Source organism: Panthera pardus, unplaced genomic scaffold, assembly GCF_024362965.1.
Source record: "Panthera pardus isolate Hobbes unplaced genomic scaffold, ASM2436296v1 HiC_scaffold_10, whole genome shotgun sequence".
In the NCBI taxonomy this organism is placed as follows: Eukaryota; Metazoa; Chordata; class Mammalia; order Carnivora; family Felidae; genus Panthera; species Panthera pardus.
The window spans coordinates 51,264,484-51,768,632 of NW_026526655.1; the positions used below are offsets into that span (position 1 = coordinate 51,264,484).

At 36.1% G+C, this 504,149-nt stretch overlaps 2 protein-coding genes and 2 long non-coding RNA genes across 14 annotated transcripts; 2 read left to right on the plus strand and 2 right to left on the minus strand.

Moving 5' to 3' along the window:
• The first annotated feature begins 4,764 nt into the window (after positions 1 to 4,764).
• Positions 4,765 to 331,634, plus strand: PDE1A (phosphodiesterase 1A). Of its 9 annotated transcripts, none has more exons than XM_019461229.2 (16): positions 4,765 to 4,934; positions 5,651 to 5,761; positions 234,662 to 234,775; positions 258,117 to 258,299; positions 263,746 to 263,812; positions 266,863 to 266,979; positions 267,842 to 267,982; positions 275,816 to 275,916; positions 281,548 to 281,673; positions 285,159 to 285,260; positions 285,865 to 285,985; positions 296,673 to 296,754; positions 298,725 to 298,845; positions 299,923 to 300,083; positions 325,828 to 325,944; positions 329,050 to 331,634. In XM_019461229.2, the coding sequence occupies exons 2-15, from the start codon at positions 5,661 to 5,663 to the stop codon at positions 325,899 to 325,901; spliced, it is 1,611 nt and encodes a 536-aa protein (XP_019316774.1). In that variant the 5' UTR covers positions 4,765 to 4,934; positions 5,651 to 5,660; the 3' UTR covers positions 325,902 to 325,944; positions 329,050 to 331,634. The 9 variants fall into 9 exon arrangements, with proteins under 9 accessions (XP_019316774.1, XP_019316766.1, XP_019316784.1 ...); XM_019461221.2 differs by lacking the exon at positions 4,765 to 4,934 and adding an exon at positions 5,258 to 5,376; XM_019461239.2 differs by lacking the exon at positions 4,765 to 4,934 and adding an exon at positions 5,271 to 5,423 and having other exon boundaries at positions 329,062 to 331,634.
• LOC109274063 (uncharacterized) lies at positions 246,881 to 256,304 on the minus strand. The gene is made up of 4 exons (XR_008423796.1): positions 256,143 to 256,304; positions 254,725 to 254,884; positions 253,454 to 253,620; positions 246,881 to 247,257 (listed from the first exon to the last, which is right to left on the minus strand). It is a non-coding gene; the product is annotated as an uncharacterized LOC109274063 (long non-coding RNA).
• An 8,008-nt stretch (positions 331,635 to 339,642) lies between the features above and the next one.
• Positions 339,643 to 463,798, minus strand: PPP1R1C (protein phosphatase 1 regulatory inhibitor subunit 1C). 3 transcript variants are annotated; one of them, XM_019461285.2, is made up of 5 exons: positions 463,365 to 463,798; positions 461,646 to 461,706; positions 407,743 to 407,780; positions 405,421 to 405,481; positions 339,643 to 341,029 (listed from the first exon to the last, which is right to left on the minus strand). In XM_019461285.2, the coding sequence occupies exons 1-5, from the start codon at positions 463,443 to 463,445 to the stop codon at positions 340,965 to 340,967; spliced, it is 306 nt and encodes a 101-aa protein (XP_019316830.1). In that variant the 5' UTR covers positions 463,446 to 463,798; the 3' UTR covers positions 339,643 to 340,964. The 3 variants fall into 3 exon arrangements, with proteins under 3 accessions (XP_019316830.1, XP_019316841.1, XP_019316824.1); XM_019461296.2 differs by lacking the exon at positions 339,643 to 341,029 and adding an exon at positions 346,123 to 346,604 and having other exon boundaries at positions 405,410 to 405,481; positions 463,365 to 463,796; XM_019461279.2 differs by lacking the exon at positions 339,643 to 341,029 and adding an exon at positions 346,123 to 346,604 and having other exon boundaries at positions 463,365 to 463,795.
• Positions 411,139 to 474,200, plus strand: LOC109274068 (uncharacterized). Its single transcript, XR_002083435.2, has 3 exons — positions 411,139 to 411,281; positions 471,473 to 471,626; positions 474,109 to 474,200. It is a non-coding gene; the product is annotated as an uncharacterized LOC109274068 (long non-coding RNA).
• Positions 474,201 to 504,149: the final 29,949 nt, after the last annotated feature.

The window sequence follows — 504,149 nt, forward strand, 5'->3', positions numbered from 1 at the left end:
ACTGTAATTACAAATGTATTTATTTCTCCTGAGATTTGTTTTATTTTTGCTTTCATGTATTTTGAAGCTCCATTATGTGCATCTTCATTTTGACACCTTCATTTTTTAGAGGCCTATCTGTGCATTAAAAAGCATATTTACTACAATTTTTCCAATATTTGAAATGCTTTTTGACCTGGAAATTTTTGGAATATCTAGTGTGCCATATTGTTAAAACTTTGCATATTTTCTGGGGTTTTACTTATCAATTTATTTATTTAAAAAATTTTTTTAAATGTTTATTTTTGAGAAGGGGGGAGGGGCAGAAAAGAGGGAGACCCAGAATCCAAAGCAGACTCCAGGCTCTGAGCTGTCAGCACAGAGCCTGATGTGGGGCTCCAGCTCACAAACCGTGAGATCATGGTCTGAGCCGAAGTCAGACACTCAACAGACTGAGCCACCCAGGTGCCCCTTTAGTTATCAATTTAGAAGTAGTGTGCTTTCATTTAATCAATGACATAATCTTTTTAGTTTGTTAAGGTTGTTTTAAAATTTAATCCTTTTTTTTTCCTTGAAGCCATCTTTTTTGGATCCTCTGTTTCTTGTTCTAATTTGAATTAATTTCTTCTTAGCCCTTCTTCACAGAAGTAAACCTGGGACTTTGTTTTCAATCTCTATGGCTAGTTAGGTACAAGTCTCTGATTTTAGTCACTAATTACTTTTTGTTTCTCAAGTATACTGACTCAGGCAATTATTTTAGAAGATTATTTGAGTGGTATGCTTTCCAATTTGGTGCTCCTGAATATGTCATCATTTATCTTTGTCATTTGCTGGGTGCGAACTTGTAAGTTTAAAACTGTTTCCCTCCAATTTATTACATGGTGCTAGTATAACCTTAATATGAAAATCAATAAAGTTAGTGCTACAAATATTTCAAACATTTCACTCATGAATTAGGATGTAAAGTTTCTAAGTAAAATGAAGACTAGCAATGCATAAAAACAATAATGCTCTATGACAAATTATTTGGAAAATAGCTCATGGTCAGTAAACCTACTGAAATAATTACACTTCAATCTGAAGGAGGAAAGCCATGTGATAGTATCAATAATAATAAATGCTAACAATTAAAACATTATTTTTTAATTCTAATAATTTAATAGAGCAGTTACTATGCTTCTGATACTGTTTTTTCTTTGTGTATATTAACTCATTTAATCCTTACATCAGCATTATGAGAAAGATAATCTTATTATGTTCCTTTATACATGAGGGAACAGACACATAATAGTAACTTGCAAAAGATCACATAATTCTTTAAGTGAAAGAACAGGGATTCAAATTCAGGTAGTCTGGATCCTGTTCTCTGCTGCAATATATCTTGGCATCCGTAGATACTGAAAAATCATTTTATAAATGTTTATCAACATTCCAATAAAATATTAGGTAATAAGAATGAAGGAACTACTTATTATAATAAAGATACTTTACCTGAATATAGAGTTAAAGCAAAAGAGATGGAACATATGAGAGAGAAGAAACAAATTGGATCAATTTTTACCCTAATTTAGTATTATTTTCTCAACTTCTCCCCAGAGCTCATATTGAACGTTTTGTTTTGGCAAGCATATTTTAATTTCCCAGTGTACTTTCTTGTTATCTTATTTCTCTGTCTTATGTCAGAATTTTTTTGGTTTAATTTTATGAATGCAACATCTCAAATTTTTCTAAACAGATTAATTAGGAAAGAGAAAAGTTGAATGCTATTCCCTCAGTTCTATTTTCTTCAATGTGATTTATTTTATTTTTATTCTATTTAAAATATTTTTTTAAAGTTTATTTATATTTGAGAGACAGATTGAGTACAAGCGCGGGGAGAGGCAGAGAGAGAGGGAGACACAGAATATGAAGCAGGCTTCAGACTCCGAACCTTCAGCACAAAGCCTGATGCAGGGCTAGAACCCATGAACCCTGATATAAGGTCATGACCTGAGCCAAAGTCGGATGCCCAATAGACTGAGCCACCCAGGCGCCCCTATTTTTATTCTATTAATATATTATGTAGACATTAGTTATAAACTAGAAAAGGAAAATGCTTTGAATTCTCTACATCAACAGAAATAATTTTTTGATGCTGCTTAAGGCTGAAAATTATATTGGTCAAGGATTTAAATAATAAGCTTTTCGGAATAGCTCATTGTTCAAATTTTAGTTTTATTTTATGAAATGCTTAATGCAACAATTAAGCATTTTTGTGTATTAAGGGTGTCATCAGTACACTAAGAGTTCATACGTATCAATATGTGACAGAAGTGAGATAGTGAAAGAAAGGGCAAGTAAGTTTCAATGACAAAATTCACCAACACTTAAGCAGAATAGTCCTCAATTTTTACATTGCAATACTATTGGTAAACTAGCCAATGTGAGGGCTTGAAATTTCTTCCCATAATTAGAAAAACATTTGTGCCCTGAAAGGGGTTATAACCTTAAGGACTAGGGTGTTTGGCTCATAAAATAGTAGTGGTGGAGTGCTTGCATTTTATAGAGATTTTTTTTCACTGTGATTCATCTCTGAGAGCACAGTTCAGATGTTGACTATCTCATTAAAGAAAAAATCAGCTAAGAAGTTATTAAGTGAATGTATCTAGGGTTATAAATGAAGGCACAGGGAAGGCAAAATCAGTACTTTCAGAGCAATAACTAGCTCATTTCTGACAATTCTAGAAAATGCTCACAGGGGTGAGGTTGCAACAATGTAAAGCTAGCTAAAGACATTACATTCAGCTGGAGTTCAGGAAACAACTCGTTGGAAAAAGGATAACTGAAGCCTCGGTTGATTTAACCTTTTCTTTTTTGAAAACTTCATTTTCTGCTGACCTTGTTGCCACGTTCTGTCCACGAGTGTGTAGAAGCGCCTGCGACCCCATGGTGGTCCCTGCCCACCCGGCGCGGCGTCCCCGGGGCTGCAGCGGGTCCTGGGGGCGGGCTTCCGCTCCGGCTTCGGGAGGGAGCCCCCAGCAGGCTCGGAGGGCGCCCGCACCTCGCGCCGGTCCGCCAGCACGTGCCGAGAGGCCGCCGGTTGGGGGCTGGAGCGGCCGGTCCACCTGAGGTTCCTCCTGGTTCACAGCAGCGTCCCGCTCTTCCCTTTCAGTCTCTGTGGGATCTCAGTGCCGGTGGAGACCAGGCGTGACCCTCCGTGGCGGGGCGGCTCAGGGAGATGGGGCCGTGGGCGCACAGAACTTCCTCCCCGGCGCCCCCCGCGTCGCACCCGCGGAGCCAGCTCCCTCGTGGCTGCTCTGGGGTGGCAGTGGCCACACGGCGCAGAGCTGGCAGAGGTGGGTTGAGATAAGACACCTCTCCAGAGGCTGGGGGTCAGCCCTGGGATCAATAACGGCGGCGGAAGTGTGGCTTCCCACGCCCAGGAGGCTGTCTCCGTCTGGTTAGAGAAGGTTGCGAGGCGAGGTGGCCACCGACAGGAGTGGCTCCAGTGACAGCCGCAGACTTCACCAGAGCTGGCTGGCCAGTGCTCCCGGAGGGTATGATACTGAGGGCAGCCAGGTTTTCAACGCGAGCCGCCAGCAGAAGCTTCTCCCAGGTCCTCTTGAGATTTATGAGGTAATGCCGTTACTTTTCCTTTTGTAGACGATGGTTTCGTTTGGAAGTCAAGGTTTGTGCCACCCAAATGGGTTCCTGATGAAAGGAATTTGAGGGCATCCTGCTCCTTTATTTGCAGGACATCAAGGGCTCTGGACGCTGTGAAAGTTTTCTGTGAAGTTATTATGGGAACCCAGAAAGGAGGCCTATACGACTCTGCCCAAATAGCGCAGAACTCTCACCTCTTCTAATTTGTAAATCAGAAGACACTTTTTTTTTTTTTTTGAGAGACAGAGAGAGAGTGGCAGAGGGGGAGCTAGGGGCAGAGACAGAGAGAATCCAAGGAGGGGAAGAGAGTGAGAAAGAGAGAGAGAAGCAGGAAAGCAGGACTCACCAAAGTGGGGCACGAGCTCACCTGCAGCTGGGCTCATGTTGGCCTGAGGGGGGGCCTCAAACTCAGGAACAGTGAGATCATGATCTGAACCGAAGTCAGATGCTTAACGACTGAGCCACCTGGGCGCCCCAGAAGACACTTTCTATAACAATTTACAAAGATGCTTTTTACAGATATTATGATTTTGACCACCAGATGCGCTCAGTGTTTAGACACACATAGTAACTTTATCTTGGAAGGCCTTGTTAGTAAAATCATAGATAGTGCCCACTTTAAAGGGCTGGCTTTAAATCTGGGAAATATCTCTGTTTCTCCATTTCCTAAACTGTTAAATGGGAATATTACCTACCATTCATGGGGTTTTTGTAAAAATTTTAAAATGGTAAACTGTTAGGTACTAGGAACAGGGTCGGACATACAGTAAGTACTCAATAAATACGAGATGTTATCACGTGTCTACTACATATGAATATCGGTAACAGCAAGGTATCTTGTAGGGAAGAATAAAACTACATCTGGCTTTCTAAACAAGCAAGAAGAGATACTGCTTTTAAGTGTATTTTTCTTAGCAGCTTGCGGATAGCAATAGCTGTTGTGGAGCTCATACTCAGGGTCTGTGCTGGTTTCAAAGAAAGCTCACCATGTGTTGGGAGCTTGGCAGATGACTCAGTTCTGATTCCTTTTATGTTCACTTTCTCTCATTTTTCTTCTAAAATGCACAAGCGGCACAGCATCCATTTCTCTCCCTCTCTCCCTTTCTTCTTCCCCCCACCTTCACACATTCCCTTTACTTCAGCACACACATGCACACACACACACACACACACACACACACACTCTTCCACACTAGTTTCGTTTTATTTATTTTGTAACCCCCAAAGGATTCACGGAGCAGGCTGTGTGCAGCTGCCGTGTTTTCTACTGGTTAAATTGGCAGTTACCTACTGTGTGGAGTTGCTAGGAGAAGGTGAATAAGCATGATTACAGCATCATTGATGTACATAGTCTTTCAATAACAACCTGTGGAGCTCCGTGGTCTGTCTTCTGCATGGCTCTATGTGTTATTTTCTCATTGTTGCCATTAATTTTTATTGCGTTTGTTGTTGGGGCATGATATATCTTTAACTGTTGGTTCCAGATCAATGAAGAGACAAAAACCTTGGCATTTAAAACGGGCACTTTTTTCTCAGGGTGGTGCTGCTGACACTGGTTCCTACCATCTGCTTTCTTATTACATCCTGCCCTCTTTCTATTGGTAGAAGGGAATTCAGCTTCTTCTGGTGCGCTAAAGTCATTCACGTTTCTCTTGTGCATAATAGATCTCGTAAACTGTAGGAATTCTGATGTGCTTCAGTGCACCGAACGGTAACAGATGAGCTGCTTTTGGGGAGAGCTGGAGCACTCAGTCGGTCAGTAGTACAGTAGCAGGCTCACATGTGCGGATTGCTCCTGTGAGGTCAGAGGATCTGTTTATACTGCTGTCTGCTTGGGAGGTTGGGTGATGTGAGCAGTGGATATGCCTGTCAAAGTCAGTAGCAATTCTGGCAGAGGCTGCCCTCAGCTTTGTAAATCTGCAGTATTTTGATAGATGAGAGATGCTACTGTATAACTGTTTGAGATTCGTAGTGGTCTGAGGAATGCTTGTTCTAGCTGCTGAAACTGACTGTAACTATATTGCCCTAGGAATATCATCATGGGGTCTACTGCTACAGAAATTGAAGAATTGGAAAACACCCCTCTTAAGTATCTGATAGGAGAACACACTGAAAAAATGTGGCAACGCCTGAAAGGAATGTGAGTAAGCTCTTTGCTTGGTTCTGTGTTTTTATTCCCACCACCCCACCCAAAACTTGACTATTAATATGACTAATTGTTCGTAATATCTGACTTTGTGGACTAGTGTTTCCTTTAGAAAGATTTTCTCTTAAAAAATAAAATGTGTGAGTGTCAGCTAACAACTTGCCTGAAGGATGGATAGTCTTTTTTGCACCTGTATGTGTAATGTAAAGTAAGGTAACTCCCTGAGAATTCACTTGACTGTTACAACACATGGTTTCCTTTATACATTCTGTATATATTCTTTAGATATGTGGTTTAGATATGCAGAAAAGTAACTAGAAAAGCTGCTTGCCAGGATACTTGCAGAAATAAAATTTCCTTCAGTAAAATAAAAAAGAGTACTACTGATACTTATTTCTATGTGATTAGATTTTGAAAACACAAGGGCAGGAATAATGTGATAATAAATACTTATATTCCACTGTGCTTCTTCTTTGTCTTAATTAATAATGTTTGCTTAAGAAAAAATGTAAAAACACTAGTAGCATACCAAACTTCTTGGAGAGTTTTGGCTTTAAATTAACCAATTCACTTCTTCTGAGAATACACAGTAGCTCATGGTATAAAATAGACCTTACTAACTTGGGCTAAGAGATGTGCTTATGTCAAACATGAAATGTAAGTACCTGGGTCAAACTTTAATTGCATTGCTATTCACCTTGCTATTTAAACAAGATTTAAGTTTTTTTCTGTCTATGCTACTAATTTCTGTTCATCTGTTCCAGCACCCTATGTATACATGCTTTATTTTAATTATAATTTAAAAATCAGGTTTAACATTTGGATAAAAATTTGCATTATGAATATATACAGGCCAGTGTAATTGCTCAGCATATTTGTAGTTCTGAAATGAAAATATATTTTCTTGTTTATAATCATTTTCTTGTTTATAATCATAGCTGTTTATAATCATGCAAAATAGAGATTTTCTAGGATTCATATTTCTAATGCTGCATTTACATACTGTTGTATAAATTGCAACATCTGAGTAAATTTAATGTGGTTGTTTTTATATCTATGATTTTTTTGAAAGAAAAATTATGTTAAACTTTGTTTAGAGGAAAAATTCCTTCTACTTTCCTCCGCTTGAATGTATTTAATGATGTTTGTATATTTAAGTAGTATTTTCTGTATATTTTCTTACAGTTGAAGTAACATATGACATTACAGTGCACTAGTATAGAGCTCACTAATAATGCAAACAACATTTAACAGAGAACTTTTAAAAAGGAAGCCATCTTACATCATTTGAATGAATTAGAGAAATATGTTTTCAAGATCCACTGAAGACCAGAATTACAGTTTTTTGGGGAGGTGGTTCTCTAAGGAAACAAATAATCCTATAAAAGCAAGTAACAGCTTACAAAATTAATTAGCATAGATGAAAATTAAACATTGGTAGTCATCAGATGATTTGTCCTAACCTAATTAGTAGATGAACATCTGTACCGGAAAAATTATAGATCATATTACAACCTAGTTTAGATTTTCTTCCCTTTAGCAGGACAGGATGTTTTTGCTTGTTTGTTTGTTTTGTTTGTATTTGTTTTATTTTTCTGTAGTTACTTAAATGTATGAAGATGTATGGTAGTGAATCTGTGCATATGTCTTAAAAAAATTGAAAAGTGACTTTGTGTTTACCTGACATTTTAGAGCAGTTATCTGACTTTCACTTTATCAGGTGATCTCAAAGATCAATCTCATTTTATTTCAGTAGAGTAGAGTCATTCAGCAGTAGAGCTTCATGATTTGATATCCAACATTGATGTAAGATATAATAATACATGCATGTACTAAGTAAATTTGGTATTTTGCCTCCATAGAGTCACTGAAGGATCATTTAGGGGAAAAATTACTGAACCTAGTTTTTTAAAAAATTATTATTATTACCAAACTGATTGAAATGACTGATTGCCTTTGCATCAAAGAAAGAAGGAATTTGCATTTTGGTACTATTACTTTAACTTGTACTTTGACTTAAGACATTTTCAGTATTCTAGGTTTAGAATTTTCAAAACAAGAAGCTCTAAATCTAAAATCTGCATGACTAATGGCAACCAAATTGTTTAATTATGGTCTCTTGTGTAGTCTGCATTCATAGCAGTGATAGGAGGGTCTCCTCATTCCATTGCTGGAATTGTCTTGCCTATTTAAAATGTAATATTGATTCAAACAGGATTTTTAGCTTCTTATAATCTCTACTTCTAGAATTTCACTTTTTAAGTGTTGGCAATTAAAATTATGTTATTCATGAAAGCTATCAAACAATTTTGCAATAATTTTTTAGTTTGTTCAAAAGCTCAATGAGGACTTTTAGATATTTGGAAAATGATTTTTCTACTTTTACTGTATCTAACTTCAAAGATACATTGATTTATTTCAACAGGACATTCTGTTTTTAAGTAGGTTTATAATATGTACATTTTTGAGGTTAAATAAAAATAGAGACAAAGGTTAGTAAAATAAAGTTTATTCAAGTATACTTTAAATATGGAAACATGAACTACTGTAGGTAGATATTTATAAAAAATATTTTATAAGCAATATCATATAACATAAGATTTTGTAACACTTTTTTTTGAGTTGATAGAAATAATTTTTAAATTTTGTAGCACATGTGAAACATCAGTAAACTAAATTAAAATATCAATTATTCTCTACCTCTTTGTTGATTTTTTTCATTGAGTCCCTTTTTAATCTCCTTCATATAATATTTAATTGAGACACCATATTCGGTGATATGCCAAGAAGTCTCTTGTTCCTTTGTGGAAACAAAGGTGAAACCCTTTCCTCTTCCCATTTCTGATGTAGACTTGCATGCTTTATTTTATTAATTTTATTTTATAGTTATGGCTTTTTTCTTTAGCTTTCTTCAATCCGTCTTCAATCCACCAACTTGTCTCTCAATATGACAGTTCAGATTCTACACTATGACTCACCATCCATGATGTTGGAAATATTAGCGAATGGCTATGGCATTATGCCCTTCATAAACAACACTTACAAAGAGTCATATACCTGTCCATATGTTATCGGTTATTTAGGACCTGGAAAACATTTCCTATTTCTTCTGCCATCTCAATACCTAATGAAATTTCTGGTTCAGAAGTTTTCTGTGACTCTGGGACCTGTACTAATTCCTGCAAACTAAGGACATTTTTCTAACACTAGTCTTTGCAAAGACTGTTAAGTTTATTGATTCTCATGAGGAACACTGATTTGAAGATTTTGATTATGTTTTCATTTATGCAGTTTCCCCTCCAATTTTAGAAGGAATTCTGTTCTCTGTGTCATGGTACTTTTTCATTGTTATTTTTAATGTAAAATTGCTCCACAGCTATGGATTTAAAAGAAAAAAAACATATTTAAAAAATTTTCCATGCGAGCATGGAACCTGATGCGGGGCTCAAACCCACAAACTTCAACATCATAACCTGAGCTGAAACAAAGTCAGACACCTAACAAACTGAGCCACTCAGACGCCCCAGAAAAAACATTTTAAGACATTGGTACTCCTCTTTCCAGTCAATGCCACTGTTCTAAGAGTTTAATGCAAGGGGTGACAGCCTTTCCAGAAAACTGTGATCAACTAGAAATTCCAGTGAACATGACATTATAACAAAAACTTATTCAGAGTGTTACCTTTTCCAGTTGTTCAACAGAAGGGAGGAAAGTTTAAACTACTTAAAACTACAAACTATTGACAAAAATCTAAGACTCATTACTTCATAGTAATTATTGCCAATCCTTTAAGCTTTTATAAATGTAGGACTAGAACCTGTGAGAATTTTACAGTTAGAAACGGACTTAACATTTTTTTTACTTATATATATTTTTTAAAAATGTTTTCATTTATTTTTGAGGACAGAGAGAGACAAAGCATGAGCAGGGGAGGGGCAGAGAGAGAGGGAGACACAGAATCTGAAGCAGGCTCCAGGCTCTGAGCTGTCAGCACAGAGCCCAATGCAGGGCTCTAATTTGTGAACCAGAGATCATGGCCTGGGCTGAGGGTAGAGGCTGAACCTAATGAGCCACCCAGGTGCCACTAAACTAACTTAATATTTGAGAATTAATTTTGCACATATAGATGCTTACCTCTGTATCTTGACAAGTGTCCAGATATTAAGATGTGGAATTGTGAATGCAACAGTTGAAAGACCTAAGCTGCTTTTTTCTCTTTTTTCCTCTGATGGGTGGTAAACACAATCATCAGTAATGGAAGCATAAAATATAGAGAAGAAGAGAGTGCAGGAGAAAGGAGGAAATGTGTAATAACCCTATAGCTAATTTAAAGTAACTGTAATTAAAGAGGGCAGTGTGTTGAACAGCTCTCAGATGCACTTGCCCAAACCCTTATCACCAAGAAGATGTAGCAGAAATACATATTTAGAATGAAAATTGGCAAAACAGGTAAAATGACAGGAGCTATTAGCACCATATTCCCAAACTGGAATTATACTTTAGGATAAAGCAGCATTATAGATTAGCAGATCTGATCCTTTTACTATCCTGCCTTCTAGTACCTTCCCTTAAAAGTTCAGCATCCTTCACCCTGTACCTGCTCCACATTTGGAACCTCTTTTCATACCTCTCCTTCTGTGGCCACCTCCCAATCAGCTTCAAGGCTGTCCCAAAGAAACATTGCGTACCACCCATCTGCATTTACTCATTTTGTTCTCTCTTCCCAAGGGAGCCACTCCTTTCTCCTCTCTCAGCCAGAGCTGCTTTTGTTCCCTGTGATGTTTTTAGAGATGTGTGGGGATGCTTCTGGTTATTGCAGTGCCTGAGGATGTTTCTGTATTCAGTGGGCCGCAGGGTTCAGGCATGATAAATGTCCTCCAGAGCTTGGGAAATTCCTTTTTCAGGAAGAATTATCCTACTCACAATGCTACTAAGGAACACTATTAAGAAATGCTCAAAGATCTTGTCTTAAATTTCACTTGCAAAGGAAATCCTTCGTGATCCTTCACACTAGGTCAGTTTCCTATATTTGGCTCGTAAAAGAACCTGGACTTCCCTTTTCATAACAAAATCTACCTTCACTACTGGACCACAAGTTCCTGAGGGCACGAATTATGTTCATTGTGTTTGCTTTTGGATCACCAGCACCTAGCACAATACCTGGAATGTGGTAGATCATGCAATAAATCCTTTTCAATGAATCAATGAATGAATAAAATTTGGAATCTTACAGTGGTTCTGACTTCAAAGTTGGAGGATCAGTCAGGTTGCCAAAATAGGGCCTAAGGTCAGGTTGGAGGAGTAGAGATAGATTCACAGATAGAATAGGGATGGAGAAGACGGGAGAAAGTAATATTTGCTTATCATCTACTAGTTGTCAGAACTTTCCAAATATAACATCTGTATGCTTACTTACTTTTCCAATGATTTCAAAAAGTAATTATCCTAAGTTGGTTAAATAGCTAGTGTCTGGCGAAGCTTGCATTTAAATACAGATTCATCTACCTGTAAAGCTTTTATTCATCTTACTTTCAAAGCACAAAAGAAGACATCCTCAGAATAGTTACCAAGAAAGATCACAGAAAAGGATGCAGAGTCGTGCTTCTGAAAACTTAGTCCATGAACTTTGTGGTAGACAGAAGAACTGCCCCCTAGACATGTCCATGTCCTAATCCCTAGAATCTGTGAATCTGTCAAAGGGGAAGTAAGGTAGCAGATGGAATTAAGGTTGCTAGTCAGCTGACCTTAAAATATGGAGATGAGACTGCATTATCCAGCTGGGCCAAATGTAATCACAACGGTTCTTAAAAGTGGAAGAGGGAGGGAGAAGAAGAGGTCAGAATGCTCTGATGTGAGGAAGACTCAACTTGTCTTGATCAATGATGAAGATGGAGGAAGCAGACTAGGAGGCAAGGTGTGTGGGCAACCTCTAGAGGCTTGCAAAAGTAAGAAACGGATTCTTCTCTAAGCCTCCAAAAAGAATGCAGCTTTGCCAAAACTGTGATTTTAGCCCAGTGAAACTTGCCTCAAATTTCTGACCTACAGAACTGGAGATAATATGTTTGTGTTGTTTCAAGCTACTAAGTTTGTGCTAAATATGATGCAGCAGCAGTAAGAAACTAATACATTCCTTCTGTAATAGAGTAACAGAGTGCTGAATCAACATGACCATTTTTATATTCTTACCCTCTCCCCTACCACTACCCCCCAACACACACTTTCTCACACAGACAGGATGCTTAGGGTGAAGCCAGTCTTGGCCAGTCTATGGAGAACTGGAGTAGATGCTCTTTATCTTTAGCCATTAAATAACTCCCTGTCTTCCATCTAAACCTGGTTTATATGCCTAGACCACCAATTTTCTGACAAAGCTCTGATATTGAGAGCTTATAGTAGATTCGTTTCAAATGTCAAAGAAGAATGTTTATGCTCTTTTTTGGAAATTGTTGATAAATCTTAATTTCTTTTCTCACATTGTTGAATATATGATAGTTTTGATGGTTTTATCAGAAAAGTCAGCTTAAAAGTGTGTCCTTTAGTTATAAAAATAAAGAAAACCACCTCAAAAAAACCTATTCTGGTGTGTAAATATAATCTTATTGTAAGGCTCAGTCCTTATATTATATTTTGTTATATTTATAGAATAGATATCATTGAGGTAAAATACCTTAGAGATTAAAAACTGAACTGTGGAATCAGTCAGGTATTTTCTAATACCATCTGTCCTTTAGCTGTGTGATCATGAAAAATGTATTAACTTTTCTAAACTTTACTTTCTTTATTTGTAAAATCCAGTTATTTGATTCGTTCACTCATTCAGTAAATACCCACTGGTTGTGTACTGTGTCAGGCACTAGTTTAGGTAGATGAGCCTACAGTTTAGTAGAGGAAACAAACATCAAAAAGGTGAATTATAAAAAAATAATAAGTTAATATAGAGTAAGAAGTGACCTTAAGAAAATGCACAAGAGTTACTTGGGAAAGTATTTTGGTTAGGAATGATCTATCTTAGAAGGTGCCTTTTCAGCTGAGACATAGACAAAACCTCATGAGATCTTGGGGTGGGGGTGGGGTTTATGAATGACACCTCTCCTCAGCAGGGGCAAAGTCTGCCCTCCTAAATGTGCTTTCACAGATGAGACTGTGATTTGTATAAGCAGAATATCCCTTCCTCACTCTCTGAAAAGGAGAGCTTGCACCCCCAGGTCTAATTCTTTATTCACAATTCACCAACCAAGTGCTCTTCCTCCTTTGTGAAAGAATGTGAAAAGTGGCAAAGGGAGGCCTGAAAGGCTTTTTCAGGTGAAGGTTTTTCCACTTGAAAGGGAAGCATTTGGATCTGGGTATCTGCATATTGCCCAAATCAAGGTAGTGCAAATTAAATAAAATAATGTGTATAAGAAATATAGCACAGGGGTTGAGCATCTGACTTAAAAATTTTTTTTTTAACATTTATTTATTATTGAGAGACAGACATAGAGCATGAGCAGGGGAGGGGCCGAGAGATAGACACAGAATCTGAAGCAGGCTCCAGGTTCTGACCTGTCAGCACAGAGCCTGACGCAGGGCTCCAACTCACAAACCATGATATCATGACCTGAGGTGAAATTGGACGCTTGACCAACTGAGCCACCCAGGTGCCCCACACCTGACTTTTGATTTTGGCTCAGGTCGTGGTCTCACCATTCGTGAGATTGAGCTCTGTATGGAGATCTCAGCTGACAGCAAGGAGTCCACTTGGAATTCTCTCTCTCCTTTTCTCTCTGCCCTTCCTCCTGCTTGCACACATGCATGCATGGGCTCTCTCTCTCAAAATAAATATTAAAAAGCAGAAATATAGGGGCACCTGGGTGGCTCAGTTGGTTAAGAATCCGACTTCGGCTAGGCTCAGGTCATGATCTCATGGTCAATGAATTCAAGCCCCACGTCAGGCTCTGTGCTGACAGCTCAGAGCCTGGAGTCTGCTTTGGATTCTGTCTCCCCACCTCTTTGCTCCTCCCCAGCTCACACTCAGTTCTCTCTCTCAAAAATGAATAAACGTTAAAAAATTTTTTTAAAAAAGAAATAGCACAATACCTGGCACACAGTAACCTTCTCAAAACACTGTAGTTATTAATATTTCCATAATCTTAACCATTCTTATGTGTATATAAACTCTGCTATTTAACAGCTATATGATCTTCTCTAAGTTGATTGATTTTTTGATGCCTTAGGTTTCGTATCTGTAAAGTGGGAATGATATCATTATGTATCTCCTAGATATTAAAAAGATTAAGTGAATGAATCTTATGAACATCTTAGAGCAGTGTCCAGAATTCAAGAATTCTAGCTGTTATCATTATTATTACTAATATTATATGGAAAAGCAGAATTCTATTTTTTTTTAAAGTAATTTTCTCGTCAGAATCTGTGGAGAGAGTGAGGTTGTTAGATGAGAAAAGGAGACCTTCTATTAGTTCAGTGGAGGTGCTCTTGCCAAGATTCCCAGGCTTTTATACTCAAGGATTTACATTTCCTTGGGGAAGGAGTGATGGGTGTGTAAGGAGAGAGAGCTGATGAAGAGAAGTGGGCTAGCCTTGGAGTTTCACCTATAGAATTGCCTTGATGGATTCAGCACCCTTTATTCAGTGTCATGTGGTGGACTTAGAATTGATTTTAGGGCTCTATAATCATGTATAAACCAGGGCCAATCTGATTTCCTGAGTCACTCTGGCTTGAAAATCATTCTTTAGGTCTTTTGTTATCCCAGTCTGGTTCTCAATGGATTTGACTTCCAAGTAATTACTGTCATGTCCCATAGTCCTTCCTTTTGCTGATTCATTTTAGAAAATACAAAATTACCATTATAGTATTAGATTTTGTCCCTTATTCTAATATATTTCAATCAGCTAATCAAATGTAAATATTTGAGCAAGTCTGATTCCCATCCAAAAGGTCTGTGCTATAAGCCTTTTGGATAGGAAAGGGACTGTTCACTAACATCATTAAACAGATGATAATGTTAAAGGCTCATGAGAATCACAGTATTGCAAATATCTGGTCTGAGCAAGTATTAGGCATGATTATTTATTGTCAAAGAAGCACATAAAAGTGATAATAGGTCATGAGAGGCATATAAATGAAACATTATGACTTTTTTGGTTTCTTCTTTAAACTACAGTTTCCTGAGTTGTTTAAAGATATTGTATTTTATTTTACATTTTATAAAATAATTAAAAACATAAATTTTTGCCAAATAGGCCGAGAAAATGCTCAACGCAGATCATTTCTTCTAGGTAATTTTTTTTTATTTATAGCTACTCAGATATGCTTATATTAAGGCATGAAAAAATAGTAAAGTCCTAAGTACAGTGTTCATAGGCTTCAAGTGTTCATAGTGTTCAAGAAAGTGTTCATACAGTGTTCATAGTGTTCAAGAAAACAGAGGTCAGCCATAATTAAACTCTGCATAAGAGTGGAAGATCAAAGGATTCTTGCAGTTTTGTATGAGTCAGGTGCTTGATGATTTAGAAGAAAATCAAAATAGATTTTGTATTAGATTCATAGTGGCACGTGTACCCCAATGTTTATAAGCACTTTCAACAATTGCCAAATTATGGAAAGAGCCTAAATGTCCATCAACTAATGAATGAATAAAGAAGATGTGGTTTATATATTCAATGGAATACTACTTGGCAATGAGAAAGAATGAAATCCTGCCATTTGCAGCAATGTGGATGGAACTGGAAGGTATCATGCTGAGGGAAATAAGTCAGTCAGAGAAGGACAGATATCATATGTTTTCACGCATATGTGGATCTTGAGAAACTGAACAGAAAACCATGGGGGAAGGGAAGGTGGAAAAAAACAGATACATACAGAGAGGGAGGGAGGCAAACCACAAGAGACTCTTAAATACAGAGAACAAAATGAGGGTGGGTGGGGCGGGGTGGGCGAAGGGAAAATGGGTGATGGACATTGAGGAGGGCACTTGTTGGGATGAGCACTGGGTGTTGTATGTAAGCCAATTTGACAAAAATACTATATTCATTAAAAAAGGTGAACTTTCTAAGACTTGGTTCAAAATAAACTGCCTTTGGGGCAGGATAAGAAAATACTGAACAACTTGGGCATTAATCATATTCCTTAGTTAGCTCAAACTCATAATTGAATCATAGTATTAATAATATTTTATAAGTTTTTTGCTTTATAATTTCTAAAAGATTTTTCTTTTGATCTGTGTGGTTCAGCACAATTATTCCCAGTTTTTCTGATGAGAAAACTGAGCCTCAAAAGACATTAAATGACTTGATCAATGTGTCCTGGGTAGTAAGGGGAAGGCCAGATTCCTAAGCCCATACCTCTTCCAAACAACACTGACTTAGATAATTCCATTAACACTCAGACTCACTATAAAACCTGACATTTCAGGAATTAAAAACTATTCTCTTGTTTTGATTTTTCCACAATCCTGCCATCTGTTTGCCTAGTTTTGCATACTCCAAGGGGAGTTATCACTTGGCAAATGCTTTAGATGTCAGAAACTCCCTGGTTCTATTTCTCTCCTTCTCTTAGGCATGTACAACCATTACCTCTTTAATCAGCTTATTTTAACAATGATCCTAGCTAGTATCTTCAAAGGAATTTGACTTTTCCTAAATCATCTTGTCCCTTCAGAGCTTGGACACTTATAAAATTATTTTATTTGGCCTTTGATATCCCAAACAACAGAGAAAAACAAACGACTCTATGTCTACATAGTAGAGATATCTGGGTGTCTGTCTCTGAAGATTTTCATTTATAAATAAGAATAAAGCCAAGGGTTTTGTTGATTAAAATAGGTTATAAGTATTTTATAGAGTTCCTGGGTGGTTCAGTCAGTTAAGCATCTGACTCTTGATTTTAGCTCAGGTCATGATCTCAGTGTCATGAGATCAAGCCTGGTGTTGGGTTCTGTGTTGGGTGTAGAGCCTACTTGAGATTCATTCTCTCTCTCTCTCTCTCTCTCTCTCTCTCTCTTTCTCTTTCTCTTTCTCTCTCCACCTCCAACCCTCCCCTGCTTATGCATGCGTGCTTGTGTGTTCTGTCTCTCTCAAAAAATAAACCTAGGTATTTAATTCTTGCTATGCTGCTTCTTCTTGTTATAAAGGATTTCATGCATATAATAAAGTTCTTTCCTGAAGTAAAGTGAGCTGAATCTTTTCTCTTTTTGTTTATTTTAGAAAAATCATCTAAATGGAGTTTATTCTGTTTCATTCCCCACAGAGAACATAAACTATGTAAAGGCACACAACATTTTTCTCATTCTTTTTAGACTGCATTTGGAGACGGTTATTAGAGGAGTTAAGGACCTCCTTTCTAACCTTTAGAGCTCTCAAAATCTCTAGTACACCCAACTGGTACTAACTAAAAAAGTGTCTTTATAAATGTGACTCTCTTAATATTTCATCCTCTAGCAAATCGCTGCCTTAATATCTCAAATTTTCCAAAGAGCTATTTCCCAGAAATTCTTCCATGCTTTTGTTCACAGTTGCAATATGGCCCAATTTGTGACTTCCAATAACCACTCTTGGATCATCCCTCCCATACTGACTCTGAGCTTGGCCATACAACTTGCTTTGGCCAGTGGGATCTTAGCAAATGTGACACAAGTAAAGATTTGGAAAGGGCTTATGCATTGGAGTATACTCTCGTTTGCCATTCTTCGGAACTCTTATACCAGCCTGGTCGAGCTTACTGAAGGATGAGCATGTGAAGCAGATATAAACCATTACAGTTGAGTCCCCTCTTAAAGCAACCAAACCATTAACTACCAGACATGTGAGTGAAGTCACCTGGGACTGTCTAACTTACTCAAAGTCATAAGGAAATAATAAATGTTTATTGTTTTTGGCCACTAGCTGCAAGATGGTTTGTTGCACAAAAACTGCCAACTGATATACACTCAAAATTAAGCTATTGGCTTCTAAATGTTTCAGATAATTCTTCTCTGGTTTTCACAGTTTTTTTTCCCACTACTACTCTACTTTTTTCCATCTCATCATCTCCTATCATTTACTTCTCTGATCCAATGAAAAGATTATGAAAATAAAAATTGAAGTCTCTATTTTCAGAAAATCAGTTCGATAAAACTCTCTTCCACTTATTTCCACCAACAACAATATCAATTGCATGTCCCTACTTACAATATTTCTTCCAATACATGATTTGTCAATGACCTCTGTGCTGAAGTTGTGTTCCTCTTAGGTTTCTGTGAACAAATGTAATTTCCCATCAAGTAGAAGAGAAACGTAGAATCATAGAATAAGGCAAGGAAACTGCCTGGTTGCATAAGGAAAGATGGTTCATATCCTGTTACCCTGGCAACAGGCACTGGGAAGGCCAGGGCTCCCCACACATCCTGTTGCCCTGACAACAGGTCATGCAGGGCATGGGAAGGCCCAGTTTCTACTCTTCTAGGCCTCTTCTTTGTAACCACACTGAAAAAGGAGAAAGTGATTTTCCATCTTGTTCCTCCTTACCTACATATTTCTTCTACTATGTGAATCACTCCAGTATAAGTTATCTTTACCTACATAGGGGAGGGTAAGAAAAACGTGACCTCAGTTTTTACATTCATAAGCTCTGAAACATTTGCTAATTTTTGATTGGGTCAAAGGAGTAAGTGATAGAAAAAAAAAAGAGAGAGAGAGAGGGATGGAACCAAAGCAGTAGGGGGTATAAATTGTGGAAACCAGGTAAGTAGTATATGAATAATGTGGCAGCCAAGAGCTAATTTGGGATATGTATCACTTAGCTACATTGGATAAGCATAGCTAATTTTTAGGGTGTTCATCTGAGAAAGTCACATATGTGAAATGGTTGTTTATTTTGTTACCTCTATTTTGTGGGCAGACAATGCATAACCAAATATAATAACATGATATGTTATAAATTTTTTAAGAACTTAATTTGAAATTCTGTATAAATTTTCATTTTTTTTCATTTTTTATTCAACTTTTCTTTCATGACATATCCTTTCTTACCATACAGAATTGATAAGAAAACAATCTGATAAAATTTTTGTTTTCCTTCCCTTGTTCTTCCTTAAGCAATCGTCTTGAAAATACTAAAGAAATAACCTTGACATTTGTTTTTGGAGCTCTATATTGCTTTGTCTTCACAATTAATGGTTTATATAAAGTAGTTGTCTATTCAAAACTGACATATACCATTGGTTCATCTATTACCAATGTTTATCAATTTTTCTGTGAATTAAAATAAAAATTTAGTTGACTCCTTTGGTTTAAAGATGGAGTAACAGCTTTAAATTCTGTAAAACAGAAGTCTTTAACTTTCGTAAGCCAAAAGTCTTATTGGTGAAGAGAACAGTGCCTGGCAAAATCTTCTCTTAAAAAACATGACAAAGGGGTTTGTGGAGAGAAGATTTTGAATTTAAATTGAATGAAAAAGGAATTATAGGCTGGTGAAAAGAAGTATCTATGAGACTGTAAGCATATTGAAGCTGAATTTCTCAAAGACCAGGTGGGAAAGTTGGAGCCCGATCAGAATATCATTAAAGTCAGAGAAACAATATTCATGATTATCTGAGACTAGATTAGGTGACCCTTCTAGATACTCTATTTGCATTTCATGTATTATTGTTACTGTCCATTAATTGTTCTGCATTTTAGGTAATCCTTCTCTTCCTCTTCTCGAGGTAACAAGAGGAAAAAAGTGGAATGCATCTGCTTATTATTATATCCTCAGTGCCCAGCATAGTATATTGCAAGAAGTAAGAACTGAAAAATGTTTCAATATAAAAAAATGACAATAGGCAATATGCAACAACTTGACATTTGAATGATGTAGCTAGTAAAGCTGTAGTTCAGCAGCAACATTAATTCAGTCTGGAAGATCAAGAAACTTTTTTGGAGGGTATTTAAACTGTTTCTGGAGAAAGGAAGAGAATGAGGTATCAGAACCTGACCAGTAGAAAATACTGGGGATGTGACTACATCACAGATAAAAACAAAAACAGCAAAGAGAAACCTTATAAAAAGGAACTTATTATCTCAGAGGATTGTTGTGAGGGGTAAAAATAATGCAAAGTACACAGACCCTGTGTCTGGCGTATAATAAACATCTAAAAATGGTAGCTGTTATTGTAAATTTCTTCTGTGGCTCAACTATGTGTAAGACAGTATGCTTGTTTTTGCCCATTTCTCTCCCAAATATGAGATTAAATTTGACTCTGGGTAACTATATGATGGGTAGGAGGCAGAAGAGATTCAAACATTGACTGAACAATTGAATGACTGCTGCAAGAATTTAATTTCCTAAGTTCTATACCACTCATACTAGTAAAACTCAAATTTCTCTTTCATTATGTGGTTGAATAACTAGGATTATGTTGAGAATATCTTGTAGTCATGAGTGAATGTTCTGGCCTCATGTGACCTTGAAGCCCAGGGAATTCTGGGTGAGTGAAGACCCATTTATCCTGGGAGAATTAATTGCCTGCTGAAGTTTCCAAACCGTAGTGAGTCAGACAGAAGGATATAAGCTGACTGAACTTAGAGGCCATCAGGCTAAATACTTCATATTAGCTTCCAGCTATTTGTCCACTACTGAGTTGAAGACTAACTAATCCTCTGTTTGTACAGAGCCTCACAGAGAAACTTGCAAAGAAAAGTAGTTTTGACATTTCATGATGTGATTGTGCAATTTTAACAGATCTTGAGTTTTATTTTTACCAGACACAAAGTCAAGGTGTGTGATGAAGTTTGAACTAAAGTCATCATTTTCAAACTGTTGTTTAATATTTTTGTTCTTTGACTTCATCATGTCATGTGAATCATATTTCAATAAGGGATAAATATTTATAAAATATGTATCAAAAGATGCCTCTGTAAAGACTACCCATCTATCCACAGTGGAGTCGTGGGCTAAGGAGAGATAACATAATGCTTATTGACTGAATGTTCCAAAATGAAATTCACAACCAAAATATTAATATCCAGTTTAAAAGATTTCTTGGCATTAGTCCCCAAATGACTTTATTGTATATACTTTCCCTCAATTTTACAGGAGGCATTATAACAAATTTTCTTTTAAAAAAAAATTTTTTTTTGAGACACAGAGAACATGTGAATGGGGAGAGGGGAAGAGACAGAAGGGGACAGAGGATCCCAAGCGGGCTCTGCGCTGACAGCAGCCAGCCTGATGTGGGGCTTGAACTGGCAAACCATGAGATCATGACCTGAGCTGAAGTTGGACACTCAACCCACTGAGCCACCCAGGTGTCCCCAAATTTTCTTATTTCTTACCAGAAACTGTTTTACTTTTCTAGATAAAAAATGACCATATGCAATGCTAAAAAGTATTTCATGTTTACCTTTATTGTATTTCTTTGATTTCTTATTCTATGCTAAAATAGTTAATGTTTACTTCTTATTTTAGACAACTTGGTTAATTTACTGATAGCTATAGCACTTGGAAAACAAGAAATATGATGGAATCACTTGAGAGCACTTTGGAAGTGGGAACCTATTTCCAGGCAAACTTAGATTCCCTAGAAAGAGGAAGTGTTTAGTTCAGAAATAAGGAAATAAAAAAATGTCCTCAATAAATTCAGATCATTTTGTTAAGTATATGTCTTGTGAGTAAAAAAGTAAACACTAATTTACACAGTGTAAATCAAGTCTTAGCCACTGATGAGAACTATCTTAAGAATGGGAGTCATCAGAAATAAAGTTGCAGCTTAAGCTAATCAGGACTATACTGACACTTGTAAAAATATTGAGATACTTTGGAAAGTAGTACTAACATCATTTGATTAACCCAACTCAGTGGACTTACTAATACAACTTACTTTATTTGTTCATTCAATGAACGTTCATCACTGGGTACATAGGGAGCTCCAGCATTATTCTAGGCACCATGGATACAATGATAAATAATAGAGTCAAGATCCCTCCCTTGATCTCTCCCTTCATGGAGTTACCTTTGGATGGTAGGGTGGATAATAAACAAGCAAACAAATAAACATGCAATGTAATTTTAATAAAAGCAAACAGGGTAAGGTGACAAAGTGTCTGGGAGTTTCAGAAGTTGCTGTTTTAGAAGAGCTGTCGAGGAAGGGCTTTCCGCAATAGCAGCTGGTAGAGAGGGATTTAATGAAGTGAGGACTGAGCTGCACCAAGGCCCAAAGCAATAGCATCCCAGACACAGGGAAGCAAGAGCACACAGCCCGTCAGGCAGGGTGCATGTGATATGTTTGAGGAAAACAAGACCAGGAGGGCTGGAGCACAGTGAGTGAAGGAGAGAGTGAAAGACTTGAGAAAGGAGATAAAGGCAAAAGGCAGATCATCTAAGACCTAACAGGTCATGATAAGACATTAGGATTTTATTTTCAGCCTGGTAGGAAGTCTTTGGAGCTTTGGAGCAGCACGGTGGAGGATCTGACCTATGTTTGGACAAGACTTCTCTAAACAGAGAGTAGAATGGTGGTTACCAGGGGTTGCAGGGTGGGGGAAATGTGGAGATTTTGGTCCAAGGATACAAGCTTCCAGTTATAAGGTTAACAAGTTTGGGGAATCTAATGTACAGCTAATAATACTGTATCATTTCTTGAATTTTGCTAACAGAGCAGATCTTAAGTGTTCTCACTACAAAAATGAAATGGTAACTATGTGGAGAGATGGAGGTGGTAGCTAATGCTATAGTGGTAATTATTTATACATAAATTTAAGTTTATAATTATAACTGTATTTTATAAATGTATCAAATCAACAGGTTATATACCTTAAATTTAAAAAAAAAAAAAGAGAAGGCTTCTCTGGTCATTTTGTGGAAGCTAACACTGACAAGATGGGGAACAGGGAAGATAAGATTAGAATTAGGAGGATGTATTAGGAGGCTAAGGCAGTTGTCCATGGCAACATTCGTACTTATGGAGATGATAAGTGTTCAGATTTAGGACATACTTAAAATTAAAGCTGATAGAACTCATGAATTGGATGTGGGAGTGTGCGGAATGAAAAAAATGAGGCTTAATGCCTTGTTTTAGTGTGTGTGTGCATGTGTGTGTAAGAGAGTGAGAGAGAGAGAGAGACAGATCCTGAACAAATGGGTTTACAGTCCCTTATTTGAAACTCTTGGGTTTAAATGTTACCAAATTCTTAACTCAGATTTCAGAAAGGTAACAAGGTACCTATCCCAAAATTTACTAATTATTCCCAGAGGGGTCTAGGGTAGCTCCCAATGGATATTTCTGTAACAAAACATACAAGTATTCACTTAAATAAAGACAATAAATGGCCTCCACTAGTTCAAGTCAGGTTTTGCTTCCAAATGAGTTCAAGTCAGGTCAGGTTTTACTGCCAAATGAAAATGTTTGGTGTTGAGAACTTTCAGAGTTTCACAGCTGTGGGTAAGGGAATATTAACCTTTATCATTTCCTGAAATGGGGAAGATGGTGGTGAAAATAAAAAGCTCTTTTGGATCCATGAATTTTGAGAAGCCTATTAGACATTCAAGTGGCCTTACAAACATATAGACAGCTGGACAGATGAGAGTTCAAGGCAGAAGATATAAATTTGTGAGTCATCAATATACAAATATATTTAAAATCATGGAACTAGATGATATGTAGGGAGTTAAAAAGGGTATAAATGAGATGAGACTCAGGGCTGAACCCTCAAGTACCCCAACATTTAGAGCTTGGGAAGATAAGTCAGGGAAAGAGAAGGAGGAGTGGCCAGTGTGCTGTGGCATCCTGGAAGCCTAAGATGACTACTTTACAAGAATGGCAAATGTCAAGTGTCCAATGTTGCTGAGCCATCATGTGCATTGGATTGTGCATTGACCATTGATTTTTGCATTGTGGGGGTCTTTGGCAATCTTGGAAAAATACTCCCAATGAAGCAAAAACATTCCAATCATTGTTCCAATGAAAGAACAAAAATCCTTATAGAAGTGGGTAGAGAGAGGACTGAAGGTGAAGAAGTAGGAGCAGTATATACAGCTAACTCTTTAATTTTCTATAAAGGAGACCCTAGAGATAAAGCAATGGCTCCTTTACCCTTTGAGACTAAAGGAGTTTATTACTGTGGGGGATATTATTGGAGAATCCTGATGAGAAATGATGACAGGAGTGATACTGTAGGGAATGAAAAAATCAACACAGAGAAAGAGAGAGAGAGAGGAGGATCTCCATCCCCTTGAATAGGTGAGAGGTAAGGACTGCTTGAGTGCAGAGACCAGATCTAGGAGCATGGATGGCTCATCCATGGTAACAGGAGGGAAGCAGAATGTTTGGGAACATTTGCAAGTAGGCAGGTGAAAACTTGGTGATGATCCCTCTGGTTACTTTTATTTTCTCAGTGAAATAAGAGACTATTTGTAGAGAGGAGGAGGGGAGAGAGGGAGTGGAGATTTGAGGAGAAGGTGTGAAACAGTCAGCTCAGCAAGGAGTGTGACTAAGGAAATGCAGTGGAACTGGTGGGCAGTGCTGAGTATCCATCTCGATCACATATTTAAAGTGAGATCGGTTTGCATCCCTGGGTGCTTTTTTCCTGCTACATTCAGTTCAGCCGCTTCCATGTAGGCGCAGAGCAGATGCAGAACTGGGTTTACAGAGTTCATATTTTGCCAGGAAATACCAGTGCCATGGATAAAGAAGGGGATAGCAGGGCTGAGGGCCTCTTTAAGGTTTAAGGTGAGGGGAGAGATGAGAATATGGGGGAATGATGGACAGTGAAAAAGTGGATAAGGTCAACAGATTGGAGGTAGAGAAGGAGATAGATAATGAACTTCTAGAATGACATACCAGGGTCAGTGAACTTTTGTTCTTTTCAAAGACCCAGAATGATAAAATAGACACATATTATGTATAGACAAGCTTATACAAGAAATACAGTTTGTGAAAATGATATCTGGTAAGTTTTATTCTTCTCCTGTTTATAGAAGCCCCCTGTGAAATCTTTTACCTTTCGTTATTAGGCTTTCTCTTCAAAACAGAAGAGGCCATTAGGAGTGTGGCCATTCCTGCAAAGAAAACAAAGCTCGCAGTTCTAATTTTAGGATGCTTTTCCTTGACAACAGCCTTTTAAATATTGCCATACAACAGTAAAAATTGGCTTTGGAAAATAATGAGACTGTGTTTGGTTAAGGAAATTCAATCCTCTTTTACACTTGAACCTTACAAGTGTCATGAGAACAGATAACGGCTTTTCCTTCACTTTTCCTCAGTGACTGAAATTTTACCATTTGTAGTATTTACGACACATTTCAATGTGTGCAGCAGTAGCAATAGGCCAAGTATGCAATGAAGGACTATTGTGAAATATGGTTTTAATCACAAGGATATGGAGATTGTTTTACTACATAAGGGTTTTTGCTCTGTTTGCATTAATAGTAGCTTTAGTTGACCTAAATAATTCAGACTTTAAGTTCCTTCTTGAGATCCAAACCATTTTGCAATCTGCACACACTAAGCAAGCAATTATCCCTTTCTTTGATGACTGTAATACCAAGAGTGAAGCTTGTCTTGGTTGAAATTTTATAAAACAGTCACACAAAATGATGATACTTAGACACGCACTTTGGTGTAAGTGCAACTGCCATTCAGTACCACATACAAGTGCTGATCGGGCAGAAAGAGAAGTGAAAGTCATGGTTTCCTTTGATTTTTGTCACAGTGTCACTATACACAGAATTTGTGGGTCTTAGTATTAATGGATTATAAAACTTTAATGTAAAGGTCACTTGTAGATATATTTTACAATCTAGTTTTTTTTCCAGGAAATTGAACCTTCTGTTTTTGTGCAACAAACTAATTTGGGATAATTATACATGGATTATGTGGATATTTAACAATTACTCTTCTGAAATGTTTGTTGAATTTCCTATTTAGCATTGCAGGGTTGATCTTATTTGAAGTTTGCTACTAGGCCTATGCTTATGCCCAAATAATCTTTGCATCCTTGGATCCTTGGTGGGATATTCCCTAGGTAATACTATGCATTTTATTGTTGGTAAATTGAATTTCTTTCTTAGCTCCTAGAGATTTCTCTTGATTTCCCTCTCTTTGAAAATTGGCTTGAATATGATCTGAGACTACATGATTCCTATTAATAGGGCATCAAAGATGTACCTGAATGTCTGAAATTGACAGTCATATGCTTTGACTGGGTCTTTAAAGAAATATAAATTTGGCTTCCTTGGTACTAATCCTATACATTCTATAACAATTTTAATTTCAAAAGTTAATTCTCATTTTTATTACACTAATAAAATAGTACCATGTGACACTGACAATAGTTTATTTTCCCCTAATTCTTGGCACTATCTAGGTCTGCTTCCTGAGACATCAACTTTATCTTTTAATTCTTTCTTCCTATAAATTATCTATATTTCAAGATGATAACTCAGTGTAGTTGGTTCTTGATTTATTGATTTTAAGCATATCTACTGCCTTCATATAACAGTGGCTGAAAATTTAGCACTTAGACCAAGCTCTAACGATGGCCCTCTTGAGTTACCCTCCCCCATTCTCCCAAAGTAGTTTTGTTACCTTTCCAGTGAATCAATATTTGGTATTTATCATCTTATGACTGAATTGCCTTCACTTCCGAGCCAAGAAATGGAATATCAATATATTTACTGTAGAGTACAGCCCCCTTGTTTTTCCTGGAGTTAGTAAATATCTCATTTTAATTCTTTGTTGGCCTTAATTACTGCATACCTATCACTAATTCTTTCCAAATTCAGAAAAAGAATTGTAAAATACCCTTCAATATATTTCCCACATTTCCAAGCACATCATGTGCTTTTTCTGTCCTGCTCTTTTCCTTGGAGACACTGTCCTTCCAGCCTTTGTCCTCAGCTCCATCTGGGGTTCTCCAAGCCTAAGGCACAGATGACCCTGGGATTGCCCTTTGTCTTCATTCTGGGAAATTCCTTCAATACCCTAATGAATGGGTCTCTTGTTTCCTGGATCCCGTGCTTTTTTGGTTTACACTCATTTAAGGAATGATCTTCTCTAATAACTTTCTGAAATAGAGCACTTGAGAAATATATTCATTAATGTATTTATTCTGTTTTGATATAGAATTGACTTGATTGACTCTGAAATCATATGTTAACAATTACTTTTTCTCATAATTTTAAAAATATTGCTTCATTGTCTTTTAGCTTTAGTACTGCTATCAAGAGGGTTGGTGCCATTTAGCTCTGATCTTTTCATGTGATGTTCTCTCCAAACCTCATGAATCAGGAATTTCTGTTTATTCCTTTTTCTTCTGAAATTTCATGATAATAACATTGGTGTGAAAATTTTGTACTGGGGCGTTGGTTTTTCCTTTCAATCTAGAAATGCAGCCATGCCCTTCAGTTTTTGGAAAGTTTTTCCATTTTTAATTTGATAATTTTCTTCCTTTCATTTTTTTTTTTTATTGTTTCTGGGATTTTTATGTTGCTCCTTCTAGATTAAGCCTCAAATTTTCTTATATTTCCTCTCCTCTCATCCACTTTTGCTTTAAAAATAATTAAAAAAAACTTGAATATCTACCAATCCCTCCATCTGACCTCATTCTTATTTTGATTCTTTTTTTTTTTTTTTAAGAGAGAGTGTGTATACACACAGGGGAGGAGCAGAGAGGGAGGGAGGGGGAGAGAGAGAGAGAGAGAGAGAGAGAGAGAGAGAGAGAGAGAGAGAGAGAGAATCTTAAGCAGGATCCACACTCAGGATGGGGCCTAATGTGGGGCTTGATCTCACTATTCTGAGATCATGACCTGAGCAAGAATCAAGAGTCAGACACTTAATCAACTGAGCCACCCAGGTGCCTCCTTATTTTTTTTTTCAACGTTTTTTTTTTTTTATTTATTTTTGGGACAGAGAGAGACAGAGCATGAACGGGGGAGGGGCAGAGAGAGAGGGAGACACAGAATCGGAAACAGGCTCCAGGCTCCGAGCCATCAGCCCAGAGCCTGACGCGGGGCTCGAACTCACGGGCCGCGAGATCGTGACCTGGCTGAAGTCGGACGCTTAACCGACTGCGCCACCCAGGCGCCCCAGGTGCCTCCTTATTTTGATTCTTATTTGTAGCACTCTGTTCTTTTCATATGCATGCAACACTTTTTATAGCTCTGAAGTTCATTTTTGTTGATTAACAATTTTTCTTCTCCTTGAATAGGCTGTTTCTACTGAGTTACGGTTTTCTGTGTGTTTGTTTCAGTTTGTCTTTCCTGTTAAAGACTTTCCTCAAAGAGGCTGTCTGCTCAATTTTAAAAGACAGACACTAAAAGCTGATTGATGCTTGGTGTTAATAGCTAGTGTTTGTTGACTTGTGGGCTTCATAATAGAGTGGGAGGTACTTAGACATTTAATTAGGTACAAAATGCCAGTATCTACAGGTCTTTTCCCTGGAACCATTTATTTTCTATTGGAAAATAATTTAATCTCTGGTCTAGGATATTAAAATCTGGTTGCCTTCATTTTAGAACGGAGGGAAGAAAGGAGATGGGGTCATACCATTTATTATATAGTTTGCATTTAGTTTTTTCTTTTTTACTTAGTTTACTTTTTTTAAATATAGCAACTCACATTTCTTACCTCTGTGGCTTAATTTCACCAGAAAATAAATATCTAGTCTTCCATAATGATGTGGGAGCAGTAGTTGCTAGGTACTGAGGGAGAAAATGAAGATCTACCTTCTGTTTCCTTTGGCTTTCAAATAAAACCCTACTTTGAGTCCCACTTTGATTCTCTGAGTTATGCAATGCCGAATGCCTCCAATTCTTGTGTCTTTTCATGGTTAAAAGTTGAAATTTCTGTTTCTAGCTGGTACTCTAAGATTTCCACTCCTCCATTTCAAACTTCTAAACTATGAGTTTATTCTCTTGTGTCTTGTTATCTTTTTTCCAATGCTGTTTGTCCTTCTGGGGGATTTACAACATTTTTATGTCCTTACTGTCATGTTAGAAGAGTTTTAGGAGACAACAATGATAAATACATGTTCAGTTAGCCATAGTTAAAAAATGATGCACTTGAGTTTTCCAATACTTAAAAAATTAATTCAAATTTTATTTTGTACTTTAATTTTCTTGAAAACCCTGAGAGGTAATACCATGTGCTAACTCCATCTATCATATAAGGAAACAAAAAGAGATGATCTTCTTAAAGTGATTATATTACAGAGTTCAATGAAGAAGACAGGAACCAGGCTTCTATTTAAAATAGAAAAAGGGGGCTCCTGGGCGGATCAGTCTGTTAAGTATCCAATTCCGCTCAGGTCATGATCTCATAGTTCATGATTTTGGGCCCTGCATTGGGCTCCACACTGGCAGTGCGGAGCCTGCTTGAGATTCTCTCTTTCCTTCCCTCCATTTCTGCCCCTCCCCTGCTTGTGCTCTCTCTCTGTCTCTCTCTCTCTCTCTCTCTCTCTCTCTGAAAATAAATAAACTTAAAAAGAAGAAACAGAAAAGGATTCAATATGGATTCAATAGATGTGTATAAAATCAGGAATGTTTGTAGGAGCTGGAAGTTAGGGGCCACCATGAAACTGGCAAGTTAAAGGCTCAATGCCACAGCTGTGATTCAAAGGCAGAAACAATCTGGGCTTCCATCATTAGTGACTACCCTACTGCCAGTAGACAGTACTACCCTACTGCCACTAGACATCCATAGAGCCAGTGGCTGGATATGCAAAGGTGAATCCAGCCAATACAATTATCTCGTGGCCTTGTTTGTGAGCCAAAATCAGTAGTAGGAACATGGTTCCTCCTAACTTTGCCTTCCAAATATTCCAAATGCTTTGAGACTGCTTCTCATAGGCATTACCTAATTCATATCTAGAACCTTAGCTAAAATGGCCTGGGTATAGATTTTAGCTTTCAAATATCTCCCAATAGAATGGCTCAATCTGAAGCATCTATTGTGGTAATACAGCTGGTTTGTGACAGAGTTACACCTGGATCTCAGTTTTTGTGACTTTCAGCATTTTTCTTTCTACTGTTTCCTTTCATTTTAAAAATATAAAATAATTGGAGCGCCTGGGTGGCTCAGTTGGTTGAGTGTCCAACTCTTGATTTTGGCTCAGGTTGTGGGACTGAGCCCTGTGTTGGGCTGTGCACTGAGCATGGACCCTGCTTGGGATTCTCTCTCTCTTCCTCTCTCTCTGCCCCTCTCCCCTGCTTGCTCACCCTCATTCTAAAATTTAAAAAATAGCACAAAAGAATATAATAAAATACTAATATTTAAATCTTAAAAAATATAAAAATCACATAAAAATTTTTTTTCTAAATAGAATGATTATCTAAAATACACTAATGGGGGCGCCTGGGTGGCTTGGTCATTTGGGCGTCCGACTTCAGCTCAGGTCACGATCTTGTGGTCCGTGAGTTAGAGCCTTGCGTTGGGCTCTGGGCTGATGGCTCAGAGCCTGGAGCCTGCTTCCGATTCTGTGTCTCCCTCTCTCTCTGCCCCTCCCCCATTCATGCTCTGTCTCTCTCTGTCTCAAAAATAAATAAACGTTAAAAAAAATTAAAAAAATAAAATAAAATACACTAATGGTATAGTTGACATGTTCTTTCAAGGCTTTTGTTCTCAATAGTATTTGATGGCATCTAAATATATAGGATAATATTTTGATTCTTATTGCACAGAGCATATGAAACTATATTACATACTTAACATTATACTAGACTACTTGTGGGATACAGAAATAAAAGACAGTCTTTCCTTTAACTGGGTAGATAAAGCTAACTCCTATTAATTGATGGTACACAATAAAATATGGAGTATATGTATTTTTCTTTATGAGTGAGAAAAATACTAACATCTGTTGTTTGTCAAGAACTCTGTATTTGTTATCTCATTAAATCTCCATACAAATCTTATGAGTTAATATTGCCATATTCATTTTAGAGAATAGTAATAGACACTCAAGGCAGCTAGATAACTCCACAGATTATGCTGACATTGGACTGTTGAGTGGGATTTAAATATTGTGGTTTTCCTTTTATACTAAGATGCTTCTTGAGGTTTGGGATGAACCTTGATGAAGAGTAAGATTTGGATGGGGAGAGGGGTAGGAAAGGTGTCTCAAACTCAAATTCCAACAGAGGCCATAAATGAGGGAGGTGGATTGGGTGGGGACTGAGGCAGCTCAGGGTATACTTGTTTCCCCTTGAGACAGTAGCCTCTTAGCTCATCTTCTTTTTCTTTGTTGGAGTATCAGCAAATAGTGGTCATGTGCTGATTTTATTTATTTAAAATAAAATAACATTGTATTTTTAAATGTTAGCAAATAAACCAAGCTTTAAAACCACTGTTGAGACCAAGGTACACCCTGTTCCACCTGTGAAGGCCAAGGACAATGCAAAAGGTGCTAGCCAAAGTCATGTACTACATGCTGGACTACCCATACAGGAAAACAGTGCAAAAATGAAATCTCTAGCATTAGAAAAAACCATCATCTATATTGAATGAGATAGTTAAAGGGAGGACTTCAGGACTTATTTGGAGGGAGAGGTGTCTGTGTGCTGGTATTCTCATCACGTCCAAGGAAAAGTGTAAAGGTGAGAGACTGTGGCTGATGCTATCTTTGTTTGTCAGCGAGGAGGAGTGTCCACTGGGCTTTGCCACCAACATCAAGGCAAGGAGGAATCTGTTCTCCTGTAGGCCAAGTAGACCTTTGGAAAGAAGGCAGCCTGGGTCAGTTCAAAGGAGATGCTGCCTAAGATGACTGCCTGGAAGTGTAGAGCAACCCTAACAGAGAGAGCTTGTGCAGAGTGGACCAATCCCACTAGGGATGAGGGAGGAAGTCCTTAGTGGTAAGGTAGAAGACCAGCATGATCTGCCTTAAGAATTGTAGTCAGAGGACCAGAGAGAGAAGATCTCTAAAAATCCTGTGTGTAGGTGGATCTCACTAGTGAAAAAGTCAGCATCTAGAAGGAACCAACACAGGAAAGCAGTTCTATCTGCTGGGTAAAACTGTGCCCTTCCCCCTAATTCCCTTTCCTCTCTGTCTTCATAAGTTACAGAGGTGGGAAAAAAGGAAACTCTAACCTAAAGCAATTCTGAGCTTCGGGTTAGGAGGGTGTGGCTGGAAAATGCTTCACTTTGAAAGAATATGGAGTACTAATTGTTACACTGGATGTTGGCATTTTGACTTCTCAAATGAAAATCAACTTGTGACTGAAAGAGACCAGAAAATCTGTGGGACCTGGATTTCATCCCATAGTAGAAACAAAGAAATCCAGAGGGTGGGTGTGGAAGAACAATGAGGAGGAAAAAAGACTCTTTCCTGATTGTAGTATACTTCTTAAACACGTGTTTGCAAGACACATGTCTGTGTGCCAGAACTGTGTGTTCTCCATTTGCAGTCCCTGGGATAGGGAACGTTCTTTGGGGGTGGGGAAGTATGGCTGAGCACGGGGTGGAGAAAGCATGATTAGTAAATACTAAGTAAAAAGAGATATAAAACTTTTTCTATAAATAGTCTGCATTCTGTTTTGTCTTTTTATTTCTTTTCATTGTAGAATCCAAGTGACCTTGTAAGGCCCTTACTACACATATAGATGAGTTAACAAAATCGATGGTGCTAATGCTTTTAGACATGTAGGTGGTAAAAGTTACCTTAGCTTAGGAGACAGTCCCGTAAAGACCATTAAACTTTATTCAAATGATAATACATGATGTGTTGATGACTCAGTAAATGATTTTGTATGTTCCTCTGAAGCCCACTGCAATTGATTTTTTAAAATGTACATTTCTCAAGGATTCAGCAAAATCACCAAATTAAGGAACATTATCATTCTCTGATTACGTAACTACTGAAGTGCCATCATCTGGTGTTTGGAATTTGTTCAAATACTGGTATAAAATGCATTGCAAAAGACGGTCCAGAAAGTCCTCTTGCTGATTGAAAGTTTGTGTAAGTTAAGGGAGAATTTTTGTAATATGTGGCAAAGAATGCTTTGGCTAATTGTTAAGGGTTTTGTTCTCTGAGTTCCCGGAGTGTTCTGTTGTTTGGGGATCTTGTAGCTGCTGCAGTGATTAGAATGAGGTTAGCACAGAGTAGATGTTTTACACAATAAAATAAGTGTGGTTGAAAAGGCTGCTGGTCCCCTGCCCAGTTTCTGTCACTGTAATAGAACACACGGGCATTGCACTGTGTGACACTCATTCTGAGCCTGGAAATTGTTTGTGTAATTCCCCACACAGTTAAGTTTGTGAGTAACAAAGGCAGCACTAATGACTTTTTGGCATGTGGATATCTCTTGTCACAGAATCTCTTTGAGAATCAGACTTTATTTAAAAACATGTTGCACCAGATCAAAAATAAAATTCATTTAGCATTGTTTGGAAGTATAACAATAAATAAGTTTGTAGCTCACAAAAGGATAGGAAAATTAATTCTCCCTAAGTGAAACTAATCCACATGGTGAATATTTTTCTCTTGATCCATGGTCAATTTTAAGATCATACATACAAAGTTTCTCATTTATGTGATGATTTTGTAACGTTAAACCATTTACATTAGTAGGTCAGACAGTTTAAACTCAGAATTCCAGGAAGTTTGATAGAATCGTGCAATTAGAAATGTATGAGAGGTTTAGATATGAGAGTAAAAAGTACATACAGATCTTCGTTTATCCATTCATTGTCTATCCATTCTTCACTCACAAAGTCACTCACAAATTCATTCAATAAAATGTACTGAATTTCTACCATATGTAGAGCTTGAGGTTTGCTTTTTAGATGGATAAAAAGAATAGCTGTAAACCTTAGGAAGTGGAACAGTTAAAAGCTAACAAGAGAGTTAGACAATGGCACAAATAATCACATAAATAATTACATATATTTATATATTTGAATGTATGTTACATATTTATATGCATAAACATATAAATATGTATATGCGTATATATGCCCACACCCATAATCATTGTGTGCATACAACTTGATGTCTGACCGCCTTGCTTGTTTTGTTACATTTTATTTAATGCTGTTATATTTTCTTCATATATTAGGTTTTACATGGTAACATGGAGCTTAGCTTACTGTTTCTATTGCTGGACAATTATGTTGTTTCTAATGTATCCTTGTTATGTGGATAACACTAAGAAACATCTTTCCCATATTCTATATTTTTCCTTCAGATAGATTTCCAGAAGTAGGTTTGCTGGGTAAAATCTAAATTTCAAGTGACCAACTCTCCAGTCACCTTTCTTTAAAAATTTTCAAGCCCACTCCTTTTAGCACCTCACCTCTAGGACATTTTCCACCCTACTGTGACCTCCAATTTATTATCCGTTTTCACTGTCTCTCATTTCTCTTTGTTCCCCTCAGGGAACAACAAGCTTGTTCTGCCCCCAACAAGCTTTAGATACAATGGTCTGTTATTATACCCCTTGTTTGTATGCTTATTAACTCCCTTGTTCCTCTCATGTACACACTTTCAGAAAAATCCTACTCCTGGTTAAAGCGTACTCTCAGATCATTTCATGCCTGCACTCATGCAGCTGAATGTGTCTGGAGAAAACCGCACTGCTATGCTGATTGCCGTTACTTTAAACGCATGACTAGGAACCCCAGGTGTACCCTAACTGTTGTCCACAAACCTACCACATTCCCTATAACCATGAATGACTATTCTAGGCCTTCTCCTGTCTCCTGAAGCCTCAGATGCTTCCTTTCCCCTTTATTGAGTAAAGGGAGCACTAACAAAGGCCCTTCCCATCCATGTCTACAACCCCACAGATTTCTCCACACCTATACTCTGCCTTCCCTTCTGTTACAGTGAATGAATGGTCAGTGCTCCTAAGGCTACTAAAGTGTGCCACTCAAGGACATCACTCCTACAGTTATGCCTGCTGTAGCTTGCATTTTCTTCCTTTCTACTATATAATTCTGTATAAGTGTATAAGTGTATCATATTTCCAAGTTAAAAAAACAAAAACTTAAAAAAAATTTTTAATGTTTATTTATTTTTGAGAGAGAGAGAGAGAGAGCAAGCGTGAGCAGGAGAGGGACAGAGAGAAAGGGAGACACAGAATCTGAAGCAGGTGCCAGGCTCTGAGCTGTCAGCAGAGAGCCCGACACGGGGCTCGAACTCACGGACCGCGAAATCATGACCTGAGCTGAAGTCAGACGCTTAACCGACTGAGCCACCCAGGCACCCCCCAAATAAAAACCTTTTAACTTATGTCATCCTCCATTTAAGTCAAATTTTCCCTTGCAGTAAAAGTCCTCAAAAGAGTTGTCCATACATATTGTTTCTACTTGCTCTCTTTCTATTTGTTCTTGGATCCAATAATAATTTTTTATATCTCTTTTTGCCAAAACCGCTCTTGTTAAAAATCATCAGTGGCCTCCATCTCACCTGATCAACTGTTCACTTCTCAGCCTTCAGATCTTTTGGTCCATTAGCATACATTACCACTTGGTTTAATGTTACTCTTTGAAACACTTTCTTTACTGCTCCCAGAAGAATACTCTCTTGATGCTTTGTCTACTGTTGACTGCTTCTCAGTTTTCTTTGCTGATTTCTTCTTATTTTCCAACATTTGAATTTTGGAGTACCCTGGGACTCAGTTCTCAGATTAGTTGTCTTCTCTGTGTTCTCATTCCATTGATAGCATCCAATGTCATGGTGTAATATTCTATTACAGATTGGTGCCAATTTATGTCCCCACACTTTACTTCACCAGACTTCAAAATCCACATTCTATCTTACATCTCTTGTTGTTGAAACATAACATTCCCCAAACTAAATTTGGTTCTCCACTTTTATCTCTCTATAAAACTGTCTCTTCTTATAGACTTTCTGATCTAAGTCAGTGGTAAGTCTGTTCCGTCATTTTCTCAGGCTGGAAGCTTTAGAGTCATCTGCGACCTTTTTTTTGCTCACGGCCACATCTGATTCATGAGGCAGTGCCGTAGAATCTACCTCAAAATATATCTAAAGTGCAACCACCGCTCACCACCTCTAATGCAGCCTCCCTAGTCCAAGCCACTGTCATCTTACCCCAGGAATATTCCCACCAGCCATGCCTGCTCTCTCCTTGCTTCCACTTAGGCACTTCTGCCATTCTTCACACAGTGTTGGAGTCTTCCTTTAGATAGGGAAGACAGGGAGCACCTGATGGGCTCAGTCAGTAGAATATGCGACTCTTGATCTCTGGGTTGTGGGTTCGTGCCCACACAGGGTAAAGAAATTACTTAAAAAAATAAAATCTGGAAAAAAAAAAAAAGAAAAAGAAAGGGAAGCCAGGTCATGTCACTTCTCTGTTTTAAGAACTTTCATTGGTTCTTTATCTCAGAGTGAAATAAAAAATCTTTATCCTTTATGATTAGCCTCCTCCTCTACCTTTAACTTCATGTCCTGCTCTTCTTCTCTTTTCTCATCCAGCTCCATCTACGCTGGTTTTCTTGCTTTTCCTAAACTTGAAGTACGTTCAGACGTAGGTCCTTTGTATCTGCACTTTTTTCTAACTGGTACACTCTTGCCCCAGACACACATGGTATACTCTCTCACTTCCCTTAGGGCCCTACTCAGATGTCACCTTCTCAGACAGGCTTTCTTACAACAGTACCCTTATTATCACTCTGTAACCTTTTACTGTGTTTTAGTTTTACTTACAACACTTATCATTAAGCATATTTTTTATCTGCTTGATTGTCTACCCCTATTAGAATACAAAATTCATGAAAGCAGGCACTTTTATTTTTAGTTTGATCACGCTCTTTCTTCAGGGCCTGGATCATACCTACAACCTAGTTGACATCCACCATTTTTTTGTTGAATGGATGAATGAATAGCATTTATGCATTCAAGTTGTTGAGTCATATCAAATTGTGTATTACATAATTTCTGGGATCGCTTTCATTGCATACTTACAAGCATTGCATATTATTTTAAATTTTCACTAAGTTAGCAAGAAAAACATGTTTTTGATGACATATTTTGTACCTTTCATTTTTACATCTTATGTGTTGATAATTTTCAAAGATTTGATTTGGCATAATATAGTAGACATGGATTTATTGATATTTTATTAATGGTGTAAAGTTAATATATAAATCATATGAGTTAGCACAGCAGAGTATTTAAATGGAAACAAAACAAACAAAAAACAATACTTTTTGGAATACCTGATCTCCCAAATAAGGTGGATATTTGGAGTTCTATTATATTATTTCCTTTTCATGCATTGCCTCTTAGATATCATTCTGTGGTTTATTTGTGATCAGTTACTTGCTTTTCCCTTGTGTTTGGATATTCAAAATGACGCAGTTGTGAAGAATCCACTGTGGTGGGTTAAATTTTGGTAAATTAAATTTTGACATAGGAAAAGATTGAGATGTACTCCAATGCTGTAGTCATTATAACTGAACTATACGGCTCATCATATTTTGATGCTGACAGATTGTGAATGGTGAATTGCATCTTAGTTGTAACTTTCTGATTTATTAAAGCTAATAAATGTGATGGAACTAGTTTTTAGTAATTTGCAGGAAAACAATAAAGGTTGGTAATAACTGTGAAACTATATGCATTACTTAAACCCCAAATTATGTGTGTTCTATTTAACTTATACTATTTTTTTTTGGTTCAATTTTGTAAGCTGCTCTGATAAGATTTACTTATTACAAATGACAGATACAAATAGTGCATTCAGATCTTGACATATGAATTAAATAATTGTTTGATATTTTTTCTGACATTAATATAGGGAAACCCCTTTGAACGTATTATTCATGAGCCTTTCTGATACAGAACCTTTTCATTATAAAGTTTCTTAGGAAGCCAGCTTCAAATTAAAGTTTTTAGTTTACTATTGACATCTTTGAAGCCTTATTTAGGTATAATTTACATATCATAAAACTCATCCATTTTAAGTATACAGTTCAATGATTTTTTTAGCAAATTTATAGGGTTATGCAGCCCTCACCATGATCCAGTTCCAAAACATTTCCATTGCTTCAAAAATTTTCCATGGTTCAATTGGAGTCATTCCCCATTCCCACCCACTCCCAGTCCCAGAGAAAGGTTGGTTTGTTTTCTGAGATGTCATAGAAATAGAATCATGCAATATGTAGTCTTTAATATTTTTGTAGTGGATATCAAAGGTCATTCCTTTTTATTGCTGAATATCATTTGATTTTATGGATATGCCACATTTTGTTTATTCATTCACCAGCTGATAGACAGGTTTGGCTATCACAAATAATACTGGAAAATAATTGAAAGCACATGTTAGATGCAACTGTTAGATCCAATGGTAAGTTCATGTTTAATCCTTTAATAAACTGCTAAACTTCCAAAGTGGCTGTATGATTTTGCATTCCCACTAGCAGTGAATAAGAGTTACAGCTTCTCCACATTTTTACTAGTACCTGATAAGGCAGTCTTTTTGATTAGAATCAGTCTGGTGGGAGTGTAATTGTATCTCATTGTGGTTTTAATTTGCATTTCTCTAATGACTGATGATGGTGAACATCTTTTCATGTGCTTATTAGTCATTTGAATAGCTTCTTTGATAGAATTTCTATTCAAGTCCTGTGTCTATTTTTAAAATGGTTTGTTTAACTTCTTATTTTAAATTTTAAGAGTTCTTTATGTACTCTGGTTACAAGTCCTTTATCTGATATATGACCTACAAATATATTTTTTCTCTTCTATTGCTGTCTTTCATTTTCTTAATAGTAATAGTGTCTTCTGAAGAGCAAAAGTTTCTAATTTTATGGAAGTCCAATTTATCATTTTTTTTTCTTATGGATTGTGCTTTTAGTGTCATATGTAAGAAGTCTTTGACTAATCTAAGGTCACAGGATTTTCTCATATTCTACTAGAAGCTTTTATAGTTTTAATCTTTACATTTAGAGAAGCTTTAATAGTTTAAATCTCTATATTTAGGTCTATCATCCTATTTAAAGAAGTTTCTGTGTGAGGGTTTAAGTTCATGTTTTGGCATATAGATAACCAAATAACCTACCTGGTAACATTTGAAAAGCCCATCTATTTCCCACTGATACCTTTATTAAAAATAAATTGATAAAAATGTAAAGATTTATTTCTGGCCTTTCAATTTTGTTCTCTTTATATGCCAGTTTATACCAATTTCAGTTATCTTCATTACTGTGACATTAGAGTAAGTTTGAAATCATGTAGTGTAAATCTTCCAACGTTGATCTTTTTTAAAGTATTATTTTGACTATTCTAATATTCTTTGTAGTTCTATATCAGTTTTAGAACCAAGTTTACACTTGTGGCCAAAAAAAGCCTGGTGGGATTTTGATAGGGATATTATTGAATCTATAGATCTATCCTAAGGAATTGCCATGTTAACAATACCAAGTCATCAGGCCATGAACACGGTAAGTCCATTAATTTTTTCTTTAATCTTTATTTATTTTTGAGAGAGAGACAGAGTGCAAGCATGGGAGGAGCAGAGAGGGAGGGAGACACAGAATCTGAAGCAGGCTCCGGGCTCTGAGCTGCCAGCACAGAGCCCGACGACATGGGACTTGAACTCACGTTCTGAGATCATGACCTGAGCCGAAGTTGGACGCTTAACCAACTGAGCCACCCAGGCACCCCAAAAGTCCATTAATTTTTATCTTCTTTAATTTTTCTCAGTAGTTTTTATAATTATCATTGTATAAGTCTTACATTTTTAAAATTACATTTATTCCTGACTGTTTTGTTCTTTGTGATATTTTGAATGGAATTTGTTTTTGTTTTTTTTTAAATATTTTTGAATGCTTATTTATTTTTGAGAGAGTGAGCCAGAGCATGAGCGAGGGAGGGACAGAGAGAGACGCAGAATCTGAAGCAGGTTCCAGGCTCTGAGCAGTCAGCACAGAGTCCTATGGAGGCTCTAACTCACGAACTGTGAGAACATGACCTGAGCCAAAGTAGACACTTAACCGACTGAGCCACCCAGGCACCCCTGAATGGAATTCGTTTTATATAGTAGTTCGTTGCTATTATAAAGAAGTACAGTTGGACATTAAGTAAAATTATGGTGTAATCATTTCACAATACATGTAAGTCATGCTGTACACGTTAATCTTACACAGTACTGTATGTTGATTACATATCAATGAAATTAGGAAAGAGAATTTATAATATAAAAGGTAGAGCAATTAGAAATGGAAAACTATAATAAAAAATAAATAAAACTTAAAAAAGGAAATACAATTGATCATATATCTCCCAAACTTGCTAAACTTATTTATTGACCTCTGGAAGGTTTTTTCTTATAGATTCTTTAGAATTTCATACATACAAGATCATGTAGCCTGTCAATAAGGCAGTTTTACTTCTTTCTTTCTGATTTGTATGCTTATACTTAGATATCAGTATGATGATGAATAGGAATGATGTGCAGAGGTCCTTGCTTAGTTCTATCTTAGGTAGAGAGCATTCACAGTTTCTCTTAGACGTCCTTAAAGTTAATTAAGTTCCTTTTTATTCCTTATTTGTTGAATTTTTTTTGAATCATGAATATGTATTAGATTTTCTGAAATTTTGTTCTGGGACAAGGATATGCTTTTGTCTTTTATTCTATTAATATGGTGTATTGTATTAATTAATTTCCATATTTTAAACCAATCTTGCATTCCTAGAATAAGTCTAATTTAGATATTAGGTATAATCCTTTATATATTGTTAGGTTTGGTTTGCTGCTATTTTGTTAAGGTTTTTTAAAATAAATGTTCATGAAGGATGTTGTTTTGTAATTTTCTTTTCTTTTGATGCTTTGCCTGAGTTTGACTTTATTAAGTGAGTTGGGAAGTATTCCTCTGGCCTGTATTTGGTGAAAGAGTTTATGTAGATTTAGTATTAGCATTATTTTATTTTTTTACCAAAAAATTATAGAATTTACCAGGGAAGCCATCTGGGCCTGTTGCTTTGTAATGGAAAATTTTTAATTACTCATGTAATTTCTTTACTTGTTATAGATCTATTTAGATTTTCTATTTCTTGATTAGTCAGTTATTGTTACTAATATCTTTCTGTGAATTTGCCCACTTCATCTATGTTGTCTAATTTTTTGGCATAGAGTTGTTCAAAATATTCTTCTATAGTCCTTTAAATTCTGAAGTCTTGACAGTGATGTTCATACTTTTATTCCTGAGAGAAGACTTTGTGTCTTCTCTCTTCCTGGTTCATCTAGCTATAGGAATAATGATTTTGTTAATATTTTTAAAGAGTGGACTTTTGGTTTCATTGATGTTCTCTATTGTTTAATGTTATCTAGATCACTGATTTCTGAATCTTTCCTTTGCTTGCTTAGGATTTAGTTTCCTTTTTCTTTCCTAGGCTGTTAAAGTAGAAGTTTGGAGCATTTATTTAAAATCTTTCTTTTTTTCCAATATGCAAATTGAAAACTATACATTTACTTTTAAACAATGCTTCAGGTGCATCTCATACACCATGATGTGTTGTGTTTTCATTTTTATTAAGTTCAAAATATGTCCTAATTTCTAGTGTATTTACATCTATCCATGACTTATTTAGAGTATTTGTTTTCTGTATTTGTGGATCTCTCAAATTTCTTTTTGTTGCTGATTTCTAATTTAATATAGTTGTGGTTGGTGGGAGACCATACTTGCATGATTCCAATCATTTTAAATTTATTAAGAATTACGGGCTAGCAAGTGGTCAGTTCTGGGGAATATTATCTGTGCACTTGAAAGGACTGTGTATTCTGTTGTTGTTGGGTGCAGTGTTCCCTAAATGTCAGGTCTAACTGATTATTTTTCAATTCTTCTATATATCTGTATATTTTCTGTCCAGTTTATCAATCATTGAAATGCAATATTGCGATCTACAACTACGATTATTTAATTTTCAGTTTTTAATTTCACCTTTCAATTTGGTCATTTTTTGCTTCAGATATGTGGGGCCTTTGTTCGGTATACATTTATAATAGTTATTATCTTCCAGATCTATTGACCCTTTTATCATTGTGATTTTTCCTCTTTGTCTAGTTACATTTATTGTCTCAAAGTTCATTTTGTATGATATTAATATGGCCACTTCGGCTGTCTTTTGATTGCACGGCTTATATGTTCCCATCCTTTTATTTTCAAATTACTTTTATCTCTGTATATAACGTATGTCTCTTATAGACAACTTATGGTTGGATTTTGCCTTTTTGTTCAGTCTGACAATCTCTAGCTTTTGATTGGAATGTTTAATCAAATACATTTAATAGAACTATTGATATAACTGGATTTACATCTGTCATTTTCTTTCTTGTTTTCTCTGTGTCGTAGGCCTTCTTCCCTCCATATTCTGCTCCAAATCAAGTCAGCCACCTCTAGCAATGAAGTTTCTGGTTTTTAAGACCAATCTCACTATGGTAAAATTACCATATTGACTTAGCTGGTGGTGGTTGGAGGTAGCTCCAAGTCAGATGTTCAGTAGTTTTTAGTTAATACATGCTTTTCAATTTGTAATTTGCCTTTGGTTGATGTCTGGAGCCCTGAATGGGTGTTTTTGACAATTTTTGTCTGGTTGTATCACTGTTTCTTAATGAAGAATATTTTTTTAAGTTTTTATTTTAATTCCAGGTAGATAATATACAGTGTTATATTCGGTTCAGGTGTGCAATATGGTGATTAATAATTCCATGCATCACCCCGTCCTCATCACAAGTGCATTCTTTAATCCCCATACCTATTTAACCCGTCCCCACATCTACCTCCCCTCTTGTAACTATCAATTTGTTCTCTATAGTTAGAAGTCTATTTCTTGTTATGATTCTCTCTCTCTCTCTTTTTCCCCCCTTTTTGCTCATTGGTTTTGTTTAATAAATTCCACATATGAGTGAAATCATATGGTATTTGTCTTCCCCTGACTGACTTATTTCACTTAGCATTATACTCTCTAGCTCCATCCCTCTTGTTACAAATGGCAAGATTTCATTTCTTTTTATGGCTGAGTAATATTCCATTGTGTGTGTGTGTGTGTGTGTGCATGTGTGTGTATATATTCATCAATTGATGGACACTGGGCTGCTTCCATATCTTGACTATTGTAAAAATGCTGCTATAAACATAGGAATGCATGTTCACAATATGTTCAGAATATGTTTGAATTAGGATTTTTTTAAAATTTTGAGGTAAATACCCAGTGGTGTGATTGCTGGATCATAGTTTGGTTTTATTTTTAACTTTCTGAGGAACTTCCATACTCTTTTCCATAGTAGCTATACCATGCAAAGAATATTTTTAATTTTTTTACTTCTCCATAGCCAGAGTTTCTGACATTTTGGACTTGATGAAATATTTTGATGAAACATATTGGCTTTATTTTTTCCAACAAATGAAAATGGTAACTTAAAAAACCTCTATTTTAGGGTAGCCTCTATTTAGGGGCTCGGTCAGTTAAGCATCTGACTCTTGATTTTGGCTCAGGTCATGATCTCACAGTTCATGAATTCAAGCCCCACATTGAGCCCCACATCAGCCTCTGTGCTGACAGCAAGGAACCTACTTGGGATTCTCTGTCCCTGTCTCTCTGCCCCTCTCCACTCTCTCAAAAATAAGTAAATAAACATTAAAAAAACCCCTCTATTTATACTCTTTAGTTTTCTAACATTTGGATTAGATTGGTAACATTGAGATAAAGCTCTTTGGAACTAAAAGCTCTCTTCAGTATATTGTTTGGTCTGACAATAGTCTAAAGACCAGATGATGACCTCAAAGTTACATAAATTTTATAAAGTCTAAGATTTGTCTTTTAAATCTATACTTTTAATTTCTTACAGTTATTAGTAGAGTGACTTTATTTTATTGCTGTGCTTAGTTTGTCAGTTTTGTCAGATTAGAAGTTGAAGTTAAATGTGTCGAGTGTTAGTAAGAAAATGTTGTGACTGTGTATAAATTCCACTTTCTGGTGAATAGGTAAGGAAGGTAAGCAAGACAGGTTATTTCCTAGATTTTAGGGAGCCTTAAGAGAGAAAGATGTCCTACATGTCCAGTTCTGTAGCTGAGATAGAAATGGCTAGTTGAGCATCTCTGTCATCCCACTTCTGCTTGCATACCTCCATTTGTGAAGAACTCACTAGCATCCTGATCGAGTCCATTTTGTTTTGATAGCCCTAATATTTGACTTTCAAATCTTAAATGAACCAGATAAAAAAAGAAATCTCCTAAATGCTGAATAGGCAAACAGGAAATGAAAACACCTCCTAAGTGCTGAAAATATTTCATTCTAACTATAAAAAAAGGGAAAGAATTTCCACTAACTCAAAATGGTAAGAGCTGATTTGATCATCATGGACAAACCCAGAGAAATTATGGTATGAAACTTTTCATCCTCGTGAAGGAGGGGCCTGACTCAAAGCAAGCACCACATATTGTGGGAATAGCTAATGACTGAGGGGACTCCTGTAATGCAGGAGATGTGAGTTTGTGGGAGAAGACACAGAAAAGCACTCCCATTACCTATTAGTTCCAGCCCTTCTCTATTCTTTTAGATCTTGCCCCTGCAGAACAGGTAGCACCATGGCCCCAGTGTGTGCTCTATTCATTGGGGGTGAATCAGAATGAAAAAGTCTCATACCACTGATAGGAGGCATACATTTGGTGAGTCAGAACATTGAATTTAAAATCAGGTGAACCTGGGTGTGAATCATGCTACCTCTTCGTGGGGCTGGGTGACCAAGAAAAGATAGTTTATCCCTGGGCTTAGTTTCCTTATCTATTAAGTGGGCCTAATGATTACAGGGTTTTTTATAAGTGATAAATAAAGCAGCAAATGCCAAGCCTTAAAACACTGCTTTGACAATTGTTGAACATTTGATAAATAGTGGTTATATTTATTTATCAATTTAATTCAATAGATATTTCCTGAGTACCTACTACATGCCAGATACTGCACTATATGTTGGGAATATATACAGTAACACACAGAAAGCCATGTAAAGCAGTAAACACACAAATTTTGGTTGTCATGGAGCTTATAGTCTAGTGGAAGAAGTCTAGATAGATAGATGTATATGTATGTATAAATATACGAGAGGCCACAATTTTAATATTTATTTATTATTATAATTTTAATAATAAAGGGTCATGTGTTTCTTGATGTCTAAACAAATTTTTTTTCTATGATTGTCTCTGATTATATTATTATACATCTCTTTTTCACACAGGGTCTTGGCCCCCTTCACAATATATCAGCCTCATTTCAAAACTTCTCAATCACTTTGGTGATTCAATTAATATATATATATTTTAAAGATGTGGTCCTGTGTATTTAAAATTATCAGCCTTATATCCATTTTAAAACTCTTTTCATTCCTCCCTCAATCCCAAGTGCAAAAGTTAGAAGGAGTTACTTTCTGTATTTAGGCAACTGCTCACCCCACCTTCCTTCCTGGCCTCAGATGCTCTGGTGCTGAACCTGGGGAAAGGGCAGGACAGGCAGTGTCCCCAGGTCACTACAAAGTACAGGTGGTGGCTGTAGCAGAGAAGGAAAGGAAGGAATGCCCCCTTCATGAATACAGCCTTCACTGAAAAGTAACCTCCTTCTTTCCATCAACCATCTTTTTGTATTAGGAGACGTGTGTGTGTGTGTGTGTGTGTGTGTGTGTGTGTGTGTGTATTTCTGGTTCTGCTAACAGGGTCTTTTCCAGGAAGTCCTACAAGGAGGTGGCTCTCTCTGACAGGTCTTTTGCTTTTGCTCTTGGCTGTGGACTTTAATCACCATGTGCAGCTTCCAGCACCTAGCACCATTCTGTCCTATGTGTTAAATAGAATGCGTACTGCTTGACCACATTCATGGTAGTAGATTTTTGTCGCTGGGGCAGAAAATGATATTGGATTCTCTTTGTTGGAAAATTATTAGTTTTTTTTCGTAGACTTTTTTTTTTGCCTTAGCTGTCATACATGGAAATGCTATTGATGATCAACCTGGTAAAGGTCTTTTATTGTTTTGTAGTTAGTTGTTCTTGAACACAATGGTGCTGAATGTTTAAATGCAACAGTTCCTTGTAACTGAAAGGGAACAATAATTTATACTATGATTTTTGAAGTTCTGTTCTCTGTATGAAACAGAATAGTGGAATTTGTATTTAGTCAACACTGTTAATTTTCTGTAGAAGGTTACATTGCATTTCTTCTCTAGGTACATAAAGGAATCAAATGACTTCTGTGATAAAAGCCTATTACAAGGACCTCTGATAGTGAAATAAATACAGACAAGAAATAGTGATACAAGATATGATAAATATTATAATTAATATTTCTCACATATATGATTTATACATTATTAGGTATTTAATGAATATTTATTAAATAAATGGAGTGTATAATAAAAACTGAAATGCAATGTATATTTATGTTTTGTTTGTACTCTTTTCAGTCTTTTAGTGTTCTGTCAGTCTGCGCATTAACACATTTTCATGCTTTGAAGCTAAATCTAAATAAGTCATATGTCCTAAGTCTGTCTGTCTGCCTTCCTTCCTTTATTCTTTCCCTGTTGTTCCTTTTTATGAAGAAAAGGGTAAAATTACATCTGGGAACTTGACACTAATGATTCTGTCAATTAGGGGTTGAATTAGAGCTTTCACATTTCAAGATAACTTGTAAAGCCCAAATTTATCTAAGAATTGTTATGATTGCTAGCGTGGTAAGCTGTCAACATAACTATCTTTTGCGTGAACATTCAAGTGGGAGTAAATGTAAAGACAGGAATATTGCTTTCATGAATCCTTAAGATTGCCTACAATGGCTGATTTTTATAAAAGTGAAGTTCTCTCTTCATGCTTTGAGTTTGTCTAAGAAAATTCTAATACTTCCTATGTAGACTATCCTATAAACATGATCTGAAAAGATTATCCCTTAATAGAATTAACATTGACATCTTTTTGAGTTTGAAATATTTAAGGCCTCCATTCTTTATCCTCATTTCTAACTAACTGGGATCCGTAGGAAGTAATATACATGTGTGGATTCAGTAACTTCAAGCTAAAGTGAGCATCATCAATAAAATCCACTGTGTTTTAGAGTAAGATAGTAGATAGTCTCTGTTATAAAACAATACAATAGGAAAGGAGTCATTTATCAGACACTGTGACATTGTAATTTTAGTTTGAACAAGAAAATATTGTGGTAGTCAAGTTAGCAAAAGCCAGACCAGGAGCCAGTAGCTTTTGAAAAGTGGTAAGGTAAATTCATGACCCTTTTGTTTCTTGTGTGAGGAGAGATGTGAGGTGTTCATTATATTAGCTTCCAAATGGGAACCAAGACATGAGTAGCTATATAGAGAACAGCTGACTTTGCCAAACTAAGAAAAGGCTAAGCAGTTGTACAAAATTTCCCAAGCAGTGGAACAAATGGACTAGCAATAATATCCAGACATAATCCAGGTATCATATTTGGACCTGTGTTGTGATTTTCCCATTGTAACTTGGTTTGGACCAAAAACAATTTGCAGAGATAAATGACTTGGGGAAATAGCAAAACACATAGGAATGCCCCTTCAATGGGAGTTGCATACATCTGGCATGCACATAAACTTTCTTCTTCTTGTCCCATATCAGACATTGTTACTCTGTCATATCAACCTTTCCCATTGAGGCTGCACAACAACTGCACAGTGCTCTGGCATCCACTGCCAGTCTGTCATAATTAGAAAGAACTTGTTTTTTTTTTTTGTGTGTGTATAACAGGAGTAACCAACCCAGTGCTTGATTCATAGTAGTAACCAATGGATATGTTACATAAATAAATTGAGTAAAATTGTCCAGAATTTATAAAATTCCCTTGTTATTTTGTGAATTGTAGCAAGCACAGACCAACAAAGAGATTTCTCTTTAAAGTTGTTTGTTTATTTTCAGACTTCTAGTCAAAAAAAAAGTTTAGTAATGGGTCATTTTTGTGCTTCAACTTACATTGGTTTGAATAGATTCTTTTTGAGATTAATTTCAACCCTGCCTGCAGACACTCTTTAGTTGTCCTCCATATTGAAGAGAAGCTGTCCGTTGTCATGGCAAAAATATGAGTCATGCTTTATATTTTCTGCAACGAAACCTCGCCTTTTCCTCCTGTGCACCTGGTACCTAGAGAAGGGCGACCCTCCAGTTGTCCACAGAGGACACATACATTGCTTGAATGATCTTTTTGTGACTGGATTTTTGAACTATGCCATATAGCTTCTGTCAAAAGCATGGAAAGGCTTTAGATTTCCAAATCTTTAATAAGTCTTTACTCAATTTGTACTAAATATGCAATCTTGGGCTTTACAATCTTATCTGTAAAATGGAAATTACTATAATAGTGCTCTTTACTTCTAGGAGTAGTTTTGTGAAATGAAACTATATATGTGAAAATTCTTGTACAGTTTTAACATGTGTTAGTTAATTTTCAGCCCTGTACACTATCTTCTAGAACATAGCAATTACCAAATGGGGAGGCAGGTTGATACAGGGGTTGAAAGCATTGTCTTCGAAGTGAAGAACATTGGGGTTTCTTGTCTCAATTTCACTATTTACTGTGACTCAAAGTACATTGGCCCCTCTGAGTCTCATTTTCTTTAACTGTCTGGAGGAAAATGGATTTTAGGAGAATTAAATTGTCACATATTTAAAACAGCTGGCACAGTCACTGGTGCCCAGTAGTCAATTAATGACAGCTATTATAATCAATAAATACTATTTGACATAATAAAAATTATAATCAGAGAAATTCTAACCACCCTACATTTTTTTATCCTCAATCCTCAGCATGTGTTAGATCATCAGAAAGCTACACATATGGATTATTTTGAATTATGTTACAGTGGAATTATTGCTACAGAGCCTCCACATCCTATGGTTGGCTTTTTATTGGTGTTCTTTTAAAGTGATGGAAATAGATGAATGCTTTTGAATTATTATGCTGTTTATTTTGTTGTTTGCTGTCCTTATATAATAACCCATGTGACAAATTCCTAACAGAATTTAAATATATATATCTCCTTTCATGAGATGAAATGAGTTGTGTATAATGCATAATATTTCCCTCTTTACTTCAGCTAGGAGCTGAGAGTTTGTTTTGTTCACAAAGCTTTAGCCATATTAAGAATTGAAACTTCTCTATGTAATTATTGTTTCTTGATCACTTTTATTATTAACATTTTCATTTTCATGTTAAAATATCCTGGTTTTATATCTTCTTTTTTTTTGGAGGAGGGGGAGTAAATAGATGAGTGAAAATTAGAAAAATATAAGCCACTCAATTCTCATGTTTAGTTTCACCTTTGCTATTTTGCGGTATTCTGAATTAATTTTATTAAGTCAGGGTTAATTTTGAAACCCAATTAAGTAAAATGCCCCAGTTGGCATATCAGTGTGCTGCATATTAATCAAAATAATGTGTGCTTTATGAATTCAGCCTTAAATGGGTAACGCTAATTGTAAAAATTATAATTCATGCTAATTAATAGTTGATCAATCTGTGGCTATAGAGCATACATATTTATTGTCCAATATTATTCCCTTAAAAGAAAATTTTCCACAATATTAGAGTAGCCCTTTCAGTATTAGTATGATGTTTCTTTTGATCTCATGGATGAAATTTAACTTTTACTGTGTTATTTGGATGACAAAATAAGAAATTGTTCTTTTCTCCTGCAACCTTAAATGCACCAGGAGGCAGAGCATCCTACCTCTTTAATATTTTTACTGTATTATCTGAAGGGTAAAATTGAATTAACAGAAATATTATTATATAGCATTTTAGGAAGCAAACATTTAAGGATTTAAAAAAAAAAAGCCCTGCCTCCATTCATAATACTCTTTTCTAGATATATAGCCTGAGGAAGCTCATAAAACACTTTTAGTAAGTTAAATAAAATGGAATTGTACCTCAACTTCATTAAAGGCAAGAGAGTTGAGGAAAAGACCTAGTGTGTTTGAAAAGCATTTTATGGTACTTGTATAAGGATGGAAGTAAGAGTGAATAGCCAGTATTTTTTTTCTAAAGGTTGTAAAATAAGTTTAGTGACAAGAAATGTAACTGTAGCTTTCCTAGGAAGTGTTAGTTGTACAAAATATCAAAGTAATAATGGAAATGATAAAACAATGTAGTCTGACCCCAATTTCCAACCCTTTGGAGTTGCTTGGATTACAAATCCCATCTCACTTTATATATTTGTCCTCAGTGAAATACTCTTTATAAAACATCAGATCTATTTGAGAGTGGGGTGGGGCCGAAGAAGGATGGAGACTCATTTAGTGTTAGTTCACTTCTCCTTCCCTGTCTTTGTTTGATCAGTGGTGCTAATTAATGTTCTGTCACCTGAAGGCCTCCATTTGCATTTGTTGCTGCTCTCCCAAACAACACCAATCTTGGTATTTTTTCTGGGGTCTCATCTTGACATTTGCTGACTCCTCTCTCAGAGATTGTCCATTTCCAGTTGGACATGGGAGAAATTATGCAGGTATTTATGTTCCAGTTTATGAGAGAGTCTTTATTTCTATATGCCTGAACCCAGTTGTCTACATCACTGTCTTTCATTTTTCTCTTGGTATTTCATGTTGTCTTCATGTAAATAAGATGTGATAGCATCACTTTAGGTAATTGAGAGTTCCTGGCCCTCCTCTTTCATTTTTTAAAATAAAGAACAAACCAAGGAATCTTATTATGCCATATATATATATATATATATATACACACATATATATATATATATATATAATTTTTCTCATCTTCTATAATTTCCTTTTTCTATCTTACTGAGGAAAAACAGTAACTTTATATGTCCTTTCTATGTCACCAAGAGAATTAACCTAATTAAGAAACTACTTTGTGCTTCAAAATAATCTCATGGAATTTTCACAAGATCCTTGAAAAAGAGGGATGTACATTTTACAAATAAAAAGGCCAAGATTCAGAGAGTTAAGTAACTTGCTTAAGATCACATGGCTATTTATGAGTGGAATTAAAATTCAATTCTAGTGCATTTTCTTGGAACCTAGGGTTTGTGCTCAACCACATCTAGGGTAATATTTGGCTCCTTCAGCAAATTTACTCCCTCGTTGTTTAGAGAACTGAATAGGTTGCCTTACTGTGTACATTATGTGGAGCATTCCTATTGGTCCTTTTCTTTGATAAAAATGTTTACAAAGAGATTTCCACCCATTCAGAAAAGAGCCTATCCTAACCAAAGTGAAAGAATGAAATTTTCGTGATAGTAAGTACCTAGACCCAAGTAAATATATATCTATATGCTTATTATTCACTTTATTATTGCTTGTATTGAGGAAGCTTATACATCGGAACACTAATGGTAGGTTTTTATATTAAAGAAGTCTTTCTTAGTTCCTAAATAGATTTCAGGATAAGAAAGGTTGAGAAGAAGAGTGTCTCATGAAACTCCTTTTGCAATCACATTGCTGAGCCATTGACTTTCTTATTGATATTCACTAAAGAGCTGGAACACTGAAGTGTGATAATTTCTTTCCTGTTGAAAAAAAAATTCCAACAAAAAAAGTGTTCTTAAAAAAGAACCAAATGCCAACCTAAAAAATTCTTTTCTCAGAGTACAGTTCAACCTAGTAGTGAGCAGTACATAACATCTTAGTATGTATGAAGAATTGGGTTGGCATATCTTGGAGAAAAAACACTTTGGAGACTTTCACCTTAACTTTCCATCCTACACTCGAAGGCTAGTCTCATTTTAGCTCAGATTTGAAAAGTCACGATTCAGATTAAAGGGAATGCTTTGTTTGGTTTTATTTCAATTGGGCTTCCTGTGATAACAGCCAACAATTGTACTGTGTATTTTAAGAGTTCTGGGGACTTCTAATGGTGGTGGTACTAGATGAGGTCATTTCTTTACGCATAAGTTTCTTGCTCATGTTTTTTTCATCTTCCTGTCTTGTGGCATGTCATCTCCTTTACTCAATGAATAATTATTGACACGTATTTCTCCATTATAATTTTTATAAATTTTTCTAAACCATGTGACTATGTATTATAGCTGGTGATTTAAGAGAATATTTTTGCTCTGAATCTAAATGTACTGGTCTGTAAAGCAAGTTGATTTCCATGGAACCACTTAGAAAATTTAGTTCACTAAATTGTGAAGATTGTCATTTGCCTACCTTCTGTTTTTTAGATAAGTGTATATAATTTTAACTGAAATGTTATTCCACCTACATGCAGCACTCAAGAACAAAAATCACTTAGAAATCAGACAAAGTAATTCATGAAAAACAAATCGCTATATCAAAATAGTCATAGTATCTCTGTAAAAATGTGAAGTCAAATGTCATCTCCCCCTGGATTGAGCTTAATGTTCCATGTGCAAAACTTTTTATTTTAAGTGCTTTATAAGACAATAGAGACTCTCTTCAGGCTGTGAATATATCCATTTATATTTCCTACTTGCAGCTCTGTGGACAGTGTGTACTGTCTCTTGCAGCCATGCTCCCTTCACCAAGTCAACTACTCATCCTTAAGGTCTCACTTAACATGACTCCACTGTCTGAAGGCTTTCTGGACTGCAAGACTGGGTTAGAGCACCTCCATTGTGACTTTTACAGCACCATGTATTTACCAAGATCGCCACACTTATCATGTCTCTATTGAAATTTCTAATTTTTCTCTCTTGCTAAACTCTTAAGTTCCTAGGAGGAAGGACTATCTTCTTGTTAATTGTTAAATAGCTATTCCTATAATAACCCCCGACAGAGAGTAACTGTTCAATTAATATTTTGGAGAATTGAGTTAAACTGAACATTGAAAATTTCATATTGAGAAATTGATTACCACGACACACTCCACAGATTCAGAATCTTTGGAAAAAAAAGGTGTAAGTGGGTGAGGTCAGGGAAGGGTCTTGGATGACCTGTTTAACTTGTGTAGAGAACAGAGGGAGGTACCTGCATTTGTATTTGGAATATGTATAAATGGCACTTCCTTATGGAGAAGAGAGGCCATGATTAGGACCTATGACACAGTATTGTGATGTTAGCCTTAGTATAGATTTTTTCTCTCCTTCTCTATCTTTTTTTTCCTGATGATAAAATTCATCAATTTTAAGTGTGTAGTTTGTTAAATTTTTGTAACTGTCTTCAATTATGAAATGACATCAAGATGTATGATAATTCTCTCACCTTAAAAAATTTCCTTGTTTTTCTTGTGTCTTGTTATACTTGAACAGGGTCAGCAGACCTGTTCTTTCCTCACCTCTGGCCCAGGCAAAATCAGATCTGCTTTCTGTCTTTAGAGTTTTGTATTTTCTAGAACCTTATATAAGTGGAATTATGCAGTACATAGTCTCCTGGTTTGACTTCTTTTACTTAGCAAATGTTTTTTAAATTCATACATGTTGTTATGTGTATTCATATTTGATTCTTTTTCATTGGTGTGTAGTATATCATGAAATGGATATAATAAACTTTTCTTATCATTTAGATTGTTTCCACATTTTAGCTATTATGAATATGCTACTATGACATTTACATATAGGTTTTGTGTGGACACATGTCTTCATTCATTACTTCTTAGTAGTGAAATTACTAGGTCACTTGGTTAATTATTTGTTCAACTTTATAAGCTACTGACGTACAGCTTTCCAAAGTGGCTGTATTATTTTTTATTTCCAGCATCAAGGTATGAGAGTTCCACTTGCTTCATATTTTTGCTACACTTGTCATTTTCGATCTTTTTAATTTTAACCATTCTGGTGGGTATGTAGTAGAATCATTGTGGCTTTAATTTGCACTTTCCTAATGACTAGTGATCATTCAGAATCTTTTTATGTTAGCCATTCATATGTTTTATTTTGTGTAGTGCCTGTTTAAATATTTTGTCTAATTTTGGTTTTCTTATTTTTCCTGAATTTTTAAATTCAGAACTGACTTTTAAAGAGCAGAAACTTTTGATCTTAATGAAATCTATTTTACCAATTATTTTCTTTTACAGTTTATGCTTTGAGGCTTACCCAATATCAAAAATTTTCTCTTATTTTTTTAAATAGAAGTTTAATAGTTTTAGCTCCTATATTTAGGAACAATAATCCCAAGCTGATTTTTTTGTGTGTGAAGTAATGGTTAATATTCATTTAACCCTCATGTAGTCAGTCAGTTTTTTCCATCACCTTTTCCTGAAAAGACTATCATTTTCCTATTAAATTATCTTGGCAACTTTGCCAAAGTCAATTGAATTATGGGTTTGTTTCTAGAGGTTCTATTCTGTTCCACTGATCTATACGTCTGTCCTTATGCCAGTACCTCACAGTCTTGATTACTGTAGCTTTATATTAAAATTTGAATGGAAGTCGTATAAGTACTACAATTTTATTTTCTTTTTTTCAAGATTGCCTTAGCTTTTCTAGCTCTTCAAATTTCACTTCAAATATAAGTGTTAAATATATATTGTTAATTTGCTTTAAAAGTCCCAGTTACGTTTATGATTAGGACTGCATTGAGTCTAGAGATCAATTTGGAGAGGACTGGCATCTTAACAGTCTTGAGAGGAATGGTGTATCTCTCCATTTATTTAGGTCTAGTTTAATTTCTTTCAGCAGTGTTTTGTAATTTTCAGTGTAAAATCTTACAACTCTTTTCATTAAAAATTTTTCCCATATATTTTTTGTACTTTTGTGAATGCAGTTTTTTCTAAATTTCATTTCACATTTTTTGTTCCTAAAAGATTGAAAACACTTGATTTTTTAATAATGACCTCAGTTATTGCAACCCTACTGAATTCACTTGTTAGTTTTCATAGCTTTCTTATGGATTCCTTGGGATTTTCTACATACACTATCATGTTATCTATAAGAAAAATATTTTTACTTCTTGTCTGTTCTGTATACTTTTTATTGTTTTTCTTACCTTATTGCATTGCTTTGGGCTTAAAGTACAATGTTAAGTAAAATAGTGAGAGCACAGATCCTTTTTCCTGATCTTATCTAGGATGCATTGAGCCTCTTATTACTGAGTTTGATGTTAGCTGGAGTTTCTCATAGAAGCTCTTAATTGGGTTAACAACATTCCTTTTTATTTCCAGTTTTCTGGGAGTTTTTAATCATGAAATGGTGGTCAATTTTGTCAAATGCTTTCACTGTACCTACTAAAATAATTATATGCTTTTCTCCCTTTATTAAATTAATGTGAGGAATTATGTTGATTGATTTTCAGATATTAAATCAACCTTTCATTCCTGGTATAAACACCTCTTGGTTACTGTATATTATCTTTTTTACATAATGCTCAATTTGATTTGATAATATTTAAAAAGAATTTTTTATCTATATTCATGAGAGATATCAGCTTACTGTTCTCTTTTCTTGTATTATCTTTGCCGGGTTTTGGAATCAAGGTAATTTTGGCTTAATAAATTGATAAGTTTTTTTTCTCTGAAATAGTTTTTGGATGGTAGCTACTATTTTGTCCTTTAATGTTTGATAGAATTCACCATTAAAGTCATCTGGATCCAGGGTTATCTTTTGGGGGTGGTTTTGATTTACAAATTCAATTTATTTGATTAATATAGGCTATGCAATTAATTTTTTTTAGCTTTTTCCCTTTTTCACTTAGGTTGCCAAATTTACAGGCACAAAGTTGTTCATAATATCACCGCTATTATTCTGCCATCCCCCAATTAACCTTTTAAAGTTTGTAGAATCTGTAGTGACATCCTCTGTTTCTTTCTTGATACTGGTAATTTTCTTTCTATCCTCCCTCCATCCCCCACTTTTCTTTTCTCCCTTTCTTTTTCTTCACCTCTCCCTCCCAAGATGTGAGGTATGTACACAGTTTAATCTTTAGCAGCCCTTTTACCTTGGTAAGCCTAATAGCTCAGTAGACAAACCCTGAGAACTCTTCTTCTTTGGTCCTTTTTGGCCAGCACCGAGTCAGTTTTTTTTGAGGTTCTATTCACCAAAACCATATCTATGCCCTACTGGTGGTATGGGTATTTCTTTCTGTTCATTATAATTCAAGAGTAAGGATTCCCGTGAGCAGAAAGAAAGAACTAGTTAGGAGGAATAATAGTACTGGGATTTATGACAGAGGAGAAGCTATAAAACCTTCTGGAGGACATACAACATGGAAATGAATGGCAAGATCAGTTTCTTGATTCTAAAGAATTTGGTGGATCCATGGCAGGGCTACTGAGATCTGTGCATAGAAAGCCCAGTGCCTTTATCCAGTTGACTCTCCACCTTTTTTTTTCCTCTCCAACTCCATTTTCTTTTACCTTTCTCTACAATAAACTCGATCACATGTATGCCAAAAAAAAAGAAGTTAGACTTACAACTGTAAATAAATAATAAATAAATCACAGTACATAAATTTATTTATGTACCAAAACTAAATTTAAAAATTAATTGATTGATTTACAACTCATAAATTGACTTGATTTACAACTGTAACCAATCATTTTGCCTCCTGCGCCATGATCTAATTGTGTGTACTTTTTAGATGCTTTATTCAAGAGTCCCTTCCTGAAACTTGAGTGATAAATATGAATAACACTTAACTCTTCATCAAAAATATTCAGTGACTTCCTACTATTTGATAAAACAAAGTATATAACTCTCTGTCTAGTATTTTAAGTCTTTTTCTTTGTCATTTTTCCAAGTTTCCAACTTCCCATTTTGTTATATTTTCATCCTCACTTCTCACATCAATCAAGATGGTTCACTGATTATTTTGCCAACACACCTGGTAGATTTCCACTTCTGTGGTTTCATTGTTGTAGGACTGACCTGCTCCTTAATTTGTCTCAGTACTCTATGAGAACTGAGGTCCACAGAAATGGCATGAATTCATCAATGCCAAACACTTTACTTAGGAGAGAATGGGAATAAGAACTCTAACCTAGAATTTTTCTATCTTAATCTGAAGGATTTGCATTTTATCTGCAAAGAAATGGGGAGCCTTTTACGTTCCTAGGAAGATAACTGTTGAGAAGAAAATGCGGTCTAAAGAAGATAAAACTGATTTCTTTAAATAGAAGGGAGGAAGATGAAATTGTGACAGGTATAAAAACTAAGAGGTTGAGGTATCCCTGAGGAGATAAGTCAAGTCAGAGGTTGTGGGACAAACAGAAAGATACTGATTTAAAGATACTATGAATTAAACAGTGACAGCACATTTTAAGACCATGGGAAGAAAGAAATGGCAGGATACAAAAGAAATTAGGTTTGTGCAACACCTTAAAATTTTTACTCTAGATAACCATAAACCTTATCATATTATGTTTAGTACATTAGATATTTATGTTACTTTAATTTATTTATGCATATTATTTTTACCATCTACTTTTTCTAGGCATTGTTCTAGACACTGGAGACACAAAAGTGAACCGTTCATTTAGTGAATAAATGTGATCTCACTACCAAAAATGCATATGCCAAAATTTTATTAGGGTCATTGAAAAAAATTTTGATTCTACAAATTTATTTTTTAGAAAGGATGTAATAATCTTTATTTGGGAAATAGTTAGGAATAGCTTTTGTGTTTGTCTGTTGGATAACACCATTCAGTAAACATGAAGCCAGAATATATGTATTTGTGTTTAATGAGGATAAAAATTATTTTTTTAATTACTTAAAACAGGTTTTAAGGTTAATGTTCACTAAGTAATTCAGTGATGCTGTTTCAAAACATTATACTGACAAAAGGATGAAGGAAATGTTTTCTAAACTGAAAGGGATCTATTTTTCAACCTAAAAAAACTTGTAATTCCTGTGATTTGTTACATATTAACACAGCTTCTTGATGTATCATATAAGCAATTGAAAGTTTTTGAGACACTGCTTTAAATTTTTTAATCAAAATATACTTTGGTTACTCAAATTCCAATTCTGTATCATGTATATTTGGAAAGGAAAGGTGTAAGCATTCTTAGATATATGCATTTTGCAGTATTTTTAGCTAAATGAAAAACTAGTCACTCTACTATGATTTATGAATAAACTTTAGGCTAAATTTGAAATATTTGATGAAGCCAAATTCCTGTTAAATTATTATTAGTGAAATCTTTATGGACCAAAGGCATTATCCCATCCTCTTGCTATCACCACTTATTCTTTATCATTTTCTTAAATTTATCCAAATAAACAAAGAAAATTAGGTTACGCCAAATTAAGCAACCCAAGATAATTCTCTAAGAAAAATGAAATAAAAATAAGAGGTAGAAAAAGTACACACACCTACTACTTTTGTTTAGTAGTCTTACAGTCTCACTCTTTCGTTAAACATTCAGTCAACACATTTTCTGAGTGCTCGCCATGTATCGGTGGTTGTGCTTAGCAGGAGGAATACACAGGTGAAGAAGGAATAAGGGTCCATGTAAAATGGTGCTTGCTTTCTGGCTGGTGAAGACAGGTATTAAAAAGATAGCAAATAAGTAACCAGAATAATTCCATAAAATGGTAAGTGACTTGAAGGAAATAAAGAATGGAATAGGGAATTCCTGTGGAACAGGAAATAAGCTGGTGGGTCTGCTTTACATAGGGTGGCCAAAAAAAGGCCCTACTGAGAGATATTGCTCGGGGTGTTGAAGAGCTAGCATTTAAATGGTTCACAAAATTGGGTACAGGAGAATGGACTTAGCTTTTTATAGCTCCCACAAAATAAATTAACCTTTTATAAAAGGCTAGGATATGAAAGGAAATAGCTTTTCCTTCATATCCAGGATGCCATTTCAGTTCTTGACACTTCCTCTACTTGTATGACAGACTCAAAAGACAATAACAAAGTAGAGAAGTGGAGAAGGCCTTGATATTTTTGGAGGTAATAATAAGGTTTGGTCTTTACATCATTTTCCTTTTAAGTATTTTTACAAGTGAAAACTTGTTATACTCTGAATGTGAAGAATGATTCTGAATATGGTGTTTCTTTATCACTAAACTTTTCTGACATTTGGCTTTAAAAATAATTGGCTGCTTTTGCTCCATATCCTACCTTGTTGTTCTGAACATAGTGCATCATTTGAACTGAGTGGAAATTTGTTGTTTCTTTAATAACTGACTATGACTAGAAGGAAGTCATAGCAGTGGAAAATAAGAGTGCTCACTTTTATAAGTATCTTTACTATTTGATTAAAAAGGAATTTGAGTACCCTCGCAAAGCATCCAGAAGTATTTAATGGATTTACAAACTCAAGTGGCTTCACAATAACTAAATGACTTGTTACAACTCTCTCCCCACTCTCAACACTGTCTCTCTCCAGAATTTCTTAGATTTTCTCTGTTCAAAGAAACCCCTGTAAGTTTTCTAATAAATACAATCTTCAGTCATAGGTAGAACTGTTCATAAGTTGCTCCAGATAGAGGTTCATCTTCTATTTTTTTCTTTTAAGTCTCTTTAAAAAGAAGTTTTTTTTAAGTTTTTTTTTTAAGTTCTCCTCTGACAGTGCCTTTCTAACACGAGAGCCTTTGTCTGTAAAATCAAATATAAAATTTAGTTTCATAACTTTAGTTTTGGAATGACTACTCAAAGTTCACAGAAGTGGGAAATTCTTCCAGTTTCTGTGATCCCAGCAGCCTAGAGAAAACATAAAAAATCTTGGAAGTTCTGGATTATTTGTGTGGTGTGGTGCAGGTGGACAGATCAGGATGGAGAAGAGAGCTTTGGTGGAGCCAGCCAAGCCATCACCATGACTCTGAACTCCTACTCATGTATCAAACAGATATAGTGAGAGGTTGGGTTGGCATACAAGCCGTTCTTTCCCCATCATCACTGGCTTGGTGTCCTTGCCAGAGGTTTCCTTGCCAGGAGATAGCTCAGTTACCATGGGCTCTCTGAAGTGCTCCTTGGCAGTCCTGAGTGAATCTCGAGTATGATTTCATGCTTATGCTTTTCTTCAGCTTGTACTTGTCTGTGATTTTGAAAATTAACTATGAATTGTTAATAGATTGTTCGTATTTTACATATTATTTGAACTCTGTAGGGACTAGGCCATTATCTCTTACATAGTCTTTAATAGTAACAAAGCAAAATTTTTGCTTTGTGTAGTGTACTTTTTCTTCCTTATATAGAGCAGTATGTGAGTGGGAAGATTCTCGAATTGTTCCTGCTTTTCCTTGCCAGAAGAAAATAAAAGTATGTCTTCTACAACCCTTTTCTTATGGTAACCAGTGTTATTTGAGGCTATCAAAATGCCAGCAGGTGGCTTTTTTTCTCGTTGAATACAATGCAGCATAAATATTCTCTTCTTTCATATAACACAATTAAATTAGAGCGGATTTGCTTCTTATATCTAGAGGTTAATGGATATGGGATAAAATGTGCATAGTAGTGTGTGTGTGTGTGTACAGTGTGTGTGTGTGTGTGTGTGTGTGTATGCTGTGAGTGCTATAGGATTCATGGGGATGAGATATAGGTTAGTTTCATAATTATTTGTTTTTTAATGAATATTTTTAGATATTGAGATTCTTAGACTTTGGGTCATAATATTAATAAGATGCAGAAAATCAGTTACAGGAAAAATGTATTTAATTACTGATTTAAAGCTCATAAATATTATATTGTGGAACAATCCTTGTGTGGATAAACTGTGGTACATTTACACAGTGGAATATTATTCATCCCTAAAGAGATATGAACTATCAAGTCACGAAGAGACATGGAGAAATCTTATAGGCATTTTACTAAATGAAAGAAAGCCATCTGAAAGGCTATATACTGTATGATTCCAACTATATGACATTCTAGAAAAGGCAAAACTATGGAAATAGTAAAAAGATCAGTGGTTGCTAGGGGTTGAGAGAGAGGGAAGGAGGGATGAATAGGCAGAGAATAGAGGATTTTAGGACAGTGAAAATACTGTCTGAGACCACCATTAACATTATTAATAAATAGAAAAATGGGCTGGCACAGTTGTTTGTGCAGTAAGAACACTTAGCATCATTTTAATTAGTGTAAATTTATGATACTGTTTTTTCTTTCTAGTGTTTTTAAAAAGTGGTTGCCTATACTTCAGTTCTGACTTCCTCCACATTTTACTTTGTTAGGAAAAGCTCTTCAAACAGGCATAATTTCTCCAGATCAGAGTTGGATGGGGTAATAAAATGAGTACAAAACTGAGTTGGGAATTCTAAGACTTAGTCCTGGATCTGCTACTTCCTGTTATTCTCTCTGAGCCTTAGTTTTCTCACTTTAGTATAAGACTCAAATGAACTCTCTTTATTTGCTTCAAAGTGCCATTGTGAAGATTAAATTAGTACCAGATATAAAATACCACCCCATCACTCTATTCTTTTATACTGCTTCTTTACTCTTACCAGTTCTTATCTTACACCTATTGTATAATATTCAAGGTAGGCACTGAGTAAAATTTTGTTGACTACACAAGTGAATAAAAATATTCTTATTTTTAACTGTTGAAAGCCTTTCTTAGGAAGCTTGTCTCTGACTGGGGATTAGGTCCAAAGTCTTTGATATAAGGAGGACTTTCACACTTGATTTATGATCTTGTCTGGCTTTTTTCCCATTGTATCAGTATTATTCCACATTATCTCAAGATGATCGACAGCATCCTCCTAAAGTTTTCATGCTAGCTATTTGCTATAAATACTGTTTTTTAAAAAATAAGTATCTCAAAATCATGTATTCCTAGGTTGTGTTTGTTTGATAATATTGGTGCTTTATAGTTGAGTTTTTCCTTTATCAGTAGAGAAATGTGTGAGAATTTTGGCTTGAGCCTAATGGAGACTAAATTTTACTTTGCCCAACACAAATCATAAATACATTCTCAGATAGAAGTGATTACATTGTTAGAATCACAGTTGCTAGAAGTCAAACTGGAGAATCATTAAAAAAAAGCCCCAAGAACATATGCAAAAGAGGCAGGAATTTAATCTTTGTAAGAGCTGAATGTGTCTATCTTATTTACTGCTATGTAATTAGTGCCCAGCAGAGGTTCTAGCCCACAGTTGGCACTGAGTGGTGAATGAGAGAAAGGAGAAATAATGGAAGGAAAGCAGTCCAGAGAAGTAGTAAGGAAGATAAAGCAATGAGAGGTCAGGAAAGAGTAAATATTCTGCATGTGGTAAAAAAAGAAAGGCAGCTTTGAGCTTCAGTGGTGACAGCAGCACTGCACAACTCTGAGCATTCTTAGGTTATCCTTGATCTCTTTCCATGTTCTTCGTACCATCAAGAGTTTAAGCAACTAGAGGATAGACTGTACGCTGAATTTACACTGACACATGGCCTCGGTCCCTGCTCATTGCTTGAAAGAAGAGCAAAATCCCCTCTGATTGGCAATTCCTTTTGTAAGGTCAGGAGTACACAATACAATTCAGAATGATTTTAATAAAAAATGGTTAAACATTTTTAAAAGGTTTAAAGAATAAAGCCTCAGTTACTTAAACAATTGAGTAAGGTACATTATTCTCTGATCGTGCCAGTTAATAACCAAAATATATTTGGGGTGAGTGTGTATTTATGCCCTTGCATGTATATATATTTCCATATATATGCTAATGTATTTCTATATGCTTAAAATATTTTTTATAGAGAGAAAAACATCTTTCAAGTACATATTTTCATAACATTTTATAACATATAAGGTCACTTAAATGTGATTAGGGACCCAACTTTTATTAGCTTCAATGGGATTTACAGAATACAGGCATAAGTTATCTGTAAATTAAATTTGTCAGAGAAAAAGCACTCGCATATGGTAATTCGTATATTTTTTACATTCTCTATTATTTCCAGAAACTGGTACATGAAACAGTGCCAGCTGCAGATATGTTTCCCTCTTTTATAGTTAAGATACATAACTTTTTACAAATGTAAGCAATTTTTTGTGTGTTTTGTATTTTTTATACATAATGAAAAGCTATCAGTTCACATATGTAATATTAATGTAAATCTCTCTGATGAATAAATTATAATTTCCAGAGCATGGCTCCTTGGAAATGTGAAGAACAAAACAATAGCATTAAAAGGAATGAGCCTGAATTGATCTAACCAGTTATTGATTTAATTAAACTGCTGGGGATTTTCATTTCCCTAGTAACGTTTATTTTATTAAAATAATTTTTTGAGAGCTAGCTTGATGTCATTGGTATATTGTTTCCTGCCATGACCCAATAAGTTCACTTGTGTGGGTAAATGCTCTATCTTTGGCTCCTAGGTTAACAGAGGCACACAAACTGAGGTGAAGTCATAAACTGGCCAGTCCCGAAATCCACTAGATTTCCACAAACTAGATTTCCTAGTTTGTTTCTCCAACTGAAAACTTTCTGCCTCGATATGGCACTTTATGTCCCCATTTTTTCCATGTTTTTTCCTTTGTCCATTTCATCATTTTCTCTGGTTACTAAATTTCTGTGGTCTTTTGAAGATACGATGTTTGCTTGAGGATGCTTTTATTTCTTTTGATGCATGAGAGAAAAAGAGCAGGCAATTGGCAATAGGAGTAATTAAAGGAAATGCCAATGATAGTAACAAGGATGATAGTGAAAAGCCAGTATTTATTGAGGTCCTACTATATGCCAGGTACTGTGCTCAAAAATTTACATATTTATTTTATCTTAGTCAATCTTGATAACAACCCTATGAGGTAAAAATAACTTTAGTTAACATGTTTCATTTGGGAGTTAGTATTATAAATGGCTGACATGGATTGTCTATATTGGTTTACTTTAGTGTGATTTAATGGCTTTAAGTGTAAACATTTTTTAAAAATGTAAATGCTACATATACTATAGAGTTGTCGATATCTACTGTGATTCCATTTATTAGGGCAATCCTATAAAGGAGTTATTATTCTCAAGATGAAAATTTCAAAGAGTGAGTGTTGAGTGCCCCTAAGTGAATGTGGAAAACAAACCTGAATGGGATAAAAATGGGACAGGTACACTTTTTTTTTCCAACTTGAATTGCTGTTGGCAATATTTAAAACTTAGAGACCCCCTTCTGCTGAAGGAGTAGAGGTAATAAAGGAAAGGAGGTGTTTTTTTTTAAGTTTATTTATTTATTTTGAGAGAGAGAGAGAGTGAGCATGTAAGCAGAGGAGGGGCAGAGAGAGAGGGAAAGAGAGAGAATCCCAAGCAGGTTTGGGATGGCAGCAACAAGCCCAACGTGGGACTCAAACTCATGAAGCAAACAGTGAGATCCTAACCTGAGACGAAATTAAGAGTCCAGCACTCAACCTACTGAGCTACCCAGGTACCTGGGGAAAGAGGTGTTTTTTCTTTCCATTCTCTTCATTATTAATGGTTTTGAATGCATTTTTCATTGAATGAAGTTTTCATTCACTGTGTGTGTGTGTGTGTGTGTGTGTGTGTGTGTGTGTGTGTGTGTGAATGCTAAGTTGATGATCTTTTCATATGCTTTTTTGTGGGGGTGGTATATTTTTCCTGGATCAGTCTACATATTTGGCAGGGACACTTCCACATTTGAGTATATGGTCACTCAGTGATACCTTTTATTCACAGGCTTATTATAAGGTCTGACAATGCTAGTATCCTAAGAAGATCTTGAAGAATTTATGGTGTGTGTGTGTGTGTGTGTGTGTGTGTGTGTGTGTGTGTGTGTTGTATGTTCTTGTAGATAGTACAATCTATCAATTTCTGATGGTTATTTATTTTAAATTTTAAAGTATATTTAAAAATACATTAACTTCAGATTCGTGGATTAGAGGAAAAGGACACTGCTTTATTCCATTTTGTGGCCTCTGTTTCCCCAGAGGAAAATACAGCATCTGACCTAGATGATCTCTAAAGTAACTTTCCACACTACCACCATAATTCATGTTTGTACCTGCCATGGAATGGAATCAGTAGATGATGACAATTCTGTAGTGCAAACAGCCGCTAAGTAAAAAAGTCATTTCAACTTTAGCCATTAAACCACACTAAATTAGACTAACTAGGACTATGCTGAAAGGGACTGTAAGTGAATACATTTGCTGGTAGATGAAAATTGGCTGGCATGCACAGTCATTAGCAGTGGGTGATAGCTTTTTTGGATGTTATGTGAAAAGAACAGAGAGCTGTTTTGGAATGCCTTTGAAGTTTTTTCTCTCCGTTCTAAATATCTGAGATTCCTTACAATTTTCACAGCAGAGTGGTCCATAATTGTTGCTGGATCTTAAAAAGTCACATGTGCTTAACAATTATGGAGTTTAGGGTACCTGTAAATCATACTTCAAGAAGGGAAACTCCGAAGTTGAAAAGTAATTTGAAGTTAACTCTAAATTCTCTGTTTTTAACTGCTTCCAGTATGAGAAATAAAAACAATCTAAATGATAGAATTAAGGAAGTAATGTAAATTTTTAAATTTTTATTTGAAACATATGTTCCAACATGGTTCGAATGGTTTAAAATAAGAAAGAAAGGAAGAAAATCAAAAGTTTGGGCACACCCAATGTGCCAAGCATGAGAGTTAGGAGCTTGAAATGTTAGGAAAGCCAAAGATTTGCATAATGGGAAGATTTACTGAGCTCACACTGTAGTGCTAAAATGCTAAAATGCAACTTCAGGTCATATGGTATGCCTGGGATCTTGGAAAACAGCCATAATACCCAGAGCCGTGGAACAAGAGCTTCATAGTCAAGGAAACAAAGTGAGAGCTCCAAGACAAGCTTGGGTTCTAGCAACATAATGTCAAAATTGTCCAAAGTCATTGCACATTAGCAAGCATCTTTACAACAGAATATTGGCAAAGATCTGAAGCACAAGGTTGTCTAAGCAGTTTAGACATAATTCGAAGGTTGATAGTTGATATTCATTCATTTATTCATCCATCCATTCATCAACCACTTATTATCTACAATCCATAAAAGCCTTGTAGGGAAGATACCATGACCATAACAATTACAATACATATGGGGTGCCTGGGTGGCTCAGTCGGTTAAACGTATGACTCTTGATTTCGGCCCAGGTCATAATATCACAGTTTGTGGGTTCCAGCCCCACATCAGGCTCCACTTTCAGTGCAGACCCTGCTTGGGATTCTCTTTTCCTTCCTCTCTCTCTGCCTCTGCCATGTGAGCTCTAAATAAAATAAACTTAAACAACAACAACAACAACAACAACAATACATATAGAAAGTGAGTCATGCTGTAAGAAAGTATAGGTAAGGTCTGTGGTTTTTCAGAGAGAGTATGGGGCACCAGGAAAAACATCATTGAACAGATGGCTTTTGAGCTGAACCTTACAAGGTAGGTTTGGGCACCTCATAGCACTGATCCTTTAGTTTTCAAGTCTGCCCAAATTATTACCCTTTGGGAAGTATGAGGACCTTTATTTGGTGATGGTCTTCAGTATGTATCTTCTCTTCCTCTCCATTTGTGGTATACAATTTCATCAGCAAAGAGGGCTTTTTGTGAACTGAACTGGAGCTAGGGAGGGTTTTTGAAAATGGTTGGAATTTGATGGGAATGGGAAGAAGTGTGTGGGGAGATGCAGGTGTATGTCTGCAGTGTGTAAAAGGTCCCAGCTGGTTCTGATATAGTCTCCTTAGATGGCTATGTCTCTCTTTGACCTATTTGGAAATTATTACTCATAGATGACATGAGATATTAGGAAATCAAAATAAGCGCAACATTATTTAGGAGTATTTGGTAATTAGGAATACTAAATATATAAGAAGAGGTACCTTGTAATAAAATGTGAGATGTAAAATAGGAACAAAACGTGTGTGTACATGTGCTGTAGTGGTAGAAAGACACGTCTACCCTACTAGATTGCAGAGCTGAGTCTCTGAAATAAACTCACAATAAGCAGATTAAGAGGAGAAAAGGTATATAAAATTTATTAATTTTTATTCCTTGTGTGGGGGAAAAAGTGAATACCCAAAAGAACAGTAGATTTGAGAACTTTATATCGTCTTGAGACAGGCGGGGCATCACACATGCAAAAATCGTGATTCATTCAGTTCAGCATTTAGGAACTGTGATACAGTGAAAATCCTCAAGGTAAGCATTTTTCCAAAGGTTGTCCTTCTGAACCTAATCAGTTATAATTCTAAAGATTAATGTACAGTTTAAAATTAAAAACATTTTATGCAAACTTTCCATGTATCAGGCAGTAATATATATATATATATATATGTAACCTCATATATATATATATATATATATACACACACATATATAACCTCTTTTAAAAAACAAGATCTCATGAATTGCTCGTAACTATTAGCCCTTTTTTGTAGATGAGGAAATTGAAGCTTAAGTATTTTAAACTTTCCAAAGATCTTGCACTTTGTTAGAAGAGGAGCTGGGATTCTAACCAGATTAGGCCATTTCAGAGATTTCATGCTCTTTGTATCAAAGAAGGTATGATGAAGGACCCATGGAAATATTATTTAACTATTTGAACTAAACATTTTCATGTCGTATGTAGGTCATTTAATAACCAAACAGTAAAATTAGTAAATTTAAAAATTCTCTTGTTCTCCTTACTTTTCCATTTACAAAAGGAATAGTCAATCTGAATACTTACTCCCTACATTGCAGCAAATGGACATCTGTTGTCAGTTCTTAAATCTGACATTTCAGACAGAGAATTATTAGTCACAGTTGAGGTATGTTGTCACCTGACCCAAACAGGAGACTGTACTTAATTTAATAAATGTTTAGTGGCAATAACATTTCCCTCCACCCTCTGACCTGATTTTATTTGTGCTAAACAGCATGCCTTCGTGTGATCGACGGCTAAGATAAATTTATCTTTGTCCCCTGTGAACTGAATCTTGTGAGTTTTCACTCCACTGGTATGCTGTTTAGCCGGGCTTGGATGGTCCAGTTCCCCTTCCAAGCAGGGTTGGTAACTGTACATGCCTTTTACTTCGTACCATGTTAAGATAAAATATCTCTGAGAAACCATTGCTAACTATTTTACTTTTTAATGAATTTATTCTAGCTATCATATTTTAAATACTTATGTAATAATAAAAGCTGAGATGATGTAAACATGATGACAAAACTGCCATTTATGTTGAGATGAATTGAAAAACATACTTCTACTTTTATCTTGCATATTAGCATTTTAAGTAGTGATAAATATTGAATAGGCATATCCCAGCATGCTATCATTTCTGTCATGACTAATTGCCTAATAAGGTTCCATGAAATTTTGTTTTGATGCTAAAGGCCCTTGACCATATTGAATTTTAAAATACTAAGTTATGACTGAGGGTTAAAGAAAATACTCTTAAAAGGAATGTGAAGTTTTATGCCAACAGACTAATCTTTAAAACAGCCCAAGTATTTTTTAGTTGCAATAATGGAAAAAACAACAATACTGGGCAGGAATGAAACAGGAAATGTTTAAATTGTTATTGCTGTAGGCAGAAACTGATCTAAGTAATGGTATTAAAAGCTATGCAATATTTAGGCTCTTAATATTGCCTAGATGGTTGAAATATATTCTTGCGCTATATATTTTCATCTTTTGTATAGCTTTCACAGTGAAGCTAATTGAGTCTTATTGGCATAAATATTTTCCTTTAAACTCCCTGATCAGCTTCCTAAAACAATATTTATAGGTTTCAACTCTCCTGAAGGGAATCACCAACATTCACGATCCTAGAAAAAATAATCCTGTTTAGAAGGAAAACAATGTCATTTGATTCTATGTCAGATGGGAAATGGAATGTTTGTTTTGAGGAGATAGCTCAAGGCATAAACTATTTACTCTAAGTGATTTGTTTTACTGTTGTTCTTATACCAATAAAAAGCTGACTTTAGCCCATTCTATGAACCCTGTTGAGATCTTAATATTTATATTTAGAAATAAGTTTTTTTATATTTCCTCATTGTCCTTTGCAAATATCTAGATCTTCTAGATCTTCTAGATCTTTAGTAAATGGTCTTAAACTCCATTGTTATTTGTCTGCATTAGACCTAAGTGCTGAAAAAAAACAATCACTTTCCATAGTCATTTAATCTCACTGAATGCTTAACCATCACATTATGCATTTCCAAACTCAATTATAGTATGGCCCAACATAGTCTAAAATTCCATTTTCCACAGCCAATAAAAACAATTTTTTGACCCAGATCCAAAGTATGCCAACTTTAACTTGTTATCTCAGGACTGTTTTAGCATATGAAACCCCAAAGGGTTAGTTATCTTTTCCACTCTTTTTGTCCTTGTTTTATTCGAAAAGGAGACTAGTAGTGTTAAATAAGTACTGAAGACATTCTGAAGAAAATATTATTTGTTTAATTACATATACATGCATGGATAGATGATAGGTTAGATAAATTTCTTTTAGTAGAGAATGCTAGATAGAAGCCAATATCCTGGTGATAGGTATGCTTATTTCAATTGAATTATCAGTGATTGTAGGCTCTCAGTGTACAGGAGGAGATAGCTTTCTCCCCAAACTCAAAATTCATAGGTAGCATTTTGCAAAAGTCCAATATAGATAAGCGTTTAATCATTGCCAACTTACTTAACACGTGGTAATGTGGAATACAAAAATGAGTTATTTTGTCAACACAAAATAACACAAAAAGTTACAGTTAATGGTAGACCAAAAGAAGTAAAAGAATTATTGCAATTATGCTATAGATGCCTTAGCAGTGGAAATAAGGGTGTTCAACAGCTAGGTAAGAGACATCTATCTCAGACTTGGTTTCCAGAGAAGGCTTCCAGAAGCAAGACATGTCTATACGGAGGACTGAACAGTAAGCAGGACATAGCTAAGGGAAGAATTTGAAGGAAGTATATTCTAGGCAGAGGAACTTAGAAACTGTAAATTTCTGGAGAAAGAACATAATGATCTAAGTGAACTGAAAATAATCCAGTATAGCTGAAGCCTGGAATGTATATCCATTTCATCAGAGTGAGTGGGGGAATTTTGACAGATATAGCTAGAATACATAATATATATGATTTATGAAACTTAATATAATATTATATACGATTTTTATAATATAATATTGAAGAGTTTAACCATCTTGAGGGCATCTGGGAACCACTGAAAGATTTTAAGCAAATGAGGATTCTACTTTTAATGAGTTTTTAAAAATATTTTTTAATGTTTTTATTTATTCTTGAGGGAGAGAGAGAGAGAAAGAGATTGGGGGGGGGGCAGGGAGAGAGGAAGACACAATCTGAAGCAGACTCCAGGCTCTGAGTTGTCAGGCACAGATCCTGACGCGGGGCTCAAACTCACAAACAATATCATGACCTGAGCCAAAGTTGGAGGCTTAATTGACTGAGCCACCCAGGTGCCCCTAATTAGTTTTATTTAAACTGTTGTCAGAGATAATGTGTATATAAATAATTTTTATCCAAAATATGTTTTATTTGTCCCAGGAAAGTTAGAGAAACAGTGGTATGTGAGTTAAGAGTTGGAAGATTTTTTTCTATTTGAATATCTGAGAGAAGCCTCTCTGAAGAGAAAAAAAAAAAACATTTTGGTTGGGCTTAAAACTCATTCAGGGTTATAGATTACTTTATTTATTACTGATTATTTTGTCTTTAGTCACTGTGAACATAAACAACACACAGATATTTTTCTCCTAAAGTTTTTAACCTTGATTCTGAAAAATGGTAGCATGAAATTTGTTTTTATTAAAAATTTTTTTAATGTTTATTTATTTTTTTTTAATTTTTTTTTCAACGTTTTTTATTTATTTTTGGGACAGAGAGAGACAGAGCATGAACGGGGGAGGGGCAGAGAGAGAGGGAGACACAGAATCGGAAACAGGCTCCAGGCTCTGAGCCATCAGCCCAGAGCCTGACGAGGGGCTCGAACTCACAGACCGCGAGATCGTGACCTGGCTGAAGTCGGACGCTTAGCCGACTGCGCCACCCAGGCACCCCCAATGTTTATTTATTTTTGAGACCATACAAGAGACAGAGTACAAGCAGAAGGGCAGACAGAGGGAGACACAGAATCTCAAGCAGGCTCCAGGCTCTGAGCTCTCAGCTCAGAGCCGGAAGCGGGGCTCGAATTCACGAACCGTGAGATCATGACCTGAGCTGAAGTCAGATGCTTAACAGACTGAGCCACTCAGGCACCCCACCATGAAGTTTTAGTGTAGCAAATTTTATTGTAAAATTTATTGTAAGATATAAAATTTGAAGGTACTGATGAATTATATAGTGCAGTTAAAAGTCAATTATGCATTGACTTTTCAATGTCTAAGATTTCAATACAATTTAAAAGTTAAAGTAGTAAAAAGCTTTTTTAAAAATATATTTTATATAATTTTAAAGTGGTAGTAATAGTGCAAGGAACTAAAGGAACAATTATTTATATTTTGCTCCATTTAATATGCATATAAATGTTAATTTTTATTATGTAAGTACAATAAAGTTAAATGTGTATTGTATAATACACACACTTTTTAATCAATCATTTGCACATCTACAGTACTGTTATTAAAATTGAGAAATTTAAGTGATAAAATACTATCTAATCCTCAGTTCATATTCAAAGTTTGTCCTTGTTCTAATAATATCTTTTATAGCTATGTTATGCCTAGTCCAGGGTCAAATCTAAAATGACATATTATCTGTAGTTGTCATGTCTCCTTTGTCCTTTTTTTTTTTTTTTTGAGAGAGAGAGAGGGAGTGTGCAGGCGGGGGAGGGAGAGAGAAAATCTTAAGCAGTGGTTCCACATCTAGCACAGAGCCCAGGGCAGAGTCTGATGTGGAGCTTGATCTCACAACCATGAGATCGTAACCTGAGCCAAAATCAAGTTAGGGACTTAACTGTCTGAGCCACCCAGGCACCCCTCTCCTTAGTCTTTTAATCTGAAACAGTTCTTCAGTCTTTCCTTGTGTTTTTTGACCTTGTGAGGTTTAGAGCACAGGCCAATTATTTTGTAGACCTTCCTTCAGTTTGGTTATATTTGATATTTCCTCATGGGTAGATTCATACATAAATATGACATGAGTGGTGTTGTATCAGGAGAAATATGCTCCTGGTTTGTCCTAATATGGATGAAGTAACAGTAGAGTTCTTAGCTTTTATCTTTTTTGAATTTGAATTTGAATTTTATTTAAATCCAAGTTGGTTAACATATAGTGTAATAATAGTTTCAAGAGTAGAATTTAGTGATTCATCACTTATAACACCCAGTGCTCATCCCAACAAGTGCCCTCCTTAATGCCTATCACGCATTTAGCCCATCCCCCCACCCAGTACCCTTCCAGCACCCCTCAGTTTATTCTCTGTATTTAAGTCTCTTACAGTTTTCCTCTCTCTCTCTTTTTATCTTATTTTTCCTTCCCTTCTCCTATGTTCATCATTTTGTGTTTTAAATTCCACGTGTTAGTGAAATCATATGATATCTGTCTTTCTCTGACTGACTTATTTCATTTAGCATAAACAGTCTAGTTCCATCCACATTGTTGCAAATGGCAAGATTTCATTCTTTTTGATCACTGAGTAATATTCCCTTGTGTGTGTGTGTGTGTGTGTGTGTGTGTGTGTGTGTACACATATATACACAATATAGACAATATATACCATATCGTCTTTACCCATTCATCAATCAGTGGACACTTGAGCTCTTTCCATAATTTGGCTATTGTTGATGGTGCTACTATATACATTGGGGTGCATGTGTCCCCAGTGCATCAACAGTTTTGTATCCTTTGGTTAAATACCTGGTAATGCAATTGCTGGATTGTAAGGTAGCTCTATTTTTAATTTTTTGAGAAACCTCCATACTGTTCTCCACAGTGGCTGCACCAGTTTGCATTCCCACCGGCAGTGCGAAAGTGTTCCCCTTTCTGTGCATCCTCACAAGCATCTGTTGTTTCCTGAGTTATTAATTTTATTAATTTTGACAGGTGTGAGGTGGTATCTCAATGTGGTTTTGATTTTTATTTCCCTGATGATGAGAGACATTGAGCATCTTTCATGTGTCTGTTAGCCATCTGGATATCTTCTTTGGAAGTGCCTATTCGTGTCTTTTGCCTATGTCTTCTCTGGATTATTTATTTTTTGGGGTTTTGAGTTTGATAAGTTCTTTATAGATTTTGGATACTAACCCTTTATCCAGTATGTCATTTGCAAATATCTTCTCTCATCCTATTAGGCCTTTTTGTTGTTTCCTTTGCTGTGCAGAAGCTTTTTATCTTGATGAAGTACCAATAGTTAATTTCTGCTTCTGTTTCCCTTGCTTCTGGAGACATATCTAGTAAGAAGTTTCTGTGGCCGAGGTCAGAGAAATTGTTGCCTGTTTTTTTCTGTAGGATTTTGATAGTTTCTTGTCTTACATTTAGGTCTTTCATGCATTTTGAGTTTATTTTTGTGTATGGTGTAAAAAAGTGGTCCAGGTTCATTCTTCTGCACGTCTCTGTCCAGTTTTCCCCAACACCATTTGCTGAAGAGACTTTTTTCATTGGATATTCTTTTCTGCTTAGTCAAAGATTAGTTGGTCATACATTTGTGAGTCCATTTCTGGGTTCTTTATTCTATTCCAATGGTCTATGTGTCTGTTTTTGTGCTGTACCATACTGTTTTAATGACCACAGCTTTGTAATATAGCTTGAAGCTTGAAATTGTGATGCCTCCAGCGTTGGTTCTTTTTTTCAACATTACTTTGACTATTTGAGGTCTTTTCTGGTTCCATACACATCTTAGGATTTGCTCTAGCTCTGAGAATAATGCTGGTGTTATTTTGATAGGGATTGCATTGAATGTGTAGATTGCTTTGGATAGTATTGATATTTTAACATTTGTTCTCCCAGTCCGTGAGCATGGAATGTTTTTCCATTTCTTTGTGTCTTCTTCAATTTCTTTCATAAGCTTTCTATAGTTTTCAGTGCATAAATTTTTCACCTCTTTGGTTAGGTAAATGGGATCGATTCCTTGCTTTCTCTTTCTGCTGCTTCATTATTGGTATATAGAAATGCAACCGATTTCTGTACATTGATTTTATAATCCTGCGACTTTTCTGCATTCACGTATCAGTTCTAGAAGGTTTTTGGTGGAGTCTTTCGGGTTTTCCATGTAGAGTATCATGTCATCTGCGAAGAGATGAAGTTTGACTTGTTCCTTGCCAATTTGTGTGCCTTTTATTTCTTTGTGTTGTCTGATTGCTGAGGCTAGGACTTCCAGTACTATGTTTAACAACAGTCATGAGAGTGGACATCCCTGTCATGTTCCTAACCTTAGGGGGAAAGCTCTCAGTTTTTCCTTATTGAGGATGATGTTAGCTGTGGGTTTTTTGTATATGGTCTTTGTCATGTTGAGGTATGTTCCTTCTTTTTTTCTAAAATTTTTTTAAATATTTTTTTTAACATTTATTTATTGTTGAGAGACAGAGACAGACAGAGCATGAGCAGGGGAGGGGCAGAGAGAGAGGGAGGCACAGAATCTGAAGCAGGCTCCAGGCTCTGAGCTGTCAGCACAGAGCCTGATGCAGGGCTGGAACCCACGAACTGTGACATCATGACCTGGACTAAAGTCGGTCACTCAACCGACTGAGACACCCAGGCACCCTTTAAATTTTTTTCATGTTTATTTTTGAGAGAGAGAGAGTGAGCAGGGAAGGACAGAGAGAGAGAGAGGGAGACAGACTCCGAAGCAGACTCCAGGCTTGGAGCTGTCACCACAGAGCCCGACGTGGGTCTAGAGCTCACACACTGTGAGATCATGACCTGAGCTGAAGCCGGTCACTTAACTGACTGAGCCACCCAGGTGCCCCAGGGTATGTTCTTTCTATACCTACTTTCTTCAGTTGTTGTTTTTTTTTATCAAGAAAAGATGATGCTGTCTTAGCTTTTATTTTTAAATTAATAAGCAATTTGTCGAAAGATTCTTTGAGATTATATAAATATCCTTTCTTTTTAAAAAATACTTTATGGAGGTGTGTTTTATATGCAAAAAACTGCACATATTTAATGTATAAAATTTTAATGAATTTGGATGTATGCACCCATGAAACCATCATCACAATCAAGGTAATAAGCATGTCTATTACCTTCACAAATTTCCTCAAGCCCCTTTTTGTGTGTGTGTATGTGATAAAAATATTAACATAAGATCAATTCTCTGAACAACATTTTTAAGTATATAATACAGTATTATTAACTATAGGTATGATATTGTGCAGCATTCGTTTTGAAAACTAAAACTTATTCATCTTGCATAACTGAAACTTTATACTCACTGAAAACAACGCCCCATTACTCTTTCCCTCCAGTCCCTGACAACCACCATTATATTCTCTGATTCTATGAACTTGACTATTTTAGATACCTCATGTAATTATCTCATGTAATTTGTCCTGTGACTGACTTATTTCATTTAGCATAACGTCCTCTAGGTTCATCCATGTTGTTATATATGGAAGAATTTTCTTAACTTTTTAACTTCTTTTTAGTTGTTTTTTTTTTAATTTTTCAAAAAAATTTATTTTAGAGAGAGAGAGAGATCATGACGGGGGGAGAGAGGCAGAATAGAGAGAAAGAAAATCTTAAGCAGGCTCCATGCTCAGTGTGGAGCCTGACATGAGGCTCAGTCATAGGATCCTGGGATCATGACCTGAGCCAAAGTTAAGAACTGGATGCTCAACCGACTGAGCCACCCAGTTGCCCCAAGAATTCTTTACATATTTTGGAGATTTACCCCTTATCAGATATAAAGTTTGCAAATATTTTGTCTCATTACCTTTTCATTTTGTTGGCTGTTTCCTTTGTGGTGAAGAAGCTTTTTAGTTTGATGCAGTACCAGTTGTTTTTCTTTTGCTGCCACTACTTTTGGTGTCATATCTAATCAATCATTGTCAAGAACAGCGTCAAAGAGTTTTTTTCCCTATATTTTCTTCTAGCAGTTTTACAGTTTTAAATCTTTTACAGCCAGTTAAGTCTTTAATCCATTTTGAATTGATTTTTCTATATAGTGTAAGATAAGGATCCAATCTGATTTTTTGTATATAGATATTCAGTTTTCCCAAAACCATTTGTTGAAGACTATCCTTTTCCCATTGTGTATCCTTGGCACCCCTGTCAAAGAACAATTGACTGAATATGTGTGGACTTATTTTTGGACTTTCTATTTTGTTCCATTGATCTTCATGTCTGTCTTTATGCCAGTACAATACTGTTTTAACTACTGTAACTTTGATGATATTTTGTAATCAGGAAGTGTGATATCTCCAGCTTTGTTCTTCTTTCTCAAGATTGCTTTGACTATTGGAGGTCTTTTGTAGCTCAGCATGAATGTTAGGATTGTTTTTTCTATTTCTTTGAAAAGTGTCACAGGGCTTCTTAAAACTAAAAACCACTGATGAAAGAAATTAAATATGATACAAATAAATAGAAAAATATCCTATGTTTAAAGATTGGAAGATTTAATTTTTTTTAAATGTCCATACTATCTAAAGTCATCTATATTCAGTGCGATCCCTATCAATATCCTGTTTCTTTTTCATTATACTTTCACCCACTGTTTTAATATTCATTGATTTTATAGCTCCATCATTCCTTTGGTATTTATTAGATGTTATTTTACTTTAAGGAGGAGCTTTCTTCCCAACTTATTTAATCAATTATTTATATCAATAATGATTCAGGAATTCTTATTTTATTCAATGGGTAGCAATATGTTACCATCATTATTTTGTTTGATGTTCAAATTGTCCCATATTTGACCAATGGAGACTCTTAAGGCTGGGTTTTTTGGTACATCCCCATCATTGTTTGAATGTTTCCTTACTTTCTAGTACAAGAGTATAAGTTGATCTTATACTTTCCCTCCTCAATTCTAGATTCAGCCTATTTTATAAGGAATCCTGGTTTCTTTTACTACTGAGTGGTATATAGAAACCAAACTTTGAGTGTTTGCTGTAATTGCTATTGGTGTTCATTCTTTCTCAGCCTTCTCAATGGACATAGTTAGAAATATATATAGTATATACATAATCTATAGTTTATATTAGTACTTCAAACTCCTATGCAACACCTCAGGATATAATCTAGTCTTACCCTTTTCCATATTTGGACTTCCCTTCTCCAATCATGAGAAATCTGGTTCTTGCTATCCCTAATAATCCTTCACTCAAGACTAGGAATTTTCTACATTTGACAAAATGATTGTGTAGAAGAATGAATTTTTTGCAAAAGAACAAACATACATTAGTGTTGAAAAAAAATTATTGGGAGGAGAAAAAATTGAGTGAAGGCTGTCTAAACACTCAATGTTTTAGCATACTAAAAGCTACAATAATTAAACCAGGGTGGTATTTGTGCAGAAAAATCAACAGAATAGAAGAGAGACTAAGCCAAGTAAAAATGGAAATTAAATGTATGTATGGTAAAAATGGCATTTTAAACTAAAGAAGAAAATAAAGGATATTTTTAAGAAATAGTGTTGGGGTAATAGGTAATTTGAGTAATTTGGAAAAATCAAATTACATCATATTGAAAGTAAGCCTTAAATTTTAGATACTGTTAATTCATTTCCCCAAAGAGCACTATTTTTGTTTGAGCTATCTTTTTAAAAATGATACAGAAAGGGGTACCTGGGTGGCTCAGTCAGTTAAGTGTTGACTGGCTCAGGTCATGATCTCGTGGTCCATGAATTCGAGCCCTGTGTCAGGCTCTGTGCTGATAACTCAAAGCCTGGAGACTGCTTTGGATTCTGTCTCCCTCTCTCTCTCTGCCCCTCTCCCACTTGCACTCTCTCTCTCTGAAAAATAAACATTAAAAAAATAAAATGATACAGAAAATATGTAAGGATTTATCATTTTTTTTTGCATGAATGAAGACACAAATAGGCATTTACTAGGATTGAATGGGAATATATGCCTGCAAAAAATTAGGAAGAATAGATAGCTGACTATGTGGTATGATTTAAAAGGCGTCTATAAATGAATAGCATCCAATCAATCTATCATAATTACTTAACGTTAGAGTTCTTGATAATCATGTTCTGGAAGGTAAAAGCAGGTTTTTATCATCTGCTAATCCACTGGCAGTATGGTTTCTTTGTCAGGTTATCTGGCTCATGTTTGAAGGAGTGAAACACAGAACACAGTTAAGTTTTTATAGAAATCAAGATGAGAAGCAAATACACAGACATTGATTCTAGATGGTTGCTGTAGTTCAAGACTTGAATATCCAGAAATCAGAATAGGAGCATTGGGATCCTGGAAGTGAATGCTGAAGGGTGAAGGGACGTAGGAGACATACTGTGGCTGCTTAAATAATATACGAAGGTCCAGCAGTGTCAATCTTTTCTTTCTATAAAAAAACCACACACACTCAAAAAGGTTGTCCAAGGGAACGCCAAGCTTAAAAAGCCATAGGACAACTTTGTTCTCATCTTTTATTGGATTCATATCTCTTGTTGAGTTACTACACATGTCCTCTCAAAAGAAAACATTGCTTGTAAATTTTAAATCAAGGAATTAAAGTAGAAAAAAAGAAACCTGAAAACACTTTCTTGAAGCAAACTATTGTCATATAAACAGATGGTCATATTTCTTTTTTTGTGACACCAAATATTTGTAAAGTTAGCCCATATCTTCTTTCCATAGGCAGCATTAAATGAAGTGAGTTTGAGATATCTAGTTAGAAAAATCCCCCAAGTTTCATGATTTTCTTGATTTCAGAACTTTTGTCTTACTGAACATATGATTGTTTCAGCACAGATATTGCTTTCATTAAAGCCTCTGGTGGCTTCCATGTTGCCAACTGTGATGGAAATATTTCTGTACTTTCTCTTTTTAATTGCTCTGTACCTTTGGTACCAGTAACCCTTTTCTTCTATTGTAGGAAAAACTTTCCCTCCTGACTTTTCCAGTCTTTCTGACATCATCACCTGGATACTCTTCCCTGTCCATATCTTCAATTGTCAGGGTTTTTATTCTTGGGCCTTTACTCCTCTAACGTACATGTTCTCTCTGAGCAATACATGCCACACTGATAGTTTTATGTTTGTGTAGCAATACCTCCACCTCCCACCCATACACATTTATGTCTATAACTGACTCCTTTCTTCTCTCCCATAATTTAAATATCTAATTGCTTATGAAATATCTTCACTTGGGCCATCCCTTGGTATTGCAAACTCATTGTGCCTCACCAATAAGCCTTGATCATACTTCTTTCTTTGCATTTCATCATTATTCTTTTTATGATCTGAGTCTTCCTACACCATCCCCCCAAATAACAAACTAGAAATGAAAGTACTGCCTTAGCATTCTTTTTTTCCTCATTCAGTATACCCAATTATTCACTAAGCCCTATGCTTTTTATCCTGTAATATTGTAAATAGACTCTCTCTTTTCCAATTAATGCCTTTGTCTTACTTTAAACCACTATCATCTCTCACCAAGAATCTAAGAGATTATTTACTGATATCCCTGCATTCAGATTTATTCTTTTAAAAAATATTTTCCACAGTTTGCTCAATGAGATCTAAAACTGCAAAACTGAAGGTGCCATTTCTCTGACTATAGCCAATCAGTAACTACTCGTTGCCTATTGGATGTAATCTAAGCTCCCAATATGGCACAAATGATTTGGCCTCTGTTTAATTTTCCAACTTTAATCTCTTGTCACTCCCCCTTGTAGTTTTATCCTCACTCACACCAGGATCAGTACCAGTTTCTAAATATTATGGTATTTCACGCTTCTGTGTTATTTTTCCACTTTCCTTTTACTTGGCTTTCTCCATTTATCTTTTTTTTAATGTTTATTTATTTTTGAGAGAGAGACACAGAGCACAAGCGGAGGAGGGGAAGAGAGAGAGGGAGACACAGAATCGGAAACAGGCTCCAGGCTCTGAGCTGTCAGCACAGAGCCCTACTCAGGGCTTGAACTCATGAATCCTGAGATCATGACCTGAGGCAAAGTCAGACACACAACCGACTGAGTCACCCAGGTGCCCCTCTCCACTTAATCTTTCTAGTAAACAATTCTGCCCTGGCAAATTTCTATTCACTGGCTAACCCTTGCTGAAACAGTAATTTCCTCTATGACTTTTCCTTTCTCTCCCTTCTGAGCTTCCTTTGTCCCTTTTATTCATTTTATGAATCCACTTATTAAATTGTTTTGAAATTACCTTTAAAAGTACATTATTATTTTTTTTCCTTTTAAACTTGAGTTCCTTGGAGGCAATGCCTGTGTTTAAGCAATATTGTTCTCCTAACATCAGGTACAACCTTTGTCATATTGGCCCATGAAATTAAGCCGTGTTATATTTAAATGTAGAGTTTAAAGCAAAAATTGACCTAAAACAAAAATTTACTCTTTCAATATGCATTGGTAGTTGCTGCATTGGAAATCAAATGGTAAGCCCAACACAGCCATTTTTCCCTCCATTGTTGGAACCATGTCGTTTCTTTGATTATATACAAGATAAAGAAGTTAGTATAAGAAAAGCCTCTATCTTTAAATATAAATAGCATTCAACAAGATGCAATTCTCATGTTATAAGAAGTTCTTGGGGATGGAGATCAAGGGAATGGCATATTCACTTCATATACCTCAGGGGCACTTGTGAGTAAGCCCCCTCTGACAGGAAAAGCAAGAGAAATTCTGCAGTGGTTGGGAGAGTGACTAGCTTAACCTTGAAGGTCCTTTCAGATTCCAGAAGCCTACAATTCTATTTATAACAAATAACTCACTAACTCAAGGTCAAAAAATTGATGTCCATGAACTTCTATACTGAAACAATGTGTACATTCAAAACAGCAGCAATATTCTATATTTGCAGAACAATTGAGAAAGATAAGTACAGAATTCCCACAAATTTAAGAAAGTTAGAATCAGTATACTTGAAGCTCATTATTGGAAAAGAAAATTGTTAATACAACAGGAGCAGAAGAAAAGAATGAGGATAAAAATGCAGAATGGCTGTGAGGAGCAGAGAAAGGGAATCAAAGCAAATCATATTAGATGGCCCCAGTCAAGGGAGGTGTTAGTAGATAAATGCATGAGCTAGGGAGGAAAGCAGTCCTGGACTCTCTAAAAGAGGGATACTAATTCCCATCCCAGGTTTTCCTCAGGAGAATTCTATATAATAGGATTTGTAGAACACTCAGCAGTGACTGGTATGTAATATGTGTCCAATAAATGGCAGCAGTTATCAATATTATCCTTGTAGTGGAATGTAGGGTCTAGGTAATCTCATAGGCAACTCTGAGCTTTACAAGTCTACAAATGGAGTCCATCCAGGTTTTTTGTGTGTGAAGATGAATTACCTAATAATGTTTTTGAGAGAGGGGAGAGAATTAATGAGTGAATTTTTTAATGATATCAATTGCTGAGAGCATGATTTTAAGGAGAAACTTTCATTACATGAACCTCATTATTGGAGATCCATTCCGTATGTTGAGGATAGAACCACAACTCATTTATGTATTTACTCTGACTTGCTTTTTTTTTCTGGGGTTTCTCAGTGATATTTTGACTAAATGTTTTGTTTACTTTTGTTCAGTGAAGATTATACACCAAACAAATGGTACAATTTAAACTTTAAAGATTCCATATTTGTCTTCTGCTTTTTTTGGTTCACTGATCCATGCATGTTTAAGGCTTATATTGTGAGAATAACTCAAACCAAAGTAATGTGTCTCTGAAATCAAGTCTGAATTGTTGCTAGGATTCAGTCTCATTAAAATGATTAAAAAATTATATTTTAAGGTATGGTCATCCAAGATACCTTTTTATTTAAGGTTACTATTAAAATTAAGAATATGATCATGGAGAGGCAGTATTTGTTAAGAACAAAGATTTTGGCATCAAATAGAACTGGATTCAAATCCCATTACTGTAACATGTAAGAGGTACAACATTTGTCAAATTATACAACTTTTCTCAACTCTAGTTTCCTTGAGTGTGACTTGGAAGATAAGAGAATCTATCTTTTAGGTGTGTTATGCAGCATAACTGAAATAGTGGGTAGAAAAGTATTGTGCCTAACACATAGTAAATGACCAATAAACACGTGTCAACTCTCTTGTACCCATGCTTTGCATTGGTCCAGGTGGAGAAATGAGCAGATGAGAGAAGATTGCCATTTTGGGAGACCATAGAGCAAGATGAAGATTCATAATTTTTTTTAAAAGATGCAGAATTTCTAAAATAGACTTAATTTCTAATATTCTCTCAGGTATTGGGCTTTGATAACATGTCTAGTTGGGCTTGGGAAAATGTTCACTGACCAGTTTAAACCCTGAATGGAATTAAAATTTAGAATTTAAATGAATGTACTAATAAATTATGGCAACTATTGCATGTCACAGAACAATTGATAGGAATAATATATTGATATGAGAAATAAGATAGTAATTCCAGAGATAAGATTTGCTAGGATGGGTCATTCCAATGGATATAACGTGGGGGAACATAAGTAGAAGTGGAGCAAAAAGCTGAAGATGGAATGAGGTTTTTGAGGAACGAATGGATATAAAGGCACAAATATATGTGGTCTGTATTTATTCTCTGTGCTAACTCATTTTTGTTTTACAAAGGCAATAGGGGTAATGACCTATTTCTATACATTTGAGTTATTTTCACAGAACTTACCACATGTACTATTAAAGCCTTGGCAAACTGAGTGACTGCTTCTATTCAAAGTCAATGTGAGTCAGGATTATCTCTATTGCTGTCTAATTCTAAAAGCTTGGAGAGTCAATAGGTTAGCATTTAGGAATTTTCCATTTACAGACACTGATTAATTCATTCTTGGTTGTAGTTCTGCACATTTATTCATAGGCATTACTGGAAATTTAAGACAGACTGAAAAAAAAAAAAAACCTACTGACTGAGTTTAGAGTCATGTTGAAACCAAACTTAAAATATGGAGGAAAGCTGGTAATGATGACTCAGTACTGAAGCTAAGTTAATGATTTAGTGACAGGTTTCAGAGCTGCAGAGAAACTGAACAAGTCTCAGCATGCAACTACCTTTGGACAACTTTCCACTGACTAAAAACTGCAGAGAAGAACATTTTTGGCATGTTCAGGGGTAATAGAAGCCTCTGAATCACGTGCTTTTGAACTATTATATCACATCAGTTATTTCCTTCATTACAACCCCTCTTAGGTGACGGTGTGAGCCTCTCCAGTTCTGCAGGCTAATGTGGCAGAAACTGCTGCATACTGCTTCGGCCACAGTGTGCCCTCTGAACAACTGTTGTTGCTTGGTGCTTAGGGATGATGAAACACTTTACTTGCCCTTGGTCTTCGCCTGCTTACTGAATATCCATTCATCATTAAGCCCCTGTTCTACCATCTCTTTCTTAGTCCTCTGACTCAAAGGGAATTTTATATTAAGGAGGTCCCTTTTTGTAATGTTTATTTAACTACCCACTATATAATAGTCATTTCCTTTTACAGGGAATTTATATGTTGCTTGATTACACAGTGAGCTGTGGGTGGGTGTTTGCTATGAGAATCTGCTTTAAATGATTTCCTTTGTTGTTGTTGTTGATGTTTTCACAGAATGTCACGCTTATTCAAAATAAATTGTCCTACTGCCAGAACTAAGCTGTCAGAACCTGTGGGAGTGCTAATTGGAGCCAATCAAACTTTAACTGACCTGCTTCCACACTTAAATGACAAAGAGGAATTTCTCCTACGTTGTGAAGCAGAAAGGCGAAGCTCTGATACCTGGCTGAAGGAACAAACTGGGGAACAGTTTTTCCTTGCCACTTGAAGCCATAAACCTGGTCTTCCTTATGAATTCATTTAAGAAATTAACAATTTTGATGGATTTTATTATGGAGTAAATGGCTAATAAACTTTAATTCTGACTCACAAGTCAGAAGTATCTAGTTTAAAACTATTAACAGGGTAAAATCTGCTTTATGTCTGCAAGGCAGAAAACATTTTTCGTCAAACTGAGAACCATTTCCAAAGTGATTATCAGCTGCATTGTGAATTTTAATATTCAATGCATTTATTCTCAGTTACTTAGAGTTCCTCATTTAAAGAAGTATAATGACAAACATTTCAAGATGAAACATATGTAAGTATTATAAAATGTTTTGAAGCATTGCAGGAGATCAGTAAGAGACTATTTTTAGGTTCTTACAGTTGTATAAGAGGAAAAGTTTTCTCTTCTTCTTTTGTAGGTTCTTTGATGGTCTAATTATTAAATTGATATAAGAGAGATTGACAGGAGAAAAGTAAACAAAAGTGTAGTAACATGGGTACATGGGAGAGACCCAGAAAAACTGAGTAACTCCTAAATGGCCAAAGCCATCAACTTAAGTATCATTTTCAGCTAAAGACAGATTATGGGGGTGGGAAGTCAGTTATAGGAGGCTTCTAGGAAGAGCCCAGTAAACAAAAATAAGACTGTTATGCAGAGTTAAGTCAAGGCTTTCTCCATTGATAGTAGGTTCTAGAGATTTGTTTTATTTTATTTTTTAATGTTCATTCATTTATTTTGAGAGAGAGAGAGCCTGTGTGCGAGCAGCGGAAGGGCGGGGGGTGGGGGGAGGGAGACAGAGAGAGAGGGAGAGAGAGAGAGAATCCCAAGCAGGCTCCACACTGTTAGTGCAGAGCCTGATGTGGGTGACACTTGAACTCACAAACCGTGAGATCATGACCTGAGCCAAAATCAAGAGTCAGACCCTTAACTGACTGAGCTACTTAGGTGCCCCAGTTTCTAAAGATTTAGGCATCCTCGTTTTTCTAGTATAGCCAGGGAGACAACCTTACAGATGGGGATTTCCCTTATAAATGTAAATATTTCTTACAAAAGGGTAACTTCTACTCAGTTTTCTGAGCTTCACCAGGATCTTCTGTTTCTTAAAAATAACCTGCTTAAGATAATCCATATGCCAAAGAGGTATATTTTGGAATGGTGTATTTTGCTTCCCTTTACAGACATGCATATAAGAAAAAATATATTTTTGTATAACTTGACTAGATTTATGTTTAAGGTAGTCAGGAACAGTTAGTTACATGTTCTGATTTTTTCCTCAGCTACTATATCCCAAAGAATCGGTTTCTTCATCATTACACAGATGAATTTGCAAATAAATAATTGCACATATTATGACACATAGATTATGATACTAATAGGGGAGCAACGTATTGTAGGCATTATGAATTCAGATGGGGTTGTCAGAGAAGTCACCTCTCTGAGGTGAAACTGCAGCTGAAATCTGAACAATGAGCAGAAGCAATAGCATTTTAGACAAGGAAACAGTATGTGCAAAAGAGGCTGAAAAGAATGTGGAGTGTTCAAGGAACAAAATGCCAGTGTGGCTAATGAGAAATGAAGTAAAGAGCAAATGAGATAGGGGACAGATAGGTGAGACCAATGTTAAGATTGTGGTATAATTTACTCACTATGCACCCATTGAAATAAATAAGAAAGCTGTATAAAATAATGGGAATAACGTGCTATCTCTCTTCCATTTAATAAATAATGATCTTATCTTCTCCCAGTCAGCCAGAGGCACTATGCAGTGTAGGTAGTGGGATTATTTTTATCACAGATGAAAGTAAAAACAAGTAAGAAGCCAGACTTTAATATAGGCATATCTTGCAGATATTTCAAGTTCTGTTCTAGAATACTGCGATAAAGTGAATATTGGATAAAAGAAAGTCAAATGAATTTTTTGTTTTCCCAGCGCATAATACGTTATATTTACACTATTCTATAGTCTATTAAGTGTGCAATAGCATTATGTCTAAATAAACAATGCACATACCTTAATTAAAAAATACATTATTGCTAAAAAATGCTGACCATCATCTGAGCTTTCAGCAAATTGGTAAGCAACAAAATTTAATTGAGTAAATTTGAAGATCTAATTGGCTTTATTAAGAGATTTGTGAATAGGGCAGTATCCCATCAAGCAAGTAATGAGCAACTCTGAGGAGTTGTACAAAAAGGAAGGGTTTTGTAGGAAGGAGGATGCAGCAAAGAAGTTATTAGCAAAAGAAAAGAAAGGATTGTTTCAGGTAAAGTCACTTTCCCTTAGGGGGAAGAACAGGGCTCTTATCTTGCAGATTACCTCATCTTCCTTTGAGGGATGGAGAAGGCCCACAGGACAGATTACTTTATGGATGATGAACAGAAAATTTCTGACTAACCTGTTAAGACTACATTTCTGGGAGAGATTGAAGCTGTAATCAGGTTAGGTATTAAACCCTGGTTTGGTGACTTGGCCTGGAATAAGTGACTCCATCTTGGGCCTGTGGTTTTCTTTTTAACAGAGTAATAATCCTTTTGCTGATGGAGGGTCTTGCCTTGGTATTGATGGTTTCTGACTGATTGATTACATGGTGGTAGTTGTGAAAGTATGAGGTGGCTGTGGTAATTTCTTAAAATAGGACTATGAAGTTTGCTACATTGACTGACTCTTCCTTTCACAAATGCTCTGTAACAAGCTATGCTATTTGACAGCATTTTACCCACAGTAGAACTTCTTTCAAAACTGGAGTCAATCTTCTCAAACTCTGCCACTGCTTTATCATCTAAGTTTACATAATATTTAAAATCCTTTGTTGCCATTTGAACAACGTTCACAGCATTTTCACCGGGAGTAGATTCTTTCTCAAGAAACTGCTTTCTTTGCTCATCCATAAGAAGCAACTCCTCATCCATTCCAGTTTGATCATGAAATTGCAGCAATTCAGTCACATCTTCAGGCTCCACTTCTAATTCTAGTTCTCTGTGAATAAGGAGGCCCAAGGAGAAGGACAGAGTAAGGGGAATGGCCAGTCAGTGGAGCAGTCAGAACACACACAGCATTTATTGATTAAGCTTGCCATCTCAAATGGGCATGGCTGGTGGTGCCCCCAAACAGTTACAATAGTAACATTGAAGATTACAGATCACCATAACAGATATAATAATAATGAAAAAGTTTGAAATATTTGTGAGAATTACAAAAATGTGACACAGAGACGTGAAATGAGCAAATGCTATTGGAAAAATGGTGCTAATAGACTTGCTTAATTTGCCACAAACCTTCAATTACAAAAAAATGCGATACTTACAAAGCTCAAAAAAGGGAAGCACAATTAAAGTATGACTGTACCTAAATGGAACTTTTGAGCCACCATAAGATAATAGTCCTGAAAATCAGGCTTTGTTCACACCAAGAGGGTTTTCCAAGTTCTGGTAGCTCTACCTAACATACATGATTCAGTATTGTAGATTTGAATATTGAGTTTATTATAAACTGTGGACAGAGGACACCTAGGAGATAAGAGATCTTCTGCCACTTGAGATAGGGAAAGCATGTATCTTCTGCCCTGGTGAAATGTAGAAAAAGGGACCTGGATAGAAGGTGTTTTAAGCAAATGATCAGACAAAATATTTTGATCTCTTACTTCTGAGCTGAAATCCCAGTGGGGACCATGAAAGCTGAGTGAAAGCTTATAGCGGAGAATTTTCCCAGTGACTTTGTGTGTTTAGCTACAACAGAATAAAAGTGGTGGTATGGTGTGTCCAATCCCAAGCCTTCCTTAGTGCCTGTTCTGGGATGGAGGGCTCAAGAAGTCCTGCTGAGATAGGAGCAGTTTATCTGCCATGAGCCTGCGATGCCCATAGTGAGGAGTCAGGGAATCCCACACAGGAAACAAAAGGTTAACAACCTCCACAGAGATCCAGCTGAAGGATGTAATTGACACTTGAGGATCCTGCACCACCAGTGAAGGCTGAGATTGGGTTCAGTCAGAAGGGGAAGACCATAGTTCCCAGATTGCACCACCCGAAAAAAATAGCCATAGATTCCAACAGTAGATATTTTCAGAGAACCAAGTGACCAGACAGACAAGGGACATTGTCATGGAAACCACAGAAAACAAAGGGGAACAGGGGATTGCAGGTTTGCGTTTGAGGCCACCTTTTTCTGATGCTACAGTCATAGAAACACACCTCCCTATAAGGCCTCCTTGAAGGAAAACAGTGGGTTGGAGAAAATATGAAAGACTGAACATTTAGCAGATATTACTGGGTTTTTAGAAAAAGAATGTACAAGAGGATGATGAGATAGCATTAATAGGCACTTGGTTCATGTTCCATTCATTCAACAAATAACCACTGAATGTCTCTTATATTTCCTGCACAAGGACTACAACAGACACTAATCCCTTTCTTCCTGTACTTTACATTCCAGTGACAGTGGTTCCAAAGTGAAGCTGTAGAAAAAAAGGAAACAGCTTAATTAGAACAACTAGAGACACTACAATTTATTTTCACATTTGAATAGTAGTGTGTTATATTTTTTAAAGTGCTTAACATTTTTTTTAATGTTTATTTATTTTTGAGAGAGAGAGAGAAACAGAATGCAAGCAGGGGAGGGACAGAGAGAGGGAGACACAGAATCCTAAGTAGACTTCAGGCTTCAAGCTGTCAGCTGTCAGCTGACACAGAGCTCGAACTCAGGGACCGTGAGATCATGACCTGAGCCAAAGTCTGACGCTTAACCTAGTGAGGCACCCAGGTGCCCCAGTAGTATGTTATATTTTTAAACCTACAACTATGGGGATGAAAAAGTATTCTGGTGATATGCATTGTCTCATTAGGGGTAAGAAAAGCTAAAAATCACTATAGAACTTATTCTTGTTTGGACACCAAGTTTAAATAACTCGACATGTTATCACAGGGTCAGTCATAGAGTCACAAAGATTTAGAACTGGAAAGGATCTTTGAAATCATAAGGCCCAACTTTATAGTTTGATGGCTAAGGAAACAGATATACAGGGAGTTGAGAAAAATCACTGCTAGACCTGGGGTGAAAATATATGTTCCTTGACATTAGTCCAGGGCTCTTTGTAATAGAACAGTGCTTCCATTTGAATTTTAAGAGAACATATTCATTGAGCCCTCTCTAGGGCTTGCTTTTGCAAGTATTGGGAACACCTGGGCAATGCGGTGATATTTCAGTAGGGTAGAGGATTAGGAGAATAGACACTCATTAGAGTGGCCGGTTCCTCCTCCTCTTTCTCAATAGAATATGAAATATAGCCCAGAAAGAATATGAAAAATAGCCCAGAAAAAAACCCAAGCAACCTGAGTGGCAGAGTCCCCACCAAGTGACAGCCTACTCAGCAGGGGTAAGCTTGGGCTCAAGAAGGAGACATCTGAGTTCAAATTCCAACTCTACCACCTATGAACAAGCTTTGCAATCAGTTGTAAAAACTTGTAGCAGGAAATTTATTATAAAATATGAGTAAAATGCTGAAGGTTGCAAATGACTTACCTTAAAAGGATATCTTTTTTCCTTAGGGTTATCTCTAAATGATACCAGTCTTGTGCACTTACACACAAAAGTTTTTTTGCCCAGTTCTAAAGGGGTAGAGTTATGATTGGCACATTGAGAATAGTTTCCCTTCTATTATCTCATGGTACAGTTGACCAAGTGGTGTTTCACTTTACTGATTCCATATTTATATGTCGAAGGAAAATTATGGCAGTTCTTGCATTTTCCTTTTTTTGTTTTCATCAAAATTTAAGTACTTTTCTGATAGAGTGTCATATTCACATATCATCTTTCATGTATGATGTGTCAAAAATAAATAGGACTGAGAACTACTCAACTAAAGATTAGGTATAGGAGACATTCGATCACACACAGGGCTAGTGCTCACCTGGAGGGAAAGCAGAGAGGCAAGAGTGAAAGAATCTTTTTTTTTTTTAATTTAAGTGATATTACTTGTATATAGTGATAAAATCTAAAATGCCATTTGATCCTTTCTGTCTTGCATTTCTTTCTCACTTCTCCACGTAATTTAAAACTCACTTAACTATATAACTTACAACATTGCATTTAACGAAACTCTGTAAGAAAAAAGTACACTTTGTTTCAGGTTGATATTTGATTAGACTTATATGGTAAAGTGATAACCTGTAGATACATTCATATTCCAGTTCTTGGGCTGCCATTAGTATTACATAATTTTTCTATCATTGCATGCTTTTTGGCACTTACATATAACAAACAGAGCTATAGAATAGGCTATTACTATAGAACAGACAATTACAATGAAAAAAAAGAAAACTGTGCTGACAGTGCAGAGCCTGCTTGGGATTCTTTTTCTCTGCCTCTCTCTCTGCCCCTCCCCTGCTCGCATGCTCTGTCTCTCAAAAAATAAATAAATAAATAAACATTAAAAAAATAAGGGAAAGTAAATCTTACTTATTTTCCAAGATGCTTAACACAAAATACCATGACACATTTCATATTCACTTGTTTGGGAAAGTCATGGAGCTAATCTGTTTTTTGTCACACACCATGGCTTATGTTGGATACATTGGTGTGTTTCAGCAGAACATTTTAACAAATTAACTTAAAGAATATTTATTAAACACCTGTTATGACAGTCTGTAACAGTGCTGAGTGGGGGAAATTGTGTGTGTGAGAGAGACAGAGTGAGCACATGTGAGAGCAGGAGATGTGGGTGAAAGTGTTAGGCAAGGTCACACTGAAAGAGAGTTTACCATAACAGGAAAAATATAAACAACATTTCTGATCCTTACCCCCAGGGAAAAAATATTCATAATAAGTTGTATTTGGTTTATTTTATAGGAGAGTTGACCTGGTTATTGATATAATAAATTTTAGTATTTTATTATTTAAATATAACAGTATAATTGTGTTCATTTAAGGAATATAATTTGTAATTTGAGCAACAACAGTGGAGTCCTTTTATCTTATTGAATACTACATTAGAGTTGAATAAGTTAATAAAGCAAACTTTTCCCCCAGTGTTAAATTTAAATGCTCTTTGATAGAAAGTTTACAAAAATATTTAAGAAATACATATTTTTCTTTGTGTCCGGTGAATATTTAACTTACCAATATTTTCTCATGGCTCTTTAGGTTTTTATATTGGGTTTAAATAATGGCACTTGATATAAATGGGAAGCTGAGCTTTCTACCTTAATAGCTAAAGAGCAAAAAGAATATAAACTTAATCTGGAGCAAAAATATTATTTTCCTATAATTAACTTAACAACAGTCAGATTCTGCAGTTGATAATTAAACCTTTGAGCCTCAAGTTAGATTTCATACTTGGCTTGTCCTTTGAGCTGTCCCTTGGCTGGCTGTTTCCTAGTATTTGTGGTGAGTTCCTTCATCATGTAAATGAAAAAATCATTTCACCTTTCTAATTCAAAAGTAGACAAAATGAAAATTAATTTTAAAAGTTGATGAGCTTACTATTCTCTTGGGTTGGCCCTCAGGAGTATTTATGCTAAATTAATAGTATTATAAATAAACCATGAGTACAGAAATTGTCTGCCACCCATAAATACAAAAATCCTTCCAGAAGACCTGCATAGCATATTATTTCTTATGTGCCTTCCTATACAAAGAAAGCCAAGACACATGGTTATAATAATGCATTCATTCCAAAGGTCTGCATATCAGTTTGCATATAGATGGTCTCCAGATTTAACTGCAGTATCACACACATGTGAATTTATGTTTGGATGCTTATTGATGGTGAAGGGAACATTGATTTAGATGTCTTTAAGTAAATATGTAATATCTACAGAGATACATACAATATAAAATTATCTTTTTATTTAGGACTTCTTTACTTATAACTTTACATATAAGCATGTATTTTTGGAGTACTAGGCATCATAACTTCTTTGCTAGATCCTTCGCAAGAAGCAAACTAATCATATTTATAGATAGCATGATACCACCATTAAAGCTGGAAAGGAACATAGAATTCAATTAATATTGCAACTTCATAAGTACAAAAACTTGGGCTCAGATAGGTCAAGAATTTTTCCAACAATGGCTCACATTTTCATGATAGAACTAGGACCAGAACCCATTTATTATTTTTAGCTCAATTCTGTCTCAGATTGACATCATCAGAAAGATGAAAAAAAAAAAAGTATGTGTTAGAACTGTGCTCCATGTAATCAGTGATTTCTTTCTTTGTAACTCTCTTCTTCTTTGTCTTTCCTTTGAGAGAACAAAAACAAAACGAAACAAAAAAATACCTATTGCTCCCGCTGAAGGTATTTAGAAAGTGCTAAGAACTTCAGATTGAGACCATATAGGTCATAAACTCCTTTGTGTCATTTGACCCTTATTTGATGATTCAACTAGAGGCACGAGTGTTTCTCAGTTTCCCCTGCCTTTTATTACATGTGCTTTTTAAAAACATTTTAATCATGGTTTATTTTATTACATACCAAACTTCTGGCCTGGAATCTCATGACACTATTGATTGAGTAGGAATTTTGTTGGTAATTCAGATATAGAAATGCCTCCAAAATACACTATATTAAAATGTGATGGTTCATCTTATCTGTGACTAGAACAGGAGTTCCTGCAGTGTGAGTCTAAGGCTTCCAAGTAAAACAATTTTTAATGTCATTTATTTTCGGCCGTTTACAACTTCTAATACCTACATTTCTTTCTTTTTATTTTTAAAATTCAAATTTGATCACATAGTCAAAACAAAACAAAACAAAAACCACCTTAGGTTCCCAGGAAGTTTAGGGGCCTTAAAAAAGTGTGTGTGTATTTGTGTGCATGTGTTTTCATATGTTTTTTTCAGTGTCCCCACTTAGTTGGAAAGCTGCTCTGGGTACAGACATCTGGGCACATTGTCACTGATAGAATTGAGCAATTTTTGTTTTTCTAACTCTCGTAGCTCTGGCCAGCTTCACATGGGCTTCTATCAGTTGAAATTGTAACTTTGACTTCAGCCAAGTGTAGGTTATTGGGCTATGAGTGCCAAAAATCACGAGCGGTCTCCACACTTCAAAGTGTGAATAAAAGCAATATTGTAAAATAATTATAATCGTTTGAAGCAGAGCCAGTCACACAGTCTGAGCCCATCTTCCTTCATTAATTTGTATACAGTTCTTATTTTAACAGAACAAGCTTCCAGAGGGTACTCACATGGGACTGCTGAACCAGCTGTACAACTTTTATTTTGAAGAAAAAAGTTGAGCCTCAGATCAGGCAGTTTTAAAGACAGGGAGGGACTTAGCTTTCCAGAGCTTGACCAGCATGTGGAAGGACTGCTCTCTTGGCTGCACTAACTCAGGGCGCTCCTACCTGGGTGCCACTAGAGTAGGAAGTTGTCTGTTTGTTTCCTTCTGTTCCCGAGGGTCCTGTGTGCTTCTCCTGCCTGTATCAACGTGACTGTCGGTGGTTTTTGCACACCCTGCTCTGTGGGGGAGTGCCTCAACGTGCCTGTCTTATGTGGCCTCTATGGACACACTGCTCAGCTGGCAGAGAGCAGGGAAGTTTTCTCCCAGCACCCAAAAAGAGAAAGAGGAAACTACTTTTTCCTTCTGGGCTCCTTGCAGCACAATAGACTTCTACATTGCCTCCCTGGATTTCTGGAGTGGTTTCCAGGAAGAAGTTAAACTTTTACCTTTAAATGGATGACCATGTCACAATCAGGAAGAAACATCTCCAAAGACCCATCTTTAGGTAAGTAATGCTACACCCCAGTTGGCTCCAGGGTTGTCAGGAAAAATAATTTCTCTTCTTCATCCTTAACTTGGGAATTCTGGCACTAAGTTACAGCGAAGCAGTACAGTGTGTCTAACGTTTAACTTCATGCATACCCAAGGAGTCCTTTTATTTTCTATTTTCTGAAACTCTATGCACAAACTGTTATCAACTCAAAATTTATTTAAAAAACATACTAGCTATTCAAGCACATGAATGACATAGCACTGGAAAAACTTCTACAACATTATGCAATCCCTTGCTATTTCTAATGGTTGCACAGCCCTCTAAGTTGGAAATACTGTGCTTGGTTATTTCAACTAATTGCACTCAGAGATAGTGTTTTAGTGCAGCAAATGCTATACCTTTTTGCAGTAATGTGGGAAGACAAATTTGAACTTGATGGCTACTATACTAAAGTGTACATTTTATACCTAGTTCAGGAGTGTCTTTCTGCAATTTAGGAAACAATAGGGCAACAGGAAAAATTTTATACTGTGGTGAAATTTGTGGCCAGAAAATATGTAGATACAGTGTAACAGATTGAGCTAAGGTTTTATTTTGGGGGGAGACTCACTCTCTATAGAGAGCAGCAATTTCTTCACTGACTTCTTAACCCTTGATTCTTTAGTTATTTATTATGTACTTTAGAATTCAGAATTAGGAATTTAAAAAAATTAAAGAAGATAGAAATTCAACACAGTTTCTGCCTCTTAAGACAGAATATTTTAAAAAAGAAGTTAATTATTTATCAATGTTGTACTTCCTCCAAAATAATATCCTAACCAGAGCAGAGATACTACATGTTAGTAAAACTAAATGTTAAAGTCAAGTTACAGTCACCGGTTGTTGATCTAGAATCAATTACAGGATAATATAAGTTTATGGATGGAATTCCTGGCATTCTGTGATTGTCACATAATGCGTAAGAGTGGGCCTTAAGGCACATATTTTATGCATTTATTAAAGCATTATTATAGTATTATTAGTAGCAACAGTATACTTTTGTAAAGCTTAAAAAATGCTAGCTCAAATCTCTTTTACAGCCTTCTCTTGAAGATAAATGATATTTAAATATGTATGTGTGGATTTAATATAATCTATGTCTACACAAATATACATTTGTACATTGTATGCACTGATGGCAATAAGTCACCAAAAATCCAAACTGACCCTCAGAATTTGAATCCACCTGCCATATTTTCTGAAAAAAAATCTCTCAGTGTTATGTAATTAATATCTATTTTCTCCCAAGTGCATGTGTGACTTCAAAAGATCTGACAGTAGTATGGATAATTCCAAACTCAACTCCACTGAGGCACCATTAAAAGAAGGCACCTGCAGAAATTCAGGAAAGCAAGATTATGTTGGATAAAGTCAAATCCACTTAGCCAGTATCTTTATTATGTTACCCCATCAGGAAGCTGTTGCGATTGAAGCAGGTGGTACTTCACCCCTGGTTATGGCGAACCCGTACCCCCTCGTGCTGAATTCTGTGCTTAGGTGCCACTCACAGGAGAATGGCAACTCATCTGTGCTTCTGTTCTTTTTCATATAAAGATGTTGAAATTCTTTACCCGAATAATTAGAATACAATTTGCTAAATTCAAATGATTGCTTCATGATCCTGGTGACTTAGAAGAGAAAACATAGCTGCCAGAGAGGACCTCCTTTCACTCAGTCAACTGTTTCAATATGTGCAGAAATGGTTGCTGACTGAAAACAGGGTAAGGCCAGATGTCGGGCCGGAATTGATTGGTCAATTGGCACACTGACAGCTGGCTTTGCTTTTCTCAGGATATGATTGTCATGAGGGAAACGGGAGGTGGAGAGTACCTTAATAAAGTATTCAAATGACTAGATATAATTCCCCAGAGAAATTTGTGGGATATTCTTCAGCAAAACACAGCATTGGCTTTCTGATAGCGAGTTGTACTTTTGAGCAAGTTAGGAAGTGGTTTAAGATTGTTTTTGGCATTTGATGTCCTTATCCCATGCCCCACTTCATTTTCCTTGTTGGCCTCGTTTCTCAGGTCCCTTGTCTCCTTGGGCTATTACTGAACTGTCCACCTCTCACATTGAGACATCTTTCTCAGGTCTGCTTTTTTGGTCAAATCCATGTACTAGACCTTTCCTTCTCAATGTGTACTTCTTTGTACCCTACTTCCTAAGGAATTTGCATACTGGTTCTCAATCCACTTGGTAAGCAAATTAGTGCTTACCTTTTATATGTGCTAGACTCTTTTATATGTGTTAGTTATGAGTTTAACAAATTTTGTGAAAATAATGTTTTGACTTTATAAACACTTCATTTAGAATTTTAGTTATTAAGGGAGATCAGTCTGGGATTTTTTGGGGAAATATCTGACATATTGACACCATTCAAAATTTTATATACAGACTACTTTCTTCTGCAATTGAACCCACAGCTTTTTTGTTTGCTTGTTTGTTTTGAGAAAGAGAGACAGTGCGAGTGGGGGAGAGGCAGAGAAAGAGGGGGAGAGAGAGAATCCCAAGTAGGCTCCACACTAACAGTGTGGGCTTAAACCCAGGAACTGTGAGATCATGATCTGAGCTGAAGTCAGATGCTTAACCCACTAAGCCACCCAGGCACCCCAGAATCCACAGCCTTAATTCAATTCACCTGACCTTCTCTGATTGATTATAAGTGTCTAGATTTGGCTGACTGCACTGGGAAGGTCAGACATGATAACGAAACACAAATTGTAACTGCCTTCACATGACATGTCATCTAGTATACACCTAGGTAACTATGGCACAGGCAGATGATGGGTGCCAAAAAGGAGGTGACAATGTCCTGAAAAATTATAATAAGACAGCTTTCAATGATGACTAATTCTGACACCTTACTGAATTGATAGAGAATAGCAATATTTTATTTTTTAATTTAATTTTTGAGACTGCATGAACATGAATTTTTAATTAACATAATCTCCCTAAATTTCAGACAGGAAAAGTCATCCAAATGTAAAAAGTTAGTTGAGAGGTGTCAGAGAAGATGATAGATGTTGAAATTCCATGGCTGGATATGTTACTGGGGAGGCTGGGAGAAATCTTACATATTATTTAGATTTTGCCTCTAAGAATGTGTCTCCTGCAATAGTGATTCCGCTGAATCGTCTCACCTAGTTAAGTAAGCAAATCTATGTTTTAAAAGTCTTTTGTGGAAATTTTAGATATATATTTTCACACCAGGTCTGTGAGGCAAGGAACAAAGGAAAAGTTTATTTTATGGCCAAGGTGGGTTTATGGGATATCTTTTATGCATATCATGTGGAACTTGGGATCAGTGAGACTGACCACTCAGCCCTGAGGATATATAAATGGTGCATCTCAAACACACTTTGTGGTTCTGCCTGTAGACGTTCCTGTAGCTCAGAAACTGTACAGAAAAGTAATGATTCTTCCTTTACTCAAGAGAAATTCTTTAGATTTTATAATTTTCCTGGAAGGAAATACTATCACAGAATGTATATTAATGTCTTTTAAATATGCATCACAAAGTTTGTTCCTCAGTACTTAGCAAATAAAATTATACAGAACCTTAAAATCCAAGATGTGAATAAACACTTGACATTAAAGGCATCCCACAGAGAAAGAAACATTGTATTAGACTTTAAAAAACCTCTTTTTCTGTGTTACCACTGAGTTTTATCTCTGGTAATAATAATTTATTTCTTTATATAAATAGATTAATCAATTTCTAATATATTTCAAATCAATTACCTTTATATAACTCCAGCAAAACAGTTGCTGAAGATTCTTCCATCTTATTGCATATTCGTATTGCTTAGTGAACTTTCTATATTCTCATGGGATAAATAAACATTTAACGTTTATATCAAGAAAAATCTGTTTCTCCTAATAAAATTGCATCAGTGAGAACATTTCTTATATGAATCCATTGCCATGAAGTCTAAGTCTGGGTTTTTGTTATTATCATCTCCTACTCGATTTGATATTTTATTTTATCAAATTCTATTATATGTGTATTGTTTTCCATTTATTGCTTCAAATTTTTTCTTAAAGTAGGTAGGCAAAAAATGAATTAAACAAATAAATTGAATTGAAACTTTTCTTACATGTTAAGCCTTATTTAGTATTCTTTGAAACTAACAACCTATTGAACCGCTTCAGTGTTCAAAATGGATGCTATTTTTGTGGTGACTTTCCATTAGAAGTAGCACCAAAATGCCACAAACAAAATATGCAAATAATTGTTCATCAGCCCTAGATTTGAGAACTGGTCTATGCATCCAGTATCTGAGACATTAAAGTGCAAGTCAGATTTCTGCCAGGGCCTGAGACTAATGAAAATTGTGTTGAGATCTTCACAGCATTTAGAACATGCTGTTTCTTCTCTTTATGCCTTTTCAAAATTCTTATTTTTACAAGTATCTGTTAGCAGAGGAATTCTGAGTGTGCTTTTGGCAGGCATATTCTCTTCACATAGAGATGGAGAAAGCAGAAAGATGAAATAAGAAAGCCCAGGAAAAGAAAGACAGATCCTAATGTTCTTTGTGGACCTAATGGGGATGGTTAGTACCTATTGGTATATCTGATTTCTAATTTCAAGGTTGTGATCTATGCTTTATAGAGGAACAGCATAAAATATCTGTTACATATTTAAAATGCTACCCCTTTTGGAGTGTAATCATTTTTATGTTTCCACTTTTTTTTTGAGAAAGAATGTGTGCGAGTGCGCACATGAGTGGGGGAGGGGCAGAAGAGAGGGAGAGAGGATCTCAAACAGGCTCCACACCCAGCATGGAGCCAGAGGCCAGGCTCCATCTCACCCCCTGAGATCATGACCTGAGCCGAAATCAAGAGTCAGATGCTTAACCAACTGAGCCACCGAAGCACCTCTATTTCCACGTTTAAGTTCAGTGCATGAACATCAGTGTTACCGCAAAACCAGAAGTTGCTAATACGCAAGGGATACACTGCATTTCAGATTTTTACATGTTGACATCGCAGAATACCTGACTGACTGCAGATTTACGGTAGTTTTCTAGGTAAAATGTTTGGATAGTATTAAGTTATTCAGACATTGTGAACCCATTCCCCTCGGTGTTTTGGGAACAACAAAAAACCTGAACAGATATAAAATATCAAAGCACTCTAAAATTTAAACTAATTGTCATACATTGTTGGACATTGGGATTTTTTCTCATTCATATTTAAGTATTTATAATATTCTGTAATTTAATCCTCTTTTTAACACCTTCCTCTCACCGGAAACACATACTTTAGACAGGAATATATTTAGTACAAGTCATCAGAGTGAAAAATAATTACGTAGAATAAAACTAAGTACGAGCTGATGAAGTAGTATAATATGTTAAATACCTTTTTTATGGAATGAATTTCCTCAAAGGAAGAAGTTCTATGTAAATAAAATCCAAAATATAATAAAATTCTGTATTTATGAAAATGTTTTAACATTTTTTGGCTCTAAAATAAAGGAGATTATGAATTTGTTTATTAAAAAAAGAGAAAAAGATGAATTTACCCTTAATGGTTACATAGTTACATGTTAGAAATTTGGTTTAATGGCTTTTCTTTTAAATAAGTGATGATTTTTATGTGACAGTTAATTGATAGAAAAAAATAATTATGTTTAAGTTATTCTCCCCTTGCTATGAAAGGAAAAATAGTTTTGGAAAATAGACATAGTGAAGTGAATTTACCATTTATGACACTATCAGGCACAACATTAGTTAATAGAAGAACAGTTATATTTTATAATAGACATGTTTATTAAAAATTAGTTTTTTATTGTTTACATCAGGATGTTATTGCTGCTGGTTAAAGGTCATTGCATGACTTATAAGGCAAGGAACAGAAACAAGTTGATCTTTAAAATGGACTGACTACAAAGATAAAGCAAAACAACAAACAAATATGAGTGTAAGACATAAGGTAATGTTTATCATGCAAGTTATCAGACATAACTCTGCCTTTTCTTTTTTTTCGGTTGTGACAATAGCTCTAATTTTTAAGTGGTCATCACCAGTAGATAAACCATAATTTGTTATACATTTTAAAGTCAGGCAATAAGTAATTTACTCCTGCTGGTATTACTTCCTCCATAATCAACACAAATTTAAGCTACCTCCAATAAACTTACCATCACCAGCAACAGCAGCATGGCAATAGCAGTAGCTATTAATGTTAATATTAAGAGCTGCTGTTTATTAAAATTTTAGTGTATTTTATTTATTTATTTATTTATTTATTTATTTATTTATTTATCTTAATGTTTATTTTTGAGAGAGAGAGGGAAACAGAGTGCAAGCAGGGGAGGGGCAGAGAGAGAGAGGAAGACACAGAATCCAAAGCAGGCTCAAGGCTCAGAGCTGTCAGCACAGAGCCCAACGGGAGGCTTGAACCCACTAACTGTGAGATCACAACCTGAACCAAAGTTGGACACTTAACCAACTGAGCCATCCAGGTGCCCCTAGTTTATTTTTAATAAAGTTTACAGGTATATAATCTTCAGAGCAATTCCTTAAAGAAGTAGTAAATCCACAATTTATAATTTGGGTATGGATCCAGGAACAGAGAATAGATTAAAACACAACAAAGTTTCTCTCTCTCAGGAACTACACAAATTTTGTTTGCTAACCTAGGGAAGTTTGGTGATAGTTGTGTTTATCTTAGACATTGTGTTCATGATTTAGAAATAGCTTTTCAAAGATTTGTAATGCTTGAAATAAGAAAATAAAGGTTATCCAGGTTAAATGATATACTAGATAATTTAATGTTTTGGAAAATTTTATATTTGGAATAATCAGTCTATTACATATAGTGTTTAGGTTAAAAGCAATGAAAAATCATAGTAATAAGATTAAGGTGACCTATAGGATTATCAAAATTGAATAAGTTAAAGAGGTCTGCAGTATTTATAAACCCAGTCTCTTCAGTTCTGTGACTGGACATGACATAATTGTGATAGTTAGTTCTCATGGGAAAGCTTCCGTTTATTTATGTATTTGATTAAGGTCACTTGGCCATGAGCTCTGCTTGAGGAAAATCCAACATTTCCTGAACCAGAAATGCTGGAAGTGAATGCAGCAAATCACCGTGCATTTGAAGAAGCAGATGATAAAACTTTGAGATTTGTCATCTTCATAACATCCCCAAACTGCTCCATTAAAGCCATATTTTTTTGTTATGGAGAAACACTAATTCTGAGATAAGTTGGTAACCATTTGTAGTCACTCCAGCCTTTAGCATCATAGGATATTATTTTTAGGAGAGTTGTTTGTTAAGACAGGTATTAAAATACTATGTATTTATTAACCTGTTGTTTACAGGCATTGAAAGTCAAGGGCTTTTATTATGAAAATCACCACTTCAGCTTTAAAAATATTAATATTTAATTTGACATTTTCAAGGATCAAAGAGCTTGGAACAAATTGTTTGGAGACCAAGTAATTTAAAACAGCATGTCAGTATCTTTAATGTACAAATGTGGCAATTTTTGAGTCCTAATTGAGGAAGGAAAGGAAAATCCTACTAGGTCAAAGTCATTTTTAAGTTATATAATTAAATCAAAATTTGGATGAAAGTAGAGAAATGTGACAATCTGGGACCACCTGTTTGTTAGATATCTTCTCTAATGAAGATTCCAAATGGTTATAGCTATTCCAGTGATGATATTTTTGTGGATCAACATGAAAGAGAAAAAAGAGACTCTTGCAAATTTCTGTGGCCACTAATTATGCATATGCTGCTCAGTTCAGCTGCACCTAATTTTTTCTAACTCAGAGATCTCATGTCATTTTATCTGGATTTCTTTTAGTGCACATATCGCTTCATCCCTATTATAATTACTTGAGTAAGGAGGTCAACCCTCCTAAAAACAAACCTGTAAGATTTCTGAGGCTGTAATTAATATTGAATTCATCTTTGTATTTCCCATAAATTTTGGTGGAATGTGTGTGACAAATAAGCACTTGGCTTATCAATACTGACTAATTGGCTTAGTCAATACTGACTAAGTCAGTATTGTGAATGTATGAAATAGGAGGTGTTGGGAATTATGGTAGATAGGAAATGAAAACATTTAGTTTCACATTTTTAAAAACAGTGAGTCTAAACAAAATCCAGCTACAGATTGCTAACTGGTGACCCTTGAAATGAATGAATGATAGAATTAATAATTTGTTTAGTTAGGTCTACATAATGGGGATTGCTCCATTTTCAGGGTGAATGATGGCCAGTAAGTCTTGGCTGAAAATTCTGGCAGCCATATCCAGGAAGATTGCTATAAGGATGGGTAGCTTGTTTCTTGTTTGTAATACTAATTGAGAATGAGAAAACCAATATACTCTACAATGCACTATAATATACAGATTATAGAATCTGTATATAATTTTGTAGCATTAAAGGAAAAAATGAAGAAACAAACTTGTTGAATGAATAAAATGCGTTCGTGTTAGCCCCAACTTGAATTATTCCGGAATCAGCAAATTCAGTGCCTGTAGCCCATTCCACCTTTGAACAACCATAACTTGTTACAAAGTACTTTCTTAAATGGGAATCTGTCTTTTGGTCAATATAAACTTTTTTTCTCTCTTAGTAGAACTGGACCAAGAAAGATCCAAACTCTTTCACAGGACAGTCTTTCAAATGCTGAAGACATTTGTATCAGTGATTGCTATTTATAAATCTTCCTAAAGCATAGGGGCTTAAAATGACATGAGTCTATAGATCAGCTGAGTGGTTCTGTGATCTCAATGGGCTTTCTTCTGCATCTGTAGCCAGATCATAGGTTTGCTGTGAACTGGCTGACCGAGGAGGACCTTGGGTTACATGACTTGAATTTCCTTCATGTATCTCACATATCTTTCTAGCAGACTAGCCTGGGTATTTTTTTCGTAGTAACAACAGGAAACTATGGAGGAAACAGAAACTCACAAACATTTTTTCAAGGCTCTGATTGAGTCTGAATTGAGTCAGTTGTTCTGTCCCATTGTAAAAGTCAAAAAGTCACAGGGCCAAACCCAGAGTTGGTGTGGGAGAATATTAGTAAAAAGAAGCATATATAATTGAGTCAATTAATGCAATTAATGCTCTCTGAAAATTCTTGTGTTTTTTCTGATTCTTCTTTCCTTTATTCCATCCATAGTCCATCTTCATTCAGACAGTTGAAAAGACAGCATATAATTTGAATTTTTATTTCATGTTGTTGAAGTTATCTGAGGATGGAAATGTATATATATATATATATATATATATATATATATACACATATACACACACACACACACACACACACACATATATATATATATATATAATAAAACAGTGAAGTTCTATTGACTCTCATGTGGTTGATGGGTCAAATATTTTTCACCTGACATCAGAGTTATAGTGTGCCTGAAATTCCTGGTTAAAAAAAGTTTTAAAAAGTTAAACATTAGGAAAGTTTCACTAACTGCTTAAAACATGAGCTATTATGCCCATGATGATGGCCCATATTTTCTCAGTTTCTTTTGGAGAATTAATTTTTACCAAGTGTCATGCTAACAGGCTTGAGACAATTAGTTATTTTAATACAAACTGAATATAATTAATTATATAATTTTGGGCAATCAATTTCAATTCCACGAAAACCATGGCCTGGAATGGAGGGCTTGTAAATACTAAAATAAAATAATGCTTCCTTTTGCATTTGGACCATATTTGGTATTCATAATGCATATTCTCATCCATAATGCATATTCTCTAGGAACTTACGATTATTGTCTCTTAAAAATTATTTATTCTTTGTACTATAAAATCATGATATTATTTTCTATTACTGAACCCTTCCAAATACCACTATAATGAGTAAATGCTTTCATAAAAGCCAAATTACATAATTCCTCTTTTAAATCAGTGATTCACAAAACGGATCTGTTTGTTATTGACATTAGAATTGCAGCTTACAAAACAAAAACAAAACAAGCTTCTGAAACCTTAACTCAGATATTCTGCTTTAGTAGGTCTGGGACTAGAAAGCTTTGATATATGTGTTTCCACATGCTCTCCCATTTATGTTGATTCATAGCTAGATATGGGAGCCACTTTCCTTAATGATACAGTTTACCTGAATAGGAATGGAGGAACAGAGTAGTTTGGACAACGTTTTGATAATTTTAGCATCATTATTGAAAATATAAGCCAAATTAGAACTTCTAGTTTTCATTAAAAAATGTTTATGGGTACAGGAGACCTATGAAAATGAAGGGGGTTATATTTCTCCTTTAAAAAACTTAAACCCTTTTTTAGAATCTACATAGGTTTATAAAGTACAGAGACAAACTACCATGAACTCCAAACCAATGGTTTTCAGCATTGCCTATATCTTACAATCACTGGGGAATTAAAAAAAAAAATCCCAATGCCCAGGTTGTATCTCAGACTTATTATATCAAAATCAGTGGGTGAGACCCAGGGATCAGTGTTTTTTATAATTCTTTAGATACCTTGAATGTACGGCCAAGTTTGAGAACTACTCTCCCAAGGAGAAGCACATATGAAGTACTGAGACAGAGAGGGAGAAACATTCGATGATAAACATTGAAGGTTTGTATGATTTTGACAGGAAAGTGGAAGAAGAGAAGGATATTAATAAGGTGGTATAGCTTGAGCAAAGCCAGGAGATTACAAAAGTTCATGAAGTGTTTGGGAGAATTTGGGGCATAAGGAGAACTTCTGATTAGCTAGCAGAGAGTTGAGGATGTGTGGCTTCAAGTGGTTAGCACTAGTGAGTCAAGGGCCATACTGCAGTCATTTTGTGAATATGTGCGGTCACCCATCTGGTTTGTTGTTAAAACTGACAAGTCTGATGAATTGAACTCCTAAACTCCTGAGCTCAAGGAAGACCATTCCCCTGAGATACTCCAAACAGAAGCATAAAATAAGTTTGGGAAATACTGCCTGTCATACTCATTCTCCTGTTAGAAATTTACAAGTCATATTAGATATTTTTTTGCAGTAAAACTGAAGTTCGCTTGGCCCAATATTCCCCCAATTTATTGTATTTCTATATAATTCTTATTAATATTTACAGAAATTAGTGTTCCAAGGTACACATTTCAGTTTCTCTAAATTTTCCCCAAATATGTCTCCTTTATTTTTCTGAGATTCACTTTACTTTAGTTTTTTTTCATCCTTTACTTCTTTTATTTTTGTTATCTGGAAGATAGTCTGAACCTAAGAAACTTATCTATAGTTAATATTTTTCATCTACTCTTAGAGAAACTCAGCAAATAAAGTTGCCTCGTTGAGAGAATAGTTAATGTTCTATTACATAACTGCAATGGTGTGAGTTTAAAAAAAGGAAGAAGAAATATTTTGAAAAGATTGAGAAATGATGAACAATATCATGTTATTGAAACAGCTGAGGGTAAATTAAGAAATAACAGATGGGAGTTATCTGTGGATTATCACACCCAGGTATCATGTACACACAAGTTTGGCAGCATTTTACCTAGCTCTGGTGCCTTTTTCTTCATTTCATCCCAAAGAGATTTCTTTTTAAAGCATTGCTTTTAAATTCACACTTAGTGAAAGCAGATGATTCAAAATCTGCAAATAATACCATTTTGAATAATGATGGCTTATGCTTATGTAGAATCCCATAAAAAGAGTTTTGGAAAACATTTTTTTTATATCTTTTATACTAGATGTTCACACAATATTCTTATGAAGTAGAAAGAAAACTATATAGATCTCCATTTCATAGATGTTTTTAAAGCTCAAGGGATCAAAACCAGCCAGAGGGAGAAACATTGAAGAGTACTGATATTAAGAACATACAGATTGGGGCGCCTGGGTGGCTCAGTCGGTTAAACGTCCGACTTCGGCTCAGGTCATGATCTCGCGGTCCGTGAGTTCAAGCCCCGCGTCGGGCTCTGTGCTGACAGCTCAGAGCCTGGAGCCTGCCTCAGATTCTGTGTCTCCCTCTCTCTCTGACCCTCCCCCATTCATGCTCTGTCTCTCGCTGTCTCAAAAATAAATAAACATTAAAAAAATTAAAAAAAAAAAAGAACGAACAGATTGAGTGTGGCTCGCCATTACAGATTGCATCTTTATAAAAGATAGTGTTAGGACATCTTAATGTGTATGCCAGGCTGGCCATACTATCCTTCCTTGAGGTATAATCCATTCTCACTAACCAAGGAGATGATTTGAATCACCCTAAAAGTTATTTTGAGCTACTCAGAAGTCATTATATTCAGAGTCATTATATTCATGAAAATTTTCTCTTCCAGAGGTCGAGCAAAAAAACAAAAACAAAAACAAAAACAAAACAAACAACAACAACAACACAACCAACCAACCAAACAAACAAAAACAATGAGCAAGCATACATTATCAAGTGTTCTCTGGGTCATATGATTTACTGTGATGACCATACAAACACCAACATAGATTTGATATGTCATATATGAGGCACTTATTAGGAATTTTAGGACATAAAATACTGTCTCCAGAAGGAGTAAAGAAAAGAGGAGGGAAAAGAAAGATAAAGTTCAGGCACTTGTTCTGAAAGTGTTTCTATACAGAAGAGATTTGTTGCTACCATAATATAAACAGCATTTTCTTAGGCAGTAGAAAGACCCTTTTAGGTGTTGAAGGGTGTGGCTTTTAGGTTGTGCAAGACTAGAACTAGATTTCATTATGACTTCGTTATGATTTCATTAATAGACATGAATAAAATATAATTTCACAGTAATCATACTATCTTTCTTTTTAGGCTTTGCTTTCTGTAAATTTCCTAATACTCAAAATGCTTGAATATTACTGTTCAGATGGTATTCCATTTTATTTATTTTTTTAAAAAATTAAAAAAAAATTTTTTATTTATTTTTGAAAGAGAGAGAAACAGAGCATGAGTGGGGGAAGACCAGAGGGAGAGGGAGACACAGAATTCGAAGCAGTCTCCAGGATCTGAGCTGTCAGCACAGAGCCCTATGCGGGGCTTGAACTTACAAACTGTAAGATCATGACCTGAGCTGAAGTCAGACATTCAACCGACTGAGCCACCCAGGTGTCCTGAGATGGTATTTCATTTTAATGTACTTCAGATCACTCAAGAGTGCCATAAAACTTCCATATTTTATTACTTTAAAATATTTTACTTTATTGTAATTTTTTTTGAAATATCATACTAAGAATCTATTTTCTAGAGGGAAATACAGTATAATGCCCTTAAGACTCTTTAGTCTCTCTCAAGAATCAAATATTAAAAAAATTTTTTTTAAGTTTTTAAAAATGTTTATTTATTTTTGAGAGAGAGAGAGAGAGAAAAAGCATGAGTGGGGGAGGGGTAGAGAGAGACACACACAGAATCTGAAGCAAGCTTCAGTCTCTGAGCTGTCAGCACAGAACCCATCACGGGGCTCGAACTCACCAACCATGAAATCATGACCTGAGCCAAAGTTGGAAGCTCAACCGACTGAGCCAACCAGGTGCCCAAGAATCAAATATTTAAGAAATCTTTACTAAATATTTTAATAAAGATATTTGTGGTACAGAGTGGCAAAGACAATTTATTTAAAATACATTCCATTTTTAGAGGAGATCCATTATTTCTTGATATTTCCTTATTGAAAAAATGGAAAACACTTTCTGACTGCATTCTGAAGAGCCAAACAGCTGTTATCAAATGACAATTGACCTAAATTTTATACAAAAGTACTTATTAATTCTGTATACCAGCTTTTATACAAATTTATATGGAAGTTGAGGTGCTAAAGTTACATAATTTTGATCAATATGTATAATCTGGATACTGCTCTGCTTTATCCTTCTAACAACATATTGTTTCCCTCTCTGTTATTAGTCCAGTGGCCAATTTAGCCTTATTTATCCATCTAATGGAGTCTAAAATGTACACTGTCTGCAGCTTCCATGTCCTCTCTAACTTTTCCAGTCCCTTGCAAAATCACCTCTTTTCATAATCTCAAGTATCTTCTCTGTTATGTGACTTCTAAATTTATATTTTCAGATCTCAACTCTATCCTGAGTGACAATTTACATCTCTTTCCATCTCTTAGGTCTACTGGAATGACTTCATGATACCTGATATTAATCCATCCCAAAGAGATTTATTATAAAACATACTTCCTCTATAATAGTAAGTTCAGAAGAATATGTATGCTTGTCTCTCTAAACTTTGTCCCTTGCAGTGCTAGTGTCCCATGAGATTTAATAGTTTTACTCACACACACACACATACACACACTAGTACGCAATTTCCCAGAACTTTATTATGTTTATGTTAAATGTAAATATTTAAGAGGAAGATAAGATATTTAGTGTGTCCTGAATTGACAGTGGAAAACCTCTTTGTGTTGAATATTTATAAACATATCAAAGTCTCCAGTAAACTGTTGCTTGAGAAATATTGGTTAGACAAACAGCCTAGCCTGTTTGCTTTGAGGCTCTTTGTTGATAGCTATTAGAGAAAGCATCAAATGTGTCCCTGCACTTCTACTCTTTTTGTCATTTCAACTTGAAATCTATTATTTTTGAAGCCTCTTGAACTTACTGTCTTCCAAACAAAATGAATATCAAATTTATTCTATCCTGCTTTTAGAAAATTATGCTTCTCTCCTCTTTGTGCCTTTTCACTTCAAGGCCTTTCCCCCTCTTACCTAAAATTTTATATTTTTCAGATTAATCTTCTAATCTCCAGCCCTCCTTTCACAGTTCCTTGTTTCTAGAGTCATTAGATTAGCCCTTAGAGCTTTGTCATGGTTATGTAACTCCCTTCTTCCAAAATTTGCAGTGACCCTTCGTTTTCAGCTAAGTGAAATATTGATTCTTCTGGCATTTGAAGCACTTTATACCTACTCTCCATTTACCTCACCTCCTTCCTCCTTCCACAGATCCTACGTTACACTCATTCTGGATGATTCATTGTCCTCTTGGACCTGTCTCATGTTTCCCTCCCTGAGCCTGTGTCCATTCTGCTTCTTCTGCTTCAGTCCTTTCCCTACATGTCCTATCTAAACTTCTCTGTTCTTGTTCATGCTTCAAGACCGAATTCAAATATTACTATTGTCTTCAATAGAACAATGAACTGTTCCCTGATTCTTTCAGTGAAAAGAAGCTTCTCTTCTCTTGGGCTTTAGTGGTAGTAGGGTGTTTTTTCTTTGTTTTGTTTTTTGTTTTGTTTTATTTTGGTTTGGTTTTGGTTTTGTTGTTGTTTATTTGTGTTTTATGTAGTTCTGTATTCCTGAACATATTTGCCAGAAATTAATATGATAATTTATTATTTAGTGCATGTTCTATCTTCCCTTCTTAATATGAACTTATTGAAGATTGTCAAGTAAATAAATGTAGAGGACAATTAATAGTTGATGAGTATACATATAATTTTTAAATTCTCTGTGTTTACTACATATCTTGCAAGTTTTGTTTTATGTTGTTAATGAAAGTGATATTATTATCCTCATGAAGTAGCATTTCATAAATGGAAATGCTTTGCACAGAATGACACAGGCCACATGAGCCCAGCTATATTATTCTATTATATAGCCATGTATTAATTGCATTACAATTCTTATATGTCCATTAGAGAGATATTCCTACATTCATATTTATATTGCTAATCATTATTGTTATAGTTGGAAATAGTTAATATGAAGATATGGGCTTTCTTTAAAGTAAGTTGTACTCTAATAAAGGTTTATTCATAGTTTCAAACTGGTTGCATTTTAAAATAGTAAATTAGTTGAACTGTTCATCATAAAATTTTAATTTTTTTCACAAATTTATAAAGTATAAATTTAGAAACCATTCATTAGGAGATACCTTATGGAATTTCTACTCTGAAAATGAAAGAAGGCAGAAAAATTTATTCGTTGTTTTGAACTCTTTATGATGAAAATTATTGTTCTTATTATTGATTGTGATTTGGCTATTTAATGATCTGATTCAAAAGTCTCTATCATGAAGAGATACTGGGGCACCTGGGTGGCTCAGTTGGTTGAGCATCTGACTTCGGCTCAGGTCATGATCTCAAGGCTTGTGAGTTCAAGCCCCGCATCGGGCTCTGTGTTGACAGCTTGGAGCCTACTTCAGATTTTGTGTCTCCCTCTCTCTCTCTCTGCTCTTCCCCACTTGTGTTCTGTCTCTGTCTCTGTCTCTCTCTCTCAAAAATAAATGAACATTAAAAAAAATGAAGAGATACCATATTTAATTTATATTAATATTTTTACTGGTAGGCCATATGACACATATAATTTTAATAATTCTGACCACTGTAGTTAAATGAGATCATGAACTCTGGAGGATCATCAATATAAAGAGATTTTGACTTACCCTGTCCCTATGGTATGCCCAGCGATCTTCCCATTAATTCTGTTGTCATGAATGGAAGGATAAAGGAAGATCTTCCATAGACCTATCAGCAAATGAGAACATGGTAATTTCATAGCACCTGTAACTTCCATTTGAAATATTTATCATGGTTTGTAGTTATACATTTACATTTACATTTATGATATGCTTCATGTCTGTCTCTTCTACTGGAATGGAAGAAATAGAGACACAGACACAAACTCCAGAGACCCTTCTCTGGAGCAGAGCCAAGCAGTCAAAGGTTAGTACTGGCAAGTCTCATGTTCTGCCCTGGGGGATCCTGGAAAATTCAAGGTTGGTACCTGCCCCCCAGGCTTGGCCTCTATTCCTGGTGTCCCAACATGCCTGCTTGAAGTCTGCTGCATGGTCACTCAGGATCTCTTCCTTGTGAGCACCTGTCATCAGTCTCTATTTCCTGCTTCTGGATAACATAGCCAAGGCCAGCATCTCAGCCAACTTGGGACATGATGGGATCGTAGTTCATACTGGCTATGGCAGTCACCTCGTTGCCTCTGGTATAAAAGCCATGAACTTTAGCTCCTCCAGCTATCTCAGGATGATGATGTAATTGAAGCCTTTTTCATACCCTGTGGTCCTGGCAGGCAGACAGTACCATGTGAGCTGGGCAGAGTGGATGGGGTTTCATGGGGTCTGAGCCCTGACTCCACCTTGGACTTCCCACCCTGGAATGCGTGTTCTGGGTCTACAAAACTGGGATTGTGTTTGCACATGTTTGCATGTGTTTGCATATCCAGTGCAAGCACAGTGTCACCCAATTAAAAGGTGCTAGATAAGTATTTGTCCCCATGAATGAATAATGTCAGGACATTTTTTCTAAGAGGCTCTGGGTTTATCTTACTGGTTATCTAATTAAGGTTGAACCCAATATTTGAGATTAATCACTCAAGTCATTACTCCATCCAGGAGGAGATTTCTAACAGATTATTCATGATCTAAGAGTGAACTTGGAGCCAGATTTAGGAGATTCTTTAAGAAAGATGCTAGTTGAAGAAGGAGAAAAAGATTGGATTTTGAGAAAGAGAGGGTACAAAGGTAAGGGAGAAGGCTAAAGAAAGAAACAAGAGAAATGGTCAGTATTAGGAGGAGAGAGGAGAGTTAGGGAAGAATGGAGTAAGTCAACACAGAGTTGGAGAGCAGCAACTGACACTAACAAAAATGGAGCGAATGGGCCTTCTCTGGAGCCAGACTTGTGTCTCTGCTCATTCTCTAGCTGCTGAGACAAACTGCTTCTCTGTTCTGAGCTTCAGTTTCTCTCTGTGAGATAAGTGAATTTGCCTCTAGTGAATTCCACAACTCCTGAATTTTGTGAATAGTTTCTGTGGGAATGAGCAAAGGCCCTGGTGTTGATGATCTTGATAACATTTAAGTGAGACCTTTAGAAGAATGGAAGAAAGCAGGAGGCTGTGTAGTAATAAAGAGGGGACAGTGAATGTAGGTCATTTATATAAGCAGTTTATAAGAAACTAGGTTGGTAGAAGGAAAGATAATACATGTTAATTTAAATGTATTTTAGGAAAAAAAAAAAAACCTTCTATTTAGTCCATACCTTATCACAGGTAATTACTGCCCAAGGAATCTGAAATATTTAGGGGTCTGAAGCACATGGCAGATCCAGGGCCAAAGCTAAAGGATAGTCATAGTAGTTAAATTTAATGAGCATGTAATACACGAAAGTGCCTTTTCATTTGTTTTGCACATAAGATATGCCATGCTAGTGAGTATTTTTCAGAGTTGAGATATTAAAAGTGAAGTTCAGCAGGGTTAGCTAACTTGTTTAAGGTCACATAGCTAGTAAGTAACAGAGCCAAGATTCAAATACACATCTGCCAAACTATAAAACCCATGCAAAGTTTAAGTACAATGTATTGTTTCAAATAGCTGGGAGTAAGAAATGGGGAAATATAAGATGGGGGGAGGATTTGGGTTGCTACTATTTTTTTATTGATAAATATTTTTTTTAATTTTTTTTAACGTTTATTTATTTTTGAGACAGAGAGAGACAGAGCATGAACGGGGGAGGGTCAGAGAGAGGGAGACACAGAATCTGAAACAGGCTCCAGGCTCTGAGCTGTCAGCACAGAGCCTGACGTGGGGCTTGAACTCACGGACCGCGAGATCATGACCTGAGCTGAAGTCGGCTGCTTAACCAACTGAGCCACCCAAGGCGCCCCATGATAAATATTTTTTAAAAAATAGTTATTTTTATGTAAATTGATTGACTAAATTCCATTGGCTAAAACCAGTGGTAATGCCAAATTTGGGGCAGTGGGGTGGTTCTCCTTGGGTGCAGGCACTATAAGCTGACATTTTCTATAGAGAATTAAAAAGCAGTAATAACCAATTAAAAGTCAGTTTGCTTTTTATTACCACCATGCGCCAGCAACTAATACAGCAATTAAACAGTATCAGTGATAAAATACTCCTCAAGTGTCCTATGCTGACTTAACTTCTATCGTTGTATATACACAATATTATGTGTTTATATATATACACTCGTATTATTATATATCTACATACATATCTTATATATGTATAGTATTTATAGTATGCATAAGTGTATACATATGTATTATAGATACATATATATTACTTATTATTTGATAAACGCTGTGTTCTACAAGGGAGATCCTTTGGGGGAATCTCCAGTTATCCAATAGTCTCCTGGCACATGCAGACACAATACTTAACGTTTGTTTCAAGAGGAAGCAATCGGCCAAAGAACTAAGTTCTCTTTTTTGGTCATTGTGATATCGTTTATTTCACATATGCTGTTTAAAGTATATTGAAGAAAGCAAAAACTGCACTCAAATCAGACACAAATGATTTTGAACAATTTTAAACTTTGGAAAAGTTTACCAGGTGTAATACAAATGTTTCCTGACTTTTCTAGTGAAGACATTTTAGTGGCAATTTTTCAACTGTAGTTGCATTTGAAAGCTTTTAGAATTGACCCAAAGACACAATGACATGAATAGAACTTCATTGTGAAATATAATTCCATAAACCTTGCCAAAGTTATCTTTGATATTTTTTTCTATGTATTTTTATATCTGTTGCTTCATGTGAAGGAAACATTTTCAAAGTGCCCTTTGAATTACTCTGAGTGGAGATAGATGAACAAATCTGACAATGAATATGTGAAGAAGATAAATTTTGACAACATTGTTGAATGTATGCAGACATTAAGGCTCAAAACAGAGAATGCAATATTATTGATTACTTGAACAGAACACTGTGTAGATATACTTTTTTCTTTTTTATAAGCAAAATACTTAAATAAAAATTAATCTGCTCTGTTTTCAAGTTTCTTTTTTTTAATGTTTACTTATTTATTTTTGAGAGAGACAGAGAGCACAAGTGGGGAAGGGGCATAGAGAGAGAGTGGGAGACACAGAATCCGAAGCAGGCTCCCGGCTCTGAGCTGTCAGGGCAGAGACTGATGCGGGGTTCGAACCCATGAACCGTGAGATCATGACCTGAGTTGAAGTGGGATGCTTAACCAACTGAGACACCCAGGTGCCCCCTTTCTCAACTTTCTGACATATCTTTACTATTTATTTTATTAATTATATTTTTATACTGGCATACCAGCACAAATTCAGCTAGAGAAAATGTTTACTGTCTATATTTATTTTCTAGCCATTAGTATTATTTGTCTCATTTCAGGATTGTATCTGAGAATACTTTTTTCATATATAAGGGAAGTATTAAAAAAACGATCCACTCTGGGTATCCAATATGCTAGGTATGACCCTGGCTAAAATTAAGGGTTATTTTAAAAATTCTTCTTGGATGATGGTGGGAAATAGCTTTTTACTTCTTGGTCTCCAACAGAGTTCTGAGCATAGCAGTTGATAATACATACTTCTTGAATGAAAAGACACATGATAAATGAATAATAAACAACTGCTTAAAATAAGCCATGTTTGGTCTGCTAGCATAACTGGAAATCTACATTTTTACTGTGAATCTAAGAACCTAAAAATAATTTGACTGCTAATCAAAACTACTCCTTTAGGTTTTGGCTGAAAGATGAAAACTACTAAATAGTTCAGTAAACTTCAGAATGTTTTAATCCCCTAAAAAAATCCCCTAAAAATACTCTGTAAAAGATTTTGAAATTTCGGGCCTGGTTTGACTTTTTGTTTTTTTTCATATAATACAGGAGTGATAATAGTAGTACCATATAGGGCTGAAGTGAGAGCACAATGAGATAAAATATAGAAAGTATGTAACAGTGCTCAACATCGTCTGAACATTTGATAAATGGTAGCTATCATGATCATATAGAAGCTTACATTTTTTTGATAAAATTACTTTGGCCTCATATGGGTCCATAAACCTTTCCATTTGAGGAGTAAATATTTCTAGGCTAATGTTTTATTTTTCTTTAACAAATTTTAGGACACAGGGGCACCTGGGTGGCTTGGTCGGTTAAGCGTCCAACTTCAGCTCAGGTCATGATCTCACAGTCCGTGAGTTCGAGCCCCGTGCCAGGCTCTGTGCTGACAGCTTGGAGCCTGGCGCCTGCTTTGGATTCTGTGTCTCCCTCTCTCTCTCTCTGCTCATCCCCTCCCACACTCTGTCTTTCAAAATTAAATAAACATTAATTTTTTTTTAAATTTTAAGATATAGAGATTTGGTACCTGTAGCTTTTGACAAAAATAAGTGAAAGCCAGAAAATGGTGAAAATGGAATAAAAAACTGTGGGAGAAAGGAATCAGATCTCTGAGAGACATATTCATGGTTTCCTACAAGCCAAGTTTACATCAGGACCACTTGACAAAATCCTATCTAGAACTTAGGCTCATGAAACGCCAAATTTCACTGGCCCTAGTGGCATCAAGCAGGGTCAAGCAGCAATAGGCTCCCTTTCACTATCAGCTATGTCTTCTTGTTCTCTTTATATAAATTATATTGGAGAAGTAGAAGAGTAACAATTCATTTACATGTTTAATTTCATGTAGCTCATCATTTTAGCCTAGGGAAGGGCGGTACCAGTGGGGGGAAAATATACATATAAATGTAAGTATACATATATACATATATATACACACACACGTATACATACATTTATATTTATACACTTTTAAAACTCTTTTCTCAGTCACGATGATGTCATTGCACAGCATGTCTGTGATGTGCATTGACTGTGACAAAGTGTACACCAGTTTTGTGTGATTCAGTCTGTTGTCATTTGGATAGTGTTGATCCATAGTAGACTCTCTTTATTGCCTGCTTGTATGGTAAAAACAATAATCCCATCTCACATTTTTAGTTTGGGCTACTACAGAAATAATAAACATAACTACCTGGGATATTTTTACACATTCTTCTATTGTTTTAAATTTAAAACAATATAATCTGACACAAATCTTGAGGAAGGGGGCAGCATTTATTATTATTCCTACACATAATTGCAAATGAGATGGTTAGGTAAGTGTGGAGTCATGGGGTTGCATGGTGAGGAAGTGGTAAAGTCCAACCTCTGCATTCTGTCTAGAGCACTTTCTACTTTATTATACAAATTTGTGGTGAAAATCGTGTCCATAGATAAAAAGCATTGGATTGAGAAGTTGTTATCTACAAGTGATAAAAGTTAACTAGGAATTTGGACTTTATTTTGAAACTAAGCCTGGATTACCATATTTGCCTTTTCAAAATTCCTATTGAACAAATAATCAGTAAAGGGAGTGGTTTTATTGTTATTGTGTTAGTAATTCCAAAAGTGGTTAGTAATTTATATTATTTTTTAGTAAGCACAATTCTGTGATACCCTTTTTCCAATATCGTTATATATCTATAATTTTGGGGACAGGGATGGGTTGGCCAGTAAAGCAGCAATCAGTAGTGTCTTATGTCCCAAACTAGATCTTGGCAACCAGTTTTCGGTTATTTCCATTAATAAACATCGTAGGACTAAATTCATTTTCTCTTGACTCGTCTGTCCCTGCCCACTAACCTAAACTTCCTATAATACCCCTTTATTATGTGATGAATGAAATTCAAACTTCTCCACTGCTTGCTACTGATGGTACTTTGTTTATTTTCTTAAACAGAGCTAGAAGTAGTGGTGTGCTGGTAAACTACCTCTATGAAAAGAAATTAAAAAGCTGTGATTTGTAGAATTGGCCAATTTCCCTTGTCTAAACATTTCCATCATGGACTTGGAGTTGGAAAGAAATGAGCATGATGAGCTCTTCAGAGCTGGTGAGGGTTGGGCTCCAGTGCAGTACTGGGAAGGGAATTCAAGATCACCATACTCTGACTTGTAGAGTCACAGAGGAGAAAAGTCAAATCAAAAGCAAAAATGCACTTTTCTATCTTTTTTCTCCAACTATGGGTACCTAATTTAGTAATTTACCAACAACTACCTGAGGGGTGAGCAATTTATCCAAAAGCGGTGGTAGTGATGAGCATAGGGCAGAGTATTACTATAAAGTATCTATGGGAGATGAGATAAAGCGAACATATGTTGATAATCAGAAGCCAAAACAGATCAACAACAGGAGAATGCTATTCCTACCTACACGTGCGATGCTGTAACCCAAACAGATTAGGTAGACAATTTAAGAATAATTGTGCATTGGAATGGAGACATACCTGTAGCTTCAAAGAATCTGTTACAGTTCAAGTTTTTATTTTCCTATTTTAGTAAAAAGCAAAATCACAGAGTGACTTCCTCGTGCTGGTCCAGAAGTTTCTGGTCCAGAAATTCACCTTTCTAAAAGTAAACACAATGTATGAGGGAGAGTGTCTTCTAGGATTAACCAGCAAAGAATAATCTAATTGCCAGATCTTTTTTTTCTTCATTTTTCTCACTTTCTTTTCAAATTCAATCATGTAATTTAGATACTCTGTTAATTATAGTAATTACATTTTCTGGATTTGAATTGAATAGCAGTCATCAATTTTTATCCCCTAAATTTAAATGCCTTAAATTAGATTTCATTATAAAATGCTAATGTCAAGTTTCTGCCTGTGGAGAAATAGTCATGAAATGGAAAGTGCAAATGGTATTGTAATCTTCTGTCTAAAAATAAGAATGAGTAGTTGAGTAACTGAATGATATTTGAAATTGTGGTATATAATCAGATTTATTATATTTTAGACTTAGAATACATATTAGATGTTCAGTACTATTCAATCCCTTAATTATATTACTCTTAATTGATTTCTTTTGGTGGGGGTGACTCAAATAGAATCTAAAAGAATTTAAAGGTTAATAGTACATAGCCTTGTTTTGTAGTATATTCTAATATCTCTTTGCCAGCTTCAATTTATCATGCAAGTGGTGTTGGTTTATGGTAGTCAAAGACTATGTGGCCAGGCTTTTATAATACCAGGAATAATAAATCTTTAATTTTTCTAAAGATACAATAGATACTAGATGAAGATAATTAGATGAGCCTTAAGACCAGAATGGATGGACACCGAGTGTTTCAGTTTTTACCTGTTTCTAGCTATGAATCGATTATACACAGAACATTAAAAAACACTTAAATTTATAAATTGAAACAGATTTTTTTGTACTGATTATTCTTCATGTAGTAGCTAAGCTGTCTGGCTCTGGACTGTGCACAATTTCATATTTTTTACAAAATACGAACACCTTAATTGGGTTTGCAGACACAGATTTACAGGCTTTACTAAGGCTTTAGTTATATTAGTCTTATGAATGAATTACATAGAATCCAGACACTATGTGAAAAAGCCATTCTGAAGCAGCATGAATATGTTGTCTCCTAAAGTTAGCCTCAAACCTAACTAAATCTGCAAATAATAATACAAGATATCAAGGTGAGAAGCATCACAGATTAGTAGATGACTCTTTGTCAAGAAATGATACTGCAAGAATACTGTGACTTTACTGAGGTATCAATGACTGAATGGAAGAGTCAAGGAAGTTTCCATGAAAGAGGTGGAAAATGTTTGCACCCTGCAGGAGGATAGGAGTCAGGTGAAGAGAAAGGGAGTTGGGTTTCTTAGTGGCAGGAATAGTATGGGGGTATGCCTAGAGAATAGACTTTAGCACATTGGATTTTTCAGCGATGGTGAGCTGGCTATTCTGGCTGAAGTTAAAGATTAGTTTAACTGGACTGTATTATAGTGTTTCTCAATTTGTCATTTTCATGCAATGCACCTGGACACGCTGTTAAAATGCAGATTCTGAACCAGTAGGTCTGGGGTGAAGACACTGCACTGCCAAGAAGCTCTCAAGTGATGTTGCTGCTGTTCTTCCTGGTCCACACTTAAATAGTGAAGTGTTAGATTTTATATTTATCTTTAACCGTTCACTTGGCATTTTAGCTTGGAAAAGTTAATTAGAACTTATGCATAGATGACACTTACCGGATTTCATCTATTTTTACCTGTCATTACTGTGCTGAAATGATTTTGAAGCAGTTCACATCCTTTTAAAAGCTTTCCTAAGGGTGATACTACCATGATTTCCAAATGTTCTGGTCCTAGTTTTTGTCGGCTTGCCTCTTTGATGAAGTTTCTGACAGCTGTTAGGCTTGATTTTGCCATCTCACTCCCTCTTTCTTTCTCATTACACTTTTTTGAATCCCGTCTGCTGGACTAGTATTTGCCGCCTGTGGGATTCTCACCTTTCAATGCTCTAATTCTGTCTTCCCAATACCTTCCAGGAATATCTAACTGTGACCTCTCATTCAGCACCTCATCTTGAGTCTCCTTACTTGTGATCTGCCTCTGGTCTCCCTCATCCACCATGTCCATGTTCCTGGTCTGAAATTGCCAGATGACATAACAAAAAGTAAAGGCACTAACGTTTTTGTCTGATATGACTTGACTAATTATAATTTTATTGATTGATTAATTAATATTTAATTTAATTAAAACCCTCTCAAGAGGCTAGTGATTTTTAGTCAAACTGACCAAGAACAATCCAAAAGTGATGCGTTCCATCCTATATTTGGTTTTTTTCTGGATATGGGGAACTTGAAAAATTGACTATAAAATGAATTGTTCATTGTTAGATGAGAGAAAAACTTGGAATTTTCTTCTCCTTTTTAGTATAGAAGGATTTTGATATAGAGTCAGCTCTCTTGAATATGTAACTATAAAGAATTTCATACGTTTCTTACAGTAATGTCCCTTCTGCTTTTCTCTTGGGTCATTAGACAGAAGTTATCCGAGAGAGAAAAAGGTGGAGCTGTCAGATTTGGGGCTTGGGTGAACTTCTAGTCTGTCTGCAGCATGAAACTTCCTTTTGGATTATTTTCTATTTACCAAGGCCATTTTCAAAGCATACTTGTATTCTTGTAGAATATGGATTTAAAAAAATTTTAATGTTCATTTATTTTTGAGAGAGAGTTAGAGTGTGAATGGGGTAGGGGCAGAGAGAGAGAGGGAGACACAGAACCCGAAGCAGGCTCCAGGCTCTGAGCTGTCAGCACAGAGCCAGACGTGGGGCTCGAACCCACGGACCACGAGATCATGACCTGAGCCGAAGTCGGACGCTTAACCGACTGAGCCACCCAGGCACCCCTATCTATTCATCTTTTGATGGACACTTGGATTACTTAAATAATGCTGCTATAAACATAGGGGTGCATGTATCTCTTTGAATTTGTGTTTTCATATTTTGGGGGCAGATACCCAGTAGTGCGATTACTAAATCATAGTGTAGTTATATTTTTAACTTTTTGAGGAAACTCCATTCTGTTTTACACAGAGGCTGCACCAGTTTTCATTTCCACCAACAGTGTAAGAGGGTTCCCCTTTCGCCGTATCCTAACCAACATCTGTTGTTTCCTGTGTTGTTAATTTTAGCCATTCTGACATGTGTGAGTTGGTATCTCGTCATTTTGATTTGCATTTCCCTGATAATGAATGATGTTGAGCATCTTTTCACCTGTCTGTTGGCCAAGTAGATGCCTTCTTTGGAGAAATATCTGTTCATATCTTCTGCCTGTTTTTAATTGGATTATTTGTTTTTTGGGTGTTGAGATGTTTAAGCTCTTTATTTTGGATACTAACCCTTTATCACAGATGTCATGCACAAATATCTTTTCCCATTCAGTAGTTTGCTTTTTAGTTTTATTGATTATTTCCCTCACTGTTCAGAAACTTTATTTTGATGTGGTTCCAATAATTTATTTTTTCTTTTATTTCCTGGGCCTCAAGAGACATATCTAGAAAAATGTTGCTACAGTCCAATGTCAGAGACATTACCGCCTGTGCTGTCTTCTAAGATTTTTATGGTTGCATGTCTCATATTAAATAAGATGGGTCTTTAACCCGTCTTGAGTTTATCTTTTATACATTTTTTGAATGTACATTTATGGTTCATAGAGTAAGGACTTATAGCAAAAAGTGAACACTAATGGAAAAATAAAAACTCCCCTCTGGTAGAAGCTATTAATGTTTTGCCCTAGGCTGGAAGGTCACAGGTGCTCTGACATTTTTGGCAGAAAAAATGAAAAATGAAAAAAAAAAACAGAGAAAAGAAAGAAAAAGAACTTTGTGACACATTTAGGGCAGGTCATCTAAGACAGTGCCCACCCCATCAAGTGGTCTTTCTCTTGCTTGCTGTTTTGGCCTCAGTTTCCTAAACGTCTCCCTAACCTGTTCTTCCCTCCACTTTATTACACTCAAAATATGAATTCACTTTCTCCTCTTGCCATAAGAGAATGATTCTTTGAATATGCTTAGTCCCTTAAGTGGCTTAACTGGAAAACTCTCCTCAGGGTTGATGTGTGAGTCATCTGGAAGGCTAATTAGGGCGACAGTATCTAAGGAGACTCCTGTGAGAAATGCTGTAAAGAGGAGGGAGATAACGAAGATATTTGTGTGCTGAAAGCTGTTTCTGCTAACATAAACAAAGGCACATCATCTTGGAGCATTATTCCTAAAGGGTTTGTGTAGAAATTATTATAATATAAATGGAGTGTTTCTCACTTTGTAGAAGTATATTCTAAATTTTTAAATGTTTTTTTAAATTTATTTTTGAGAGACAGGGTGAGAGAGAAAGAAAAAAAAAAAGCATGAGTGGGGGAGGGGCAGAGAGAAAGAGAGGGAGACATAGAATCTGAAGAAGGCTCCAGGTTCTGAGCTGTCAGTACAGAGCCACGGGGCTCAAACTCATGAACTGTGAGATCATGACCTTAGCTGAAGTCAGATGCTTAACTGACCGAGGCGCCCAGTCGCCCATAGAAGTATATTCTAAAATGTGCAAATCTATTGTCACCACGTCAGAGAGGTGGTTAATTTGAGACAATGCTTGGGAAAGAAAAAAGAAAAAATTAATTTAGTTTGCTCAGTCTCTGCTATATGGCAAAGACAGAATCTTCATTTAGTCATGTGAAAAGCACAAGTAGCGTGATACAAATGTTAAATGGCATGAGAAAGAGTTAAAGATAAAAATCAATTATTAGTAATTATTATGGATCATATAATATAACTATGGGACTTTCAGCAGCTATTAAAAAGAATGAAATAGATTTCTACATTAATTTGAAAGTATTCCCCAAATTTATTAATATTGAAAAAGTTAGCTGTAAAACTTACATTAGAATGGTTTCACTAAAAAAAAGGGATTGGGGCTCTATAGGTTTAAATATATGTAGTGCTTTTATAAACTGAGCATTGAGAATGATATTACTGTAGAATGATATATACCATAATATTAATGCTGATTAGTTTAAATCGATGAGATTGGTAAGAGGAAGGGGAACATACTAGCTTTTAAATGTATATACTAATGTGCACACACACATATAGATATATAATGTGAATATATACTAATATGAATATATGTAAAGAGTTAAATATATAAATATATATTTAGAATAAACATGTACTAATTTAATTATTAAAAATTTATAAAATTGAGAGCGTATCGGTAGTTTCTGGTGATTCGGAGCTGGGAGATGGTTTGACTCAAAAGGACACTGTAAAGGGAATACTTTTGGCTGATGGAACTCTTCTGTATCCTGAGTGTGATGGTGAGTAATGATACACAAATCTATGCATGAGCCAAAGTTCATAGAATTTCACACCAAAAAAACACACTTAATTGAATGTGAGTTTTTAGAAACTGTAAAAGTCAGTGAAGAAAAAAAAACAATATTTAACAAAATATTGAGAAGTGGGTAATAAAAATAGTCCTTCAAATTCTACCAATTATAGACTAGACTGAACAACCAAATTTTTTCCAAGAGAAAACTATGCCAAAATATTGAAAACTTTAGGGTTATTTTCCAATTTGAGACCACTTAATCACTGATAGTCAAGAGAATAAGTCAGTGAGTCAATAGGATGGGTAAGTATTATTTGCCCTGTTTTATAAATAGGTTAACTAAAGCTCAGGACAGTTTAGTAATTTACCTACAAATACATAGTTAATACGACTTTAAGTTGAAATCCAAACTTTAGAAAAAAAGGGGTCAAGATTTCTATAAGTAAAAAATATATATAGGATACAAAATAGTTGTATGAATGAACTATAATAAAGTAGTAATGAAAAACTAGCAATATTTGGGATAGAAATATATTCCTTTACACTAAGAGTAATAAAACAGGCCATAGACATAAGTAGTTACTTGTGACCCACATCTATTCAGGCATCCCTGGAGGCTCTGTGGATAGTGATCACAAATTACTGTCATCATCTCAGTGTACAGTTCAATCCAGGATGCTGAAAATAAAGCAATATATTATTTTTGTCAAGAATCTTAATTCAACTCTGCAAAAGCACTTGACCTACATACTTGTAAAAGGGCTTTTAATGAGTAGTAGGTAGCAAAGATGATAATGATTTAACATGGGTCCTTTGTAGTATTAAAAAAAGTATAAATTTGAAGCCTGTTTGGTAGTGCTACATTCACATCTTATCGCAATGTTGAACTCTGTGTTTTTGTGTCGATAGGAGTTAAGTGGCAAAAGAGATCAGAGTTGCATAGTTAAAGCTGGCAGTCTACATTATAATTCATGGATATCTCCATTTGCAGTAATAACAGTGAATATTAAATATCTTTCTTCCTTTTAAGTGGTCATAATTCAAAATGGCACATTTTAAATATAAACTGTTTTACAAGAGTAGAATAGGAATTTCCTCACTGACTTCATCCAATTCAAGTTTTATTTATTTGTTTTGTTTTAAATTCCCTCTGTCTTTCTTATTTTTTCAATGTCAAATACTGTTTTTCATTTTTGCCTCATCTATTTAAACCACGTGCATCCTTTCGGAGCTCAGTTGAAATCCCATGGTTTTTTTTTTTTTTTTTTTTTTTTAATGTTTTTAATGTTTATTTAGTTTTGAGACACAGAGTGCAAGCGGGCAGGGCAGAAAGAGAGGGAGACACAGAATCCGAAGGAGGCTCCAGGCTCTGAGCTGTCAGCACAGAGCCCGATGCAGGGCAGGAACCCACGGATCGTGAGATCATGACCTGAGCCGAAGTCGGAAGCCCAACCGACCAAGCCACCCAGGCGCCCCGAAATCCCATGTTTTTAATGTAAACCTCTTTGGAAATAATGCTTTTTATTTTCTGAAATCTTACTATACTTAGAATATAACATTTTTTGTTCTATGCAAGTTGCTTTTATCTCCAAAAATATTGTAAGCACAGAGACTTTATCATGCTCCTTTGACATTTCCCTAGCATCCATTCATCAAGTAGGTATCGATCACCTTCTCTATTCAAGGCACCATGTTGACTGGGGAGGGAGATACAAAGATGACCTAAAACTCATTCCTTACCTTAAAGAATTTACTATCCAATAGAAGAGATAAGACTTGTTGTACATGTGACTCCAATAATAGACATTGTATCATTCAAAGTGATTAAAAAAGAAAAAAAGAACAAAGGACACTTCAGTGTTGCTACCATGGGTAGAGGATATTTTTCCCATTGATTTTTGAAATAGTCCATGAAACAGCTTTCCTAATCTAGTTTCTTTCTTTTTTTTTTAATTTAATTTTTTTCATCATGATATATGTACTCTAATTCCCATTACCCATTTCACCCATCCCCATCCACCTCCCCTCTTGTAGCCATCAATTTGCCCTCTATAGTTCAGAGTTTGTTTCTTGGTTTACCTCTCTCTCTCTCTCTCTCTCTCTCTCTCTCTCTCTCTTTCTCTTTTTCCCCTTTGCGCGTTTGTTTTGTTTCTTAAATTCCGTATATGATTGTAATCATACAATATTTGCCTTTCTCTGACTGACTCATTCTACTTAGCTCTCTGCTCTATCTATGTAATTGCAAATGGCAAGATACTAATCTGATTTCTTATCCTGGAAATTTCCTCCTTATGTCTGACACTAACACTAATAATTCTTAAAATTATATATAACATTTTTTTTCTAAGAAAGAGTTTATTGAAAAATACATTTTTTTCTGATTCATGCATTTCCCTCCATACTGCAATGTCGCTGAAATCAGGTTGTGTGTGTGTCTTGTCGGTTTGTTTGTTTCACTCTCAAAAACTTTATAGTCTTCCAAGACGGAATGATCATGGTACAAGTTCCAATACAAATTTCAATAAAATGTGTTTTTCTTAAAATTTTTCTTAAAATTTAAATTCAAGTTATTTAGCATACAGTTTGTATTTTTAAATGATGTCTTACAAAGCCTTTTGGGGAGATGGCAATCATGATACTAGGTTAAACAATGTGAAATTACGATACGAATAATTTTTGACCTACACACCCAGCAATTTTGTTTGACATAATTGCCAGACCATTTATAAATTTTCCCGTTTCTGTTCATCACATCATCACCTCAGTTGTGTTAGGTGCATTATTCTTACTACACATGTAGTTTGCTGCTCCTCAAAATGTCCTTAAAAATATCATACTGGAGATGACATTAAAATGAAAAGTAATTTTGCACATGAAAAGGTACAGGAACAAAGCAGCGGGGACTATATTTGACATTGGAGCAAGCATTTTTATGGAATAAGTGATCTTAAGTATCTGTTTTCCTGCAAAGCAGTAATAAAATGCATAGAGAGCCCCAATGGGAGATATTCACAAGTAGGTAAAGCTGTGCTATGCTATTCCTTAGATATATAAACAAACATTACTTCTCATTTTCCCAGGCAATACAACTAGAGGTAAGAGCAGTTGTCAAAATCACCTGGACTGATAAAATAAATGCCAAAGTGATGAGAAGCTGGTGAGGCCACCATGGTCATGCAAGAATATTATAAAAAACATTTTGTTATAGTTTAAATGGCAATTTTTGTTTCCTTTTAGTGGTATAAAAATAATAGTGTGTCTTACACTGATGATATAGATTCATTGCAGTGAAATAATTGAGATGTTTGCTTGTTCTTGAAGAACATTTTAAAAGTTGTTCACATAAATTATGCTATAAAGAAACAAAGACTCTTTAAATGACTATCAACTTTTGGAGAACACTCAATCAGTGTATTTATTTATTTATTTATTTTTATCCAGTCATGGCTAAAACGTGATTTCATTTACTTCTCCTTTGTGTTTTATTAGACATAAGTTCTGATTATTTTTAAAGTTTCTTTATATTTGTAAAAAATTTAGTGGTGCCTGGGTGGCTCAGTCAGTTAAGCGTCCATCTTCGGCTCAAGACATGATCTCACAGTTCGTGAGTTCAAGCCCTGCGTTGGGCTCTGTGCTGACGGCTCAGAGCCTGGAGCCTGCTTTGGATTCTGTATATCCCTCTCTCTCTGCTCCTCCCCTGCTCACACTCTGTCTCTCTCAAAGGAATAAATAAAGAATTAAAAATATATACATATATATTTGTAAAAAATTCAAATAAACTGTCATATAGTAATCATTTCTTGTTTTTATGATATACTTGATCTCTCCCCTCAATGAATCTCAGGTCCATACAGCGAAATAGTATGAGTTAAATAATAGTTTCAGATGGCATTTGAGGTGACAGAAATAAATATGATGAAAAGATAACTGGCACAGACAAGAAGTATTTAGGAATCAAAAAAGGAAGAGATCTTGAGAAAAATATCAGGAAAGTCTTTGTGTCTTGAAATATGGGTGGAAAAAATTTTTATTCAGGTCTTTTGACCATTTTTAAATAGGATTACTTGCTTTTTTGCTTTTGAGTTCTATATATATTCTGGTTATTAATTCTTTTGGATATTAGTCCAATAGATACGTGGTTTGCAAATATTTTCTACCATTTCTTAGGTTGCCTTTTCATTTTGTAGATTGTTTTCTTTGCTCTGAAGAAGGTTTTTAGTTTGATGTAGTCCCAATTGTTTATTTTTTCCTTCTGTTGCCTCTGCTTTGTGTGTCATATCCATCTTTGTGTGTCATTGCCGAGATGTTGAAGAGTTTTTTCCCTATATTTTTTTCCAGGAGTTTTACAATGTTAGGTCTTACATTTAAGTCTTTAACCCATTTTGAATTGATTTTGTGTTTAGTGTAAGGATCCGATTTAATTCTTCTGTATGTAGATATTAAGATTTCCCAATACCATTTGTTGAAAAGACTGTTCTTTTCCTATTGTACATTCTTGGCACTCTTGTCAAAGATCAGTTGACTGTATATTCTGGATTTATTTCTGGGCCCTTTATTCTGTTCCACTGGTTTATGTACCTGTTTTTATGCCCCTACTGTATATTTTGATTACTACAACTTTATAAATAGTCTGAAATCAGAAACTGTGATGCCTCCAGGTTTATTCTTTTTTCCCAAGAGTGCTTTGGCCATCCAGGGTCTTTTGTGGTTCCGTAAAACTGACCACTAGGTACGTGAAAAAGTGCTTAACATTACCAATTATCAGGGAAATGCAAATCAAAACCACAATGAGACATCACCTCATACCTGTTAGGATGTTTGGTATTAAAAAGACAAGAGACAACAAATGTCAGAAAGGATGTGGAGAAAAGGGAACCTTTATATCCTCATTGTTGATGGGAGTATAAATTGGTATAGCCATTATGGAAAATAGCAATGTGGTTCCTCAAAATACTAGCAATAGAACAACCATATGATCCAGCAGTCCTCCTCTTGGATGACCTGAAGGAAATGAAATCAATATCTTGAAGAGATAATTGCACTCCCATGTTCATTGCAGCATTATTCATAATAGCCAAGATATGGAAACAATCTAAATTAAATGTTCTTAGATGGATGAGTGGCTATATATTCATGGAGATGTAGACCAAAGTGTATAAACAGGTCTTAGAAGAATGACTTCTGAGGATCTAATGTACAATATGGTTGTATTAGTTAATAATATGGTATTGTATACTTGAAAGTTGCTGAGAGTATGTCTTAAGTATTCTCATCACACACACACAACATGTTAGCTATGTGAGATATAATTGTGTTAATTATCTAGATCTTGGTAATTATTGTGCAATATATATATGTATATCAAGTCATAATGTCCTATTCCTTAAGGATATATAATTATGTTTGTAAATTATTTCTTAATAAAGTGGGGCAAAAAGAAAGATGGGTGGAAATAGGATAGGAAGAAAAGGGAGTACAGGTATCAATGAATGGAATATTAGAAAGACTGTGAGAAAAACTACAATGAGAAAACCAAAGAGATTTTCAGAGTATGGGAAGGATTTGAGGAGATTAATTATAAATGAGGTGGAGAGAAAATTTGGGACCAGAATAAGGGGTCCAGATATGGATTCTGGATTTTATCATGGTGGTGGTGAGGAGTAGTTAATGATTATCTTGATCGCAAGTTGCAGTAATTAAGCTGTGGAAACTTTTAATTTATCAAACATAATCTTTTATTTAAAAATTTTTGCAGAAATATTTTTACAATACATTAACTTTCAGACTTTTAGTTATTAACATATGCAAGATGTTATGTCTCATAATTTAGGAAATGTCCATTTAATTCTTCTAGGAATAATGATACAAGTTCCAGAACAAAAAAATTAAATGTTAAATGAATAATAAAATGTTTTTGAAATACTTTGTGCAAAAAGAAAATGTCCCTAAGATTTTGCTCTTTTTTCTATATAGTAAACTAAGCTTGTGTATTCCATGGTTTTAGATGCTATATTAGTTTTGTTTTGCTGAGTAACAAATTATCACAAACAATGGCTCAAAACAGCACCCATTCATTAGTTCAGAGTTCTGTAGGTCAGAAATTCCATCACACTAGGCTGGCTTTTATACTCAGAATATCACAAGAGCGAAATCAAGGTGTCGACCAGCCTCTCATTTAGAGGCTCTGGGAAAGAATATGCTTCCAAGTTCATTCTTAAAGTTGGCAGAATTTTGTTATTTGCAATGAGACTACAGTTCCCGTTTCCTCAATGGCTGTTAGCCAGGAGCCACGTTTTAGCTTCTATGGGCTGTTCTTGATCCTCTCACATGGTTCCTCCATTTTCAAATCTTCAAATCTTTCTCTTGCTTTGAATCTCCCTGGCTTTTTCTTCTGCTTTTTTTATATGCAACCCTCCAAGGAAACCTCTCTACTTTTAAAGGAGTTGTATGATGATCTTTGGACACCTGGATTATCTCCCTATTTTAAGGTTAACTTTTCCCTGTAATAATACAGCAGAGATAATCCTAATCACAGCAGGGATTTGTCATCATATTCACAGGTTCTGCTTATACTCAAAGGACAGGAGGTTACAAAAGAATAAAGATCATTGGAGATTATTCTTAGAATTCTGTCTACCACAGTTATGTATTTGATTATTGTTAAAACTTATTCATAATATTATGAATGGTGGAAATAGTGTAAACAATATTTCTTAAAGAAATGAATAATGAGTAGGTACTAGTGAAAAAAAAACATGTATTCCAAAAACAATGATTAAGCAAGAATAAAATAAAGTTAAAATTAAAAATATATAACGGTTATTCTTTGTTAGCAAAATTGAACTAAGTTAATACAGGTCTTATAAGCAATCCCTATTTTATGTATACACATGCCGTTATGCTGACACATTCAATTAAGACCCTTTAAGAAGGCATTTGCCACTATCCCATGAACCACATAAAGGGACTCTTCACTAATCTCTCTGGAAACCATACAAAATCACATTTTGATCTGATAAGATGGCCTAGTAACAAATTCAAAAGTTTTGTGTCTAGGCTGGAAAGGGCATGATAGTAGTGGGAGTTGAAGAAAATCCCCTTTTCTCCCAACACCCTAGATGAAAACAACCTTGTGAGTGTCAAAAATCTATCAAGAACTCCATTAGTTCTATTTCTTCTGAGAAATGTAACAAAACAAAACAACCTCCCCCCACAAAACCACACATAATTAATGAAGAAAATCTATCACATTCACATCAAAGTAATTACACACCTTTCATGACCACCTCCATATCCTCAAATGCTCTGAGTTTATTACTACTTCTCCATTCAATCACTGTTTTGATTCAAATACAACCATGACTCCTGGCTAGTAATGTTGAGTATGAATTGATGGTGTTCTTTCCCAGTTTTACAGCAGCATGCTCCATGTCTGACCTCTCACTTCTAGGGTACTGGTGCATTCTCAGGTGATCTTCAGTGCCCTTGAAATAACTAGTCATGGGCCTGCTGAGGTTTATTCAGTGGTATTATCCTTGCCTTATGCAATGACCATAGTTTTTATTAGCTTATGAGTTGAATTTTATAAGTTACCATCAATGACTTACAATTATCCCAAAGATGAAGAAATAGTTGGGGCCCTGGGTGGCTCAGCTGGTTAAGCATCTGACTTCAGCTCAGGTCATGATCCTACAGTTTGGGGTTTTGAGCCCCGCATTGGGCTCTGTGCTGACAGCTCAGAGCCTGGAGCTGCTTCAGATTCTGTGTCTCCCTCTCTCTCTCTGCCCTTCCACCACTTGCACTCTGTGTCTCTCTCAAAAATAAATAGACATTAAAAAAATAAAAAAATAAAAAAATAAATAATATACCCAATTACAAAAAATCTATAAATTATTATTAAAAATAGGTAAGTAAGAAAAAAAATGTTTACTTAGAAATATAAATTTCAACCAAAATGACCCTTTAAATGATCCCGTTTAACATAACTTTTAAATTTGGTATAAAACCTAGCATGCATGCCATTGTTCTAAAAATGAACAAGGAGATGTATCACAGTGACAGAATGGGCAGAGGGAATGGTTTATTCTACCTGGACAGGAGACAGAAAACTTGGAAAGTTTAAAGAGGAGCTGAGTCTTTTAAGATGAATTGGTGTTAGGGAAGGGACCAAGGAGAGCATGAATAATGGTGGTGATCCAGAATCTCCAGCCTTGGTTATGAGATGCTGCAAAGTAAGGTGCTCATTCAAGTCTCTGGATCATCATGGTTGAATAGATGAGAAAATATCTTTATCCTGACAGAATCTACACCTAATACTTTTGACCAAGTAAGATGATCCTGACAAATATCCACTTTTAGAAAGAAAAGATATTTCATAAATAATGCATGACCCTTTTTGTCTTGAAATAAAAATAGCCCTGTTAACACTTTATGCTTAAATCCTTATTTTATATTATGTTACTATACATTTCTTTCCACTTAACCTTTACAGAATGATGCATTTTTATTTCCTCCATTTGCAGAATTATTTACTTTTACAAAATCCTTGCCTGTGAGCATTGCTTTATTCCTGTTTGTGCTATTAAAGTTCAGCCAGATGGAACTCTTCCAAGGCCTTATTTCTGTCAGACATTTGAACAGCTGGGATTGTGTAGTTTCTGAGCTTGAAGGAAAGGATCTGTAGAGCTCATGTCAGCAAGGGCCATGAGCTCTCATGATCTCTCTCAGTAGCTTTATATTCACATAGTTTCACTTGGAAAAAAAAACTAACATTTGTAATTTGTGCCAAGATGGAGGAGAGGATGAGAAGGAATTGCATTAATATCTGGCTTTTAACATTCTGAGACATTTTTAACTGTTCTATTAAATCCATTTTAGAAATTGTAATTATGTCATTATTCCATCTTGTGAAGTCATTTGCCATAAAGCATAGATATAAATAGTTTTAGAATGGACTTTTTTTGGAGAGGGTTGAGATTTACCATATTAAATTTAGATTGCTAAGTGGAAGATAATTAGGAAAAACTGGTGTTGATGTAGCATATGAGATTTATCTCAAAGATTAAGTAGGTTTCAAAAATCGTTCTTTATGCTACTAAAAATGGAGTTTATTTACATTTTGAAAGTAATTATAAATAGGATTTAAACAAAAAAATTTCTTCCCTCTTCTTATTTGTATAGCTTAATATTCATAGAAATAATTTTTTAAATGTTCATTTATTTTGAGGGAGGGAGAGAGACACAGAGACAGAGACAGAGAGAGAGAATCCAAAGCAGGCTCTGCACTGCCAGTGTTGAGCCCAATGTGGGGCTCAATCTCATGAACCATGACATCATGACCTGAGCCAAGATCAAGAGTCAGATGCTTAACTGACTGAGCCACCCAGGCGCCCCTCATAAAAAAAATAATTTTAAAGATTTTGTCAAGATTTTCAACTTGTTGTATGTGCCTTTGAAGAACATGTAGCAAATGCTATGTTCAGATTAGAGACTACCCAGTTTTAATAAAGATAAAGCTATGCTAAAGTAGCAATGACCTTTAAAAATATGAAAATATGGGATAAGAAAAAGATTTTATAGTAAAGAGATGTAACAACAAAAAAGCAGAATTTTCATAGTAATGTAATTCTGAAGAAGATAAAGTGGAAGATTTGAAGATTGACAGCCTCTGAATAATACACTGAATGACATCTCAGCTACATATGGTAGCATTTTATTTGAACAGTTCATTAGTTGCAATTAGAAACTCTTTAGAGACCTCTATAATGTCAAACTTTTAAAATATAACAGGCAAATAGCTGTAAGTATAATATATAGAGTTCCTTCAATAGTTATTTTTTTCAATAGTTATTTTTATCAAAGTTAATACTTGGAAAATTATTGGAGTCTTGAAAAAATATTAGAATAGGAAGACACTCTTAAAAATCATTTGGTCCAATTTTAGTTCTTTTTATTAATTGAGGCATAATTTATATATGACAAAACAGGTTATAAGAATTTATTTCAGTGGAACTTAACAGTTGTAGATACATGTAACCATAACTCCAGTTAAAGTATTGGATATTTTTCTCTCTCCAAAAAGTTAAGTCGATTTTGAAACACTTCGTCACCTCTGTTCTAATTTCTATTATCTGATCTTCATTTTCCCTTCATGTAAGTGGAATCATTCGTTATGTACTCTTTTGTATCTGGCTATTTCAGCTCAATGTAATACTTTTGAGGTTCATCCATATTGTTTTGTGTATCAGTACTTGATTATTTTTAAAAATTATTTCTAAGTTTTATCAATTTTAACAAATACCACAATTTGTTCATCAGGTTTTCTGTTGTGGACATGTGGGTTATTTCCATTTGGGGACATTATGAATAAAGGTACTGTGAACATTCTTGTACAAATCTTTTTGTGGACACATGTTTTCCTTTCTCTTGGGTAAATACCAAAGAGTGGAATGGCTGGGTCATAAAGAGGTTACATATTTAACTTTATGAAATACTGGCAAATTGATTTCCAAAGTAGTAATAAAATTTTACTTTCATCAGTGATGTAGGAAAGTTCTACTCACTTTACTTTCTTATCAACATTTGATAGGAAGATTTTATCCTGTTCTAATAGGTTCAAAGTGTTAACTCATTAGATTTAATTTATATATCCTTGATGACTATAATTACATTGAATATCTTTTCACATGCTTATTGACCATTTGTATATCTTCTTTGTGAAACATTTATCCAGTATTTGTCCGTTTTTATTGAGTTTTTGGTCTCATGCATTTGTAGGAGCTCTTCACATATTCTGCTTGTAAGTATTTTATAGATATATGTCTGGGGATGAATATTTTTGTCTAGCTTGTGACTTGAATTTTTGTTTATTTAATGGAATTTCTAATGGTCTCTTTTGAAGAATAACAGTTGAATTTTGATGAAATTAAGTTTACCAATTTTGTTCCTAATGGTTAGTACTTTTGGTGTCCCAAGAAATTTTTGCCTACACTGATGTCATAAAGATACTTTTCCATTTTCTTCTGTAAACTTTATAATTTTATAATTTATGTATAGGTCTTTGATTCATCCTGAAATTAACTTTTGTGTATGATGTGAGGTAGAGGATAAAGGTTATTTTTTCCTATATGGATATCCAGGTATTCCTGATGATATTCATTACAGAGCCTGTCATATTGATCTTTAAGAGTTCTTTATTTTAATTTGATACATGAATAAATGCACATAGAAATTTTTAAACATCACATAAGAAAAAACAATACTAAGTATATACTACAATGAATTACTTATTAGTCTTTTATGTGGATTTGTCTACCTAACTAAACTTTAAATTTTTGAACACACTTGTACTCTGGCTAATATTTCTCCTCCACCATTTCCCAAATGCTTAATAAATATTTATTGATTGAGTGATTGGATGATTAAGGTGGATGATCCATTACTATTTATCAGTTTCTGTCTTTTTCTAGTTACTACATATCTATGTAGTACCTTTAAGCTGTAGCACATGATTTGGTAACTCGATGCAGTCATTTGGTTAAAGTCTAATTTCTTTTCCTGTGCTACTAGTATTTTCTCTTGCTTTTTAAATCATATTTCTCCCCCAAATATTCCATACATTTATAAACTCTGTCTCTCTCTTAATTCCTTCTTCACTGCCTTCAAATAAGCTCATGTGTGGAAAAAAAATACCCAGTTTTCAATTTTACTACCCACCAGGTACCACTCTTAACCTTTCTTCATTCCTCACTTCTATGTTTCTCAGATGGAATGCTATCATATATTGCAAGGGTCTGTGACTCTTTCTATGAGAAATTTGGCATTTCACTTTAAGGAAAATCTTTAAAAGAGCCTTCTTGTTCTGGTTCATCTAGGAGACCACCTTAAAACCAAGTTCTACCACAGTTTTAGAACTGCCCTTGGAATTTGTGTTTATAATTTCATCATGCCCGGAAATTATAACCTGATGATGTTTGTTCAAGTTCTTAAACAGGGAGGGTGGTTTTACTAGTAGATTGTGCAAAAAGTAATTTACACAGTTGCTCTCTTCTATCCTCCTTCCTTTACCAACCTCTTGTCATTTGACTTTGCCTTCCACCACTTTGTTAAGATTGGAAATTGCTCTCTCAACAGTATCCATATCAGAGTAGGCTGCCCTAAGTCCCAAAACAAGGCAGGTTGGATAGTAATTGTTCCCATTCCATTACTGCTACCATGTGGTATTTGATACTGAACACTCAAATTCAGAATGCATGGTCCAAGTAAATCAGCCCGGCTCCCATGATGCCTTTTTCCTTCTTGTCTTCTTGACTAACTACCACAGGTGAAACCTGGTGTCCTGTGAGGGCATGAAGTTGCCAAGCCTCAACAATTCCTCCCTGGCATTACATGGTGTCCTAGTCCACAGGACTTAGGCTTTTTTCTTATTCTCCTTTCATTAGTAATGAATATATCCCTTCCCTGTACACTATTCCTACCCTCAATCCTTTTCCTTAGGAAATCTCTGCTTCTGGGCTGCCATGTCCAGTTTCTCTACTGTCCAGGAAATGGAGTCTTTTCTTATGCTTTAGGTTGGTGTTTGAGCATTTTCTTCTTATGGGTATGTCCCCCAGGTGATAACCACTGGTCTGGTCTACTTCACTCGAGCATTCAGCACATTCTTGAATTTCTCTGTTCTCTGACCTACCACAAAGATTAGTTCTTCAGGATGAACAGCTTGTGAACTTGGATCTGAGGTTGTGGCATTGCACCCTCTTGGACATCGCACCTTCTAACTTTCAGAGGCAGACCCTGAGGTGGAGTGTGTGTCTCTTACCTCTGTTTTGCCTGAACCCGGATTCCTCACTAATTCAGAAAGCTGTATCTCCTTTATGCTTAAGGAATTTCTGTGATACTGGTTTATAACAATGTTACCCATTCAATTATTTAAAAAAAATTTTTTTAATGTTTATTTATTTTTGCGAGAGACACAGAGTGCGAGTGGGGGAGGGGCAGAGAGAGAGACGGAGACAGAATCTGAAGCAGACAGAAGCTGAGCTGTCAGCACAGAGCCCGGCGTGGGGCTCAAACTCATAAACCGTGAGATCATGACCTGAGCTGAAGTCGGATGCCTAACCAACTGAGCCAGCCAGATGTCCATTAATTCTTTGTCATCACTATTTCAAACATTTCAATGTCTGCTGAGATATAGTGGGGAGAGTTTGCTCATGTTTTTATTTGCAGCTGTTGATATCTTTGTCTTTGTGCAATCCTCTTCCCTTGTTCAGCTCCCTCAGTTCTGTTAATGACAAACTTTTGTCAGAGTAAGCTTTCATCTCAGGAAACCTGATGGCCATATTTAAAAATAACATTTCAAATAAAATATTGCTTGGAGAAGTTTTTTCCGGTTTTCTTCTCTTAACAAAACAAAATTTGGCAGGATCTTGACCTTAAATAGGAACTGATGCCTGTAGGTATTAAATGAATAATTTAATATGGAAGAAATCTATATTTAAAAAATGTTTATAATGCACGTTTTATAACCACTTTTTCCATAATCTTTTTTTGGGGGAACTGCTTCTCTGGTGTTTTTGAATGATTTTAGAGTCAGGTGACAAATTGTGATTCCACCCAGCTGCTACTTTGGATAGGGAAAGACTTTTTGCCTAGCCTATACCCCTGGGAAGTTTTCCTCCTGTATTTCTTGGGCATGTAAATTCATCTTGTTTGAGTCATCCTCCCTCTCTTCCTCTCCATTTCATGGGAAGCCTTATAGGGCCTCTCTTTGCAGTCTTTATTCTCTTTCTACTTTTCTTGGTCTTTGTTGGAAGGTCCATGAAGGCTCCTGAAAGATCATAAATTTAGTATCCTCAATGATAATCCATTTAACAAACTGTTAACCTCTTCTAACCCAATGGGATCACTATTTCAGCAGCACAGTCCTGTGGTCCTTCTCTGAGATCTTGAATTTTGAAAGTGCCCTTTCTGACCACAGTCTTTTCCCCATCTTTCCATAGCCTCTTAGCTCATCATAGTCCTTCCTCTTAGATTGTTGTTCACTCTTGGCTTTCTCTTCCTACTTTGATTGGAGCTCCTCTTAAATCTTTTTAATAGCAGTCTCACCAGTAACTGCTGTCTTGTCCCATTCTTTGGATCTTGCCTTGTCTCCTCTCAGCTTGATCATCAGCTTACTCCGTGCTTTTCCCTGGTGCTAGTGGTGCTCAAGAAAGACTGCCTGACACTGTTGCCACTCATCCTTAAAATTCCATCACAACCCTTCTTGATTCCTAATCAGTCTCATGCACATTCGCTCACCAACTCCTGGAAATCTTTATAACTTTCCTCAAAAAACTCAACCCTGCACTCAACAAACTGTTCTTTATTACATTTTCAAGAAACTAGAGTCCATCAGGCATGGATCCTATTAATTTCACCCATCTCCAATTCTAAGTTTATCTAATTAATCAGTCACTCTTTACTCCTCTTATCTGAAAGGAAAAGATGGACTTTCTTTCTAAGGCTTCCTTTATACTCATCTTAATTTCAAGCAATGAACCCATCTCTAGTCTTTCATTTGCCAATGAAGCTTAATTTAAATTCATTGTTTCTAATTCATTCTTTATGCCACTGCAATTTTAGCTTTGGTTCTCACCATATCAGTGGAACTGCTCCAAAGTCTTAAGGCATTTACTGATAGTCAAAGATTGGTTTCTGAGCCTCCTGTTCTTCTCATTTTCCTTGACCATGCTGCAGGATTTATCACTGCTTACTGGTCCTCCATTGAATGTTCTGCATCCTTCATTTTTATAACATTCTGGAGACCTGGAATCCACTGTAGTTAATCTTGATAAAGACACAACTACTTCAAGGCATCCCTCCCTTTTTCCAATAAATCCTTTATTAAACTGGAAAGGGATCACTTTACATATATTTTTACTGTAGCTACATTTTGATCAATTAAACAATTCTTTTAAAGAAACTGAACTTAATTTTATGTCCTTAAAATGTAAATGGGTTTTTGCAAAAAGAAGCAATTACTAAATGTGCGATAAGAATCTATTACATAAAAACAATGCATCAAAAAGACTGTCTTAATAATGATGTACATGCTGTTCTGGGTTGTGAAAAGAGAAAATAGTTTCACGAAGTTATGCACACTGTTTAAATGACTTTTTGGATGTACATTAGGGTAGAGACAGAATGTAGAGTTAGATACAAACCTAAACATCCTACAATTCAGGCTTTTTAGGATGGATCAAATCTGGACAAGAAAGATGGAAGAGAACTAAAGTGCTTGATTTGACATTCAAAAAAGATTTAGTGAGTATTAAACAATACCTCATTCATCTCAAACTCCTTACCATCAGACCTGTAATGGAACCAAAATTGGCACTATTTTTGCTCAAAACCAACCTGGTGTTTTCCAAATAGACAAAAAAAATGTAACTTGAAATAATAATGTAAAAACGCCTGGCATTTAATAAGCATTTTATGGGCAAGGAAGGAATTTATCACCTTCACTTTTCAGATGTGGAAAATGTGGCTCAGAGAGTTTAGGTAACGTGCCTAAAGTCACTCAACTGGTGAATAGAACTGGGCACCCAGTCCAGGTTTTCAATCTCCAAACTTCTCATTTTTCTTCTTCCCCATGCTGAATGAGGCTGTACATTTAACAGCAGAGAATCTGAGTTCCAGTCCTACGCTTCTATTTTATCTTATCATGTAACAATAGATGTGTCCATTGAATCTTTGCCAACCCCAGTATTGTCTTCTGTATTTAAAAAAAAAAAAAAAAAGAGGTAATAAGAAGGATAAGAGGGAGAAAACCAGCCAAATCTGAAATGTGGGAATTTTAAAGGATAAACGACATGATTTCTTCAACAAATAAATGACATGAATAAAAAGGAGTGGGGAGTGGGAACTGAGACTTAACAGATACAGGAACCAAATACGATGACGCCTGGTCCTCGTGGGGGTGGGCATGGTGGCATGGGCTGTTCTAGATTTAAATGAGAATCTGAAAAAAATATGTATGAGCACATTATAAAACTTGAACATGAACTAGATATTTGGTGATATTAAGGGACCTTTAGGAATATTGTAAGATGACAATAGTAGTATTTATAAGTGTTATAGAAAAAAAATGTTACTTGCTAATATACATACCCAAAACAAGTGAATTGATTTTGTGAGATTTGCTTTAAAATATTCTTGTAAATATAAGTGAGGTGAAGATGAGAAAGATTGGCAAATTCTTAATAATTGTTAAAGCAGAGTGGTGGGTGCATGGGAGCTCATTATACTGACTGCTCTACTTTTGCAGGTGTTTTAAATTTTCCAAAAGACAAAGTAAAAAAAAAAAAAAAAACAACAGAAAAAAAGATGAGGAAGAAATAAAAAAAGGTGAGACATATTTACAAGTTTTAGTTTCAGATGTAAGACTGAATTATGGAAAAATCAGACATAACTCTTCTATTATGTATTATGGCATTTGGGCATGGCAAAGTATAATTTTATTTTGTAAATTAATTTTTAAGGTATTAAAGAATAATTGGAGTTTTAAAACTTTGCTAGCCCATAAATGCTGCTTATCGCCACCACATGTAGTTTCACACCTGAATTGGCTTTGCCAGATTAATTTGTCAGGACTCTTTTATCAAGAAGTTAAGTACCCAGGATTCAGGAATGTTCTTTGGTTCCACCTCATTGATTTTCTTGGGAAAACAGTGTCTCACTATGAGAATTTAAAATTTATTAAAGTTTCTTGCCAACGTTTAATACAGATTCTAAAATTTTAACACATATTTGAGTTAGAAATACAGGGAGATAAAAGGATTACAGAAACCATGATGAGAAAATTTTCTGATTACATCATGTAATATGTATATCATACCCTTGTGGAAAAAGGAGCAAATTATTTTATATCTGATTTTAGTCATAAGAGAGGAAGTAGTTAAAAGGATTAATAATGATGGCTTTTATCTTAAAGAGCCCAATATTTACACTCGGATGGCATATACCTTTTTTCATCTTTTCCATGTGATTTCCAAATCAAAGGTATCAATGAAAGAGGATTATTTATGGTTTCTACATTGAACATTTTGTAGATCATTAAGTATCTTTAACTAAAAGAAACAGCTCTTTTTTTTTTCCATAGTGATCAATGATAATTTGAAGAAAAATACTCAACAAGTACTTGAAACTTGCTTTTATTGTTTGTGGCATTTTGTCAGGTTTATGGTTATCTTGTGAAGTAATAAGGCTGAGATGATTTAACATGAGCTTGTGACAGTGATGCTTTTCTCTATTTATTTCTGTACCACTCTGATTGCTCAGGGAGCTGCTTTCTTCATCTCACATTGGCAGCACATGTGACACACATGACTGCCAAGTCTACCAGTCAAAACAATTTCACAATTGAACATTAATGGACTCAGGAACATTAGCAGAAGCAAATATAGGCAGGATACCATAGTAACCCATGGAGTCTGAGGAAATGGTGTTCCATTAAAGGGAAAGATAATGTCCCCAAATAAGGTTTTACATAAATAGATTGGCTTCTCATACCTAAAGTGTCTTTTATTGTGAAACAAACTTCCAATTTCATAGTGCCCAGATTTGCCACCATAGTACTTTAAAAATTCTGTTAAAATTTAATTCATTTTTGAAATTTAAGAACAATAGATTATTAAATAATGTGGGAAAGGAGATAAAATTATTATATATAGAGGTAGTTAGTTTAAGATTTTTAGGGTTATATGATAAATTTTGAGAGGCAACAGGCAAGCATGGGCAATAAAATCAATATGATTTTAGATTCAGCACTAACAGAAAAGTCACCTCATCCATAAAGGAACATAGAAACATACCCTTCTATTTTTTCTCATTTTTTAACTTATATTGGTCCATCAGCATTCTTCAAATAAACATTTATTACAATGCATTTCAAACTTTTCATATTTGAGGCAAACTCTTTAACACTAGAAGTTTTGGAGCCACACTTGAAGGGATTAATAACACTAAACACAGAAAAATCATTAACTTTTTAAAACTAATTCTGGTAGAGGAACTTCTTACTGTATCTATTCCTGTCAAAGTAATAGCAATTTCAAAGAACTCACATCATCACCTTTCAACAGAGTGTCACTCAATATAACTGTTTATTTCTAGGTGAACATCTCTTAGTACATAGGAGGCAAATTCTGGCACACTATAGCCACTTGATCATCTTTCAACATTTGGCTACACACTGAGAAAGAATATGGTAAATAGCAGAGGTGAGAACCACTGATTTATTGAGTATCTACTGGGTGCAAAGCCCTGCAATAAGTTTCATGTACTCTTTCTACTTTTTTTAAAAAAAATTTTTAATGTTTATTTTATTTTTGAGACAGAGAGAGACAGAGAATGAGTGGGGGGGTGGGCAGAGAGAGACACACACACAGAATCTGAAGCAGGCTCCAGGCTCTGAGCTGTCAGCACAGAGCCCAAGGCGGGGCTCGAGCTTGTCAGCCGCGAGATCATGACTTGAGCTGAAGTTGGACACTCAACCGACTGAGCCACCTAGGCTCCCCCACTGTTTCTATTTCTTAGTTTGATTTCAGTTACACATAGGACGATACAAAATAGATTTCTACACAAGATGCTAGCAAGTGGATACTTGCATTTATATTCAATCAAAAGGATTCTAAAACAGGTCACTGCATTTTTAATATTGAGAAACAAACGCAAGTCTAAATAATATTAATTTTGTCATTGCAGGCCCAAGATATTGGTAAGAGAAAGAGGGAAATAGGAGAAGAAGGTAGGGTGAAGAGGAGGAAAAAAAGATGGAGCAAATGAGGAACCCGTGATTTACAACCAAAAATTAACTTAAGGATATCTATTAGTTCTCTAAATTGTCCATTTTGTGATTGAGAAACTTTAGCTTAGAATTCAGTTGTATTTGATTCTCCTACCTTTGTAGTACATATTTAATATATTTAACTAAGCTAAATTAAATTTATAGGGTTCAAAGTCATGCCAGCAGAGCAACGATTCAGAGATGGAGTCATGTTTGATTGCATGAAAATAGGAGCAAACAGCAATAGTAGAAATCACCAGCTATTTTAAAGGATAGCTTGTAAAGGGGGACTCGTATATATTCATTGTGGCTCATATATAGGATGGTTGTACTGGTTTATGTGCCTGGTATTGTTTCAGGTTACACTTGTTCAGAGTGTCCTATTTCAAAAGTGTTCTGGCTTGCATGATAGAGAGTGTAACTGCTGTACTCATTAATTGAAGTTATAGTGATACAGATTTTTACTCAACTTTCCATAGGTTAAAATTGTCCAAAACGAGAGAAGTTTACTTACAAGCCAATAGAAACATTAGAAGTTCTCAATCAGATGCTTGAAATTATTAAGTGTTTTAAGGGGTCTAAGCTAGATAATGGTTAGATCAGTAGATCTATTACTTTGAATTATAAAAGTACCAATATCTGGCTGTTTTAGATATACAAAAATGTCAGTTTCATATAGTTCAACCTAATATAATGTGTATCAATACTCTAGGAGTCTATTTTATGTTTTTAGTCTATTATATATTTGGAAAGAAACCTAAAAATTGTTTTATTTTAAAATCTTAAAAGTTTCAAGGGCACCTGGGTGGCTCAGTTGGTTAAGCATCCGACTTTGGCCCAGGTCATGATGTCATGGTCTGTGGTTTCGAGCCCCATGTCAGGCTCTTTGCTGACATTTCAGAGCCTGGAGTCTGCTTCAGATTCTTTGTCTCCCTCTCTCTCTGCTCCTCCCCTGCTCATGCTCTGTCTCTCTTGTTCTCTCTCAAAAATAAATTTAAAAAAAAAAGTTTAAAATCTTAAAAGTTTTTCATCAGGAAGAGTAAAAATTAGGATAACTCCTTATTGGATATAACCTTAATAGAATGTCAGAGCATGTAAGTCAGAGGGATAGCACTGAAAGCTGAAAGGAAAGTTGGATGTATTTTGATACCAAACTGTAATGAAATGTCGCTATATACTAGCACTTCCGTTAAGGGATAAGATTCCTAGAAAAGAATTCAGAATACGTTTTTTAAAAACAAAGTGTTCTAATATAGTCTGGGAATGCTGTAAAAGCCATGTTAAATTCAACCATGATTGATAACAGTTAAGATTAATGAAAGGCTTACAAAAGTGGACTAATATTAATTGATTGTAAGATTGCATTATAATCATGTTTTCCAAACAGATAACAGTCTCAGGGATCCCTGTCATGTGGGAAATTACATTGAGGCAATGGTAGCCTCCAAGCATATTAACTGACAGACATTTTCAAGAGCCAAGGGACAGAAAGACTCACAGACGCAAACTAAGGTAGTAGACTTAACATAGTTTATAGAACCCAATGAAAACACACAGAAAGAAGCAAGAGGAAAGAGTTGGAGATGGGTGAATGTACTCGTGATAGGTTAAGAGGAGGGGAAGGAACATCCTACTGGAGTCCTGTGTTGCACAGCATTTACATGTCCTGCCTCTCTTTCTCTCTCTGCTACATTGGCCTTTATTATTGAAGATGTGGATATAACTTACATTGAACGAAGAGGCTTAGGGAAGGAAGATACCTGGAGTCAATACATTCTGTTCTACCAGAGGTATTTAGGGGCAGAACCTGGTCAGCTGCTCTCACTTTCACTGACCTGATGAATAGCTTTGCCTTTTCTCTGCACATGTAGGATGAAACATACATGGGATCAAAATGTAACCATGATATATGTCACAAATAGGGGGTTGACTCCGTGATGATATACCTTTCAATCTGGAGGCGGCATGATTTGTTTCTTGTGACTTGGTCTTTGTATCTATTTTCACTGTAAGTGATACTCCTATTTATTCCACTTATTTTTTTTATTATATATTTCATTTATTCTATTTGTAAGAAATAGATATCTACATCTTATAAGTTACTAATTTATATTCTAGTTATACTTTTCTAATTATGCTTAACACTTATGAATTTTACCTATGTCTTGGAAGCCAATGGATTGTTCACCATCTATACTTAATACTCTTTGTGAGTTTCATCCATCACATTTTTCTTGTTTTCTGCTTAGCAGAATTAGATATTCTTAAATAATACAGCAAGAACATAATGCAGACCCACAGGAGGAAAGTAGAGGGAAAAATCAGTGTGAAGTCTGGGTATCCCCATTTCGGCTTCGACCTGAATGGCTGTGGTTTCTACTTTTACTATTCTGTATATCCTTTATGAGATCTTGTGTGACAAAGGTCTTACAGTGCTACTAAGAAAACAATCTGAAAGTCAATGCTGTAAAAATTTATAATGTAATGTTTGGGTTTTATTAGTAGTTCCATAATTATAAATGAAATTTTAAAATACATGGTTGCCACATTGTTAGGGGTTGAAAAGAAAATTGCTACAGGAATTGCAGATAATATATGAGTTTATTGTATCAAACCCTGTAACATAGGCACTTATCCCTGATGCAGATGCTAATGGTTGAAATTTGCTGAAAATCAGGTTTCATGTTTAAAGTGAATGATAGCAAAATAAAAATATCTTCATAGATTAAAAGCTGTGGCTTGAGTAAGTTGCCCGAAATGATAGTCCTTATTTTACTCATTCATCAAATTATTGATTCTTCTTTCTTACAAGTATCACTTAGATGCCAGACACTGTTCTAAGAGCTAGTGATACAAAGATGAATCATCCTCTGCTCCCAGGCTCAAGTAATTCAGCCTGGTGGGGAAGACAGAGAAGTAAAGCATCTGTTAAAATCCGGTGTGATAACTCTTTTAAAGGGTTTGCTTTGGAGACGTAGAGGAAGAGTAGGGAGAGGAGACACTATAAAGGAAACCTTCGTAAAGGAGTTGAATATTGAGCAAGAAGTAATGGAAGTGAGAAAATAATTGGGATGAGGGGAGGAGAAACACACTAATTGTAGAGAGAAGAAACAACATTACTCGGGGGCATAAAAGAGAAGATAGATGTAGATTCCATGTGGAGAATTATCAGGAAATGAGACCTTGACACATCTGGTCATAAATGGCTTTTATGCTACAAAATGAAGATTGGAATTTATTCTGAAGTTGAAGAAAAGTGCCTGAAGAATTTTAGGTAAGAAGATGGCATGATTGCATGATCATGTTTGCAGCTGTAGTGGTAACTTTGGAAAAGGTATGGAGAGGAGCAAGAGCAGATTGATTAACAGTCCAGTGTCCGTGACAGTAGTCCAGTTGTGCAGGGGTGGTGTAAGGAGTGGAGGAGGAGATTCTCAAGTCATAGGAGAGCTACTGAGGATTAGATTACATCTTCCTACTTCTGAATAGTCCAGTAGTATTTCCAGCTCTTCATATCACCACTGTCACAGACCAGATGCTGGCTAATACCACATACATCTGCAAAATATCTCTTGGCTTACATTTTAATTCTGGAAGGTATGTGTCGACTTTGTAGTCACTCTACTTGTTACATCAGAAATGTTTTCCTCAAGTGTGGCTCCCTGTTGTGAAATTTAAGAATGATCAAATTCACACATATTTGTGAAATGGGTTAGTTTTCTTTATTAATATCCGTGTAATTAATATCACTGTTGCCTCTTATTGTGTACAAAGCAAATTATTAGCAAATGTGAAATGGCATTATTCATGTGATATAGAATAGTTGTTTTCCAAAGTAATTTATCTATGTTTGTTTTTAAACATGAAAAGTACTGACTCTCTCCTCAATCTATAAAACTCGTGAGATTATGAGTATCATATAATTACTGCACATGTTCATCAGTGTTCTAAGCAGACCTCGTATCTGTAGTTCATGGTAAACATCTTTTACTGGGACCACTGCTTTGCTAGTCTCTAGAGGCATTAGTTTCTAACTCCTCCTGATAAAACCATTCTGTGGTTAATGTTATTTTACATGTCTTTAGCCGTTCAACTTTGCCTATTCAGCTTTGCATGATGCAGCTGAACAGGCTTGGAGAATCTGAATATTCGTTTCTGGCTTCATCTCTTATTACCCTGCTCTCACCTCACATTGGACCTTCACTCCTCTTCAAACACATAAAGCTTGCTCCCTGCTTAGAGTCATTGTATGTGTTGTTCCCTTTGCCAGGAACACACTTCTCCCCAGTAATCACGTGGCTCAGTCTTTTATCTCCCTCAAGTCTATGTTCCAATGTCAGCTTGTTAGTGAGGCCCTTCCTTGACCATCCTCCTGAAAAAAGTTGCTGCTCTGGGTCAGTTCTCTTCCTCCGTTCTGTTTTGTTCAATAACACTTAGAATTTTATAACATACTGTGTACTTCATTTATTTACTGTGTTTATTTTCAATCTCTCTTCCACCATTAGAACATGTCTTTGAAGTAGGGATTGTATCTTGTTTTCTTCCCTCCATTCTCTATAGGAATGTGTGTGTTTGTATCTGTATGTTTATTAAATATCAACAACCACATTCTCAACAGACAAATCTGAAAATAATAGGAAGATTAGAAATGTAAATTGAAAATTTAAAGGAACACAATGTCTTTGGCATCTTGTTCAGGTTTTCCTGGGACCTGGTTTCAGTTTTAGTACCAAAAATCCCATGTTTTGGGAGCCCTTGCAGCTCTGTGCATCCCAGAGTTGGTCAACTTTCATTCTTGTGATTGTTTGTCATTGTTTAATGTTTTTATCACCTATTTCTGTCCTAGTGGGAGATGGCTGTGCTACACTATGTTCCCAATAATTCTTAGTAAGATTGCTCATGTTCAGCCCCAACAAAAGCATGGAGCGGGGGGGGGGGGGGCTTTCTCCATTTACTGATAAGTCTCTAAACTGTCATCTCTTCAGTCTTCTGGCTTGATTTGCAGAATAAATACATGTTCCTCCCACTAACACTTCTCATGTTATTGTGAGAGAAGTACCAGACTAACAAACAGATTCTGCCACAAATCTGCTCGAATCATCTCTCTGGCCTGACCTTGGTTTTTTATTTTCATAAAATGAGGAGACAACAGATAACCATGTCCTTTCCACCACTAACATTCTAGGGTTCTGTTCTGTGGCATTTCTTCTGACCAGCAATGGAAACTGTTTCTTTTGCCCAGGATGACTTAGCCCCTGCTGCCCCTCAACTGGAGTGTTTGGCACTTGGGGAAAAGCAGAAGCCTTCTCAAAGCATGAAGGGTGGGAGAACTTTAGTTCCCTTATCTTCTCTGAGTTAGAGCCTGACTTGCCCTAGTAAGATTTCCACACGGAGAAAAGTGTGGTCTGGCTTTTCAACATTTTGCTTCTGAAGTGGCTGTGTTTCCTACAGAATGAAGTTTTTTTTTTTTAAACAAATACCCCTACTATCTTTTGAATAATTTAAAATTTAATTTGAATTTAATAATTGACCACCAATATCCTCATAATAGATACATATGTATGACTAAGATAACATATATTATACATACCTGCACTCATATTAGACTAGGTTATGTTACCATTTCATGAGTTTGCACAAAACCTAGATGACAAGTAGTTTCATCTACATGTAGCTCTCATATTTGAATCAAAAAATGCTTTGGGGGAAAAAATGTTAGCAAAGCAAATGCCATCATTTGCAATTAACTACTTTACATTTAAATGATGCTTAGGTGTTTAGAAATCATTTCTTTTGTCTACTGATCCTCACAGTGACTCTGAAAGAAAACAGATGTTCAAATCAGATTGGATTCATATTTTTGCTGTACCACTCACTAATTGTGGGTACTTAGGGGAATCAGGTCAACCCTCGGATCTTCAGCTTCGGCAGGTGTATAATGGTGATTATAGTGTCTGTCTCATTTAGCTCAACCCTTTTCCAAGTTGTGGTAAGATTAAATGAGTTAAGTCTTATAACTAGGAGAGTGCCAAATACATAAGCCACTGATATGATTACTCATGTTTATAGATAAAGAAATCGAGAGTAGAAGAGGTTAAGTGATTTGTCCATTTGACAAAACTCATAACTTGTGCACCCAGGACTTGTTTATTAGTCTAAGGCTTTTTCTCTGAGAACCACAGTAATATTTTAAAGCCTGTCAAGAATCCACTCAGCAAAAATATCAACTAAGATCAGGGCTGCATTATGACTTTCTTGGGCCATTGGCACTTTTGCCTTCTTGGGCTCCTTTCACCAAAGAAAATAAAAACAAACCCAAGTGGAATTCATTAAGATATATTCATTACTATTATATTCACTTTTTCTTCATATTTTAAAGGAAGTTAAAATTAGAAAATTTCCATGAATCTCTAAATATAGCATGGGCCCTAGGCACTGTGCCCACTGTGCCTAATGGTTAAATCAACCTTAAGTTAGGGGAAAAAAAACCTGTTTCATACTGAGGCAAACAATAAAAATAATGGATCTTCAATTCCTATGTTTGGTCTTGCAGTTGAAAGAGTGTTCTAGTGAGATCTTTCAGCTGCCCCCACAGTGCCTCACAAAGTGTACTGTAGTTAGCTTCTAAACCAAGTTAGATAAAACTGGGACACCTGCCAGATCCTATTGCCTCACTGTGAATGATGGATGGGGTTATACAAATTTAAAAGTTGATGATAAAGAACTTAATATTTTAAGACATGTAAAATATGATTCTTTCATGTCAGGTAATGAAATCTAAGATTAATCACAAACACATTTGTACTAGGACATGTTGTAGTAATTCATCATGTCTTCTCCAGAAGTGGTATCTATGTTGAATGTTCCCAAACAGTGTCAAAGTCAGTGTCTGGAGTAGATGTAATCAGGAAGGGAAAAGGAGCCCAGAGTCATGTGTTTTAAATGTGTAGGCTGTATATGATAATCCCTGTGAGAAGGGGAATGCTACATTGAAACTTCTATAGCTCTTCTTTCATGGTATTTGGATTCCATTTTGAAGACTCTATACAATTTCGGAGTTCAGGGCTTGAACTGTAGAAAATCATTGGACTGTCTTCAAGACACAAATCTAAATAAACACGTCATTGCTTGGCAATCTTAGGATAAGCCTACCCTTCTTTGCTGGGTAATTTTTGGTGTGCGTGACCATCTGAGTTTCCTCAGACAGGAAGGTTTATGAATGCAGGGAATAAAAGCTCATGGGAAAATGCCTTCTGTAACCTTTTCCCTGTTACTTTTCTTGATTTCTGGGAGCTTTAGTCTCAGCAGCGTGAAGTGTGTCTATGACATACAGTCCCATACAGATTTTAACTACTCAATTATTATACTGACATGGATATCAAACAAGCAAAAAATACTTAATTAAAGTGACATCAGCAATCTTTTTTATGTGTAAAAATGATGTTTCAAACTGAGGGAAATGTATTAGTACAGATACAAACTTAGGCATCTGAATCCTTAAACGTAGATGCTGATTTCAAGCTGAAAAAGTCATTTACATTAATCATGGATGTGTCAGCTGAAAGCTTGTAAATTTGTCATCTCTAAAAGCAGTTTTATGTTATGAAGTCACTCAATAAAACCCTGCAAGTATAGGATAGAGGGGTTTATTGCCATTATTTATTACACATTTTAATGTTTTAACATGCTCGATTTTGTTTTGCTTTTTTAAAAAAAATGAATTAGTGTGCTCTGATAGAGTGTACTTAAATTTTGCTTCAAATGGATCCTGGCTATCATCAGTTTCAAACTAAGGAAACATAATTGTTTATGTATGATTTAACTTAGATTTATTAAACTTTTAAAGAGCTTGTCTGGGAAGATGCTGTGCCTACCTCTCCCTAAGACCTACTCATACATGTTCAAAGAATGTTAATTAAATTGCTCAAGAAACATGTACAGCTACATGTTAGAAAATGCAATAGACATTGAGAAGTCAAGAAAAAAGGAAGGAAGGAAGGAAAGAAGGAAGGAAGGAAGGAAGGAAGGAAGGAAGGAAGAAGAGAGAGACAGGGAGGAAAGAGAGAAAGGGAAGGAGGGAGGGAGGAAGAAAAGAAGGGAAAAAAGCAGTATAGAGAGTTGATTAGGAACAAGGGTTATGGAGTTAGAGGACTTGAGTATGAATACAGTTTCTTCCAATAGCAAGAAACAAAGCCTTGAAGAAATTTCTTCTCTCTGCTGTTGTTTCCTTATTTTTAACACTGGGATGGTAATAGTCCAACCTCCTAGGGTTGTTATAAGGATCAAATGGGTTTATGCATGTTAAGTGCTTAGAATCATGCCTTGCACTTAGCAAGCCCTCAATACATGTTAGCTGTTAACTATGTATCCCTGCTGCCAAGAAACTCAGTGTATTAGGAAAACAAAATACAGATGCAGATACACTATAATACAGTTCATTGAATACTATGATAAAAAATCTGAACAGAGTGCTAGAAGAAGCACAGAGATGATACTAGATGAAAAAATATCATGGTGATTAGGAAATGGAGATGACAGGGGATGAAAAACATCACTGCAGGGTGACACAAAAGAGAAGAGATTAATTCCGATTAGGTGAGTCAGACCAAACTTCAAATAGGAGGTTACTTGGAAGCATGTTAAGATTTTAGAAAGCATGCAGATGAAAGCACATGAGCAAAAATAGTGGGGGTTTGAAGATACAGATTTAAGAAGCGGTGATTCGTTAGGTGTCCTGAAGGGAGGGAATATCAGAGTGAGGGAGATAAGTCTGGAAAGGAAGCTTGGGATCAGGCTCTTTATAGCTTCTCACAAACATACGAGCACTAGGAAGCCATTGAAGGATTTACAAGAAAAGGTGACATCATTGGATCTATCTTGGAAAGATAACTCTGAATGTGAAAGAGTGGAATCTTGTACACCCAAAACACAGAAGTGGGAAATTCATGCAACTGTGAGGAACAGGAAAGGTGACTAAGAAATGGTTGAGAGGCAATCAACAAATGTCCATCTACCAGAGGTAAGAACGGCAGCAGTGCTCATCACAGTCAAAGGTGTGCCACTGCTTGGCCCACTTCCATCTCCCTTAATCTATAATTTTAGAGCTCAGGCCTCAGTGGGGCCAAATGCTGCCTCAGGACAGATTGCTTGGAAATCTAATACCGTATATTTCATGATCTGATAACAGTAAAGTTATTTCACTGAGGCATGGGCTTAGCTCAAAAGAGCCCTCTTTGAATTGCATAGTGGAGCAATTCAAAGGCATGTCTGGAGTCTACATTACTTAGAGCAGTTAAATGCTGGTTTCTTTCAGGTTCCATCCAAAGCAATTTAGCAACTAAGGAACAAAAAGGGCATTGTAATAATATATTCTTACTCTTAGGGGTTATATTGTTGTTTAGACTTTGAGTAAAGCCTTAGTATGAGGCTCTATTGAGAAGAGTGATCTGTGTGGTCTTCTTAAGTATTTATCATCTTTTCAAATGCCAAGTGTTTTGAAAAGCTCACAGATGGTGCAGAAACATATTGAAGAATCCTGTAGCTTTTCTTTGGAGGAAGAGTCTTGAGTGGCTATTGGGTATTTAATATGAATTTAAGAGTAATTTACTTTGTACTTTTGTCTTTTATATTTGAATTATTTCAGTTTAAGAAAACACCAAGAGGTATTTTGCACAAACATCCACATTTCATAAGTCTTTTCACCAAGGTGTTATTAACGTTAAGTATTTCTGTTGTGAGTTGATACAGGAAATAGTGATATTCTTATTTGAATCATAATGATCCAATAGCCAAAGAAATAAACAAACTTTGTGCAACTCTACAAAGCTTGTCAACAGTATAATTCAATATAGCCTAGTCTTTTAATATTGCAGATTGACTTCCTGTTCTAAAGAAAGGCCAGCCAACTTGTGATAATTTATATAATATTATTTTTTTAAGTTTATTTATTTTGAGAGAGAGAGAGAGGTGCAGAGAGAGAGGGAGAGAGAGAGAGAGAGAGAGAGAGAGAGAGAGAGAGAGAATCCCAAGCAGACTTATTGCTGTCAGAGCATAACCTGCTGTGGGGCTTGATCTCACGGAATCTTGAGATCGTGACCCAAGCCAAAATCAAGAATTGGATGCTTAACCGACTGAGCCACACAGGCGCCCCATGTAATATTGTTTTTTAAGCTTTTCCCTTATATATGTTAAGATGATTTAAAGCAATAAACAGATTTTGGGGATGATAGTGTTGATGTCACCTAAGTGTTTAGACCTATGTTTCTTCTCCTCTCTGGTCTTCCTCTTCTCATTTCTTTCTTTATTTAACTTTTCTCTATGCTTTTTCTCTCTCCTCTCTCAGTACTTCATTGAACTGTCATTTCATAAGAACAATTATCAGGAAATGATTAGATCATAAGAAGCCAATGAGAAATTTCTATTTTAGTATTAATAAATTAAAGATTATTAATTAGTATTATTAAAAAATTTCAAGATAATATTTTTCATTTTCAAATAGATGCACAAATGTATTTATTTAACATAGCATATATCCCCAAGGCATGTAACCTATTGTTTTTGTTTTTAGATCTATAGCTTATTGTTCTACCAAAGCATTCTGTAATCTCCTTTAAAGTCTTCTGTCTCTGGGATTCCAGCAATTTTGTAAAATATCTTCGTATTTTTTTATGGTTCAACTGTGTATTAGTATCAACACTTAGCAGGGCAGTTTAGAAGCCTTGTTACAGTCAAACTCACCTTGAGCTGTTTCAAATTGTGCAACTCTTACACTTTAGGTATTACCCAACTCGGACTTTCCTATCCTGGAATATGAACAACAGTTATAAAACTGCTGGTAAACTCAGTTTTTTTTCAAAATCTCTATAACTCAAAGCAACTTGAAAATGTTGCAAACAAACCATTTTAAAGGGAGAGTTATTTGAAATCAAAAACCTAAAATTTCATTAAATGTGTTTTCAATTAGAATTGTTCACTTTGAATCCTGCAGTGAAGGAACTATACTGAAATCATGAGTTGTCATAGAAACAGCATTGCTACCAAACTCGACCTTAAGTAAAACCTTTTTAAAATAAAAATTACCATGAAATTATTTTTAAGAAATAAATGCCTTAGGTAATTTGAATTTGATAGCAATGATTTTAGTATTAATGGATACATGTAAAATTCAGATGAGAGTGATATATGCTTGTAATAAAAGCCACGTAAAACATGTAGACATGAAATCTAGTCATTCAGAAATGGTTGAAATATTTTTTATATATTTCTTAGTTTTACAATTTTACTTCCAAAGCTAGACTTATTTTATAAGAACAAGAAATATCAGAATAAAATTTATTTTTTAAAGTAACAATTATTTTGGGCTAAAGTCTTAAAATATACATATATACTTAAATTTTATCTTCTCTGTAGTATGAAAGCAAAACAAATTGAGAAATTCATTATCTGTTGATGAGGATAAATTGCTAATTTTATATTTCATTTGTATTTTATGTTTCTTGTGTGTAGGAGAAAAATTGGCTCATGCTAAATATTCATGTGAGTTACAACACAAGTCTTCTACTTATCCCCCTTGTTCTCCATATTTGGTTTACATTTTTTTTTACCAGGTGTATTAGCAAGTTAGTCAACTGTATTTTTTAGTTATACTTCAGTACAGAAAGGCAAGCATTAGAACACATACATTCAGATATAAAGCAATCAGTAAGTAAGCCTACATTTGCATTCCATACATGTATTTGATTTTCATATATCCATTTCACACCGAGGAATTCTGGATTTATCAAGTGCAATTAAGCTGCTACCATTGATGAATGCTAGCAGTTTAAATAATTGATTAACTGATTAATATTTAGAAAATCGGTGAAATCGAAGTATAATTGAACTCAGTGTGCATGTCTGCCATGACCATTAGTGTTTGCTTTCAACTGTAAAATACATGTAACTTTTCCATATGTAATTAGGGTAGCAATTGTCAGGGTACATTTTTGCCAATCCAGATGTTCATATTTAACTACCACAACTTTATAGTTATCTCATCGGAACTCTCAGGCCCAGCCCAACTGAAATGTAATATTCAAGTATTGAATTTTGATTTATGTATGCCTCACATATTTGTGATATACTAGGTTAAAATGCTGATTTAGAAAAATGATTTTGAAGTTCTCACTGTAGAAGCAGGTTGGCTAATGGTTTCCTTTACTTGAAATGTACTCATTGCTTAACTGAATGTAACAGCTGTTTTTTGTTTACAAAATCTTATCTAAACTAAATGCTTTCTGTCATATATCAAGTCAACTCTTGTAGGCAACTCCTTTAGTCCAGCTAGCAATTGGGCAGAACACCCACACGATGAATCATTGTTTTTAGAGGATGAGCATTACTTTGCAGTCAGTTGAATGTTCTTGTCTTGCTGTCCATAAAATAGTTTCTTTCTTTCTTTCATTTCTTCTTTAGTTTATTTCCTTCTTTCCATTTCCCTTGGAAATGAAATGGGAAGTTAGACTATTTGTATATTCCATTTTAATTTTGGTTTAGTATTTTATATTTAAGTCCCTTTGTCTTAGAATAAATTTAGCCCTATTTAAAAGCTAATAAATTGGCTTATTACTGCCTCAGAGATACTGTCAGAAGATATGAGACTCCTGGGTCAGAAGGAAGAAGCTTTATTCCTCAGGGCCCTGCAAGCATTATGAGTATCCCCCTGTGCATCTACCAGCCTTGTTCCCAGCTCCCACAAGGGCTCAGATGGACATATTGACTGCATCACAGCTGAGGAACACTGAGCTTAGGAAATCTACCTTTTCATAGCTAGCAGTAGGCAAGCCTGCTCTTTGTCCCAAAGACATGCCCTCAACCGTGAGGGTTGCTTACATCAACCACAAACTGAGAGATGGCCTGGGCGAAAATCAGTCATGGTCCTGCAGTCTTGCAGGAATGCTAGAGATCCGTGGAAGGTTCTATCACATCACACTGTAAATGTTTTGACAAGCCTAACCTTATTTTAGGTATGTTTGTGTGCATATTTCTTGTATTTTTTCTGCATATGGCTCCCTGAATGTGTACATGACAAGCCATGTGCTTACCAGTTGCATTCTTAATCCAGATTATTTCCCAGAACATCAACATCAAGTAAATTATTAATATTAGCTAACAATGGTTCAGATTCATTGCCTTCAGTAAGTTTACATGCACACAACACATCAGGGATGACAGGGTCTTGGCTCTGATTTTACCTTCAGAAGCTAGAACAGACTGCTGTGACTGATCTTAAAATGTCAGTGTAAGGTGCCAACACTGACACTTGAAACACTTTGAATGAAATGACTTGTTTGTGACATGCATGGAAAAACATTCCAAATTTGTGATGTAAAATGATTTATTCTCTGATAATCACCTTGTCAGATATTTTCATCTCACATACACAGTTATGTTTAGTTTTTATACACTAAACTGCTATTGATTTTCCCTCACTTGATAATCAGGTCGTAAAAAATATCTTCCAAATGTGGTCAATCACCCCAACAGCTTTCAAAGTTATTCTCTAGGAAATTAGATTTCATCATTTTGAGACAGTCAGAGGAAAGCAATCATCTAGAAACTACCCCTAACTATGGCCATTATTAATGTATTAGAAGATTTAAGCACTTATCTGCATTTACAGATTGAAAAGAATGGAAATTTTGATGATGACTTTGAGAAACAGCGGGTTAAACTGCAGAAGCAGTGAACTCTGAGGGCAAAATCGTCTGTAGTGCTCCAGTGGTGCTAGAAGGTATCAGAGATTAATGAAATTGCTTCTGGAGTCCCTAGAAGACAAAGTCTGCCTATTTCAAATGCTTTTTTTTCCTTCAAATTATTACAAGAAGAACATGTTCTATTGGTCAGTGTACTTTTTTGTTAATATTGTTGAAACAAGGAAAAGCAAAATGGCCATCTTTCACTATAAGCTAACTTTGAATTTGCCATAATTCATAAAGATAAAATGAAGTAATACAAGTAACAGAGTTACAACAACAAGAGCCATTCCTTGGGATAAGGAAAATCAAGGATCAGAATATTATGGGGCAGGGAGTAAAGACCAATGGGTGAGGCAGCTGGTGAGGTGATATTGGTGGTAGTAGTGGTGGGGGTCAGCACTGTCCTAGCTGAGTACTGGGGGCCTCTACCCTGGTCTCTGCTGTGGCTCTCCTCTGGCCATGCCCACCTCACAGACTGAGAAGAGCACAGAAAATGTTCTCTTAGAGTTTGTAGGTGCCTCTCTTCTTGACCGTGTTTGAGAAGCCTAGAATAACAGAATTCTATGCCTAAGTGGATTAGTATCTGCTTCTAGGCCCCACGATGGCCTGGCAGCAACACTGCCTATTTTTAAAGAAACTTGGGGGTCTCCTATTCACTGTAGATTGGACAGTAGTCTCTTAAAGGGGAGATACCTGCTATAGTTTCCCCAGAGCCCATGCATAGGTGGGGCCTTGTGTATTGCCTCAGTAGCTGGTAGAAAGAAGAGCCTGTCATTCATCAGATCTCAACATGTACCTGACCTATCCATGGGGTTGTCTCCTGATTGCTTATCAGGATCTGCACATAACTCTGGGAATTCTGAGCTCCAGACAGAGAGTCTCCTTGGCCAGCTCTGTACCTTGGGGTCTCTCTTTTCCTTCTTCCAACCTTCCAAAGTCTGACCTGTGTTTATTCTGGCTTGCTTGAGGCTCTCTCTGAAATAAGAATTATGCAATTCAGTATGAATTGAATGCTCTTATATTTGCATTTAATACTGACATTGTACAACATAGATATAAAGACTAAAATCCATGCTAATAATTTCAATTTAATTTTTTTTTTTACTTAGGATCTAATTAAATACCAAGTTAAGAGAAAGGTCACAGAACAGAGGAAAAATACACATCTAAGTGTACTTCTTGCTTTTAAAAAAAGGGGCCTGTAATTTTGATTTGTTCTGTGCCCTGAAAATTGTGTAGCCAGCCCTATATGTAGCCATTTTTGGAGAAGCCATTTTTCCTTATCTTTAAATAAAGATACAATAGCCAGGCACACTAAAGCTAAACATAACCATTTTTTATAACCAAACTACTCCACTCCTAGGGAAATACCTTATGAAAATGCATGCATATATTCATCTAAAGACATGAACAAGAATGTTCATAGAAGTACTACCTAAGCAGCCCTAATCTGAAAACTACCCAAATACCCTAAATTGTGGAAACAATTATATCTACAATAAACTGTATAAATGAATCTCATGAAGATAATGCTGAATGAGAGAAGCCAGATATATAAGAGTACATACAGTATAATTCCATTTATATAAATTCAAATATAGGCAAGACTAATCTATGGTGTTAGAAGTCAGGATAATAGTTACTCCTTGTTGGAGGGGTTGGCTAAGTACTGAAAGAAGGCATAAGTGGAACTTCTGAAGTCTTGATAATGTTCTGTTTGTCTTTCTTGGTCTTGGTCCCAATGATGTGTTCATTTGTGAAAGTTTATCAAGTTGTAACTTAACATTTGTGCACTTTTCTGTATGTATGTAATACCTCAATAAAAAAGTGGAAATAAAATAGACAAAGCATGAAAAATCCTCTATTCTTTTAATCACTGCTACTGTAAGGTACAATCTCATTTAGTTAATGTGCAGTTCAGTGGAAGAAATAATATAACCAAAGAAATTTATGTTCTTTTTTATGGTAGAGTTATAAGCTATGTAGATGAAGAGGAATAAACCATTGTTTTTGACCAAACTTTAAAAAAATAAGGAGTAAACAAGAGGCAAAATATATTATTACAAAAGTCCCCCTAGATAGCAATTGGGATTGGCTTGGGAGGAGTGGTATTTTAAGAGCTGTTCTAAGGAGTGTAGTTGAGGAGTTAGAACCAACCTTGGTAAGTTTAAAGCAATGTGTTTTTGTAATTAAGCAACAAGTGGGTGTGTAAGAGGAATGTACTCCTGTTGATTTAGTCTGGTTGATTTATTTTTTCCTTTTTATTCCTTAGTTGTCAGTATTGACTTAGGGGCAATCATTTGAGGGTGGGTTTTTTTTTAATGTTTTCTTTTTTAAATGTTTATTTATTTTTGAGAGAGACAGAGAGAGCATGAGCTGGGAAGGGGCAGAGAGAGAGGGGAACAGAGAATTTAAAGTGGGTGCTGTGCTGACAGCAGACAGCCCAATGTGGGGCTTGAACTCACAAACTGTGAGATCATGACCTGAGCCAAAGTCAGATGCTTAACTGCCTGAGCCACCTAGGTGTCCCAGGGTGGGTTTAAATTTTTTTTCAATGTTTATTGACTTTTTAGAGAGAGAGTGTATGAGTGGCAGAGGGACAGAAAGAGAGGGAGACACAGAATCTGAAGCAGGCTCCAGGCTCTGAGCTGTCAGCACAGAGCCTGGTGTGGGGCTTGAACTCATGGACTGTGAGATCATGACCTGAGTGAAGTCAGAAGCTTAGCCGACTGAGCCACCCAGGCACCCCATCAGGGTGGTTTTTAAATACCCTCAAATAGTTTCCTCATAGGAGTGAAAACTGTACTTTGGGAAATTGGAGAGGATCAGCCTAATGCAATTTCTTATAAAATATACGAATTGTAGAATATTTAAAGTAACTGATATTCTCTGCATTTCCATCATTTGACAATCTCAAATCCATGAAGGATGGGAATTAATAAAAAATACATATCCATTGATAAAACATTTACTGAAATTTTTACTATCTGTCTCTACCATATTAGCATATTCCTATACAGTTTATCTGTTAATAGTATTTTTAGGTTAGTTCAGTTTCCTTATGTCACAAGTTAATTTCCTCAAAATCAAATCTGATAATATTAAATCTATATCTATTAAGCTTCAGTTGACTCCCTATTATCTTTGGAATAAGATCCAGTTGACTTAATCTGTTCTATAATCCTACAATTTGCTTGTAACCTGATCCCAGACTGTTCCCCTTACCTTGTCTTCTACCAATTCTATCTTCACTCTTAGCTTTGTAACCTTGACCCTAGTATGGTTTTAGGATTATGACATGATCTCTCTCATATGCCTGCTGATATACTTTGCCTAGAATGACTTTACTTCCCATTGTCCTCTATGCCCATCCAGAGTTAATACTCCCCACCTTAGTCATTTTGTGGGATTTTGTTCATACCTCTGTAATAGTTCTCAACTCAAAATATTATTATATATCTGATTGCATGTCACTAAACTATGTGAAAGTGAGCTGAATTCATCCCCATATTCCAAGGCCTTAGATTAGTGCCTGGCTCAAAGTTAGTTCTCAGTTATATTGCTTAAATAATGATTATTTAAAAATTGGACATCAGATGGAACCCAGTAAACTAAAACTATCAAAAGGAATTTTTATTATAACTTGAGTTTAGAAAAAAGATTTTTTATTCTTAAAGTTTCAGTTATGTAATATGAACAAGTCCTAGAGATCTGTAAAGCATAGTGCCTACATTGTATACTTAAAAATCTGCTGATAGGGCAGATCTTATATTAAGTGTTCTTATCACAAAAATAATAGTAATTACTAATAATAAATAGAGAAGGCAGGAGGAAACTTTTGGAGGTGAAGAATATGTTTATGGCATAAGCGGTGGTGATGGTTTCATGGAAGTATACTTATCTCCAAACTCATCAAGGTGTATGCAGTAAACATGTACAGCTTTTCATATGTCTATCATACCTCCATAAAGTGGTTTAGAAATACTTTGTGTTAACCATGAGCATTAGTTTGAGCATTCTTTCAGCATTTTGGACAGTTGAGGCAGTTCTAGGATGAGGCAATTAACTGTCTGCAAGTCCAATCTACTTTCATCTGATTATATAAATCACAGCATGTCAAAATAGTCCTCTACTGTTGCCCTCTGGAGACTTTAAATTATCTTGTCTTTTGAGTGTCTGTGTGTTTGTGCTTGAGTTTTAATTTTCAGATTAAGTACCATGCTTAGATGTCTATGGCTTTGGAAAAGAAGGCAACTTGACAAACCTTAATCTTCCTTTAAAAATTTTTTTAAGTCTATTATTTATTTTGAGAGAGACAGAGACAGTGTGAGTGGGGGAGAGGTAGAGAGAGAGGGAGAGAGAAAGGGAATCCCAAGAGGCTCTGCACTGTCAGCACTGAGCCCAACACAGGGCTGGAACTCACAAAATGGTGAGATCATGACCTGAGCCCAAACCGAGAGTCGGATGCTTAACTGACTGAGCCACCCAGGTGCCCCTACAAATCTTAATCTTCCTAACCAGAAGATTGATGGCTTGCAGAAATTTCAAGTACCTTTCAATGTCATAAACACTACTAAAAATTCTACCAATGTAGTCTCTGACCAAGAACACAAAAAACATGACAGAAATCTAGGCATAAATGCCTATAACTGAAAAGCTTTCCATTCACCTTGTTGTTATAGTTAAGATCGCATGGACTCATGGCCATATTACTTTTTACTTTTTATTACATATTACTGATTTGTGCTGTCTCATTTGGAGGCCAGTATGTGATTTTGGCAAAGAGAAATGGAAAGCATGTCTTTTTCAGACATATTCTATGTTTATAATGTTTACTTGTGATATTTAAAAAAATTAAATTGTTCACACACGGGGGCTACCCTTTTCCTCAGTGAGCTCCATTTTGTAATCTGAACTTTAGTATATTGAAATACTGCTCTTAGCATCCACAGCAAAGAGCTTTCTGACTAAATAAACTTAGCAGTCAAAGGTCTGGTCTGTACACTCACTTGGGTTATTTTCAATTCTCCTGAGACTAAAATCACCATAGCAATGACATTTCATTCTACCTACCTCCTTATTGGAGATGCCTATTAATATACCATTTATCAGAATAGATTAGCTTATTTTGGTGTTATAATAACACTTTTTACAAGGATTTAAACTATCCCACCTCCTTTGCATAGCCTTTTCTATCTTGAATTCTTTCCTCTATTCACAGACAGAATCATTGAGTTCAATCTGTTTTAGTAGGAAAAAGTATAGAATGATTTCGAACTAGAATTTAGAATAAAGTTTAATTACCCTTCCATGCATGTAGTAGCCCAAAGCTCTGGCACAAGGTAAGATTCTGAGACCCAGGGCTACAACTGAGGATGTGGCCAGACATAAAACTAAGGGGAACTAAGGTCTGCTTTTTGGATTAAAAAAATGGAGTAGAACGGAATGGGCAGGATAATGTGGAGTCCAAAGAGTCATTTGGATAGATATGATCTAGACACCTCAGTAAAATGTGCTGAAGAGAGGAAAAATAGTCACTCCATGTGAGAAGAATGAGGAGAAATTCCCCGAGTCATGTGAGAACACAGGAGGACACATTTTCTATAGAACCTGTGGCCCTACTGTCAGGTGGTCTGAGGCAGTTCATATGGGTAATACATAACCCCAAAGCCAGCGACCACAGAATACTAAAGTATTCTATACATGTTCATTAGCCTCATTCACCTTTCTTCTCTACTCCTTTTCTCTTGACTGATCATATCCCCTTCTTACTAGAAGGGTCTAACAGCCTGCCTGAGTTCGTGAAGTTTTCTATCAAAATTACATAATGGAGAAATGATCTCTTCCTGCTTTTTCCCTTATTGGCGTCTTCAAGGCTATTAATATAAAGCCAGTCTTTAACAGCTACATCATTTTTCTTAATGATTTGAATTTATGGCTAAGTAGTAGATCCCAAAGAAATGACAGCTATACCGGTTGGCTTTACATCAGCATACTATAAGGTACTTTGAGTTAAGTGATGTCTTTAAATCTCCAGGAGTAGTAAGCAGTTTAAAACATATCACTTTATTTGTGGCTAGCATGAAAGTTTTTCCCCATAAAAGTACTTGTTGCTTCCTTTAAACATGACCACGTACTACCATAACTGTATGCCTTTTATTTATGCTTCCCCCCTCATCTGGAATAAATATCTTTTAATTTTCAGTTTTCTTTCTTTTTCCTTTTCTTTTTTTTTTTTTATTCTCAAGTTAGTTAACCTACAGTGTAGTCTTGGCTTCAGGAGTAGAACCCAGTGGTTCATCACTTACATATAACACCCAGTGCTCATCTCAACAAGTGTGCTTCTTAAAGCCCATAACCCATTTAACGCAACACCCCAGCCTCCCACTCCCATCAACCCTCAGTTTGTTCTCTGTATCTAAGAGAACTAGACAGCAGCATGCAGAAGTATGAAACTGGAACACTTTCTTACACCATACACAAAAATAAATTAAAAATGGATGAAAGACCTAAACGTGAGACTGGAAACCATCAGAATCCTACAGGAGAAAACAGGCAGCAACTTCTTTGACCTCAGCTGCAGCAACTTTTTAATTTTCAGCTTTCTTGTCCCTGCTTCATTTCTGAACCTCTCTGTTAAAATCAATATTCCCTCCTTTGTGCTGTCACTGTGCTTTGTTTATATCTCTTTGCTAATGGCTTTGAATTATAATTACTTATGTATATCCCTGTCTTTCCCACCAGATTGTGAACTCTTTGAGAATACAGAATATGCCCTATTCAGTCTTACTGCACAGTACATAACCTGCCACCTGCCTTAAATTAGGCACTTGGTATGTATTGGAGAGTTTCACTACATGATGGATAAAAAGCAACTTTCCAAGGGCTGAATGCATGCTACAGTTAACAAAGGTAAAAAAAAAAAGTTTTCAATCCATGATTGCCTCAGAAGCAAAGGAAGTAATAAGTTATTAATGGAGATCATGGGGGAGAAATAATTTTAACAAAATGAAATGGATATCCAAGTACATTAATATTCAAACAGAATATATGAGTTATGCAGAAGCAAAGCACAAATTAGCTATTAGACTACGGACTCTAAAGGTTTTAGAACTAGTTTCTCAGTTTACAATTTTAAATTAGGTTAATAGTCAAAGGGAGGGAGACTGCCTTCCTTATAGTGGTGCCTTTTCATACTGCCTCCCCCTTGGCTTATTAACATGAAATAGGGCAGATTATTTACCAAAGGATATCTGGAGTTTTAAACAAAAATAAATTTTAAAATTCTTTACCAATATTTAAAGCAAGCATTTTCTAACCAAATGGCTTTTGCATTTAGGCTAAATGGAAAAGCAAACTCTGTATCTTGCTACTTTCTTTTTTTTCCTGACAGAGATGAAGACTTAACAGTCAAATTTGACTTAACAGTCAAATCTGCCTTTACAAACCTTTGTCTCAGGCTTTGCTTCAGAAAATTTCCCAGAGAATAATAGAGTGTCTTAACAGTTTACTTCTGAACTAGCTGCCAAATGAAGAAAATGTGTTTGTATGAGGGACAAATCAATTTTCTCAGGGGTCTTGGGTGAAATACTTGAGATTTTTCTTGGTGTGGGTTTAAGGTCAAATAGACAAGCTCAAATGAAGGCCCTTCCATTTATTCTCAAAGTGATCACGGAATGGCCATTTAAATACTCTGAGTTGATTTTCTCATTTTTGAAGCAGGATCGACTACCATTGTGTAAATATCAATAGGCATATATTTGTATGTGCATAGATCATCTCTAAAAAGTTATAGAAGAAATTGTCACAATCTTTCCCTCCAGGTAGAGGAACTGGGTGCCTTTCAGGTATCACAGATGGGAGAGAGACTTACTTTTTATGATACCACTTTAAACCTTTAGAGCATTGTACCATTTCATGTATTACCCTTTCAAAAGTACAATACTTGATTTAAAAAAAAAATAATAAAATATGAAATGAAGTTTCCAACACAATTGCTGACATCATATTGAATAAATAATGTTCTCTCTACTTTTTCTATTTAATTCCCTAATTTACGCTCTTTGATCTTGTATCCTTAGGAAAAAATACCCACCCTTTCATAGAAGCTTTAGTTCCACCATATTTTAGAAAGTTAAGTGTTTTAGATTTTTAGCAACTAAAATGAATAAATATAAAAGATGTTTATTTTTTAGAAAATTCAAACCTTGATGACTTAGCTTGTCATCCTTTTTTAAGAGACATATAGCTCTAAAAGCCTGATGATAACCCATTCATACCTCTAAGAGTTATTTCCATTTTCTGCTATGGGCTTGTCAGACACTCTTCTAGATTCTTGAACAAGGAAGAAAAATAGCCTTGTCCTTGTAGAGGGTTAACCTACAGGAAACAGATGATAAACAGTAAACATGATGCATAAGTAAATTAACTTAGTACATTAGAAAGTGGAGTACTCAGTGGACATAAAATGAAGACGATGGAGATAAGGAGAAAAGGGAGAGCTGGGATGGGTAGTGGCTTTAGCCATGGTCAGTGTGATCTTATTGAGAAGGGCTTGAGCTGAGACTTAAAGATGGATGAAGGAATAAAGCCACACAGATATGTCAGGAAGAGTATTCCAGGCAGAGATAACAACCTTTCAGAGTCTAAACAGAAGCATGCCTGTGCGTCCAAGGAGTAGTGATGGAGTGGCTGGAGGAGGTGTGATTCAGAGGTGAAGCAGGAGAGGAGGACGACTGGGAGGAAATAGGTTAATATCATGGAGAGCCAGCCTTTAAGCCATATTAAAGAAGTCAGCTTTTACTCATAGTGAGATAGGGAGACATGGAGGGTTTTTGGCAGAGGAATGACAAGTGCTGACTTCTTTTTCAAAGAGGTAGCTTTGTTCAGAATAAACTTATAGGAAGGCAAGAGGGAAAGCAAGAGATAGTATTTATCAGTATAATATAGGCAAAAAGTTGTGTTCACAGTGGTAATACTGGGTTTGATATGGAGTTATGAATGAAAGATAAAGCCAAAGATAGTTGAAGTAATGTGGGCTGAGCATCTGGAAGAATGACATTTCTATTAACTGAGGTGAGGATAACTAAGAAAGGATCAGAACTGGAAAGGTAAATATTGGCAGTTCATTTTTTGAACAAATTAAGTGTGAGATGCCTATTAAATATCCAAGTGGAGATGGTGTTGAAGCAGAGAGGTCCAGGCTGAAGATATGAATGTAGTACTCATCAGCTTAAATACAGTAGTCCCCCCATTTTGCCTGCATTTTTGCTTTCCACAATTTCAATTACCTGTGGTCAACCATGGTCTAGGAGCAAATGATCCTCCTTCTGTTGTATTGTCAGAAGGTGAAAAGTAGCCTGATGCTACGTCACAATGCCTACATCATTCACTGTACTTCACCTCATCATGTAGGCACTTTATTATCTCACATCATCACAAGAAGAGTGAGTACAGTACAGTAAGATATTTTGAAAGAGAACACAATTATATAACTTATTACAGTATATTGTTATAGTTATTCTATTTTATTCTGATTGTTAATCTCTTACTGTGCCTATTTTAGAAATTAAACTTTATTATAAGTATGTATGCCTAGGGAAAAGTATATATGCAGTTCATTACTATTCATGGTTTCAGGCACCCACTAGTGGTCTTGGAAGTATTCCCCTCAGATAAAGCAGTGGGGGGGACTATTGTAATCACTCTTTGAAAGCAGTCACTTCTTCCCACCCCAAAACCTTGTCAAGGATTGTTCTACATATAAAGGATATCCCAGTTGATCCTAAGAGCAGAGAGTTCGGTCTTCAGAGAAAGACAAGGGAAAAAGGCAGATATCACCAAATTGGGATACAAAACATGTAAAATTTGTTTCTGTAATTACGTCAAGATAAGGTACCCATTTCCAAATCCTGTGTTTGCAACAAGATGTTTTTCTCTGCAGAGGCTTCTGTCAGGAAAGGCAAATAACTGATACTTTGAACTTGAGTCTGAGCTCTGGATAACATGAGCTTTCTTAAGAGCTCCTGAGATTTTTGGGGGCACCTGGGTGGCTCAGTTGGTTGAGCGTCCAGCTTCGGCTCAGGTCATGATCTCACAGTTTGTAGGTTCGAGCCCCGTGTCAGGCTCTGTGCTGACAGCTGAGAGCCTGGAGCCTGCTTCGAATTCTGTGTCTCCCTCTCTCTCTGCTCCTCCCCCGCTCATGCTGTCTCTCTCTCTCTCCTTCAAAAATAAATAAAAACATTTTAAAAATTAAAAAAAAAAAAAGAGCTCCTGAGATTTTTTAAATTGTGTGTGTGTGTGAGAGAGAGAGAGAAGAAATTAGAAAAACAAAGAAAACCCAACACACTGTTACAAACACTATTACTTTAGAGATGGAGGGTTTTTTTTTGTCTTGCAAAGGTGAAGTTATGATCATACCTTTGGTGCCAAATATTTCTTTGTTCAGAGAAAATCGCAAAAATGATGACATCATTGTAAAGCAGAGGCCATGGCTGGAGGTGGAGGTGTTCAAGAAGCAGAGGCGGCAATAGGCTGCTTTGGGTGATTGTATGTACAGTGGTATGCACAGTGGATGCTTATCTCACTGTAGACCAGTTTCCCTTATAAAGTAGCTAGTTGTAAAGTACTAATTTGCCTCAGTTATTTTTTGGTCTTTGGAGAGGTTGATTTAATATTAGGGCCTGAACTCCGTTGTGTTGTGGTATTTATTAGGGAAAGATTACTGTCCACATTTTGGCCATTGAGGCCAACTATGAGAAGAATAAGCACCCAGGTGAGTGTCAAGAGCCTAGAACAACAGCAAGTGAAATGCAATGAGTAGCCTGAAGGAAATAATACAACAGGGCTCATCAGACCCGGGAAGATAATATATTTACATCTTCCAGACACACTAATGATGGAGGAAATGACAAAAGGAGGCTCAAAATGTTGTACGTAGCAGCTTAAGTGGAGGCCAAAGCTATAGAATGTTGGCGTATATACAAATGTGATTTCATTTATACACTCAGGGTAGTGCAGTCTGGAGACAATTAAATTATGTATAATTAAGTTGCCATCGCTAGGAAGATTGAAGCCAATTTACAGTCATTGCTAAGAATAATACAACTAAGCATGCAATGTGTTTGTGTATGCTGATCTTCTTGTTTTCTATGAGCTTAGTCCCTTTTTTCTTTGTAAATATTTTATTACATATTTGAAAGTTTCCTCGTATTCATATTTTTTGTAGCATGATGCAAGGTATAAATAATGGTTTTCATTAAATTTCAATGATGGCATCAAAAACATTGATAAAATGACTACTATGTCTTACATGTTGTAACATAATTCAGGAGAAACACTAAATATGGTTTTTGGGTATTTTCATGAAAGATGATGTTGAATAGTTTAATTCCTAAAAATGAGAAGTCATAAGTGGTAATATACTAATTCCCCCACTCTGAAACTCAATTTAATCATGATGGTTTTGATAAGTATATTACAAAAACACTTCAATAGTCTGAAGATATAAATCCATGTAAAATCCCAGCCTGTCAATTAGGCTGCAAAAATTTTCAAGAGTAAGAATTTTTAAAGATTGGGGCAATTGTAAAGACAATTTTCCATTTTTTTTCTTAATCTTAGAAGAAACATGTGCACTACAGTTTCTGAAAGGATAAAAGTCAAAAGATCATATAGTTAGGTCCTACTGCTTATGTTGTTATACTGAACACCTTCAGAACTCTTTCATATTTAAAAAATATAGACATGCCATAAGTGGCTGATTAAAATACAGTGTTGTGTATCCATCCAATAAAAAACTTACCAAATTAATGCCATATGCTTGTACAACAGGCACTAAATATATTAATGTATAAACCAGGATATATTTTCTAATTCTGTTTCTCATGCTATGATCATATAAAAATGTTTATTAAAAATTTTCACTTTCAAACCACAAGCCATATGAAAAAAACAATAGTTGCTTTGCTGTTTTTTCTTCTAATTTCTTTTAATAGATGTTATCTCATTAATTGTTAACCTTCCTTCAATCCTAATATCTACATTTCATGCTATGCATTTTCCTATATTTTGTTTTATCTGCATCTAATGTTTTGATATGTTGTATTTTCATTTATCTTTCAGCTCAAAAATATCTTGTATAATATCTTCTTTGATTCATGGATTAATCACAAATGTAGTTCTTAATTTCCAAGCATATGGGGGATTTTCTAGTTGATGTTTATCAGAATTGCATTGTGAATAGTGAACAGCCTCTACGTTTTAAAGTCTTTGAAATTTTTTGAGATTTGCTTTGAAATTTTTGGGATTTGACTCAATATTTTGTCAACTTCATAAATGCTTCCCATAAACTTGAAAATAATGTGTATTCCATAGTTGTTATTTACAGTATTGGATGCAGCTTAGTGCAGGATCTATATCCATTGGGTCAAATTTGTTAACAGATTTGTTCAAATCTTCAATGAATTTACTTTTTATTTTCTACCTTTTCTCAATTACTAAGAAAGCTCTACTAAATGAGCCCACTATGATTGTAGATTTGTCTATTTCTGCTTATAGCTCTGTCACTTTGTTTTATACATATTCAGGTTATACTATTAAGAGCAATTTTTTGAATTGCTGTATTTCTGAATTGAATTTTCTACATTTATGTAGTGTTTCTCCATGTCTCTAGCAATAATTTTTGCTTTTAAATTTATTTTGTCCGATATTAATATCGTGATACCCAGTTTTTTCTTGGTTAATATTTGCATGGTAGTTTTCTATTGTTTTATTTTTAATATTTCTGTTTACTTATATTTTATATGCTTCTCTTTTAAGGAAGTTTAATTTTTAGTCTACTCAATCTGTTTAAATTTAACATAATTATTAATATAATAATAATTTTTGGTTTAAATTAGCCAACCTAGAATTCACCTTTTTTGGTTTTACCTGTTACATTTCCTTTAATTCATCTTTTAAACGGAGTACTTTTTGTCATTTTATTTTTTCAATCCTTGTATTTGTTTGAAAGATACACATTCCCTTTCCAGTCTTCTTGGTGACTCTTTCGAAATTATAACATTTATGCCTGACTTATTAAAATCTGATATTAATGTATACTTTTAGCCTTCTGAGAAATGCAAGACATTAGACTTCTTGAACTCCATTTATTCTCCTTTTAATTTGTTTTTAAATATATTTTAATTCTACATATTATAAATAATACAAGATATTATTACTATTTATATAGTTACTATTTATGTAGGTTTATCCATAAATCTACTACTATGATATTCTTCATTCTTCCTGCATCTTTGACCTTCGTCAGTTCTCTAATTCATGACGTAATCTCCCCAAATATGACCCTTAACCCCATTCTCTTTCTCCCTTTTCTCCTTCTTGTACTCTAAACATAATATGTTAGATATTCACACTGTGTTCTCTATGCCACCTCTATTTTTTTCTCTTTTTGTCTCTCTCTACTTCATTCTGGACAATATTTTGGTTTAACTTCTAATTTACTCATTCTCTCTTTGATAGCATCCATTCTGCTGTTAAGCCAATCTATTGATTTCTTAATTATAAATATTGTATTTTTTCAGTTGTAGAATTTCCACTTGATAGTTTACAAAATCTTATGTCATATAACATAGCTTCTTGATGCTATTTTCAATTTGGTATTTATCTACTTGGTTGTTTTTTACTGTGTGTTTGCTAATTCCAGTATCTGGAGTCTCTGTAGCTCTGTTTTTGTTGTTTATTATACTAGTTTTCACTCATGGCGTCTTGTCTCCTTGTGTATTGATTGAATTATCTGCTAAGAATCAAATTTGAAAAATTTAATTTGGAAAGAATTTGAGACTTAGGTTTATTTTCTTTTCCTTCAAAAAAGTATTTTATATTGTATTTGCCAAGCTTCTGAATTTCTAACAATTGTCTTAAATCAGTTTATAGTTTACAGTTATCTAAGCCACCTAGATAACTCAAAGCTGGGTACAATTCAGTTATTGTTACTCCTAGAATGAAGCCCTTCAGAATTCCAGCAGAAAGTTGGTAAAGGTAATCATAGTGATTTACCAGGACCCCAGCCATAACAGACCCTAATTTCAAACTACAGTTTGTGTCCTTACACATGTAAAGTTCAGCTTCTTATACTTTTTTCATATTGACCCCTGTAGTAAAAGTAGTATTTTATGAAAATGAGCCCACATCTCTGATTCCCATCATCTCCCAGATATTGATATTATATATATTTTTTACTATCTTATTGAATATATATTGATTTTTTTAAAGGAGTTTAAAATTTTCTTCGGAAACAGATAATTCTCAATTACCTAGTCCTCCATTATAGAAAGCAGAAGTGATGAACAGCCATTATTATATTCACAGTTATATCTCTACTCACTAATATACTAAAGAGAATATTTTAAGTATACAGAGAACTTTTCCCTCTATTGTAATGTTTGTATTCTCTTTATTGTACACAGCAAAATATTACGTCCAGGAGAGCTTTCTGTCCTGCTCTCACTGCTTCACCAGCAGTTTCATAGCCCATTTCTGAATTCCTTCCCTTACAGTCTTTCCATTCACTCAACATGTGATCATGCATTCAAAAACATAGTGTCTTTAATATGTAGGGAATTCTAATAGCTGCTATAGAAAATAGAAACCCAAATGTTTGAGTCCTGGTCCCTGAGGCTAAAGGTCAACTTGATAATTCAAAATCAAAATATATTTGCAAACTATTATTGAAAGATAAAATATAACACTAAGTGTTCATTGGCTACATGATAGTTCATTATCGATCTGGGTGCCAAGAAGATCAGGGTTTTTATAACAATTGGATTGTATTAGATGCAAGGCTAAAAATTAAAACTGAGAGAGATTAAAATTTGTGTAAAATTTTTATATCAGTCAGGACTGGAAATTGGCCTGGGAATAAGTAGGATAAGCATTAACTCTTATTTGTAATGAACGGGCAGGAGTTGGAGCTACCATTTTATTGTTAAACAACCACCGAAGTCCCAAGATAAAACTGCTTGAGCTGTGACTATACCTGAGTTGACTATCCTTGCAGGCAATGACATTGTATATTGATTTATGCACACTCTAAGTAGAGGAACTGATTCACACGGAACATTCAGGTGATCAGCCAATGAGGATTTGGGGTTTATTTGTGTAGAAAACAGTGTGTCAGCCACATAGCCTAATTATTAAAAATATACTTGCATTCACTCTTAATATGCAATTTGCATGTGTGTATATACACAAACATATACATATATGTACATATATGTGTAATATATACTCACCTTATCCTGTATAAGATTTTAAAGAACAAAGAAAGTGTCTTTTTTTTCTATTTAATTTCTCCTCATTATAACACACTGGAGTGTCTAGTTATAAGCATTAAAGTCTATTGATTTTATACTAATGCAAGAGTGTTCCATACTAAGTTATTTCATATAGTTCCATTTCAATGATGATTACCATATATTTTAAATTGAAACAATATAAATCCACTTGGTGTTTAAGTGATATTTTCTACTGCTGGATCTTTGAAAAAAGTTTCTGCTTTGGCTACCAAATTTGGTCCAGGTGTAATAAGAAAGAATGAAATGTTGTCAGCCAAATCATAAAAGCTTATTGAACAGTTATAAAATTAACATTAAACACCAAATTCCCATCACCAAATGTGAGCAAATTCTGCTAATGTATATAACTAAAGGAAAAAATATATACCAAATTTGGAGTTTCTTCAAAGAAAATGTCCCATACGAACACAAACACTAAAATAAGAACAACTTTCTTCCTAATAGTTGCTCATTAAGTTATTACAAAGGAGATTTTATAAGTAAGGATCTATGCTATGTTTAGATAATGGCTAAGATAAAGCTACATCTCATACTCATATATTAAATTATCTGACTAGGTCACGATGGAGTTTCTGGAGTGGTGAATCTCCAGGGAGGGGAGCTAGAAGGTAGACTGTAGAGTTCTCACAGAGGTGCACCATGACTGCACGTTGATAAATAGAAATGAGGACATCTACAAAGATGTCATTAAAAGATAGACATATGCAAGAGTTACAGCCACAAATATTTCTATATCTTATACAGCTAGAAATTTGAATTAGATTCCATAAAATAGGGATATAGTTTCATTAGATAATATATAATTACATTTTAAAAATGTAATAATTTGTATGCCAGGTGCTAGGGGATGATCCTGCCCTGGTTGAAAAGTGAGTTACTGAACTCATCTTGGATCGTTGTTAACCTTTTATGGTAACTTTTATGCATTTGACGATGGGATTTTAGGGTGTTAATAGAAATAAAATTTGTCTTTTAAAAATTTAATTAGGGGCGCCTGGGTGGCTCAGTCGGTTGGGCGTCCGACTTCAGCTCAGGTCACGATCTCACGGTCCGTGAGTTCGAGCCCCGCGTCGGGCTCTGGGCTGATGGCTCGGGGCCTGGAGCCTGCTTCCGATTCTGTGTCTCCCTCTCTCTCTGCCCCTCCCCCATTCATGCTCTGTCTCTCTCTGTCTCAAAAATAAATAAACGTAAAAAAAATTTAAAAAAAAATTTAATTAAAAAATTATTTTCTCCTGTGTTTCTTACCCAAAAAAACTCCTGAAGAACATGAGTCCTTTATGTCCTTTTTCTTAAGGAAAAGTCTACTTTCTGCCATGTTATTGCTGCTTCAAGGAAATATAATCTTTATGCAATTCCAGAAGATATCTAAGGTAGAAGTAAAGAAACAAACAAGAAAACAATTTTCTGCAATTAATCATATGTGAAAGTATTCATCATCAATAAGTTATTTTCAATATCTAGATTTTAGTTAAGTTCCTCCTGTTTTAACATCAGGGCCATAGAAAGGCTAGCTATTGTCCCTGACAGTCGGGCTATTTTAATGATATATAACATAACCATGCAATTTTCAGGGTAAACTTCCTGTTTAAAAGTCTAAAGATGTTAGATCTAGTTAAGGGGTTGCTTGTTTTCTTTGTTTTACTATTTTTGTATTCTGTTTCTAATTTCAAAGTTTCCATGTATTTTCTGTTTCACAAGAGGTATTTTATGAAGTGAGTTTTATAAAACAAGGTGCTTTTGGCTTAGATTATGGTCAAAAGAAAAAGGGGGCATGGGGAGCCAACATAGGTTTCATAAATTTTGCTCATCAGAATTCATTCCACTTGGAGCCTCTCTAAAAGTTTTGACAGCAAGCTAGTCTTCATTGTTGAAACAGACATTAGCAATGCAGAAATTATGGTGGAGCATTTTATTGGACAGACTTTCTGAAGAATAACATTTAAATTTGATGTAATTTGCCTGAAAGCAAGTGGAAATACAAGTTGCATATTTTAAGAATGACCTTAAGAGCATCCTTTTGCTTATTTTGAAGCTTCTTTTCACAATTCTATAAATCCTACAGACTGCGCATATTTCATATTGCTGTTTACCTTGGCCTTATTATAATTTAACAGTCCCCATAAATTGTTCTTCAATAAAAGTTGCATTTTATGGCATAATCTCAGTGATCTTTTTCCAAACTATGAAGTAGAAGCTTGTTTTATCAGGGTCACTTGGTGGCAGGTTTATACTTCTACAATGAAGTAGGATAAGGAATGTATGGTTATCACCCTTTCTTCCTCAAGTAAATCGAGTTTAGGACTTTAGAAAATGAAACACTTTTCCTTCTTTCATAAAACATAGGCATAGTTGCATTGTGAAATGTATTATGAAATCCACATGAAGTAGACCGGCTCAGTCAAAATCTCATAGAATGTTAACATTTTTAAAAAGTTCTACAAGGGATTATGATTCAACTGTTTTGGGGAAACTGTCATAGATAGAAGTAGAATATTTACTTTTTCCTGAAAGAGGGTCAGCCCTTGACTTCTAATTTCCAATTGTTTAAGATTTAGAAATGCACAAGGTTCTCCTAGGCTGAACAGAGCTTATAGAACTTGGAGGTATTTTTATGTGAGCATTTTGACCCAGAAAATTGGATATAGTCACCTCTCAAAAAAACTAAATTCTAATGATTATTCAAGATTGCATATTATTAATGAAAACATCTTATTCAAATTAAATTTAATTTTAATGACTCTAGATTGTGTTTGAATTTGATAGCTCTTTTAAAAGTGTTTTTTAAGGACTAGATTTTTTTATTGCCATGTTTTCATTTATAAAATGGAAATGCAAGGGTATTTTATAGATACAAACATCTAGTTTATACCAAATATTTCCTCAGGTGACTTGAGAAATAAAAAGGTAATATAAGATGAAGCATGGTAAGACAAATGCATCTTTGGCAAATACAAATTACATTGAAAGATTTCACAATCTATTAGGCAAGTGGAAAAGGCTGTATCTTGTGTCTCCTTTAGTTTTACCAAAGAAGGCCTCATTTATACACCCTATAAAAGTTTCTTTTGCACAATGTTTCAAATAAAAGGAAATATGCCTTTAAGGTTAGAACAAAATTATTCTTTCATAGATGTATGGAGAACAATCTTTGGCACAAATCCATGAGGAAGAGTTTAAAATTTATGTTCTTCAGCAGGATACTAATAAGTATCAAGTGAAAACAAGGTGAAGAGTTTCAGTGTATTAAATGTAGTCTGGGGCACCTGGGTGACTCAGTCAGTTAAGCATCTGACTCTTGATTTTGGCTCAGGTCATGATCTCATGGTTCCTGAGATCAGGCTCCACATTGGGCTCTGCACTGACAACACAGAACCTGCTTGGGATTCCCTTTCTCTCTCTCTCTCTCTCCCCTGCTTGTGCACCTGTGCACACACACATACTCTCTCTCTCCCTCCCCCCCCCCAAAATAAATACACTTAAAAAATAATCAGTGCAGTGTAGCTACCACTGAAATGTTGTTTACTGCCATTGGTGCAGTCATGCAAGGAAAAACAGATGACTTACCTGCCTGTCCTCAGACCCTTGCCTCCTGGTTACTAATAATCCTATGCACTAAGCAGAAAGGTAGGATTGGTGACAGGGACTTCTGTGATGAGTCAAGTGGTTTTGATTGCATAGGTACTTATACCAGAAAGGAACTCCTATATTAGCTCAAGTGAACTAACATTAATTGAAAACCTTTTTCATGCTCATTTCCTTGATTCTTTATGAGCTAAGCTATACTATCCCTATATTGCAGATGAGGAAACTGATGCCTTGAGAGGCGCAAATACCCTTGCATCAAACACTGGGTGGTAGAGTCAGAGTTCAAGAGCAGGTGTTTCCGGCTCCAGCAGCCTTACTTCTACCCTTGTCCCATTCAAGAGAGAAAGAGAATACACTAAATAGATCCAGATATCATCTCTTTGAATGACTATCTCCTATCTGCAGTCTTTCTTTTAAAATGATGGTGTTAGAATACTTCAATCAGTCCAAATTGTGCTGACTTTGTGTAGGTACTGTTGAAGGACATAATAAAATGGGGGACCCAGTAGGACAGATATTATTACTAAGACTCAAATATGATACAGACATAAAGCCTCTAGAACTTCAAATGGCACATAACTCTTTGAGGACCAAAATTGTTGAGGAAGGCTTTGGTGAGTGTCTGATATTTTACCATAGACATTACCAATGATAGTGGGCTATTACACTTTATTTTCTTTGAGGAAAATAAAAGCTATACGTATCTTTAGCATATTGAAATGGATCATCCTACTTTTTGTCCAAAAGGCAGCAACAATGCATTTAGTCAGTCCAGTTTAACAAAACCCTATCCTATGATAATTATTAGAATAAGTGGCCCTTTAAGATTAGGAATGAAAACATATTGACCACATTTGGGGAAAGAAAATCAGGAGCTCATTTTGATGAGCTTCTGTTTGTTTCTGTTTCTTGGCTCTTCTAGCATCACTCTCTCCCCACACTCTGCTTTTCATCCCTCAGTACCTAAGTTGTAAGGACTTTTGCCCTACCAATAGGGTCTTGCCCTTGGTAGTTTCACTCAGTGCATTCTTTCTAAAGGTCTCTTTACTCTCAGGGCTTCCCTGGGTGCTGGATGTGGTTGGTCTCCAGACTTTGTGCTCTACTTTACCTCTTAAATTCCAAAGGAAGTTATACCAGCAAAAAGCAGATTAGCTGTGGCAAAGTCACTTTCTCTTAAGGGATGGTGGGGGTCTATCAGACAATCTCATGAGTGTTGATCAGATGATTCCTGATTGACTGGTTTAAGATTCCATTTCTGGGAGAGGCAGAAATTGTAATTAAGTCCCAGTTTGGGGATTAGCATAAGGGACTCTATTCTGAGCCTGTTGTCTTGTTTTAAAAAGTGGAAACATTCGTGAAATCTGATTTCTAGGCTCTAAAGGCTAGTTTTTACAGTTGAGATAACATGACAGGTTACTTACCAAAATCTTCAAGTAATTAATAATTTTATGACTTTGAAAATGACAGAATTATTCATTAGTCTGTCAAAGATTCCATGTACTCTCTTCCATTTAGATGGTAAATTTAATGTAGTTCAGTGTTATGATGTGATGAACTAAATATACTTCAAATACTCTTTAAGTGAAATTAACTGTGAAACTCTTAACATGTAGATTTTTTTTCTTTCCATTTAATGTTCTACTATATCTTTTTCTTTTGGATTTTTCTATGTAGAGGTTCATAATCTTTATATCTTTCCCTGCTTTGGAGGTCTTGCTCCTTACACTATAGCATATAATGCAGAGGGAACTGATTCAGGTGCCAGGTAGGAAAAAGAACACCTAATGTGTACTCATTATTTACTATGTACCAGATACTCTTCTAAGTACTTTATACTTTTATTTCATTTTAATTCTCACAGCCAACTTGTGATATAGGCACTAATTTTTTTATCCCCTTTTGTAAACGAGAGAACAAGGCACAGAACCATTAAGTAACTTACCTAGTCCCAAGAATCAAATCCTGAACTGTGATGCTTCTAATTAGCTGCTCCATAACTGTGTGATCTCAGCTAAATTACTAAGCCTCTCTGTACCTCCATTTGCTCATCTGTAAAGGAGGGAAGTGAGGTTATAAGATAAATAGATAAGCTACAAAGAATTCACAGTCTTCTTAGTAGCAATGTTAAGCAAGCAGGTAAAAACGTGACTAGAATTCAAAGGCAGAGTAGAACACAAAGTCTGGAGACCAGCTATATGCAGTACCCAGGGAAGCTCCGAGAGTAAATGGGACCTCCAGGAAGAGTGCTGAGTGAGATTACCAAAGGCAGGACCCTGTGGGGCACGGGAAGGGGCCATCTGACTTGGATACTGAGGGATGAAAAGAAGAGTATGGAATAAGTTAGGGTTAGAGCAGCACTGAGAGAGTGATGTTACAGGAGTTAAGAAACTGGCCAACAAGGCCAAACTTAACTTTTTATATTTTGAGGACTAGCCATGTCCTCATTTTGTTTGGCAATGAAGTCGTCATTGACCTTTTGAGGGATGTCTTCCTAGAGCTGCAGTAGAAGTGAGGTTGCAACACATTCTGAGAAGGGAGAGAAGGAGGGAGGCACACAGAGAACGAATGTCCTCTCAGTTTGCTGCGAAGAGGCTGCAGCCCCAGGGAAAGAAGGCTAAGAGATGGGCTTGTGGATAGGGGACATCTAAGTGTGCTTCTACTTAACATTTAGGGATCAGAGGAAGAGCAGGGAGAGATGGAGAAGGGGAGGGGTGATAAAACAAGACATGGGAAAAAAATAGGCCAATAGCCTTTCTGCAAACATTTGCTTTCTAATGATTTCTTCAGTGCTGTTACCCAAGAAATAATTGGTGATAATTTGAGATTGTTTCAACAACTCATATTTATTAAGTGATTACTATATGTCAGACACCATTTTAAGTGCTAGGAATACAATATCAGTTGCTACTAAGCAAAACAGGCAAAATTCCTGCTCCCATGGCACTTGCATTGGAGAGAGTTTGTCTAAAATAAATAATAAACATGCAAATGAATGAATAGAAAAATATGGCTGGTGGATATAAGTGGTATGAAGAAAACTGAATTGGAATAAAAAGGTAGGGTGGCCTCTAGAGGGGCGGTGATGCTGTCGTAGATGGGCAGTACGAGGCCCTAGGTGATGAGGAGATATTATAGGGGAAATCTAAAGCAGTAAGGGGCTTAATTTTATGACTATATGGTGAGAAAATGTTTCATACAGATGAACAGTGAGTGCAACAGCTTACAAGTGTGCAAAGATTTGGGGAGATTCAAGGAATACCTAAGAGGCCACTATGGCTGGTGTGGAATGAGTGGGGATAGAGTACAATCGCTTGGCAACCTAAATTGTCCAACCCTGTAAACAGTTAGTTTTCTATGCCTCATGGTAAAGGCAGCTCTAGGAATGGGTTATATTCAAATTATTATGTTATTTTTACTATGGATAGTTTTTCAATGTCTCAGTAGTAATTTTTATGTTTTGTGATATTAGACCATTTTGAGAACTGGATGGAAACTATGGTTTCCATAGTTTCTCTTCTTAGAAAAATCATGTATTTACCCAAAGAGAAGAAATTGCTTACAATTTCAGAGGATTCTGCAAACTCTGCAATACTTTCCATGGACCCCAGTTTAAAAACTCTTGCTATGGAAGATGAGATGTTTTATAACACAGTTCTTCAATGTTACTTTGATTCTAAATAATGCAGAGAACCTCACTCCCTGTCCTTGAAGAGTTTATCATCTGGCTGTCACTACAATCGTATTTCACAGTGATTCCAACAAAGAATTCTGGAATCTCAGTTTCTTGATCCCCTTCTATTCTCCCCACTCTCTCAATCACCTATTCCTAGTCTAGGCCTAATAATGGTATCTCTTCGACAATCTCAGTTTCTAGCATTTCAGTCTCTAACTACTGCCTCCTCTCTTTCCAGTTTATTCCCTGTAGTGTCCCAACTCCAAAAATTCTTTATCCAAATGGAACCTACTATCCATTAATCCTACCACCTTTTTACTATGCCCTTGTCCCTGAACTGTGTCCTTATTTCTCTCCCTACACAGCTCATATTTAATGATCCGTTGTGCATTAATGACCTTCCTTACACTCTCAATGTCCTTGTTTCCATTACATTCTTCTGGCAAAACCCCAACATTGTTAAATTCAACTCCAAACTATTTGCACCGCCACTTGGGCAATGTAGCTGAATAAGAACACAGCCATGCTTAATATTCTGTTTAAATTCATGACCACAAACCTCAAATAATCCCTTAATGCTGTCTTCAACCATACTGCTTCCTTACTGCTTTAGGCTCAAATACTCTCCTGGAAACAATTTCACACCTTAGTCTCTCATCTCATATCACCTGCCCCCTCACTCTCAGATGGAGTCTTTCTGACTTTGTTTTCTGTTTCACTGAGAAAATAAAGAAATCAGAAGAAAATGTATAACATTTGTGGTACATTTACACACCAACTGTACCCATGTTTACATATTCTGCCTTCACTCCTGTAGCTGTGGATAAGCCCACCTGTTACACCCATCACTTCTACTTAAACACTAAATCACATTCTTTCGTACCTTCTCAAAGACTTTAGCCCTTGCTTCCTTTCTCCACCACAACAATTTGTCCTATTGGATTAGTGCTTTCAACATGACTTTTTTTTCATTTAGAAAAAAACCTTGCTTAACCCACATTTCTGTCCAGTGTTCTCCCCAGTCTTTGTTATCATTTAGAGCAAAATCCTAATGTGTTATCTGTATGTGCTTTGTCTATTTCCTCTTCTTCCACATTTCTTAAGTTCATTTAAATCAGGTTTTCCCCCCACATCCCCACTACAACAGTTCTTGTCAGTCTTCAGTGACCTCATGTTGCTATAACCCAATAGTCCTATCTCAGTCGGCTTATGGGAACTATCAGCAGCATTTGAGATTAACTGAGTGATCTTGAGGTAATTTCTTCACTTGGTTCGTCCTGATCTCATTGAACACTGCATCTGAATGACCTTTGTTGATTCTTTCTCATCTCCCTACCTTTAAAACTTGGATTATTTCTTTAAAAAAACCTCTACACCATTTATACTGACCCACATACACTTTTTTGGACACCAAATCATGTCATTATCTCAGGGCTTCTGAAATTCAATTTTCCTCTGCCTGGAATGCTTCTCCTGCATAAATCAGCATTGTTTACTTTTCCTTTCATTCAGTTCTCTGCCACAACATCACTTTATCACTTTTTTTTTTTTTTTTGCAGGAGGGTCCTTAGCCACTTTCTAAAATATCCCTCACTCTGCTACTACTGACCCAGTCACTCTCTCTACCCCTTACACTGCTTTATTTTCCCCCAGAATTGATCACTACCCAATATCACATATTTATTTATTTGTTTATTGCCTGTCTCCCCTCAAAGAAATGTCAGCTCTACTACTACTGGAACTTTAACACAACATAGTGTCCCCAGAGCCCAGACTGATTCCTGCCGTGTACTAAACATTCAATAATTATCTGTTAAATGAATAAGAGATGAAAAATTGACTGAGCACCACAGGTTTGTGTGTGATATAATGTTTATGCAAAATATCCTGTGAGCTTTTTGAGCACAGAAACCATGACTTGACTTACCTTATGAATGAATAAGTGGATGAGAACCTTAACATGCTTTTCAGTGTTGAATAAATGGAAAAACTGAATTGTCAATATTCAGAGAAAGGTAATGTTGCATGCCTTCCTCTAATCTCTGACCCCAATCTACATGTTTACTTTTTTTTTAAAGGAATGCTCATTCACCTTTCTCATGTAACTGCAGGGATATTATTATTTTTTTTTTAATTGTGGTAAAATACACATGACATAAAATTTACCATGTTAACCATTTTTAAGTGCACAGTGTCACAGCATTACTTGCATTCACATTGTTATGCAACCATCACACTATTCCATTCCAGAAATTGTTTTTATCTTCTCAAACTGAAGTCCTGTACCCATTGACCAACAACTCCTTATTCCATGGAAACTATTTTACTTTGTGTTTCTATAAATTTGACTATTCTAGGTGTCTCATGTAAGTGGAATAATATAGTATTTATCTGTATTTAGTTGATATCACTTAGCATAACATTTTCAAAGTTCATTCATGTTGTATCATGTACTGGAATTTCTTTTCTTTTAAAGGTAAATAATATTCCATTGTATTCATGTGTCATATTTTGTTTATCCATTCACTCATCAATGGATATTTGGATTGTTTCTACCTTTTGGCTCTTGCAAATAATGATTCTATAAACATTGGTGTACAAATATTTGCTTGAGCTTCTGCCTTCAATCCTTTTGGGTATATACGTGAAGTGGAATTGCTGGGTTATATGGTAATTCTATGTATAATTTTTTTGAGGCATTACCATACTGTCTACCCTAGTGACTACACATTTTACATTCTCATCAGCAAGCACAAGGGTTCTAATGTCTCCACATTCTTGCCAACAGTTATTTTCTGTTTGTTTTATACTAATCATCTTAAAGAGTGTCTATTGATATCACATTGTGTTTTGTTTTTGTTTTTGTTTTTTTTGAGAGACAAAGACAGACAGAGACACAGACAGAGAGAATGAGAGAGAGAGAGGGAGAGAGAGAATCCCAAACAGACTCCAAGCCCAGTGGGGAGCTGAGGCAGGGCTCTATCCCACCATGTGAGATCAAGAGTCAGTCGCTTAACCAGTTGAGCCACCCAGGTGTCCCTCATTGTGGTTTCGATTTGCATTTTCCTAAAGATTAGTGATGTTGAGTATCTTTTCATATGCTACTGGCCATTTGTATATATCTTCTTTGGAGAGTTGTGTATTCAAGACCTTTGCCAATTTTTAAATTGGATTGTTTGGGCTTTTTGTTGTTATTATGGAGTTACAGAAGTTTCTTTTTATGTATATGTTCTGGATATAAATCCATTGTCAGATATATGATTTGCAAATATTTTCTCCCATTTTGTGAGTTGCATTTTCACTGTTGATAGAGTCCTTCAATATACAAAATGTTTAATTCTTTTTATTTAAAAAAAATTTTCACGTTTATTATTGAAAGAGAGAGACAGAGCAGCAGCAGGGTAGGGGCAGAGAGAGAGGGAGACACAGAATCTGAAGCAGGCTCCAGGCTCTGAGCTGTCAGCACAGAGCTGAGTGCAGGGCTCAATCCCAGGAACTGTGAGATCATGACCTAAGCCAAAGTCCAAAGTTTAACCGACTGAGCCACCCAGGCGCCCCACAAATTTTTAATTCTGATCAAGTCAGCTTTTCCTATATTTTTCTTTGTTGCCTATACTTTTGGTACAACATTTAAGAAATTATTGCTGAATCCAATGTCATGAAGATTTTATTTGTTTTCTTTTAAGAGTTTCATAGTTTTAGCTCTTCTATTAGATCTCTGATCCATTTTTGGTTAGTTTTTTGTATATATTATAAGTGCACACATATACTTTCCAGTCACATTTGGTGCTATAGGTGAGCACAATATCTATGTATCACTAAATGAATTACTAGTTGAAGAGTCTAGATTTGCCAATTACTATCATACTCAAGATTTATATCTTCCTATTTCTAATTGTGCAGCATGAACTTCATTTATTACACTTTTTGCTCCTGTTGACTTATCAAATGTTCATTCACACCCTGAGATTTTAGCCAGGATGTGCTGGTGGCATAGGAAAAGGAGCAATGAATTCAAAGTCCAAAGTTTGGCTCGAATTTCAGCAATAACTACTTCCATGACCTTGAGCAAGTCCTTAAAACTTTGAGAGTTGCAGGGGTAATAATACCTACCTCAGTTTGTTGTGATAACCTCAGTGAAAGCAACTGGCACATAACAAACACTTAAATGTTTGCTGAATCTATTGCCCAAGACAACCACTGATTTTTTTCTGAGTGACTAATCTCAGCTGACTTGGTTTTGCCTTGAGGGCAGTCAACCATACAGTACATAGAGGAGGGGGAAAGCAAATCACCCATGCTGGGAAAAAAAAAATAAAAAAGACAGGAACCAAGAAATATCACAGAAGAGTATAGGTGTGGAGTGAGCACACTTACCGCAACAGGTACCCACAGACAATGATTTTGTTTCTTTGTAGATTTGAGACAAAACATACAACTTAAGCAAAAAATAATGGCGGTAATAAATCTGACCTCTGAAGTGAATATGTTTAGCATTAGAAAGTCTGAAATGCTTGGAAATTGGATAGAAAATCTATTTTTTTTAACATTACATAGGAATCTTCTGATTTCCATCTATTTTTAATTTTCTCACATACATATAGTTATGACAAGAAAGTTGCTTTGTATTGAAATCCCCTAAATTTAGGCATTAAAATTATTGTATGCATATCATTTTCATATTTAGGATAATTGTAATTTGAAAATATGACTAAAATTGTATACATTGAGTATCGCTTATGCACATCCCAGATGGGAATTATGCAGTTTAATGTGAAGGGGTCAAAGTTCTGGTGAGAGAATGGTTGGAAAAGTTCTGCTCCCTGTCCCTTGACCACTGAGACATAGAACTTTTTGTGTTGTTTCCTCCTCAGCAAAACTGAAATAATATTTCTTATCCTATTTCTTCCACAATGATATCATGAGGTTCGTATGAAATGAAGTATATAATCTTCTTATGAGTATACTTTTCAGGAAATAGCCTAGAAAATGGATGGTAAAATTTAATAGCACCACTAATACTTACTGCTCTTTCTTCCACTCTCCTACAATGTCCCAAAACAAGGATGTCTTCTCTCCTGGCTATGGTCAGGTTCTGATTGACCCTTTGGCCCCCTAAGAAAATGCTATGCTGCATGTGAAAAAAATTGCTGCTTTAGAACTGTGCAGAGCATCACTGCAATGCCAGACCCTGTAGCTGTGCACAGAATGGTAGGACTACACGTTGGCCTACTCTAGTAGTAGGATGGAGAAGCCCTTAGAAATTGGTATAGCCTCTCACTTCTGGAAGAAATAGGGTGGCTCAGATGGTTGCTCTAAGAGCTCCTGAATTGCTACTTGCAATACTATCCATCCTCCTTGTGGTCAATGAGGGTTTCCTGGCCCTGTTCACTAATGACAGTTGGACCTACCTTCCAGGCAAGTACTCTGTAAACAGTGCTCACATTGGAGATGTATTTTTCTTGTGCTTCTCTGACAGCCACTTAAATCTTCCAAAGAATTCCCTCTTCCTTCCACAGATCTGGAAGAAATTTTTAGCTTCAACTACTAACATTAGGACAGGGGTAGAAATGTTTTCAAAGTTCTTTTCTTTCTTTTCTTTCTTTTTTTTTTTGGCCTGGCTACAGCCTGCATTCAGCTTCCTAATTGTCCTATCTTCCTTCTTAGAAAAATGCTCATTATTTTAGATACTGCTTCCTTAATAGTGAACTTCTTTTTATAACTTTTGTGGCTGAATCTCTATGAAAGAGAGAAATAGATAATTTCTTGTATGGGGAGAGAAAGTGAGACTTGCTTTTCTTTTCCTGCATAAAATCATAAGATATACTAACCAGCATTGACAATAAGTGAATATTTTTAACTGGTCACAAAAAAAAGAGAAATTGAACATGTTTTCCTATCCTCTACTTATATATAACTTCTTGGAATGTCCTTTAACTTGTTTACAGATCTGAAGGCCTTTACAAAAATGTTTATTTTAGATTTGTTTGTTATAACTCATCAGGTTAAAATAATATTTGCTTGATTTTGTAATAAATCAGAAAAGACTCTCAACTTTTTGTTGGCCTTACAAAATGTCACATTAACTGTATTATATACAACACTCAGAATATTGAAAACTCTTTGACATTAAACTAGAATTCGTCTTGTGGAAGCTAAATGTAGTTTAAAATTTTACTAACTCACATAGTTATTATATTATTTTCATGAAATGTAGTCTCTGATTTGATTTCTGGGTCTAAAGCTGTTTATACATTGATTTCTGAGAAGCCATTTATCTAATTTATCATTTCTTTCTTTTTAAGTTTATTTATTTATTTTGAGAGCGAGAGAGAGAGTGGGGAAGGGGCAGAGAGAGAAAGGGAGATAGAGAATCCCAAGCTGTCTCTGTGCTGTCATCACAGAGTCCTACATGGAGCTCAATCTCACTAACTGTGAGATCGTGACCTCAGCCGAAATCAAGAGCCGATTAACTGATGGAGCCATCCAGGTACCCTATTATTTCATTTCTAAAATAAAAAGAAAAATTAAAAAAAATTACAGTTTTAACTATCTGTTTCACTGAACTCTTCTACAAATGTTTCCACCAAGCTTTATAAAGTATTCTGAATATCTCAAAGGAAAATTCTATCAATGTAAAAATGAAAACTATTGGTAAATCACATAACTTTTTACTTGTGTAGCAGTGACCCTGAATCATGAGCAGGAAACTGTGGATTCTGGGATTGATTCTGTGACTTACTATGTACCCAATAACAAATAAAGAAATTTCTGTACAACAATGAACTGTACCCTAGTGATGTAGATTCTATTCTTATCTCCTTTTACAAAAGAGAAGACTGACTGACTAGGAACAAAATCTAACTTGCCCAAGATCACACAGCTGATAAGTGGAAGGAAGGGGTTCAAAGTACAGTGTGATTTGGTAGCTTTTAATACCAATGATTAGTGACAGATAAGTACATTTTTATTATTTTTTAAAAAATGTTTAATGTTTATTTATTTTTGAGAGAGAGAGAGAGACAGAGCACAAACAGGGAAGGGACAGGGAAAGAAGGAGACACAGAATCTAAAGCAGGCTCCAGGCTCTGAGGTAAAGAGCCCCACATGGGGCTTGAACTCACAAACCATGAGATCATGACCTGAGCTGAAGTTGGACACTTAACCGATTGAGCTACCCAGGCGTCCCAATACACTTTTCTTCTAAACATAATTATTTTGAAATTATAAAACCAGAGTAAAACAACATTTCCTGGGCTCATTGAATGATGAAACTGGAAGAGAACTTAAAAGATTATCTAACCTAATGACTTACAAATTGGTTCTTGGTCCTGAAACTTCCTTCAAATAAAAATTTAACTGGTGGCTCAAATAGGTAAAACATACAAGTTTAGAGAGCTCTACCAAAGAAAGTAGGGGCAAAGGGTAGCTATGCACAGTTCTTACTTTGAGGTGCCTTTTGAGGGAGTCCCAAAGAATTTTCCCAGAATCAGGTCCTAGGGGAGTAATTTATGAAATGACTGTACAGTTCAACATCTTCATTTCATAAATGAAAAAAAAAACAGATTTTCAGTAATGTAGTTAAAATGAAAGAATAATATCAAAGTCATAAAGACTCCCTTGTTTATGCCTTTTTTCTTTCCTTACAGACCAAAGAGTTGGACACTGACCACACTTACTTCTTTTTCTTTAAATCTCTGAGACCCATTTATTAGCACAGTGTTTGGTATCTAATAGGAACTCAACATTTTTCTGTGTTCATGAATTAAATAATTGATGTATTTGATAACTTTCTTAAAAGTGTGTGTATCTGTGCACGTGCTTGTGTGCATGTGTGTCTGCGTGTGTATGCTAAGATTTGGAAAGGAAAAGTAATTTTTACAGCCACATGTTGATTTGTAACTAAAACCTTCAGGCTCACTCCAACATTTTGCCTTTGGGAGACCTAGTGAACTATTAAAAATGGGACACCATGTCCTTTTAGCAAAAAGTGCAGAAATATGCCAATTGGAACTACAAGAGAACTTGGAAATTCTGGCTGTGATCTCATGAATTGGAATCCAGGCAGAGGGTATCAGTAACTGCTCTTACTGGAAAATGCCAAAACTGCTATTTTTAATGACCATCTTGATGTTATATCTCATTCAACATGCAAAACATCTATCTGCTTTAAATTAATAGTCACACAGAAGTCATTAGCAGTCATTTTCCCTAAATACCATTTATTGCTTCTCACTGAAACCAGATTAATTTTTCTCAAGGCACTTTATTACAGCCTATTGGAAAAGATTGAACATGTAAATATTAAGATACATTGGTATTTACTTATGGATTGCATACCTGCTTGTAATATAAAACAAAATATTTTGCAGGTATGTAATCATTTGCACATGTGGGAGATTTTTGGTTTAGGGTAGTACCTTAGAGATCAGATTCCATGGAGACAAAGCAGTCACAAAATTGGTAATAGTGAATCTACTATTATAAACTGTCAAGATACTCTGTGAATATGTGTAACGTTATATTTAACAGTCTTTTGTAATGAGTAGCCCACTTGCAAATTGTTCAATTGAAGTTAGGTAAGAATATAAGAAAAGTGATTCGATCCTAAAAATAATTTTTAAGAAGCTAGTTTTATTGAGTTCCCCCAAAGAGTAAATTCAAAGCAAATTTCTACTTCAGGTTAATAATATCCACTTTCTGAGGTAAAAACGATAAATATAAATAAAAAAAAAGTTTCTTCAATTCCAGGAAATACTGTTCTTTTATTCTTATTTGGATCTATAATCCAGTTTTTAAATATAATTGTTATTTAACGTGTTTCTTAAGTCCATGCAGGGCTGTATGTTTCACTTAAGTTTCCTTTCCCCACATTCCTCCTGGTCAGTGTGCCATTCATGAAAACAAAAGCCTTGTGTCCCAACACAGAGGATCTGGCATATTATAGTAGGTATCCCCTGCATGAGTATATAGGTTCTGTGTTCTCCACACCTGCATCCACACAGACAGCCAACCAAACCAACCGAGTATGTTCTTGACTCTTAAGACATAACAACAAAGAAAATGGGCAGAAGGCTTCCATATTAAGCTTATGTTGTCACTGACATCAGTGTCATACAAAGTTTTGTTTATGACTTTGAATATTTATTAATTAAACAATGTTCTATCTTTGTGCAGTCCTCCCTATGATCCAAGAAAATTTGTGTATCTTCCAGCTGGCCCTTATTTTACAGGTCTTAGTGAATAAAAAACACTGAGTGTAGGCAATATTGAGCCTACCAGTTGTTCAGTGTACCAAGAGAATGCAGACCACTAGCATAGTATATATTCCTCTATAGAAGAAAATAATTTGAAAGTTTAAAGCTGCTTTTTGATTTGACATAGCCTCAGAATCCAGTAGAGACTAAATAAATATTCACAATCTTGTGGTCTTCACACTGAAGAAAATAATCCCATTGCATGCCAATTAAACAATGTCCTTCATATTTATTCACTTTGTCTTGCCAATTTTTGGAGGAAATATGTCTTTTTGTGTTCCTTGGTGGGTTGCTGTGTTTGCCAGCAGGAGCCGAAGTCATTCTGTAGATTCTAAAGAACAGGTATACAGAATGGATGATTCATTCAGCCTAGAGGAGAAAGAAGAGGGCTTAAGCATACTTCTCACCTTCCACATTGTCCATTTGAGCCATCAGAAAATCTGCTTGGGAAAATTATCCCTTAGCTTGGTTGCCATGGGATAAATGAAGTCTATATAATATCATCCTTCTAGTGCATTTTAAGCTAATTGTTTAAAGAGAGTAGCTTTGATTTAGAAGTATAAGAGCAAATACAGATGAAATTACCACTAATATGAGTAGTCTTAAGATGCAAAATTAAGGGCAGGACAAGAGTGAGAATTTTTATTGATTAACTTAAGGCCAGAAAAGAAGGGTTCAACTAGGATTTAAGGATTTATTTATTGTACAACCTTTTAAAATTATTTTCTTCAGTAATTAAGACTTTTATCATCAATGTCATAGATAATAGCGTTTGTTTAATAATATCAGTATGGACTTTATAGAATATGCTTAAGTTATGTAAAGATTAGGTGTTAAAAGTTTTTCTCCTAAATTCGTATAATTCTATTGAGATTTGAACCAGCAGATCCTTACAGAAATAAAAAAGAATCATTTTGTCCTGGAGTAAGAGACATATTTCAGGATTTTTTTTTTTTTTTTTGGAAAACCAAAAGTTACCAAAGCAGGAAAGTCAACACATGATGAGGTATTAACTTGCTCTTTCAGATCATAAAACCACGAAGAGCAAAATGAAAGAGGGGGTGATGGAATAGAAAGAAAATATTCATTCTTACAGGCAGTTCTTAACACATTTGTATATACATGGGAGGAGTGACTAAGAAAATAGGATAATGAGTAATTTATGCTGACAATGCTAAGACATACTGAAGTAAATGTGGGCTGAACAGAGTCTTTTTAATGGTTATAATAATTAAGAGAATACAGAAGAGCACATATCATACAGAAGGAATTGGGTGGCTCCAGAGAAAATTAGAACCATTAATGTTCTACAAAAATTTAAAAACCACAGAGAATCATCATGTTGCTACAAAGATATTACTTTTCCCCAGAGCTTCTATGACATTGAAGTATCTGATGACAGCCTCAGTCCTGTGGGTGAAGTTCTTTTCATTCACATATTTTTCATAAGGGCATTAAGATGAGAACACCCGTGAGAGTGTAAAACCAGCACACTACTACTGTAGCATTTGTTTTTCTGGGAAAGAGCCTTCCTACTTCTGATCAAAGCTTTCTGTAAAATCTTGTTTCTTGATTATGTAGACTTATGTATAGAATATTGTCAGTCTTTCAAAGTGGTGGCAAACAGCAGGGATCATTTCTCTGTAGGAAGCAACATTAGGACAGGTGAGGCCAGGAGAGAGTGTGGTATGGTGTAGGGGTTTTCAGTAAGTGACTCTTGAGGTAGGTGGTGTGTGTGTGTGTGTAGATCGAACAAAACACAGTTGGCATGGTAGTTTTATATTTGGAAATAAAAAACATGGTGTGATTTACACTACAAACTGTAGTCTTTAAAATTCTTGGCTAGTGAAAATATCCAGATTATAGTGATTTATATTGAGCAGACATACTAGATCAGCAGGAATGTGGGGGTGAGATTTTCATGTTTGTCAAAAATGCAGAGGGAGGTTTTCAAAGTTTGGGAAACTTGGTGTAATTAAAAGAAGAATGTGAATTGTTGTTGGAAATTTTTGTATTCGAATTCCAGCCCTGCTTGTTGGGTAGCTTGGGGCATCTGATTTATACTCCTTGAGTCTTATTTCATTGATCCATAAATTGGGGATAATCATATCCACACATAGAGTTACACAACCATACCTATATATTAAGTTTTTTTTAAAGTTATAGTATTTAAGGTGCCTGACACAATGTTAATTCAATATATCCACTTCTTTGCCTATTTATTTCTCTCTGTCCCTCTTGTTTTTATTCTCTTTGTAGCTTTTCAGTCTCTTTCTTGAGCATTTGAGCGTACTTAAGAACTGATTAAAAACTTAAAAGAGAACCTCTGTTGTTCTTAGGTCCCCACCTTGTTACCACACTGGCTGTCTTTTTCCCTTCACAGTAAAACTTCTTGGTCTGTGTTCACTATCTCCACCTTCCCATTGTCCAGTCTTATCCTCCACCCTTTGAACTGGCTTTGATCTCCATCTGTCCACCATACCTCGTTCATTAAGGTTCTCAATTCCCTCAGTCATCAAATTTAGTCAGTAATTTTCAGTATTTCCTTTCTGGACTTAATCGTCAGAAACACTGCAGTTATAATAATTCTATTGCATCCTTACTTGATTTTTTTGCCCTCAGCTCCCTTGCTGCTGGTTCTTTTCACTCTCTCTCCTTACAATGTTCATCTTCTCTTGCTCTTTCTTTAAATGTTGTCATTTTCATGGTTCCATCTTTAATGACCTTTTCTTCTGTCTTTATAAAGTCTTCTGGAAATGTTTATCCACATTTTGGATTCAACTACTCCTTATTACTGCATATGTGGTCTTTGAAAAACTTGCTTTGGAATCACAAACACTTAGCAGAAGTGCAGATTTGGGGCTGGACTCCAAACCTTCTTCCGCCGTGCATTCTGGTGAATTTGAAGTATGTGTTACCATCACAGCTCTCTTTCCTGGAAGTCTGACTAACTGCCCTATGTCCTGTTTGGCATTTTCACTTATATGTTCCATAAGCATCATAGGTTTAGAGTGCCTATAACTGAACTTGTCATTTCTCTCAGTCCAGCTTTTGCCTCCCCTTCCCATGGCCACTATCTTGGTGATGCTCACAAGTCTTCTCCAGTTTCCTAAGCCCAAACATCTCCCTCTCTTTTACTACCACATCCCATCAGTCATCAAGCTCCTTCTTTCCACCTTCCCTGCTTCCTCATGTTTCTTCCTTGGGTAACAAAATAGTGTTGGTTTCCCTGCCATATCTTATCCCTCTTAAATTTATCCTCCACCCTACTACCATACTGCAGGAGTGGTATTCCCTACTTTAAATTGGTTGTTGACTCCCCCACAAGCCTCTGAATAAATTCCAAACTTCTTAACGTGCATATGGCACGTTCCCTGCCTGCCTTCCAGGATCATCAGCTGCCATACCTCCAGCAGCAGCCCTAAGATCCCTTCTTCTCTCTAATGATTTGCAGTTTACTGCAGGCCTCCTGACTTGCCTGCTTCCAAGCCTTTACATATGTTGTTGTTTATGCCTGGGATTCTATTTTCACTCGACTCCCACTGTAGCTTCAGTTATTTCAAGGATAACACCCAAAGATCCCCTTAGGAAACTCTCCATCTCATCTGGATTGAAAGATCTACTTTTTTAAAAATAGCATTCTGTACTCTTGGTTTATCACAACATTAATCATCTCAGATGGTGATTATCAGAGCACTTGTCTGTCGGCACTTCTAGTCTGTGAGTTTAAGAACTGGAGCTTTCATTTTAAAATCTGCAATACCATGCACAATACCTAGTACATAGTAGGTATTCAGTGTATGTTTGTTAACATATTGGCTTGTCAGCTAATGGTCTTTTCCAGTGGAGGATGTTGGCATTGTGAATGGAGAAGAAGATACTATTCAGAATGTCTTAGCTCAATGAATTGTTTTATTATATAATAATACTCTTATTTTTAAAAAGCTTGAAAGAGATGTTAAAAAAGTCTGTTTTCTTAAAAAATTATGCATAAATATTTAAAACTTAACTCTGGAGCCACATATAACTATCATTGTCATAAAGCTTAAATGTATGAGAGTGTTAACATCTGGTTAGCATGGAAATATGTTTAAGTGTGGGTATTAAGATGCATTGCATGACTAAACTTGTCTAAACTCCAGACCAGAAATTTATTATTTGGAAGCAAGATAAAACCAAAACATAAGCCTTCTCAAACTAAACACAGGCTGGTCAGAGGAAGAACAATGAAAACATGTCCATCTTTAATGTCTTGCAAAAGGATATAAGTAATTTTTCACTTTTTAAAATGAGTGCTGTAATCCAACAGCAATTTGGCAGATTTTCCTCACTTAATATTAAGCCAAAATGTATCAGAAATGAGAGAAATGACCATGCTTTTACTTCTGATTTTAAACAATAATACCCAATTCAGATAACTTTGAAATCCTTTAATGTATTTAGAGTATGAAGTCTATATGATACCTATTGAAAGTAAAAGTACAGTTTTAAAAAGTAAATACAAATTAAAAATAAACTCTGTATTCCTGATTCTCTAAATATGTCCTTTTCAATCCCCAGCCAAAGTCAAGACTCCAGAAATCTTTTTACAAATATTGTTATCTATTAATAAAATTGTCATTGCAAATCCATTCATAATGAGATGAGCTTGGTAGAATGGAAAGCACTAGATTAGAATTCAAAAGATCTGATCTTGTCTGGGCCACTTACCAAATGTGTGATCTTGGGCAAATCACTCAGCTCCTTTGAATCTCAGTTCATGCCTTTGTAAAATAGGAATAATAATTCCTGTTTGCTTACTTCTCATCTATGTAATCAAATGACAAAAATATGTGATCTCTCTTTGCATGACTTTAAATGTATGTAAACTAACACATCAATATAAATAATGCCATGCAACTGTATGAAACATTTACATTTGGTTCAAAGTTTGACTATGTACACTACTTCATTTTCAAATGAGGGTCTTCTGTTACCCTATTTTTCATGATAGTGAATTAGGATAATCTCAAATTCCATCCTTACTTCTTGCTAAGCTGGGTATTATATTATGGACTCTTAGATGCACATCCCTAGCACAGGTCCTCCAGCTTACATACAGAAGCTCACTCAGTCACTGCTGGGAAACACCAGGATGTCTCCTCTGAGCTTACAAACAACTTTTAATTTTTCTAGTCCCTGACTGCTTGGTCAATTATTACTTCTTGTGAAGTCACTGTTGCCAGGTCCCTATTGCCAGTGTCCCCAGTAGAAATGGTGACATGTTTGCTGGGAGGTTCTGCCTCTTAGTGTTACCAACACTGTACTTCTCAGAACCCTCTCTGCTGAAACTACATGGTGTGTTCTAGAGTCCCATAAAATCCCAGGTTAAAATAGTTTCCCGTATCTGTGATCTTTATTTCTAATGGAATCAATTTTTGAAATTGGGCCAGGGAGCATTACTTCATAAGAAAGTACTGAACTGTTTTCTACAATGACTTTATCATTTTGTATTCCTATTACGTATGTTTCAACTTGTTCTACCTCATTGACACCACTAGATATTCTGTCTTTTTAGATGTGTTAGCCTTTGATGTCCAATTATATATGTGTGTAATTATTAAAATTATTTTTAAGTAGACTGTTCCATAATATGTCCTCTTCACAATCTATATATTAAAAAAGATCTATAATCAATCAATAATGAAATAGTGTTTACTATCAGATATTAATAGTGGTAGAAGCCACTTACTTCCTGCCAATCTTCAACATGCTCATCAATAAAGATCAATACAAGTGAAATACAAAAGTATACAAAAAGTAGCAACATACAGAAAGAAAACAAACTGCCAACTAGAAAAAGATAAAGATGTCTGCTCTTACTGCTCCTATTCAATGTGGTACTGGAAATTCCAGCAAATGCAATAAGACGAGAAAAAGAAAAAAAAATATATCTAGATTGCAAAGAAATAAATAAAACTGCTATCACAGAACACATAGTCATCTGTGTAGAAAGTCTAATAAAATTCATTTTTAAAGACTGCTAGAAGTCATGAATGAGTTTAGCAAGGGCTAGGATACATGGTATTTACAACAAATAGCAGCAAAAAAACTATTAAATACTTAGGATAAATCTGATAACTAAATGTGCAAGGTTTATATATTAAAAATTATAAAATATAACAGAGAAATTTAAAAAGTCCTAAATAAATGGAGAGGTTTGCCATGTTTGTAGGTATATCATGTTTATGGATCAGAAGATTGCCAAGATGTCAATTGATCCAAAATTGGTCTATATATTCAGTACAATCTCAATAATAATTATAGCAGCCCTTGTTTTGTACGACATAAAAAGTTCATTCTAAAATTCATACAGAAATGTGAAGGATCTATAATAGCCAAAAACTTTTCAAAAGAATAGATTTAGATGATTAATACTATCATTAATCATTAATACTATGATTAATACATGATTATAGGACTTATTATTAAAAGCTAGTATAATCAAGACTGTGTGGGAGGCATCTGGGTGGCTCAGTTGGTGAAGCATCCAACTTCAGCTCAGGTCAGATCTCACAGTTTGTGGGTAGGAGCCCCACATCAGGCTCTGTGCTGACAGCTCAGAGCCTGGGGCCTGCTTCGGATTCTGTGTCTCCTTCTCTCTCTCTGCCCCTTTCCCGCTCATACTGTCTCTCTCTCTCTCTCTCTCTCTCTCTCTCTCTCTCTCTCAAAAATAAACATTAAAAAAAAAAGACTGTGTGATATTCGTGTTGGGTCGAAAAATAGAAAAACGGGCTAGAATAGAGTCCATAAATTCACCACACACACACACACACACACACACACACACACACACACACATATATATATATAAAATTGACTTTTATCACAAAGCACAAATTCATTGGAGAAATAATAGCCTTTTCAACAAATTATGTTACCCAAGATTACATATTCATATATAGAAATAACTATCAATAAGTCACATTATATGTAGAAAAGTAATTCCAGATGAATCACAGATCTAAAGGCAAAACCTTAAACTATAAAATGTCTTAAAAGAAATCATAACAGAAAAGCTTAGTGATCTTGAATTAGGAAATAAAATAAAATAAAAACACTGAAGAAAATATTTGCTATTTGCAAGACACTGTTAGAAAATAAAAAGGTGCCATTTACAGGGAGAAAATAGTTGCAAATTATGTATGTGATAAATGACTTTAACGGTTTGAATATATAAAGAACTCTCAAATATCTATATAAAAAAGAAAAGAAAAAATCCAACTAAAATAAAAGAAGATTGTTTTCATCAAAGAAGATATAAAATGGCAAAATAGGCACATGAAAAGATACTCCTAGCAGTGGAAACCATTAACCATTAGCAAATGCAAATTAAAGCCACAATGAAATATCACAATTCAACTATTAAAATGCCTAAAATAAAAAGAAATGACTCTAGTAAGTATTGGTGATGCTATTGAGATACAAGAACTCATACATTGATGTTTGGAGTACAAAATGGTACTATCACTTTGGGAAAAAAAACAGTTTAGCAGTTTCTTGAAAATTGAAACTTACCTGTATATATAATCCATCCCTAGGCATTTATATGAGAAAAATGAATTAATACCACCATACATAGACTTGTAGGTGAATGTTCATCAGCTGAGGAATGAAGAAACAAATTGTGATTCATTCCTACAATGAAATATCATCCAACAACAGAAGAAACAAACTTCTGATGGATGTAATGACATGACTGAGCCTTAAAAGCATTATGCTTAGTGAGAGTAGCCAGCCACAGAAACTTGCAGACTATATGTTTCCATTATAAGACATTTTGTTTTTTTAAGGCTTCAATCTATTTTTTAAAATTTTATTTATTTTCTTTTAAGTAAGCTCTAGGCCCAACGTGGGACTTGAACTTATGACCCTGAGATCAAGGGTCACATGCTCCACTAGCTGAGCCTGCCAGGCACCCTGATTTATATGACATTTCAGAAAAGCAAAACCATAGGAACCTAAAACACATCAGAGATTGCCAAGGACTAGAAGTGGGGAGGGAACTGATGGAAAAGGGCAATGATGCAGCTCTTAGGGGTAATGAAAATACTCTAGATCTTTATTGTAGTGACTGTTACATGACAGTATGCATTTGTTAAAACTCATTGATCTAGGAATGATTTTTTAAATTATGTAATTTATATATCAATAAGCCTAACTTTGAAAAATGGAGTTACACAGACTAAACAATAAACAGAACTGATGAGTTATAAGTAAAATCAATAAGTTCTGAAGTGGTCAAGAAAGTTTTCTTAAAGCAGGTTAACTTCAACTTGGTTGGAAAATAGAGTTTCTATTTGAAAAGGTAAACAGACAAGTAAAATTTGATATTAGTTACAGCAGACTTACTGCTATCACGGTAACCCCAAATATTAGTGACTTAACATAGTAATGGTATATTTCCTGACCATATGGTAGTACACTTCAGTATTCAGGAGGCAGTCTTCCAAGGGGTGATGCAGAAATCCAGGTCCCAGAAAGTCTATGTCCTTGGAATCCTTCACTACATGATCTGTATTAGGAAAGGAAGATAAGGAAGTAGAGCACTTGCACGACAGATTGAGTGGGAGATTTTAGAAAACAGGCATGAAAGTTGTGTATAGCATTTCTTCCTGCACTTTATTAGCATGGTCACATGGCCTCATTTATCAGCAAAAACTCTAAGATCCCAGGAGGGAATGATTTGGTGACTACCTATTAGTGTCTCTGCCACAGGTATGGATGTGGAAAAGTGAGATATGTGGTCATAGAGTGTGGAGGAGTCCCTATGTATGTAGGAAGCTGATGATTGCTGTAAGGCAATGTGGGAGGAACAAGGAGAGGGCATTGAATACAAGATTAAGGAGTTTATGTTGTCTTTGGGGCAAAAACTGGCCAAAGACATCTTTGCAAAATAGAATGATACTTGCCAGCCACTCGAAGGTATGCTGAGGATGGAACAAGATAATACAATGAAGCTGTTTTTCAAGGTTTACAAAGTACTAACGGAGTATATGATGTATTTTGTATTAATTTGAAATTTTGCGATTGCAAAGCAATTTGTTTTTCTAGTCAATGAGTTTTCCTGGAAAGTTCAGTTTTTCCACAACTTTTGAACTTTGCTAATTATTCCCTCCATACCCCGTCACCAAAGGAATAGTTATTTCCTTTGTCTCATTCCTCTCTGAGGAGAAGATATTAATAAGTTATTAACTATAAAGGAACAGAAACCACAGGATTTCTTAGAACACTTCTGTTCTTGGCAATCCTGCTGCGTAGTGGTTAAGGATATAGAATCACCATCTGTGCTAATAAAAGTAACAATAATGTGCACCAATAATGTTGAAATGTAGAATGATAGAGTATTATTTCAAAAAATGGAATTAAGTCCTGTTTTGTTTCTTTCTGTGGATTTCAGTTTTGCCTTATCCATATTTTTCTTTTATCATTAGTATGTTCATTGTGTCCTGCCTCAATTACTCTGATAACTCTGCTTCCCTCCTTAGGGCTGTCTGCTAACTGATCACTTCTGAAACCAATTTTCTTGGTTCCATTGGCATTCTCTCCCTCTTTCTTTTTTAAATTACCTCCCCAGTGCCTTTGAATCCAATTTTAACTATTTTATTGAGTTACAGAAAAATGTTTCCACCATTCTTGAGCTAGTCACATCCATCACATGTAGTTCTTTCACCTCTCTGTAATTTTATATGAGCAGCACTCTTAAAATTGGCCTTTTTATACTCTTCCCAACTGTATTTCTATGCATATTTTTACCTGAGTGCATATGTCTGCAAAATAAGTTTTTCTTCAGAAATTCACTCTCCTCAGCTTTCAAACAACTGCTCATTTTCCAATGAGATTTTAACTGAAATGATTGATTTGATATTCAAATTGAATAAACTCATCCTTTCTCAGCTTTGATATTTTCTGATCAGAATCCATCAAACATGGATACAGTAAATTCTTCATTATCATTGAGAATAACTGTGATTTCATCACTGGACAGCTGGCCCTCTATCATTCTCCTATCACTTTGGGTACATATTAGCTTTTTGTTTTTTGTTTTTTTAGACAAAATGGAAATGTTTTAAATTTTTATTAAATGGAAGAGCAATAAATTATTGTTTATAATTATAGAATTATAATAATGGTATTATGTCCAGTATCATTCTCTATACAACAAATATCAATATAAACATAGCATACTGATTTTTCTATAACTAATTTTACAGTATGTGAACTGAAAACATGGTTATATAAAATAAAGGGGTAATTCATTAGTCTTGTCTTTTTCAGAATTAATAGCAAATTTATTCTGTTAAATAAACATAAAAATATATCCAACTTTTTATCTGAAAAGAAAGCATAAAGCTCTTATTAATTTGCAAACCTTCTGTTTTCTCCCTTGTGGACCTCTTCATCACTTATTTTTTAAAAAAGCAAGATTAACGAGTACTTTATAAACTTATGAAGAGATGTTTATCTGGCTTATATGATCAATTGTAAAAATAAGAAGTGAGGATAAAGGGAACGCTATTTCAATTTAAAAAGGAAAAACAAAAATGGCAAATTTGTCAGTGTGTATGGATGTTTTGTAGATAAATTGTACACTAAGCTGAATTTTAATAAATTCAATAGAGTTTTATGGGATACACACTGTACTTTATAACTGTAGGAAAAAAACATATACTTTGCCTCCAAATGAATAAAATAAATTATTTTCTTTTATTACACTTTTAATTCTATAATGTAACTCATGCTATACCTTGGGGGAAAAGATATGTAAACACACAATTGGATGAAAGTGAAAAATTTCTGTTGAACAACTTATAGATCTAAGGAGGGAAGAAGCAATCATTCCAAGGACCATGTGTTTCCTTCCCCTACCAATTGATCACATTTATATGATAGTATTGTTTAAAGTTTTAAAAACTGCACTTGACCAAATTTTACTTTGATCCATAGCTATTTCTGTTCATTCCTAGATTGTTTCATTGTATTTCATCCTTTTAAATATTCTAGTTAGGTAAAATTAAAGGTGAGAGAATATGATACACATAGGGATTTAGTTAACTTACAGTTGCTTATTATGCAGAGATTTGCTTTTTAAAGTTCTCAATAACTTGTCCATTTTATCTTCTTTATTAAAAATTTATGAGAATGTTTTTTGTTTGGCACTCCAATATTTAATTTACTTTTAACAATTTAAAAGTGATGAATTGCATAAACCATATTCATCTTCATTGGAATCAAATAATGTCTCTTACATTACTTACATATTGATGTAATTATAGCATTAGGCTTTAAACAATGACTTTTCCATGCTTCTAAGTTATTATATATGTTATATGTAGTATGTCTTCTGAGTCCTCTAAGCTGGAAGTCATTCATTTTGATTCAGGTTCTAATTATTAAACTTGTGCAGACTAATACTGTCAACAAGTTCTGCCATTTGGAAAAAAAAAAAGAAGAATTTCCCTGGTAGACATTATTCATCAAATTGTGTTTTCAATGTAATTGTCAATGCCTTAGTACTACATGTTCAAAAATAATTGTATTCACTTTTAAAGATAGTCTAGATTATTATAAATACATTGTTTTTACTATTAGAGACCTAATTTTGAAATATAAAATCTTGGCAATTAACTTTAGGTTATGTATGATTTTTATAAACTTTCTAATCTTTTCATAGAGATATTGATGATCTCTTGTGACTGGAAGGACTTTTCAAAATGTTTTCTGAATCTAGAGGCATACAATACAGAATTTTAGACCATGAAGGAAATTTAGGAATAACTTAGCACAAGGATTGGAAAACTACAGCCCATGGGCTAAATCTGGCCAGCAGTTTGTTTCTGCAAATAAAACTTATTATAACACAGTCACCTTCTTGTAAAAGCATCCCCTCATTCATTCTGCAAATCAGTAGCTCTTATACAGAAAAGTTGAAAGTTGAGTATGGAAAGCACAAATCACCGAAGTGGGTCACTAGGAGTGAAATAGTGAAATAGTAAAAGGAACTATTTCTAAGATCTACAGAGTCATGTATTCTAGCTATTAGAGAAGCAGTACCATATAATAGCCATTGGTATGTAAAGGATAGGATCCCCATACAACAGGGAATGTCATCCACAAACTAATGGCGTATTTGTGCCTGTATAAGATGAATCCAACATGCCATCATGCTACCAGATTAGGAGTCACTCAATGTATTTTCAAGTAAGTGATTTCCCACAGTCATGAACTTTTGGTCACTTTTCCTTTGCTGTAATATGGCCCTTTCATTCAAGAATATATTATGCAAGATTACATGATGATAAATTTCTCATTCTCTGAGACTTCAGATAGTATTGCTGGATAAAATTCTGAGGCATAAAAGATAAACCCATCCCCACAATTTTTATCAGTCCTAGCAAAGACAAATTACTGCCCCTTCTGGGGAGGAAAGGGTCAGATATTACCAACTTGCAACCAAATGGCTGGTTGGTTTCCTCAAAGGCTAATATCACATCAAGTAATCACTCTTGGTCTTTGATTATGACAGATCAGTCAGTCAACAGAGGCAGTAGCTAGATCAACCTCATAAGGGAAAGCTCATGCATAGTCTGCAACTGTACTTCAGTAACTTCTCCTCTCATGGGCCAGTGGGAAAAATAAACTATCCACTAGACAGCCAATTCTATCCAATTGGTAGTTCAATGCCTTTACTATAGAGGACATTTATGTAAGAAACAAAGATATACAAAGATCTAAAGTGCCTACTGCTATAATTTCTTATGCTAGTTCTTCTCTAGACACTATTATTCCCAGTCTGTTCTTTCTAAAGCCCCTGACCACAGAGTCAAGTCATTTGCTACTTCTTAGTAGTCAGATGCAATTCTCAAAGCCCTGCCCACTGGGAGGATTTCACCATACTATTGCCTTTCAGGGCAATCACTGAGTGAGGATGTAATGTGGCATTTTCAGCTCCCAGCAGCTTATTGTAATGACCCATCAATGAACCATGCTCAGATTTTTATGCAGCTCCAACATACAGAAGCCCCCATGAGGCCATAGGTGTGAGCTGAGAAGTATAAGTGCAACATGGAAGTTTAGTCTTCCTGCTCCGGAAACTATGCTTAATTCCAAATAAATCTTTTCCAAATGTGGTATGAACAAAATGTCTTCAATATCTAAAGAGGGCATTAACTTCTGTGTTTTTTTCTTAGTGTTGGAGGTACAAAGTACGATTACTTGTTCTTTACCTTGGAGCATATATTCTGGCATGTGTCAGGCAAACTCCTACAAACTTCACCAAAATGGTATACCCTTGAATAATTATAGAATTTATTACCCACTCTCTGTCAGACATATGTCACAATGTGTGTTTCCTTATCACTCACTGCTGCTCAAGACTGAGTACAGTGGACTACTGTGATGCTCTGCAGAGTGTTCAAGATCTCTCCACACTATATTGTGTTAGAGAACAGGAGAACTAACAGTGCTGAGGAATGATCATGAACAGATACTGCTATCCAACCACATGAATCTGAACTACTTCTGAACCTCCTTTCTGATGGGTGTTGAAATGAAAACATTTGCCAGTTCAATAGCTGTATACCATGTATCAGAGGCTTTGTTAATCTGCTATAGAAAAAAAAAGTGCCACATTTAGCATAGCAACTGCAAATGGAGCCATTACTTAATTCAGTTTGTGGTCAGTTGACTGTCATCTGCCATGATCTAGCCTATTTTTGTGGAACCATAATGATGAATTAGTTGGGGATATGATAGAGATGATCATCTCTGAATCATTAAGTCTTTGAAGATGGCACTAATCTCTGCCATTACACCCAGGATGCCATACTGCATCTGATTTCCATTCTTGGCCACAGGGAATAAAGCCATTTTAAGGGCTTTTACTTGGTCTTCTCTACCATAATGGCTCTTAGTATAAAGATTTGGAAATCAAATCAAGGTTCTGCTAGTTGTTAAGTATATATATCCAGATTATGCATTTAAGGATTTGGGGAATAATCCACAGGATGGTTGCAGACACAATGGATCCACTATGAGATAGGCTTGGGTCAGGATTCTGCTTATCATCTGGCATCTGTATACCCAAGAAAGTCAATGTATAATATTTAAGGTCCCTTGGTATCCAGTACACCTCAAAAGATATGAATAGTCTTTCTCAGTGTACAGTTCCCTGGTATTTTCAGGGAAATATTAGGAATTGTTACTCAATGTATTTGCTATGCTGTGGCAGAGTCCCTCTATGAGACGACTCTCCTAATTGATGGTTTTGGGTCTCAAATTGGTTCTGCTCTAGAAATTTGCTGAGAGCTTTTAAATTTCCATTATTGCAGCAAATATCAGTCTTCTGTTCACCTGACCTTGATCCTTTTTTTTTTTTTTCTGAGTGTGTGTGTGTGTGTGCGTATCCAACCTTATTTTGCACTCCTTATACTTCAGTGTCATCAAGACTGATTCTTAGGCATGTTCTCCCATTTTTTGCTAGTATACAGTATCAAGCTCCTATAGCTCTTTGGGTGAATAATCTTTTTATTAAAGGGACAATACTTCCAAGTCATACTGAGACTTGATCCTAGCTCTTTATATGGAAGTAGTGAGATAACATGGGGGAAGATCAGTTTGGAAGCCATCTGCATCAGGTGGGGCCTTTGTATAGTCTACAGGGAAGGAAAGGCTCTATCCTTTAACTAGGGGAATGATTCAGATGAATTTGGGAGTACAGTGTTACTAATGTAGCCACCCACATGTCCCCACCCCATATCCCATGGTCTCAGTTTTTTCTTAACAAGACCATACTTTAGCATAAATGACTTCCCAGTTCTGTGTTTTAGTCTTGCTCACAATAAGGTCCTAGGTTTGATTTATAATGTATTCCTCTAGTTATAGGAAATGCATGTCTATTTAAAGGCTATATGAAGAATTTCTGGCCTTCACACCCTCTCTTGAGTTGAGAGTAGGCTTAAGTGACATTTGTCATTCTTTCTTTAATCAGTACAATGGCTTGACAATAACCATTCAACTTCATAGCTCTTATAATTACCATTGTCCCCATAGCTGACAAATGGTATGCATAAATACATTCTTCCATCTGTATTTTATACCAGTCCTTCACAAGTGAGTTAGCAATTGTGCTGGAGCACACCAAGGATTATCACCACTGCAGTTACAGCTAGCAATAGGATTCTTCTTGCCATCTGGCTGGCAAGTTATCTAATTCCACTGGCTTGTTTATCTGCTTTTTATGTAGAAAAGAACTGTCTGTGTTTATGCTCCCCCAAAAGCAGGCCAGCTGATCTCCACAAACATTGATAAAGAAGTGGGGAAGTGATACATGGAAGAATGGTTATCAAGCAAACTACCAGAGTGGGAAACTGGACCTTGCTGGGGAACTCTAGGAACAGTGTGGAAGACTTGCCTCAGAGTCATGCCATGCAAGGCGTGAGGAAGTTAAGGTATTACCATAGCAACCATTACTATTGTCAGGTACTGGTTGATGCTGTGTCCAGAGTCAGGTGTGACACAGAGAGGGCAGTAGCATCCAGAGAAAGTCTCAGATAAAGAGATGTAGGCGCTGGATACTGGAAGTGGGAGAGTCATGGACTAAGGTGGTGAAGCCACTGATAGCACTGAGAGCTTCTGCTGTAAATGACTGGCCTAACATCTAAATCTATACATGGCAGAATGGAAACAAGACCATGGGCTTTCTGACTCCTCTTTGTGATCTTGTACTAAGCTGTTTCACATTTCTCTTCCAAGAATGTTGTCTAGTTTATACTTGAAGGTGGCCTATACAGAAATGACTGCAATCCAATTTGATGAGCAAATCTGCTCTTTGTTTTCAGTGCAAGGATAAAAGAAAAAAAGCTCTCATCTTTTTTTTTCTTTTCCTTTGAGCTCAGGAAATGGAGTTACTGAGCAAGGACAATGCTCTTATGTGAGTGGGCGAATGAGAGAGGAAAGAGGATAAGTAGGGTTTTTTTTTCCACTGATGGAAAAGATCAAAATAAACAAACAAAACAGGGCAGTGGGAGCTTTATACAATAGGTAATAGTTTTTGTAACCCCAGGGACAGCCAAAAGTTACTTTACAGTTAACCAAGCCTGTGGGAGAATATAAATCTTAGCATACCACTGGCTTACAGGTTACAGTTTAGAAACTCCACAAAGGCAATTTTGCCAGGTATTCCTTACTTAAAGATGAATGTCCTCTTTACTACTTGGCCTCATTTATCTTGAGCAAGAGGTCCTGGGCCACACACGATTATGGCCTTAGGGGAAAGGACAAATAGATACAGGAAGGTTTCACCAGGAACAGCCATGCACACACTGACACACCAACATGCTTGCAAAGCCAAGGTTGCTTTCTTTCTTTAGTGTACCTTCATTGATAAGCAAGTACATATGCACCTTGACCTCACCTCCATTTCCCTTTGTGTATGACAGCAGAGAGGGGAGAGTAGTAAGTCTAAGCGAAGGACAATGAAAATCTACATGGTGGGATTGGACACAGCAGCCCAGAGAGCCTGTGTGTGCATTCCAAAGTAATCCCAAAGCTCAAGTGAAGGCAGTTTACTTTTAGTTAGTGGTTTTTGGCTTAATTCCATGGACTCTAATGCGTCACATATACTTTTATTTCAGCTTACCATGGATATATTTTTAGTTTTTGTGTTCTGTTACTGAAGTTGAAACCTTGAAAGCATTATCCTGCTTGAAGTAGTCAACCAGTTGTGAACTTAGAATTTAAGACTCATCTGATCTCCTAAGTTAATTCACTAGTGAGACAAATTTGTATGACCAGACTTGGTGGGTTTCTTGCTAATGCACATCACATTATATAAATTTGACCAGAAAATTACAATTTCTTTTCCTTATAAGGAATCACTAATTAGCAGCATTCAGGATTCTGCATTTGTATAATACTTGTTCATTAATGTTAAATCACACATTTTTCTTCTCTTCCCATGTATATGTCATCCAGAAATAGTTTTTAGCTAATTTTAAAAGGAGACAAATTTGAAAAATTTAAGTTCCCTTAAAAGTAGACATTTTGGTACTCAATCTGCATGACCATCAGAATAGTTTTAGGGAACTTACTGAAAATTTTGAAACTAAGCCATAGACATATATTCAGTAGTTCCCGACATGGTCTGGAAATCTGCATATTGAAAAATTCTCCAGGTAATTCTGATGACTTTCTAGATTTAAGAAACAATGGTGAAGAAAACACTTTATTTGGCTTTAACAGTTTCAGTTCCACTACCAACTGAAACACTTTATGACCATGTGATAATAGATACATGACTTCAAATATAAAGTAGGGATAAATTTACCTATTATATTTTGATTGGTCTCCTTTAGTTCCAGTAAACACTTTTATAACAAAAAGGGCTATGTACATTGATATTAGTATGTATGAATATTGTTATAACCATAGGAAAATATTTGGAATGAGATGCATCAAGTTTTTAATTGGAAGAGACAGAGAGTTTTACCTCTTTATATCCTTCTAAATATGTAGTGAGTGTATATGTGGTTTCTACTTACTTTTTGGGGGGGGTTTTGCATTATAAAAAATTAAAAATAAAATGCCACTTTTTAATTATTATTCAATAATGCAGAGTTGTAGATGAGAATATACTCTATACTAGGATTGGAATATACTGTGAATACTGAGTGTTCCTACTGTTGTGGAATATGTATTTTAAAAAGAAATTATTATGAAATTTTATGGTGCAGGTAACTAAACAGAAATTAGAGCTAAAAATGTTAAAATTTCATTTTAATTTAAAATTAATAAAAATATGAAAACTTAGGAAAAAAGTAAAAGCTAGTAAAATAATTCTTTGTCAAAGTCATGGAAAAATATTAGATCTGTAGGCACTACATTTCCAGATGCTCAATTGTTGAAAATTTAGGCATAAAATATAGATCAATACAAGTAACCAGGGAAAAAGCTTTCCAAAATATCTGCAATCTTATTTGATTATAGAATTATTAGAGAAAGAGCTTCTGGTAGTTTAGAAGTTTATATGGCTACCATCTTATAAAGCTACTTATACACACAAAGCATATCCAATAACTTGAGATTTTTTTTTTATTTTGAGAGAGGAAGAGAGAGAGAGGGAGAGGCAGAGAGATGGGGGAGAGAGAGAATCCCAAGTAGGCTCTATGCTGTCAGCACAGAGCCCTACATGGGACACAAACTCATGTACTGTGAGATCGTGACTTGAGCTGAAATCAAGAGTAGGATGCTTATAGCCAACTGAGCCACCCATGCACCTTGAGGTTTTTTAAAAAGAGAGAATACGCCCCTGCTTCATTATACAGATATTTATTTCCAAATTACTGATACTTTTTCATAGATCATTATGTACTATTAGTCTTATTTTTAGAAACCAAAAATATGTCCTTTTTGAAACCATCAATAACACAGCCGGTCTTCCTGAGCATCTGCTTTGCACAGCAGTGATTCAAAAGAATATTTGGGGAAGGGAGAACACAATGAATATATTTGCCATTTGAATTGGACACAAAAATGTGATTTAAAGGGATTTTAAGAAAAATCTTCTGAATGTCAGAATTAAATTCTATGAATAGACAAATAATCATTTCCTTCAGAATTTAACAGTGCCCTTTCTACAACCCCCCCCTTCCCCCCCTCCCCCACAGCACTGTCTTTATTTACGACTTTATCATTTCTTCTGTGCCTATACTATTGCAACCAGCTTCCTGCTTCCTGGTTACCATTTTCTACCCATTCCAGAATATTTATGCTCTAAATTAGTGTTGGGTTATATTCCAAATTAAACAAATTCTATTATTCCTCAGTATTCCCAGATGAATTAGTGTATTTTTGTGCTGAAAAGTTATGTTCATTTTCTGCAAAGATGAAAAGACACCACCCAAGTCCTCAAAGAGCTTAAAAATCCAGAGGCAGCACATTTGTGTAAACACATGATCAAACTACAGTGTGGTAAATATAAAAATAGAGATGTATACTACAAGCAATAATGTTACCAAAAGGAGGTGATTCATTCTACTTCATTATGTCAAGAATCTCACAAAAGGGAAAACACTTGATCTAATTTTTGAAGGTTGACTCGAAGTTTGTCAAGAATCTTCCAGGCATAGATATGCTGAGGTATTTGCTTTCTGAATTTCTGAAGGCAATAGGGATCCTGAAGAGTTTTACTTTGTTAAATGTGTGGCTTATTGAGATCATCTCAGTAGTAGTGTAAATGAAGGATTGCCTAAGCAGGACAGGAAGATGGAAGGATCTAGACATAGGCACAACCATGGGTAGACTGAACTGAACATCTAAGCAAGAGAAGATCAATATCTGAACTAAAGTCATGGCTGTAGAAAAAAATAAAGATTAAAAGAATGAGAAATGATGGAGAATCTGGGGAATCTAATGACTGAGTCTGATGGGTTAGTGTTAAGTGTGAAATCTGAGATTAGACTAATAACCACATTTCATGCTTGCAGGATTAGGTGAGTGGTGGTGGCATTATCTAAAATACAGTTTGTGGAGGAAAAAGCAGATTTGGAGGAAGGTTAGTGAGCTTAAATTTGGGGTTTTGGAGATTGAAGTTTCTGGGGACATCTGAATAGAGAACACAGTAGGAAGTATTGTATATTGATATCAACCTTGGGGAAGGGCAGGAAATGTAGGTTTATGCCATCAGCAAATAGGTGGCAGTATAATTTGGGGGCATGTGTACTACAGTGAGAAAAGAAGCTAAGATAGAATAGTGGACATTTAACATTTAAGCAGGAGGATAAGAAAGAAAATAGTAAAAGGTTGTAAGGAGGGACCAGATGTGCAAAATAAGTCCATGAGTGTCATAGAAGGTATGGGAATACAGAATTCTGAAGAGAAGAGCATGGTAAGGATCATCAAGGCAGGCAGGGGAGTCTGGACTCTACTCTTTATATACAAGGTAGAGACTCATCTGGAATAGTTTTCTTCATGTTTTAAGATTAAATTAAAGTTACAATTAACTTTACCCTTCTTCCTCTCATTTTATTCCTAGTTAGTGTTGCTAGACAACAGCCTTAAGCTTTGGGGAAATTACTAAACATCCAGTTGAACACTTTTTAAAAAATTGTGTGACTGTAAGTTAAACTAACCTTTCCACTAAGAGATTTGGAGATTATTAAACATTTTCTTTTGTTTTGAATGTTGAATATGCTGAATACTCAATTTATTTAAAAAAAAGCTTACCCACATATTGCACACAAATATACTCATGCATATATATTCTCTATACTTTTTTCCTCAAATTTTGGTATAATAGAATCAGAAGATGAGATTTTGGAATTAAGTACATTTGCCTTTAGCAGACACAAGGCAATAATAAATTTCAGATCTGGAAATCGAGTGAAAAAAGAAGGTTGAATTATTACAATTAAAAAAATAACTGTAGAAAATGCCCTTATTATTAAATGTTAAAATGTCTCCTCTTGAAATATGCTTTCTCTTGAAACCAGAAGAGAAAACTAAACAAAGAAGAGTTTGTGATTAGAGAAGAGACATAAATACTAAAACACAGGGAGTGATGTCTATCCCTAGTTTAAATATTTATTCACATGTTTATTTGGTTTGTTCTGGCTGTTACATTATCACTGCTTCTTTGCCTCTGTGTCCTTCTATATGAGGCTAGCTCTATGTCCCAAGTGATTTGAAGGGCTCTGAAAAATAACTGCCCAAAAATATCTTTCCTTTTGTTTTGTTGTATTCCCCCAAATCCCAGTCATTGGAGACTTCAGAAGGTATGTTTTTATAAACATTCTTTTTTTGCTAAGAAAGAGAAAGAAGTATTTCAGGCCTTGGCCTCCATTAATATATGTATTAGGATTTATTTTTCTGCTTTTATAATATCTAAGCAAATGGAAAGAGCATGAAGAATAAGGATAATAGGTCAGGTAAATACTGGTTTTGTGAAGGGTGAAAGAAGAGTAATAAAGTAGCAAAATCAGAGAAGGAAACAAGCATAGTTGTTTTGGGATTTACCTAGGGAAATAATACCTTTGGGAATTACCTATGGCCAAGGAATCCTAAGAAGTTAAGGATAAGCAGAAGTCGTGAGATGAGGAAATGTGAAATGACAGACCGTGAATCCAGGAGTAGAAGCTCCGTCTTCACAGCCCCTGATGGCAAACTTCTCTGAACTGATTTGATTCACTGACAAAAGAAAGATCTTGAGCAGATTACTGTTAAAAAGATCCTTCAAAATTTGAAATTCAGAAACTTGATTACTTTGTAAGCTCTGCTGTAGCATCCACTCTAATATTGTACCTAAGCGGGAATGGTGTCGGGGGAGAGATGAAGTAGCAGAGTCAGAAAGGGAAGCAGCCATAGTGGGTGAGGCATAGAAATGCTAGAGGTGAAATTTAACAAGTCCATATAGACAATAGTTCTGGCATGGATACTACATCAGTGCTGTCTTAGCCTTCAAGTTTCTTGCAAGCCATGAGTATTTACCCTCTCTGGGTAGTTTCATGCAGAAACTAACACTATATGTTGGTAGCTCTTGGGAGATGTGTTGACTTGCTAGCCAGAAAGGTAATTCTGGGTAGCTTTGTCATAATCTGCTGTGCTATCCAGGTAGGATGTGCTGCATGATAGTTATAGAGCAAATGTGAAAGGATGCCTTAGCAAAATATTAGTATTCAAAATTAAGATAGCATGACTGTTAACAGGCAGAACACATTGGCTACAGCTTTTCAGTAGCCCAGGACATAGGCATTACATTGTGATTTATAAACATATTTGTGCTGTGTGGTTACCCTTGATAGCTTTCTGATTTCAGGCAAGTAACTTAACCTCTTTAGGCCTCAGTTTCTTAAGCTCATTCTTATAAAGTATGCATGTACAGTGACTGGCACATCAAAAGTTCTCAGAAACTATTAATTGCTCTGATTTTATTACTACAAACAGGGGAAGCAAAATTAAAAAGTCTCTATTCTACTTTTAGTTAACCAAATTACATTATTACAATATTTTAAAATAATAAAAAAATGTTCCGTATTGTTTAAGTGTCAAGAATTTGGCTTTCTTTGTACTACTGTTCTTTTTGACTTTTAAATACCACATTATGAGTTTGTTCCACCTTTGCACTAAGATTTCTTGATACAAACAGAAAGAGTAATTTAATTCATTAAATTGAAGAAGATATTTTGTTCCAAACTTAAAAGTTTAGTGGTTTTGGAGCACCTGAATGGGTCAATCAGTTGAACTTCTGACTCATGATCCCAGGGTCATGGGATCCAGCCCTGCATCAGGCTCCATGCTGAGGGTGGAGCCTGCTTAAGATTCTCTCTCTCTCTCTCTCTCTCTCTCTCTCTCTCTCTGTCTTTCTCTTTCTCTCTCTCTTTCTGTCTCTGCCTTCGCCCCTCTCTTCTGCTCACTGTCTCTCTTAAATTAAAAAAAAAAGTTTAGTAGTCTCACTGCATGTAAAAATAGAAAGTGTTTAGGAAAAAAAGTCCTGATTAAGTGGAGAACATATATTTTCTACCCCTAGACATTCCTTTCAGAATTTTAGGCTCATTGGAAAGGGCAAAGGACACAAACTGGTCAGCTAAGCAGTTCTTCAGGCATAATTTGACCAGCTGGTTTCCAGCCACATGTAACTTTTGTAATGTTAATGTAAGACATAAGCTTGTTTTGGTTTTTTTTTTCATCTCAGTGGAGTTGATTGGAGGTCTAGCTCAGTGCATAGAAAGTTTAATACTTCACTAATGAGTCAGATTTACTGAACACTATGTGTCCAATAGCGCTAGCAGTCTAGGTTGTAGGTGTCAGTGGTGAATAAAACATCTAAGAATCTCTGCCAACTTATATTACTGTCAGAAGAATAGAGAGATAGGTAGATAGGTAGATAGACAGATAGATAGACAGACAGACATAATAAGTAGATAATGTGATAGAAAGAAAAATATGACGGGCGCCTGGGTGGCTCAGTCGGTTAGGCGTCTGACTTCGGCTCAGGTCATGATCTCCCAGTTTGTGAGTTTGTGCCCCGTGTCAGGCTCTGTGCTGAGCCTGGAGTTGCTTCAGATTCTGTGTCTCCCTCCCTCTCTGCCCCTCCCCCACTCATTCTCTGTCTCTCAAAAATAAATAATAAAAAATTAACATTTTTAAAAAATATATATCAAATTGTTATAAATTCTATGAAGAACATTAAAATAGAATTGATGTGCTAGAAAGTGTTGACTATTTTATACTGGGCTGTCAGGGAGGGCTTCTCTGAAAAGGTGTCATTTAAGCTGAAGTCTTAGTGGGCAGAAGGTATCCACCATGTGAAGATTATAGAAGAGTGTTCTTAGAAAAGAGAAGAGCTGGTACAAAGACTCTAGGAAGAAATGAGTTTGAATGGTCTAGGAACAGAAAGAAAATTAATTTGAGTAGACCATAGTACATGATAAAGAGATTGGCATGAGACAAGTTCAGAAAGGTAAAGCAAAGGCAAGATTACAAAGAACTCTGTAAGTCAAAGTAAGAGTTGGGTTTTAGTTAAAGTACTACTGGAAGCCATTAGAAAATTTAAACATAAGAGTGAGATGATACAAATTATGTTTAACAAAAATACCCCTCTGGATCCTGCCAGGAATTGGATTGGAAGAGAACCAGTGCTGGAAACACGGAGGATAGTAAGGGAACTAGAGCAATATATGGCTAGCTGGTCATCATACCCATTACCTCTTGCTTCTTGGCACACAGTTGGATTGACTCTCCCACCCTTCCTTAAAGTGAGATGTGACCATATCACTGATTTCTTCTCAATGTAAGATGAGTGAAAGTTATGAGCCACTTCTATCTCTCAACCAGAAAACCTTCTACATGCAGTGATGTATACTCTTTTCTACTTCACTGGCTTACTCCATTGATATGAGTGAGTCCAGTGATCATGGAAGCCATATACTAAAAATAGTGGTACCATATGAAGGAAAGAATTTAGACCCAAATCATTTACTAATCAGGAACTCACAACTTGGCCTTTTTATTAGTGAAAAATAAACCTTGATTGGGTTAAGCTACTGTGTTTAAAGTTTTATCTGTTATAGTGGTTAGTGGTACCTTAACTAAAATAGTGGACTGGTGCAGTAAAATAAGTGAATTAAGGTGGTAGCAGTAAAGAGAAAAGGTGATGGATAGATGACATATAGGAGATAAAATTGGAGAGCTTTGATTGCAGATTGGGCAAAAAGGGTAAGGAAGAAGTCAGATAGGACCCCTAGGTTGCTCTTTTATGAGCTATGTGAACATATTGCCATTTTGAATGTTAGGTACCATAAAAAGAGGAAATACAATGAGCTCATTATTGCACCAGTTGATTTTAGGTCTTTACGTGACCTCCCAGAGCAGCTTTCTAGTAGCATATTTGAGATGAAGAGAACATTCTTTGGTAGAATATAATAATAGCAAGCATTAATTGGGTTCATATTATATGTCAATTATTTTGCTAAGAACTTTACTTGCATCATTTCACATGCTTAATTTTTTCAACAACCCAAGCAAAGCAGACACTGTTGTTATTTTTCCAACTTTGTAAATGAGAGCACTAAGATTTATGTATGGTAACTTATTTGTCCCTTATCAAATTTCCATAAGTAGTTTAGCTGAACTTGTTACTTCCCAGTGGTTTCTAACATTTGATTTTAAATATTTGATTTCACGTTTATGGTTCTGCAAGTGTGCTTTTTTTCTGCTGAACCCATCTGGTATCAGCTCAGCATGACTACAAGTTATAGATTAAATTCAGGTCTTCTCCCTATTTCCTCATTGTCCTTAGCAAGCTACTATTTGGGTATGTTCTTTTCCTGCTGAATCACAGGAACCCAAGAGACCAAGCCAAAATATGCAAATACATTCAGGACTGCTGCTTGTTTCAAGATACTACTGGTGAAAGCAACTCACATGGTCAAGGTCAGCATCAATGTAAGAAAAGTTTAGAAGGAGAAAGTTGTACTCTACTCACTCTATTGTACTGCAAGGACACTTAGAATGAGGGAAAATTGAGAAAAGAAAAAAAAAAAACTTTAGCACACCAAACAAAGATAAGATGATGCCACAGAAAACAAGAAAGAAGAACATTTCAGAGTGTTCAAAAGTGAAACATGCTGCAGAGAGTTTGAGAAGCATAAGGACCAAAGAGTATTCTTAGATGTAGCCATGAAGAAGTCATTATGGCATAAACAAGTATGGTTGAGGTGACATAGTAGAGGTGGAAGGCAGACTTTGAGGAATGAACCAGAAGTAAGAATATGACTATTTTGGGAGAAAGTTTGGTAATGAAGGGAAGGCAAAAGAATACAAGAATTGTAGCTAGAAAGGAGTGAGAATAGCATGGTAATTAATATAATAGTTAAGACTGCATTGTTACCTGAGCAACTGCTTAGTAGTGTGGCCTTGGGCAAGCTACTTACCTTCTGGTATCTCAGATTCCTCATTATAAAATGTAAATTACTTCATAATATTGATTTAAGATTAAATGAGTTAATATACATAAAGCACTCAAAACAATTTCTGACACAATTTAAATGCTTAATAAGTGTTAGCAATTATTTTGTTTCCAGGATGGGAAAATATTCAATGTATTTATATATTGATGTCAAGAGAGTTCTATAAAGGAATGATTAAAAAGCTAGGAAAGAGCAGATTTTATGTCTTTTTAAAAAAAATCACCACTCATCTATATTTTCTGTTAACTTAGGTAGATGAGAGAAATCCAATTTTTTATTTTCTTCTGAATAATTTTAGCCAACGTGCCCCCTTAAAACAACATCAATTTGTTGTATATCAGATAATTAATAACTTTACAATGAAATTCCATTTATATCCATATCTTTTCAAAATATATTTTATATGCATTGTAGAAAAGGTAGTAAAAATGACAAATTATGCAATGATTCTTAAAATTTGTGACTTTTCAATTTGATTTTATGTGCTAATTTTGTATTATAATTCTTAGTCATCTAACTAAACTCCCAATAAGTAAAATCCTCTAATGCAGCTATTTACTTGTAAGTATAAATATTATATAAATATTATTTTGGATATAAGATTCTCTCCAGCTAAGAATTAAGCCAAATAAACCTACCAAAATCTGCTCTTATCATGACCATTTCCTAAAATCCTTTATGTAGCATAAGACCCAGACTCCTCAAACTAGAATTTAAAATCATAGACAATTGGAGCTTCCATGGGGTCTCAACCCCTGTTGCCAGCAGCACATCTCTGTTTTCTCCCATAAGTCATCTCCTTACCTTACAGTCTTTTGAACTCCTAAACTCATATGCTCTCCTGCAGTAGGACAGGTTAGGGCTCTCAGGTCACTAGCTGCAGGAAAGCTACCACCTAATTCAGCTGTACCAAGGAGAAAAAGAGGGCAGGTACTTGATCATAGGAATTTTTTTGTTATTACAGAACCACCTCCTTGAACTTCTAATGGCCCAGTAGTCTTAAGTGACACTAGGTCTGAGATGTCGTTGACATTTTGCATCATCCTTAGAACAAGATGTTAAGATGGAGTTTAATAATGTGCAATCTTTAAAGAACCATGATGCTTTCACAACTGTGGGTGTGTTGCCATGGAATTCTAGCTAACCACTAATTTCTCCCTTGTCTGACTTTCACTTTATAGTCTTTAGGTTTTTGTCAGAAAAAAAAAACAACAACTAAGTAATAGTGACGCTCCATTGTGTGTTTTGTTTTGGGGTCAAGATTCTTTGGGCGGATGTGCCTTGTTTCCTTCCAGAAAAACTTCATTCTGTGTCTTTCCTTAGTAAACTAATGGTCACTCATGATTTGTTCTGAGTTAACAGTTGAAAAGATTTTTTTAAGTTCAGAAATAAGTAATATCAAAAGCCCAAACAGGGCCACATATTGTTTTATAATTTTCTCAAATCTAAGAGTTATACTGTATATAATTTAATTAAGGATGTCACTGGGTTATAAAGTGTGTGTGTATGTGTGTGTGTGTGTGTGTGTGTGTGTGTGTGTGTGTGTGTAAAACTTCATACTAAAACCTTGGCTTCATATTGATAAGGTAGACTCCTCAAAGGATAGCAGTTTAAGCAATATGTTGTACTCTCTTGGAAATATTTGTGGATTGACTAATTCCAGTGGAATCACTGAAATCCTGCCATATAGGTGACCATTTACTACTAAGGATAGGACTGACTTGGCTATACATATGTGGACACAGGACAAATGTCTGATTTTTTTTACTTTTCTATAAGGTTTGCTAATCCTTGGGAATGCTGACAGTTTAAACTTCAAGGATTTAAGAAGAAAATATTTCCTCCCTATTATTTATTGACATTGATCAATGTCTAAAGTATTTACTAAGTATGATTTTAGTCTTATTACCAGAGTTTGTATAGAAGGGATAAGAATGGATTTCTTTTTTTTTTAATTTTTTTTTAATGTTTATTTATTTTTGAGACAGAGAGAGACAGAGCATGAATGGGGGAGGATCAGAGAGAGGGAGACACAGAATCTGGAACAGGCTCCAGGCTCTGAGCTGTCAGCACAGAGCCTGACGTGGGGCTCAAATTCACGGACCGCAAAATCATGACCTGAGCCGAAGTCGTCCACTTAACCGACTGAGCCACCCAAGCGCCCCTAGAATGGATTTCTGAGAAATATAGATTTGGTTTAGATATGCCTCTTACACTGTATAGATGTGAACATGTTAGTTAAAACTCTAAGTCTCAATGTCCTCATCTTTAAATTGAGAATATTTCACTTTGTGTGGATTACATAATATTTATGACCTTCAATTAGATCTTAAGTAGTTTATTGAATGAATTGGACTACCAGTGAAAATTTAGAACTAAGAGATTTATTATGCCAAAAGACATGCATGTAGACTATACATTTATAGATAGAATTAATCATTTGTAAAGTACAAAAAATCCAATTAAATTTTTAATATATGTGGGGAAATAATGCTGATTTTTGGAATTGTTTGTTCACAAATATATATATATATATATATATGTGTACACACACACACACACACACACACACACACACACACACTTAACCTACACACACAACTAACACAAACTTCCAACATTACGATACGAGATATGATATAAATGTTAAGAGGACATCAATGTTACGATCCTTGGGTGTGTTGTGTACAGTGGAACTGAGAGGTGAAATTTAGTGAGAATGGATCCTTTTGTACCGTTTTTATAATCTTGACTTAAGTAATCTTGACTTTTGTAATCTTGCCTATACTGAGCAAGTGGGATATAATGGTCATAAGGATACCTATGAACTTAATTAGTTCAAAGCAGTGAATTTCATCTACACAGAAAGTTTTTCTTAGGAAAGAAGAGTGGTAGTTAAAGTCCGGGCATATTATCTACTTTAATATGCTAAAAGGATATTTGCTATCTGAATTTGCTGAAAGGGTAGGTCTTTTTTTTAAGTTTATTTATTTTGAGAGAGAAAAAGAGTGTGAATGCTAGTGGGCAAGAGGAGGAGGAGTAGAGAGAGAGAGAGAGAGAATCCCAAGCAGGCTATGTGCTGTCAGCACAGACCCTGACGTGGGGGCTCAGTCTCATGAACCGTGAGATCATGACCTGAGCCTAAATCAAGAGTCAGACACTTAACCGACTGAGCCACCCAGGTGCCCCCACTAAAGGATAGATCTTAAAATACACCCCCACCACCACACATACATGGATGGTAACTGTGTAAAGGTGATGGATAAGTTATTTAGCACAATTATGGTGATCTTTTCACAGTGCATATAGATATCAAACCGTTAAGCTGTACATCTTAAATAATATAATTTTTATATGTAAAAGATACCTCAATAGTTTTTAATAAAGGATGCAGTGACTTCTGACAATAACCATCTCCTTCAGGAGCAAAGGAACAGGCAAGACCTGGTTGAATTGGGTAATGGAGGAAGGCTCAGACAGCAAAGAGGGAGTGATCAGAAGAAAGATTCAGGAGCAAGAAGAGGATGAGGACATGTGACAGGAGAGGTGGAAGAGAGGTTAAGATTATGGCTAAAAGTCCTCAGTATGAGTGATGGAAGTGAGTGAGTTGAGTCACCAGAGTTAACTGGATGGGCCTACGACTTTCATTTTAAAATTAAACTAAGTGGTACCAACATCCTGTTTGCATTGGATGTGACACTTTCAGGTGACAGAAAGTCACAGGTACCAGGGGAATAATTTTTATGGTCAATAATAAATATACAAAATTATATTAATAATGCTTTGGTTTCTTTTCTTCTACATTTTAGTCTGAGGTTTATTTCTCTAAATTCTACTAACTACATTTAATATTTAACCCAAAAGCATTTAGCTGTAGTAGTAGAAGCTGAATTGACCGTTTGCTTGTTTACTGCATGAAAAAAAAAAGAAACATTTGCCTCTTCAGTCAGTGATTCTTGCTGAATCAGATCAAGTGCACAATAGTCTAAGGGAGCCACTGAGAGAGGTAGTTATAAAATAATGTTTTCACAATCTTATCTTTTGGCTATACTGACATTTGTCAGACTCCACTGGCTTCTTCAAGTGTTTGGTTGCTAAAGCCCAAGGTGAATATAATGTGCATCGAGGGTGCATAGTAATTTTCCCTTTCTTAGTAGCAGAAGCACCCGCTCAGCAGCTGGCTCTTTCATGGGACATTTGATTACTAAAATTCTCATTTTGCCTTCTAGTCCATGTGGTTAGCACTCAGGGGGGCTTCTTGACATTACTTAACTACTTTATTGGTATCATTTAAAAATTTCATGCCCACAGGCTTGTTTTAAGTAGTTTCCTTGAAAAGCAAATTGTAGAAGAAAACAAGCATCACACAGGTGAGACAGTATACACCTTGAGATACAAATGCTAAAGTAACTGATGAAGACAGAAAATTAATGGTAAAGTTAGCAAATGAAAATGACTCATGCATTTTGGACTACACCGATTCCCTTACAGTATGTCTTCTGCAGCCTTTACAATTTTAGAGGGAGTAATGAAGTAGAAAAACTATAGAACTGCATACAAATCAAGAGACTAAGTTTCTAGTTTCTAGATAAACTCAATTCTCTCTACTATCTCTACTACTTCCAAATCTAAATTCTTTATTCCTTCTTTCCCCATTTTTTCTCTGCCCAGAAAAAAATTATCTTTTATTTGTGAAAATATTCTATGATTTTTTCAATACCAAATAGACAATGCTCATTTGTACTAGCTCTGTAAATTTTCTGCTTCATTATTGTCATTTTGTTATTTAGGTACTTCATCAAAAAAAAATTCCATCTTAGCTACACTTTACTAACATCCTTTTTGCTAATTTAGCTAGGCAGCAAGAAAAGAAAATCCTTACTTTTGAATAAAGATGGTGGATTGTCACATATATCTATTTCCCTTCCAACTTGAGACTTTCCCTAGAATGATAGTAGAAAAGTAAAAATTTATAAACCCACAAAGTCAAAGAGAAAAAAAGAGAAGCCATTAGAGAATAGATTATCTTTTTTTTAATGTTTATTTGTTTTTGAGATACAGAGACAGAGACAGAACATGAGATGGGAAGGGGCAGAGAGAGAGGGAGACACAGAATCCAAAGCAAGCTCCAGGCTCTGAGCTGTCAGCACAGAGCCCGATGTAGGGCTCGGACTCACAAACTGTGAGATCATGACCTGAGCCAAAGTCGGATGCTTAACTGACTGAACCACCCAGGCACCCCAGAGAATAGATTATCTTAATGAAATTTTGAAATATGTAGATAGGAGGAATAGTAGTAACTGTCAGAATGGAACAGAGTGACCAAGCACATGTCTGTCCTTGGCAGAAGAAGTAAAGGCAAGTTTTCAGATTTTCAAAGAAAATGCTTCTCAATCTAGAATATGCTGTCAAACTATCAATCAAATGGAAAGAAAGAACAAAGGCTTTTAGCATTCAGATTCAAAGATTTATTTATGTATTTTTAACATGTTTTATTTTTAATTTTTTTAAATTTACATCCAAATTAGTTAGCATATAGTGCAACAATGATTTCAGGAGTAGATACCTTAGTGCCCCTTACCCATTTAGCCCATCCCCCCTCCCACAACCCCTCCAGTAACCCTGTTTGTTCTCCATATTTATGAGTCTGTTTTGTCTCTCTCCCTGTTTTTATATTATTTTTGCTTCCCTTCCCTTATGTTCATCTGTTCTGTCTTAAAGTCTTCATATGAGTGAAGTCATATGATATTTGTCTTTCTATGACTAATTTCACTTAGCATAATACCCTCTAGTTCCATCTACATAGTTGTAAATGGCAAGATTTCATTCTTTTTGATTGCCAAGTAATACTCCATTGTATATATATACCACATTTTCTTTATCCATTCATCCTTCGATGGATATTTGGGATTTTTCCATACTTTGGCTATTGTTGATAGTGCTGCTATAAACATGGGGGTGCATGTGTCCTTTCAAAACAGCACACCTCTATCCCTTGGATAAATGCCTAGTAGTGCAACTGCTGGGTCGTAGGGTAGTTCCATTTTTAGTTTTTTGAGGAACCTCCATACTGTTTTCCAGAGTGGCTGCACCAGCTTGCATTCCCATCAAAGATTTATGTCATATGAGCACGGTCTTAGAAACTACTATAGAATGTGCTCTTTCCAGTAAAACAGGGGAGAATTCAGAAAAGAGGAAGTCATAGAATCCAGAAACAGGGGATCCATACCATAACGGAGTATGGCCAAAGCATGTCACAGGATGATAGCTATGTTTCAGATCTAGAGAGTAACTCATCCATGTTTGAGCCACAAGCTAAAGAGCTACAAGACAGAAGTCCCCAGAATAAAAGAGGGAAATTGTCGATTAATATTGGCAGATGTAAATGGGATTGGGGAGGGGGGGGGGATATAGAATAGACATAGAGAAAATAATGGTAGTAAAAAATGAGGTACTTAATAATTTCAGGAAATTTTTTAAACTCCAAGAATGGAAATGTGATCTTTATATACTTTTTGGCCATGTAATGAGCATTGTGTACATATCCTAAAAATGTAACTATTGATTACTGATTAAATTAAGAGTAGTATAGAACAGTATTGGGAATTTAGGGTAATATAAAATGGTCGGTCAGACATATAAAAGACCTAAACCCTTATCTATCATAACAGGAAGCCAATAGGCAATATCTAATATTGGTAAGTCAAGAATTAAAAAAATAAGTATACCATTTAAAAATATGGAGAAAAGTCCCAGAAGAAACAGCCAAAATATTTTAAAGTAGATATCTCTGGTAAATAGAACAGAGTGAGATTGAGTGGGTGAAAAAAAAATGCTAACTTTTTTAAGAGAGAGACAGCACACTCGAATGAGAGAGAGGGGCCAAAGGGGAGAGAGAGAGAGAGAGAGAGAGAGAGAGAGAGAGAGAGAGAGTCTTAAGCAGGCTCCATGCTCAGTGCAGGGGGTGGGGTGGAGGGGGCTGAGGTGGAGCTCAATCTTACCTGAGCCAAAATCAAGAGTCAGAAGCTCAACCCACTGAGCCACTCAGGTGCCCCAAACTGCTAATTTTTATGAAAGGATTTATAGATGATAGATGATAGATAGATAGATAGATAGATAGATAGATAGATAGATATCTGTGCATGATTTACTCTAATAAAAATGTTTTAAAAGTAAAGGCCAAAGAATAATCAAGGAAAAAAAATATCTTCATATTTTAGATCTTACAAAAATCTTCTTCTTAAAATATGTAGATGCTATAAATTTGAAGACTAAAAGAATACAGGGTAGGAAACCAGGATTGATACTCTTAGAAATGCATTCACTATGGAAAGAAGAAGAAAGCAAGTTTTTTAAAAAGTTGAGTTCATAAATGAAAATCTCTCTGTTTTGATTGGTCATTGGCTCCCCAGGGAACCAACCCTAAAGAAGACTGAGAGCAAATGGGTATTTGATCTTTGAGATCTACTATTGCTTTCTGACTCTGAGAACATGAAAGGCAGATGAAATTTCTCCACTCTGAGATTATCCTGGGAACTGAAAAACAGGCATAGTTCTTAAACCCAAAGGCGCATGGACCTTATATAAATAAGAAAGGAAAAAGAGAATAATCTTTCTACCTTACATATTTCAGAGAGCCCTCTGAGTTTATGGTGGTGGCATGCTTTGTGGGTTCCTATTTATCACAAAGATTTATGTTGTACTTGCTAAGAAATACAGGATGGTATTCCTTTCCTCCTGCTACAGACTATTTTTGAAAATCTCATCTGCTGCCTGTTTATAGTGAATATTCATTGCCTTTATAATAATATCGATAATAAATATAATTTATATAATAAAAACCAAGCTAAAAACGACAATCTGCTTTCTAAGAATTGTGACCACATACCTTATTTTTTTTATACTCTGGTCATTGTTTAATAGAAGATAATTTATGGAGAGTCTCTAAAAAACTATAAAAACCTCTGTTATTTGCCAATATCGGGTTTGCATTGGAAAAAGAAAAAAGAAATTAAGTTGAACATTGTAATTTCAAGTTTAAGCTTTTATATTAATTCTCAAGTACTTGCCACTCTGTACAAATCTACTTAAACTGTGTTTGGGCTACTTTTAAAAATTAAAAGAAAAAAAAAAGGATTTCAAACCTTGGGTTGTTCAATCCTCTAGATAACCTTGTTCTACCCTGCCCCAACAGGTCAGGGAAGGCATCTCACCTACCTTTCTGCCTTATTTCCAAACCTCAGAAAAAATGTTGACACTTTCTGGTTACCATGTCTTATGTTCCAGGGCCTGTTTGCCCTTGGGTCTGTGCCTCACCTTATTCCCACTCTGCCCTGTGTCCATCACAGCTAGATTTCCCAGGTTCCTGTGTAAACTGGCACCTGGCTAGATTTGGCCAGTGGCTGATACCATCAGAAGATTGCAGGATAGGTAAGAAGGAAGAGAAAAGCCAGGGTATTTCCTTCTCCCTCTCTGCTTCTAGGAAGCCTTACTTGTGTCAGTTGTGTCTTTTCTGTGGTTCCAGATGCCTGTGCAGTAGACCTGTACTTTCTTTCCATAGTTTTTTAATGCATATTTCACCAAAAATCTATTTTAATTATTACTTTCTTTCTCTGCTAGTGTATTTTTGAAGTCTGTTGTTACATGGTACTGTATTAATTAAGAGCAAATGTCGTAAACCCACTTTTAAACATACCTTTGTTATTTTTGGTGGAACTGGTGCTGAGCTTTCTTTACTCAGCCAATGCAGTACTCAACTTTGCTGGTTTTCAGTCTCTTATTACTTCAGGGACATGACAGTTTCGTAGTGCTCTTTACATGCAGAGCCTCTTCATTCTCTCTAAACCACATTCTAATTTTACTTTTGTAGCACTACCCAATATGCCTTTCTCTGATTTTTCAAAAAATATGTAATATGTAATAAACTGTATTATACATATGCAATACTGTAATATACAAAACTAGATACATATGCAATAAAATAATAAATTCATCGATTATAGTTCACTGTGCTCTCATACTTTATGCTACTTCCTATATCTTTCTTTCTCTTCTTTACAGTTACATCAAAATTTTCTTGGGGCACCTGGGTGGCTCAGTCGGTTAAGCGTCTGACTTCGGCTCAGGTCATGATCTCATGGTCCGTGGGTTCGAGCCCCGCATCGGGCTCTGTGCTGACAGCTCAGAGCCTGGAGCCTGTTTCAGATTCTGTGTCTCCCTCTCTCTCTGCCCCTCCCCCGTTCATGCTCTGTCTCTGTCTCAAAAATAAATAAACGTTAAAAAAAAATTAAAAAAAATTTTTCTTTTTGATGAAGTACCTAAATAACTTACCAAAATAACAACAACGAAGCAGAAAATGTACAGAGCTAGTACAAATGAGCATTGTCTATTTGGTATTGAAAAAAATCATAGAATATTTTTCACAAATAAAAGATAATCTTTTTCCGTGGCAGAAAAAAAAATGATTGGGGAAAGAAGGGATAAAGAATTTAGAGCTAGAAGTAGTAGAACTAGTATAGAGAATTGAGAGAATTCTCTCTATATGTGTATATATACACATATATATTTTCTTTTGTGTGTCTACCTCAAATCTGAAACACAGGGGCCTGTTTTCTGTTAGTTCAGTTCATGAGCATGGAACATGCGACAAACAGGTGTATATGTGATAACCATGTATAATTTTCTTTCCCTTGGCTTCACTGTGTGTCTAAAAGCCTAGAACAACTGGAGATTAACATTAACCATCAACTTATGTTTAGAATGTGTTGTGCCCTTTCAGTCTTTCTCTGTTTTGAATTCAAGATGAATTTCAACATCTTGTTATTTGTCAGTAATTTACATTTTTCATGGTGGGTGATTCTGAAACTATCAAGTAAAGGATCTGAATTCTAAGCTCAGTCACTTGTGTTGTGAGCAGTCTACTGAATATTCTACTTTAACAGGGGATTATGTCATTAAAATTATTTTTATTATTATCAAAAAACAGCAGTTGGGGTGCCTGGTTGGCTCAGTCAGTTAAGTGTGCACCTCTTGCTTTTGGCTCAGGTCATGGTCTCATGGTTTGTCATGAGATTGAGCCCCACATCAGGCTCCCTGGTGAATGTTGAGCCTGCTTGAGATTCTCTCTCTCTCCCTCTTTGCTCCTCCCCCACTCATGTTTGTGCTTACACACTCTCTCTCTCTCCTACTCTCTCTCTCTCAAAATAAATAAATATTTTAAAAACCCAGCAATCAATTTTCCAGAAATAGATAACTTCAATGATTTCTTTCTAGTTCTTCCTTCTTTAGCATATTTCCAAATAATATGCTTTTACTATTTCTTGATTTATCAATTTCAGACTTTATCAATTGACATCCATAATAATAACTGAGGAAATAGCTCTCACATATTCACTTCACCAACTTCCTTCATACTGCTCCTTATTTAGTTTTTAAGTCACTTGTATTTGTAAGCAGTGATTTCTAAATATTATTCACTTGTCAATCAAAGCATCAATCAAATGACTTTCCTATCTCATATAATTTTTTTCTTTCTCCTTGATTTCATAATTGTTGTATTTTTCAAATATATTTTATAATTTTATGAATGCTCACTGATCTGTCAAAACAAAGTTCCAAACATCCTGTCAGTTCCATTGTTCATCAGTTCAATTTTTTTCCCTGGTGACTTCCTCCCACTTTCTTTCCTCTGCATTCCTACTTCATCTAGACTAGTTTGTTTCTAGGATGGTCACATATCTCTTATTCAGACACTTCCCTTATTCATTCATCTGCATTAGATTCATGTTATGTTCTTGTTTTGGTCAAATGCATCTCTCAAGTGGCTTCCTGAAAAAGAGTGCATGGAAAATCAAATTTTGAGAGTCATTTAATGTCTGAAAAAGCCTTTATTTTTTATTCAAATTTGACTGATAGCTTGACTGAGTATAGAATTCTAGGTTGACCCTGGACCAACTACATAATGTACAGGGCCTGGTGCAAAATGAAAATGTAGGTCTCCTTCTTCAAAAATTAAGTATTTTGGGGCACCTGGGTGGCTCAGTCGGTTAAGCGGCCGACTTGGGCTGGGGTCATGATCTCGCGGTCTGTGAGTTTGAGCCCCGCGTTGGGCTCTGTGCTGACAGCTCAGAGCCTGGAGCCTGTTTCGGATTCTATGTCTCCCTCTCTCTCTGACCCACCCCTGTTCGTGCTCTGTCTCTCTCTGTCTCAAAAATAAATAAATGTTTAAAAAAATTTTTAAAAAATTAAGTATTTCAAGATGGTGACAGCAGAGTGCGAAACCAAGAGTGGTGTCTTTCTAAGCACAGGTCCTATGTGACTACCAGTTCATATGCCCTTGAAACTGACTCTGGTGGGACCTTTCAAAATGGAGATTCTTAATTCTGGGTAATTGACTTTTTCGTTACTAATTACCGCTATCCTTGATGTCTAGAATTTATTTTTTAAGTGTTTATTTTTTTATTTTGAGAGAGAAAGAGAGAGAGAGAGAGAGAGAGAGAGAGAGAATGCATGAGCCGGGGAGGGGCAAAGAGAGATAGAGAGGGTGAATCCTAAGCAGGCTCCACACAATCATCATGGAGCCCCAAGAGGGGCTAGATCTCATGACCATGATATCATGACCTGAGCCGAAATCAAGAGTTGGACACTTGGGGCACCCGGGTGGCTCAGTCGGTTGAGCGTCTGACTGCAGCCCAGGTCATGATCTCACAGTTTGTGAGTTTGAGCCCCGTGTTGGGCTCTGTGCTGACAGCTCAGAGCCTGGAACCTGCTTCAGATTCTGTGTCTCCCTCTCTCTCTGCCCCATCCCCACTCATGCTCTCTCTCTCTGTCTTAAAAATAAATAAAACATTAAAAAAAATTAAAAAAAAAAAGAGTTGGACACTTAACTGACTGAACCACCCAGGTGCCCCTTGATGTCTAGAACTTTAGTTCACTAGATATTAGATCTCCTGAACTAAATGCCTCTAATTTTCTTATCTTTATTTTTTTTATTTTCCCTCTTGCTGTCTTTTTGCTTACTTTATAGGATATTAGACTATAGGATATTAGACTTTTTCCTCTACTCCTTCTGTTGACATTTTTACATAAATCATTGGATTCATTTCCAAGAGCCCCTTCAATACCATTCATTACATTTTTAAAAAGTAGTGTTATGTCCTTGTTTCATGGATGAAAGCTCTTATTTTTCTCAAAGAAATCTCTTATTTTCTCATTTTTTTCAATGTTTTGTTTAGTCTCTGTATTATTTCTGCTTTCCCCAAGTTTTTTTATTTTATTTATATTTGTCCATGTCTTTCATGTTGGAGGTTTTCCTTTCACGCTTGCTCACTGTTGACAGGCTATTAATATTAAAGAGTGTGGCTCTGAGAAGTGATTAGAATCTCTCTCTCTCTGCTTAGGTGGTGCCTTGTCACCTGCTGAGCTTCACTGAAGGGTGAGCACGCTGTGAACTGTTTGTTTCCAAAATTTTCTTTCTCTGGGGCTTTTCAGTCTTTCCCACAATGAATCTCTCAGTCTTCATTCTGTAAATAGGTGGTAGAAAGAAACCTGGGGTATCGTTCAACATACTGACTTTCATTTAATCTATTTGCAATCTGGCAGTCTTGTCTCATTTCCATGTTTGTTGTAAGTATAGGTAAGGATAGTTTCCTGCTAGTTGGGGTGGAAAAATAAATCTGAAAGCTCTAACCAATCTCCTGTTTTGAGCCTGAAGCCAGATCCCTGCATTATAAGATCTTTGGTGTCCCTATCCCCTAAGCTGTTTCAAGGTTCTATGAGGAATAATTGTCTTGCTTCTCTGTGTCATCACCTTTTGAAAGTACCTTGGTTTGTTTTTCTTTCTTGGTTTCTGTTAAGTCAGTCACCATATCTCACTGTTAAATTTTCCCAAAACTGTGTTGTGAACTTTTCTCTGCTCTTATCTTTTCTGTTATTTTTCCTCATAGCTCTTTTACCTTTTCAATCCCTTTATGTGATGTTAGTGGTATTTCATTGGTGAACAGTAGTAAAGGCATTTTTTTTAATCCATCAGGCTTAAATATAAACCACAAATCCTTTTTGCCTACTTTTTTTTAATTTGAAAAATTATACCACATGCTCTCTGACCCAGCTAGCATCAATCATTCCCCATAGCACCCCTTTTAAGCATCAGGCTGTTCCAGTGTGAAAGTGGCAATTTGGTCTCATCCGTTCTCCTCCATTTCCTATGAAGCAGCTGACCCTCAGCATTTTGTGCAGTGTCCATGAAGAAGAGCTCAGTTGATTGCTGATCACTCTAGAAAGCTGAAGTAGCTGTCCCATCAGTATGTTGCTCCTCTCCATGAATACCAGAAAAGGGTGAATATAATTAGAGTGAGCCCTCACTAATGTTAATGCCCTGTCTCTACAGTCTTTTCAGCACTCCCAGAGGACTGTACTGAAAGTATCTGAAAGTCTCTGGTTTGAGAGGATAGCATTGTAGGAGGTTGATACAAGTAAGGCAAAAAGGATGACATAGTCAAAATGAGTAATTTGAGGGGTAGTTAACAAAAGAGAGTATTTATATTTGTGGGGTGCATGTAGGGAACCACCAGGATAATACAGTACTTCTGGGCTAGTAACATGGGGTTCCAGGTATGTGTTATCCCTGATGAGAGACAGAAAGTTTGCAAGAGAATTCTGTGGAAAGGGATAGTGCTGCCTGACAAGTGACTTTCTATAGGGGGTCAACATCCAGAGAGAAGAGAAGAATAATACTCTGACTTCATTCTTCTTCCTCTCTTCTACCTCCTGTGATACTTCCTATTTGTGAAACCCAAATTGTCACCTGATGTATTCTTTACAACCCCTGTTAAGGGCAAGGAGAAGTGTACATTCCAGTAGAGTGCAATTGGAGGGAAAAGTGAAAGATATTTAGCACAGAGTGGCTACCTGAGCTCTGTGCTAAATATGTGTTTTCCAAAGCATATGTGTTTTCTTAGTGGTTCTTTGGTGTGTACACCTTATTCCTAATCTTTCTTCCCTAGTTTAAATAAATACCTTAATAGTAGATGAAGGTCACTACTTTTTCTTCTTCACAACACATAGATTTAAATATATATATAATAATATGTTTTATTTTTATTTTTTTAATCTTTATTTATTTTTGAGAGAGAGAGAGAGAGTGAGCGGGGAAGGGGCAGAGAGAGAGGGAGACACAGAACCCGAAACAGGCTCCAGGCTCTGTGCTGTCAGCATAGAGCCCGATGTGGGGCTCGAACTCATGGACCATGAGATCATGACCTGAGCTGAAGTCTGATGTTTAACTGACTGAGCCACCCAGGCGCCCTAGTATTTTTAATTTTTAAATAAAATAGTTTAATACATATTTTTATTTTATATATATTATATGGTAAATAAATATATTTACTATATAAAGTAATAACTATATTTTATAAATATATTTTTACATATTTATGTTTTTATAAATACAAATATATATTTAAATCTATAATATATTTATATAGTTAAATATGTGTTTAAATATATGTGTATATAAATATATATTTAATTATTGCATATTTATTTAAACATATATCCTTTAAAGAAAATCCTGCAGTCCATACAGCCCTTAGTATTTCAGAGGGGAAACAGTAACCAGGCACAAGTGATTGGTTCCCTCTGTGGAGTCAATATGATCTTACTATTCTTTTGCCTCCAAGGAGGAAAAAATTAATCTTGAAAGCATTTCTAACTATTCTAGTGTTTGTATCTATGCACTTAAAAAGAATTCTTCCACATAGTGGGGATTATGCATGCCCATTTCTGTAAGAAAAAGTTTACTTAAGGTAGAATGATGAATAGTTTACCTAAATTGTGATTTTTGGCAGAAGAGAGAGAATAATTATATATTCTTTTGTATTTGAAAAATACTCCTCACCCAAAATACTTTTCCATCATATATTCTCCACCTTAGTGGGATTAGTTTTCTCCTTTAAATGTAGAATATAAATTTATTTTAAAGGCTGATAATATTTGTTATACAAATTTTCCCACTGCTTTTAATGACACCTATTGCTGTGGGAATTATTTATCTCATAAAATAAAGGTAACAGGGGCTTTATAATTATTCTAACATTTGACTATCTGAAAGAAAATGTCTTAAAAATACTTTAAATCTAAATCTAAGAAGGCTTGCTTTTTAGACTAAGGTTAGGATTTAATTTCCTGAACACTGATCTGCAGAATAGGTAAGACAATTTCATTATTTAATGGCTTCTTATTATAATTTTTTATCATGTTGGGATCAGAGGCAACAGGACTTACTGAAAACTACATAGTAGCTTCTTTGTTGATAGCCTCTACTTGTGCGTTTTTGTACACTCCTGTGTGTGGCCATCTTTTGGTGCTAATGTTAAAATCTGCTAGAGACACTCTTTTAGTTTTACCTTTCATGCTTCTTAGTACGGTGTTCTTAGAACCATATCTTTCTCACTTTTATATTTCAATCAGGTCACAAATGGGGATGTTGATAGGGATTTAATGATTATCAATTCTCTTTTAAATTGCTTTTATTTTTTTATTATTCAGATTCTATGGCATTAGAGATGTCCTGGGCATTTTACATCCTAGAATTAATAAAAACTTGCATAGACACAAAAGATTTTTCAATATGAGAATAATCTTCGTTATGCAGGTGGTTCTTTTGCAAGATTGGGTCATGTAGCAGTATCTTAGAAGGTAAGTTTAGAGTATTTGGAGTACTTGATTATGAAAACAACACCATTTTATATTGAGTATTTTTTCATTTGGAAAGTGGCAGTTCTATATTTGAATATAAAAACACAAAATCATTTTCTACAGCTCAGGATTCTTTGTTCAAAGGTAGAAATTGTTTCTACTCTACAACTACTTCTTGAACCGCAAAGCCAATCGGTTATGTTCAAAGATGGTGTTTCTATTTTCATTCCTGTTTTCTTCTAAGTATTCTGATCATTACAAGGTAAGGTAAGCTAAGATCAAAATCTGTTCATAATATTCAGGCTGATTTATAAGCCTTATGAATTATCAAAGATTAGTGTCATTCTCTTTAGGAAAAGATCATTAGGAGGGTAATGCTGCTTGATTTTTTTTGTGTCTCTACTAGTATACATTAGAACTTTAATATTTTAATAAGATTGGTGAAAAAGGAAGATATGTAAGAGAAGCATCTATTTTGCATACATCCTTTTTCTACCTCAAATTACTGATTACATATTTCATTTTTTAATTTATAATTTGGTAAAAATTGACATATGTATACACCTATGAAATCATGACCACAATTAGGAAAATGAACATCTCTCTTAATTTCAAAAGTTTCCTTGAGCTTCTTTGTAATATTTCCTTCCCTTTCCTCCCTGACCTCCCCCACCCCCACCCCCTCCTCCTCCTCTATTCCAGGCAACCACTGATCTGATTCCTGTCATTGTAAGGATCATTTGCATTTTCTAAAATTTTGTGTAAGTGGAATCATACAGTATGCACATATCTTATTTCACTAGCATAATTATTTGGCATTTAGTCATGTCAGTAGTTCATTCCTTTTATTGCTGAGTAGAATTTTGGATGGATATGCCCTAGTTTGTTTTTTCTATGAACTATTGGGTTGTTTCCATTTGGAGGCTATTACAAATAAAGCTTCTATGAATATTTGTGTACAAGTCTCTAAAAAGACATATGTTTCTTTTCCTCTCCACCAAAGAATAGAGTGGCTGATTCATATGGTAGATACATGTTTAACTTTTTAAGAAACTGTTTTCAAAATGATTGTACCTATTTATATTACCAACAATAGTGTATGGTAATTTTTGTTGCTTTACATCTTTACTAATATTTAGTATGATCAGTTATTTTACTTTTGGCCATTCTAATAGGTGTTTGATTGCATCTTATTGTTTTAATTTGAATTTTTTCTAATACTTAGTAATTTTGAGCATCTTTTCATGTTTGCAATGAATATATGTTTTTTGGTGAAGAGTCTGTTCAAATCATTTGTAAATTTTGTATTGGTTTGTTTGTCTTGTTATTATTGAGTTCTGCAAGTTCTTTTGGATGTTTTAGATACAGATCTTTATTAGATATATGATTTGCAAATATTTTCTCCTAGTCTATGGCTTTTCTTTTAATTCTTTTAACAATGTTTTGAAGGACAGAAGTTCTTAATATTGATGAAGTTTAACTTACTACCTTTTCTATAGATAGTGCTTTATGTGTTGTGTACAGGACATCTTTGGCTGACTCAAGATGACAGAATTTTCTCCTATGGTTTCTTCTAGGCTCCCAGTTTTAGCATATACATTTAGATTTATGGTACATGTATGGATCAAAGTTCCTTTTACACATAAGTATTTCTATTTATCCAGCCCCATTTATTATGTAGGCTGTCTTTTTTACACTAAATTAGCTTTGTATCTTTTCTCCAAAATCAATTCTCTATATTTGTGGCTGTCTTTCTAGGTTATATTCTGTTCCATTGATCTATAGACTCCTCTTGGTGCTAATAATGTACCAGATTATGCTATTTTTACTGTACTGATTACTGTAGCTTTAAAATAAGTCTTGAAAGGGTGCTTGGTGGCTCAGTCAATTAAGCAGCCAACTTCCACTCAGGTCATGGTCTCATGTTTACGGGTTTGAGCCCCGTGTCAGGTCCTGGGTTGACAGCTCAGAGCCTGGAGCCTGCTTCAGATTCTGTGTCTCCCTCTCTCTGTCCCTCCTCCACTCACGCTCTTTCTCTGTCTCTCAAAAATAAACAAAACATTTTAAAAAATTTAAAATAAGTCTTAAAGTCTTACAAGTATTGAAATAGTGTAAGTCCTCCAACTTGTTCTTTTTGTTACATTTGTTTTGACTATTCTAGGTTCTTTGCATTTCTGTATGAATTTTAGAATTAGCATGTCAATATATATAACAACAACAAAAACCTGCTAGGACATTTATTGGGATTGCATCGAATCTGTAGTTACATTTGAGGAAAATTATGCATTAACAATATTCAGTGTTTCAATCCATGAACACATGCATTTCATTGATTTAGGTCTACTTTTATTCCTTTCAGTAATGTTTTATAGTTTACAGTGTATAGGGCTTCCATACAGTTTGTCAGACTTATGTCAAAGAATTTCATATTTTTTGGTACTATTTTAAATGATACTGCTTTTCATTTTAATGTCAGATTATCCCATGACTACATATAGAAAGGATATTGACTTTTTCTTTTTTATATTGCAAGCTTGTTAAAATAATTTAATACTTTTAGTAACTTTTGGCATATTATATCATATTTTCTACTTAGAGAATCATGTTGCCTGTGAACAAAAATAGTTTCATTGCTTTCTTTCCAATCTGAATGCCTTTTACTCTCGCCTTATTGCCTTGGCTAAAACATCAGTACAGTGATGACTAGCTGTGGTGAAACTACACCCTTCCTTATTCGTGATGTTTGGCAGAAAACATTCAGTCACTTAACGTTACTTATGACATTAGCTGTAGATTTTTGTAACCTTTATCAAGTGAGAAAGCTCTTCTCTATTCCTGTTTATTTAGTCTATTCCTTTCTTATTTAGTCTCTTAATGTAGTGAGTTACATTGATTAATTTTTTAATCTTATGATGTACTATTCTTTTAGATATTGGGGGATTTGATTTCTCAAAGTATTAAGGATTGTTTACATTTATGTTCATGAGGCATATTTATTGATAGGTTGTTCATCCTCCTCCCCTTCCTCCTCTTCCTTCTTCTGCTAATGTTTTCATCTGGTTTTGTTATAAGGGCAATTTTGTCTTCTCAGAATGACATAAGATTAGGATTAGAATATAGGATTTTTCTGGAAAAATTTGAAGACAACAGGTATTATTTTTCCTTAATATTTTTTCATATTTCACCAATGAAGTCATATGGACCTGAAGTTTCTTTATGTTAACACTTTAAACTGCAAATTTGGTTTACTCATTTCTTTTTGAGATTTGATAGTTTGTGTCTTTTAAGGAAATTGTTCATTCTATTTGAATTATTGAATTTATTGGCATAATGTTTTTTACATAATTGTGTTTTAATAATGATGGTTTTAACATCCTTGCCTTCTAATACTATCATCTTTGTCATATTTGGGCCAAGTTTGATTAATTTTTATCCTCATTATGGATCAATTATCCTGCTTCTTTGTAGTCCTTATCATTTTTTTATTGGATTGGAAACCAATTAGAAAAACATCATGTACACAAAATTGAAATTATAAGGAAGCCAGAGAAATTTCAGTTTTTTTAGTGAGGAATAAATGAAGTATGGTTTAGTTTCTAAGTTGGAAGAGAACACAATGGATGGTAATCTTCAAAGGACTTATGATATAGGTAGCACCCAAGATATTCCTATTTACTAAGCATGATTTAGGCAGTAAAAGATGAGATATGGAGAAAGGTATTTCTGTAAGAAAGAAGAGCTTCAATCTAGGATGATATGAGAAAGTTTGAGGAGCAATGACTAAATCAATTTTCTTAGGGTTGTGTAAAATCAGGGTTGTGTAAAAGAAGTAATGGGGAATGTATGCATTTCAACATTTGACCATATTATGTGCATATGTCATGCTACCCCCAGAGATTGTAAATACCTTGAAGACAGATACTGTGGTGCACACACAAGTGCCCATGTCTTATACATGTGTGTGTGCATTCTTATATATGCATTCATATATATTCTTATATGTATTAATATATATGTATATAAATACATAAAATAATTTATATGTATAAATGTATATATTTACAGAGCCACAGGCATGGTAATAAATGCTTAATATCTATTTAACTGACTGGGGTTTTCAACACCTTTTTGGCAATATCATTGACCTATAAATAGCTGGTCTATGTTTGATAGAACAGCTGTTAACTCGTTTTGCTACCCAGCAAAGTAGCCAGTGGAGTCTCCAACCACAGATTAGTGGGTCAGAAACTGCACAGATTAGAACATCTAACAAGTCTACTTAACCTAAACTTTTGGAACCAGAAGAACATACCTAGACCTTAAGAACAGCATTAAGAACACTGTTTTTCACCATGCTTCTTTACTCTGATGAACGAAACCAAATCATTATTAAAAAGATGTTTTACTAAATTAAGAGAACCTGTTCATTTTACACATGACTGTGATTCCTGTTTTGGTTCTGAGATTGACCCATAGGATGACTGAGTAATTAGGTAAATATAGTTATTTTTTTAAAAAAATACAAAACTTGGGGGTGCGTAGGTGGCTCAGTCAGTTAAGTGTCCGACTCTGGATTTTGGCTCAGGTCATAATCTCACGGTTCATGAGACTGAGCCCTGCATTGGGCTCTGTGCTGACAGCGCAGAGCCTGCTTGTGATTCTCTCTCCCTGTCACTCTGCGCCTCCCTCGCTTTTGTGCACACACTTTTTCTCTCTCAAAATACACTAAAAAAATTAAAAATTTGTATAGATATATGTGGTAAAGCATTAATATTTTAGAACCTACTAGTTTCGAAATTATGATCATTTGAAAATGAATAATAAAGACATTTGACCTTTTTATCTATAAAGAGAATGAAATAATAGCCTAAATGAGATGGTTGGGGATTATTCTATGCATAAATTGAATACAAAAGCAAGTTCACTATTGGAATAATAATTATATAAATTATTCCATTAACCTGCTGTTCTGTTTATAAATAGTCTTTTTACAATGCAATAGTTTTGCTTTTTATGTAAATAGAACTTTGCACTCACTAAAGGAAATTTGGTGCATACAGGCAGGGGAAAAAAAGAGAAAGAAGTCCTAGTAACCCCCAAATATATATTTCCTTCCGGTCTTTTGGATCAACATAGTGAGTTTAGGAGTGTGTGGGTGGGGTGTGTGTGTGTGTGTGTGGATGTGACTATGATTTTATACTTATAAACTTATCTAACTAGATTTTCTAGGTGGTAAAACCTTCTTGGAGTATTTTTTCAGAGCAATTTCTTGTGTCAGAGTATAGATTTATACCCCTATTAAAATATCAAAATGCATAACTTTGTTTTTAAACCACATCAAGATGTCTCTGTGAAAGAGCATGTTCCCTGTCAGAGGTTTCATCAGGTCTGATCTGCTGATGGGATGATACCCCTGAGGACAACTGCGGGCTGTCATGATTGAGGAAGTGCACCTGTCTGTGGGCACTTTCCCTGGGGCATCCCCTCTCATTTTCTATGATGTTTCGCCATTTTTGAATTCTGAGTCATTTCTTATTCATTTGACTTATTGGTTAAGATTGGGCTCAGCTGCACATAAAAGTCTCAAAATAATAGTAGCTTAAACACAACATTTCTTTTTTGTTTTGTCATACGAAATAACTTCAGAGGTGGGTGACTTCGTTAGGGTGGATTCCCAGCCTGAGACTCAGGCCACTTCCATCTTCCTTGTCTGCCATTCTCTCGGGTAATTTCCGATTGCCAGATTGCCTCAAGACTCTGAATGGCTACTGGATCTTCAGACACTTCCACTGCATTTGGGCAGCAAGGAACCGGAAAGGATAAAAGAGACCCCCTTCCACCTGAGTTAAGCCTTCTTCAAAATAATTGTTCCAAAAGTCTTAACAACCTCCTCGTACTCTCCTTGGCCAGAAAGCTGTAAAATGACTATACCTAGCTTTAAGAGAGCTTGAAAAAATGTAGATTTTTTTAGTGGAGACGATTGCTAACTCAAATAAAAATAGAGTTTATTTATTTATTCAGAAGAAAAGAAGCAATTATCTGAAGTACTTACTGCTTTTAAAATTAAGTCATACAACCATGAAATACAACCAAGCTGTACCAGGTACTTTTCACAAGAAGGATACATGAGGGATATATTTTTAAGTCACTGCAGACCTGTGAATTCTTTTCTTTTGCTTTCACACATAAAAGGCAATTTCACTAAATATAATGTACATAGGTCATACACATTACAAAAATCTCTATGTGTTACTCCATTATCATCATATTCAGACAGGCTTAGTTTTCATAAGTAGCCTGCTTTAGTTGTTATCTTTGATTTGTTTTGTTTTGCTGACTATATGAATGAGAAATATTTAATTTATTAATACATAGTTTTATTTTGCAATGTGGTTATCTGCTAATATTTTACCATATAAAAGCATATGATACTAAAGAGAATTATTTGTAGATTTCTGAATAAGAAGTTTTAGTCTAGGTGTGCCTTTTTCCTATGGAGAAATAATTTGTCAAAACCCTTACTGAAAATTTTAACTTGTCTTTACACCCTTAGCCTTGATATTGGAAATCATCCAAAGTAAATTTTCAGAAAATCTGCTACACTATCTTTAAGACAATGCCTAAAAGTAGATGTACTCCATTCTCTCTGAAATACTTTTGCTCAGGAATGGAATTAAATTGTCTGCCAACTTGGGAAAATGGATAAATTGTCTTCACATTTTTTATCTATACAATGTAGAGAATAAGGAATTTGTTTTCCTTTTCTGCCTAGTATAGGGTAATATCTTCAGAAACACTTGGTTTATAATTAAAGCACAAAAATTTCTAAAAATGTTAGAAACTTATAGTAGCAATTTGTATTGTCTCACTTCATTAAATATCTATTGCTGCATAAAAAATAATCCCCAAATTTAGTGGCTTCAAACAATACCATTAATGATCTCACAGTTTCCGTGAGTCAGGATTCCAGACATGGCTTAGTTGATCCAGGCTTTAAAATTCCTCAGAGAGTTGGGACACATCATTGTATGGACAAAAGCGAGAGAAAATATTGTACATATTTGCCTCAGGTGAAAAATCATTTCAGTAAAAATAATAAGCATTCATACATAGATTTTTTTCTCATCATAATCGTATTTTCTCAGATCTTTTGCCTTTCATTTTTGTTATTGCTATATACCGTGAATAATTGCCACAGTAGTGGTAAAAAAAAAAAGTACCCTTAAATAATTTTTTAGTTCCAGCTCTAAAGAAGCAGAGCAGCCATAGAATAAATTCTAATATTGGGAACATACTTTTATGGAAATATCTATATTATTTTCAATTTTCAGAAAGACTGTCCTTGAAATATAGTACCTAAAATAACAGTGTACACCCCTAATATTATTGAGAGGTGAATATAACTTTTAAGAGTTGTCTAAGTGAGAAAAACTGATCTTAATTATATCAAAAAACTCCTCAAAATATTTCTATTTGATGACCTAGAAAGATATGTTAATAATTTAAATTGATTTGTGTATTTAATATTAGACTGTTTTCCATATGATTATAATAAATCTCCTCTTATTTCTCTCTTTTTTGACTCCTTTTTTTTAAACAGACTAAGATGCTTAGTGAAGCAGCTGGAAAAAGGTGATGTTAACGTCGTAGACTTAAAGAAGAACATTGAATATGCAGCATCTGTGTTGGAAGCTGTTTATATTGATGAAACAAGGTAAGTTTTAGCCTCCTTTCCCTTTTATCTTGTTTGTCTCTCTCCCTTTTTTCCTCTTTCTTGGCCTTCATTTATCTCAAACATGAATTTAGCATATCTTAGTCATGAAACCAAAATCAAAATCGTATTAAAATTTAAAGAGATTTTTTTCTTAGAGCTACTTAACTGGACTATGAATCTTTCTAAAAAACATACACATTTTAATCCAAATAGTTGAATATCAAAAAATAGTCAAACAATTAAGTCATAAAAATGAACACATTAGAGTCTCTTCTCTACTTCTCTACTCTTCTCTTCTCTACTCTTCTCTACTCTTCTACTCTTCTCTACTCTTCTCTTCTCCTCCTACACTCATTGCCCTTAGGCACAGATTTGTAAACATCAGAGACAGATGTAAGCTTGTACCGATTTTTACTGATGTAAGGATTTTCCTATTATTTCCAGATTTAAGAGTTCCTTCTGAGAAAATGGGTGTCACATGCCCATGCATTCTCATAAGATATACCTATTAGACACTCTTCAGGGCTTGTTAAGAAACAGTCCCAAATGTGTATTTGATCACCACCTAAACCTTATCACCTAGCCTCCTGCTTAGCAGAGTGGTAAGGGGATTAAGAAATGGGGATTTATTTGAAGAAGGTTGTTAGCCTAGTTCTGTGGCTCTTGACTAGGCAATTTGCCTCCCTGGGGTCATTTGGCAATGTTTGTAGACATTTTTGGTTTGGTTGATGGGAGTGTGCTACTATTTGGTGATGGGTAGAGGCTAGAGATGCTGCTACAGGAAAATCCCCCACGACAAAGAATTATACAGCCCCCATGTGTCAATAGTATGGAGGTTAAAAAACCCTGGTCTTAAGAGAGAACTGTGCATTTCCCCTTTTTTCTCTAAGGGAATACTTACCTCAGAACCTCAAGAGAGGGTCCTGAGGATCCTACTGCTAATAGAAGACTTAGTGGAGTATGATATGACAGTTTGTAAGAGATTTGTGCACTATCTCTAGCAGTTTAGAGGGTACTGAGACTGGTTCCTGATTCTCATCTCAACAGAGTCAAAGGTGGCAGGCTAATTCAGACTACCTTGAATTCACAGGTAAAAGGGACACTGTGGAGGGAGAGAATAAACTCCTTCCAGAGCTTAGCATAGAAAAGGCACTAAGTTTTTCAAAGTCATGAAGCAGATGCAGTATAGGTCTTTTGAAGGGATTGACCAGTATTGAAAGGCAACTGCCTTCAGAAGGTGAAAAAGAGGCTGCATATGGTGATTGTTGAATGAATGTGGGAGATAAAAGATTCAACCCAGATATCAGAGAACACATAATGGTCAAGGTAACCTCTTGGTATAGCAAGTTCTCTGAAGGATACACAAAAACTCCCAGAAGAGAAAAATAACCAGTATTTGGGCATTTGTCACATAGATGACAATAAACACATCAGTCGTATAATGCCCTTTGACTCCTATAATTTTCTGCCACTCCTATCACACTGTTGAATGGTAAGAAACAGCAGAGTGAGTGGTGCTGGTGATGGAACATGGAGAGTGAACATCCATCATGCCCCTTCCCTTCTGCAGATGTCCATGTGTGAGTCAGGCCTGAGCATGGGGGAGGGGAGAACTGTTAAGCCAGATGTAAAATTGAAGTTTTGTTTTTTTTTTAATTTTTTTTAACGTTTTATTTATTTTTGAGACAGGGAGAGACAGAGCATGAACAGGGGAGGGTCAGAGAGAGGGAGACACAGAATCTGAAACAGGTTCCAGGCTCTGAGCTGTCAGCACAGAGCCCGACGCGGGACTCAAACTCACGGACCGCGAGATCATGACCTGAGCCGAAGTCGGCCGCTTAACCGACTGAGCCACCCAGGCGCCCCTAAAATTGAAGTTTTATATGTCTATGAGTAGTGGATGAAACACACACACACACACCACTGTTGTTTCACAGGTAATAATTCACATGTTTAAAAAATCAAAATAAGGTAAAAGGTGCCTCATGAACACCTTGCCTCCACCCTTATCCCACCCCAATCTACTTATATTTCCAATTCATAAATTTATGTATATTTCCAATGATCTATTACTAATTTTTATTTCGTATTTTTCTGTTTTGCTTTTATGGAAAGTAGCACACTATATACACAATGTTTATTTTGCTTTTTTCCCCTTAAATAAGGAAACTTGGAGATCTTCCTATGTCATGATATATCATTTATGTCACTGACCTTTTTAATATCAGATGAGAATTTTCACTAATAATGGACAGAAAAGAACATGGTGCGGGTTATGTTGCACAGGTGATTTTTTTTCTGTTAACAGAACTTTTCAGTTAAAACATAACTTAGATTCATAAATTAGGGGGAAAATCATAGGCACACTTTAAGATCATAAACTATTTGCAGAATTATTTTCTTCGTTAACTTTCACTGAGTGCGTATATAACGTATATGGTTCTTCTAAGTGAACAGAGATTCAAAGTTTGTATATTTAAAAAAATCTAATGTTCCTGTAATTTCCTTACTCCTTCATTTTCATGTGTGCTTTTTATTATTCACAAATTGAGTGGCCATTATGTTTAAGATTTCTTCAACCAGTCCTTGACATTTTATTTTTTATATTTATTTATAAAACTAAAGAACTTTTACCTTAAAGAATTGGAGATTTGCATTAACCATCTTATGATGGCATAATGCTAGCTATCTAATTTTCATAAATATCTTGCTTTTCATTTGATAGATTTTTATATTGTATTTCTTTCCAGAAATTATGATTCTATAGATATTTTGTTAACTTAGTTCTCCATGATCCCTAATTCATTTACACATGTTATATTTGTAAGCATCATTCCTTTCATTTGAAAATTGTTTTTTTTGTGGAAAGAAAAAAATGTTTAACTGCTTCATGGTAGAACTGGTGTGTGTGTGTGTGTGTATGTGTGTGTGTGTGTGTGTGTGTGTGTTCTTTTCTAAAAAAATCCCAGTTCTTAACACTACATGATCCCCAACTTTTACTCAAATGATATAAACCTCTTCACTATTTTATTTTAATGCTTCCATGCTTCCATGGCATCTTGATTTTTAACCTGGATTAATAATAATAACCCACATTTGGACCGTCTTCCAAGGGCTCACATTAGTCTCTTCACAATCTGATGCAGTTGGCAGGATTACCATTACTTTCTTCACTTCACCAATGAGAGAACCAAAGCTCTTAGAAGTAAACATGTTTTCCAAGGGTCACAGACTTAGGCTTTGGCAAAGCTAGGCACAGAAACTAAGGTATGACTTCTGTTATTGCTTTTAGTGATCTTTTTTCTATAACTGGCTCCTCTCGGGCTATTACTGTTGAGCAGGATGGTTTTTAATGACCTCTGAAAAATTAAGATGGCAATGCGTAAAACATTCTGACAGTTGGAATGATAGATCCTGGAAAAGCAACACCCAAATTTATAACTAAAAGCCTCTTATTATAGTCTGCTCTGTGCCAAGAAATCTTTGAAGCATTTTAATACACTATTTCGTTTAATTATCACAGCAATCCCATGGGATAGAAACATTATTACCATTTTATATACTTCATGAATAAGAGGAAACATGTTGACAGAAAAGTTATACAACCTACCCGAGGGAACACAGAAAGTAACTTAATGGATTTAGGGGCTTGGGCACCCACCTTGAGGGCTTGGCTGTTAAGCACAATTCTCATCTGCTTCCCTTGAGTAACATCTGACTTGGGCAACTTCGGAGACTTCCTGGAAATTCTGAGGAAAGCTCATGTGCTGTCAGGGTTGTCAGAACCAGTGGTGTGGATGGTGTTTGCATCACTTCCAACTCTGCCTTCAGTGATGCCACATCAGTAGCTTGAAATTGGCTACAGTGGGAGTATTTCTTTACACTGTGGAAACTGGGAAATGCAACAAGTCAGGATTTATGTTTTTGGAGAGCCTGTGGATTAACATTTACAATCATGTCCCTCATTAAACCTAAGGGTATCTCTTGTATATCTTCTAAGGCTGTGACTTTATGATGAAAAAAAAAACAGCTCAAGAAATTTTAGAGCAACAATACTTGATGCTTGATACAATTTTTATTGTACTAATAAAAATGCAGATACCTCTAGGATACATATCATATTTCCAATTGACTTAGTAAGACACAGCAGTAAATTGAGAATGCTTCTGTTGAGATGTGTATATAATTATTAAAGTTGCATTTGCTTTTGGAATATTAGTAAAACATAATGATTTAGAAGGAAGAGGGATGAAGAAAAATTTAGTTGCTTTTAAACTTTAAATTAAAAACCTGCTGACTTCTGTGACATTTTTTAATGGAAAATTCTCTTTCTAGAAAAAAAAATGGTTCAGGGAGTATTCCAGAGAGGCATTTTTTTTTTTTTTTTTGGAAATTTGGGCTGGATTGCACAAAAAGGTCAACACCTAATAAAGCAGGACAAAACAAATTATGAATCAGTTTAAAACCCATACACACACGCGCGCGCACACACACACACACACACACACACCCATCCCTTTTTCTGCTAAGCCTTGGTAATTTCAGGGTTTCAGTTAAGAAAACAAATCAAAACAAAACATCTCTCTTAACGGGTGATTTAAATAAGAAAAATAGAAACAGAGTTTCTGACAGAATTTGAATTCTGACCTTCTTTGAAGGATTATAGAATAATTTCCTAAATGAATACAAGTGTTTGTTGGTTTTTTAACAAGACATTTTCAAATGTAAATGCAAATATTTTATGAGTCCTGCTTTCAGATGTGTCCCTACAGGCTATTGTTTTTCAGAGCGGCAACAGTTGTAATCCAGAAACATGTAGCCTTAAGAGAGAGAGAGAGAGACAGAAAAATCCGTCTGATTGTCACTATTTAGATTTGGATATTGCCAGGCAAAGTAGCATCCGTGGCCTCATGAATTGCTATTCATGAGGGGAGGCAGCTGTCTGGGAGGGATACTTACAGAGATGGATATTATGTTTACTAATACCATTGAACAACATAAATTATATCTTCATTTTGTTAATGTGAATGGATCCAAGGCTTAGAATTACCATAGTTAGAGTGCTGATTCTGGATTTAGAAAGAATCGGTTGTTCAAAACCTGGATCCTCCATTCAATACTTCCTTTCTTTAAGCAACTTACTTAACTTCTCTATTTCCTAGCTTCATCATCTGTAAAATAAGAATGATGACAATGCTAACCTTATAGGGTTGATCTGAGGATTAAAAGCAGCACAATACCTGATAGAGTAAAAGTTAATTAATAGCCACTATTTTTACTATACTAATAAAAATGCAGATACCTCTAGGATACATATCATATTAAGATATATAACTTATACTTCCTAGTGAATACATAAAATAATTTCCTGAAAAATAGGTTTTGATCCTGAAAAAAAAATGAAGACAGGTGGGATGTAGTTACCTGGAAATTAAAGCAAAGTCCAAACTGCTGGAAAGGAATCTTAATAGGCTATGCCTCTTGATAAAAACGTTCTCAGTTGACTTCTGTGTCTTACTAAGTTTAAGAGTTCTTCATTTTGTGAGAGATTAACTTGAGCAAGAATGCTTTGATGTCAATCAGCAATTCCCGGAGTTATTCTGGTAGAAATCGACTGAAGTCAGGGGCACCTCGGAGCTTAAGTCTCTTGAAATCATTGAGTGTAGGGATTTACCAAGGAACATTCACTCATGAAACAAATAGTTACTGAGTACCTGAAATGAATACCAGACACACTGGTCAGTAGAATCAAGAGCACAACTGTACCCGTAGTTGGTGGCTAGAGCTGTCAAGAGCCAGGAAGATCAAACTAAGCACAACGACAAATGCTGCAAACAAGAAACAGGGAGGTTGTATGTTAGAGAGGGAAACCCAAGCACGGGGACAGATTACAGGAGGAAACATTAAGTAGTGGCATTAAGTCATAATCAGAGGAACTAACATGGAGTAAGAATTGTACAGAGTTGAGATTCCAACCTGGATATGATTGGACTTGCAGGTATTCCTTTAAGTTAATGAATTTTGTTCTTTGGCAAAGCTCCCCATGCTCATTCTTAAATGCATGACTTCTAACAAAACGACTTCCTTTTTTTTTAATGTCTGGAAAATGCTAGGTATAGGAGCACTGAAGTTCAGAAATGTAGTATCAAAGATGAGAATTTGAGGATTATAGCACAGAGGTCTGATTCTTTCATGCTTTATTTTGATTTCAATAATTGGAACTCCTTTGCTATTTCAACATGATCCCCATCCTAAAGTTTTTGAGAATGGCCAGTGAGTGTTTACTTATTTTACCCATCTTCCCTGGCTATCACTTTCCTCTGCAGCCAGGTCTCTGGCTTCAAAATGATGAATCGCTCCCCTGCAGGTCACCTACTTTTCCTTCAAATTCAGAAATCTATAGGTGGGTTCCACTCCCAAGCATGAGCTCAATACCTGCTTCCAGTTCCCTAAACTGATGCTAGAATCAGCTGTAACTGCTATAAGACCTTCCTGATGGATGCTTTCAGAACCCACAACTCAACCCCTTCCACAGAGGTCCCCTACCAGGAATTTCTCTGAATCCTCTAAAGTCGAAGCCCATCTTCCAGAAGCCAGCTTATCCCCTATGGAAGTGCCTTTCAACATATTTTCCTATCCTGAGTTCAGGACCTCAAGCTCCAAGACCAAGAGAAAGAAAAGGGGCTATCAAAATTAATGTCAAGTTGTGCATTCATCTCAAGGATAAACAATTATGTTCAAAGACTATGCAGTGTAAATCCATATTTAGAAAAAAAAATGACTTTTTTTTCTAAAATACACTGAATCTGCAGTGTTTCAGCTGTGCTCCCAATGAGAACATTGTGTACATTACTGTTTAGAGATTGTTAGCCTCTTGTAGTTATGTTGTATCAATCTTCTGTATGCCAGAGTAGGGCCTTCATTTTATTCTTATATAACTAAATGACCTATTCAAAAGATTTTTCATTATGCAAAAGAGCAGTTTGCCTCTGTAGATAAAATAAAGCCTCTGTAGAAAAACAACACATTATTTTTTGACTTTTCAAATGTGCATTTTTCTCACTTCCAAATGCCTTCAAAAACTCTTGGAGTTCCATCTCAATATGGTCACTATGTAACCCTAGTAACTGAAGTCAGGGGACAGGATGAAATGTGAAATAGAGGTGTGGAGTAGGAAGGTAGTCAAGGACAGATGTGGAAAAGCACTGAAAGTTACTAGAGAGGAGACATCAGAAGAACAGATATAGAAGCAGGAGGCATATCTGAAGATACAAAGCACCAAAAGCCAATGGGAGCTGGGTTACTATAAAGGGTAAATCAAATGCCACAGGGAGAACCACTGGATGCAGTTAGGAGATTCCTGATGACTCAGTGGAGTTTCAGTAAAGAGAAAAGCCACCCAGATTATAGTAGTGTGAAGAATTACTATGGAACGGCTCAAGAAGAAATTAGATTATTTTTCAAGAATTTGCTAGTGTAGGAAAAAGCATAAATAGAACAGTTTATTAGTGGGAACACTTACTTGTTTGTTTGTTTATTTGTTTTATATTTTGTATAGAATGGAAGGCTTCCATTAGCCTGGAGATGAAGAATGAAAAAGAGATTTGGGTCAAAGAGAAATAATAGTTATGGAAAGATTAGGTAGAGAAGTTATCCTTAGAAGTGGAAAAGCATAAGTGGAAAATATAGATAAAGATGGAGCTTACTAACTAGTACACAGCCAAGGCTCCTCATATAAGCAAAACATAAGTAACATTGCAAAATCAGAAAGGTTAATTAGTATTTATTTTAAACTCAGGTGTTCTTTATGGGTAAGAGTGCTACGATAATTATGGCCAAAATATAGACCATGGACTATAAAACTATGGGTTCAATGTAACAATGGAGAGCAAACCCTTTGTGGTTAATCACTACAACCTGCACATATCATGATGGTACTGACTCATGTGTACTCCATGGACATTTAGAGCCAGCACAGGCAAGAAGGGAAAAAGAAGAGGACTAATGAACACCTTTCATGAACATTTCAATTATAAGTGACAGGAAGCCCAATCAAACCACCTTCAAGAAACTCTCACTGTCCACACATTGATGGCTAGTACTGAGTATAAGCATAGGTGACTCCAGGTAAAAATGATGTCTAGGGACCCACCTCTGTGTTTTGTTTGCTCTGCAGTGGCCTCCTTCTGATCCTTTGAGTGGTAGGAAGATGGCAGTAGTATTTTCAAGCTTTATATCCTCACACCTTCAAATCCAGCAGGAATGACAAAAGGTTTCTCTCCAGAGGCTCTGACAAACATAACCTTTATATTTCATTGATTCTAGTCAGGTAATACGTGTATCCCTCAAACAGTATATCCAGGGGAGGTGGGTATATAAATGCAGTGGTCAAACATCTCATGAGCCAGGAGGGGATCAATTTTATTTAAATCTCATGCTAAAAAAGAGAAAGAATAAAATCCTGCCATTTGCAGCAACGTGGATGGAACTGAAGGGTATTATGATAAGTGAAATAAGTCAGTCAGAGAAAGACAGATATCATATGTTTTCATTCATATGTGGAACTTGGAAAACTTAACAGAAGACCATGGGGGAAAGGGAAGGGGAAAAATAGTTATGAACAGAAAAGGAGGGAAGGAAACTGTAAGAGACTCTGAAATACAGAGAACAAACTAAGCATTGATGTGGGGAGCAGGGGAGAGGGGAAAATGGGTGATGGGCATTGAGGAAGGCACTTGTTGGGATGAGCACTGGGTATTGTATGTAAGCGATGAATCACAGGAATCTACCCCCAAAACCAAGAGCACACTGTATACACTGTATATTAGCCAACTTGACAATAAATTATATTAAGAAAATAAAATAAATCTCATGCCAAAGAATTGAGAATGGTGGAAAGTACTCCGCTAAACAGTAACAACTTTGTCCTCTCTAGAGTGAAAATTATGTTAGTACCACACGTAGGGGACCTGGATCAGGATCTGTGTGGGATTTGGAACAACTCCTATCCAGGTTTTGCTCCTACTAAGGATAAGCCCCTGGGCAAGTGTTTTTGATTTCTTCTTTCTCTAGTCACTGGTTTTCTTGCGTGGAAGATGAATTCTCCAGCCCCTTTCTGTTCTGGAATTCTGTGGTTTTATCCATGGTTACGAAGTCCCTTATAAAGACCTGCTCATGCCTAACCTACCCTGGCCACCAGCAGGGTGATAGGAGGGAGCTGCTTATCATTTGCTTAGTGAGGGAGCATTTACAGATATGGGCCTTATATATTAGATTGATTTTATTTGGAGGGGTCTCTGAGGAAATCAAGTTGAAAGGTATGTGCTAAGACACTGTTGGAGCTCAGTGAATCACTAAAAAGCAAATTATGATTTTTATGAACTCCATTTTTATGGTGTGAGTTGTAGGGAGGGGTGGTTGTTTGGAGTGATGTGTTTGTAGGCTGTTCTCACCCTGTGGATGGAGTGTGAAAACCAGGCTTAGAAAAAGTGCCGGTACATTTTGGGTGATTTTCATATTTTCGTCCATCTGTGGTGTGTTACTTTCTACAAACTTTCAAAAACAGCCTCAGTGGTGAAAAGGGGGAAAAAAAATCTGACCAGATCTTTTGAGAGATGACAAACAAGAAAAAGCTCCATGTATTATATAAGATCTTACTGTTTGTGAAATTTGGGGTCAATAAAATATAAATTTTTTTAACTTTTATTCATTTTTGAGAGACAGAGCATAAGTGGGGAAGGGGCAGAGAGAGAGGGAGACACAGTATCTGAAGCAGGCTCCAGGCTCTGAGCTGTCAGCACAGAGCCCAACGCGGGGCTCGAACTCACAAACTGCGAGATCATGACCTGAGCCAAAGTGGGACGCTCAACCAACTGAGCCACCCAGGCTCCCCTGGGGTCAATAAAATATAAATGAATATTTACTGGATTTGAAAAAATAATCACTTTAAATATTATTCTCTCCTAATAATGATATTAATAATAATTGTTTGACAATTAATTATACCCAAGGAAACTTATTATGCAGTTTGCATTTATGATTACATATAATTCTCAAAAAATCCTATAAATTAGATATTTATATTATTTCCACTAGAAAGTTAAGAAACTTGAGGCATGAAGAAAATAAATGGACTTGCTTAGGATCATATAATTATTAAGTGTCCGAGACAAGTTCAAACTTAAATTCAACATTCATTCTTCTCTTCTTTCTTGACAACAGAACTCATTTTTTTTTTTTTTAATTATTTACTCTTCTCTGCAAAGACAAATGATTCATGGAAGACCAATTCCAGGCCCAGGGTCACAGTAAGTGAAATCTTAATTGACTAAACTAGTAATTAGCCTCCAGTTCCCTAACCAGTGAGTTTATATATGGATGTATGATGCCATTCTGATCAATGGAATATAAAAGGAAGACTGATGGGACTGTGGGCAAAAGCTTTCCTCTCCATAAAACAGGAGTCCTGTGCCTCTGGGTTTTGCTGTATCTGAGTTTGATGCTTGAAACTGATACAACCATCTTGCCATAAGCATAAAGCTAAATCTAACACTAAAAGTTGGCAGCATAGAAAGATGGAGGAAACCTGAGTCCTTGATGATGTTATCCACCTGCTGACTTTAAAAATAAGCCCTTCTTGGAGTCAACCTACCTTTAGTTTTCTTCTGAAGGAAAATAATAAATGTTCCTATTATTTAAGCCCCTTCAGATTAGGTATGATGTCACTTGCTGTTGAGAGCATCCTAATAGCCACATAGGTCTGCCTTGTTTCAAAGCTCAAATTCTTAATCTCTAAGCCATCCAGGCAGTCGTCTTATCCTAATAAGTCCTAACACAAATGTATGATTTCTAAGTTAGCTACTTATAATTCACACTCTATTTTCCTTTAAAACAAGTAATAGGTTGATTCAGTTTCCAAGGTAGCCCACAAAACATATTGATTCCATGATACAGCTAAACAACAATACACGGTCCTTTGGCAAGGATTGAGTACTGGAAAGTCAAATACTTAAGACTTTTCTCATTAAATACAAGGGCATTATTTCCTTATTCGTTACCATATTCTATCAGCAAACCTACTTCCCAAGTATATTTTGTCTCTGTGTACTCTCCCTCACTTTTCTCTCATTGCCATCTCCATCAGTCTGGGCTGAGTCACCATCATCTTTGAGGCTGTCTAGACACACACCAACCAGCTCAGCACTGGGATCTTGCTGTCCTCCAGTTCCCTTCAGAAGTGGGGGCTGGAGGTGGGTGAGGCATTCAGCTCTCTTCTGTTCCGGGATCCTGAGAAATTATTTGGGGGTGTGCTGTCACCCTCCTCAGGGTTTTTCTGTTTGGAGAAGGTCAGGCTGGATTCAGCATCCCTTCTCAAGATCCCTTCTGTCTTCCTTTGTGACTTCTCTTGTGTAACCGAGGGCGTCTTTGCACATGCATAGGAATGGAAACCCTACTCTGACTCATTATATCATCTTCCACTGTCTTTGGCTGAGCCTCTCCTCCTTGTCTGGTATCTAGATTTTGAAACTCAAGGAACAGGAGTTTTCCCCCTTCAGGTAATTGTGTTTCATATATAACTTGAATCAGCGAATATAATCGGCTCTCTATATGGACAAAGGGCCACAGGGTAACAGCAAATATTTGTAAAAATATTTTGGGATATCATCTTTTCACATATAAAACAGGGCCTGACTGAAAATGTTAACATATATAGTATATGCATCAAAATAAACAACAAAAATGAACTTTTTTCCTCTATTAACTACTGTAAATATCTGAAAAGTTTAACAACCACTAAAACTAGAGATTTTCTGCCCATGTTTTAATACATTTATTCATTTATTCAACAAATATTTATGAAGGAGAGTCTGTGTACATTGATAATTATTTTGCTATTCTGTTTGGCTATTGTTAATTCCCTCTTGTCATTCTTGTCATATTTTGGCCTCCTAGGTTTAGGAGGAAATATGTTCTTTGTCTTCCCTCACACTCCTGTCCTCCAAGCATATTGCAGCTCTTATTATCCATGCTCCACCCCTGCTCAGTTGAGAAATAACCTTTTCTATTTTGCAATTAAGTAACATACAGATAATTCTCATTTGTAACATCAGTATAAAATATTTATTAATTAAGGCACCTTCCCGATAGTTCACCAACATTCTTTATCTCCGACAGTGAAATATTGGGCGAATGGAAGTAACAGTGCTGCTAAATCCATGTTATGGAATGTAACTGAATCATGTTTTCTTGGCAGAGGTATTCCATTAATTGGCAAGCTATAAATGGGTGAGAGCAGTTCTCAAACTTCAGTGTTCATGACAGTCATCAGGAGGACTTGTTAAAACAGAGTGCTGGTCTCCACCTCCAAAGTTTCTAATTTAGTAGGTCTGGAGTAGAGCCTTGAAGTTCCCAGATGCTGCTGATTCTGCTGGTCTAGGAACCACCTTTTGAGAACTACAGCCTTCGAGGATGTCAAAATGAGGCTACAAAAAAGTGAAAGAATGTTAGAAATTCAATGGTTAGAATCGTAAGATTTTATTAAGAATGTGGCCCAAATATTGTCCTGACTGGTACATGAGATAACTTTGTGCTGAAATGCCTCCTTCAACTGGGAAATTCCACCATAGATTAGGGGAATTAAACAAGAGGAGCTGAACTGGACATTAGCAGTTCCTCACAGCTATGAGTCTTGGGCACAGGGGAGGCAGTCCTGTGTTTTGATTTCTGGTGTGGTCACCTGTCTCAGATCTGGGAAACTATTGGCTCTTAGGCTTCATCTCTGGCCTGCAAGCCACCCTTTTCCTCCAACCTAGCACTCTCAGTAATCCTTGGAAAGACACACAGGTAGATGAAGAACGGAATGCCCTTCTCTCACGTCATACTTCTCCAATTAGAAGAATCTATTCCCTGGACAATGAGGCAGGAAGATCAATACTAGGTAGATATTGTTGTATTGTGATAAGATGTGAAAAACATCAAAGTTACTACTTTAACCACTTTAAAGTGTACAATTCAGTGGAATTAAGTACATTTACAATGTTGTTCTACCATCTCACTGTCCACTTCCAGAACTTTTTCATCATCCCAAAGTAAATTCTGTACCCGTTAAATGATAAACCCCACTTTCTTCCTCCCTTCAGCCCCTGGAAACTCGGTTCTAGTTTTTATTTCTATGAATTCGCCTATTTTACCAGGTAAAATTTTTAAGTAGGTAAAAATTATTTTTGGAAATTCCTCCCACTGACTCTTTATGATCCATAGACTCTTTTTTTTAAATTTTTTTAAAGTTTATTTATTTATGTTGAGAGAGACAGAGATAGTGCAAGCTGGGGAGGACCAGAGAGAGAGGGAGACAGAGAATCCCAAGCAGGCTCTGCACTGTCAGTGCAGAGCTTGACATGGGGTTTAATCTCATGAACCGTAAAATCATGACCTGAGCTGAAACCAAGAGTCAGACGCTTAACCAACTGAGCCACTCAGGTGCCCCTAGACTCTTTTTTTTCTTATAATTTCTTTAATGTTTATTTACGTGTGTGTGTGTGTGTGTGTGTGTGTGTGTGAGAGAGAGAGAGAGAGAGAGAGAGAGAGAGAGAGAGAGAGAGAGAGAGAACACAAACAGGGGAGGGGCAGAGAGAGAGGGAGACACAGAATCCCAAGAAGGCTCCAGGCTCTGAGCTGTCAGCACAGAGCCAGATGCAGGGCTCAAACACATGAACCACAAGACCATGACCAGAGCTAAAGTACAATGCTTAACTGGGCGAGCCACCCAGGTGCCCCAATCCATAGACTCTTTATGTTGTTCTTTGGCTCTCCAAAGTCATTTTGAAATTCCACCATAGATTAGGGGCATTAAACAAGAGGTGCTGAATTTTTCCCACGATGTCTCAAACTCTTTTATTCCTATGACAGGAGACCCTCCTTTTCCTTCATGTCAGAAATAGAAGTCTGCTTAGACTACCTAATGCAGATGTGTAAATAATGGGGGTTCTTTGAGGACTTGCTTTGTGACAGACACTTTTCTAAGTGCTTCTGTGCATTTATCCATTCCATCCTCATAACCCAAGTACTGGGGATACGATTATTACCATTTCTCTTTTATTGGCAAAGAAACTGAGACTCAGTTAGGATGAAGGATGTTTTCTAAGACCACACAACTAAAAGGTTATGGAGCCAGGAGTTTGACTCTAGAGGCAGTTCTCCTAACCAGAGGATGTTTATTAATCAAAAACATTGGTAATTAATAGAATGTGAAGCTTTGTGCCTAATGGAATGTTTTCAAAGATATTTTTGAGCCAAGAGGACTTTCTGGTGAAAAGCCAAGAGTCATCAGTCAGGCCTAGGGTAGTTTTCTGCTTTATCCATTCCCTCCATTTCCATCTCCCAACTGACTCAAAAAATACAATCTGAATCCCAACTGTCCAAGAAACTTGACTTCTCCTCAGACTCCTCCTCCAACATTCCCCTGGCCCCTTCTGCCTGTTTTGTGGGATGGAACCTCCTCTGCCTAGGCCTCTGCTTCCTTGGATGGATACGGAGGAAGCACAGAGACCTCCTTAGACCTTGAAGAAAGCTGCATCCGAACTTTAATATTCTCCTTAGCTGGTCTTGTTTTAGCCAAGATTTGCCTCTTGAGAATTAAGCTAAGGTCAGTATAACTAACTTGTCCATCCAAATATTCAGTCTCAATAGTCACTCAAATATAATTATCATCTTCTTACAGTTCAAAAAAAAAGACTAATAAAACCAAAAGAAGAAAGTTATCAGGTAGACAGAAAAAAGGAAAGGAAACTTCCAACAACAACAACAACAACAATAACAACAAAATTGTTGAAAAAATTTGCAAGCCTGACATCTTAAATCCTTTTTGGAACAAAACAAGGAATAAATAATAAATAAGTAAATAAATGTGCTTGGGTGGTAGCCTGGAAGAATTAATTCAAGTGTATTTCACACTCAGGAAGTAGGTTACTGACAAGTCAATATGGCATTTCAAATGTATCACCTATTCTTATCCCAACATTTAATTTATTGTATTTCAAAGTACCCTGAAATTCTCCTATACAGATATATTTCTCTATGTGAGAATGATTCAACACACCAGTTTTGAAAAATAAATTTAAGCTTCCTCCAACCAGAAATTCCCTGGTAGGCCAGGGATTTGAAAAATCAAATTTCTTTATGATTTTTTTTAAGATCAATTATTTTTAACCCTAAATTTCATGGTAGAGATGAGATAGTAAATAATGATCACTCATATTATTGCCTAATGTGAAGGTAGTCTGGGAACTTAGCAAGAAAACATGCATTTGAGGGAAAGGATAGCTGAGTAGTTAAAAACTCAGACTCTGAAATCAGACAGACTTGAGCTCAAAAAGCAGCACAGCCATTCCTCGTTGTATGACTTTGAGCAAATCCCTTAAGGTGTCTGTGCTTCAGTTTATTCATCAGTAAAATTAGGGCACTGATAATAATTGTATTTTCCTCATGGTCATATTGTAAGGATTAATTAGATGAAGCTTGGCTCCTCATCTGATTCATAGTAAGTAACAAAGTTAACAGCATTATCATCTCTATCCTCAGATAACTCTGAGGTCTGAGCGAAACTTTAGTACTACTCTTGGGGTTTTGTTTTGTTTTTGTTTTCATTTTTGTTTTTTGGTGGGGGGGGGGGGTGGCAGTCAGCTCAGAGCACAAGTATGTATTATTCCAAGAAATAACACTAATGGATTTGCCTGTGTGAGAACCACTTACCACCCCCCCCACACACCCAAATACCCATATTGCAGAATGATCAATTTCTCTTAATTCCCCCAGCTATCCCTGGAGGGCTCACTTAGAAGGTATTTACCATGTACGTGTTCAATACCATCCTTAGCCCAAGGTCACTATAATTGCTTTTCTGGACACTGCCCCTCATTTTTGAGTGCTCAGTGATGGCTCATTTTTGGTGTGCCCCTTCCCTAGGGTGACAGGTCTTCAAGCCAGGAAGAACCTGAAACTCATGCTCTTCTCCCTCTTCTAGGTTCTTGGACTGTGGAATTCCCTGTCCTGCCCACTGTGCTCCTCTCCCATATTTTGAGCACTGAGACCCCAGAATTCTCTGCCCAAAGATTCCCTAGCCTGTCTCCCAAGTCTTAACAGACTTCTTCTTTAGGTCTTTCCTCCTGAGAGAACCAAGACCCTCTTGGTATGTGCATCCCATCACCCCTAAAGAGTGGCCAAGAAGCAGCTGCTTTAAAAGCTGGGCAGGTTGATGAAAGTATACGGGAAGGCTGCAAAGTCCACCTGCTTACATAGTAAGGCACTGAGCAGGAGGTTAGACAGGTGCAGAGGGGCAGCCACAGCCAGCTGGCCCAGGCTTGTCATGCAAGGAGTTGAGAATTCTCGATTCAAACTCAACTTGCCCAGGCTTTTATGAAACTTATTAAAAGGTAGGAGGATAAAACACATTTAATAATGTATTCATTTGATGTATAACTTTAAAATACTTAATTATATGGTATTTGAAAGAAATGTGCTCCTGCCTTGGACCCAGCAAACATTAGGGGCAGAATTGAATGATTTAGTTGCTTGTTGAAGTGTGTCCTTTATACGAAGAGTAAAGCAGGGAAAATATACTTTCAAACTTACAAAGCCAGTGTCTAATTGCATTCAACACTTGCATTTTAATACTCAGTAGGTGTAAATGTGGGCACCAATTGCCTGGAAATAACTGTGTGGGTACACTGATGTAACCATATTCCAAGAGTCCATTGTGGACAGAAATATTTTCATTGATATAATTGTAAAAGTCAAAATCTCATGACCTCTCCTTCCGTGGCCGCCTCCTTCTTTAGTCCCTTCCCCTGCAAATTTTCTAGTTCAAAATATAAGCCCTTTGGGAGTTGTGTCATCTGATTTCAAGAGAAAATTTGGGGTATAAATAGCTCCCAAGGATCAGTTGAGCAATGATTGGGCAGGAGGTCAGTTTTCATGACTCCATGGCCCCCCATCTATACCCATGCTTAAGGACCCCTCACTTTCTGCTTTATTGACCCTCTTGGCACTAAAAAAAGAAACAGAGAAAGCATTTCTCAGAAGTCAACAGTGATAACATATTACACATATACTCTTTATCATTGTTTTTGTATATTGTGCACTTTAAGAATTCCTAAGGGAAATGCACCAATGACTGTGTCTTCAGGTTGTAAGATTCTTTTTTTTTTTTTTAGGTTTTTTATTATTTTATTTTAATTTTTGTCTCCTAATTTTTTTATTCTAAAAGTATATTGACAATGTTGTATTAGTTTCAGATATATATAACATATTGATTTGACAATTCTATGCATTAGTCAATGCTTACCATCAAGGTAGGTTTTTTTTTTTAATTTTTTAAATGTTTATTTATTTATTTATTTTTTAATATATGAAATTTATTGTCAAATTGGTTTCCATACAACACCCAGTGCTCATCCCAAAAGGTGCCCTCCTCAATACCCATCACCCACCCTCCCTCCCTCCCACCCCCCATCAACCCTCAGTTTGTTCTCAGTTTTTAACAGTCTCTTATGCTTTGGCTCTCTCCCACTCTAACCTCTTTTTTTTTTTTCCTTCCCCTCCCCCATGGGTTTCTGTTAAGTTTCTCAGGATCCACATAAGAGTGAAACCATATGGTATCTGTCTTTCTCTGTATGGCTTATTTCACTTAGCATCACACTCTCCAGTTCCATCCACGTTGCTACAAAAGGCCATATTTCATTCTTTCTCATTGCCACGTAGTATTCCAGGTTGTAAGATTCTTAAACACAAAGTATTTTTTAAGAGCACTCAGGATACAAACAATTATGCTCACTCTGCCGCCTAACATTAGGATGAGGAGCAATTAAACCATTGGAGTTTTTGAAAGCAAAATTAATTATAGTATTTGAGATCCAGTTTTATCAACTTGTACACATTTATTCCAAAAATGAAATGAGGGCCAAGCGTAGTCCTATGTGTTTTACATGTGACATAATCTTATGTAAATATTCAGGTATTTTCACATGTCTCAAGAAAACTGTTTATGATCATTCTCTAACAAAAGCCCAAGACTGTTATTCCACATTATACTATAGTTTTTGCTTCTTCCATATCTAGCAAGATCAAATGAAACCTGAAGAGTCCTTGTGGTGCTCAGAGCTGGGAAGACAGAGTGGACAAGGCAGGTGTCAGGGAAAGGGAAAACGAATAAGGGAGAAGAGAGAGATGGAGATGAGTGGGGAGAAATATGTGCCATTAGGTGTGTTAGCTTTTTAAAATGTGTTTATATTTAGGTTTTATTCACATGTCTTTATTCACATGTCTTTTATTCAACTTTCTTTTCTCTAAACTGGAATAATCACCTTCGTGAATCTGTTACAACTTATTTATAGCTTCATTAACAATGTCTTGCTATACTTGAGAAAGGAATATATGAATTAGTATTTAACAGAAATACAGTAAAACCTTGGTTTGTGAGCATAATATGTTCTGGAAACATGCTTGTAATCCAAAGCATTTGTATATCAAAGCGAATTTCCCCATAAAAAATAATGGAAACTCAGATGATTCATTCCACAACCCAAAAATATTCATATAAAAATGATCACAGTACTGTAATATGATACAAAATAATAAAGAAAATAGAAAATATAAAGAAAAATAAATTAACCTGTGACTTACCTTTGAAAACCTTCGTGGGTGGTCTGAGGGAGACGAGAGGCGGGTTATCGTGTAGGATGATATTCACTATCACTAATGGAATCACTGCTATCTATTGGCTCAATGGCACCTTTTTCTGTTCGTGCAGCTTTAACAAGGAACCTATCCAATGACACTTGCTTTTGCCTCTTTTTGAGCATTTCACAGAAATGTGACATTGCATTGATGATCACCCACAGTTCCACAGCAAGTGAACAAGCAAGTGAGAGAGAGAAAAAGAGATAGGAGAAGAAACATTGGCTCAGTTGTGATCATGTGATGTTCGGCATCATGTACTACTCGTATTGTGAGACATCACTCCTTTATCAATTTAAAATTTATTAGAAATGTTTACTACCTTGCAGAGAATACTTGCAGACAAGTTACTCGCAATCCAAGGTTTTGCTGTATTGACTTTCTTGGCTAAAGGCATGCAACCAGTGTATAGAATTTTTAAAATTTCTTTTTCCTGTGCCTGTAATTCAAAATGCCATAGAAAATGTTTAATGACTTTTCCACACTAAATATGCATGATTCCCCATAATTTGCTTCAAAAATTAAGGGGTTATTCAAGGGCAAATTAACCTAAAGGCGATGAAGACGATGATTCACAGCAGTGAATTTACTCCCATGCTGCTGCTACTGCTGCTTATCAATCAGATAATACAGGACTCTAAAGACTAAAATTTCTTTTATCATCCCTATCCTCATTCTACTCCTCAAAGGTAATCACTTATAATATTTCTGAATGTTTTCTAATTATTCAAGAGATACATGTTCATCTCTTACTCTGTGCCATGCACTGTTGTAGATGCTGGTGATACAATAATGCACAAAATCAGAACAACTCCCTGCTCTCAAGATCTTTACAGTTTAGGGGATGAAACATAAAATGAATAAACAAACTAGTATACATACAACATGATATCAAGTGCTAAGAAGTCTACAGTAGGACAAAAAGACAGAATAGAGGTGTTAACTGAGTAGGGGAGTCAAGGAAGCCCTCTTTACCCGAATACAGTGAGAAAATGATCCCCTCAAATTGGGAAGAGATACTAAGCAAAGCGAACAGCCCGTGCAAAGACCCGAAAGCAGTAGGAAGCCTGGCAGGGTTAAGCACAGCAAGGAAGTCAGTGTTGCTAGAACAAAGTTAGTGAGGGAAAACTGGTTAAGAGATGAAGGTAGAGAGACACAGCTTGTGATGAGCAATGTAGGACATTATGAATTAGGCATTGACATGGCCCGACTCATACTTGAAAAGAAGCGTTCTGGCTGCAGAAGGGCGTCAGGACAAGGAGACCAGGAGACCGGTAGGGGGCTACTGCAGCAGACCAGGAGAGAGATGATGGTGGCTTGGTCTCTCTCTCATTCATTGCTGGTAGGAATGCAGCCACTTCTTCAGTTTGGAAGTTTCTTAAAAAACAAAACATACTCTTACCATACAATCCAACCATTGTAGTCCTTGGTATTTATTCAAATTAACTTGAAAACTCTGCATACAACTATTTTTACAGCTTTATTGTAATTGTCAGAACTTGGAATCAACCAAGGTAACCTTGGGTGAATGTATAAACAAACTAGCATATCCATACAATAGATTGTGATTCAGCAATAAAGAATTTCAAAGCGAAATGCACCTTAGAAAAAAGAGCTATTAAGACATGAAAAGACAGTATGGCGTTTAGATCCATAATAGCTAAAAAGGCATTTTAGTTCCTTGCCAATGACTTTTTATATTTCAAAACAGGAAGTACAATTGACTTGCTTAGTTAATTGAATATTAATATAAGATGGATTTGTGCCTTTGTCATCTATCTGATTTATAATCCATGCTGGTAGCTACCACAGAGTGTTTGTGAATGATGGAAATATTCTTTCTTAGCCTTTATATATATAGCTTATATATATAAAGATATTTATCTGCTTACTCTTTATATTATTAGAGGAAGAGAATGAGAGAGAAAGAGCAAGAGAGGGAAGAATGAAATTGACTGATTTTAAGGAATTGGCTCATGTGATTGTGGGGGCTGGCAAAACGGAAATCTGCAGAACAGGCTGACCCTGGCTGGAAATTCTGGCAGGAGTAAATGTTGCAATCTGTAGTCTGAAGGCAATTCCAAGACAGAATTCCTTCCTCTTTAGGGAATCTCTGTCTTATCTCTTAAGGCCTTCAATTAATTGAATGAGGCACCCTCACATTACAGAAGGTAATCTGCTTTCACATCTGAAAAACGCCTTGACAACAACACCTAGACTGGGTGTTTGACCAAATAACAGGCACCATGCCCTAGCCATGTTTAACATATAAAATTAACCACTGAAGAGGTATTTGTTGCTTTTTCAAACTTTGCTTTTAATTAGAGAGTACCATAGCTCATACTTTCCTCTTTACACACTCTTCCTTTATTCCTATAACCACAAATGAATTCATATCACTCTTTCTCCAAGATTATTTGCTCTTTTCTTCTTATTTTTTTTTTATTTTTACATATTTTTGAAGTAGGCTTCACACCCAGCATGCAGCCCAATGTGGGGCTTGAACTCAGAACACTGAGATCAAGGCCTGAGCTGAGATCAGGAGTCAGACGCTTAACTGACTAAGCCACCCATATACCCCCATATGTTCTTTCCTTCTTAATGAATGACATCATGCATCATAATTAAGAATTACCAGACTCCTGATCCCACATCCACATATGAAATCTCATTTCCATAGGCTGATTTTGTCATGTTTGATGATCTGTCTTGGATAACTTATGAGTTTAGGACATACCAGTCATCAATATCAAATTTGTAAAGAATCAATTGGCCACCATCACAATGTGTCATTCTACTTCAAGTAGCTGATAAAACAAGGCAGCAGTAGAATTCTTGGAGTTTGGTGACATCACAATATTACACCACAACGATTCTCAAATCCACCTGCCCTCTTCTGTAGCTTTATTTGATCACTGGATAAGAAATAATAGAAATGCCATAAGCCCTGAATTTCCAAACCATGTAGTGTGATATCTTGCTATAATTGTCCATTTGAAATGGACAAAATGCTAAAAAAAGTATTTTGCTTTGAGTTACAGTGTCAGTATGTTAAGGGTAAATCAGAATCACCCAAACGTAAGTTCCGAAAGAAAGTTAAAAATGATGTAATGTAAGTATTAATCAGTATTAAGTTCCAATTATGTAAGTTTTTTTGGTCTTCATATATATACATGTGGTTTTGTAACTCTAGCCATTAAGTTGTATATATTTTGTCATAAGTTATTTCATAAATGCATTTGTGCTTATTTAATACCATGAAAAATAAATACTGGCAAATGACTGTGCTCTGTTTATAGAGAACAGCAGCACATAGAGGTCATCGTATAATCTTTTGAGCCTTTTTTGGTAACACTGGGTGCTTTGGGTGGCCTTTCTAATTTTTTTTGCCCTTTACTGGGTCCCTGCCCTCTCAAGTTAGTGTGACTTGTTCTGGAGGCTTTAGCACACGCTGTCATTTCTGGCTACCTTCCATCAGCTTATGATTCTTAGGCTTCACTCTGTACAAAGAGATTTACCCAAGCGAATGGAATCCAAAAGTCAAAACTACAATGTGCTAAAAATACCTAGGATTTATTAAATTGGTGCACTGACAAGGAAATAATGAAGTCAAATGAGACAGAGCTGGCCTCTGTTCTTTCTGGAGGCAAAGCTCAATCGCTCTGTAGAGTTTCTATATTTTGTGGGGAGCCTTTCACACTATCTTGCCAGTTCAGACCTTTCGGGAGTTCTGGGTGATTGGAGCTGACCAGCCTTAAGGGCAGGTATTACTACCCATCAGTCCAGTCAGTGTTGTCTGTGTGGAGCTTATACAGGAGAGTGACAGAGCACCTGTTGCCGTGCCCGATCGCTTCCTCACTCACTTTGTTGATTTCCTCAGCCAGCAATTCTAAACCCACCGATCCCCACCCTCAGGAGAGCAAAATACTGAAGTTTTCCTCAAGAAGCCAGAAGTGTTTCTCTTCCACTTCCACTGGCTCTGTCACCTAAAATGAGCTTTCAAAATAATCCATTTGTTTCTTTTTTTTTCTTCACTTTTTAAACTGTGGTGCTGCTATCGGAATAAATATCTTTTAGAGTACTTAATTTATTATTTTCCTAAAATGTAGAGATCCTGATCAAATGAAATAACACTGACTTTTGTAAACACCAAGGCCTTATTCAAATAGTTTGTGCTATCAGTACCATATATACCCAAGGTTATTAACTACAAGGTGACTTTTACAACTTCCAGTCCCCTTTGTTCTTTCCACTCCAGTTGCCTCCTTTAATAACAGACATCTGTTTATGAAACTTCTTCTCTATTTTAGTTTTGTTCATTACAAGAATAGTATATTAATTGATATCTTCAGACTGGTATTGCTACACTTTAGTGTTGGGGAAGCTGCAAATGTTCAAGGCCCTTAGTGCTTGCCTTCAGAAGAGAATCAGTTTGAGGAATTCAGAGCTTTCCAAATGTTAATCCAATCATTTTCCTTTTTTGAGACAGCTCATATTGAGGGGTGATCAGAGAGTGATTTGCTGTATTTTAAGTCCTATTGCAGTGTTTGTTTTATTATCAGTTTTTCTTCACTTTTTCCTCAAGTTTAATCAGTATACATTTTTGTAGAAGACTGCTGGATACCGATGATGAACTCAGTGACATTCAGACTGATTCAGTCCCATTGGAAGTACGGGACTGGTTGGCTTCTACTTTTACACGGAAAATGGGGATGATGAAAAAGAAATCTGAGGAAAAGCCAAAATTTCGAAGCATCGTGCATGCTGTTCAAGCTGGGATTTTTGTGGAAAGGTAAGTGACAGTGTTAGTATCTCAAGATGATAAAATTTGGAAAGCAGGAGATAAACTTACCATATCAAAGTTATGTGAGTCAAATATTTTGCTTCTTGAAGAAAACTTCAATTATAAGTATACATAGAATGAACAAATTTAGGGCTTTATTATGAGCTTGCTTATAACAAAAATGTTTTATCCTGGGTTTATTATTTTTATTTCTTTTAAAATGACATAAAGACTAAAAGCAAAGACTTGACTGACCAGTGCCCTCAAATGAACCTTTGTGAGTAACTGTTTAAGAAGTTATAACACACTCATATGTTACACAACTAATTTTACCTGTAAAATGTAACACTTCAGAAAAATGAGTTCTGTACTACATACTAAAATCAAACAGGCCTTTCTCTGTATTAAAGTGAAAAGACCATCCTCTTTCCATCATGGAAGGAAAGATCCCATGAGCTTTTGAAGAGTTTTTTAACATTTCTGTCACTGAAGCAAGGAATACTTGAGGGCTCCTAGAAGCACCAAATCAAATCACTGTAGTTTCTGATGTGAAATACATGGTTTTGTTGCTGTTGTTTTGTTTTTTGTTTTTTAGTTTATTAATTTGAGGGAGAGAAAGAGAGCATGAGCAGGAGAGGAGCAAAGAGAGAGTGTGGGAGAGAGAGAGAGAGAGAGAGAGAGAGAATCCCAAGCAGGCTCCATGCTACCCAGTGCCCCATGGCGGGGGTGCACAGGAGGGGGTGTGTGTGGGTCAGGGGTGCTGAACCCACGAACTCATGAGATCATGACCTGAGCAGAAACCAGAGTTTGAGGCTTAACCACAAGGTGCCATCCAGGAGCCCTGTGAAATACATGTTGATGTGGCCTAATTTTATATTCATTTAGCCCTTAAGAATACAGGCTTTTTTTTTTTTTTCTATCTAGCAAACAAGATGTTCTAGAACTAAAGTTAAAGACTTGAAATAAACATGTTACATCTGACAATTTAAAAAATTAGTCTTTAGAAATCTCTTGGATTAAAAAACAATTAAATTATATTAAATGATATATAAAAAGATGAAACATTTTTGAAACTAATAAAATTGAGGAACAGAATTTTTTGTCAATGTACTTAAATTTAAGAGAGACCACATCATTTTTAATCTTTTGACATCTCTACTTATTAATTTGAATGAACATTATAAACTTTAATTTTCCTCTGTTAAAGGAACAATAGGAACACATTTGGGTTTCTAAAAATGTAAATGAGAATGCATTGCAAGAAGTATTTGATGCCATTTGAAAATATAAATACAGCACATAAAGCTTGAAGTATCTTGGCTTGTGCCTATATTATATACAATAACAACCAGTCAGTGATTATTTAAATTATTTTGAGTATTTATTAACCATATCTAATTGGCTTTTATAACAGAATCTTCCATCAGTGTGGTGAGGAGATACCCACACCCCCTTACAAGATGCATAAACTGGTCCCAACTCTGCTGGGTGGGACCAGAAGTCTGCAACAAGGAGGCAGAGCTGGAGAGAAGGAATATCTATTCCCATTTAAAAAAAAAAAACAATTTTGGAAAGTGTGTGACAGTTATTGATTCTCATTAACATCAAATCAATATTAACATCTCAATAGGAGTTCAGAAAGTCAGTGAAAGAATTACAGATAAAAGACAGTATGTGTGATTTGCTGAAAGAATATGTATTTGGTCTTTTTAAAGAAAATATTGTAGAACTTGGCAAACTAAAAAGGAGGCAAACTGTGGAGGTAAATTTCTATTCCCACCCAATAAAAGATTAAGATTTCTGCAAAATACATTGATATCCTACATTTTCATTTTTTCCATATGCTACATAAAATATTTTACTTAGTAGGTTATAGAGATATAAAATGTATTTAAGACAACTAAACCAGCATGCAGTCTGGAAGAAATCAATATGCAACAAACACAAGGAAATGAAATCTCTTTATTACTCTTGTAGCCCCTTTAGTAGGTGCATAGAAATAATGGCATATGCTTCTCTTCAGTTTTCAAAGATAATTGTCTTCAGTTTTGAAAGTTAGAAAGACTTCCTGAGCATCCTGTCAAGTCTCCCCTCCCAAGACTCAGTGCCTTGGCAGGTCCTGGCAATTTGCTCATCCAAAAGTACCTCCAATCTACTTGCTTTTCCATCTTTACTCCTGCAATCCCAGTCTCCATTTCTGTTACCTGCCATCAGAAATGGGACAGTAGCTTTCCAGTTGGGCCTCCCTCTTCCACAAGTGCCCTCTCCAAACAAGTCAATTTTAAATATATAAATTAGTCCCTGTCACTCTTTTTTTTTTGTTTTGTTTTTTTTAGTCCCTGTCACTCTTAAGCTTAAAACCATCGGTTGATTTTCCATTTCACTTAGTATTAAAAGTGACTTCTGTATCATGGATTTGCAGGTTAGGCCCCCTTTTACCTTCTCACCTTATTGAATGCTACCTTTATTTTTAACTGAGTATCTGTACTGCTCTGATTTCAACCCCATGGAGATCCCTAACTCTTTCTTCCCTTGGGGCCACTTGTCCTGTTATTCCCTCTACCAAAAGTGATTTTCCCCACCCTTCCCCCTTCCTGGTCCTTTCAGTCTTTTCAGAGGCCTTCCCTGAGTACTCTGTATACACTGTTCATCACTTTCTCTACCCTAACCAGCAGTTTACCTCATAGCGCTTAGTGTTGTTATATATATACATATATATATACATATATATATATACACATATATATATATATGTATATATATATGTATATATGTGTGTGTGTGTGTGTGTATATATATGTGTGTGTGTGTGTGTGTGTATAGTTTATTTATTTTGAGAGAGAGAAAAAGAATGAATGGGGGAGGGGCAGAGAGAGAGGGAGAGAAAGAAAACCCAAGCAAGGCTCCACGTTCTACACTGAATCCTGCTTCATTCTACACTGAGTCCCGCTTAGGGGCTCAACCTCATGACCATGAGATCATGAGCTGAGCCTCAATCAAGATCTGATGCTTAACCGACTGAGCCACCAAGGCACCCCTGTAATCATATATTTTTATTTATTGTCCCTCTTCACTGTGAAAGCAGCAGATGTAGTTTTCTTATTTGCCACTGGTCTCTTACCTAACGCAGTGTCTGACATAAAGTCATTTTTATTTTTGTGTGTGTTGTTTTGTTTTGTTTTGTTTAGGTTTTGAATTATATTTTGCAATTGCAGTAAAAACTTCCAAAAATAATCCACCGTATTTCCAGTTGAACTTATACCACCTGAAGGAACCTAGGAAACTCACTATTCTTTTTCAGCAACTTCTAATATATCAGCTATTTACTCAAGTGTGCGGCAACTGTATTAAGGTTTCCCCTACATCGATTCTGATTCCAAACATCCTAATTTTTTGTCCTAATATTTTACTCCAAATTATAGGATTGGAAAAGAATAATGGGAAAGTTTCTCTGTCTCCTCAGAAAGATAATCTGCTTTGTCTTTCTTTACATTCCATGTAAGGAAAACGCACACTGATACTCATTTCTCAACCTACTCCAGGTCTAAGGAAACAGCACCAGAATTCCCACAGAGCCCAGGGAGCCCTGAAGAACCTAAGAACTGCAGCCAACAGCACTGGCTGCAGAATAGTGAGAACAGTAACATTAATACTAATAATGGCTTTCTTGTGTTGAGACTTATTATGCCAGGCATTTACATCATTTACTCTTCACAAAAAGCTTATAATTATCCTTGTTTTACAGATGAGTGACATTAAATAGCTTTCCAAAGGTCACATAGATAGTGAGTGAGTCTGTAATTGAAAGTATGTCTTTCAATAGTGAGTCTGTAATTGAAAGTATGTCTTCTCTTCGTTACAGCCTACTGCCTTTCTGTGCCTTTCTAATGACTAGAAAAATAGAAAAGACTGGTGCCTCAAAAAAAAAAAAAACACAAAACAACTAAACATCATTATTGACAATAATTATTTTCTGGGTCTGTTATAGTGTAATTGCTAGTTTCCTTGCCCTGCAAGACTAGAATAATTACACCTATCTCAATAGAGTAATTAATATAAGTATTTTTATTTATAAACTGCTCTGAAATCTTCCAATAGAGATAGAGGATAAGGATAATTTTTTTATTATAACCAATTACTCACACTCAAAAATCATTTAGAGTCATTTAAAATAAACATAAAATGGAAATATAGAAATAAATAATGTCTCTGTAATAAAGTGGCAAAATACTTTATCAAGAAAACCTAGGACAGATATGTATGCAAATGCAATATTTTAATTCTGAGCTTCCAAGAAGTCAAGATTAAAAAGGGAAACATGAATTTTTAGCATTTATTATTTTATGAAAAGATAGGTTTTACATAGAAATTAAGTAATACATCTTATAGATTTTTAATAGAAAGTATATTGAATCAAAAAGGTTAACATCTTCTGTAGTGGTTTTATGAAAGCTGCAAAACTTCCAAGTGACTATTCTTATGTTGACCTCCCTTGTTTAACTAATGATATAATCATTAAATAATTATTTTATTCAGGCATTTTGGGAAAAGTTACAACAATATAGTCGATAAATGCAGCTTTCTTATGCACTAATAATATAAAAAGGGATATGATTAATAAATTCTTTCTTCCCAGGACTTTGTGGATGAACCATGTATCTTCCAGTTCTGAAATTGAAGCCTATTGTTATTTCTACACATTGGGGTATCACACTGATCCTATTCTCACATGAACCAGTGGAGGCATTTCATATATTTGGTTTATATCATTTTGGTTGCCCATTAGAAGATGGAAAAATCCAACAAATTACTGATTAATAAAAACATTTTATTGATGCTATCAAAATAGAAATAAATTTGTTCTTTCTGCATAATTTTTCTTAAATTTTATTAAATGACAATTTGAACAGACTTAAGCAATTTTTGTCAATATGGTCTGCCCCAATGTTATTAACTTAAAAATACAAAAGCTGTATAAATTCTGATGATACTATGTATTGTCTCTTATAATTTATAATTTACATTTTATAAAAAACAAAGAAGAAAGGAATACATAAAGGCAATAATTTTAATGACATTTCAGCTTCTAGATTGAAAATTTTGCCACATAAATGAACACAAAACAAGAATACCCTTCTGTCATTGATATGATGACATGCCAGAATGCTTTGTTGCATATACAAAGGACAGTCTCTTTTAATAAGATGAAGTTACAGGCAAGATGTCAATCATATTGACTTTGTAGGGTGGTTGTGCACAAATTCATTTGAGCATATTCCACATTGTAGATGCTCAATAAATGGTGACCATAGTTGTCATCGTTACCACAAAGGGAGCTTGTCCCTAAAAATGAAAGTTGAAAAAGTCAAAAGTAATCTTTTCCCTCATCTCTTAAAAAATAGCTGAAAACTTTGAGTAACTGAGTTTTATATATACACTTATTTTTCTCTTTCAGGATGTACAGAAAGTCCTATCACATGGTTGGTTTGGCATATCCAGAAGCTGTCATAATAACATTAAAGGTGAAATGATTTTAATTATTTTAACTTTTTCAAACAGTCATTTTTCAAATCTTAAAATGGTTGGGAGAACATGAAAATAGGTCTTTGCTGCAGCTTATATGTTTGTATATAAGTAGTATTTTAACCATTTTCAACATGTCGTGTGTTCTGAATCATGACTCATTGTAGACTTAAATGAGGATTGATTGACACCAACAAGCTATCAATGCATATGCACGTGTGTGCACACACATATGTGCTTTCTTTTCTTCTTTGTGCTTTATTTAGGTGGATCTTGAATTCAGTTTTGAGATGGCACCAGGACTTGTCAGAATATACATATCTTGTTATGTATTTACTATGGAAAAGTTGCATGCATTTAAAAAAATGTTTCAGGACAAAACTTACATGAAAAATTTGTTTGGAATTTTAGTTCTGAGAAAATATAAAAAGATAAAATTAAGAAAGAAAACAAAAGAAATTTGTCTCTCTCATCTCTGCTTTTCCTGTGGTGGAGGCCCCATTGCAGTATTAAATATGTTAGAAATAACTAGAGTCAAAACTCTGAAGTGGTAAAAGCTTTGGATTCACTTGTCTCCACTGTGTGTGCCCATGTGAGCACTGTTCCTATTTCTAGAGGCAGTTTGTAGGCTTATTATTCAATATCTCTTATTTCTTTCTATTGTTGAATTTGGGTAGAGACATTCAACTTTGTCTCCTCTAATAGTTTCATGGTTGTTTTCCTGTATCAACCAAGAATTTAAAGGACACTGGCAACAGAATATCCTGAGTTGCTTTATTTGTGATTTATTAAACTCTTTTTCTAGTTTCAATTTATATTGTTTTCTTTTCTTAATTTATTTTTAAGGGTACCCTTTGCATTTGTTTTTTTTTTCTCTGTTCCATATTAGACTTTCATCTTATTAACTTAAAAGGATAGTTTTTCTTGGGCACTTTTTTATGTTTGTGTTTCTTTTTTTTAATGTTTATTAATTTTTGAGAGAGAGAGAGAGACAGCATGAGTGGGAGAGGGGCAGAGAGAGAGGGAGACACAGAATCTGAAGCAGGCTGCAGGCTCTGAGCTGTCAGCACAGAGCCCAACATGGGGCTTGAACTCACAAACCGTGAGATCACAACCTGAGCTGAACTCGGCTGCTTAACTGACTGAGCCACCCAGGGGTCCCTGTGTTTATGTTTCTAAAGCTATAATAAAGGAGTATATAACTGAAATGTCACATTGTAGGATATTAATTACTCCTTGGATCTTGTGAGATTTTTATTTACTCAAATGTGGGCAAGAATGTTACTTATTTTTATTTTTCTTATTTTAATAACCTTTACTTAGAAACCAACACAATGTTTTAGTATGAGAGAAAGTAAACATTTTTCTAAAGTTCAGTATAGAAAAAATATATAAACTAACAGGTTGCAGAAGGAAATAGCCACCAGTAAAGAATATTTTTGTTAAATAGTTCTTATTTCCTGAGATACCTTCTTGTCTTGTTTGTTCTTAATCAAGCATCTGCAGTAGTTTATAAATGTAAATTATCATTGTTGATAAAAATCCCCCAAAGTAGAGAACTAACCTTTCATTCAGTGGGAAACCCCTTGCAAGAACTATAAATAGCAGTTTCCTAACAATCTGAACTAATTCTTCTGTGTTAGCTTTGGAATTTGATAAAAGATTTGTTGGCCTCATTTGAGCTTTACGATGGCAAAATGCCTTCTAAGACAACTTTTAGCGATTCTAAATTTACAAACAGATAAAGCAAGTGTTTGGGGATCAAATCAGGGCCAAATGTGAGGAATTTAACAAAAGCATGCAAGCAAATAAAACAAAAATATTTCATTGGTGTTTTCAAGTGATTAAAATTACCATTGGAAGCTGTTATTACTATTTTCAAAAGCAGTATTTTTAGGAGACTGAATACTTTTTATCAGATTCTCAGGTTTCATCATGTTATAGTACAGATAATTGGCCTCTGTAAAAATGTGTTAAATGAACCAAGTTCTAAACAATGCCAGCCCGAATTCAAAATTAATACCTAGCTTTAAGGTTTCCCACTTACTATTCAATAGTAAACCTGTTGTGTGTATGTAAACCCACACTTTGCTAATAGTTTCTAATAATCAGAGCTGACTGTTGTATTTCTTTAAATTTTTAAAATTTCAGTGATTTGTTTAGTATTGGAGCTTCAAATTTACATTAAAACCTCCTTAGTATATAGGACTTAATATCACTTGTTACAAGTCCATTTTGTGAACACCTCTGCAAGTATTCATCCTGCAATTACCCAAAGCAAACATCAGGAGGTAGCTGTAACAGTTTGGCTTTCTCTCCCACTGGCAGTGGTTTTTTTCCAAGGGTATGTATGTGTTTGCCTATAAGCCTGACCACTTCTCTAAAGAATCTCCTGAAATGCTGCAATTACTCTCCTCTTCCTTCACGTCAGTCAAAAGACCCACTTCTTTTTCCTTTTCATCTGTCCTTGGAGGAAAGTGTAAATGAATCGATCAAGGGTACAGTGAGTAACAAGGTTGTATATACTCTACCTTTCTAGGGTGTTTGCATCTTAAAGGAAGACATAAAATATCAAAGCTTTAAACCAAAGTACTAACTCTTAGGGTGTAATTTCAAGCCGTGTAGAAGGTGGTGGATGGGAAAGAGAAGTTGGGGCTACTTTCCCCCATCTCCCCATTGACATCACCACATAACCCGTAATTCTACCTGAAAATGAAGCCCACTCTGAGAAAGTGACTTATGGTATGAATTTGAAGAGAGATTGAGGATAAGGTTAGTATTATAGTGTTAACAGGTTTATTACATCAAGTTTGATAACTTTGGGATTAAAGGATTAAGGAAAATCTTAACACTACATTACACATTATGGCCTCACTTTTGTGAACCCATGGATGCTAAGTGGCCCTGTCATATCAAACTCTGCAAAATATAGTCAGATGTTCTAAATCAAAATGTAACCTGCTGAATCTACAATGCTTGATCTTTTCATAGCGAGAAATAGAACTATATAATATTGCCATTTAAAGTATTTCCTCTTTTTTTTTTACAGGATGTTGATAAATGGTCTTTTGATGTATTTGCCTTAAATGAAGCAAGTGGAGAGCACAGCCTGAAGTTTATGATTTATGAACTGTTTACCAGATATGATCTTATCAATCGTTTCAAGGTCAGAAACATGGGACAAAAGTGAAATGCTCTTAGAATTGGTTATCTGAATAAGAATGAAAAAGCAGAACATTGAGTCATTAATCAATGCATTTTTAATGTTTCTAATTAGCAGGTCACAGAACTAGGGGATGAGTTTACCACACGATATATCCATTTTCCATGACTCACTGACATATATCCACATGGATGTCATGAGGCCATTGTAGCATCATTCCAACAAGATACCAACATCCCCCTGAATTACTCCCAGAATAGTCATGTAGAGACTGTGAGCTATGTTTTCTTAAAAAAAAAAGATGCTCTTCTATGTTTCACAAACACAGAATGAATCTTTATTGGCAGGTTTTCTTAAACTGAGATGAAAGGGCTTCTAATTAACTTCATTTAGAGCCATTTAAGCAACAGATTTGATCCAGATTTCTGAGCACTCTGAAACTTGTACCCTTCAGCATTTCCAATGGAATCATGGCATTTTTAGAGCTAGAGGGTACTGGGAGGTCATTTATTTTAATCCTTTGTACTACAGATAGAAAAAACAGACTTCAATTATAACTGGGAATTTTACCCTTTTAAGAACTAGCCTTCTGTCTTGACTCTGGAAGATATAAACATTTAAAGACCACAATATGGGTGATATTGTTAATTCATCTCTCTTAGTTAAACACATGGGTTTATAATCTTAGGATTGAAAGCTAACAGGTTAATGAAATCATTTTTCGGAACAGCCTACATTTAACTGCAGAAAAAACTCCTGCCCACATCTGACTCACAATTGTGTTCCATCCTGAACATTGTTGTGCTTATGTTGACTTAGTGCTACTATTTTATCAAAATATAATCATAATTATTACTTTTCGCAGATTCCTGTTTCTTGCCTAATTTGCTTTGCAGAAGCTTTAGAAGTTGGTTACAGCAAGTACAAAAATCCTTATCACAATTTGATTCATGCAGCTGATGTCACTCAAACTGTGCATTACATAATGCTTCATACAGGTATCATGGTAAGAAAGCTTTCCTAACTGAAGTTTGTTAGTTTGTAACATCAAATTCCTTTTCTCCATATTGCCATTGTCCCTCTAATACCCATAAAAGTATTATAAGAAGTAATCTTTTGTATTTTTTAGGGTTAGTGAGTTATTCATAATATACATTATCCAAAAAAATATTTTAACTCAATGATAAAAAGATACCCAGAGGCAAATGTAAATATACTGCAAATTTGCCAAAATTTGGACTCTAGAACATTTTGTTTATAAATTGTTTTCCCATAGGAATCAACCAAGAAAAGTGACCTAGATAAAAAGTCTTTGGGATAAAAGCTAGTTACAGTTCTCTTCCCTCATATTGCCATGTTCTCCCAAGCTGACTTCAGTGGATTTTTCTCTTTTACTTGCATTGCTAGTTATAATGAAATCTTAATAGGGATTTTGGAAATTATTTATGTGAATTTTTCCAAATTCTCCTTCCTTTTCTTTACATCTGAATGAATCAATGAATAAGTAAATAAATAATCCAGCAGTGCAATCCTGGGACAACAGTGAGTTCATGTTAGGAACTCTGGCACTGCCTGGAATTTCTGAAATGTATCAGAGTTTAGGGTGACTCCCAGAAATGAAAAGGAAGGAATAACTCTTCTAAAAATTCCACACTGACATGGGTTCAAAGGGATATAGTCCCTGTGAGTACCTTTTTGATTCCTTATGTGTCAGCCTATGCTGAAGCAGTGCCATAAAGTGCATGTACGTAGAATGTTCCACCAAACCCCATAATATGCATTTCCTACCTATTTTGATTTCAGAAGTCACACCTGTTCTTTTGGGTCATTGGCACTCAGATCTATGTAACTAATGCTCTTTGGGGCCCCAAAGATCCTCAATACCTCATCTTTCCACACCAGAGACTATTCCTAACCTGGTCCCAACCAAAGTCCCTAGGGCCACAGTATGTTGTGCTGAAGATATTGAAAACTTGTAACAGTTACATAATTATTATATTTTATTATATACAGGAAACTTTATTATATACAGGAAATTCTCATAATAATTTTATTTTTTCCTAAGAAACTATAGTATGTTGCTTACTATATATACCATCCACTTGCTGTGATTCATCCAATAGTGTCTCATATGATGACTAAAGAAATTGTCTACTCCACTTTTTCATCTTTCTTTTCCTCCAAAATATCACAGATCTATCAATGCCTTGGGCTCAGATCCTACTCCTAAGCCATGTTTCAATTATCTGTTGCTCTAAAACAAACTACTCTAAAATTTAGTGGCTTCAAACAACAATTTATCAATATCTCTCAAGGGTCTAGTTAGAAGGGTCCCAACTAGCAGGTTGTCACTGTGGTCTCTCATGGGCTTACAATCAGCTAGCAAGTATTGCTGAAGATATCTAAGGACATCACTGGGAAAGACATCCATGGTGGCTCAGTCACTGGCTGGCAGTTGATAATGGCTAATGGTTGGAGCTCAGCTGTCTTTTTTTTTTTAATTTTTAGGTATTTATTTATTTAGTTATTTATGTAGCAAGGGGGAGGGAGGAGCAGAGAGAGAGAGAAAGAGACAGAATCCCAAGCAAGCTCCACACTGTCAGTGCAGAGCCTGAGGCAGGGCTCGAACTTACAAACCGTGAGATCATGACCTGAGCTGAGATTAAGAGTTGGATGCTTAATCAACTGAGCCACCCAGGCACCCCTTAGCTGGGCTTTTCATAAAGGATTTTCTTGGAATATTACTACCAATTCAAGAGAAATATGCATTCTACAACAATATTGCAAAGTAATATATGCTGCTTTAGAGTTAAATCCTATTTGGGTGAGGCAGAAATCTCAAAAACCTTCACTGATACAGTAGCATGACCTTCTCATGACCTTATTGAAGGCTGAACTTACATGTATTGTCAACCTCATACCTTGGGTTTTCCTGTTGTAAGGTATAAGTATGGGCATCACAGACTTAAGGTATAAACATGCCCATTGGCTGAGATCAAATGCAGCCATGTCTGGACTTGCTTGGTCCTGGGTTGAAGTTTACTCACTCTTCTTTCTAGGAGTCTGATTTGGCATGGAAAGGGATGGAGTAGAAGTTAACAATAATAAGTAGAAAATAAAGCATTCAAAGATAGAGTTTTAGAATATTATAAGCTTTTAAAAAGTAGCATATGTAACCTTCTTTATAACTGTTTCTAGTATGTGCACTCACACACGCACACACACACACACACAAATTCTTTTAAAGTTCCTTTGGTTCTAATAAGACTTCATCATCACAGCTGTTTTTTGAACTCTTTGCCTCCTGACAGCTGCAAATGCTGTTCTACTTGAAAAAGTTGCTTCACTACCTTCCTGGTTAGAGCTGTTTACTGTTTCCTTTCTAAGGCCTTGGTCTTGAATCTGATAGCCAGATGGATTTCAAGTGTGGCATTTCCTCTTTCCTGAGTTCTGTGGCTTTGAAAAAGTTAACTCAAAAACATAACATGTAAGTGGTACCCTGAAATGGAAACTGAAGTGATTCAGTTTTTTCAGAACTTAATGGAATGGAAAAGTAAAGCCTTCAGTCTAATAAAATATCTACTTTAATTATGACATGCAGTGAGAAGATATATGCCATTTTATGCTGGGAGGTAACCAAAATTTCATCATTTAAAAATGTTTCTGCTTAAGTATATTTTATTTTCGCTATCAGTGTAAAGGGAGCTAAATAAAAGTCTCCTATTTTAGCCTCAGAATCTCTGTTCTGAAATGAAATCTCTGTTTGAAGAAATGAAGGATGCTGTATTATTGGTAAATAGAGAAATTCAAATCCACAATGGAACTTTTTCCTCGGAATTGTGAGGAGGACTTTTTCCTGGATATACCAAGCCATTCCAACTTCTCCAGAATACTGGACAAAGCTGGTCCAGCCCAGCAGGACTCCTAGAAGTTGACATTAGTGAAGATCACATAGTCACTCTTTGAGAGGACCATAACTTACCAGTCATAAACATAACTTCACTCTACTTTAGCAGGTTTTCTTGGGGGAACTTGTTTCTGATTTATTCATCCTTCAGCAAAAATGTGTTAGTGGGCTCTTTAATCATCCATTAGTTTGGCCATTACAAAAACAGCCTAGTGGAAGATTGTCACTGTTGTCCAAGATCAGGAAGATACATTTAAACTGCAGAGAGTAATGAGAAATTTTATGATAGATGCTAAGAGGAAAGGCAAAATGAATTACGAATTTATTGACAGTGTTGCCAAAACTAGATTTCACTGCCAGCTTTATAGCTTTGGGAAAGTTACTGAAGTCACTGACTTCAGTATTTTAGTTGATGTCCTGCTGTTTCAGGACAGTCTTATCTGTGTGACATTTATGGAGCACTCCAGTGGCAGCCCCAAATTGTCAGGTGACTCACACAGCCTGTCACCTGCAAAGTGTTCTAAGGACCAGTGCCTGAAGGGGATTGTGATGAAGCCAGTGTCCTTCCGTTTGTTAATGTCAGATGGGATACTCTTGGCTTGGGAGTAGACACTGCAGAGAGATTGGATGTCGGTACAGCCTCTGTCTCTTTCTATCCTTTATCACTTAGTTAACTTGTAGTTCTGTGCCAAGGTGACAGTGGTGTGTGGTAGCTCAATCCATTTGCTAAAGAGCAAATTCCTTCACCAAGTGCTACCAAGCCACCTTCAAATATCTCATTGAATTTCAAATCATCCGAGGTCTTGAAAGGAACACTTGTATTTAAGGGCTCCTGGCACTGTGTTCTAACATTAAGAGTAGAAGAAAGAAAGATGATGTGAGATCTATTTCCTTCAGTTGCAGTCTACTGACCACACCCAGAAATAGACCCCCACACTCTGGAATGACTCAATTGTTCTCCAATCAGTCTACAGAAAATGTACCACTCTGTGTTCTACAAACTGTGTGGGAATTCTGTTTTTACAAACGGCTTCCCAGACAGCAATGTTTGGAAGAGTGGAAAGGGTACAGGCTTTCAAGGCAATCAGACATAGGTGTGAAATCCTGCTTTACCACTACCCTAGCTCACTCGCTCTCTACCTTGGTTTTCTTGTCATTAATATGTGGTTAATAATACTGACCACCAGTGAAGAGTCAATGATATCATATATGTAAAGCACCTAACCTAGTTCCTGACACATAATGGGTATTAACACACACCCTCACGTCGATAACAATTATTAACTTATTTTTATTATATATTACTTTATGTGTATTATGTATTAATATTATTATAACACTCACTTTCTATACTGGGTAAGTTATAGCAAACTATGTCATCTTATTCAAAGGGATAGAGAAAAAGTACCCAACCCAATAATTTAACTAAAAGAGTTATTAATTATCCTCTTTTAGACACACCAGGAACTAATATGTCAATGTGATTTTCTGACCTGAAATTCTCCCAACCTTACACATATAAACACACACACTGAAAAATTGAGGTATGAAAATTTACATCATAAGTCTTAGAGCTTTATTAGCTTCTACCCATCAATATACCCAGTTAAATTATCTAGAAATTCTGCTTTTGAAACCTTAGAAGAATGTGTTCTGCATATTACCTCCCTCAAGTAACAAATGCTGTTGTCATCCATGGAAGGAATATTTTGATCTCTGGAAGGAACAGAAACTTTGAAATCAGATTTGGGAGTGAATTCCTGCTCTTCCACTTGATAGCTATGTGGCCTTTGGCAGGTTGATTCAATTCTTTAGGATTCAGCTTTGTTTGCTGCCAGATGAAGGTAAAAATACTTACCTCATAAATGGAAAATAGGATGATTATACAAATTAGAGACCATATAACTAAAATGTCCAGTTAATGTTAGTTTATTCTTTCTTTCTGTCATCATTGTGCGAACTGTTGATAGCGGTCAGTATCTCCCTATGATGTAATTTGAGGACTTCTCATTTTTAGAGTTAGTCTCCCTAAGCATTCCTCTATGCAAAGTGAAAACTGTAGTTTAGATGAAGCACAGTGTCTGCACTGCTCATGACTCATCATTTTTACCCTTTATGCCTGTCCGTGAGGAATCAGAAGAGTATAGGTTACGTATGGATCACTATGCTAGTTGGGAAGAGTGATAGGATTCAGTCTCATTTTCTCTGGCGTGTCCTCATGCATCATTTACAAAATCTATGCATTTAAACATTCATTTTCTGAGTTAGAATTCTCATTTGGCACCAGTGTAAAATGAATTAACAACCAAGAAGCTAAAAAATCAGCCCCAAATTCTACTTTTGCTAATGCAGAATAGATGTGCTTTTAAATTGAGTGTAAGGGTTCAGCATTTCTCTCTTTCCAAACCATTTTATAATTTAAAATTATTTATTAGGGCTATAATGTGGCAATAAATAAGAGAGATTCATGGAAGAAGTACTATTTATGGGAAGCAGAGAATAATGAGACTAAAAACAGGAAATAAGTATAATCAATTTTGACAGCTAGGAAGATAATAATTTTAAATACTTATGAGATAATCTATAATTAAAATTTATCTCTGCTGCCCTAATTGTATTTTTGTATAATTGCAACTTCATATTCTATGTTATTATAGATATTGAATGTTACTTTTTTAAAATCACAGTTAAATATATAAATCTTAAATATAATCAATAGGAAATACTTAAGAAAACAGGTGACTTTTTTCTAGGAATAATTTTTTTTATAAAACAATGGGTTTCTGGGGGCTCAAGAACTGGTTTAACTTTAGTTGCTTGCTATTCATTTCATGGTGTTTAATTCCACGGTCTCGCTGGGGACATTGGAGGCCCAGTCTTACTTCAGTTTATAATACAGCCCATTCTTCCTTTTAATGACTCACAATTAAATGCACCCATAAACACAGAATAGCTAGCTATATCAACTCCCTTTGGTTCTGAAAATCATTTCTGCTTCAGTCATCCAGCTGTGAGACTATTTATTCTTGAATTGCAATCACTAAAGATATGTTAGCTCACTATTATTTCCCAGACTCAATGCCTTCTACAGTGCATTTAAGGTAATAAGTTCAGGAAAATGGCATCTGTTCTGTATTTTACTATATGACAAGATTTGTGAAAAAGTACAGCGAATACATTAACTTAATACATAAACTTCTTTTAAAATTCCACAGGGAATGATCACTAATTCTATTTTCATGAGAGCTCTGGCTGAGAGGGTAAATAACTTGTTTGCCTAATGATTGACAAAGATTTAAAACCAGAAATTGTCTGATTCCACAATCTCTTTCAACTATTCCTTACTACCTCCTCCTAATACGAAACTGGTGAAATTCAAGTCAACAGACAAATATTAAGTTCCTACTATGTGCCAATTACCATGATAGGTTATGTGAAGGGGAGCAAAGATTAATAAGATCATGCCTTTGTCAATTATGAAATTCACCAGTTGTCACCTCTCATTCCTGAGTCATGGACCTACAATGGCTCCCTCTTGCATTTTATACAAAATCCAAATTCATCAGCTCTAATCAAAGTAGTCTATCAACTCTTCCCATAAGCTGCACTCTCTTTCCATTCTCATTCCACTTGACTTTCCAACACAATTGGCAATTCGACTTTCATATCAGCCTCTACACTCTCATTCTGCATTTGCTCTATTTAGAATCTCTCTGTTCCTAACACTGCATTTAGATACTAATCTTTGTCCATCCTTCTTTCAAGATCACTGCCATCAAATAGACATTCAATCTGCTCTTTGATTGTACTTCAAACTGTGATCTTTTATCAAGTATGCATGTAGTTTACATTATATTTTTCTGTTGCTTTGTACAATTTAATTGTTTCAAGTATATGGAATGAGACTACTAAGAGCAAGCTCCATATCATTTGGATCCTCCATTACTACCATCAAGTACCACCTACTGGTGGTTCTATCTAATAGAACTGTCTGCGATGATAGGAACACTGCACTGTTCCATCTGGTAACTACTTGCTACATGTGACTATGAAGCAGCTAAAATTTGGTTTCTGTGACTGGGAAAATGAGCTTAATTTTATTTAATTATATTTATTTTCAGTTTAAGTGGTCACATGTGGTTACCATAATAGAGGAGTAAAACTGTTACGTTAAATGTCAGCGATGAATAAACTATCAAATTACCAAAGTAGGCTTATAATAGCAGAGAAATTTGTTAAACCGTCCAATGGATAACAGAACGATCAATGTATATTGAAGCAGGTGGTCTGGATTTTATATGAAACATTTATTCTCTCTTTTATTACTAACTTATATGCACAGTCAAGAGTATGTGTGCTATGAAGAGCAAATTTAGTAAATTCTTAGAAACTCTTCCAAATTTTTAAATATAAAAACAAAGTTCAGTTTCTCTAATGAGAAAAGTGAATATTTTCAACTCTTAGGAAATTTCCTGATAGAAGAGGCTTCTACAAAAGTTGAGCTAAAAACATTTCAATGATATATGGGCTATATGTTAAAAATTACTAAACTAAAAGAAATCACTACACTATAACTGATTTCATGAGAACCCAAATTGCTAATTTTAATTAGCAACAAACCCCTTTGAATTCAAAAACCTAGTGAGGGTTCACCTTTTAAATCATAGAAAATTACTCCTTTTCTGATTAGCAAGGAACATTATAATGTCTCTTTTTGAATTTACAAGCCATGAAACAATCATTGACTTCATGAAGCATCCATTATGCAATTAATGTATGTGAAATAAGGGAAAAAAGTATTTTAAGATCAATAAAAATAATTTAATATATATATATGACTACTTATACTGGATGCACTGAAAAATCTCTTTTGTAGAAATACAAGATGGCTCTGCTTTCTAAATACCATGGTATCTTTCTTTAATTTACTAGCACTGGCTCACTGAACTGGAAATTTTAGCAATGGTCTTTGCTGCTGCCATTCATGATTATGAGCATACAGGAACCACAAACAACTTTCACATTCAGACCAGGTAAGTTATATAAAGTATTAACTTTTAATTAAAACTTGAAATTTATTTTCCACATATTACTTATTTTTAAGAAAATTTAAAAATAACAGCGAATATGTCTAATAAGAATAGTTTTAATAGATTTTAGCAAAATTTCTTAAGCTAACAAACGATTTTTATTTATCAAGAAAATTGTACAAATATTTGCTGACATATTTAGCAATTTAGAGAATGTAAAAATGTGTCATACAACTTCTTTCTGCCCAGAATTAATATTCTGAACTATCACACAAGTCAGACATCTGCTCACTGAGACAAATCTTACAACATATTGTTTAAGGCATCAGTTTAGTATCATTATGTATTTGAAAGTAATAAAATTGTACTTCTGAAAAAAAATCAAAGAAACTGTATTTCCAGGTTAGCATGAAGTTCTAAGCTTAAAATAATTAGAAAATGGTATTTTTTAGTGATGGTAATAATGGCAGTTATTAGAATCAAAATACCAGAGTGGAGATATATTTATCATCACAAAATCACAGATTGGGTGGTTTAAATAACAGAAATTTTCTCACAGTTTTGGAGTCTAGAAGTCCAAGAAATGTCAGCAGGTTTGGTTTCTGCTGAAACCCCTCTCGTTGGCTTGCAGATGGCTGCTCTTTCACTGTGTTCACATGGCTTTTTTTATGTGGGTACACATTCCTGGTATCTCTTTCTCTTCCTATAAGAAAAATACCGCCATATTGGTTAGGCCTCACCCTTATGACCTCATTTAACTTTAATTACCTCTTTAAAAGCCTATCTCCATATACAGTCCCATTCTAAGGTACAAAGGGTGAGTACATCAACATAAGGATTTGGGAGGGAAATAATTCAGTTCGTAACAGAAAGGTGCTCTCTGCTCTTTTGGTTGCACAGAGATCTCAGTGCCTGGGAGGCAGAACGTGTCTAGGACCCATCATGATCCAATTCGCTTTCTATACATTGGATCCTGAAATTTCTCTGTCTTTTACTAGTCAAATATGCTTGAGATGGAGATGTACATTGACAGACTGATGTTTCTCTGGAACTACTGTAGACCTGTCTATTCTTGTTGAGGGAAAATTAAATTTATTTTTTACTTTTTCATTTTTTAAATTAATAGACTTTATTTCTTAGAGCAGCTTTAGATTCTCAGAAAAACTGAAAAGTACATAGTTACCATGTACTCTTTCCCCACCCTACAGCTTCCCCTATTGTTAACATCTTGCATCAGTATGGTACATTTGTTATAATTAATGAAATATTATTTGTAATTATTATTCACTAAAAGTCCATAGTACATATTCTGGCGTAGTCTTTGTGCTATATATCGCTCATTTCTTTTCACTGGTGAACAACAAACATTACATTGTATGCATGTGGCAAAGGTTCTCTCCTTATTCACCAATTGACAGATATCTTGGTTACTTCCAAATTTTTGAATAAAGGTTATAAATAAAGAGGCTATAAACATTTATGTGCAGGTTTTTGTGTGGTCTGTTCATTTGTTTTTTAATAGCAATATTGTTAACACCTGATTTTGCAGCTATAGGAAATTATTTTTCAATGTGGGGAGCATAGGAACATTTTATTGAAATATTAGACATTTTTAGTGCCTCAAGTGACTAAGTGACAGAAAGCCACATTATGGATCATCTGGTCAAAGTCTCACAACCTAAGCAGAGAAAAAAAACCTCAAGAGGTGAAATGATCTATCTATGTACACATAGTCAGCTGATGGCAGTAGCAGAATTCAGAAGCTGAGAAGAGGGATACTCTCAATCTAGCCTCTTCCTACAACTCTGATCCCATGGCCAGAGGCAGATGCATGATAGTTCCAGTCTTCTATAGCCTGAAATGGGATGGGCTTAGAAAACGTGGTCCCTTGATGGACACAGAGGGAGAGTTGAAATACAGTGAAATATTGAAGAAGGCATTCTGTGTAAACCCAGAGTCCCTAAGATTGGCAGAACAAGAAGGGAAAAAAGAGACACTGAGGTCAGGTCATGTGGAAGGGGGTGTTAATAACCTACACATTGCAGAGTGGAGAGAGTTGTTCCATTTTTGTGCTGAACATCAGAGCAAAGGTAGACTGTGCAGATCATTTTTTCTTGTCAACGACTCTTCCACGTCCCCTGAATCCATAATGAGTGAGATTTTAATTAAAGATAGCTCATTACTGAACTGAGCCCTGTATAGGGCAATAGTTTTAGGAGAAAAGGAGTGAGAGATTTGTTACCAATGAACACTTCTTGTTTCTACTTTGAAAAGTGAAGGCAATGGACTGGCCTTCTCCAGCAGCAGTGTCAGGCTGTCTCTTCTAGCTTTCTCCTTTACCATCCATTTACAACTGGAGGAAGAGTCCTAACTTACTTATACTTTGGACTGCAGAGAAGGATAAGGAAATGGAGAAAAAGAAGGAGGTGGTGGAAGAGAAGGAAGAAGGGAAGGAGGAGAAGAAAAAGAGTAAAGGAAGAGGAGAGGGAGGAGGAAGAAGAGTTCTTTTTTTCCCCCCAATTTTACATTAAGAAATTGTATATAAAGGAGAGAAAAGGTCTAGTATTTTGTTTATTTTGTTATAAATTGCTTATCAGGATCAATTTAAAGGATTAATTATACAAGAACTTGAAAATTCTATGAATAAAAAGTTGTAATGACCACAAATCTAACAATATAGTGTGCTTTTAAAACTCTGTTGCCTTTATATTTTGTCCAAGAAAAAATAAGGTCTTATGTTACTAATATCAATAATTCTATTGTATTTTATATTATTCATTTTTACTTGAATTTAAAATGCTTTTCTAATTTGGAAAACTCTATACTGGGTAATGAAAAGTGAAAAATAATTTAGAACATAGTGCAGTGCTAAATTTGAGTTCAATACACACATTAAAATACATGAAATCCTTGAAAGTGTAAATAAATAAAAATAATTTTTTTGTGAAAATACTGAGCTACATGTTACTATGGATACTGAATGTTGCTTAGAGTTGTTCTTTTCTTAGCAGTCAAAGACCATCTCAAACATTAAGACAGTGCTGTATTCTCAGAATCCTGTTGATTTATGAGACAAAATCATAATAGTTTCTTACAATTAAATCTGGTTCAAAAATACATTTTTGCTTGATGCTGAAAGTAGAAGACAGTATTACTTGGAGCTATATCATGTAATAACACTGTCATGGCTAGATTTGAGGCCATATGACACAAATGATATGTGATTTACAAGTCAGTTTTTCCCATAATCTGAGTGAAATTCTAGAGATTGGAAACATATATTTAATTATCTTTTAAATAAGGATTGCAGGTGTACTTTTCTGTATATTGAGTTATGATTATCAGTTAAGGAATTTTTAGGCCATGGTTGAAATTAAAACTATTTTGAAGTTATGTACTATTAGCTAATTACATATGTTTTTCTACTTCTATGATAGTCTAGAAACAGAAGATACGTAATTGTTCTTCTTAATAGGTCATTTTCCCTATGCTGGATTAATAATTAAGCTTGGTTTATCTGGTAGATTATTAGATACAAATCTCGAATAGGTAACTTACAACAAAAACCAGGTTTCTTTAGTTCTTTCTTTTATTTATCCTCACCTATTTTTTTTTGGTAAACATTCAGTGGTGAGTGCTATAATCAGTACTACTGACTGAAAAGCCTGAAACAAACAGTAAGTCTTAGGCTTAGTAAGACAAAAGTATATCCCTACCAGAAGGAATGAAAAATGAAGACTCTGGGCATTGGGGAAAGTGGAGGCAAAGTTGTACAGGTTTTAGATTGACTTTCCTTTTGCTATTTTTGCTGCCTACTTCCAACTTGCCAACTTATATACATGGATTTACCATTTTAATTCATTGAACATAGTGGTTCTGCTTCCATTCCACACTTGCAAAATGATCTGGCAACCTAAGAAGATAGAAGAATAAGCAACCAGAGCTCCATTATACAGATGTGAGAATGCTTGGAATATTTCAAACTTTATGCTAGAATACTAACTTCAACAATGCAACTTGAAATAGTTTATTTGATCAAGTGATATGATAAAATGATGTGAAAATATGGACAGGTGAAAAACAAAAGAAAACTTCCCTTGATGAATTCATTATTTTAAAATGTTCATTATAAATTGGTGGTGAAACATACATTTTGTTTAAAAAATGATTTTCTCAGTTAATTTAATGCTATGGGATCAAAATATTCAAATTGAATTGCAACATTATATGGGAGAAAAAAAACCTAGAATCATAAATAGACCAAATGATTTATATTATCCCCTCCATCCTCCATCCCCCACCCAAAGTAATTTTAGTCCAAGCTAATAGGAAATAGTGGGTAATCAACTATCTGGAATGGGTTGATTCATCAACAGAGGGTTGATTCATTCAGATTGAATGAAAATGTCAAGTAATTTTTTTCCCTTTGTTTGGCATATCTAAATTAAATCACAGGTATCTGGATTACAAATTTAAAGGAAAAGGCATAATATTTTCAAACTATGATAATTAAAAGGAAATGAAACACTATAACCAAGTGGGATTTAGTCCCAAGCTGAACATTCAAAAATCAGTTAAGGTAATCATCATATCAACATGCTAAAGAACAAAAACACATGATGATATCAAGATGCAGAAAAGGCATTTGACAAAATCCAACTCCATTCATGATAAAAATTCTCAGTAAACTAGGAATATAGGAGACTTTCCTCAACTTGATGAAGAATGTCTACAAAAACTTGACAACTACTAGCACACTTCACAGTGAGAAACGAAGTTTTTCCACTAAGATCAGGAACAAGGCAAGGATGTTCCTTCTCACTATTTTTTTTTTTTAATATCACAGTGGAAGTCCTACTTAATGCAATAAGATAAGAAAAGGAAACAAAAGGTATAGAGATTGGGAAAGATGGCATAAAACTGTCTTTGTTCACAAGTGACATGATAGTTTATATAGAAAATCCAAAAGAATTGATGAAAAAACTGATAGAACTAACAAGCAATTACAGAAACTTTGCAGGATATAGGGTTAACACACAAAATTCAGCTATTTTCCTGTATACCAGCAATGAACAAGTAGAATTTGAAATTAAAATCACAATATCATTTATATTAACATCAAAAAATTGAAATTCCAAACAAATGAAATACTTAGGTGTAAATCTAACAAAATATGGATAAGATATATACCAGGAAAACTATAAAACCTGATGACAGAATTCAAAGAAGAACTAAATCAATGGAGAGATATTCCATGTTCATGGTAGGAAAATTCAGTATTGTCAAGATGTCAGTTCTTCTCAATTTGATCTACAGATTCAATGCAATACCAAACTCCCAGAAAGTTATTTTGTGAATATTGACAAACAGAGTTAAAGTTTATATGGAAAGGCAAAAGAACCAGAATAGCCAATACGTTACTGAGGGAGAAGAACAACGTTGGAGAATTGACACTATCTAACTTCAAGACTCACTACAAAGCTACAGTAGTCAAGATAGTGTGGTAATGGTAAAAGAATAGACAAATAGATCAACTTTACTGATGAGATAGATATCTTGTGACTTGAGTATTCTTATTCAACACTCATGAAATTTAAAGAATCCTGTACTTTACATTTTGTTTTTAATTATCAGGTCAGATGTTGCCCTTTTATATAATGATCGCTCAGTCCTTGAGAATCACCATGTGAGTGCAGCTTATCGGCTTATGCAAGAAGAAGAAATGAATGTTTTGATAAATTTATCCAAAGATGACTGGAGGTGAGTTTCAGAGGAAGCCTAGAGAAAATTTAATTTCAGGAAACAGTTAAGTGATGTGATTTAAAGTGAAGAAAATGGATGAAAATCAATCTTTTATTCATGTTATAAAAATTCCCTTTGACTAGATGACTCTAAGAAGGATTAGTACCTAGAAGACTTCCAGGAGCCAGTCTCTGCTGGTGGGACTTAAACTATTTTCCAGGCTAATTCAGCATCTGTTTCCATCATAGCCAACCCATAACACCACACACCACACAACAAATACTTCCAGAGAGTAATTATGTACTCTCTTGAATGGAGCTCTGCTTAATTATACCAATATGTGGTCCTAAATAAATTCAAAATTGTAGTGTAATATGGATTCCTTCCTATATTATTTTTCTATATGTGGAGTTTAGCTTTTTTTAAAAAAAATTCATTGTTTGAAGGAAAAAATTACAAACATAATATGGTAAAATCACCCAGATGCAGAGGGAAATCTTACCTTTTCTTCAGGGCATCCATCTGCTTAAGATAAACAAACAACAACAACAAAAAACATTCATGGATTGGTGATACTTGTTGCCATGTAGGGGGAGATAACAAGATGTACCCCTACTGCTCAGAGTAACTTTTCCTCCTCCTTCTACCTTTGGTCATCATCAACACCTTCATTTGACTATAAGGCTGCCGGATTTAGCAAATAAAGATAAAGGGTGTCCGGTTAAGTATGAATTTCTGATAAACATCGAGATATTTAGTGCAAATATGTATGTCCCTACTATTCAGTGAGACCTACTTATTTTTTTAAAAGCCTTATCTTTAACAAAGATTTTGTTAAAAGTTAGTGAGCTGAAAAGGTTCCCATTTAAATATCACAGGTTTTTAATTTTTTTCTTTAAATCAAGGTAAAAAGAAATGTTCAAAGAAATGCTTTGGGATGAAGAGCTGCCTCAAAATGAATGAATGAATGAATGAATGAATGAATGAATTAAAGAATGAATGGTTTTTAAAACAAGCCCTAATTTCTGATGGTTACTTTTCCAAATACTCAAGCCACTGGTTTTTCAAGGCCACTTTTGAAGCTGTATAAAACATGGGCTCGCTTTTGCAACCTTGGAAGCAGATCTGATGTGGGGGGGGGGGGAGAAATTTGGGAACCCAGTTTGGGCCTTCCATTTTATTCTGCAGGAAACAATAGCTCAGTTGTGTTTCCAGCTAAGAAGGCCACCATCTAATCGTGAAGGGATTTTAAAGCTACCACTGGTGGGCTATGTGGAGAATAGAAGGGTATACGTAGGAGTAGGGAGATAAATTTGGAGGTATTTGCTAAGGTCCAAGAAATGTACTCTCTTTTGCAGAGTACTCATTTAGAGTATTAATTTAATTTTTATCAGTGATTATTACTCCCAGAAGTAACATTTATATTATTAATTTTTACTGTTATTCCTTTAAATTAATCTTTTTCCTTCCCAAAGTTGATTCTGTTGCAATTTCAATGTAATTTTTTTCCTATTACATTTTTGTTCTTCAGCATCTTTAGTATTCTAATAATTTATTCCTATAATATTTTATAAATTTCTATACAGTAACTTCTCAGAATCATCCTAATTGAATGGTTTTACAGAATTGTTTTAATACTATAATATCATACAGATTGTAGAATTTAATAGATACAACACTGTTTCTAAAAGCTACAAAAGATATATTTGCTAGTATAAAATTGATAATATTTTACCACAAATTAAAATATAGATAGCTTTTTAAAAACTGTGTAGGTTTTTGGTTTGCATACCTATTTATTTCTTAATTTAACTTTAGTAACCATAAATGAAATAATTTAAAAATTTGGTAAGGAAGATTCATAAAGTAACATTACCTTGTGCACTATTTTGCCTAGTTTACTGATACATTATTAGCTGATTACTGATAATATCTAGCACTTACTAATCACTTACAAAGTAAAATGTACTAAATTTTAAGATTTCATAAAACATTCATCTCATTTTTTCTTAGTTAAAATGAATATTTTGGTTCAGCTGCTATTGTAATATGGGTCTCTTCATAATTCCAGAGAAAAAAATGTATTAAAAATAATTTCATTATCTTTAGTTTCTTTTAATATTTAGGAGCAAGTATGCTAAGCAGGCTATTCAATATCATTAACAGTAATCAGCGTAGTGATTTCTCACAGTGCCCATCTGAAAAATGCAATTTAATTAAGGACCCATAATTTTCAGCAAGTACCTCTAATATGCTTTTGTTAAAAAAAAAAAAAAGCATCCAGTCATACCACCTTTAAGTAAAATATCTTCGACACAAGATTATAATGCAAGTTTACCACATACCTTTTATTTAGCTTACTCCAGTGGCCATGCCACAGAATGAAAATAAAATATGATTTCCAGTATAAGTGACTTTTCTACCTATCTATACTGAGCAATGAAGCCTTTCCTGTGGTAACTTATTTCCAACTTACTGTGAGAATGAGTTATTCATGCATAGGTTTTGTGATATGGTCACTGTATTTATAGCTCAGATTTAAATTTGATCAAACTTTCAATAGCTCTGTCTGCAATATGTTGTAGTGTCAGGGTCCCAAAAGCTTAAACAGAGAGTTGCACTCACGTTAGCATCTTGACTTCTCTGGGGTTCTTATGATGATAGGTTGGCACAGTGAAGTGGTCTAAGTGTAAGCTTTAGGAGTGGGAACTCTTGGTGTTGAATCTTATCTCTGCCATGTACCAGCTACCTGTGTGACTGGGAAAACCCCAATCTCCTCTGGTGTGAAATAATAATACCCCCTATATAAAAGCACCTAGGACACTAATTGGGACACTACTTAGGACACTACTAGGACACTAGGACACTACTTAGGACACTACTTAGGACACTACTTATTCAGGACTTACCTGAATAAATAGTGGTTGTTTTAATAATAGCAAATACTGCATTTAAAATTAATTTTGGGAAACACGCGGGTGGCTCCATCAGTTAAGTGGCCAACTCTTGATTTTGGCTCAGGTCACAATCTCAGTTAGTTGTAATCTGGCCCTGCACTGGGCTCTGCACTGGGCTGGGCCTGGAGCCTGCTTGGGATTCTCTTCCCTTTCTCTGCCCCACCCCCTCCTCAAAATAAATAAATAAACTTTAAAAAATAAGTAAAATAAAAGTATTTTTTTTTAGATTTGTCAGGATACTTTCAGAAATAAAAACAATATTTAGTAATTATGAGTAGGGGAGGGTTGTACGTGTGGGTGGGGAAAGCAGGAGAGTTGTTAAACAGCATCATTCACAGATCGCTCTCCTGGGAACTTCCTAAAGCCATTAGAGTTAAAGGATGAAATAAAGTCAAAGTTTGTGAGCTCTTTTATATTTAAAAAGTAGCATATTTTTGCTCATATACATTAAGAAAAATAAAACTTAAGTAGTAATATTTGAAGAAATGTTTTACTTGAGAATCATCAAGGGCCAAATAAACCTTTCTTCTTTTGATGACTCCACAGGGATCTTCGGAACCTAGTGATTGAAATGGTTTTGTCTACAGACATGTCAGGTCACTTCCAGCAAATTAAAAATATAAGAAACAGTTTGCAGCAGCCTGAAGGGTAGGTTATTTTCTTTCATAATGTTAAAGTTTGGTGGGCTTAGATTCAGAAAAGACTGTAATTGATATTGGGGCACCTGGGTGGCTCAATCTGTTAAGTGTCTGACTCTTGGTTTCGGCTCAGGTCATGATCTCAGGGTGGTGGAATTTAGCCCTGCATCAGGCTACACGTTGAGTGTGGAGCCTGCTTAAGATTCTCTCTCTCTCTCTCTCTCTCTCTCTCTCTCTCTCCTGCTGCCCTACCCCCCCCCAACTTATGCTCTCTCTGTAAAATAAAAATAAAAATTAGGGGCGCCTGGGTGGCTCAGCTTGTTATGTGTCCAGCTTCAGCTCACATAATGATCTCGCCGTTCCCAAGTTCGAGCCTTGCGTTGGGGTCTGTTCTGACAGCTCAGAGCCTGGAGCCTGTTTCAGATTATGTGTTTCCCTCTCTCTCTGCCCCTCCCTTGCGTGTATACTCTCTCTCTCTCTCCCTCTCTCTCTCTCTTTCAAATAAATAAACATTGAAATTTTTTTCAAAAAATAAAAAGTAAATAATTTTTTTTTAAAAAGACTATAACTGGTTACTTTGCCCTAATAATTTGAACATGTCCTTGATATGACAGGATTGACAAAGCCAAAACGATGTCCCTGATTCTCCATGCAGCAGACATCAGCCACCCAGCCAAATCCTGGCAGCTGCACCACCGGTGGACCATGGCCCTGATGGAGGAGTTTTTCCTACAGGTGCCTCTTTCACACTATGTGCACATGTTTTTGGAAATAGTAACTACGCATATTGACATGCACCTTTTTTTGTTCCGAATTCAGGGCTTGTGACTTACTATTTATCTTTCAGATAAATGTATTTCCTAATCCTACGTAGTATACTATATATTTTAAAGAGAGTCAAGTCTTGGATCTCAGATGCCACTCTTAGGAAAGAAACAAACAAACAAATTAGTATTGTTGTCTGCTGTTAAGAGGTAAAATGTTAGAGTAGAAACATCAAATATCTTTCATCATAAAATGGGAAAGGGGAGAAAATACAGCACTGCTGCGTCCATCTTGTTGGTTGTAACTTAGTCATATATGCATAGTTGCAAGGAAGACTGAGAAATACAGTTTTGCGTTAGATGGATGTATGCTTTGTAAAAAGTGGATTATTATATGAAAAAACAAGCCTAGCCATGGGGAATTGCCAGTGGTCTCTACCACAAGTATACTTTTTTTAAAATAGTCCACTCCGACCTGAGGTACCACAATACAATCGTGATGCTAACCGCCCAGAGTTAGCATCAGACCCCACAAGGTGAAGGCTCAGTCTTCCATAAGAGTGGCTCTAGTTCAGATGCCAACATCAAGTGGGGCCCCAGGACACCAGCCCTTCTGACCACTGGTTATAAATTCAGGATTCCCATGACCCTCCTCAGGTCTGACAATTTGTTACAATGATTCAAATAAGTCAAGAAAGTTACAGTTTTAATTATAAAGAATACAGTAAGAAAGGGCCAATTGACATTATACCTATTCTGAAGACATAAAGACCAAATACATTACTATATTTGGATGACTCTGTTTTCTGTTTCCCATTGTCAATGAATATGCTATATGGTTTCACTTTGAAATAGCATAGCATGGTCCTAGAGAAAGTTACTCAGTAGCATCTTCCAAATTTAAGTATTTTCATACTAAAAATAGTCTTAAAAATATTTTTAATACATTTTGTGATAAACACACACACACACACACACACACAAATGTTAAAACTTATCCAGTTCTAGAACTGTGTGTTATGGCCAATTAAAAATTACAATTTCATGTATTCAACCAAACACTAGTCAGAAAATGGTAAATCTAAAGAGAACTTAGAGATCTTTAAGAACAATTTTCTCATATTATAAATAAAGGAACAGAAACATGAAGAGATAAAATGACTTTGCTCAAGTTAAGACAAAATTTTTAAGTATTTTAAATGATCATTAAACCACAATATGTGAAGTTCTGTGGAATGCAGCTAAAGCAATGCTTAGAGGAAATTGTATAGCTCTAAATGCTCATATTAGAAAAGAATAACAGTACTTGTAGCAATGATTTGAAGAAGTTAGGGAAATAAAACCAAAATAAGTTGATGGAAGGAAGTAAAAATATAAAAGCAGAAATTAATGAAACAGAAGAAAAACAACAGCAAAAATTAACAAGGAAAGCAGTTTGTTCTCAGAAAAAATAATAAGATTGTTAGCAAGTTTAAAAAGAGAAAAAAACATGGGTGCCTGGTAGCTCAGTTGGTTAAGCGTCTGACTCTTGGTTTCAGCTCAAGTCATGATCTCATGGTTTGTGAGTTCAAGCCCTGCATTGGGATCTGAGCTGACAGCGGGAGTCTGCTTGGGATTCTTTCTCTCTGCCCCCCTCACTTGCTTTCTCTCTGAAAATAAATAAATTTAAAAAGTGTTTTTAAAAAAGAAAAAGAGAAAAAAACACAAATCATAAGTAAAAGAGGAGTTTTCATTATGGACTCTACATATAACAAAAGGGTAAGGAATTTTAGGCATAATTTATGTTTTAACACATTTGACAACTTAGGAGAAATTGTCAAATTCTTGAAAGATATAAAATACCAAAACAAACATAAGAAAAATTGTAATTTGTATATCCATATACCTATTTTTAAACACTGAATTTGTATTTTAAACTCTTCCCATGAAGAAAAATTCAGGCTTAGGTGGTTTCAATTCTTAATTCTTATTTCAGTTCTCAATTCAAGTGAGAGATGGTGATTTCTCTCAAACTTTTCAAAAAGAAATAATGCCAGTCTCACACAGATTATTTCATAATACAGAGCGAGAGGGAAAATTGTCATTATAACCCTGACAAAAGCTGGCAAAGATTTTGCAAATAAAGGATATTATACACCCATATCTATCATGAACCTAGGTGGAAAATTCTTTAAATATTAGCAAATCCAATCTAGCAATATAGTAAAAGAGTGCATATTATGACTTGGGTTGATTTAAGTAAAAAATCATTTAAAATAATTTACTATACTAAAAGAAAAAAATCCTACTATTATCTCAATAGACGCAGAAAAAGTATTTGACAAAATCCAAAAGACACTAATTACAAAACTTTCTGCAAACTAGAAGTAGGGGACCTCTCCCATTGTGGTAAAAGGTGTCTATAGCTTACATAATATTTCCTGGGGAAATACTGAACACTTTCATGCTAAGTTCCAGGTATCTGCTCTTACCACTTCCTTTCAACATTGCATTTGAAGCTCTAGCCATTACGATATATAAAAGAAAATAAAGAATAGATTGGATAAAAATAAAAAGAACTGTCTTTATTTGCACAAATATGAGCTTCTACATAGAAATTTAAGGAATCTATAAAAAGCTACTGGAACTGATAAATGAGTTTAACAGGGCTATAGGATCAATTGTAGTTCTGTATACTATCAACAAACAACTTGAAAATAAAAATTTAAATACAATATGACTTATAAAAGCATAAAAACAAAAAAAAATATTTGGGAATACATTTAATTAAATGCATATAATGCCTGAACACTGAAAACCACAGAATATTGAGAGATTTTTAAAGATCTGTCTATGTAGATTGAGAGATATACCATGTTATGGATTAAAAGATTTAATATTGTTAAGATGTCAATTCTACGAGGGGCACCTGGGTGCCTCAGTTGGCTAAGCGTCTGACTTCAGCTCAGGTCATGATCTCATGGTTTGTGAATTTGAGACCCATATTGGTCTGTCTGCTGTCAGCATAGAACCTGCTTCAGATCTTCTGTCCCCCTCTCTCTGCCTCTCTGTCCCCTCTCTCTCTCAAAATAAATAAACGTTAAAATTTTTTTTAAAAGATGTCAATTCAAAAAATTGATTAATATACCTAGCATAATCCTTATCAAAAACTGTTAACAGACTTCTTTGTAGTAGTTGAAAGAAAAGCTGATCCTAAAATTGACATGGAAATGTAAGAATCTAGATATAATCAAAACAATTTTGAAAAAGATTAAGAAAGTTGGAAAATTTACATCTTCTTATCACATGACTTAGTAGAAAGTTAAAGTCATCAAGGCAGTGTGTTATTGACATGGAGTCAGGCAAATAGATCAATAAAATAGAATAGTGATTCCAGAAACAGTCCCATACTTATACAATCATTTGATTTTCTACAAAAGCAATAAGATAGTTAAACAGTGAAAAGAAAGTTTATAAATGGCAATAGACTGATAGTATTAAATATATGGGAGAAAAGGAATTTTATCCCTTACGTATACCATATATAAATATTAATTCAAGATTGACTCCAGCCTTAACACAAAACCTAAACCTATGAAGTTTCTAGAGGAAAGCTCAGGAGAATATCTCTCTAATCTTAGGGGTAGCCAAATATTTCTTAGAAAAGACACGTAAAACACTGCCTAAAAACGAAAAAAAAAAGTAGCAAAGTGGACAAGAATGAATTTTAACACTTCTCTTCCAAAAATACCATTAAGGCAAGCCATAGAGTGAGAGAAAATATTTGTACTACAAATATCTGTCCAAGCGCTTGTTCACAAATTGCATAAACTCCTACAAATCAGTAATAAAAAAAATCAGCCTAATTTGATCAGCCACCTCGTTAAAAAGTACACAAATTGGTAATAAATACATACAAGTATACTCAATATCATTGCTTATCAAAGGATTGCACAGTAAAAGCACAGTAAGATACATCTACATCCTCACCATAATAACCAAAGTTAAAAGGATTGAAAATATTAAGTGTTTTTTATTATGTGGAGAAACTGGAAGTATCAGACATTGCTGGTAGGAATATAAATAATTACAACTCCTCTGAAAACTACTGGCTAGCATCCATGAAACTTAATGAAACTAACATAAGACTTAATATCCCTATGACCCAGCATGCCAACCCACAGGTGTATAACTTGGATAAATTAGTGCTTATGCCCACCAAATGTGGAATAGTCATAACAGTATTACTTATTATAGCCCTATACTAGAAACAGTCCAAATTTGCATCCAAAATAGAAATGAATAAATAAATAATGGCATAGTCATATAATGGAATATTATACAACAATAAAAAATGGACTAATACAAACAACAATAAATCTCAAAAAAAACCATACTATATGATTCCATTTATATGAAGTTCAAAATTGGCAAAATTAACCTATGATGATTAAAATCTGAACAATGGGTGCCTGTAGGAGGTGAGATTCACTGGAAAAAGTTAAGGGAATTTCTGGAAGTGATGGAAATGTTTTACATCTTGCGTGTTAATTACATAAATATGTTCCTAATTTATGCACTTAAATTTTGTACATAAAGTTTTCCTTGATTTAAAGAAGAATATAGCAGAATGACTTAAAGAACTCTAAAAGAGGCTCCTGGATGGTTCAGTCCAACTTTGGCTCAGGTCATGATCTCGTGGTTTGTGACTTTGAGCTCCTCATCGGCTCTGTGCTGACAGTTCAGAGCCTGGAGCCTGCTTTAGATTCTGTGTCTCCCTCTCTCTGTGTCCCTCTCCCACTAGCACTCTGTCTCTGTTTCTCTCTCAAAAACAGATAAACATTAAAAAAATTTTTTTAAAGAATTCTAAAAAAAAACCCTGTTAATGTAAGTCTGCAATAAATTCCAGCAACTCTTGAAAATTACTCTTAGATATCCAAATAGTATCTTGACTTATATTCTCCCTATTTTTTATTAATTTCAAACCAGACAAAGATTACCTGACAGAATCATGAGAGTAATGAATTTAATGAGATTGAGTCAAGATGTTTTCAAGATTCACTACCTTATTCTTGAATTTTCTAGAAAGGTGACTGCTATTAATAATGAAGCTTCTAACACGCAGTGATTTTTCACATCTGAAACTCAGGGTAGAGGTAAACCGTTCCATAAGGCTACTTAGTTCCTCTGTCATTCTCAGCGCCTGATAAGCAGTGACTCAGATATCTAAATAGAGATAAAAATGCATGCAACACAAAAGGTCAAGTCTTGGAATAGGTATAACATCATGATATTTGCAATGTTTTTGTGATCTGAATTTTTCAGACTGTGTTACTTAGAGTATGAAAATGTCAGGTTTTTCATTTGTTTTTTTGACGGGATTCTTGATGGCAACAATAGGCATTTGTGTCATCCCAAAATGTTCACAAATGACTGTCTTTTCTTGAATGACCTTAATATATAAGGCAAGAAACTTACAGCTCTGAGACGAGTAAGCATACAGGTTAAGGTGGACCATTATAAAATCAAATTATCCCTGTTGGCATTCCCTCTTCAACTATGAAATCCCTTTCAGACTGTAATAAGTTGATTTAGGATTTGAGCTTTTAATAATGGAATCTTCTATTTCGCAGTCTCTGGACTTTTAAAAGTAAGTGACTTTCAAATCCCCTGCAGGAATATATAGAGCAAAACAGGAGAATGTGATGTGAAAGGTCAGAACAAGTGAGTCTGTACTACCAACAGACATGGTTACAAGCAAAACAAGTTTATCTTTATGAGACTTATGCTAATGTATGACATTGATGCCAACAGCTAAAATGTTTCTGTGCATTCAGTTAACTAAATGAATCTCCCAGTACTCTTACTCTGCCATATCCCATATATTAGCCTTTTGGAGGTGTGCCTGTATGTGTGCATGTACACACATATAAATTTACACACACAGAAACGTATATGTGTATATGTATGTGTGTACATACATATATTTACATACATATCACTTAATGTTTCAGAAAAATCCAGAGGAATTTTGAGATGTGTTGACTTCTAAGTCAATTTCTTATTAATTTTTCTACTAAGTTCATTTTCTCCAACAAAAGGGATTAAATAGGCATTAAGAATTTTTAAAACACACCGTATTTCTGAAGGAGAAATCAATGCAAACCAAGTTATTTGCATTATTCTTTAAAATTACATCAGTGTTACCCCAACTCTTGGTGTTGGCAAGATAACAAGAAGTTAATACAAATAAAGTTAAAAGAAATACTTCCTGCTACTAAAATTTGTTTCTGCTTCATATTATACAAACCTAATAACTAAGTGAATTTTTCCTTTTTCAGCTGGTTGTTTTGTGTTACATGAAAAAAAATTGTCAGTTATGTAAAATCTATATTTACCAATAGGTACTACCTTTTCAAAAAAGGAGAAACAAATAATTGGAATTACAAGTTTTGGGGAGCAGGACAAAACGATTATTTTATCCTAAATTGTATACTGTCAGGCCCCTTTATGTTCTTCAAAATTACAAGAAGTAGTGTGAAGTGTGTTATTTCAAAATAGATTGTATTCCCCATAGTAATATGGGTAATGTATTATTTAGTAATGTATTTAGTTAGGGCAACCTCAGCCAAGGATCTGGCATCAAAAATTCAGACACGACCACCACCAAAAATTGATAAATATAAAGAACCATAGCTATGAGCCTGTATAATAACTTAAAATTTAAAAATCAAAGCTCATAGTTTTAAGAGGCATGCAAGGATACTAATGTCCTATACAATATTTATAACTCACAAAATACAATCATACAATATAAATCTTGCTGCAAGTGAATATGTTAGCTATAGTAATCATTAAACATTTAAACAGTTTTGATGGCTTCCTAGAATTTAGAAGGACAATTTTTAGCAAGAATGAAAGAAGGTAATTAGATGGCCTAAATCCCTTAAATAAGTTGTCCAAAGAATGTAAACTATCACTTCTTCCCCTTCTCCCTCAGTTAAATGTCCCTGTAGAACTTGTGACCCCTCAAATTCACCCTTGGCCTTGTAGTGGCCCTCAAGTCTGTGGTCAGGAGCTTCCTGTATGTTTGTTGTTGGTGTTGCTTCTGTGATTAAAACTTGTTTTCAATGCAAGAAGGTTCTCAAGATTTCTATACTTCACCATTTTGTCTTCAGTTTTTGAAAGCTATAGAAATTCTTTGGCTTCAGATAAAATGCAAAAAAAAAAAAAAAAAAAAAAGTGCCATTAAGTCACTGGATTTGACAACTTGTTGACCACTACCAGAGCATTTCATACTGTTAGGAAAGCATAAAAATATTACTGGTCTTTGTCATGGCCTTTCAAAGAAGCAACCTCAACGGCCTCCAAGGGAATTGCTGATACAGGGACAAGTCTGAGCACATCAGGCTGCCTTGTGTTTCCACATTTCTGGGGTCACTTTCTCCCCTTTCCCACCTGCAGGGTCATCCCCAAGAAAAGATGCAGGGATCCAGGAGCACAATTGGGTGACATTGGTTAATTGAGGTCAGTGGCCTTAGGGCCCTGTAATTTTATTCCAACCACTGTACAAGTCAATACACCAGAACATATGTATATTTGGTATTTTACTGATTTTTGAAAGTATATTTTGGCCTCCTGAAGGCAGCAGCCTCAAATGAAAGCACATCCTCCAAGAGAAAACTAGATGACTTACACAATGTCTGTTGCCTTGACCCCAGATTTCATCGTTAGGGAGAGTAAATGCTCCCAATTCAGGGACCCAATAAGGAAAATTTTAACGTTTATCAAATATACTCAGGGATCCCAACTTTCTCTTTACATATCTTTCCCTCTCCCCTAGTAGTACCCCCCTGTCGTACTGGGTTTGTGGTGCCCCCATAGTCTGGCTATAGGGCCTCCTACTAGTCTTGCCCTCATGGTCTTAATTCACCCTAAAGAATAACACCCTGAAATATTTATAAATAAATTAAATAATTAATGTGCTTTAGTATTCAATGTGCTTTAACAGTGGAAATTTAATACCCTAATTCAATTGTGGAATATAAGAAGCAAATAGAATATAAAATTTCTCCCTCCAAATATAGGGCGGTGGACCCTATATATATCTGCCAAGTGCCTAGGTCCTATATGAAAATGTTGCCATCTAGCATTCTATAAAATTTAGCTCATAGAAGGGAAATCACCACAATGCCTTTTTCAGGCCCAAATTATCATTTTTAGATCAAACAAAGAACTCCTATTATATAGTATAAAAATATACATATTAAAATATCAGATAGCAGCCCCCTAATCAATAAAACCAGTTATATAGGCATAGATCAGATAAGTGTCTACAATATCACATTTCCCATGAAGTCTATGAGGAGCTTTATTTCTATTTTAACAATAGCAATATTATTATTTATATTTTAATATAAACAATGATATTGTTCTTGCATGTTATTCTCATTATGTTAAAGATCAAATGCATAATAGTCTTCAAATACAGCCCTCATTCAGATTGCCTTATTTCTATTAGTGGCACCAAAGACTCCTTTTCATTCAGGTTTGAAGCCCAAGATTCATCTTTAATTCACTTCAAGCAATCCCCCACACTGCTGACAAATCAATATTTCAAAAGTAAAAGTCCTGTCATGTCAGTTTCCTGCTAGAAAACTGGGGAGGTCCTGAGGACAGGGGTGGGGAGCCAATGCCTCTCCATTACATGCTCAATTAAGTACCAGTCATTTATCCCGTGGTTTAAAACCATCTAAGATATGCATTAGACATTATAAATACCTCACAGCTCTGTATCTTTGCTATTATGAAGTATGGTTCTTTCTAAAAAAATTTAATTCCAGTATAGCTAACATACAGTGTTATATGAGCTTCAGGTGTACAATATAGTGAATCAGCACGTCTATACGGAGCTCAGTGCTCATCATTGTAAGTGTACTTTTAATCCTCTTCACCTGTATGAAGTATGGTTCTTACTAGCTAATATTGAATGACCATTTACTAAATATTAGGCAGTGTAGCCTTCACATAAATTATCTTTGATAACCTCAGGATAGTCCTACTAGGTAGATACTATTATATCTTTATTCCTAACTTGAGTTAACCAAAATTACCAAGTGAGGTAACATATGAGGAAAAGTCATTCCATCAAATTTGTGATATGTCTGAAATAAAAGAGAGCCAGATGAAAAGCAGTGATTGAAGTGTGTATCTTGTAACTCTGAGGCTAATGGCACTAATAATTCCTTTCCCTCTGTCCCTTAAGCTGGGTGTAAATATTAACTCCAAATGGAATGGGTGTTGTTATTCTCTAAGGAAGGAGCACAGCTGCTGGGAGGGGTCACAGAAATTCTACTCCCCATTTTCTCTAAGCTATGACATAGTCAAATGTTCCTGTTTACAGCTACTTTGCGTACTTCTCTGGTGACCATATCCAGATTTTTCCCCAAACGATTCTGATTTCAGACTTCCTGCTTCTTATGATCAGAGGTATGGTTTCAAGGAAATGCACCAGAAAACATTGTCAATGAATAACTTTAAAGCCAATAAAACATACTGATATGTTATTGTAAAGATCACAATGAAAAGGTGTTAAAGAAGTAGAGGGATTGAAAATCTGAGGTCCTCAAGACAGACACTGCATTGTTACATGGGCTCCACAACACAGCAAAAGTGATGGTCCCTCCCTTTTGTCTTCTGATTCGAGAACCTGGCCACATGTCCTAAACTGTGGTCTTACATAAGTCACCGTGTGTTCTGTGAAGGTATACAGCCAACAGCTTAGGAGAAGATAGAGCCCAAGGCATCCTTCAAATAGCCAGAAGATCAAGGTGAAGAGACACAAGTGAAGTAGCTTCTCTTTCTTTTGTAAGCACATCCCCTTGAATGCCAAGGAAAGAACCTATGTTCGATGTTGGATGAATCTTGTGATAATAAAGTTTTGCCCACAGCAGCCACTTTTATTTTAGGAGATGAAAATCGAATCAGTTCTTGTGATGTTAAACCCAAACGTACATGGAATTCTTTAACATATGTACTCAATTAACTTACTATGGATAGGATCAAGTAATAAAAATCATTAACATTTCCATTTTCTGAGAATACATTAAAATGATGCACACAGAATGTAAGGATGTTGAAGATACTCTTCATTTGCTGTGGGAGATTCAATTAATGTTGTTTTATAAGTGGAAAGATGTTTCAAAATATTCATATACTTTTGACTTCAAAAAATAATATAATCATTAAGTCTTCATAGTGAAGATCTGTGATGTATTTAGCATGGGGGGGACAAAAAGCATGAGAATCCACAAGCTTGATTGTTAATTAAATGCCAAATAACACACTAAGATGACTATTTTATGGCAATTGCAGAAAATTCCAAAGAGCAAAGGTTTGTCTCTTTATAATCAAGGGGTTTGTAATACCAAAGCAGAGTCTCCAGGTGCTGAAATGTTCATTTCTTTTTCTTCAGCAATAAGTATGTCCTCAAAAGGAGACCAAGTAAAATTACACCAACTTGGACTATAGTTTTTTTGTTTTATAAAAAAATAAATAAATAAATACACAGTGCCAATTAAGAAAAGAAAGATGCAATTTTTTTAGGCTTTGTATCTAGACTGCTCGTCGTCTAAGCCTCTCCAGACTAAGCCTGTACTAATGAGCTTTCCTTTCCACAGGGAGATAAAGAAGCTGAGTTAGGACTTCCATTTTCCCCACTTTGTGACCGGAAGTCAACGATGGTGGCCCAGTCACAAATAGGTACTGTTGTGGAGGGTGGGCACATGTGTGCCAGTTTTCAAATGGAGAAACCATGTTGTTTAAAGGGGCAAACATCCATGAAACTTCACACTCCTAACAATTTGATGTTTAGACTGATCTATATGGTGCTAAATGATAAGGATTTTGAAAAATTCTCACAAAATGAATTCAATCAAGCAGTATTAGTAAACGTAATTGTTCTTCTATTTACAACCTTCTTACAAATGACAGGCTTTCTTCTTGTTTAAGAGACAGCTTTTTTTTGTATTGTGTTGCTGATTATTGTAATCTATAATTTAATCCTTTGCATATAGAACAATTCAATGAAAATGTTAATATATCTGTCCCGTTATCACTAAGTTTGCATAATATATTCAATATGCCAGTTTACATTCCTTTGGAAAAAAAATTCTTATGAGAAGATAAACCAACAAGTTCAACCCATTATTATAACATATGGTTGCTATGCTGCATGCTCCAAATATTTGTAATGGTTATCCCCTGAGCCAGCACCCTCATTACTGAACGGCAAGATTAATAAACATTAGGATTGCCGCCTTACCTCTCTAGCTGCTCCAGTACCACCTCCAACAGAGCAGTAGTCAACTGTCAGAAAGAGTCTCGCTCTGACCTTTGCCCCTTCCCATTCAAGTTCCAACAGCTGTTTTTCTAGCCACCATAACACTGGTACCTACCATTGTTTAGCAGCTGTGAGCATAACAGGCTAAGAACCTCCTCAGGGAAACTGGAAAGAATGGAAGTGTCTGAGGCTTGTTGCTGTAATATAAATTGCTACCCGGTTAGCAAGGTGACACCTCATTTGACGGTCTCCGAATTCCAGGCATTGAAAACTACAGACAGAACTTGAAATAGCCTACTGGTGGCCAATGAACATTGCTTTGAGTGGAAGGCATCAATTAAAACACAAAACTATTGCAGTTTTCTTGAATTAAAAATGCACCTTAATGTATAACATGACTAAGCCAGTTACTTAAAATGCAAATTCCTTTTATCTGTGTATCTGATGGATGGAATACTCTTCAAATGTGGATCTTTCTGGGTACAGTATCACTTTAAAAGCTTCCCTCCAATTTTCTCTTATATTCAGATGATCGTCCATATATCCCAGGTGTGTTTAAGGCCACAAGCACTTGATTTCCAGTGCCATACCTCTCCAGGGACACGTAGTGTTGAAATGTGTACACAGTTTAGAGTGGGTTGTCTCCTTCTCCCCATAAACACTGGGCATTGCCCCGTTCTCTCTGTGTGTCATTTCATATCTTGACGAGTACTTTAAATTTAAAGTCTGTATTCAATCCTGACATCTCAAGGTGGTGGAAATAATGCTGTCTCCCAGAGATGTTACTGTTCTCTTTACTGATTTGACAGAACACACCCACGTGCTGTGAACTAACGCTTTACATCCAGAGAATAATAAACAGCAATTTGAAATATTAACACACTGGCAGGAAGCTCTGACTGATATAGTCAGAGGGGGCAAAAAAGTGGGTGCCTTCCTGTGGCCTGAGAAGCAACTTCGATTCTCTTGTTTCTTTGAAGCTTAGATATTATTTTTTGTCGGTCAATAATAAATTCAACAAACAAGTGGAATCCTTTCAGAAAAGTAATGATCCCTGTCACTGAGAGGAAAATATAATCACTCTGGTTAGACTTGAATTTATTGTGAACAAGAGTATAAAAACTGAATATTAAATAGAAAAGCCAATATACTTATCAAGCTTAAATTGCATCACTTCCACTGCTTGAGAGATCATTTTATAGAGCTATTAAACTATCTCTAAAGATTGGGTTAAAAATAATTTCAGTGGGTAAACCAAACCAGTATGTAGCTGATGCTTTCTACCTGATGCATCAGACTCTTCATTATTACAGATTTTAGAGTTCAGAAAATTGTAGTGTTTCAATTCATCTCTCTCTCTCTCTTTTTTTTTTTTTTTTTGCTTTTGTAGGTTTCATTGACTTCATAGTAGAGCCAACATTTTCTCTTCTGACAGATTCAACAGAGAAAATTATTACTCCTCTTATAGAGGAAGCCTCAAAAACAGAAACTCCTTCCTATGGGGCAAGCAGGTTTGGTATTTTCTCTTTTTTTGCATCTTTTTTTTTTTTTTTTTTTTTTAATGATTATCTTCATTATCTCTTATAGCTAGGTTGGAAATTCTTAGAATTATTAGATAGTATTGCCACCTAGTGGCTCTCTATTATATTGCATCTGCCTTTGAAATTCACTTCATGTCCACTACAAAATATATCAAAGTACTAACAAAGTACTAACTAACTAATATATCAAAGTACTAATGAATATAACACAAGAGTATTCAATACCAGAAGAATTAAAATATCTGACTTTTGTGCAAATGTATGTATTGTGTCTTGGATGTTAGCATATATAGTTGTGTTGGTTTGCTTACAAAGAAACCAGTTACAACCCACTTGTAGATCTAGAGAGATGCCTATATCAAAATAAAGCTTGCGGATGATGTGAGTACAACAGATCCATATAACATCTAATGGTAACAGTAGCATCCACTGTATATGCGATCACAATATTTCAAGCTAAACATTTTTCATTGACAAATTTGTTAAGGGATATTATTTAAAACTTCCAGTTGTAGATTAATCATGCTAAATTCTTGTCTATCTGAACACACAACTTTTCCTAATAGCACACCACTAGGTTCCCAAAATGTTGCCCCAATGAGGAAATTGAGGAAATGTTCTCCTGAGAATGATTCAGGTTGGCCCCACTTAGGGCTCCAGAATCGTGATGCCCCATTTGTTATGTTCACCTGTGAACTCACCACCAAGTCAGCTCACCTCAAGTATCTGCTTTTCTAATGAGGCCTAGCCACCTTATAATGCAAGAGCGCTCCAACCTGCTGCTCTGGGAGTCCTTGACCAACCCAGGGAGTTCCAGCCAGAGTCCTGGCCCTCTCCATGATGGGAGAAAAGGAGGGATGTGAGCAGCCCTGATGCATGCTCAAAACTGGGCCTGAGCACCTGCCATCCTGTTTCTGCAGCTGGCTTTGTGAAGTGTTTCAGGCTTTGTTCCCTCATTCCATATCTTGACATTGGTGTTTTCTGGGCTTTTTTTTTTTTTTTTTGGTTGTTACTATTAGCATATGCACCTTTATTGGGTTCACCCAGTGTTGATTTGTTTAGACGATCAAATATGAAGGGCACCATGAACGATGGAACCTATTCCCCAGACTACTCCCTTGCAAGCGTGGACCTGAAAAGCTTCAAAAACAACCTGGTGGACATCATCCAGCAGAACAAAGAGAGGTGGAAAGAGTTAGCTGCACAAGGTATAGTTGTTTATGAAGCCTTACTACTCTCTCTTTCTGTCTTAACTCTTCCTCTGGGATTTCGGATTTTTTCCCCCTAGATTTCTTCTTTTATGGAATACACAAGCTTTTGGCGGTGCTTGGAATTGGCTACCCTTTGATTATTCATCACAAGGTTGGCTTATCTGTTAAAGAGATTCTGCTGTGTTTATGTCATGTGGACTGCAGAAATCTGTGCCAGTGGGTGGCAGTGACATGAATGCAAAGGATGGGGCAAGAAAATGGTGACAAAACTTTATGTGGCAGATTAACCTCCTGTTAATTTCTGGAAGTGCTTTTAAGCCTGTGTTTTAGGCTTTGCACATGGCTTTTGTGTTGCATTAGGAATGTAACACTCAGTGTCAGAGACTTGGGTGTGTTTTTTTGTTCAATTTTACTAAGTTACTTCTTTGGGTGACAGTTCCATTCATGTGTTGGAAAGAATCATTTGTAAGTCTTCCCTTAAAGGAAACAAATGGGAAGCTAGTGTTAGCCATTTCTGACATGTTTTCTGATTCAAGTACATTCGTTGTTTTTGTTTACAAGACATGTGAATTTGTAGCAGTCATTATCTTTGTTCAGGAAATTAGCTTTCTGATTTCAAATCTGGCCCCCATCTCCCCTCATGCTCACTCCTGTCCATAGCCCTGTGTCTCTCAGGTGCTGTACTCCCTGCACGGTGGCCTCTGGCAGGTTCTTGAAATACTCCCAGAGCCTTTGCGATGATTGTTACTTCAGCCAGAGATTCTCCCCTTAGAGTTTTCTGCAAGGCTGAGTCTTCCTTGGCTAGCAGTTTGTAGTATGTATTTACTTTTATTTTGAAAAATAGCACTTAATTAACTCAATTTTCACATGGACCTTATAAGGTATATACTATTATTATTCCCCTTTTACAGATAAGGAAACTGAGGCAGAAGACAGTGATGTGACTTGTCCCAAATCCCACAGCTAGTAAGTGAAGGAGCTAGAATTCACTCTTTCTCCCCAATGCAGTGCTCTAAACCTTCATGGTAGGCAGCTCCACCAGGAGGCCCTCCTTGACCATGACAAGTATGTCGTCTGTCCTATTTTTCTCTGATTAGGGCCCAGTTCAGTCGCTTCAAAGTGGTATCACTAGTCCGTAATTGATGATATTTATGTATTCCTTTTAAAGTTTATCATCTGTTTTCCACAGGGGAACATATGATTCACACAAGTTGGGACATGGTCTGTTATGTTTTCCAGTATATTCCTTAGCTCATAGCACAGTGTTGGGCATATCATAGGCACTCAGTATATATTCATTTAATTAAATAACTACTTAATGGTGTCACGTTATTTCTCCACCTCTGCTATTAGGAAATAAAAGAAATACCATTCTAATGTCTTCATCTGACTGTGTAACTTACATTTTCCTAAAAGTCTGATCTTCGTTGAGAAGAAATAGAGTTTCCCAGGCTTTGGTGGCTCTATACAGCTATCATGAGGGCCACTTCCTGTATTCACACAGCACCACCCCCCCCCCCCCCCCCGCCACACACACACACACACTCAGAATGGCCCTGTACTTAAATCCTCTACTATCATCATCTTGAAATTCTTAAAAATTTTTCAGTCTCAGTTTTATTTTATATGGGGACCTGTAATTATGTAGCTAGCCTTAGCCATTACAGAGGGTCTTTGTAATACATTATTGTCACTCAATAAAAAATATAATGCAATATAAGACCCAGATGGCCAAACTAAAATATTGTCAAATCCATCAAATTGGAGACTTCAAATGATGAGAATTGCCCCTCTCTATGGACAATTACTGAAGCACAGTAAGATATAAATCCCAAAACTATAAGTCATTTGAAAACAGGAACAATGTCTATCTCATTGTCATGATTTTCTCAGAGCTGGCATGTCCCGGCATACTGTAGTTGCTTTAAAATTATTTAGTGAAGATAGTTTTGAATGAATGAATAAATGAATACTTAAATTCTACTTTGAATGTATTTATTCAGAAAAGAAAACAAATAGATATATTAGATATTCAGCAATGCAAGGAAGAGAGGAGGGGAGTAAGAATTCTGAAATCCCTCCTGTATGCCAGGCATTTGACATGGATTATCCTATTTCCTCCTGCAACAGTCTTCCTAACTAGAGGTGACTACTCTCATTTGCTACATATGGAAACTGAGGATCACATAGCTTCTAAGCGGTAGAGTTAAAACTGTTCTGATTCTTTACCCATTTTCCCCACTGCATGCGAGCACCTCCTAGTATACTACCTTTTCAAAAAAGTTTGAAAAAGTTCACTTGAAGCCTTTATCTTCAATGAACCCAAAAAATCCAATTGACCAAAACACACTCTCCTCTAAGAAAGTTTTAATTAAAATAAGCAACACTATGCCCCAAACATCAACCCGTCCCCTGGAATCTGTCATAAACCTGTGAAGGAAAACTCTTTACCAGAATTGAATTAGTGACTGCAATTTTTCCCTTTTTAATAGACTTTCTGCCACTATGCTCTACTGAATATTTTGTTGCACACAGTAAACTTTAGATCTATATAAAGTTCTCAATTTACATTTCTGGAATTGAGTGATAATATTGGACTCCTATAGTTAGATAAGATAGAACCAAGATTTGAACACAGGCAGCCTGGCTTTAGCAAATTAGAATCATGGATCGTTTTGATAATATAATTTCCAAAGGATAGTTGTGTAGGGTACACACGTTTTGAGTAAAGCAAATACTGCCAGATTTGTTTTACTTGTAACATTGCATGGTTGGTTGCTGTTTCCAATGCAGTGGTGAACTAGATAAACTTAAAGAAATATCTCATGGTAAAAATAAATAAATAAATAAAATGCTGGGTGAAATATTGCTAACAAGAAAATGACAGAGACAGTGCTTCAAGAACTATCTCCCTGTCTCCTTGCTTGTAACAAGTAATGAAGGGTACTTTGCTTGCGACAACAAAAAATGAAAGAAAGAAAAAGAAATTGATGTCCTTAGAACCCATCCAAATAAAGATAAAACTGAAATTGAGAGAGATACAGAAACTTGGAGCCAGAATCTCTCTGGAAGGTATCTGCTTACCTTTGCTGGAGTCTTGGGTTTGCAGACTGAATTGACCACCACACAGGGTTTTTATGCCAGAAGTGCAATCACCATATTTTTTTTTAATTTTTTTAACATTTATTTATTTTTGAGACAGAGAGAGGGTGTGAGTGGGGGAGGGGCAGAGAGAGAGAGAGAGAGAGAGAGAGAGAGAGAGAGAGAATCCGAGAATCCGAAGCAGGATCCAGGCTCTGAGCTGTCAGTACAGAACCCGACACAGGGCTCCAACTCACAAACCATGAGATCATGACCTAAGCAGAAGTCAGACACTTAACTGACTGAGCCACCTAGGTGCCCCTGCAATGCACCATATTAAGGATCAAGGGATAAAAACCTAAGATCTTAAGAGATGCAGAAAGAACATTCAGGAAAATTCAGTATTTATTCATTATAAAAATTATTAAAATTAGAGGAGCCTTTTTAATCTAGTATTTCTGTTTTCCTGCTTTTCTTGCCTTCATTTTTACTGCTCGGGTTGTTTATTTTTTCCATTCCAATTCATTTCCTTAATGGTGTGAAATATTTACACTTTATTCCTATTATTGTCATGATTAAATAGAAAATTTTAAATGCATAATCAATAGTAGATGACAATGAAGTTAATTACTTTACCCTTCCGCAAAATAACACAAAAACCTTAGAAAGCTTTGTCTCTGATGTTCAAAAATGTTTTTAAAATAGATTTTATATTTAATAATTAAAATTTAAAAATCGTCCAAAAAATTTAAAACGTATTCTTGAAATTCAAGAATATGAGGACAACAGCTTTTTAACAACGTTTTCAAAAATCAAGGTAGTGCAGGAAGACTTTCTCAACATCTCTTGCATGCTTGCATAGTTCCTCAGTTAGCCAGAGATTGGAGAGAGCTATCTAGACTTTCCATGGCTCTTCAACTGCTAGGAATTCTCTTTGAAATCCTGCTCATCTACCAGTTACCCCAAACTTGGACTGCAACCTCAGGCTTGCAAAGCTGCGCATTTTCCCCATTTATTCTAAACCAAACCCACTGTTTTACATTGTGGAAACCAGGGGGTTTTGCCCTCTGCTTCTATCCCAAATTGAGTCTACCGCCTCTGGCAGTAAAACTGGTTTCCGGTGCCATTCTCAAGCTGAGGTTGGCAGGGAGGTTGGGAGTAGCTCCAGGCAAAAAGGTCACCAATTGCTGTTTTCCTTACCTGAATCGCTAGCAGTTTTTCAAGAATAAATGCTTCTTAAATTGTTGTGTTGCCTTGGTTGATTTCCATTGTGGTGGAATTGTTTTTGTTAATATTTTCCAATTGTGTACTTGTTTTCTGTGGAAACACTCGACCGTTTTATGTCACTAGAACAGGAAGTCCTCTTTCTCCACATTGGGTTTTGGGAGTTATATGAGGTGATTTGTAGAATCTGCTTAGAAGTACCTAAAATAGGGACGCCTGGGTATCTCAGTCAGTTGAGTGTCTGACTTCGGCTCAGGTCATTATCTCGGGGTTCATGAGTTTGAGCCCCATGTCAGGCTGCATGCTAACAGCTCAGAGCCTGGAGCCTGCTTCAGATTGTGTCTCCTGTCTTTGCCCTTCCCCCACACTCTCTGTCTCTCTGTCTCTGTCTCTGGCCCTCTCTCTCTCTCTCTCTCAAAAATAAACATTAAAAAAATAATAAAAAAAAGAAGTACCTAGAATAGTAGCACTATATGAGTTGATTATTATTATAATTATTATTGGGGCTCCTGGATGGCTCAGTCAGTTAAGCGTGTGTTTAGCTCCAGTCATAATCTCGCAGCTCATGGGTTCCAGCCCCGCGTCCAGCTTTGTGCTGACAGCTCAGAGCCTAGAGCCTGCTTCAGATTCTATGTCTCCCTCTCTCTCTGCCCCTCCCCTCCTCACGCTCTGTCTCTCTTTCTCTCTCAAAAAATAAATAAACATTTAAATAATTATTATTTACTGTGTTTCTGTTGTGTTCTAGGAATTAGGGATATAGAAAAAAAGAGAGAGAGAGAGAGAGAAACAATAATCCCTACATTTATGAAAGAAGCTGTGGAAGCTGGGAGCAGGATTGCATTTTAAGGTAGCCAAGAAAGGCTTTCTTAAGGAAGTGATCATTTAAATAAATACAAGAAAGAGATTAGAAAGAGCAATGAGGAGGTGTGGGGGAATAAATTTTCAAACAGAGGAAATGATCAGCACAATATTTGAGAGGTGGAGTTTGCCTGACATGAAAAAAATAACAGGAGGTAAGTGAAACAGAAGATCGGGCAAGTGGGACTAATGTAGGCCCTGTGATAAATGGATAACATGACACCACATCATTGGTTTTGGCCCAAGAGGGATAGGAAGCCAAATGTAGCATTTTGAAGAAGAAAAATAAAATGGTCTGAAGTTTTAAAAGGATCACTCTGGCTACAGAATGGAAAATATTCTGTTTGGGAGACAGAAAAGGAAACAAGGAAGTGAGAAAAGAGGCTGTGGTTTATAACACAGGAGAAAGATGGGGACTTAGACCACGTAGTACTGATGGAGGGAGAAGTGTCTAAATTCTGGGTGCCTAAAGATGGTGACTTGAATGAGTAGGCATGAGAAAGAAAGGATAGCAACAAGAGATCAGATTCTGGATATATTTTGAAAGTAGAACTGATAAGATTTGTTAAGTGATTATATCTGGAGTATGAAATCAAGAAAAGAGTCAAGACTAATGCCAGAGTTTTTGGTTTTCTTACGCATTAATTGTATATATGTAAATTTATAGAATCATTCTCCAGAAAAACGTGGCTTTCTCTAGCAAAGCTGAAGACGCACATGCCATGTTTCCCAATAATTTGACTTCTGTATTTTTACCCTAGAGAGATTTTGCTCATGAGCATCAGAAGACACGAACAAAATATTCACTATAGCATTGGTATTGAGAGCAAAAAAGAAAAAACTGAAAACAACAGTAAAATGAATTCACAGGCTGTGGTGTATTCATATTATGGTAAAGCATACACTGTTAAGATAAATGAACTTTAGTTGTGAGTACCAACAAAGATGGAAGTCACAAATAATATGAAGCAAAATATACAAGCTGCCACAATAGAGCAAGAAGCCATTTATAGAAAAAATTTAAAAACCCACAAACTAAATAATAGGTTTTAGAATACACTTATGATAAAACAAAAGAAAGGGGAAAATATTCAGAATGGTTCTAGGGGAGTGATGGGACCCTTAGTAATAGTTTATCTCACAAATGTTCATTTTGTGATTATGGTTATACCTGACATATATACTTTATATGTGTAACTATAACCCATTTATATGAGTAGAATGTTTCATAATAAAAAAGTAAAAATGCAATCTGGTACAAAAATACATCTACTAAAATAGTCATCAGTTTTAAAGCCAGTATGTATCAGATGTTGCCATTGTAATTTCCTGCTGCCATCACCTCTAGTCTTAAGTACACTGAAGATGATAATTACTTTATTATAATTGCATTGAGATGAAAATAAGCAGGTTATATGATGCTTAAAGTTTTAGAATATTAATTAAACAATAAGGCTCTGAACAGAACCCCAGATTCTTGGTGTTCATATCAGCTCTGACAGTATATTTCACAGTTATCTTAAAAACATTTCACTAATCCCGAAGCAGGTATGGACACTTAGGCCCCATGGTATGAAGGTCCTAGACCATCAGTAAAAGAAGACACTTTTTAAAACAGTAATTTCACTCAGGAAGCCTCCTATTAAGGATCTGGGGGCATCTAAGAATGTTATATGTAAATACATTCCTTTTCAAAAAGTAAGAGATAGAAGTTAAAAAGTAAAAAATGCTTTCCTCCATTCCAAACTATTTTGGTTTTGGTTAAAACTTACCCATTTGGAGTGAGGAAAATATCTTCATTATCTATTTCTCAGCATTCCTCAGCATCTAAAGTCTTTCCTTTTTCTGCACTACTTACAGAGAAGACAAGAGATTTAAGAGGGCCTGTGGCTAACCTCCTAGTGACACAAGTGGGGGGAAATAGTGAGAAAAGTTGCTCTCTGCTTTTATTTCTACCTATAAAGTTTCAGGCAAACCACGTAACTTTCCGTATCCTCAATAAATGTGATTATTGGGCACGTAATATCCACCCCCATGAAGAAGCCGACATTCCCAATTCCCATTTATGTTCCAGAGACTTGAAGGTCTATGATGCAGTTCTGAGAGCAAGGCACCTAAGAAAGGGAGGAGGGCGGGTGGGGGGGGGGGGGACAACAAAAAAGAGCACATTTGCCTCTACTGGTGGCTGTTGGTGACAGATGCCCGCAATTAGCAAGCAAGGAAACCATAGGCAGCAAAGAAATGTAACAATTCTAAAGGAACAGATAAATGTACCTTGTTTTTGTTGGTGACCTGCCATCCTGTGTCACAAGCTGAAATGGAAGAGTGGCTTAGCTTCATGCCTGGAATTGTTAGAGAAGCATGTCTCTTTAGAGTAGCCCCCAAATGGCAAACATTAACATTGGTTCTCCTTCAAGGCAAAAGAGTTACTTTGGTAAGCCACTTGATGGTTTGGTTTGTGTTTAGAACCAAAAATTACAAACTGAACCAGATCCACCAAGTCCACCTTAATTGGAACAAAAACTGCAAACTAATCCCAGATCTGCTTCTGATCTTCTCAAAGAAAATGTGTCTTTGACAAAAACAAATTACATCCCAGAATGGAATTGGGAGTGTGGGGTGGGGAGTGGGATCATACTGGAATGGAATACAATATGTTTCTTACTGTACTGGGTAATTTTCTGATTTATTTGATATAGATTCAAATCCCAAAACACTAGGCTTAAAGACGATTAACAAGTGAGAAAAGGAGGCAATGTGGGAACTGAGACGCCATGAGATTTGCATTATGAATGATTAACAGCTATTTATTTTATTTTAATTTTTTTAATGCTTTTATTTATTTTTGAGAGAGAGAGAGTGTGTGTGTGTGAATGGGGGAGGAGCAGAGAGAGGGAGACACAGAATCTGAAGAAGGCTCCGGGCTCTGAGCTGTCAGCACAGAGCCCGACACGGGACTCAAACTCATGAACCGTGATATCATGACCTGAGCCAAAGTCGGATGCTTAACCTACTGAGCCACCCAGGCGCCCTATGATTAATAGCTATTTAGAACCAGAAGGAAACCTAGAGCTAGCTTAAGGCAAATAAGACATTTTAGAATATGTATTAAAACTTGCAAATACACAAGTGTTTTCTAGTTTCTTTTGGGGACTTCCTATGTAATTGCTCTACGGTCATAGAATATGTTCGGTATGATATTATTCATTTAAACTTTTCACACCTGCTTTTGTAGCTGCTTTTAGTGGCTCATAAGTTCCACCAAAAAAAAAAGAAAACAAGTAGGATTTTGGTCAGAATTACTTTGATATTTTGGAAAGAATTGTCATCGTTGATATCAAGTCTTCCTATTCATATGTATCTTATATATCTTCTTTCATGTTTCTCAGAAAGTATACGTTTCCTTCATAATAATAATAATGGTCATGGAAAATACTTGTTAGCGTTATTAGATGCCCGGCATTACATTAAGCATATTATATATCAAGTAATCAATATTTATAATTAATAATAATTTATTTCAAAAGTTTGAATGTATTTTGTTGGATTTTCCATCAGTATTTTATATTTTTGTTGCTGTTCCAAGTGGCTGTTTCTTGCTGCTGTATAAAAATACAATTTTCTTTTGAAAACTGATCTTCTGCAAATAATGACAGTTTTTTTCTCTCCCAAATGTATATCTCTAATGATTGTTTTTCTTGAATCAGTTGCATTAGCAAGTTTATCCAGAAGCATCTGAAATGGAAATGGTGAGAGCATTTAGGTTGTCTCTGAATTCAAAAGGAAAAATATTCAATGTTTCAGCAATAAAGTGTGATATTTCTTAATTTTATTTTGATCTTCTCTTTATGAGGTTAATTACATTTCCATAAATAATTTGTTAAGAAAATGTATTTTAAATGAAACATTTAGTTTTATCAAATGTCTTTTCTGTGGCTTTTTAAATAATTCATATGATTTTTCTTTTTAATTAGTTCATATAATGAATTAAGAGATTTTCTAATGGTGAATCACCTTGTATTCCTTGATTAGACCCAACTTAATTGTAATGTAATAACTTTTTAAAATTTATGTGTTACTTTGGCTGACTTAAAAAATCTATATGAGTGAGGTGAGCCTGCAATTTTCCTTTCTAATACTTATACTTCTGGTATTGAGGTTAACCTCAGAAAATAAGTTGGAGTTTTTAAATTCTTGAGAGTTTGTGAGCCTTAAATTGGCATTGAATGTTCGCCAGAATTTACTTTTAAAAACCATGTGAGCCTGCTGCTTTCTCTGTGGGATAATTTTTTTCTGCTGATTCAATTTTCTTAATAGTCATAGAGCACTATTTAAGTTGTTTAATGTTTAGTTTTTTAAAAAAATATTGTGAAATATGCCACAAAAATATATAAAAACATATATGTACTATTTATAAGTCAATAATACAGTATGGGCAATCCTTACAGTGGCCTACAGGTAATAGTATGCTGGCAAGTTTAACAACTGGCTCAAAAAAGTATACACACACACATACACATGTGGTTTCTCATATATTTTACACATAAAGGAAGTGTAACACATGTTTAAGAGTAGTAATAAAATATGCAGTAGCCTTTGTTGTAAACTCTATATAGGTGATTGGTTTTCACAGAATGCCTTAGTTGATTTTTACCAAACTCTGTGTCTATGGTCAACTTATGGTTGCAACTGACAAACATAAGTTGTTCAGGTAAGAACATTGATATTTGCATTTATATCAAGGAGTAAGATGAAAGTATAAAAAACATATGTCAAAACTTAAAAAACATAGAAGGCATATGTCAACTTCACTTGTTCATCAAAAATACAAATGACTTCTTGGTCACTTGAGTGGATAATGATTTTTGAATACTGGAAAAAATTTCCTCAAATTTCTTCTGTGCTATTTATAATGTAGCAGTTTTAGACATGACACACTTTTAAACTTAATCTCTATTTTTTTTATCTCCAGCACTTTAGACAACAGTGAAACAATAAATCAAGCCCTGATTCATAAAGTTTGATGACATCCATGGTGTAAATATTCCTACCATGGCCAGTTTCAAGCTGTCAGTATAAAGTCTCTGAACATGGGAACTGGGAAAAGAGGTGCACATGAGATGTTTGCATCATACAGATTTGGTAGCTATAATTAACCTGAAGACATAGATAATGAAAAAATGGGTCAAAATAATTAGGAAATGATTTTTAAACACTTATCACCTTTACTTTTAATACAATTTATTTAATTGTAAGTCCCTATAATTTTATTTTTAAGAATGACTAGGTTTAACAACCAACTTACAAAGTTCCTAAAATGCAACAATCAGGTTATAGGAGCCTGTACAGGTTGGAGTAGCATTTTGCTGCCCATAAGGCTTTATATGATCCACATCTGCCCTGCCTCCTTTATCTTGCTGATTCAATTCCCATTTCTCTTTCTCTCTCTCACTAGCTCCAGTGCAACTACACTGTCCTTTTGTCTTCTTTCTTTCAACACATCAGATACGTTCCTGCTTTAAGTGCTTTGTACCAGCATGTCTTTGTTAGAAACACGCTTCCTCCAAACACCACGTGACTGCCTCCTCTCTACTTTCCAATCTAGCTCCAGTTGTCACTTGTCAGGAAGGCCTCCTCTGGCAAACATTTCAAATTCCCCCCAGGTTCCTCCCTTGACCTCTGATCCCTTCTCAACTACTTTCCCATGACACTTCACAGATCACTGTCTAACCTATAAATAATTGACTTACTATGCTTAATTTTTGTTTTCTGTCTTCCTTCACTCAGAATAAGGTTCATGAGAATAAAGATGTTTATGTCGATCACTGATGTTTCTTAAGCTCTTAGTACAATGACTATCACAAAGTAGGACCTCAAACAATTAAGCATTGAAAGAAAGGAGGAGAGAAATAGAGAGACATGGGGAGAGAGGAAGAGAGAGAGAGAGAGAGAAGGAGAGAGAGAAAATGGCAATGAAGAGAGGAAGGAAAGAGAAAAGAAGGGACAGAGGGAGAAAACCTACCATCTAGGCCAAGAAATATATTACCATCCCTAGAAGTTCCAAGTCCTTTTTTAATCATGTTTTCCCTCTTTCCCTACCATGATCTAATCAATACTATGAATTTCATGATAATTATTTCTTTTTTTGTTTGTTTTAGTTTTTTTTTAGTTTTTTAGCTGTTATTCCTCTTTCTGTAACCTTAAACAATACATAATTTAGTTTTTCATGTTTTAAAACTTAGTGTAAATGAAATCACGTGGTACACATTCTTTAATGAATATCTTTCTACCCAATGCCATATTTTTTGAGCTTTATCCATGATGAGGTAAATAGCTGTTATCTGTCTCACCAGGGAATTTGGGGATCTTGATAGAAACATGAGGCAGAAAAAAAATGTATCTAAATACTATGCAGATTTTTTAAAATATTAAGTAGTTAAGTCTTTTAAATTTTTTTTTTAACGTTTATTTTTGAGACAGAGAGAGACAGAGCATGAATGGGGGAGGGTCAGAGAGAGAGGGAGATACAGAATCTGAAATAGGCTCCAGGTTCTGAGCTATCAGCACAGAGCCCGATGTGGGGCTTGAACTCACAAACCGCGAGATCATGACCTGAGCTGAAGTCGGACGCTTAACCGACTGAGCCACCCAGGCGCCCCAGTAGTTAAGTCTTTTAAGTAATATATTTATAGTACATATCAATTTCTTAGTCCATATCAGGTTCACAAATAATGTAACTTCTTTTACTTTTCTGTGACCAAATACAGTTTCTAGCTGAAATCCCCATGCTACATGTTTAAAGAAAACATAAGCTTGTCATTCAAATGTTTTAGTTGAATTAGAGTAAGCCTATTCAATTGAGGGTTCTTGATTTCCTTTTTCTTCTTAGGTGGCATCAAAGTTCCTAATGTGACCATGGGATGGCTACCTTGCTTAATTTCTTCTTTCTCATCTCTCTAGACATACCCCCTCCTGTCTACTTCCTGCTCCTTCCATCTTCTACCTCTGACACGTGACCCCCGGGTTTGGCCACTGTAGGCCACCAAAGCTTTGCCATCCCCCTTTTGCTTGATCTCTCCTCCTTTTCTCCTAATGCTTCTGAGACCTGATTGTTAAGCATCACACCCAAACCAGCCACATAGCGGCACTTTCCCTCCCAGATGTCTATATCACTCTGTGATATTTCGCTGCACTTTGTCCCATAGATCTCTACTAAAGTTCTGCCCCCCCACCTTTTTTTTTCTTATTTGCCAGCAATCTCTATCAGTACTTAATAGTGTTCCTAACTCTTCTGCATCTGCTGCTTAGAGAAAATAAAAATAGATTGTTTTTAAACAACAAAAACATGTTCATATTATTTTGTATTGAGTTACTTTAAAGGTTTATGTTTCTAAATATTTGTTCTTAAAATGTTTTAGTTATTCCTTCCCATTATCTTTTTAATCAATCAAAACTCATCATGTAAACAAAATTACAACTTTCAAACTCCCAGGACTAAACCCAAGCATCTTTTTGAGAAAATACATGCATATTGTTTAGAGCTCAGAAGGGACAATTAATCAAACAGAGGGAAGCAAAACCTTTCAAATAAAAACTAGAGCTCGCTCTCATTTTTTTTTCTAATCATGGTTTAAAAATGCAATTAACAGCAGTTTAAATGAGATCCTACCAGTAATTTTTAAATTGTATATTTAAAATTATTAGTAAATTAAATTCTGTATTATACATTTATTTTATTCCTGTTTTCAGCTTAATCTCTTTAGCTGACATTCTATATTATATTATCAGTACAATAGAGCAGGAGTTTGCATTTGCTAGAATGGAACATTTGGAAGATCAGAATTATAAAGTTTTAAGAGGTGGTACTCACCAAAGTTACTTAAGCCTAGAAGAGCTTACATAACAGTTTGAACAGTGAGTATGTGCTTATTCATTCACTCATTCAATTATTGTAATGGCAGAACCCAATAGTCTTCAACCCTGGCAGCACATTAGCATCTTCTGGGCTATTTTATTTTTTAAAAGTCTGATATGTGGGGTCCCTAGGTGGCTCAGTTGGTTGATTATCCAACTATTCATTTTGGTTCAGGTCATGATCCCAGGGTCGTGGGATGGAGCCCTGCGTTGGGCTTAAGATTAATATTCCTTCTCTCCTTCTGCCCCTTTCCCCCTGCTTGTGCTCTCTTTCACTCCCTCTTGCTCTCTCTAAAAAAAAAAAAAAAAAAGTTAAAGTTCAATATGGCTTATCTCCAGTTTACAGAGGTAAGTCAAAACAGAACACTTTTGTGCATTGAAATGAATGCAGAGGACATGGAGGGGGAGAGCAGGGAACTTAATCACTTCATGATCAAGACAAGCCAAGTACAGATTAGAATCTGAGCCAGCTTCACCCTGGCAGGCTGTACACAGGAAACAGCAGTGTGTACCTTGATAATGATATCCCTTAAAATATCTGTGTCTTGGGTCACACATCTCCTCTGGAACATTTGCCTTCTACTACTAGGAAAGTCAGTGGACTTTCTTTCTACTTTAACCCTTGTTCTTTCTTCCTCATGGAATGTACTCCTTTGGTCCCCTCTTGCACTTTGCTCATTAAAATCCTACCTATCTTGGGGCACCTGGATGACTCAGTTGGTTAAGTGTCTAACTCTTGATCTCAGCTCAAGTCATGATCTCTCAGTTCGTGAGTTCTAGCCCCATGACAGGCTCTGCGCTGACAGTGTGGAGCCCACTTGGAATTCTATCTCTCCCTCTCTCTCTGCCCCTCTCCTGTTCATGCTCTTTTTCTCTTTCAAAAATAAATAAAACATTTAAAAAATCCTACTTATCTTCCAAAACTGCATTAAATCACCTTCTCCAAGAAGCCTGTTACTTAGTTATGTAAGCATAGCTGTGTTATTTATACTCCAGTTGGGAATTTATCATATGCAGACTTGCATTCTCTAAATGTGAAGAGAAAAATGCATTCAAAAGAGACCTCCCAAAATCAGTGTTGGGAGTAAGAGAGGGAATAAGAGGAGCTTCAGGATGTGTTTCCAATTGTACATGCCTCAAGGAGATTCCAAGATTCCCTTTTGGGGGGTGTGCACCATCTCTCCACATGAGAACCACTGCATATTATAAGATATTGTGATTAGAATGTGTCGCACATATTAAAGCAAGAAGTTGCTTTAATGGAACCTGACAAGAAGTTGAGAACTACTAATGAAGTCACTACAAAAATATTTACCTAGGTCTACTATGTGCCAAACACAAGCTGGTAGTTTTTTTGGAGAACAGAATTCATGGGATATTCAGCTTTAGATCTCTAGTTCCTGCTCAAGGCCAGGTAAAAACTTGGTCACTGTTGGGTAGAGGAGAATTGACTCCATTTCATAAAACCCTGATTTTAGTGGTGAGTCCCTATAACTGAAATGACATTACCCACTATGTTGTACCATATATTTTTTGTTAGCTAAAAGATCTCGAAAGAGAAAAAAACAACTGATAAATGGAAAAAGGGAAACTAAATGTGGGGGTATTCCCCAAAAGTCCACTGCACAATGTCTATACTTGCAATGTTTTCAGACACCCAAAAACTATTCACTTGCTCTAATTTTACTTTGTGCAATATAGACTTTGTCATATTCTCCCAATAATTCCAAATTCCAAGCACATTGAAAGCTTTGTTGTCTTAACATTATACCTCTGAGCAAAAGATAAATCACTTTGTCACCACTCACCTCTGTTCTGTCTCCAAAACCTTTAGTCTTATATTGCTCTTGATTCACGACCTCAGCTCCTCTCTTTCCCCTCTCTGCCACTAAAACTCCCTCAGTTGCACAGAACAGTTTAGTTCTGGCCTCAAAAGAACCCATTCAACAAAACAAAAGCCTGACTATCGGTCTAAAATGATATCTATAGTTCTTCACACATGCCTAGGCATGTCTCAGATGACCATGGTTCAGTTAGAGGCTTCAACTTCATTAGCATTCCTATAAAAAGCTTTATTTCCTATCAGCATCAGGACATTTTTTAAAACCTTAATCACTGTATCTATGCCTTCCTTTGTAACCAGCAGATCATCATATGAGTTACTAATAAGTTAAATATTTTCTTATCTTTGCACATTTTATAATTTATTTGAAATGTATTGAATATATAATATTTTAGTCAAACAGGTTCATTTAAAATCAATTTTGCTAGAAAATGTCATAGATTTCTCAACAGGAAACAAAAAGTTTTCCAAAATAGGTCTTGTAATATTGCTTGAAAAATTAAAACACAAAATTGAAAGATTTTCCCACCAGAAATAAGGAAATATTTAAAAATGATGGGAAAGTATTAAAATATTTGAAAGATAAAATTTACATTATGATTAACATGACATTTTAATATATTGATAGGTTCATTATTAAACTTTATATTTGTTCTTTATATTTGAAATATCTTAAAATGCAATATTGTATATTACAGTATATATGGTAAGTGATTTTTGTAATCATGTTGGTATTAATGCTAAAGAGAATGCAGATTCCTTTCCTACTAAGTACACATTTATTTGCCAGACAATATACTGAGTTCTTTTTTTTTTAATTTTTTTTAATGTTATTTTTTTTTTGAGAGAGAGAGAGACAGACAGAAGGCAAGTGGGAGAGGGACAGAGAGAGAGGAAGACAGAATCTGAAGCAGGCTCCAGGCTCTGAGCTGTCAGCATAGAGTTTGATGTGGGGCTCAAACCCATAAACCGTGAGATCATGACCTGAACTGAAGTCAGATGCTTAACAGACTGAGCCACCCAGGCGCCCCAAACAGCCCTGTGATTTAGGTACTATCACCATTTTACCAATGTGAAAACTGAGGTCTGTGAGGGGCATGTAAATTGTCCAAATTACAGGTTTGTACACATATTACATATGGATCTTCCTCATTCCTTTTCAGTTTCATATAATACACAGAAAATAGTATCATGACAGTAGTAAATCCAGAAAGAAGTAACAACTTTTTGTGAAAACTTACCCCAGAGTAGCATAATTTTTATCTCAACACAACTGATCCCATGAGCTTTCAAATGTGTACTTATATCCCATAGACATTTTTGTTTTAAAATGTTGGAAATTATGAATTTGGGAGTGAAATTTTACATTATTTACCTTCCCATGGGTCATTTATACATTTATTACAGCAACCTCACAAGGTAGGAGTTGTACTCTGATAAAACTGTGGCTCAGAGAACTTAAATTGTCTAAATCCATACACTTAGTTTTGGAAAAGACTGGGATTTGTGCTTCATTCATCTCAAATCAAAGCCAGTAACCTTCTGGATAGTTTCTAGATCATCCTCTAGAAGCTGGTTGTGACAGGTTGGTTTATTTACATTTTCTAAATTTTCTTCCAGAGCAGAAGTCTTGCCCAACCTGTTAGTTGATAGAGAAACAGTAACAGCGGCAGAACTTAGGGGCACTTTAAAGTGATATTGTTGAAGAGTGTGTGAACTCTCCGCTTGTATTTACATGGACAATAGAAGTTAGAAGGAAGGTGGAAGGAGCAGGCTTGCATCTCTAGTGATTATGAGCTGGCTCAGGGATGATGAAGAAATGGTTTCACCTGGGTACTGGGATAGTACAAGCAGAGGTGAGATCTGTATTGGTAGGAGCACAAGTGGTATGATGTGCTCTTTACTTAATTTGGAAATGAAGCCGATTTATCTTGGGGCAACTTTGAGATTTTATCCATAGTTGGATGTAGTCAGGATATAAGAAGTTATTTCCAGACGGTTCCACTGATCCTCTCCATCCAAGGCACGCCTCTTGTTCTTTTTGTTTTGTTAAGGGCACTCTGATGGTCCTTAGTGAGTATTACAAAGCATTTGTTTTTCTTTCTTGAGCACTATTTCATTGTTATGCTTAACAATTTCAGCTAATTCTGGCTTTACCATCATTTTAGTTGGATCACTCAGAATTTAGGACATATATTGGTTCATACACAGTTTATGCTGCATTTATATACAAATGAATAAATATAAGTCCTATGTCAGTGTCTATGTTTCAGTATATGTTTTCAGTGTACGATATTCTTTTCCTTAAAAATATATTTCTATAACTCTCCTAAACTAGAGACATAGTCAATATAAAGTCTTATAAATAGTAAAGGGAAGAAACTTAACCTCCAATGAGTTAAGAATTGTTCTGAAACCCATATTCAGCCAAAAATGTCTTCCTATACTTTGTCATAGTGTTTATGAGCTTACCAAATGTTTCTGAGTTAAGGAAATTACTTATGATATTTATATTAAATTATAAAAAATAGGATTATATTGTACATGACCATAACTTATGAGATACACACATAAGAAAAGCTTAATGATTTTCTCAATGCTTTCTCAGTAGATTAAGGATTGATAGAATGCAGTTGTACCTGAAAGTTAAGTTATTACCTACATAAGGGCATTGGTCCCTCTAACTCTATTTCTTCAAAGAATTTGATTTTTTGTTAGGATTATTAAAATACATTACTAGGAAGAAGATAAAAGAAAAGGAAGTATAATTATATTTTTTATTTTTAAAATAAGTCACAGATTCCATATTATTTCTTTATATAATATAGTCCTATATCCTAATACTTGTATACTATTTGTTAGTAGACAATATTAATGTCCTTCAAGATAGCTTCTTATTAGATTCGGAGGGTATCTGCTCTACTTGAAATCAACTAGAATTGAGCTCCTTTAGAACCCCGGCTTTTTAGGCAATAAATCAAATGGTGAAAAAAAATAAGTTGAAATAGAAAAAAAGGTGGGGGGGGGGGCTCGGTGGCTCAGTCAGTTCAATGTCTGACTTCAACTCAGGTCATGATCTCGCAGTTCATGGGTTCGAGCCCCATGTTGGGCTCTGTGCTGACAGCTCAGAGCCTGGAGCCTGTTTCAGGATTCTGTGTCTCCCTCTCTCTCTGCCCCTCCCCTACTCATGCTCTGACTCTCTCTCTCTATATATATATAATTAAAAAAAATTAAAAAACTAAAAAAAAGTAAACGAAAAAAGAATCATTTGAGTATCACAACTGATGAATGCAAAAGTCACAAAAGGTTTTAGGAGCAAAAGTAAAATATATTGAAAATTAAGAAAAAATATCAATTATATTTATCTTCTTAATTTTTCCACAATTCCTACAAACATGGATAATTATAAATGCTAAGGTACAGTTTAATTATTCCAACTCTTAGATAATATTGTCTCAAGGTTTTTTAAATGAGTATCCTTTTTTTTCAGAAGCAAAAATCAATTCAAAGCATTAACTTTTCCTGATCAGTAAACATCCTTAAACAATACCTCACATATGGTGGCAGCTCTAATGTGACCAAAAGACTTGGAGATTTCATTCCACTGCTGGAAATTTACCTGGCCCTGTGAGAGAAAAAGAACCTGTTTTTTTGCAGATTGCACAAGTGGCATCACTAACCACATAAATAAAAGCTACAAATTCTTTGGTTGACATAGTTCAACTGCTATGGCTACCCCAGCATCTTCATGCTTTCAAATATTGGTTTAAATGACATTTTGTAGCATTTCTCCTTACTGAGATAATATGTTGAGTGTCAATAAATTTTCTTTGAGCATCTAATCACTGTGTCATCTGCAATAAAGCTTGTATTTTCACTTTGATGTCCCTTTTCTAAAACATCAAGTATTTAGGTAATATAAAGGTAATGTGACTTCCATAAACTCATTGTGTTTTTTAATTAATTCTACCATTTTTGTGAACAAATGTCTTAATAGTTCTCTGCCATTAAATAAACATGACTGATAAAAATTTTAAGGGACAGATATTTTTGAAAAGTGTTTGCATTATAGTAGGAGTGAACAGCAAGAGTAAAATGGCTTCATATACTGTTTTTTCGGGGGGGGATTTGAGAATGACTTGTACAATATATAATTCCATTTGTCAGATTAGCCCAGTTATTTCCACCCTGAAAAACCTGTTGTTTTTTAAAACTGCTCTTATATACTTTCTTTACTGTGATTCCTTAACAGTTGACCTAATGGTTAATTGTAGTTGACTAGTGGGAACACCCCAATTAATTAGTTAGCTGAGACTGTCCTTGTGTTTAATATTGAAGAACATATTTTCACGAAGACATTTTTTTATTCTTATTCTCTGTCTCTGCCTTTGGAAAAAAAGGCTATAATTTACCATGATATTTAATTTCAAAGATAAGGCATAAACTCATACTAAGGAAACACAAAAACATAGCGGCTATTAAATAAACTATACCCAGGAAAGCTGCATAGTGTACAGTTAGGATCTAGAACTCTGGGCCTCGACTATCTATTCAATTCTGGTCCCATCACTTACTTGCTATGTAACCTTGAGCAAGTTACTTAATCTCTCTGTTTCAATTTGCAGTTTTTAAAGTGAGGATCAGAAAACTTATGTCTATCTCAAGAGCTATTGTGAAGATTAGATGAGTTTATACATATAAAGTATTTAGAACTTAGTGTTTTCTACAGTAATTGTTATTACTCTCCTGGGCTCATATATGTGCCTCCAAACTACATGGAAATCTTATAGAAGGCTTCCTTAAAGAAGTATATTATGGGAAAACACTGCTTGATCATAACAATTTGATATGAGATAAAGCTTAACTCATGAGAAAATATGCAGTGGATCAATTCCATCAATCAAGTGGATGACTCAGTAGGTAGCGCATACAACTCTTGATCTCAGGGTTGTGAGTTCAAGTCCCACACTGGGTGTATAGATTGCTTAAAAGTAAAATCTTTTTTAAAATATCAAGTGAATTGATGTATGGTGATTTGATCTTGACTCTTCTATTACCTTTCCATTTTTTTTTTATTTTAATGTTTATTTATTTATTTTTATATGAAATTTATTGTCTAATTGGTTTCCATACAACACCCAGTGCTCATCCCAAAAGGTGCCCTCCTCAATGCCCATCACCCACTTTCCCCTCCCCCCCCCACCCCCCATCAACCCTCAGTTTGTTCTCAGTATTTAAGAGTCTCATGGTTTGCCTCCTTCCCTCTCTGTAACTTTTGTTTATTTATTTTTGAGAGAGAGACAGAGCATGAGTGGGGGAGAGGCAGAGAGAGAGGGAAACACAGAATCTGAAGCAGGCTCCAGGCTCCAAGCTGTCAGCACAAAGCTTGAAGCAGGGCTCAAACTCACAAACCATGAGATCAACACCTGAACCAAAGACATGTAATTGACTGAGCCACCCAGATGCCCCTCACCTTTCCATTATTAATTAATCCATCAAAATTATCTATAGAGTATCTCTCCAAAGTATGTCTCAAATTCAACCAGTTTTCTGCAGGAGTGAGTGAAGGAATGAAGTGGCTTATTCTGAATGGTGGGTATAGTGGCCCAATTGGAAAAGCTGAACATGAACAAACTTTATCTAAATACTTTCTGTTGAGGATTCTGCCACTTAAGTTACTTGCCTTTATTTTTTCTTGGCATATAACCTTTTAAGAAAAAAAAATTTTTTTTAAGTATCCTGCAGACCTAAAGGCCCCAAAAATGAAGAAGAAGAAGAAGAAGAAGAAGAAGAAGAAGAAGAAGATTTTAGCTAACCCAACAAACTTAGTTTACAGCAATTCACTTCTTTCCTAAAAGAATCTATTAACATTAATATTTTTACTCCTCAAAGTATGCCTGAGTTTAGATGAATTATTCTTCAATTCTGAGTTTACTCCTTCTGGGACTCTTGCTCATGGTTTGGCTAATATAATGTTCCCTTGTTAACTATAGGAATCTAGGGATTTCCTAGAAATCATGCAAAAAAAGATTTATAGCTGAAATTTTGTATCTTTTTTTACATATATTTAATTTCTATGAAGAAATTATGAAAAAATAAGGAAAATAAAAAATAATCCAAGAGATCTCTTCAGTTAAAGTTTAAAATATAAGCCTTCAAGAAGAAATGGTGAAAACAAAAAATCTGATGTTCAAACTTCATTTCCATAACCTCTTCAAAACCCAACCTAGGCCCATTCTTTAGCAAGACAATTGGTAGTGAGTAAGCTTGGAAGCTTTGACTAATTTTTATTTGTATCAGGAAATTTTTGTGGAAGTAAAGAATTCAGTACAATAAACTCATTACTCTGGACGTGGGATTCGTTCAGAAGAGTCCTACGTTCCCATCCTTCCATCTTGGGCTAGGCTTCTATAACATATGCGGAGCAAGTCTGCTGATTAAAAAAAACCCAGAGACATTGGTAAGAAATAGAAATCTCATCAAAGGAATTCAACAAGAATAAGATAATAGTTTTGGCATTAGTAATGTAGAAATGATAAAGCACCTATGATTTATTTTAAATAAATTCATCTCCATCATGAGGCTAATCCTGTTATATGAGTCTTTATAGATTAGAGATCGTACTACTCCCCACAATTCTAGCTAAATGTTGTGGATCAATAAAGTGCTGTGTGACTAATTGCTTAAAGTGCTTTTATTTTAAAGCATGTATTTACAATTTATAAGTGTACTTTAATAGGAGCAATTTGCATTATGACCAAGAGAAGCAATTTATTTCACTACTACTTAAAGAAAAAAAAACTACAAGTAGATGAGACACTCTTCACACATCCTTTCAAATAGCCTCTCATCATAGCCAGCCTAAGTTAGATAGGAGCATGTACATAGGAGAGGAAAGAAAGTAGCATGGAAGGCATTTTTAAAGAACACTAGCCTTTTTCATCCCAGGTTAAAGGATAGCTAGATATGTGAGACTGATTTCTATTTTGGCTGATTTTTGAACCTTAATCAAGATAGCTACCAACTAAGCCCTCTAAGACTTATGACTTAAAGCTAAGTAAGATGGAGGAAAAAATTACTTGTTTGGGGTTTTGGTATCCCCAATTCAACCAGTCTACAAATTTGTCAAATAATGTTTACAGTCTATTATCAGGGACATCTAAAGACTCCTAGAATTTTGGAATATGCATACCACCAATATTTGCCGAATATGCTTTCTTAGCAGGTATCTAATTGCTGATAATTATGTATTCAGCTTGACGTAGATTCAAGTGGTTTTTGTCTCCATGGGAAAAATGAAGAACAGAATCAAAGGACATATGCTTTCCTGACTCTTCTCTAGATGGAAACTCATACAAAAACAGTCTTCTCTTCACTAAAGAATTGGATCATAAACACTAAAAATTAGGAAACTTGTGATGTTTGCAGTCTTTAGGTTAGAAACAATTCATTGCTCTTGGTGTGGATGAATATGCAGGGAAAACAGTGCAATTTGAGATCCTTAACATCTACAGTGGATGGTTGACTATAGTGTTGCAGGGTGGAGAGTTGGAAATCATCAAGACAAAAATTATAATAGGGTTTTCACTAATTTACAACTTTTGGTTTTTTAAGAATAGGCACCTCAGTCACATATTTGTGTTGAATTTTAAAATTTTTCAACGTTTTTTATTTATTTTTGGGACAGAGAGAGACAGAGCATGAACGGGGGAGGGGCAGAGAGAGAGAGGGAGACACAGAATCGGAAACAGGCTCCAGGCTCCGAGCCATCAGCCCAGAGCCTGACGCGGGGCTCGAACTCACGGGCCACGAGATCGTGACCTGGCTGAAGTTGGACGCTTAACCGACTGCGCCACCCAGGCGCCCCAATGTTGAATTTTAAATTGAATACTTTCTCATTGCTCCTGGAGTCACAAATCTCTATTATCTCTCCTCCATGGTATAGCAAGAAAACATTTGATTCTTTCTTGCAGCACTTTGCTTTGAAATTCCCCTGAATATAGGATTTGGCATCTGAGTCCTTCTTAGTCTGTCTCCTACTGTAGGTTTTACTACACAGAGTGGCAGTAAAAAGAGTTTTATTCTTTAGAAAATGCTTCTCACAATTCTTGCTATCAAATTATTCATCTCTGAAGAACTGAATTTTGAATCCTAATAGCTTGTCAGAGCAGGAAGATGAAAAATAGCATGTTTACACTTCTCAACTTGAACCTTTGCCATTGTTGTTTAGGCAACAAGGAATGCTTTCACTCTTTCAAATCCAATAGAAATTTGCCCCTTTGGGTCTGGGAGTTAGCACTGTGCAACCAAACCCTTTGGTTTAGTAGTGAAGTACATGACTCTGGGGTTGAATGCCTAGCTCTGCTCCTTAGCTGATATATAAACTTGGGTAATAAAAATTGTTGGGGAGATTAAATGATAAAATGTATGAAGCATTTAGCATAGTGCTTAGCACAGAGTAAATATTCCCTAAATGTTAACTACTCTTTTTGCTGCTGCTGTTAATATTATTATTAATAATAATAAAATTTGTCATTCTTACTCATTAATTTATACTCTTTGTTACCTAGATCACATATGATTTAATAAACAAATAATATAACAACACATTCATGTTAGAATACATATAGACTGGTTTTAACAAGAATTTTAGCTTGTAATTGCTGTATTGTTACCATTTGGTGATTTTGTTCCATATCCACTTTCATTACTGGCAAGTTCCTTTTCCTTAGTGTTTTTTGCCCATTGTAAAAGTTTTTCTCAAAATTTTGAGAACCAGAGAATTACTTATATTCCTCTTTTAATTCAGCCTGTTCTTTTCATTCTGTTCTGTTCTAATTTAGTCCTAAGTAACAGAATACTAAATCAGAAGTTTAAGCCATGAGTCTAAAATGTCAGAAATAAAACCTGTGAGATAGGAATTTCAAAGAAGATTCAAAGCCAATTATAGGATGCTTATAATCCTTACCCAACTCAAACAAATGAAAGGGTCAGGTTGTTAATGGTTGAAAAAGGATTTGCGAGTAGAATTTCTTTAACAAGCTATCAGCTATTGGGAGAGGTGTAGAAATGCTTCCCTCTACGTCAAATCAAGAGAAGAGAGCTGCACCAGGACCCTCAGGAGATATTGGGAATGGAGTTTCGTTTAAACATGAGATCTAAAGGGTTAGCTGGTGACAGATGAGCCAAATGAGGGGAATCTATGTAGGTTTCAGTCTTTCCTCAAGTAATTTATGGCAACAGTTGCTTCGTGAGTGTTTCATGTGATTCAGATGTGGCCCATCCCTATTTGGAAGGATGAAAGGACCTTAGCACACAGAAGCTAAAGATGCAACTATAAATTTCCAGGGGGCTGTCAACATTGTAAATAACCAGAGTTTCATGTGCCCATTGCAAGGTGGTGAGATGTCTCCAGCCATGGTCCCTGGCAAAGAGTCCCTGAAGAGCCCATGAATGTGCTCATAGAAGAATTAGTTTTCAACACCTGCCAGGTCTAGTGAGTGTGGAGCCATCCTACAGTGTGCTGGTCGAGTAGGAGCTTGGCTTTTCCTCTCAGCCCTTTCTCTCGCTTGCTCCAGCTCAGGAGTTAAGGTGGCCAATTGGGGAAGAATGACCCAGAAAGAAATACCAACCATGTGTCCCCAAACGCACACCATTTCTGGACTCTGCCACAAACTCAAGGTTGGAAAGGGATCTTCTATGATCTTTGTTTGATCTTTGTTTTAAGATTGATGTGCAATATAGGTGACAAGACTTTCTAATGTTGGTTAAGACTTGGGCGACTTCACGTGATCAGGCAATGTTTATATTATGCAAGAATGATTGCAAAAGTCATGACACTACCTGAAAATTTCATCCTGGGACAGAAGATAACTTTCCCTTTTTGAGTGTTTTAAAAAGAAAGCAGGAGACAAAATAATTTTGCTTCATGAAAACACCCCATAAGTCTTATATGTTCATTAATTTTATAACCTCAATAAAAAATCTGTTGCAACTGAGATGACACAGTCTTACAGTATATATAAAAGGAATTATCTCAAAGATAACTGGTGTGATGCTTAACTTGTTAGTATATTTTTTATCTAAGTTCAAATAGAAAGAACATGCCATCATATATGACTATTTCCTGAATATTAAGGTATTTTGAGTAATTGGCTCAAAATTGAAATTGGTTATTTTATTTACTTTCTTTTCCATATAATAAGACTCTTTTATCTGTACATTTCTGCTTTATGTTTTTATTTTTGATAGATTAGATTCTAGGCAACCTCTTTAGAAATGTTGGCATATTTTCCATGTTAATTTTTTTCTTCAAGGTATATATAAATGGTGAGTGATTCAGAGACTGTAAATTCCATTAGTTTGTTTTGGCAGATCATGTCTTATCTTAAAAATTACTATTCTGTAATAGTCATGTGTTCAAATTCTTAGCAACTAAGCCATGTATGGTAAAGGACACTGATCAGTAGAAGGGTTGTTTGAAACAACATGTTTTGATTTAAAAATATCAAGAAAAAAACATGCACAATTTTTATGTTTGACTTAGTAGATGTTTAAGCATGTCTCATGAGTTTCAGTTCTGTATTACCAGATTAAACTACAACTTCATGACGTTGTGTAACTACCACAGTGTGACCTGCTGTGCTCTTTAAATGCACAGTCTGAAAAGAACGTGTTTGGTAACCGTGGAGAAATGTGCCACAAAACCCATTGCAAAATGGAGTCTTCAACACTCACTATTTGCTTCAGATTCCTGACTTCATGAGGTTTTTTTTCCACAGGCTTATTTTGTTTCCGTTCATCTGTTTGCTTGTGTTTTAGGTGAACCTGATCTTCATAAGAACTCAGAAGACCTAGTAAATGCTGAGGAAAAACATGCTGATACACACTCATAGGTTTGAAATACCTTAAAGGCTTCTGTCATGTTAAACATGAGAGGTAATTTTATTTTTTAGGCAAGAAACATAATTTTTGAAATGAATGGCTTGTAGATATCATTAGAGGCAAAGTTACCTTATTTCAATGCCCTCCTGGAATCTTTAAAAAGAAAAAGTTTCTCCTGTTTTCTGAAGCAAAATCTTAAATATTTATTTTTTCAAAGAATTTAATTTGTTCATCAATAAAAATTATACTTAGTGAGACCTTTTAATCCTTTAAATTAATAATCTGGAGGCTGTAGAGAGGTTTAATCCTGATTTCTCTTCCTACTTCACGTAGGAAATATGAATGTTCACATTGGGTGATAACAAGGCAAGTACATATTATGAAACAGACATCAATATTTGCTAAAATCTATAGACATTTGTTTGCATCAGTGTTTTTTTAATTCAGCTTCTGGGGTCTGATTTTGATCTACTAAATCATAGATTGAATTATAACTCTGGGAATGATGCCTTGGAAATCTGAATTTTTAATAATCCCGTCTGTTGGTAATTCTGTACACTATAGTTGAGAACCATTGTCTTGGGCCTACAGAGGAAGTGCAAGCTGTTAGAAGGGAAGGTTGTGTAATTATAGTGGAGATGTCTTAGTGTTTCCTTTTACTTTTTAAGTAAGAAACAAACCCCACGTGCTATAATGAGTCCTGTTCTTGGGGGTGATGGCCGCAAGAGAGAAAATGCTGAGTGCCATATACCAAGTCGTTGAAATGTTATCAGTAGCTCCTCACATGTTGCTTTAGATATGAAAGAGTTAAACTGTGGTTAGATTTTAAGATGATTTATCTCTCAGTATTCTTGAGTTGGTTGTAAGACTGTCTTTTCTTGATAACAGTTTCCTTAATACCAATTATCAAGTGTCCGTCACTGTGATCAACATCTTACATATATAGTATCTCACTTAGTTCTCTTAACAATTTCAGAGTCGGTGGTTGTGATTCCTATTTTACATATGAAGCTTGGGTAGATATCAAGCCCACAAAGTGGGTGTTCAGCAACTAAAACCGATGTATGTCTACATTTAACAATTTTAACATATTGTCTCATATTAGCTACAGCAATTTCTTTTCATCCCTCCATCCAAACTATAAATTTATTACTTTAGAGCTCACAGCTGTTTCAGAAGAGTCCTTAAGTTCTGATGACATACAACATACCCTCAAAGTATGTTTTAGGAAAAACTAAATTCAGTGGAGTATTTATAGATGTTGTAAGTACAAAAAGGTTTCTGTCAAATAAATTCCATTAGAAAACTGAGTGAAACAAAATTAAGCAAGAGTCTTCATTCCTACTCGATGACCAGTGCACACTAAGTAGCTTCAAAAGAAAAAAGTTAAAAATCAGCATTTCTTATGTATTTATGATATGGAACTGGAATATTTATGAACATTTTCCAAAAATTGTGTGTAGGAAACACAGGTCACCAGTACATTTGTAAAGCTGACTATTTAAGCTGTGAAGATGTCTCAGGCAAAAAAAAAAATTATCTATAAAATTCTGGCATCTCATCAGTAAAAGACTTCAATGGGATTCAACTGGAAGTTACTGAAGCCTCTTTTTTTGTTTTTCAACTAAAAAGGCTCCAAAGCTGGAAAGATTTGAGACCCACTCAAACTAAACAGTGGTATTTAAACTCAGGCAAGCTGTTAGACATTTTTTTTTTCCATCAGCACTAACTAAATCCTGTAGTTTTCCTCTCAATTGGAGAAAACTCTGCCTTTGGAGCACAGTCTTCCAGAAATCATGGCCTTCAATAGGTGAAATTTATATGCCTTCAAGAAATAGGCAGGTCTCTAATATAAGGGAAGTAAAAAACCAACAGGAGTGGTGACAACTGATAACTATGACTCAGGCCCACTGTCTGGAAGGTGAGAGCAGTGGTCAGCCTTGGAAACTTCTAGAAAGGGCACAGCACACCTGACTAAAGGCTGCAGCTAGCCAGTCTTTGCATCCAACATATTTTCACCATGCACTAATTAGGAAAAAATCTTTCCATTTTTAATGTTGACTCAAAAACTTTTTGAAACACTATGTAGACCAAAATAAATATGTGTGAAGGTCAGATTTTGCCTACAGGCTCCTAGTTTGCATATTAACCACACCTTCTTTGTGACCTATAGCTACTCTTTCACTGGCAGCCATCATGGAAAATTTAGATCTTATGGAAGCCTGGCTATATCTCTGAGAGCCATTGCCTGCTGCATTCTCAGTGTGTGGGCCCCAGTATGAGATACTTTCCCAGGAAACACGTCTAATTCAACGTGCACCATGATGAAGCCCCATAAATCAATGTGCAACACTACACTTAGAGCAAGAAATCAACCTTTGAAATCTACTTGTAACACTGTTGTATAACTTCGCTACTATTTCTAAGAAATTTCTATCCACAAAACTATTTTGTTTTGCTTACTTTTTGAAAATGATTTTGTTAATTCAAGTGAATGAGATTGGAATTGGATGTACAATGCATTGCTGCTTTATTATTTCAAAAGATTTTAAAAGGTGTGGACATATAATTTATTATACTGTCTTCTTTGAAGGATATATCAGAGGTTTCTGGCACTTCAAAAGCAAACCAATATCAGATTTGGTACTCATTGGGAGGGAAGTGTTCCCTTTAATGTTGAGAGTACTATCCAAGAAGAGGTCAGAACCTAATGTGTTGTGGTCTAGATTTAGTTTTGCATTTGCTTTGTTTGACTTCCACACTGATTTGAAATATCTTTTTGAATATCTTTAAGCAGGACTTACGCTCATTAGTTCACCACAGTCCTTGTGACTCTACTGGTTTCACATTCATACAGGCCCACTTACCTCATTTATACTGCCTTCCAGGCTCGTTTTTAGCTACTTGAGTTTGTGACTTCTGACCCAAGGAATCCAAATTTTTGCTGGAATTAAAGAAATAAAACATACACACACACACACACACACACACACACACACACACACGAAATAACAGGAATTCCAATGGGTATAAAACAAATATATATTATATACTGATAAATCCTTTATTTCTGACAAGGTATATGAAGCCCAATGTGATATTACCACACAGTAATTGATGCATGTATATGACTAAAACATGATCTTCATTTTCATTTAGATTTTATTTCAGGATAATGAGAACGGGACAAAAACATCCTAAATCCTCAACTTTCCACAAAGCGATGTTCTCCTTTTCAACACACACGTGGATCCAGCCATTTTAATGGACTCCTATATAAGGAACTAATAAGAAGAACATAAATTCTGAGCTAGTAACTCTGGCCAAACAAACACATTCAAAGTTGCCATTTTTCTTGGTCAGTGCTTCTGCCATTGTCTTTCCTCCAAAAGACAGTCTTGGAGGAAATGTGTTGGTTGTTTTCATCCAGCTTTTTCAATCAAGTTAAGGAAATTTTTAAGACAAAAGTTGGATAGTTTAAAATTGTCATCACTTTGAACCGGTAATAGTATAGGTGACTATGTGATACGTGTGCAAAAGATGAGGCATTTTTAAAATTAACTTTCATATGTATTGTTTTATGCAGAGTTGTGTAATTACAAATATTTCAAGGTTTTAAGTAAAAGGAAAGCAAAACAAAATTAGGGGCAAAAATTTTTTTGTAGCTCTGAAGAACAGGCTAGATTGTCTCTCTTTTAAATACATGGGAACAGCATGAGGGGTGGAGCTGTTCAGAAGCTGTGGTTGAAGCCCCATGATGACACTGGAGCTTTACCCTGGTCCCACAACCTAATGACCACTTCGTTGTAACTGTCAAGCTGGGAAACTGCAGTGAAACCTGTCCCTGGAAGCACTGGACCAACTTGCCTCCATCTCTGTGGTTTCAGAGCACTGATACGTCACCCACACGGGCGTCATCACAATGCAAGTCACACATTACCTACGCTCTGGATTAACAAGAACCTCCAGCCATTTTTGGAAACAGATGTTAGTGCTCAGAATGGAATTTGCCTTCTGGGGTGTTGATCCCATTAGGACACAACAAAATATATTACAGGCCAAGGGATAAGTGACAAGAAGTGTGTGTGTGTGTGTGTGTGTGTGTGTGTGTGTGTGTGTCTGTACTCAAAAACATCTATGAAGATGGAAGCCCACACTTTTCTGTACAGATAATAAGATAATAGTATTGGGTGTGACTTTATAATTTTCCTACAAGAAACGAACTGCAATTCTTAGAGACTCTGCTTCCTTGTCATGTTTTGCCTGAGCATGTGCAGAGCCCTTCCTTTGCTCCAAACTGAAGAACTACTTTTATTTGTTATTACCTGACAAGAAAAGTCAAGCACAATTAGGTGTTGTAACTTTTCACTGTGCGAACACGTCGATGATCCTGCGATGAATCTGTCTTTGTGAAAGGTAGAAACTGAATGGAAAAAAACAAGAGTAGCCATCAATTAAAGAATAAAGTGAAGGAGGGTCCATCCATCCAATGAGTTTTCTGTTGCACCTGCTTTTTTTCCTGGGTTCCATGATGCTAAGCAATATTTTAGAAATTGATAGAATCAGAAGCTTTTAAGTCTGAGTGGTGGGATTTTATAACCCACAACTTAGATCTCCTTTAATGTGTAAGCCATATTCTATATGCATATTAGGTATGCATCATTCTAATTTAAGATATATTTATGCATAGACTGTGCATAAAATGCTTTTAAATGTTCTGTGAATAAGGTCCTTAATTTTTGTTTCACCTGAATCTTGTGTAGAACTGAGCTAAATAACTGAATTGTATCATAGACATTATAATGCAATTGATATTTTAAATGTAAGCAGTAAAATTGATCTACGATGATATGTTGGGGGAAATTTATAGATATGTACATCATGGTGACTTTTTGTCTTTTAAAAAAATGGACTTTTTATTTCTATTTATGAAGACATTATAACTACTGCTTTCAAAGTCTTTTTAAAAGTAGCTATTTACCAGCTAGAAAATATTCTGCATTTAAAATAGAATCTGACTATCTGGGAAGTGTAATTACTTTTGTTCTTATTTGAGCCAGTCGTCTTTCGGGAAAGCTAGAGAATCTCTCCAGGGAGAAGTAAATTGAAACATCGCTTCTCAATTGTCATAGGAAACTTGTCTATTTTGTTTCTATTGATAAGATCTATAGGCTTTGTTACGAAAACAAAAATTGAGAAATATAATGAATTCATCAGTGTCTGTATATGGGCTTTCACCTAATTTCCCAGGTTATTTAACTTATAAAGCACTGTGACTGAATTTCCAGAGGGAGTGGAGAAAACACGCTCCACTTCAGAAGAATTGTCACGCTGTTGATACGCTTTTTCCTTTTCTAATCTCCCCTCCTTTCTCCATTCCCTCCTTTTCCTCCCCTGTTCACTTCCCTTGTTCTTTCTTTTCTTCCAAGAGGGCTACTAACTAGTGCTGACTAGAGGGAGTGGGCGTGGAGGTTACTAGTGCCCATCCCCCTGCAAACACCAGGGATGGGTGAGAGGGTCAATGAGTCAGGCCGCTGCATCTTGGATGTCCTGCTTTGCTTTTTATCCTCAGCTCCACAACATATATTCAACAATTTCATGCGCCTTTTTATTTAACCAGTAGCTGTTTTAATTTTTAACTTGACAAGCTACAATTCTTGTGTTTTTATTCTACTGTAGTTCTCTGTATTTCCTATTACATATGATTGTTAAATAAATCATACTTGAGGGAAAATATTGTGAAACATTTGGTGTCTGATATAATTCAATTTGGTGGGGCATTGAAAAGTTGGAGAAATCAGGAATACCGGATAGATGTGAGTTTTGATATGTTCTGTCAGAAAATGATTTTTGCTCTTTCTTTAATAGAAGAATTCATTGAACATTTATTATTTACAAGCTCCTGGCTAGATGCATGTTGCATATAGGAATCTGGAAACCTGAATCTTTTCTCTATAAACTTTATATCTTATAGCAGAGATAATTCATACACATAAATAACCAAAATGCCACACAGAAAAGTAACCATGTGCAAGTAAAATGCACCTGTGGATATTAAGGAGGGTAAAAATTGCATCCATCTTCAGGGCTTCTAAGAAGACTTAGAACAGCTTGCACATGAGTTGATACTTACTTAACAAATAATAGCAAAGCTCATGTTCATTGCCTATTTTCTATGAGCAGCCCCTGTGTAAACACTTAACACATATTATCTCTAATTCTCAATAATCCAGCAAAGTGTGTATTGACCTGAGTAGGGAAATCAAGTTTCAGAGAAACAGCCTCATTTAGGCCATGCAGGTCCCAAGTGGTGGACTCCAGACTGGATTTGCTTCCAGGTCTCTCTGTCACCAACAACCCCTTTTTCTTTCTACTACATCTCTGTGGGGCGGAGCAGAAGCACAGTGGAAAGGAAAGCTGTGTGAAGAAGAACCATGTGGATAAGGTAACAGTTGAGAGTAATAAAAAAGCAAAGAACATCGAATTAAGGTGCAGACCTAGAGAGTGTCAACTAAATGAATTAAGAGTAATTGGTACAATCCGTGTCACCTCTGAGACTCTGGCTCCACAGTGCCAAATCACTCAATTAAAACATAAAAACGTATCTAGTCATCAGATATATGACATTTGACTGAACTTTTATTTTAAATGTGATTCCCTGATAAATTTCCATGTCATAGCAAAAAGCTCTTAAAGGGCATATTTTAATTCTGAAATACAATGTGGATATAAAATACATATCTTCTTTGGAAGCTGTATGAAGCCTCTGGTCGTCTAATTGCTTTTCTAAATATTACAAAGCTTATCTACCATTTAGTACAAGCCTTGAGCAATAAAGACAATATATAGTTTAGAGTCAGAAAGAAACACCTAATAATGTCCCACGTTATATACATGTTATTACTTCGGAGGGAATCCCAAATATTTAAGATACAAGTCCTATATATATAGACCAACATTGCATATTTAAAGCTCCTTTAGGAGCCATTTATCCTTTAGTAACATTAATAAATTTCTAGGCTATTTGCTTAACTCTTGTAATGTTTGGAGAGCTTCCTTTGAATCTGAAGCTGATATATATTTTTTATCTCTGACAATTAAACATTACAATTATTTAGTGTTTATTATAGTCTCACTGTGGCATTACATTATTTTCTGACATTGTCTCTTTTACTCCCATAAGTACTCTTTAAGAAATTGTTATCCCCAGCTGTGGGTGAGGAGTCATGGCAGAGGGTGAAATAATTTGAGATCACACAGCTGATCAGGGAAAGAGTCCAGATTTGAAGTCGAAGGGAGTGTGAGTCCCCAAACCATGAAGCTAGACTGCCTCTGTTCACTTCACCCACCATATCCATTGCCTGTCTTTTCTCCCCTTTATTCCATTCTCCCTTTCATTCTATATCCAGATACTTGTCTTTAAAACCTACCACTTGGAGTGAGCAGAATTCCAAGTGACCAACAGCGAGAGTGGTGTGCTTTGGAGAACAGTTGAATCATATATTATAGCAGAGAAGGTGCCTTTGATTTCTGTGGACAGAATTACTTTGCATGCTTAATATGTGGCCTGAAAAGCGTGTTCTTCAAATAACCTACTGGTGTTCAGTGCAGACCTTTGCTACTTAAAGTGTGGCCCCCACCGCCCACCTTGGAACTTCTTAGAAGTAAACGCTCTCTGGCCCCATCCAGACCTAAACTGGAATTGGCATTTAAGAAGATGCCTGGGTGATTCCTGTACATGTCATTGTTTGAGACAATAACTAAATTTTAGGAAGATGAATCTAAATGCCCACAGAGCGTTCAAACATGAGGTGGTTTTTCTCATGTTTGACAAGAGGCTCCAGAGTTCATGCTTTCATCGTATCACTACTCTCAAAAATGACACCAAACCAACCCCTGAGAGACGGCTGAACCGGACAGACTGGGAGTTCCTCCGTTGTTGAGAACTCACTGCAGCATGGTGCTTGGGCCAACTGCCTTAAAACAATCTACTTGTGTAAGCACTGTAGCCCCAGTCTTTCTCTTCAAAGAGCATTGCATTGTTTACACCTTGACTGTCTTCCTTGTGCTCCATATTTGGCTTCTCTGCCTTCAGTTCTTTTCTCTCTTTCTTTTCTGTTCCTTAGTTCATTGTTTGGACCTATTGGTTCTTCTCTGCAAAAACAGTTTCTCCTCGTCTACACCAGTCGTCAGCAAAATTTTTCTGCAGAGGATGAGACGGAATACTTCAGCTTTGGAGGCCATATTCCATTACAGTGTTTCTCCTCTTCTTTCCTCAACATTTTTTCTTCTTCCTCCTCTTCCTTCCCTTCTTTTGTAACCCTTTAAAAATGTAAAAGTGATTCTCAGCTTGCGGGGTGGGGCGTCAGACAAAAACAGGCCACGAAGCCTTTTTGGCCCACAGGCCTGTCCCGGCTTTCCACAGGGCTTCCCCCCCACCCCCCCAGATCCAAGTTGCTCAGGACCCTAGAGTAGAAGAATGAGGATGCTTGTGCCGGCAGCAGTCACTCCCAGGGACTGCAGCTTCCCCGGGGGGTGGGGGTGGGGTTTGCCTGACCCCGAGGAGGTCTGGGGAGATCAGCGTTGCCCCTTCACGGCACACACGGGAGTCTGGGAGGGCTTGCACCGCACGGGTTCTCCACCCGCTGTGGCAGCGTCACCCGGTGGGGCTACTGAACTACTGGTTGCCAAGGCCACGCCCCAGGGATGCGGAGTCGGTAGGTGTGACGTGGGGGCCCCAGGTGATGCCAGTGCTGCAGGACGGAGAGCTCACTCTGAGAAACACTGGTTTACAGGTAAACCTTAAACTCCTTACCCTAACACTCAGAGCCCCACGCAGTCGAACCCCGGGCTGTCTGGTTCACTTCACCATTCGCTCTGTTCCTGGATTTCTGGTCTGCCTTTGCATGGGGTGCCTCCTCTGCAAGGATCTTCGCCATCTTTCCCAGTCGCCGTGCTCGCTTCCTCCACGGGTCTGCACATTTGCCAGCTCTCCCAGAGAGCCTTTTCTCATTTCCCTGGTCAGGAGCCTTAGACCCTCTTCCAGGTGAACTCGGAACTTCCACCCCTCCCTGCCTGAATCCCGGAGCTCCTCTAGTCATACAGCTGCTGTCTGATTTTAAGGTCAGGATGCCCTGAACCTAACACGCAGTAGGTGTCCGGTAACTGTGGAATAAGTAAATATAATGAATGAAGGCAGGAAGGAAAAGTTTGTATTTGTTCGTCTTATGTGTTTGATATGGGATCGAATTAATCCTTTTCAGATAACATCTCTAGTTAATTCAATCAAAATGAGACTCACTCGTCAAGCACTTTAGATCGACATAATTCTAAAAAGCCATTTGTGTTTTTTCTCAGAGCAGGCACAAGGGGAGTGCATTAATTCTTAATTAATACTTAATAGCTACTAAAAGCAAACCTGAATTATATGACAGAAACATTAGGATCTCCCCATCTGTCTCCTATTACCCTTGGGGAGATGGGTCTGCTGGTGCAGAGGTATATTAATTGTAGCTAATCTTACCAGATTTGCTAATCTTACAAAATCTTACCAAAGCTCACATTTCCTAGGTGATTTCAAATAGCCTTGATGATTAACAGTGGCAACCATGCAAGTTTGAAGCAGGAATGACCTCAATTCACAGTATGTCTTTGGCGGCTGGTAGCTGTTGACCTTAACATTTCCTAACCTCTCACCATGAAGACTTTGGCAAAGTCAAATGGCAAGATAATAAAGAATAATATTTAAAGGATCTGGACAGTACCTGACATCCTGTTGGCCCTCAATTAACATAAATTAATGTCATTATTTTTATATTAATCCATTTACCATTACTTCTTGTTGGATTTTATGTGAAGGATCTGAGGCAAGAAATATCTCATCCAAGGACTGAATTTGACCCTCATTTCAGACTTTGCCATGGTCTCTGTGATCTTAGACAAGCCTCAATTTTCTTATCTATGAAATGGAGATGTAAGAGTACCTATCTTATACCATCATGGGAATGATGAAATGAAATGGCCCATGTAAGATGCTGGGAATATTGACACAGATTTTTCCTATACTGAAATAGTATGAGCTATAAAAATAAGAATCTACCAAGATTCTCCTTTAAAGGAATCGTCCTCCTTTTTAAAAAAAATTAATTCATGATTATAGTTGCAAGAAAACAGCATGGTTTTAACTTCAGTAGCAATATCCTAAGAGTCCACATGATGGGGACATTTCTCCATGTAAAGATTAGGCTGGCCATTCTATAGTAGAGGGTGCATTATCATTAACCACAGTGTTTAATGTCCTTTATGGAGGACAGGCAAGGCAAAATATCTGTGCTATAGATAGACAGAGATAGATGGAGATATAGATTGAAATATTAGTGTATACATCTATAGACAGATGCTTATATTGATGTGTATGTTGATATAGGTCATGTAGACGTTTAATTCTAGGGGAAATTTTTTAATGCAAATATTAAGAAAAATATCAGCATAAAGATTAAAATAACAATAACCTTTAGACTTCCTAAATGGCTTGTTAAATAAAACACATTATTAGACATCCAGGTGCACTTAGGAGCAACAATAGCAGTTTCTTAAAAAAGAACTACGGGTACACACACCCCTGCACTCTCCACAGATCTCAGAGAACCTTCATTAGCAAAACAAAAAGGTCTTTCTTTGGAGGAAACAAAAAAAGGAGAGGACCTTTCATAATGAGGAAATTGCCCATAAACAGACACGTCCACTAAATGTGGTAAATCAGATGCAATCTAGAAGCCAAGTGGGTCAACATTGAAACCATAATCTTTAAACCCACCACAGAGAAAAGGGCTGCTAGAAATAGCCCTGGTGCCAAAGACACATTCAGATGGAGATGACTTGGCAGCCTGGGCAGGAACCTACTAAAAGCAAGTTGTGTGGCCAGGGACCCTGAGGAAGAAGGAGCTGGCCCTGCCTCTAGCTCAGCCCCTGGCTGCCTTTCTCTTCCCACCTCCCGCCTGGCTACCGCCAGCTCTTCGCCTTCTGTCAGGATGTCCTCGCTTTCTTCCTCTCATCTAGTTTATTCTGGACATCTCCCTCCATTCTCACTTAGCCTTTCCTTAACAAAAGATAATATGGAAGTGAGAATTTAGGGAAGTATTTCTTTAATAGGGTTTTAATTCTCTGTTCTTTAATAGCAAATGGGTTACACTTATCTTCTCTTTCAAACAGTTTCCTTTCAGGATGCCTGGGTGGCTCAGTCACGGAACCTTTGACTCTTGATTTTGGTTCAGGTCATGATCTCATGGTCTGTGGGTTTGAGCCCCACATTGGGCTCTGCACTAACAACACAGAGCATTCTTGGGATTCTCTCTCTCCCTCTCTCTCTCTCTGTCCTTCTCTCTCTCTTTCTCTGTCTCAAAATTAAAAATAAAAATTTATAATAAAAAAGTTTCCTTTTTTATATCAGTGCAATTATATATATATATATGCATTTGCATACATATTTTTTATATATACATGTGCATATGTACATGTATACACACACATGTGTAAATTCTTCACACACATTCGTATATATATTTCTCAATGGAAAATATTTTAACTCCACATTACACAATGAAAGGAACAGGTTTGTAAAAATTAATAAATTAATAGGAAAACAAGCATGCAGATTTATTTATGACTTAAGTAAAAATTTATTGATTTTGGCAATTACATTTTCCCCAAAATAGCTTTTGGGAGCTTATGGTGACAATGTCTAATTTTTAATACTTCTCTGCCCATACTGTAAGAATTATTGTTCTTAAAAATCTCCTTTAGATATCAATTGGTTCCAATTAATACTTGTCCCACTGAACTGCTTCCCATGAAAAGTCTGTTTATACTGACCATGAAAATAGGTAGCTCAAGCTTGGCTATCCTATGAGAGTCCAGGATAATTGTACTAGTACAGTATAGTTAGTAAGTATAATTAATAGTATAATTCCCATCTTAGGCATCACTGGTCTTCAGATCAAGTTTTAATTTTTAGACTACTAAGTGTTCTCAAAAGCGAATAAAGACTTTAAACACTCGCAAATATAACAAATAAGTGACAATTTCAAAATAGGAAATCTATGTCCCATTAAGGCAACAGGGAAAGATGAGAACATCTGGTAATGTAATTAGTATGATTAGAGAAACACATCCACGGAATTTATGTTTCGGGGGAAATGTAATGGGAAAACTTGCCCATCTATTGCAATGCCTTGACAAATGCCAGTCTCTTTAAAAAATAAAGAAGAAAGAGATTCTCCTGTAATTATTAAAGAGATGGCCAACCATCTATGAGCTTTTTTTTTTTTTTTTTTTTTTTTTAGGTTCTTATTGTTCTGTGGCCTTGATTCATATAAAGCCATGTTATATCTTTGCTCCTGTGGGTAGAACATGGTTTCTGGCTAGGTCTGAAAGTTAAACTAACAAAGACAGACTAATAGGAAAAACACATACAGATTATTTAATACAAGTTTTACATGACATGGGAGCCTTCATAAGGAAATGAAGAGCCAATGAAACAGACCTGAATATTGTGCTAGGACTGAGGAAGAATGGTGTGCCGGAAGAATATGGTAAGTTAAGGAGAGTGTAGTAAGGGTAGTAAACTGGGGGAAACTTAGCAAGTCTTCTTCAGATTCTTCTTTGAATCCCTTTGACTTCAGAGACAAGGGCGCTCCTTTCTTCTGGGTATAAGGCACCTCTTACAGGAGGGTTTTATAGCCTGTTTCAGGGAGAAGGACAGAGGGAAGGTGACCTTCCTGCCTCTGCCATTTTTCTCAAGCTCCTTCAGCTTACAATACTCAATATGCCAAGGTGCCATACTTTACAGCAGTGGGACCTGAACCCCATCACTACTCTTGAGCAATAAAAGGTATTTTGAAATACCAATAAAATTGATTCCTCAGTTAGCCTGAGGAGAGCAGCAGTTAGAAGGTTCTCTTTGGTTCCTCATTAAGTAGGATATGGTTTTTTTAATGCCGTAATATCTATAGTTTATTCCACAATTATGCATTTAAGTTCTATGGTAATTATGCTTGTTTATATTATTTTTACTTTGGGGGCAGAACAAATTTGGGAACGGTAGGTAAAAATTAGAATTCTTTAAATCCTGGGGACAGTAGGGTACAGAGAAAGGGAAAGGTCATAACAAAGATAGTAATTTGTGAAATGACTTTTCAATTTATTAGAAATCAAAGAAAAGAAACAACTGAAAAAGACTGATGCCTTGTTCTTTAAAAAAAGTTTATGCCCAACACTGTCATAAACTCAGCAGTTCTCTCCTACTTTTCAGATATTAAAGATTGCTTTTTTCAAGTACAGATTTAAACATAAAAAATATTTTTAAGTGAGTCATATAGTTTAAAAAGAATTTCAAATGTACGTCTTTTATTGGGTAAAGGTCATTTTAGTTTGAGGACAATATCAAAGAATTAAGGTAGAACTGAGGTGTTTCTTTCCATTCCAGCATCATTGACAAACTTTTCCCCTTATGCTTTAGGTCTGACATGTAGAAAGTTTAGTTCCAAAGCAATCTACAAGACACTATAAAAAACCGTAAAAGCCAGGGTGCCTGGGTGGCTCAGTTGGTTAAGCGTCCTACTTCAGCTTAGGTCATGATCTCGTGGTTTATGTGCATCGGGCTGCATCAGGCTCTGTGCTGACAGCTCAGAGCCTGGAGCCTGTTTCAGATTCTGTGACTCCCTCTCTCGCTGCCCCTCCCATGCTCATGCTCTGTCTCTCTCTGTCTCTTAATAATAAATAAACATTAAAAAAATTTTTTTTAAACTGTAAAAGCCTCTGGTTTCTAAGGAAGATGGGCTTTTCCATCTGAAAAACTGTCACAACTTCTCAAAAAGATCATCAGCTAGTAGAAGGGTTTTGTTGGATTATTAGTTCATTTAGGGCCATTTATTTTCTTCAGACTCCAGTTTCCTGATCTATAAAATGAATCCTACTTGTCATACATATTTAATGTGATTGTAAACTGAGAAACAAAGGTGAGGCCACTTTATTAGTTGTAAAGAACTGAACCAATATTAAGTGGCAGGGCGGCAGCAACAATAAAAGCCTTTGCATTTTTATAACTCAGATGCGTAAATACCTGGTTGGTATGTAGCAGCTTATCAAGACATATTTGTGGAACTAAATTCCATCAAGACCAATGGATTTGAAAAAGAAAGAAAAGAATAAATACATATGATGGAACTTGAAAAGAAACAAAGGAAATATATGTCAAAGCCTCTCCCTATTATAAAAGAAGGCTCAGATTCCAGAATTAGAAAAACTAAAAATAAATTGCTTAGAATTTACCCAAATTCAAGATCTCCCTTTTAGTAGTAGAGAAATAAATTACAACAAAAAGGAAGAACTTGGCAAAGAGCATAGCATATATACATTTTAAAAAATATATACAAAACGAAGGAACAGTTTCTGAAAACGTCAATATTTGTGTATAAAATATCTAAAGCGCTTCAGAAAGCAATCCAGGAGGGCGATGGTGGTAGTGGTGGTGTTTGTTTTGTGTTGGTGTGTTTCCAAGCTCACACAGGAGCACAGCCTCACAAGTCAGCTGCTGGTTATTATCAACCCATTTTGCACCTGGTGGAGAAAAAGAAAATAACAAAGTCCTCCAGAACACTATGGAGATGTTCCAGAGGCTTTCATACCACATCACATCAATCTTTGTAAAGGGAAAAATCTGGTATGTATCACTTAATAGCAACAAAGCATGTGTGCTATGAGAGAATAAATTATCCAATTAGTTATTTGTGGTTGGAAATTTTTCTTGGAAGGACTTTGAAATCTTAACAACAACAACAAAAAACACACAAAACCACCACAAGAACAAACAAACAAAAAAATGATCACCATTTTTTAGATTATTTTCTAAGGAGAAGTTTTAAAAGACAGAAACATAAATGGTTACAATGCTAATGCTGTTACATTCATACATACACATGTGTGTAGAGTTCTAACTAAAACACTTCTGTTCTATTGACTGTCATATAAGCTAAGCATACAAAGATACCCTTTTTCTCTTCTGATCCCGTTCGCTTTTAATGCTGCTGCTTTCTGTCTATTCCTGTCTCTTCTTTTCTCCTTTGCTGCTTGTCGGTAGTTCCTGAAAGAGAATCAGAGAGGAGAAACAGATCTTAGAGTTGGAAGGAGCCTCAGAGGATCATCTGATCCCCTCCTCAGATCATTCTCTACATTTTGCTGTTCAGAAAACTGGCTCCCAGAGTGATAAAAGGGCTTCCCCAATGTCACGCAGCTACGATAAAAGAGGAGATGCCACCCTGTATCACATCGCTGATTCTATTTCCTTCCAGGAACTTAACCACTATCTGAAATGATCTAATTTATTTATTTATTATTATTAATAACTTATTTATTAATTTATTTGAAGACTCACTGACAGTCTTCAAACACTAGAGTATACATCCATGAATTTAAGGACCTTAGCTATCTTATTAATAGCTGTATCCTCAGCACTTAAACCATGTCTAGCCTGTCATAGGCATTCATATTTATTGACTGATAGACTAGGACATTGGTCTCTTGTTTCTAGAGTATACTTTTATAAATGGTACCAAATTATCCTATGAAAAATACTATAGAATAATTAAGGATATCTGAACTGATATATCTAGCTACAGGTCTATCATAAACATTAACCTAATTTATGCATTTTAAGTAACAAAGATATCTAATGAGTATTAATGTTTTCAACTGCTTGACATATATTGAATAGTTTGTACTTTCTTTAGATACTCCGGGGAAGAATAAATTCCCCAAATTCTGTTTGGGAAATAGCACTGGTTGCTCAACTGATATCCATGGTCACTTTATAACTTACAAAGAGGACTTTGAGTTGGAAGGTGGCAAGGTTCCTGGTTTAAAATATTTACTTTCTCCAACTCCTTTGCATCAAGGAGTGGTCTCGTGACACAGCTCTGATCCATAAGACATTAGCTGGGGGGCTCTGGGATAGCTCTGCTTCTCTGCTAGATTCTTTCCCTTTATCTTCCCAGTCTTCTTTTTGCTCAGAACAGACTGGATGCCTGTAGCAGTAGCTCTCTTGGGACCATGAATTTACAACATTGAGCATATTAAGGAAAATGAAAAGTGTCTGGATACCCACTGGGGTCTTGAGCCACAATTCCGGCCCTGGACATTTTATTGCATGACATACAAAAGCCTCTATGCTATTGTTTCCTGGGTTTTCTGTTATTTGCTGCCAAATGCTTGTTCTGAGTAATAACAAAGAATCATTTGCCAAACATACTTTAATATTCTGCTACTTCTAGGATTCTATTCTGGGGTTCACTGTGCTCATTCCTTCAAATTAGCCTCGCTGTTACTAAAAGTAAGAGAAAAGGGGAAAATGCTAAGCCATATTTTAGAGCAAGAAACAAAAATGAAGATGAATCCAATACCATTTTAACTGACTTTCTCTAGTTTTTCTCCCTTGAGTTTCCAGGCTTCTTTGAGTTCCTTCCTTTGCCTGCTTCTCTCTCTATACTTACGGTCGTCTCCCTTCCACACCAAATCTCTTTATCTGCATAAATTGAGTATGAAATGCAATGAGGAAATTGGCTGCACCAACATGTGCCCACAGAATGAAGAGGGCTCGCAGTATAAATGTCGAGGGAAGTGCTACAGTCAGATGGCAGCCTGTTTACAAAATGCAATCAAGCACCTATGCATTCATGTAGATTATTTCATTTAATTCACACAACACTGCAAGCTAGAAACCTTTACTCCCATTGCTGTGTGAATTATGTGGGATGCTTGCAAACTTTAGTACCTTACCTACTTACAATGTCATTTAAAACCAAAGATGCCCTCTATCATTGTCCTGAAACTCTTCTTCCTCTGATATTTAGTTTTCCAGAATGTTATGATGTTTGAAATCTAATAATTTTATCTCTTTAAACAGATTTCTCATTGCAGCAACATAGACATTTTTAAAAATGAGTACACCTGCTGGAGCTTTGAAGACTGATATTTAGGATCAGGGACTTAGAAAAGTAAGGGCACTTCTTCCGTCCTCCATATTCAGAGAAAGCAAATATTGAAAATTACATATGAGCATAAACACATTAATGTAATTAGGCATAATTTTCTATTATTCATTTTGTACACTGCTTTTAGATGTGGGTGAAGAAAGAGACATTTTAAATGAATGCAATAGAAGTAGTTTATTTATAAATTCATTAATCCATATTGCAACTAAATGAACTCTGCAATACTTAAGTTATTTGCTGTAACAATACCCAAAACCAGTGTTTCCAAACATCATTCAATCATATATCACTGCTGTGATATTGAGGTACCAACTCTACTATAGTTAATATTTTTCTTTAAATTGATCTAAAATATACTTACACATTAAGCTTGCCTCATCTTAAGCAACAATAGCTACAAAATCATAGGCTTGGAGTGTCAATTATGTATCTTTTCTACTATGTATTATGACAGTATTTATAAATATAAAGATAAAAATAACTCATCCCTTACCAACCTAAAATGTTTCTACAATGTAGAAAACATTGTCATAATTGAATTAAAATTTAAAATGAATGTTGAAAACTTTCTAAGAACAGAACAGTCTGAGCATTTTGTTTTTTAAAAAGACCTTTACCCTGGACAGCTCTGGGAAGAAAAAGGGCATACACTATTATTGTCTACTAGAAAGAACTCTGGTCTAGAATTCTGCTCCACCCTGCCACACTCTATGCTTCAGTTTCTCATGTTTAGGGAGATTTTTTAAAAGCCACATATCCATCTGACATAACCTTTCTTATTCAGTATACACAATTAAAGAGGATCCAACAGCAAGGGGCCGGGATGATGAGAAAGGTAGGGAGGAACTGGTGGTGTTTCATCACAGAGACCAGGCCACTTAGGAGATGACATCAGAGTGTTGAAAGGCTGTGATCAAGGAGGTGAAGTACAAGAGAAAGAGTTTCACACAGAGAACAGAGCTCTTTGGGTGGGTTTGGGATTCAGCTGGAGCTGTTCAAGAAGTGAGGGGATCAATCGCTGGTCTGTGATGTTGAAGAGGGTCATGTGCTGGGTAAGGCTTGGAGAGAGAGTATCAGGTCCTTTCCCACCCTGATAATAATAATAGGCACCAATGATTAAATGCTCGCCAAGGTGGACTACGCATTTTAATACACCTAATCTCATTTGATTTCCACAATAACCCATAGGGGTAGGTATGATGGTAACCGTTTTACAAATGGAGTCTAAAATATGATAGAAGTTGAATTTGAACTCAAGCCAGAGTGACTCAAAAAGCCCATCTACTAACCATTATGTTATATTATAAATGTGGTCTGGGAAAGATAAAGTTTTTGTTTTGTTTTGTTTTGTTTTGTTTTGTTTTGCTCAGAAAGTTTCTTTGCCCACTCGGCCAAACTGAAGCCAAGCCGTCTTCTTGAAAAAAAATTGTTGTAAACTGTAATTGTGCGAAAAGGAAACTGAAAAGCCATTGCCATTATCTCAGCTGGTTTCCTTCAAATTTCTGAGAAAGCCAACATTATTTCCCAAGGAAAATTTATTTAATTATAATCTCTGTTTTGAGAGTAGACAACAGAATGGAAGAAACCAACATTTCCTAAGGAAAACTTATGCTTTTAATTTTTGTGTTTTTGTGTTTTTAATAGAGAACAGAAGAATCCAGAAGCTATGCTACTTATTTACCCAAATGATGTTACAAAATCAGCAAAAGCTTTTGTTTCTTTTGTTTGCCTGAATCCTTTTGAAAAAAAAAATACGAAAGTGTGTTCAAGGAAAGGGGAGGGCAGATTTTATTTTTTAGCACCTTGGGGTGTCTCAAATAATCTCAAGGGGTATTGGAATGTTTTCCAAACACAAATAATTCAAAGTCATTTAAAACAAATCTGTGCCTTAATCATGTTTTAAGTAGAAAATTTAGGAAATCCAACAAATAGTCACAGCAGGTGGTCTAGAAACTCTGACAAAGTTTTGATTGAAACTGGCTTAATATCAACTACAAAAACTGAAAAAAAAAAAAAAAAAAAAAAAAAAGGCCAGGGGTGGGGGGTGGGGAGGAGGAGAGAAAGGGAGGAAGGTAGGAAAGAAGAAAAGGAGGAAAGAAGAAGGACAGACACTTGGAACCAGAGTACTCATTCATACTACTTATCAGTGAGTTTTGACATCTATGGTCTTGAGGAAAGATACTGAGAAAAATGATTGTTATTATCTACTGCATTGTCTTATAGACCTACATATTTCTCTTAATCTCTATGTTATTAAACTCACATTCAAAATTAAAAACAATACTTCTACTTCTTTGAATCTTGATATAAGATCCCACCAGGGATTTTACATTTGATTTTTTTCTTCCCATCTTAATTTCCTCTTTACTGACGTCTGAGAAATCTTGTCATTTTTTTCATCCATGAAACATTTGAACCTCACCAATATCATCAGTGTGGGAACCAAAGTGGCATGCCACCGTCCTCACTAAATTTGGTGGCATAGATACTTTACCTTGAAATGCCGTAAATAATTAATACTGTTCTGGAGGCCAGAACTTTGAATAACCAAAAGCCCTGTTCAATAAACATATACCGTCTGGGAAAACCTTACCTTATACTGATGCTTTATCGTCTCTGCCAGTTCTGAGAATGAGAAATTATCTTTCCTTTATTTGTATAACCTCCAGCAAAGTGGTTTGCTAGAGATAAACTCATAGAAAGTAGTTACTGAATTAATGAATGACTATATGTATGAATTAATGGAATTTCTTATTTGATGATAATGGAATTTCTTATTTGATGATTTCTTCATTTGAAGATTTATAAAATACTAATGATTTCCTAAAATGCAACAGGAAATAGCTCATATTTCAAGTAACAAAAAGTGGCAGGGGAGATTTGGGCATATTTTATTTTAGATTTAGCATTTTTTTTTCTTAATAGCTAGTGGAAATGATGGGAAATATATCTCTCACAGCTCAAAAAGTGAGGAAAATTCTGCTGTCCTTTGTCCATTAACATGCTGGAGGAAAAAGGATGTTTAGCATCTAAAGACTCATATATTGAGATCTTTTGAATCAAGAAATCTGGCATTTCTTCATTTTGAAATAAACACTGTGGACCCCTCTGTGTACAGAAATATGATAAATCCAGATCTTAAAAGTTTCGTTAAACATTCTTCTGTAAGTTAAACCCAGACACACAGTCATGTCTAAATGTATTTAGCTTTTATTTTTTACTCTTTAAAGTGAAGCTATTTACATTTGACCTTAGAAGGCAAACCGCTTCAGTAGGACATCAGGGATTAAGCTGGGCAGTATTAAAGTTAGAACACTCACATGTATGCAAATGTCATTAAAAGGAAAAATCACCATAAAATAAATGTTTATTCTTTAATTGGACGTAATATCGAACAATCTGTACTTAGTTCTAAAGTTCAACCAGGGACAGCTTCCCAGGAGGTGTATTACTACTGTATGAGTGTGGAGAGAAGAGGTGGAGAATGCTTCTGGAAGTCAAGGAGTGGCCTTCCATACGATATTCAGAAAAGTTAATAGTTCAGTTATTCCCAAGAAGCCTTCTTGCTGCAGACCCGTAATTAATGGTCCCACTGCTCCTCTCTTTCGTTTACACCTTCTTCTTCTTCAGGGAATGCTGATTCATTCTGGCCCTTCAGATGCTTAACTCCTGAAATTATAAAAAATTATGCTCTATTTAAGTGAAATTTATTTCTAACAGGTTCACTGCTTTGCTGCAAGAGATGAAGAAAATGAGTGGAAAGTATTCTCTGGTGTATATGTGTTTTCTCCAAGAATTTCAATAATCTAACCCTATGTAAACCTTTTAATTCACTGAGAAATAAAAACACACCCAGCCAAATTTCCATTCGAGACAGGCTCCCTTTGTAATTATATCTTCTCCATGAAGAATTGCATCACAGCCTATTAAAAACCTGTTAACTAAAAATCCACTCACAGACTCTTATTGTAATTTTCATATATCATTTAGTTCAAATATTTCTTTTGGCATCCCTGAAATCTAGTACAATGAGAACCATTGAAGAAACCCCTAGGAACAAAAGGGATGTGTGTGCTGTTTCTATACCTTGTAAACAACAAAAGAATCACGATATTGTTAGTCTCCTTTAGGAATCAGAACATACTCCTTTTATTACAAAACATCTGTACACAAAATTCTTCAGTAACTTCCCCCACAGCCCACAGAGAGGCAAAACACTGGCACCCCTCTCAAGGTACACAGGCTTATATGATCCAGCCTCTCCCTACCTATGTGGACTCATTCCTTCCCAGCCCTTCCTGCTTCCCCTTTCACAGTAATTTAGGAGTTAGGAGTTAGCAACACTAACCTCTTCCACATTCCCTGATCACTCCAGGCTCCCTCAAGCCTCCCAGCTCTTCTCGCTCTGTTCTCACTGCCAAATAGCTTCTTCCCACTCACCCACCTGATAATCTCCCACTCATGCCTCCGCCTCAGCCTGCCTCTTCTGTGAAGGCTCCTCTTATTTTCCAAGCGGACTTGGCTAGATCTTCCTTATATTTCACTACTGCTCTTGGATCATTTTCTCTTGTATCAATTACCTTATAGAAGTGATTTGTTTACATATCTTTCTCATTAGAGCAAACTTCTTGATGTCAGAATTATGTAGTTTCAGTTTGGGGTCCTAGGCACGATGCCTGGCAAATAGTTGGTGCTCGTTAATACTGATGGAATAAATGACTGATATAGTTAATTAATAAACAACTTGGCATATGTCTTGGCATGTTTTTCTTTCATAATTTCAAATTAATCCAAATTTTGAGTATTAACCAGAAGGCAATTACCACAACCATAGTCAATCTACAAAATTACCTTTCATTTCACTTGGATCTGTTCTGTTAACACATAACAGCTGACACTTCATGCATTGATACTTAAAATGAAAAATTTTATATATTTTGCATATTTTAGAAAATTGGTTTATGAGATTTTTCTAAGTATTACTGAAAAATATTCCAGTTAGAATTGGTAAGTGAAAGGAAGTCCTTGCTCTTGTTTCCTATGAAACAAAGAAACTCAAAAAAAAAGTGTAGATTTGCATGCACTGTAGTCAGCAAGCCCCAGTGTGCTGTTTGGCAAAGAATGACATCCTTGGGCTTGGTGGATTTTCTTGCAAAAATATTTGATCAGTTGTAATAATATTTAAATACTTTAATTTCATCTGTAAACACAGATCACGCACAATTCCTGTTGACCCAAAACTGAAGAAAGAGAGACACTTATTATTAACAAATGGAATTTATTTCATATTATTACAAATTATAGGGTGGGAGGAAGAGGTCTAAATGTTAAGGAGAAGGGAAGAGAGTTCATTCATTCAATCAGCATCCAATCAGTTACTCTGCTAGAGTCTTATATACCTGAGTCACTAAACCTCACAACTCCATGACGATACCTGGATGGTAAAATTTAGACTTGAAGAAAGTATGTGATTTGTTCAAGGTTGTAAGGATAGCGTAGTATATTTTTTTTTTACTGTTTATTCATTTATTTTGATTAAAAGAGCGAGCGAGCAAGCATGAGCGGGGGAGGGGCAGAGAGAGAGGGCGGGTAGAGAGAGAATCCCAAGCAGGCTGGTCCCTAGTGTCAGTGCAGAGCCCAGTGCAGGGCTTGAACTAATGAACCATGAGGTCACGACCTGAGCCAAATCAAGAGTCAGATGCTCAACCGACTGAGCCACCCAGTGCCCCAAGGATAGTGTAGTTTTAAGATAAGTTATGACACATCATATTCCTGCAGTATATACTGATTTACTGAATAGATGAATAAGTGAATGAGGCATAAGGTTTCATTGTCAGGAGACCCTAATTCATTTTCACCTTTAGCTTTTTGGTTGCTGACCTAGATTTTCCTATCATTCTCTAAGATTTATTGTAGATTTACAGTACCTATTAACTTGGCTCAGACAATATTGGGATTGCCTCTGAAATATTAAAGAACTGTAATCTTTCAGCCACCTGTCAGTCCCCTGAGCTGAAATGTCTGTACCTCTCTGAGTTTGAAAGGTTCTATTACCTCCAGAGCTCATCCCTTTCATCCACAAGGTAACTACAGAGCAATAAAGTTGTGTTCAAGACTACTTTCTTTAAATTAGGGTTAATAGCTTAATGGAAACATTGCTTTGTTTATACGAGGGGCTCAAACATTAAAAAAATATGGTAACCAAAAAAGTCCAACTTACTAAACCATTAGTCAATCACTTCCCTTACTTGAGTATAGACCTACTTGCTTATCCTGATCCACATTTGATTTATTTTATAATAATGGTCACAAAGTTATAATGGGAAGCTTTTTTAAAAGTAAAATAACTCACTTGGGCAAACCTTGGAAGATGCCTTTCTTAGCCTTTTTTCAGGTGTGACATTAACTATTTCTGGGTGAAAGATTTGGTGAGGCAGGAGTTGATAACATACGAACATCTCCACAGAACTGACACATTCTTTGGATCTCTAAGCAATTTACATTCATGTCATCTTTCCCTTGGATAACAGATAGTTGGTTAACTTGTGCTTTGAATCTTTTCTCCTATCAGCAACAATTGTTTGCTTATCCATGCAGTAACACTAAGATTAAAGTGTGAGGTCCATGAGGACTATCTAATAATTTCTTTCTCCCCACTCTCTCCTCCTATTCCCAAACACACATATACTTTGTGCTTACATTTTCTTTAAACCTTCGTTTAATATTAAGGTCATTGTAGAGGTGGAAGAAAATAACTTGGGCTGAGGACTTGCTAAAAAGTCCTCAGAGCCTCCTCTTCTGCCAAATGCTAATAAGCACGTATTTAAACACCTTAGCGGCACCAGCAGACTCGGCATGGCGCCGCAAAGAGTCTCCCGGAACACTCACAGACTCAGCCAGCCCTGCGCACAGGCAGAAGGCAAAGGGACCCCCAAAACACAACTGAGGTTCTTTTCTCCATGTAAGACCAAAATATGCAGTATGAACGCATGAAGGAATGAAGAAAACAGAGGGTGAGTAACAGAAGGAAAGGAAAGGAAATAAATGTTGCCCCAAAGAGGACATAATCCCTCTGGTCTTCTCCAGTCTATAGATCACGTGAGTAAATGTGAGTCGGATGAAATTGTAAAGCGACTGAGGGACTATGAATAATGAATCCACAGAGGGAAGCTTCTATTTGGCAAGCCACAGGTCAATATGTTTACCAGTTAATTTGGAGTGATGGAAGGCAGGCTAATTATTTACATCTGTAGACGACATAACACTTAGAGGAAAAGATGGCATAATGAAAGACAAAACTAATACTCCAGAAGCTTTCTGCATAATGAAAGACAAAACTAATACTCCAGAAGCTTTCTAAGAGCTGGGAAGAGGCTGATGGGAGGAAGATTCAGGTCAACAGGGAGTTTCATTTTTAGAAAGATTACATTGCTTCTGGGGGTTTCTTCTGGGGCACCTGGGTGGCTCAGTCAGTTAAGCCTCTTACTTTGGCTCAGGTCATGATCTCACAGTTCATGAGTTCGAGCCCCACACTGGGCTCTGTGCTGACACCACGGAGCCTGCTTGGGATTCTCTCTCTCTATCCCCCTCCCCCACTTGCCCGTTCTCTCTCTCTCTATCAAAATAAAAATAAGATAAAATAAAAGAAACAAAGAGGGGCACCTGGGTGGCTCAGTCGGTTAAGTGTCCAACTCTTGGTTTCAGCTCAGGTCATGACTCATAACTTCATGGGTTCGAAACCCACATTGGGCTCTACACGGGCAGGGTGGAGCTTGCTTGGAATTCTCTCTCTCCCTTTCTCTCTTTCTTTGTCCCTCCCCCATTTGTGCTATCTTTGTCTCTCTCAAAATAAACAAATAAACTTAAATTAAAAAACATATTGAAGAAAAAATAAAAAACAAAAAAATAAACAAAAACAAAAATAAGCAATAAATAAAATTACGTTGCTTCTAAAAAATATAGAATGAGGGCAGCTTCAATTGATTATAGTTAGAGGTTTAAGGTGACCACAATTCCAACATGACCCAGTAGAATCACCTGTTTAGGGACCAGGCTCTTGGTGGTGTCAGCACAGCATTCCTAACAGCAGTCAGTAGTTTAATGAACTACTTTCCACCCGTGGGTTGTCAGACCTTTTCTGGAATATGCTGCCTAATTGTGAGCTCTCTGTTTCAAGAGTTCCATTAACTGAGATTAAAAGTAGTCTTATGAAATCACTTTTCTAGAACAATTGTATCTGAAACTGGAGTGCCTGGCACACAGAAAATTAAGAGAGGACAAAAGAGGCTGCCTTTGAATTCCTAAAAGACTGGAAAAAGAACTAAAATGTATCTATGTAGCTTCTGAGAGCAGAAATAGGATCAGTAGCTGACACTTATGGGGTAGGGGCAGATTATAGTTTAGTACAAAGAAGAAAATCCTAAACTCTTTATGTATGTCCAGCAGTAAACATGTGAGTGAGCTCTCATCACTCTGTGGGTTCAAGTCTAACCTAAATGTCTATCTCTGAGAAGAGTCATAGAAGGAGGCCAGAATTGTGGAGCAGGAGGGACAGACATCCTCGCTGGCCTTGAGACACTAGTAGTCCATAAAAGAGATCTCTTCTACTGAAAAATTTGCTCTGCTGTACTTTAAGTTACAAAAAAATAATTATGACTTCTAATGACATAAATGGCCCAAATCAACATTTTAAAACTAATTCACATTGAGAGTAGCAAATGGATTTTTTTTAATTAATTAATTAATTAATTAATTAATTTTAGCCACATACTTTAGACCATAAAAATCATTCTAAAGTCATCTAGGGAATATGTGGGCGGATTTTACAGAGCCTCTGACTCTCTTGGAATTCTATTTATAGTTGTATTTGTGCTTTAGGGGGGAAAAGGCCCATGTTTTTCAGTAGAATCTCAGAGGAGTCTCTGACCCACAAATAATTGTGAGCATGAATCCAGGTTTAATCCCTTTAGTTTAAAGATGAAGGAACAATTTCAGATGGCAAAGTGACTTGCTTAAATTCACACGGAAGTCATTGGCTGATCTGAGACACAAATCTTGGCCCCTAAATCCTACTGGGGTCTTTTCATCTGGGTCACCAAGACTCAATCTTGCCCTGTCATTGACTTTTCCCAAGTTAAAAACTGAAGAAAAATAAGGGGACAAGATCACAAGGCCCTTTTCATTATCACATTCCTTGAAAGGACCTTACATAGCTGATAGAGTTAGATGTAACTTTTCAGTCTGTCGCTGTTGTTGTTATTGTGGCTGTTTTTAATGGAATTTAGAATAAAAAAGATGTAGAATTTAATCTCACCCAGGAACATTCCCAGAACAGAACCAAGTTACAAATAATGTTCAGAATATTACAAAAAAGACAGCCTTTCTCTCTGCTATGCTCAAACCTGATACAGGACTCTGGGAGACACAAAAAATATATCATGGTCTAGTCTGGCAGATGAGACAGTAATCATCAAGCAAAATGAGTTAAATATAATAAAGTAATAAAGCCCCTACTGTGTGTTGAGCATGGGAGAGACACAACTACAGATTAGATGGGGATGTAGGTCAAACGGTGATGACGTATACACACATGAAGTTAATCCTGTGAATATGTGTTATGGACCAGTACTACAAATAAAACATTTAGAGAGTTCTGCTATGAGAAAAAAGGGTTCCAACTTGGGATATATTAATCTGGAGAGCTATTTACTGAGGAATACACTGGATAGAGTAAGAGAAACAGCAAGTCTGAGTTCTATATATGAAAACTATTTGCAAAATACAATTAACAGCCATTCATTTTCTGAAGGCCTACTTCAGAAAATCTCAAAAGACTGTCTTTAGTGGCCCTACAAAGATGATTTTCTAATGGTTCCTTGTGTATTGAGCCTTCAAATTTTATCAAAATAATCATACCAGATATATTCAAGGAATGTAAGGTAACCTGTAATATGCATAGCAGGGCCCAACATACCTCAGGATGAAAATGTGCTGTTTCCCCAAATGCTTTTGCATGTATTTTGTTAATCTTCTTGTCATTCACTTATAATGCACTACTAATACAGTAATACACTTAGGGTCACAAAGATCAAGAGACATATTGATTTCATTCCACAGCTAAATGCATATCATCTCCTGAATTTACCTTAAATCTATCTCTTTCTACTTTATTTGAAATAAATTACACACATGCAGCATAGTTAATCTCTGTTCTGAAATGGTGACTGGTCAGTTAATATAAACTGCAAATCAACACATGATCACTTCATTTGACACCCTATTACATAGGGAAGCATTTTTCTGGAGAGGAATAAATATGTGATATGCTTCTCTTTCCATCATACATGGGAATCGGGGTGGCATGTTTATGTGATACTCATAACTATTTGTAAGTATTATATGTCTTATGTGTAATTTTACTATGATGTATTTTACCAAAGCTGTTGCTCAAGAGTAAACCCTAGGTAAATGATTTAGCAGTAAATACGGAGAAGAAGATAGGGGAGGAGGTATACTTACAGACTGTTTGTTAGAAGTGTGAATTCAAATAATATCTTTGGGGAGCAGTTTAGCCTTCCTTAAAATGTAAAGTGCCCACATCTTTGCAGTAAGTGTGAGGTGGGGGCCAGAAATTTGCAAGAGTCCTGCTACTCAGCCTAGAATGAGAATCACTTTGATAGCCTGAGTGTCTCTTTTGCCCTCTACAGTCAAGTGCCCTTCTAATACCCCTTTTTGATTCTAAGCTAATGCATTTCCTATGAACTCAGAAATAGAGTTAAATTTTTAAGCCTACATATAATGGAGCTAAATGTGTTGAGCAATTTCACTTTAGAAAGGGACAGAATGGCTCCCTAGCTTGCAAGACTTGACTGCCATTGATTGAACACAATAGCATGTCTAAAATAAAGAATGCATCAATCAGCAGGAGTCAGTGGTTAGCCCTGAAAGCACTAAAAATAAAATAATGAAAGGGGAGTTGCATTTACAGCCACAGAAGCTAATGCTGTCTGTGTTTTTTAAGAATGCCCACAGGAGGATGTCCTGTGCTGGCATTTTAGAAGGCTCTGTCTTCTAAGCGGGGTACTTTTCTGTTGAAGCAATGATCACTACAGGCTACCATAGCCTGATGCCAATATATGCCCAAACATAATCAAATCATCCGGCTCTGATTCTAATCTCACTGAGAAACCTTGTGACAACAACAGAGCTTCCTCACAAGGAGAAAAGACCCTGACTGGACTGAAAGAAGGTAGGAGTGAGTTGTGAAGCTAAGTGGGAGAAGACCGTCCCAGGCAAATGGAACAAAAATTGTAAAGGCTTTGTCTCAAGCATGCCTGCTGGGGTCAAAGGACAGCAATGAGCCTGGAGTGTCAGGAATGAGGTAGCAGTAGGAGGTAAGCTCAGACAGATGAATCCAGGCAGGGAGGAGGAGGAGCCTGACGATGTAGGAAAATGCAGGACCTTGTAGGGGATATTATGAGCATTTTGGCTGTTATTCTGTGAAGCTACTGACAGATATTTTTGTTGTGTTTGTTTGAGTAGAAGAGTAACATGATCTGATCTGCATTTTCAAAGAATAACTCTATGGTCCACGATATAAAGAGTTTAGACTTAGATGTCACCACTCTATTGTAACAAGTAAAAAGCTGAACAAGCTAAAAAAAATCAACAACTCTTAGATCTACCATTAGAGAAGTAAGGACACAAAGCAAACCACTGCCAAAATATGGAAACACAGAAAGGTGGATACAGAAAAACACAACTTACAGGAGCAGAAACCCATGCAGGAAGCACTGCCAGGGAGGAAAACCTGAGCTGTACTGGATGAATGGCTGAGGGCTCATTGTGGACAAGATGGACAGATTAAAAACTCCAGGGGGAGGAGCGCAGCCATTTAGGGCCCTCACCTTTTTGTGAATTTTACCTCCTGGAGCTCTACTAGATTCTTGCAATAAAAAGCAGAGAAAAATCTCCTCATGCTTTTTAAAAATGTTTTATGTTTATTTATTTATTTTTGAGGGAGACAGAGACAGCATGAGTCGGGGAGAGAGAGCAAGAGAGAGGGAGAAAGACAGGGTGGGGGGGCCCGTGGGGGGCAGAGAATCCCAAGAAGGCTCTGCTCCTGTCAACATAGAGCCCAAGGCAAGGGCTCAAACCATGAGATCATGACCAGAGCTGAAACCAAGATTTGGACATTTAACCGAATGAGCCACCCAGGTGCCCCATCCTCTTGCTTTTGACAAGGAAGACAAATAGTGGCCATTTTCAAAAACAGAGCATTCTGTTCTTCTTAACAAGGTCTGCTCTTAAGAGGTTTTTACCAGAGCTTAACCTTCTGGGGTTATCAAAGACTAACATACTTGGGGGTGGGGGCAGCAGAGAGAAATACCTAATTCCATTCCCTTCAGCCATTGTGTCCTACCTAAGTGGGGAGGAAGGAGACCGAGGTTTAAAGTCCAGAGGCACAGGCTCACTAAAAGGTTGAAATCTATTAATAGACTATAGAACACTTCCTCCCTGCCCCTCACTACCACATTACTGAAGGTCTGTTTACCACAGTTCCTTTTACCCAATACATCATGTTCACCTTTCCACAAAAATTACAAGGCATTCTATAGGCAAAAAACACAGTTTGAAGAGACTGAATAAAATGAGAACCAGAGTCAGATATGATAGTAATGTTGGAACTATCACACCAGAAACTGTGTTTTAAGCTATAATTAATACGCTAAGGATGTTAATGGAAAAAGTAGATAACCTGAAAGAACAGATGGATAATGTAAGCAGAGAAATGGAAATTCTAAGGAAAAATAAAAAAAGAAACACTAGAGATCAAAAACACTGTAACAGAAACAAAGAATGTCTTTATTCAAGGTGTAACATACCTTTATTCAAGGTGTAACATACTTGTAATGGGAATACCAGAATGAGAAAAAAAAGAAAGAAAGAAATAGAGGCAATATTTAAAGACATGACTTGAGAATTTCTCTCTAATTAATGTCAGACACCAAATCATACACCCAGGAAGCTCAGAGAATTCCAACACAGGATAAATGCCCAAATTACTACACCTACAAATACAGTAGTCAAACTACATAAAATCAAAGATAAAGAAAAAAAAGGAAAAACACAGGAGAACAAACAAAACAAAAGAAGAAGAAGAGGAAGAAGGAAGAAGAAGAAGAAGAAGAAGAGGAGAGGAGGAGGAGGAGGAAGAGGAAGAAGAAGAAAGAAGAAGAAGAAGAAGAAGAAGAAGAAGAAGAAGAAGAAGAAGAAAGAAAAAAGAAAGAAGAAAGAAAGAAAGAAAGAAAGAAAGAAAGAAAGAAAGAAAGAAAGACAAAAAGAAAGAAGGAAACCCTGAAAGAAGCCAGAGGAAAAAAACATGTTACTCATAGTGGAACAGAGATAATAATCACATCCAACTACTCCTCAGAAACTATGCAAGAGAGAAGAGAGTGAAGAGTAATATTTAAAATGTTGACAGAAAAAAACCCCAGCAACCTACAATTCTGTACTCTGAAATTATTCTTCAAAAATGAAGGAGCAATAATGACTTTCTCAGACAAACAAAAATTGAGTGAAATTTGTTGCCAGTAGACCTGACTTGCAAGAAATGTTGAAAGAAATTCTTTGGATAGAAGGAAAATAATATAGATCAGCAACATGATCTACATAAAGAAAGGTAGAGCATCAATGAAGGAACAAATGAAGGTAAAAAAACCTTAACTTCTCTTATTCTTAATTGATTTAATAGCAGATGTTCAAAATTAATAATAGCAACAATGTATTCAATTATATATGCTTATGTATATATGTTATATATATGTATATATGTTTATGTTGCTTATATATAAGTGAAATGAATGACAATGATGATTTAAGGTATAAGAGAGAGGAATAAGATTACTGCATTATTTTTATAAGGTATACTATCTGTGAAGTAGTATAGTGTTATTTGAAAGTAGTCTTGGATTAGTTGTAGATGTATGCTGCAAATTGTAGGGCAACTACTAAAAATTTTTTTAAAAAGTATAAGTGGGGAGCCTGGGTGGCTCAGTCGGTTAAGCGTCTAACTCTTGATTTCAGCTCAGGTCATGATCTCGTGGTTTGTGAGTTCGAACCCCGCATCGGGCTCTCCACTGACAGTGTGGGCTTCTCTCTGTGTGCCTCTCTCTCTCTCTCTCGTTTATGTTCTCTCTCTCTCTCTCTCTCAAAATAAGTAAACTTAAAAAAATAAAAATAAAAAATAAAAATAAAAAGTATACCCAATAGGCTAAGAAAGGAGAAAAAATGGAATGATACAAAACGCTCCATTAAAACTACAAAAGGCTGGGGCACCTGTGTGGCTCAGTTGGTTAAGTGTCCAACTTTGGCTCAGGTCATGATCTTGTGGTCCATGAGTTCGAGCCCTGTGTGGGGCTGTGTGCTGACAGCTCAGAGCCTGGAGCCTGCTTCAGATTCTGTGTTTCCCTCTCTCTCTGCCCCTCCCCAACTCGTGCTCTGTCTCTCAAAAATAAATGAAAACATTAAAAAAATTTTTTTTAAAAACTACAAAAGGCAAAAAAGAGTGGGAGACAAAAATAGAGACAAAGAACAAGGGCAACAAACAGAAAGCATGGTATTTATTAATATAAGACCCAACTATAGATTGTCTGTAAGAAATTTACTTTAAATAGGTGAGGTGCCTGGGTGGCTCAGTCAGTTAAGCATCAGACTTCAGCTCAGGTCATGATCTCACAGTTCATGAGTTCAAGCCCCACATCAAGCTTACTGTTCTCAGCACAGAGCAGCACAGAGTCCACTTTGGATCCTCTATCTCTCTCTCTGCCCCTCCCCTGCTTGTGTGTGTGCATGCTCTCTCTCACAAAAATAAACATTTAAAAATAAATAAATAAATAAATAAATAAATAAATAAATAAATAAAAAGACATATACAGATTAAAAGTATAAACGTGTGGAGAAAATATATTTTGCTAACATTAATCGAAGAAAGCAGGAGTAGCTATATTGCTTTTTTACCAGCTAGACCCAAAGATCTGACCTTTACTGCCCACCTGCTTATACTCGTCCACCTTTGTCCCACACTTTTCCTTAAGCTTTTTTCCCCAGCTTGTCTCTAAACTCAAGCAAATGGAAAGTGAAATCACCCCTTGAGGGATACCAACTGCTCTTAACAAGACCTCCAGTTGGCCCAGACCACTCAGACCAGTAAACCCACCTCAACCCTGCACAGATGGACCATGGAGTGAGCTCTAGAATATCCGACAATTACATTTACCTCATAATAATACTAAAATCTCCACTCAAGGAGGAGTATAAGCCTCATTTACATAACATACAATGTATATATAGGCATGTTTCACAACCTTATGCCTGCCTCTATATATGGTGACAAGGCTCCCCCTTTTAAATATTTATCCTAAGTCTAAATAAAAGGAACCCATCCACCCTTGTTCAGGGAGTCACGGCTTTGAAAGTTATTCCCTGTGATCTCCTTATTTGCTGCAAAAATAAAGTTTACTTTGTGCGACATTTCCACCTGGTGTATCTGTAACTCACCAAGGAGCGAACTCACTTTGGTTTGGTTTCACTTTCAGACTAAACAGACTTCAAAGCAAGGGAGATTATCAGAGATAAAGTAGAGCATTATACCTGACGGAACTACAATTGATATAAAGCCCAACTCTCTATAGTCCTAATGCCTAAACCTAGACAAGTAAACACAACTGACACAAAACTTACAACCATGAAGATGGCTTTCACATAAAACTTTTAACCACATTTCTTAAGTAAGCTTCAACATTTCCTGAAAGATATACTTCATTTTCCTGTTTCAATCATTCTTAATTTTTTCACTCCTAGAACAATGCCTTAACATCATAGATGCTTAGTTCATTTTAAGTGAAGAACTGACTTCAATCGCACTTTCATTAAAAACACTTCCTATTCAAAGATTAAATAATTTTCAATCTGGCCAATTTTTTTTTTCCCCAGATGAATGAACTTCTTTTCCACCGACTGAAGTCACATCTTCTATGATAGAAAAAGTAGAGTGTTCTTGGTCTGGAGTTATTTTGTTCTTCTCAGTTTCCTATGCTTTTTTAGGTTATCAGTCTAGACTCACTTAGCAATTATTATTCTAAAATTCCACCTAGTTCAAGAAAATGTGTAGTAAATCTTAAAGATGGAAACAAGAAATGGTACTTTCCCCAGTATACAATGTTGCTCTGATCACCAAACACAGGTAATTAATCCCATTGGGCATATGGCTTTTACAACAAATGGATTTAATTATTTTGGTCTCCTCAGTGTTTCTCTTGTTACTTAACATTTTCTTTTATTGGAAAGTGCTAATCTTGATGAGTTGATAGTTCACATCCAGTCTCAAAACTCTGCTCAGTTCTCTCTATATCCTGAGGCTGTTTTCCTCCACTTTGTCTGTGGAGGGCCTCAGCTCAGTTTGCTTCTCATTATGCAGCTTGCTGGCCGCCAGGAAGCTTCTGAATGACGAGATTGTTCTGCTGTTTCATCCTCTGCCCGACCCAAGGACATGCAGTTCACACTCAGAGCCTTGCAACTGTTTTGCTCTGACCCTGCTTTTCTGTTCATTTACCATTGTTCTGTTAGCCATTCTGGTTCATAGCCAGTGTAACTCTCTGACCATCCCTTTAAATAACAGCAATTCTTTGTATTGCCATGGGGCTCACTGACCTACTTTCTTCTTTGATTTGCTGCCCTACAGTTGGTCTGTTTCACTTGTCTCCCAGATGTAAAATCACAGTATCTCTTCTTTTACATAGATTTTTAGCAAACTCTCCTCGGATGAACTGATACCATTTTTTTTCTTATGTCTTCTTAAATATTGATTTTATTAAACATACTTGATGCAAAGGAGCAATTGTACACTCAAGTTCTACAGGCAGTAGCAATTTTACATAGTTTACATGACGAAGAAAAATAATTAATACATTTTTTTGCTTAAAATGATAATATTCTGTTATTTCTACCTCATGATATTCAAATGTAGTAGCTAGGGGGAAAAAGCATTTACTTACCTAATTTCCTTAGTTTCTCGACACTTACCTGAAATTTTTTTTTTCATTACCAAAATTGGAACCCCCAACTCTCTCGAACATTATAAATCAATTACTCTAAAATCTTGGCTTTTGAATTTGCAAATTTCTCTCTTAAAAAGGTAAACAATCTTATTTTCAGTGTACAAACATTTCATTCAATTTATAAAAATGTATAATTATCTTCTAAGATTATTAATAAAAATTAATGTATGTTTTTTCAAAACCCCATGTTGAATTTCATTTAAACCCTCAGTTGGAGAGGAAAAATTCTCTTGAAGTATGTTTATGGCTTATCACACCCCCAAATGATGTCAAAGCATTTCAGTTTGTTCCCCAAATTTGCTGTCCATTCATCTGTTTAACTTTTCTTAGTTATTTATTTTTATTTCTCCTTCAAATAATGGAAACTACTCTGAGGAAAAATATAAGATAATCGCAAGATTTTTAGAAATAAAATGAAATTATTGAGAATAGACAGCACTTTTATTTTTGGTTTGATATACTAACTAGAAATAGTTTCCAGTTTACTAACACAAGGGAGCAGCACCTCACACACTAAATGTGAGACGGGTCATTTGCCTAGGACCTCTTATGCAACACTTGGCATGAATTGGGCTATTGATATAATCTCCAAATGGGTTCATATGTATATATGTGATTATATAATCACAGATATATTTATTGACAAATTTAGTGATAATTTTTTTTAAAAAATCTCATAAAACTTTACACACATCTGATTATTAGATCATAGTACCTGGATTATGCCATGAATGATTCTTTTTTTGTAAATATCATAATTATGAACAGTTTAATTATATTATATCCTAAGTATTTTTATGTCAAATGAAAATATTGACAAATCTATCATGCTTGTAATCCTGTTTTGGTATTACATCATTTATTAATACAGGGAACCTCAAAAAAAGGAAAGTGGCCAGAGTCTCCTGTCATCCAGATAGTTTAATAAGGAAGACATAGAAACCAATGGGCACAGAACGAGAACAGCCTGTGTTCCTGCTCCATCCCCTTATAGTCTCCTCCCCATATAACTATTAGCCCAGAGAGTTGCTTTCCCTTAAGTAGCGATAGTGCTGTAAGAAAGCACATTTTCTCAATCACAGAAGTACAACCTTTAAGGGTTGAAAGAACTTTAAAAGGTAGTCTTGAATATAAATAGCAGTCCAGCTTCCTCCTAACACGTACATACCACCAGAACCACCACCAGCACCACCATCATATTAAGATGTAGAAACCAAGGCCCATTTTCTGAAGTCTCATAGCAAGTAGCAGTCACTCAATGCAGAATACAGGTCATCAGACTTTTATTCCCTACTGTCTGCATCATACCACACTAGACATAGAGAGTGCCTAGGGATCCCAGCAGAGTTACTTTTCATGCCCTCTCTCACCCAACCATGATCTAGTTGCATGATGTCCACTAAGAGGTAAATCACTAAGAGGTAAAATGTATTCCATGGTGTGTGGAAGCTGGGCTCTTTAGAAAGATACTCTGATGAATGTTTGGTGACATTGAAATGGACTGTTACTATAATAATTTAGGCATATTATGGATTCTGCTTCTATAAACTGATTTAAAAAATACCACTCATTGGTAGCATTGATTCTATGTATTTTCAGAGCCAAATCCCTTACCAATTTTTAGAATGCGATCCTTTTTTATAATTGGAGGTTGCATGTTGTGAAAATTCACCAATAGTACTACCAGAATATAATTAGAAGTGGGCAGAAATAAGAGGTATGATTTTCTAAGTTTCTAAGGAAGATTTGTTTACTTTTCAACAAATATTATTATTATCCATGTATTCTTGATTTGTACTTTATAATGAGTATCTATTGATTAGTCTTTTCCACACGATGCTCCTTACCCTCCCCTGCTTACAGGGAATGACTCTTCTCTTCACTCATTTTCTTTAAGGAACCACTCCAAACATGGGGTAATCATCAGCACTGCCTGGTTCTTATGTTACCTTGCCCTGTGGCCATCGTTGCCAACACGAGGGGCACCTGACCCATGCTGGGCCAATCATAATGCTTCCTTTGTGATTTTGCTGTCTGAAACCAAGTCATTACAAGTGCATTTTGAAATTATAGGTGGTGTAAAAAGTTAAACTTGCTTACTCTTGATGACCATACTTCCTACATGAGGAGACGGCCCGTCTGCCCTGGACCACAAGGAGGATGAAGTCAATAGACAAAGTAAAGGAAATGGAAGACAGGCAGCCTTTGATTATCCATTTCCTGAGACTCAGCTGCTTCCTTTCTTTCCTTTGCTCCTAGTTTGTTTACCCTTAACATAAGGTAACTGAGTAATCTTTCAATAAATTTCCCTTTTGCCTGAACTAATTAGGTTTGGGTTTTGACATGTAAAACCTAAAGTGTCCTGAACAGTCTATTCTCCTTATCTTGTATCTTCCCTGGAATCTTCTCTTGGCATGGAAGACAGAAGAGAGAAATGAAAGGCAACTGGGATATTTCTTTTTTGTTCTTTTCTTTTTTTTTTTTTTTGCCTCTACCTCCAGCTTTGAATGAAACATATGATGACCTCAGAACCAGACAAAAATGAGAAATGTTCCCAATATGTCTCAAGAGTGTCCTTCAAATTAAATCTAAACCTTAGATTCATTACTGGTAAAGTAATAGAGGAGATTTAGGAGATTTTTTATTTTTATTTATTTTTTTTTTTTTACAAAATCAGTAATTGTCTCCTTATGGCAAGGCAAGTTCTGAAGGATGGATATATCATAAACTTGCAGGTCAGAGGTCAAAATCATTGCAACTTATTTCATGCTTTCTTTGGTTCCTGAGGCAATAGTTTTATTATTACAAAACCCTGAACATTTATGGTCAGCTCTTATTGTGTAGATCTGTAAACAACCAGATGACAGAATTTGAGTGATTCTAAAAGAAGTGTTTTGCCCAGAATTATCACAACCTAGGCTTTATAATGCTTAAAATCTGTCAGTTTTCTCAGGCGAAACATCTACTTCAGTAAATTGTGAAGATATACCAGGTATTAACACACATGATGTCATAACACATTAAAAGCAATCTCCTGAAGACTCTAGAAAAACATAGCAAAGAAAAACTTTTTTAAAATCCCCAAATTAGCTCTTTAGCTTCCTCCTTATCATTATTTCAATTTGGCTTTGAAATACAAATAAATTGGATCTATAATTTTTGATGCCATACTTTTCTTGCTGTCCATCTATGTTTTCCCATTCACCTAATTTACCCTTGTGTCATGATCTCCGCCAATTTGAAGCAATCAGTTTAGACATGATTTACCTCAACCCCCAGGTGGGACATTCAATCTGTCTTGGGGTAGAAGATTACTTTGGAAATTTCATTCTTTTCTTTTTTTGCACCTTCATCCTGTATTATCAATATTTGTGATTAACATGAGCTAACCTAATATGGGCCTCCCTTCTGCTTTCCCTATTATTTTCCTGATTCTAATTCTATCATCCTGTTTAATAATAGTAAGAACATATTATAGCACTTTTCAAATTTTCAAGGCAATAAATATATTTTTCTATCCTTAATATAATGCTGAAAAGTGGGAAGGACTACTGTTATTACTCCCATTTCACAGTTGGAGAAATTGTGTCTGCCAATTATTAAATGAGTTGCCCAAGATCCCCTAGCAAGACAGTATCAGAACTGGTATCAGAACTCAAAATTCCTAAATTCTAATCTAGTTATTTTTACACTCTGGCACCCAATTTCTCTTTCCCTTTGGGTCAAGATCTCATTATTCCAGTCACAAGCTCTTCCTCCATTCACTTGTGACATAATATGATGAACATTTTAACTATTTATTTATTTTTTCCTGGAGAATATGGATTCTTTTCTCAGACCTCTAAAGAAAGGTTCAAGTAATGGCAATTTTAATCCAGGTGTCAAGAAAGATCATGATAGGTGGAGATGATATAGGAAATTAGTACTGCTCCTTTACATCACAATATTTTGATAGGTCTCTGTTCTCTGCTTGCAAGGCTGAGGCTATTTAGGAATAAGGCTGATATTTTTCCAGGACAGGATTATTTTCAAATATTCTTAAGTACTTTTCCATAAATTATGGAAATGTCCTAGGAATTCCAACATCTCCTGAACTACTTCCTACACCAATATTATTGCAAAATTGCAGATAACCTCAGTCCTGATTTTTTTCCTAGAAAACATCACTAAAAGAATGTAGAGAGACAGATTACATCTGTTGGAGAGTTGATTACTAGAATCAAATTTTTCATGTTTTTTTTTCTACAAAGTTATTTTAGGAAGATTATTATATTCTCCCAATTACTTTTAGGTATTTGTTTTTAGGTTAATACTCTGTACACAAGTAACTGTAGATTAGTGTGTGTTGAGACAGAACAGCTTGTACCTTTTTGTTACATACCAAATATCATCATAAGAAGCCACATCCATCATATTTGAAAAAAAATCCAAAATTAATGAGCATTTTTTTTTTCTATTTCCATTAGTCAAGAAGTCTACAAATTAAGAAGAGTTTGTGTTCCAAAAATGTGTTTGTAAGGTGTTTGGAACTCAATCTATTTTTTTATAAGGACAGATGTAAAATGTGGGGAATTTTGTTTTACTTTTCTAGATTGCTGACATACAAAACCTCCAGAGGAATAGACCTACATTTGCTGTTTTGATTCATTAATAGTGGAGGCTTTGGGGACTATGCTATCAACTGGCATCCAGGATTCAGAGAAAACTGTAGGGTTATTATGCATGTGAAAGAAAAGGGAACCTTTTACTTTTGGAAGAGAAGGGACAGAATCAGAAGGGCCTGGGCAGCATCTCAAGGAAAGGAAGAGGGAAGGATATCGGTTGGGTCACACGAGAGGTAGAGAGACCTGAAAGGAGACCAGTATCTCATGAAAATTTAGAGAGTTTACCTTGGAATATTTGATAGCAGACCCTGTCCTCATTTTATCTTATGAAATTATCAGTAAATACTACACCACTGCAATAAATGTACTTGAAGGATCAGGAAGAGAAAAATGGGAAGACATAGTTTGGGTTTCATGACAGTTATCCAGGGAAGACTTCAATGCCTATCTAACCCATAAAGATCCAGAAATGCAAAACCAGCATATCCATTTTAAGCCAAATCAAGACTAGCCTTATTTCTATAACCAAATACATTTTAAATTGTTTTGCAAATAATTTTTTCCAATTCCATTCTTTCCACGGATGGAGTAAAGGGTTGAATTGCATTCTTAGTCCCAGTAGTAAACTAATTTTTTATTCCCATGTCAATTCAATCAGAATTGGTTTGGGAGTGGTGGGGAGGAAAGAATTCTCATCATTTGACCCTGAGTGACTGATTTCTAATCATTATGTTTCCTTATGATGTACTACAAAACACATCAGAATAGAAAGTTTGATATGTGTGAGTGTATGTGTACAGGAGTAAATATGTATTAATTTTATCTACCCCTTAAGGATAGTTGATTAATAATTCAAGTACACTAATCAGGACTAACACTCCAGGGAGAGCTAGTTAGCATTTGAAGGACCCTAATGGAAAGTCCACTTCAGAAGAGCACCATTTGTAACTCCAATCAATATAAGAAAGTTTATTAATTAGTATATAATGTGCTAGAAATTGTTTTTCTTCAGGGAAATGAGTGGTAGTTAAGGTATTTCTGCTGCTAGATAAATTGACTGGGCACCTTTGCATTTGCATGAATAAGGTCTAAATATCTAGTAAGCCTAATAGCAACATTCTTCAAAGTAGAAGCTAGGGATTCCAATATGTTCTGTGGGCAGTCTTTGTCACTTGGCTCTGACTAGCAATTTAAATTAATCCTGCTACTAGGAAACTGTCCCCCTTGCCTTGAGTAAACCTTTCATGCAAGTTGCTTGTTGGATAATTTAAAAGGGCAGAAAGATAAAATCCACTGAGATTTCAGAACAACTTGTGTGGTTCTGAGGGAAGGAGCTGCTTGTTAATAAATGTTTGCACATGTGGCAAAATTAGCAGCCAGCCATGTTGATTAGCTGAAAAAAAAAAACAAATGCAATAAAGGAAACTGAAAATGTAAAGGCACAGAAACTGGAGGGAGCTTGATATATTTAAGAAAAGGGAAGAGGGCCACTGATGACAGAAAATAGAAGTGCATTTAAAGTCAAGTGGAGATTGTGAATGGAAGTCAGAGGATGGGAGCAGCCAGCTCATGTAGGGCCTGACTAGCCATGGTGTGGAGTTGAATCTACTTCTAAGGGTACTGGAAAACCTCACTGGAACACAAATTACTTGTTAGTTGAATACTGCAGACACATTTGCCCAAAGAGGCCAAGCAGGATGAAGGAGCCATGTTATAAAAAATAGTAGCTCATGTTCCATAATAGATGATGGTTGACAGTAGACTTAAATGTTGAGGATACAATAGTGAATGGCTAGGACTTTGGCAAATGAAGATCACATGCTTTATCTTGTGAGCCGATGTCCTGGAGGATGGTGGTGAGGGGACAGCCTCAAATCAGATCCAGGTGATTGAGGTCATGCAGAGGTGTGAGTCAAGTATTGCCACATCCTCTTGCTTTCCAAAACAAGCCATACATCTGAAGCTTTGAGTTAAGTCTATTGTTTAAATGATGACAACTTATTAAAAATAAAAATAAATTATTATATGAGATAAACAAATCATGAACTTAAATAGGGCATGTGAGCTATTTAAACAGGGCTTGTGAGTTATTCCACAAATAACATCTGATTGATACAGAGAATGTTTAACTTTCAGTATGTATGAAATCTTTCTTCACCTTACCGTTCTTATAAGTTATAGCTTAATTATTCCTACTTTGGAGGTAAGAAAATAAAATATTTCAAGCTAAACCCAACTTTATTTTTTTAATTCTACAATCCAACAGCTTTTCATTCAATAAGTATTTATTGTGTGCCCATCATGTTCTAGATGCTTGAAATATGTGAATAAATAAAAGATAAACATCTCTGCCCCTGTGAACTTTATAAAGCCCTGGGAAGACACTTCCATTTAAAGGATAAGTGGGAATAGCAGGAAATGAAAAGGTCACAAAGGATTGATGGAGGGGAGGGGGGGATGGGCATTAAGGAGGGCACTGGTTGTGATGAGCACTGGGTGTTACACGTAAGTGACGAATTACTAAATTCTACTCCTGTAACCCACTATACACTATATATTAACCAATTATAATTTAAATAAAAATATTATTAAAAAGGTCACAAAGGAGATTGAGGGTGGAGAGGTGGAAAAGACAAGTGATAAATGTAACAAATACATATATTATATAGTATTATACAAGGTAACTAATGCTACAGAGAAAAGAAAAATAGAGCAGGGTAAGGGAGATTGGGAGTGCCCATTGTCTTGGGAGGATTCCCATACACATCCCCAGTCTAGTCTGCTCAGGGATCTGCATTTGCTTTCTATCTAGAACTTCATTCTCTCCTCTCTCTACTCCTTTCTTCCACTCAGTTTGTAATACACACTCAAGTATCTTCTATACTAAAAATAAGCAAACAAACATAAACCTCCTTTAACCATGCATATTCCTCTTGCTTGTATCTCATCCTGTAAGAAATGAAGCTGTTTATGTTGCTGGGCCCAATTTCTCACCTCCTGTGCACTCAACCCATATAAATTTCCCATATGATTTCCACTCCAATCTCTTCGCCAAAACTATTTGTAGGTGACCTTTGACTGGCCTAACCCAACTGGCATTTCTTAAGCTTTCATCTTATTTCACCATTCCTCAGCCTTGGCCACTGTTTTTTTTTTTTTTAATTTTTAAAAAATGTTTCATTTATTTTTGAAAGACAGAGAGACAGAGCATGAGCGGGGGAAGAGCAGAAAGAGAGGGAGACATAGAATCTGAAGCAGACTCCAGGCTCTAAGTTGTCAGCACAGAGCCCAGTGAGGGGCTCGAACTCATGAACTGTGAGATCATGACCTAAGCCAAAGTCAATGCTTAACCAACTGAGCCACTCAGGTGCCCTGTGCCTTTGCCACTGTTAAAGGTTCACTCTCTTTTGAGGATTCAACCTCTCTTGCCTTCTAAGATATCATTCTACCAGGAACCCCCATGCTGCATTTGATTAGTCCTCCTTCTCAGTCCCCTTTGTGTTACATTTTTCTGCTTTTACTAACTTCTTAAATGTCAGTATTGTCCCAACATAATTTATTACTTCTTCAAGATTAAAACATGTCCTTACCAATACAGGCAATAAACTCAACATATCTAAAACTACACACTCATTTATTCTCTTTTAATTTTGATCTTGGTTAACTGCTTTTAATATTTGTTTCTGGGAAAGGAAAGCAAAACTTCTGAATAATTTGATCTGCCCTGGGAAACAGGTTACCTATTTTCATTTTCAAATTTTAAAGTTTTTATTTTTAAAATAATGGTTTATAGTCTCATGTAACTGTGAAGACTGTGCATATGCACATAGGAAAATTGGATGTTAAAAAATTTAGTCTGAGGCTTAACATGTTATGGGAAACTTACCAGTTATCATCTGAAAGCATTTGACTTTCAAAACCTGGCATATTACCTAAATTTACTGTCTTAGAGAAGTTAAGAATTTTAGAGAAATTCTTACAGAAATTAAGATTGTCTTGCCATTTCTGGGAGATTACATTCAGAGTGTTTTTATCTATTCATCCTAGACTATCTTTTTCAAAATATTCAGTTTAAAAATATTAAGCACAAAATTTAAAGAAACTGGGTTTATCTAGTCATCAGAGGTTAGAGCAGAAAGAAATTCTAATCTGGTTTTCATCTGTTATAAACAGCAAATGTCACCCAATTTACACTTAAGATTGAAAAAAACTTTTATCCACCTGCAACCTTATTTTAACAAAGTATATTCAACTACATAGCTTCATCTATCTCTGTCTCTACTCTCTATCTCTCTCTCCCTCTCTCTCTCTCTCTCTGTCTCTCTCTCTCACACACACACACACATATTTATAGTTCAAGAGAATTGTTTAATAGTAATCTGACATAACATCAGGTGACAAAATGAATTTTGGCCTAGGTTTTGAACTGCTACCCAATCAGAATTAGTATTTATCTTTATACAAAATATTTTTTGGATAGGTTTGTTAAATCTCCATAGACAAGAATGTCCAAATGAAACATATATACTATGCATGAATACTAAGAGAAAATAAATCCATTTCTTCTTGAGAGACTAAATATTTATACTTGAAATGATTTGCTTTTGGTCAGATGTTCAAATGAAAACCAAATTCAAATGTGTAACTTATAAATATGTGAGTAGTCAAAATAAACTATAAGCATGTAAACATGAAATAGATTTAAATAAATATAAATTTTAAAATATTTTGTGCTATTGGAAGATAATGCTGGGCACAGAATTAAACTAAGGAAACTTACTTGCCTAGATAATAAAATTATTCAATCTAACTTTCACAGATTGATATGTACTATCATTCATTTTATTAGTAACACAGTATATAACCAAGAAGAGTACTAATTCATTAGCAATATAGTGATGATTATTGTGGTTACAGGAAGTTGCCAACTGGTTGTCTACCATGTTGCTCTGTATTCTTGCATACTTTATGCTGTGTAATTAAAATGAGACAATCCATAGAAATATCTATACCTGCTTGCTATTTTAAAAAGACAAAAAACTCTGTCCATTTTTAAACTGGATTCTTTGTTTTGTGGGTGTTCAGTTTTATAAGTTCTTTATACGTTTTAAATACTAACCCTTTATCAGATATGTCATTTGTAATCATCTTCCCCTAATCTGTAGGTTGCCTTTTAGTTTTGTTGATTGTTTCCTTTGCTGTGCAGGAGATTTTATTTTGATGAAGTCCCAACAGTTTACTTTTGCTTTTGTTTCTTTTGCCTCAGGAAACATATCTAGTAAGAAGTTGCTGCTGCCAATGCCAAAGAGGTTCCTGCCTGTGTTCTCCTCCAGAATTTTGATGGTTTCCTGTCTCACATTTAGGTCTTTAATCCATTTGGCATTTATTTTTGTGTATGGTATAAGAAAGCAGTCCAGGTTTATTCTTTTGCATGAATACACATTTTTCTAAAGAAGACATACAGATGGCTAACAGACACATGAAAAGATGCTTAACATCGCTGATCATCAGGGAAAGACAAATCAAAACTACAATGAGATATCACCTCAGAATGGCTAAAATTAACAACAAAGGAAACAACAGATATTGGTGAGGATGCAGAAAAAAGGGAACCCTCTTACACTGTTGGTGGGAATGCAAACTGGTGTAGCCACTCTGGAAAACAGTATGGAGGAGGTACCTCAAAAAGTTAAAAATAGAACTACCCTACTACCCAGCAATTACACTACTAGGTGTTTACCGAAAGGATACAAAAGTACTGGGGCACCTGGGTGGCTCAGTCGGTTAATAACGTGTCTGACTCTTGATTTCGGCTCAGGTCATGGCCTCACAGTTTCTGGGATGCAGCCCCACATCAGGCTCTGCACTGACAGTGTGGGGCCTGCTTGAGATTCTCTCTCTCCTTCTCTCTCTCTGCCCCTCCCCTGCTCATGCACGCTCTGTCTCAAAACAAACAAATAAATAAACAAACATTTAAAAAAAGCTGATTCAAAGAGGTACATGCATCTGGATGCTTATAGCAGCATAATCAACAATAGCCAAATTATGGAAAGAGTCTAAATGTCCATTGATTGAAGCATAGATAAAGAAAATGGGGTACACATCTTCTTTACACACACACACACACACACACACACACACACACACACACTGGAATATTAGCCATAAAAAAGAATGGCATCTTGCCATTTGCAACAATGTGTATGGAGCTAGAGAGTATTATGCTAAGTGAAATAAGTCAGTCAGAGAAAGACAAACACCATATGATTTCACTCATATGTGGAATGTAAGAAACAAAACAGATGAACATAGAGAAAAAAAAAATGAGACGCAAACCAGAAAACGGACTCTTAACTATAGAGAACAAACTGAGGGTTACTTGAGGGGAGGTGGGGGGGTAGGGTGGGAAATGGGTTAAATAGGTGATGGGTATTAAGGATGAGTACTGAGTATTGTATGTAAATGATGAATCACTAAATTCTACACCTTAAACTAATATTACACTTTATGTTAACTAATTGGAATTTAAATAAAAACTTTAAAAAGGTAAAAAGAGCTAATTGTGAAACAAAATGTACAATCCACGGACAATTATGACTATTGAGGAAATACATAAAAAGTTTATCTCAAAACTGGAAATTTTTTTTAAATTTCCTGAAAAAGGACTAGCTTTTCAACTTGGAAATATGCACATGTAGCAAATATTCATGCTCATGCTTGGAACAATTTGAGACACTAAGAGATTTGAGGTAGTTGGGCCAGTTAAAACCACAAGCAAGAATTAATCTCTTCCTCTTACTATCCTTTCCAAGCTCCTGCTGAGTGGGAGTGCTCTTTAAGGATTTGGCTTTTATGTACCTGCAACTCCAAACCAGAATTTACTACTGAGAGTCCTTTTTGTGGCAGTATTTAGCTGTTCTCGTGTTGAAATAATCTAAACAGCTGGAATCTATTTCAGAATTGTCTGGCTTTCCCTGGATATGCCTTTGAAAAAAAAGGCCTTCTGTTCAGAGCTGGATTTTCACTGTAATCACAGAATTAAGTTTACAAAACCAAGCCATAAATGGTGTTCCTACACAGGGCCAGTTTGACCCGGTTGCCTAAATAGAAGAAACCGTAACTGCTTATTCATTCTTTTCCTCCACTATTTGAGATTATCTCACTCTATTAAAAAGGTCTAGTGGTCTAGTTCCTAGTGGAACTTTGTTAAGATAGTGTAAATGAATTTAAGTAAGAAATGTTGTGTGCACCACGTAATGATTCTGATTCATTTACAGTAAGTATGTTTACGGCATGCTTGCTACTAGAAACCCTGTGAGCAAAACTGTTTACATTAATTTTGATTACATTGAGCCAAACATGTAGAGCGAAGAAAAGAAACACACCACCAAGGAACAGGGGTAAAGGAACAATCAATGTAGTAGAAATATCCATTAAGCTTTTCAGGGCAAGATGAACTGAGTGATAAGAAAAATTGCCAAACCCTCAACCAGCCTTGCCAAATGTCAGTCTCTGCATTGTTATAGGAAATCACACATGTTCCTTAGTTAAAGCCTCACTCTGTGTCCCCATCACCCTGACTACTCTCCAAGAACTCTGATGACTGTGCAGGCAGATAAACATCACTTATGAGGCAGCTATGGATCGGCATCAACAATCCTCCTCTAAACTTTATACAACTGTGGTTTCCAGTTTAGTGACAGTTTAGAAGTCTCTTGAAATGTAATTGTGGACTAGAAAATTTCTATAGCAAGAGTCCCCAAAACATGTGTAAACTGTTTTTAATACTCTAAAGCATGATGATCAGAATCTACTGATGGTAAAGTCCTTGCATAGGAAATGGGGAGTCGTCACTGTCTCTTTACTGGTTATCCCAGTAAACCAGAGACAGAAAATGTTCAAGGCAGTTGCCTGAGAAAGGCAGCTATCTGCAAAGCTTTAAATCTTCCATGCAATGTCTGTCTACAATTAGAGAATGCACGTAGGTTTTAAAATTTTCAAAATAAAACTAAGAGAGAGAACCACTACAAAAATTCAAAGAAGCTACTAAGAACTACTGGAAAGAATTTTATTACTCAAAAAAAAAAATAGTAAAATAAAATTACTCTTGTGGAGCAACAAGAGATCTCTCTGCTCCCAGAGGACAGGGATAGCATTTGGATCAGTTTACTACAAATGATGTAGTAGCAGGTGATTACCTTGCTCCATTTCTTAGTTTATGGTTATGCCCTATGGGAATTCATTAAGTACGTACTATCTTTGTGTAGCTCATAAAGCTTTATAAGTATTTCTAATTTTGAGCAACAACAAAAAATTTTATCATAAACGATAGACTTATGACCAAAGGTTGTGTTGTAATTAAATTCTCATTCTCATTCTTTCATTCATTCAGCCAATATTCATGTAGTACACTAAGTGCTAAACTGTGTGCTAGGCTAGGCTCTGAGTATTCAACAGTGACCCACACAGACATGATCACAGTTTATAGACAATCATAGTCCATTAATTCACTCAATGGGTATTTCTGGAGTATCTGCTATATGCCAGGCATTCTTCTCTATACTGGAATATGCAAGTAAACAAAAAAGAAACAAAAAACATTCTTCATTTGTGGAGCTTATTTTTAGTAGAAAGTTTCCAATAATAATCACCAAACATGATAAATAAATAAATGATGAAACGTGCTAGAATGACAAAAGTATTATGTCAAAATATAACCCAGGGAAAGGGGTCTCAGAAGTTCAGTTCAAGTGGCTGTACTTTTAAATCTAGTAGTCTACATAAGTTTCATTGAGAAGGTGACACATTTGAGAAAATGTGACTCAAAGGTGACTCAAAGGAACTAGGAGTTGGCCATGCAGATATCTAGAGGAAGAAGGTACTGGGGCAGAGAGAATAGACAGTGCAAAGGCACTAAGGTGAGTGGATAACTGAAGCCACTGTGCTTCAAGCAGAGTGAGCTAGTGGTAAAGTGGCAGGTGAAGAGGTCAGAGAGGTAACAGGGATCTAGATCCTAGGCCTTGTAGGTCTTGTAAGAACCATAAAGAATCACTCTTGTTGATGTAGTTAGAATAGACTCTAGTATACAAAGTTAAAAACAGACCCATTAAAAAGTAATTGCCATAATCCAGGTGAAGAGTATTGATAGCTCAAACAAGAGTGAAATGTCTTCTCTAACCAGAGCCAAAGGGATTTCCTATTAGACTGGATATGAAATGTGAGAGTAAAAAAGAAGTCAAGGAAGACTAAAGTTTTTGATCTGAGCAGTTGGGAGAATGGAAGTGTCATTCACTGGGAGGAAGAAGGTTGCAAGGCAGCAAGTTTGGCTTTTTGTTTGTTGGGTTGATTTTTCCTCCTTAGTGAGGGAGGTGGCTACAGAACTAGAGATCATGGTTTCTGTTAGGGATATGTTAAATTTGAGGTGTCTGTTACATATCCAAGTGAATACCCTTTTACTTCCAAGGTGGTTTGATATGTGAACATGGAATTTAAAGATATAAATTTTGGAATCATCTGCGTATAAAAGTATTTAGAGCTACAACACTGGATGACATTATCGACGGGGTGAATATGGACAGGGATGAGGACCCAAACCAATTGCTCGGCCATACCACCATTGAGAGGTCTGAGCAAGAAGGATAAAAAACCAAAAGGAACCAAGAAGGCACAACCAGTGAGGTAGGAGGAGTATTTGGTAGGTGTGGTGCCTAGATCTAAGTCACCCAGAGAAAGTACATCGTGGAGGAAGAAGTAATCACACGTGTCAAATCCTGCCAAGTAAATCTTGTGGTAAGAATTCACGACAAGATTTGGCATAAAAAGGGAAAGACCAGAAAAATCATTAAAAATATGAATAAAGTCACAAAGGAACTGTTCACAATAGAACTTCTCAGTGATGTGTACTAGCTGATCACCATCTAGTAATAAATTTTCTTCTAACTCTACAGATATTAAGTTGTGTGGTGTTCATCTCTTCTCTCATTGATTCATATACAAACTTTAATGGCCTAATCTTAATGCAGAAGGTTTGATGTCAAATATAGTAATATCCTAAGTTAATGCTATATAAGCTTACCTCAACAAAGAGAGAGAGAGAGAGAGAGAGAGAGAGAGATTCTTTATACAACTTTTATATTACTATGGATATAGTGATATATATCACTTCCAATTTGTTTGCAGACTATATTCTTTACCTGACAAGAAAAATAGAAGAAAAATTTACTTCTTCAATATCACCCATCCATTAAAAATTGTATCAGTCATATAATAGGTCTTACATAGGTATTTCTGTATTAATTAATTGACTTACATGTTTCTTTTTTAAATTTTATTTATTTATTTTGAGAGAGACAGAGACAGCACAAGTGGGGGAGGAGCAGAGAAAGGCAGAGAGAGAGAAATCTAATCAGGCTCTGCACTGCCAGCACAGAGCCTGATGTGGGGTTTGAACTCACGAACTGCAAGATCATGACCTGAGTCTAAACCAAGAGTTTTTCCATTTTCACTATAAAATTGAGTTCAGATAAGGTAGGTATCATTGTCAATCTAGGTTTTTTTCACTTCATGTTTTAATTGGTTATTTTTTCCATGTCATGTTTATAACAGATTCATAAATGCAGAATTTTGTAATAAGAGGTTGAGTATTTTTCTGTTTCTTGCAAAAGTGGTACCAATTTATATTTTCCAATAACAATGTGTGAATGTTTCTTTTCCCACACTCTCACAAAGTTTGAATATTATCTTTTTAAAGAGATTTCTAAATTTATTGGTTATTTCATCTTATATTTCTTTAATTATGAAGGAGATTTAGCTGTTTGGGAAAAGAACATTTTTCTATAAAGTGTTCATACCTTTAATTCATTTTTCTTTCAAAGTATTAACATATTTTCCCCCTTGATTTATGAGAGCTCCTGATATAATGATGATAATGTTTTATCTGCCATGTTTTCTAGTCTGCCACTTACCTTTCAAAGATGTTTTCATTTTCAGATTTTTTTGTATTCATTTTTATAGTCCTGTCTTTCATTTTTTTATTTTCTGTAAATTCTCACCTTAACTTTTCATTTATGTCTTAGATAGATTCTGTAAATATATTTCTTTTTCCAGAGCAATATTTCCTATGTACCCATATAGTCTTCTAGGTGATTTTGTAGTATCATTTTAAAAGTTTTATTCTCTGATCCATCTAGATTCATTAAAACTTGTTTTTTAAATTTTTTTTTGAGAGAGAGACAGAGCATGAGCAGGGGAGGGGTAGAGAGACAGGGAGTCACAGAATCCAAAACAGGCTCCAGGCTCTGAGCTGTCAGCACAGAGCCCCACGCGGGGCTTGAATTCACGAGCCGCGAGATCATAACCTGAGCCAAAGTCAGATGCTTAACCAACTGAGCCGCCCAGGTGCCCCAAGAATTCATTTTTATTTATTTATTTATTATTTTTTTTTTTTAAATTTTTTTTTTTAACGTTTATTTATTTTGGAGACAGAGAGAGACAGAGCATGAACGGGGGAGGGTCAGAGAGAGAGGGAGACACAGAATCCGAAACAGGCTCCAGGCTCTGAGCTGTCAGCACAGAGCCCGACGCGGGGCTCGAACTCACGGACTGCGAGATCATGACCTGAGCCGAAGTCAGCCGCTTAACCGACTGAGCCACCCAGGCGCCCCAAGAATTCATTTTTAAAATGTATTTATCAATATGCTTTCAGTTGACCAAAACACTAAAATAAACTGGAGGGCAAAATAGACCAAACGTGTGTTATATGATCAGTTTTCTTACCTGTCCCTTCTCTGTTTTAAACCAATCTCCCTTGTGGCATGTTGCAGTGTAGTTTATTCATTGAAGAAATACCAAATATTTGAACTTCAAGAAGTATAACTGGGGTTGACTCTGTCATACAGTCAAAGCAGACAGTTGCATTACAGAAAAAACATTCCATGCAGGAAATTCTTTAGGGATTGTTTTAGTGTGAGAAGCTAGAGGCAATAAAATACAAGATATTTCCCAGTTTGTCTAAAGTGAATTGAACCAGAATTTAATTATCTCTTGGAAGTATCATCTTTGGCACCCATATTCACGGTTCTATTACAGTGAGGGCCGGAGGGTAAAGCTACATAAAATACTGATAAACATTTTAACAAACAATTTTTAGTAACTACTTATTTCTTATGATGAAAGGATGGATTTTCAGAATGTTTTACTTTTATTGGAGAAAGCTGTACATTCCCTACAACTGAAGGACAGATACTTAGAATGTTTTATTTTTATTAGAGAGAGGTATACGTGTTTACATGCATGGACATGAGTGTGTATAGGGGAAAATTTGCAAAATAAAATATTTAAAGGAAAATTAATTTTATCCTTAATCTAATTATTTAACTCTGTCAATGAGAAGACTCAAACTAGAAACCTAGAAACAATTGGAAATATGAAATTTAATCTTTTATCATTTGACTTTTCCTAGACTTTAGCAAACTGAAGAACCAATGGGATCTTAAAATCAGCAATACTTCAAATCCTTTTTTTGACTGTTGGACCCATGTTAGGCCTCTTTAAAAAATTTTTTTAAATGTTTATCCATTTTTGAAAGACAGAGAGAGACAGAGCACAAGCAGGGGTGGGGCAGAGAGGGGCGGGGGTGGACACAGAATCTAAAGCTGGCTCCAGGCTCTGAGCTGTCAGCACAGAGCCCAATGCGGGGCTCCAACTCACGAATCATGAGATCATGACCTGAGCCGAAGTCAGACGCTTAACCGACAGAGCCACCCAGGCGCCCCTCTCAGGCCTCTTTTAAAATCCACTCTGCCCTGATCTTGTGTTCCAAGGCATTCAGGACTTTTTAGAGTGTAAGTGTGTGACAGTGTTCACACATAAGTGTAATCCAGTTGGACTGTATGGATTCTGTCCCACCAGGTACAGCGATCTCCCACTGGGTGTCACCAGACTCCACTAAGTGCTGCAGCTTCCCATCAGGTACATCTTTGCTCCATCAACCATGGTCAGCTAAGACTCTTCTTGACATCAGGGCAAAAGGTGGTCAGAGTAGGAAAAAAATGCCCTTTCTCCCTTCATCTCCTGGTTGATTAGAGAGGCCCCCTATCACATTGCTTAGGTCTTCCATGTTTGAAACAACTCTTTGAATCTCTTAGTCTTTCATATCTTTCATGCCAGCATAGTCAACATATATTCAGCACTAAATGAGCCCATCTTCTTCTGAACTCAGACATGGGGTCAATGAAAGCAGAGCGGGAAACAAGTGTGAGTGACAGGAGCAGGCCTCTTCTATGACTAAGGCTTACTGTATCAAGCTGAAACTCAGTGAGGTTGGTACCTTTGTCCTTCGGAGTAACTTTCCGACCGTGATTTCTATGCCATATACATGCAATTATGCTTTACAGGTAATGCTTCCTAATTTTGTCAGATACAATCTGTATCCTTAAAAACCAGGTGAGCCTTTGCTACAAAGTATTTTCCTATCTGTACCCCCTCTGATCATATTTCTATCACTTTAAAAGCAAATGACTTACAATATCACATGCATGTATTCATCTGTTGCTTTATGATGTGTTTCTATCCTTTGCATGGGTGCAGGGAGAATTCCTAACCAGCTCATAATCTTCTTATGAGTAAAAATATGTTTTTGTGTGTCCTTTTGGGAGACAGAAGGGGTAGGTACAGGACAATATACAACCCTGAGCAAATCTCAATACGTTCTTATCTGCTTTGTCAAAGTAATAGTTCAGCGTTTATTTCTTTAAGCTGAGTAGAAAAAGTATTTTAAAATTGGATGTGTGTATATATATAGTTTGAACTTTTGGGTGTTTATTTTCCCATTAATATAAAGTTTCTGTACATGAGGCTTCTCTCCCAGACATTTACGACCTAGTGCTATGGAGGATGTTGTTAATACGCGGAATGAAATATGTATCCGTAGTGAAATGGGCATGGCCTTACATAGGATATGAGGTATTCACGAAATGCTGTCTGAATGGCTTTTCAACCACACACATTAGACTCAGTTAATGTAATTGCTGTTAAGTGCAGTTTTTATTGATGGTGTGACATTTTTAAAAGAAGTCATCCAGAAGTTATGAAAGCTCATCTCTATTTTAATCCTGCTAGTTCTATCTCAGAATTAAGGCTCTCATTCCCTTTGCTAGGTGATCACTTTCCGCTGATCCAATATGCTTCAGAATGGCAACATTCAATAGGTGCTGAAGGTATGTTGATTATTGCAACATTAGAAATACAGGGATTTTTAAAGTTTCTATCACAATGTTCTAATTCTTTCTGTCCAGAGACCTCATATAACTTCTGCGCCATAATGGATTGCATACTCCTCTAAAATTTTTTTTGAGTATTTTTTTTTGAGCATAGTTGACACACAATGTTACATTACTTTTAGGTGTGCAACATAGTGATTCAACTCCTCTGTATGTTATGCTTTGTTCACCACAACTGTAGCTATCATCTGTCACCACACACTGCTATTACAATACCATTGACTATATTCTCTATGCTGTGCCTTTTATTCCCTGACTTATTCAATCTGTAACTGGAAGCCTGTATCTTCCACTCCCCTTCACCCATTTTGCCCATCTCCCCTACCCAGGTCTCATCTTCTTTTCAAAAGAATGAAAAAAAGTTAAGAGAATTTACCTAGAATCTGAGACCCAAAAAACTTTATTATGGACAGCCACCATTTATTGAATGCTCACTGTGTGCTGTTAAGTTCTTATAACACATCGTACCCCTTCTTATACGTAAGGACACCAGGGAGCACTCAGCTCAGGAAGAGTACATCCCTAGCCTAAGGATTTGCCCAACAGCAGTTAACGACTGAGAAGCCAAGTTCTTCTTAACAATTGCATACACTGCACCCAAATGACACTGCTTTGTTAAAATGCAACAGAATCTGGAAATATACTTTAAATGAAATGAGCCATCAAATGAAACAACAGATAGGTGCAAGATTTTTAGAGAATCAATGTCTATAGGAATCTAAAATTATATCTAATAGCTAACATTTATTAAGCATGTAGTAGGGGCAGAATACTATTCCAAAGCATTTTACATATGGTTTTCTCATTTAATTATGTCAAACTTGTGGGTAAGTATAATCGTAATTAATGAATGACAAAGCATCATCTGTAGGATTAAAAAATGTAAATAACCCTTTCAAAGTCACATTTTAACGATAAGGGAACTGAGGCCAGACTTGTGGAATGTCTGGACAGAATCCATGCCAGATCACCATGCCTTTGTTTACACCACAGATTAGAAGCATAGTAAACATTTTCCTTTTTTCCCCTCAAAGTTTCTCTTTTCTCCATAATTGAGCTAGTTCACATGCAGAGCCACCAAGCCCTCTTTATTGTATATTATATTTTTTCATTAAATCATTAAAGTCAGACCTATTGTCTGAATTAAAGGAAATGTAGTTTTTTTAAAAAACTTTTTAATGTTTATTCATTTTAGGGAGGAGAGAGAGGGAGCACTAGTGGGGGAGCAGAGAGAGAAAGGGAGACACAGAAACTAAAGCAGGCTCCAGGCTCTGAGCTGTCAGGACAGAGCCTGATGCAGGGGCTGAACTCATGAACCGTGAAATCATGACCTGAGCCAAAGTCAGATGCTCAACTGACTAAGCCACCTAGGCGCCCCGGAAATGTAGTTATTTTTGCCCTCTGAAATATGTGTGTGTGTGTGTGTGTGTGTGTGTGTGTGTATGTGTGTGTGTGTGTGTGCATTTATTGTGATTTACTGTGTGACTGTTTTATGCTATTTCTCATCCGGGTGAATATTAAAGCAGCCTGACCTAGAAAGGAGAAATGGGAGCAGAACAAGTTAATTGCTTTCATGGTACACTCAATAGGACCAAATGGTTGATTAAACAAAATAACAAATAAGGAGGAGTTATAGCCTAAGTAAATGGGGTTGGTAATACCACTTATAAGAATTGAGGAATCCAGTTGGTTCTTGTTTGGGGTGAAAATGAAGGCAGGTTTTTTTGTTTTGTTTTGTTTTTAACTTTATTCATTTATTTTGAGAGAGAGAGAGAGAGAGAGAGAGCACATGTGCATGCGTGAGTGAGCATGGTAGGGGCACAGAGAAGGAGAGAAAGAATCCCAAGCAGGCTCTGTGCTGTGCCTGACATGGAGCTTTCATGAACCGTGAGATCATGACCTGAGTTGAAATCAAAAGTTGGATGTTTAACAGATTGAGGCACCTCATAAATGAAAGCAGTTTTAAGTGGCTTGTGTTTAAAGTACCGTGGGCCACTAGGGGATGCTGTCTAGCACATATTCATAACTGGGCATCTGTAATGTCAGTGAAGCTGCCTGAACTACAGATAAAGTTTGAGAAGTCACCTTAGCTAAAACATCCACAACAGGCATTGTTTTATCTAGTGCTTTAATTACAACTCATTTAATCCTCAAAACTATCCTGAGGTATGTAGTAAGTTAAATAGTGCCCCTTGAAATTCATGTCCACTGGGAACCTCAGAAAGTGACCTTATTTGGGAATAGGGTCTTTGCAGATGTGATTAAGACGAGGTCTTACTGGATTGGGTATCCAATATCCTCAATCCAATGATTAGTGTCCTCATAAGAAGGGGAGGGGACATACAGAGACAGAGAGGCTGTGACGACACAGCCACAGGCTAGACTTACACTGTCACATGCCAAGGTACAGCTGGGGTCACCAGAAGCTGGAAGAGGCAAGGAAGGATTCTTCCCTAGACTGTTTGGTGGGAACATGACCCTGCTGATAACTTGGTTTCAGACCTCTGGCTTCCCGATCTGTGAGAACATACATTTCTGTTGCTTTAAGCCAGCAAGTTTGTGGTAATTTGCTAAGGCAGCCCTAGGAAACTGATACAAAGCGTACACTTTTACATCAGCATTTTATAAGTGAAGACAGTGAAGCACAGATGAGGGTATCCCACGTGCTCTCTCAAGGTCACAGAGCTAAATAGAACTAAAATTCAAACCTGGCTTTTCTGGCTTCAGAGTTTTGCACTTAACCACCACCTATACTGCCTCTATTATTTTTTGATTACCTCATGATAAAGAGTGACCTAGCTGTGTATATAGAACTAGAGACAGCACAGCGTTCCCTAGAGGCAAACTGTTACTCAGAAAATATAAAGGTTAAGGTCAAACCACTTTTCCCTATCCTGCTACTTGATTGTGAAACCATTAGGTACTGTCTTGTCAAAACTTGATATAATGAGGGGCGCCTGGGTGGCGCAGTCGGTTAAGCGTCCGACTTCAGCCAGGTCACGATCTCGCGGTCTGTGAGTTCGAGCCCCGCGTCAGGCATCTGGGCTGGCTGATGGCTCGGAGCCTGGAGCCTGTTTCCGATTCTGTGTCTCCCTCTCTCTGCCCCTCCCCCGTTCATGCTCTGTCTCTCTCTGTCCCAAAAATAAATAAAAAAACGTTGAAAAAAAAAAAAATTAAAAAAAAAAAAAAACTTGATATAATGAAATAAACACATTTACTACATAAGTAGCAAAAGGGAGCTATTAAAGACATGAATTTATCTATCATACTCTATGACAAGTTCTACAACTCACTTTCTAAATACCCTCATCAGAATATACTGTTTACCTAAGTTCTTTTATAGCCCAATATAATAGAGGTTTCTTGGACCTACACTTATGTAGGGTCAACTATACTTCTGATCCTGTCTCCACATCAAAAAATAAATAGGATTAGATTATAGATTGAGTGACTATGGTGAAGTCAAATCATATTTTCTTTCAATAAAAACTATATGTTTTATACAATTGAACATATGTTATGTGGTCACGCTTTTTGAATTTTTGGAAGGGAAGTTGTTTCTCTTTGACACTCTCTAGATCATTTGGTTCATTGGAGGAGAAACCCAGATTACTCAGTAATAGGTTAACCACAATTAACATACATCTGCTACATGTTAGACACTGTACATACATTACTTTATTTAGCCCTCTGAAGCTAAACAATGACTCTCTGGGAATTTTATTGCCATATTATAGATGTGAACAAGAAGGAACAGAGAGAATAAATAACTTGAAGAAGACTACACAGATTTTGTCAAAGCTGGGACTCAAGGCCATGTTTCTCCAACTTCTGTCCTGTCTTTTTTGACTACGTTCAGCCTATAGCTTTTAGTCTATACCAAATAAAGACAGCCATCAATGCCATAAAAATGAGAGGCACAGGATTTCAATTGATCAGTTTGAAAAAGATGTTTACATGTTTCACTTACCACCCCTGTAGCTGGAGTAAGGGTAACATAAGGCTCCCTGTGAATAATGCCCTGCCTTATGGAGGAATAGAGCTATTAGCGTGCAGCTGATAGGCTCATGAATCTTACTTGCATTGGAGTTGTCCAGAAAAGTTGTCTGCCTACTGTTCTAAAGCCTGCCTTTTATTGCAAAGAGTAAGATAGTACAGGCACACAATGGTAGAATGATTAAAGACAAAAAGTGAGTAGGGTGGCTCACAACTTAAGAAACATAAAAATGGGAAGTCTGTCTATTGCTTATTTCTTTTTTTTATTTTTATTTTTAATTTGTTTTTGAGAGAGAGACAGAGATGGAGACCGAATGGGGGGAGGAGCAGAGAGAGAGAGGGAGACACAGAATCCAAAGCAGCTCCAGGCTTTGAGCTGTCAGCACAAAGCCCAACGCGGGACTCGAACCCACAAACCGTGAGATCACAACCGTGAGACGCGGGACTCGAACCCACAAACCGTGAGATCACAACCGTGAGATCACAACCTGAGCTGAAGTCAGAAGCTTAACCGACTGAGCCATCCAGGTGCCCTGTCTATTGCTTATTTCTTTAGTTAGTGCCCTATTGCTTATTTCTTTAGTTAGTGCCCTATTGTTTATTTCTTTAGTTAGTGCCCTATCTATTGCTTATTTCTTTAGTTAACCCCCTTGCATACCTGAAATGACACATTTGTCTCACACATTTGTCTCTTAAGAGGCTCTAGTTCTTTTTTTTTTTTTAATTTTTTTTAAACGTTTATTTATTTTTGAGACAGAGAGAGACAGAGCATGAATGGGGGAGGGTCAGAGAGAGAGGGAGACACAGAATCTGAAACAGGCTCCAGACTCTGAGCAGTCAGCACAGAGCCTGACGCGGGGCTCGAACTCACGAACTGCGAGATCGTGACCTGAGCCGAAGTTGGACGCTTAACCGACTGAGCCACCCAGGCGCCCCAAGAGGCTCTAGTTCTTGGAACATATTCTTTTGTACTTTTTAAACTTTGTGAACCAGTAGAGGGAGCTATATGGTCAAAAGCAGTTTGTTCTTTTTAAAATGATGTAATACGTACTGAATGTGAAGCTCTTCTTTCTGGCTTCATTGCCAATGAAGAAAATATGACCACCCCCCCCCCCCCAACCTATATAGTGTTTACTTAAGGGATCAAAACCCTCCTGGGGGCGTCTAGTGGCCAATTACCAGGAGGTAGAACAGAACATTATTTACACAGCACACACTGGAGTGGCTCCATGGGATCTGTTCTGTTCTATTGAGTAATTATATAATTACGTGAAAAAATATATTTATCTCAGAGATCAAAAGGGATTAAAATGTCTGTCTGGAAAACTAGGAATGCTGATATAAATGCAAAGAATTCTTTGGTTTGGCCTTACAAGTAAAACATGGGACCTGTGGTAATTCAACAATTAATTAATCTTAATAAGATGAAAGAAAGCTTTGGCATTAACAAGGCCCTATGATATTTACTTTTGGAATATTTTTCATTGCTAACTTCAATAAATTGATATGTTAACTGAATTTATGTGCATTAAAATTAAGGCTATGCCAGTGTTTCTCTATTTTATCTTGGTTCAACTCTTAGAAAATGTATCTTAATCCAAAAAAAATCATTTAAGTTCATGACATTTCAAGTTATTCAAGAACAAGTAGCAATGCTTAAGTAATGTGAAATTTGAAGCATATTTTGCCATGGTTTGTGATTCTTTGAGGTCATAAAGGGCAGTTTTAGTTTTCATTTTTCAAGTGTGCATTCATGTTGTACTTCTTTTTAAATTTGAATATAGAGTAGAGGTTTTTAAAGTTTTCATTATTTCTACAATATATCTGTATGTCCTAGTAATTACAGAAGATTAACTAAATAATAATCAAATGACATTTTGCCTATCATCTTCCAAGAAAGCCCAAAGTAATATTAATTCTATTATTATTTTTGCACAATGTTTAGGATGAGCAAGATGGGTACAAAATGTAGAGTTCAACATTATCAAATATTCTAAGATTGGCAAACAAATCTCTTTCCCATATTTCTTCATGCTAGAATTTTCAGGTGTGGTATAAAAATCCAGTTGAATTACTTAATAGTAGAAAAATTGTAATGTTGAAGAAAATAGCATAAGCAGAATACTATAGGCTTATATAATTGGGAATGAGCAATAGGAAAAGTTTTGGAGGAAATTATTACCCAAGTGGTAATTAATTTATTGTTTAGAGGAGGAATTGCATCAAAGAGTAATAGTAGGGTTGGAAGCTTTGAAAAACTCTGATCAACTTCATTAACCATGAAGGTTGAAAGAATGAAAGGGAAGCAGTACTGGAAATCTCAGTTCCAATAATCCTTCCCCCCATCTCTCTGACCTAATTTTTACATGTGTTCTCCTTCCATAACATCAAAGGTAAGGTCAGGTACCTTTTGCTTGTGAATTTTTTTTTTTTTTTTTTTTTTTTTAATTTATTTTTGGGACAGAGAGAGACAGAGCATGAACGGGGGAGGGGCAGAGAGAGGAAGACACAGAATCGGAAACAGGCTCCAGGCTCTGAGCCATCAGCCCAGAGCCTGACGCGGGGCTCGAACTCACGGACCGCGAGATCGTGACCTGGCTGAAGTCGGACGCTTAACCGACTGCGCCACCCAGGCGCCCCATGCTTGTGAATTTTAAAAAGATGAACAGATGGAAGGAGGGGACTTCTCTTCTTGCCCCATTCTTCTAGAAGTTCAAAATCCTTGATAGAGACACTAACAACTGTCCCGAAAGATCCAGACTAATTCCCACAATAATAGAATAAATGTTTTCAAGGCAAACAGCAAAATAATAAATAGTGGAACTAAATTAAAAAGCTAAAATTAAAATAACATTCATTATAAATACACAGTAAAATACATTTTTAATCAGTTTTCAAACTTTTTTTTTTTTTTGCCATACAGAAAGCTGTATTGAGACCTATTGTTACACAAGGTAAGGGTTATCATGCAGTGGCGATTTTCAATACATGAAATATATTTATTTTTCACTTAACTACAATAAAAGGCAAAACTGATAATCTAGAGATTATCAAATGAACTCAAAATGGAAACTGTCTTCAAAATTTGAACTAGATGCTTAGACTTCACAGTTTCACATGAAATGGACAGAATCTTGCAGAGGGTCGACAGTCAATAAGAATTTTAAATTAGGTGAAATATTTCTCCAAGCATCACAGTATGGAAGAAAGATTTATTATTGCTCTAATTATTACTTACTTTCTGAAATAGTCCATAAAAAGACCATTTCAATGTGATTATCTGTGATAATGAATCCCTATGGCATTGGCAATTTGGCTCCAGAGAGCTCACCACTCCAAAGTGAAAAATAAAAATACTTCCTACTGTTTCTTATTTTAATAAATTTTCCAAACCAGATGAAACTCTTTGTAGGGACTGGAATAAAACTTGAAAGTTGGTCTTTACCTCTAGATTTCTGAGAAAGATCTTAAAGGAAACCTCTGCTGTGAGTAGGAGGTAAGGTGCTGATGTAGGAACATTGCTTAAGTAGGCCAAATTTGTTTACATACCCTTCCCAATGTCCCGGAATGACTAGAAGGCCAATTGATGAGCTACTGAGCTCTAGACCCCTCCCTGTTTCCTGTCACTTCACATTCTCATTAACCCCGTCATCACTCTTCAAGATAACAACAGTGGCTGGGCATCAAGGCTTCAGAAAGAGGAAGCATGAGAGAGTCTACGTGTTTGTATTTCCATGGAATGAGAAGCACATACCACACTGAATAGAAACTACTAAAAAGGGGCACCTGGGTGGCTTAGTCAGTAGAGTGTCCAACTCTTGATTTCGGCTGGGGTCATGATCCCAAGGTCCTGAGATCGAGCCCTGCTTCCGACTCCACTCAGCACAGAGCCTGCCTAAATTTCTCTCTCCCTCTCCCTCTCCCCGGCTTGTGCATGCCCTTTCTCTCTCTCAAAAATAAATAAATAAATAAATAAATAAATAAATAAATAAAGTAGGATTTACCTTCTTACTTATTTATTTATTTATGCTTATTTATTTATTTTGAGAGAGAGAAAGAGAGCATGCAAGCAGGGGAAGGACAGAGAGAGACAGAGAGAGAATCCTAACCAGGCTCTGCACTGTCAACACAGAGCCCCACATGGGGCTCAATCGCACAAACCATGAGATCAAGACCTGAATGGATATCAAGAGTCAGATGCTTAATGGACTGAGCCATCTAGGTACCCCTTCCTACCTTTGAAAATACATATTATATTAAAATAGTACAAGTTTTTCCTTAGTGACTTTAGGCCACTGTTTTGATCACCTTTGTCCCATGTGGTGCTATAACTATCTGCATAGTTTAAAAACTGAAACAGTAAACCTTCCTCAAAAATTTGACCTAGGGTCATTTGCTTGTGCTTCATCCCTGCCCAGACAGCTCCTGTAGCTCTTGCAGTCACTTTACTTGTTACTTCTACTGCTTACTTCTTTTTTCATTTGCCTCCAGATTTCCAGGGTCCAGGAGGACCATAGGTTTTCAAGAATTAAACATTTAATAATAGACTAAGCAACAGCCTCAAATGCAGAAGAGGCAGGATGATGTCATTTCAAATGCTCAAAGTCTTTTATCAATTCTAGTCCAGCTCTATTTAAAGCTAAGATGTCTTTTGGCTGCTATACTGATGGAAACATGTGAGAGCCTTGCCCTAAGACAGCTTCTTAGACATCAATTTTTTAAGACTTTTAAAAAAAAATTTTAAGTAATCTCTACATCCAACTTGGGGCTGGAACTCATAACCCCAAGATCAAGAGTTGCATTCTCTATGGACTGAGCCAGCCAAGCACCCCTCAATAAGGTAATTTTAAGTTTGGTTTTAAAAATAAAATCTTACATAGTTACTCAAAAGTGCAGTGAGTAAAATTTCTGTTCAAAGAAAACAAAAAAAAATAGCTTCAGCATAACTATGAAGCATAAGGAAAGTACAGAATGGACCCCATTGGTGATTACTCCAGAAAGGAAGAGATGTACAATATAAATCATAAATGCAGGGAAGCCTGGGTGGTTCAGTTGGTTAAGTGTCCAACTCTTGGTTTCAGCTCAGGTCATGATCTCAGGGTTCGGGAGTTCAAGCACTGTCAGTGCAGAGCCTGCTTGGGATTCTCTCTCTCCCTCTCTTTGCCCCTCCTCTGCTCGCACTGTCTCTGTCCCTCTCAAAATAAATAAATAAATGCAATGCATATTACGTAATTTTTATCTTGGAGGCCTATTAATTTCCTAAAACTGTAACCTTCTACTTGGTATCTTTTAATGAAAAAACTGAAACAGTAAACCTTCCTCAAAAATTTGACCTAGGGTCATTTGTTTAAGGTAACATACAATTCAGAGCTTAGCACAGAGTTTGAGTTAAGTAAATATTTGTATACTGATTGACAGCAATGCTGATTCCTCTACTATCCTATAATAAACATGCCACAGAAAGAGTACAGCCAGATCTGGCAATTGAAATGTGGGCTATTTTGTCATGAGGACCTTTTGAGAAAGGAATTAGTGAAGCTGTTTTAAAAATTATCTTGAGGATCAGACCTTTTCTTCCTTTTTTTTTTTTTTAAGGTTTAGACAAGAATATAAGGTTCTAAGGGAAAATGTTTAGAAAAGTTACACGGACTGGCACAAATTTGTAAAGAATGTAATTCTATCTTAAATTTTCCCCACTAAGCACCAGTTTCTCAATTTATCTTGACATTTTTATATTACAACACATTGCTAATTGGGTTTCCATTACTTTATCTGGAAAGACAATATAATGACTATTTCGGCTTCTCACAAGTCATAACTATTATTTAGAAAGTCTAAATGCATTAAAGAAAAAGAAAGTGAGGTTAGTACTAGCAGTTAGCCATTCTTATATAAATAAGAGCATTGGAAGCAGGCAGATGAACTGAGGCAAATAAGATCTAAGGTAGACTAATCTTTAAAAGTTAGCTCTGTAAATCGACTTCTTTGTCCCTTCCCTGCCCCATATTTTCAAAGCACTCAAGAGAACATGGTACATATCAAGGACTCTTAAGAATTGTCCAAAAGTCCTCTGTGGTCTTGGGATAAATTCCCAACACCTGAGCACAAGACACACAGGAAGGACCTTTTTTTGACAAGTCCCCAGCATGTCTCCAGTATTCTTGCGTCCACACATTCTACCCTTGGCTTCACGATGTTCCAGGTTCATGAGCCCTTTCACATTCTGTGCCTCCATGTCTGCTCCACCCTTTGCCTGGAACCCATCCCTTGGGCTTCTCAATGAAAATCTTACTCATTCCCTCAACTAACAGATGAAGTTCATCTCTTTTGTGAAGCCTTCACTATCGGTGACAGGGAGAGCTAGCAATTTCCGTCTCTGCTTCCAAATACTGCTGTCCATATAATCATACAGAACTTATTGTTATTTTTTTCCATAACTTTCCTTTTCACTTGACTACATTTTTTCCTATGGACAGAGACTGCATTTAACTCATCCCAAACTAAAAGAGCCTACTACATGACCGGGCAGAGAGTAGGAATCTATAAATGGTTACAGAATGAGTAAGTGGCTGAATAAAATATACACCAAATTTATAACTTTTTCCATATGGCTAAAATTAAGCTATTAAATTCACATTTTTAAACCAGAAACCTCATTCACTCACTGATTCAGCATTTACTAAAAACCTTCTGAAGACAAATGGAAGACAAGTAAGTCACTGGTTCTGTCCCCAAGGAATTCAGTCTAGCTACATGGGATTACAGACACACACAAATAAGTGTGTGTAATACATTCTGAGTCTCAAGGCAGCACAGCTCAAAGAATTTAGAAGCACGGGGAAGAGAGAGAAGTCTTTCATGCAAATGAAGCTACAGAGCAAATGTGCAGGCTAGAAACCATGTATTATTTTCAAGGAGCTCAATACAGCTCAGCATTGCTGCAGCCTGAAATACAAGGAGACTGTGGCAGGAGGTGGGACTAGACAGGTATGAGGGGCCAGATCTTAAACAGCTCTGCACATTCTTTCCAGGGCTTTATTCTAAAGGAATCAGTGCACATTTAAAGGGTTGTAAAACAAAAAGACATGGGGCCAGATTTCTGTGGTTCAGCTGCTGGGAGCTAGGTTGGGGGGGTGCAGGGGGAGGTGGGTTGGAGAGAGACAAGATTAAAGGCAAGCTTAGTTTGAGTACAAAACTGTTATTATATAGGGACCTATAATGTGAGTTCAAAATACAAAATAATTAAGAGCAAAGGTGCTAAGCATTCTGTAGTAACTTTGATATAAAAGATCTTGTAAAAACTTTCCATTAAGTTATAAAGTTGAGGGATCACTGGATTTTATTAGGGCAAACAGGATAGATGGGTAGAATAAATGGAAAAAATGAGTTCTATTGTTATTCCATCAGAAAAGCAAGAAAGGCTCATGTCACAAGTTAGCCTTGTAAAGAAGAGTGACATTTTTTTTAAAATTTTTTTTTTTAACGTTTACTTATTTTTGAGACCGAAAGAGACAGAGCATGAACAGGGGAAGGGCAGAGAGAGAGGGAGACACAGAATCTGAAGCAGGCTCCAGGCTCTGAGCTGTCAGCTCAGAGCCCGACGCGGGGCTCGAACTCACGGACCGTGAGATCATGACCTGAGCCGAAGTCGGACGCTTAACCGACCAAGCCACCCAGGCGCCCCAAGAAGAGTGACATTTAATGGGGATTCTGCTCTTCCATGAACCTTTCTTTTAAAATAAATATCCTATTTATCTTACAAGTTTTCTGTAAAAACAAATGAATTAATCAAAAACACATATGTTGCATATACTGAAGCACTACACAAGTATAAAGTGTTATAAATGATACTTTCTAAAATCTTTGATTTAAGCAAGGCAAATAGCCAATCTCCAAGAAGCAAATCTGTTACTAATTCCACATCTATAAAGTGGCAATACAAATGCCATCCCAGAAAACATTGTATTAGGTTTTAAATGAAGGAAGGCAAGCCCATGAAGATGACATCTGCTCTTAGCCGCTGTTTTTTCCTTCCAGGAACTTCCATTACCATTAATAAGAGTAAAGAGTGTACATCTGTATGCTGATAGTGTAGCATTAACCCTCCTAAACACTAATGGATATGATCCACTTCTGCAGAGCAAGAGATAGATTTCTCTATTTTTAGTAACTATGTCCCGATGCAAACATATATTTTACAGTATACTGACTCAAATAGAACACAAAATTGTAACTTGAGGGCTTCTTGAAGAAATGACTGATTCTTAGACCGGGGCAGAAAATACACAAATGAACCTGGAGTATCTTGTAGTGCCAGAAAGTAACAATATGCTAAAACAAACAAACAAAAATAATAAAACGACAACAAAAACCCCGTAATGATGGGTATATCAAAGGGAACGGCAATTAACTGGAAAAGCTTCCCAGAACTAGACCTGGAATAATCTGAGCAGCAAAATAAAGTAGCACTGGTTTATAATCTAAAGTATAAAATAAATATCTATGACTCAATACTGATAAAAATAAATTATTATTATTTTTTTTAATTTTTTTTTCAACGTTTTTTATTTATTTTTGGGACAGAGAGAGACAGAGCATGAACGGGGAAGGGGCAGAGAGAGAGGGAGACACAGAATCAGAAACAGGCTCCAGGCTCCGAGCCATCAGCCCAGAGCCTGACGCGGGGCTCGAACTCACAGACCGCGAGATCGTGACCTGGCTGAAGTCGGACGCTTAACCGACTGAGCCACCCAGGCGCCCCAAAAATAAATCATTGAATACATAAATAAATGGAGAAGAAACGAATGTCTTGTGCAGAAGAATTTCAAATAATTTATACATTCTTCAAGAAGGTGGAACACAACTTCTCACTCATCAAATGTAAGCTACACATGACTCCCTTCCAAAGAGTACAGCATGGACAGGAAGCAAAAAACAGTAACTGTACTGTGGAGAATCCTGGCAAATACCACCTCACCCGTGATCAAGGTCAACATCAACAGTGATAAGTCAGGTTATCTCTATGTACCCTGGATGTCATGTGATGAAAAGGTCACCTTATATCTGCAGTCTTCCTCTCCCAAACCCACAAACCCAGTCTAATCAAGAGAAAAACATTAGACAAATCGCAATATAAGAGCATTTTAGAAAATACCCACCCACTGTTCTTCAAAACTGTCAAAGTCATCAAAAACAAGGGAAGTCTGAGAAACTGTCACAACCAAGAGGAGGCTAAGGAGACTTGATAACTAAATGTAATATTATATCCTGGGTGAGTACCTGGAACAGAAAAAGGACATTAGGTAAAAACTAAACAATGAATAAAGTATGGACTTTAATTAATAATAATGTGTCAACATTGGTTGATTAATTGTAACAAATGTACTATACCAATATAGGGTGTAAATGGTAGGGGAAACTGGATGCAGGGTACATGGGGACTCTGTACTATTGTCATAATTTTTCTGAAAATCTAAAACTGTTCTAAAATATAAAGTTTGTTTTTTAAAGCATAATTTGAGCTGGAAATTACTGTTTTGAAAAGAATATTATTGGAGTACCTGGGTGGCTCAGTCGGTTAAGCAACTGACCCTTGATTTTGGCTCAGGTCATGATCTCACAATTCATGGGATCAAGTCCCACATTGGGTTCTGCGCTAGCAGCATGGTGCCTGCTTGGGATTCTGTCTCTCCTTCTTGCTCTGCCCTTCCTCCACTCATGCATGCACACCTTCTCTCCAAATAAAGCAACTTTTAAAATGGAATAAAATGCACACGGATTTCCAAATACTTTGGAAAACGTTGTCTACACAGTCCATTCGTGGGACCTACTTAAACCTTGTACTGCAGCAGAGGTCTTTGTAATGATCCATGCAGAAATTCACTCTATATTAGGGTATCATCTTAAATGCTTTCTAAGTTCATATGAACAAGAGGAATGAAAATGATGAGCCATGTATTATACTTTTCCATGACCTGGTCCATTTTACTTTCTAGGCACATGTGTAAAGACAACTGTTCCTTCTGTAATATGAAAGTGACTTCAATCTCCTGTCCCCCAGGCCTAGTGAGTCCTTTCAGACCCCCTGATACCTCTGTCAAATCTCTATTCCAAGATTCATTTGGGTGTGCTCTACCTGTCTACTTATGTGTTGCTTCCTCTAGACTGGTCTCCCATTGGGCAGAGAACTTTGCTTTTCATCTCTGTAGCAATGGCACTCTATTGCAGTACTTGGTACGCAGTGGAGGCTGATATGTGATTTGTGGCAATATATGATTAGTGCTTATATAACTGAATTTTATTATTTGCATATTTGGAAAACATCTTGACACTGTATCTTAATTCATCTGTTCCAACCAAAGGCAAAAGTTCATCTCCTTCCCTGCTTCTAAGATAGGAAGCAACTTTTAAAGTTGCATCATTATTATTGGGGCACCTGGTTGGGTCAGTCGGTTAAGCGTCCAGCTTTGGCTCAGGTGATGGTCTCATGGTTCATGAGTTCGAGCCCCACATCAGGCTCTGGGCTGACACGTCTGAGCCTGCTTTAGATTCTCTGTCTCTGCCCCTCCCCCACACTCTCTCAGTGTGCTGCTGCTCAGATGCTCAGTCTCAGGTTATGGTGTTTGGCAGAAATCAGTGATTTTTCAGAATGTTGGAAGGTACCCACAACTGGCACTAGTGTTATTTTTTTGTCACTTCAAAGCACCTATGGACAGTCCTTTGCTTTTCCAAACAAGAGTAAGCTTAGGAATGTTCTGCTTCCTTCTAGGTCAGGCTGCCTGCAGATATAGACCCTTTCCTCTGCACCTTATTGCCAGTTACATTAAATACAGTATATGACAAGAGTTTATTAATACTGTACTGTAGTCAACATCCATGCACGTGTATACAATGGCCCCTATGCAGAAAGATTCCATTGAGCCAATAAATAGCAGTGATTCTGTTAATGATAATGAAAGTTGTCCTTCGCAATAACCCTCTTCTCTTGTCTCCCTCACACCAGTCACAAAGGTTTTCAAAAGTAAGTGCAGGTTAATTTTTTTTCTTTTTCCTTATATTTTGCATTTTCTTTACTATTTTGTATTATATTACAGTATTGTGATCATTTTTATATGAATATTTTTGGGTTGTGGAATGAATCATCTAAGTTTCCATTATTTCTTATGGGGAAATTCACTTTGATATACAAGTGCTTTGGATTACAAGCAAGTTTCTGGAATGACTTATGCTAGCAAATCAAGGTTTTACTATATACACAAACGCATGAATGGAACCATATTGACAAACAGTGGTCTCCTTTTCAAAGTATAAGTGGCACCACATGAGATTAAGTTTCTTGTCCCAAATACTAAATTTTCAACTTAATTCATCTCAAGATCTTTTAGACCTTTCAACCTAATAATCATCAGCAATGCTATGGAATATGAAGTCTACTCATTTTTGCTGGCCTTTTCCACTTGCTTTACTCTCTCTCAATGTTGAACTCAGAAAAAAAAGACATCTTAGTGGCTTTCAGGAAAAGTACATTCTCAGATCAGTTCTCCACCCTAACCCCACCCTCTGCATTTAAAGATAGGAGGAAAGATGTACAAATACTTAGTGGAAGAAATTAAAGAGAAGTGAAGGAAGTGGATCCAGAAATAGAAGCATACTTGTTTTTTTGTTGTTGGGGTTTTTTTTACTTTTTTTTTTTTTAGAAATAAGCAAGACTTGTGTACCTTATTATCTAGAAATCTGTTGAAATGTTTCTTGAGTTGCATAAATAAGCCGTACCCTACTAGTAAATAAATCAAGCCAGCACAAACAAAAACAGCTAAGTTTTAGAAAGGCAAATGTGCTGAATACCTGGCAAAATACCCAAAGAAGGATAGAAATGTTTAAGAAAAGAATGTAGTATGGTAGAGATTGCCTGATGAGAAATTAAAAGATCTTGTCTTCTCTCCCTGCCTTTGATTTTCACTGTGCAGGGGGGTGATAAGAACAATCTGGTCTATTCCTTCTGAGTATTTTTTCAGTCACAATTATAAGAGACTTGAAATCAGGAGGAGAGACTTGGTTGCAATTCCATGTCATCATTGTTAGTCTACCTTCATTGGCTAATTAAAGGCTGAATTTAGATGATGTGATTCCTGCTCATCCCTGTGGCTAGACATATATATGGCATAATCTTTAGCAATCCCTAAATTCACCATTAGCCATCACTTTGTTCTTATGCTTTCTTGAAACACAAGATTTATTAAATTAAATATAAATACTTCTGAGAGGGCTGTTAGCTGGGAAATAAGGTACACAGTACCTGAGGTGAAATGAAGGAAAAGCCAGCTGGCTTTTGTTGAAAAGAAAGTGAAAGGTCAAAGATTAGCTGCACAAATCTACCTCAGACAGGGGCAAATAAAAGTGGAGCAAATGTTGCAAAGCTGGATAATCCACATGCTTATTGGGTGGGCACTCTTAGGTGGATGGGTACCTTATAGGATTGGGCACCTCTAACTCTGACTTTTCAATTGCCACCAGAGCAAAACCCTGGCAGGTATTTCATTCTTCCCCAAGTCTTTTTGTCTTCTCCTCCATCTCTCTCCTGACCTCCTGCCTCCCTTATACAGGGCTCAGTGGAAATGGAAAAGAAGTGCTTCTGACTTAATCCAGAATTCAAAGAATTATTCAAAGTAATTCCCACATACTGCATGCCTGCCCTAAACATTCTCTTTTCACATATTGTTTCATTATGTCTCTAGGGCAATCCTTTGGGGTAGGTATCATCAACATTTACCAATGATAAAGGAGAAATTAAACTCATTGACTTGCTGAAATTGAATAGTTAATAAACATTGACACCAGGGTTTGAACCCTGATTGCTTATCCTCCAAAGTCCATGTCTTTTCATGTTGGGTCCAGTAAAATCATTTTGATCAATGGCTTTCTCTGATTTGAAGATTATCCTTCAGTTAATATGACATGTCACATCCTTGCCACTATCATCTGCCATGCTCTAAAAACCTACTTAGCCTTTTTTATTGATCCAGTTTTATTTAGTTCCCATCTTGCATTATTCCCTATTTGCATTTATTGCTTAACTACGAAAAGAGGCTGAGTTAAGATAAAATATCAAGATCACAATCATCCTTGGAGAAACAGAATGTAGGAGTTATAGTGCTGCAAGCATTCAAAGACCTGTTTGATATATGAACTATTAGACATATGAGAAGAACAATCTCTGGACACCGAAGTAACTACAATTTTCTCTTAAAGAAATTACAAACAGTGAGAGAAAGAAGATATTCTTCAGAAGTACATGTAAAATCTGACTTGCTTTGCATTAAGAATAGTAATGTAACACCCTGCTATGCAATGCTATTTTTCAGTCAGCTGATTCATTTCATGTTCAAATTTCCTTTTAAATCGATAGCACTTGCTTTGCTCTCTTCAGTTAAAGGCATTTGCATCCCAGTAAAACACACACACACACACACACACACACACACACACACAATGAGGATGGAAATGAGTCAGCTATTTCCTGTCCCAAGATTCAAATCTGCTGTGCTTTTCTGAAAACGTGATTCAAGCTCTTCAACAAAACCTTAACTGGCTGTTCTGTAAATTACAAGGCTGACCACAATATAAACACAAAAAAAGTGCACATGAAAATTCAGTGATCAGCTATCAATTTCTGATAATCCTCAGAACTTTCTACTTATATAATTATGAAGCACTATATTACAAAAGGTAATAGAAGAGTAAATCTGTTTTCTATGCAAACTTCAACTTTTGTCATTTTTATATTATAATATACATTATAAATTTATGATTCATCTGCACAGATGAAAAAATGTGGTCAGCATAAAAATAAATGAAACACAACAATGTATCTAACAATATCCTTCACAATATCCTCTGGTTTTAAGGACTGGAGTCCTGTTATATAAGTCTATTTCATAATTGTTTGAATGGTGGCATTCAGGGAGATCCATGTCAACTAGAGAGAGATAATGTGTGCTACAAGGCCCTCTCTTTGCCCTGTTCTGTTTGATATGTTTATTACAGATGTAGATAAAAATACCAAAGATAAGTTTATTTTATCTGTGGATGAAACGTGACTGAGATAAGAAATGGATGACAGAATCAAAATACAAAATATGACATGTTCATGTGACTGCCTGATTCTAACAAGAGAAAGTTCAATTGGGATGACAGCACTGTCTTGCTTTTTTGGTTCAAAAAATACATAATTTTAAAATGGGAAGGGACCCCTGCATGGCTCAGTTAAGTGTCTGAGTCTTGGTTTCAGCTCAGGTCATGATCTCACAGTTCATGTGTTCAAGCCCCATGTCAGGCTCTGTGCTGACAGCATGGAAGCCTGCTTGAGATTCTCTCTCTGCCCCTTCACTGCTCCTGTGTTCACATCCATGCTCTTTCTCTCTCAAAAATAAATAATAAAAAAGACTTGGAAGTTTTGAATTTACAGTAAGTTCACTATTTTTCACCAATGTATATGCCTGCCAGAAAAGTTAATAAGATTTTAGGTTGCCTTATTATAATTAAATAATCTGGGAAAAGGGGGTGATAGGCATCATTAAAGTCTCCATTCTGTTCTGATCAAACCACGTTTAAATATTAGGTTGATACTGAATGATATACTTCTATATATCAAAATGGAGCTTATTAGGAGATCAAGAAAGAATGTGAAAAAACAAAGTGGCAGGCATAACTGACATTGAGATATTTTAACCTTGAAAGAAGTAAATTAATGGTGAGGTAGGGACCTGATAGATGTCCTGAAATATTTAGATAGCTGCCATTTTTTAAATTTGTCATAAATAGTAATAAGATATAGAACAAGAATACAAGAATACAAATTTTTAGGGGCCTCAACAGAAAAAAAAAGGCCTTTCTAATAGACCAGAGATAAAGTAGATATCCACAGGAAATGATTCATTCACCAACATTTGTGTGTTGAGTATATTTTTAAAATTTATTTTAAAATATATTTATAAGCACTGCTTATGTCTCAACCATTAAGTTAAGCCCTGCAAATATAGTAGTAATTAAAATAGACACTGTTATTGATGCTACTACATACATTACTTCCAATCTAGTTGAAGACAAAGACATTAGTAAATAACTGGACATAATTACTTGCTATGAAAAAACCCTAGAGATTATAACTATCAACAGAATTTATAGCTATAGGGAATTTAGATGGAGAGTTAGCAAAAGCTTCTTTCAGGAACTGATCTCTAGGCATAGGACCTGAATGTTAAGTAGGAGTTAGCCAATGAAGAATGACGACAAGGAGGAGGTAGGGAAAAACATTATAGGTGAAGGGAAGAATGTGTCAATCTTTCTTGAATCAGGGAAGAACTTGGTGCATCCAGAAGCTGGCAGAATACCAACATGTCTGGGACCTAGTGGAAAGAGAAGAGGCAGATTGGAGCCTTGGGCCAGTAAGCTTTGAAAGCTTTGCTCTGGAATATGGATTTTATCTAATGGCAATGGGGAGCTATAAAAGAGTTTTAACCAAGGAAGGAGCATAACCACTTCTGAGTTTTAAATGTTCACTTTGGTTACAGTATAGAAAACTCATGGGAAGCAAGGAGAGAAAGACTGGATGTTGAGTAGTCAGTTATAGGTATAGCTTGATTTATTGCACTTCTCTTCATTGCATGTTGCAGATACTGCATTTTTTTTTTTTTACAAATTGAAGGGTTGTGGTAACCCTAAATCAAGCAAGTCTATTGGTACAATTTTTCCAATAGCATTTGCTCACTTTGTGTCTTGCACCGCATTTTAGAAATTCTTGCAATATTTCAAACATTTTCATTGTTATCACATTATGGTGATCTGTGATCAGGGGTCTTTGATGTTACTACTGTTAAATGTTTTAGGGTGCCATGAACTGCGCCCATATAATATGGTGAAATTAATTGAAAAATGTGTGTTCTGACTACTTCACTGACCATCTGTTCCCTAGCTCTCTCCCTCTTCTTGGGCCTCCTTATTCCCTAAGACACAGCAATATTGAAATTAGGCCAATTAATAATCCTACAATGGTCTCTGAGTCCTCAAGTGAAAGGAAGAGTCACACATCTCTCACTTTAAATCAAAAGCTAGGCATTATTAAGCTTAGTGAGGATGGCATGTCAAAAGCCAAGATAGATCAAAAGCTAGGCCTCTTGTGCCTAGTTAGCCAAACTGTGAATGCAAAGGAAAGTTCCTAAAGGAAATTAAAAGTGCTACTCCAATGAACACACATTACAAAAAGCAAAACAGTATTATTGCTGATGTAGAGAAAGTCTGAGTGGTCTGGGTAGAAGATTAAGCTGGTCTCAATACTCCCTAAACCAAAGCCGAATCTGGAGCAAGGACATAACTCTCTTCAATTCTGTGAAGGCTGAAAAAGTTGAGATGCTACCGAAGAAAAGTTTGGAGCTATCAGAGGTTGGTTTATGAGGTTTAAAAAAAGAAGGCATATCCATAACATTACAGTGCCAGGTGAAAGAGCAAGAACTTACGTAGAAGCTGCAGCAGGTTATCTAGAAGATCTAGCTAAGATAATATAGTGAAAGTGGCTACACTAAACAACAGATCTTCAAGGTAGATGACAAAGCCTTCTGTCAGAAGAAGATGTCATCTAGGACTTTCACTGATAGAGAGGAAAAGTTAATTCCTGGCTTTAAAACTTCAAAGGACAGGCTAATCTCTTGTTAGCGCTAATGTAGCTGGTGACTTTAAGTTGAAGCCAATGATCATTTATGTTCTGACAATCCTAGGGCCCTTAAGAATTATGGTAAATCTACTCTGCTTGTACTCCATAAATGGAAAAACAAAGCATGCATGACTGCACATTGTTCATAAAATGGTTTACTTAATATTTTAAATCTCACTGTTGGGACCTACTGCTCAAAAAAAAAAAAGATTCCTTTTAAAATATTACTACTTGTTGACAATACACCTGGTCACTCAAGTGCTCTGATGGAGATGTACAATGAGATTGATGTTGTTTCCATGCCTACTAACATAATATCCATTCTGTAGCCCATGAGTCAAGGGGCAATTTTGACTTTTGAGTCTTATTCATTAAGAAATGTGTTTCTTAAGACTATAGCTGACATAGATAATGATTACTCCAATAGATGTGTGTAAAGCAATTAACAACTTTCTTGAAAGGATTCATTATTCTAGGAGCCACTGAGAACATTCATGACTCATGGGAAGAGGTCAAAATATCAACATTAACAGAACAGAAGTTTGGAAGAAGTTGATTCCAACCTTCATGGAAAACTTTGAGGGGTTCAAGATTTCAGTGCAGGAAGTAGCTGCAGATGGGGTAAAATAGCTAGAAAACTAGAATTAGAAGTGGAGCCTGAAGATGTGACTGAATTGCTGCAATCTCATGATAAAACTTGAACAAATGAGGAATCACTTCTTATGTATGAGCAAAGAAAGTGGTTTTTTGAGATGAAATCTACTCCTGGTAAAGATACTGTGAAGATTGTTGAAATGACAACATTGGATTTAAAATACTACATAAACTTAGTTGATAAAGCTGTGGCAGACTTAGAAAGGACTGACTTCAAGTTTGAAAGAAGTTCTACTGTGGGTAAAATGCTTTCAAACAGCATCACATACAACAGAGAAATCATTTATGAAAAGAAAAGTCCATTTATGTGGCAAACTTTATTGTTGTCTGATTTTAAGAAATTGCCACAGTCACCCCAACCTTCAGCAACCACCACCCTGATCAGTCAGCAGCCATCACAATGGAAGCAAGACCCTCCACCAGCAAAAACATTATGGCTTGCTGAAAACACACAATGGTTAGCATTTTTTAGCAATAAAGTTATTTTTAAATGAAGGCATATACGTTATTTTTTAGACATAATGCTATTGCACACTTAATAGACTACAGTATAGTGTGAACATAACTTTTATATTCACTGGAAAACTAAAAAAATTCATTTTATTTACCTTATTGTGGTGGTTTAGAGTATCTTCGAGGTATGCCTATATATCCTGGCAAAGACATGATTGTGATTTGAAGTGTGGTGATGATGTTGGAGATAAGAGAAGACAAAAGGTGGGAGAGATAAGAGATAGTAATGGGGTGAAATCCATGAAACCTGGTGTTCTATTATTGAAGAGAGTGGAAGAAAGAGAGAGGTTCACTGGAGGCTCTCAGAATTCAGCAATATGCAGCTAGGCAGATGGATATTCTGCTTGCTGAGAAGGGAAACAGTGCAGGTCAAACTGATCTGGTTTTGAAAAAATTCAAAGGTCAGTCTTGACCATATTAATTTTGATCTCATTATCTCTTTGATCTCCATGAGACATGTTAAGTAGGTGATTGGATATTTGAGTCTGGTCAATCTTTAGACTCGCTGCAGCAGAATCACTTGGAACTTTTGATTATCTAGCTCTACCTCCAGGCCTAATATACTAGAATCCTCAAGACAACACAGCCAATGTATTACCCTGAGGTTATATGCAGTGGATAAAATTCAATCATCACTGGGTAGTTACACTAGTTAACTTTTAAGCTCCTTGAACACACTGAATGCCTATGATATTATGAATAGAAAAACAGCCAGATACAGTACCAAATCTATTATTATATCCTAAAAGTAAATGTGCTGAATGAACCACGAAACACCTCTGAAGGAAGAGAGCCATATCCAGACTCTTCTATTTACATTGCCATATTTATATCATATGGTGCTGCCACCCTGGCCATAAACTATTGATCCAGGGCCCACCTAATGGTTCTGGTGGTCCTTGAGATGATCTTTCTTAAGAAGCCAGCCCAACCGATGCACCATTCTGGACGATAATTAATGTACCAAATTATATGTTTCTCTTTGATCAGAGGGGACAGGAGTGGGAAAAAGTAAAACTAGTAAAGCAGAAGTATATGTGTAAGTAGGAATACAAGACTTAAGGGAGAATCTGGCAAAGAGAGAAGCAAAGAGAAATATAAGCAGAATACACATATGAAAATTAGTAGAACAAGGCTTAAGAGACATCCTCTTCTCAGCAGATGACAGTGTGACTGGATTTCCTAGTTCATTACAGTTCATTTATTCATCTAGTACTTATCAAGCAGCTAAATGTGTCTGTCAGGCACTGTTCTAGGTGCTGCAGATACTCAAATGAACAAAACTTATCACAGATACCTCCTTCACGATAAGTGTTATGGAAAAAACAGGGCAGTGTGTAAAGACATAGACAGTGATATAGGAGGAGTTAGTAACAGGGAAGGAAGGCCTCTAAGGAGGTAACATTAGCTGAGGCATCTGTGAGGCCACTGGGCAAAGAGTATTCCAGGCAGACAAAATAGAAAGGACAAATGTTCTAGAACAGAATTTGTTTGGGATGTTTAAAAATAGTGAACAAGCCCATGAAGTTGGGCTCCATTGAAAAGGGGCAGTGTGAAAGGAGATGAGGTCAAAGAGAGAGGCTGGTGCAGAGCATTTAGGGACTTGGTTGGATTTTCAATTTTATTCTGAATGTGATAGGAAGCCATTGAGGACTTTGATCAAGAGGAGGGTATGATATCATCTGTAAGTCAGAGGAATTACTGTGGCATCTGGGTGAGCACTAGATAGTGGAGAGAGGTAAGAGCAGCATCAGGGTGACCAGTAAGAAAAAGACTCCAGCAGTCCAGGCAAGAAAGAATGGTGACCTGCAGGGGCACCTGGGAGGCTCGGTCAGTTGAGCGTCCGACTTCGGCTCAGGTCATGAGCTCACGGTTTGTGGGTTCGATCCCCATGTCAGGCTCTGTGCTGACAGCTCAGAGCCTGGAGCCTGCTTCAGATTCTGTCTCCATCTCTCTCTCTGCCCCTCCCCCACTCACGCTCTGCTCTCTCTCCTACTCAAATATAAATAAAAAATTAAAAAAAGAAAGAAAGAATGGTGACTTGCATAAGATAGCAGCTGTGGAAGATGTGGGGAGTACTCAGATTAAGAGGTGCACTTTGAAATTAGAGCTAACAAGAACAGACAGTCAATTGGGTAAGGGAGAGAAGTCCAGGATTACATGAAGGCTTTTGTTCTCAACAGCTGAATATAATTTATTAGTATAGGGAAAACCAGAAAAGCGCCAAAGAGTTTCACTTCGGACATACTAAATTTGAGAAGGCTAATAACAATCAGGGGAAAAAAAATCGGAGGTTGGTTGGAATTGGCAATCTGAAGTTCAGGAGATATGTTAGGATTGCAGATATAAATTTGGAAGTCATCAGTATATCAGTCTTGACAGTATGACTGTTAAAATGGTTTCCTCTGCTCTATTTCTTATCCACATACCTTCATATAAAGCCCTCATCACAAGAGGTAACCTGGACATGTCTTTGTTTCCTGAAACCTGCTGGAGACAGAAGTGCCACCGTTACCGAAAAAGGAAAAACTAAATGCACTTAGGAGAGAGGAAATCAGTCTGTCCATGCATTAATCAAAACACTATAGGTAGGATGTCGCCTCTCTCCTCTCCTGCTACTTTGATCTCTGTACCTGGTAACTCCTCACAACTGAGTAAAGGAAGGGGAGAAGGAAGGAATCTGGCTAGTTTGTGTTTGTTTCGTTGTATTTTGTTTTGTTTCACTAACCAGTTATTTGCTAGGTCCTTCATGAAGTCCTAGTTGGCCTTTTTGTCAGAGTTAATTTTTTCAGAACTATTAATCACATCTGTTGCTGCTTTGCTCTCTCAGAAAACTTTTTTTTATACTCAATAATGGATAATCACGTTCCACTCCAATTTGAAGAATTACACATTTCGGAGCAATTGTATTACTGTATTTAGCATCTCAATAACATTTCCTTTGCTAATTCATCTTTCTTATGATTGAAGCTTGTTAATGTGCTCACAATGCACCATATGTTACCATAGCTTAATTTTGTCTTGAAATATTCATTTCTAGCTCTTGGGGACAGGTAGACTGAATAAAACATGTGGATTTAGCTTTCTCTCTCTCTCTCTTTATTTTTTTATCAGAAGCAGATTTACCTAGGTATTTACTGGTTAAAATGAGGACCTAGGTGGCTTATAGTAACACACTAGTATCCTCTTGAAAGAATTACTGTGCTTTCTCAAGGCTTTAACTCATGACCAAAATGACTGTCACTGAATAGCCATCTTGGAGGGATTGACAGCAGTAAGGTCGCCTGTGAAAATGTGCAATATGACTAACTTTCCTAAATGTTAGGATCCCACATTCTTATGATATTTGAAAGCTAAATATAATGAAAGCCCTTGGGGTTTTGATTTTAAGAATTTCCTTTAAAAATAATACTATTATTCTCTGAGGACACGAGAACAGTATTACTTTATTTAGTTAAGCCAACCTAAAATAGAACAGAGGAAATCATTAAACAAGTGAACATATATCTTTTACTGTTGCCCACTCATGCCAAAACTGATGTGTATTAAAAGTACAAGATGACTTACAATAGGAAATATACCTTCAAATGATCTTATTTGTCATCAGAGAGGGAAGCCGGATAATCTCAACAATTACCCTGGAATAAACTACAATGTTGATGATTGTGTTATTTACTGCAGTCTTACAAACAAACAAACATGGGGTTTTATAGCTGCACAGGAAGGAAGTTTACTGAGAGTAGCGATTAATGTGTCCATTTATATTCCACTTCCCTGAAAAAGCCTCAAATCTAGAGAGAATACAGAGTGGAAAATTTCACTCCCAATTTAGACATCTCTCCAGACTCCAGAGGAAGCTGCCCAGCTGGCCTCTCCTGTAGTTGAAACGGAGCTTGATGAGCCACCGGGCCAATGGCCCAGGTGACAGCCTGGTGCAGGAGCTACTGGACTGAGCACTCTGCCTCACGTCAGGAACATTTTTGTGTGAGAAATAAAAGAAGCCTTCCCTGGAACTGGTGTCAGTCAAAATTCTGATACCCTTAGATGTTCTTTTAGCAGTTCCAATTTGGGGGAAGAAATCTGGAAAAATGCCAGGATATGAGCTAGCATTTTTAGTTGTTATTTGAACAGCTGTTACATGTACAGCTAATAACTGTTTGATTGGGTTTCTCAGAGCTGCTCTTGACACAAGGCAATGAGGCAACACTTTACATTAACTGTGACCCCAATTCAAGTTATTCTACTTTGCATAAGCCTAGAAAAAAAATGGCAATTTTCTGGCAACACTGGAAAGAGTAATTAGGGATTCTGGAAAGATCCCTTCAAAAAAAATATAAGGAAGGGTAAAAGAAAAGCCTTTGCTATTATTTTGGAAAATGTGAATTTCCAGACTGAAATTCAGAGACCTCTCTAGTTATTCCTTCTTCGGTTACCTGTTTTACTCTTGATGAAACTAAGTTTTAAATGGATAAACTATCTTATTGAAAGTAGCATTACCAAGTTGTAAAACTGCGACCAGATCAAGCTTATACTCAAGCATATGGTCTTTGAGAACAGACAGCATACCAGCCATGAGCTCAACATTCACGGCAACCCGAAACAGTACCTGAACAGTACCTTTCATGGCCGGTGGTGTGTACACGCTCTGCTTCCTTTGCTTAGGGGATGCATTTTGTGACTGCAGACAAAAAGAAAAGAGGAAAAGGCGTATTTGAATAAAAATTGACCCTGTGAGGGAAATACACTGCCATATTTCAAAGAGCTTTCTGATTCCCCGTCATGAAATACAATGCAAATCAATGAGAAATTATATCCATGTTCATTGATATCACAGTTTTATTTATTTATTTATTTATTTATTTATTTATTTATTTATTTTTTACTTTTTGTTATTTTTTATTTTTTTATTATGAAATTTATTGTCAAATTGGTTTGATATCACAGTTTTAAAAGTATACGAAGCTATTTTATCATAAAACTCTTCATCCATTGCAGTCTTGAAATTACTCCTTTTATTTTCTCACTTAGTAATGTTTGTTTATTTTAAAAAGAAACAGAAAAAGAGACACCAATCCTTTTTGTTTGCGAGAAAAAACATAAGGGCCAGGACAAAGTATGTCCTGGGATATGCTATGTCCATGGGATAACTATACCTGCTCATAGGATTTTTGAGTGGTTTTAGGTACATAATGAAGGTCGTTGGTAAGTAATACCTATTTATAAACCTCTGGAATTGACATGTTCAATCTAATATTTCCATTGACTTGGAATTACAATGTTGAGATAATATTCTCTTCTATTTGTAAAAGATAAATAAGTTCTTTCCTAACAAAACTGATATTTAACACTCTTACCTATGCACACTAGACCAGGATTGAATTATTGAAGAGAGAATTTTTGTATTAAAAATTATAAAAATTGGAACACAGAAACATATTTCAGGGTCAAAACCACAAACTATATATATATATATATATATATATATATATATGAGTATATATAAATTAAACTATCCCTACATATGACTATATTATTTATTATGATAAATTACATATGTAGTCTATTTTCTAATTGGATTATGTCAAAGATTCCTTTTTAATAGTGTATCGATTTATATTTCATTGTGGCAAAAGTAGGGGTCTTAATCAATGAGTTTTAGTGTGTAGAGCAATTATTTTTGCTTTGAAAAGGTCAGGTATAAATGGTAACAAGATGCTTTTTTGGGGATTATTCTAGGCTTTCATGTGTATTAGAAAGAACATAACCTACAGTCTGAAAAAAACTAGAAACTATTTCATTGAACAGTAAATAGAACTTGAGGTATTTTTCCTTGTACATACTAAAGCTTAATTGCCCTCAAAAATATCATGAAGATGTAGACACTTACCTGATGCAAAAACAATATACTAAAAAGGAAAAATCCAACCAAATATTGCCAAATCCATATCAACAAGCAAATGGTCCAAGCACATTTCTTCAGAATGGAATATGTGAGTACCAGTTCATTATGCCCAGATGCAGGCAGAGGGACTCTATGTTAATGTTAAACATGTAGTGTGAACACAGATAGTTCTGGTGTTCCTTTACTGTATTCGTCTCATCCAGTTGATTTCAAGAAGCAATCACTTTTGGTATTTCTTATATATTTATCTCCATACATATATTCAAAGATCAAGTAGAAAATTAATTCGACAGAAAATTTTGCTTTGTAACACGTAGTACAATTTGTTAAGTAATAAAAACTGATTTATATTTATGTAAGAGTTCAGTTATCAAAGCATTTTCACATTTATAATCTCTTTAAAAATTTAGAAAAGTCTTAGATATTATTTGGCATTTTGTTCTTTCTACATTTCCTCTGGGTATTGCTATATGCCTAATGCAGCTATGGGAGTTGACTAGTATGTCTGCACAGCAGTCAATCCTTGTCCTATTTCTGAGTACAAGTTTACTTAATTTTTTGTATTCCATATATTCTATATTATTAGCTTCCTACCCTCCCCTGGTTCCTATTTTCCATCTGAACTCCTACATGTGTATGTGAACCTCTGGCCTCAGGGTGTGCTCTTGGCTTCACACACCAGAAGACCCTTTAAGAGGTGTTGGCCCCTGTCTTCTTGCTCCAGGATTCCAACATTGGCTGGTCCTAGCCTGTAGATGGTCATAAATGAGTCACTAAATTGAAAATAGCAATACCATACCTTGCCACTAAAAGCAATGGTTTATTTTACAAGTTTTTTCAGGGGTTGGCATTTCATAGGTTGAGAACCAATGTAGCATAGAGGCAGAGATTTAACAACCCCATTTTACTGTTTCTTCGGTTAGGAAAAGCAAACTAGTTTTTACATTAGTTATATTGATATATTTTATATAACATCAAGCCAAACTAATTATGTCTTTAATTGAACACCTATTTATACAAAATATAAGGAAACTTACTTCAGCTTGTGTGTTGGTCACCCTCTTGTCATCTATTTCTGTAACAGAAGTAGATACAATTTATTAGAAAGGTGATTTCTTCTTTATAATATGCATATTAACATTTTTGATAACATTAACAATATGATAAAAAATAATTTAATAATTACCTTATATTTATACAACATCTGTGGCTTAGGGAAAGGGGGACAGAGGAGGTGGTTTCCTTCTGAGATAACCTTCTCCCAAAGCTTTAAAAAAGGCAGTTTAAAAAAAAAAACGTATCTCTCTTGAAATACAAATTGCCCACCTTCCAGAAATCAGAAAGGAAACCAGGGAAATGGCCCTTGAACCAACTGTTGGTGTCACCAACCTCATAGTGCTAAGGCATAAACAACCTCCTCCATGGATTTTGCTGCCTCTGTCTGCTCAACTGTAGCTTGTCAAATTTCCTCAAGTTTGCTGCTAAGCTGAACAAAGCACCTTTCCCACTCTGCCCAATCACTCTGATTCTGAGACAGGCAGCACCCTCTTGTCTATATGCCCCTGGAAAGAATCATTTGCTTTGTCAGAAATATTTCTTATGACAATGCTAGGGAAAATAGTACAAATGCTGTCTGTATAAAATCGAAAACGAGAAGGGGAGAGAGGAGGAAGAGGCGCTCACATACTGCCCCTTCAACAGAAGGAAGACCTTCTGAGTTTCTTTTGTACCCCCTCATCTACTTTATATGGATCTTGACTTTTCTTAATGGTTATTTGACTTCCCTAAAACATTCCTCCATCTCTCATCTGTACTGCAGAGGCTAGGTTTCTCAATATTTCAAAAAAAAAAAAAAAAAGACTAGGAAACTCTTTTCTCCAACCAAACTGCCGCCAGATATTGTGCAATCCCCTGACTACCATGTGCCAGGGACGACCACAGCATTGCAACTATTGGGGTGGTCAGTGTGGGTTCCCACATGGGACCCGGGGGGTGGAGGGGTTGTTCTCAAGTTTGAGAATCACAAAGCTATCCTATATTAGCAAAGTCATCTGACTTTGATTATCCTTAAACATCTAGACATGGAGAACCTAGAGCTCCTTAGTTTCCCACCTTTTAAAACGTTCACAGGCTTTGGTTACCCCAGCCATCAACTGTAAGAAACCCTGCCCCATGCATGTTGGCACATCTGCGATCGGAAGGCATCTTACAAAGGCAAGAGGCAGGGCACCTGGGAGGCTTAGTAGGTTGAGCGACTCACTTTGGCTCCGGTCATGATCTCAGGGTTCATGAGTTCAAGCCCACATAGGGCTGGCTGCTATCAGCACATAACCTCTGTTTCCCCCTTCTCTGCTCCTCCCCCATTTGCACTCTATCTCTCGAAAAAACAAAGTTGGGGCGCCTGGGTCGCTCAGTAGGTCAAGCTGTTGACTGGGGCTCAGGTCATGATCTCACAGCTCGTGAGTTCAAGCCCCGCATCAGGTTCTGTGCTGAAGTTCAGGGCCTGGAGCCTGCTTCAAATTCCATGTCTCCCTATCTCTTTGCCTCCCACGTCCCATTCATGCTCTGTCTCTCCCTCTGTCAAAAATAAATAAAACATTAAAATTTTTTTTAATAAAAAAATTAAAATTAAAATTAAAAACAAAAGGCAAGAGGCTTCACAATATTGGGTCCAACTGGGCGACTCTCAGGGACAAAGGTGTGTCTCACCCACTTTGAGCCTTCTCTGTCTTAGGAACATTGACAGTTAGGCCTGGAACAAAACGGTGCTTAACTGAGGGTGAAGGAAAACACTGTGCTGAGAAAAACGCTCAGCGAAGCAGAACACGTGTCCTTGTCTAGCCCTGGGACCACTGGAGGCTGGGCAGGGCTGACAGGCCCTCTGGCCTCTGTGAAGGGACAGTCTGGTGCTAACCCACCGGTGACTGCTAATCTCAGGGAACACCCGGCAGAGGTAAGAACATTGACCTGGTTTTCCTACAGCAGGCTGTATCTTACCTACCTGCACTTCACCCCACTTCTAGCTGCAATGGTGAAGATAAACTGAGTGGCTTATCCAATTCTGAAGAAAGGAAACCGAGCTATGTTCGGTGGCGTTAAATGTGTTCAACTGTAAGAGAAATGTCCCACCCTTGGCACCGTTTATGAAATTTGGCCTTAAATTCACATCCAAAGAAACGCGCGTGAACACGGCTCTGTCCACAGCTCCTGGCCTGGGTGGGATCTCAGAGGGCCTTGACCGGAAGAGCCCAGACATCCTGCTCAGTCCCGCCCCTTCCCCCCCACCCCCCACCTCCGCTCCACAAAGCAGGCAGAGGGCTCAAGAGTTAGCTGCTCAGTCAAATGTAGGCTTCCAGCGGAGCATTTTAAATATTTATGTATTTTGAGAGAGAGAGAGAGAGAGAGAGAGAGAGAGAGAGAGAGAGAGAGAGAAGGGATAGGGGTGGGGTAGCAGCAGAGAGAGGGAGAGAGGGCGCTGTCGGGGCAGAGCCCCACGCGGGATCCACCCCACTAACTGTGAGATCGTGACCTGTTGTGGAGCATTTTAGAAGCAACTCTCCGGATGTCTTTTGGCTTCCCCTTGGAGATGAGTGTGCACGGCTCGCAGGGCAGCTTTCTGGAACGGGTAGTCAGCACCTGCTTCCCTACATCCTGTTAGATCACAGGCCTGGACTCCAGGTTCAGCATGTGCATGGACATCGGCTACGTCTTCGTTCCCCGCAGCTCCACCACACCCACAGTCCCAGCCATTAAAATGAATTTCTTGATGAAGATTTCCAGGCTTCCTCGAACCTGGCCAGGGTGGGCGCAGGCGTGGACTCACAAGAGGTCCGAGTCGCCTTGGCTGTGGGGGTGGGAGGCTGTGCCGGACATCCAGTGGTGCCTGTTGAGATCGCTGAGGGACATTCTGGCAAACATGCCCTTGCCCCGCCGCCTGCCAACCAGTTCAGCACGCGCAGGGGATGGAATCTTCCTCCAAGAAGGAACAGCTCTTCAGTCCTGTCCTGACAGTGCGTGGGCTCCGGAAACAGGGCAGGGCCCGGGCTGACGCTGGACCTGTCGTCTTCCAGCCTGGCAGCCTCCCGCCGTGCACTGCAATACCGATCTGTCCTCGTCCTCAGCCTTCTCACATGCCCAGGCGGCTCGGGTTCCCTCGTCCTCAGCCTTCTCACATGCCCAGGAGGCTCGGGTTCCCGGGAGGCACTTTCTGGCACATTCCACCAGGTGCTCATGCTCCAACCCACCCCAGCCAGCACCACGAGGTGGGGCGTGTAGTCGTTTCTCAGGCGGGAATTAAGTCCCTCTCCACAGATCTTTGCTGTACTTTTGTGGCGCTGAGGCAGTGGAGACCAACTGTGTTTTCCGGGTAAGCAGCCTCAGGGGTCACCTCCCGGAGAAGCGGTTCCGGGTCAGGACGCGGTTCGAGGTTCAGGCGTTCGCGCCGACTCTGTGCCTTCCTCCGTGAGCCTGCGTGCGGGACCTCGCCGGACATGCCCGCCGCGTGCGGACCTTTACCACCCGCACGCCGTGCTCTCGCCGCCTGGCCGCCACCCGGAAGAGACCTGTGCTTTTGGAGGTAAGCAGAATTTCACTTGTGCTCAAATCCATTGGTTGGCGAAAGTGCCGACTTTTCCAATAAGGTATTTTGTCTCATATCTCGATTCTGAATTAATAAGAATTCCTACCGAACAAAATTCTCCAAACTTGTTTGGGGATGCCACACGAAGCGCGTTATCCAGCGTGGTGACTTCAATTTCAAACTTTTCTTGTCCATCCACTGTAGCCAAAATGGGCGTGGGCAGTCCGGATAAGGGAGGAGAGAGCCGGGATGGGGAAAAGCACCGCCACCGCCGAACTGTCTGTGGGGTGGGGCCGGGTCGGGACCCGGCCTCGCGCGGTGCCGGAGCTGCTCTGCCGCCACCACCTTAGCCGCCGTCCCTGGTCTCGCTGCCTTGACCTACTGTCCCGGTTACCCTTTCCTGACCCTCAGGTGAGCGCCAAGGCTGAGAGGCTGAGCCCATGGTCCAAACACTGAACGAGGTGTTCATCAAGGAATAACTGTCTCAAGTCAGTGATACAGATCTGCATCAATTGACATGAAAACATGTACTAAAAGGATTTCAAAACCAAAGGAATGGCATTTTTATTTCATAAAGTATAGATAACCCAGAGAGAGAGATGATAGAGAAGTGCATGTATATTCATAAAAGGATATATTCAATATGTTAACAGTAGTTATCTCTTGGTGATTGAATAACACTCTACCTGTACTGTTTCTTTTCCTAGTGAACATACATTACGTACATACAATGAAAAACTATGTATACGTATCGTGTGGATATACAGAAACACGTATATATAGGTAGTAAAATTTCTATAGAAGTCCACAGTGCATACAGTCGGTATTTCATGTAGTAGGAGACCAAAATAGACAAGCAGCAAAAACAAAACAAAACAAAAGACAAGCAGCTAGAATGGATAGTATATGGAATTTATTCTAATCTTATATCTTGATTACTAGACTTTTAGAAGTTATGGAATTATGGAACCTAATAAATTTGCCCTCCCTTGTGTAGGGGTGAGCAGACAGGAACTATTGGCTGAGGACAGCAGTCACAATTGTTTGATATTCCTGGAAGTATCTGGGTCATTATCAGGTAACTGTGAATACACTGAATTGAGCAGTTATATCAAAGCAAAATCTTTTGCTATCATCTTTTAAGTAAATATGAAATATGATCCACTTTAACAATGCATGTACTGTGATCCATTGGTTGGTTAAATGTCAGTTGTGTTTCTTAAGATTTTATTTATTCCTTAGAAGTTTTCAAAATTTATCCCAGGACTCAGAACCTATTGTTTTGAGAACAAAATGGTGTCCAGTCATTCAGCCTTGTGCCTTCTTACTGTCTGAATATAACACACACTAAAATAATGTCTTTTCAAGACAACTGTATAGACTTCACCATTTCATAATTCAATGAAAAAGGTTTTTTTCTTGTTGGTTAGTTTTTCTTATTAATATCAGTCTCGAACTGATTAAGTTAGCCAGTTAAAAGTACTTTTAAAAAGTATACAATTTTGTTTTATATTATGAGTCTGTTTTTCATGATTCCAAAATAGCTTCTGTTTCTTCTCTGAATTTTTGGGGAGTATCAAAAAAGGTAACATAAATTACATTTTTTTCAGAATTTAAACATGTTTTTTTTCCCACTTCACTCATTTGGGACTTATTTTAGTTAGCTGACAGGAATAAGTAAAATAGACAGGAATTTAGTCTCTTTTAGCCACTTGACAACAAATTATAATCATACATGTTTGTTATATGATCATATAATCATTTTCTTTTACTGAAAATATTAGAACACAATAAAAAAAACCTGCATATTTTGTGATTTTAGGTAATTTCACACCAAAAGACCAAATCAGGAATAACTAATCCTAAAAAGCAGTAAATAATTTCCTTTCTCAGTTTACAAAATTGCAGGTTGAAATAGCAAAACAACATTCTTCTGTGTTGTTGCAATGATCTCACATTTGTGTTATTGATGTGGGAGAGTGTTATAGGAGAAACTAGTGTGGCTAATCATCATCCAGTACAGTAGAATTCATTATAAGAGGATTGAATTTGACAAAACCACCATTATTATGTATGATGACAAGTCTCATACGCACGTGCACACACACACACACACCGGCTAAATTATAGATTGTTTTATTTATCACGGCATTCCTTTGGCATTGTCTAAACATAACTTAGCAGACAGGGTAACAGCCAAATATAACTGCTCAAACAGGAGGAAGGAAATTGAGATTTCCCAATGTCCTTTTCTTTCAATGACAAAGACTATAGGTTTGTTTTCACGCATTCTTATTTTATCTGTCCAATTTAGCATGGAGTCAGAACTCTGGCCACCTAAAGCATATGCAAAACCTTATTACAAATAACAATTTTGAATTGTTTTGTGACACTCACATGATTAATGTGTCCACTCCATCATTTAACTGCAGTGTAATAAATTCAGTTTCCATAGTTTCTCTTCTCTGTAGCCAATTGCCATAAAAACCATGCTTTAATCTGTTAGTTAGTTGCCTGTGACTTTGTTGGAATAATAGGTTAAGAAAAATCAGATTCTCCCATCCCTATTGTCTCTACCAAAGGAAAGTTCAGGAATGAACATTGGAATGGCCTCTTTTAAAAGTCTGTTTGCCATCCACATTGAGTTTCTACTGGATTGCCTTTTTATAGGTGTACTTGAGATTTTCACTTGATGTTCTAATATATATTTATCTACTTAGGGAGATGGTTACAAAGTCAAGTGAAAAGGATTCTAAAATCTAGAAAAATTTTGTATGACAAAAACCTGGATGAAGATTGATTCAAGGTTCTTAATTTCCTATCAATTGAATGTTTTGTTGTATGTGGAATTAAGTGTTCAATCCATTAACTTACAGCACTTTCCATAATTTTTTTCATTAATAACTGAAAAAATCTTGCATCTCTTCCATATTAAGCAATCTAAGACAGTGCCTCTGCAGACAGATCCTTCTAAAGGCAGCGATTGTAGGAGCAGAGGTCATTGACACTTTTATATTTAAACTATAATTATTCAAAACCATCCCTTAAAATAAATCCTGGAAGAGATCAGACTAATTTCCTGAATTACCTTTTTTATTTATTTTGCTAAAATTTTTGTTTCAGTGTCATTTAATACTTTACTAAATTTATCATTAAAAATCATTAATCTACAATCAGTGCTTTATCGTATTTTCAAAAATGTAGGAAAAGTATATACTATGAATCATTATATTATCACATTTTTAAAAATTTTTATAAAATATTAACCATCTGTCTTCACTAAACCTGAAATATTTCATATACATCTTTAAATCCAAAAATTGATGGTTTAAATATATTCAAAGAGTGGAGATAGATATGGAGAGGTTATTTTTTGGCTGTCAACATTCACTCCTATACGCTAGTCAAGTTTTTGATTAAAAAATATTTTCTATGTGTCTTCGGAGGCAGTGAGACTCATCTAATAGATCTATAAGAATCGCATATGCGTTTAGCAAAGTTTGAATTGAAAAATAGAGGTCATGTAAGTTTACAAGACGTGATGACAAAGTAGTAATTTCTTGACTGATTTTTACTTTTTAAAAATGTCCACCAATGGAAATACTACAACCCATGTGGTAATGATATTTAGTTACCAAGAAAAACCAGGACTGGCTCTTATGAACATTACCACTTTGTGCTCTAGAACTCTGAAACGTCCCTCATTAAACCACAGGATTCCAGCTGCCATACTAAATATTACTAGAAATTGATTTTTCCCTTCTTCTACTAATCTACCAAGAGTAAACGCTACAATTGCACAGATTTTACACACTAGCCAGCATCTAAATTATTCTTCCTCTTTTTCAGGAACACTAATAATAAACTGGGCACAGAAAATATTAATAAAATTGCAGAATAAATCTCATTCATGCACATATTCTTTCTCCCATTTCTTTTTCTATCCTGTTAAGCTAGTGTTTGAAGTGAATGCCCATCTTTTGCCATCAAATTCCTTAGTAAAATTCAAAGTAGATAAGGATAGGTTATTTTCGCATCCAGCCTGTGTGTGTTGCTGGATTATAAAAGGCTTAGCTGCCGTTTTGTTTTTGTTTAAAACCAGAATGTACTTCCTTCTCTATGGGAAGCTTCTCTGAACATTCAGAGAGAATGTTTTTGATTCTCTCCTTTGTAAAGTTAGTCAAGAGAGAATGTTTGACTGCTATAATACAATCTGGTTGAAATTGTGGTCAAATGTGTTCTGGGACTCACACTCTAAGGAAATGTATGCAAAGCACACCCAAATTGATAAATGATGTGGAAAAAGCCTTCTACGTTAAAATGTTTTTCTTTTGAAGTTTCCTCTCAGCTTTGCAGTTGTTTTGCACTCCACTTTATTGTAAAAATACAAGTGCTGGTTTATGGATGACGGGAAGACAGATATAACTAAGTGAAGCAAGATGAGTATTTTGGCAGGGGTCTGGAAGAATAAGGTAATTAAGCCAGGCTGTGGGATCAATGCATGACGTATTACCAGAGTGTGACACTGATCAGAGAACTGGTGAGGGTGGCATCCGAACAGGTGGTCTGGAGGTACCGTTAAGAGTTAACACGTGGACAAGCAGAAGATTGCAGTGTTGAGTAGGTAGTAGAGGCAGCATTTTTGTACCCAAAATACCGAACTGGAACAATGTCAGCAGATAGATTCGAATTCTGAGAGGCAATTCAGTCCTAAAGACCAGAATTGGGATTTCAAGCTATAGTACAAGCTGGCAGGATCATATAAGTAGGTGGTAAAGATCAGCTTTCATGAAACTAAGCTTTAAGATTAGGGAAACAGCCACTGAGAGTCTGGACTATTAGAGAAAGATTACTAAAAGACTGAATTGAAATTAGATGGGATAGTCACAGAGCTAAGAAAGTAAACAATAATAAAACATGCTTTAATATGAAATTTTGAGGTTTTGCTTGGAGTGGTATGTATCAGTTCACCACAGGCCAGTGATATCACTTATCACAACTAGAAATCAAGATAAAGTAAAGAATGCATGAAGATCTGCAGAGCAAACTACAGAGACCAAAGACATTGCAGAGTGACAGGCCAGGCCACCAAGTCCGATTTGGCCCCTGGCAGAGGACTACTGTGGGGGAACAGAATCCAGAGATTTTGGTGATTATGTGGGACTGGAGTAACAAAACTGAAGACTTGCCCAGCATATCTTTCTGTTCTATGTTCCACTTTTTGTCTAATAAATAGAGTTATCTGCCTTGGCAGATACTATGCTAGATCCCTAGTGTATTTTCAGTCAGTGTTTCCTTTTCATTTTTCCTAGCACTAATTTGTGAAAAAAGAATTAATTCTCTCCCATAGAGGAGTAGCAGCAGAGAAAAGCAATTCATAGTCTTCTTTCTGAGGTGCCGTGGAGACTGAATCACACGGGCATTGGTGCCATTTTTGACAGTCTCAGAAGGAATTTACCATCAGATCTCTGAAAACAGCAGTGAAATCTAAATGATTACCTTTCAGCAGATTCTATATTTTGGTATCTAACATATTTGAAGGTTGAACATCTTCTCAGAAACCCTTGGATCACAACTATTGACGAGATCATCTATGGCTGTGTAATACAGAGAAGGGCAGAGTTAAAGACAAAAATTGTATAGATGGCTTTAGGTCTACTAGTTCGAGAACAGTCACTGACCCGTGAGCCTTCAGAACTGAATAAGATAAATCAAATGCAAATGAAAGAAATTGCTGTGCATAGCTCAGCTCTTCATTGGGCATGTAAATTTGTCACTACCTTGTGGTTTTAGCATTCCAGCATAGAATCAGTCAGTTAAAAGTGCCAGAGAAATTTATCATGTGTTTCTTACATAGAACACTCACTGTTTCTTTTTAGTAGGGCAATGCAGAATCTCCTAAGACAGCTATGGTGAAACCTCTTTCTGACTTGTTATCAAACTCTCCACTTTTCAAAATGAGCTCTAGTCAGGGGCCTTTTTGCAGAAAGCCTGCTGGGCTCTGTTGGAGGCCTATCATTTGAGGCTGTGAGTTAAGCCACTAGGCAGTGGTTTCAGCTGTGTTTTTCTTTGAGTTCTTAGATTTAGCCAAAACTGGGGCCCAAATTAAAACCACCAGAGCAATGAATTTATATGCGCTGGAAAGGGGACATGGGGAAAAGAAGCAAACAGTAGAAATAGTTTCATCCTGTTGTGCCAAGATTCACACAGCTGTATTGTTCTTTCAGTATTATTTATAGCTTTCTACTTTTAACTGATAGAAGTTGGGATATAACCTCATTACCAAATAGGTTTTTATCTCTCAGAGCCCCCTACAAAATGGTTCATTTTTGTGGCAGTCAGTGAGAATCAGATATATATTCTATGTGGAAATAGTGAAGGAGATGACAAGGAAAACAAAATGGATCGTGTTGGTTTATTAAGAACTCTCAATCAGCAATTGTCTTATGAGAGAGGTTAGAAATCTTCCAAACTGCTTTTATGCTTATATTTCATCATTTCTGCTGCCACTTCCAAACACAGTAAAAAAAGAACAGAAAAATCAGATCATTTAAAACCTCAAAAGTCTGCTTTTCATTAGTATTCTTGATTTTTGTAAACTTGGTTTCTCTTATAAAACATATTTTATCCTACCACAGAATCAGCTTACATGAGGGCCAAAGAACTGTTGCGTCATCCCATCAGTGGTGATTCTCAATCATAGGTAAAGTTTTTCTGCCTATCTGGAGTTTGCATTTCTCACATTTGCTCCAGGAAAATAAATTTACTCCTTTAATGCATGTTTTTTAAAATTTTTTTTAGGAGAGGGTAGGGAATGACATCAGTTTAATCACCCACACTTGTTTTAGTAGCTCTAATTTTTTAAAATTCCGTATCCTTTGGGGTGCCTAGGTGGCTCAGTTGGTTAAGTGTCCCACTCTTTATCTTGGTTCAGGTCCTGATCTCATGGTTAGGTTCATGAGATCAAGCCCTGCATAGGGCTGTGTCCTGACAATGCTGAGTCGGCTTGGGGTTCTCTCTCTGCCCCTGCCCTGTGTGCTCACATGCATTCTCTCTCAAAATAATTAAATAAACTTTGGGGGAAAAATTCCATCTCCTTTTCTTAGAATTACCTAGAGAACTGATGATAAATTATACATTTTATTTTTACATCAATTTTATCCATTTACTTAAAAATAATTATCAGATGTTTCAGGTAATGTGGACAACAATCAAGTAATTATTTAATGAACACTTATCTTCCCCACAATGTGCTCTATGTCATTTTGACCTAATAAAATTAAATCTGGTTAGGATTTGAATAGGTTTTAACCAATTTAAAACACTAAAATTTCATTATTCTATCACAGAAAATGTCACAAAGATATTCTTAGCAGAGTCCCCGAATGAAGTCCCATAACTAGGCACCTTATAAATAAGAGTAGAAGAAATGATTGAGGTGAACATGAGAACAATATTCAGAGGTTAATCATTTGAATGGTAATGATAGAAAATTTCGAAGAAATTTTGAGAACTTTAGAGATGGATCTGAGTGGCATTGGAGTTGGAAAAGAATTGGCTGTTTACCAATATTTGGAATATTTAGTACTCTTTGCACTGCATAGAACATTTCCTCTTTTTTCACACTGACTGTCAAAATTGACAAGACTTATTAAATTTGCTTTGCAACTTACATCAATCGTTAGAGAAAATATAATAGTTTCAGTTTGTAAAAAAGATAATGGAATATAAAGTAAACTTCAAAAATATTTCTTTATATCTTATAAATTTAATTACTTGACATGATTATTCAACTTGAAATTATTTCTAATTTGAATTATTAGCTCCTAATTTTCAAAGGTCAAGTTGGGGCTACAGTTCATGCATAAAAACTGGCAGGCAAAGCTAAACTTAAAATTAGGCTTCTGTGTATTCTTACGAAGCCAAATATAAGTGGATATTTGACAATTTTGGAGCCTCTCTACCTTCATCAAACTGCTAAACTACAGGATTTCTTGTTTAAGTCAGATTCTTACTTCTTAATCATGCTATTTGATATTCTCTATTGAAAAAAATTTATTTTTTTTCCAGATTCCTCTGTGTTTCAACTGTGTAGACACACCACTGTGAATTTCAAAATAATTTTATCTGAGTAATTCTGTTATGAGTAGACCATTGTAAAATGACTTAAAATGAAACACCAGTCTCCTTTTAATGAGAATTTCCTATAACAAGAGGCAAACATCCCTTTTTTAGTTTAAATGGAAGATAAATTCCTAAAAATTACAAGGTGTCACTCAACACATTGAGTACATGTGAGTACTCATGTACTACTCATGATAATATAAACAACATGATAATATTTTCAGGGCTTAATCAACTGAAGGCATTCCTATCACTGATGGTAAATATGCTTCTGTTAGTTATGGAAGGAAAGGTCAGTGGAACTATAATTCTCCTCTACTTTACATAACTTTTTGTAGAAAAAGTCTTGAAAGTCTTGGAAAGTACAGAAGTTAGCTTTCGTCAGTAGATCATCTATAAACATTATTTCACATTCTAGGTAATATTTCTCACAAAAAAAGATATTTCATTCACTCAGTTTTATTTTTATTTTTTAATTTTTTAAAACCCTATTTATTTATTTATTTAATTCATCTTGAGAGACAGAGAGAGACAGAGCATGAGTAGGGAAGGGGCAGAGAGAGAGGGAGACACAGAATCTGAAGCAGCCTCCAGGCTCTGAGCTGTCAGCACAGAGCCCCATGCAGGGCTCGAACCCACAAACTATGAGATCATGACCAGAGCCTAGGTCAAACACTTAACCGACTGAGCCACCCAGGTGTCCCTCATTCACTCAGTTTTAAAGATTGAAGGAATTAAGTATCTGTGTAGTCAGGTTGTCTTTTCAACTCTTGGTATTTTTCCTGTCCTGGAAACCTTAACCTTCATGCTGTTTCTCAAAAAAAAAAAAAAAAAAAAAAAAATTATCTCAGATATAATTTACTTGAGGATTTCACAGTATAGAAAGCAATGACTATTTATAGTAGATACATGGAAGAACTATTAGAGGAAAAAGTATTATAATTAGATACTACTTCAACATGTTTATCACCAAGTTCAGATAGGAAAACAGAAAAATCATGTGTGTGTCTGTATGTGTGTGTATCAGGAGGGAAAAATAGCTTTATATTTTAAACATTTTTAAGTCTTAAAACATTTTTTCCTATGAATGGTGATATAAGAAGAAAATTAAATGAAAACACATAAATGCAGTTTATCGGTTATATGATAGATTGTGTTTTTTAGAAGGCTGTCACCAGGGATCTAAAATGCATCCAATATTTTAATAATAATTTATTGCATGTATAATACATTTAGGGAATCCTGCTAGGAACTGGGGTTCAGCCTGAAACAACCACAGTACAGTGTTATAAATAAAGACTGTGATGGAGGAAGCACAAGGTGTGGTACAAGCATATGCCAAGGACATCAAGCTTAGTTTTGGCAGAGCCACAGAGACTTCTCAGAGGAAAGGACATCCAAGCTGATGTGACAGCAAAGGTAGGTGGGATAGGGAAAGTTGATGGGACAAGGAAGTTAGATGAGGGGACAGGGGAGGAGAAGAGATTTTACTCAGAAGAGGCTATTTGTGGGGATATCCCGAGGTGTGAAAGAGCATGACAGTTTCTTAGATATTGAACAAAACTCAAATATTTGGACTGTCGAATGATAGGAGTAGGTTCAGAGAGAACAGAGTGAAAACTTAAGAAGGATCTAGATAATTTGGAGCTTTGTAATGATATTAAGAAGTTTGGTCTTCTTTCTAAAGTGATGAGAAACCACTGATGGGTTTTAACCAGGTGAAGGCATGATCAGATTTCCCTTGTAGAAAGATTATTCTGACAATTGTGTGGAGAATGGATTGCAGGGGTCCATCTTGGATATATAGCTAATTCAACTAGGACGGTATTTCAGTAATTCCCACGATGGAATATGATGATTTGAACAAGGTTAGAGAGATGTTTAAGAGAAAGAATGGACTGGACTTTGTGACTGACTGGATGTGGGAGGGGAGTGACAAAAGAGGAGAAGGAAGTCAAATATTATATCAATTTCTGGATCATAATTGGAGTACTTATGGAATGTTGATTTTGAGGTACTTATTAATGTTTCAAGTGGGAAGAACTCAGAAATCATCTCTTGGAAGTGAAAGCAGAGCGAAGATACAGATCTGGGAGTCATCAGCATGTAGGTGGTCAGTGATGCCATGGGAAAGGATGACAATGAGAGAGAGGGTGGAGAATTAGAGAAGCAGAGGGCCCGCATGACAGCCCTAAAAACAAAGGGAAGAGGTAGGCTGGGGAAGACATGCCTATAAGACAAAGGAGCAGCCAAAGGGTAGATGGGGAAACTCCATTGGCAATGTATATGATTTAAGTCATTCTTCAGAGTGGACCTGAATTTGTCCTGGGTCACTCATTCCACTTTTAAACTCATATGTGTAAACTGCTTACACAAAGCTTGCTGTCTAGATAATTTGTATTGTACTATATCCGGAATATATATAATAAAAATAGATACTATGTAGATCCTTTTCTTTTTGTGCATATTTTATGTTTGATTTCAGTATGAGTGGCATTGTAACAGGCAAATCAAATACTCTTTTGCCTGTTTTCTTAGTTTTAATTTAAAAAAAACAGCATATTTGAGAAAGTTCGGTACAATAACTATATTTCAGACTCTGAGCAGGTTTGGCAGGAGGTTGGGGATATCATAAGACTCGTTGGAAATCAGTTCTTATAAAACAAAATGTTGGTGGTTTAAGAAAATAATTCAGGGACAGATGGATCAAATTTACTTCCACACACTTGAATTTGAATATGAAGTGGTTGACCAAATGCATTTTTCACTCATCTAAACATAACTCTATAAATACTGAATTTTTAAAATGCTGATTTGTGTGTTCTTTTGCTCTCCCAATAATTGGCCATCATCCTTTCCTAGTCAATTGCTTCTTTGATTTCTCTGGTGGCTCAATGTTTGGAGTTGCATACATAGTTTTAAAGGAAGGAAGTACAAATCAAAACTACAAAACTACAATGAGATATCACCTCACATCTGTTAAAATGGTTATCAAAAAGACAAGAAGGAACCAGTGCTGGTGAGGGCGTAAAGAAAAGGGGACCCTTTTGCACTGTTGGTGGGATTATAAATTGAGAGCAGTCGCTATAGAACACTGTGTTGTACTTTGTAAAAAAATTATTAAAAAATTATATGATCAAAAAAATTTATCAAAAAATTATATGATCCAGCAATCCCAATGCTGGGTATATATCTGAAAGAAATGAAACCAACAATCTCAAAGAGGTATCTATACCCCCATGTTGATTGTAGCATTATCCATAATAGGTGTGACCTGGAAGCAACCTAAGTATCTGTGGATGGATGATTGGATTAAAAATGTGATTTTATACACACATGCATTAAAATATTATTCAGCCAAAAAAAAAAAAGAAGGAAGTTCTGCCTTTTGTGACAACACTGATGGACTTTTAGGGTATTATGTTTAAGGGAAGTAAGACATATGGAGAAAAACAAATACTGTTTGATTACGCATATATGTAGAATCTGAAAAAAAAAAAAAAAAAACAACACCTCAATTTATAGACACAGAGTAGAATGGTGGTTATTAGGGGCTAAGGGTGGAGGAAATAAGGAGATGTTAGTCAAATGGTACAAACTTCCAATTGTAACATGAATGAGTTCCGGGGATCTAATGTCCAGCCTAGTAATTATAGTTAATAATACTGTATTATATACTTGAAAATTTCTAGGATAGCACATATTCAGTATTCTCATCACACACACGCACAAGCACACACAAAAGGTAATTATTGATCATTCTGCAGTATGTACATGAATCAAATCTTTACATTCTATACCTTAAACTTACACAATGCCATATGTCAGTTATACTTTGATAAAGCTGGGAAAATAAAATCCTACTCAAAGCAAGAATCTTTTCTGTGAATCCTAACAGACTGTCTTTCAATATCAGCTTAAACAGTTTTAGTAAAAGGGAGTGAATTGAGGAATTTTTATGCAATCTGTTATAAAATTTAACCATTAGAATATTGTTTTCTGTTCTGAGCTAAAATCTACCCTCCTGGAGGTTCAGCCCACATCCACATTACTCTTTGTCAGTTGATGACCCTCTTAAAGCTGATTTTCAGAACTGAACACTATATCCCAAATGAGGTACATCATAGTTCTCTTAATGTTGCAAAATACTACATCAGTTGCCATATACAATAGGGTCACATAGCCTATTTTGTCTAAGTCTATGGATTTGATTCACATAAACCTTTCTTTCTTTTTCTTTCTTTCTTTCTTTCTTTCTTTCTTTCTTCTTCTCTCTTTCTTTCTTTCTTTCTTTCTTTCTTTCTTTCTTTCTTTCTTTCTTTCTTTCTTTCTTTCACTTTCAGTAGTTAAACAAAGGATCTTATATTCTTCCCTGATGTATTTAATCTGGAAGGCTTTCAACCTTTGTCTTTGATTCTGCCATCCGATATCTACATAAGTCTTTCCAGCTTTGGGGCTTTAGCAAGACTTCACTTAGAGTCATTAATAAAAATGTCAAACAAAATGGCTTAAGAAGAGGCAAATCATTTAGTTACTAGGCCCGTATATATCCACTGATCTTTAGGTAGGGTTACATAAAAAATTATGAACTAAGTGCATTATAATCCAAAGTTATTTTTCATCCTATATATATGAATATCAGGAGATATTTGCTAGGTATCTTATTGGTATACATATGTTTTAAGCATTGCCTAGATCAATTAATATAGTATATCTGCTAAAAGAGTAAAAATAAAGTTGTGGGAACATGATTTGTTTTTAATGAACCTACTTGTGTCTAGGAATCAACATTTTAGATTACTGAGAAGTCTGGAATAGAGTTTGCTTCAAATTAAGGTCAAATTAAGAGTTCACAGTTTCTAAACTCTGCTGTTCTCTCAGCTGTAAACATCAAGACTCCCTGCAGTCTTCTGCCAGTTCATTTATTTTACTTGTATCTTTAAATGTTGACAGCAATAGCTCTTTGGTCATAATTGCTATTTTTTTATTATGATATACTTTTTTTCTGAGCCTGGGAACCTGAACTTAAAGTAACAAGCAGTACTCTCTCTCTCTCTCTCTCTTTATTACTAAGCTTATCTTCAGGTCTGTTTTAACAATGCTCATAGCACATCTTCACTTAGAGGTAAATTCTCCTTACAGAAAGGGATGAAGGAAATATAAAAGTTGAAGACCTCTTTTTGTTTGTTTGCTCTTGTTTTTAAACTAAAATTACTGCATCTTAAGACAATTGGGAATGCCTTTTTTTTTTTCTTGCTCCTAAAGGGTCTAAAAGCTATTTTATATGTGTGTTTTATTTTCAAGCTTCAACTTGTTCTGGTATTTAGCCTCTCTGATAGAATTTTTACAGATCCACAAAACTCTCTGAAATTTATGTGTTGCTAATATGTTGCCTCTTTCATCTTTGTGTTCTCAAAACTAAATGTATAAGACTTTATTCTTTTTAAAACTGCTAACTAGCGTAACAGAAGGATAGGCTAAGAAATATAGGCCTTTAGTGAGTTTACCTTGAAAATGTGACTTACAATGTAAGTACTTATGAATGGATCATTTAATGTTTTGTATATATGTGTGTGTGTATATATATATATATATATATATATATATATATATATATATATATATACATCACACATTGTATACACATATTTATATATACATGCACACACCCCTATAGTGATCTTTAAAACAATATTTTGATAAGATACATTATGGCTCTATATCAAATATTTTGTCAGGAAGTGCAAGTTATAATTATTACATTGTCTTTGTTCTCAATGAATTTAGAACTGTGGAATGTTGATATTGGAACTGCATAGAAATATCTTAGGAATCACCTTCTAAATGAACATATTCCAGTTGATTATTGCAGCTGTCCAAATACTAAAAATTATGCTGAAAATCAGAATTAAGTATTAGTATGCCTGTGTAGTAATTTCATGTTTAAAATGTCTGTTAATTTTATATATGCATATGGAAGTGAGCAGTAAATAATAATAAAATAATCTAATAACTGCTGTTTGAGTACTTACTTTGTATCAGGACTTGCTAAGTCCTTTACATATGTTATCCTATTTAAGGCTTTAAACAACATTATTGGGTAGTTTTGATTATTCTCAGTTTATAGGCAATGAAAGGGACACATCAAATAGTAAGTGGTAAAATCAGGATTTGAAAACAGATCTGAGCAGACCCACTGAATCATTGAGAGGAGAAACTTTCTAGAGTTACAGACTGTAAGAGGGAAAGGAGCTCTTGTTCTACCAAATAAATTTAAAAAAAATTTTAATGTTTATTTATTTTTGAGACAGAGAGAGACAGAGCATGAACGGGGAAGGGTCAGAGAGAGGGAGACACAGAATCTGAAGCAGGCTCCAGGCTGTCAGCACAGAGCCCGATGTGGGCCCAAACTCACGGACTGTGAGATCATGACCTGAGGTGAAGTCGGATGCTTAACTGAGCCACCTAGGCGCCCCTCTACCAAATAAATTTAAACCCAGTTCGCATTGACTTTGTAGTTCCAGCCTTCTACCTCGTTTCATGGAAGGGGCTTGTTTTGGAGAATCTACTCTCCCTTCCACCACTTAGTCAAACCCCTTGTCTATGAAGAAGCAAAATAAGTTGTGTTTAAAGCACAATGAAATTAATGAGGACAACATAGGTCTCTATAGTAAAGCCCTTGTTGGATGATTCAGAAACAAATTTAGCTTCTTTTATCCCCCTAGCGTATTTAGAGTTGGCAGTAAGAATGCCAAGAAGTAAACTGTATGTGGAAAAAATATATACATAAATCCTCATGGCAATTATTTTTTATACCCGAGGCACTTACATGATTGGTTAGAGGTTTATTCTTCAAAAAATAAGTTGAGCAGTTGTTAAAAACTGATGAAACATTGTAAAAATGTTTTACTTAGGCATTTGATTTTAAAACCTAGCTTTGTATCATAACAACCATTTCTTCATTCATTCACTCATTCATTCATTCAGTAAACTTTCTTTATGAATCAGGTCTCCTGCTCCATGTGGGGGTGAGAAGAAGCAACGTGATATAGTGATGGAGATTCCAGATTCTTAGACTGCTGAGATATTTAACAGATATGTACATGGGCACATAGTCACTTGTCATTCCCTCTCCAAGTAGTTATCGAGCAACAAGGTACCAGGCATTGGGCTAGGTACTAGGAATACAGAGTGAAATCAGTTATAGTCCTTTCTTTCAAGAAGACACAGACCAAAAAATCACAGTGCAGCGAAATAAGTCGTATGTTAAAAGTGTGTAAGGGCTATGGGAGCGCAGTTCATTCCAACAAACTTTGCATTCTTAATATGTGCCAAGGACCATGGTGAGTGTTGTGAATCTTTGTTGATTGTGGTCAACACATGTTGATTCTAGTCATTTGTTAATTATTGGCCTAGCATCTCATTTTCTGCCCAACAGCAACCTGATAGATTTTGAGGAATAATGATTTTCTTCTTGGGATGAATGTGGAGAGGTTATAATTTGCTTTCTTGACCCCAGGATCTACTTGAATTCAACCTGTTGATCAGCATTCCCACCATGTCTATGACTTCCTTATATCTTCCAACTTAAACTTTTTATTTAAGTTGGTCCAAATTGGTTTAATAGGTATGAGTGACTAGAAGATCAGCTGGGCCAGTCCAGCCCTCAAAAAAGCTCATGGTGTATTGATGGAGAAATAGTTTCAATATAATATGGTAAACACTTCATCTCATGACACTTTTGCTGCACAACCTTTGCTCTTTAGTCACAGTGGCCTTGTCGTTCCTCAGAAGCACTATGCTCTTTCCCAGTCAGGGCTTTTGCATATGTTCTTCCTTCTACATGAAAAAGTTTATATTCTACCTTGGTCCCTTTTTACACATCACATATTAATTCCTGGAAGAAGACCTCTGATTCCTCAAACTAGGCTACATATATTTCTCATTATGCAGTCTGATGACACCTTTAAGTCTTTTTGATAGCATTTATCATGATTATCATAAATTAATCATTTGTGTACTGATTTATTTAATATTTGTCTTCCCTTCCTAAACACACACTCAGTAAGGGAAAGAACTTAGCCTTTATCCCAAGTAGGACAGTTTCCTAGCTATAGTAGGCACTCAAAAATGTTTCATTGCATGAATAAATCAATGATTAAGTATATTATGTACACACAAATTTAAGGAAACCTGGAAAAGACACACACATTAGCCTAGAGTTAAAAAAAGAGCTTCCAGAATCCATACCTGAATCATGACAAAGAGGAAGAAGTAGATCACTGGAAGATTCAGAAAAGCCTGGCAGAAACAAACAGGATGAATAAAAGGATACATTTATAAAATAGTATGCTGTGCCCTGATACCTAGAAGCAATTCAGAATGGTTTAGGGTAGGGATGAAAATAAAAAGTCTGTCATAGGGAGTCTTTAACATCATGCAAATGAACTTGGTTGGACCTTTTCTGCAACTTGGACCTTTTCTGCATTTCTTGGGGGCTGTTTTAAAGTGTTTAAATAGGGCATGGATCTGGTTAGATGTTTAAGACTATCACTCTGTTAGAAAAGAGAAATATAAAATCAGAGTTGGCCTGAGTCGTGCAAGGTTATTGCAGAACAAAGATGGTAAGGGCCTGACTTAAGAATTGGTGGTAGCAGTGGAGATGTGGGGTACATTTGAGAAATAGAAGATAAAATTGGCAGTAATTGGGGATTGGTTGGATGTCAAAGAATACACGAGAAGTGGCAGTTGTGAGGAAGTGCAAGGAAGTGTTAAATTTACTTTCTTATATGTTAAGTTTGATATACCTCTGGGACACCCAAAATAAGATGTCTAGACAATTTTTAAATGTAGACATCTAAAAATCAGGCAATATTTTTGACTCAAGACACTGATTTGGAAGTCATTAGTATATGTTTGACAGTTTTCTAGTTTTAATAAATGCTCTAATATTTCTACAATGTAACGGGAGGAAAAGATACTGAGGTTGTAAAACTTAGAAGTTGGTAAAGTTCAGGGGTGCCTGGGTGGCTCAGTCAGTTGAGCGTCTGACTTTGGCTCAGGTCATGATCTCACAGTTTGTAGGTTCGAGCCCCACATCAGGCTCTGTGCTGACCTCTTGCTCAGAGCCTGGAGCCTGCTTCAGATTCCGTGTCTCCTTCTGTCTCTGCCCCTCCCCTGCTCACACTTTGTCTCACTCTGTTCCTCAAAAATAAATGAATGTAAAAAAAAAGAAAATAAATTAAAAAAAGAAGTTGGTAAAGTTCAATAATTTTTTTTCACCTAAGAGGTAATAGCTCTTTAAAGATCACTGTAACATTATGAAAAAAAAAGTAATAGACACCATTATTTTAACTAATATTTCAAGTTATTATCAATTGTGACTATACAATGAAAAATGAAGAAATTAGAACTTCTGTCTTTCCTCGAGCTTCTTCTCTAAGCCCTGAACTTTTTCATTCAAATTCTTTTATTTCAGGTTTTGTAATATTTACATTCTTTTTCAAAACATAGTTGTTTAACCTTAATGGTAAGAATATATAGATGCTTGCAAACATAACAGTTTCTTCATCCTGAATATTTTTTGTTTTAATTTCTCTTTGAGTTCGCTGGATATCATTATTGTGTTTTTTTTTTTCAGAAGACCTCAGAGAAGTTCAGAAAAACTCTTTCCTGAGTTCTTGCATGTTTGAGAATATCCATACTTTGATATACAAAGATAATTTGACTAGAGTAAATATGTTGAGTTACATTTTCCTTTAGAACTACATAAATGTTTCCCCTACCACCTTCTGTGAGAAGGAGCAATTTTTTTTTATATGCCTGCACATCGGAAAAATCATTTACTATTGAATTGTAATAATGTAATACTAATGTTATTTTATCTTAGTCACACTACACAATCTTTTATTGGATCATCAAATTCCCTTTCAGTCTTCAGTTATTTCTTCCATTATTACAATAAAAAATTTGCTGCTATAACTTTGGGTTTCTTATTTCATTGTCCTTTGGTGGAGAGAGGAAGTTGAGACCAATGGTCCTTAAATTGGATTGGATTGTCTTTGCCCTCTCTTTTTTCTAATTGTTTCCATCTGTAATTTCCCTTTGCATGAATCCAAAGTATCTCAAGCTTTTCTTCCATATTGGAAATTCTATTCTTGGCTTGCCTATTATGTTTCATTTCTGTTGGTAAGGTATTCATCAATCCTGTAGTGGTGTCATGCTGGCCTATAGTCTCCTTTTTATTTTATTCTCTTTTCTCCTCATCTGAAGTTTTAGCTATGGTACCATGATGTTCCTGTTGTTAGTAAGTATTTTTGTATTAAGCATTGATGAGTATATTTTCTTCTGTTCCTTGCATACTATGTTCTTCCATACTGGCTTCTTCATCTGTATTAGCAAGCTGCATTGTAGTGTTTATTTTTTTCTCTGTATTATGTTTACAAAATTGCCATCCTATTTCTTTTTTATTTCATATGATAAACTATATATCATTAGTCTTGATAGAATTCCCACTTTATATTTGACTTATTTACCTTCTTACCAGCTTACAGTGGAGGACTGAGAATTTTTATATAACTTTTAAATAACTTAAGGATTTAATAAGGGAGGAGCGGGGAGGGAGAACTCCATTGGTCTTGGCTCTGTTATTTCTTCAACATCTTATTAAATTCCCTACCTCAGGATTTACCCCACCAGTTAGTAATGTATGTTATTCATAAGGGTGATAACCTTATTCTTCCCATGATCTATGGAAGTGTGATTATGATGATCTCTAATGGATTTTCAAGCTTCTACTGAGACCTTGAGATTTTATAGTAGTGGATGACAACTTCCTACTCATCAGGCTTTTATTTTCTTCCCTGTGATTTTTATTGGATGCCCCAGAATAGAGGTCTTTCCAAATTGAAGTTTTTAAATAAAAATAAGGATGTATTATTGCACTTCTTATGGGGGTGGGGTTGAGGACAGAGGAGGAATGAGGAGCTACTCTGAGTTGAGATAGAATCATCTATTTCTTTTCTTGGCTGCCACGTTTTAAAATTCATGGCATGTGATTTTACTTTTTAACTCTTTTAGGTTCTGCTACTTTTTATCTTATTATTTTCTTGCTGGTTTTACTATTTAAAAAGAATATTTTGAAGAACTGAGAGGGTACAGAATGTAATGCAGCTTCATTAAACTTTCTTTACCCAGGTTTATGAGTTATGCTCTCTTAATCTCTGATTCCCCGCACCCACCTTCCACCCCCCCCGCAAACCTAGCACAGTGGTTCAAAATACATTTTGAATTTCATTGAAAATGTAAATTGACTTGAGTGTAAAGACTGTATTAACCAAAAATTTTCATCTATTTGTTTTCTACAACGTATGGTGGGGACTTCTTTAATTAAACTATTCATTTCATTTAAATAATAGCATAAATTAACTAAGCATTGGCTACTAATTCTGTTCAATATTTCTGAAGAAAACATACAGTTTAGGGGCACCTGGGTGACTCAGTGGGTTAAACATCTGATTTAGGCTCAAGTCATGGTCTCACAGTTCATGGCTTCCAGCTTCACCGCCCCACCTCCTGCTCTGCGCTGACAGCTCAGAGCCTGGAGCCTGCTTCAGGTGCTGTGTCTCTCTCTCACTCTCTGCCCCTTCCCCACTTGTGCCCATGCTCTCTCTCTCAAAAATAAATAAGCATTAAAAAAATACAGTTTAAAACAAGACTAGAAGAAACATCTACTCACAAGTTATTCATTGACAACCAACCCATTATAGAGTCTGTCTTATCATCTAACCTTGATTGTAAACCGCATGAACTTAGGCTTTTCAACTGTGGTCTCTCCTTTTCTTGCTGTTTCTGACTGTCTCATTTATAGATAATTATTGATCACTTACAGTATTACAGTGAGTAGCTCTGATATCTAAAATGTTGGTCCCTTTTTGTAATAATCACTTTCTTTTTTTCTGGAAAGGGATAAATACTTTCTTGATACTTTGTAGAGTTTCCCAAATGCCCCTTTGTCTGACATTATTTTTCATCATTAGCTCCCTTCTGCCTAATTGTTCTTCTTTCTAGGAGAAGTTTAAAAAATGCAAAAAGAAATAGTTAATGACTGTTTTCCTGTATTAGAGATTCTAACATCTTTTCTTTCTTTCTAACTTCCAAAGTCCTTAATTGTTTGGGGAAGTCTGGGAGCTGCCCATGGATTGGTGTTCCAGTCCCAGTCTTCCAGCTTCACCAGTTTTCAAGTCTCTGGCACCCCTGCTTCTGTTCCTGGGTGGGGCAGGTGGTCTCTTCTGACAGGCTACTTGGTTGGCTCCTTCAGGTATTCCCAGCACTCCTTTTATTTAATTGATAAGGTTAGATGACTTGAGTTTTAGTAATAAATTCTCACAGCTAGAAGAAACTTTTTAAGAGTCTACGCCCCAGCTCCTCTTTAAATAATGGAGGGCGCTTTTCTGCCACATCTCTGAGAGACAGTCATCTGGATTCTGCTTGAGTTACAGAAGATTCACTTCCATTCCAGCTCATATTTCCCATGGTGGAGACTTTGATTGTTATAATGTAATGCTTTATATTGCATTAAAATATGTCCCTATAACCTCAGCCCATATGGTCTGCATCAAAATAATGTACTTTGCTTGGTCTATTATGTTATACATATTTTGGATTATTAGAAGGGCTCCCTTGACATTAAAAAAATTTGGGGGGCACCTGGGTGACTCCATCGCTTAAACTTCCGACTTTGGCTCAGGTGATAATCTCCCAGATTGTGAGTTCAAGCCCTGCATTGGGTTCTGTGCTGACAGCTTGGAGCCTGCTTCAGATTCTGTGTCTCCCTCTCTCTCTCTGCCCTTCCCCCACTCACACTCTATCTCTCTCAAAAATAAATAAAACATTAAAAAAGTTTTTTTTTTAAATGTTTGTTTTCTCTGTTGAGGTCCACAGCTGGTTTCTACTGTGCTCTTTCCTTAAGACACTTGACTTTCACTAGTTGGAAAATTCTGAGATTGTACTGATATTATTAGAAAAAATCTTTACTGCCACTCTCAAGGAATTGTCAAAATATACATACAGTTCTATTTTGTCTATGATGTAAATGTACTCAGGAGGCTATTTTTTTTAAATTCATTTCAAAAATATTTTGTGACTATAAGTTTTGGGGTGCCATTCAAGTTCAAGTATATCTCTCAGACAGATATATCCCAGAAAAATTTTAGAACAGAAACAATTAGAATGATAATTTTTCCATTTACAAAACTCTAGATTTGAAAGACATTTGGAAAATTCAGATTTTTCAATAACTAAATTATTTTAAAGTGGAAATATAGTCAGCAAACATCGATTAACTCCCTACCATTTGTAGAACAATCTCACCCTGTAAATCTGTCAATTGGAGTATACAGAGCACATCATAGTTGTTTGCATTAAAGAAAATTGTTATTTAAATTGGTAAATGCTGAAGGGATACAAAATGCAGTGGGTAAACCATAAAGACTTAGCTGGAAGACATGCAGTTGGTGACACTTATTCTGAAGCAGAGTAAAGAGTAAACATTTGAGTGGCATCTGGGTGGCTCAGTCAGTTAAGGGTCCGACTTCAGCTCAGGTCATGATCTCACAGTGCGTGAGCTCTGGCCCCACGTCAGGCTCTGTGCTGACAGCTCAGGTTCCTGAGTTTGAGCCCCACATTGGGCTCTGCACTGAGAGTTCGCAGCCTGTTTCAGGTCCTCTGTCTCTCTCTGTCCCTCCCCCATGCTCGCTCTCTCACTCTCTCGCTCTCTCTCAAAAATAAACATTTTTTTTTTTAAAGTAAACATTTGAGCCCTGGAAAATCACCATTTCTTGGAGGTGGTCAGGACAAAGAACCACCTGTCAACAATACAGAGAAAGAGAATTTATCCTGGTCATGAGAAAAAAGGAGGGCATGGAATCACAAAAGCCAAAGGTGGAGAGAATTTCAAGAAGGAAATTGTTAATAGTTTCAAAAGTAGCTGAGAGATTGAGAAAGAGAAGCACAGAGAAAAGTCAAGTATGTTTGGATAAAATGATCTTAGATGATTTAGTGAAAGCCAAATGGAACTGGAATGAGTGATTAAAGAGACCCTAAAAGCAAGGACAGGCAGGCTAACCTTTGAAAAGTTGAGTCATAACCGGCCAGAGAGAAATCAGGCAAGAAAGGGTGGTATAGAAAGGGGTGGCCAAGATCGGACAAGAGTTTTCATCTTCTTAAGATATAGGCTCCTATTCGTGTTACAAGGCAGAAGAAAGAGGGTTAAGATGCCAGAGCCTGGGGGACTAAGAACTTTAATAAAAAGAGAGGAAAACAGTCTAAGAATAGAAGGAGAAACTACATGTTGAGAAGAGTTATGATTTCCTCTGAGGCTGTCAGGGGAAACATGCAAAACAGTGGTCAGGGTGGGAAAGACCTCAAGGGGCTACTTATTCGACTTTAGCTTTCTTCAAATGTCTACCTTTACCCCTAGATCCCTCATGGTCAAGAAACCTTCTGTGATTCTCACAAAAAGAGCTAGGAAAGTACAGGTTGTATAGTCTTTTTGGGGTTCTTATACCCCAAATCTAGAATCTAACAGTTTTTATTATTTACGATATTACTTTTCTTTCCTCTAATTCTATGCAATCATAATGTGGAAATTAAAAAGTACAACCTATTTACCTCAGGTTTTCCTGTGAAGACTCATAGTATGAATATTTATGAATACATTAAAACAATTATCAATCAAATCAAAAATCAAAATAATGCTTCTTTTACTTAAATACCTATAGGGGATTGTAATCCTTTTCATCTTTCCTTCAGTTATCTGTAATCTCATGCTCTAAGCTGAGAACCAATGATATCGAATGAGTTTTCAATATTAAATGTCAAACAGACATCTAATTTTTTTAAAACCAGTTTCAACATGCTCATATCTTTGGGGAACTGATTTCTTAATTTTTTTAATGTTTATTTATTTTTGAAAGAGAGAGAGACAGAGTGTGAGTGGGGGAGGGGCAGAGAGAGAGGGAGACACAGAATCTGAAGCAGGCTCCAGGCTCCGAGCTGTCAGCACAGAGTCCGACGTGGGGCTTGAACCCGCAAACTGCGAGATCATGACCTGAACCGAAGTCGGACGCCCAACCGACTGAGCTACCCAGGTGCCCCTTAGGGAACTGATTTCTGAAGCTTCTCAATTATTTTATATATCTGATATATTAAGTTGCTGTTACAGAGATGTATCTACATGTCATTGCCTACTTTGAAGAAAACTTCACCAAATTAGTTACTAAGCTTGGCTTCAGTTCAGGGATTTCTGTTTCTGTCTTGTTGATTTAATAAGGCTCTGGATATGATCCCCAGATCTTATTTCTATGCTGTCTTATGAGACTGAATGACATTCATAATTATTAAAAATTCTATGTTTAAGAGTACAGGGTTTACAGTAAGATCTGAGTTTGAATCCCACCTCTGCCACTGATTTGTCATATGGCATCTGCTACATTACTCAATTTCTCTGAACTCATTTCCTCATCCAAAAATGGGGAAAGCAGCTATAAACAAACCCTGAAAGAGACACAACTCGTAAGTGTTTCAGAGCCACACTAATGGGTTAATACCAAGAAGAGAGATACGTATTTGACCAAACAAAGCACGGTGCCATTGAATGACATGGAGGCCCAGGGCAGAGGGTGGCTACTAACTGAAAAAAGATGTGGCTGGTGGTTGAAACAGCTGAAAGCAGTAGGAGCTGGGCCCAGTGAAGCAGTAAAAATAATGAGAAGTGGTACATATGTGATGCTTCACCCAAGGGATCCAAGAAAATATTTGATTAGGGAAAGCACTTTGCATGGGGCTGGAGGACTCACATTAGCAGGTAATGGCACAAGGGAACTTTAGGAATTATTATAAAGAAAGTAATATCTGTAGCCATAGACTGGCAAAATGTAGAGAACTTCAAGCTGCATCTATGAAAATACAAACCTCTACTTTTCAAAAGAATCTCATTTTTAGGGGCACCTGGGTGGCTCAGTCGGTTAAGTATCCCCCTCTTGATTTCAGCTCACGTCATGATCTCATGGTTCTTGGGATCAAACCCTGCATCGAGCTTGCACTGACAGTGCAGAACTTGCTTGAGATTCTCTCTCCCTTTCTCTCTGCCCCTCTCCCTTCTCAAAATAAATAAACTTAAAAAAAAAGAATCTCATTTTTAAATAGATTCTATCATTTGCCTTCATTTTTGAAGTTGGAATTTTGTGTATAAGCATGTATATGTCATGACATAAATATGGTCATAGCCATAATATATATAAAATGTCAGCAATGTGTGGGGCACCTGGGTTGCTCAGTTGATTAAGCATCTGACTTCTGCTCAGGTCATGATCTCGCAGTTCATGAGTTTGAGCCTTGCGTCAGGCTCTGTGCTGACAGCTCAGAGCCTGGAGCCTTTTTCAGATTCTGTGCCTCCCTCTCTCTCAGCTCCTCCCCTGCTTGTGCTCATTCTCTCTCTGTTTCTCAAAAATAAATGTTCAAAATTTAAAAAATATCAATGTGTATGTTACATATACTATATGAATTTGTTTAACGTGTCATTATGTAGCTACATAACTATTACTTTTGCACTTATGATTAACTTTAATTTTAATACAAAATTATTTCCCTACTCTGGGTTTCCCAATCTCCCCATTGGAACCCTGCTTTACTCTCTGAGCTTCCTTATTAAATGCCCATTCAGGCAGTCAAGGATTCAGGTGATAAATTGATTCATTTTCCTCAACGCCTCACAACTTAGTCTTTCACAATCCATTACTTTGCCATTGCCCGGTTTAGAACCTCACCACGAATTCCCAGACCACTATTGGTCTCCCAGCTGACCCTCCTGCTATTCCTCATTCCGCACCATGTGCTGTAAGACTGACCTTCATTTGATTACAGCATGCACTAGTTCATACAATGCCAGTAATGTCCACTTTGCAAGACAAATTCAGAACTACTCATTTTAGCCTCCACACATTGGCTCCCACATACCTAAATTCTCATTAGTCTCCTGTGTGGACCATCTGCTGCAGTCCAATTGACCTGAGCAATCAACTTCACATGTTCTGCCTCTGAAAATTCCCACAAGACATGCCTGGAATGGAACTCCACCTGTTCTATAAGAGCATAATGAGGGTTCTCACTCCTCTGAACTCTTATAAGCATATACTGTTGACATCATTCATTAAATAATGAATCATTGGGGCACCTGGGTGGCTCAGTCGGCTGGGCATCCAACTTTGTCTCAAGTCAGGATCTCGCGGTTTGTGAGTTCGAGCCCCACGTCAGGCTCTGTGCTGACAGCTCAGAGCCTGGATCCTGCTTCAGATTCTGTGTCTTTTTCTGTGCCCCAGCAAGACTTGAGACATTCTATCTCTCAAAGATAATTAAACATTAAAGAGTTTTTTTAATTAATGAATCATCTGCCTTACTGCACCTACTTTACACTGTTTCTCACTTCTATTATTTGTTCTAATTTCCATGTCATTTCCTAACACTAGTTTGTAAGCTCACAAATCAGATCCTTGCAATCTATTTTATCTAGCACACATAGCACAGAAACTGGTCTGTTACATTCTCAATATTTTTATTTTGGTTTAATTTAGATAGATCATTACAGCCAAAAGGTATACAGTGTGAAGTCATTTTTTTATATTAGTTACCATTTTTTTCTTTAAATATTTAAGAACCTAGGATCACAAAGACAAAAGTTGAGAGATAGCAATAGAAATGTTTATTATTGATTAAATGGATATAAAGTCTCAAAAAACTTGAACTATAACCATGTTCTTTTTGCTGACATTAACTCAGAGTAACAGCCTTTCATCAATATAAACAGTACATAATTTTAAAGTACAAAACAAAAGAGCATGATTTTTCTTTTTGTTGACTTATCCCAGAAATCTAGAACTTAAGCATCACACATCTATTTTGAGACTACGGAGGGTTTGCAGTATGTTAGTTTTAATGACAACAATGCATTTGGTAGTAAAAAATGTGGGTGAATGACTGTATTTTGCCAAATATAGCACAGGTCATACATTTTAGCTTATTTCTCTGATATGACGAACACAATTCCACAGAAACTTCATACTGGAGATAAGGACTTAGTGACTAGACTCCTTCTCCCACTAGTTCTCACTGGAATGTGTGTATCAAAAGAATGCATCACTTTACCACTGCGTCTTCAAATACCTAGAACATGTAGTCAATGCTTAAAGTCTATTAATTTATTGAATAAATGAATGAATGAAAAATTATTTCAATTTAATTCTGGAAGTCTTTAAATGTTAACATTCTAATGTGCAAGCAGGGCTGGAGTCCATGAAGAATAAATAAGATGAAAAAGACAGAACTGTTTTTCAGTAGTTTACAATCAAATTGAATTAACTGAGGTCTGTTCTAGAGTCATGAGATGTGAGCAATTATAAATACCCCTATCCAATCTCATTCTGACATCACTAATTTTTCATTTGTATGGAAACCTAAAGCTGTACGGGCAAGAACAGTGAACAAGGAGAAAGTAGTATGAATTTTGTAATAAGTAGGATAAAAAGTGAAATGAAAAATCTATTTTGATAATATTGAATTTAGCATTATGAAAAGGTAACTGGATAATGGTTTAAAGAGTCAAAATGTGTAGCTCTGTCAAAGATTAAAGAATACTTTGGCACAGCTCTGAGAGTTCTTTTAAAGAATTTCTACCATGGCATATTTACTTCACATTATGTAACCTTCATTTGTGTTTTTGTACAAAATTTTTTTCTCTCCACCTATAGCTAAGCACGACATTCACTAAGAAGAACTCCAATGAGGGGCCCTTGGGTGGCTCAGTTGGTTAGGTGTCCAACTTTAGCTCAGGTCATGATCTCTCAGTTTGTGAGTTCAAGCCCAGCATCAGGCTCTGTGCTGTCAGCTGAGAGCCTGGAACCTGTTCCAGATTCTGTCTCCCTTTCTCTCTGCCCCTCCCCCGCTCACACTCTGTCTCTGTCTCTCTCAAAAATAGATAAACATTGAAAAAATTAAAACAAAAAAAAACCTCTAATGAAGCAGTAAGCAACCTCCATCTTAAGGATCTACCTTAGCCTTCTGGAAACCTCCTCCTAGGTCCCCATAGTTTTCTTTTCTTTTCTTTATTTTTTTCCTCTATTGCCTTTTTTCATTTTCCCCCTAGCTTTATTGAGGTATAATTGGCAAGTAATATTTCTTTGCTCCCATACCCCCTCTCCTGAATATGAGTGATCACGTGAGCATACACACACATGCACACACACAGGCGTGAACATGTTTGATTTGCACAACGATTTTGCTTTCTCTCCTGTCTTTGGTTATACCTCAAATCTGCTCTGTTGAACAAACTTCCAGTATCACCCTCACACTTGCCTAGCATCGAAACCCTAGCTGTACCATGATTTGGACTTAGCCTTGATTCTGAAAGCCTTCCCTGGTCTCATCTCATCAAGGAAAATAAATAAGACACACCTTCATTTTATATACAAGCAAACCAAATTCCTGGAAAAGTTTATTAACCTGCTAAGTACCATAACAAATTGGAAGCGGACCTAGACTAGAACTCTATTAACTGTATTATGCACAAAATGTAAATTATTAACTCTAAAATGTATTGACATATCTTGGTTACATATATGTGCTTCCAGAAATGTAGCTTTTTTTCTTTATTTGTATATAAATAAATTCATATGAAATAAATAAACAAATGACCTAAAAGTAGAGTTGATCCACTTGGAGTGCTCACCGCTAGTGGAAACTTACAAAACCTGTTGGCCTGCCAAGTATTTGGAAAAGACTTCAAAGATGGCTGAACCTCTGTAAAGATGGATAAACTGTATACAGTCATGTATTTATGATGACAAAGAAAGATTCCTTTTGGATCATGGATGAAAGTGAGATTAAAACTTTAGTTCTATAATTGGAAATTTGGCTATGAATCACAGAAATTTAATATTTTAGGACCTGGCGTATAAAATGACACAAAAATTAAACAGATGTCTAACCACTTTTAAGCAGTTAATAGACGGATAAGTGCAATTGACCATATAATCAGGAACCTAGACTCATTGTTAGTTATCAGAAACAGAGACAAAATTAGATACTTAGTCTGACTAAATGATGGTTTAAAGAAGCTGGAATGTTAACATGTTTTATCTATGAAGAATAGGAATCAGTTTCTCTTTCAGATATTTTATGTATATAATTATTTCTTTTAAAATGCCAAATTAATCAAATTTTATGTTTAAAAAAGGAAACTAACATTTCATTAAGAAACTACATGTGCCAGTCACTATTATCTCATTTAATCTTCATGTAATAGTCACATGAGATGAATAACCCTGTACTGCTTTCCAGATGAAGAAACTGTGCTTCAAAAAAATTATGTTACTTTTGTAACATAACTACTTAACTACTCAGTGGTAAAACTGAGATGCAAACCTACAACCATCTTACTCCAAAACCCTTATGCTTTGCCCTGCTACTTTCAAAGATAAAGTTATCACAAAATATTTTGTAAGTTTTCTTTGATTGCAAACCATCGATAATTACAATAACAGCACTTTAAAAAGTGAACATAATCCTTTGATTATGTTCTTTGAAGGCATTGATTCTGTTCCCCTTTAGCAATGTGCCTTTACCAAAGGTATAAGCAGTGACTTGGAGGGGTCTCTCCTATATCTTATCAGGGATATCACATATACTCCGCTCACATTAAATATAATTTGTTTATAACTACATTCTTTGAGTGCAGATAACTAGCTGATATTACACTTTATAGAAATTTACTCAAATACATTGATTTATATTGAAATATTTTAAAGGGTGCCTGGGTGGCACATTCAGTTAAACAACCAACTCGTGATTTCGGCTCAGGTCATGATCTCATGGTTTGTGAGTTTGAGCTCCATGTTGGGCTCTGTGCTAGTGCAGAGCCTGCTTGGGATTCTTTCCCTCCCTCTCTCTCTGCCCCTCCCCAGCTCATACCCCCCCCCCCTTTTCTCAAAATAAATAAATAAACTTTAAGAAAATAAGAAATATTTTAAAATACACTAAATCCCTTTAAAAATTTTAGGCCCTACATTTTTCAAGATCAGTAGAACTCAGTCTCCAGGCATTATACCTTTATTGACTAATGGGGAAAAGCCAGCACTGAGAAAATAAAGACAAACTGCCTTACCAAACTTACTTGCTTAGTGGAAGTAAGGATGAGAACCCCTGTTGTCTAGTTTTATTTTACCATCATATGCCTCAATATGTCATTACTCTCAAAAGCATAGAATTCTGTACAAGGCATTATATATAAGACATAAAATAAATGGTCTCTCCTATGATGCCCAGGCTTTGAGCAGAATTTCAATTGAATATTTAATGGCATTTGGCATAATATAAAATTATTAAATTTCAATACAGGGAAAGTTAGAAGATGTCATCTCATCAAATCTCTTCAATAGATACAGAAAATGACACTAAAAGGCATGAGGTGATTAACCCTTTAATGGACAACTTGAAATTAAATCCAGATTTCCTGAATCCTAGTGTACAAGTCACTGGTTTTGCTTTTGTTTTTAATTGTTCCCATGCTGCTGCTGCATAAATAAGGTAACAAAAAGCAAACAATTTCTGTAGATAAAACATGATAATATAGGCAAGGAAATTTGTACTCTACACCCTCATTTGATTTTTTAATTTTTAAATGTTTATTTTAAATACAGTGTGTGCATGTGCATGTGTGTGTGGATGTGTGGCAATGGGGGGAGGGGCAGAGGGAGAAGAAGAAAGAGAGAATCCCAAGTAGGCTTCATGCTGTCAGCACAGAGCCCAGCTCGGGGCTCAGTCTCACAAACCACGAGATCATGACCTGAGCCCAAATCAAGTATCAGACACTTAACCGGCTGAGCAACCCAGGCACCCCCAACCCAGGCACCTCATTTTAAAGACTAATATGATGAGTACTCTGAAAATCATTAACAAGCAGTGAGACAAGCCAAGTTAACCAGTTCAGATCCTGATATGTCAGTGTTTCTTCAGCCCATCGTTTTTACTTTGATCATTGCACACAACTTTAAGCTTCTTGCTTTTTTGTAATACTTCAAATATTTCAATAATGGCTTATGTGTAAGGTTGGATTTCAATTTCTTTGTATTTCACTCATAATGTACATGGCCTCACATGCATGTTTTGGCACATCTGCCTTTCAAGAGTAAACTGCTTAAAACTCAAGGCCACTGTTAACAAAAGTAAAGATAAAACAGAAAAGATGTCAGGAAAGTTTAAAGACAATTATGAAGTTAGTCCATGTGGTTTTATTCAAAATTGTAACCACATTCAACAATAACATATATCCTTCAATCTTGAGAACCTTCAATCTGTCACCATCAGATATAGACAAACTGGCTGAAGTATCACTTTTTTTTTTTTAAGTCTTCTTATTCTGTTAATGCTATAGATGATTTGTGAAGATCTGATTAACTTGAAGTCTACTTTTAGTCTCTCTCACCTAATCCTTTTTTTCTAAGAAATTACAAGACCGTATTTTTAAAGAATCTTGGGAAGGTTCCAGTGAAGATCAAAGTAAATGTCTTTGATCTTTCATAACCACAGCCTTACTTTCAAATACCATTGTTTTTGTTTTGTTCAGTGAAATCCTGGGCAGTAATAACAGATATTAGTCCAAATTCTCTTTCAATGATTTTTGAGTTACCAGCTCCTTAATTTCAACCAGTATTCTTTGGGGACACTTCATCCCCCCCAATTCCTAAAATCACCATTAAACACAACCAACAAGTGCCATGACTAGATTGACAGGATTTCCAGTTGAGGAAAGTAAAGTGCACATATTCTTTGCTTCAACAATCTAAAGTATTAATGTTTTATTCTTATTGCTATTGATTCTAATACTGTGATGACATGCCATTTTTATTCATTTTTATTTTCAAAACAACTCTGTAAGGTAGATATTATTAATTTATATTTTATATGTGAGCAAATTGAAGTTCAGAGAGGATGGGTGACTTACTTTAAAGCCACAGAACTAGTAAATGACAGAGCTGGGATTCAGGTCTAGGCCTTTCTGCTTCCAGACTTTACATCTTTTGATTATACCATGCTTCCAGACTTATAATTTTTCTAAGATTGAGATGAAATGGACTGAGAACAACAGAATGACAAAGTATATAGTGTAGTCAGGCATTTATTTGAGACTTGAAAATGATAGAATAAATAACACAAATGATAGAAAATATGTGTGTTTATATGGACTATAACAAATGCCCTTAGTTACAGATTGAAATAATTTGCTGCTTCTGACTGCCCAAAATCCTTAAAACTTCCAAGATCCATACTTAGATAACTTGTTCAGTCACACATACTCACTTTGTTAAATGTTGAAAATGAGAAGGACATAAAACTCATCAAAGAAGAATAGAAAATGCCGTTCTAATCGGGACTTTGAATTTAAGTAGATGTGTTGAACTGAGGTCATACACTTTGGGATAAGTTATTCCTTGGAGCCTGTGCATATGGAACAGCTGTCAGAGGCAGGATAATAGCCATGCTCTAGATAGTCTGGCAGCATGTTAGTGACTCAGCACATAAGTAGATGTGAGTAGTTAATGTTAATTGCTTGACTGGCGATGTATGTGTCTAATTGGAGTTTTTTAATGATTAAGAGCAATAATTGTTTTTCAGGTAGTTATACTGAGCCTATAGTAGATGTATTGCCAACATTATTAAGATAGTAATTACTAGGTAAACATTTCCTTCTCATAAGCACATCGTGCTTACTCTTAAGAGACTCTAGTAAATTGGTTTTTAATACCAGTGGCTCCATTATTGAGGTATTACTTCCAGGGATGTTATGAATATTTCATATGGAATTAGAATGAGAGCTATTTATTTTATCCACTATAACTGAAGTAATGTGTTCCACTGTGAAGTCATCACCTTTCTCCACTCCTCTGCAAATGTGCTCTGCCTTCTTAGGAAAGGCCCTGGCATCCATAGACTTAACTCAAACTTCTTTTTTATCACCATCTCCCTCTCTGCCATTCAATTAATCAAGTCCACTGACTCTCCATGCATTCAGACTTTCTCCCATGTACCCGTTCCTTGTCTGCAGCCTCAGAGACCTTTTTAGGATAAAATCTGAGCATGTGAACCCTCCTGCTTAGTGGTTCCTAATCTTAACTCCTTAAAAATGTTTACAATAACCCCCAACATAGTGTCTGCTTGATTTCCACCCCCACCTGATGCCATTCCATGCTGCATCATACTGGACCCCTTTCAGTTCCGTGAATCTTCAGTGCCTTGCCCTGCTTCTGAGTCTTTATCCTTGTTTTCCCCTTTGTCTTAAATGATCAGTCTTCCCTGACTTCCTTTTTTTCCAAGTTTCTCCACAAACTTGTTTTCTCCATTAAGCCTACTGACTGAGTTATGTCCTTTTACTGTGTGCTTCTAAAGTATCTCATGTTTCTGCTAGCACAAACTCACATTGCATTTCACTGTGAAGCCTCACATTGTAGCACACTACATGGCCTATGATAGATGATCAATAACTAACTGTTAAATGAGTAAAATTTTGGCCCTCCACTGAAAAATATGAGTATTACCATGGGGCTGAACAGTGAGATTTCTGAAAACCATATCATGATTGTAAAGCTAAATGTAAGTGAAAGTTTTAGAGAAGAGAGAACTGAGGGCAAAGGAGATATCTGTCCCCAAACACATGAAGGGTTCTCAGTTGGAAGAGGTATTAAACTTTTCCTGGTATCTTTTAGAAGGACATACCAGTATCCAAGAAGGATATTTCAGCTAGATATAAGGCAGGACTTTATAACGATTAGAGCTATCCAGTCATAACCATGATGTTTCAAAAAGAGCTAAACTGTTCATTACGAAATGGTCAAGTAGATCAGACTAATCATCAGTTGGAATTCCTAGAGAAAGTAATCCTGCATAGAGTTGAAACCAAAGTAGAACCAATACCACAGTTTTTACCAGTTTTCCTTCATGGTTCCTTTGCTTGTCAAAATTAATGAAAAAGGATGGTTTTAGTGGAATATAGGGTGGCTATTGAGCATTCCTTTTTTTCAAAGATTATTTACACTATTCCAAGTCCAAATGGTAAGATTCATTTTTTTAGGTTTATTTATTTATTTCGAGAGAGAGAGGAGGGAGGGAATCGCAAGCAGTCTCTGCACTGTCAGCGCAGAACCCAACACAGGGCTCAAACTCACAAACTGTGAGATACTGTGAGATAATGACCTGAGCTGAAATCAAAGACCCAGATGTTTAACCAACTGAGCTGCCCAGGTTGCCCCAGTAAGGCTTATTAAAACAAAAACAAAAACAAAAACAAAAAAAAACATGGTAATTTGACAAAAATCATAGAGGTTATCATTGAGTTTATTAAGTTGGAGATGCCACAAGACTGAGTTAATGTCCACCTGTAATGAAATGTAGGAAACTTGTGAATTTAAGCCACTATCAAATTGCACTTACAGTATTTTTCAGCTCTGAGCTGCTTGAAGATATATTTCTGATAAATATCTATTTCTAGAAATGAGTGAAATGAAATAGAACTGAGTATTTTAAAAACTGCAAATATTTGGTAAAATAGAGTCATAGTTGAGGGCATTCTAAGTAGGACATAATTTCTATTCAGAGATTTTAGGTGGAGATGAGATAGAGGTGAAAGGTAGCCTGTCTGACCAGAGATGCAGGCTCAAGTCTAGGAATAGAGTGGAGTTGGGGAATTTGGCTGGACCCAGACTGTCAAAGATTTGGATATTAGGCTAAGGAAAGAATCTAAGTACTCTTCTGTAAGGAGCAGAAAGTGAGCCAAGGCAGTGAAATACAAGAGTACTAACTATCTGGAAAAGATGAGGCAAGAGTATCTAGAGTGGATCTCAAATATAAGCACAAATTACATATGCCTTTATCATAATAGTTTAAAAGTTTGACGATTTAGGTGTTCCTTTATAATTCCAACCATGTTGATAACAGTTAATGCTTGAACAATGTGGAAGTTAGAGGTGCCAACTGCTCCTGCACTCGAAAATCTGCATATAATTTTTGACTCCCCCCAAATTTAATTACTCATAGCATACTGTTGATTTGGAAGCCTTACTGGCAAAGTGACATGTAAACTATGATTCTTAACTTTTGTTAACCGATTTATGACTACCTTCTTTTCTGAATTTTTACTTTTCCAAACCTCCATATTTAAATAACTTCTGATCGAATACAGTGTATCACAAAGCTGTCTGACTTGTATTTCACTTTCTATAGAGGCTATTTCCATGACAATGACAAGGAGTCTGTGAAATGTATGTACCCTGCATGTGGTCAGGGAATTGTATTTGTTTTTGTGCATGCACCTGTAATTATTTTTCAGTTGAGTGGAGATACTGTTGTACTTATAAAATATGGCATTTTCAAGCATTACTGGTTTTATTGTCACTTTTTGTCATTATGTATTATTTTCAGCTGTGAGTGCTAAAAATACAGCTGCATGTAAGTATTCTCAAAGTCATTTTCTGTTAAAAAGCCCTCATTTGGAAAATGCACTATAAGCAGATCTCACAATAAGTAAACTAGAGACAAGAAAATGTTATTTTTTAACGTTTATTTATTATTTATTTATCTATTTATCTATTTATTTATTTTGAGAGAGAGTGTGTGTGTCTGCGAGTGCCATGTGCAAGCGTGTGCATCAGCAGGAGAGGCAGAGAGAGGGAGAGAGAGAATCCCAAGCAGGCTCCATGCTGTCAGTAAAGAGTCTAACGTGGGGCTCACACTCATGAGCCATGAGAGCATGACCTGAGCTGAAACCAACAGTCAGACGTTTAACTGACTGAGCCACCCAGGCTCCCCCAGGAAAATGTTATTAAGAAAATCATAAGGAAGAGAAAATAGATTTATAATACTGTACTGTATTTATAAAAAAAAAAAAACACAAAAAAAACAAAAAACAAATCCATGTATAAGTGGACCCACATAGTTCAAACCCATGTTGTTCAAGGGTCAACTGTAGTTGTCATGTTATTAACTACCACCACCTTTCACCTGAGGAAGCTCCTTGCTCTGCTTGGTTATGGGAGAAAACACAGACCAATCTTGTCCGAACAGGATGGTTGATGGCAGTATTTTGGGTATTGCTTTTTGTTTTTGTTTTCACCATGGCTCTGCATGGAATAGTTCTACAAGTTACAGAAGAAGAAAAGGAATTACAACATACAGATACTTGGGACCAACTTATAAGCACATCTTTTCTCATGTACACTTCCTACTACCAAAGGTTTGGTGGCGATTAATATGGGTATTACCGTATTTGTAATCTGGATTTGAAGTGTCTAAAGCATGTAAATCAGTGTAGATAATGGAGCATATTAATGAACAATGTTAAATGCCAATAATTTTATTTTCCAGTTTGGAAATATCATTGCAGTACCTTCTGTCTTAGTCATTTTCTTTTTTCTTTCATCAAAATGTTAAATTAAAGCTATTACTAAAAAGAAAACTCTGAGTATCCTATTTTAAGAAATCTTACTGATTGTTGCATTATTAAAAAATATAAATCTGATGGCATATATAAATTGTTTTAAGTTGTTTTATTTTTTGTTTTGTCTTGCTTGTTGTAGTTTGCATATATTCATTAGTCTGTAAGATTTGTAGTAGGAAGTCATATTCTACTTCATCTTAATTTTTTTTTAATGTTTGTTTTATTTTTTAGAGAAAGAGAGAGAGAGGGAGAGCAGGGGAGGGGTAAGGGGTAAGGAACACACAGAATCCAAAGCAGGCTCCAGGCTCTGAGCTATCAGCACAGAGCCCGACGCGGGGCTCAAAGTCAGGAACCCTAAGATCATGACCTGAGCCAAAGTTGGTGTTCAATCAACTGAACCACCAGGCGCCCCTCATCTTAATTCTTTTATGTCAGAGTTTCAAATTTCTTTTACATCTAAGAAAGCTGTGTTCTCATAAGGAGCTTGATGCTAAAGTTTTTCAGATTTTTTTTTTACTAAAGTGAACCGTAGACCTATAGCTCTAAAAACAATGACAGCAGCTCCAAGTTCTAACTGCTGCACAGAAAAACTTAATATTAAAAGGGAAAAAAAGAATCTCAATAGAGAGTGAGTTGTGGTATGTCTGGAAAAATTGCCAAGAATGTCCAACTGAGTTAGAAATACGGAAATGGAGCTGATGCCTGCAATGAACTCATTTTTATGTAATATACCAACAGTATGCCCGTAATGATGGACATGTTAAGAAGTACCCAGATAACAGAAATACATAGACTACAATCTTATCTGACTCAGTCAGAAAATAATAAAGCAGCTGGAATGTTGTAATGTGAAACTATGTATCAGTATGCTTACAAATAATTCACTGGGGCCAATGTAAATTATTTCAATGGTTTCCTTGTGTAAAAAGTGAGGGAAAGGAAGAATACGGTACAAGGTCCACTCAAATTATTTTTCTTGTAGTTACTAAGTTACGCTTACAAAGGAATCTTATATGCAAACCAGTCGAATGGATTTTTTAGGTAAAGTTGTATAATTTTAAATGCTTTTGACAAGTAATGGACTGTTTGATTTTCAGTATTGGCTACAGGTTACTAACTATTTCCTGGTAGCTTATTGTTTAAAAAAGGAAATTGTTTAAGGGGAATTATTAGGTAAAATGTTTATTTCACAACTCAATGGAAATGAAAAGAAGACCTACCTCCTATTTATGGACTCATACATTAGTTAACATAGAAGGAAAGTACATAGCCATTCAGAGGGATAGATTGCTCCTATTTGAACTCTTGAACTCCCATGCTGTTAGAAGAAAGCAACCAAACTGATAATACTACGTTTTCCACCATCACCATTTTACTGACATTTTAAAATCAGTTTCAATAATTTAAAGACAGCTAAAGAATAAAATTGGTCATTAAACAAAACCTACTGAGGCTTTATATTATCCTACAAAACATAAGAAATCCCCCAAATATTATTATTATGCAAAATGATCTATGTATCCACAGTCACTAGCTGCCTATGGTGCTTAATTCAGAACATTTTCTATATGAAAATAATGAAACAAGCAGCTCAAGTCTTCTATTAAAATTTACTTTCTTCAATCCTTAGAACCTTATTCTGCAGCCCTGCTACCCAGAAAGGACTTACTAAAGCTTGAGAACACATGGAAGGGCCTTGTGACTCAATCTTTCTTCCTCTGACTCACATTAAAATGTATTAATTCTATAATCCATTCCTTCAGTGCATTACTAGGTGACAGAAAGTCATTGACAATCGTTTGGAGCAAATGAGTTAATGGATCCACTGACTTGTTACTTTTACTGGAATAAAGCCTTTCAGCCGGAGTGGCTAGTGAAGGTTTCACAGAGAAAGGGGGATTTGATCTTAGTCTAGGAGGATAAGAAAAACTACAGTAGATACAGATAAGAAGGGAAGATGACATTCTAGTGTACAAATCAGTCATTTTCAGAGTTAACTAGAATCCAAATGTAAACTGTTACCCTTCCAACTAAAGTTTTAAATCAAGAAGTGGTTTTTTTAAATAAATGAATTCATATAGGTAGGCAACCAGAAACATGAATAAATAACAGAATCCAACTATAAGAGTGGAATAATGGGTGAGATTTATTTTTCTGTTTGGCTATCTTTCTGATTATATAATAAAAAAAATCTGATGTTAGTAACTCTAAGAACTCTTATCTAATAAATTATCAAAGAAAAGAAAAAAGTGTAGTATGTCCTCTCCAAAGTGAACTCACTTACATTGGGATAGAAAGAAGTACATTCTGTTATTACATCAAACAGGATCTCACTTGGCTGAGCCACAATGAGGAATTTGCTTATAGTTACTTCCATGAGGAAGATAGAAATAAAATAGCAAGAGAATAATGTTGCTTATTTGTAGAAGGAAAAATATTATTATTGAAGTGGAAAGTGCATTAACCTGGGATAGATAACCTATGTTTAAATTTCAGACCTACTAACTTACTAGCTTCTTTAACCTTGAGCAGCTCACCTATCACCTTCCTTCTGTAAAATGAAGGTTATAATATTTATTTCACAGAGTTCTTGAGCATAAATATCATAGGTGAAAAATATGTTTTCAAAGTATAAAACTACCAAAAGGAAGATAAATTACTATTAATCTCTTTAAATTTGCCTTTGAGTTTATACAGGTTTTTAAAATTATTTGTAGCTTAGAAGTATTTGTCTTTTATGTCCTAAAGATATTTCAAAATATATTTGAATATGTTTTTTATACTGTAAGTGTCCTTATAAACAGTACAGCTGGTTTTTGCCTTGACTCCAATGATGGCTGTGAACCATGGAGCTAGCATATGAAAATATCTTTGTCTCCAAGACCTTAAGCAAAAAGGTGCCCTTCATTGGCTGAGTAAAGCGGGAATTCTGGGCTATTCACCAAGTAAAATGACCTGTGGCAGAATTTGAGATGAGCCATTTTAGCTCAATCATTCATGACATTTTACTTCACTGAAATGTGATGGTGAGTGGGTCTCTGGCATTATTTCCTGAAAACCTTTTAATCATTGGGGGCAAGTGGGCAGTGCTTAAGATCCATGAAGGGAAAGTGGATAATCCTTAGAGTACTTTGGAAACCAAATCCAGTCTGAGTCTCTCCTGCTTGATCTGAAATTCCTCCACATATGGAAAAGTTATTTTCAGTAGGAAGGTACCTATGGCAAATGAGCAAGTTTCCTGTATTCAGTTTTAGAGCCCTCAGCCAAAAATAAAGGAGGCAATAGAAAAGAAATTATAAAGCAGTAATGTTAACCATAATATAACACAATTTTCATTTTGTCTGTATATTTCTTTTCTTTAATTAAATCTCAGCCTTAGTACAATTATAAACAATTTAGGTAACAAAGATTCCATAGACTATGGAGGAAACAATTGACTTATTTAAGCAAGAAATAGGAATGATGTGTAAATGATATTTAAATATATGAGCTCCTCCTGGGAAGACCTCATGTGCCTTATCATAGCCAATTAAGAGCTTGGACAGGTAAATTATAGGATACAAATCAGAGCTCATAACAAATGAATTATGAAAAGTAAAGCTGCCCCAGTCCATCACCCGTTGTATAATTACATCTTCCAAAGCCTCTCACACAAGCCAGAGTGGAAAAAAAGCAAATTTACCACCAATAGTGTCGCTAGCATACATCATCTTACTTGATCCAGCAGGAAAACTAGTTTTGGAGTTACCATGCATGATCTGTGCTTCGTGGAATTAGAAACTAAGACAGCGTTTCACAGTCATGCCACGATTTGATTTTAAGTCATGCCACGTTCACTTATTCTAACATTAAGGCTCAGCTCTACACAAACTACCTCCCAGTGTTAAAGTCATGGAAAAGTGGTTTGGAAGCTACTGTACTTTATTTTGGAATAAAGCAATAACTGTCCTAGCCTGAGCAGAGGCAGTAAAAACATGGGGGATAGAGTCAACCTTCACAATAGAATCAACAGAAAAGCCATGGCTAGATTTAGGGGGCAGGTGGGGAGAGAGAGGTGTCAGAGGTGATTCCTAGGTTGTTATGGTTCAGATTAGAGGAATGGGGATACCATTAACATAATTGCTGAGGTTAAGAGTTTAAATGTTGATTTTAAATTGGATGACACATTTCAGCTAGACATTGACTTTTAGGTGGTAGCAGGAGGAGCTCACTTTTTATTTGTTATAATACTTCTTGTATTCACGAATTATGAAACTGGGAATACAAAATCTACCCAAATGAGAAGATAGTCTTAAAGCAATTAATATTCAATACATGTAACTTATTTTTAAATGCTCTTTTGATTTAAAAAATAGTCTCATCATTTAAATCCATAATTTCAATGTTTTTTTATTCATGGTTTTCCAAATATTATGATTAGTTTTTGATCTATTGGTTTTAAATCAAAGGATTAGGAATTTAAATAATTATTTTTAACTTTATTCCATTTATAAACTGAATTCACAAAGCTTTTCTAGATACTTTATTAGGTCCTGGCCTTTTTGTAAGTCAGATCACTTAGTGGAGGTGGATTTTATTACATGAATAAATTGCCTGTGATATTTGTACACATAATTGGGTATTCAACTTATGTGTGTGTGTGTGTGTGTGTGTGTGTGTGTGCGTGTGCGCACATGTATATCTGTGGATATGTTTCCTAATATTTCATTTTTTTGTCAGATAGCAAAGAAAGCATAAAATGATACTGCATTGAACCAAATTATTCTAAAAATTGAATTCTAAAATAAACATTTTTTTCAATTTTCATTTTGTGCATTCAGTTCCATTTTTACAAGCAAGTCAATATGTATTTATATGTAAAGAATGTGATTCTGAAAATTGTTTCCTATAAACGGTGGAAAATTACTCCCAGAGAATGAAAAAGGAAGGAAGGAAGGAAGGAAGGAAGGAAGGAAGGAAGGAAGGAAAGAAAGAAGGAAGAAGTAGGTAGGAGGGAGGGAGGAGGAAGAAAAGCAACCCATTTCTTAGCTTTTCTTACTTTATATAGTACTTTTTCCTTAGCATTATTGCCAAGGTCAAACTGTAATTGTATTCTAACCAGACTGCCAATATATCTCCCTTTGATGATGCAGATTTGGCAACTTATTTGGCTTAACAAATTAGTTTTGTTAAGCACTATAATTGTCACTATATCAAATTACTCTGAGTGATACAAAGTCATAGAGTTAAATTCAAAGATAATCTTCTATCCACAGCACAGGGAAGACTCACCGATACAGATGTAACATTTCCCAGTATGGGCTTGGGGCCTCAGAAATACTGGGGAAGACCTGAAGGGAAGAAAGCAATGACCACAAACAGACTGGGAGTAGGAGATGAACTCTGAGGTCCCTACTTTGCAGCTGGAATATTTGCTTCAGGATATTCCTCTCTCTCTACCTCAGGCTTTCACAGGTTCCTTCTGAGCTCCAGGTAGACTGCTTTTCTAGTGTCAGGGACGATGTGTTACATCTGATCCAGTTCTTACAGTATAGAAGATAGGGTATAGTAACAATAATAAGAACTTTGAAAGGTACAATTTTAGGTAGCGTGGAGACTGACCACTTGGGCGCCCCTATCGCTCACAATGTTGTTTTTGTTTTGTTTTGTTTTGTTTTGTTTTCTTTCTTTCTGCGTATTTCTGTATGTTTCATTTGAAAGACTTGAATGGAGCTTGTACCCTCCAAGTAGACCACAGTCCCCATCACAGTGTCCCACACAGAGCCTAGGTACTCATCTATGTCACCTGCCTGAGCCCTTGGGGCATTTCAATTCTGCTACCAAATTGTGTCTGGAATTTCTGGAACAGTTTCAGATCACAGTTTAGTGGAACTCAAGAGTAGAAAATGGTGGGAGAAAGGGGGAAAAAAGTCCCAAAGCTTGAAGGCTTGTTCCTGAGCAGTTCTAAAATAAACGTGGAAATAACTCCTCTCTATTCATTACACAGCTTGGCTAGACTTTTTCATTAGAGGTTGTCAAGTACTACTAATTTACTATTTGCCTTAAATGTGACTATGAACTAGAAACAATTAGAGCTGTTAGTGACTTTTTCAGTCTTAAATTTGAAACTGAATGTGCCCTTAAACTCTCCAGAACAGCTGACGATGACATATGTAGCCCATATGTATTATTCTGCAGGCACAAAAATGTACATCTACTTGTTCAGTGGACTCAGAATAGCCTTATTTCTAATGAATGTATTTTATATTTAGTGAAATACGGTAGTGTTGAAAAAAGAAACATGCATTTCAGAGCCACTTGAACCCAGCTTCCTCACTTAATGGGCCTTGGGAGGATAAGCCACTTCCCTAGGGTAAAGACAGGGAGGGAGTATACGGCCATCTGAGATCCATATCCAGACCTAAGTGATTCCAACATCTCTGCTTCTAAGTGCTATGTGCCTGCCTCCCCAAAATCAGAGTTGCCATTTATCAAGCACCTAGTCTTTATACTGTACTGTCTAATATTATAATTGAATTTCCCAAAATGTCCATCAGTAGACATTTCTGTGCCGAATTGAAATATATTTTGTATTTTTGCCACATGCTGTTGATTCCACTATCAATATACATGTATTAAATTATAGATGTCTCAGGTAGTTTTCTCCATGAGGGCAGAGATAGTGACTTAACCTGTTTTATTTCCGAGAGCAGCTAACACTGTGTCCTAATCAAAGTAAGTACCCAAAAAGTTTGATGCATTGCCATCGGATTTGAGGATCTGTTTTTTTTTTTAATCCATTTAAATTTAATAGCTCACCGGTATATAACATCTACTCAACTAGATATTCACTCTACTAGTTTAAGTAGATATAACTATTATACTAGTTTGAAATAAATAGTAGAATTTTAGTTCTGACCCTAGTCATTAAAAGCTTAAAGCCCTAAGATCAAAGTAAGTCATACAAATGCTTTGTAGATTAGTGAACATGAGAAATAAGTGCCTCTAGGTCTTGGCCAGAATTAATTTTACCCTGGTCTGAGCAGTTAGAATTTATATTATTACAATTGTATTCTGGTTCATGGAGATATATTATTTATTCTCTATTACCTAAATCGCATGTCCCTGGAGGATTTAGAATAAGGACTCAATAAATATTTATTGAATTGAATTGAATATATAATCCAATAAATAGCTTCAATAGTTGGAAGTGGGAAGAGAGTATTAGAATAAAAAAGCCAGACAATGGATGAAACCAGTCAGAGAAAATTTTTGAGATTTAAGTGAGTTTCATACCGTAATTTAAATAAAAGAAATTGTTGGAAAAGTTGGAGACTGATTTACACAAATGAGTCTGTCTAGACTAAGCCTTAAGATCTGGCAAAGGAACCAAAAGAAGGAACCAAAAAAAGAAAGCTTAGCCAAAATATGGCATTAGGATGGTGTATGGAAGGGAGAAGAAATGGAGTGGAAATAAATGTGAGCAATCAAATGAATGTTTGATAGATATCTCTGAAAGATTTTTATACTCAGTAATCAACCTTCTTTCAGTCCACATACCATTAGAATATGAATTTCATTTTTGGTCAAATACAAATCTGCTACGAGGATCTCCACTGCTTTTTGTTACTTTACAGACATCAGTACCTTGTTTTTTTAAAGAAAATTCTAAAGGACTAATATTTCAGGAAATTATATTTGTAAGCAAGACAACTCAGTTGGACAAATGTCACAGTATAAGATACATAACAATTCCCTAATTGTGTATTCTTATCCTGATGAATTAGGAGATGTGATACATCTTCTCTCTTGTCAAGAACTCCAACTCTTGAGGACACTGTTTGACATGGCCTAATGCAATCGAAATCAGAAAGGAGCTAAGCCATCTTCCAATAAGAAATACAGGTTTTAGGAGAACATGGTGTTTCTCAGCAGGGGTATAATAATGCAGGGGGGTTGCATGTCTTCAGTATCTGCCTGGTTGCAGGCACTGTGCTATGCATTTCATTTTACTGAGAAAGGAGGAAACTGAGCCCGTGGAGGCTGACCATACACACAATGTCTCACCACCAGTAACTAACAAAACTGAGATTTGAACCCATGCCTTACTCCAGTCAGTGCTTTACCTACTACCAACACTGCATCTTTACATCATGCAAAAGTACCTCAGAGTTATTTTCATCTGCAGTATCCCTCCACAAGTAGGCAGACAGAAAACCAGAAAAATGAAATGAATTGACCCTACCATAATTCTCTCATATTTCACTAAGGTATTTCTAATTAAAATCAACATAAAAAGTAAGCAAGATATGTTATTATTCAAAATAAGCAAAAGTAGTAATCTTGCTGAAATAAAATAGAACTATTTTGTAGTTTTATGATTTGCCCTTTAATTTTTTTCTTTAATTTAATTTGAAGATTATACTAGTTCCTTTGAATACTTAAAGTGTAGCAAACCTTGGCATTACTAAGAACTGGAACCTCATCCCTGGCTTATAGTTATTCTGACTGAATAGGCGATTTGGCTGCTGCACAGATTGAGTCTTTATGGGAAAACAAGTCAATCAGTTGTGCAGTACATGAATCTCTGAAAGCCACATGCATCACTTGTCTTTAAATCATTCAACATAGTTTGGCATTCAATAACTCATAGAAATAAATGCTGAGGAGAAAAAAAAAGGCAAAATAAATGTTGAGACTTTTCTGAAAATTCCTTAGAAATTAATACCAGTTAACTCTTAAATAACCTTCAAACTTGGGCTTTTCTTTGTTTCATATTGCCATTCACAGTGAGAAGGCAAAATAAATGCTGAATAATCAACAAGGATTGTGTATCAGAATGATTTAAAATGACATTCCCACAGAAGATGAGAAAACAGAATGAAACAAAACTGTATGGACTGTGAATCCCTTTCAGCTCTTATTTGAGTGCATTTGATTGAAGGTCCTTGGAGGTGACAGGCACCACCAGGTATGGGGTTGATGATGTCTTACCCATCCTTAAGTCCCAGGAAAACCCTCAGTGGTATTCTTGGAGCTTGCACTCAAGGTGCCCATTGCCTTTTGACTACAAATCATTTATTTGGTAAAATAGAGGGTCTCCATGATAAAAGATTGTTTGCATATGAATGCCCCAACAACTGGATATAAATTTCCACTTTAACTTTGTTGACCCTGAAAAACCTCTCATTGGTCAGAGATTCCTGGGGCCCCCTATGTTAAATAACTCAGTCTCAGTCCAGCAATACTCTCTAGCTATCTATCTATCATCCACTGTCTCAGCGTTATTAATCCAGAGCTTTCAAAACCTCATTAGGTATCTTAGTGTTGGAGTCTGAAAATGCAGGCTTCATTTAGAAAGTCATATGCTACATCCAGAATGGACTGTGGCTTCTTTCTCAGTCTGTGGAGCCAAAGAGCCTGATCAGTTGGCAACCCCAGTTCTCTCTACTGACTAGACTTACTGTCTTACTCTCTCAAGGTTGACGAGAGATAGTGTGATATTTAATTCATGTCTCAATTAATTTTCAGGATCCTCACCTATGTGAAAATGCTTTTGTTTTATTCTTCATTTCTAAGAATGTTTAAAGCCAAAAGCATCAAAGAGAAAGTCAATCTCGGGGCGCCTGGGTGGCTCCATCAGTTAAGCGTCTGACTTCAGCTCAAGTCATGATCTTGCGGTTTGTGAATTAGAGCCCGAGTCAGTCTCTGTGCTGACAGCTCAGAGTCTGGAGTCTGCTTCAGATTCTGTGTCTCCCTCTCTCTCTGTCCCTCCCCCATTCATGCTCTGTCTCTCTCAAAAATAAATAAACATTAAAAGATTTAAAAATAAAAAAGAGATTCAATCTCTCCAAAATTCAGCTGTGATAGAAAGTTCAATAAATATCCCCAGAAAACTATTACACATTGTAATTCTGGTCCCACTTTTTAGATGTACAACAAACTTTTAAATGATGCCAAAACCCTTGGGTACTTATCCAAACCTTCACTAAGCTCCAGACCTCTTATGGTTCACTCATGCATAATAGGCATCAGATCCGTTAAGTTTAATTGTATCTATATTGTCTCTGGTTAAAGTAAATGGGAGAGAATGAATGCCACAAACTTTAATATTCAGAAGGCCTAGGATGGCTTTTTACTGGAAGACCATCTCCAGCTCTGTCTCCAAAGGCCGAAAGACAAGGAAAATTTGGGTAGAATTCATTAAGGCCCTTATAGGGACTGAAAGTATTCAATTTAGGAAAGAAAATAATGAAGAATTCTTTTGTGTATTTAAAGAAGTGGGTAAATAAACTTTTATTGAAGAGCATGAACAAGGAGTTATTTTAGAATAAAGTGGGGGTATTACTCATGTTTGATGAAACTATTTTCTAACATCTAAAATTACTGGATCTGGAATTGAAAAGTAGGGGTAATTATAGATTTTTCTTTGACATATACAAAATAAAACAAGTCTCAGGGACTTGGGTTGATTTATGCATCTTTCACAAAGATGTGTGGTTAGATTAGGTATTTTCTGAAGTTCTTTTCAATTCTAGATTTCTGATTGTGGTAGCCAAATATACAGTTTTGTCATAGGTCTACTTAAAGTAATGTTTAAGTAAATCTAGAAATGTGATGAAATAAATTGCAGAAAATGGCATTGCCATTTACTTCTAAATGGAGAGGATTTGTGTGTATTCCTTTAAGTAAAAACATAGAAACCAAACCAGTTAACTACAGATCATACAAGAGTAAAAGCAAACAGCACACAGTATAAGAGCAATGAAGCTCTGCTGTATAGCCTCTGAGAGCTCATCATAAATATTCCCTTAATCGGAAGGTGAGCTGAAAATAGAGAAAAATAAGCAGTTTGTTGCAAGGTCATTCACACTAACAGCCCCAGAAAACATTTGGAAAAATGAAATTTGTCTTTGGTGCTTTTCTACTTTACATCTTAAGCTTCAGGTATCTTTTTACTTCCATCTGGCTCTTCAGAGTCATTCCTAGCAGCAAACGCATAGTTTCTGCTCCCTTTATCATAAAGACACACCCTTTGTTATTAAATTGTTTCAGGCATGATGACTTCAACGCAAATTTTTTAGTGATATTTCCCATTATTTTGAGTTAAATTATGGTTTATGTATGCCCAAGGATGACATATCCTAAATAGGTTATGTGTCTGTTTCCATAGTGCTTCACTGCTGAGAATTCTGGGCCATTGGTTAGAAAAGGACTAAGGAGACATTTTGCTGTGCCTGAAATCCTACCAATCACATGCCTACCTCATCTATGTGTTTTGACCAGCATAGATGAACTAGCAAACCAACAATCTGGATTTACATGTTCAAATATCTTTCTCTTCTATTTCCCCTTTATCAGATATAAACAATGCATATGTTTTTCTGAATCTAAAAGCAAATCAGGGGCATTGAGTGGCTCAATCAGTTAAGTGTCCTACTCTTGATTTTGGCTCAGGTCATGATCTCAAGGTTCATGAAATTGAACCCTGTGTTGGGCTCTAAGCTGACAGTGTGGAGTCTACTTGGGATTCTTTCTCTCTCCCTCTCTCTCTGCCCTGCCTTGCTCATGCACTTTCTCTCTCTCTCTCTCTGTCTCTCTCTCTCAAAATAAATAAACATTTTTTAAAAAGCAAATAATTGTTTCAAATACTTTTTAACTATTTCTGCAAACTCCAGGAAAGATTAAAAAAAAAGTAAGTTATGTTTAATTCATTTAACAGTGATTATAATATACCTGTCTCATTATATGAATTGGGAGGGTTTGTTAATTATGTCTCTCTAATGGAAAATTTAATTTTCTTTGCTACATTAATTGGAAATAAAGATTTTTGGGGATTTTAATTTTAAACAGCATTAATGACAGATGATTCCAAGAACATTCAGTTATTTCCTGGGGAATCTCAGTAAAATTGAAGAGATTTGTTTATCTTACCAGGATTTAGTGCTGCGCACAATTTGTATTTGTCACAGCACATATTGCTTTTTAGGGCTAAAAGAAGCAATTGCTTTAGGAAGGTCATTTAACACTTGAGGTTTTTGTTGTTGCTGTTATTTTGCTTTGTTTTGTTTGATAGGGAATGGTCAGATAATATATGGAACATAAAGAATTGTTGGGTTGGGCAGAAATATTTAGTATAGAGGAGATTATGAAAATTCTATTCTTAACTTTTAAATATCCCATGCAAAGGTTGTATCCCAGAGCACATCAACTAATAACACCTAATATTTGTTGCACTTTGCAGTTTTTAAGCTGTGTTCACAATAAGTCAATCATTACAACAACCTTGTAAAGTAGAAAGGATGAATATTATCTCTGTTTTATAGATGAGACCATAAAGTTTGGAGATGTTGTCCCTTACCCAACCAAGACCACACGGATAATAAAGATTAGTATCCAAGTTTGGTTTGGTTCAATGTGGTATTTGTTCTTTTGTTGCCATTGTTTTGTTAGGTCCTTAGATTTATTTCTTTAGTAATCATGGTTCTAGATCATTTTTTACTGGGGAAGCTATATAAGTGATTTTTTTTTTCCTGCAGGAACCCAAGTCCAAAAATCTCTGCTTGCCATACACATTGCTATACACAGGCATAGGCTGATGGGTCTCTCCTAAACTGTTCTGATTTCCAAAAGGATGAAGATGCAAGGAGATGACATTACTAAAATGACTTGGTTCTCGGTGCGATGCTATTTGCATCTAAGTTCTGCTGCAATGCTGCTTAAAAACGTGGAGAAGTATGGAGTCAATAAGGGAAATAGGACAATGCCATCTCATGATTAGGAGATCTGGTAAGAAAAAAATTTCTAGAGAAAATCTAAATATGATTCACAGGGATATTTAAGTATAATTCTAATCTGCTAAATGTAGTGGTCTAGACAGAAGGTTTGTTTAAAGTTTAGGTTCGCTTGTCAATAGGGCCTCAAGTCTGGTCCCATTTACAGAGAATTCATACTGAAATGCAAACTGAAATTTGTAGGGCCAGCATCATGCAGTAGAAAATGCATGGGCTTTAGAATGACCTTTATCTGAGTTTGTCTGTATAATCTGACTCTTATAGTGGAGTAACTTCCGCAGAAATTACTTTACCTCTCTGCTACTTACTTTCCTCATCTGTAAATGGCACATATTTGGCTTTTAAAAAACATGAATTCCTATTCTGGGGGCTTGAATGAGAGCCACAAGGGTCGTTTACGTGGCTTCACTGTGTTCAAACAGTAGCAATACCCGTAGCAGAACACTTAAAAATCAAGCTGGGCAGTACCTTTTAAGGATGACTAGGGAGTTAAGTTCTAGGACATTGTGGAAAAATTGCCACTGTAAGCAAAGACAGTGGTGGAAACTTGCTGTAAAATTACCTTCAATCTGAGATTTTAGTATTATGTTGACTTTCTTGTATTTATTTATGAACTATAAATGCAAACTATTTGCACCTGTTATTAAACCAAAATAAGTTAACATTTATTAAGTGAGATAATATATTTGAAAATAATTTTTGTAAGTTTATTTATTTATTTTGAGAAATAGAGAGCAAGTGCGGGAGGGGCAGAGAGAGAGAGAGACAGAATCCCAAGCAGGCTCCGCACTGCCCATACAGAGCCTGATGTGGAGCTCGAACACATGAAACTGTGAGATCCTGACCTGAGGCAAAACCAAGAGTTGGACGCTTAACTGACTGAGCCACCCAGCCACCCCTGAAAATAATTTTTAAGTGCTATAGCACCTTAAGGAAGAAGAAATAGAAAAAAAAATCCTATTTTCATCAGTAATATTTTTGCTTTGGTTTCCCATTAGCTGAAGACCTTCTTGTATTTAGGCTCAATGGTATATATTCTATTACAGCTTCACTTTCATATGTATGCTTCTCTAATTAGAAAGGAATCTGAAAAAAATCAAAGACTGTTTTGCCTTGGTATTCTTAAAATAACTGAGCTTAGACTTACTATGTTTCTACTCTTCAAACTCCGTTTGTCCACCTGTATTATTTAGACCTGCAAAAACCCAACACCAAGTCCTGCCTGTGTACAAATTAATGCCATGACTTCTGCTGTCTTGTTTACATTTCTAGAAACAGCACTTAAATGTGTGATTAAAATCATGTCCGTTCAGTAAGTAACTAATAATGTTTGCATCTTGAAGATCACAGTCATTTATCAGGAATAAGGCAGCTTTACTTTTTTACAGGAAATAGAAAGCAAAACCTCAACAAATGGATGCAACCCTTCAGAATGGCTCTCAAATGGGCAGTGCTGAAAATTGATCTGGTTACTTGTCAATTGCATTATTCAGACATGACATCAGAAACAAAGCTGTAGCCAGTGCTAGCTCATTGCCCAGCCCATGACAACCTTTCATAAATAAAAAACCTACTCTGTAAAGATAGAAGCATCTCTTGGACTGTAAATTGAGCTTTGAAACCTAATTAAACAACTTTCCACCAGCTGCATTAATAAGCACTGAACCAGACTCTACATAAACAACAAAACACTTTATAGCATATCATCACAAATGTGTCATTATCTAGAGGAAAAGCAGACTGTTGACTGAGATAGTTACTATATTTATTTCTGATTTTGCTTATGATCCATTTTATAGACTAGCTCGTTAGATTATAATTGGCTGAAATCCTAAATTGAAATCTTTTGGCAATGACACACTCTTTCATGTTCTTCAAACAATTCTGGTCTGTCCCATCAGTGCAAAAGACATCATGCTTCTTTACCTGGGGGATTATGTTCATTGAGAATCACAAGTGATGCTGGTGTAGGTCTTCTTTTTCTGATCTGTAAACAAAAAAGGCCCAGCTGAGGTCAGTGAGAATCAGACACTGCCCCCGGTTACTCTACAGCTTGCAAAGCTATCCCATCCTCATCTTTTCCCAATATATAAAAAAAAAAAAAAAAAAAGCAAACTTGGGGAGAGCACACAGTAGGTTCTCACTATTGGGAATTATAGAAAGACAGATAATAGAACAGTCAGGTTGTAGTATTACCTTCTTTGATCTAAAAAGGTACCTTTCCACAGAAAAGAAATAGTTGTATATGATCCAGTGATGCCACTAGAATAGTATGCAGTGTAGGTAGGAGGATGACTTTCAGTGGCTCTCTTGGAGCCTCATAATATTGATGATGCTTTCGAGATTCATTGTCCTTATTCTTAAGCAGAGTAAAGACACTTGCAAAACTTAAATTTCTAGCAGGTTAAATTTAACAGCATTAGTTCTTAATTTCAATTAATAAGGCTTTCTTATTTTCTAGTAAAATATTTAGGACAAATAAAGAATGAGTATGGATTTTATGAGAGTAATTAATTTAAAACTAATAGGTTTGATGTAGGTTTTTTTCTTAGTTAAGAGTTACAGAAGCATATTAAGATTAGAATTTCTAACGTGCTCTTGATTTCTTAAACATACAGGTAAACTCTTAAAGTCTATGTCAGTAGAACAGAAGATAAAATTTACCAATGACATTTTGTCCAGGACAGAACCAGTGTCCCATTCAACATAGATACATGTTCAAGGTTATGTTTATCTGGATGATCTACTTCAGGTTATCAAAATATCCTAGAAAGTTATGAGCCCTAGATTCAGTAATCATTTTTAAGACTTTGTATAAAGTATTTGTAAAAGGATTCAGGGATAATTTAGACTTTAAGAAATTAATGAATTAGATTGATGACCCCATAAATTGTATCTGCTTTTGCCCCCCTACTGTTGTAATTTTACCACAAATGGTCTTTTAAGTGGTTCCATTGCATCAAGAGTCTAAGTAAATCCGAATATGAAAGGTGATACATGTAAATCAATCTTACATGAAAGAGAGAGACAGAGAAATATAGAAATATAGATACATAGATATATTAGACATAGAAAAGGAATCTGGTAAATGTTTGCTACTATTTAATGTCTGAATAAAATGTGTTAAATTATACATACACCTACAAATCCTGTCTATCGTGTATTACATATAATTACTGCTTTGAATATATAATGAAAAGTCTTTAAAAAATATTAACCCTATAATCTGAAATTATTGCAAGGTTTAATGTTTTCATTGTTAGATGAATCTTTTTTATTTTATAAATAATGAAATAAAAGATTGCTAATTCTGAGAATTTTTAAAGTTTCTCTGAATGTTAAACATGTTAATTTAGTAAGCAAAAGCAAACAGATTTCTGGATCCAAATCTGAATCACTAATATAAGCATTTTTCTCCTTAACTGGGGCTAATTTTTTATCACACGAAGTGCTGCATTTTAGCCAATAGGTCACCCAATGCAACTCAAATACAAGTGCCATATGGAAACCAACTTATTTCTTGTTCACATAGCGTGGAACGTCACAACGAGGCAGATTCAAGAAGCAGAAAAGCTTTCGGTTAATAAGAACCTATGTCCATGTTACCTTAGATACAGGAACTGGTCCCCACCCAACCCCACCTACCTGCTCTGCTGCTTCAGGAGCAATCTGACTCTGGAATAAAGGCACAGCAAATTGTATCTTTTTGGGACTGTTGGGCTCCATGATAATGATGAGAATTAGAGACGTGAAGGGCTCAGAAAGACTAACCCCAGGTGATGTCTGGGATGTCTTTCCTCAGGCACACTCCACCCAGCCACACAGGGCACTTCGTAATAAATAGCTGTAATTCCAGAGCGAGCAAGTGAAGATGCGGAGGTCTGAGTAAATCCCTTCTTCAACTCCGCAGTGATGGCTGGCTTGCCTGTTCCCCCACCAATCCCTTGGAACCTCTCAGCACAATACAGAAAGGAACAATAAGCTAATTGTGTGCTTCTTCACTAATACACATGCCAAGCATTCACTCAGCAGCTAATTGAAAATGCAATGCTAGCCTTGAAGGACCCGCTGCCCTGGGATTTGAAAGAAAGGCTCTATCCACTGTACATTACTAACCGGCTGCTCAAAAGTGCAATGTAAGCTCCCTCTGAGTATTGCAGGGATGGGCCATTCATTATTGATGAACATAAAGCAGGAAGTTTATACGGTTGGGGGCAGGGTTTGGGTATGAAATCATTTCATTTCTCTTGTAGCAACTTGTAAGTCAGACACCTTTGCCATTTCACATTCAGCCACCAAACTGATGAATGGTCACAGACAGTAAGCCACAACCAATAATATCAGGTATATTTACGCTGTGAGATCTGGTTAGGTAAGACTGACCATGGGAAGCAGACTATCTGTGGTATAGTAAGGACACTGTCGTCCCGGACTGAGCAGATTTTAGTTCAAGTTCCATCTCTACCATTAATAAGCTCTGTGCCCTGAGGCAAATCACAGGCTATGTCTAGGCCCCCCAAACCTTCATCAGAAAAACGATGAGATCGGACTCGGTGACCTTTAAGCTCCTGTTCTGTTCCAGCATTCTATAATTGTAGTTCACAGTTTCATTAGAGTGGAAAGTATTGGACAGCTAAATTTAGCAAATAGCTTGAAAGTCACTGCTGCTGTAATGACCTCTATTTCATTTCCTGGTGGAGCCAGTTATATCCTCTGATTTGGAAGAATACAGAAGTGACTAGAAAACATTAGTGGCAACCTAATGATCCATCATTGTGGTTTATTGTCAATAGTGGGGATATATGTAAAGAAAAGGACTTGAAAAAAAAAAGCATAAAAGGGGTTATCTCCAGAATGATAGAGGATAATGGTCATGGTGGGTAGTGGTGAAGGTAGAGGGAGACGGTGGCCTGATCTCCACATCTGTTAATATCTAAGGGGAGGCAGCAGCATAGCTAGATGGCCTTCCTGCGTTCAACTCCATTTGTGAAGGTAGCCTGAAAACGAAGCTGTTTAAATGCAAGAGAGAACTTGAGTACTCTACTTTCTTATTTGAAAGATTTTGCTTGATGAACATTAGATTTTTAATATGTTTTTGCATTTATATAATACATTTAGACACTGAATATTATACCAGGCACTTACAAATGAGGTTTTCTTTCTTTTGCTTAAATTCTGAGTCCATACTAGGAATCCATCTTAATGATTGAAGTATGTGGTGTTCTGTTGAAGGAATATGGAAAGTAGTATGCATTATTCAAGTAGTTTTCTATACCCACTAGGGGAAAAAGCAAATGAAGATGTGGATGTGAAAGCACTTTCAGTCAGAGAACAGTGCTGACCAGCAAGACATCTTGTGATGCACTCATCCTTGCAGTGTCAAAGGGAAACTTAGAAATTACATTTTGTGTTACCGTTTACAAAGTCCCGGAGTGGAACCGGAATCAATATGATTAATGAAGTAAATTTCTCTGACTATTTCTTCAAATTATACAAAAGGAAAACAAGACAGTATTTCCAGTGAATAATCAATCCAGAACTTCACTTTGCAGAGTAATTTCGAGCATGCACTTGGCAGCCTTGGGTTCAAACCCTGGCTCTGCTACTTACTCAGTTTATCAACTTGGCAGGAAGAGAACTTTCTTCTTGTGAGTTTTAGATGAATTAATTCTTTAGAAGAGCTCATTGTAAGGCCAGTACATGATAACTACTCAGAGAGCTAGTATTTTTTTTAAACTAGACTTCAAAAGACTTGAAGATGTACGTTCTTAATCTGAATTTTCTAGGCTCTCTGCCTATTTGGAATATTTTGATACCAATCAGAACACTAGGTGATAAAGTAAAATTTATTTCTATCCACAGAGGGTCTAGACTCATCTTTGTGTTCCCAAAGCACTCAGCTTAACCACTACTTAGTATAATAATTACCAGTTTATCTTTTCTGTTTAGCATTTCACAATGTCACTCATTCACATAGTGCATATTTATTGAGTAGATAGTACATCTACTCCATACCAGGCCTTTTGCTATGGCATTAGAAAAGAAACTGTGTTAAAAGATCCTTGGGGTCCTTTTCAAGCTAAATTGCTATTTCAAGTATCACTTAAAATGCAACTTAAATTTGAAATAATCAAAAACTTTAATATGTTTATGTGGGCAGTATAGTTATACTAAATATTAGGTGTACATTTTTTTCTCCCTGTTAGAGATAATAGTAATAGCCTACCCTTACATAACACTTAGCACATGCCAGGTGCTATATGAAGTGCTTTATCTGCACTAATTTATTTAATACTCATAATCCTTTCAGGCAAATATTATCGCTGTCCTCATTTTTAATTTAAAATGAAGAAACAGAATCAGAGAATTTAGATAATTTGCCCAAAGTCATCTGGCAGAAACAGGATTCAAATGCAATCAATTTTGCCTAGAGCCTGGGCTTTAATCAGATGGCTGCTATTCTATAAGGGCCTACAGAGAAGGTGGTGGAAAGTACCAGAACCTACAATGGTTAGATGTTCTACCGGTTCAAGTTCCGTGGTAAGAGATCTTAAGATGACATGGCATATGAATAAAAGGAAAGAAAGTAGCATGATTATAGGATCCTAGTAATCAAGATCTTACATTTCATGTTAGATATCAGAATAAAATGGAAACTCTAGAGTTGGGGGTTTTGTCACCAAGCTGACTTGAAAGAAGACAGTTTTACTTTCTCTCTCTCTCTCTTTTAAAGTAATGGGTTCTATCATTAAAGATTAAAAATGCCTCTAGAACAAGCAATAACTGTAGTCTCTCTTCAAGATAAGTGATACTGTGAATAAAGAAGGTAGTACATTAGGAGAATAGTCCATTAGGCCTTCCTAATTTTACTTTATAATCTCTGACCCTATTTTCCACAGCCCCTTCAGGCTGCACTTGACCCCACAGCCAGCTTTTCTGTGGCCTCCCCTACCTTTCTGGGAAGCTTTCCTGCCCTCCCTCCTTTTCTCCAAATTGAATTCATCCTCTGACTGTACTTCTTTAGGATGTCACCCTCAGATTCTCCAGATAAGATGCACCACTCCTTTCATTCTTCTCCTAGTATTTACTTATATGTACTTTTATGTTATTCTACAACGTCCTATGTGTTCCTTCAGCCTCCCCTCCTACACTGCAAACCCTTTTCTGTTCTATCTTAAACATATCCAGAAAAGCATAAGGTTGGCCAAGTAGTAGTTACCAAATAATTCTACTTAGGAATCTCCTATCTGATATTGTCAGGAAATGAGATGTTTCAATATAGTGAATTTTCCCCAAGACTACAGTTCAACCTTTTAAGCACCATGCCAGGCTTTTATTTTGATATTTTAAGTGGACACTTAAAACATATTCAGGGGCTCCTGGGTGACTCAGTCAGGTAAGCATCCGACTTCAGCTCAGGTCACGATCTCATGCTTTGTGGGTCCAAGACCCGCATCAGGCTTCATGCTGACAGCTTGGGGCCTGGAGCCTGTTTCGGATTCTGTGTCTCCCTGTCTTTCTGTCCTTTCCCCACGCATCCTCTGTCTGTCTCTCTCTCTCAAAAATAAATAAATATTAAAAAAAAATATTCAGTATTTTCATGCCTTTTAAAAGAGTATATATCAACCACAATTTGTCTTTTTTCGTTCATAGCATTCATATAAACCTCAGTTGTACTCGCATATACAAAGATGCCATCTGAAGCTATTGGTATTCCTTGTTACCCTAACTGGTTCCAAATTCCATAGATATATAGTTCTATGACTGTTCTGGAGTTTTTCTTTATCTGATGATTTCCAGTAGACATTTATAAATTGTCATTTGTCTTAGTCTGTTCAGGCGGCTGTAAAAAATACTAGAGACAAGGTGTCTTATAAATAACAAACATTTATTTCTCACAGTTCTGGAGTCTGGGAAGTCCCAGATCATGGGGCCAGCAGATTTGGTGACTGGTGAGGACCCGCCTCCTAGACAGCTGTCTTTTCACTGTGTCCTCACCTTGCTGAAAGGGCAAGGAATTTCTCCAGAGCCTCTTACATAAGGACAATAGTCCCATTAATAAGGGCTCTACTCTCATGACCTCACTTCTCAAAGGCCCCACTTCCTAATACCATCACCTTACCAATTAGGATTTCAACATATGGATTTGGAGGGAACATAAGCATTCAGTCCATTGCATTCACCTGACATATAACAAATGCTTTATTTTTGGAAAGAGGAAAGAAAAGGAAAGGGTAGGGAAGAGAAGGGAAGGGAGAGGAGAGGAGAGAAAAAGGTTTGCTAAGAAAATAAAACAATTTAAAAAATTTTTAATGTACTTCCTATTCAAAGTTCTGTTTCAGATGTCTTGATTTCACAAATCTTGAGATATTTTATTTAACATTCAGATGGCTATCACCAAAAACAAAAGCAAATATTTATTGCACACGTTTATAAATATATAGGATTACATTAAATGCTGAAAATACCATAATGAACAAAAGCAGACAACATATCGAAGTGTGTAGATACATATTAGTTGGTAAGGTTTATAGCCCTAATATAATGGTTTTCAACCTCATGTGTTCAACACTTTGACGATGGCAGGCATATATGAGATGCACTGCCTTCCCTCCTTCAGCTCTAGCTGTAACTTTATTCACTTCTTCCATTAAAGAAAGCCTATCATAATGCAAGCAAGAATGACATTATTATTGGGATCGTGTAGAATAATCTTGATTATTTTAAAAAAATTTTTTTAACATTCATATTTTGAGAGACAGAGCATGAATGAGGGAGGGGCAGAGAGAGAGGGAGACAGGATCCAGAGAAGGCTCCAGGCTCTGAACTGACAGCACAGAGCCCAATGCGGGCCTCGAACTCACAGACCATGAGATCATGACCTGAGCCGAAGTTGGACGCTTAACCAACTGAGCCACCCAGGGGCCCCTCTTGATTATTTTTAATGAAAATAGATGGAGAATTCCCAAACTTTGAATATTGTTTTGACAAATTACTAGTAAAGCACCGATACCTAATAGAGACAAATATGTGCCTCTGTAAAATGTGGTCGATACCACTAATCTAAATGAAATGGACCACTGTCTCCCAATACCTATTTAAATTAAATTTCTCCCAGAGAAATCATTAATCATATTAATTCCTTCAGAACATCTTTTAAATTCACCCATGCCATTTTAAATATTATATTTTGGGGTGCCTGGGTAGCTCAGTAAGTTAAGCATCCAACTTCGGCTCAAGTCATGATCTCACGGTTCTTGAGTTTGAGCCCCGTATCAGGCTCTGTGCTGACAGCTCAGAACCTGGAGCCTCCTTCGGATTCTGTGTCTCCCTCTCTCTCTCCCTGCCCGCCCCCATCCCCCTGCCCCACTCTGCTTGTGCTCTATCTCTCTTTCAAAAATAAATAAACATGCAGAATTTTTCTTAAAATATTATATAATTTTTTTTTCAAATTCTACACTTAAAAGAAGACTCCTGAGATTAAGCTCACTATATTGCAATCTTACAATAAAATCTGAACTCCACACTACTTAACTATAGAAATGTACTTGCAATCACTCTTGTGCTTAAAGGCTGACATCATTGATACATTCTTTTATTTATTTAGTGCCTGCCATATTCCTTAAAACTGTTCCTTAATTGCTTTATGTTTGCATGTTTTTATCTTCACTTCCTCCAACTTAAATTTTGATTTACTCTGGGATCCTCATATCAATTAATGCAGTTTTTACAATATGTGTTGAACTGAAGAATCACTACTGTGTTGTTTAATGTATAATATTTTCCTGATCATCACTCAATTGTTTCATCTCTATTCTTGTTGAGGCAGGTTCACTAAAGAAAATCAGAAGCTCATGAAGGGTTTTCAGCAAGTGCATAACATGAGGCTAGAGCAGTAAGTTCACCTGAGAGAAAGGGAACTCTAGGGATTTGTAGAGCTGGGGCCTCATCTGAAGGACTATGGGATTTTGTTCATGCCACTCTTAAGGAAGCAATTTCCTCAGGCAAAGGAACGGCATGCAAAGACAGAGTCAGTCACAGCTTGGTGTGGACCATGGGACCTCTGAAATGTCAGGCCAGGTGAAATATTAAGAAGATTTTTAGCTCAGGTCCAGGAAAGGCACAGGAGTAATGGGAAGAAGAGTTGGAATCCATTCTTGGTTCTCTTCATATCCATCCCCTTTTTCATTTGTTTTGGTAACTTTCACTTTCATTCATTTCCATGGCTTAATTTTATTCTTCCCCTGCCTTTTATTTGGAGGAGATGATTATTATATGAACTATAGAAATTGTAATTCTTGAATTTACATAAAAATGTATTAATTTATAAAATATTTTCATAAATATTATTCATTCATCCAACAACTATGTATTGAGCATCCTATTCTATGCCAAACACTGGGACGTAAACATGAGCAAGATAAAGTCTCAACCTTCAGAGAACTTATAGGTAAGAGAAGAAAGCAAAATCCTAAACAAGTGAGCAGCATAGAGCTAAAGATGCTATGATAGAAAGAGGTAATAGGAAATAGAAAAGAGACCTTGGTAGGAAGTTGATGGGTGACTCTGGGTCACAAACAGTTTTTATTTGCCTACACATAATTTTTTTTTTAATTGAGATGACATTTTGAGACAAATAAAAATAAAAGATATCCAGCTTCCCTTAAAATAGATAGAAAGCTGGGCTCTCATATCCACAAGGTTACAATCAACTCCAGTGACATAAAGCTACCTTCTGTAAGCATGGCGGTGATTTCTACACTGGTAATCACTCTAAAACAGTATATGCATGGTATTGCTACATAACCCAACTAGCTTCAGCTAACCTCTGAGCTGGAGAAGAGGAAGATAGGCATGACAACATTGCATACTATGCAAAGAAATGTGGGATTTACTGTGAAGGCAACAAGTATAACTAGAGAGATTTAAGTAGGAGGGTATTATGATCTGACTTGAGTCTTAGAATGGCCACTGTGATGTCTGTGTGGAGGATAGATTGGAAGGGTACAAGACCAAAGGTGAGAACATCTGAGGATATTATAGTATTCTACTCAAGGGATGACAAAAGCCTTATCTAAAGAAATAGTAGTGAAGATGGAGAGAGGGAGATACAGTTATTTAATGGAATTGGATGGTGACAAGGGAAAAGATAAATGGAAGAATGTGTCTAATAGTTTAGATTCAGCAGCTTTGCATATGGGGATATCACGCACTAAAATGTGGATGGTTGCAGCATTCCACATATTTGTCTGCAATGTGCCCTTACTGCTCCCTCATTAAGAAGTGAAGTCAAATTCCCCTGCCCTTGACTCTGCCTGGCTTTAGTGACTTGTCTGTAACCAATAGAATACAAAGGAAGTGATGCTGCATGACTGCAGAAGCTATACATAAAAGGCCATACTAATTTCTCTTAGTTCTCTTGCAACACTTACTTTCTAGAGACTCCCTCCATCTGGGAATGCTCCCTCTTAGAAACCAGCCACGGCACTATGAAGGTTGGGGGATTCACATGGAGGGTACATGTAAGCACTCTGGCTGACAGCCTCAGATGAGCCTAACCTTCAAGTCATCCTTGTCAAGGTGCCAGACATGTGAGTTAAGAAGCCTCCAGAGCATTCTAGTCCCTAGCTACTCAAGTCATCCCAGCTGTTTGAGTCTTCAGAGCTGATGACATCAAAGTGCAAAGAATGCATTCCTGCTCTGCCTTGTCTGTCTACACTCCAGATACTCCCTCTTATAACATTTTCTTTCAGAACCCAGTTGGTATGCGTGAGAAGCCCTAGCCATATGGAGAGGTCATGTGTTGACGCCAGTCAGTTGCCTCAGTGAAGACCAGCTTTTGAATCACTACAGCCATCCCATGAGACATTAAGTGAAGAAGCCTCCAGATGATTACAGCCTTTAACTGTGAGTCACCTCCAGCTGTTTGTGTGATCCAGCTGAAACCCCAGACATCATGGAACAGAGATAAGCTATCCTCACTTTACCCTACCTGAATTCTTGATCTATAGAATCTAGATGAAAATTGATTGTTATTTGTAGCACTAAGTTTGGAACAGGGATATAGAGGCAAAACTCAGTAATTGTTGGCTACTTTTAAAATCATTATTACTTCTTACAGCTGGCCATTTTATATGTGTGTTTATAACTCAGAAGCAAGGTCTGTCTTAATAAAGATATACATATAAATATATGAGTTATTATCAATTAAGCAATTAGGAACATGGAAGTAGATAAATTAATCCAAGCCGTATGTAGAATGCAGAGTAGGAAGTCAAAAATTTTAAGAATCCCAAAGGTTAAGAGAAAAGGCAAGACAGAATGAAAAACAAAAATCTATAGAGGTAAGAAGATCAGGGAAGAATCATAACATGGAAATCAAAGTTGAAGATAGTTTATTTAGGAGCATTGTAATCAGCACTAAAAAATAATGGTAGAGGATGTAATTGTGATCATTAAAAAATATCTGTTGAATTTTAGTAACTAGACTGAGGGAGAGAGTGAGAGATTATCTAAGTGAAAACAAAAATTGAAACTAGTCCTTCAAAACAAACAAACAAACAAACAAACAAACAAACAAAAAACACCATGGCAGTTAAAAAAAAGCCTCCTTCAAACACAGGACCTAACAGTAGACAGCAAGAGTGAGAATGGGGATCTTTAGGTTTGTTTCATAGATGAACAAGACTCGAGTATATCCTGTGTTACAAGGAGGTGGCCAATAGAGAGGCTGAAAATAAGAGAGAGGGGAAAATTTTTAAAAAGAAATGTAAATATAATTTAAATTGAAGACAATAAAATGTAGGCAATTTATTTCAGATTATGCGTCTATTTTCTGTTATGGAATTACTACTCACGGTTCCTAAATAGTAGGCCAGTTTCCTTCTAGGAGGCCATAGAAATTTTCCTCTTAAGACAAATAAGGAAATGAATGCATAAACAGTCCATTTGTAAAATTCTTCACATTTTACCAATTTTTGATGACGCAGTGAGATAAAATCACACTCTTGGTTGTTGGTATGGCTTTCAGTAATTAAATATTTTTCATGGTGTATTGTTAACCACAGTTAAGTTTAAAAAAAAAGTATGTCTAATGTAATTCCATTACATATTTATTTGGGTATATACACACAAACACCTATACACACAAGTACAATGCATAAAACACATATTGATATATATATACATAGACACATATTTGTATTTTTGTGTGTGATGTGAGAAAAATGTTTGGGATAACCTCTTCTGAAATGTTACTAGGAATTATCTCAGATGATGGGATTATAGATCCTATCTTTGCTCTTTATGTTTCTGTATTTTATATAATGGGCAAGTATTAATTTTGTAGTAAAAATCAGCTTTCATAATAACAAAGATAATTTTTAAAATAATATTTTCTTTAAAAGGTTTTAATTTTCATGTATAAAGAGATTATTTTATATACTCCCTAAAATCAGAAAAATTAAACTAAAATAGTTTTTCAAAAAATGGTATTTTGTCTTTTAATTAAAGACAAACTGCTTTGGATGAGATCATTGTTTCCATAAGCATACTGAATTTACTTCACCTATTAAATGCAAAAGAACACAGTTTTTAACACTTTTATATTGACCTATAAGAGCAATATTGCAAGAAAGACTGTAACTACACAAAAGCATTTCTAATATACTTGCTGATGTATGCAGTATAATGCATATAAGCTACAATGAAATTAGGAAAACATCAGGAGCAATTTGTTTTCTTATAATCTCCTTGAAGACCACTATTATTTTCTTGTTTAGCTTTGTTGATTTCATTCTCTAAGCTATGCGTAACAAGTAAAACATATCCTTACTTTTATTGTTGCATAATTATGATAGTATGAATGAATGAATGAAAGAGAATTAACACAGAAGAAAATGAAGCTCCTTAAACTTTAAGGAGTTTCAAGTCTTCTACTCAAAAGAAATGTTCGAAATGTAAATGGTATTACATACATACAAAAATGTGATCAGACAAAGTGTGAAATATATTCAGATAATACTTATCAGTCAGAGAAGCTTGAAGGAACAAGTTTTCTCAAAGTCCTGCCCAGTGTTACTTTTTAAGACGGCTTTCAAAAGAGAAATTTAAATGGACAATACATTCTGAAGAAAACAAAATAGGCAACAGATAACTCCCAGGTAAAATACTGTCTTCAATTTAGTTCCTTAAACATGTCATCAAATGCCAGCTAGAGAACAATCAATATCAATTACTGCCAAGATTTTAGATTCATAATTTTTCTAAGTAGGGTTTTGTGAGTCACCTAAGGTAAGTGTCTTGTAACTTAGTTTGATTGATGTCAGGCACAATCTTGATTGTCATAAAAATTTTGGTAGACTCTTAAATCCTTTCATTCATTTTACAGATATCAGGAAAAACATTTTGTGCCCTACCTTTATTGAGAGATTATTTTTAAATGATTGAAGAAGACAGGGAGAGACTGTACTCCTGAGATGGTGAGGCACTTTACTTTAAAATCTTTGTAATCTTTCCTGGGGCACCTGGGTGGCTCAGTTAAGCGTTCTATTTCGGCGCAGGCCATGATCTCACAGTTTGTGGGTTCAAGCCCTGTTTTGGGCTCTGTGCTGACAGCTCAGAGCCTGGAACCTGCTTTGGATTCTGTGTCTCCCTCTCTCTGACCCTCTCCCACTCACTCTCTGTCTCTCTCAAAAATAAACATTTAAAAATAAATAAAATAAAATGTATTTAATCTTTTAAAGGATACTCACGTGTACCTAGTAGCCTATCAAGTAGATCCCAGCCAGCTGCTGCCGCCAACCTAATTCTGGGAACCAGAGAGGGTTCTGATTTGTGCTTCTCAGTTTAGGGGATTCTGACACCCAAAAGCCACCTTCCACTGTTGCTTCAGTTCATCTCCCCTCTCACCCCTTCGTGCTTGGACTGTCTCACAGTTTCTTCTAACCCAGGACACAGCTAGAAAACCTGAGTTCCCCAGAGGAATTCCAGGAAGGGCCCATCCTGTGTGTAAGGTTGTGATTGATATGCTTCAGATTTATCTTAATTCTAGAAAAATCACATCTCAGAGTGGATACTAAATCTTTGTAGAAGAGGCATGACCAAAGTTTCTTCCAGTTACAATTTGTGACCAAAAATAGAACTTAAGTTCTGTAATGACATAAAAAAGCAGATAAGATTTTTTCATTGAATTTTTGGTGGTTCTGTCAAATGTTTTAACATTATCTTACCTGCAAATATACTCTGTGAAATCCAATTTGAAATGGATATAACAAGTAAGAAACAGTCTCACAGTATAATCTTCTGTATGTTACTTTAATTAATATGCACACCCATCTCAGATTCCTGTGGGATGAGTGACAAACAGCACATACATAATTCAAACCAACTCTAGATATTGGTTCCAATTTTCTTTCCATAATGATTTTTTAAACCTAAAACTCTATACATGTATATATAAACCTTGTGTTAGGAGTACTCCAAGGTGGCATAATTGACTGACTTAAGTCTCATCTCTTATCCCTAAATCTTCCTGCCTCGGGTAAAATGCTAATGCTTAGGAGATTGCTTAAAAGGCAGGATACAGGGAAGATAAGACTGGAGGCAAATGTCGGCATAAGCCACAAATTAATTCATCAATCTCCAGAAACAGAAAGCTGATGCTAATAGTAATTGAATTGACAAGTTTCTCAATTTTTTTTAAGAGAACAAGATGTAAATTAAGTATATATGTGATTTGAAAGTTGCATGTAATATAGAAGTCAGTGAAGTCATGGTATTATATGAGTGAATATTCAGTTCATATTGAGTATGTTTTCCCTTTTTAAAAAGTATATTTGATTAGAACATCTCTGTGGAAGGAAGCCAATTGTTTCCTGTGCTCTCAGGATCAGAGAAAGATCTGCTTTGGCAAAAATCCTTTTCTTCCAAAAAAAAACTAAATCAAGAAATGATTAATTAAGTTGGTACTTTAACACTTAACCATTTTGCCTCTTTTTATTATCAGTATAAAACTTGATACACATTCTCTTCTGTCTTACTTTTCTGCTCATCTATATTCCTACTACCTAAATATTACTTACACATCTGGTACTTTGTGTATGCTCTTTGTTCTAACTTCCATTTACACAAAAGTAAATTCGTTTTTAAGATGATTACAACTTTTGGCTTCATGTTGCAGTTTAGCGATCTTCTGGGTCTGAGTGGAATCTAAAAAGGCACATGATAGCTATTCTTGAGTGTTTGCCTGTGTTTCCACACATGACATAGGCTAATTCGTATCCACAAGTAATCTTAAGTAATGGAAATTAAAAAAATAGAATAATTCACTGATTAGGATGAGTCACTTCCAGTAAACGCAAACCTTTTAGTAAGAACATGAAACCTATATTAAACAGCTGAGGGCGTTTGCCATGGTTTCCTGGTCGTGTTGGACTGCAGTGACAGGAAATCAGTTGGTCTGTAAATCAGAATTGCTTATTGATCACATTTATTTCTTAGCAACCTATTATGGGGATGATCAGTGCTATCTCACAGTCTCTGTTTCTTGAGAGTTCAAAATGTTATAAACCTTTTTTATGATTTTCTAACCACTTAGTTTTAAGAGAATATGACTCACTATACTGTTTGTATAATATATGCATAATGATTTTGGAAGCAAAGAGATATTCTTAATTCAGAAAGAACATGAAATATCTATCAGGTTGTAATGTGCTGAGCCTTATTTTCCAGTGCACATAATGAGTCATGGAACAAAATGGATGATAAGAGTAGATAATTAAGAAAGTATGATAAGGAAGTCAAACTTACATCATTACCTGGCAAATTAGAGAAACAAAAGGTTAAAAAACCTTATTTTCTAGACACATCTCAGGCCATGCATCCTACAGCCACCACTGAACTTCTTACTCTATCTCGAATAATCCAGGCCCTTGCACAGTGCTGCACCCTTTTTACATGGGGACACTTTGTTCAGAATATCCTTCTACCCCACCTTTGTTATTGAAATATACTTCTTCCTATAGAACCTTGTTCAAATGCCCCTCTTCTGAAATGTCTTCCTAGAATCCTCTGAGCTTTCACGAGTCTTTGTTCATACATTGTTTCCTTTTAAAAATTAATTATACTAATAATTAATGTAATAAATAATATTCATTCTCAACATCTACCCCCCGGAAAAACAAGAAGCTTAGCATGCCCTTCTCCCCAGTCTTCACTCACCTGAGATGGTAAAAGGATCTTTTATTTTAATTTCAGGGTGTCTTTTTTTTTTTCTTTATAGTATATTTTGGCGGTTTCATTTTATTGGTTTCTTTGCCCACATTGTTCCTATATCCTACTTTTTTAGATTCATTCTCTGTTTTGCTGGGCTGTGTTCTTCAGTAATTTTTAAAAAAATGATTCATAGGTAGTAAATTCTCTGTCTTTGCATATTTAAAAAAGCAAATCTATATTTTGCTCTCCCACATGAGGGAGTTTGGCTGGGTAAAGAACTCCAGGTTAATTTTTTTTTTCTTTCAGAATTTTGATGATATTTCTCTTTTGTCAACCTGTATCCAAGATTGCTGATTTTAATTAGAACTCTTTCATAGGCAATCTGTTTTTTTCTCTTGAGAAACTTTTAGGATTTTGTCTTTAGATTTGGCATTCTGAAATTACATTGGGGTGTGTCAAAATGTAGGTAGTATTTTTCTCTTCATGCTACTTTTTGGATCCTTTCAGTATTTTGAATGACTCACTTACATGGTTAAGTTTCTTCAATTAGTTTGTAGTTTGGGGTTGCTATTTATATTTGTGGTTGAGTATCTTTATCATAACAGGATATTTGAAATGTATTTTATCAGATCAAAGGAGAACTGCTTTTGCAGTAGGTGCCATTAAATTCTGAATGTAGATGACTGCTTTGGATGTTTGGAAGGGGGGGTCACACTGGGAAAATGTGCAAATAACTTTTATTTAGGGTCTGAGGGCTTCTCGGCCCTGCTGGTTGTTACACTTTATCTGGGGGTATCCTGTGTCAGAACTCGCATTTCAGATTATCCCATTCCCAATTTGTTCCTGTGGACAAAGAGAATAAGTGGTTCTCCTTCCTTCCATCTTTGCTGTGGATTCAGAAGTTCCAGGTTAGCTCAGACTCTGCTTTCCTTCATCTCCAGCCCCAACCTTCATACAAGGGACTCTCTCCTAAGGAAGTAACTCACTGTGTATATGAAACAGTCCTCTAGGATTTATCCCAAGGCAAACACTACTATTGCCATCCGCTTTGGGGGGTTGGGGGGGGGGGCAGCCGGCTGGCCCAAGCTATTCAAATAAGTCTTTAATTAATTGCCCTAACTGTCCACAGGGGCCCCTCCCTCTCTGATTTGTTCAGTCTGAGCACATTTCTCCTAGTTTTCTTTAGGAAATGCTTAAATAATGTAGAGCCATCTCCAGTTATAGCCTTTATATTTTTTTATCTTTTCTGCTTTCTCCAGCTAGATGATACTATTTATCTGTTCCTTACCATCAAAAAATTCCTCAAAATTTCTGGTCTGCTGAGTTTATCTTTTTTTATTTAGGCTGTGTTATGGATTTATTATCTAGTGAAACATTTTCTATAATGTCTATGTATTTCAGTAGAATCTCTGCAATTCCTATAGGTACAAAACAGTAGCTAGAGCCTGTTTTCATTCATAACTTTCATGAATGTATTGCATTGTACACTAGAGTAATTGTTCTCTGCTCACATAAGTCTCACTTGCTGGAAAATCACTCCTGGATGACAGCATGGTAATCGTAGTGGTAATCTGTAAGTGGAGAGACTGCATGAACAGAGCACAGAAATAGAAAAACATGAGGCCTCATGGAAGAGAGAATTCTTATTTTTCTGTTAATGGAAAACAATAGAAACTGGTGAGAAGGATGGGAGGGAGAGGGGTGTATATGGAGAAAATAAAACTCTAGAATAATGGGAAACTTTTTATGTGGGATTTAGGTTGTTCTTTTTTTTTCTTCTTTTTTTAAGTTTTTATTTTATGTATTTTATTTTTTTAATTTTTATTTATTTTTGAGAGAGAGAGAGAGAGACAGAGAGAGACAGAGAGAGACCGAGAGAGAATCCAAAGCAGGCTCCGGGCTCTGAGCTGTCAGCACAAAGCCCAATGTGGGGCTCGAACCCATGAACCACGAGATCATGACCTGAGCCAAAGTTTGATGCTTAACCAATTGAGCCACCCAAGTGTCCCTTATTATTATTTTTTTAAGTAATCTCTACACCCAACATGAGCTTGAACTCACAACCCTGTGATTAAGGGTCGCATGCTCCACTGACTGAGCCAGCCAGGTGCCCCTCATTCAGGTTGTTTGTAACCCTTTTCTGAGCCCCAATTCTCCCATTTGGGAAAGAGAACATAGCTACAAGACACCTATATTCTTTTCCTGTTTAAATCACTGTGTGATTGTATGAATTAGATATTAAAACTCAATAGAGTTTATCAGACCACTGATCTTCTCCCAAAACCCTCCACATAGAAACCATATGATTTGCACTCATCCTAAAATGAGTAGGACCAGACTTCAGTAAAATGGGAGAACCTACTGTTTTCTGTGATGTGTGAGCCGTTCTCTTTTCCCTCAGACACTTCTCCACTACTATTCTTGATTTTCCCTCTTTCAGGCACGATTTCCCAGTGATTTACTTTGTGGCTAATTCTACAAATTTCTGATAAGGCATTAACTGATAAGGAAAGTGTTAACTAGTAAGGGCTGAGGGCAGATGCTTTATAGAGTTATATACAGTTTTTTGAGGCAGCATTTAATTAAAAGCATTTAATTAAAAGCATTTAATTAAAAATTTTTAAATTTTTCAAGACTTTTTCAGTTGTTAAATTTTTTTTAGTGTTTATTTTTGAGAGAGAGAGACAGCGTGAATGGGGGAGGAGCAAGAGAGAGGAAGACACAGAATCTGAAGCAGGCTCCAGACTCTGAGCTGTCAGCACAGAGCCCGATGTGGGGATCAAACTCACGAACTGTGAGGTCATGACCTGAGCCGAAGCCGGAAGCCTAACCGACTGTGCCACCCAGGTGCCCCCAAGACTTTTTCAGCTGTAAGGAGAAAGATCAACATATAAAAATGTGGTTGAACAAATTTGCCATCAAAGACACACACACACACACACACACACACACACACACACATCATTGGAGCCTCCTTCAATGACACATGATTCTACAGCATGATTATCTAAATTAAAAACATAATTAATGCAGAAGTCCTGAAATGCTAGTATAATGATATACAGTGACATTGATATTTGAGAACAGGCATACTCCTGTAAACCTTTTCAAGTTCTAGTCCATGGTCAAATAGACATTTCTCTCCTGCCTAACTGTCAAGTTTCAGTCTATAGCAAATCACAGCTTTTTTTTTTAATAGTCTTATGCATCTTCATTGAAAGTGTGTTTAATTTTGTTTTTTTCCTATTTGAGGCTAAATGACTTGTTTCTGATTCATACAGATATCAAAACATTTCCACATATTTCTGCCAGGATGCTATAGTCTTAAATTGGAGCTAGAAAGTTTTAGGGTGAAAGCTAGTCAACATGAAATATTTCTTATAAATTTTCTTAGTTGATAGCATTAAACTTTGCTCTACACAGACCAAATTCAAACAGATAAAACCCTTGATTTCTACAATGAACAATGTAAGAGAGATTTTGTTGATTCACACCTAAATGACTTAAAAACTTTAAAAAATTATCAGTTGAATGAAGAAATATTTAGCACCCGCAATTTTATTTGTGAGAAGACAAATTACTCACCAATATCAGCATTTATCAAAATGAGGTTGCTATCTTCAAAAGTTTCTACAAAATTTTTAACTGTGAGTTTTCAATTTAACCCCAGTTTAAAAAACAATCTACACACCCAGAATGGTTAGAAGCTACAGACCAGGACCACTAAGTGGGGCTGAGAATACAGAGCAACTGAAATTCTTATGCGGTGCTAATGAGAATTGAAAGGGCACAATGGCAGTATCTACCAAGGCTTAATAAATGCACAGTCCACGCAGGCAACTCTACTCTCAGGTACTTACCCACAGACCTCCCAGAAATGCACACATCTGGGCTTCAAAATACACTCCCACGAAATTTATATCAGCATCACTTATAATAGCCTCAAATTGGAATGAAGCAGGGCAAACACAAGGCCAGGTATGAATCATGAGATTGAGACATGTTTCAAAAAACCATGCAGCACAAATATTAAATTCATGAATCACGCTGTGTATTGTACAACTTTATCACACAAGTTAGTTACACAAGAAAGGTAGAAGAGGGAATTAATGAACCACTTGGAAGAGAATCTGGCAAGGAGGCATCAAATGCCAGGAGTGAGGCACACGTGTGGTCCTGTGACAAACATTGGCCAGAATTGTAGTCAGGCTGCCTTCTGGGCTGACAAAGCCTCTGGCAGTCCAGCTGGAACAGTATCTCCACAAGTACAGCATGGGTGGTCCTCCAGTCTTTGAGCCGCTGCTAGTCCGCAACTTCTTCTAGGGAGTCTGTATAGCTGGGTGTAATGGTTACACCTGAGGGTCTTTGCCATGTCAGTTCGGTCCACTGGGCCTCACCAAAGTCTTTCCGAGGATGTTGGCGAACTACTCTAGCTTATCTCTAGGGATACTTTAAGTTCTACGCTGGGGGCTGACAAACTGCTAGAGAAGTTCACATTGGCTGCTGTGATTTCCTTTTGTCATATTGTTAGTTTATTCTCTATCTTCTAGGAGTATGTATCACATACAGGGTATGTGACATGGAAACAAACTAAATGCCCAGCAACAGTAAAATGAATTGTGAGACAGCCATATAATGGAATACTCCAAAGCAATGAAAAAGAATGAACTACCACTAGATGCTACAACATGGATGAATTTCACAATAAGTTGAATAAAAAAGCCAGGCACAGTAGAGTATATGCTGTAAGATTCATTTATAAAAGGGTAAAAAAAACATGCAAGCAAAACTATAATCAGAGAACTGGTTACCTTTTCAAAGGGTCTATTGATTGCGAGGCAGTACCAGGAAGACTTCTGGGGTGCTTGTATTACTCCATATCCTGATCTGGAGTTGCAATTACCCCTGGGAAGAAGGCTCCACTGCCCAAGGTATGGCTGCATAGGCATTGCTCACCCACTGTGCTATAGCAGATATGGAAGGTGCTCCACCCATATCCTTTTAGATCTCCTCATAAGTCTTGTGCTTCCTTATGAGTCCCTCAGCTTCTATATGTTGCACTTTTGACAGCACACAGCTGTAATCTTCAGAAGACTACCCTTTGGCCAAACCTGCATAGAGCTGGAGGTGCCAGGGAACTTGTGTCTCTCAAAGGGCAGCCTACATCCAGTGACTGACCGATGAGGAAGAGTGAAAGCCCAGCTCCTTTTCCTCAAGACAAGATAAGCTCTGAAATGTAATGTCCTCTGCATAGCTCCCTGTAAGATCAGGCTGAAGCTTGACCTAAAACTGCTCTCTTGCTTAACTTCTTTCCCTTCGTTGTTGGGCTTCCTGTATGCCTCTACTGGATTTTCCTGGAAGTACCGCCTTAACAAATCTCTTGCTCACAAATCCTCATGTCAAAGTCTTCCTTTGAGAATCAGACCTAATGAGAATCAGACCCCCCAATGGTCATATTGGAAATCCAGTATCATATGGATGTAGATTTCTTTCTCCTGCTACCCTTCCAAATACTTACCACAATTTTCTTATTGCCTAGAGTTTATACCCCAAACAGTTCCTTTTAGGGATCAAGGTCTTGAAAGGTTTCCATTAACTGAATGGGAACACAATCTGGGAGGCATGATTTATGAAACATCTGTCAATGATTTGCAATTTAGCAAAATGCAGTATGATTAGCAACGCAGTCATCTGACAAGTCCCTCAGCCACCAGGAGACCCACCAAAGGCTGTGATGATGGGGGCAAGGAATGATGTTCAGGAAAGGTCTGAAGCACAGGCCTTGCCTGGAAAGGTGAGTTGAGTAGGGTAGGAGAGACACATTCCTCAGGCTATAAGCATCAGTGTCAGATTTTGATCACTTGGCTGCAGAAAGGGAAGAAAGAAGACCCAAAACGGAAATAGTTTTGAGCAGAAGATGATCCAACCTCATTTGTGATTTTTACGTAGGACTAGCCCTGAACTAAGTAATGTTTGTTAATTCTATGTATAACCAATGTAATGAATGCATTTTATGATTTAATAAGTCATAATATACTATATATTATACTATAATATTTTTCAGTGGTTGAGAATGGGTAAATTACTACCTGTCCCACAGGAAACCCAGATGACTTCATGAATTGAGTGAGATTTCAGGAGCTTGCTTAGTAAGAGTTAGTACAGTTATCCAGTGGGAAAGTACGTCAGTACTACTTATTCCAATTAAAACAGCTGATCAAATATTTTTTGTCCAAAATCCATTTTAAGTTTTAACAATGTGAACAGCTGGTGGTGTGAGCTTTAGAATTAATTACAGAGTGAGTCAATAAACATTAAGTTATGTAACATTTCAGACAGGAATCTTTAAAATAATATATTTTAAATCTATATCTCTCAATTTCAACTTACTTGTATCCAAAATAATCTTCGATTGACCTTTTTAAATAGCTTGTGCAAAAAAATAAAGGTGTTAAATATTGCATGATTGCCTTAATTGGAGTAAATGGTAATAAACATTAACAAAAGAAACTGACACACAATGAGGTGAATAAAACAAAAAAAAAATGTGTATAACATAAATATGTGCCTAGAAAAAAGGCTAGACTGAAGCACACCAGCAATTCAGTAGTGTTTCTCTCTGTATCCTAAAATGATTGAGGATCGATTTATTTCCTTCATCATGAAAAGTGTTGTTTATGAAAAAGATATCATAGAAGATCCTTTCTCCAAATCAAAGTTCCCTCAAATAATGGCTTATTTGATGAATGTCACCTGATCACAGGCATGTTTTATGAAAATATATTATTAGAAAGGCTTGTGCAAATTAAGTAGATTCACTTTGATCTCTTTCAATTACCATATACTGCCTAGGAAACATTCTAAAATAAAGGAGTGTTGCAGACCAAAATAGAACTGTTGGTAGTGGTGAGATTAAACAATCAGATATTTTTCTAACATCTGTTTCCTTGATGGACAAATACTGAAAAGGAAAGGATAAATACATCCAAACATACACACATGACCTTTACCTGGTGGAAAAGAAACTATATTTGTGCAGGGCTCCCTTAAGTAATTGCTCAATGACTCCCTTGCAGTTATAAATGTCAACCAATTTGAAGGTATGGAAAAGGAGAGAGAAAAATGGAACAAATTTCAGAGAAGAGGCACAGCTGATGAGAACAGCATTCTTATCAAGGAGGTTTTTAAATATCAAGTTTCCATCACACTGAAAGGGATCAGCTGTGAATCTGTGGGACGGTTTCTTTTTGGCATTTCCTGTGAGTCACACCTTTCATCTGAGCATCTTAGAATATTTTATAAACACAAAACCTCAACAACATCTGCATTATTTTCTTTGTTTTATAAATGGATAATAAGTCATCAAAGAGCTTGTAAAGTTGACAAAGGTCACCTAGAATGAGATTGATTCCATATCAACACCTCCCTCCATCATGGTCTCTATTAGGATTCGAGAACTCCACAGCTTCCACATTCTGTAACGTGAAAGCTATGTCTTTAACCTTTTTGAAGTAATTTTTAAGGAGACATCTCTAGAAAAAAACTTCTCTATGTATCCATATACATAGATAAATAGCATCTAGCATCTAGTATCTAGTATCTAGGGCAAAAGAAATACCTAATAGTATACCACTCAACACCAAAAGAAACTGACACAATGTCAAAAACAAATAATCCAGTTAAGTGTGCAAAAGACATGAACAGACATTTCTCCAAAGAAGACATACAGATGGCAAACAGACACATGAAAGATACTCAACATCACTCATTACCAGGAAAACAAATCAGAACCACAGTGAGATATCACCTCACACCTGTCAGAATGACTAGACTCAAAAACACAAGAAGCAACAAGTGGTGGCAAGGATGTGGAGAAAAAGGAACCCCTGGGTTCTGTTGGTGGGAATACAAACTGGTATAGCCACTGTGAAAAATGGTATGGAGTGTCCTCAAAAAAATTAAAAATATAAATATCATATGTTCCAGTAATTGCACTACTGGGTATTTACCCAAAGAATATGAAAACACTAATTCAAAAGGATATATGTACCCCTGTGTTTATTGAAACATGTTTTTAGCCAAGTTATGGAAGCATCCTAAGTGTCCATCAATAGATGAATGGATAAAGAAGATGTGATGTGTGTGTGTGTGTGTGTGTGTGTGTGTATATATATATACACACACACACAGCGGAATATTATTGAGCCATTAAAAAGAAAGATTTTGCCATTTGTAACAATGTGGATGGAACTAGAGAGTGTAATACTAAGCAAAATAAGTCAGAGAAAGATAGATACCATATTATTCCATTCATATGTGGAATTTAAGAAACAAAACAAATGAACAAAGGAAAAAATAAAGAGATAAACCAAAAAACAGACTCTTAACCATAGAGAACAAACTGATAGGGGAGGCAAGTCAAGGGATGAGTGCTCTTGACAAGCACTGAGTAATGTAGAGAATTGTTGAATCGCTATATTGTACACCTGAAATAAATGTGAACTGTGTTCAGTATACTGGAATTAAAAAAAAGAAAGAAAGAAAAAAAAGAAATACCTAACAGTTTTATTTACTAAGTAGTTATGTTGGAACACTGTAATAATAGTAGTTGGTGTGATGTCCCAACAGATGGTGCTATGCTCGTCCCTGACAATTTAAACTTCCGCAGGTCTCCTGACAGTTCCTTGTGAGTGACTACTGGACACATGGGTTCCATTTGGGACCCAAGGCTCTACATCATCTGTGAACCAGGTGGAGTGAACAGCAGAGCTGGTGTTGGAGGAATTTGAGAATAGGTGAAAGAGACTCCACGGAGTTCTCATTCTCTCATTGTAGGAATTCTAGAAAGTTACCTGGTTGCAATAAAAATGCCTACTGCTGCCCTTTAAACTTAATTACTGCTGTGCTCTCCCTAGGAGAGAGGGGAACAGCTGGTCTCTCCTACCCAGTATGTAATAGCCATTGCTGTGTGAGGTTCAGCTATCTCCTCTTCAGACGAAAACCTCCAAAATTATAAACCTTCTAAGTTGGTTTGCTTTGCTCGTTTTACTTTTGCATTGTCTATGACTCATTCTCCAACCCACATGACCTTTATACCTATACAAATAAAATCAGTCTCTATTTGTATCTGAATCACACAAAAAGAACTAAACATGTTTTTGTAAATACTAGACGTTTGTTTGGTTCAGCCAGATTTAAAATATAAGCATAAATGCAGTTCGTTCCCAGGGACCCTGAAGGGACACCCCAAAGAACTAGGTAGTCCTCTGACCCAAAAACGAGCTTTGATAGCACATCTGTGTGCTTGCTAGTTGGATGAGAGGTGCTGGATGCAGTAAGATGCCCTGGACACAGGAAATGGTGGTTTTAATATTTTTTTAAATGTTTATTTATTTTTGCAAGAGACAGGGACAGAGCACAAGTGGGGGAGGGGCAGAGAGAAATGGAGATACAGAATCCGAAGCAGGCTCTAGGTTCTGAGCTGCCAGCACAGAGACAGGGCTTGAACCCATGGCAAGATCGTGACCTGAGCTGAAGTCAGACGCTTAACAGAGCCCCTAGGAAATGGTTTTAAAGGAAACTGCAGGTGAGCAGTCACAAGAGTGGGATGCATAAACTGCAGGCATGGATTGGCCACGGAACAGTTTCTCACACAGGCAAGTCTGCGAAGCATGTATTTGGGAGAAGAGCATCAAGGATTTGTTTTCTTTAACCATGATCGGTGATTCTCCTAAGCCACACCAAGAATGGCAGAGAGTTTCTAATTAGGCTCTGGTGAGGACAGAATACTCTGTTCAGAGTGAAATACAGTCCTTTTTTCAAATAAGAACTATAGAAAGAGTACCTGCTAAGTGCCAGGCACCATGCAGGTTGAGTGGAAGATCAAGCCCCATGGTAGAAGATGAAAAGGAAAAGGACTTCTCGCCTATCGGATTTGGGCCTGGAGGTTCAGAACAACAGGAGGTTCCTCATCACAACTTGGAGGAAATGGAGGAGATGTTAGGCACTTTCACTTTCCTCTCTGGCCTCAGTTTACCCTTTTTTAAATGAGGGGGTTGGACTTCATGATTTCTAAGCCCTAAGGTTCTGATTCTAGCACCACATAAAGTTCACTTCAAAGTCAGTGAAAGATTTGCAGCAACATAAATAGACCTCAGGGTATAAACACTATGTTATCCAAAGGGAAAATAAAGATGACAGACTACATGTTTTAAAATAAACTCACTGTGGTTTTTAATTCTCAACTCCAACCTTGAGTTTTATGAGTATTGATTTCCTAAGAAAAGAAAGCCTACAACTGCTACCTTCCCTAAGTACCTTTCTATTCATTTTAAGTAGAGCCATTAAAAGTTTTCAGGCCCAATTATACATAACTTTCAGTTTAAATGTCCTTCTTACCCTCACCAAAAGGACCTTTCTTATGTAACTAAAACAAATGGTTTGATTTTGTACACAAAAAGTCAGGCTTGACATTTATTGGGCATTTATAAGAAAACGATACTGAAAAAAAAAAAGCCATCTCAACTGTGCTTCAGACATTGACATGAAGTGTCACTGACAACACAATGGGCACATCAAGAGACCTAGACCTAAGCATTTGTGACTTACTGAAGGTCACACAATTATTTTATGGATCTGCCTCATTCTCATGTTATGTATCCCTGACAGTAGACCTATAGAAATTTCCCAGCTCTACAGACAAGGAAATTGAGTTTCAGAAATACTACGTTCTTGCAATAGTACTGTATTCAAAACAGATCTACCTATCTCAGAATCTCTTGCAGTTTTCCCCTGTACCTTGTGAGATTCTAGCATATAATCCCTACTTTCCAAATTGGACATTCTCACATGATCAAATGGGAAGAATACCTTCATTTTTTGTCAGAGAATGAGAAAGAGGCAGTTGTAGAGGAGGGACAAGACAAAAAGTGATGTTAAAGATCTGCCACATTACTCTAAAATGTTTTCAGACTTACTTATCCTCAGCCCTTCCAGACCTTCTAGACTGCTACACCCTCACCAGCCTCTGCTTCTCCATTTCTTCCTCTCTCAGAACTCCCTTTCTCTCATTTCCACTTACTAAAAAAGTGAACATCTTTTAAAGTCCATTTCATGAGTCGCTCCCCTTTCATGGGCTCCCCAATTACAGAGTGGAGAAAAGAATTCTTACTGACATAATAATACTCACCTGGCAGCATCATTAAAATGATTATATGACACCTCAGTCAGTAATAAAATGTAAAAAGAAAATAAATATTATTTCTCACTGTTAAAAATAAAACTTTAGTATGTCTGTCCATAGTTTTTATACTCACTCTTAGATAATGTTTTGGTATTGAAAGTTCCAGTCTAGTCTAATTATTACAAAACTGGCATCCAGTTCAATAAAGAATGAAAATATCTATAAACTCTTATTCAGTGCCAAGCTTTCCTCATTCCTCAGAGCAAGTTGAGGTGGTGGGTATGGTTGGCTGCTTAAGCAGTTCCTCCTCTGCTGCTTTCTCACTGTGCAAGCCACAGTTTTGGTCTCTCCAAAGTCAACCTAGGGAGAGAGGGACTAGAGGAAAGGGACCGGGTTCCATGCCTGGTGTACTGCAGTCTGACCTCAGTGCCCTCAGGACTGTAGAAGCATTGCTGACTTTTCCTCTGATGGACATTTTTGTTCTTTGGAGATTCTCACTCAAGATCACCAAATTCCTTTGCCCATGGCATGCCCTCCTCTGGGTAGCTCTGCTCTGAGCATTCAGCAACTCACCATTTCTTTATGTATCGTAACCCACTGAGGAGTCCTCTCAGAAGAGATTCTCTGTTAAGATGACCCGGGCCAGCTCACTTTTGGAAAGTGTCTCATTTTGTGCTCACAAGCCAATTTGAGTAGAAGTGCATACTACCCCAGTGGATTTGCTATACACTTCTTGACTTTAGACTTTTCAGACTTAAGTCAAACAGCATTGTCTGTCTCCCTCAATCTCGAGGACACAGAAACTAAAATCGCCTCAGAGTTTTCACTCATCGACTAGTTGTGAAAGGAAAGCATCCTATTCTCATGAGGAGGGAGCAGAGAATATCACACCAAGTTCACACAAGGACATCTGTCTAATCAGCTTTTTTCTGTCTTATGAGCTGCAGTGTATGATCAAGGTGGCAGGAGCATCTCGTTATCCCTCAGTACATTATGCACGGGTGGTCCAGCGCTTCACTTTAGTATCCAGGGCATTAGGTGGGGGGAGAGAAGTATTCTTTGGAATCTACTACATTGTTCTTTGGGTTCCATTTTAACAACGTGTTACATGAATAGTAGGCTTAAGTAGTAACTGGACCATGCATGTGAAGGTCATCAAGAACCAAGGAAGCTTTTCTCTAGTGTCAAACCTTAACTCTGCTTCTCCCTGCTCAGAATCTCTCTAAACTGTCTTTGTTTCTCTGTGCACATATAAAAAACAGCTACCCCACAGCTTCCAATGTTTTATGTGTGCTCCCACAGACCAGCAGAGAGACTAACTAGTTTGAATCCCACTTCAAAATTTCTAGAGAGGAAAGATAATTGGCCTAGTCTGGACCAGGTGTCTGTCCCTGATCCAGTCATCTTTGTTCAATGGGTGGGTTATCAGAATCTCCCTGAAGGCAGGGAAATTCGCAAAGAAAGGAGGTAATAGGCTGGGTAGACACTCCCCAACAGTGTTAGAAATACATGTATTACCTGGCATGAGGCCTAGCATAAGTGAATATTTAGCGTGTTTTTCTCCCCTTTCAAGACATTTATTCTCTTCTGAGGAAATAGATATGCTGGGCATTGTGGTTAGCTTCCCAACATTACTCTCCCTTTTCCTTAGTCACGAATGAAATATTCATTCTGATATCTTCACCTCCACTGGGTATCTCACAGTAGCAGTGGGAAGAGTGACTGAAGCTTAAACTAATGAACACAAGAGTCCCTCTCCTGGTCACAGTATTTGTTCCAGAATGACTCATCTCAGGCTGACCAAATCAAAGGACAGGTCCTCCCCCTCCTGAGAAGAACACTCTTGGAAACGATCCCTTCTATCTCCATAGATGTGCCTAGAGAAACACATTCCCCAAGGATGTTAACACAACCATCTTGTGACCATGAAGTAGAACCAGGCTTAAGAAGAAGCTGAACCTGCATGAGACAGAGAGGGGAGATAAAAAGAAACTGAACCTTGAAGACATGATTGAGCAGCTGACAAACCAACCCTAAAGCCAACTTATATGTCAAATTCCATTTATATGAGCCAAAAATCCTATCATTTTGATCAACTTGGATCAGATTCCAGAAAGATCTAATTTGTATGTTCACCCAAAATCCTAACATGTCAGGACAAACTGTCAGTAAGTATATTTGCAAACAATTCCTTTTTTTTTTTTTTTAATGTTTATTTATTTATTTATTTTGAGAGAGAGAGAAAGAGCAGAGAGAGGGAGAGAGAACATCCCAAGCAGGCTCTGTGCTGTCAGCAGAGCCCGACATGTGGCTTGATTTCATGAACGGTGAGATCATGACCCAAGCCAAAATCAAGAGTCAGACACTTAACCAACCCAGCTGCCACAGAGGTGCCCCTATTTGCAAGCAATTCTGATATTCCCTAAGGGGATATTATAAAAGGACTCTAGAAAAAAAGAATCCAAGATTTAAATCCCTCCAAACTGAGGATAAAAGCAATCTTAAAACCTCTTAGTGAATATAGCAGATATGCACAAAACTCAGGGAAAGGAATAGGAAGATGCTTGAATTGAATCATAGGAAACTGGCTGATTTTGTAGTAAAAGATGGTATTTCCAGGTGACCTTAAGGGATCCCATATGGGTTGTCCTCTAACTCTGCCAATGAAGGTTATTGTTCTAAATCTAATTCTCTGAAGAAATTAAAGAGGATATCAAGAAAAATGTCACATCTGGTAATACAAATAGGACCTGAAAAATAGAAAGTGTTTATTTTCTACATAGAAATTACATACAATAATAATATTGCTAAGGGGAGTACACTTTCTATCACCATTAGTAGGCTCATCTAAAGGAGCCCTTGCTCACCTGAACTCAGGACAAAGAGGAGACACGGAGACCTCAGCAAACCCTGTATCATACTCCAAGGTAAGATGTAGATAATGTCAGACAGGCGGCAATCCTGAGACCATGTGGGGGCCATGCAGGTACTACCCATAAGAACTCTATACCAGAAAACCCTGCCAGAGAAGAGAACTTTATCATAGGAGTTCTAGCAATACCAAGGGATAGAGACAGGTAAGAAAAGTAGCTTAGAAAAGAGTGCTGCTTTTTTTTTTTTTTAACATTGTTGTTACTTAGTTCTTCTCTCTCTCTCTCTCTCTCTCTCTCTCTCTCTCTCTCTCTCTTTCAAAGAGAGAGCAGCAGAGTGGGAGAGAGGGAATCTTAAGCAAACTCCATGCCCCAGAGCTGGTTCTCATGACCTTGAGATCATGACTGAACTGAAATGAGGGGTCAGATACTTAACCATCTGAGCCACCCAGGCGACCCTCTTCTCAATTATTTCTTATGCCTGGGTAGGAAATCTGTATTACATTTGTGCAATGAAGTAATATTTTGAATTACATTACTATGCTTTTCTTTTTGGCACTTCCTTGTATTTGTTGTTGTTTTTACTGTGTAATCTTATCCTCATTCAACTAGGGCTGTTCATTACCTTTGAGAGGATTAAGGTTGTTATGACTGAAAAGGAAAAAGAGTTGGTAATCAGAGTTTGGCTTTTGGCTTTCAGAATTAGGTTCCCAAAATCATATTCAGTAAGGACAGTCTTGAATTTGGTCTTCAATTTCAAGAGGCAAGCAAGAGATTGAGATAGAGAAAGTTTTTGTATTTGTTTTTGTTTTAATGTGGATTTCTTGCTTGTTTTTAACTCCATAATTTTTCCTTTAAATGTTAGGAAAAAATTTCTGGAAGACTGAGAAAAGTGTTTTTATCTGAAAACCTTTAAATATGAAAAAAATATAGGAGGTGTCAGGAAGGCAATTTTCTAGCCCAAAGAAAGGAAACAAAAAAATAACAAAACCTCCATTAGGTGTGATACCTTAGACTGCTTGGGCTGCTGTAACAAAATATCACAGACTGGGAGGCTAAACAATAAAAATTTGTTTCTCACAGTTCTGAGGGTGCTAAGTCCAAGAACAAGGTGCCAGCCTATTGAGTTCCTGGTGAGGCTCCTCCTCCTAGCTTGTAAATTGTCACCTTCTCTCTGTGCCCTCACTGGCAAAGAGATCAAGCATGTGGGTGTCTCCTCTTATAAAGACATTAATCCTGTTGGATGAAGGCTTTATTCTTATGGCCTTCTTCAACCTTAATTACTTCCTTACTCTAAATGCAGCCAGTCTGGGGGTTAGGGCTTTGATATATGAATTCGGGGGTGGGGGGCACAATTCAGTCCAGAGCATGTGGAAAGGATCTTCAGGGTGAGTAAAGCAAGTAAGTGAGTCATAGATGAGCTTCTAGAGAGCCCCCTGCCCTGCCTCTTCCCCAAGTGAAGAGGAGAGTGGATTAGACAACGAATAAGGCAGAAAACTCTCAAATAGCTCAGTTCTATGGGCAAAAGGAACTTGCATTTGATTAGGGCCTGGAATTCTAATAGAGGCAGCCTCAAAGAATTTTCCATGCCAAACTGGCATGGGTGCCATAAATTAGAAAGCAATCAGGAATATTTAGACTGAGAAGACCTATGATAGCACCCTGCGTGCAGCACCATCCCTTCCATCCGCAGAAATTTCCACATTCTCAAGTTGGAGTTGCTGCAACCCTTAGCAGAAGACTGTAAGGAGTCCCCTAAACCAGGCATTGAATGGGAATCGTGGACAATCTCACCAGATCTGAAACACTAACAAAGCTGAAATAGGCTCTAGTCAACAATGGAAGGTGGTCTATTTCGTTCATACACAGTGGCTGCTACCATTTGTTGGCATTCTACTATTCCAATATACCATGGTGTATTTATGTAAGGAAACACTTATTTTTGTTGGCATAGTGTCGTTCTTCTGAAATTTTTTTAAATTAATGTATCCTGTACCAAAGCACAACTGTGCACAGAACTTACCATCCTACTACAAACAATAGAAAACTGAACAAAATGGATGAAACAAGCGTTTTTATACATTGAATAACTGTGCTTTCTGAAAGAAGAGAACTAACCAAGATGAACCCTATGATTGCTTTAGCAATTTCTGGACTGTCGTCCAGGGAGGATAAACACAAGCAGATGCTGGCAGTCACAATCAGTTGAAAAGACAGAGCTTAAAGATGAGGGAATCTGAGGCAGCTAGAATTTGCAGGGAGGCTTACCAGAGAAGAGGGAGCTATGAAAAGAATGAGCTCTAGAAATCTGCATAGAGGTCTTTGGAGTGTAAGGTGAAATTCAACATGGCCAGACAAAAAACAACTGCTGGGAGAAGATAGTTACTAGGAAGTGTAAATTAAATTATCCTCAGAACTTATGTAAACCTGGGAATCATTGGAATTCACATCAGTCTGAATACACATGGCATTTCATTAGAGAAACCAGAAGATTCAGGGATAGCAGTGGATTTAAAGGCTACTGTCGACCTGTATGAAAAACTGAAAGGCAAACATTTTTTTTTAAGTTTATTTATTTTGAGAGAGTGTGTGTGTGAGAACAAGGGAGAAAGAAAGAGAGAGAGAGACAGAGAGAGAATCCCAAGCAGGCTATGCACTGTCAGCGCAGAGCCCAACACAGGGCTCCCATTTGTGAAGTGTGAGATCATGACCTGAGCCTAAATCAAGAGTCAGAGTGCAGGCAAGGGGTAGAGAGAGAGAGGGAGACAGAATCCCAAGCAGGCTCTGCACTGTCAGTACAGAACCCAACACAGGGCTCAAATTCATGTACTTGAGATCATGACCTGAGCTGAAACCAAGAGTCGGATGCTTAACCAACTGAGCCACCCAGGCTCCCCAGAAGACAAGAACTTTAAAAACAGTTATTATAAATATGTTTAAAGATTCAAAGAAAAACATAAACACAATGAGGAGAGCTATAAATGGAAGCTATAAAAAGAACCAAATGGAACCTCTAGAGATGAAAATATGATTTTGCCAATTAAAAGTTTCATTGAATTATATTAATGGCAGATTAGATAATATAGAAAAAAATCATGAATTTGAAGACATAGAAATTGAAATACACAAAATGAAGCATAGAGGGATGCCTGGGGGGTGGTGGTGGTGGTGGTGGGGAGAACAGGAAGAACCTCAGTGACCTGAGAAACAATATCAAAAGTTTAACATACATGTAGTTGCAGTCCCAGAAGGAAAGGAGGGGTAGGAGAACAGAAAAAAAAAAAATTAAATGACTAAGAAATTCCCACATTTGATGAAAATATAAACCCACATATCCAAGAATCTCATCCAAGAAACTCAAACCACACCAAGGCAAATCATAATCAAATTACCGAAAACTAGTATTGAGGGAAAATCTTAAAAGCAGCCAGTGTTGAGGAGTAAGGAATAGAATTGGTATCATTTATATGTTGAGATATTACCAGAGAATCACTATACACCTTTGAAATTTTGCATTAAACAACGGTGCCCTCATTTAGAAAGCATCCTCTTAGAGCACCACAATGCTCATTGAAGTTACTTCATATTACCTTAAATAAAAGTCAAAAAAGACATTTTCAATATCTGCAACAATTTACACAAAAACAACCTTGTCATTTAACTATACCAGTATACAAGGGCACTTTTTTCCTTTAATTGTAATTAAAAATTGAATAATATTGTTTCTTATGATTAATTAAACTCTCAGAATTTTATGAACCTTTGATTTAATATTTTAATTTTTCTTCCATCTTTATTAATTTATAGTAGAGACAAAATTTTTGACATTTATATTTTTATGCATTGAGCTTTATTTTAAAACATTTATTTATTATTTATTTATTTATTTATTTATAATTGGAGTATAGTTGACATACAGTGCCACATTATTTTCAGGTATGCAGCTTAGTGATCCACAAGTTTATACTTTATGCTGTGTGCACCACAAGTGTATCTACCATCTTTCACCAACGCTATTACAATATCATTGACTTTATGCTTTTGCGTTTATTTTCAAATTTATGATTTATAATTTTTCATGAATTTTGTATTTAGACTCATAACCATTTAATTTCATTAGCTATTTTGAACACATTTTCAAAATTAAAAAAAGTAACATTGATAGTGGTTTTTAATTTGCATAAAGTAAATGCCAACGTATTTGTGTCATAATTTCATTCCCTTATTAGAATCACAACTTAGGAAAAAAAAATCTCTGCATTTCTCATTTTGAGAGAAAATATAATTAATTGCATCAGCGTAGTAAAAAGAAAAATTCCAAAGGGGGAAGAGGAAAAAGATTGATTCTTTAAGGGTAGATAGTTTTGTTTTGATGTACAATTTCCATTAATTAGGGTAAATTACAACTGTAAAAAAAGTAAATGTTAACTTAGAAAAACTGATAGCATTCAAATAATTTTTCCTTACTAGCATTGCAAATGAATTTGTCCTATAGGTATGTGAATGGTTTCTATATAGTAGAAAAAATTAAAACACAATTTTTTGAATTCAGTTTAACAATCTTATTCTATATTCTTTTTCCTTTTTTTTTTCAATTACAGTATTTCTGCCTGTCCAGTACATTTTTCAATTAGCTTTATTATCCCTCTGGTTCCCTCAGTAATGAACTAAATCAACTTTGACGGTTGTTAGTTTTATATTTATAGAAGAGCCATATTTTTTATTTTTTTGAAAATTAGATTTTGATGAGTATCAAATGCAGAGATGATGAGCAAGCTCCATTTTAGAGAAGAAAAATCTGCAGTTCTGCACATTTAATTCACAATAAATGAATTAAAAACTCATTTGGGAATTTCTATTTTCAATTTCTATTTTCCACATTGTCCCTTAGATTTATCTCCCAAGAATATCTCCACACTGGGCACAATCTCACTAGCTGATTCCCAGAACAAGTACACAGATAATTTTCAATTCATATGTGTCCCTGGTGTTCATTTTAGGAAAACAGATGATATAAAAAACAACTAAAACATGGGAAAATTACAAATTTAAGAACCACCGCCCTCCCCCCCACCTCAAATTGGTTTGGACATTATCCTTTGTCTGGAGTTCCTAACTTTCTTCTTTCCTAGAGGTAGAAAGTTCTATTAGATTATTTACTTCTGTAAGAACTTTGCAGTTCACAAAGTTTCTGAGAATAATCTTAAAAGGATGTTTGGGCTTCTTTCTAAAGAAGTCCTTCTCTGAAAGCCTGTGTTCTACATAAGTCATAAGAGTTGAGCAGTGGATGTATCTGGTCTGAGAATATTCAGCCTACACCATTCCCACTTCTCCAGAGACCCTGTCTTGGAAGGGTTGTGGTTGCTGTTTTGTGGTATTAGTGGGTTTTCTTCAAAACAGTCAAAAGATGAAAGCCAGAGTGGAATCCTCTTGAGTGCAGAATCCAGGACAGCAGGCTCTCCTCTAGTGTTAGAGAATCAGCCCCTAAATCACAACCCCGGAGCAAGCGATTATAAGTCTTGGCTGCTGTCTTCTAATTGGAGTCAGAAAAATACTAAGGAAATAAACATAAAGTAATATGAAAATATTATCCCGTCAAAGTAAATCAGGAATAAAGATCTGACACATAATGACTCTGTTAAACTATACAAAACTGAAGTAATCAAATGCAACTAAAAAGTGAGGTTCCACCATTACTCAACATTAAGTCTTGAATTAATCATTGGATCAAATTAGGCTTGTTTCTTTGTAAGTAAGTGACTTTGAATCCAGAAAAAGTAACTAGTTGTTCAAACAGTAGATCATGGTGTCTCTATGAAGCTTGGGAAACAAACAATGGAAACTCATTCACATTTTTAGGCTTTCATAAACAAGGATGACAGAGAAAAGGATGACCTGCTGATGCTTTTCCATTTCATCTTGTGAACACTTCATTCTGGAAATTATCACCAGGGCTCAGGTCTTCAAGTTTGCCATAATTAGATTGCTTTACAAGGAATGTAGCTCAACTGGTACTTAGCTACTGTTGACATTGCAAATGCATGCTGCACAGGGAAGAACATACTTCACAGAGGGTCTGAGACAATTCCAAATATGTACCTGCTGTGACACTGGTTTCCAGTGCCAAAATGCCAAATGCAAAGGGAAGTATTTCAGATATATTTAAACTTGAATTCACCTTCTTAAACTAACATAGTTGAAGTGAATAAAAGGAAACACATGGAATAATCTTTTCTCAGTATTTGAATAGGATTCTGGCAATATTGACTATTTCTACTGACCACAGTTGATATGATACTTGCTTGCTTCCTGCTTTATCTCACATTATCCATGAACTGCTTCTAATAGAGCCTGTTAACTATGCAATCTTCTTGTGCTCGGATTTATGGCTAAAGGTATTTCTAAAAAATCTCTATTACATAAAATTTAGTAAGACAAATACCATCTCCATGATCAGCAAGAGTACTTTGGTAAACAAAAGACACAACCTTGCCTTGACCTTTGACAAAAACAGCACATCATAGTTAGGTTTCTTTTGAGACCGCTGTGGAAGAACACCCTGAAGAATCTTAGAAGCCCTAGGAGTTAGGATGGCAGAGAAGTAGGGGGACCCTAGGCTCTACTTGTCCCTCATACACAGCTATATTGAGGTAAGATCACTTGGAACACTGGGAAAAGGACACTGGGAGAAGGATCTCCATGGTTGGAGGGAGACAGCATGGCTGATGCAAGGTGCATGGATGTGAATTGGGGAAGAGGAAAATAGTGGTGCCTCAGAAGGGAGGGAAACTTGTCCGTGGAGAGACAAAAGGGAGAGAAAAGAGAGGTTGAGAGAGTGCAGTGTTGGGTTTGCACAAGAGGAAACCCTCTCAGGACCATGCACTGGGGAGAGAGAGGTACTAAATGTCACAGGTTTTTTGCAAAGAGCACATGTAGGTCAAATTTTGAGGTTTTGGAAGTGCATGACTTTCTCCAGAGTAGAGCTGTGGGAGTGTTCCTGGGGAGGAGGGCACTGGCCTCTGAGTGCAAGTGTGGCTTAGGGATCTCCTGAGTCACAATAGCAGAGAACATTTCCCTTCCTGGAGCACATTTGGAAGAGGGTATATTGCCTCTCCAAGGACAAAGGACCCTGTAGGCTCTAGCAAAAGGCCTTTCGTAGGTAGGGGGGTAGGAAGGGGGCAGAGGCACACACAGAGGGCATATAACCTTGTTACTGCTTTTAGCGGTGCTACACCATAGATTCCATGAACCATGCAGGTGTGGGACTATTTTTTCTGGGACAAAAGACGTCAGACACAACGTGGAGAGGCTCTACTCTAAAAGAGGAGGTGGGCCTGCGCTGTGCCGGGTCCTTTAAGATTTCGAGTTTTAAATGCCAGCTGTTCACCAAAGGAAATGAATAAATAAATAAATAAATAAATAAATAAATGCAGTAGAGCTGTCATACAGGGCCAGCTGACTGCTCTTGCTATTCTGTGAGGGTTTCCTGAACAGTGTGGTGTGTGTGAGATCCCCTGTCTAGGGAAAAGAGAGTGGGGTGGCACCATTTCCCCCCCAACACCAACATGTTGGGACTTCAGAGAGCAACACAACAGCCCCCAGTGGAGGTGGGACCTGTTTACACCAAACCTCACACCAAACTCTTACACCAAACCCTTTGCTTACACCAAACCCTGCTTCTCTGTGGCTGGCAACTGCTTATTTACTGGGACAAGAATGACTCTCAGCCAAAGCAGCAGATCTCTCCTCCAGAAGACCCCCATGCTCCAAGTGCACTGAAATTCAAATGCTTCAAAGCAGCATCTGCAGTCCTGGTAGAAATAGGACCAGGCTTACCTTTTCTTCTTCTTCTTTCATTTGGAATCATGGTCATAGTTTCTTGTTTGTTTTATTCATTTTCTTCCTCCCTTTTTTTTTTTTTGTTTTTTGTTTTTTGGAATCAGGCTGCTGCTTCTCCCTCCCACCAAGTCTTTTTCTTTGGAATCAGGCTTATAGTTTTTTGACAGTCTGTTTGTTTGTTTTTTCATTTCTTTGCCTTTTCTTTCTCTCTCTTTTTTAATTTTGAGGGAGATGAGGCTTTTTTTTTTCCTTTTTTTTCCCCCAGGCTTATTTTAACAAACATTTCAAAGCACACCCAGTTAAAGTTCCAGAAACTCCCCACTGCAAGCAAGGAGGAGCTCTGTAGAGGACTGAGCAGCGGTAAAGCACAGCCCAAATCCAAGAGCAGAGGGCACACTGCATACACCAGAAATACTTCCTGAAGTGCCAGACCCTGAACAGTGTATGACCTCTTTTTAATGTAGCATTACTCTCAGGTGCAGGAAACATAATAAGCTTTCAAAACATGCAAAAGACAGAACTTAGCCAAAATGACAAGATGGAAGAATTCTCCCCAAAAGAAAGGTCAAGAAGAAATCATAGCTCGGAACTTGCTCAAAACAGATATAAGCAATATATCTGAATAAGAATTTAGAGCAACAGTCATAAGACTACTAGCTGGGCTTGAAAAAAGCATAGACAACACCAGAGAAAACTTGGCTACAGAAATCAAATCCCTAAAAACTAGTCAGCTTAAAATAAAAAAAAAAAAAAAATGCTATAACTGAGATGCAAAATCAACATAACTGAGTTACAGTGAAGACTGAAGAAGTGAAGGAGAGAATAGATGATACAGAAGATAAAATAATGGAAAATAATGAAGCTGAAAAGAAGGAAAAAAAACTTTTAGATCACAAAGGGAGACTTGGGGAACTCAATGATTCCATCGAGTGAAACAATATCTGTATCATAGGAGTCTCAGAAGAAGAAAAGCAGGAAAAAGGGTAGAAAGTTTACTTGAACAAATTATAGCTGAGAACTTCCCTAATCTGGGTAAGGAAACAGACACAAGAAGAAACAAGAAGGCACAACAGAAACAAGTCCAACAGGCACAGAGAATTCTTCCCAAAATCAACAAAACAGGTCAACACCACAACATATCATAGTGAAATTTACAAAACACAAAGATAGAGAATTCTGAAAGCAGCCATGGACAAAAGATCCTTAGCCTACAAGGGTAGACACATAAGATTATCATCAGACCTATCCACTGAAACTTGGAAAGCCAGAAGGGAGTGGCAGGAAATATTCAATGTACTGAATAGGAAAAATATGCAGCCAAGAATCCTTTATCAAGCAAGGCTGTCATTCAGAATAGGAGAGATAAAGAGTTTCCCAGACAAAAACTAAAGGACTTTGTGATCATTAAATCAGCCCTGCTCTGGGGGCTCTTTGGGTGGAGACAGAAAGCCCCCCCCCCAAATAAAACCCCACAAAGCATTAAAGACTAGAAAGGATGAGAAAATATCACCAGAAACGCCAACTCTACAGGTAACATAATGGCACTAAATTCATATCTTTCAATAGTCACCTTGAATGTTAATGGACTGAATGCTCCAATCAAAATATGTATGGTATCAGAATGGATAAAAAAGAAAGATCCATCTATATGCTGCCTACATGAGACACACATTAGACCTAAAGACCTGCTGATTGTAATTGAGAGGATGGAGACATCTATCATGCTAATGGACATCAAAAGAAAAAAAAAGAAAAACACCAGAGTAGCCATTTTATATCTGACAAACTAAATTTTAAAACAAAGACTGTAACAAGAGATGAAGAAGGGCATTATATCATAATTAAGGGATCTATCCATCGAGAAGATGTAACAATTCTAAATATTTATGCCCCCAACGTGGAGAAACCCAAATATATAAATCAATTAATAACAAACATAACTCATTGATAATAATACAGTAATAGTAGGAGACTTTAACACCCCACTTGCAGTAATGGACAGATCATCTAAGCAGAAAATCAACAAGGAAATCAACACACTAGACTGAGGGATTTAACAGACATATTCAGAACTTATCATCCTAAAGCAGAATACACATTCATCTCAAGTGTACATGAACATTCTCCAGAATATATCACATACTAGATCACAAATCAACCCTTCAACAAGTACAAAAAGACCAAGATCACACCATCCATATTTTCAGATCACAATGCAATGAAACTTGAAGTCAACCACAAGAAAAAATTTGGAAAGCCCTCAAATACATGGAGAATATCCTTCTAGGGGCACCTGGGTGGCTCAGTTGGTTGAGCGTCCGACTTCAGCTCAGGTCATGATCTCGCAGTTCATGACTTCAAGCGACATATCGGGCTGTGTGCTGACAGTTCAGAGCCTGGAGCCTGCTTCAGGTTCTGTGCCTCCCTCTCTCTCTGCCCCTTCCCCCTTGTGCTCTGTCTCTCTCTCTCCCTCAAAAATAAACAGTAAAAAAAAAAATGAAAAATAATTTAAAGAACATCTTACTAAAAAATGTTAACCAGGAAATTAAAGAAGAAATAAGAAATACATGGAGGCAAATGGAAATGAAAACATGATAGTCCAAACCATTTGGGATGCAGCAAAGGCAGTCCTAAGAGGAAATTATATTGCAGTTCAAGCCTATCTCAAGAAGCAAGAAAGGTCCCAAATACACAACTTAACCTTATATTTAAAGGAGCAGCAAATAAAGCCTAAAGCCAGCAGAAAAAAGAGAAATAATAAAAATTAGAGCAGGAATAAACAATATAGAATAAACATACAAACCAAAAACAGTAGAACAGATCAATAAAACCAAGAACCGATTTTTGAAAGAATAAACAAAATTGATTACCCCCTAGCTAGATTTATCAAAAAGAAAAGATAAAGGACCCGAATAGATAAAATCACAAATGAAAGAGGAGCTATCACAACCAACATCACTAAAATACAAATTATAAGACAATACTGTGAAAAATTATATGGTGACAAATTGGACAACCTGGAAGAAATGGACAAACTCCTAGAAACTCACAAACTACCAAAGCTGAAACAGGAAAAAATAGAAAATTTGAGGAGACCCATAACCAACAAAGAAATTGAGTCAGTAATCAAAAATCTCCCCCCAAAAACAAGAGTCCTGGACCTGATGGCTTCCCAGGGGAATTCTATCAGACATTTAAAGAAGAGTTACTACCTATTCTTCTCAAACTGTTCCCAAAAGATAGAAATAGGAGGAAAGCTTTCAAACTCATGCTTGAAGCCAGCATTACCTTGATTCCAAAACCAAAGACTCCACTAAAAAAGAATTATAGGCCAATATTCCTGATGAAATTGGATGCAAAAATTCCCAAGAAGATGCTAGCAAACTGAATTCTACAGTACATTAAAAGAATTAGTCACCATGATCAAGTGGGATTTATTTCTGGGCTGCATGGCTGGTTCTATAGTCACAAATCAGTGTGATACACCACATTAATAAAAGAAAGGATAAGAAGCATATGATCCTGTCAATTGATGCAAAAAAAACAGCTGACAAAACACAACATCTATTCTTGATAAAAACCCTTGACAGTTAGGGACAGATGGAAAACACCTCAACATCATAAAGGTCATATATGAAATCCCCACAGCTAATACCATCCCCAATGGGGAAAAACTGAGAGCCTTTCCCTTATAGTTAGAAACAAGACAACGATGGCCACTCTCATCATTACTATTTGACATAGGACTGGAAGTCTTAACCTTAGCAATCAGACAACAAAAAGAAATAAAGGGCATATAAATCGGCAAGGAAGAAGTAAAACTTTCAGTATTTGCAGATGACTCTATGTAGAAAACCCAAAAGACTCCATCAAAAAATTGGATGGAGTCCAAAAAATACAACTAATACATGAATTCAGCATAGTCACAGGATATAAAATCCATGTGCAGAAATCTGTTGCATTTCTATATACCAATAGCGAAGCAGCAAAGAAATCAAGGAATCAATCCCATTTACAATTGTTCCAAAAACAAGATACCTAGGAATAAACCTAACTAATAAGGTAAAAGATCTGCACTCTGAAGACTATAAAAGACTTACAAAGCTAACTGAAGAGGGCACAAAGAAATGGAAAAAACATTTCTTGCTCACAGATTGTAAGAACAAATAACTGTTAAAATGTCTATACTACCTAAAACAATCCACACATTTAATACAATCCCTATCAAAATACCACCAGCATACTTCACAGAGTTAGAACAAACAATCCTAAAATTTGTATGGAACCACAACAGTTCCCAAATAGCCAAAGAAATCCTGAAAAATAAAAACAAAACTGGAGGCATCACGATTCTGGATTTTAAGCAATATTACAAAACGGCAGTCATCAAGACAGTATGGCACTGGCACAAAAACAGACACATAGATCAATGGAACAGAATAGAAAACCCAGAAACGTACCCACAAGTATATGGCCAACTAATCTTCAACAAAGCAGGAAAGAATATCCAATGGAAAAAAAAATCTCTTCAATAAATGGTGCTGGGAAAACTGGACTGTGACATGCAGAAGAATGAAACTGGACCACTTTCTTACACCATACACAAAAATAAATTCAATATAGATAAAAGACCTAAATGTGAGATAGGAAAGCATCAAAATCCTACAGGAGAACACAGGCAGCAACCTCTTTGACCTTGGCCAGAGCAATGTCTTACTAGACACATCACCAAAGCCAGGGAAACAAGCAAATATGAACTATTGGGACTTCATCAAGGTAAAAAGCTTCTGCCCAGCGAAAGAAACAGTCAACAAAACTAAAAGGCAGCCTACAGAATGGGAGATATTTGGAAATGACACATCTGATAAATATGATAGGGTTAGTATCCAAAATCTATATATATAAAAAAAAAAAAACTTATCAAACTCCACACCCAAAAAACAAATAGTCCAGTGAAGAAATGGGCAGAAGGAATGAGTAGACAGTTTTCCAAAGAAGACATTCAGAGAGCTAACAGACACATGAAAAGATGTTCAACATCACTCATCATTAGGGAACTACAAATAAAAACCACGATGAGATATCACCTCACACCTGTCAGAATGGCTAAAATTAACAACACAAGAAACAATGGATCTTGAGGATGCAGAGAAAGGGGAAACTCTTGCGCTGCTGGTGGGAATGCAGACTGGTGCAGCTACTCTGGAGAATAGTAAAGAGGTTCCTAAAGAATCCAGCAGTTGCATATTTTTACCCAATGGGTACAAAAATACAAATTTGATGGGGTACATGTACCCCAATGTTTATACCAGCATTATCAACCAC

Excerpts from the sequence above, each read along its gene's own strand:
- PDE1A (XM_019461229.2), top strand. The coding sequence starts at position 5,661 with ATGGGGTCTACTGCTACAGAAATTGAAGAATTGGAAAACACCCCTCTT. Across the intron at positions 285,261-285,864 it reads AGTTTGCAGCAGCCTGAAGG|GATTGACAAAGCCAAAACGA; the intron begins GTAGGTTATTTT and ends TTGATATGACAG. Across the intron at positions 285,986-296,672 it reads TGGAGGAGTTTTTCCTACAG|GGAGATAAAGAAGCTGAGTT; the intron begins GTGCCTCTTTCA and ends TCCTTTCCACAG.
- PPP1R1C (XM_019461279.2), bottom strand. The coding sequence starts at position 463,445 with ATGGAGCCCAACAGTCCCAAAAAGATACAATTTGCTGTGCCTTTATTC. Across the intron at positions 461,707-463,364 it reads CTCCTGAAGCAGCAGAGCAG|ATCAGAAAAAGAAGACCTAC; the intron begins GTAGGTGGGGTT and ends TTTTGTTTACAG. Across the intron at positions 346,605-405,420 it reads CACACCACCGGCCATGAAAG|GAGTTAAGCATCTGAAGGGC; the intron begins GTACTGTTCAGG and ends TTATAATTTCAG.